Here is a 576,716-nt window from a genome sequence, read left to right as displayed (position 1 = left end):
CAACTAATGGCGTCTGCCACCAAGGAGACCCACAGGCCAGTCCACTGTGTTGGTTTTCTATGCGGAAAGCCAGGGCTTCAGGAAAAGTGAGCTTATGAAGAGTCCAGCCAAGAGTTGGGTCACTAGAAACAGACCTGCCCTGGAGTTGAAGGGCTCCAGGTCAGAGCCACAGGTCTTGTTTGAACCCAAGCCCTTCACTCGCCCCAGCTTCCAGAGTAACACTGCTGTCAGGGGATGGCCAAGCAGGGCCCACAACACTGCAGGCAGAACTGTGCATTACTAATACATGTTTTCCTTTCAGAAGTGCCACCGAGCTTCTCTTCAAGCCAGCTCTCCTCCCAGCCCAGCTAGGTAATGGAAGTCAACAGGGTGCCTGCCTTATGCTGTACCACATGTAAAGAGGTCTAGCTAGGTCTGAGCCTCATAACGGACAAGGCCTTAAGCCCACCTGATTCTTTTCAAGCCCTTTCTGCCAGTTTGTATTTGCCTTTCAAGGAAAAAGACTTGGTTTGAGATCCTGTGAGTTTAAGCTGATTGTTAGATTCGTTTTCTCTGGACTTAAAATAGTAAAACTCTAGGTGGCCATGACAGGAAGCCTCTGATGGAGGCAGTTTCTGCAAGCTGGCCTGCATGCCCTGCGAAGCCACCTCCTGCTGAGAAGCCAGGTCCTGCTGCACCCCTGTCTTGACCCCCTTCCCAAAGACGCCCCTTTCAGCAGGAAGCAGACAGAGCGATCATAGCCCAGGTCCCACTAACAGATGTTAGGGCTTCCATCTCCTGGAGGAGGGAAAGTGAGGAGTCAGATGAGTTAACAGATAGTCAGGGGATCCCAGTGGAATCTGGGGTGTAAAATCTTGCTTCCTTCCCCAAAACGTTATCTTTAGCAAGAATACAGGCCGCCCTCCTTCCTTGAGAATCTCCAGATTTACCATGAGAACAGCAAGGGAGCTGCTCCTGAGCTCACAGTTTATTGTGGAAACAACTTACCCATCCCACCCTTAGCAGGCCAGACCAGAGGGAGAATTGTAATACAAATGAGGTCCTTTGATGCTTTGACGGTTTTTTTGTCCCCGCCTGGTAACTGTCAATCTATTTGTCAAGTTTATTTTTTCCTTTGGAACTGTACTTAAAGCTGACTGCCACCAGTCCCCTGTGGGTTTTTTCCTCTCTTGGATGGAGGTCCTTGATTTTAATAAATACTTTTAAATCTAAAAAAAAAAAAAAATGTCAAAGAAAGACATAGTTACTGCATAAACCATTGTTGATGTCTGATTTGTGAATTAAAGAATAGAACAAAGCACTAAGAGTGGCTAATAAATCATTGTAGAGATGATTGATGTGTTCTGGAGTTTTTCCATTCTTTTTGATAAGGGTGAACATAGTGATCAATTTTAGATCTCTTAGTTTACATTTTCATGTTTCAATTTCTAGGGAAACCACCATCTCCTAGAAAAAAAGAAAGGAAAAAAAAAATGGATAAATTTCCAAGTTCCTAGAAGGAAATATATTTTTTTAAAAATGTAGAAATGGGAACTCTCCTAAACTCTTTTAAAGTGGCTACCAAAACGTTGATGTCAAATCAGAAAAGGAAATTAAATGAGAGAAAAATTACAGACCAATCTTACTCTTGATTATCCAACAGAAATCCTTTGCAAAATATGAGCAAATCAAATTCAGCATAATCAGAAACACAGGATCTCATTACCTAGTCAGGTCTAGGATAGTCATTGAAGTTTTGTTTAACATTAGAAAATTGCTTAAGGTAATTCACTCCATTAATAGAAGAAAGGACAATATCACATGATCAACTCCACAGAAAAAACTACTTGGTAAAATTGAACATCCATTAATGATTAAAAAGAAAAAAAAAAAAAACCTGCTAGCAAGCTAGAAATAGACTGAAATTTTCTCAACCTAATGAAAGATAACTAAAAAAAAGAAGCTTGTGGCAAATATTACACTGAATGAGAAAGGGTGGACATAGTCACTACTTTTTTCTGTTCAGTGCTGACTGAACTGATGATGACTTACCACTGTGTAAGCCACTGCGGTGTAAAGAATGACATACAGGCATCAGGTTCAGCAGTAAGACATCGCTTGGGGAACCTGCATCTTGTCCGTAGTGGAGGGCCTGAGTTTGGGTTCTAGCTTTACTCCTGATTCTAGTTTCCTGCTAACGTGCCCCCTGGGAGGCAGCAGAAGACAGCTCAAGTACTTGGGTCCCTGCCAATCCCACAGGATACCCATTGAAGTTTTGGGCTCCTGGCTTTGGCATGGTCCAACCCCCTTGGCTGTTGTGGTCATTTGGGGAGTGAACTTGTAGATGCGAGATTTCTCTCTCTCTCTCTCTTCTTCTTCTTCTTCTTCTTCTTCTTCTTCTTCTTCTTCTTCTTCTTCTTCTTCTTCTTCTTCTTCTTCTTCCTAGATTTACTTTATTTATTTAAAAGGCAGAGTTACACACAGAGAGAGGGAGAGACAGAGAGACATCTTCCATCCAATGGTTTACTGCCGAAATGGCCGCAACAGCCAAAAACAGGAGCCAGCAGCTTCTTCCGGGTTTCTCACACAGATGCAGGGGCCCTAGCACTTGGGCCATCCTCTGCTGCTTTCTTAGGCACATTAGCAGGGAGCTGGATCAGAAGTGGAGCAGCCAGGACTTAAACTGGTGCCTATATGGGATGCTGGCTTTGTAGGAGGCAGCTTAGCCCATTACGCCACAACACCAGCCTGTCTGTCTTTCAAAGAAGTAAAAGAAATAAATAAATTTTAAAAACAGAAAGGATGTACAAAATTGTTAAGACTGTCTTCATAGAAAACTCACAACAGATAAATTATTAGAATAATAAGATACTGTCAAAGTTAATGAATAGAAAACAAACATGAAATTAATTTCTTTTCTGTATACTAGCAACAGAAAAACAGTGAAAACTCCTTTAAAATACAGCTTCAACAAATCCCAACTAAGATAAACCTATCATAGTGTATGTATGCAAAACCTATCCAGAAAAAAGTCTGTAAATCTTTATTGAAAATAACCCATAAGCCAGTGAAGAGATGTATTTTCATTGTTTGGAAGTCTTGATATCGTAAAATGTCTTTTCAGCCCAAATTGATCCATAGACTCAAACTAATGCCTGTGAAATCCCAAATTCTCTTCTGTTGCTTTTGTTTCTGGCTGAACTTGACATGCACATGGCTGAACCTGAAATGCACAGGGCGTGCACAGGGCCAGGTCTAGCTGGGGAATTCTTTTCAGAAGGTGAGAGGGCACCCTCATCAATAGCAGCTTTGTTACAGATCTACACAAGGGAGACAGTGCGATATTGGTGCCGGGAGAAACACATGGACTGCTGGAGCAGAAAGAGGATCCGGGGAGAGAGCCACGCATGTGTGAACAGTAGACGTACGACAGTTCCATGGGTAAAGGACGGATTGTTCGTTCAAAGCAAATCCTGGGCCATTTGCTCATCCATATGGAGTTGGAGTACTGTCTCTCAACAAATAAAAAGCTAATTACAGGTAGTCTCAGTGTCAAAATACAAGACAACACTGTAAACATCTGGAAGGTGTTCCCAGAGAGCCAGAGCAATTCCCTGAACAAGACAGAGTCAGAACATACGACTGGCAAATTCTAGCACATTAAAATTTAGAATTTCTGGGGCTGGCACTGTGGGGTAGCAGATAAAGCCGTGGATAAAGCCATATGGGCACCGGTTTGAGTCCCAGCTGCTCCACTTCCGATCCAGCTCTCTGCTACGGCCTGGGAAAGCAACAGAAGACGGCCCAAGTCCTTGGGCCCCTGCACCAGTGTGAGAGACCTGGAGGAAGCTCCTGGCTCCTGGCTTTAGACTGATGCAGCTCCAGCCTTTGTGGCCATCTGGAAAGTGAACCAGCGGATGGAAGACCTCTCTCTCTCTCTCTCTCTCTCTCTCTCTCTGTGTGTGTGTGTGTGTGTGTAACTCTGACTTTCAAATAAATAAATAAACCTTTTTAAAAATTTTAGAATTTTCATCTCTTGGTGTGGGCAAGAGAAAATAAAGACAGGCTACAGAGTAAGATAGCTTCTCCTCCTAAAATCAAAAGGCATACTTATCCAGGGTACATCAAGAAATCCCACTGAATCGGTAAGAAAAATGGGCCAGACAATGTCACAGAGAAGGAAGTGCAAATGGCCTGCATACATGTGAAGTACTCAGATGTTCCAAAAAGGCCTCTGTTACAGCAGCCTAGCCAAGGAGCAGTGGACAAGGCCACGCACGGCTGCTTCAAGTGTCAATGTATAAACTGGCTCCATCACTTTGAAAAACAATTATGTGCTCTATAGAAGATTCTAAGAAGTACACAACCGAATATTTTGCAATTTCAGTCCTAAGACATATACCCTGGAAAAACTTTACAAATGTGCTCCAGTGGATTTTAATGAAACCTGTAGCAGAGCCAGCGTGGAGGTGCAGGGGGTTAGGTCAACACTTGTGACACCAACATCCCATATCCAAGTGCCGGTTTGAGCCCCTGTCACCCACCTGGGGGATCCAAATGGAATTACTGGCTCCTGGCCGTGGCCTGGCTCAGCCCTGACTCTTGTAGCTGTTTGGGCCACTGAACCTGTGAATAGATAATCTCTCTCTCTCTCTCTCCCTCTCTCTCTCTCGATCTGTCACTCTTACTTGAGAATACACATTTAAATAAATACATCTTTAAAATAAAGGTGCAGCCTAAGGTTAAAAAAAAAAAAAACCTTTGTAGTCATGATCTTTTTTTTTAAGGATTTTACTTATTTATTTGAGAGCTGGTATTACAGACAGAGAGAGGGAGAGACAGAGAGCTAGATCTTCCTTCCATTGGTCACTCCCCAAATGGCTGCCACAGCCAGAGTGGGGCTGATCTGAGCCCAGGAGCCAGGGACTTTCTTCTGGGTTTCCCATGCAGGGAAACCTGCATGGACTTGGGCCATCCTCTACTGCTTTCCCAGGGCACAGCAGAGAGCTGGATCGGAAGTGGGGCAGCCAGGACTCGAACCGGCGCCCATATGGGATGCCAGTGGCCCAGGCAGAGGCTGAGCCTACTACGCCACAGCACTGGCCCCCATTATCTTTATAATAGTGAGACACTAGGAATTACAGCCCGTTAGTGAAACTGGAATGTTATACAGAATAGAAATAAGTGAGATATAGCTGCGTGCAACATGAACAGAATATTTAGCTCAAAATGCATGTAGCAGGGAAATACACACAGTAAAAATTTCATTTAGGTCAGTTGCAAAAATTCAAGAAAAAAGAGAAAGGAAGGTAGGAGGGGGAATTGAAGGAGGGAGTGAGGGAAGTGTGGTTATCTTCTCAGAATTGTATCTATGAAATATATACAATCTGTTTTGTTTATATTAATAAAAATTGAAAAGAAAAAGAGGGGCTGGCCTGTGGTGTGGTGAGTAAAGCTGCTGCTGCAGTGCCAGCATCCCCACGTGGGCGCTGGTTCGTGTCCCAGCTGCTCCACTTTGAATCTTGCTCCCTGCTAATGGCCTGGGAAAAACAGCAGAGGCTGCCCAAGTGCATGGGTCTCTGCTACCCACATGGGAGACCTGCAAGAAGCTCCTGACTCCTGGCTTCGGATCAGCCCAGCCCTGGCCATTGTGGCCACCGGGGGAGTGAACCAGCCAATGGAAGATCTCTCTCTGCAACTCTGACTTTCAAATAAATAAACAAATCTTAAAAAAGAAATTTAATAAAGTTGGAGTATGTTGACTCAAGAGGCTTCCACAGCCTTGGCAGCTCATGACAAGAGCCTTGGGTGATCACTGACATCATAAAAAAGAGTGTGAATTGTTAAATCAACAACAGGAGTTACTGCGCACTTGCTCCCCATGTAGGACCTCTGTCCTTAATGTGTTGTACTATGAGAATTAAGGGTAAAACCTGTCTTCAAACAGTACTTTATACTTTGTGTGTCTGTGTGGGTACAAACTGTTGACATCTTTACTTAGTATAGAGTTGATCTTCTGTATATAAAGATAATTAAAAATAAATCTTAATGAAGAACGGGATGGGAGAGGGAGTAGGAGGTGGGATGGTTTGGGGGTGGGAGGGCGGGTATGGGGGAAGAACCGCTACCATCCAAAAGTTGCACTTATGAAATTTGTATTCATTAAATAAAAGCTTTCTGTAAAAAAAAGAAATTTATAAAAGACACCAAACTGCCTGTTTAAACAATGAATTGAGTGAAATCACTAACATCAAAGTATGTTAAATAGTAACAAATACAAAAATGCATTTCACTTAATATTGAGAGTAATCCCCTACTTTATACAAAGCACTGATTCGGCTCATTATTAAATGGCTCATTATTAAATAAAGTAGTATTTATGCTTTTAATACTACATAGATTTATTTATCTCTTAGCACACAATGTTTAATGCAAGAATAATTTGCTAAAAGAAATAAAAAGGAATAACTTGCTAAAAATGTTCTGAAATCCGCAATGCTAAACAGTGTATTTTTGGAAGATGTGTCAAATTAGGGAAAAAAATTTGAAAGCACAAGAAGGTGATAGTTTCTGTAGAAGGGAATCAAAGGAGATGGAGTATGAAGGAGTCTAAAGAGTACTTATCCTCGGCCGGCGCCATGGCTCAATAGGCTAATCCTCCGCCTGCAGTGCTGGCACACTGGGTTCTAGTCCTGGTCAGAGCGCCAGATTCTGTCCCAGTTGCTCCTCTTCCAGTCCAGCTCTCTGCTGTGGCCAAGGAGTGCAGTGGAGGATGGCCCAGGTCCTTGGGCCCTGCACCTACATGGAAGACCAGGAGAAGCACCTGGCTCCTGGCTTCGGATCAGTGCGGTGTGCCGGCCGTAGCGTGGCGGCCATTGGGGGATGAACTAACGGCAAAGGAAGACCTTTCTCTCTGTCTCTCTCTCTCTCTCACTGTCCACTCTGCCTGTTTTTTTTTTTTTTTTTTTTTTTTTTTTTAAAAAAAGAGTACTTATCTGCTGGGTGAAGAATTCTTAAGTGTTTGCTATTTTATTCTCCATACCTACAGACTTAAGTATTCTATCAGAGGTGTCTCAGAAACAAACAAACAAACAAATAAAAAACTATTTAAAAATAAAATAAAAAAAAGAAATGCCCACCTTGCCCAACTGGAATGGACACCCAGGATTCAATGGCTTATTTGGTTCCCTTTAGGCGGCCAGAGTTGCAACCAGGGTGGAGCAAGGGGCTTCCGAATTCCCCTACACTGTGTCCACTGCATCAGCTGTTTTCCATGACCTCCTGCTAAAACGTGAATTAAAGTGTTTGCATGCCGGGGATTAAGTGGATAGGCAATTCCAGCACACTGCAACAGCACATTCTTTTCCCAACGGTTTTCTTTCTGTTTCTCCCTTATCAGAATGTCAGGTAGAACTAGCACTCCCTAGTGTTAATTTCTAATTTTCATTTTATGAAGCCCTTTGAATTGCTGAGGCCAAAAGCAAATGTAGGTCATGACTGCACAAGAGAAAAATGCTATTTCATGTCACTTACATTCTGAGAAGAGGGATGGGCGTTTGGCAAAGCAGTTAGGATACCCACATCCCGTATTACATGCTTGGCTTTGAGTCCTAACTGCACCCTGCGAAGTAGTGCTGATATATTATATACAGTAGTGCTCAAAGAATTGGGTTCATGGAACCCACATAGTGTAACCTGAATTGTGTTCCTGGCTCCCAGCTTCAGCCTGGTCTAGCTTGAGCTATAGTGGGCAACTGGGGGAGTGAACCAGCATTAGAAGATCTTTCTCTGTGTGTGTGTGTCTAAATCTCTCTCTCTCTCTTTCCCCTTGCTTGCTTAAACAAATAAAGAAATTAAAGAAAAACTTTTGGGTTGCTTCAATCAATCATTCGACAAGTTTGTAATAAGCACCTATAAATAATTGGCAGATACACATCAAAGAGAGAAAGATTCTGGACATGCTAAATTTGGTGCTATGCACATCATCTTCAGTAATGTATCAGAAAAGGGAGAAGTCACTGGGGTCAGATTTCCAAAGGCTGGATAGAGGATAAGATGGGTGAATGGGGTGACATTTGTTCAAGGAGTCATTGGTAAGACATTAAAGTTTGCCCAATGAACAATTCAGTTTTTACAATGTCTGTTTCTCACATGTCACAAGCTGATCCCTGTTGATTGGCCTACTAGACATGAAGATGGACTGTGGGTCCTTTTGTGCACCATGATGGCTTCCATTTGTACCCTGATGGTCTCTGTCCATTCTTGGTCCTAGAATTGCCAATTGTTCCTTCCTGGTGCTTTGCGGCATGGCTCATAAGAGAGTAGGAGAAGCCATTTCTCATTCATCAGAGGCAAATAACATGGCAATGTCTCCACATGTTTGCACTGCCCACCTCAGCTTTCTAGAAGATGAAATGTCAAGATGGCGGCAAGATAATAGAGAGAGAAAACCATGCCAGACATCAGCAAGGCTCAGCTGTATCTGACGGTGATTCACAGCTGTGTTTTCAGGTTGTTGAGTGGCAGAGCCACAGTTGACATTATCTGAGAATCACTCCTGGCTATGCGGCAATCATGGAAGATAAACTACAGTGTTTTAGAAAAATAATGTAAGATAACAAATTTATTGCCAAACTAAAAAAATGACAATATGAACCTTTTGATAAATTTCACTGTTGACAATTCAATTTGGCGGTCTACATTTGTTTTATTTAAAATGATGCAAAAGCAAAAGTCCTCAGCTTTTTTGGAAAATGTTAAGCTGCTTTCTTTCCTTGTTTGTTTAGTTAAGGTCCAACCCTAAAGCAGGATTTTCCAGCCTTGACACCATGGGCATTTTGAGTCTGATAATTCTGGGTTATGGGAGCTGTCTTAGGCATTGCATTAACTAGCACTCCTGGCTTTTACCCACCAGTCAATAACACACTCATGTCCTGTTGTGAGAATCAAAAAATTCCCCAGATATCAAATGTCCCCTATGGGGGCAAAATCACCCCTATTTGGAACCAGTGCCCAAGAGAGACATTCCGGTATGACAACCAGGTGGACTCTACCCCAGGCACCTTACTCATGTGACAGCAACAGGTCGACCACCTGTCACCACCTCTCATACTCCATAAAACAGCCTTCATTTCAGCCATCCATCAGCATGAAGAATGTGTCCTGTTTGTTGTGTGAGTTTATGTCTGTACCTATGTCCACAGGTGCTGAGCAGAATGAATTTCCTCTATGGGAGATTTTCATCAACAAATTCCTCTCACCTCTCAGCATGCCTGCCTTGCGGGAAAGACTCCACGAGAAGACTCCCAGTCTTCATCATCCAGGTGGGCTCTGATTGTAGGAGGGCTCCCTGGTATCCAGGAGTCACAGTCAACCATCAAACCTGGTGACACTGAACAAGGTGAATTGGAGGAGTCCCCTCCTCCTGCTGGCACGGGTGTTGTGACGCAGTGTGATGGAGCCACAGGAAGACAGAACCCTCACCCCAAGGTGGAGAGAGATGGTCTGGATGCTGCCTTCTTTTGGGTACAGCGTTAGTGTGGGTCATGAATATTGGGAATCAGATATAAGATGTCATATTCTGAGAGCTCAGAGGACCCCATTCTAGCTCCTGGGAAATTTGGTAGGAATTTCTCATTAGCTATAGAAGAAAATAATATCAATCAGTTATGTATTCACATCCACCATGTACTAAAGCTTTGAAGAACCACCTGGTTCCCCACATATATAGTTAAGACTCTTGCTGCAAGCAACAGAAATCAGAAGAGTTTCAACCATAAGGGAGTTTTTTGGCTCATGCAATTGTCAGGTGCAGAGGTAGGGTGGCAGGGCTGTGGCTTGGCATCTGTGATTTTCTTAGTTCTGCCTTCTTCTAGCAACGGGGTCTTCTCGAGCTAGTAGCCAAACCTTTGCTATTGGTTCCTGGGGTCACATGTTTCCTCACCCATGGCTTCAGTGGGATGAGGTCAAGTGATGGTGTCCAGTCCTGCCTGGGTGCCTGAGCCTCCATCAGTCACCGTGGTTGGAGGGGAGAGCTTAGGCAGAACCATTTCAGTCCAAACTTTGGAGCGAGGGTGGGGCAGTCCTTCCCAGATCATCCACCTGGGAGGTGGACAAAGTGCTGGGGAATCAGCCATGATATGCCAAGGATTCCAGGGGTTGAAAGAACAGTAGCCCATTGGAGTGTGTCAATTTAACGTGAATTAAATGACCCACTATTCTGGGGGTCAAAACCCTGCAACAGCTTCTGGAACTATTGGCCAAGGGGCTGTCCTGGAGCTTGAAGCAAAGGCTACAGCAGCCCAAGCCAGATAGGCATGTCATTGTTTGTCCTACACCCCTTCTTCACCCTTTTCCCACTCTGCTCTATTCTAGGGGACCAGTATTCACAGGCTGCATTTCCCAGGCTCTTACGTCAATTGGCCATTTGGGGGCACTGTTGGAAGTCTGGTACCCCAAGCTGTATCTCCAGCGGTGCAGTTCATGGCTCCAAAATCTCCCTATGTCCCTGGTCTGTGGTCCCGGGACCACTTCCTCTTCCCATTGTCTGTCCAGTGGGGACAGCTCCCTGTGCTTGTGTGTCATTCTCTGGGCTGCTCAGTCATCTCCCATTCGGCTTCTCACTCTTCCATTCATATGTACCCCTCTGCCTCACCCCCTCCATGTGTATTACCAACTCCCAGCATGAACTACCTCTGGTTTAAACACTGAGAGGGACACCTCTTTGCCCTGTTGTTTCTAACCTAAGTCTTCACTTTTCCCCCAGCTTTGTGTGGCCTGGAGTAGCAAACGTTCTATGTTGAACCCAAACTCAGCTGAGATCTCCAGGGTGTTCCTGACCCAATCCAGCAGTTCTCTGTCTGAAATTAAGATAGGTCTGCTTTAGTCATTGCTCCCATCTCTGGAGCCAGGGGTTGGGAGGGCGGCATCCCCAGGGAGGAGGCATTGTGATTGTCAATAGCAGTAATGACAACTGATGGAACGTTTAGGTCTGATTTACAAGGAATGCTGGATTCGCATTAGTGTGGTGGGTTTAAAATAACATCCATGCATTAGGAGATATTCAGATTTAATGGGAAAATAATGACTGCCTTAAATCAGATTTTATTGTTATGGAGGGTTTTAATTTGGCAGGACCACTTTCCTTGTGTGATCTACAAAGGGTTCGATGGAGGAAGGCGGGGCCTTCATGCTGGTTCTTGACCCATATGCATTCTGCACTCACCCAGAAATGATTGCACCTTTGAAACAGGTTAACCTTCTTATGTCTTTTTCTTCCCCCTTGCAACATGGTTTTCACTCGAAAAACCTCGCAGATTAATTTAAAAGTAATAAAAATTAAACAGAAGTCATTGTTCTTCCTAGCCTTATGAAATGGAGTTTCCATCGTGGGTTTTTTAAAAAGAGGAAATGCATCATTGAAGTCGTTGCATTATTTATCAGGGAAGCTAATCATAACTACAGTCACTGATGCACACGGCCCAGTGCTTGTTTGAAACACTGCCTATAAAACCCGGTTAATCACCACGGGACCAGCGCTTTTTATACCTCCTCTCATGAAACCAAAACCATTGCAGGGTTTGTATAGAGGCTTTGAAACTCTTGACTCTCATCAACGTTCTTCTACTCCCGGTTACTGGCTGTTGATGAAATTTGGTCAAGCATTTGCTAACACAGGCAGGACTGATGATAGATTTTCATAGGATTTCAGAGGAGTTTTAGAAGATTGCCTCCTGTCTTAACTACCTTAACACTGTTTTGGTTGCAGTGGTACCTGTTAGTTGATTAATCTTTGCACCTGCCTGCATCGGCTGTTTTCACGGGGATAAAGACTGTGATAGTCCAGATGGAAGAATCCGTGACAAATACGTAGAGCAGCATGCAATCTTCCACAGGAGGAAGTTGGAGCCAAGGAGGTAAGGGACTTGCTGAGAGGAGGGTGAAGTCCCAGATCCTGCCTGGCCACTTCATAGCTCCCTCGTGGAAGCTTGGCGTACTGTGGGGCCTGGGTTTGCAGGTTCTGAAGAGGTTGGGAGTTCCAGGGCTAAAAGACATTAGATTCTTGAGTTGTTCCAGGGTCTGCGTGCTCCTGGGGCAGCTGCAAATCCATCCTTTGTGCATCCTGTGGCCACACCCCATTGTATCCACGGTCCCTGCTGATCCATGTGCCAGCATCTCTGGTTTCCTCCCTCTCTGACTCACCCTCTTTCCCCCAACACCTCCTCGCACTGAGGAGCATGTGACCTGAGGGGTGGACTTCGATGGACACAACCAGAGACCCTGGGAAGGGTTCTGAGGCAAGTGCTGGGGGCTCTCTAGCACCCCCTGGAGGCCATCTGGTGGTCATGGCTGTGGTACAAGCTCGGGCCTTGATGTTCTCCAGCCAACGAGACTGGTGGCCTTACAGAGACAAGGTCAGGACATTGACATTCACTGTTCCAGCTGATAGGACCCGAATAATGGGCTAAAATGCACCCAATCCTCTATAGCCTCTTTGTCTAGTTCATTTAAAAAGTTATTTATTTTCATTTTATTTGAAAGGCAGAGAGAGATCTTCTATCTGCTGGTTCACTCCCCAAATTCTGCAACATTCTGGAATGGGCCAGGTTGAAGTCAGGACCTTGGATTTCCATCTCAGTCTCCCATGTGGCTGTTAGAAACCTGAGTACTTAAACCATCACCCACTGCCTCCCAGGGTGCATTAGTGGGAAGCTGAATTGGAAGTGGTGCAGCTGGGAACTCAAGCCAGAGATATGCGATGCAGGTGTCCAAAGCAGGGACTTAACCACCGGGCCAAATGCCCCGCCTTTTAAGTCTATTTTAGCTTCTGGCTTACTCCAGCTAATTCTAGGCTTTTGGGATTGCTCATGCAGCCACTCCTCCCACCCTGTCTCCCTCTTTTCCATCCTTTGGAAATTGCTTCATGCAGTGGCTCATGGAGTTGTCCCCATATCACACCATCTACCCCATGGACCAGATGTCTGGTCCTGGGGTGGATGTTTGACACATGCTGAGCCAAGGAAGACCTTCCTGGGGCATTTGGATTTGGGATTATTTTAGCATCCGTCTCCACAATGATGGATGAACTGCAGGTGTAATATTTGAGAGCTATGTTAGTTTGCACTGGAAGCTGCTGCATACACGTTGCCTTTAGAGAAGCTTGGCTTGTGATGCTGCCTGATTTTACACTCCAGGACATTTCCTTTGATGCCTTAGATGTTAACTGGGGCTCTGTCACACATTCACAAAGATCCCATGAATTGGTCTCTCTCTCTTCCTCTCTTTCCAAAGTACAGGTTTAAAAAGCTTCTAATTTATTTTCATTTTATTTGAAAGGCAGAGAGAGAGAGAGAGAGAGAGAGAGAGAAAATTTTTTTCAGCTGGTTTATTCTCCAATGCCTGCAACTCCACAGCTGGGCCAGGTTGAAGCCAGGAGCCAGGAGCTCAATCCAGGTCTCCCATGTGGGTAATAAGATCCCAATTACCTGAGTCAGCCTCTCAGTGCAAGCATTAGCAGGAAACTGGAATTCAAAGTGCAGCCAGGACTTGAACCCAGGCACTACAAAATGGGACGTAAGTGTCCCAAGTGCTGTTTTACCCTTGCATCAAATGCCCACCCCGGTTGATGTCTTTATTATTCGCAGGTGCATGCCTCTATGAGGGGAGCTCAAAAAAGTTTGTGGAAAAATGGAATTAAAGTATAAGTTCATTTTGGACAAAAGGAATGAGCACTTTGCATGAACTTTTTGAAGACCCCTCATATGAATGGATTTCAAAATTTGTTGCACCAAAATAAACTTATCTTTAATTCTATTTTCCAAGAACCTTTTGAGGGGCCCTAGAATTAAAAAATGATTGTTGGGGTTGGCACTGTGGCACAGTGGGTAAAGCCACCACCTGCAGTGCCGGCATCCCATATGGGTGCTGGTTCAAGTCCCGGATGCTCCTCTTCTGATCCAGCTCTCTGCTGTGGCCTAGGAAAGCAGTAGAAGATGGCCCAAGTGCTTGGGCCCCTGCACCCACGTGGGAGACCCGGAAGAAGCTCCTGGCTCCTGGCTTTGGGTCGGCTCAATGCCAGCCATTGCAGTCATCTGGGGAGTGAACCAGCGGATGGAAGAACTCTTTCTCTGTCTCTACCTCTCTGTACCTCTACCTTTCAAATAAAAAATAAATCTATAAAAAATGGTTGTAAATTACCTGCTAAGTGTCAGTGTCTGGATAAGCTTTTCCTTTCCCATAATTTTTGTTTTTTAGATTTATTTTATTTATTTGAAAGGCAGAGTAGGGTGGGGCGAGACAGAGAGAAAGAATCTTCCATCGGTTGGTTCACTCTACAAATGGCTGCAATGACCAGGGCTGGGCCAGACTGAAGCCAGAAGCCTGGAGCTTCTTCCAGGTCTCTCATGTGAGTATAGAGCCCAAGGACCTGGGCCATCCTCCACTGCTATCCCAGGCCACAGCAGAGACTGGATCAGAAAAGGAGCAGCCAGGACTAGAACTGGCGCCCATATAGGATGCTGGCGCTTCAGGCCAGGCCTTTAACTTGCTGTGCCACAGCGCCGGCCCAGAACCCTCACCCTCACCCCCACCCCAGTTTTTAACAGCTATTTAAGTTTAGCTGGATTAAAAGCAACAGGTGAGGAGGAAAGTGGGCTGAGCCGTAGGAGGTAAGATCCTGCTAGGGATCTGTGAACCAGGAATGAAGTAATATATCAGTTGCTTCATGGTGTATTTATGGCTGGTTGCTATTTCCCAAAGAGAGGGAAGATGAACTGTGTTCTTGAGACACGTACATGAGGGGAGAGGGGAAGGATTGAGGTAAGTATGGAGTTCTTAGAAATAAGGAGGGGAGACAAGTAAGAGGGGGAACGATTTGCACTGCCTCACTCTAAGGGAAGCTGGCTTACTTTTCCTAAGACGATCAGTTTGCATGTGCACAGCACTGCTCAAGGTATATGTATTTATCAAGGTGCATGTATTTATCAAGGTGTATGATACATACCAGCGTATGGCCGGCTCCGCGGCTCAATAGGCTAATCCTCTGCCTGCGGCGCCGGCACAGCGGGTTCTAATCCCGGTCGGGGCGCCGGATTCTGTCTCAGTTGCTCCTCTTCCAGGCCAGCTCTCTGCTGTGGCCCGGGAAGGCAGTGGAGGATGGCCCAAGTCCTTGGGCCCTGCACCCACATGGGAGACCAGGAGAAGCACCTGGCTCCTGGCTTCGGATCAGCGCGGTGCGCCGGCTGCAGTGGCCATTGCGGGGTGAACCAACAAAAAAGGAAGACCTTTCTCTCTGTCTCTCTCTCACTGTCCACTCTGCCTGTCAAAAATAAGTAGATAAATACCAGCGTACACCACTCACCATCCCTTTGGGTATGAGAGGTTTAGAACAGGGAATAACATGGGCCAGAAGGGATGGGAGACAGACTTCACTGAAGCTCTAGGGGCGTTAGGTGAGAAGCTAATCACCTGTATTGGAACTGGGCCAGCAGACCAGGAATGAATGAACTCTCAGCTCTTTGGTCCAAGGTGATGATGACATCACTCTGCCAGCTCCGATGATACAAGGGAGAACTGAGCATTGTTTCAATACCCATTCTCTCCACATATGCTGCTTCCACTATGGTGCATGCTTGCTCTTGAAACCCTCAAACTCGCTATGTCCGGGCTAAGATGTTTCCTGCGAAACCTGCATCCAGCCCATCCCTCCCACATATTCCGCAGTCACCTTGCCACTTGCCCGTCGCTCCTGACCCACAGCCCTGCCTAAGTGATGAGCGAGGGGTTCTGTCCCCACTGAGACTTCACGGAAGACAGACGATGGCGCCTCTGTCTGATGCTATGCCCATCTCCCTCCACTCCTCATTTCTGACTTGGACCCGTAGCTTTTCTTGGTGCTGCCTTGGTCTGCCACGTCCTCTCCCATCTCTCCTCACTGGTTCACATCTCCGAGGACTTGAGAAAGTCAAGTTGCTCAGAAAGACCAGTTTCAACTGGGCTTGTGTCAGACCTAGGGACTTTAAGTAAATCTTGAATATAGTAGATGCAAACTTCACAATTCAAGTTCCAATATATAAAGTAGAGTGTTCTTCAAGTAACAGAAAGGATCCTGCTCAATTTAACCTTCTATTTTTTCCTGACATGAGAGACAAGATCTCATTACTTCCCAGTAAACTCAGTGAACTTTCAGAATTCCTCAATCACTTCTGGTGAAAAATTTGGCTACATTTCATATTTGTTTTTCCTCACTACACTTCAGATTGCTGTTAAATTTTATGGGGGGTGGGTGACACAAATGCCACGTGACTGCTTCTTGGACCCTATCTAATAAGGTTCTTTGCCTCTGTCCCCTGAGATACCCCTTGTATTTTCTGGTCCCCTGACTTGGCTGTCTCTGCTGAGCGATGTAGGCTTATGTTGGTCAGGTCATTGGTGGATGGTGAAAAGGGAAGAGACTCCAGTTCTGAGTCATACATCTACTTCCCAATGCTCTTATCTTTATTATTGAAACTCTAGTTTTTGAACTTGACACTTGAAAACTCAATGTCTTTTTCTTTTTTAGATCTTATTTATTTATTTGAGGGGTAGAGTTACAGAGAGAGGGAGAGACAGAGAGAAAAGGACTTCTATCTGCTGGTTCACTCCCCAATGGTCACAATGGCTGGAGCTGGGCGGGTCCAAAGCCAGGATCCATGATTCTTCCGGGTCTCCCACATGGGTGCAGGGGCTAAAGCACTTGGGCCATCCTCCACTGCCTTCCCGGGCCACAGCAGAGAGCTGGCCTGGAAGAGGGGCAACTGGGATAGAATCCGGTGCCCCAACTGGGACTAGAACCCGGTGTGCCGGCGCCGCAAGGTGGAGGATTAGCCTGTTAAGCCACAGCACCAGCTATCATTTCCTCCTAGTTTTTGTAGTCCACAAAATCAGAACAGAAATCTTATTGCTTTACCACGGAGATAGGAGGAGTGGATCATACTTAGGGATAAAAAGAATGGTTAATTCTAAATGAGTGGGAGGGGAAGGGAGAAAGGGTCCTGGTCAAATCAGAGGAGGTGAGGTGAGTGTCTACAGGAGACCAGTTAAATGATCTGGGGTGAGATTTGGGATGAAATCCTTTCTGGGCCTTTCCCTCTCCAGCCCTTCCACCCCAATAATATCTGTCTCATAGTAAATTACTTATTTATTTACTTTTATTTATTTATTTGAGAAGTAGAGTTACAGACAGTGAGAGAGAGAGAGAGAGAGAGGTCTTCCATCCACTGGTTTACTCTCCAATTGTCCATGATGGCCAGAGCTGAGCTGATCCGAAGCCAGGAGTCAGGAGCTTCCTCCGGGTCTCCCATGCTAGTGTAGAGGCCCAAGAGAGTGGGCCATCTTCTACAGCTATCCCAGGCCATAGCAGAGAGCTGGATAGGAAGTGGAGCAGCCAGGACTTGAACCAGCACCCATATGGGATGCCAGCACCACAGGCGAGGATTAACCTACTGCGCGTGCCACAGCACCAGCCCTTCATAGTAAATTGTGTTTGGAAGCTGTGTTAACACATCTGATCTCACCCTGGAAGTAAAGCTATATTTATTTACTGTGCTTTCATGATTGTATCTAATCTATTGGGCTGGTCTTATTGCACAAGAATGTAGCACATCCCCAAACTGTACTGCTAAACACCAGCTCTGCCAGCTGTTGAAGGGGCAGGTGCAGTAGTAGCAAAACACTCGTCTACTGGCCACAGAACCAGACTTTGGGTGATGTAAAGAGGAAAAGAAGGGCAGACAAACTCAACGTCTTGATGGAGAACAGGTTAGAAAAATGGGGTGAGCCACAAATGGGGACAGTCTGCTGGGAACACCATTACCACTAGCTGTAGACACCTAACACTTCCTTGTGACACCGGTCGTTCTGAACTCTCAGACCTGTGCCTCTGTTGGACAAGGCTGCTGGACCGAATCTGTCCCTTCTCTGCTGCTCTCCCCAGGGTCGGAGCTGCAGGTTGCAGGAGGGAGCATCGGACCAGTCCTGGTTAGAGTGTGTGAGGCTCCGGTGCCACAAAGTGAGGCGGGACGCCTCTCTGCCTTTCGATCTGTAATGAGAGCTGGGTCTGGCCTCCCAGTAAAAGTCAAGCAGTTGGGATTTTTCCACACCTAGGGAAGTCCTTCCAATGCCCGGCAGCCCGAAACCAAGGAATGGGAATGGAACGTTACATAGGAAAACGTCCCAGGGTCAGTCAATTTTGGGAAATGCCAGCTGTCACACGGTTGCTTCTGACAGGGCTGCTAATCTGACCACAGGCGTGGAGTTCTAGGAAGGAAGGAGGGAGCCCCTCCCCTCATTATCATCCTGTATGAGTGATCCAGGGAGCATGTTGTAGGAGTCGCCACTTCAAAGCCAGAAGACTTTTCCCCACATTTAGTCTCAGCAAACCAGTCTGGTTACAGACACACGCCCTATTTCCAGGCATGCAGACTAGAGCCACAGTTCTGAAAACTGTGAGGCTCTCTGTGGCTTCATGTTTGCTGTCTCTTTCACTGCGCATGTTAAGAGCACTGTTTTCTGTTAGCAGCCCTCACCCCGGGGGCTTCCCTTCTTGGGTTTGCAGGCCTGGGTTAGCTCTTCCAGATGCATCAGCACCACTCGCTTTTCCTAACTGCAGCATCTCCATTTGTTTCTGGCACGTTGTCCAACATGCCTGAACAAGTTAGTGCAGCTTTGGAGAATGTCTACGAGAATAACTTACGGCCGGGAGACCCTACATAGAATGGAGATGGAAGCTGCCAAGATTCAAAGTCTCTGATAACTCAAAACAAATGTCCTGCTTACTTTCATAGCACTGTAACGTAGGAACACATAATTCAACAGCCAAACAATAGTTGGCCTTGAAGCCACGTTCAACATAGAAACTTGTTCCTATCTGCACTCTGATGTCTACACTTCAGGTCAGAGTCGCATTTTATTTGAAAGTTGCCAAGCTCCAGAGTGTATCTTCACATGCAAACCCAAGGCCCAGGTCTCTAAGTGGTAGAGGTAAACACAAATTTTGTGCTTGATTTCAATCGACAATAACTGTTGAGTTGTAAAAGAAAAAAAATCATGCTATAATCCTTCTTTCTTCAGACCACCTTTTAAAACTCTTTTTTTTTCTTACTATTAAACTCTCATAAAATACACAACTAGAGTAATTCTTCCAAAAAATATTTATCTTGGATCTACTATATGCTAGACCTTGCCCTAAATATGAGACATAAAATAAATGAATAATACGTCTTCCATGACTTTGAGGAGCTTACATTTAACTTGTGGATTTGCGTACTTATTTATTTATTATTAATAATCATTTATTTGAGGCACACTGTATTCCACACATTGTGCTAGGAGCTCAAGCTAAGGCAGTGAACAAGAATATAAAGGTTTCTATTTTTTGGAACATAGATCATAGATCTAGATCTGACATTGAACCACGCATGGTAGAATTATTTATGGAACCATGCTTGTGATTAGAGCCACAAAGGAAAGGTCCAGAAGGCTCTCAGTATGTTTTAGAACACTTTCTTTTTTTTTTTTCCTGAAAGTGACCTATGAGCTATAGTTTGAAGGATGAGCAGAAATAAATATTATGAAAAGAGAGAGAGTGTAAAAATAGAATTTGGGAGTGGAAGAATTTTATTCTGGGACCAGAAGAGTGACCCGAAGGGAGTGGAGAAGTGACTGGGCAGGGCATTGGGCGCTATGGGAAGATTTTGGTTTTCACGCTCAGATAGGAAAGTGTGGAGGAGACTTCACCATAATCAGACATCCACTTTAGAAAGACCACTCTGCCCTGAGTGTGAATGGTTTGGAGGGGGCAATGATAGATGTAGAAATGGCACCTGAGAAGTAATTTCATTTATCAAGGTGGAAGCCACAGTAGGTGGAAGAGACAGTGGTATGAGGTGTACATAGGTAGAAGTGTGGAGGAGTCTTAATTAACAAGACTTGATTGGATAAGAGAGGTATTTGGGAGAAAAAAAGGTAAATTGTCCAATGCACTAGGATGGGCCAAATGCCAGGAGGGATTACAGAGATGTGTGACCAGTCTTTGGGTGTCAGCAAAGGACATAGTGAGAAGCACAGAATCTCTAATGATATGGAGTTCGTCTGAAGAGACTACAGGTAATACTGAAAAAAAAAAAAATCTTGTAATCAAGGTAGTAAATACCAAGCATCATGTAGGTGTTGATGGCTCAGGTAAGGATAAGGGTAGCCAGAAAGGCTTCATGAAGCAGGCAGCATCAGGTAACTTGGGCCATCTAACACTGCTTTTCCAGGTGCATTAGCAGGGAGCTGGATCAGAAGAGGAGCAGCCAGGACTCGGGCAAGCGCCCATATGGGATGCTGGCCCTGCAAGCAAAGGCTTAATCTTCTACACCACAGCACCACCCCCAAGAATGATCGTGTTTTAAGATAATAATTCCATACCTCTCCACTTCCCTCAAATTTCTCCCAAGTCTCCCCCAGCCTTAGCAGCAGCAAATTATCTAGCTTCAGGCTTTGTCCCACAGATTTTATATGAGAGAAGGCATCTGGGCCTTCCCAATACTGGCATTGTTACTGCTCTAGCTTCTCCAATGTCCCTCCAGATGGAGGGGAATGTGTCCCTGCTCCAAGCAATGGCCACTTTGAACTCTACTGCTGTGAGTCTGCCTGCCTTTTGTGGGACTTTGTGCTGCTAGCTGTTCCCTCCACCTTCTCTTGTGTCTTCAAGCCCTCCCTCATTCCTGTAACCTACAAAACACTCTAGTAGCTCTCTCTTTGAAAGAAGCAAATAAATATAGAAAACTGAAAAGAGGGTGCTGCTATGGTCGGGCTGTTTGTGTGCGTCTCAAAATGTCTGTGTTGAAACCAAATTGCCATTGTGATGGCATTGAGTGCTGGGGGGTGATTAGGTCCTTAGAACTCATGAATAGAATTAGTACCCCTAGAAAAGAGACCCTAGGGTGTTACCTTGCCCGTTCCCCCACATGAGGTGCCATCTGTGAGGCAGCAGGTGTTCACCAGGCACCAGATCAGTGATCCATGCCTTGATGCTGGATGTCCAAGCCTCCAGAGCTCTGAAGAATAAGCTTCTGTTATTTACAAGCCATTCGGTGTGTGGTGATTCATTATGGAAGCTTGAACACACCAAGATGGCATTCTCCACTTTCCATTTCAAGTCTTTCACTTCCTGTTCACTCTGCCTTTCAACTCCATCACTTCCTGTTCACCCTGCCTTTTAGACAACCAGGCTCTGCTTCCCATCAAACAGGAGCAGTTCTTGCTAGGGTCCTCATAGGCTTTCATGTTGTGAAATTCAGTAGCCATTTCTGGGTCATCATTGAACCTCTCAGAAGGCTTCGACAAAGTCCACTCTCTCTTTGTTATAGGAGCACTTCCTCCTCTTGGCTTTTTGAACATCTCAACTCCTGATTTGTCTCCTGCCTCTTGGGTTACTCCTTTCAGTTCCCTTTTGGCTACTTCCTTTCCTTTTTGACTTATTTATGTCATAGTAGCTCAAAGTTTCTCCTCTGTGTGAAATCACCTCTTGGGGACCTCATTCAGTTCTGGAGTTTTGATTACTTATCATTGATACATTCACAATGTCCATGCCTCCTTCTTCAACCCTGGAGTTGCTCCTCAAACCCAGTCTTGTATATCCACCTAGGTCTTCCAAAGCTCTAAGTCTGCATCAGAGGAAATCCACACTTTATTCAAAATATCACACTTACTGTCATCCCAAACCTGGGTCCACCCTACCAGGATTCCCCATTTCAACAAATGGCTCCATGATGGGCTCATGTGCCGTACCTGAGTCATTCCCGGTCCTGGCTCTTCCTTTCCCAGTCTTCCCCAACAATTCATATGTTAGGGGATTCTGTCAGTTCTGCTTGCAAAGTACAACTTGCACAGTTTTGCAGACTGTTTCTGCAGCTGATTCCTTCCCTAAGCCACCATCTCCTCCCAAGTGCATTGCTGAAGGGGCTTTCTGAGCCCTGGTCTGTTTTCTGTGTTTTCCCTACAGTCCAGTCTCCATCAAGCAACTAGGGTGGCACTTTAAAGATGCAAATTGATCCCGCAGCACACGTCACAGACTTATAACAGCACAAAGAGAATTAACACCGGAAATTTCCTTGCCATAAATGTTCCAGGCAATCTACGATATGTTTTTGTCCTAACACTCCATTGTATCTCATTCTGTTTGGCTTTTCACTAAATGAGTTTCTGTGCCTTGAATGGGCCACATTCATTTCTGCCTCAGAATCTTTGTCTCTGCTGTCCTCATTGGCCTGGTCTGCTCTTTCCCCCACTTTGTTCATGGATGGCTTCTCATCAAAGATCCCATCCTCAGAGAAGGCATCTTCAGCCATCTGCACAGAGCAGTGTTTCACCCTGTTATTTTTTTTAAAGATTTATTTTATTTATTTGAAAGACAGAATTACAGAGAGAGGTAGAGACAGAGAGAGAAGTCTTCCATCTGCTGGTTTACTCCCCAGATGGCTGCAATGGCTGGAGCTGTGCTGATCTGAAGCCAGGAGCCAAGAGCCTCCTCTGGATCTCCCACATGGGTGCAGGGGCCCAAGGACCTGGGCCATCCTCCACCACCACCCCCCACCCCCAGGCCATAGCAGAGAGCTGGACTGGAAGAGGAGCAGCCGGGACTAGAAATGGCACCCACATGGGATGCTGGTGCCCTAGGCCAGGGCCTTAACCTGTTGCGCCACAGCGTCAGCCCCTCATCCTGTTATTACCCACAATACGCACCTGTGTATGTACCCCATGTTGTTTACCGCAATGCACATTTGTCCCCTTGATTTATGTCTGCCTTGCCTTTTAGGATCAAATTCCATGACAGGAAGCACTGGTGCATTGCCCCTTTGCACCCAGTGGGGTCTCAGTAAGTACCTGTTGGATGAACAGAGGTGCTGAGGGTGCTAACCCAGGCAAAATAGGGGAGTGTAAACCAGAGATAAGAGCAGAGCCCAGAACAGGATCTAAACTGGGGTTCCATTTGGGCTTGTCAGACAATTCCCAGTTCCCACCCAGTCAGCACATGGGAAAAGCAGCAGAATCTTTTTACAGAGTCTATACCTTCGAAGCCCCCATGTTAAGATTCCTCTTGGAATACAGTTTGGCAAAATTTTTGAGTATTCAAAGTGTGAACATTTACCATGCTTAAAATATTTCTCGAAGGAACCATTCTATGAGATATCTTCACTTTCATGCTCAATTTTCCTATCTTTGAGTTAAGGCCTAACACTGGGTTTCCCCAAACACTGTGAGGAGGAGGACACACATCCTGGGCTGTGGGGTAAGGAGAGAACCTGAGCGCACCTTCTGCCCTTGGTTGCAGCTGCCTCTGCTAGGAAGCACAGGCCCTGTGTCCCTGCTCTGGGGTTCATCCTTGGCCTCCAGGTCTCCCATGCTGGTGACAGACAGAGAACAAATTCTGCACTCAAGACTGGAGGCTACCGCATCTCTAAAGAAACCCTGCCGTAGTCTGGACTTGTTTCTGAGAATACACTGGGAACGATTCACAGATAGAGACTTGCTGGGCGGTAAACCCTCAAGAGCCTGCCAGCTTGTTGACTAAGCCCACAGACTCCGGAACCAAACTGCTTAGATTTGCATCTCAGCACCTCCACTTGACAGCAAGGTGACTCTGTGCAAATTACTCCACCTCTGCATACCTTAATCTCTTCACCTGAGAGAGAGAAATGATGATAACTGTACCTGCTTTAGGAAGCTATGCTACAAGGCTTCGGTGAGATAATACAGTGAGTGCTGCATGAGTATCACTCACTGTTGTTGCTGCTCGTGTTGTAGGCTGAGTGTACCCAGGAATGTCCATCCATAGCCCTTTCCACTGAGCACGTTTCCATGAAAACCCATGCTTTGAAACTCAGCATGCATACTTTCTGAGTCCCTATCTTCTCTCTCTTCTGAACTGGTTCCTCAACTATCTTCACTTGAGTTCCACACTCTGCTCATCACCAATGACTTTGTTGGACTGACTTTCTTGCCCATGATCTTGAATGTTCTCAGATATGCCATTTTATTTTTTAATCTATCTTTTATTTTTATTTTTTTTGACAGGCAGAGTTAGACGGTGAGAGAGAGAGACAGAGAGAAAAGTCTTCCTTCCGTTGGTTCATCCCCCAAATGGCCACGACAGCCAGTGTACTGTGCCAATCCGAAGCCAGGAACCAGGTGCTTCCTCCTGGTCTCCCATGTGGGCGCAGGGCCCAAGGACTTGAGCCATCCTCCACTGCTTTCCCGGGCCACAGCAGAGAGCTGGCCTGGAAGAGGGGCAACAGGGACAGAACCGGCGCCCCAGCCGGGACTAGAATCTGGAGTACCGGTGCCGCAGGCAGAGGATTAGCCTAGTGAGCTGTGGCGCCGGCCATTTTTTAATCTATCTTGAGAGAGAGAGAGAGATTGAGGGACATTGGTTCACTCTTCAAATGCTTGCAATACCCAGGGCTGGCCCAGGCTGCAGACAGGAGCTGGGAACTCAACCCAGGTCCCCTGTGTGGTGGACAGGACCCAGGCACTTGAGCCATCACTGCTGCCTCCCAGAGTCCACGCTGACAGGAAGCTGCAATTGGGGGCGGAGCCAGGACTTGAACCCAGGTACTCAGATATGCGATATGGGTGTCTTAGCAGCATCTTGATCTCTATGTCAAATGTCCACTCCCAGGAACATGACTTTTGCACATGGCAGGGAAGAGACATGACACCTCTGCCTCCTGCCTGTCCCTCTGGGGCCATGGGGGCATGCGATTTCCTGATGCGAGGGGACCCGAGTCCTCTACCCCATGTAGGGGCTTTCATCCCTGCCTTCTGTCTTTAGTACTGAGTGGTGCCATGTGCTGGGGTGGGAAATGGCCTGGACAGAGGGCCCGAAGCCACCCAGTTGGTACCGGAAGGAGACAGAGGGAATGTTTAAATTTCTCAACACAGCCTCTTGTGGTCTTCGCTTCTTTCTGTCTTGTGCCTCACTGTTGACAGTTTGGGTGTGGCCTTGTCTGGGGTTAGACTCATTAGATTCTTACACATAATTGGAACCAGAGTGTGGATTCGCTGCCTTTGGTTGAGTTATGAGTCCATATTCACGCCCTAACGCAGGAAACTGCAGGGCGTTTCCTGGTGTACCTTCCTAGTTATCTGAGTCTCTCCTGGGAATCCATTCGCTCCCTTGCTGTAGAGATGTTCACAGTTTTCCAGTGGTCTCCACGCATCCTCAGTCTGTTCTGTGTTTCCATGTAAAACTTCGTATTTTTCTAGAAGAGTCGGCCCTCCGCCGACCATCTCGGCTGTCAGTGGCCGGGAGGAAGCATTGCTGGTGATAATTAAAGGCAGTGGCGGTTTACGGAACAGTGAGTGAGCCGTGCTCTCCAGGAGATGGGCTGCACCTTGCGGCGGCCACACGGCAAAGCAGGCATGGCAGGGGCTTCACGAGTGCTCTCAGCAATGTCGCGTAACCGACACACAAGGGGAGGACACACGAGGCGCGCCTTCCAGCGCCCACCGGCTGCAGGCGGCCGGCCGATGCGGGGATACCGAGTCCCGGGTTTGGGTTCCCTAGCTGGCTCTGTGAACGTTCTTAGTTCTACGCCACTGCTGTCCTTCTAAAAATTTCCTGGCACTCCTAGAAGCCAGGAAAGATTGATTGCCTTCCGCACAAGAATGTTGGTTTGTGTCGTTGAGTCCTTTATTTAATTACAACAACACATTGTTTCAATTAAAAGTTTGCTTTTGACAAAAATAACCATTTAAAGGAAGAGGAAAATGTGGGAAACTAGACAGAGCTCTGACAAACTGAAAACCCTCCACTTCCTCCTCTTCCTAAAACAACAACAACGACAACAACTATAGCCCTTGTGAGTCTCTCCCCTTCCCCCGTTCAATTTGTTGATGCTGCCCTCAATCCAAGGGCAGCTTCTCCACTCCCTCTCTTGAATGAAATCTAAAAGAAAACTCTTGCTACAAAGTCAAGGCAGGTGATCCATCAGGGCCCTCTAGGGCTCCAAGATGTGCGTTCAGAGTTGGGACCTGGAATCTGACTTTATACCCAGAGCGTGTTGGTTTCTTTAAGGGTGGGTATTTGGGCACAGAGATTGAGATGCCTCTTGGGATGTCTGTATCTCATACCAGAGTGCTGGGTTCAAGCCCAGCTCTTCCACTGCTGACTCAGCTTCCTGTTAATACAACATCCTGGGAGATAGCAAAGGATGGCCCAAGTGCTGGGCTCCTGCCACCCACGTGGGAGATAGCAAAGGATGGCCCAAGTGCTGGGCTCCTGCCACCCACGTGGGAGACTTGGGTGGAGTTCTTGGCTCCCAGCTTCTTCTGAATCAGTTCTAGTTCCTGTAGCATTTGGGAGTGATGCAGTGGATGGAAGATCTCACTCAGTCTCTCTCCAGCTCTCTCTTTCTCCCTCTCTCCCTCTCTCTCCCTCCTTCCTTCCCTCCCTCCCTCCCCCATACCCCATATCCCCGTCACCTTGCCTTCCAAAGAAATGAAAATAAATGAATAAAATCTTTTGTTGGCTGTCCTTTCACTGGACAATTTCCTTTGCATAGGACCAGCCCTTCACATCTTGTTCTGTGACTGTCAGGTTTCCTGCTATATTGAAGGTGTAGATTGTGGTATGCCAGCACTTTTGGTGTTCAATCTGTCCCAACCCAACCCAGTCTCAAAGTGTTGGAAAAAGGATTCGCCCTCATACAGCCCTGTTCGCTCTGGGATCCAAGCTCATGGAGTTGGTGACATGGACTAGTGAGGATGGCTGACAGTGTGTGTTCAACACATTGAATGCACTGACTCACAACAATAACACAAGGTCCTCTGACTGCTTCGATGTTACAAAGGAGAAAATTTTTCAGAATGATGCAATTTTCCCAAGGTCACAAAAGCTACCAGATGCCAAAAGCCCGGATGGGAGCCCTGGCTCAAAGCACATGATATTGATCACTCTACTAAACGCCAATGTTAGCCCTGTGAGTGTAGGGACTGGGCCTTACACAGTGCCAGGCAGGTAGTAGGCACACATAGGCTATTAAAAACATTTATTTTTCATTTTATTTGAGAAGCAGAGATAGAGGGCTCCAGTCCACTGGTCTACTCAGATGTCCACAATAGCTAATCATGGACCAGATTGCTTCCAAGAGCTGGGAACTCAATACAGATCTCCCACGTGGGTAGCAGGGACCCAAGTACTGGAGCCATCACTGCTGCCTCCCAGGGCGCACATTGGCAAGAAGCTGGAATCAACAGCTAAGCCAGGACTTGACCCCTAGGCATCCGAAATGGTGACTCAACCACAGCACCAATGTGCCCACCCTACTCCCATGATTGTGCAATGTTTTGTCAATGAAATTAAGCAGATGAATGAGTGCATCGAATAAAGAAAGGATGAATGAATTATGCGTGTGGTACCAAGCCTGTGGTCTTGGTTTTCTCCTGGAAGACTGTGTCAGGGATTCGGGCAGATGAATGGCACAGCCTGGCAAAGACTACAGGCAGTTGGGCTCTCCATGGATGCAGAAAAGGAGTCAGAACTCTTGAACACCAGTCAGTCAACTTGCTTGGCTGATAGGAATGAATGTTCAGTACCATCTCCTAGGACTAACATCTGTGCAATGCACGCATTCACAGTAGCAATTCAGTTAGGAGCACCAGCTAAGCAATCAACAGCACATTAGGACAGTTGAGTAGGTTTTTCTCATCCCAACTTTACCTATTATCCCTTCTACTACTGAATATTTAGTTACTTAGTTTTTATTTGACAGGCAGAGTGATAGAGAGAGAAAGGAAGACTCATACACAGACCTTCCCTCCGTTGGTTCACTCCCCAGATGACAACAGCCAGGGCTGGGCCAGGCTGAAGCCAGGAGTCAGAAATTCCATCACCATCTCCCACGTGGGTATCAGAGGCCCAAGTCCTTGGGCCGTCTTCCACTGCCTTTCCAGGTGCATTAGCAGAAAGCTTGGTCCAGAAGTGGAGCAGCCAGGACTTGAACAGATGCTCCGATATAAGATACTGGGCTCACAAGTGGCAGCTTAAACCATCATGCTACATTGGTGGCCTCCTACCACTAATTTTTTTTAAAGATTTGTGTATTTATTTGTAAAGCAGAATTACAGAGAGGCAGAGAAAGAGAGAGAGAGAGAGAGAGAGAGAGAGAGAGAGAGAGAGATCCCCTATCCGCCAGTTCATTTCCAAGTAGCCACAATGGCTGGAGCTGTGCTGATCTGAAACCAGGACCCTGGAGCTTCCTCCAGGTCTCCAACATGGGTGCAGGAGCCCAAGGATTTGGACCATCCTCTACTGCTTTCCCAGGCCACAGCAGAGAGCTGGATCAGAAGTGGAACAACCAGGACTGGAACCAGCACCATGTGGGATGCCGGCACTGCAGGCTACCTGCTGCACCACAGTGCCAGCTCCACTAATTTTTTTTGAATAAATATTTTTACCTTAGAATAGCTTTAGATGTATAGAAAATCTGAAAAATAATATAGAGGGTTCCCAGATACACCTCTCTGATTCCCCTGTTGCAAGCAATTTGCATTACTGCTTACTGCACATTTGCCACAGCTCAGGAATGACCATTGGCATCTATGAGTTAGACTCCTTGCTGGGTTCAGATGTTACTCATTTCCATCAGCATACGCCTCCTGACCCAGGGCACCATGTTATCCGTAATGGTCAGGTCTTCTCAGTCTCTGCCCGTGTTGGTTTCTCAGACTTGTTGTTGTCCATGATCTTGACGACACTGAGAATGCTGGCAGGCATTCCGTAGGATGTCTTCCCTTTAGGGCAGCTCCATTGTTTTTCTCCTGGTTAGCCTAGGGCTTTGGGTTTGAGGAGGAGGGCCAAGGGTGGGGGCATTTCTCATGACATAACATCAAGACTAACACTAAGTTGTACTATGCGAATTAACGGTAAAACTAGTATTCAAACAGTACTTTGTACTTTGTGTGTCTGCATGGGTGCAAGCTGTTGAAATCTTTACTTAGTATATACTAAATTGATCTTCTGTATATGAAGATAATTAAAAATGAATCTTAATGAAGAATGGGATGGAAAAGGGAGTGGGAGATGGGATGGTTTGTGGTTGAGAGGGTGGTTATGGGGGTCAAAACTGCTATAATCCAAAAGTTGTACTTTTGAAATTTATATTTATTAAATAAAAGTTTATAAAAAACAAACCCTAAGGTACTGGTGCTGTGGCATAGCAGGTAAAGCTGCTGCCGGCTGTGCCGGCATCACATATGGGCGCCGGTTCAAGTCCTGGCTGCTCTAATTCCTATGCAGCTCCCTGCGAATGCTCCTGGGAAAGCAATGGAAAATAGCCCAAGTCCTTAGGCCCCTGCACCTGTGTGGGAGACCCAGTGGAAGCTCTTGACTCCTGGCTTCAGTCAGCACAGCTCCGTCCATTGCTGTTACCTGGGGAGTGAACCAGCGGATGCAAGACCTCTCTCTCTCTCTCTCTCTCTCTGCTTCTGTGTAACTCTGCCTTTCAAATAAACAATAAAATAAAAATAAAGAAAAAAAAGAAAAAAGAGCTCAAGGTGCCAAGTCATTTTCTTTTAAAAATTAAAGACTAACACCAAGTATTTTGAGCTAAATCTTTATTTCTTGTTTAAATCTTTAATTCTTTCATTTGAATAGCCCCACACTCTTTTCAAGTTTGCTGATTGCTTCAGCTGAGTCTCATTGAAGAGAACAGACTTCCTTGTTGGCTTGCTCCATCCTAAGTAAGTCTTTAATAGCAATACATTTTTGCAAGGGAGCAGCTCTGCTTGCCCAGTTTGGCCTGTCCTGGAGAAGGAAACCTTGGCTGTGCTGACCAGGTGAGTGTGTTTTCCTGGTGATGGACAAGCAGTGGTATTTCCAGCTCTTTTCTTTCTTTCTTTTATTTAGAGGGAGAGAGAAAGTGGTGGGGAGGTGGGAGAGAGACATCAGTTCTATCCACTGGTTCACTCCCTAAATGCCCACAATGGTCAGAGATGGGCCAAGAAACTGGGAGGTGGGTACTCAATCCAGGTCTCTGTGTAGGTGGAAAGAAAGAAGGCAACTATTTGAACCAACACTGTTGTGTCTCAGGGTCTGCATTAGCAGGAAGCTAGAATTGGGAGCCAGAGCTGGGACTTGAACCCAGGTCCTCCAGTACAGTCTTGGACATCCAAACTGCTAAGCCTGTACTCATGTCTAGTTCTGAACGGTGCAGTTGTCCCCCAAGGACTTGATGGATGCCACGAGGCAATGTCAATCATATTGATGACCCAGATAGGTGACACTGAGCTTTTGGGGCCAAATCATAGGGAAAACAGAAATGCATGTCTGTTTTTTTCATAGTTGGCCCCCAAATTATACATTTGCTTATTTATTTATTTATTTTTAGAATACGAAATTGCCAATAAAGATGGCTTCTAAATCGCTTCTGTCTGGGGACACACGCTTTCCTGGGCACCACAGCCAGCCTCTCTCCTGGGTGTGCCTGGGCACAGAGCTCTCCGTTTCTTCTCCTGGGAGTGTCCGGCTCAGCTGTGCCTTGGCTCACAGACCAAGACCTATTATCTCCATTTGAAGCTACTTCGCTGTTGGGTTTCAATCATGTTTTATCCACATTCATTAAACATTTCTAAATGGTTATAGATCTCAGGAACACCGGCGAGCCTCAGACAAATTGCCACTTTCCAAATGGCAACCACTCTTGCGCTCTCAAGAAAGCTGGACGGAGCTTTCTGGAGTTTGTCTCGTTGCATGTTATTTTGTTTATTCTCTTTATTTGTTTTCTGTTCACATGTCTTTCTAGACAGAACAGCACTCGGGAAAGGCGAGACAGCACTGGAACTGTTGGTTGAAAATCTCAGTTTAAGGTGCAGTTGTTTTGCCCCTGTAACTGACAAACCATTCCTTAACCTCTTTTCTTTTTTTAAAGAATTATTTTATTTATTTGAAAGACAGAGTTACAGAGAGAGGTAGACAGAGAGAGAGGTCTTCCATCCACTGGTTCACTCCCCAAATGACCGCAACAGCCAGAGCTGAGCTAATCCGGAGCCAGGAGCTTCTTCTACGTCTCCCACGTGGGTAAAGGGGCCCAAGCACTTGGGTCATCTGCTGCTTACCCAGGCTGTAGCAGAGAGCTGTATCGGAAGAGGAGCAGCTGGGAGTAGAACCGGTACCCATATGGAATGCCAGTGCTGCAGGCTGGGGCTTTAACCCACTATGCCACAGCAGCAGCCCTCCTTAACCTCTTTTCAATGTCAGTTCATGAAGTAATAAGATAGCAGCTTTATGCTGCCGTTAGGAGGAGGAGGAGAAGAAAGGGGTTGAAGCAGAGGGAAGAGGGAGAGGGAGAGAGAGAGAGAATGATCCTGCTCCTTTGAAGACAAACTCTGATCAGAAAAGCATCAGTACTGGCTGGGTTGATGACATTGCCGGGAAAAAGTCTTTGCTCTCTCTTCCCATTGTCCCTTTGCACCTTGCGTCCCGCCCCTTCTTCTCTCTCATTCCTCGGTGCCTTTCCCTGGTATGGAGCCACTTCTTGGGACCGGGGTGTGCTTCTCTGGCTGGAGTCTGGAATTTCCTCCTGAATGCCGGAACTTGGGGTGGGAAGTCCTTCCGGCTTGGCTCCCCCTGCTTTAACTTCAGTGTTCTAGCTTTGCTCGCCTGTCTAGGTAGAGCTAGGCTGGCCTTCCAAAGTGAGAACTGGTTGCTCTGGCTCATGGAAATGCACATTTCAGTCTGCATCGTTACAGAGAGGGGGGCCTGTGCATGGGAGCGGTGCCTATGCTGATACTGTGCCCAGCCAGAGTGGCTGTTGAGATGTGGACAAACCACAAGCACAGTCTCACCTGTGGCTTCTGATCATGGTATGTGCTTGCCCAGGGCGGGAAAGGGGGTAGATGATGACGACAAGGACATACATTCAGTACCTACGTGATACAGACTGTGCCAAGCATTTGCAAACATCATCATATTGAATCCCTACAGTTGTATTGGGGTTTCTGTTATTTCCATCTTGTACTACAGAACCAAGGTTCAAAGGAGTAAAGGAACATGTGAAGATCATAGGTAGCCAGAAAGAGGTAGGGAGGGTATAAACCAGGTTACTCTGTGTTTTGAGCTCTTTCAACGACTAAATTAAGTTTAACAATATCTGATGTTCAGGTGCTGAGGGATGGGGTATAGGTATCTGCTTTGTGTATATCTTTGAGTTCATGCATGTATATGTGCTCGTGGGCATGCATTGTGTGTATGTTTGTGGTTTTCCCTATGTGTGTCTGTTTGTGCATGTGTGTTTTCCAAAATACAATGGTGTGTCACATACTGACATTTTCAAGCATTGATGAGCCAAACCTATGATGTGGTACCCTTAGAGTATATTGGTGAGCAATGCCCTAGCTCTCTTAGGCTATGTAAGTATTACCCAATGACATATCTCATAAGCCTATCGTTAAGTGGCATATGACTGTATATAAATTGATGCATCTGTCCATACACATGCTTATTTGTGAATTCATGAGTTTGTGTGTGTGTGTGTGTGAGTGAGTGCCCTGTGTAGGATTTTAATGCTGCTGAGGAAGAAGCCTAATTAAAAAGCAAAGCTTGACATTTAAATCATTCACGCACATTTTTCCATAGACAATGACTCTAGAACATGCTACATCGTTGTCCTGACAAATGGCTTGGGGTCTTGGAAGAGAACCAGCAGGAAGGAGCTACATGGTGCAGAAGCTTTGCCCACTTATGGTAGCCTGTGCACTACCATCGCTCGTTGTCCTGATTCTTGAGCGTTGGCTACATTTTCCTAAGTTGAGCTTCTTTTCTTATTTTGAGACATTGGGCATTTACTGAGAAAACTCAAAGGAGTTGTTTTCAATTTATTTTTATTCTTTTCAGCTAAAGCAAATGTGTCCCTTTTTTTTTTTTTTTTTTGACAGGCAGAGTGGATAGTGAGAGAGAGAGACAGAGAGAAAGGTCTTCCTTTTTGCCGTTGGTTCACCCTCCAATGGCCGCTGTGGCCGGCGCATCTCGCTGATCCAAAGCCAGGAGCCAGGTGCTTCTCCTGGTCTCCCATGCGGGTGCAGGGCCCAAGAACTTGGGCCATCCTCCACTGCCTTCCCGGGCCACAGCAGAGAGCTGGCCTGGAAGAGGGGCAACCAGGACAAAATCCGGCGCCCCAACCGGGACTAGAACCCGGTGTGCTGGTGCCGCAAGGTGGAGGATTAGCCTGTTAAGCCATGGCGCTGGCCGCAAATGTGTCCTTTTTAGGACCATCCTGAAAAATAGAGCCAAGCCTTGAGCAGTGATTGTGAAACTGTAGGAGATCTCCCCAAGGAAGCGGCTTCATGATTCCACCACAGGTTAAGGCACGTCAGGTGACAGCAACCTGAAAGTCATAACAGGATTCAGTGTAGCGTTGTTGCACATGTGTCTGTGTGTGTATTATGGATTGTTTAGTATTCCAACAAAAATGCTTATAAAGGTGACTGTGCTGGGTGATGGGACATGATGGAAATGGTTGGCCTGACAGGGTGGTTACCACTGGCATGAGTTAGCATAACTAATGCATAGTTGATTTTATTATTGCCTTTAAATTCTCTATAGGCCACGCCCTCCCTCACTACCTGCACCCAAGCAGACAGCTCCCAGTGCCCGCCCCTCCTGCTTAGTACACCACTGCCAAACTCTTAGCCTCATGGAGCACGAACAAGGAGGAAAATTCCCTGTCTTACAAAACTAAGTCTGGAGTCAGGTGGCCTTAGGGTTGCTTTGGCAACTTAGCAATATCAACAAGCTTTTCACTCCTCTATCAGCATGTTGGCCGAGGCTTCAGGCTTGCCTCTCGTGGCCCAAGATGGTTTTAGGTAGAGACACAACAATGGCCCAATAAGAGAATATTTCTTCCCACTGTTGCTTTTAAACAGAGACAGGGAGTTTTCCAGGAAGTGAGTCCAGAAAACTTTCCGACAGGTCCCCGTGGGCCAGGACAGGGTGCCATGGCCATGGGCTTGTTCAGAGTCGGTAAATTACAACCACCTGAGGGCCCCATCTGAGTCATTTGTTTTGGCTGAGCCCATGAACTAAGAATGGTTTTTATATTTTTAGAGTTGCAAAAAGAAAAATAGTATTTCATAACAGATGTGAAATTCAAACTCCAGGGTTGCATTGATGACGGCTGCTCTTGAGCTACTCTGGAAGTTGTAGTTGGAGCAGCAAGAGCACAGTTCAGAGCTGGGAAGGCACACGGGGAAGGAAAGGGCCCGATGCAGTTGGTAAAAGATACTGTAGGGGATCAGATCAGGAGGGCCTTGAGTGCTGAGCTGAAAGGCACTGTTGACATGAAAGGCTTTTGAGCAGGGTATGAGCTGTTCTACTTGAAAGGCAGGGAGAGAGAGAGAGAGAGAGAGAGAGAGAGAGAGAGAATCTTCCATATGCTGATTCACTCCTCAAATGCCCACAACAGGCAGGGCTGGACCAGGCCAAAGCCAGGAGGCTGGTACTCTATCCAGGTCTTCCACATGGTGGCAGGGACCCAGTCCATTGAGCAATCATCTGTTTCCTCTCCAGGCACATTAGCAGGAAGCTGGATGGGAAGTGGAGTATCGGTGACTCAAACTGGCACTCCAATATGGCAATGCTGGTGTCCCAAATGGCAGCTTAATCTGCTGTGCCACAATGCCCATTGTGAAAACATGTGAATTTCTAATATTGGTGAGCTCTGTGGCTCAGTCCAGGCTTCTGTAACAAATGCCTTAGACAGGGTAATTTATGAACAACAGGGATTCGTTCCTGACGGTTCTAGAGACTGAGAACTCCAATATGGAGGCACCAGCCAACTTGGTGTCTGGTGAGGGCTCTCTGCTTCCTAAATGGAGACATTCTGGCATGACCTCGCAAAGCAGAAGGGCCAAGGAGGCTTCTCATACTTCCTTTGAATGGCGTTAATCCCATTTATGAGGGTGGGCTCTCATGACCTAATTATTCCCTATAGGTTTTACCTCTTCATACTAAGCATTGGTGGTTGGGTTCCAACATATGAATTTGGCGAGAGGGGCACAAGCATTCAGGCCATAGCACTGTGTTGTCTAACACTAAAAATACAAAGGGAGTCCACCAAGCCTAGCAGAGAGCTCAGAGGGCACAATGTGGCATAACGGATTTGAAAGTATATTTTATTTCCACTGAGCTATTTCAAAATGGAATTGCCCATAAGAAATTATAAGACCTCATATAAAAAAAATCTCTATGTCTGGATTTTCCCACATGACAAATATCAGTGGGAGTTGAGTTGGGACTGTTATTTTTAGATTCTCCATGATGTTTGCCACTGATTGGTATTCTTGGGACACTGAGTCAAGTGTGAAGCAAGTCCTATGGCTATTTATTATTGCTGTGTCAGTTACAGAAGGTGCTAGCTGCTGTAACAAATAAAGGCCAACACTTCCGGTGACTTAATGCCCAATACATAGAAGTCAACAGCCTACGTGGTGCCAGGCTGATGTGTGGTCTGGGCTTCCGCAGGGCGTGGCAGCCTCAGGAGAATCAGACTTCTTATATGGTGGCTCCGGACTCTGAGAGAGAGTATTTTACTACAGAAGAAAGCTGTTCTGTCAACTTTTATGACCTAGTTCTGGAAGTCATAGTGTCACTTCTGTCGAATGCTATTGATCCAAGCACTTGCCAGCCTGTTTGGATTCAAGCTGAGGGATCCTAGCCCCCACTTCTTGATGGGAAGAATTCCCTGTTTTAAGAGAAATACAGATGGCTTGTTATATGGCATCCTTATGTATACAGCACAAAGAAGGCCATTCACTGGACAAGAGTACATTTTCATCAGGAGCTCCAAATTTCTCTAACTTGTTTTCTTTTATCACCTCTCACCAGTCTGGGGAATTAAAGTGATGAAGAGCAATTTTAATTGCTCAAAACTGAGAGATATGCTACCCACCCCCCAGGTAATACCTTTAGAAATCTGGATTCCTTGTCTTAAATTGTAATGCATTAGACTTAGTGGCAATGTGGAATTTTGCCTGGTCCGTAGCCTGGGTCTGACACATAGCTTCTGTAGGTGATAGCTCCCCAAATGTGTGTCAACTTTATGCCTGGCTTTGGACCAATCAGTCCCCCTCAATCAGAATTCACAATGATGAGATACAATTGAATCTACACCAGAGAAATCTTCAGCCGAGGTTCACAGAATTTGTCTGTGGTCTTGGTGGGAAGCAATGACTTATAGTATTGATTTTTCACTAGCTTCCGATTGAAGCACAGAATTCCTTTGATTATGATGTAAGCAATCAACCCCAATAATATTATTATGACCCTGGGACTTTGCCAACAAAAGGATTTAATGATATTACCTATGTTATTACAGTTGCAGTATTTTGAAATACTACTTATGTTCATAGCTGTTTTGAAATTCTGCTATTAGATATGCTTTTAGATGACGTGTAGCTGCACACTTCCTGTCTACAGACTCACACATCTGACATAGCTGGACAGTTTTTCAGGCAATTCTTCAACAAGTCATGGTTCAACCAGCACCCATGAGGTCCTGCATTGCCATCTTGTCATCAGCCACATACAAGGGTACTTCAAAAAGCTCATGGAAAAATAGGATTACAAGTTTATTGGTACAAAAAAAATTGAAATCCATGCATAGTTTATTTTCTAAGAACTTTTTGAAGACTCCTTCTATGCATGGATTTCAAAACTTTTTGCAGTAGAACTAACTCATGTTTTAATTCCATTTCCCATAAACTTTTGGAATGTCCTTGCATATTGTTTTGCATTATTTTCTAGCCATGGTTGTTTGTTGACCAAAACATGGAAGGAGGTAACTTATTGTCCCTGTTTGATAATGATTTTGCAGAAGTGGACCACGCTGATGAGAACTGGTAGCCCTTTGCTTTTCCTGGCCTGGAGGTTGCTCCAGCTTGGGATTCTGGTGAGGTTGAGAGAAGGTGCACAGAACTTGAGCAAGTGATGTAGGGCCTGATGGGTTTTTTTGGGTAAGTTTCGGAATTCTTCCACATGGACAGGGTCCTTTAGTGGAAAGACAGGTGCCTTACAAAGCTATTATATTGGGGAGGTATTATTATTATTAGATGGATAATGGCACAAAATCTAAAAGATGCAAAAGGGTCTCAAGGAAAGGTATTTATCTTATCCCTGCCTCAGCCACACAATTTCCTACCCTAGGGACAACAACTGTTAACCTGCTTTTTGGTTATAATTCTCAATCTATTAATATGTAAACAACCAATATACTTCAAGTATAAACCAAGCATTCACCATGGCAACAGCCTCCTAGTTTTTGAGTATCATGAAAATGAGTTACATTATAAAGTTCAAATTTTCTGAGAAGATACCAATTATAAAAATAGTGGGCTTTCTTGATCTTTGTTTTAGAAAACTCATTGGATCATTAGCCTTTGAGTGCTTCTGGTGCTTAACTCTCAAGTTTAAGTAAAATACTCATACCTCTATTTCTTGACTTATCAACTCAAGGTAGGATGTAGAGGCTTTAGCTAAAGCCTCCTAAATTAACTAATGTAAGTGAACTTCTTTCCTTCCACTGTTCAGCTAGTTATTTACGAACTGCTCTTGTGGTTATTTTCACAACTTTAGAAACCATTACTTCTGCAGTGTCTGTGTTGATAACATTGTGTTTTAGCTCTGCATTTATGGTTGCTTTTTTTCTATGTATTGTCCGGATGTTGACTATAGATACTAACAATAATTAATATTGGTAATACTTTTATTAAGTATTAATTATTGCTAAGATAACTCTTGTGATCGGACTTTGAAAAAGGAAGTTGTAGTCCAAACTATTGCCGGAGTAGTATTAACAACATATTGATGCAGGGCAGGACTCACCACACTCAAAGGTGAGGGTGCAGAGGTCCAGGGGTTAAGAACCATGCCCAGGGGCCAGTGTTGTGGCGTAGTACGTAAAGCCAATGCCTGCAATGCGAGCATCCCATATCGGCACCGGGTCATCTCTTGGCTGCTCCACTTCCAATTCAGCTCCCTGCTAATATGCAGGAGTGGAATATGGCCAAGTGCTTGGGCTCCTGTACCCACATGAATCTCTTGTTTTCTGGCTTTGGTCTGGCCCAGCCCCTGCTATTGCAGCCACTCAGAGAATGAACCAGTGGATGGAAGATTGATCTCTCTCTTTCTTCTCTCTGTCTCTCTCTTTCTCTCTCTCTGTGTCTCTGCCTTTCAAATAAATAAATACATCTTTAAAAAGTAAAACAACAACTACATAAAACCCATGCCCAGTGGTCTGTCCTTATCCACAGTGTCACTTTCCATGGTTTCAGCTACCAGCTGTCAATCAATTGCATTCGAAATGTTTTAAAGGGAAAGTTCCAGAAATAAACAAGTCAGGAGTTTTAAACTCTGTGCCATCCTGAGGGTTCCTGGGACACAAGTACTGCAGTACTGCAACTATTGATTTGATGACCACAGTGGCTCTAAGGGATCAACAGGTGTGTACAGGGTGGTTACGCTTGCTAAAGGGATGGTTCACTTCCTGGGTGTTCAGGAGTCCTATGGTGACTTTTTAACAACAAAATCAAATAAAATCTCTTGCCTTCCAATTCATCAATTAAATTCTTTATAGTGAAGAACATAGGGAAAATAAAGTAGTCCCTCTATCTTTCTAATAGCCATTGCCCATCCCTAAGACAATGAATGTTAAGAGAGATAGTTAGGGTATCATTCCATTCCTTTTTCTATGGAATTTAATTCAGTACGTTCTATACTTCAAGAATCTACCTACTCTGACTTGGCTATCTCCCATATCAGCATAAATTTGAAAGAAAGTTGTCTTTTTATTATAAAATGTCTTAAATAATACTATAAAGTACAAGACGAGCTTAATGGGCACATAAAAACTTAACAGTTTTAAACATTTTTCCATATTTGTTTCATATTTAAAGATTATATATACATTTATGTTATTTTAAGAAAATATTTATTATTTATTTGAAAGGCAGAGTAATAGAGGGAAAGTCATAGAGAGAGAGAGAGAGAGAGAGAGATCTTTCACCTGCTGGTTCACTCCCCAGATGGCCACAATGGCCAGTGCTGGGCCAGGCTTGAAGCCAAGAACCAGGGGCTTCATCTGGGTCTCACACATGGGTACAGGGGTCCAAGCACTTGGGCCATCTTCTACTGCTTTCCCAGGCCATAGCAGAGAGCTGGATCAGAAGTGGAGCAGCTAGGACTTGAATCGGCACCCATATGGGATACTGGCACTGCGGATGGAAACTTTACCTGCTAAGCCACAGGGCTGGACCCAAGGATCTCATTCTTTTAATGGATGTGTAATAGTCCATTGTGTATGTGTGTGTGTGTATCACATTTTTAAAAATCAGTGCACCTACCACTGGACACCTAGGTTGATTTTTGCCTATTGTGAATAGTGTTGCAGTAAACGTGGGAGTGCAGGTATCCCTTTTGCAGCCTGGCTTCATTTCCTTTGGGTATGTTCCCAGGAGTGGGAGAGCTGGGCCATATGGTAGCTCTATTATTAGTTTTTTAAGGAATCCCCATGTTGTTTTTCCATAATGGCTTTACTAATTTGCATTGCCACCGATGGTGTATTAGGGTTCCCTTTTCTCCAAAACTTTGCCAGCATTTGTTACTTTTGTTTTTTTTTTTTATAATAGCCATTTTGATTGGAGTGAGGTAATATCTCATTGTGTGTGTTTTTTTTTAATATTTATTTATTTGAAAGAGGGAGAGAGAGAGAGAGAGAGAGAGAGAGAGAGAGAGAGAGAGAGAGAGAATCTTCCATCTGCTATTCACTTCCCAAATAACTGTAGCACCCAGAACTGGGCCAGACCAAAGCCAGGTGCCCAAAACTCTATTGTGGTCTCTTATGTGGGTGGCGGGGGCCCAAGCACTTGGACCATCATCTACTGCTTCCTCAGGTGCATTAGCAAGGAGCTGGGTCAGCATCCAGGCTCTAACTAGAGTTCTGATGTGAGGTGTCAGTGTCCTACTCTGAGGCTTAACCTGCTGTGCCACAATGTCAGCCTCTCCTGTGGTTTCACTGGCATTTTCCCCATGGCCAGAGAAAATGACCATTTCTCTCCTGTGTTGGTTGGCCATTTGTGTTCTGTCTTTTGCAAAATGTCAATTCAGATCCTTTGAGCATTTAACTGGGTTGTTCGGTTGTTGTTGGATTTCCTGAGCTGCTACATATTTTGTATATGAATTCTTGCAGATGCACAGTTTGCAAATATTTTCTCTCATTCTGCCAGTTGTCTCTTTCTCTCTTGTTTCTTTTGCTGTGCAGAAACTTTTTGGTTTGATATAGTCTCATGTGTCTATTTGCTTTTATTACCTGTGCTTTTGGGGTCGTATCCAAGAACATTGTTGCTTAAACCAATGTCTTGAAATGTTTCTCCTGGGTGTTTCTCTAGTAGTTTCAGAGTTTCATGTCTTACACTGAGATCTTTGAACCATTTTAAGTTGATTTTTGCTTAGGGCAAAAGGTAGGGGTCTTGTTTCAAACTGCTGCATTTGAAAATCCAGTTTTCCCAAGACAAATTACTGAAGAGACTGTCCTTTCTCTAGGGAGTGTTTTTAGTATCTTTATCTAAGCTAAATTGGTTGTGGATGTGTGGGTTTATTTTGTGGATTTCTATTAGGTTCCATTGGTTTACTTGTCTATTTTTATGCTAGTCCCATGCTGTCCAGGTTACAATAGCCCTGTAGTATGTCTTGAAACTTTGTATATAATGCATCTAACATTTTGTTCCTGTTTGAGATTATTTGAGCTATTCTCTGTGTTTTGTGCTTCCATATGAACTTTGGGGTTGTTTCTCTAATTCTGTGAAGAATGCCCTTGATATTTTGATGAAGATTGCCTGGAATCTGTGAATTGCTTCCAGTAGCATGGGCATTTCAGTAGTATTAATTCTCTTCGACAGACTTTTTAAGTAACAGCATAGACATTTTATTGTGTGTATGTGCCATGGTGCACTTACTCACTCCCCTCTCTACTAGTGGAAGTTTGCACTAAGTTTCACTGTTACCAAGCCATGGAGAGCATCTTACTCTTTGGGCACATATGTGTTTTTCTCTGGATACATTGGAGACGATAGAATTGCTAAAAATGGAGGCACATTTAACATTGTGGTAACTCCTGGAGGGTGTTCAGGGCAGTGGTTAAGGTATTACTTGGGACCCACCTATACATCCCATGTCAGAGAGCCTGAGTTTAACCCTGCTTTTGATTCCAGGTCTTGCTAAGGCTCGCCCAGGGAGGCAGCAGTGGTGGCTCAATTAGTTGCATTCCTGTTACCCAGGTGGGAGATCTGGGTTTGAGTTTCAGGCTCCTGGCTTTGGGTTGGCCCAGCCCTGGCTGGTGTGGACATGTGGGGAATGAATTGTTTGACCATTTAACTGGATTATTTGTTTGGTGTCTGTTGAATTTCTTGAGCTGCTTATATATGGAGAGTCTCTCTCTGTCTCTTTGTCTTTTAAGTAAGTAAATAAAAAAATAAAATTGTGGTAACTTGCAAAATTGTTTTCTCTTACACACAAAAGAATTTCGAATGCAGACTTCTACATTGACTGAAAATGCCTGGTGTTTTTATCACCAGGAAAAACTGAGATCATCCATATTCTTAGGTTTTGCCAAGTTGATGGGAAAAACTGATATCTGGGTGTTCATATGCATTTATTTTACTGTTAATAAGGCTCAATATCTTTTTACTGATATTTCACTATCTGACACCTGTAAATCTTCTTCAAATTATCATAGCTTTTGCTTATTTAACTATTGAGATAGGGGCCATTTATAGGTTTGTAGGAGATTTGTACATGGATACCAATTCCTTATTTAGAACATGGTATGTTCTTTTCTCCGGGGTGTTGTCTTTCAACTTCATTCGCGCTGTCTTTTGTCAAACAAAATTAAAAATTTCTACACAACCAAAATCTGTCCGCCTAGAATAGGACATTTTAATTAGCAACGTACTTAAGACTGCGTTTTCCATAGCTCCTCCGTCTCCTCCATTGCCTTCCTCCTCACCATTCACCATTTGTTTATTCAGACAACATCTCAGTGCCTGGAGGACACTTGAGTTGTGGTTTTTTTGTTTGTTTGTTTTGTTTTGTTTTGGTCACCAAGTTGGTTGGCCAGCTTTATAGCTAACAATTTTGTAATTTTTTTTAATAAAGCAAGAGACAGGTTCAGATGCAACAGTCATGCTCTACACTTAGCAGCAGAAAACACTAGATTGTTAAGCTGGCATTTTTGCAAGTTCTTGCACTGAAACATCTTTTACCGATTACTCAGTGTGTTGCTTGGAAATAAGCTTGTCATCCCTGATGCTGTCCGACTTCATTTGGTTCCTTTAGCTCACTGATCTCTAAAGCAGATCTCCTGTTTTTGGCCCACGGAGGCCCCATTTTTTATCGCGAGCCCAGTAAGCATAGGATGCCTGTGGAAGCCACGTTACAATCTTCTGCATAGGCCCCAGAGCAGGTGCTGCCAGCTCTGGTGAATTCTACCCATGCTGAGCTCGGGGGAAGCTGTCAGTCTGAAAAATGCTGTTTGTTTTTCTTTCTTTCTTCTCAAGATTCCTCTCCATGAGCCTCCCTCCTCTGACCTTCCATGGGATTTGTCAAGGAAGAAAGCACAATGCGTCGTGTTCAGTCAGTGCCCCTCTTCCTCGGCTCCCATGGCTGGCTGTCCTTCGGGCACCTCACAGTGACGTGGCAACATGGAGCCTGGATTGACTTCCCTTCCGAAGCTTCAGGATGCCACAGCCCCCAGCTGACTCCAAACATTTGGTGTCACACTGGGAATCAAACAGCTGTGGAGCAGCCTGAACATCTTGGTTTTTTATTCTCTTTATACCAAAAGAAAACTAATTCTAATGGGGTCAGTTAAAGGTGCCCATTACCAATGACTGTTTGCATTATTCTTTCCAGCCATGTACCAAAAAATAGCAGGATCTTTGGCTTCCTAAAAAAACCTTTTTTAAAAAAAATATTTATTTATTTATTTGATAAGCAGATTTACAGAGGGAGAGGGAGAAAGAGAGGGAGAGAGAGAAAGAGAGAGAGAGGGAGAAAGGGGGGAAGAGAGAGAGAGAGGTCTTCCGTCCGCTGGTTCACTTCTCAAAGGCCACAACGGCCAGAGCTGTGCTGTGTGAATCTGAACCTGGGAGCCAGGAGCTTCTTCTGGGTCTCCCATGTGGCTGCAGGGACCCAAGGACCTGGGCCATCTTCTGCTTTCCCAGGCCATAGCAGAGAGCTGGATCAGAAGAGGAGCAACTGGGACTAGAACCAGCACCCATATGGGATGCTGGTGCCACAGGAGGAGGCTTAGCCTACTATCCACCTAGAAAACCTCAACATACACAAGCTTATCAGAGATTCGTGGACTTCCGCCTAAAGCGTGGGGCAATAGGAAAGGCCAGTGAGTAAACACCATCCTGAAACTCTCCATTCACCTTTGTCATTTGAAGATGCGAGGAGCAGTGACCAAAACATAGCTCAAAGGGGTGTAAGACAGGCACTTCATCAGTGCTCGCTAGGCTGGACACGGGAGACCATTTTCTTGAACAGGATTTGACCAATTTTCCTTTCCCACCCGTTCCTGCCTTGGGCTGTGCTGTGCTGTGGTAACAGATCTCCCTGCCCTGCTCTGGATCTTGGTTTGGATGCTGAATGTGTCCCAAAGGCCCCTGTGTTAAAGGCTTGGTGCTAGCGTGGCAGACTGGGTAGGTAATTAAATCGTTAGGAGGTGAGCTTGGTAGGTGGCCCTTAGGTCACTGGGGGGATGCCCTGGGAAGGTAGTGCTCCTGAGAGGTTATCACAACAGCCCGAGTTTGACCTAAGCTCTCTCTGGGCTTCTTGGCTGGCCACATGTATGTTCTTGTCTGGCCACGTTCCTTCATGTATGTTCCCTGTCTCCTGCCATACTGAGCTCTGTGCCAGTGTGGGACTTTGCAAGCAAGAACACTGCCCCCAGAGGCCACACCAGTGGGGCCTGATTGTGGACTAGAACCTTCCACACTTGAGCCCCGTAAGCCTTTTCTCTTTGAGAGTGATTTGCCACAGGTGTTTTGTAGTAATAACAAGCTGGCTAATACAACCCCTTCCCCACCTCTCACCCCTGGCCAAATTTCAAAGGGTTACTGCTGGCTCATGGGGGCCTGAGTGAGGGCAGGTGATCCCCTTGGGCATTAGACACCCAGGCTTTGGGAGAGCCCGAGGGCTGTACACAGCTCTTCTGAGTTAGTTCTAGGGCCGGCGCTGCGGCGTAGTGGGTTAAGCTGCTGCTTGCGATGCTGGCATTCCATTCTGGCATTTATTTGAGTCTTGGCTGCTTCACTTCCTGTTCAGCTCCCTGCTGATGGCCTGGGAAAGCAGTGGAAGATGGCCCAAGTGCTTGGGCCCTTGCTACCCTCCTGGAAGATCTGGAAGAAGCTCCTGGCTCCTGGGTTTGGCCTGGCTCCAGGGCTGGCTGTTGTGACCACCTAGGGAGTGTACCAACAGATGAAAGATCTCTCTCTCTCTCTCTGACTATGACTTTCAAATAAATAAGTAAATCTTGAAAACAACAACTGGGGCCAGCACCGTGGCACAGCGGATAAGGCTGCTGCCTGCAGTGCCAGCATCCCATGTGGGCGCCAGTTCAGGTTTCCGCTGCTTCACTTCTGATCCAGCTCTCTGCTATGGCCTGGGAAAGCAGTAGAAGATGGCCCAAGTCCTTGGGTCCCTGCGTCCACATGGGAGACCTGGAAGAAGCTCCTGGCTCCTGGCTTCGGATTGGCGCAGCTCTGGCTGTTGTGGCCAGTTGGGGAGTGAACCAGCGGATGGAAGACCTCTCTCTCTCTGCTTCTCCTTCTCTCTCTGTGTAACTTTGACTTTCAAATAAATAAATCTTTAAAACAATAACAACAAAAAGAGTTCCAAAATAGAACATTTGGTAAGGTGTAAAAAGTCTCTGACACTTCAAGTTATGTTATAGGCAGGCATGATAGATAATATTTCCTCCTTGTTACTTTATTATTTCTCTCTCTCTCTTTTTAAAAAGATTGTACTTATTTATTTGAAAGGCAGAGTGACAGAGAGGGAGAAACAGAGATCTTCCATCTGTTGGTTCATTACCTGAACAGCCAGAAATGACCAGGGCTGTTCAGAGGCTGGGAGCCTGGATCTCCATCTAGACCTCCTGTATGAGTAGCAGGGGCCCAAGCCCTTGGTCCATCTTCCACCACTTTCCAGGGAGCATTAGCAGGGACCTGGACGACAAGCAGAACAACTTGAACTGCCTCCGTGTGGGATGCAGGCATCACAGGCAGCGGCTTAACCCACTATTCCACAATGCCCAGCCCCTGGTCCCCTCTTCTTAAAGCAAACAGCCCTTTCTGGGGGCTGTCTCAAGGCCATAGACCTTATCCCTTCACAGCCGTCAGAATTCCTAAACCTGATCTGACTTCCCCAAACGCTTTCCTTGATAAGCACGGGCATTCAACTCGGGAGCTTTTAATTTCTCCTTTTATTTCCCGATGCCAGAGGATATTCAAGTCTTTAACTGCGAAGTCCACTTCCAGTGTGTTTTTTTAAACGGCTATATTTTATTCACTGTGCGTTTGGGACCAGGCCAGGAGAAGGGCTTATAGCTCATAGTTTTGTTTGGAACGTTTTTAGGAGGCGAGTTCCTTGGCACTCAGCACTGTTCCCTTGTTTTGTGCCGCCACTGCTGTCTTGCTTGGTGGATTCCCTTTGCTCCGGAACAATGTTGGCTGTTACAACGCTCCCAGTTCAAGCAGAAAACGCACCACCCATCACGCCGCCCCGTGGAACTGAGTTCATTGTCGTCACAGTTCTCATCGCACTGCCTCGTGGGCTGTCCTAGAACGTCTTTGCCTTCTGTACTTCTTGGGCCAGACGTCCATCTCCATCAATCTTGTTATCTCCAGTGCTGGCACAGGGCCTTGCACAAAGCACGGTGCATGAAACGTCTGTGTTACTGGCCTTGTTGCTTCTGCCTCTGTGGATGACAGGCCCCGCGTGATCACGTGTGCTGCCCTGCCAAGAAGGCCTCACGGAGCTCTGGATGGCTTAGAAGGCCTGCTTGGTTTATTGGATTTTTAAGTGCTATTAATGGCTATTAACTAGCTTAACACCTGCGTCCTGCCTGGAGGCACACAGAGCCATCAGCTGTCTGGAGTGACCTCCCTGGGGGACTAGAAATACAGAAACATTGGGAGGGGCTTGTCTCCTGTTTCCCAGGAGTGGCCTTGGGTGCCCCTGCACACTCAGAGGCGTCTGCTGGAGACTCGGCCCCTGCACTTCCTTCTCTCCCTGCATCCCTCTCTCTTCCTCCCTTTGAGTGCTGTGAGTGAAAGGGCTTAACCGAGAGAAACCACAGTACTCCACCAGCAAGCATTTGTTGAGTGCCTTCTTTTAGTTATCCTTAAAAACGGAAAAATACGACCTAGCTCACTTCTTCCCATAGCGGCAGCCTCTAACGTGACACCCAGCGATACTGGTTGACTTTTGCTAATCCCACCATGATCTGTCAGGTACTTGTTGCTAAGTAGTTTGCACCCAGGGGATCATTTCTCTTAGAAGCCGCTCGTGAGATGGTTGCTAGTCCGTGGGTAGAATGGTACTCACCTGAGGGAGAGGAATTCACTCCAAGATCACATGTTTGTGGGTGGTGGGGGTGAGCTCAGAAGCCAGGATGTCCCCCTGCTCTACCACACCTCGCACAGCGCCCACCAGCTGAGCACACAGTTACTCTTCTTGTTTTTTAATCCAAGAGGGACACAGGGGGTTAGAAAGCTCTGGAACCTTCTTCCCCTCCCAGCCTGAAGGATCCGGAGAAAGCTGGGATACCAAAGCCATGAAATGTTCAGTGGCAAGCCTGAGTCTGAAAACTTGGTGTGAACCGTGGATCTGGGGTCTAAATACCCGATAGTCCTCTCCTGGTCTCTAGACCCTAGGGGTACTGTTTTAAGAGCATCATGATAGCATTAACAGTATTAGGATTAGAGAGATAAGCTGATAATCGTAAGATAATATGATAGTTACTTTAATCATTCCAAATGAGTTTTTTTAAAGGATTTTATTTATTTATTTGACAGCTAGAGTCACAGACAGTGAGAGGGAGAGACAGAGAGAAAGGTCTTCTGAAATTGGTTCACTCCCCAAATGGCCGCAACACCCAGAACTGTGCCGATCAGAAGACAGTAGCCAGGAGCTTCTCCTGGTCTCCCACGCGGGTGCAGGGCCCAAGCACTTGGGCCATCCTCCACTGCCCTCCCAGGCCACAGCAGAGAGCTGGACTGGAAGAGGAGCAGCCAGGACTAGAACTGGCGCCCATATGGGATGCCAGCGCTGTAGGCGGAGGATTAACCTACTGTGCCACGGTTCTGGCCCCTCTAAATCAGTTTTTAGGTGCAAGAAAACCTTCCTTGTAGAATACAGTTGAGAGAGAGGGGCGGGGGATAGAAGGTGCTAATCTTCCTACAGGCTCGAAGTCGCTGGAAGCCTCTATGTGGCACTGTGAGAGGAAGTTGGCTAAGGTAGCTCTCTCTCAGGCAGGGAGCACATTTATGCTTGCTGCCTGCTTTGGCAGGATAACTAGAGGTTGTAATGATCTGTGTGAGTTTGTGTGCAGGACCCGCTGGAGCACACATCTATTCATCGCAGTATCTGGCAACTCTATATTAAGAAGATGAAGTCATGGGCCAGCGCCGTGGCACAGTAGGTTAATCCTCTGCCTGCAGTGCCAGCATCCCATATAGGCACTGGTTCTAGTCCTGGCTGCTCCTCTTCCAATCTAGCTCTCTGCTATGGCCTGGGAAAGCAATAGAAGATGGCCCAAGTGCTTGGGCCCCTGCAACCTGCATGGGAGACCAGGAAGAAACACCTGGCTTTGGATTGGCACAGCTCTAGCTGTTGCAGCCATTTGGGGAGTGAACCAACAGAAAGAAGACCTTTTTACCTGTCTCTCTCTCTCACTGTCTGTAGCTCTACCTCTCAAATAAATAAATAAAATCTTAAAAAAAAAAAAAAGATGAAGTCAAGGACACACCACAGCCCCCAAACATTTTCTTTGTAAAAAAGGCTGACATGAATTCCTTGTCCCTTCTGGCTTATCGCCTTCCTGTTGACTGAGATTTCTTTAAAGTTTTCTTTATTATTGTGAAAATTTTATTTGAAAGTCAGTGAGAGAGAGAGAGAGACAGACAGACAGACAGACAGACTGAGACCCCATGAGGTTCACTCCCTAAATGCCCCAATTGCCGGTGCTGGCCCAGGCTGAAGCCAAGAGTCCAAAGCTTAATCCAGGTTTTTCATGTGGATGGCAGGGACCAAGTACTAGAGCCATCACTCGATGGCTCCCAGGGCACACGTTAACAGGAAGCTGGAAATGGAGTCAAAATGCGGACTTGAACCCAGGCACTTTAGACATAAGATGTGGCATTGTGGTGCCTTAATCTCTGCTTTTTAATCCTATCCCTGGCTCAAATTTAAGTCATATCTGGAAATTCAACAATCTTCTTGAGTCATGATGCTCCATGATGGAGCAAAATGATAGAAAAATCTCAGATTGAGGGGCTGATGCTGTGGTGTAGTGGATAAAGCCGCCACCTGCAGTGCCAGCACCCCATGTGGGTGCCGGTTCAAGTCCCAGCTGCTCCACTTCTGATCCAGCTCTCTGCTATGCCCTGGGAAAGCAGTGGAGGATGGCCCAAGTCCTTGGGCCCCTGCACCCATGTAGGAGTCCCAGAAAAAGCTCTTGGCTTTGGATCAGCACAGCTCCAGCTGTTGGCAGCCAATTGGGGAGTGAACCAGCAGATGGAAGACTCTCTCTCTCTGCCTCTCCTTCTCTCTCTGTGTAACTCTGACTTTCAAATAAATAAATACATCTTTTTTTTTTTAAAGAAAAGTCTAGGATCCTTGTCCTAATGGAAGAAATACAGGTTCTAGAAATAATTCTGTTTAGACCAGGAGAAAAAAAAAAGTGCTTTTAGCTAATTTAAGCAACTGTTCATTTGGGTTTTGTTCCACTTGCAGCTAAACATAATCGTAGCTCATCCATCTTAACACCAAGTGACTCTCAGTGGATGCTGTAGTGTAAGTCAGAGGGAGCCAAAGCCAAGTGACTTGACATTAAATCGTTTGTGGCTAGCAGGCAAGACCAACCGGAGAAATCCTGCCTCAGCAGTGGTACCGGTGTTTGGAACATTCTCCGCCAAGTTCTTTGTCTTCTTGATTCTTCATGGTGATAGATGAAGAGGAAGAGAGCTTGCTGTTTTCTCTACGGTGCTTCCACATCTCATCACCTCCTCTTGCCGAAAGCCTTGGCTTCATGAGTCTCTTCTGTCCATGTGGTGTAAGATAAGAATTTGGTGGCGCCCACCCTTCCTGGGGTGCTGGAAGGGTTTTGGTGATTCTTCCAAGCCAGACTTCATTGTTTTTCATCCAGGGGAGAAGCCATTGTGGATGGTGATAATGAGAATCGTAGGGGAAGAACGAATTTCCCAGGATGCACACTTTAGCTTTTTGAAAACAAACAGGGCTCTTCTCTAAGACAAACCGGTTCTGCTATGTGTATGTGGGATAGAAGCTAAAGGAGCTTCCAAGAATGAGAGGGATTAAAGTCCGTGGGTATGTTAGAAACAGGAAAATCCCACAGTGCAAGGAGAGAGCCGTCACACCGAAGGATTTGCAATTGCTTGCCCGGAGAGTAAGGGATCTTATCACCACCGCTCTGGGTCAGAATGTGGTCACTTCCTCCTCACGACTATGATGGTATCTTCTGTGACTTGGCTCCGAAACAACTCCTGCTTGGGTGGAAACTGATCCTGCACTTGGAAAAATATTTCCAATCTTTGACTAATTACAATATATGGTGGGAGTCTTGCAATTTCTATCTTGTGCAACTTTTTCCTGCTCTGCCTTCCTTTTGGTATATGCGGACTTTATTGAAGGATTGTGCTTGCGAAGAAATGATTGGTGAGGATGCACTTCACTGTGTCTCTTAAGGCACAGTAATGTCTGTTTTTATAATTTGGGCTATATGGGGAACATATATTAATAGCAATAGCAGGGGCTGGCACTGTGGCGTAGCAGGTAAAATTGCAGCCTGCAGTGTTGACATCCCATTTGGGCACTAGTTCGAGTCTCAGCTGTTCCACTTCTGATCCAGCTCTCTGCTGTGGCCTGGGAAAGCAGTAGAAGATGGCCCAAGTCCTTGGGCCCCTGTACCCATGTGGGAGACTCAGAAGAAGCTCCTGGCTCCCAGCTTTGGATGAGTGCAGCTCTGGCCATTGTAGTCATTTAGGGAGTGATCCAGCGGATAGAAGACTTTCGCTTGCGCTCTCTCTCTCTCGCTTTCTCTCTCTCTGCCTTTCTGTAACTCTGAATTTCAAATAAATAAATAAATCTTTTTAAAAAATAGCAATAGCAGCACAAAGTGCATGCTAGAGCTTGCTAAGCACTTCATGTGTGCTAGCTCTACTACATCAGCAATACAAGGCAAATGCCGTCGTTATCCTCATACCAAATTTCAGATGAGGAAACAAAGGCACAGAGATAAATTTTTCCACGTATAAAGGGGATAGAGTACACACAGCTGATATCATGTAGATCTGGGGTGTGAACATGGAGTATGGGTTCAGAATCCAAGTTCTCTCAACCGTATGTTGACAATGAACACAGGTGCACGCGCACACGCACACACACACTCAGTTGATGTTGAAACCTCCAAGACATCCATCCTCAGACCCAGGACACAGCATTCTTCTTAATAGTTATGGATAGCAACCTGTGCAGGGACTTTGAATAGCTAAGGATATAAAAAGCCATGGCCATTCTAACATTAAGGCTGACACCATCTGTGTGACTTTGGACTTGTACATTAGCATTTCTAAGCCTTGGTTTCCTGATTTGTAAATTAGAAACATAGTTCTTTCCCCCACAGGATATTGTTAAGGATGTCAAATAATAGGGAGTACGTAAAATGCCTGTGATAGTTGGCACTCTTTCAGCGACTGCTGAAAGTGAGCACTCAGCTCAAATTGGCTCAAGCAAGAAGGGGGAGTTATTTGCTCCTGTACCTGAAAAGTCTCAGGGAGTCTTCCGACAGGATGCACAACCAGGTGGACTAACCTGTTAGCTTATTTACAGTATTGTTTCCCTTCTTTTCAGTTCTGCTTTGTTTTCATGTGAGCTCCAACCCCCTAACTTCAAATCCAACCAAAAAACAAAAGATGGGGATTAATGGGATTGGACTGATTGGCTAGACTGAGCAGTATGACCTTTGTTGAGTCAATCATTGAGGTTTGGGGCAATTAGTTGCTGTCATTGGCCAAGCATACATCATGTCATGGAATCAGAGGTGGAGTCATTATTTCCCGAAAGGGGTGGCAGGAAAGAATTGGGGAGTGGTGTTTGCTTTGATGAGAAATCTGGCTGCATACCCTTATCAGGGTCAATGGATATGAGAAACAACTCTCTGTGTTAATATCTTTTTTTTATCCTTATTTGACAGGTAGAGTTATAGACAGTGAGAGAGAGAAAGGTCTTCCTTCTGTTTGTTCACTCCCCCAGTGGCTGCCATGGCTGGCACCACGCTGATCCGAAGCCAGGAGCCAGGTGCTTCCTCCTGGTCTCCCATGCGGGTGCAGGGCCCAAGCACTTGGGCCATCCTCCACTGCCTTCTGGGACCACAGCAGAGAGCTGGATTGGAAGAGGGGCAACCGAGACAAAATCCGGCGCCCCGACCAGGACTAGAACCCGGGGTGCCGGTGCTGCAGGTGGAGGATTAGCCAAGTGAGCCATGGCGCCGACCTGTGCTAATATCTAAAGGCATGGAATGCCATCTAGACATCTTTCTCAGAATGGTGCCAGTTAGAACGACACACAAGAACTTTGCTGCAATGGGGTAACAGGTGGGACTGGGTTTGCAAGAAAGTGCATCCTTACTTTGCATTTTATTTGGCATTTCCTTCCCCTCCCACACATCGTCTTCCCCCAGGGCTCTTAGAAGCCTTCCCCATCCCGTCTTCTGCTACAAAGACCAGAGTTCAAGCGTGGGTAGCGTGTCCACCGTATCTTATCAGGCAGTCTTCCAGGAAACCGGCACCACAGCTCCAGTATCAAGGAACACGAGCCAGTGCAGAATTTGGAGGACAATTTTAGAACAAGGAGAAATAACAGGAGGAAGTCAAACCTTTCCCTTTCATTTGCACCATAATTAGCCAAGTCAAGCACTGGGTGTTATTCATTATTCATTCAACAAATACTTATTGAGCATCAACAACATGTCTGTGTAGAGGCTGGGAACTCATTTGTTTTTAGTTTCTTTATTCCATCTTCTTTACCTTCTCCTGTCAAAGAAACAGCTGATGTTTGAGCTGAATCCCAGAAGTCCTGAAGCTTTCCCGCCATTCCCGTCTCTGCTTTTCAAACCTTTTCCAGCTGTGTTCCTGAAGTCCCACATTTCCAAGGAAAGACTCAAGGGTTTTCCATGAGATTTAATTTATTTATTTGAGAGGTAGAGTTACAGATAGAGGGAGAGATAAAGAGAGAGAGAGAGAGAGAGAGAGAGAGAGAGAGAGAGAGAAAGGTCTTCCATCCACTGGTTTACTCCCCAAATGGCCACAATGGCCAGAGATGAACCAATCCGAAGCCAGGAGCCAGGAGCTTCTTCCGGGTCTCCCATGCGGGTGCAGGGGCCCAAGCACTTGGACCATCTTCTACTGCTTCCCCAGGCCATAGCAGAGAGCTGGATCGGAAGAGGAGCAGCCCGGACATGAACTGGTGCCCATATGGGATGCCGGGTGCGACAGGCAGAGGCTTAGCCCACTACACCACAGCACCAGCCCTCCTTTATCTCTTTTGTATCTTGAGCTTCCTCATAAGAATATTTTCAAAGAAAGGGACACACACACATATGTTGGAATTAGACAATCAGGTCTAAATTTGAGCTCTGCCACTGGCACTGTAAGTTGCTACCTTGAGCAAGTTATTTACTCTCTATGGGCCTATGTTCTCACCAATTAAAATGAACATGTTGGGGTTGGTGCTGTGGCATAGTGGGTAAAGCTGCTGCCTGCAGTGTGGCATCCCATATGGATGCCAGTTCCAGTCCTGGTTGCTCCACTTCCGATCCAGCTCTCTGCTATGGACTGGGAAAGCAGTAGAAAATGGCCCAGGTCCTTGGGCCCCTGCACCCACATGAGAGACCCAGAAGAAGTTCCTGGCACCTGGCATTGGATTGGCCCAGCTCTGGCCATTGTGGCCAATTTGGTAGTGAACCAGTGGATGAAATACCTCTCTCTCTCTCTCTCTCTCTGCCTCTCCTTCTCTCTCTGTGTAACTCTGACTCTCTGACTTTCAAATAAATAAATAAATAAATAAATAAAATGAACGTGTTAGAGGGTGGCTGTTGTGGTGTGGTGAGTTAAGCCTCTTGGAGCACCCTCGTCTAATATCTGAGTGACTGAGTTGAAGTCCTGCCTCCACTTCTGATGTGGTTTCCTGCTAATGCACAGCCTGGGAAGCTTCAGGGCATGGCTCAAGTAGATGGATCCCTGTCACCCACGTAGGGAGCCCAGATGGAGCTCCTGGCTCCTGGCTTCAGCCCTGCCCAGCCTTAGCTGCTGTGGGCACTTGAGGAGTGAACCAGCAGATGGAGGATCTTTCTGTTTGTCTGTGTATCTGTGTTTTCAAATAAACAAAAAACAAAGACTTCAAAGATGAATATGGTCCTAGAAAGGCATTTTCAAAAGTTTGCAGGTATATAGAATTAAAAATGTTTATTTTGATGCAGAAAATTTTGACATCTGTACATAGTTTTGTCTTTGGGGGGGGGGGGTTCTCATGAATTTTTTGAAGATCCTAAGAACTTCACAGAAGTGCCTTATAAAACTTTGTTGTGGAACATGGTAAAGAGCCAATGAGGTAATGTATACAGAAAATACTTGTCACAGTGCTTGCAACAAGGGAGCAATTTCCTATAATTTTGTTCCCAACTTCCTCTCCTGGGCCCTCTCGCTCTCTGTTACATCACTTGGGGTAGCTGGTGCTGGCCTAGACATCAATAGATCCGTGTACACGGAGCAGTTGCTCTCCCTTGTTCCTCCTTGGAAGGGGCAGTCCACAAGGCATAGGGAAGAAGCAGTTCTGGTGGAAAATTCCAGTTCTCTCGCCGGAAGAAAGAGTAGTAAGGACACACACAAAAACAAGTCTTTACTCCAGGTTTAATAAGATTTTCATGCCTTATAAATAGCAAGAACTTTCCAAGAAAGGCCATGTTTCTAGATAGTCTTCTGTCTAGAACGTGGGTCCGTGGGTCTTTCCAGGGGGCTGGCACTGTGGTGTAGTAGGCTGAACCTCTGTCTGCAGCACTGACATCCCACATAGATGCTGGTTTGTGTCTTGGCTGCTCCACTCCCCATCCAGCTCTGTGCTGTGGCCTGGGAAAGCAGTAGAAGATGGTCCAAGTTCTTAGGCCCCTGAACCCCACATGGGGGACCCAGAGGAAGCTCCTGGGTCCTGGCTTTGGATTGGCTCAGCACTGGCTGTTTCAGCCATCTGGGGAGTGAACCAGCGGATGGAAGACTTCTCTCTTTGTCTTTCCCTCTGTCTATAAGTCTGCCTCTCAACTGAATAAATAAATCATTTGTTTAAAGAATCTTTTCAGGCCCATGAAAAATGTAATTATTAGCCCATTTGCTCTAGGAAGCTATAGAATAATGAATGAATTGAAAAACACATCTTTGCTTCACTTGTGCAATTGGGTAGATTGTCTTTGCTCCCAAAGCAATCAATGGCTAAATTGACAAGCACTGAGAAAACACTAGGAAGCTATGTGTGATGATTAGTTTTTATTTTAAGATTTATTTTATTTATTTGAAAGATAGTTACAGAGAGAGGTAGAAGCAGAGAGAGAGAGAGAGAGGAGACAGAGAGACAGAGACAGAGAGAAACGACTTCCATCTGCTGGTTCACTCCCCAAATGACTGCAACAGCCAGAGTTCAGCTGATCCAGATCCAGGAGCCAGGAGCTTCTTCCGGGTCTCCCACATGAGTGCAGGAGCCCAAGGACTTGGGTCATCTTCTACTGCCTTCCCAGGCCATAGCAGAGAACTGGATTGGAAGTGGAGCAGCCGGGACTCGAATCAGCACCCACATGGGATGCTGGCACTGCAGGAGGAAACTTAACATAGTATTCCACAGCTCCGGCCCCAGTAGTTAGTTTTTATATGCGAACTTGCCTGTATATATACAATACCTAGTTATTCACTCAAATGCTAGGTTGGGACGCCCCCTGTAAGACCCCTGAGGAATACAAATCTCCACCTTCCAGTGTGCTCCCGTAGAGGGGAGCTCTCGCAGGATGTGAAGGTGAGGTGATTGGAGGAGTATTTCTGGCACCTGGATGCTCGGCTCTGCCAAGGCTGGAGAGCACTCAAGGTTCTGGGTTTCTTGGGGCCACATTATCGTTCCCGGGAAGGAATTTTGTGGTGATTCACATCTACAATAAGTTGACTTTAAGTGAAAGAGTCTGGAATGTAGTTGGGCCAGTATAGTCAATTGAAAAGGGCTTAAGGGCAAAACCAAGGTTTGGGAATGTCATTGTGGCACAGAAGGATATGCCACTGCCTGCCGTGCTGGCATCCCGTATGGGCATCGGCTCAAAGCCTGACTGCTCCACTTCCAATCCAGTTCCCAGATAAATGCACCTGGGAAAGCAGAGCCGCCTGCAGCCAAGTGTGCTGACTTGCCCAGTGATCTCAGAGTTCCCAGCCCGACTCACAGTCTGAAATACCAACTTCCTCGCGGCGTAAATGATGGAATAAGAACATTGGCCTCAGCCATTTTAGCTCCTGGCCTGAAAGCAGATACAATTCCCTTTTATCCCTTCAACTCTGCCATCTTTCAAGACACAGCTCAGCCCCACGCCCTGTATTGTTCTCCACCCCACCTCCTGCATTCTTTTCCAGGTTTGAAAGCCCACAGAAAGACTGTAAGAAGTAGCTCACCTCTGTCCACTGTCCTCCCTGCTGTACCGTCACCCACCCTAGGCTATATAAGACCCAGCCCAGGGCCAGTGCTGTGGTACAGCAGGTTAAACCCCAGCCTGCAGTGCCAGCATCCCATATGGCGCTGGTTTGAGTCCTGGCTGCTCCACTTCCGATCCAGCTCTCTGCTATGGCCTGGAAAAGCAGTAGAAGATGACCCAAGTCCTTGGGCCCCTGCACCCACATAAGAGACCTGGAAGAAGCTCCTGGCTCCTGGCTATATTCCCTACTAGTTCTATTTCTCTAGTAAAACTCTGATATACTGTGGAATGTCCAAAAGTGGTCTGTTGATTGAAAATGACATTGCTCATGCCATCAGCGAGATTTCAAGTTCAAGCTGACATAGAAGCTCATTCTCTCTCGCAAGCAAGCTGCTGAATATGATCTCACCTTTAGCCCAGTACCTCTGCTAACTCTTTTCCCTGGCAACACTGCCACTTTTGTGGGTCCCTGTAAAATAAAGTGTCAGTGTAATACTGGAATTAAATGTTTGATAATCCTTGAAATAGAGCACCTTCTGCTGAGGAACCTAAGCTACTTCACAGGCATTAGCTCATGACTCCACACGTGATGGCACTGAGGTAGGTGGCAAATACGATTAGCCCATTTTATAGACTAAAATTGGGACACGGCAGAAGTGACTCGGTCCAAACCCAGGACACTCTTACAGAACAGGAATAGAAAAGGGAGTCTTGCTAGCATTAGGCAGTGTTCAATCAATTCCAAGGTGTAGTCTCTGTCCTTTGTGTGGGAATCTCTGAGTTATGAAAATGAAGACCCTGGGGCCCCACCCTGGATGTTCAGAATGAATTATGGCATTCAAACCAGAGGCTTCATGATGAGCTCCTTGGGTGGGCCTTAGCATGTTAATTCTGAGAAACACACATCCTAAGGTGTAGTTTTTCACCTCGTCTACTATACCTTAAGTGTTTGGCTTTATGGGATACAAATGGAAAAATTTAAGAACTCAAAATACTGTTCGTTTCTAGATCAATCAGGAAAGATAAAATCTAAAATAAAAACCACTATTCTATCTTTCTTTCTTAAAATATACTTTTTAAATTCTTCTCCTTATTTTTATTTTTAAAGTGATTTATTTTATTTATTTTGAAGAGTTACAGAGAGAGGTAGAGAGAGAGGCTTCCATCTGCTGGTTCACTCCCCAAATAGTCATAAAAGCAGGAGCTGAGCAGATTGGAATCCAGGAGCCAGGAGCTGCTTCCGGGTCTCCCACATGGGTGTAGGACCCCAAGGACTTGGGCCATCATCATCTGCTGTATTTCCAGACACATTAGCAGGGAGCTGGATAGGAAGTGGAGCAGCCGGAACTCAAACGGGCACCCAAATGGGATGCCAGCCCTGTAGACTGGGGCTTGAACCTGCTGTACCACTGCACCTGCCCCTCTATTTTTAAAGAACTGTTTAAGAAAAATGAAGCTATCCATGAGTTATTGGTATATTCTACAACTTCCTGGTTGCCCATGGTTTTGCCTTTTTAAGCCCTCCACCCACACCTGAGAGACCTTTTTTGTTGTCTCCTAGAATTTATCTTGCAAACAAAGGATTCTTTTGCTAGAGTAGCATTGGCATAAATTGCACAGCAGCTCTTAAGCTGTCTTGAAGACCAGGGAGATGTCTGACAGGGTGAATTCACCTTGGCAAAATCATCTGAGTTGCAGGCCAAGCAAACTCAATTGGTGGTGATGTAAACATTGATTAAGCTTAGACCTTTAACGTCCTTACTCTTTGGCATTATTTTCTTTTGTAAAAGTTTGATGAAAGATTTCTGTACAATAGAAATTCTTTAAAACAACAAAAGCTTACTTTTCTACAAGAAGAGGTTATGCTGAATTTGAACATAGCACATCCTCCATAGAATCTAGGTTATTACTGCTTTACACTGTCCAAGTTCCTAGGAGGTCTTTGTAAAGTCAGAGCCTTCAAGACTTTTAAAGGGAGGAACGCTTAATGTGGTTGGTGACGGGGTCAATGCTACAAGTTGGCAGCCATCTTGCCCACCACTCTGCCCCTCGCCACTGCCCCCAGCCATCAGCTGACGGGTAGTTAGGATGACAAGGTCCATGAGGGAAACAGGGGGAATGGAACACAGAAACTCTTTATCACTATGGGCAAAACCCAACTTAGCAGAGAATGAGCCACAAACTCTGACTATCCAAAGGTGCAAAATTGTATCAGTGGACTCAATCCTTAGGAGATCCCAAAATGTCAAAACAGATGATGCAAATAAATTAAAATGACACTCAAATATAACTTTCACAATAGTTGAGCATGTAAACTCGGGCCAAACTATGTGAAAACTGCTATAATCACAGAGAACTGGGACTGCAAATGCCACTTTCTGGCTGGCGCCGCAGCTCACTAGGCTAATCCTCTGCCTGCAGCGCCGGCACCCCAGCTTCTAGTCCCCGTTGGGGCGCTGGTTCTGTCCCGGTTGCTCCTCTTCCAGTCCAGCTCTCTGCTGTGGCCTGGGAAGGCAGTGGAGGATGGCCCAAGTGCTTGGGCCCTGCACCTGCATGGGAGACCAGGAGGAAGCACCCGGCTTCTGGCTTCGGATCCGCACAGCACCAGCCATAGCGACCATTTGGGGGGTGAACCAATGGAAGGAAGACCTTTCTCTCTGTCTCTCTCTCACACTGTCTAACTCTGCCTGTCAAAAAATAAATTAATTAATTAAAAAAATGCCACTTTCTGTGGAAATTTTGAACAGATTATGGAATATTCATACACTAGAACTTTATGTAGCTGGTGATCAACTGAGGTATAGCTACATAATATGGTTTGAATATTTATTTTGGTGTCCCCAAAAGACCCAAGTGTTAAGAGTCTTATGTCAGTGGTCAATGGATTGAGGGTAGAAATTTAATCCAATTATGTCTGAAGGTGGGACATTTGGAAAGTGATTGAATTGGATTAGATTAAGCACTGGATGTATTTCTCAGATCCAACCATGGTGGCTTTCAAAGGAGAGGCTACATAGAATCAAAGACAAGCATGTTCCCTGTCCCTGCTTCTTAGCGGACACGTGTTTCACCATCTACTGCCCTCGTCAGAGGCCATGCTTGCCTGATCTTAGACTGCGAACCTCCAAAGCCATGAGCTGAAACAAGCCTCCCACCTTAATAAGTAGTCTGTTTCATGTGTTTAATTATAGTGATGAAAACTGACTAATATGCTCTATGTATGGTCATAGATAATAATTTTTAGCATGTGTTTAAAGTTGCTTTTTCATTTTGTATGAAAGGCAAAAGATGTACACACATGCACATACACAGAGGGAAAGGGAGAGAGAGAAAGAGAGAGAGAGAGAGAGAGAGGAATCTTCCATCTGCTGGCTCACTCTCCAAATACCCACAACAGCCAGGTCTGAGCCAGGCCAAAGCTAGTAGCTGGGAACTCTATCTGGGTCTCCCAAGTGGGCGACAGGGCTCTAAGCAATTGAGCCTTCCTGGGTTTGCATTAATAGGAAGCTTTGTCTGAAGTGGAGCTGGGACTTAAGCCAGGCATTCCAATGTGGAATGTGGTGTCCCGAGGGAGGCTATTACTGCTCTCCCAAACACCTGCCCTGTGTAGCTAGCACATATTATTTTAAGCAAATTACAAAAAGACTATCATTGGATTTTTAAATGAATACAACCATACACTAGTGTATGTATATATAAAGCAAACCTGGAGAAATGCGCTCCTAATATTTAAGAGGTTCAGGACCTCAGGAAGCAATCACTTCCTGTGTGATGAATTCCTGTTATGTTTTGATTTCCTATGAAGAACACAATTACTGTCTTAATCCAAGTAAACCTTAAATGTTAAAAAAAATGTAAAGTTGAAAACTTCCTTTCGCATTTTTGCTGTAGGTGAGGAAGCTAAGGTGTGGAGTTATGAAGTCATCTTCCGCAAGTCACTTGATGAAGTGGTGGAGTCGGGATTTGAACCCAGGGAGTCTGACCTCAGAGAGTAGATACGTAAATAACACAGTAAACCAGCTCTTCAGTGAGCTGAGAATGTTCACCAGGAGCTAGGGGCGATAACACGTACAGAGGGGAAGAAGGAGCTGCAGGATTAGGTAAGAGCTATACATAATAAGGGGCCTAAAGGATATCCCAGGCGTGGATTGGGAGGCCTCCGGTGCAGGTGGGGATGGGGTGTAGATGCGGACACAGAGCGTCACTGAGACCAGCATGCGTCACCCCCAATAACTCTTCTTACGTTGGATATTTTTAACTGAGTAGAGGGAACCTTGGATAACTGCTCCCAATTGAGAAGTTTTCCCTTGGAATAGAAAAGAATGACTTTGGCTTTAGATTTGGTGATGAACATCTTTGTGTCTGCCCATGCGTCCTGAAAATCCCTTGTGCTTACCGCAAAATGTGAGGTCCTCTCCTCCTCTTGTTTCTATACACTGCCCATCTCTCTTTGCTATTGTTCTCTGGGTAAAAGGAGATATGGCCTGATAAACTCTCCTTTTCAAAGACTTGCCTTTTGTCTCTAAGTAGTGTTTGGGCAAAAGCTCCATTTCAAAGAAAATTATTGAAAGTCTTAATTACAGTTAATGACATCCAAACTACACAGTGCTCATTGTTACTCCAATTATGAACAGTCTCCATAAATAGGGTCACTTATGTAGAAGATTATTAAAAATTCAATGTAGATGAGAGCCTGAAAAGAGCTTGCAAGGTGACTGTTATAAAGGGCTGTTTCCATGGCAATGTTTCCTCATCCTCCTTGATCCCATTTTCTGATGGGTAAACACTTGCTTTGCGCAGAAACTCTCTCTGTCGGTAATTTTTACAGACTCTTGAAAATGTGTGGGTCATTCTCCACTGGTGGTTGGGGTGGTCCTGGACCCTGATGTTATGCGAGCCATTCCTTTCTTTGGGCCATCCAGACATGCTTTGCTGAAGTCAAAACAGTCCCCTACTGTATGTTTTCTCAAAGGTCTAAAGAGTGAGGGTTCTTTTGCTATGATGTTCATGCAGTTCAGAGGCAAGAGCGTCTGCAGTGTCTAATCATGCCTCACATGATAAGCATGTTTTTCCTTCTCATGGTTTAGCCTTTGAATATGTAACCTAGAATGTCATTTTAAAAAAAAAGCACAAATTGTCGTGGACCTCATTGATTTCAGGCCAGTCTGTTGGTTCATTGCCCACATCATTAGGGAGTTACAGACGCCTGTTTGAAGTTCTAATAGGCTAGCGAGAGCAATGAAGGAGGAGTGGTACAGTCAAAAGGCTCAGGTTGACTGAACTTGAAAATACTTAGTAAGTCTGTTCTGCCGTCTCTATAATTGAATAGCAGCATGGGTTAAAAACTCAATATGAAGAGGAGGAGGAGGAAGAGGAGGACAAGGAATAGGAACGGCCAAGTGGGGCTGGCATTGTGATGAAGTGGACTAAGTTGCTGCTTCTATGTTGGCATCCCATATCCAGAGCACCAGTCTGAGCTTCAGCTGCTCTGCTTACAATCCAGCTCCCTGCTGATGTGCTCAGTAGAGAAGCAGAAGATGGTCCAAGTACTTGGGCACCTGATACCCACGTGGGCGATCCAGAGGGAGACTAAGGGCTTTGGTCTGGACCAGCCCTGCTACTGTGGCCCTATGAGGAGTGATCTAGCAGAAGGAAGATTCTCTCTCTCTCTCTCCCTCTCTCCATCATTCTGCTTCTCAAACAAATAATTTTTTAAAAAAAAAGAATTAGAAATGACCATGGATAGAAGCAAAGTTATTCATTGCTCTAGCAAAAATAATTTCATTGTCACAGAGTCCACTTACTGTGATGTGGCTCTTAGTGAAGAACATGCCTATTGAGCTGCTTTGAGGGTTCTTCAAGTATCTCACATAGGAAAACGTACCCAAAAGAAAAATGGCGGGTTGCAGCGAAGACTTTGAGATCGCTCTGGGAAAATCAGAGTTGCCACATTGTCACTGTGCCTAAAATCTCTGAGCTGCTCATGGTTTATTTTTGCCTAAGCTCACAGCACTGTAGTTCAGGCAACACTGACACTAAACTGAGGGTTGAGATAGAGGGAATAATCTAGCCAAAGCTTCAACATTTAACCGGGATCAAATTCTGAAGTGTAAACAATTTAAATTAAAAAGTGAGTGGATTAGGATAGTTTATATGCACAGTAAGATATATTTGCTTTTAGATGATATATACAGTGGCAGGGGTTGGAGTGGTGATTAAGAAGCTGTTTGGGGTGGAGCCCTGGCTCCACATCCAATTCCAACTTCCTGCTAATCGTGTACCCAGGGAGGCAGAAGTGGTAGCGAACATAGCTGGATCCCCACCACCCATGTCAGAGACCTGGATGGACTTCTAGGCTCCCGTATTTGGCTTGAGCCAGCCAGGGCTGTTGTCAGTATTTGAGGGAGTGAATCAGCAGATGGGAGATCTCTGTCTCTCTGTATCTCTGCCTTTTAAATACATAAAATAAATAAATATATATTTATTACAGAAGATATGAAAAAAAGGAAGAGTAGAAGGAGAGTACAGATACTTTTTAACTTCCTAATCACTATTATGGATATTTGGGGAAAAAAAATTTATTTTTTCCCTTGGGAATAATTTTTATGTTTTTTGTTCTATATAATATTGGTTATTAAATATGCTTTTGTAGGCTACATTATAATCTCTGTTACTAGCAAAGATTTGTTCACTGAGAAACAAGACATTAGAATTTTCTGTTATTTTAGACTTTAATAAACACAATTTTAGAAGACTGCATACAAACATTTCATGTGGCTGTGGCATAGTCTATTTACCATCCTCAAATCTGGATATTCAGGTTGTTGCCAGATTTTCATTATGATTAACAATTCCAGGTGGAGTTCACCTGGAATTAGTCTATTGCGGGAAAAAACTGGGTTTATGAGGTCATCTTGCAGAAATGTATCTCAATACAAGCACAGTTATGTAGCTTCGGGGTAGATATTACCTAGGCCCTGAAGTAGACTTGACACATACCAAAGAAATTTGGAATCTGGGCAAATGAAGAGTCTTCAGAGTTTCTGGAAATGCATGATTTGAAAGCAACTATGCTTGGAGTTCAAAGTTTCCTGCACCAGAATAAACTTATCTTTTAATTCAATTTTCCGTGAATTGTTTGAAGTCCCCATGTATCTAATTAAGAGAATATTGAGGCCAGTGCCGTGGCTCAATAGGCTAATCCTCCGCCTAGCAGCGCTGGCACACCGGGTTCTTGTCCCGGTCGGGGCACTGGATTCTGTCCCGGTTGCCCCTCTTCCAGGCCAGCTCTCTGCTGTGGCCCAGGAGTGCAGTGGAGGATGGCCCAAGTGCTTGGGCCCTGCACCCGCATGGGAGACCAGGAGAAGCACCTGGCTCCTGACTTTGGATCAGCGGGATGCACCGGTCGCAGCGGCCATTGGAGGGTGAACCAACAGCAAAGGAAGACCTTTCTCTCTGTCTCTTTCTCTCACTGTCCACTCTGCCTGTCAAAAAAAAAAAAAAAAAGAAAGAAAGAAAAAGAAAAAAAGAAAAAAAGAGAGAGAATATTGAGTAAGAAGAATAAGGAGTCAAACAATTAAAAAGACTTTCATGATGGAGTCTTTCTTTTTAAGGATTTATTTATTTGAGTGACAGAGTGACAGAGATGGGGACAGAAAGAGAGAGGTCTTCCATCTGCAGTTTCACTTCCCAAATGGTCACAGCAGCCAGGGCTGGGCAAGGCTGAAGCCAGGAGCCATGTGCTGCATCAGGTTCATGTGGGTGTTAGGAGCCTAAGTCCTTGGGCCATCTTGTGCTGCTTTTTCCAGGCACATTAGCAGGGCGCTGGATCTGAAGTGGAGCCGCCAGGACTCACACCAGCACTGTGATAACCCTCTGTGCCACGACACCTGCATGGATGGAGTCTTTCCTTACTGAGCTTTGGATTTGCTATTTTAAAACATCTGTAGGTGTAAACTAGGAATTGGAAATTGCCGAATGGTCACCAATCAAGCCCTAGAGAGAGTTGTTTTAAAAAAATCACCCTGGGCACACAGAGGTCCTCTCAGACGATACTGATGACGCAGACGGCTGGGGGTGGTGCATGTTCAGATTACTGCCAGAGCGCTCAGCCCCTAGTGCTTCCAGCTGAGCAAACACTCCCTCTGGACGATTCTCTAAAATATTCAATAATTTACATTCTGGCCTACTTTGATTCTGAATTTAATCGGGGGGTGAAAAGAGGACAATTCTGCAGTCCTCAGAGATGAGAAAAATCGAACCTTAGTGTCTATACCCAAACAGCAGGGAGACACGGGTCTTTCCCCTCCTTCTGCTCCTCAGTCACATCAAATATTGTAAATTTACCCCAGGATTTCCTGATAAGAGGGAGAAATTAGCAGTCCATCTGAAAGCTGAGTCGTGCTTCCCAAAACAATGCTTTCAAATGCAATTGCAACTTTTAAAAAATGGCTCTTTATTGACCTCTTTTCATGTGCTTGAGAGGCAGAGAGAGAGAGAGAGAGAGCGAGCGAGCTTTACATCTGCTGGTTCATTCATGGATGGCCTCCACATCGTACACTGGGCAGTGACCCAAGTACTTGACCCATCTTCTGCAGCCCCCAGGGGGCATCGGCAGGAAGCTGGATCAGAAGCAGAGGAACTGGGACTTGAACTGGCACTCTGATGAGATGTGAGTGTCCCAAGGGGCAGTGTAACCCACTGTATCACAATGCCCTCCCTCACCATTGAGACGTGAGTGACTTGAATTTTTGGTTGTTTGTTTTGTGTTGCTTTCAGGTTACAGATATTTTGTTGTTTCCTTTTCACCTTTTGATTTGTGAATCACTTTGATTTCGTGTGGTGACTATTTAGTTTAAGATAGTTTACAAAAGAACATTGACTTAATTCTTCCAAGAAAATACAAATTCTTTGAATTCTATAAATTAAGTATATAGATTCTAAAATATGCTTTTTAAGATTAAATTTCACACTGGGTGTGTTTTAGAGGAGATGTATGTATCTCCTTATTAATGGCAAAATTTATTAAAACTTAAACCACTATTTAATACTGAATATTACTTTTTATGTAAGTTCTGAAATACAGGGGAATATGTTGTACAGAATGTGTGATGAGAAAAACACAGATTGGTAGAAATTAGCAACAGGCTGTCTTTTTAAAAAAAATTTATTTGAAAGGCAGAGTGACAGACAGAGGGAGACAGAAGAGAGAGAAAGTTCTTTTCCATCTGCTGATTCACTCCCCAAATGGCTACAACAGCCAGGTCTGGGCCAGGCCAAAGCCAGGCATTCTATTCTAATCTCCCACCTGTGAGCAAGGGGCCCCACTACAGCCTTCCCGGGTGCATCACCTGTGACCTGGAATCAGAACAGGACTCCAACAGGTGCTCCCATATGGGACACTGGCATTGCAGGCAGTGGCCTAAGGTACTAGGTCACAATGTTGGCCCCAGACTGGCCTTTCAATAATATCGCTACAAAAAATAATTTGTGAGTAAATAGTAAGCTGTTTTTGGGTTAATTTCCCCTGTATTTGCTCTCTAGTCTGCTGTAGTCTAGCTCTTTCAGACTGGGATACAGTTTGGATGTGGTGTCAGTGCATCCCCCAAAGGTTCCTTTGTCGGAGACTTGGTCCCCAGGGCGGTGATGTGAGAGTTGATGGAAATTTTAAGGAGTGAGACTCAATGAGGAGTGATTAGATCATTGGGGCACTGCTCTCAGGAGTGATGGCTGGTCTCCTGGAGTAAGATCTCTTGGGAGCACGTTGTTATAAAAGTTTGATGCCGACTCATGTGTCCCTTGTTTCAAGATGTGATTGCTTTCTCCTGTGCAAGCTCTTGCCATCTGCATGAGGGCCTCACCAGAGCTCAGCTGATACCAATGCCATGCCCTTGGGCCTCTAGATCCGTGAACTGAATCAACCTCTATTCTTTGTAAAAGTAGCTTGCTTCAGATATTTCTTTAGAATACCATAAAATAGACTAATACAAGCAGAGAGTTTTGAAGTTATGTAGCAGAAAAATTAAAACAAAAACAGTATTTTAGGATTTCTTTTTTTTTTAAAGATTTATATATTTATTTGAAAGGCAGAGTAACAGAGAGGCTCAGGCAGAGAGAGGGAGGGAGAGAGAGAGAGAGAGAGAGAGAGGTCCTCCATCTGCTGGTTCACTCCCCAAATGGCCACAATGGCGGGAGCTGGGCCGATCCGAAGCCAGGAGCCAGGAGCTTCTTCCAAGTCTCTCACGTGGGTGGAGGGGCCCAAGCACTTGGGTCATCTTCTGCTGCTTTCCCAGGCCACAGCAGAGAGCTGGATTGGAAGTGAAGCAGCCTGGTCTTGAACCGGCACCCATATGAGATGCCGGCACTGCAGGCGGCAACCTCACCCACTATGCCACAGCACTGACCCCTAGAATTTCTATCTAGAGTGTCCAGCACTTGGTTTGGCTGAGCAAGGACACTGGCGCAAAGCTTGTACTGTCTGCAGTCCTCATGGCTTGTGTGGTCAGTGATGTCAGTTATGCTTTTTAGGTGCACAGGGAAGCTGTATTTCTCCATCTCTTCTGCCCTTGGTTGAAGCCATGCAGTTGAGTTTTTCCCAGTGGGATGTAAACAGACCTGGCTTGGTCCACTTCCAAGTCAGAGCGGTTAAGAGCCAGGGTGACTTCCTCACTCTGTGTCCAATTCCTCACACTCATGATGCAAGTGCAGAACTCCAAAATGCTGGCTCCACACTGTAGATGCTACCTGGATCCCCAAGTCCCTGCTTGGCAGAGATCTGATCAGGAGAGGTACCTGAACTACAATGGAACATGATGTAGGAGAGAACACTAATATTAATTATGTGATATACTATCATTTCATTTAACGAGATGTTTTAGAACCAAAGGAAGTAGGAAGCATAAAACTCTTTCATTTGAAGAAATGTGATTCATTTTTTTTTCCTGGAACTGCCAAAATCATCGTCATCAACCAGCCTCAGCCTGTGTGCTGATGTTTATACTCTGATATGGTAATGGGGGCCATGACTGGAGTCCCACAGTCCCGGGATGAAATCCCCACGGCTTCCCAATCCTCTGTTCTTTTAGGGAGTTACTTAGCATCCCCAGCAGGGGAAGGAGCCATGTTTTGAGTTGGTGTCAGGATTAAGTGAGACAACAAAAGGGCTTTTTGTGCTCAGTAATCACTGGTGATGACCCACATCTGAGTTCATGGCATTGTTCTCATGTTGCCTTGGATTTAATGTTCTTATTTTTTAATAGTTTATTAAAGGGGAAGTTAAAGCAATCACTTTAATCGCTACTGGGATTATTTACCTTTGTGTTTGGAATTTCTGAAAACAAAAACTGGTTGTTGGGAAGTTAAAGGCAGGATGAGGCTGGCACCCTGGAATGGATATTTGAGCTATGAAGATTTGGGCAAATGAAAGAAATAAAAGCAAAGACTGTTAAAGGCCACTTGGGTTGCCTACATTCTATACCGAAGTTCAAGTCCAAACGCTTGCTTCCAATTCCAGCTTCCTGCTAACATACACCTAGGAGGCAGCAGCTGAGGGTTCAAGTTCTCCCTTGTGGGAGACCCTCATTGAGATCCAGGCTCCCACCTCTGACTTGGCCCAAGAGAGGCGGGATAGAGAGTAGGGGGACTTTCCACCTGCTGATTCACTCCTCAAATGCCTGCAACAGCCACGGTAAGTCCAGGAAGAAGCTGGGAGCTGGGAATTCAGTCTGGGTCTCCTACGTAGATGACAGGGACTAAACTATTTATGCCATCACCTGTTGCCTACCAGGGTGTGCATTGTTTGGAAACTGCATTGGAGAGCAGAGCCAGCACTTGAAGCCTGGAGGACCGAAATGGGATGCATGTGTCCCAAACTCGTCCTAACCACTGTGCCAAATGCCCTCCCCATGAAAAGACATCTTTATCTAAGGGGAAATCTGAGATGCAACCAATAGCTATAACTTTTTTTTTTTTTAAGGAGACGTGCATATGGGGTCAGCAAAGCACAACCTGGGTGCCAAACCCTTGTAAACAATTCTTTTGGGGGAACACAGACGCATTCATTCATTGTGTGCTGTTATGACTTTTTCATGCTACAATGACAGAGCAGAGAGAGATACAGAAATCGTTTGGCCTGCAGAGCCCCGGGAATTTACTATTTGATGCTTTTTGGGAAATTTTGCTGGTCCTTGATCTGTAACTCCATTCTCTGTTGGTAAAACCCATTGAAATGAATAGTCTGATGAGTCTCTCTCTCAACAAAACAATGTTGGTGAATTTTATATCTTAATATATGTGTCCTTGTGAGGCCATTGTGCCCAGGATATACACACATAGAATTCAACTCTCACAACTAGGAAAATACAAATTGCGCAATTTGATAATTTCGTTATTATTATAAAGGAAGAGACATGGAGAGGGACAGACAGAAAGAGCTCTTCTGGTTCACTCCCAAAGGCCCAAAACAATGGAGACTAAGGCCAGGCTAGAGCCAGGAGCTGTGTTCTACATCTGAGCCTCCCCAGTGGGTGGCAGGGACCCAAACACTTACGCCAACACCTGCTGCCTCCCGGAGTGTGCCTTAGCAGGAAAAGCTGGCATCAGAACTGGAGCCAGGCTGGCACCGCGGCTCACTAGGCTAATCCTCCGCCTTGCGGCGCCGGCACACCGGGTTCTAGTCCCGGTCGGGGCGCCGGATTCTGTCCCGGTTGCCCCTCTTCCAGGCCAGCTCTCTGCTGTGGCCAGGGAGTGCAGTAGAGGATGGCCCAAGTGCTTGGGCCCTGCACCTGCATGGGAAGCCAGGAGGAAGCACCTGGCTCCTGCCATCGGATCAGGGCAGTGCGCCGGCCGCAGTGCGCCTACCGCGGCGGCCATTGGAGGGTGAACCAACGGCAAAAGGAAGACCTTTCTCTCTGTCTCTCTCTCTCTCACTGCCCACTCTGCCTGTCCAAAAAAAAAAAAAAAAAATTAAAAAAAAAAAAAAAGAAGTAGAGCCAGCACTTGAACCCAGCATTCTGGTTTGGGCCATGGGGGACCCAAGAGGTGTTTTAACCGTTGCACCCAATGCCTGGCCCTTTCTGTATGGTTTTATACAGGAATTCCCTAGATTTTCTTTTTATGCCTACATACTTGGAACTATCTTTTTATAGATTTCTGTATACTTTTCCAAGCTAAAATCTCTAATTTGCTCTCTGGGTTGCAAAAACCGTGATTCTGAGAGCCTCTATCACAATGAAGATGGTGGAAGTTAATAGCGTCCTTTGGGTGGATATTGTCAAAGCAGCAATGGAGGAAGAGAGACTGTGACCTGTTGACTTAAAGGGGTGCGCTTGATCCTGTCATTTCTCATGGCTTCCTTGAGCAGTGGGGTGTTTTTGTTTTGTTTTGTTTTTAAAGATTTATTTTATTTGATAGAGTTACAAAGAGACACAGAGCCAGAAAGAGAGAGAGGTCTTCCATCCATTGCTTCACTCCCCAGCTGGCCGCAATGGCCGGAGCTGTGCCAATCCAAAGCCAGGAGTCAGGAGCTTCTTCCAGGTCTTCCATACGCATGCAGGGGCCCAAGGACTTGAGCCATCTTCTACTGCTTTCCCAGGCCATAGCAGAGAGCTGGATTGGAAGTGGAGCAGCTGGGACTCGAACTGGCGCCCATGTGGGATGCCGGCACAGCAGGCGGCAGTTTTACCCTCTATACCACTTCTGATAAGTTATTACAAACCACATCCCTTGCTGTCAGTGTTGGACTGACATGACTATGATTGATCACATTAGGTGTGCATAGACGTGGCACATCCTTAGTGTCCGTCTTCACAAATTCCTGCAATTCCATGAGCTGGCATCTTGCTTCTATGGAGAGTGCTCCTACCCAGAAAAGACTGCAAACACAGAAAAATAAGCAAAACACCTGGGCATCCACAGCTCACCCAGAAAGCAAGCTGCCTTTGCCTCTTAGGCGGACGTTGGAGAGGTGAAGAGTGTGACACACCTGCTGCCTGTAGGTGGACACAATTATAATCACCTGTCTGGCAACACCTGCGCCTCATACTTTAAGCCATTTCCTAGTCCCTCAAGGAAGGAAGCTTATCTCCTTTGCTGTTGGTGCTGTTTGGTTGGTCTTCTCTCCATTGCTCTTCCTTGCTGAAGTCATTTCCAAGGGCTTCTCCGCCTACTGAGTCATCCTCTCTCCCCCAAAATGCACGTTTACAGTGTGGTTATTCTGCACTATCAGGTGACTGTGTGACTCCCAGCCTACACCACACTACAGGGGCTCCTGGATTCCTGCTTTGTGGTTTCAGTTGCTGTTTGCAAGCCTGCTGGGTGCTCTTTTTTTTTTTTTTTTTTAATTTTTGACTTCTGAGGGTTACACTGGAGGCTGAATGGCCCCTTTCCAAAATGCTTGGGGCCAGCAGGACTTCAGGTTGTTTTTTGGATTATAATTCTATAATTTTTTGCATATTTTGCAAATTTGCGTATGCATAATGAGCTATCTTGGGGATGATTCATTGAAACATGAAATTCAAGGGACCAAAGCTGCAGCACAGCAGGCCTGCAGTGCCGGCATCCCATATGGGCTCCAGTTTGAGACCCAGCTGCTCCACTTCCCATCCAGCTCTCTGCTGTGGCCTGGGAAAGCAGTAGAAGATGGCCCAAGCCCTGCACCCACGTGGGAGACCCGGAAGAAGCTCCTGGCTCCTGGCTTCAGATCAGCACAGCTACAGCCGTTGCAGCCAACTGGGGAGTGAACCAGCGGATGGAAGATCTCTCTGTCTCTACCTCTCTCTGTAACTCTGACTTTCAAATAAATAAAATAAATATTAAAAAAAAAAGAAAAATGAAATTCACTCGTGTTTCATACACACCTTAAGGTAATAGTATATACTATATATTTTAATATGATTGGGCATTTTATCTTATTTAAAATTTTATTTGGGGAGAGAGAGAGAGAGAGAGAGAGATCTTCTATCCACTGATACACTCCCCAAAGGCCTACACCAGCCAACCAGGGCTGGGCGAGGTCAAAGCCAGATGCCAGCAACTCCATCGAGGTCTCCCATGTGGGTGGCAGGGACCCAGGTGCTTGAGCCCTCACCTGCTGCCTCCCAGGGTCTGCATTAACAGGAAGGTGTATGGGAAGTGGAGCAGCCAGGCCTTGAATTGGGCACTTAATGTGAGATGCTTGACCGAACTGGCGATTTCACTGCTGTACCAATTACCTTCCTCTACCCAACAGTTTCAATGTGCTTGCATCACAAGAGATCAGTGTGGAAGTTTCCACTTGTCACACCCTATTGGCACTCAGAACGTTTTAGAATTTAGAACATTTCAGGTTTTGAATTCTCAGGGAAGGGATGGATGCTCAGCCTATGCAGTGCCCTGACACAAGGCCCTCCTGTTTATGTTTACTCCATGTCAGTGTGGGACTTGTGCCATCTGCTGTTCCTGTTTCCTAGGACTATGTCTATGTCAGCAACTTTGGATATCCTTCATAGAAGCTTTTTTTTTTTTTTTTTTTTTTGAGTGTTTCAGGAGAGTAGCAAAGGCACTCCATGCTCAGATAAGCTGGATCACTTTCAGTGAATGCGACGTCAGAAGCTGTTCCCACAGTGGTGGGATATTATGTGGTTGTGAGATTAATAGGAGAGAGAGCTCCAGGGAGGCAGTCTGGTTGGACAGAAAATTCACTGATCAAAGGCAAATCGAATGAGGTTTGTTTGAGCCGGCTGGAGGACCCTGAAGAGGGAAAAGAAATCATTTTCTCCAAAAAGTGTGGGTGAATGTATTATTCATGTAGGATGGTCAGAGAATGAGCTATGAGGCTGCCAGCCAGGGTCTCTGGGATGTGCAGTACAGTGAGGAGAGCGGAGTCTTCGAGATCTAAGGGTTGCATTTTGTCCCCACTTCTGATTGCCCGCATGAGCAAATTGGACAAGCACCTTCTAAGTTTCAATTTCCCTATCTGTCCAAAAACCAGAGAAGGGCCAGCGCTGTGGTGTAGTGGGTTACAGCCTTGGCCTGAAGTGCCAGCATCCCATATGGGCACTGGTTCGAGTCTCGGCTGCTCCTCTTCCGATCTAGCTCTCTGCTATGGCCTGGGAAGGTAGTAGAAGATGGCCCAAGTCCTTGGGCCCCAGCACCTGCGTGGGAGACCTGAAGCAGGTTCCTGGATTTGGATCAGCACAGCTCAGGCCGTTGAGGCCAACTGGGGAGTGAACAATTAGATGGAAGACCTCTCTCTCTCTCTGCCTCTATCTGTAACTGTGTCTTTCAAATAAATAAAATAAATCTTTAAAAAAAGCAAGCAAGCAAAAAAACCAGAGAAACATCTGTGTGAGAGGCTTCACCTGATAACTAAATGTTGACAAGAAGTAGGAGCTGTATTCGGGAGGTTTGCTCCTCTCCACTGTTTTACCAGTTGCAGCCAGAACTGCATTGAGTGTGCACTGTGCACACATCATTGAGCTCCCAATCTCCCTCTGTGCTTGTATTTCCAGCACGAATACCTTCCAGTGTGCCCCTGAATTTCAGAGCAATCAATTGCTCCAAGAGATAAGGGTCCTTAAAATGTCATGAAAATACATAGTATGAAAAAATCTGAGCATCTATTTCAAAATTTTTTTGCACCAAAACAAACGCACCTTGTAATTCCATTTTTCCACAAATCATTTGAAGTCTCCTTGTACAAACACTCCATTAAATGGTAAAAATTAGGGTGTTATTCCAGTTAACTGAAACCCTGGTTGACTTATTCACTTTGGCTAAGGCCTTCCCAGTGGGCCTTGGATCACCTTCCAGACTAGAGTTTGTGTCCAATGGAACATTCATGAGTATTCCTTGCAAATGAACATCAGCTTTCCACTGTTGAGTCCTGTACATTGTGACCCAACAACACGAGTTGGCAGCTGCTTTTGTGACTAAGTCCGAGGGGAGCTTAGCTTTTGTTATTTTTCTCTTTCACCTAGAAGAGGAAACTCAGAAATGATAGGAATTTAGGTTTTGATAAAAAAAAACTTCAGAGGGAATTTTGGGCCCTGGTTTTGAAGAAGGAGTGTATACCATTTTCAATGAGCTTGTTGAGCTTCTTAATTTGTGCTACAGAAAAAGGGATAGAGAAGAGCCTGGGGATGACACAGATTTCTATCAGAGAACCAGACTCTGGTGAAGGGACCGCTCTAGGAAGCCTGTGCCAGGGACAGGTGGGTACAGCGAGTTGTATGATGGGCACCATGGAAGGACTTTGGTGGGAGGTCCATGGGTATGATGGAAGGACTTTGGTGGGAGGTCCATTTGGATGAAGCCATCTGAGGCAATGTTCAGTGGAAATAAACCACTTTCCTGGTCTTGACTCAGAAAAGGATCTAATACGTAGAGTATTTCCTTATATTCAGGGCATGTTCATAATGATCAAGTCTTTATGGAATCCACTATGCCATTGAAAAATAAAATTTAGCACAGTCGAGGGTGTGGCCGTGAACGAGGTGTGTCACTAAGCCGATTCTTCCCATGATTTGAATGAATTTCTTGTTTGCAAGTTCTGGCAATTTCCTGCACTGCTAGGAATGATAACTGGAAAACGTGATAACTGGAAGGTGTGGACATTCTCTTCTCTGTCTCAGCTCAGCTTTTCATAACGGGGGATTTAGTGGGAGAGTTTTCGGCTGTGTTCGGGAGTTGCTTCACATTTAAGAAATGGAAAGGCAGAATTGAGGTGTGAATAATTTACAGTAAAGAACTATTCCATGCAGGGCATAATTATCAGGATAGTATCTGTGTAAGTAACAAGAAAAATAGCTGACAAAACATATGTGATCACACCACAACTGCTGTGAGAGCCACTTTTGATCTTCTAGAAACTTCAGGATCCTTCTGAATGGTGAAAGAATTGTGGTTTCTGGTGGGCCTTGGTTATAAAACTTCCGTATGGAACCTCAGTTACATTCCAGTTATTGTATCCAATCTCCACGTTGGAGATTAACAGCTGACTCCCACTGTTAGGAAACTTACCTTTAGAAGGTTAGTGTGGAAGAGATTTGCTGTATCATCACTAAACCCATTTATTCTTCCTGGATACTTAAACTGTCATTCCAAGCCCACCTGCTTCCAGTAGGAGCTCTGTGCCCAGTGCAATAAGAAATGGTGCATGCCACTCCAGGACTGACCCAGCCCCTGTTCTGCTCACTTTATTGCATCTCTTCCTCATTCTTTGAAGTTGGCTAATACTAGAATAAACCTGGATTGGGTATGGAATGGACATGGTGTGGAAGCTCCTAGAACCCTGAACCATGGTGGAGGGCCCAGGGATGCACTCAGCTGGAAATATGAGCTTCTGCCTATGCATAGTGAGAAATAAAGTTTTTGGGGTTAGGCTACTTTGAATTTGGAGTAATTTCTTAGAGAATTTATTGTATCCTGGCTAGTCCATTGAGCTACACACACCATTGTCTTAATAAGCATTCATTATCCATCAGTTCCTAAAGGCAGGTGACTCACAGCTCGCTTAATGTAAGGGACAGTTCTGAAATAGGAGACTGTTAGGAATGACAAAGGTGCTTTTCTTCCTGGGATGCTTGATTTAGCTGCTTCTGGGGGCATTGGATTAGTCAGTGGTTGTTTAAATGCAACCCATTTTGGAGGGAAGGAGATGGGCTAGCTTGGTTTTCAATGATGTGCAACATGTTGCAAGGTGTGGCATCAATGGTACTACTAGTAGTGGTTAATGTGCTACAGTTTCTTAATTTTTTCAAGTTTTTAATTTTGGAATAATTACAGACTCAGAGGAAATTGCAAAGAAATGTGCCAGGAAGTTTCAAGGACCCTGCTATTCTGCCTTCCCAAGATCAATATGGAAACCAAGATGTTGACGTTGGTACAATCTACAGAGCTGATTTAGATTCATGCACTGTGTCTGAGTGTGTGTGTGTGTGCCATTTGTATGCAGTTCTGTTACATGTGTAGCTTCATGTAACTGCCACTTACAATCAAAAAAAGAACTGTGCCCACCTAGAAAACTTCCTCGTGTAAACCCTTCAGTCTAACATCCTTTCTCCAGCGGTCTCTCTTACCAACCGTTAATCTATTCTCTACCTCTCTATATAATTTTACTCTCAGAATATTATATAAATGTCATCATATAGCATTTGACCTTTTGTGATTGGCTTTTCTCATCTAGCATAATTCCCCTGAGATCTGTAATTAGCCAGGGTCTTCAGAATAACAGAATCAACAGGGGAGAGCTTGACTATGACAGTGGCAGGCAAGAAGTCCATGATCTGTTTTCCAACAGGAGGCCCAGGAAAACTGGTAGTGGAGTTTTCCGTCCAAACATGAACGCCTGAGAAACTAGGGGCAAATGGTGTCAGTCCCAGGCTGAGTGAAGGCCCATAAACCAGAGTGCTGATGACCAGGGCAGGAGAGGATGGAAGCTGCAGGTAAAGGGGAGAGGGAGAGGGATGGGGCAGAGGAGGGAGTGCAGGGCGGAGGGGGAGAGAGAGGAGGAAGCAGAAGAGGGGAGGAAGTAGGAGAGGGAGGGAGGGGGAGAGGGAAAGGAAGGGGAGGGGGAGGGGAGAGAGAGAGGAGGAAGGAGTGGGAAAGGGAGAGGGAGGAGGAGAGGAGAGGGAGTTGAAGTGGGAGAGAAAGAGGAAGGGGTGGGGGGGGTGGGAGAGGGAGAAGAGGAAGAGCCCCAGCTGCTCCACTTCCCACCCCACTCCTTGTTAATGCACCTGGCAAAGCAATGGAAGATGGCCTCTGCACCCACGTGGGAGACCCAGAGGAAGCTCCAGGCTCCTGGCTTTGGACCAGCCCAGCTCTGGCAGTTGCAGCCATTTGGGGAGTGAACCAACAGATGGAAGATCTCTCTCTCTCTCTCTCACTCGCTCGCTCCCCCCCCCCCATAACTCTGCCTTTCAGATGATTGAGTGCAAATGTGTACAATTTCTTCTGGAATTGATATTTTGTCATATTGGTCTATGTGTCTGTTTTTAAGCCAGTAACGTGATATTTTGATTTGTAGTAGATTGTATAATTAGGTGATGTGATGCCTGCAGCTCCACTCTTTCTTCATCAAGATTGCTTTGGCTGTGCAGGGTCTTTCATGGTTCTGTGCAAATTTTAGGATAATTTTTTTTTCTATTTCTGCAAACAATATCATTGAAATTTTGATGGGGATTGCAATGAATATGCAGAATGCTTTGGAAAGCATGGATAGTTTAACAATGTGAGTTTTTCAAATCCATAAGCATAGAATGTGTTTCCATTCACTTTTGCTTTCTTCAATGCCTTTCATCAGTGTATGGCTCTTTTTTATCTCACTGGTTATATTTATTGCTAAGTATTTTTTAAGTTGTTGTAAGTGGCATTTTTTAAAATTTATATTTTGGATAGTTCCTTGCTAGTGTGTAAAGATGCTACGGATTTTGTATGCTGATTTTGTATCCTGCAACTTTACTGAATTTATTAGTTTCTGGGTGGTTTTTTTTTTTTTTTTTGGTGGAATCTTTAGAGTTTTCTGTATATCAGATAATATCATCTTCAAACAAATATAATTTTACTTCTGTTTTGATTTGGTTGTTTTTTTTTTTAAATTTCTTTTTCTTGACTAATTGCTCTGGCTAGGACTTCCAGTGCCATGTTAAATAGAAGTGGCAACAGTGGACATCCATTGGGTAGGTGTTTGGCTGATTGGTTAAGTTGTTGCTTGGACACCCAGACACCATATACCCATATACCATATACCAAGTCCTGGCTCCTCCACTTCCAATCCAGCTATCAGCTAATGTGCATAGTAGGAGGCAGCAGATGAAGGCTGAAAGTACTTGCACCCAAGCGGAAGACTCAGACTGGGTTCCAGGCTCCTGGCTTGGCTCTAGCCATCCCTAGCTGTTGTAGGCATCTGGTGGATGGAAGATCAATCTCTCTCTCTCTCTCTTTTCTCTCTGCTTTTCAAAAAAAAAAAAAAAAAGCAAATAAATAAGTAAAAATGTTTAAAAAAAGGAGTGGAAATCCTTGTCTTGTTTCTCATTTGAGGAAAAGCCTTTAACATTCTACCCTTGAGTGTGATGTTAGCTACGGATTTAAGCTATAGTCTTTATTGTGTTCAGATACATTCCTTCTATGTTTGATTTGTTGATATTTTTATTATGAAGTGATGCTAAACTTTGTCAATTATTTTTCTGCATCTGCTGAGATGATTGTATGATTTTTGTCCCTTACACTGCTAATGTGGTGTATCACATTTACCAATTTCTATACATTAATCCATTCCTGCATCCCAAAGCTAAATCCCACTTGATTACTGTGAATGGTCCTGTAACATATTGTTGAGTTGATTTGAAAGTATTTTGATGAGGATTTTTGCAATTGTCTTCAATAGAGATGTTGGTCCCCAAGCTTTCATCGATTTATTTGTGATATTTAATGACTTGTCAATAAATCTAGGATAGTTACTAGTTTTGGGTTACTAGGTCCCATTACTGTCATGGACCCACGTGCTAGCTTGTGGAAAGGAAAGACAATGAAAATCTCTGCGAATTACATTATGTAATAGGGCTGGAGATTTTATATATCCCTGGGGTAGAACTGGAAAGGTATATTGCTGTCCTTACCAGAGAAAACTGAACTGCTTCTAGCATAGCTTATGGACAAGGGTGGAGAAAAAGGAATTTATCACATCAATAGCTACATATCAGGTATTTGAGTACGTATTAATTTTTGTAAGCCATGAAACCACATCTGATATAGAGGCTTCGATTGGAGTCACCACCTGTGAAGCTCACAACAATTCATTGTCATTTTCTAAACCCCAGCTGTCTTCTGTTGGGGTCAAGCAGGAGAGCGGAACGGGAATGTTGTGGGGATCACACCCCTGCATCTTTCCAGTCTTTGATGGCAGCGCTAATCTTTGCAATGCCTCTTGGAGTGCAGTATTGCTTCTGATGTATTGTTTACCCAGGTAGAGACAGTCGAATCACTTCTATTTGGCCTCTCCTACCTCAATAGCTCTGATTCCACAGGTCAGGGAACCCATTTTGGGATTCTGCCACCTGCTAAGTATGTCTGTTCTAATTATGTGTACTGGAACTGGGGGAATTACCACGGGACAGAGACTGTGAAATGGACCTGAGCTTAAACTCTGCTGACCACCTGACCTCGATGAGCCCTTTCTCTGACTGATCGGTCTCATTAATATTTTGAGCCCTCTGGAATTGGTGTCACTTTTAGAGTTGAGAGTCAGTGCCCCTGAAATATTTGAGACTATTACCTTGTGGAATCATATGGTTCCTGAATTTTTGAGACTGACTTTTGTCACTCAGCATAATTTCCTTGAGGTCCATATAAGTCGTGTCTATCAATGGTTTATTCTTTTATATTGCTGAAGAATATTCCATGACATAGATAGAGCACAGTTTGTTTAATCAATCATCCACTGAAGAAATTAGGACTGTTATCAATTTTTGGCTGTTATGAATAGAGCTGCCTTGAACATCCATGTACATGTTATTTTGTATATGAACATAAAATATAAATACAGGTCTAATCTTCCCAAAGATTATATGTCCCAAAGTGTAATTTCTAGGCTATACAATAAATGCATTTTTGGATTTGTATATGACCAAGGTGGATTCCAAAGTGACTGTGCCACTTTACATTCCTATATGTTCCACAAATGTACGGGTAACCTAATTTCTTTGCCTCCTTGCTAACATTTGAAGTTATTGCTATTTCTTCCTTGTGCCATTCTAAAATGTGTGTGGTGATATCCCTATTGTGGTTTTAATTTTCTCTGAATTATGTTGAATATCTTTTTTATTGCTTATTTTCTACCTACATTTCCAATTCAGTGAAATAGCTGTTCATGTTTGGGTACATTTTCAAATTAGACTTTTTTTTTATGTTGAATATTGGGAGTTCTTTGCATAATCCAGATAAAAGTTCCTTTGTTGATTATGTGATTTGAAAATACGTAATTTAATTTCACAATTTGTAGCTCATGCTTGGAATAAGATCTTCCTCAGAACAAGTATTTTACATTTTTATGAGGTCCAATTTATCATTTTTTGTGATGGATTATCTTTTTTATGTGAAATATAGTAACTCTTTATTTAGCTCTACATCTCAAAGATATATGCTTTTTTCTCCTCAATATTTTATAATTTGAAAATTGACATTTAAGACTATGATTCATTTTGAATACATTTTTGTGTAAGATGTGAGGTTTATGCTGAGCTGCTTCTTCTTCAGACTGTCCAATTGTGTGAATGCTTTTTGAAAAAGAAAAGTGAACTTTACCATCCATGCCACTCCCTTTACCTGCGTTTTTATACACCTTCTTGAATGAGAGACAAGGAGGTGGGGTGGAGTCCAGCTATGATATCTATGCACCTGCAATAAAATGGTGTATCAAGGTGGGGGAGGGCCTTACGTAACTAATCACAGGCCAGATGTGGTCAGCAGACATATCTGTCCCACAGGGGAATTTTTAAATAATATTTTGAGCTAGCTAAAAGTGAAAAGTTCCTGTACAACTGTAGATAATGAATTCTCTGTAACAACCAGAAGAATCAGTGATAGAAGGCCCACATCCCCATCTGATGTCATTGAGCAAGTTGAGCTGTCCCTCCATGGGAAACATGCTGTCTGCAGCCTACTATGGTCTCCACCAATCCCTGCTGACACCTCAACACAAAGGCCCTTTCCAGTGCCATCTTTCTTCTTATTGCTTGTCTAGCATTCTGGTTTTCTAAAATTTATTTTATTTATTTGAAAGAATTACAGAGAGATGTAGAAAGAGAGAGAGAGAGAGAGAGAGAGAGAGAGGTGTTCCATTTCCATTTGCTGGAACTCCCCAAATGGCTGCAATGGCCAGAGCTGAGCCAATCCAAACCCAGGAACCAGGAGCTTCTTCCATGTCTCCCACATGGGTGCAGGGGTCCATGGACTTGGGCCATCTTCCACTGCTTTCCCAGGCACATTAGCAGGGAGCTGGACTGGAAGTGGAACAACTGGGACTCCAACCGGCATCCATATGGGCACTGCAGGCTGCGGCTTTAACCCATTGTGCCACAGCGCTGGCCCTCAGCATTTTTGTTTTAGTTGCCCAAGCCTTATTCCTAAATTCTTGTTCCTGTTTAAAACTCTTCATTTCCTTTAGACTTTTGTAGTTTCGACTATCCCAAGTTTCTCTTCTTGGCCTGTGGCTCTTTCTTTCCTTTTTCTTCTATTTCCCATACTTCTCTCCTTTGTTTGCTCTTTCTAAGCTTATTGACTTAAGCCCAACTTAACTCTGGCAGATGTTAGGTGTCACCAGGGAGTGGCCTATCCCTGGGTGTTCTCGGGTCATGTGGAATCTTGTCCCCATAAGGCTTCCAGGCAAGGGGAAGTTTTGGCCTGCAGCATGTCATTTGTGAGTGGTTGGTTTCCAACACAGAGGTGGTGAGCAAGGTGCAGAGAATACCCACAAGTCTGGTTTTAAACCACCTGTCATGCCTTAGTTTTGAGTGCGCACCCTTCTGAGTTGGGTCACTGAGCCTCGTCATAAAACTGTGAATAGCTGCATTTGAACTGTAGTTATACCAAGTCACACTTGGAGTCATTGAAAAAAATTGGCTTTCAACTCAAGGATGATTCATTGTATCCTGGACAGGGGATGCCAAGAAAGAGTAGCACCACAGGATGGGGAATTTTAGAAGCTTCTGGGAAAACCTAGGTCAGAGGACATCAGAGCTGGACGCCAAGGCCTTCTTCTCCAACATGCACAAACCAAATCTGATTTCAGAAGCAATGATCGTGACAAGGACACTGTCTTGAGCACAAGATGGCAGTCTCCCTGGGCTTCACTCCCTCACCCCCACCCCCTACCCCACTCCCACCGTGGTTGGCTGCAGAGAAGTGATAGGAAACAGAGTGGAAACAAAACTGCTTGTGTTGCTGAGAAATATGGCAAAAGTAAACAGCAATCAAGAGGAGTGATGAGGGAAAGAAGGAGATTAAAAATAAATGCAAGTGTTTCTGTGTTAGGTTTTGCTTTGTTTTCACATTTGGCTCTACTCATAGACTGAAGTCTCCTCTCATCTAAAACCGTGTGGGCTTGAGTCTCTTGCGTTTGTTTAGGCTTTGATGTAGAACAACGACCTAGAAAATGCAGGGGAGGTGGGAAGAAGTGGACACAGCATCTGTGCTAGGGGGAGCAGGCCAGGGGCCCAGTTCTCAGATGCAGGGAATCCTGGGCTTGGTCGCAATGACCTGATGACAGTGTTCTTGTGAGAGGAAGAATAGTGGAGAATTTCATTCTTCTTGCAAAGGCCTATGCTGAACTCTAGCTAATATGTAGACGGGATTGCATAGGTAGTTATAAGAAAGAAGCATTTTCTATCTCTGTCATCTATTGTCAATCAATCATCATTATCCATCATCAATCAATCATTATCTATCATCAACCAATCACTATCGTCAATCAATCCATCAATCACTATCATCAATCATTATCTGTCATCTGTCTATATCATCTCTATCTATATCTCTGTCCCTATCTATCTATCTACCTACCTACCTACCTATCTATCTATCTATCATCTATCTCAACTCTCTCATAGCCACAGGAAACTACATTGGCACACCCTAATGTCTGCAAAGACAATTATATCCCGGAAGGGAAAGAAGGGCAAAGAAGAAAATCCAACTGAGCAGGAAGCACCCTGACATCCTCTAATGAGACACTGAAGGCAGCCCCTCCAATTGTGTCAAAAATACCAAAGCAAAGGAAGCTGGCCGGTGCTGCCTGGACGGGAGAGAAGGGGCATTCTGCGCTCTCCGCCTCCTGTGCCAGGCAGACACAGGCAGGCAGGGCACAGAGGGAGTTCCGCCTCTGGGTGCTCCTTCCTGCTGGCTGCACAGTGCGGGCTCCCCGGACACTCTCAGCTCCTGCTGACGTGGTGTGACGCCTACGCTGCACCGCCTGCTCCACGTAAGAAGGGGACTCTCTGAGGCGCCTTCCCGCACTGGGAGGCAATCGCCTCTGTGTAAAGACGGTTTCAGACTTCAGGCTCTGCCCCTTCACAGACAGCATCCAGTCATTCTAGAACCTTCTGAGACGGGAGAAGCTTGTCAACACCGTCCCCGTGTGTTTTCTGCATGTCCAGCAAAGCAAGATGATGACCTAAAATCACCTGGTGCTTTTGATCCAATCTTGTGATTTGGACTGTTTATTCCATTATTTGGAAAATCCAGAGGTCAAAACATCAGAACATGTATTCACAAACTTCAAAGACTATTTAGCCAATCCTCAAAGGACAACCTCCCCAAAACTAATTTTCATTAACGTAAACTTGAAAAAATGTGCCACTTAGTACTTTTTTTAAAAAAAGATTATTTATTTGAAAGTCAGAGTTACACAGAGAGAGAAGGAGAGGCAGAGAGAGAGAGAGAGAGAGAGAGAGAGGGAGAGAGAGAGACAACTTTGGGGAATGTGGTGAAGCTACCATAGTGGCTTAGCAATGTCATAACAGCTCTCAGGATGTCCCCTCTCAATTCAAAAAAAAGTATTAAATGGTTGGAGCCGGCACTGGGGCATAGTGGGTAAATACCGCTGCCTGCAGTGTCAGCGTCCTACAAGGGCTGTCTCCAGATGGCCCTGTAGTCATCAGATTTAGGAGAGAACGGTTCTAAGTTCATCTAATTGCCAACGCTCGGGTGACCCAGGAGAGGGAAGGCGGGAGAGGAGATGTTCACAGGTGAAAATATTTGGCAAAGCTTCGGGGCCAGTCTGATGAAGGTCTTGGCAGGAGTCACTGGGCATGCTTCGTACAGGCTGCTCTGGTAGGGAGGGTGGACAGGCTCCAGGGCAGACTGATCAGAGGAGAAGGACGCGGTGAGAAAGCAGCCGCCACATCTCAGAACCTTGTCTGAGGCGAGAGGCCAGCATACAGAGTTGGTGCTAATTTTCGCAGGAGGCAAGGTAAAAGGTGTAGGCGTGGCCACGGCTGGAGCTGGCCTCCTGGCTCTAATGAGCTCCAGTGCTTTCCTTAACCCAGCTCAAGGACTGCCGCCTCTGTACATGCTTACCTGCAGCTCTCGTGCAGAGCTTTGTTTTTCTTGGTCTGCGTTAGCGCCCAGTGCATGGCTCCAGTCTTCTGCTCTATCAATCACAGCGTCTTCCCTAGAAGATAGGAACGGGGCCTTACTTTCCTGTTCATATTGCCAGTGCTTGGCAATGTGTGCAAATTGACTTGAAGAGAACTGGAGGTTTGATGGCTAAGATGGCACCTCCATTGCCACACACACTCACCTACAAATACTTCCCTGGAAGTGAACGTGTGGAGACGGAAGTTGATAGCTCTCCATCGGGCTACTAGATAGACTCGGCCCAAGTTTAGAAGGTTCTTAGATACATAAACCATTTCCTTTGCCAGCAAGAACCATGCATTTTTTTTTTTTTTTTTTGGACAGGCAGAGTAGACAGTGAGAGAGAGAGACAGAGAGAAAGGTCTTCCTTTGCTGTTGGTTCACCCTCCAGCGCTATGACCGGCGCACTGCGCTGATCCGAACCCAGGAGCCAAGTGTTTCTCTTGGTCTCCCTTGCGGGTGCAGGGCCCAAGCACTTGGGCCATCCTCCACTGTACTCCCGGGCCATAGCATAGAGCTGGACTGGAAGAGGAGCAACCGGGACAGAATCCGGCGCCCTGACCAGGACTAGAACCCGGGGTGCCGGCGCAGCAGGTTGAGGATTAGCCTATTGAGCAACGGCGCCGGCCATATTTTGTTTTTATGGAACGCAAGTGAGGGTTAATTCATTATGTAAATACAGGAAAGGATGTGCATAGAGAAATCTGACAGACAAGGAAAAGGTTTTATGGCTGGTGCAAACGAGGTAGCTATACTTCCCATTGCCTTGTTAAAAACTACCCAAATATTAATGAGCTGTAGGTGGGAAGCTCCTTTCTGCTGGGGACCATTTGGATATTTATAACATCACTTGCAGACCATACAAAATTATCAACTTATAAGTTAGCCTGCTACAGATTTATTAAATTTCAAGTTCCACCTTCAGTTGCCTTGGCAGGATCAGACCGAATGACTTCGTGGGCCTTATGTGACCCCTGGACTGGATGTTAACCACCCCTGCAATAGCAATTTTACTCCACTTTGCAATTGTGAGGGGCAGGAGGTCAGGCAGGGCCAGCTGACTCCTGCTTTCCAGGTAGCAAGAACGTAGGTCACTCAATGGCATTCCAACTGTGGATGGGCTGGTCTGGTGGAGGCAATACGCTTGGTTCACATGCAGGGTGTCTAGAGAGCTGTTTGGAAGGCTGGGCTCCGCTGGGGCTGCCCAGCAGCACGTGACTTCCAAGCTTCCAAGAGAAACACTTCTGGTGCCCAAGGCAGAAGCTGCAACTCGCTCTCAGACCTGAACTCCGAAGTCGCTCAGTGACACCTTTGCTACATTACAATGAGCGTACTTCAAAAACTCCACAGCAGCATTAAAGGAAACCATATTCATTTCAGTGCAGGAAAAAAAAAAAATTGAAAGGCACACATACACAGGGTCTTCAAAAAGTTTATAGAAAAGATATATTAGGAAAAAACTATGCATGGATTTCAGAAAGGTTTTGCACCAGTATAAATTTATCTTTAAATTTCACTTTTTAAAAAAGATTTATTTGAAAGTGGTGTAGCGGGTAAATCTGCCTCCTGCAGTGCCGGCATCCCATATGGGTGCCAGTTCGAGTCTAGGCTCTTCACTTCCAATCTAGCTCTCTGCTATGGCCTGGGAAAGCAGTGGAAGATGGCCCAAGGCCTTGGGCCCCTGCACCTGCGTGGGAGACCTGAAGAAGCTCCTGGCTCCTGGCTTCAGATTGGCGCAGCTCCGGCCGTTGTGACCAATTGGGGAGTGAACCGGCAGATGGAAGACCTCTCTCTCTCTGCCTCTCCTTCTCTCTCTGTGTAACTCTGACTTTCAAGTAAATAAAGAAATCTTAAAAAAAAAAAAAAAAGGCAGAAAAGGGAAGATTATTTCTAAGATTATGTCCAGGCATGGGCATGAGTGCTCAGTGGTTTCTATTTGATTTGATTTGCTTTTTTTTTCCAAGAGAAAAGAGGTTTTAGGCAAAGCCACTAGGGAAAAAAAAAGTTACATTTTTTAAGTTTTAAAGCTTTTTTATTGGTTTTTGAGTAGCAGACAAAATTTGCCATTCATGAAATGATCTATATGTTCATTAATAAAGCCCAGGTGAAGAGGATGGCTTTGAACTTGACTGCAGTGATCAGTGTGGAAGGACGACCTTTGTGTATTCCCCAAGGACAGAGAGGAAGGGCTTTGGGTGTCACCTTTGAATTGCCCATTGCTTTGTCTGGCTCCATTTGAAGTTCTAGTTAGGAAGCAGGGGTCAGCAATGCTAACGCTCCCCTGGTGTCAGTTCTCTCTTTCTTCTCTTGAATAATAGAATTTCTCACATCACACTTCTCAGAACTCTTGGTCGCACCTGATTAATAACTATTATTTCCCAACCCCCCTTTGAAGTGGCTGTGTGATCTTTAAGTTCTTGCCAGAAAAATAGGAGTGGATGTTGTGATGTAGACAACTTACATATCGTTTCCTTAAAAGGAAGTTCCTGGACCTTCATTTCAGTTCCTCTTATCTTCCTGTAGGCTGGGAAGTCAGCCTGGACCGTGCTGACAGCCCTTAGAAAAGAGCAGGGGAGCAAGCTGGAAGGAGCCTGGCATTCCAGACAATGCCAGGGAGCGATAGTCCCTGGATCTGTCCCGGAACACAACACTGAATGGTGACACAAGAAAGAAAGAAATCTCCTACTTGTTTGAGCTACTGTATTTGGGGCGCATCTTTATGGAAACAGTGTAAACTTTATTATAGAAACGGAAGAGTTTAGGAATACAGGCGTCCAACAATGGTGTTCCCCTTTTTCTTCTAGTGCAAATCACAACTTCAGAAGAGAAGACATGGGGACAGCAGCAAACCTCTGGCTTATGAAAACCACAAAGAGCAAGAACAAGGTTCAGGCGTCAGGAAGATCATCTCTAATTGGAAACGAGCTGCAGGCGAGACTGACGAAGCCTGATTCGGCCCCCTGGGAGCCTCTTTCCTGTTGGGATGGTTCCACTTTGGTCATCGGTGATACCATTGCTCAGAGTCCCTAGGATTTGACAGGCAGGGAGGTCAGGCACACCTACCAGAAGAAGACTGTAGAACTCCCAAGATCGATGTGGCAGTAGAGACTGAGAAGTCTAAATGTGGGATGTTGAGTAGACTCCTGTGGGTCTTAGGCATGGAGGAATGGATTATGCTTTTTTTTTCCTTGAGGAAGAGTAGAGAAAATGCTTTGTCCATATGTCTCCAGAAAAGAATATTGATTAGAGAGAGAAGGAAAATTCTAAAATATAAAATTCTGGCCATATAGATATGAATGATCCCCATGAGGAAGAAATGTCTTTATTTAACTTGATGGTGGATTGTGGTGTGGAAGAAGGTAGAAAGTAGAGTTTATAGCCAAGTTGTGAACACAGTAGAGTAGCATCTCTCTCTCTCTCTCTCTCTCTGTCTGTCAAATAAAGAATAACTAACTCTATCTGTCAAATAAAAAATAGTTTATGAAAACAGGGGCAGGAGGACTGAAGTCCAGAATGCATTAAAAATTAAAACTGTAACACACAGAGAATAACCACTAAGGACTATCTGAGGGAGGCTTGGAGGAAGAAGAAGGATGAAGAGCTTGGGGCAGATGAAGACGTTAACAAGATCATAGAGAAAAGGCAGTATTATTCAACACTCATTCTGTGTCCTTCTCTGTTAAGGGAAAAGGATATTTCCGTTGGAAATTCTAGAGCTAATGTGGTTAATCTTAGTTAAGTGAGACCATGGAAAACCTCATAGCTTATTTAAAAAATTGAAAAGATACATTACTGACTTGCTTATGTGACCAAGCGATAACTGTTGCTACTACTTAGGGAAAGACAGCACATGGAAGAAGAGAAATTGTCTCAATTTTCCAAAAAGGAGCAAAGTTGGGTTTCAGAATGTACCTCAATTACTATTAATTCTATTTCTTTCCACTGTCTTCTGCTTGCCTACTCTGCTCTTCCTCTTTCTGAGATATCTGGCCCAATCCTCTGCCATCAGTAGATAGTGGAGTGGGTGCAAAATTGGCCAGGTGCATTGTGACTGATTTTCACTAGGCTAAAGCATAAAGGAAGAATTCCATCCAAGACAAGTTGGTGCACCAAGTTCCAAAAGGGAGCTTGAGAGAGATCATTGATGAAGCTGATACTTAAAGGTTAGAGAACTAGGGTTTGAGAAGTTAATGGGACCACAGGAAGAAGAAATAAAATCACAGGCAAAATAACTTGAATGTGAGTGCTGCGTTGACACAAAGGTGGGGTAAGAATAGGTCTTTGCATAAGGGTTGAGTTATAAGGCAATCGCAAATACAAAACAAACAGAAAAACCCTAGTAAGACAGAACTAGCTTGGTCTTTATGTAATTGGCGGTATGGGGCACAGTTAACTCAGGCCGAGGGTCCAGGAATACCTCATTGTGGAGCCCAGTTTAATGGCTTCCTAGCTTGTTCAATAGCCACACTCAATGTAAAGATGAATTTCTTTTCTTTCTTTCTTTTTTTTTTTTCTTTTTTGACAGGGAGAGTTAGACAGTGAGAGAGAGAGACAGAGAGAAAGGTCTTTCTTCCGTTGGTTCACCCCCACAAATGGCTGCTATGGCCAGCGCTGGGCCAATCCGAAGCCAGGAGCCGGGTGCTTCCTTGTGGTCTCCCATGCGGGTGCAGGGCCCAAGGACTTGGGCCATCCTCCACTGCACTCCCGGGCCATAACAGAGAGCTGGACTGGAAGAGGAGCAACCGGGACAGAACCGGCACCCAAACCTGGGGTGCTGGCGCTGCAGGCAGAGGATTAGCCTAGTGAGCCGCGGCGCCGGTCTGGGACTGGCCTCATTTTAAGCACTGATCAGTCCCATGGGCTTTTGGCGACCATATTGGACAGTGTAGATCTAGAAGGGGTGTGGACCTTAAAGATGGCTACCATGATGATGTAATTTCTGGAAACAGGTAGTGAAGAATGGGTAAAGTCTCTGGCTATGTTTAGGAAGGACATGAGTACACATTTGAATCCTGAAAGTTCTGTAACATAGAAACAGGATCCCATTCCCTCGCACTTTGCAGTGAAGAGGTTAGGACTAGGATCAATGGGTAAACATTATTAGGGAAGCAGATTCAAGCTTACTGTAAAAAGGTAAATTTCTCAGGTGCATAAAGATGGTATTAACTTTTAAATAACCAACATTGAGCTCTATGCAAGGCATTCTGTTAGATGCCAAGGATCTAAAGGCAAATAAGAAAACTACAGTCCTCAGAAAGCTGATGGTGGTTTTATGACTAACTTTAATATAGTCTGTAAGGTGCTTATTTCTGCTGAGATAGGTAAGGAGAATTCACTGCGAACCACAATAAGAAATGCATTTACAACACAGCCCAGTGCATCCCATAATAAAAGAAAGGTTTCATAAAACAGTATTATTGTTATGTGTTTGGTGTTCTTTTATGCTTTTTAGTCTAGTCTGTTTCATTAGAAATATCCTAACAACAACCTACAAAATTGGTCTACTAATGGGTTGCTACCCTAGTTGGAAGAACATTTGATATGACTTAAACCCTAAGAGTACCCTAGCTGTAAACACTGTTCTTTGCACTGATTGTGACTGAAAATTGGGGTAGAACTGGAAACACTTGACTGACCCCAGGAAATCTAGGCTACACAGTCACAAATGCTTGTTACGTCTTCCAGGGAGGGATAAGTAAACTGTTTTGTGAAAAAAAAATAAATAAATAAAGAAGTTCTTTTGTGATGTCATGGTGTCTTAGGATAGCTCCCAATAAATACAAAGTGAGGCAGGTCTGGATATTGATATGGACTACTTCCATAAGCCACAAAAATTATCCAGAGTCAGCCAAGAAACTTAGTCGGATGGATGGTTCAGAGTTAGGGTCACCCAGTATATGATCTTCTAAGAATCTGTCGAATTTTCTCCCATATGGTCTTTCTTTTAGATGTTAATGAAAGCTCTGTGAGTCTGTGTTGGCTCAGTGTGTGCTGAGCATCCAAGAGTTACAAGTAGAAGGTTTGGATATAGGGAAAAAAGGAGGTAAGCTGTGACCTTGGATGTGGTCACGGTTCTGCGTGACAGAGTGCACAAACGACCCGGATCGAGTTGAGTTAAATGAAGACTCTGATGCCAAGCTAGAGGGTGTAGGGTAGGGAAGAGCTGAAAGGTTTCTGAGCAACAGAAGCAGGTATTGGGGTGAAAGGCAGCAGGTGTGGGGCCCATCATGAATACTAGTTCCTGGTCCCTTTGTAGCCTGTGTTGAGGGTTCCACATTCGCCCAGTATGTCTCCATTTTACGGCTGCCAAGCTCTCTAAAGTTTCTTTGCTCTCTGTCTCTCTCTCACTGTCTATAACTCTACCGGTCAAATAAAGAAATATATAAATATATAAAGTTCCTTTGCAATATGTCTTCTCCTCAGCGTCCTCTGTGAAAACACAGATACTCCTGGGATGGTGAAACATGAGGTGGTGAACATTATGTAGAGGGCGAGCATGCTTTTAGATCCAGGTCTTCGTGCTGAAGGGAAGGGCTCTGGGAACAGGACAGCACTGGATCTGAAGGGAAGAAGAGGAGGGGAAAAAAGGAGAAGTAGACATGTAGCAGGCAAGGGGATGGCTAGTCCCAAAGAAACATTTCAAAAATGTTCCAAACCCTCTCTGAGCTTTATAGCTTACTGATGTAGCAACTTTTGTAAATACTTCTTTCCCATACATACACCCACAAACAAGATACATTCTTAAATACTGGTTTCTCTTTGAAGGATCAGACTGTAATATCATCATACAAGTTGTGTTATTATAGTGGGCATGCCTCCAGGTCAGTACTTGTACATACAGCAATAACTCATTTTAATTGGGTGTGTAATACTCTAAAGAATAAAAATAACATAGTTTATTGAGTCATTCCACTGTAATGGCTATTCAGGCTATTTCTAGGTGTGGGCCACTCTCTGTTTTATCTTTTAAACCATGGTTTTCCCAAACATATATTTTTTAAAGATTTATTCATTTATTTGAGAAGCAGAATTACAGACAGAAAGAGAGAGAGAGACAGAGAGAGGTCTCCATCTGTTGGTTCACTCCCCACATGGCTGCAATGGCCAAAGCTGTGCCAATCCGAAGCCAAGAGCCAGGAGCTTCCTCCAGGTCTCCCACATGGGTGCAGGGGCCCAAGGACTTGGGCCATCTTCCACTGCTTTCCCAGGCCATCAGCAGGGAACTGGATCAGAAATGGAGCAGCCAGGACTCAAAACTGCGCCCATATGGGATGCTGGAGCCACAGGTGGATGCTTAACCTACTACACCAAATGCTTCCCCAAACGCTGCTGAGTAACGTTCCAATGGAGGGATTTGTCACAAGTGCTTTGCCCCTCCACCTGTCAATGGGTATTTGAATCACTCCCTGTGTTTGTCTATACCACTCATACAGAAGTCTTTGTCCAGTCATGTGCTTGCATTTTTCTTAGGCAATTGATTTTCATTATTGTTGAATTTTGATAGTTCTTCATACACTGTGGACACAAGACCTATATCAAATAAATAAGTTGCAAATATGCCTCCCATTATGTGGGTTTTCTCTTCATCCTGCTAACGGCATCTTTAGAGGAGCAAAAATTGTTAAGTTTTATAATATTAAATGCCTATTTTTCCTTTGTGTCTTATGCTTTATTTCTAAATATTCATATTTTGATGCTTTTATAATTGGTATTTTAAAGCAGTTTCTAGTTTACAGAACTATAACTGATAAGTAAATTCTCACTTGATAGTTCACTTAGCAGTATGAGTAGTCTTTTTGTAGGTTCTATTGGGTTTTTTATATAGGAGATCATCTCTCTGGCTTATGGAGACTCTTTATTCTTTTCTAGTCTAGATGTCTTTGAGGTTCTTTGACTTGTCATGGCGACTAACGTCTCCATGCAATGCTGGAGAAAAATGGTGAAAGTGGCTTTCCCATCTTCCTCCTGATGTGCGAGGGAAACATTGTCTTCTTCTTTAAGTATTTTTGTTGGCTGTAGGATTTTTTTGTAGACACCTTTTGTTGGTTGAAGATTTTTATTCCTCATTTGCTGAAAGTTTTCAGGAATAGACGTTGGATTTGGTTAAATACTTTTTCTATGTCCTTTGAGATGGTCATAGTTTTAGGTTTGTAGTTCATAAATATGGTAAACTACATTGATTGTTTTTAAGTGTCAAACTAAAATAGAACTCCTGAGATTGACTCTACTTGGCCATGATGTTTTTGGGTATGTGATAAACTGTTAGATTCAATTTGCTGAAATTTTGATTAGAATTTTAATACTTAGATTCATAAAAGATATCTTTTTTTTTTTTTTGCAGTGTCTTTATCTGATTTTGGTATCAAAGCAATGCTGGCTCTCTGTAATGGATTGGAAAGTGTTCCTTCTTATTTTCATTTCTGAAAGATTAGATAAACTTAGTATTCCCCCCCCCCCTTAATTGCTTTGTGGAAATTGCCAATGAAGCCATTTGGGCCTGAAGGTTTCTTTGTAGGAAGCTTTTTAAGTAACGATTTCTGTGATAGATATAGGATTGTTCAGGCGATCCATTTCTTCTACAGTGAGCTTTTGTATCTCTCATTAAATACATTCACTTGGGGCTGGTGTTGGGGCGTATGAGGCAAAGCCACCACCTGCAAGTACCAGCATCCCATGTGGGTGCTGGTTTAGGTTCAGCTGCTCCACTTCTCATCCAGCTCTCTGCTGTGGCCTGGGAAAGCAGTAGAAGATGGCCCAAGCCCTGCACCCACGTGGGAGACCCAGAAGAAGCTCCTGGCTCTTGGCTTCGGATCATCCCAGCTCTGGTCATTGTGGCCATTTAGGGAGTGAACCAGCAATGGAAGACCTCTCTCTCTCTCTCTCTCTCTCTGCCTCTCTGTAACTTTGCCTTTCAAAATAAATAAATAAATCTTTAAAAAATACATTCACTTAATTTGTCAATTTTATTTGTGTAACATTGTCACAACATGCACTCATTGCTTCTTTAATATCTATAGAATGTCTTGTGTAGTAATAAATTCTAGTTTATTTATTGTTAATTTTGTGTCTTCTCTGTTTTATTCCTGATCAGTCTGACTGATCATTTACCAGTTTTACTGATATCCTCAAAGGATAAGCCCTGACTGTCATTGACTTTGTCTATTATTTCACTGTTTTCTATTTCACTATTTTCCTTTCTGGTCTGTATTATTTCCTGTCTTCAGTTTGTCTTGTGTTTAACTTCCTCTTCTTTTATTGGTTCCTTTTTTAGAAGATTTATGTATTTGAAAGGCAGAGTAACAGAGAGAGAGAGAGAGAGAGGGAGAGGAAAGGGAGAGGGAGAGGGAGAAGGAGAGGGAAAGGGGGAGGGAGAGGGGGAGGGAGAAATCTTCCATCCACAGGTTCACTCTCCAAAGGGCCACAACAGCCAAGGCCATTTGGGACGCAGTGTCCCAGGAGGTGACTTAACCTCCTGTGCACAATGATGGCTGTGGTTTCTCAAGGTGAAAGCCAAGGTCATTGGTGGGAGACCTTTCTTCTTTTCTAACAAAGATATTCAGTGCTATGAGATCCTCCCTCCACAACTGCTTTAGTGGCATCCCACGAATTCTGAAAGGGAGTATTTGCAATTTTCCTCTTGGCTCTGTTCCCTTTCATCTTTCCAGCGCAATTTCCCTGGCCTCAGGTAAGCTCTCCACCTGCTTGTGCTCATCCCTGCTCTGCTGTATGCCTGAGAAGGACCCTCTGAAGCTCTCCACATTTCTCTCTGTGTAATGCCCGCCGCCCTGCTTCTCTGCCCTGTGAACTCTGCTCCCTGTACATGCTCTTGACTCACTTATATCTGCACAATTCAGGGAGCTGCGTGCCGACTGGGTTCTCTCGATCTGAGCCATATCATCGATCTATGATAAATCTTAAAAATGATTGCTACTTATATATATATACACATATATACATATATATTTAAGATTTATTTATTTGAAAGTCAGAGTTACACATTGAAGGAGAGGCAGAGAGAGAGAGGGAGAGAGAGAGAGAGAGAAGTCTTCTACCTGCTGGTTCACTCCCCAGATGGCCGAAAGGGCCAGAGCTGTGCTGACCTGAAGGCAGGAGCCAGGAGGTTCTTCCAGGTCTCCCACGTGGGTGCAGGGGCCCAAGGACTTGGGCCATCTTCTACTGCTTTCCCAGGCCATAGCAGAGAGCTGAATGGGAAATGGAGCAGCTGGGACTTGAACTGGCACCCATATGGGATGCGGGCACTGCAGTGGCCTAATCCACTATGCCACAGTGCCGGCCCCTTGTGTATGGGTTGTGATGTAAAAGGCATCTTGTACTATGTACTATGTACTTGTTACAGAAACACTGGACTAGGTGCATCATGGTTCACTCCGGGGTGCAGCCTGCAGTCCATGCCTGCACTGAAGGGATCTGGGGGAAATGATTTCTATTTTATATTCATATGCATGTGCAAATTATATCCATATGCAAAGTGCTCATCTTCCACAAAGCTATGATCTGAGAATCCCCAAAATGATCTTTGGGGAATACACAGTAGGCTTTGCAGCTGAGATAGATCTATGAGGGGCCAGAGCCGTGGTGCATGAGGTTTAAAGCCGTGGCCTGCAGTGCCGGCATCCCATATGGACGCTGGTTCAAGTCCCGGCTGCTCCACTTCTGATCCAGCTCTCTGCTATGGCCTGGGAAAGCAGTAGAGGATGGCCCAAGTCCTTGGGCCCCTGCACCAGTGTAGGAGGCCAGGAAAAGGCTCCTGGCTCCTGGCTTCAGATCAGCGCAGCTCTGGCGTTGCAGCCACCTGGGGGATGAACCAGCAGATGGAAGACCTCTCTCTCTCTCTCTCTCTCTCTCTCCGTGTGTGTCTCCTTCTCTCTCTGTATTTATTTCACATAAATAAATAAAATCTTAAAAAAAAAATAAAGACACTGGCCAGCCACATCAGGCTGCCCATTTGAGTCCATCGGCTTCTGATCCAGCTTCCTGCTAATGGGCCTGGGAAGGCAGCCAAAAATGACCCGAATGCTTGAGTCCCTGGCATCCACCTGGGAGACCCAGACTCTTGGCTTCTGTTTGGGCCAATGGTGCATTTTCTGGCCATCTAGGGGAGTGAACCTGTGGATGGAAAATCTCTCCGTCTCTCCTCTGTCATTTGCCTTTTAAACAATCAAATAAATATTTTAAAAAATACTCACAGGCCTTAAAAAAAAAAAAAGACCAAGTACCTACTACGGACAAAGGAGTGGAGCAGGTAAGGGTGATTGGAAGCAGGACCACCAAACTTTTAGTGCGAGATATTCATCGGGATCCTTTAGGATATAAACATTAACAGGTGTTCTATGCCCATCCTAATACAAATCCATCCGGCTAACAGCCCAGCATCATTAACAATCTCTGGTCCACAGCTCACGCTGACGGGGTCCATCCTCGTAGATGCTGCATCTACATCCCCCGGCCACTAGGGCGCAAAGGGGGCCCTTTCCGAGAAACACGGGGCTGGGGGAGCGACGTAGGGACCGCAACCACCCACACTCCTCTCCCCCGAGCGCTCCGCCTGGAAGACACCAGCAGCACAGGCGCAATGCTTCCTGCGTGACCCGGCCAAGACAGACACCTTTGCCCTGTGGCCTCCCATCCGTGGCGATGGAGGCCGAGCGAGCTGCGGGGCTGAGGTTCAGCGCAGCCTTTCGGCGGCACCCAGGCGTGTCCAAGCCCAGAGACGACGCTGGGGCAGCCCCGCTCGCCTCGTCTTGCGGGGGCGGGGCGGGGGAGGGGGCTGCGGCGAGATTTCGGGGTGCTGCGAGCGCGAGAATCCTCGCGGGTACTCTCAGCGGCCCGGGATCCGCACCGAAACCCCCCCACCCCCTTGGGAAGCTTCAGGTTGACTTGTCCTGTGTTAAGGCGGTGCCAAAAAATCCGAGCATCCCCTGTCACGGTCAGCGTCTCGGGCCTTTCCAGCCCCGGCCTGTGCCGGCAGATCCGTGAGCGTTCTAAACGTCTGGGAAGAGACCACCTGCGGTCGCCCTCGCGCGCGCTCTCTCTCTCTCTCTCTCTCGCGCGCGCGCGGGGGGACCCTGCTCGCCTTTCTCCCCGGCTGCAGCAGCAGCAGCTCGGCGAGGTCGGGCGAGCAGCGCACGGGCAGAGGGTCCGAGCCGCGCACGCGTCGGGCGCCGCCGGCTGCGCATCGGGCGCCCGAGCGCGCCCCCAGCGCTGCGCCCGCCGCGACCGCGGCCGTGGGCTGGCGCTCTCTCCCCGCGCGGGGGCACCAGAGCCCTCGCTAGTGTCAGGCACTGCGGTGCATTTTTTCCCCAGTTCCCTTTTTTTAAATGACTGCGGAAAAAACGGAATCTCCGAGCCGCAAATGGGAAGACGGATTCTCAGACCAGGTTTGCGAATGGCCCGCAGCCATCCTTGAACTGCGCCCGCGGAGCAGTTACGGGTGGGCGCCGACCCCGCCGGATCGCCTCACTTGTCCCTAGTGAGCCCCCGAGGCTCTGCCCGCACCGGGCTTCTCTGTAGCTGGATGCATACCGTGCTCCGAGCGGCGCGGGCGCAGGGCACGCGTTCGTGCACCCCCGCGCACACCCGCACACGCGCAAGGTACGGCAGGGGCGCGCGGGCTCGGGGTGCCCCGCGTGGGGGTGGGTCTCGCGGGGGAGTGAAGCGACGGTCTGGGAATGGCTGCGGCCAGCCAGGTGGAAGCATGAGAGAACATGACGCGGTGCCAACGCATCGGACAGGCCGGCGTGGCTGCCGCGCAGTTACGGAGCCCAGCGCGCCACGCGCGTTCCCTACCTCTCACATGTCTCTCCCGGGCGTGTGATGGCAGAAAACCCCAGGAGAAAGACCCCCCACTTAGGGAGCTCCGGTTGTGTTTGGAGACCACCCCCCACCTCCCCCTTCAAAAGCACCAAGGAGAAGACCTCCTTCCCCCACCCCCTCCTCAAACAACCCATCCCCAAATAGGTGACCCGGAACGGGGGGCGCTGATCCTTGGCTCCCCGAGCAGAGCAGGTCCTGGCGTTGACAGCTATCCATTCCGTATTAGCGGAGCTCGCCGACCCTTTTTGGGCAGGATGGGCAAAGGAGAACGCAGCAGGGTTGGGGGGGGGGGGGATTCCAACAATAAGCATCAGCGCATTTTTTTTTAAATTTAATTTTATTTTTTCAGAGCGGAACCCAGCCCTGTCCCCCGTCTGCAAATGGGAGACGGACGGCCTCTGTAGGAGGGTCGGGGACCCGGAGGCGTCGAACCGCGGCGCGGCGCGACCCGCGCACGCGCGCGTCCCCACGGCAGGCTGTGCGCGCGTGTGTGCGCGCCTGTGCGGGCTCCCACGGCTGCTTGCGCTCGGCTCCTGGCCGGCGGCGCCGGTGCCTCCCTCCCCGCGCCCGCCCCCAGATTCCCCTCCCTTCCCCGTGGCTTTTGTCTGGAGGGTGTGATGGGCTTGTGTGTGTATGAGCGTGTGTGTTTTTGGATTTCAGACTAATTTTCTGGAGTTTCTGCCCCTGCTCTGCGTCAGCCCTCACGTCACTTCGCCAGCAGTAGCAGAGGCGGCGACGGCGGCGGCGGCGGCTCCCGGAATTGGGTTGGAGCAGGAGCCTCGCTCGCTCCCTGGCTCGCGGCGCTCGCGGCGCTCAGTCCCCCGGCGGCAGCGGGGAGCCTGGACCCTGGACCCAGGCGCCGCCGGCGGGCGTGAGGCGCCGGAGCCCGGGTGAGCAGCGCCCACACTCACTGCCCTCCCGTCGCCTCGGCCCTCGCCGCCCTCCCCGGGGCGGCCGCAGCTGCTGCCCAGGTGGGACGTGCCGCGCCACCTGCCCGCGCCCCCGCCCCGGCGCCCGGCAGCAGCCGCGGCAGATTCTGCAGCATCATTCGGGGGGCCCCGTCGCGGAGCCATCGCTGCCGGCAGTGGCCGCGTCCCCCCCACCCCCGCGAAAGGGTCCCCACCATCCCCCTCCCCCCAACCCGGCCTGTGCCATGGCATCTTGTTTCAGGGACCCTTTCCCCGCCTCTCGTCCCTTGGCCTCAGCCTTGAGGGAAGAGAGGGTGGGCATGTTGGTGGCCCCAGCGGCGTCCGTGCCATCCCCCCGGGGCAAGCCGATTCCCAGGCCAGAGCTGGGCGCTTCCCACCCCGTCCACAGTCTCGGGGCCGGGGTCGGGGTTGGGGAGCGGCGAGCGCGGAGGGAGAGTGCCCCAGCCCCCAGGGCGTGCGTGCGTGGGGCCCAGCGCCCAGGCTTACGCGCGTGTCTGTTTGTCCTCAGCCCCGGAGCGGCCCCGCGCGCGCCTAGCAAGGAGCCTGCGCCCGGAGACAGTCCCCGGGAGCGCCGCCGGCCGGTGCCCCGCACGCCCCGGGCCATGCAGCGGCGGCCGCAGCGGAGCTCGGAGCGGCGGTAGCGCCCCCTGGGAAGCGGCCTGTGATGCCCCGGCCGCTGTGAGCGGTGCTGCCCGCGCCAACACTTCCCGGAGCCCCGGCCACGCGGAGCCTCGGACACGCTCGACTCTGCGCGCCCGCAGCTGGCACCGAGGAACCCCGGAGAGCGGCGAGCGCGGGCAAGGCCTGCCCGCACGGGCGGCGGAGCGGGGAAGCCTGCCGCCGGTGCAGTTCGGGGACCCACACTTGGGCTTAACCCCCTAGGCGGCTGGGGATGTCGCTGTGGACGAGGTGGCATGGACCCACCATGGCGCGCCTCTGGAGCTTCTGCTGGCTGGCCCTGGGCTTGTGGAGGCCCGCTGTCGCCTGTCCCGCGTCTTGCACGTGCAGTGCCTCCCGGATCTGGTGCAGTGACCCTGTGCCCGGCCTCATGGCGTTCCCCAGGCTGGAGCCCAACAGTGCAGACCCGGAGAACATCACCGAAATGTGAGTCCTTTCTCTCCTCGACCCCCCCCCCCCCCACGGGCTGGGGTTCACTGGCCCGGTGGGTCCGGGCCAGGTCGTGGGCTTGGGCCATTGCCCCGTTAGCTGTCTTATTTTCCCCGGCGGGAGCCCACCTAGCACGGGGCGAAGTGGGACATTTTCAGATAAGTTTTTAGGTATATATGGCAAGCTTATTTTTAAACACTCTATCCATATGCACTTATATTCCTGGTGGGAAGGCATCCCATCAGGCATTTTATATTCCAAAGCTCTGCTGGGCTGTGCGTTTGGCTTTCCCCTTTGCTGTAAGTTTGCTGTGGACGCCTTTAATTCATGGAGCGCCACTGGGACAATGTGTTAGGCAGGGTCCCAGAAATATGCACGAGAAAGGAGGCGAAAATTACGAAGTTTCTGACATCTCCGGGAGTCTCTTGCCTTCACCTCTTTCTCTGAGGGTTGGAGTTCATCAGTTTCCCTTTGGAATCTCCTGGAGCAGAGACGGCCTTGCAAATGATCTGTAAGAGGAGAAGTCCTGAGTGTGGACAGTGCGGTCCTTGGGAGCCTGAGAGCCTGCTCTGATTTAATTTGGAGCTGATTTTTTTTTCTTTCCCAGAGACCATTTGGGTCGGGAATCTTAATTGCCCATGGAATAAGTCCCTAGGTTGGACGAGAACGCAGGGTGTAGTCTTTGATGAGTGCTGTCTCCCACCTGGGGCCCTGGAAGCGTCTGAAGGGCATGGGGCAGCAGAGATGTGTGTTTCTGTCCCCTCCTGCTACCTGGCTCCCCAGCAGGAGCTCACCGGTCCTGTCGCTGGCTGTCCTGTGCTACCTCTCCTAGTGATGGCGCTTTGCCATGGCCTGTATCTGGTGGCCCTGAGATTTCATCCGTCCCCTGGAAGGGGAGAGGGAGGCAAAGTTTGCGCCGGTTTTCCTGACCGAGGCTGGTGTTCAGCCTTTGAGGAGGGCTTGGGCTGTGGCCTTCCGGTTGGCAAGTGCGCATGCATGTTCCCCCACCCCCACCCACCCCACACACAGAACAGGCACAACCATGTTCCTGCAGCCTAGGTGATGGAGATAACCTGTTTTGTACTGTAAGTAAGAGACCGGTCTGGTCCCTGTTGCCTGTTCTGCTGGTAACGCAAGGCCCAGGGCTGAAATCACAAGACAGCTTAGTCTTTTTGGCATGGTGCTCAGCGGCCAGGCAGGAGAGGAAGGGTAGGGCCCCCCACTGTGCTGGCCCTGTGCCGGGGCCCAGTCGGGGTTCAGCAGGCTGAGCCAAAGTGTCTGTGGCCTTTGTCAGAATCAGTGTGTCTTTCTCAGGAGATGGGGTGTCAGTAGTCAGATGGAGGGGGCCGTACAGAGTTCAGAGATTCGCAGCGAGCATGGACACAGTACTATTCTGTTTTGCTTTTGGTGTGGTTGGTTTTGAAATCCTGTATGAGATGATAGATGTATAATGAAATAAATGAGATAAGGTTAATCAATCATTTTCTTTTTTTCACTATAAGGCCACCAGCTTGGGGAAAAAAAAAAAAGAGAGAGAGAGAAAACTGTCTTTAAATTGAAAAACATTGTTTCAAACCTGCCTGGTATTTTCTGCCTGATCTATGAGAACTCAGTAGATTAGAACAGAGCTTTCTTTTACCTGTTCTCAAAACAAACATTTTGTTGCTTCTCTCGTATCTGATGGTCAGTGATTTTCAGATGGAGTTTAAAAAAAATTGACTTAAGTGTTGTCACACCACTCCTGATTTCTACTCTGATTTTTTTTTTTTTTCCTTTTTGATTTGAAAGCCCAGTAGGATTGGGGGAGTTGAGAGGTGTGTAGGGCTGGGTGTGCAGGATTGAGGAATCAGTTTGGGGAGATGAGACAGGCTGGGAAATGGAACCTCTGTGGGAAGTGCGGTTCTCTACCCTGTCCCCTGCAGCCGCTGGGTGTCCTGCCACCTTCCTCTGTAAACCCCATGGCCGTGTTTGTTGGCAGAGCCCTTCATCGAAGTCTTTTGAATTCTGCTTGTTTTTAATCTCCAAGTGACATCAGTAGAGGAGCTGGTTTCGCTCTCATACTTGTATGACACCATCTGTACTCCCTTTCTTACATATTAATATTTGCTGGAACAGCTTTTAAATTCTCGGCCAGTGGGTACCAGCTACAGTGGGAACCAAAGTACACATTTTTTTTTTTTTAAACTTTGTTATTAGTCCCAGTGGTGTTCCTAAAATAACCTGTTTTAAAGTTCTGGTTTAATGGTGTGGAGCTGAAGTTGCAGCTTTCGGATTTTTTGAACAGGGATAATGTAAATAAATCGACTGATGGGCAAAGTGGGGATTTGCTGAAGCCATGGTTGACTGTATCACCGAAAACGAGTTCTTGCTTTTTTATAGATATCTAATCTCTATTTGGAACCACTGCACCCAGTGGAAAGACATTCAAAAAATATGTGCCCAGATTAATCAGGAGGTAGTTAGGTATGTTGTTATGTGCAGATTTTTTTTAAAAAGATGTATTTATTTATTTGAAAGTCAGATTTACACAGAGAGAGAAGGAGAGGCAGAGAGAGAGAGAAAAACAGCGAGAGAGGTCTTCCATCTACTGGTTCACTCCCCAATTGGCCGCAACTGCCAGAGCTGTGCCAATCCGAAGCCAGGAGCCAGGAGCTTCTTCTGGGTCTCCCACGCAGGTGCAGGGGCCCAAGGACTTGGACCATCTTTTACTACTTTACCAGGCCATAGCAGAGAGCTGGATGGGAAGTGGAGCAGCTAGGACTCGAACTGGCACCCATATGGGATGCCGGCACTGTAGGCAGCGGCTTTACCCACTACGCCACAGCACTGGCCCCTATAGGCAGATTTTTAGCTAATCTGACCATTTACTGTCAGCCTCATTGCTGGAATTTATTTTATTAAAAATCTCCCCATCACAGTCTCTTGTCTTGTACCCTTTGCCCACTAACGTGCTAGATCTCCGTCTGTGTCTCCCTTATCTGTAGAGATATCTCACATCTGCCCAGCAACCACACTGCTAAAGTGACAGCTTTGGAAATGATTGGAACAGGGCAGTGCTAAATGGAAGTTAAAAACAGTCCCAGTGTCACATGTACGTGGCATTCAAGAGTGGCCCAGAGTTATGTAACAGGCCATGGAGGTCCCAGTTCCCTCCAGTGCCAGAGTGCATTGCAAAGGACAAGTTCTGTGCATCCACATTATAAAAGGCATGGCTAAAATAAATCGTGCATGTATTTCTGTATGTGCTGACAAACACGTAACGTAAAATGCCCCATCTTAACCATGAAGTGCACAGTTCAGGGGTGCTGAGTCTATCGACATGGCCAGGGGAAAGGCTGCAAGTTTATATGTACACGTTTTAGACGAATCTTTTCATGAATTTCTGGGGTGACATTCTCCAATTTGGGGGAGTGATATTGGGGAAAAATTGGACACTTTTCCGCTTAGCACACCTAAGTAGAATTTGCAACTTCTGCTGTCAGAGCGCCTCTACGTGCAATTTATTGTTGGCCTGGTTAAGCAGCTGTAATGTTAGGCCATTAATACATTGATTTTGGCCCTCTCACCTTAATAAGCTTTGCCATCGTGATTAATCGTACTTTAAAAAAAAAAAAAAAAGCAACCCTGGCGTTGAGGAGGATTCAGCGAGAGGCATCCGTTTTTATTACTCTGCTGTTTACTTCTGAACGCCTCCGCTGGGGGTTCTAGAACTTTGGTTGTGCTTTATATGCATTTAAGAACCACGCATTTAAATGGCGAGTGTGGTTACATAAGCCACACTGGACTTGTTAATAAATAAGGCAGTCTAATTTACATCATTCATTATTTAATACAGTTTGCAAGTCAGAGCTGAAAACATGCTGGCTTCAGAGTGTGGGCTCCTCCAGAGCTCAGCTCAGCCCAGCCACGCGGTGTCTTTTCCATCTCTGCAGTGTGGAGATTTTTTTTTTTTACATGGAGTACATCATTGTCCCCGTGACCTTTCTGACCCCACTTTCTCCCTCCTTCCCCCTCCATCACCCATCATTGACAATACAGGAAAATGTGTTTGCTTTTTTTTTTTTTCCCCTTCTCTGAAAAGTGGTATTTCCTTGTGGGAATTCAGAACACTAGAGTTAAGAGAATTGCCTGGCTTATATGTTGCTACAAGCAAGTAATGGGAGGTTGACACCACGTGGCTGAAGCTCCTTAACGCCGAGTGTAGTCTGTCTAAGGTCTGTCACTGTTCTTCTGCTTGTGTTTACTTCACTGCTCCCTTGTAAAGACTTTGTCTGAGCTGAAGAATTGGCTGAACAGCTGAGAGTGGAGGGCCCTTTTTCCCTAGGAACATTCTGTATGATCTCTTTGACTATATCTAGGTCATAGGACTGGAAAACCTAAGAGTGTTTGTTTAGCTGGGGAAGGGGATTTGAATTTATTTTCTTTTTTTTTTTTTTCCTTCAGTCCAAAGCAAGTGTCTCCAGTTTTAACTCATCGCTCATCTTGCCTGTTTGCTGGGGAGTGAAATATTATCACACCATTATGGGATGCTGTATGCTTTGATTGTCCTCCAGGGTAACCATGGCCCTCTCTCCAGAGAGCTCCTTGTAGGTTCAAAATGCCAGTTTTTGGGTGCCTCTTGATGCCTGTAAATCAGTGGGAGGATTTGTAGGAGAGATTGTTGAGCCACAGCAAACTTTTTACATGCTTGATATGTGTGTGAGAGAGAAGAAAAAAAAAAAAAGCCCTGGACCTTGGATATTAATAGCTGATTGATCATTTTTATAATCTACTTGGTCAAGCTATTTTAAAACACAAATCCCACCCCACCCCCACCCCCAACCTCTCCTCAAATGGCAGTAGTCTGAGCCCTGCAGTGGCCTGATAATTTTAGCTGCACATCTGATTGCTGATCGATCGCCATTAAAAAAGGCAAGATTCCACATAATCCGGGTGCCTTCTCACCACTTACTTTGCTCTCTGGGGTGTCCAAGGGACTGGGAAGTCATAAATATTGATCTGGGAGATGAATGAGTGAATATTCCTGAAGTTATAAAGACCCTGTGGAGAACAGTAGTGCATCGATACTAAGTCCTTTCTTTACATATATATATATTTTTTTTTTATGCATCATGGAAAGCTGGAGTCGGGAGAGCTCAGAGCCATTCCCGCTGTCACCACGAACCAGTTTCCTGATGCTAAAGTCCCAGCTTCAAGCTTTGGGGCCTCAATTTGTCGGCTGTACACTGAGGGCTTTGGATCTGATGCTCAGACATGGTTCCCGGCTCTGGAGTCGCAGAGTTTCAGCTGTTTAGATAGTGCCGTGTGGACATCAGCCACGGTGCTCAGTGGGCAGCAGTGGCCGATCTGAGGACCTGTGGTGTCAGGGTGTCATGTGGGCTTGTGTCGAGGTCCGCTCTCAACTCCCTCAAACCATCTCTTTATTGAGAGCTGCTGACATGGCTGGTGGCATTTTAGTACTGGGCTGCTATGTCGGAGATCACGGGCTGTGTTTAGGAGGGTCCTTTCCAATCAGGACCTTAGAAGAAGGGGCCTTCGAAGTGCTCCAGCTTCCTGTTTGCAAAACAAAACCGAAAGGCAATGAAGAGAGGGCCAAAGGCCACGACTCAGTCAAGGCCTAGGGGAGACTCAAGTTCTTTCCCCTCACATCCAGATGAAAGCCATGGCCTCTGCTCTGGGGAGCCCCTCCCTGTCTGCAGCCTCGCGGGGGATGCCTCCCTCCAGCCTGCCATTCTCAGAGTGTTGGCAATGGGAGGATAAGTTTTGAATGGTTCGGTCTTGCCAACCTGTGCCTTGGAAAGATAAAATAACTCAATATGCATGGACTACTGATCTGGAAAGCAATGGCCTTATCTTTCTATAAGAAGACAGGTGTTTTGTTGTTGTTGTTTGTTTGTGTTTGATTTAGTTTCCTAGGAGTGCTTTCTGTTGCTTTTTTTTTTTTTTTTAATTTTCAAGTGTTCCTCTTCTTCAGCCAATTCCCATGCAAGATTTGGGCTGGGAAGCAAAGCTTTCATGAGTTGGCATCTGTAAGGGGTGCTGAGCCTGTGTCTGCTGGAGCCCCCTGGGGAGCTAGGGTTGCAGGGAAAGCAAAGAGGAGACAGCATAGAATGCCCGTGGAGTCTTTGCCACCTTCAGGGTGGTGGTTGTGTAAGCAGAACAACTCACAGCCCTTTATCCATGTCTCCTTGAGCGTCCGCAAAAGACCTGTGGCCAGAGAATGCGAAGTCTTTCCTGACTTTTTTTTTTTTTGGCCCTGCCTTTTCAAGGCCCTAAAGAGTGATGACTGAGCCCAGCAGCTGAGCCAGTGAACAAACCGCAGGACTGTTGACCCACACCTAGCGTCTGTCCAGTTCCTGGGTCGTTTGCTGTCAGTGGCCTCCTCCTGGACATTTTTTAGAATCGGCACACTTTGAGACACACCTGTGGCCTGGTCCTGGGCCTTTCCCCTGGACATCTGCTTTTTCAGATTTACAGCTTCACTCTGAAGTAGGCGGGAGGGTCTGATCAGCCTCTCTGGGCTATCAGGTTCATTGGCTTGTCTGGGTCTCTGTGGTCAAGCGGACCATAATTAGGGCTAGAACCCCCACTGATGTCTCATTTAGGGCCGTGGGTGGCCCCGTTGCTCCAGTTCAGCCTCTAGAGCCTAGATATAAATAGATGTCCACATGAACCTTCATGGCCGCCGGAAGGGGATACCCAGGGGCTCTATCTCGTTTTTCATCTCCCTCATGAACATTCAGCCCCTTTGTGATCTGGTCCACAGGGAAGACATAAATGGTTTGGGTGCCTTTGATAATACTGCATCTTCTCATATAGAATAAACATGTCAATCACTCATCACTTACAGTCCCCTTTTCTCTCAAATAAGAACCAATTACTTTCAGTGTTAAATTTATAGTCTAAGAATTGCCCAGGCACGCCCACGTGCACACACACTAGAATATTTGTATGTGTACCACGTGTCTATGAATAGATAAGTCCACATATAAAACTTGACTTGTGCATGCTCCTTTTGATTTGATTTTCTTGAATTGTAAAATTTTCCTAATAATTGAGAACTCAGGTTCTTCACCCGGTCTTTTAACTTTGTTTGAATTATCCTGGATTTTTTTTCTAAATCAAGTTCATGTGTGGCAGTGCTTTGGCCTTGTCCCCTAGATTGGCCACCCAGAGACCCATGGAGCTTATCTTCTTATTCTTTGATCTGCTCTCAACATAAATGAAAGATATAATTTAAACAGAAAGATATTGGAATTCAACCTCAGAAACAGTGTAATTTAAAAAGAGAGGATGTTCTAACCTCTGATCTTTGTGACTAGCGTTGTTTCTAATCTTTTCGTTTTTTCTTTTTTTTTTAATCTGAGAGGTAGAGTTACAGACAGTGAGAGGGAGAAACAGAGAGTGAGGTCTTCCATCTGCTGGTTCACTCCCTAAATGGCCGCAATGGCCAGAGCTGGCCAGGAGCCAGGAGCTTCTTCTGGGTCTCCCATGTGGGTGCAGGGGCCCAAGGAATCGGTGCCCATATGGGATGCAGGCACTGCAGGCGGCAGCTCTACCTGCTATGCCACAGCGCTGGCCCTAACTAGCAATGTTTCTGTGTCATAGACCGCAGAGTCCCTTGCTGTCAGGTGGCAGAGGGGCCTCTGGCTGAAGTGTCTGACTCTTGCTCATTGTGGGACAAGTCGCTTGTCTTCTGTGGTCATGGCTTACTCATCCGTGCCATGAGTGAGCAGGGGTGGGAGTGCTGGCTGAGAGAGCTTGACCTGACAACCTCTAAGCCCCCTGGCAAGGTATGATTGATTATCAAAATGAAGAAATAAAACCCCCCTTAAGACAAACATAACAAAGCTGAAACCAAGCATTCTTTTTTGTTTTAAAGATTTATTTATTTATTTGAAAGTCAGAGTTACACACACACAGAGAGAGAGAGAGGGAGAGAGAGAGAGAGAGAGAGAGAGAGAGGTCTTCCATCCACTGCTTCATACTCCAGCAGAGGCTGGAGCTGTGCCAATCCTAAGCCAGGAACCTGGAGCTTCTTCCAGGTCTTCCATGTGGGTGCAGGGGCCCAAGGACTTGGGCCATCCTCCATTGCTTTCCCAGGCCATAGCAGAGAGCTGGATGGGAAGTGGAACAGTTGGGACTTGAACCGGCGCCCATATAGAATGCCAGTACTGCAGGCTGCAGCTTTACCTGCTACACCACAGCGCCAACACCAGCCCCCCAAGCACTCTTTACAGTTTGCCGTCAATTGCTCTGCAAAGCTACCCTGCCCAAACTCTAAGAATATTCTGGACTATTATGCTCCTTGGATATTTCTTCTTGCACCCCGGGAGCTAGGGTCTGTGTGTGTGTGTCCCGCCAAAAGTCCTGTGTTGAAATGCCACTTCTAGTGCAGTGGCGTTGGCAGGCGGGGCCTTTGGGAGGAGGGATTGGGTCGCAGGGTGGAACCAGTCAGCGCCCATATGAAAAAGGCTGGAGGAGGGCCAGCGCTGTGGTGTAGCAGGTTAAAGGGCGCTGTGGTGTAGCAGGTTAAAGCCCTGGCCTGAAGCGCTGGCATCCTATATGGGCATTGGTTCTCATCCCGGCTGCTCCTCTTTCGATCCAGCTCTGAAAAAGTCTTGGGTAGTGTATTCCAGTGCTGCAGGTGAGCTTGAGCTTGGTAAGTTAACCACTTCAGAGAGATGGAAAAGTATGCGAAACTGCTATTCAAATACCGCAGGAAACTGGGCAGGGAGAAAGGGCGAGGGGTTTGCTAGGATTGGGATATGAGTTGTCTCCAAAGACTCATGTAATAGCAGTGAGAGAGATTGTGGGACCATTATGAGCTGAGGCCTTTAAGCAAGTGAGTCGATCACTGGGGTACTACCATCATCAACCAATTAATGTCTTTCTAGAGAGTGCCGGTTAGTTCTCTCGAGACTGGATTAGGTCACAGAATTGAGTTAGGCCTTATGGGATTGGATGATTTATTGTAAGAGGGAGCTGTACAGTCAAGTGGGTCAGCCTCCCCTCCCCACCTCTCTCACACTCGTGCCTCTCACTTCTGCACTGACGCCGCGATACCCTCACCAGAAGCCAGGAAGCAGGTGCCAATGCTTTGGATTTCCAGAACTGAGAGCCACACAAACCTCTTCTTTATACTTTATCCAGCCCCAAGCATCTTGGGGCAATAACAGAAAATGGGTTAAGATGGGATTCAGACCCACGGGTGCTACTCCCTGGAAGGTTCCCTGGCTCTGAATCAGCCAGCTGCAGACACAGGCCTTGCCTTTTTGGTTCTGGCCTGCCGCTTGCCTCCAGAGCCTGCCCCAGCACTGGTGGTGACAAAGCAGCACAAGTCTCCTCTGTGGGTTTGCCCTAAGTCCAACCCTGCAGTTCAGGCCCGACAGTTTAGTACTTCGTTAGCTGGCTGGCCAGTTCCTTCCATGGCTTTCCACTAACAGAAACAGGCCTTTTTTTTTTTTCTTTTCCCCTTGCTGGGGGGATGGTTTTTTAAATGAGCACTGTCTACCTTCTCTCTATGCCATTGCACAAGCTAATTTAGATGTTTGTATCTGATCAGAATACCTGCCACTATATGTGTTGTTTGTGTGTGTGTGTGTGCGTGCATGTGTAAATTTTTCAGCACGGTCCTGGTGCAGTTTTGTGGATGGGGCTTCTAAGGGCCAGTCTCTACCTTCTGTGACCACCAGAGCAGAAGCCTTATTTGAGATCAAACCTCACCCTTGAGCCCATCAACTTTCCTTTTCACCCTGCCTGAAATAACTTGTCCCTCATTTTCCGATTGTTCTGTGGCTTGGCTGCCATCTAACTCAAAGTTCATGCAAGCGTCCATTCAATTCCACAGTGTACTGAGGATACTGGGATGCTACCAAGCAATGGGGCACTCTACTTAGACAAGCAGCTCCTAGGTAACTTGTATTTGGTGAGAGAGACAGAGGCTGTACATCTAAACATCTCCAGCAGTGGAGGCCTTGATACGTAGACTGCAACGGAGCAATCCCTGAGCCTCATATCCCAGCAAGGCAGTAACTCAACAGAGTTTTGGTCTCTTCTCTCCGTCAAATGATTTTTGATGTTCTTGTGGCTACATCATGCACTTGGGCTGTGTTAGAGCAAGCTGCCTGTACCTATAAATAAGCAGTCCTTTGCCTTGTTATGGACAGAAGGGCTGAGTGCCTTCTAGCTGAAACTGGTCACCTCAGCTCTTCCTCCTGTGTCCCCAGGATGCTCACTTTTTTTTTTTTTTTTGAAAGTCAGAGTTATACAGAGAGAGAAGGAAAGCCAGAGAGAGAGAGAGAGAGAGAGAGATCTTCCATCCGCTGGTTCACTACCCAGATGGCTGCAACAGCCAGAGCTGCAATGATCTGAAGCCAGGAGCCATGATTCTTCCAGGTCTCCCACATGGGTGCAGGGGCCCAAGGACTTAGCCATCTTCTACTGCTTTCCCAGGCCACAGCAGAGAGCTGGATCGGAAGTGAAGCAGCCAAGTCTTGAACTGGCATCCTTATGGGATGCCGGGCACTGCAGGCCAGGACGTTAATTCACTATGCCACAGCACTGGCCCCTCTCTCCCTCCCTCCCTCCCTCCCTCCCTTCCTTTCTTCCTTCCTTCCTTCCTTCCTTCCTTCCTTCCTTCCTTCCCTTCTTTCTTATTTATCTATTTGAAAGGCAGAGTTACAGAGAGGCAGAGATAGGGAGACATAGATCTCTGTCCACTGGTTCACTCTCTGAATAGCCACAATGGCTTTGAGCTCAGCTGATTTGAAGCCAGGAGCTTCTTCCTGGTCTCCCACGCAGGTGTAGGGGCCCAAATACTGGGGCCATCCTCTACTGCTTTTCCAGTTGCATGAGCAGGGAGCTGGATCTGAAGTGGAGCAATTGGGACTTGAACCAGTGCCCATATGGGATACCGGCACCACAGATGGGGGCTTAACCTGCTACACCACAGCACTGGCCCGCTGGCCAATATTGATTGAGGTCTTTTCTGTGTCTGACACTAAGTATCTGGGGTATGATGAGAACGACTCAAATGGTCTCTCTCTTTCTCTCTTTGATTTATTTGAAAGAGCTACAGAGACAGGGAAAGAGAGAGAGACAGAGAGACAAGAGAGATATCTTCCATCTGCTGGTTCACTCCCAAGATGGCTGCAATGACTAAGGCTGGGCTGAGCCAGGCTGAAGCTGGGAGCCAGGAGCTTTATCTGGACCTCCCACGCAGGTGCAGGGGTCCTAACACTTGGACCATCCTCTGCTGCTTTTCCCAGGCCTTTAGCAGGGAGCTGCATTGGAAGTGGGGCAGCCAGAACATAAACCAGTGCCCATATGGCCTTGCAGGCGGTGGTTTTACCCACTAGGGCACAACACTGGCCCCTCAACTCACCTAACTCACTTTTTTTTTTTTTTAAACCAGGCTTGCATTCTGCTGTGTGAGAGGAAGCAGACAGCAAATACATCCTTACATTACAATAGTATTGTTTACATCACCATCATCTCTAGACTTACACTCTGCAATAGCTTCCTCCTTAGGATCACCCCTGGGATCTTGCCTCCTCTCTCCGCAGACCCAGGCAGTAATCTTTTTAAAATGCTGATGTTGGGGCAGGCATTGTGACATAGCTGGTTAAGCTGCAGCTTGCATTGCCAGCATTCCATATAGGGCGCTGGTTGAGTCCTGGCTGCCCCAGTTCTGATCCAGCCCCCTGATAATGTGCCTGGGAAAGCAGCCGAGGGTGACCCAAGGGCTTGGGCCCCTGCACCCATGTGGGAGACCTGGAGGAAGCTCCTGGCTGCCATATGGCACAACCCTAGCTGTTGCAGCCATTTGGGGGCTGAATCAATGGATGGAAGATCTCTCTCTCTCTCTCTGTCTCTCTCCCTCTCTCTCTCTCCTTTGTGAGTAAATATATAAATCTTAAAAATAGAAAAAAATGCTGATCTTATCATGTCATTGTATAATTGTCCTGGGGCTGCCTATATCTCTTAAAATAAAGCCTTTTTTTTTCAAGTTTTAAAAATAAAAAGCCAGATAGTCTTTATATGGTTATCTAAAGAGGCATGTATGTGACATGGGCCGCATACCAGATCAGCCTAACAGTCTGTTTCTCCACCAGCAGGTCTTTAACTGCAAGCTTGCTTGGTGATCTTGGAATTAGAGCAAGGGCATTTAATTCTGCATTTAGAATGTTAAATGGCATTGAGCTAAGCTTGCCTGAGGCATCCATCTCCATAATGGGAGAGCCTTCACAAAGGGAATGGGGAACTTGAAGTGCTTTGGCCCAGACCTGTGTCCCTGGGCTGGTCAATCCTTTTTCTTGCCTTCATTTGCAACTCAGTACCAATTTTGATTGACGCATTCTTCCCCTGCAAAGGTTAGTATCTTTAGCCAAGACTTCTCCAGCCAGCTGGGGAGCCGGGAGAGTTCTTTAAAGTGATTTTGCACATCTTTTCTCTGAAATGCGTTAATTTTATTTTATGGAATTTTATTAGCAATTAGCTGGGTTTTTCTTTTAAAGTAATATCTGAACATGATGAGAAATGCCAACAGCACCGAGCGTGTAATGAAAGCTGTCTCCCTTTCAATGTATGCCCCCCAGTCTCTCAGGCCCGCTTTCTCTGATGTTAGTTTGTGCCTCCTTCCAGAAATAATCTACTTACACGCACAGTGCATATGTAGTCTGTCTTGTACTACACGCTATACCGACTGTTCTACATCTTGGTGGTGTTTTCGGTTAACAGTGTAACTTGAAAATATTTCTATATCAGCACATGTGCACCACACTTAACTCTTTCTAAGGTTTACTTATTTTTATTAACTTGAAGTTGGGGTGAGGGGAGAGAGAAGAGAGAGAAAGAGAGAGGATCTTCCATCTTCTGGTTTCCTCCCCTGGGGGGGCCAGCCCAAGTCCAGAGCTGGAACTACAGCTGAGTCTCCCTGATGGGTGGCAGGAACCCAAGCACCTGAGCCATCTCTGGATGTGTGTCAGCAGGAAGCGGGGTGTAAGTGGAGCAGGACCTCCAACCCAGGCACTCTGATGTGGGAGCAGGTGTCCCACATGACCTGTGACCCTCTGTGCCCAACACCCGCCCCCCACCACTCTCATTGTCTTCACACTCCCATCTTCATATATTGGATGCATAAACTCTGCTTTATATATTAACTTCTTATTGAACACACTGGTCAATTTCTTACACATGCACGTAATTGCATCCGTAGGAAAAGTTTGAATTGAGGGGATATTTACAAGACATTGGTAATCTTGATAGACATTGCCAAGTTGTCTTGCAAAACCGTGACATCATTTTATTCTCCCACCAAAACTTGTAGTACCTGCCTTTCTACAGCTAAGACAACACTATTCATTGTCAATCATATTCCTGGGAAATACTATCTCAACTGTTTTGTTTTGAAATTCTGTAATCATGACTCAGGTTTCAGTATGTTTTTACTATATATATATATATATATATATATATATATATATGTCATTGCTACTTTTTTTTAAAGGTCTATTTATTTATTTGAAAGTCAGAGTAATACAGAGAGAGAAGGAGAGGCAGAGAGAGAGAGAGAGACGTCTTCCATACGCTGGTTCACTCCCCAGATGACTGCAACGGCTGGAGCTGTGCCGATCAGAAGCCAAGGGCCAGGAGTTTCTTCCGGGTCTCCCACGCAGGTGCAGGGGCCCAAGGACTTGGGCCATCTTCCACAGCCTTCCTGGGCCATAAGCAGGGAGCTGGATTGGAAGAGGAGCAGCTGGGACCTGAACCAGCGTCTGTTTGGGATGCCGGTGCCGCAGGTGGAGACTTAGCCCACTACTCACAGCACGGTCCCCTCCTGCTTATCAGTTAGTCCTCAGCTCCCATGTTGCTTCTTCTTCCTCCCTCCATCTAGGCTAAGTCTCCTCCACTGTGTGCCTTCCCAGTCGTAGCCTAGTCACTTAGTATCCTAAGCATATGCCTCTCTGTAGCTGCTGTACACACCATTAGCATATATAAACTATGTGAAGGTTAGGGACCACGTGGATCTTGTTGGCTGCTCTTTCCCAGTACCTAACAAACAACACTATCTTAGTGTCTCCATGTTAATCATATCCACATGAATATGCACATATGAGCAGCCATCGACTCCATCCAAAAATCTATTAATGGAGGATTCCAAATGAGAGTATTTATTAGCTGATCTCGGGGCCAAAATATGTAACTCTGTAGACATGAGTTTTTCTGAAGTGCTATGGATTGGCTGTGGTTTAATTGTGTTCCCCAAAGGTTTAAGTGCTGGAATCTTGGTCCCTGGTGTGGTGGTGTTGCTGGTGGTAGGACCTTTAAGAGGTGGGACCAAAAAGAAGCTGGTTAGGTCACTGAGGGTAAGGAATTAATTCAGTGCTCATAGGATCCTGGTTAATTCCTGCAAGTTCTTATTAAAAGAGCAATCCTGGCCCCAGAATCTCTTCGGCTTACTAGGTTGCTACGTGTCCTCTCCCTGTGGTGTGCACTGCCCCCATGATGCCATCACCATGTTGTGATAGAGCCAGAGGTCCTCACCACAGCTCGGCAGATGCTGGTGCTATGCTCTTGAATCTCCAGACTATGAGCCAAGTAAATCTCTTTTCTTTATAAAGTTCCAAGTCTGTTAATTTGTCATAGAAATGGAAAATGGACCAGTAGACAAAGCCAGCAGGTTCGGATGTATGCTTACAAAAATAACCCTTATGGATTAAAATGTGCAACGTTAGCTTACACACAGTAAGAAATCAGTTAATTGTGGAATGGCAAAAAGGCAAAGCATTGATGATGTATCCACCAGGAAGGAGGGAGAAGGGAGAGATGGGAGGATCGGGGCAAAGAGATGAAGATAGAGGCAAAACAGGCGAGTGCAACAGAAGACATCAATCCCGCGAAAAGGAATCATTCCAGGGACTTCTGATTTCCACCAAACAAATAGATGTAATGAGAAGGATTTGTGCCTGTGCTGTCGTGTAATAGCTAATAATGGATATCTCTGTGGATGGATGGCAGTTTTCCTGTGGCTGCATTTACGGTGCTTCACTTAGAAAGCGATTCTTGTGCACGATTTCAGATGTGATTTATCCTTCTTGGAGTACGGATGGTAGTGGCCGTTCATTTTTCTCAAAGATCTGCCAACATCAGGAGTAGAGGAAGGCTGTGAGTCGCGGCTAGTGTAGTGCACCATCTGATGTGTGTACTTCTGTGTCTGTGAATCAAAGTGCATTGGGCTGATCTTATAAATGTTTCATGGCGCCTCCTTTATATTTATAATAATTAACATGATCAGGCATCTGAGAAATTTTGATAGTTGTTTGCAAAGCTGATTGTAAAACAACTGATAGACATATGAGATTGCAAAAATAGAGTGGGGAAGTCTATAGGTGAACAGATTGTGTTGAATAATCCAAAAAGATAATTCTCCCTGGAGATAAATAACATCCATCTATTTATGTTTACACAATGCAGTATGCTCGTAATATACATATAAACGAAAATGGGTTAGACTCCATGTGCATTTTGAAAGTCAAATTTTTAAAAAAGAATGGCATGGTGGAATGTTTTATTTTTGATTAAGTCATCGGGGCCCATGGCAAGCTTCGGTGACCCTCTGTGGTGTTACTTCTTAACCGTCTTACTTATTTGGGGAAATTTCACTCTCATCAATCCAAAGTGTCTATTGCAGCTGAACTTCCAATGCCACGTTGGGGGGGGGGGATCTTATTGAGGCTTTTACTTAATAGTTTGTCCTAGATGCCACTCAGTCCTCACTCTCTGCTCATTGCCTTTTGTATCTATACAAGGCCAGCTGGGGGTAGGCTAGAGGTTCTGGTGACAAAGCGATGGGTAGCTTGAATTGGGAGACAGGAATGAATGATTTGTATGTTCTTGGGTGGATGGATTGATTCATTTCTTCATTTAGTTATCAATCAACAAGTATGTTTTAAACATGCCTTCCTACCTAGCACTTTTCTGGGTCTTGAGCAACAAAACACAGGTTAGCTCCTCCTGTTTATATCTCTTTTATGCAGCCTATTTTGGGGGCACAAATATGGGCCCCCGTTTAGGTCACCCACCCTCTTCCCTCCTAATTGAAACACAGAGGAATTCATAGGGCAGGGGCATGGACCATCCAGATGGCCCATCCCAAATCTGCCAACACCACCACACTCAGCAACCTGGGGCCTCCCCTCTCTGCCCGCCGTCATGCCCCAGGGGCGTGTATATCCACAGTGTGGCACACACCCAAAGGAGGACAGACTCTGGGGAGAGGCCAGCCCAGGCCCTCGGAGTGATTCAGAATCTTTGGGTAGGGAATTCTGGGATCCTGGGTACTTGATTAAGAAGGGAGGTATGAGCTCCATGCCGGCACTTCCTCTTGGTCCTGTGGACTCCTTCCTTGCCCCCTATGGAGGACCTTGCTGGAGGAGCACGGAATGAGTGCTGCCCAAGTGCCTGGGCCCAGTGCTTGGAGGGAGCAGCACTAGGACCAGGTTGGAGACTGAGCTGTGTGGCTCTGGCCTCTGCATGATGGTGATTGGCAGCCATACTGCTGCTCTGGAGCAGGGACATGCAAAGTGTGTGTCCTGGAAGGGTGCAGTGGGGACACCAAGGTCTCAGAGGAGTCAGGCCATCACCCACTGCTTTTCCAGTGCATTTGCAGGGAGCTGGATCAGAAGGGGAGCAGCTGGGATTCCAGCGGGTGCTTTAGTGTGGATGGCGGCCTCGCAGGAGGCCGCTTAACACACCGCATCACAACAGCCACCTGTTTTTGTTTTTCACTTGCACCCGGGTGAGATACTAGGGCTGCGAAAACTGTGCCTAAAAAGTTAACTTTCTGCAGTTTTTTTTTTTTCCATATTAAAATGTGCTTAATATGTCAGCTGACATGCTAAGTAGAATGCCAAATTCGTTTTGCATTTTCTTGGGCCTTTGTATAGGGAGGGATGCTGGGTGCAAGGCAGATTAACAGCTCCACCAGGTGAGGGTCTGGCTTGCTTCTTTGGGCCGGCTTCTAGAACTGTCTGTGTCTCAGTTTCCCCATCTGGAACAGGGGACACTAGTAGAGCCTTTGTCATCGACTTCCGTGAGGTTAAGATGGCACTGGTGCGTGCAACGTGCGTACCGTGGTCTGTGACACACAGCGGGTCGAATTGTGTTAGTTTTCATTTTCTGTGGCTGTCGGCAGACTTGGGCTTCTGTTAGGCTGGAGGCTGGCGCTGAGCAGTGGCGATGGGAATGCTTGTGGATACGGACTGGAAGGTCTTTGGCTTCCTTCTGGCGAGCCTCGTGGGTGCTCTGTCCTGTGTGCAGGGCCCCGTGTGCTCCGTGGACTGGGGCCCTGGCCATTTGTGTGCTGAGCCATCACGAGTGAGGTTTAACTATGATTCAGGTCCTGTCTTTGTTCCATTACTCTGGTTTGTGCCCAAGTTGCTGGTTCATTTTGTTTACCTGGTTATTAACTAGTAGTTCTCCCTGACCTGGGGGCTACTTGTTTGCACTCCGTTCTCTCTTTTAACTCCATTTCTCACGCTTTAACAGCGAGGCCTTAAAAAAAGGTCTTTTTTTTTTTTTTTTAAATTGTGGTCAAGGAATCAATGCTGTGGTACCCTGGGTGAAACCACTGTTGGTGATGCCAGAATCCCATATTGGAGCTTAAGTGTCAATCCTGGATCTTCTTTTTTTTTTTTTTTTTTTAAGATTTATTTTTTATTTATTTGAAAGTCAGAGTTATACAGAAAGAGAAGGAGAGGCAGAGAGAGAGAGAGAAAGGGAGAGAGAGAGAGGGGTCTTCCATCCGATAGTTCACTCCCCAGTTGGCCACAATGGCCAGAGCTGCGCCAATCTGAAGCCAGGAGCCAGGAGCTTCTTCTGGGTCTCCCATGTGGGTACAGGGGCCCAAGCACCTGGGCCATCTTCTACTGCTTTCCCAGGCCATAGCAGAGAGCCGGATCTCTGGCCATAGCAGAGAGCTGAAAGTGGAGCAGCCGGGTCTAGAGCTGGAGCCCACATGGGATGCTGGCACTACAGGTGGCATCTTTACCTGCTACGCCACAGTGCCGGCCCCAGTCCTGGATCTTCCGCTTCCTATCCAGCTCTCTGCCAAGGTGCCTGGGAAGGCAGCTGAAGATGATCCAAGTGCTTGGACCCCTGCCATCCACCAGGAAGGAAAACATGGATGGAGCTCCAGGTTCCTGGCATCAGCCTGGCCAAGTCCTGGATGTTGGTACCATTTAGGGAGTGAACCAGTGGACGGAAGATCTCTCCCCCCCCCCCCCCACTCTGTCTCTCTTTCTTTCTCCCCTTCTCTCTCACTTTCTGCTTGTCCAAAATAAATAAATAAATAAATCTTTAAAAAAATTGTGGTCAGATACAGATCCCATAGAAGTTACCATGTAACCATGATTCAATGCACCATTCAGTGGCATTAAGTACATTTAGCTGTTGGGCACCCATCACCGTCGTCTTCTGCCAGATCTCTTGCTCATCTACCACACCGAGACTCTGTACCCACTAAGCACGAACTCCGCCTGCCTCCAGCGCCTGGAGTCTCATTCTCCTTTCTGCCTCTGTGAACCTCACCACTCCAGGTCTCTGACAGGTGTGTGTCTTTGGGAGCAAACACGGGTCTTTGAACTAAAGGACTTTCTGTGAGAGATTTGTTTAGAATTACTAGCACATGCAGCCTTCTTTCTTTGCAAAATAACTTCCTCTTTATCGTGGCCTTACACAACCTGTTATGTTCCGACTCCCTTTGCACAGGGATTTTTGTGGTTTCGCTCCAAAGAAAGCAATCTCTGGCTCTCTATAAAAAAGGGCTAAAGGCTGGCGCCGTGGCTTAACAGGCTAATCCTCCACCTTGCAGCGCCGGCACACCGGGTTCTAGTCCTGGTCGTGGCGCCGGATTCTATCCCGGTTGCCCCTCTTCCAGGCCAGCTCTCTGCTGTGGCCCGGGAAGGCAGTGGAAGATGGCCCAAGTCCTTGGGCCCTGCACCCGCATGGGAGACCAGGAGAAGCACCTGGCTCCTGCCTTCGGATCAGCGAGATGCGCCGGCCGCAGCGGCCATTGGAGGGTGAACCAATGGCAAAAGGAAGACCTTTCTCTCTCTGTCTCTCTCTCTCACTATCCATTCTGCCTGTCAAAAAAAAAACAAAAAAAAAAACAAAACAAAAAAAAAAAATGGGGGGGGGGAGCTAAAGGTTAACATGAGAAGCCAAACGCGACAGTAAAATTGGAAGTGGCCGTCACATTCTCTCCCTGTCCTGGCTTCCATGGACTGTACATGCTGGCGGTAAAACTGTGCCCAAATCTAAACAGACCCTCACAGAGAGCCTAACATTTTACTGCTCAAATCATTCTCCTTTCCCGATGCTATGCCTGGTGTTCGCTTGTACCCTGTGCCACGCTTGATCTATGCTGAAGCTGGAGCAGAGATATTAGTTCTAACATTTCTCCTTGCGTGAAATGATTTGGACTGACTGGAGGCCAAGAGCTTCCCAAACTGCACTGTGCTGTGCTTCGTGCTAACTTGAATGTATATGGCCCAGGCTAATTATTGGGGTGGGGTGGGGGGGTTCATCCTCACGACTCATCAGTGGAACATTGGTTAGCTTGAAATAACAGGGAAGAGAAAGAGGCATTTTTTAAAAGATGATTTATGTGTTGGATTTGAGTTTCAAGAAAATGTCATTTTTAGATGAGCGTTCACTCTGAAATGTAAAAAAAAAAAATCATAGACAAAATTACTTACCAACCCATTTCTCAAAAACAACTCTAAGAATATTCTATAATGTCAGCATATTGTGCACAATGATCACTTACTTCTCATTCAGTGGATATTGAAATATTTCAATGACTTTGTCATCAGGATTTGAACAATGGATGATAATTGTTTTTCCCTAATAACCTTAATAAGGTAAAAGTGGGAGGGAATGAAGAATAGAATAAAAGAGAGACAAGAGCTCCACTCACCTAGCAGTTGGCAGACTTGCCATAACTGAGCCCAGTGTTTCCTTCACTTCGGGCAGTGGAAGGAGAAGCTGGTTATTGGGAAGAACGCCTACCAGTTCTGCAGGAGCACAGCTTTGGCACTGGGTTCTGAAAGGAGTTTCCTTTGCAGGGGCAATGAATGAAGTAAGGCCCAGATTTTATGAAAGATGCAGAAGTAGATTTCATTTTCTTCTTCCTGAGAATGCCAGTGAGAGTTGGAGGTGAAGGGGGGAGAAGTGACAAGGACATCAGTTCTGCAAGGAGGCTAATGGGACCAAAAATTCCATATCCCGGTGCTGTAGTGATATCACGCAGCAACGGGTCCTCTCGTCCACTCATGCCGTCTGCTGAGCGAGGCTTTGAAAGAAGCTGGGCCATACATGACTGTGGTTATCTCCTCCAACGAGAGCCTGGGAAATACTGGCCTCTCTTGCAGGTGAAAGCCAGATCCGTTCTCTTTGCAGCTCAGACAAGCAGATGGTGGGGGCTGACATCCTTTTTACAAAGACGGAGCAGCTTGGCTTACATACTTGTCCAGGTGGAAAGCTCCGTGTCCACAGATCGAGACGAACTGCAGAGGTACCAGCAGGCAGACCGGGCGTGCTGGGGGCTGGGGGGAAGCAGCCCTGTGACTGCCCCTGAATGGGGACAGATGCTTGAATGCGACCCCGGAGCTCCACCCCACAGAGCCGCAGAGATGGGTTTGCTAGAAGCTGTCGAGAGCAGGTGTGACCAGGTGGCCTCCGCGGTTGTAGCGAAAGCTCCCCCAGACCCCCGTGGTGCCTCCAGTCTTGAGAGGGATGGTCCTCTTGTGAGCCTGCCAGAATTCACTGCCCTGAAGCAGCTGACCTGTGTGTCTAGTGCTTTCCTGTTGACCCATGTCAGCGTATACCTTCTTCCCAGAAAGACTTCGGTTTAAACTTACACATTAGGTACCTTCTTGACAGTGGGTTGGTATAACAGCCATTTCTGTCCCGCTGCGGTAGGTTCCTGTGACCTGTCAAAAGATCTGAGACCTAATATGAGCTGTTTGATGACACAAGGTTGCTTCAAAAGTTCATGGAAAATGGAACTAAAAGACAAGTTCATTTTTGTGCCAAAAAAAAAAGGAAATCTATACAAATGAAATGTCTTTAAGAAGTTCACGAAAAAAATAATGGGCATTAGGGAAAAACTGCGTGGATTTCAATTTTTTTACACCAAAATAAGCATCTTTTAACTCATTTTTTCACGGGCTTTTTGAAGTGTGCTTGTAGTAAAAAAATTAGTTGGAAGCAAAAACAAAAAACAAAAAACAAACAAACAAAAAAAAACTATCAGAAAAAAAAAAAAAAAACTCCACTCATTGTCTTTCCTGGGATCTATATTTATTACTGTGTTGAGTTTCAAATGATACCCAGCCGTGTCTGAATCAGCTTTTGTTCTTTGTGAAAACAGAAGAGGCTGGCGCCGTGGCTCAACAGGCTAATCCTCCGCCTTGCGGTGCCGGCACACCGGGTTCTAGTCCCGGTTGGGGCGCCGGATTCTATCCCGGTTGCCCCTCTTCCAGGCCAGCTCTCTGCTGTGGCCTGGAAGGCAGTGGAGGATGGCCCAAGTGCTTGGGCCCTGCACCCGCATGGGAGACCAGGAGAAGCACCTGGCTCCTGGCTTCGGATCAGTGTGATGCGCTGGCCACAGCGGCCATTGGAGGGTGAACCAACGGCAAAAGGAAGACCTTTCTCTCTGAGAGCTCTCTCTCACTATCCATTCTGCCTGTCAAAAATAAATAAATAAATAAATTAATTAAAAAAAAAAACAGAAGAAATTTCTAAGGGATACAGAACAAGTAAATGGAACTTTTCTATTATTATTATTTTAAAGGGAGGCTTTTTAAAATGATGTTTTCGGTGCCGTTTTCTTTGAAGTAACTGATGTTAGGGGTCTCTGTGCACCTCCCATCCGTGCAGGAAGATTTTGGACATCGAAGTCTCGTAAGAGGTTTGCAGAAAGAATTAAATGGGATGTCATCAAAATCTCCCATGGTCCCTACAACAGTGCAGGTCGGGGGGCTGTGAGGAGCTGGGATGTGCTCCTAACCGGACACCCCCTTCCCCTGCCCCTCCCCTCCCCCGAGAGGCTGCACTCAGAGCTTGTGATTGGTGGTTGCCAGGAGAAAATGCTGGTTCAGTTTGGTGGACCTTCTGTTTTTCAAAGAGAATATGGAAATTCAGATTTTTCAAATGTGAAGGCTTCCAATTTTAAAATGTTAGGGACGAGCACAAAAATCTTTGAAAAATAAAACTCCCTGGGCTGAGCAGATTCCATCCCCAGGCTGCTTGCTGTGACTTCTGGTCAACCTGTTTAGAAGGTTTGACTACCGCATCATGTGTAGGCAGCTGTCCAACCTTCAACCTGCGTGGTTGAAGTCTATATTAATGTGGCAAATTAAACTTCCTTTTTTTTTTTTTTTTTTTTTTTACCTAGGGAGACTGATGTGTTTTATGTAGAAAGCAAACCTCAAGATTTTGTGGAGTGTTTTTTCCCCCATAGTTAATTTTTCTGATCGTAAAGTGGGGTGTTCTTTGTTGGAATTCACCGTCGTGGTAAAGACAGAGGAGCAAATTGCTATGAAAACACTCAAACAGAAATCCAGAGTGTGCTGTTTTTTCCCCCTAATATTTTGAGAGATTTTTCTTATGATTTGTGTACACATGTGACCGCTGGAGGCCCTGTGAGATTAAGTTCACCAGTGGGTTAGTAACCATGCCGGAAGTTGAACCTGTTCTGTTCCTTGGATACATCTATTAACGGGCAGGCGTTAAGCTGCTGCTTGGAATGCCTGCACGGCGTGTCTGGATGCTCCACTACTCTGCTTCTGCTCTAGCTTCCTGCTGATGTGTCTGGGAAGGCAGCAGGTGATGGCCCGAGTACTTGAATCCCTGCCGCCCACGTGGGAGACCAAGTTGGAGCTCCTGGCTTCTAGTTTCAGCCTGGCCCAGCCTGGCTGTTGCAGGCATTTGGGGGTGACCCAACAGAAGGAAGACCTCTCTCCCTCTCTTCTGTGTCATGCTGCCTTTCAAATAAATAAGGAAGTGTTTTAAAAAGGAGAAGTAGCATTAATTGGTGTCTTTATCTGTGGGCTAGGTTTCTAGTTGGCTCCATAGGTCCGTGTGCTAGAGAATGTTGTCACCTCCGAGGTGGCAAGGCAGCCCAGGCACGGGGACTTGGCCGAGGTCACCCAGCCAGTAAGAGGCGAAGATAGTTCAGTAGGATGAGCGCGACACCACTTCCTATTTTCCAGGCGGTTGCCTACTTAAATTCCCAGGGCGTTTGCGCTGTTCCAGGAAACCGTGTTCTCAGAGCTTGACGTGGTGTAGGAACCTGAAGATCTGTTTGTTTCATAGTGCAGCTGCGTGTAAGGATGACACAGAAGGTCGTCCTGTAAATTAGCCTCCCTCCTTTTCATTAACCGCTCTTTTGAGCCTGAGTTTATTCGTGAAGGTTCGTTCTGCCGAGAATCTACGGATTATTGCTCCTGAAGGCGCGGGATTTACAAGTCCGCAGTCCTGGTGAACCCAGCAGGGCATATGAGGTCAGATTTCAGAGGCCGGAAGACCTGGGTTCGAATACCATTTTGGCAGCCACGTCTCCTTGGAGACCAGGTGTGGCTGGGCCTCGCTTCTGTCTTCTAGAAAAGAGAAGCAATCCTGCTGCTCCCTCAGTGACGTTGCTGTGTTTCAGATGATCCCCGGCAGCCCCGGGCCTGCCACCGGGTGATCTCCCCTTTGAATAGGGAAGTACCAGTGCCACTACTAAGCTCGTGGCCAAAACACAACTGCAGTACTGATGCTGAACTGTGTGCACTTCAAGGCTATTTGAATTCAGATGTTGAGCAAGCTGATTGGGTATCCCTGACACCTGCACCCTCACCATGGGCTGATGTACCCTCCCAGGAATACACCTTTGCCTATTTGAGAGGGTCTGACAGTGCATCGTGTGTTGGCCCATCCCGGTGTCATCTGCACCTGCTTACGAGTTAGCTCAACAGTGGACCTAAGGAGGGCCATGTTTTTTGTTCAAAGTTGATTATACTCTCTAAGCAAGAAATCTTAACTGCAGAGAGAATCCTATCCTTTGAAATGCCTAAGCCCTTGGCTAAGAAATAGCATAATCACAGATCATGACTTATGAGTTCAATTTCTACCTGTCTGTCTGTCTATCTCTATCTATCTATCTATCTATCTATCTATCTATCTATCTATCTTACCTATCCACCTATCATCTGTCTGATGGTAGGGTAGGAATTTGCGGGGGTAATGGGAGATAATTCTACTTTGAGGAGTCATCGTTTGAAATATTCGCTGCTGTTTCCATTTCATTTTGATGTATTGCCAAGGTAGAGTTTAGGTAATAAAGTCTGGTCTAAAGGGAAAATCGTACTTTTGAGTAATGTTGCTGTTAAGCTAATATTCACCGAAAGATGATGCGTTAGTGACTCTTTTTGTTACTTGGAAGATTACCTAGCAGAACTGTTTGGTAGGTGGTCAAAGCGAATGTGACATCTTTTCAGATGTGATGAGGCCCCTTCCAGGAACCTGTAATTCAAGCATTTTTCTGCGAATGTTTTTCTAGAATTACCTCATTTCTTTTCCAAAATGCCACTTCTGGGCTCTTTGTTCGGTCTACAGAGAGGAAATTCTTTGCCCTCAGGAAAACGTCTTAGTAAAGGTCTCGAATGTCAAGTTGAGATGCTTTGGTAGTGACGCAAAACTAGACAGCAACCGGCATGGGCTCTGGCTGAAGCTCCCGGCTCCATCTCAGTGCCTTTCTCCGTGGAAGCCTTCACCAGCCTGCCCAATCATGTGAACAGCCGTGGAGGTGGAATTAAAGTGCAAGTTTATGTTGGCACAAAAACATTTTTGAAATCCATGCCTACATGGAATCTTCAAGATGTTCATGGAAGATGCATGTTATGCGGAAACTTCATGGATTTCAAAGTTTTTCTGCCAATGTAAAGTTGTCTCCTAATTCAGTGCCTTTTGAAGTATCCTCATGTATATATTTTTTTCCAGGCAAATTTTGTGGTTCTTCCCAGTGTGCTGTCACAGGACAGGTGCTTGTCCCACTACTTAGTACCTTGCCTTTTTGGCTCACCAGACACTGTGTCATTGTCTCCCATGACAGCACTGTGGCACAGCAGGTAAAGCCACCGTCTGTGATGCCGGCATCCCACATGGGTGCCAGTTCGTGTCCTGGCTGCTCCACTTCTGATCTAGCTCTCTGCTAATGGCTTGGGAAAAGTAGCAGAAAATGGCCCAAGTACTTAGGTCCTTGCACCCATGTGGGAGACCCAGATGGAACTCCAGGCTTCATCGCAGCCATCTGGGGAGTGAACCAGCAGATGGAAAATCCCTCCCTCCCTTTGTCTCTCCTTCTGTCTCTCTCTATCTCTGAACTCTGACTTTCAAAAAATAAATAAATAAAAATCTTAGAAAAAAAAAATCCAGAAACTGAAGGATCTAAAGGGTTTTGAAAGGCCATTGCTGTTGTTCTGTTCCTGAGACTGACAGGTTTAATGACAAACAGATATTCATTTGCTGAGTGCAGTTAATTTTTGTCCTCATAAAAAAGACAAGGAATTAGTTTTAATGTTTTGTGTGCTTGTACTCTCAATTCACTTTCTGATTGGACAAATGTTGACTTCAATATTGGCTGCCCCTCCTCATCTTTCATTTTACATTGTTTCCTTGTTTTCGATATGATAAATGAAGTTATCGGAGGGGACTTCAAAAATTGTGAGAAAATGGAATGAAGATAATAAGTTTATTTGATCTGTGAGGCTTTTTATAATATGCATTTTCATGAAACTTCGGAAGACTTATCCATGTGCTTGGATTTCAAATTTTTTATCTGAAAATAAACTTTTTTTTAAAGAAAGTATATTTATTTTCATTTTATTTGAATGACAGGAGAGAGAGAGAAAGAAAACTCCACTGGTTCACTCCCCAAATGCACACAAACAGCTGGAACTGGACCAGGCTGAAGCCAGGAGCCCGGAAGTCAACCTGGGTCTCCCATATGGGTGTCTATGACCCAAACAATTGAGCCACAACCTGCTGCCTCCGCAGGTGTATTAGCTACATTGGAAGCAGAGGAGCTTGGACTGGAGCCTAGACACTCTGCTATGGATATGGGGGTCCCAGCTGGCATCCTAACCTTGCATTTCCCCAGCTCTTGCCTTTCAATTCCATGCCCATTGATCCTTTTGAAGTAGCCTCATGTAATTGCTGTCTGTGTTTAATAATACTGGCCATCTTTCATGTGCCCGTGTACATGTCTGGCTTTTCCAGTGGGGCTAAAAAACAGGATGAGTGTATCTCTGAGTCCTTGTGGATAGCACACGTTCCTGGAGCTCTCTGCTGCCAAGTGCAGATGCAGTGGGATCAGTAAGACCCCTACATTTGAGGAGTTACCAGTTCTGTTAGGGAGTGAGATGGGTGAAATAGAAGAATAACTTCGGGGGGCTACAAAGAGTACTTCCTCTCTAGTTCCCAATTACAAACTTCAGCAGTGCAGCAAATGCTTGCTCACTGGAGGAAATGCAAATGTTTGGATTGGAAAAAATTTTTGGTATTGTCTACAAATCACATAGGCAGGTCTTATAGGGACCCCGGATAGGTTTCAGTGAACAAAGCAAGAAGCTGCTAACACATTGGACCCAGTTTCTAGGGCAAGTTCATGATGGTCTAGGGGAATAGTAAATGTGTGGAAAAGCAGTACCATTTTATTTATGAAAGATGTATTTATTTATTTGAAAGGCAAAGGGAGAGAGAGGGAAGGGGGATGGTGGGAGAGAGATCTTCCGTCTGCTGGTTTACTCCTCAAATGGCTACAACAGCCCAGGCTGGGCCAGGCTGAAGGCAGGAGCCTGGCGCTCTATGCAGGTCTCCTGTGTGGGTGGCAGGGGTCCAAGGACTTGGGCCATCTTCCACTGCTTTTCCAGGCCACAGCAGAGAGCTGGATGGGAAGCAGATCAGCGAGGACTCCAACCAGCACTCCAATATGGAATGCTAGTGCTGCTAGGGGTGGCTTAGTCTGCTGTGCCATACACCGACCCCCGACACAGCCCCCTTGATATGAAGTCCCAGCAAGAGTCCGCAACCTTTGCCGGTGATGGGGTGGGACTTAGGAAGAAAACTGAAATTGTGTGGGATTCCATGAGGCACAAAAGGGCCTAGGGGCTCTAGCAGGGGCTGTGCCTGAAAACCCCAGGGCCTGCACTTTCCAGAACCATGGGCATGAGTCAGGGGAGCCCGAAGTCGCCATGGAGTGTGAACTGGGCACAAAGGCCTGTGCCCAGATGCTGGGCCGCCCCACTGTTGTCTGGGTGAAGGAAACCCTTCCTGGAGATGTAGTGTGATAAGCAGATCTTACCCAGGACACAGTCCACTGTTGCATAGCAGTCTGATGGCAACAGGGGGAGTGGTTTTTCTCCGGGAAGCCTGCTGAGGGCTGGAGGTGGGAGGGTGGAAAGGCCTGGTGTTGCCAGGCCACCCCCCCCCCCCCACCAGGCAGGTGGAAATCACCAGCAGGGGGCAGCACAGCGTGTGCCTTCATCTTCCACTTGTGCCTAGAGGCTCAGGCAAGGCAGCAGGAAGCTCTGAATGCGGCTTGCCACGTGGGTGGTCTGGGGACCAGATACTTGGTCCCCTGAGTCCTGGGGTTTGTCTTTCTGCTCTGTCTCTTTCTAGCTCTCTTTTTCTTTTTAAGATTTATTTATTTATTTGAAAGTCGAGTTACAACAGAGAGAGGAGAGGCAGAGAGAGGGAGAGAGAGGTCTTCCATCCACTGGTTCACTCCCCAGTTGGCTGCAATGGACAGAGCTGAGCTCATCTGAAGCCAGGAGCCAGGAGCTTCTTCTAGGTCTCCCACATGGGTGCAGGGGCCCAGGGACTTGGGCCATCTTCCACCGCTTTCCCAGGCCACAGCAGAGAGCTGAATCAAAAGTGGAACAGCTGGGACTAGAACTGGCACCCATATGAGATGCAGGCGCTTCAGGCCAGGGCATTAACCCACTGAGCCACAGTGCTAGCCCCGCTAGCTCTCTTTCTTTTCTTGTCTTCCTCTCACCCTTCCTTCTTTCTTTATAGATTCAGAACGTTCCTGAAAGCATAATGACATAATAACCTCATGTATTTATGTTCAGAATGGATGCTTTACCATTTTTATCTTTATGTTGTCTTTTTTGTTCTCGACAAAATAAATAGTTCATAGCAGCTTAATAAAATACATCATTTACCAGCTTAAGTTTCTTTATCCCAGACCTGTTCTGCTTTCCAAATGTAACTTTTTTGTAATCATCTTTTTATTTTTTTCAAAAAGATTTATTTATTTATTTGAAAGTCAGAGTTACACAGAGAGAAGGAGAGGCAGAGAGAGGGGGAGAGAGAGGTCTTCCATCTGCTGGTTCACTCCTCAGTTGGCCGCAATGGTTGGAGCTGTGCTTATCCAAAGCCAGGAGCCAGGAGCTTCTTCAGGGTCTCCCACGTGAGTGCAGGGGCCCAAGGACTTGGGCCATCGTCTACTGCTTTCCCAGGCTATAGCAGAGAGCTGGATCAGAAATGGAGCAGCCGGGACTCGAATTGGTGCTCATATGGGATGCTGGCATTGCTGGCGGTGGTTTTACCTGCTACGCCACAGTGCTGGCCCCCATCTTTTTATTTATTTATATGAAGGAAAGCAAGAGTGAGAGAGTGAGAGCAAATGAGAGAGCTCCCTCTTCTACTGAGCCACTGCCTACAGTGGCCTGGGCTGGGTGGGCCTGGGCTGAGATCGGAAGCCAAGAACTCCATCCAGGTCTCCCGTGTGGATGGCAAGAACCCAATGACTTGAGCCATCACTGCTGCCTCCTATGGTCTGCATGAGCAGGAAGCTGGAGCCAGGAGCCAGCACCAGGCATGAAACCCTGGCACTCTGATAAGGGTGCAGGCGTCTCAACACCTCATCTCTTCCTAGATTACGAATGAACTTGACGGTGAACACTGTGTGACGTTGTTTTCTGTGTATTTTTAAAAGTTCACATTAATGATGTTATCAACACATCATCTTGTTTGCCTTTTCTCAGTATAGAGATCTCTTTCTGCTCAGATATATAGATTTGATTTGATTTAGTTCGTGTATTTAACATACTTCAGTTTTAAGAATTTCTGTTTCTAGGGGCCGGTGCCATGGCTCACTTGGTTAATCCTCCACTTTGCGGAGCCGGCATCCCATATGGGCCCCAGGTTCTAGTCCTGGTTGCTCCTCTTCCAGTCCAGCTCTCTGCTGTGGCCCGGGAAGGTTTGGCTTGGGAAGGCAGTGGAGGATGGCCCAAGTGCTTGGGCTCTGCACCTGCATGGGAGACCAGGAGGAAGCACCTGGCTCCTGGCTTTGGATCGGCGCAGCGCCAGCCGTAGTGGCCATTTGGGGGCTGAACCAATGGAAGGAAGACCTTTTTTTCTCTCTCTCTCTCTCTCACTGTCTGTAACTCTACCTGTCAAATAAAAAAAAAAAAAAGAATTTCTGTTTCTCTGTGGATGGATACTGGGATTCTTTCCAGCTGTTGACTTTGTCACAGTGAGCGCCATAAGATTCTGTTGACCGTCTTCCAGTGGAGATTTCTGTATCTCTGCCCTTGTGCCCGTGGGTGAGAGTTTCTCTTAGGTGAATTCTGGGAAGTCGAGTGGCTGGGCTGCAAAGGGTGTGGATTTTGTGATTTTCCAGAGATACTGAAGAAGCATCTTCAAGGTGGGTACTTCAGTTTACACTCCCTTCGACAGTGTGTGAGATTGTCCACATCCTTAGGAATGCTGTGTATTGTCACACTTTAAGCATTTTGTTAGCATGGGGGCAGGGGATCTGCAAGTCATTGTAGCTTTAATTTGCATTTTGGCTTCCTTGTGAGATGAACAGCATCTTACATGTTTCTGGTCACTAAGGTGTCTCTTTTGTGAATTGTCTCTTATTAGCTTTACTGGATGCCTTTTTTTTTTTTAATTAAAAATTGTATGTATTTTATTTGAAAAGCAAAGGGAGAGGTGGACAGGAGATAAAAGGAGGCAGAGAGAGTGCACTTCCATCTGCTGATTCACTCCTTAATGCTTACAATGGCCAGGGCTGGGTTAGGCTGAAACCAGGAACTGGGACCTCCATCCTAGTCTCCCAGGGGGATGGCAAGGATCCAAATTCTTTTTTTTTTAAAGATTTATTTATTTATTTGAAAGTCAGAGTTACGCAGAGAGAGAAGGAGAGGCAGAGAGAGAGAGAGAGAGAGAGAGAGGTCTTCCATCAGGTGATTCATTCCCCAATGGCCAGAGCTGCGCCGATCCGAAGCCAGGAGCCAGGAGCTTCCTCTGGGTCTTCCCATGCAGATGCAGAGGCCCAAGGACTTGAGCCATCTTCTACTGCCTTCCCAGGCTGTAGCAGAGAGCTGGATCAGAAGTGGAGCAGCTGGGACTCGAACTTGAGCCATCACCACTGCCTTCCCAGGGTGTGCATTAGCAGGAAGCTGGAATAGGAAGTGGAGCTGGGACTCTAACCCAGACAGGCACTTCAATGTGAGATGTGGTGTCCCAAGTGGAAGCTTAACTCCAGTGCTGCAAGCCTGCCCCTGTTGGCTGCTGCTTTTTTTTTTTTTTCCTTTTTGACAGGCAGAGTGGACAGTGAGAGAGAGACAGAGAGAAAGATCTTCCTTTTGCTGTTGGTTCACCCTCCAATGGCTGCCGTGGCCGGCGCGCTGCTGCTGGCGCACCGTGCTGATCCGAATCCGGGAGCCAGGTGCTTCTCCTGGTCTCCCATGGGGTGCAGGGCCCAAGCACTTGGGGCATCCTCCACTGTACTCCAGGGCCACAGCAGAGAGCTGGCCTGGAAGAGGGGCAACTGGGACAGAATCCGGCGCCCCGACCAGGACTAGAACCCGGGTGCCGGCGCCACAAGGTGGAGGATTAGCCTGTTGAGCCACGGTGCCGGCCCGGCTTCTTTTCTTAGTGGTAGCTGCAGAGCATTTCCTCGGGGGTTGATTTTATGAGCCATTTGTAGTTAGTGGGCTTCTCTGCAGATGGTGCTTGTGAGGGGAACCCCTGGGCCTCACCGCCAGGGGGAGTGACTGCGACTCTGCACTCCACTCTTCCCTTGGTGCTTCCATTTCGGCCAGGACCAGAATTTACGCTCCCAGGACATCCTGGAGTTTTCTCTGGGGACCGTTTCTCCCCGTTCACATGGTTCTTTTGATGGCTGTCGGTAGCATGTCCTTGCCGGCTTTTAGGGCACAGAACAGTTAGGCTTTGGCTCGTGGCTGGCACGTTTTCATCTCACGGACTCTGAACTTGTCACTGACCTGTCTCCCCATCTGCTTCTCTTCTTGGGTGTCAGTAACTGGGAAGCTTAGAATTGAACATGTGGCCTTTCCCTAACAAGTCAAGCCCTGCCTTGGTGCCCCGGGGAGCTTGGTTCCAGACCTTCTGTGGGTACCAAATTCCACAGATGCTCAGGTACTTTCTATAAGATGCTGTAGTATTTGCATATAACCTTCACACCTCCTCTTATGTTTTTTTTTTTTTTAAAGATTTTATTCTATTTATTTGACAATTAGAGTTACAGACAGTGAGAGGGAGAGACAGAAAGGTTTTGCAACCACTGGTTCACTCCCCATATGGCAGCGACGGCCAGAGCTATGCAGCTCTGAAGCCAGGAGCCACAAGTTTCTTCTGGGTCTCCCATGTGGGTGCAGGGGCCTAAGGACTTGAGCGGTCTTCTGTTGCTTTCTCAGGCCATAACAGAGAGCTGGATCGGAAGTGGAGCAGCTACGACTCGAACTGGCACCCATACAGGATGCTGGTGCTGCAGATGGAGGATTAACCTACTGTGCCACAGTGCTGGCCCCTCTTAAGTTCTTTAAGTCATCCCTAGATCATTCTAATACCTAACATAATGTAGATGCTACATAAATAGTTGTTATGGTGCATTGTTTAAGGAGCAAGAAGAAAACATGTCCTTCATGTTGACCGGAGACCTTTTATTTTTCAAATATTTTCCAGCCTCCATTGGTTGATCTGTGGATGTAGAATCCATGGATCCAGGGGCTAATGGATATGCATTTTTTAGGCTTAACTCCTCATCCCATTGATGTCTTTCTCCTTGCTTTCCTTGCCTTTGTACCTTCCTTTTTTTTTTTTTTTTTAATTTGTTAGCTTGCTGTATTTTATGGAATATATCTGGGGAGCTTCTAAATTAAATATTAGGTAAAACTAAAATAAACATAAAGGGATTACTAGAAGAAGACTAAAGGTAAATGCTTTGGGTCACAGATGTGGACTAGGTACCCGTTGAGCACCCTGTTGTAAGGTACTTGTTGTAATCGTAGGATTCAACAGTGGTCCAGGTTGACAGGGACAGAGCTGTCAGGTGAGTTCAGGACAGTGACAACCATCATGCTAGCTCAACTGGACGGAGTGGGCCAGGCAGGCTTGTCTGGAAGTCCTGGTGGGGAACTCTAAAGGAAAACTTGTCCATGTTAGCAACCCTTTTTGCTGCCAGGGGGCATGAGAGAAAGCATTAACTTTATTTCTTTAGAGAAATAAAGATCTTTTGTCTCCCTGTTCACTCCACAATGCCCACAATGGGAAGGACTGGGCTGAGACCAAAACCAGGAGCTGGGAACTCAGTTTGGGTGGCGAGGAACCCAAGTCCTTGAGCCATCATCAGCTGCCTCCCAGGGTGCGCACTAGCAGGAGCAGAGCTAGGGCTTGATTCTAAGCATTTGCAGATGGGATGCAGGCATCCCAAGCAGTGCCGCAATCAGGCCAAAGGCTCACTCCAGCATTTAACATTTAGGGAATTTCTGGAACGCAGTTTTCATTGTGAGGGGATTGTGAAGAGTGACGTCGTCACGTGCTCTCTAGTGAAAATGTGAGCGGAATGAAAATCTTGGGAAAATATCTCTCAAGTGTGGTCATTTTGAAATGTTTCATAAAAACGTGATGTAGAAAACCAAGTCTTCAGTGTAAGTCTTGAAATGTTTCCAGAGGGGAGTGAACTCTTCCTGTGCATCTGTTAGGTGCCAGCCCTTTCAAATCAGGGAGAAAACCAAGATCTTGGAGAGGAAGCTGCTTTTCGATTTATGCAATTGGGGAAAGTGTTTGTGGGGTTCTTTTTTTTTAAATTTTATTTTTTATTTTATTTTTTGACAGGCAGAGTGGACAGTGAGAGAGAGACAGAGACAGAGAGAAAGGTCTTCCTTTTGCCGTTGGTTCACCCTCCAATGGCCGCCGTGGCTCGTGCGCTGCGGCCGGCGCACTGCACTGATCCGAAGCCAGAAGCCAGGTGCTTCTCCTGGTCTCCCATGGGGTGCAGGGCCCAAGCACTTGGGCCATCCTCCACTGCACTCCCGGGCCACAGCAGAGAGCTGGACAGGTAGAGGGGCAACCGGGACAGAATCCAGTGCCCTGACTGGGACTAGAACCCGGGGTGCCGGCGCCGCAAGGCGGAGGATTAGCCTAGTGAGCCGCGGCGCCGGCCTTGTGGGGTTCTTTTTAAAATGATTTCTCTTTGGTATAATTTGGTTCTTTCAGAGAATTTACCTACTTTTAGTTTTGATTTTTGTTTTATAAGAAGAAATGCCCAATTCTTTTTTTTAAAAAAGATTTATTTATTTATTTGAGAGTCAGAGTTACACAGAGAGAGGAGAGGCAGAGAGAGAGAGAGAGAGGTCTTCTATCTGATGGTTCACTCCCCAGTTGGCCGCAATGGCCGGAGCTGCACCAATCCTAAGCCAGGAGCCAGGAGCTCCTTCCGGGTCTGCCACATAGGTGCAGGGGCCTAAGCACTTGGGCCATCTTCTACTGCTTTCCTAGGCCATAACACAGAGCTGGATTGGAAGAGGAGCTGCCGGGACTCGAACGGTGCCCCTATGGGATGCCGGCCCTACAGGCCACTGCTTTACCCTCTATGCCACAGCACTAGCCCCAGAAATGCTCAATTCTTTAGCATGTATCTTGTTCTCACTTTCTTTGCTGGGTAGAAGGTACCCAGTAGTGTGTGCTGAATGTTCTCCACTATGGCTTTCCACTTTTTTTTTTTTTTCATTTTAATGTTGTTGATGGCAGAGGTATATTGAAGGTGACATCAAAAAATTCGTAAAAAATGAAATTAAGATGTTATTTTGGTGGAAAATTTTCAAATTTGTGCAGCTTTTTCATAAGATGCATTTTACATGAACTTTCTGAAGCTCTGTCACATATATATGTGGTGTCTTAATTGGAACATGTTATGTATCATGCGTCTTAATTTTTTTCAAAAAGAAAGAGGAAAATGGCATAACTTTCTTTACCGCCTTTGTAACGCCAGCTGTTTTCTGTCCATTTGCTCAGCCGTCCATCCATCCCTCAGTCTCTGTCTCCAATTGTCCATCCATCCATTCCTTTCAGTGCCTACCCTGTGTGAAGTATTGAGGAAAAAGACTACCGTGATGCATTTTAAGAATTATAAAACAGAATTATCTTCAAAAAGATTGTGATCTAAGAAAAGTGACTAGACACAGGCACTTTAATACCTGTAGGACAAGGTAGAATGCAGGAAGCTCCATTATGGTAGTTGTAATAGCTGTGTGCTTGTATTCCCAGGGCCTTTGCTGATGATTTCAAATCCCAGAAATCTCTGTCCAACTGAGGTTAGTGACATCTAGCCTCAGAGATAGCTGGATCCAAACTCCCAAGTGGTGTTTTCAGCATCCCATTTAGATCTCTTTAGCTCTCTTTTCTTTTATGTGCTGTTTTCATTTGTGCGTAGTTTCTTTCCTTTGTAGAAGCTCTAGGCCTGTGTCATCCCTCAGCCATAATCCCAGAGAAAGAAAGAGACACACTCTCGCTCTTGCTCTCTCTCTCTCGGCCAGCATTCATTAGTTTAATCTTAGGGAAGGTTTTCATTGGTCTAATTGTGTGACATGCATATCTCTAAGCCAATCATCATGACCAAGATGGAGTTCTCTCTGTGACCAGTTATTCATCCACTTCCATGTTCGAGGGTTGGGGAGGGGATGGCAGAGAAGTTTTTTGTTTTTTTGAAGGTTTTTATTTCATGAATACAAATTTTCATATGTACAGCTTTTAGGGATATAGTGTTTCTTTCCCCATTCCCACCCACCCACCCGCACTCCCATCCCACCTCCTACTCCCTCTCCCATTCCATTTTCCATTAAGATTAATTTTTAATTGACTTTATATACAGAAGACCAACTCTATACTAAGTAGAGATTTCAACTATTTGCACCCACACAGACACACAAAGTATAAAGTATTGTTTGAAGACAAGTTTTACCATTGATTCTCATAGTACACCTCATTAAGGACAGAGGTCCAACATGGGGAGCAAGTGTACAGTGGCTCCTGTTGTTGATTTAACAATTGACACTCTTATTTATGACGTCAGTGAACACCAGAGGCTCTTGTCATGAGCTGCCAAGGCTATGGAAGCCTCTTGAGTCCACAAACTCCGCAGGTTTTTTAGAGAGGGCCACATGTGAAGTGGAAGTTCTCTCCTCCCTTCAGAGAAAGGTACCTCCTTCTTTGATGGCCCCTTCTTTCCACTGGGGTCTCACCCTTAGAGATCTTTCATGCAGAACCGTTTTTGCCACTATGTCTTGGCTTTCCATGCCTGAAATGCAGAGAAGTTTATACAGACAGTGAACCAAGGCCATGTGAAAAGAAAAACTTTGGATTCTTGCTGGCAGGGGCATGCTGGGCCAAGGAAAGAGAGAGAGGGGAGGAGGAAGGAAGGGAGAGGTGAGGGGGGGGCATGCACTGCAGGGGTTTGGGAAGCAAGAGAAGGGAGCGCCTGCTTCTCAGGGGATGTCAGGGAAGATGGGGCTCATCTAACCCAGTGACGAGATGATGACACCGGCGAATCTGTGAGGACGAGCAGCCTTTGAGACGTAGCAGGTGCATTTCAAAGATGTTTTCACCTCCGTGCATTGGCAATGCCCTGCAAATGGAAAACTGAAATTCATAACTGATACAAGATGAGGAAAAAAAATGGGACTTGGCGAACTGATCATTGACCATGAAACCCGGTCAGTCATGGTTGTTTCTCCATCAGACTCAGTGTTGCTCCTCTTGTGGTCTTTGGGAAGACAAAATGACAGGGCTAGGGTGGGTGTGGAGGGCTTGCCTTGGATACCTTGGTGAGGCTGAAGGGACGTTATCCATTATGCTCTTATCTGCATCCCAAATCAACAGTATTCGCTCTCTGCTTTGTTGCAGCTTCATTGCAAACCAGAAAAAGTTAGAAATCATCAATGAAGATGATATTGAGGCTTACGTGGGACTGAGAAATCTGTGAGTACTCCGGCCTTGTATAAATTGTCTCAGGCTTCTCCTCTGCTCTGCCGTGGAAAGGTGGGCACCTCAGGGAGAGTCCTAACAAACATGTGATTCTGTGTTTTCTTAGGACAATTGTGGATTCCGGCTTAAAATTTGTGGCTTACAAGGCGTTTCTGAAAAACAGCAACCTGCAGCATATGTAAGTAGAAGTTGATTCTTTCGCTTCCCAGGACCCAATTTTATTCAGTATTTTCCTCCTTTGTTTATTTTCCTGCTTTTCCAACTCTAAACCTTCTTTTTAGAAGTTAGTATAGCTGTGATAATAGCTTAGGAACATTAGCTTTGATTTTGTTTGATTTCTGAATAGCTTCAGAGGAGTACTTAGAACAACTTGTTTATTCCCTTTCATGAAGTTCTGGGCCATTTCCATCTTGGACCGAGCAATAGGCCAACAGCAAGGAGCCTGATGTGAAAACTATGGCCTTGTACTCAACCCTTGATTCTTTCCCTTGGAATCATAACACGCTCCCTGGAAGACATCAAACTGGTGCAACTGAAAGAGCTGAATTGGCCTTGGCCTTGGCCTTTTCAGGGAACTCAAAGTTACTAATGCTCTCCCTCCCCATAATAGGCCCTCGTTTGAGTTATCATATTCCCACAGCTGTCTGTCATGGATTGATAAAAGTGGAGAAAAATCAATCATGGGGAATGCTGAGGGTCAGACAAGTATTAACACTAGGAAATGTTTTCCCCAAAGTCGTGGTGATGTTCTGTTAACTGAAATCAAATGGAAATTTGGAAAATGGCAGCTGTCTGGTTGTTTGCTGATAAATGACCTATATCATGGCTTTCACCTTGGTAAGGTGTCACCTTCCTGATAGTTTCTTATTAAACAGAAGAGCACCCAGGTGAGCAATGTTTGTTTGGACTTCTCAGCTGAGACTGGTGTCCTCCATCTCCCATGTTTTCAGAGGAGCTTCTGCTACAAGATCATTGCTTCATTCAATGGCTCATTTTTGACACATCAAATCCTCTCTGAGGCAAAACCTTACCTGTCTCATAGTCCAGAGTTTGCCTTTAGGAGTCACACCTGCATTGTTTCATTTGGTTGTTTTTCTGCTAATTGGTAGAGAAAATCTTTTTTTTTTTTTTTTTTTTTTTTTTGGTCCCTACTTTATAAGTAAAAGCAGACAGAGGGTGTTCTAGGAGTCGCCCAGGTCCAAGGATTGTAGGTGACAGAAGTATGCCACCAGGTCTAACTCGTCTCCATGTTCTTAAAATAAGACTTCAGGAATAAAATTTGTGTCATCTGTGTAGCCAGAGAATCAGCCCTTCTTGTAACATCGGTCCTCTGTATTTTATGGGGGAGAACTGGTCCTCAACTGGTTTCCACGCCAGTTAGAGGAAGACTCCTCCTCTTAGAGCAGAGAGCCTGGACACCGTGTGGAGATCTTTGATGACACGGACAATGTTACAGTGTTAATTCCATAAAGCCAGTGTCATGACATGATGTTTTATAGGTGGCATGGATGATGCAGTCACTTTCAAAATAAAGTTGGAGGAATTAAGACATAAGACATTCTGTGAACGTGTGATGAAGCCCCAAGGAACTTTCTGAACGCTTTTCACTTAAACACTTTTTGGCATCCCGTCTGCAGTCATGCTGTAGTTTGCCCATACAGAGCTCGTGTCTGCGTAGGCCTTGATAGCGTCAACAAGATAAACGCTGGGTAGAAGGAAAAAGCCAAGTACTCTAATGCAATCTCTTGGATGTGTTAATGACCTCAGCAGTTAAGTTCTGGCATTTTCATTACAGCTAACCTTAGACCCAAATTACTCACAACCACATTTCACTGGCTGTTTCATCACATCGCTGCTCCTTGTGTTATAATTTGTACAGTGGACTGTGGTTAGTTAGAATTGATTGATATGCTTACATCTTGCATTTTCCTTGTATGCAATTTATGTGACTACCAAAGCTACCTTGTATATTTTTATGGTGATATATGGTGGAATAATTTTAATGGCATTCCTATGTGTCATATACAACATATAGGAAGCTAAATATCTGTTCATGTTTCTTTTTTTTTTTTTAGATTCATTTTATTTATTTGAAAGCAAGAGTGACAGAGAGAGAAGGAGAGCCAGAGAGAGAAAGAGATCTTCCATCTGCTGGTTCACCCCTTGAATCGTTGCAATAGCCGGGTCTGGGCCAGGTCAAAGCCAGGAGCTATTCAAGAATTCCATTCAGGTTTCCCATATGGGTATTAGGGGTCAAGCACTTGGGCCATCTTCTGCTGCTGTCAGAGCATCCAGCAACCAGCTGGTTTGGCATGGTGGCACCACAGGTGGCAGCTCAACTGGCTCAGGCACGACGCTGTCCCCATGTCCCTTTTTCTCAAAGAGGTGTCACTTGGAAATAGTAGACTGAATAGTCATATGTACTCTAGTTAATTTCCTTAAGAGACAAGCGTTGGGAAGCCAATCATTGGTCCAGCTTCAAAAACGATTGCTATTTGTAGCCATTGTCAGATGGCGAGAGAGGAATTAGGTATGTGTGACAGGTGGCTATGAAGAAGTTGCAAAATGGTGGTAGGCCCTTAGCCACCCCAGTACACAACTGCACAGAGCAGTTTGCTTTTGAGAGTGGCAGGGAGGGAGGAGGGGGCTCCAGGGTCTCCCATGCCGGCTTTGAGTCCCAGCCTCTGCTTATGACTGGGGGGAATGGATGGGCTTGTTCTTCCCCGTATTTTCCACATGTAAATTGCACTCCTTCCTCAAATCTCAACTCGGGAAGGGGAACGGAGCTGAGAAAGAAATGTGCATTAAAAGCTGCTTCTGTGTACCCCTGGGAATGCACCCATCCTCTCTCCCTCCGAGTTTCCCCATCAGTATAAGAATGTGCGCAGCATCAGTCCGCTCGGCTTCCGGTGTCAGGGGAATTCCAGTTGGCCCTCCTGTCTCACTGTCACCACTCCTGTCTGGCGCCTGCGCTTACTCCCATCCTGTGGCGACTGTCCGGGGCCCGTGACTGGTGGCTGAGCGTCCTTGTTGGTGCCTTTTGTCTCTGCTCAGCCCCTAGGCACCAAGGGGCTGCAAGAAAAGCCAGTGTTTGTGTTTTCCAGAGGCTTCGCAGAGGTGCTAATTAGCTCCTTTGCAAAGTTCTGTAACGAAACAGTAAGAGGATTGTGGGTTTTGTTCCCCCCTCCTCTCTTCCTCCTCTTTTGGCTTTTGGCCCCAATAATAAGTATGATTCATAAAACGCGTCTTGTTCCTTGGCCGGTAACCCGGCTCTGTGCTGTGCTGTTGGCAGCTGAACACGGGCAGCAGCTGCCGGGCTGGTCCTTTGCAGTGGGCAGGGAGAGCCTGGGTACTCAGAGGCCTCCTGCTTGGGGTCCCCCCCTCTTTGTTCCTAGGGATGAAGAATAGGGTTCTTTCTCACTCGTTAGTTCGTTCTTTTTCTTTCTCTCTCTCTTTCTTCCTCTCTCTCTCTCTCTCTTTCTTTCTCCCTTCCTTCCTTCCTTCCTTCCTTCCTTCCTTCCTTCCTTCCTTCCTTCCTTCCTTCCTTCCTTCCTCTCTCTCTCTCTCTCTCTCTCTCTTTCAGGGTGAGGACTCCTGATAAAGGTGGAAAACTGTGTCTTAAAGACGGGACCATATAAGACAAGGTTGACTTTTTTGATGCATTACACTTTAGTGCCACCCATTCTTCATTCACACTCCAGAACATTCCAGAAGACAAGGTTTCTGTAGGCACATTTTACAACCTCTCTGTGGGTTGTTTTGTTATGCGGGTGAGCACTTCCCACCCGGTAGGAAGAGAGAAGAAGAAGCAAGGGTGGAAGGAAGGATGGTCCCTAGTGAAGGTGGGAGTTGGGATGAGTGGAAATCTCAACATAGAATTGAACTGGGGAGTGGACACACACATCCTGCTGTTGTGGCTCATCCAGTAGCTTCTGGGTTTTCACCTCACTTTGCAGACAGTTACTCAGACACCAGAATGCTTTAACCCATCGCTGCATTGGGTCCACACAGCCGAGCAGCCCCGGGGAAGGGGCCCAGGGTTGCTGTCACCCTCAGTCTCAAGGTGCTTGCTGAACCTCAGCCCAACCCTTGCTTTCCTGAGCAGGAAACCGGCATGGAAAGACTGTTGGCTTCCTCTGGTCTGTTGAGGTCTTGGCTCTTGTTGTGAAAGTTGGTGTTTGTTTTACATTCCTGTTGCTTATGAAACACGTTTCTAGAGGCCCAAGTGTTGGACTCACTGTTAATATATCCAAGCAGTAAACAAACTCACAGAATGAACCCACCACCAAGGTTACAGCTTTCAATTTCCCACCACAAGACTCATGGCATTGGTCATTGGAGATGCTCATCCTTTGAACACAACTAAATGTTTGGAACATGCCCAGACAGTCATGATTGCTTTCTTAATCACAGATATGTTATCTTTGTTGTTGTCTGATTGGTCCAGATCTCAAGATGATATGTTGTTACACTAGTTCAAGATAAAATCTGACATATTCCTTAAGACCTGATGATGTTGTTATCATGATGGAATTATCTACTTCTCTAGGTCATATATAAACAATCTCAGCAGAATTGATCAATGCGTAGTTTTTTTTTCTCCTATAAAGTCATATTAAATTCAGTTAATACAGTTTTGTATGCCACACAACTTCCAAACATTCATGATGCTGCTTAAATTAGATTCTTTTTCCCCTGGTGAGCTTATATTTTTAAATTGTGTTTGATTTTACATATCCGCCTATGAGTTGTTCATACAGCTAGGATCTCTAGGAAGTATATACTTGACTCTTAATCGGCATATGAAAAATAAACTTTTGGGTAGGAGAGAAATGAAAAATAGACAAAATGAGGGGCCCATGTTGTGGCACATTGTTCTCAACCACGCTTGCAATGCTGGCATCCCATGTTGGAACAGCACTTCAACTCTCAGCTGTTCCACCTCTGATCCAACTTCTACTAAAGCACCTGGGGAAGAAGAGGATGACCCAAGTACCTGGGCCCCTGCCTCCCATGTGGGAGACTGGGATGGAGTTCCTGGCTCCTAGCTTTGACCTGGCCCAGCCCTGGCTGTTGTGGCCATTTGAAGAGGGAACCAATGAATGCAAGATCTCTTTCTCGGCTACTCCGTCTTTCAAATGAATAAAGTCAATCTTAAAAAACATAGACAATATTGGATGCCCCCATTAGCAAGAATAGTCTGAAAGTTTGGGTAAAAATTGAGCTATCAGTCCAGATGGAATAAAGTGTTGATTGGGTCTAGGTGAGGCAAATTCAATGAACAAATAAAATTATATCTTGAAAAGAAAATCTCCATGACTTTGCTCCTAAAATGCAGCATTCTAAATTCACGTTGGTGTTTTTTATTTCTTTCAGAAATTTTACCAGAAACAAACTGACGAGTTTGTCTAGGAAACATTTCCGTCACCTTGACTTATCCGAGCTGTAAGTAATGACTTTCTGTTGTACTTGGGGAAACATTTTCAAAGATCATGATAATTTTCTTTTTTTTTTTAAGTGAGTGAAGTTGCAGGTCTACGTTTACATCAAAATTCTGGAAAAATGATTCCTAGAGCTTCAGCCTCTTGTTCTTTTATTCCCTCATGAAAAGGTGGTTTGATACATTGAAAAAAAAAATAGAAATCTCAATAGTGTGCTATCATTTATGAAGGGCTTTCATGTTTTTACACACAGCCTTTATTTTCTGCTAGAGGGAAAAAGAAGAAAAGAAGGTGGTTTTGTGTCCAAATAGCTGTATCCGTCTTAGCATCTGTGTGGCTCCTGTTATGGGCAGGCCCTGAAGTCAAGCAAATCCATTCAAGGAGATAATAGCAGTGGGTAGAACTCCTCCACCCTGTCTGTCAGCGACAGTGCCACGGGGGAGTGGCAAACACTGGAGGAGAGCTGGCCCTCCCCGCCCACCCATCTCTGGGAGATGTTCTTCTGCGTCTGCCACTCCATTCAATATTTATCCGCGTGTCCTGATTTCCTCTGCTGTGACATGATAAGAACAACACTGCAATGTGTTGATGACTAACAGCCTGCATTGCCAGTGTGCTCAGTTCTTGGTGTTATCACCAAGAAGCCTGTGTGAACTGACGTCCCTCCTCTGGGTGAGAGGCCCAAAGGATCCCGAAGACAGACACTGTGTGTGGCACACGTGGGCCCGGATGGTTGGGCAGCAGAGTCCTCTGGTGAACGTCCACCCCCGTAGATAAGCATCCGTGCAGAATCGAAGCTGCCTCCAAGGAGGAGACGACAGGAATTAGTAGGGAGTAACGGGGGTGACAGAGTCTCGGCGATTGGTGGTTATGTGGAATAAATCGAATATGGAAGTTGAAACTCTAGCATTTCCTCCTACAAAAATTGTTTTAAATGGACCCATCATTGTACACACTTAGGGAGTCTAGTGTGATATTTTCATAGATGACTGCAATGTCTAATGATTAAATCAGAGTACCTAAGTCATAAGCATCATCCAAATATTTGGAGTGTCCAACATCCTTTCTTGCAGCTGTTTTGAAATACACAATACAATGTTGTTGACGCCGGTCACCCTGCGGTGCCAAGAACACAGGACTGATTCTTTTTGTCTAACTGTATGTTTGCTCTCCATCACCAAACTCTCTATCCTCCTCCTTCTCTTCCGTGCCCTCCCCAGGGCCTGGGTAACCTCCGCTCTGTTCTCTACTGCCACAAGGTCAACTTATTTAGCTGCCACATATGACGGAGAACATGTGGTGCATGTGTGTTCACTGGTGTTTCTATCACAGGCATAGCTTTCACTCGGTGTGAAATAGAATAAGGTGCTCAAGATCGGATTCTGGGTATCACTGCATAAAACTGTCTGGACAGATTTAAGATGAAATTGTTGCTTCCAGCTTTCTGTCTTGGTATCCAACCAACTTAGTGTACAGATCAAACTAATGTAACAGTAGCCCATGAGGACAGAAGGAGAGACGTTTCTGTATCTGAGATTCTGCTCTCTGGAGGGAGAGAGAGAAATCTAAACAAGCAAGTGTAATGTGCTGTGGTGGTCCTTGTAGGAGGGCTTTGCACAGAGATTGCTGGGGGAGAGGCCAGCTGCCCGCCAGCATCGTGTGCTCATACAAACACGGCAATGGGAGCATCCCTTTGCTTCTTAATCCCTTCTGCTGATTGAATCACACCCTCATTTTAGAAAGACCCCATAGGTTTTCATGCATGCAGAACTCCAGGAAGCATCTTGGATTAGTGGAGTTTAAGCTGATTGGGGGCGGGGTGGTCTGTTCCACGTTGTATTTCATATCTCATAGCGTCAAATCCTATTTTGGTGTGGGCGGGATACTTGGAGACAATCAAGCAGACACAAATTAAACCAGTCTACCGTGACCACATTTCCCCCAAAGAAACTCTCGGGAAAGTCTCCAGGGATCTCCCTGAGATTCTTAGAACCCGACCAGAAAACCACAGGAGTAAATGATGGTGCAAAGCCCCACAGGTCCTGCACTCAACAGAAATCTTAAGTATTGTGGTTCGTGCCAGGCAGAGTCTATGGAACGATTTTAAATGGGCTCATTTAAAGGCTCATTACCATAAATGGAATTCATCCTAAATAGGCCACTGAGTATTATAAATAAGCATTTAAAGATTTTTTTTCCTTGTGGTTTTTATTTTCCTCTTGACTACTTCCTCCTTCACCCATTGCAGGCAGCGTGACTGGTGTCTGGACAGTGGTGGTTTCTTCTGTGCAGGTCCTCTAACCACTCACTCGTGCATGTGTGTGTGTGTGTGTGTGCGCATGCGACCGTGTGCCTGAGAGTGAAGGTGGTTCCAGGGTCTCTCACGATCCTTCCACGTTTCTTTCTTTCTTTCTTTCTTTTTTTTTTTTTTGACAGGCAGAATGGACAGTGAGAGAGAGAGACAGAGAGAAAGGTCTTCCTTTTCCACTGCGCTGATCTGAAGCCAGGAGCCAGGTGCTTATCCTGGTCTCCCATGGGGTGCAGGGCCCAAGCACTTGGGCCATCCTCCACTGTACTCCCAGGCCACAGCAGAGAGCTGGCCTGGAATCCGGCACCCCGACCGGGACTAGAACCCGGGGTACCAGCGCCACAGGTGGAGGATTAGCCTAGTGAGCCGCGGTGCCGGCCCAATCCTTCCACATTTCTTGCATCAATGAAACTCATTCTGGTTGCATAATGCAGAGAGCTGGGCGGGTCAGCCTCTGGACACTCAGCTTCATACTTCTAGTCTCGTTTTATTTATTTGTTCATTTATATGTCTGAATTGACACATAGCAGTTGTACATTTATTTGTGGGGTACAACGCGATGTTTCAGTATATAGGCATACTTTGTGGCCAATGGAATTAAAACACAAGAGTACTTAGGGGACAACAGGATTTTGAAATCCATCCATGTAAGAGGTCTTTAAAAAGGTTTTGGGAAATGTGAAGTATGTCATGGAAGAGCTGCATGGATTTCAAAATTCTTCTGTCCCCAGATAAACTCACCTGTTAATTCCGGTTTTTATGAACGTTTGGAAGTACTCTCATATGTATGTGCTATGATCGAATCAGGGTAATTAGCATATGCAGCATATATTAGCATATACATTTATCATTTCTCTGTGCCGAGAGCATTCCGTCATCTCTTTTCTAGCTGTTTTGAGAGTCTCGTGATGACATAAGCTGAAATTGTTCTAAACTGAAGTTAGAGTTTATTATCGAGTCTCCATGTCAGACATATGAGCAGACTAGTTTTCCTGACAGCTTATTGTTGATGTTCCCATGTGAGAGCTTCTTAACAGCAGTATGACAACCGTGATAAATTTGGTATGGCGCTTTATTTTTCTGTATGCTTTAGAACATAAGTATTACCTGAATATCATGGCTGTTTGTCTTCTGATGCTGTTTTCCTTGTGGTTCTTGAAGGTCTTACATCACTTTGCATTGTTTAATGTCCACAAAGGTGTCTGCACATAATAGGAGCTCAGTAAGTATTAGATAAACAAATGAGTCACGCACACCGCCATCCTGTGACATTGAGTATGACTTGCAAAAGTTATGGGCTAGGAGGACTTCATAGTGTTGTAGTGCTTCATAAACTCTAGTGCAGCCCACACAGTAGAAGGAGCCTGATGAGTTTTCACTTTTGTTCCATGTAGGATCCTGGTGGGCAATCCGTTTACATGTTCCTGTGACATTATGTGGATCAAGACTCTCCAAGAGACCAAGTCCAGCCCGGAAACTCAGGATTTGTACTGCCTAAATGAAAGCAGCAAGAATATTCCCCTCGCAAACCTGCAGATACCCAATTGTGGTAATTCGTTTTGAAATCAGAGTTCTAGTTAATTGATTTAATTGCATGGGTGAGGTAGAGAGTGTGGGGGAGATTGCCGCTGCCCAGATTTGGTGTAGTGTGTGGATGTCTCCTGAGAAGCACACAACATCTGTGTGCAGTGTGCAGAACTCACCTGAGAGCAACTTTGCTGAGTGCTCTTTGCCAGTAGAATAATGAGTCTGAATGATGACTTGAAAGTCCATACAGAAAAAAATCATATTTCTTATACTTTGTTTGTTTTTCCTTCCTTTCTTCCATCCATCCACCCATCTATCTGTCCATCCACCCATCCATCTGTCCATCCATCCATCCATCCATCCACTCATCCATCAACCAGCAAGCCATCCACCAACCCATCCACCTACCCGTCCAGCTATCCATCCATCCATCCATCCATACATACATACATCTCCCATCCACCCATCCATCCATCTACCCATCCAACCACCCATCTGTCCATCCACCCATCCACCCATCCATCAAGCGGCAAGCCATCCACCAACCCATCCACCTACCCATCCAGCTATCCATCCATCCATCCATACATACATACATACATCTCCCATCCACCCATCCATCCATCTACCCATCCAACCACCCATCTGTGCATCCACCCATCCACCCATCCATCAAGCGGCAAGCCATCCACCAACCCATCCACCTACCCGTCCAGCTATCCATCCATCCATCCATACATACATACATACATCTCCCATCCACCCATCCATCCATCTACCCATCCAACCACCCATCTGTGCATCCACCCATCCACCCATCCATCAACCGGCAAGCCATCCACCAACCCATCCACCTACCCGTCCAGCTATCCATCCATCCATCCATCCATACATACATACATACATCTCCCATCCACCCATCCATCCATCTACCCATCCAACCACCCATCTGTGCATCCACCCATCCACCCATCCATCAACCGGCAAGCCATCCACCAACCCATCCACCTACCCGTCCAGCTACCCATCCATCCATCCATACATACATACATACATACATCTCCCATCCACCCATCCATCCATCTACCCATCCAACCACCCATCTGTCCATCCACCCATCCACCCATCCATCAAGCGGCAAGCCATCCACCAACCCATCCACCTACCCGTCCAGCTATCCATCCATCCATCCATCCATCCATCCATCTACCTGTATACCCATCTACCCACCCATCCATCCAAAAAACCTCTGCTATGATCATGGCACTTCATGGGTCTCATATATGAGATGTTTTTAAAAAGGCCACAGGAAATGTTTTTATGGCAAAAGTATGCACAAATCTCAAACATTTTTGCTCAAAAAATTTACTTTTCAAATCCATTTTTCCACGAATGTTTTGGCGTGCCCTTGTACACTTGGTTGGTGCCTAGGCCATACAGCGGAAGGGGTCTCAGACTGGAAAAGGTGTTCTGGCAGCTCAAGTAAACGCAGGTCAATCCAGCACATTCCTAGACTGGTCTTAGCACCTGACATCTTTATCTCCCCCCCCCGTCTGCCCTGTGACGTGTTTTCCCTTGTGTCTGTGTTTAAGATCCCCAGCCTTACTCTGTCCCCACTCCTATGGTCTGCGTTTTCCTCTGTGGGTTTTAAACATGCACAATCCTGCAAAATTGCAGCTCTGCGTGGGTGCCAGTGAGTTTACAAGGAAGGCAAAGCAAAGCGGTGTGGCTAGGGTCTTCCTCTCTGCCCTATGCTACGATTCCCACAGGCGTGTTATTGCTCTGTGGACACTGTAAATCAAGTAGACCATCAGTTAGTAAGTCCACACAGCTACTGCGGCTGAGCTTCGGACTTCATGGCTGGTGGCACAGCAGGGAGCCACGGAACCCCTCATTGTTTACCATGAGTAATGTGTTTATTAACCGTAAGCCTTGGCCTCTTTGAGAAGATCCTGTTGTTTGAGGCTTGGTTTATTTTATTTTATTTTTTTAATTTGACAGATAGACAGTGAGAGAGAGTGAGAAAGATAGAGAAAGGTCTTCCTTCCATTGGTTCACCCCCGCAAATGGTCGCTACGGCTGGAACTATGCCAATCCAAAGCCAGGAGCCAGGTGCTTCCTCCTGGTCTCCCATGCGGGTGCAGGGCCCAAGCACTTGGGTCATCTTCTACTGCTTTCCCAGGCCACAGCAGAGAGCTGGACTGGAAGAGGAGCAGCCGGGACTAGAACCCGGGGCCCATATGGGATGCCGGCGCGGCAGGCGGAGGATTAACCAAGTGAGGCAAGGCGCCGGCCCCTAGGCTTGGTTTTATTTAAGACAAATACAGCCGCTACTTAACGCGACTGCAATGAAACTAAATCAGTGTTTGTTCCTCACCCTAAAGGACGGTGCTTACCCTGCTTGCAGGGGTTTTGTCTCATCAGAGCCCTGTGGTTTCATGAGCAGGGCACTGGGCTGGGTATCTTGGGACTGTGTGCCTTCTCCCATCTGCCCTCCGTTTTCCTTGGTAGTCAACACTTTAAAATCTCCCCACTCCTAACACGTGTCTTCTCCTGATTGCTATGAGGGTAACTGTTCTTTCTCTGTCCCGGTACACATTTGCACCGCTGAGAGACATTGCCTGGAGGGCCAAGAAAGTCCGCTGTGGCGTCAGCTGCCCTTTTGGATGACTCCCAGATCCCCATGGCTGTTGTGGCCACGTTGGTTCGGCAGCCGCTGGGAGGACCAGAGAGGAGACATCTGACGCCCGCTGTGATTTCACATGGATTTCTGCATGGATGTCTGCGTTGCCCTTGCCCGAAACCAGTGCTGCTTTCTTCGATTTTAATTTTTGGCATGGTTCTCTGGGCAGCGTGCCGCTAGTGCACCCCATCTTCTGTGTCTTTCGTGGACATCGTGATTGGGGGAGGGGAAGTGAGGGAGTGAACTGGTCCTCATGTTTCCTAATCGCTTTTTCAATTTTTGATCATTTTTCGTTTCTGTTGCCTAAAAATCAGTCACCAAATTGTGGATATGGGAGTGACATTTTCAGTCCACGCTCGGGAGGGCTGAGGTTTGATTGATCTGTTAGGACTGAATGGTTACAGTCATGGTCACATGCAGGCTTCATTTCAGTGTCAAAAAGGCTTCTTGAAAAACCATCTTGTGAAAGAATGTGCCAGGTGAATTGGCATGGGCGTTTTCTATCACTGTTTTCTTAACTGATTTGTTCTTTCCCTGTCGATTTTCTTCACGCACAGTATTTTTGCATATTTGTAATTGTCCAGATCATATTATGCATTTTGATGTGAAAATGACTTCCTATCTTGTGCATAAATCTTGTCTTTCTCTTGCACTTCACCTTTCCAGGTCATGGATCTATGGTTTTTAAATCATTGCATGGTACTGGTGGTAGAATACATTTGATGACTTTATTTTTCCAAAAGATCTTTTATTTACTTATTTGAGAGGTAAAGTTAGAGACAGACAGAGGGAGAGAAAGATCTTCCATCTGCTGGCTCACTCCCCAAATGGCCGAAACGGCTGGAGCTAGGCTGATCCAAAGCCAGGAGCTTCTTCCAGGTCTCCCATGCAGGTCCAGGGACCCAAGCACTTGGGCCATCTTCCATTGCTGTCCAAGGCTATAGCAGAAAGCTGGATCAGAAGTGGAGCAGTTGGGACTAGAACCAGCACCCATATGGGACACCAGCATCTCAGGTGGTGGCTTTACCCACTACGCCACCGCCCGGCCCCTTACTGCGCATATTTTAAACACATATTCCTACAGGTGTGCAGGGAGAACACTTAGCAAGACAGAAAGAGATGCTTTTCTGTTCCTTTCTTCTCTCCTCCCATCTCCAAGATCATTGCTGTCTGGAACTTTATTGGAAGCTTTCATTTCGTATGACCTCCTCTTGGGTTGAGTTTTCTTTCTGCAAGAGTGTATTTTCTACTTTTTTTTTTTTTTTCAGAGAAAATTAAAAAAAAAAAAAATCTCCAAGTTTTTGCCTGGTTGGCTGCATTTTTTTTTTTTTTTTTCTTCTTGCTGGAACCGGCTGAGTTAAAAATCCTAGGCTGGAAATACTTTAGGCTTTGTATCCATTGTGCTGTTCTGTGCTGAGCGCCCTGAGCCGGGGTCAGAGGCCAGCCCGTGGCTTGTGTCTTGCTGAGCAACCTTGGCTTTCCTTTTTCCTCTAGAAACTTTGAGGATTTTCTCCTTATCCGTGTTATTGCTCAGGGTCACCACCTGGAAACATGCTGTGGGCTGAGTTGGTTGAAATTCTGTTTGGCAAGAGAGGAAACCGTTCAGCAGGAGGGCTTGGGTCTTCATTCTGAACAGACGTCCTAAATTTTCGCTCTGTGCTGTTTTCCCGCTTAGCTTCCCATTCAGCAATTCTCATGGCATGGGCATTTCTATTTCTGGTTCCACCATCCATCCCACACCTTCTTCTTCTTCTTCTTCTTTTTTTTTTTTTTAAGATATTATTTATTTATTTGAGAAGCAGAGCTGTAGACAATGAGAGCGAGAGACAGAGTCAGAGCTCTCCTATCCGCTGGCTCACTCCCTAAATGGGCACAATGGCCGGAGCTGTGCTGATCTGAAGCCAGGAGCCAGGAGCTTCTTCCGGGTCTCCCATGCGGGTGCAGGAGCCCAAGGACTTGGGTCATCTTCTACTGCTTTCCCAGGCCATAGCAAGGAGCTGGATGAGAAGTGGGGCAGCTGGGATGCCGGCGCTGCAGGCAGAGGATTAACCCACTGTGCCATAGCTCCGGGCCCCTCCCCTGCCTTCTTTTAGTATGTTCATTCATGTGTCCTTTCGTGCTGCTTCATGGACAGTGGCTTTCCTCATCGTTTTGTCTGTCAACACTTTCTCCAGTTACTGCGTGTTTTCTTTTCAACCAGTGGTTTTTAATTTTACACTCTCTAGTGATCCATTTTTTAAAAACATTTATTTTTTAAGTTATTTGAAAGGCAGAGTGACACAGAAAGAGAGAGAGAGAGAGAGAGAGAGAGAGAGAGAACGCTTCCATCCACTGGTTCTCTCCCCAAAAGGCCACAAAGGCCGGTGCAGGGCCAGGGCCAGGAGCCAGAAACTCCATCTGAGTCTCCCGTGTGAACGGCAGGGGCCCAAGCACGTGGGCCGTCTTCAGCTGCTTTACCAGGCACATTAGCAGTGAGCTGGATCGGATGCAGAGCAGCCAGTGTTCAAATTGGTGTCGCAGGCAGCAGTTTCACCTACTGTGGGGCACCCTTGGCCCCTAGCGTTCCTCTTTATTGACTGAGCTCAGCTCTTTCCTATATAGGGGTTCACTGTGTTGTTTTTGGGGTCACCAGCACCTAACGCAGCTGCTACAGCTATTGTTTGGATGCTCCAGGTGCTAGCCTAGGGAGGGGCTGTGGAAAGTTTATTCCTCTCGCTGCTTGTACCATTTTCTTACCCTGTCACCCCTGTGGCTTAGCCTTCACAGGGCCCCACTCTGTCCAGTAATCCTCTCTCGTTCAGGTCAGCCTGGACTCTGGGGCGTTTGGATTTTGTGCATTGTATGCTGATGGTGCCCGTCCAGGGCTTTTCTTTCCTCGGTTCTTCTGCCTTCTCTTGTGCAGGGTTCCTCATAGTTTCTTACTCGCCCACAGTCTGCTTGCTCATTTCCCAATGTGGTTCTGGATTTGTAAGACTATTTTATATCACTGAGCGGCATTGTTCAGTTTGGGGCTTAGTAATGAAATGTCTGAGCGATCATTTTTCCAGTTTTGGTTCTTTAAAGAGAGGTTAGATGAATTGAGCAGAAAGTTACCCTGCCGTGTTATAAAATTGAAAAATATTTCCCTGAAATTTAACGATGGACAATACATGGGTACCTTCCAGCTAGTTATCTTGTTTAGAAAAATGAACTCGTGGTCACCTGGATTTTTCTCTTAGATCCACTTTTAGAGCATATGTTGTGTTTAAGTCACAGTTGCTTGGAGTACATCTTTTTCCCATTTTTTTTTTAAACCTCTTTTCCTAACCCTGAATTGACTGAGAGAATGTTCTTGTGTTTCGTTACTGCGGCTCAGCAGCTCGTCAGTAGCCATGGTCATTGCATTGAGTTTGCAACTGGTAATGTCTTCATTTGCCCTGGAGAAACAGCCCCTGGGGTTTCTCTCCTTATGAGAAGGGTTTCCTGGAAAGTTCTCTCCTTTAGCATTGGATCCTGTGGGTTTCAGATGGAGGATAAATTTCTGCATTTGATATGCACATATGCATTTACCATGGTATCTAAAGTACCCTTGAGCGTAATGGGCATTTGATGAATGTGTGCCTAACTGATCAATGAATAAATCTGTGAACTCTTTTATATTAATGATCAGACTGGCCCAGGTTTCTAATATAATGGTGCTAATATTTCAGTTAACTAAAAATAGCTTAAAACTCTTGTTCTAGTGGATGGTCCATATTTTAACATTTTGCTGAATTCCTGTCCTCTTTGCCTGTTTTTTCCTTTATCCCCTTAGAGATAAATTAGGCATGGTAGGAGGCGGGGCTGGAAAGTAACCACACTGCTCCCATTGGCACCACAGTCCAAGTGCCTCGCTGTATTTTTCTAACAGTCCCCTCCTGCCGGGAATTACTGTAAGTTTCGTGCTGTGAAACACGCTGTGGCCTGTCTCTCCACAAGGCCCTTTTTAATCTTTGGGAAAAACTATTAATTGCAAATTAATACAAAATATGCACAATTTCCACATTAGTTAATTTTTTTGCACTGTCAAGTGATCCATGTTCTAAAGAAAAAATTTTTTAAGTTATTTGAGAGGCAGAGTGACACAGAAAGAGAGAGGGACACACATACACACACACAGAGAGAGAGAGAGAGAGAGAGAGAGCTTCCATTTGCTGGTTCTGTCCCCAGATGGCCATAAAGGCTGGTGCAGGGCCTGATGGGGGCTCACACAAAAGCCAGTGAAGAAAGGTGAATTTACTGTGCTGTGTGATGCACCATTCCATATAAAAATGCCCGTGCCACTTCTGTTAGAGCTCTTAATGAGATTATTTATCACATGGTATGTTTCAAAAATGTCTCCTCGATTCCTGTACACTTGGTGGGTCTTCAGCCACTAGTCTTGCCATAGGAGCCTTTCAAACACTTCCCCTGGCCAAGCGATGTTATTAAGGAGTAGTGTATTTTATGCTTTCATTTTTAATGCTCTAATTATATATTAAATCTTTTCTGGAAGAGACTTCTTTGGGATGTGGTAATAGTGGATAAAATGCTCTGTTTCTAAGTAGGAGGCAAATATATTTAGGAAAAGCAGAATTCTTCTGGGTCTATCAAAAGAATCCTTCAGTCCATTTAACCAGGAGCTATTTGCCGTGGAGAATGATGGCCCCACAGTGGCCGTAGGTAGCAGTTCACTTGTTGTTTGAGGAACTGTGCAACTGCTCTACTAAATACTCTCGAGGATTCCATGGATTGAATCAGACCTGCCTTCGGTTTTGTTGTTACTTATAAAGAATTTCCACTGTCCACTGTTCCAAACTTCAAACTTTTGACATGTTCTTAAGATACATCAAGAAAATAGTGTTTATGGGAGTTAAAGTTAGAAGGTTTTAGTTAAAACAGTGGAAGTTAGACTGGCCTAAGACTTTTTTTTTTTTTGAAAAAAAATTTTTTTTTTGACAGAGTGGACAGTGAGAGAGAGAGAGAGACAGAGAGAAAGGTCTTCCTTTTCCGTTGGTTCACCCCACAATGGCCACTGAGGCCGGCGCACTGCAGCCAGTGTACCACGCTGATCCGAAGCCAGGAGCCAGGTGCTTCTCCTGGTCTCCCATGCGGGTGCAGGGCCCAAGCACTTGGGCCATCCTCCACTGCACTCCTGAGCCACAGCAGAGAGCTGGACAGGAAGAGGGGCAACCGGGACAGAATCCGGCGCCCCAACCGGGACTAGAACCCGGGGTGTGGGTGCCGCAGGCGGAGGATTAGCCTGTTGAGCCGCAGCACCGGCCAAGACATTATTTTCTTAGCATCATAGCTGGATTTTTTTTTGTCATGAAAAGCATATGCAAAGTCTAGTTTAGTATACTGCTTTGCCTTAACTTTATTAGAAATCAGAATCATTGCCTTCTTTATCGTTTTAGGATGCTGAACAAGGCTGATTTTCCCCTTAAGGTGTCAGCTGATGTTTAAGTTGTTGTGTTTAGAAAGTACGTGCTGGCTGCCTTTGTCATGACACAGCTCACATAAGCGCAGAAGCACAGCTTCCAGTTTGAGTTTGGAAAGTTCTTTTGCTAATTTTCTGTCTTTTTTTTTTTTGCAACTGTCTTCTAAATAGGTCAGGCCCACCCTGGTTTCATTCCTGATTCTGGGATATATCTGTTTAGCAGAAACAGACGTTGGGCGATATACTGCAAAGGTAGAAAGTTGAGGAGAGGCCGGCACCATGGCTCACTTAGATAATCCTCCGCCTGCAGCACTGGCATCCCATATGGGCCCCAGGTTCTAGTCCCGGCTGCTCCTCTTCCAGTCCAGCTCTCTGCTGTGGCCCGAGAAGGCAGTGGAGGATGGCCCAAGTGCTTGGGCTCCTGTACCCGCATGGGAGACCAGGAAGAAGCACCTGGCTCCTGGCTTCGGGCCGATGCAGTGCTGGCCGTAGCAGCCATTTGGGGGAGTGAACCAATGGAAGGAAGACCTTTCTCTCTGTCTCTCTCTCTCACTGTCTACAACTCTACCTGTCAAAAATTTAAAAAAATAAAAATAGGCCAGTGCTGCGGCTCACTAGGCTAATCCTCTGCCTGTGGCGCTGGCACCCCGGGTTCTAGTCCCCGTTGCTCCTCTTCCAGTGCCCGAGAGTGCAGAGGAGGATGGCCCAAGTGCTCAGGCCCCTGCACCCGCATGGGAGACCAGGAGAAGCACCTGGCTCCTGGCTTCAGATCGGCACAGTGCACATGCCGCAGCTCGCCAGCCACAGCGGCCACTGGGGGGTGAACCAACGGTAAAGGAAGACCTTTCTCTCTGTCTCTCTCTCATTGTCCACTCTGCCTGTCAAAAAATAAATAAATAAAAATAAAAAATAAAGTTGAGAAGGTTCTAGACTTTTAATGATCTGTTGGGAATTAACAGATAAGTATTTCAGTTCTTTATGCTTGAACAAATAAACATGAGAGAAGACAGAGCAGACAGAATCACACTTCAGTGTGTTCATGCACATGGAATGATGGCCCCACGTGAAGTGAAGAAAGTTCAAGATCATGGAAGCAAGTTGAGAAAGAGCACAGTCCAGGGCAGGTGTACCGCAGAGGGTAGAGCCACCCCGAGGCACATCCACATCCTGCATTGCAGTGCCAGTTCCAGTCCCAGCTACTCTGCTTGTGATCCAGCTTCCTGCCAATGTGCCTAGGAATACAGTGGCTGCGGGTTCAAGTCCCTGCCACTCACATGGGCGAGGAAGATGGAGTTTTTGGCTCCTGGCTTAAGTCTGGCTGTTGTGGGTCCTTGGGGAGTGAAGCAGCAGATAGAAGATCTTCCTCTGTTTCTCTCTCTCTCTCTATCACTCTTTCAACTTTCAAACCAATCAATCCTCTTTCTTAAGAGAAAAAAAAAAAAAAGGAACACAATCTAGATTTCCTGGTGAAGACTAAAATGTGAAACCCAAATTTGACCCACCTCTCTTGTTGCAAAGCAGAGTTAATAACCCTAAAAGATTACAGGTTAATTCTCCTCAACTTTTAGTCCTAAAAAGACAAGCATCGTGTTTTCTCTAATATGTAGTAGTTAATCTAGAATACAAAAAACTGTATAGGAATGAAGTGGACATTTTGAGATTTAATTGTTGCGTGTTGCCTTTGCTTGTACTCCTGTGGAACTCCGGTCTTTCTCTTTATGCTTTTTACTTGTGGAATGTTCTGGTTAGGGTGTGTCAAGTGTGTGATTATAGAGCAGACTGAAATTATGCTTTTGCAAAAACTAAAGAAAAGGAAGGAAGGAGGAGGGTGGAGGGAAAGAGAGAAGTATGGTTATCTTATTAGAATTGTACCTATGAAATACATAGAATTTGTTTTCTTTATATTTATAAAAATTCAAATAACTAAATAAACAAACAAGTAAAATACAGCAAGAGACTACCAAAACGCTGTGGGAGAAATGCAGTGGCCTCTCGGGGGGCATATGGAGATGAGAAAAGTATACACACCCCAGTAATACTTTGGAGGTTAAATCAAAGGACTTGATAGTGACTTGAACACAAGGGAATAGAACATCAACAGGGGCTCCCAGTTTTCTGCCCATGCAGACAGACGGATGGCAGAGGAACCGCAGATACAGAGGAATGAGAATAGTCTAGACATAGGTGGGGCAGGCCATGGGCTGGATTTTGGAAATGTTGGGTTTGAAATCCCTACAAAAGAGCTACGTAGGGATGTTAAGTTGGTTGTAGCCATCTAATGACTATCGGATGTCCCAGAGTATCCTGACATGTGGTTTAATCAAGGCAATCGAAAGCTGTGATACATTTTTGTAAGTATTTAGGTTTAAATAAATTTTAAAATTTTGTATTTAGAGAGAATAGGAAATGTTAAAATTTTATAAAATTTACAAATTAAATGTACTCTAAATGTCCCAAAAGGAGAAAAAAAAAAAAAGAAATTGAAAACCTGTACACTGTGAATTAGTGGTTGGAGGACCTGGTAAATGTGGCCGGTTCCCAAGAAGTATGCATTTGTGGGAGAAAGCAGAGGCAGCAAAGACACCAGTGGAGGAGCAGAAGTGGGGTCAAGTTACTTGTGGTGATAACTTTGAACTTCTCCATCTGAAACAGGGATACGAATAGTACCCTCTTTCTGGATTTTCAGGATCATATGGAAAATATTGAAGACGGAGTCCAACGCATATTTAGTACCCAGTATCTACTAGCTTTTAGTCTCATTACTATCATCAGTGAGAGTCGTTGTTTTCAAATTTCCCATCTGAATTTAAATATATGTATATTTTAGATGAGGGGTTTTCAAAAAGTTCATGGAAATGTGCTTTACTTAAAACACTATGCATGGCTTTTAAAAGTTTTTTTGCACCAAAATTTATGTTTTGATTCCCTTTTTCATGAACTTTTTGTATTTTGTCAAATTGCTTCAAATGAAAGTAAACAAGATGTCGTAATTCAAAGAAATGGTTGTGGTTGTTTCCGTTTTGTGGCTATTGTGAACAGTGCCGCAGTAAACATGATACAAGTTTCTCTCTTTACAATGACTTCATGTCTTTTGGGTGTATATCTAGTAGTGGGATTGCTGGATCATAGAGTAGTCCTTTTTTTTTTTTGACAGGCAGAGTGGACAGTGAGAGAGAGAGAGAGACAGAGAGAAAGGTCTTCCTTTGCCGTTGGTTCACCCTCCAATGGCCGCCGCGGTAGGCGCGCTGTGGCCGGCGCACCGCTCTGATCCGATGGCAGGAGCCAGGTGCTTCTCCTGGTCTCCCATGCGGGTGCAGGGCCCAAGCACTTGGGCCATCCTCCACTGCACTCCCTGGCCACAGCAGAGCGCTGGCCTGGAAGAGGGGCATCCGGGACAGGACCAGTGCCCTGACCGGGACTAGAACCCGGTGTGCTGGCGCTGCAAGGCGGAGGATTAGCCTAGTGAGCCGCGGCGCCGGCCAAGAGTAGTCCTTTTTTATATTTTTAAAACTCACCTCACTGTTTTCCATAGTGGTTATTCTAATTTACATTCAACCAGCAGTGTGTAAGAGTTCTCCTTCTCCACACCTGCACCAGCACGGATAATAGCCATTTTGACAGGGTTGAGGTGATACATTCTTGTGGTTTTGATTTGCATTTTCCTGATAGCTAGTGAGACTGAGCATTTTTTTCATATATTTATTTGTTGGCCATTTGCATTTTTCCTTTTGAGGACTGTCTGTGCAGGTCCTTTGCCCATTTCTTACCTGGATTGCTTGTTTTGTTGTTTTTTTGAATTCCTGATGCATTCTGGATATATTTCCTCTGTCTCCATGTGAGCTTGGGGATGGTAAGGCCAATGGAAGTTAAATGGACAGAGAGCCTTTAAGGTGGTTTTGTGCACTATGTACATCCACTTTCCAGTGTTCTTTTTCTTTCTATATTATTCTTGGATTTTTTGTCCCCCGCTCCCTCGGGCCCCAAGAATTCAAGGAAGTTAGCTCCAGAGAACACACCGTGGCCAAATCCTTGTGGGTTGGATGACTGCGGAGGCTCTCTCAGGTTTTAGGATAATGAAAAATTGCAGAAATAGCAGTGAACAGTTGACCAATGCCCGTTGCTGAAAGCCTTGCAATTCCAACTGTGGCCCGTGGAACAGGGAATTTGTAGGAAAACTCCGACTCTCAGGCTCTAAACCAAACCTATTGGAAAGGAAGCTACATTTTAACGAGATCCTCGGGTGACTCATGAACACACTGAAGCTTGGAAAGCCCTGCCTTGAAGCAACTCAGCTTTCTCCCTGCATGCTTGACCGTTTTCTGCTGCGAATTCCAGGTCAAGAGGCATCCACGGGTGTCGGTCCGCCGGTGGGGCTGATCACCTCTCTTCTCTAGCCAGGTTTTCCAAATGCCGAGGGCCACACCTGTAAAGCTGAGTCCTGATCCCATTGCACTTGTGCAGGCAGCTCTGGAAGGCTCTGCTTACGCTCTGCTCTGTTCAAGTGCCGATTTCAAATCTTATTAAGCCAGGAAGCAGTGCCTGGCAAGTGCTTTATCCCGCCTTGGCTTTTCAGGCTTCCCAATTCATTTTTATTGTGCTAATTAAACCTCAAGTGATATTTCAAGTACAGATTGTTTTTTCCATTATTGAGTCTTTGGCCAGCATATTAATGCTGTAGAATTAACGTGAGTCAGATGCTTACTCATTTTGTGGAAGACTTTACATTTAAAAGATGTAGACTTGGCCAATTGTACACAGATTCCTTTGGAAACTTGTGCTGACAGGGTGATATAATTTCTCTATAAATAAAGAAGGCTCGCTCTTCCCTCATAAAAGAGACACAAAATTATTTTTTAAATGAAAGGAAATGTCTAGAGCGTGGATGTACAGTGGTACTCGTCTTTAGGGCCTGTGCTAAAATGATCATGTACACCTGGGGAAGAAGGGTGCTGAAGTGGTGAATATTGAGCTTTGAGTTCAAATACTAGGTTCACAGAGACTTCAGCTACTTGGAAAAGTACATTTGACTTCTCCAAAACTCAAATATTTAATTAATTAAATGAGGACAAAATATTTACCCTCAAGAGTGTTTGTAGAGATTAAATAAAACAATCCAGTACTAGACAAGAGTGTCTGATGCACTGAACATCCAATAAATGCTAATATTACTATTATCATCGTTAAACATTTTAGAGCTGTTAATCTTGCAAGCTTAAGATTGAAAAATAAACTAGTTTATTTTAGAGGGAAAATTGAGATAGCGTTTCCTACTGAGATCTCTTTACTGGAGTTTTCTCTGCTCAGAATTTCTAAACTATTATAGATTCATTTATGAAGCATAAAAAGTTCACCCAACAGGTTGCAGTTGAGGTAGCCAGGAGAGTGTCTGTTGGCTCCCTTGGTGGTGTCTGGCTGGGAAGGGGAGGGGAGAGCCCTTGAGAACAAGCACTATGGCAAGCCCCATGAGTCCTCTGAAGTCCACAGATGAATCCACGAGGGCAAGGAAAGCGGGAGAGAGTCGATAAGACACAATAAATTATTGCAAGCTGGAATAGCAGGTGGATGAAGAATGACTGATTAAGGGTTGAGAATGGTGATTACTGCCCTGACAACGTGGAAAGCCAAGGGGAAATTACAGGGTTCCTACACGGCTCCTTAACTGAGAGTTCAGGTGACCCCACACGCAGAATATTGGCTGAATGTCTGTTAAGAAGCAGTTAAGGCCATTATAATCCATTCAGCCCAGGTGATTCCATCTTTCCCCTCTCAACAGAATACTGGAGTTTTTTTTTTTTTTTTTTTTTTTTCCTCTAATGAAGATAAAACAAAGGTTCTGGATATTCCAGCTAGAATTGAGACAGTGGGAGCCATACAGAAAATGATGGATTTACATAGTAATACAATATTTTCAGCTTTCTTCTTCATCCAAGTAGGATATTGGAAGAATATTATCTAAGTGATTTGGCCAGTTTCTCCTTCAGATGTCTTAATGCTGCTGACCTGAGGCTGTATCCAGCAGATAGGTCACCAAATCAGCCTACAGTGAAGCTGAGAGTTAATAAGTGTGCAGTGTTTCTATTGGTATTTCATTCAAAGATGTGTGAGCAGCCAAGGAGTACCGTATGTTTGAGGAGAGCCTATAACATGACAGACAAATATGCAGCAACCAAAAAGAGAGGAAGAAAGAAAAGCAGTTGAGAGAAACAGAAGTTGAGATAGAAAGGATAAAAGTTCAAAAGTATTTATCAAATATTTCATAGAAATTATAAAACATATTGTAGCCATGAAATAAAAATGAAGTGCTACCAGAAAGGTTGTTCAGGGAGAAACACGAACCTTGGGAACCAAAAATACGACAGAGGAAAGAAGGTTTGAAAGGTAAATATGAAGAAACCCTCCTAAAAATAGAATAGATGCAGTGATGGAAATTAGGAAAAGGATAACAAAATTATGTGGCCTATCTGGAAAAGCCAGCAACCAATTAATACAAGTTCTAAGTGATAAGAAATCCTTGCATGAATCGTCCTATTGTTTTCTTTCTTAGTAGTTCACAGGGAAGAGCCGCATTCTATCGTTGCTGGGATCCATACTCCTCAAGTAGACGAAATGTTACTTTTACATAGTAGATGGTGCACTATCAGCACTGCTTAGACACACATAGCAAACTTTGTGCCTTCTTCTAGACACTGACGCTTCATAGCCTCTAGATGCTGTTACCCTCATAGCATATGGGAAGATGTGGAGCCAGAGTGTGTTGACTGTGTTGTGAGCATGTTGGGGGCAGGGGGCCAGTATTGTGTGAAAGTGAACCTGGTCCTCATCTTCCGGGATGGGTGGTCCAGAGATAAAGCTGAAAAAGGAAAACCAAGAAGGAAAAATGTAAGCATGATATTGACTGATATGGAGGTTGGCATCAGAAGAAATTCAAAGAGATGAATTGGGTGCCTCTGGGAACAGCAAGTTGTGTCACATGGTGAGGTGGGACTATGGTTTTATCACAGCAGTTTGAATACTTTTCATATTTTTTAAATTTAGGTTTTACAAGTTTCATGTATTTCAGATATACGTATTTAGGAACATAGTGATACTTGCCACCCTACCCTCCCTCCTACCCACACTCCCACCCTTCCTCCTCTTCCTTCTTCTATTCCTACTCTTAATTTTTACAGAGATCTATTTTCAGTTTACTTTATACTCATCAGATAAACTCTTCACTAATAAAAGAGTTCAACATTGCCAGCATTTGTTGTTTGTTGATTTCTGTATGAGAGCCATTCTAACTGGGGTGAGGTAGAACTTCATTGTGGTTTTAATTTGTATTTACCTGATGGCTAATGATCATGAGCATCTTTTCATGTGTCTGTGGCCATTTGAATTTCTTCTCTTGAAAAATGCCTGTTCAAGTCCTTTGTCCATTTCTTAACTGGATTGTTTGTTTTGTTGTTGTTGAATTTCTTAAGCTCTGTATATATTCTGCATATTAACCCTTTATCTGTTGTGTAGTTTGTAAATATGTTCTCCCATTCCGTCGGTTGCCTCTTCACTTTGCTGAGTGTTTCTTTTGTTGTCCGGAAATTTCTCAGCTTGAAGTTATCCCATTTGTCAATTTTGGTTTTGATTGCCTGTGCTTCTGGAGTCTTTTCCTAGAAGTCTTTGCCTAGGCCAATGTCTTGCAGAGTTTCCCCGATGTTCTCTAATAATTTGATGGTATTGGGTCATAGGATTTTTGTGTAAGGTGTAATGTAGGTGTCTTGCTTCATACTTCAGCACTTGGGGATCCAGTTTTCCTAGCACTTTTTGTTGAAGAGACTGTCCTCGCTCCATGGATTGATTTTAGCTCCTTTGTCAAAGATAAGTTGGTTGCAGATGTGTGGATTGAATTCTGGTGTTTCCATTCTGTTCCATTGGTCTACACATCTGTTTTTGTGCCGCTACCAGGCTGTTTTGATTATAACTGCCTTGTAGTATGTCTTGAAATCTCATATTGTGATGCTTCCAGCTTTGTTTTATTGTATAAGATTGCTTTAGCTATTTGTGGTCTCTTGTGTTTCCACATGAATTTTAACATCATTTTTCTAGATCTGAGAAGAATGTCATTATGTCATTGCTATTTTCATTGGAATTGTATTAAATCTGTAAATTGCTTTCAGTAGTGTGGACATTTGATGAAATTGATTCTCCTAATCCTTGAACATGGAATATTTTTCCATTTTTTGTCTTCTTTAACTTTTTTCTTTAATGTTTTATAATTCTTGTGGTAGAGATCTTTGATGTCCATCATTAAATTTATTCCAAGGTATTTAATTTTTTGTAGCTACAGTGAATAGGATTGATCTTAAAAGTTCTTTCTCAACCATGGCATTGTCTATCTATACAAAGGTTATTGATTTTTTTATACATTTATTTATTTATTTATTTGAAAGAGTTACACAGAGAGAGTAGGAGAGGCAGAGAGAGAGAGAGAGAGAGAGAGAGAGAGAGAGAGGTCTTCCATCCGCTAGTTAACTTCTCAATTGGCTGCAATGTCCAGAGCTGTGCCAATCTGAAGCCAGGAGCCAGGAGCTTCCTCCAGGTCTCCTATGCAGGTACAGGGGCCCAAGGACTTGGGCCATCTTCTACTGCTTTCCCAGGTCATAGCATAGAGCTGGATCAGAAGTGGAGCAGCCGGGACTCGAACCGGTGCCCATATGGGATGCCAGCACTGCAGGTGGCAGCCTTACCTGCTACTCCACAGCACCAGCCCCGAGGAATGTTCCTTCTATACTCAAATTGCTTAAGGTTTTCATCATGAAAAGATGTTGTGCTTTATCAAATGCATTCTCTGCATCTATTGAGATAACCATATGTTTTTTGTTCTTCAGTTTGTTAATGTGATGTATCACACTGATTGATTTGAAAATGTTGAATCATACCTGCATATCAGGGATAAATCCCATTTAGTCCAGGTGAATGATCTTTCTGATGTGTTGTTGAAATCAATTAGCTAATATTTTGTTGAGGATTTTTACATCTATGTTCAACAGGGATATTGGCCTATAGTTAGTTCTCTTTCTCTGTTGTACATTTTTCTGGTTTAACAATTAAGGTGATGCTGGCTACATGTAAGGAATTTGGGAGGATTCATTCTCTCTCAATTGTTTTGAATAGCTTGAGAAGAATTGGAATTAGTTATTCTTTAAATGTCTGATAGAGCTCAGCAGTGAAGCTGTCTGGTCCTGGGCTTTTCTTTGTTGGGAGGGTCTTATTATTACTGATTCAATTTCCATCTTGGTTAGGGCCTGTTTAGGTTTTCTATGTCTTTGTGACTCAATTTAGGTAGGTTGTATGTGCCCAGGAATCTATCCATTTCTTGTAAGTTTCCCAACTTGTTGGCATATAACTCTTCGCAGTAATTCTTGATGATTCTTTTTATATATGTGATATTCATTGTTAAATATCCTTTATCACCTCTAATTTTATTGTTTTGGGTCTTCTTTCCCCCTTTTTTTCTTGTTTTGTTGGGCCAATGGTTTATCAATTTTGCTTATTCTCTAATTTTAGTAATTTCTTTCCTCCTACTGATTTGGGGTTTGTTTTTTTGCTGTTTTTCTAGGTCCTTGAGATGCATTGATCACTCACTCATTTGGTACCTTTCCAATTTATTCATGTAGGCACCAACTGCTATAAACTTCCATCTTAGCACTGCTTTTGATGTTTCTCATAAGTTTTCTAAGAATTACTTTATTTAGGCCGGCTCTGTGGCTCACTTGGTTGATCCTCTCCCTGTGGTGCCAATATCCCATGTGGGCACCAGGTTCTAGTCCTGGTTGCTCCTCTTCCAGTCCAGCTCTCTGCTGTGGCCTGGAAAGGCAGTGGAGGATGGTCAAGTGCTTGGGCCCCTGCACCTGCATGGGAGACCAGGAGGAAGCACCTGGCTCCTGGCTTTGGATCAGCATAGCTCCAGCCGTAGCGGCCATCTAGGGGGTGAACCAATGGAGGGAAGACCTTTCTCTCTGTCTCTCTCTCTTACTGTCTAACTCTACCTGTCAAATAAATTTTAAAAAAAAGAATTACTTTATTTATTTGAAAGATGTAGAGAGAGGTAGAGACAGAAAGAGGGAGAGAATTCTTCCATCCTCTGGTTTACTCCTCAAATGGCCTCAGTGGCCGGAGCTGGGCCAATTTGAAGCCAGGAGCTGGGAGCTTCTTCCAATTCTCCCATGTGGGTACAGGGACCTAAGGACTTGGGCCATCCTTAGCTGATTTCCCAGGCACATTAGCAGGGAGCTGGATCAGAAGTAGAACAGCTGGGATTCCAACCGATGCTGGTGCTGCAGGTTGGGGCTCTAACCCACTGCGCCACAGTGCTGGCTCCCCTTCCTGTAAGTTTTGTTATGGTGTATTGTGATCTACACTCGTTTACAGAAATTTTTTTGATTGATCTTTTGATTTCTTCTATGACCCACTGTTCATTCAGGGGCATGTTTTTAGTCTCCATGTGTTTGCATATGATTTAGTGATTCTTAAGTTGTTGATTGCCAGCTTCATTCCATTGTGGTCAGAGAAGATGCATGAATATCATTTTGATTTTTTTGAATTTGCTGAGACTTGCTTTATGGCCTAGCATGTGGTCAATCCTAGACAAGGTTCCATGCACAGGTGAGAAGAATGTGTATTCTGCAACGTGGAGTGAAGAGTTCTGTAGATATCAGTTAGGTCCATTTCATCCCTAGTGTCGATTAGGTCTGTTGTTTCTTTGTTGATTTTCTGTCTGGTTGATCTGTCCATTGATGGAAGTGGGGTGTAGAAGTCTCCTGTTTCTCTTGTATTGGAGTCTATGTCTCCCTTTAGATCCATTGACATTTCTCTTAAACAGCCAGGTGCCCTGCAATTGGCTGCATACACATTTATTATAGTACATCTTCCTGTTGAACTGATACCTTAATCACTATATAATGCCCTTCTTCACCTCTTTTCAACAGTTTTTGTGTTAAAATCTATTTTGTCTGATATTAGAATGGCTACACCTGCCTTTTTAGCTTTCTGTTAGCATGGAACATATTTTTCCATCCTTTCACTTTCAGTCTGCTTGTATCTTTGTTGAGGAAATATGTTTCTTATAGGCAGCAAATTGATGAGTTTTATTTTTTAATCCTTTTGGCCAGCCTGTCTTTTAATTGGAGAGTTGAAGCCATTTATATTTACAGTGACTATTGATAAGTTACAATTTGGCCCTGCCATTTTTCCATAAATATTCCTATTGTTTACATTGGATTTCTTCTGTACTTTTACTGGGAAATTTTCTGCTTTCACATTCTTTCATAATGATGTCTATATGTCTGTGTTTCTGTGTGTATCACATCCTTAAACATCTTTTGTAAGGCTGGATGAGTGGTGACAAATTCTGTCAATTTCTGTTTGTTGTGGAAGGTTTTTATTTCCCCTTCATCATAAATGAGTACTTTTAAGGGTTCACTATTCTGGATTGATTTTTTTTCTCTTAGGACTTGGGCTATTTTGCTGTTCTCTTCTAGCCTGTAGGGTTTCTGATGAGAAGTCAGCTGTGAGTCTATTGGAGATCCTCTGAAAGTAATCTAGCATTTCTCTCATGCACATTTTAGAATCTTTTCTTTATGTTTTGCTGTGGACAGTTAGATTGCAATGTGTCATGGTGAAGATCTTTTCTGGTCATATCTATTAGGAGTTCTGTGTGCTTCCTGCACTTGGATGTACCTTTCTTTCTCCAAATTGGGGGATTTTTCTGTAATTATTTCACTAAATAGGCCTTCTAGCCCATTCTCTCTTTCCAGACCTTCAAGTCCTAAGATCCATATATTGGGTTATTTGATAGTATTCCATAATTCTCCAGCAAACTGTTTTTAAATTTTCTAATTAATTCTTCTTTCTTTCTTTCTTTCTTTCTTTCTTTCTTTCTTTCTTTCTTTCTTTCTTTCTTTCTTTCTTTCTTCCTTCCTTCCTTCCTTCCTTCCTTCCTTCCTTCCTTCCTTCCTTCCTTCCTTTTCTTTCTTTCTCTTCTTTCTTTCTTTCTTTCTTTCTTTCTTTCTTTCTTTCTTTCTTTCTTTCTTTGATATTCTTTCTTCTGCCTCACCATGTCTGTTGTTAAGGCTTTCCACAACATTTTTATTTGATCTGTTAAATTCTTCTTTCTGGTATTTTATTTTGATTCATCTTTAAAGTCTCAGTTTCATGGGAAAATTTTTCATTTATGTCCCGTATGGCTTTCTTTAGTTTGTAGATTTGCTTCTGATTGCTTTTGAGGAATCGTGTGGTTAATCCTTTCAATTGCATTTCCAGCATTTCATCAATTTCTTCATCTTCTTATTTCTAATATTGAGATGCTGCTGTGTTCCTCTGGGGGGGTGGGTCATGATGTCTTTCTTATTCTTGTTCCTGGAATTTCTGCATTTATTTTTAGGCGTTTGTGGAGTTATTTTATGGTTTTTTCCTCTGTTAACTTTTATCCTTGAACTATGCCTCTGTGGCTTGGTAGAATGCACTTTCAGTGAATGCCAAGAGGTGTGTGCTGGATGTGGCTAGGGAACTCTGCTAGTGCTCTATGGTAGGGTGAGTATTCATTCAGGATTACTGCCAGTTGGGCATGGTAGATCTCTTGTTAACAGAAGGGGGCAATGTCACCTCTGTTGGTGTGGTCACACCCTCACCTCCTGCCCTGCAAGCTGAGCAGTGCCCAGGTGTTAGCCCCCAGGGGAGCAACACTCATCCTCACCGCTGTATGAACTGCACACATGCTATGTGCAGTCTTCACTCTGAGCAAGAATCTGCTGCAGTGACCTGCCCCAGGCAACCAAGGAGCTCTGAGCATGTGGAGCCACAACTAGAGATTGCCCAGAGACCAGCTGTACCCTGCACCCTCTCGTGTAGCCACCTGATCCCCAGTCTAGCACACGAACTTGCACAGTCGCTGAGTGCCGAGGTTCTTCTCTTCTCTGCCAGCCTGTCTGGTCCACAGAGAGGCAGATGTTCCCTGAGCCAGCTCTGCCTAGGCGGCTTGAGCTCTAGGAGCTCTGGAGCCTGTGGTCTGTGGGAGGCAGGGGGTGCCCTAGAGTCCCACCTGGGTGCACAGCCACCTGTCAAGTCTCCCCATCAGGCTCAGAGTCACTGAGACTGTGGATTCTTCTCTGGATCACATGCGTGCACAAACATTGCCCTTTCCCTGCCACTGCAGCCAGTCCTGCCTAGAACGTGATGTCCTGTCTCAACCAGTTCCTGTGCATGCGTGCCAAGCAGCTGCCCCCAAGCCCAAAATGGCGCCCACCCTCTCTCAGCGGGGCAGCAGGTGCCATTGTGGTGAAGATGGAATGAGACAAACCTGCCTCTTTTACTTCCACTGGGGCTGCGGGTAACTGCTCAGGGCTCTCCCTTTGGTTTCGTCACCACGGGTTGCTGTAGTCTGGTCTCACCTCCGTCTCCAAGCTGCCACCAGCTCCAGCTCTCAGCTGCTGCCACACAGGTCTACGGGTTCCTCTTTCTCTTATAGGGCTTCCAGTACTATTTTCTCTCCAATCCTCCCCTGAGAGTGCACTTCCTTACTTTTTTTTTTTTTTAAACTATTTAGCCCTAGCCTAGCGCACTATGCCATTCCCTTCTGCCATCTTGAAATTCCATTATATGTTTTCTAGAATTTTAGACTCTCCAACGGATTTTAGACTAGACAAAGAAATCTAGGCTCTCCGGTGAATTTTATAGTCTTCAAACTGTGTGACAATACATTTGATTTTTTTAAAAAAGATTCTATTTATTTATTTGAGAGGGAGAGTTACAGACAGTGAGAGGGAGAGATGGAGAAAAGGTCTTCCATCCACTAGTTCACTCCCCAAAGGGCCACAGTGAGTTTATCTGAAGCCAGAAGCCAGGAGCTTCCTCTCGGTCTCCCACCTGGGTACAGGGGTCCAAGGACTTGGGCTTTCCCAGGCCATAGCAGAGAGCTGGATTGGAAGAGGAGAAGCTGGGACTCGAACCAGCGCCCATATGGGATGCCAGCGCTGCAGGTGGAGGATTAACCTACTGCACCACAGCACCAGTTCTAATATATTTGATTTTTACAAAACAAAATATATTTTTGAGGATTATACTTCTGATTTCAAGAAGGTTTCTCACTCAGTCCATTTCTTATATGTTGCCTTAATATGTGCCTTAGTAAATTATAAACCTGATGGTCACTGACATTGTGAAGAAAACACAGTTTGAGGGTCTCGAGCTCATTCCTGTACAGTCTGCTCTCCTGTAGTCATTCTCACACACTTCCTTGCCCTTGTAGCTCAGCGTCTTAGGGGTTTCTTTGACACTTGGAGAAAGGTGTACATTACTCCATATTGATGCTTCGTGCACAGAAACATGAAGCTGGTAGGTCAGATGCTATTAGCAAGGCAGGCTGCTTGCTGTTGAAGATGAATTGCCCGTTCTGCCCTCCAGGTGCCTTCTGAGCTAATGCTGTATGGGAGTGTTGTAGGACATAGATGCTAGGGTGAACACAGTCCCACGCAAAGTTTCTCAAACCAAGGGAGGGGCTGATGTGACTGACAGGACCTGGTCTATCGTTACTCCCTCTGGCACCTGCTTTCATGTGCAACACACTAGGGTCCCCTGGAATACAGAACCGTGTACACACCCAGAGGTGTAGCAGGTGAATGGAGGAATAGCAGCATCAGCCTAAAACAACTGTTAGCCTTTGAAATGTAAGAGTATAAAAATGATGTACTGTTGGGGCCAGCATTGTGGTGTAGCGGGTAAAGCCTGCAGTGCCGGCATCCCATATGGGCACAGGTTCGAGTCCCAGTTGCTCCACTTCCAATTCAGCTCTCTGCTGTGGCCTGGGAAAACAGTAGAAGATGGCCCAAGTCCTTGGGTCCCTGCACCTGCGTGGGAGACTCAGAGGAAGCTCCAGGCTCCTGGCTTCGGATCAGCACAGCTCCAGCCGTTGCAGCCAATTGGGGAGTGAACCATCGGATGGAAGACCTCTCTCTCTGCCTCTCCTCTCTCTATGTAACTCTGACTTTCAAATAAATAAATAAACCTTTAAAGAAATGATGTACTGTTAAAATATAAAGGACATGTTTATAAGATTCAAAATATCATCTGATAAACACATTTGCAGTTTTTTCAAAAGGAAGTTTTTATTAGAATAAAGATTCATGCAGTGTTTGTCATCATACTGCAAATAAGATGACCAATTTTACTCACAATATTTAACTCTGATTTATATAGTTTTGTGACATTTCAATATTGTGATAGTTTAAAATTTATGTCTTTGAAAAACACTTCAGCACTTCTTTTTCTTTATATTCAGACTCTTTCAAATTCTAGGTTAGATTTTCTGAGTTATGCTTATGGTTCAATTTATGAGTTACTTAAGATAAAAAGTGGGTTTACCCCTTAAGAATGAAGGTGTACCTTAGGGCCAGCGTTGTGGCCTAGCGGGTAAAGTCGTCTCCTGAGATGCCAACACCCCATATGGGCCCCAGTTCACATCCTGGCTGCTCCACTTCTGAACCAGCTCCCTGCTAATGCCCTGGGAAAAGCAGCAGAGGATGGCCCAAGTGCTTGGGCCCCTGCTACCCATGTGGGAGACCTGGACGAAGCTCCTGACTCCTGGCTTTGGACAGCCCTGGCTGTTGCGGCCCTCTGGGGAGTGAACCAGCAGATGGAAGACCTCCCTTTCTCAGTCTCTCCCTCTCTGTAACTCTGACTTTCATATAAAGAAATAAATCTTTTTAAAAATGTAGATGTGTCTATCCTTTTAGTGTGCTGGACCAAAGAACATTGGAGAGGAGGAAGCAGGGTTAACAAGCAAGATAATATGCTAGCCCAAGGGACAGTGGCTGTGTGCAAAAAGCTGGAGGGGTAACTCGGACAGAAAGAGAAGGAAGACACAGTTCAAAACACTAGTTTATTTTGATATAAAAAGCTATTGCCACTCTGCGATGACACTTTCAAGAAAGCCACATAATTTCTTTTCTTTTTTTAATATTTATTTATTTATTTTGACAGGCAGAGTTAGACAGTGAGAGAGAGAGACAGAGAAAGGTCTTCCTTCCATTGGTTCACCCCCCAAAATGGCCGCCATGGTCTGCGTGCTGCACCGATCCGAAGCCAGGAGCCAGGTGCTTCCTTCTGGTCTCCCATGTGGGTGCAGGGCCCAAGCACTTGGGCCATCCTCCACTGCCTTCCCGGGCCACAGCAGAGAGCTGGACTGGAAGAGGAGCAACCGGGACAGAATCCGGTGCCCCAATGGGGACTAGAACCTGGAGTACCGGCGCCGCAGGCGGAGGATTAGCCTAGTGAGCCGTGGTGCCCACCCACATAATTTCTTTTCAATTCTTATTACCATATATCTTTTTGTCCACATTGCACTGATAAGCTGATCAACTTGAAATGTTTCCAGATCAACATGGATCTGTTGCAGAAAGTAAATGGTGATGGATTTTAAGGCATAAAGAGTTTTCAGTTTATTGCTATTATTTTGTTTTGTTTTAAGATTTTATTTATTTGAGAGGTAGAGTTATAGACAGTGAGTGTGAGAAACAGAAAGGTCTTCCATCACTCCCCAGATGGCTACAATGGCCAGAGCTGTGCTGATCTGAAGCCGGGAGACAGGAGCTTCTTCCAAGTCTCCCACATGGGTGCAGGGGCCCGAGGACTTGAGCCATCTTCTACTGCTTTTCCAGGACATAGCAGATAGCTGGATAGGAAGTGGAGCAGCTGGGACATGAACCGGTGCCCATAGGGGATGCTGGCACCGCAGGCAGAGGATTAATCCACTGTGCCACAGCATTGACCCCTATTGCTATTATTTTGATACCACGTTTAACCATTTGTATATGACTGTTGACTTTTCTCGTTCCACAGGATTGCCATCGGCCAGTTTGGCTGCCCCTAACCTCACTGTGGAGGAAGGAAAATCCATCACGTTGTCCTGTAACGTGGCAGGTGACCCGGTTCCTAATCTGTACTGGGATGTCGGTAATCTGGTTTCCAAGCACATGGTAAGACTTGGGCTTGGCTCTGTGTGAATAAAGAAGACAATAGGTGTTTCAGAACTCAAGATTGAATTAAGCCTCATGATGCTCATTTAATAGTTTACATGGAAATTTATAAGTTTATTTATTCTTAACCAGCAAAGAGTCATGCTGGCTTAAATTGTAGTTATCAACTGGGGAGTCTTTATATCCCAGATGACCTCTTTGTGTGAGTGAGCAAGGTGAATGACCCTGCTTGTGGCTTTTTCCCTTTGAGAGAGGTAGATGGGAATTCAAGGATTAAGTGAGCTTCACACAGTATGCACTTTGTACCTAGATCAATACAATATCAATAACAATGACAATGACTTCCTCTGGCCTGAGTTTGTTTCAAGCAAGAAGCTTTTCTGATTATATCTATCTTTATCTCTACCTATGGATAGATAGATGGGGGAAAAAGACCCTCCATATTTTGTTGTTGGGTGTGAATCCTAATGAATATTTTTGTCTGTTCATTCCATTGTAGAATGAAACGAGCCACACCCAGGGCTTTTTAAGGATCACTAATATCTCATCGGATGACAGCGGGAAGCAGATCTCCTGTGTGGCAGAGAATCTTGTGGGAGAAGATCAAGATTCTGTCAACCTCACTGTGCACTGTACGTAAGCAGAGGGGCGTGTGTTTTTAATCGCGAGTGACTGTGGACATCCACATTTGTCATGGGGCGCTAGGGCGCTGCTTCAATTTATCTACAAAGCCTCTGCAGTGTTCTGCACACACTGAATTAGGAAAGGTTGTCAGTGGTTTCAGCCTCTTCCTCTTGTTCTCCTTTGGTTTTATCTCTTGCTCATACCCAATCACGTTTGAACTTCTCTATGCACCTTTGTCTTTGTGTGTCTTCCCTGGTCATTGTCTAATAGAACGTGTATTAGCAGATCATTATTTCCTCTTGCTAATGTTGCAACTTAGATTCTGATAAACTAGTTTCTTAAATCCTTTTCCTCTATAAAAGCCAATGAAACTTTAAAGTTGTGATACCTAAAGCATTGGTGGTTCTTTGCAAGTGTATTAATTGTACTACTAATTCAATCAAACCTCATCCGTTTGGTTTCTGAGACAAGGAGAAGAGACGGGATACCTACTTCAATTATTCAAAACTCAAGCTATTCAAAACTCAGACCAGGAACTCAATCCTGGTCTCCCTTGTGGGTGGCAAGGACACAGCCACTTGAGCCACACATGCTGCTTCCTAGGGTGCACGTTAGCAGATGGATGGAGCTGGGTGCAGAGCTGAGCACTGGGCCCAGACACTCTGATATGGGATGTACATCTTAACTGGCGTCTCCACTGCCAGGCCAGATGCCCGCCCCGTGGCATATATCTTAAAGTTCCAGATCGCGATGTCCAGTGTGAACACACACTCAGTGAACATCACGGAGATTACAGAGGTCTTTCATGTCATTGCCAGTTCTGAGCTGTTGTAAGTTAATGAGGTTCTAAGCTGTTGGGTTAGCATGCGGATGAGAAAACATTGCACGTGTGTAGAGACAGGCCTAGTATGTCATCTTCACATACATGCAACTTTTACTTACATGCTGTTTTACGCCTCAGAGATTATTGTAAGAAGCCTTTGAGAAATCCATGACAAGAGAACAATTAAACTTAGCAAATTTAAATTTTTTTTATTTTATTTTTTGGACAGGCAGAGTTAGACAGTGAGAAAGAGAGAGAGAGACAGAAAGAAAGATCTTCCTTTTTCCGTTGGTTCACCTCCTAAGTGGCCACTACGTCCGGTGCATTGCGGCCAGCACACTGCGCTGATCCGAAGCCAGGAGCCAGGTGCTTCTCCTGGTCTCCCATGTGGGTGCAGGGCCCAAGCACTTGGGCCATCCTCCACTGCCTTTCCGGGCCACAGCAGAGAGCTGGCCTGGAAGAGGAGCAACTAGGACAGAATCGGGTGCCCCAAGTGGGACTAGAACCCGGTGTGCCGGCGCCGCAGGTGGAGGATTAGCCTAGTGAGCCGCGGCGCTGGCCAGCACATTTGAATTTTACAGTACTATATTACTTAAGATTGGGGACAGTTTGCATGGGCCGAGTTGAGTAACTCTGCAAGCTCCAGTGTGAGGAATTTCCTAGGCAGCTGGGACCCTCTGGAATGGGGATGTGAAGTAGGTTGATGTTACTTTGCCTTGAGTCAGATCTGCGCACAAGCAGGGCTCTGTTGGGTTGTCTGCTTGCTCCTGTTACACTGTGTAATCAGACCCGAATGTTTCCTCGGTTTGGGTTAGCATCCATGGGAGCACCATGCTCTGGAGAATTGACTTTATCTGTCAAAGTGGAGATACATAGAAATAGTGAGTGACTAAGAAGGTTAACAGCTGGGACACCCATTGCAAGGGCCAACTCAGAGTGTGTTCCGCCCTTAGCATAAAGTGAACAAGCGCCCTCAGGAAGCGGTGAATGGAAGGGCTACTTTTATCAGGCACAGGGAGGCCTGGCTTCCTGTTCCAGAGCTGCCTCTCTTGTGACCTTGGCCAGTTCTCTTCCCCTTGCTGGACTTTGCTTTCTTCATCTGGAAAACGGTGCTGGTTGGATCTCAAAGGTCTTTTCCAGTCCTCGGGGTTTATGATGATCAAAGTCAGATCACATTAAAATAAAAAAAAAAAATTATGAGCTGTTTTCAACACATCCATTCAGGATAAATATTCTGCTAAAAAGATACTCTTTGTTTTGCTTGTTTTCTCAAGTCATAAAGCACTTTATACAAAGTTGAAGGACTCTCTAGTCTGTGAGGCTTAAGTTGACTCTCAGACATGTAAGGATCTAAACAGTGACACGTAGAACGCTAGCAGAAATGGATCATACTAGAATAGGATGCTTTTAAGGAATATTTGATATTAACAAATGTAAGAAGTATCAGTTTATCATACTTTCTAATAATCATTCCGCATCAGCAGATACATTCATAGCCCTGATCAGTTTGATCTATTTTAGATATGTGGGATCAGGACTTTAGCTAAAACTTCTAAAGTCAATTTTTTGTTATTTGTATTATTTGGGAAAGAAGCCCTATAAAAATAGTGGCTCTCCTTATTTATGGATATATATGATGCATATCAAATATAAACAATAGTAACAAGGTGTATGTATGGAAACCAAAGTAAACCTCACACGAACCCTTTCCACTGTCAGGAATCTCTTGGCTGTTTGGGTTGGTTCTCACTTAGACTGACGAGATTTGAAACATGGCTGTGTCTCATGGGTCTTGAGTAGAACAGAGAAGGAGCTCTTAAACTCTGTAGGAAACTAAATCAACCAGTCAACCCTGATGATACAAAATACCGGCGGATTTCGAAGCTGCTGGTCATGCGTTTTCTTTCACTGAACCGTGGTTGAATGAAATCCTCTGTCAATGACGCAGAAGTCTGGAGACAGAATGCCGAGCTTCTGATGCTATCAACTCTCTCTTTTGTCGATTTAGTTGCACCGACGATCACATTTCTCGAATCGCCCACGTCAGACCACCACTGGTGCATTCCGTTCACTGTGAAAGGCAACCCCAAACCAACACTGCAGTGGTTCTATAACGGGGCCATCTTGAATGAGTCCAAATACATCTGCACTAAGATACATGTAACCAATCACACGGAGTACCACGGCTGCCTCCAGCTGGATAACCCCACCCACATGAACAATGGAGACTACACTCTGATAGCCAAGAACGAGTATGGGAAGGATGAGAGACAGATTTCTGCCCACTTCATGGGCTGGCCCGGCATTGATGATGGTGAGTACCGCATGCTTTGGTATGTGGGGAGAGGACAAGCCATATCACACATATCAGACTGGTCATTCACAGTGCTATTAATTAGTCTTGCTCATGAGTCTATAGGGCAACTGGGGGGTTTTTGTCCTGTGTGTGTTTCTTCTGGGGTGCAGGGTGAGAAGTAGCAAGTGCTTTTTATAGAAAGTTCAGGATGCAGGTTGACAATGGCAATAGACAAGGCTTCCTAAGGCCTAGGGTTAGGACTGGGCATTCTCTCTTCAGTCTGAATGCTGTCGGCCTAAGGAAGTTCTGGGGCCAAACCCCTGTCAGGGGCTGGGGTTTGTATTGCTCCCAAGAAGAGCGGGGGGAATGAACAACTGAACAATAATACGATATACACAGTATTACTAGTGTGCCCGGTTAGTGCATGGGAAAGGGGCTATGAATAGTCGTCTTAGTTTTCATCTCAAGTGTTTAATGCGACTTTGAACCTACAATGGCAAAACCCATTCAAAGCCGGAAGCAGATGGCAGGTGGTCAGCAGGCTCCTGCAGTGTTTCAGATCTGTCTTCCAGCCCCTCGCCTATTTGGGATGCGGGAGTCTGCATTCTCATGCGTGAGTGATAAGCTCGTATCCCAGACTCCTTTGCTTCTCTGGGCTACTCAGATGAGGCATCCTTTTATTAGCTTCTGATTTGTTTTCCTAGGCGTGGCAATAATCCCTATCTGACCAATAGCATGTTAGCATCAGGGGTCCACTCCGGGGCCACAGGTGAGCTTCAGTGTGAGTTCCAGCGTCAGTGGGACGTTGTCCTGCATCATTTGGTTTGGATACTGCCACTGGGGGTGGGCCCTGCACATAAATAAGCGCGTGACGATAGTAGCTCTTAGTCCAGGTCACACAAAGATGAGTCGGCAGAGGGAAGGGAGACTAGAACCTGGGGCTGTGTGATGCAGAGGATGCCTGGGCGGCCAGTACCTGCGTGGCTCAGTGTGGGACCATGGACGTGATGCTGTGTGCAGAACCGTCTTTGCCAAATGGCAAAGGCAGACAAAACCGCTCCTGTGACGTATGTTCCTATGACACTGCCATCTACCCCAAACATCTTTGACAATGAGTACGCCTCCTTAGTGTGTTCAAAATGGGATTTGAATTATGTAAGTTTGATTTACAAACAGCCCTTCTGGAGTGCATAAAAAGGAGCAATGTTTGGACACAGTGCCCAGACATCCCTGGTGCTTGTTGTCATTCCCATTAAATCTTCCTCTTAATTGAGAGGTTCGCTTGTGTGGCTCTGTTGGCTGCAGTAAATCTCTGGATTAGTGCGTTTCTTCCTGTGTGCTGGAGGGTATGACAGTGTCACAGCGGAATCCAGAGACTCTGACTGGAGACAACTGCTCTTTGTTTGAACCTATGTGCACGTTTTATCTGTGAATCATTTTATTTATTTGTTTTATTGATTTATTTGAAAGTCAGAGTTACACAGAGAGAGTAGGAGAGGCAGAGAGAGAGGGAGAAGTCTTCCATCCGCTGGTTCACTCCCCATTTGGCCACAACAGCCAAAGCTTTGCCAATCCGAGGCCAGGACCCTGGAGCTTTTTCCCGGTTTCCCACACGGGTGCAGGGGCCCAAGCACTTGGGCCATCTTCCACTGCTTTCCCAGGCCACAGCAGAGAGCTGGATCAGAAGAGGAGCAGCCAGGACTCGAACCAGTGCCCATATGGGATGCCTGCACTGGAGACAGCAGCTTTACCTGCCAGGCCACAACATGGCCCGTGAATGATTTTAGGTTCACAGGAAAGTTGCAGGCTAATCGAGTTCCTGGATACTTGCCTACATGGCGTTGCCCATCGTTGACAGCTTATGTTCCTGGGGTGCATTTGTGACAATTAAGAAACTGACTTTAGTACATTACCACAAGGAGACTTCAGAGAGTTCACGAGAAAATAGAACTAAAAGAAAAATTTTGGCTGGGTCTCTTGGCCTAGTGGTTCAGATGGGGTTGAGATATTGTGTCCTGTGTTGATACGTGGCCCCAGCTTCTGACTCCAGTTTCCTGATAATGCACGCTCTGAGAAGAAGCAGTGACGGCTCCAGTAGTTGGGTCCCTGCCACTTACTTGCAAGACCTAGATGTTTTCAGCCTTGTCCTAGCCCTGGCCATCGGGACATCTTGGGAATAAACCAGCAGATAGGAGCCGTCTCTTTGTCTCTCTGTCTGCCTCTCAAAGAAATACATTAAAAAGATTACTGGAGAGCAAAACAGTTTTTCAGAATGCATGTTTTTCATGAACTTTTGGAAGTACCCTTGTATTAATTAAACTTCAGACTTTATTTGAACTTCACCAACAATGGCCTTTTTTAAAATCGCTGGGGGTGAAACGTGATGCAAGGTGAAGATGTAGAGACTGAAATCTTTCAGGGCTGTGTATCCTTTGATATGTGCATTGCATGGCCAAGGTAAAGCCAGGAGCTTCTATTTAGGATAGGGTTTTTGATGTGTTTTCTTTTGAACATTTCTATACGGTGCTAACACTTAGTAGAAGAACTCCTATCCATTCAACCACATTTTTTACCTAGCATTTGTCTCTTAGCTTTTGTGTAGCTGGTGATGGCAAAGAATTGTTTTCTGGCATAGAATATCCTGGAGTCTTTGAACTCTTTTTAAAAGAAACATTTATTTATGAAAATTTAAAATAAAGCTAACTTCCGTAAAGATGTTCTTTTCACTCCCGTCTTTTCCTCTTCTTGTTCATTTATTCATTATCATTAGATCTTTGAAATGGAAAAATCTGTTTTTTTTTTCTCGAAGTCTTTAGTCAAGGAGCAGCTCTCAAGGAGTCATAAATAAAAGTGGGAGTGAAGGAGATTTGGCCCAGGGTGAAAGTGGATATAAATGGCCCTGGAGGGCCATAAACCAATGTGACCAATTAGAGAGTGACCTCACTCAGCTTGTGGGATGGAATCTTTGTGGGATTTATGAGATTCATGGTCGGTGCTACTGACAGTGGTCTTTCTTAGAACTGCTTCTTTTCCATCGTACTCCCATTAAAATGGAAGAAAAACAAACAAATCACGCACACAAATATATTTCCTGCTGACCCGAAGGTGCACTGCAGGTTCAGGGCATCGGTCAAGTCTGGCTTTGTACTCCTCCGGTATTTCTGCTGCTGTCCTCATCCAGTCCATGGTGAAGCCTGGGGAAGCCTCTCACCCATCTTTCTGGGAAGACATTCCAGCTACATTTTCCCCTAAGGATTTTCCTTGAGATATTCCCTCCTCTCTGTCTTCCTCTTTTTTGGACACTGCAAGTTTCCTGGGAAGCAGGCAGCCTGGGCTCGCTGTGGAGCCACGTTCATTTCCACACAGAGCTGGAAGAATTGATATGGAATCTCTAGGGTCTTAGAGTAGGGGTTCCTCTTTTAGTTTAGAACCATGATTTCTGTGATCTCACTTTGCTTAGGAACTTTTTTTTCTTTAAGATTTCTTTGAAAGGCAAAGTTACAGAGAGGAAGAGAGAGAGAGAGGGAGAGAGAATATCTTCCATCTACTGGGTCACTCCCCAAATGGCCACAGTAATTGGTGTTGGTCCAGGCCAAAGCCAGGAGCCCAGAACTCCATCCAGGTCTCCCACATGGGTGTCAGGAGACCAAGGCCTTGGGCCATCGTATGCTACTTTCCCAGGCACATTAGCAGGGAGCAGCATCAGACGTAGAGCACCCAGGATTTGAACCAGTGCTCGTGTGGGATGCTAGTATTGCAGACGGCAACTTCCCCACTGTGCCACAACACTGGACCTAGGAACACATCTTTGAGGACAGAGAAGCAGAGTTCAGAGGCTCTAAACACAAAGAAATTGATGAGGAGGTGGAAATGCCCACTGGCCTGACCTGATAATTCCATGTTGTCTACATGTGTTGAATGTCACACTGTACCCCATAAATATGAACAATCACTGTGTGTCAATTAGAAAGAAAACAGTTTTAAATTTTAGAAAGAAAAGGAAACATAAATAAAAATGAATAAACAAAAAAAATTGGTGGGCATGGACTGGTTGAAGTAATGACTGCTTCAGCTACCCTACCATGTGGTATGGAGGGACTGCAGGGGGTGGCAAGTACTCTGTTCCCTAAAAGGATGAAGTGTGGGGCAGATAAACCTAGAGCCTGCCTTGGCCCCGGCCAAGAGGGTGTGAGGGTTGTGAGGTTATGATAGGCGTTCAAGAGAGCCAGCCAACCAGTATGCCTGGATATTCTTTCTCGGGGTGTGGGGCCGTACACACCCCATCCTGGGCCCATCCAGAGGGGCTGAGGGGGAGGGCAGACCTTTGGGTGTCAACAGGACCCAGCGCGCTCCCATCTCCTAATCACTGGGAACCCTCCTGGTCACCGAGAAAGGTAGAATGGACTTTTCTAGACTCTGGATGCCAAATTGGTCATTTTGGCTCCCTCATTGAAGAGCTGAACTCAGCTCCCGTGAGTTGGGAGTTGTGTTTAAAGCACAAAGTGTGACTTTGAGCTTCACATTGAAATCTGGGGATCTGTAGTGCTTATCTTTGTAGCACACCAAAGAGCAGCCCTGTGACAATCACACCAGTTATTTTAGTGTTGCTTCCATTGTCCCTGTACAATGGGTTCATTAAGGTGAGTGCCCCCTGGCTCCCTGAACAGTAGCTTCCTGCCCCTTTTTTCACATCAGAACCCCTGAAGGTTTTTCATTACATTTCATTTTTTCATACACATTCCCAAAGCCTGCTCACTTAGCAATTCTGATTCAGTGACTCTCAGCTTAGGCTCAGGCATTTTTGAAAAATGATTTCTAAGATCCCGAGTGATTCATTGAGAAACAGAGAGTGAGCATCTCCACTCTGAAGAATTCTGAGCTTTGTAAGGTTTTCCTGTTTCTGATTGAATAACAGAGTCCTTTGGTCATTTCAGGCTCATTTTATTTTTTTAAGAATTATTTATTTATTTGAAAGGCAGAACACTCACAAGGAGAGACAGAGAGACAGAAAAAGAGGGAGGAAGAGAGATCTTCCATCCATTGGTTCACTCCCCAAATGGCCACCACAACCAGGAACCAGGAACTCCATCCAGGTCTCCTACATGGGTGGTAGCAGGCCAAGCGCTTGAGCCATCTTCAGCTTCCTTCCCAGGTGCACTAACAGGGAGCTGGGTCAGAAGTGGAGCGATCAGGCCTCGAACTGGCACTCATACGGGGTTCTAGCACCACAGCAGATGGAATCTCCATGGAGAAATACCATGCCCCATCAGGGTAGAAGTCAAAACTCTGGGCTTGATCTCCCAGGCAAGCTCTTCTCTTGCCTTCTCCAAGTTCAGAGTCACAGGATGGGCGGAGGGCTTGGAGTTTGCTGCGGTTTCAGGCCCCCTGCTGCCAGGTGGAAGGGGTTAGGTGTGCAGCATGACAGGGAAATTTTCTTGCCAATGGCTTTGTCCTCTGGGACTATCTGGAGCCCATACTCGGACTTCCTTTTCTGTGAACGTTTGAGGGTTCTTGGAGATGTTCTCCACATCCCCTATGATGAAGGAAATGCATCTCCACTCCGTCCAGCTGGTGGAAGCGCCTCCTCCAGGTGCCCCTGTTGACTGGACCTAAGATTCCCCCCATAGACTTTCTCCGGTGCTGTCTCCATCTGGTCCACGGGAAGCTCCACAATTGCCCTGTCCTTTGAGTGTCCAGGTCACACCAAATGTTACCTGCACCCGTGGCCAGTCTTTGCCTTCCCCTTCCGTGGCAGGAGTCAAGTCTTGTCCTCTGAGCCCTCCACCTGCAGGGACATGGGGGTCCTGACAGCACTTCCTTGAAGAAACTGCTTCATAAATCTCTCCTTAGTCTTTCCTCCAGGGGACCTGTTAAAGTCTCAAGGCGAATCAGCCATTTCAAAGGATGTGGGTCCAGTTCTTATCCAGTTCCTTCGTGGATTCTGCATTTCAATGGCTTGCATTCGCTTTGGTGTCAATTACTGGGCAGGAAGAGTCTCCTTTAGCATCCTGTTATGTTAGAATCTTGAGCAACAGGTCAGCTCCCTGGAGGTATGGTGGGGGAGGGTGCTGAGCTGCTTCTGTAGCAAGTTAGCAAAGCTCAAGACAAGGTGAGCCCTACTTGGAAGAAAGGTAGTGGAGTGAAGGGCAAGACTGGGTGATGAGACACAGCTCCTCCTCCCAGCAAAAAACAAAAACAAAAAACCCACTCATCAAGTGGCAAAAGGTGAAGCACGGCCACTTTTCCTTGTGACGGCGCCCTCCACCTTGTCTCCAAGAGACCACTCTGTTTTGTTTTGTTTTTTTTTTTTTTTATTTGAAAGAGTTATGCAGAGAGAAGGAGAGACAAAGAGTGAGAGAGGTCTTCCATCCACTGGTTCACTCCCCAATTGATGGCAATAGCTGGAATTGTGCAGATCTTAAGCCAGGAGCCAGGAGCATCTACCAGGTCTCCCACGTGGGTGCAGGGGCCCAAGGACTTGGGCCATCTTCCACTGCTTTCCCCAGGCCATAGCAGAGAGCTGGATGGGAAGAGGAGCAGCTGGGACTCCAACCGGTGCCCATATGGGATGCCAGCACTGCAGGTGGCGGCTTTACCCGCTATGCCACAGCTCGGACCCCAAGACCAGCTTCTAATTCTTGTGGATTTCCCTACTCTTTTCCCTAAGCAGACCACAGGTAAAGATAGGTGGAAATTGTGGGCAATTGGGTAGAAGTCAGTGGACACAGACTCTTAAGTAGATTAGGTAAAACCTCTAATACTTTGCTTCCTACTTACTAATTTATCTGGAAGGCAGACAGATTGATGGTCAGCCAGCCAGGAAAACAAGACCAAGATTGCCTATCTGCTGGTTCACTATCTAAATGCCCACAACAACCAGTGCTGGACCAGCTAAGGCCATAAGTCAAGAACTCAATCCAGGTTTCCCACTAGGGAAGCAAGGGCCCAAGTCCTTGAGTCACCCCCACTGCCTCCCAGGGTATGCATTAGCAGGAAGCTGGACTCAGGAGTGGAGCTTGGACTTGAACCCAGGCAGTGAGGGGTGTGGGCGTCCCAAGTGGTGTCTTACCCTGTAGGTCAGACGCTTGCTCCTAAGATTTTATTGTCAGTGAGATAAACTTGAGTTGCTGTTGACTTATTCAGATCTAATATTTGAACTTGGGATCTTAAGCGTACTTCCCCCATGCTGTCCACAAAGGAGAGCATTGGCATTGTGGATACGATGTGGGTTTTGAACTCAGATCTGATTCGGTCTCAGATCTGAGTTCCATCTTCCATGACCTGTGTGGCTTTGAGCAAATTTCTCATGAGGGTTCTAGCACCTTCTTGGAAGGTTGTTGTGAAGTGGAGCATGCCTGGCGCACCTGGCACCACGTGCTATGTTAGAGGTGAGCCCAGTCCTGGTCTGGCGTACCTGGCACCACGTGCTGTGTTGGAGGTGAGCCCAGTCTGGTCTCGGGCTGGCACTGACCTTGTAGCAAAGAAGTGCTGCTCACCTCCCCTGGTCTCTGTGCTCTGTCATCATTCGGGACAAGTCTGCTGCCTAGAAATGCCCTTTATCTCAGGACTGGTTTTGCCCTCCCTTCCCAGGGACTTCAGCTTGCTCGGAAGTAGGACCTCAGGATTCTGCCATTTGACTACTCGAGCTTTGTAGACTTGGAGTAAACCAAGGCCAAGTTTGGTTCCTAGGAATGGAGGGTTCATGGAAACTCTTTCCCTTTCCCTCTCCACATTTGGAATGGGATCCAGAGGTGTGTGGTTGGGAATGAAACCAGTCTCCTGCCCCTACCTCCCAGGGGTCTTTGCAAGTGTAGCCAGAGGCACCCCATCCTGCATGTTTGGGGATCCAGCTACTGCTTCATTCCACTCCACCAAGACTCCTCTGTAAGTTCTGAGTTGGCCTTCTCAAACTGTTACTTGTATACAAATCTCCTGGGGAACCTATTAAAATGCAGACTCCGATTGAGTGGATCTGGACCAGGCCTAAGATTCTGGCTTGCTAACAGGTTCAGAGGATGCTGCTGCTGGGTGGTGGAACAGACTTTGAGCAGTGAGTGAGGATGGTTCACTGCTGGCCTGCAGAACCTGGGGCCACCACTAGAGCAGCTGGTTGGGCATCCACCAAGATTACCTCACTGGGAGGGTGTTTGGCCTAACACTTCAGCCGCCACTTAGGGTACCTACATCCCTACATCAGAGTGCCTGGGTCCCAGTCCCAGCTGTGTTCCTAATTCTAGCTTCCTGCTAATATGCACCCTGGGTGGAAGTGGTGATGGTGCTAGCACTTGGGTTTCTGCTACCTGCCAGGGGGGCGCCTAATTAAATTCCTGGCTCCCAGCTTTGGCCTAGCCCAGTCCTAGTCATTGTAGGCATTTGGGTTGTGAATCTGTAGATGGGAGGTCTCTCTGTCAGTCTATCATTCACCTCTCAAATAAATAAATAGATAAGAAAATAAATAAATAGATCACCACATTGGCTCTCCCTGAGAATATCAAGCTATGGCTGGCGCCGCAGCTCACTAGGCTAATCCTCCACCTGCGGCGCCGGCACACCGGGTTCTAGTCCCGGTCGGGGCACCGGATTCTGTCCTGGTCGCTCCTCTTCCAGTCCAGCTCTCTGCTGTGGCCAGGGAGTGCAGTGGAGGATGGCCCAAGTCCTTGAGCCCTGCACCTGCATGGGAGACCAGGAGAAGCACCTGGCTTCTGGCTTCGCATCAGTGCGGTGCGCCGGCCGCAGCAGCCATTGAGGGGTGAATCAACGGAAAAAGGAAGACCTTTCTCTCTGTCTCTCTCTCTCTCATTGTCCACTCTGCCTGTCAAAAATAAATAAATAAATAAATAAAATAAAAAAAAAAGAGAATATCAGGTTGTAATAGTGATAAAAATACGGAATATGTTGTGCACCGAGATGCCCTGCAAGTGGGCTTGGCCAAAAAGTCGGATGAACTCCATATGCAGCTTAGGGAGGCGTGGCGGGATGAAGAAGCAGAAACGGTGGTGGCAGAGTGTGGGGTTAACTGAGGATCCTGATGTATCCTATTTAGCTCCCAGCCCAGAAAGGAAGACTTGTCTCGGATGAAATTGATCTGCCTGTGGCTTTCATTGGCATTCAATCTTGCTCTACAGAACAGGAGTCTGTGTGGAGAGGGAGGGGAGACTAGAAGGAGGCAGGGCGGCTTTTTAGGTGACATTTAAAGCAGAAATTAGTGGCAGGGAGATGGCTTAGGATTTGGCACGAGGAGGGAGGGTGGAGCCTTTGTCAGTGTGGTCCCATCAGATAGCACAGTTGCCAAGGACTCTGAAGGTCATGTGCTTGTGTGTGTGTGTGAACGCCCTAATTTAGGAGATTTGCTTATCAAAACCGTGGCCACCGAGTGGATTAATGCTTGAGGCCCGGAACAAACCTCACCCGGGCGCCAGATGACACAATCCCCTTGTTTCCAAGCCTACCGTTCTTTACGCAGTGCCTGTCTGGCCCACTCATTCAGGAAGAATGTCACAGCTCAAAAATGCTCATTCACACAGGCAGTGGGAGTGAGGGACTTACGCTTCCTAATTCAGGAGCGGCTGCCTCCAGTGCGAAACGCGCGTCAGGAACCAACTATAAATATTGGAGGAGTTTTTCCCACAGCTGCTTCTTCCGTGCCTTTTATCAAAAGATCTATGACGTCATGCGTAGACTTGCCCCCTTCCCCACCTCCCCACCTCCCACCATGGGCAGATTTTAGCTTGGGTGCGCTTGGGCCAAGGAACGCAGGGAGAAGAGATTTCTCCAAATGGAGGAGAATGTAGGGGCCTCCCCTTGTCCCCTATTTCTGTAGGCCATTCATCAGGGGAGGGAAAGGAAAGAAAATTCTATCTGCCTTAAATAACTGAGAAGTGTCATTTGTCCGCAGACACATGATAATCACGATAATTAAGCTTTATACTTAAATAACTCTTGCTATCTCAGGAGGACGAATGCTAACTAATTATGCTTCCCGGAGCTCCCCTGGAGGTGCAGGAGCCAATGCTGTTATCCACTGCAGTCCCGTGGAAGACGTCTTCTGTTCCAGAAAAAAGTGAAACGACTCGCAGGGCTGCCTTGCAAATCAGTAGTTCAGCCAGAAACGTTCAGCAGACACTCTGAACCCCCAGGCTATGTCTGGGGCCCTGAGTTCAGCCCCGATTGGAAGGGGAAGGGGAGAAAGTCTTGCAGACCAGAAAGTTGACTCCCGTGAGCTGGAAGCCAGCACACACTTTAACGGAAGAGTACGGATGTCTCGCTCTTGACTTTATCGCATGGAATTCTTGGCGGTGTTTGTCAAGATCACACTAAATAGCGTCTACAAATGGGATTGTGAGAAATGTCTTCTTTCTATTTATTTTTAAGGTGATGGAGGGAGACGAAAAGCTTAAAGGGAGGAGACAGGGGTGTCTTCCTGGCAGCCACCATTATATTTATCTTGGTGGCAGAATAGAAGATGCACCCTACTGGCCGGCTACCTCCCTTCCCTAAATTTATTTTCCTAGGTTATAAATGTGGTTTTCCTTTGACTAGAGAGTTGTTCAGTTAAAAAAAATCAAGGCTCTACTCAAGATAATTTAGATAGGATCACAAGATTTACCCATGAGCTCTAACTCAGGTTAGAAGTTGGAAATAAAAAGACCCACTCTTTAGGTTATTTAACATAAATGGAGTTAAGAGGATGAGAATTTTTATCTTTCTTGTTTTTAAAGACTTATCTATTTGATAGGCAGAGTTACATAGAGACAGAGATCTTCCATCCACTGGTTCACTCCCCAAATGGCTGCAACAGCTGGAGCTCAGCTCATTCAAAGCCAGGAGCCAGGAGCTTCTGGGTCTCCCCACATGGGTTCAGGGGCTCAAGGATGTGGGCCATCTTCCACTGCTTTCCCAGGCCATAGCAGAGAGCTGGATTGGAAGTGGAGCAGCCGGGCCTCGAACCAGCACCCATATGGGATGCTGGTGCTTCGTTAACCCTCTGTGCCACAGTGTTGGCCCCTAGACTCAATTTTTTTTGACAGGCAGAGTTCGACAGTGAGAGAGAGAGACAGAGAGAAAGGTCTTCCTTCCGTTGGTTCACCCCCCAAATGGCTGCACAGCGCTGATCCGAAGCCAGGAGCCAGGTGTTTCCTCCTGGTCTCCTATGCAGGTGCAGGGCCCAAGGACCTGGGCCATCCTCCACTGCCTTCCCGGGCCACTGCAGAGAGCTGAACTGGAAGAGGAGCAACTGGGACAGAATCCAGCGCCCCAACCAGGACTAGAACTCGGGGTACCGGCACTGCAGGTGGAGGATTAGCCAAGTGAACCACGGCGCCGGCCCCCTAGACTGAAATTTTAATCAGTTCTATTTTCGGTATAGATAGATAGCTTTTAAAATATTATTTTAGGGGCTGTCTCTCTCTCTCTCTCTCTGCTTCTCCTCTCTCTTTGTAACTCTGACTTTGAAGAAAAAAAAAGTACTTGGCCTCTGTCTGCCCACGGTTGGGGTGGGGTTGTAGCTTCTGTTTGCATGTGGGTGGGTGGAGCGGGGGTCTCAGATTTCCATGCGTTATCCCGCAGAGATTCCCAATCTGAAGCCTTAGAGGTTTGATGTCAGCTTTTGCTGCTGACAGCTGACATGCATTTCTTGATGAGCGCTAGCAGGGTAGAGTAATATCCCTTTTCAAGTCCCCACTGCATGGGTGTGACTCAAGGTGGATGGCACTCAGTTCTCTTGCGTTCATTCTCTTTTGTTTGGACTTTGTCCCTCACAGCCTGGTAGCAGGTGCTTGTCTTCATTTCCTATTTAGCATTGAATATCTCAAACAGAGGTGCCGAAGTTTAGCATATAATAGTATATAATGGTATGTAATGAATGCCTTTAAACTAGGTAAAAGGAACCAGTGCAAAATTAGACTTTAACATGGCAGGATATTTTCAAAATTTGATCTAAACAGGAGGTGGTCATTTTTTTTTCTATGTCTGCATTTAAAATGATGCTAATAATTGCTGCATCATTGGAGTGCACCCATCACGAGAGATTTTGCTTAGCTAGGAAGTTTGCTAGAAGCAAACCACTGTTCTCCATGGGCTGGCTCAGCTGCAGGAAGGGACTCCTGTTCGGTGTAGACAAATCAGCACCTCTTCCATTTGCAGGCTTCTGAACCTTTGCACACGGAGAGGCAGGGACACTGCTGCCAGACGTGGTGCAGTCTGCTTGGGAGGAAAAAAAAATCCCATTATTGTTCCTCCCACATTGTCTTTCTGTGGGTTTCATAATCTTACCCTAAATTTAGTTCTCACTGACAATGGAAGTAAAGTTACAGTGCTTCTCGTGCAGCTGGGGAAATGAAGTTAGGACAAAGTCATGCTTTTCAGAAACTTTTGAGCGTGCCGGTGAACTTGGGCCGAAAGGCACGCGCTGGTAGGGATTGTCAGCCTGCCAGCTTCCTGTTTTCTGGATGTTTGTCGGACCTGTGTGGTTTTGAGCCCTTCCCGACCCCATTTTTCTACACCCAGCAATTTGCTCTACTGGGTTGATTTGGCATTCTTGGATCTTGCTGGGGCCTCTGTGTGGGAAGTGTGTTTGGGTGTTCCCTGTCTGCGATGAGGCGGATTAAACCTGCACGTCATTCATGTTCACTGAGGCCGTTTAAATACGTGGCTGAGAGAAATCGGGCTCTGACTCCTGTCTTTGCGTCCTGTGAAACAGTGCATGTAGTCACACGTGGTGATGGCAGGTCTATCTCGCACATGAGGTTTTTTTTTTTTTTTTAAATATTTTATTTATTTATTTGAAAGACAGAATTATATATAGAGAGAGAGTGGGGGAGGGATTGGGAGAGAGAGGGAGAATCTTCCATTCACTAATTCACTCTCCAGATGGCCACAATAGCCAGGCCAAAGCCAGGAGCCAGGAGCCAGGAGCCAGGAGCTTCTTCCGTGTCTCCCAGAAGGGTGGTAGGGATTCAAGGACTTGGGCCATCTTCCACTGCTTTCCCAGGGGCATTAGCAGAGAGCTGGAATGGAGGTGGATCAGTCGGGACTCCAACCAGCGCCCATATGGAATACTGGCTCTGCAGATGGTGGCTTAACCTGCTATACCATAGCACCAGCCCTGCTGTCCCCAGTTTTAAAACTCAAAATCCAGGGTCTCCAGATTCCCCTCTATTCCAGACCATCTGGGATGTTGAGTGCCTTTGACAAAGTTTGGTTCTGCCTACTTTTAGCCAAATACTTAAAATTTTAAGACAAGTTAATAAATTGTGAAATAAAATAGTTTCTCTTCCTGCTTGACACGTGTGTCTGTAGTGACCTGAAAGGCTGGGTTTGGAGTTACAGTTCTCAGACTCATGGAGTTCCGTGCAAGAACATTGTGATCTTGGTGGAGCTGCCCCAGACCAGGGCCTCTGACGGGCAACTCCAACTGTCCAGTGAGAGGGTTCATGGGGTTGTGTGTGGACACCCCAGCCTACCTGTCTTAGCTCCATCCTCATCCCTCCCTGTGGGTCTTGGGGTCAGAGAGTTGGCCAGCAGGGGATGTGGCTACTCATGAGTGACTAGGAGTAAGGCTAAGCAGGCTGAGCTTGGGTTTGGGGAGTGTGGGAAGGGAATTCTGGGCCCCAGGGACCTGCAGTGAGGTCTGGAATTGGGATCTGCTTTCCGGAGGGCATGTCCCCTTCCAGACACAGGTGAGAGGGCAGGGTGAAGTCTGCTGACATAATGGATTCATGAGTGATTCAAGGAATGGCCTGCTTCCTTGAGCAGGGGTAGGAAGTCCTCATGCCAGAAGGGACATCCTTTGGTCAGAACCTTTGCAAAGGGAAAGGACTCCCAGGAACAGGTGAGTGCCCTGAAAATGACATTAGGGCCCTTTTCCCTGGGACTTCCTGCTACGTTATTCACAGACTCATCCCTCAGTCCACAGGGCAGCCTTCAAGTCCCTTCTCAGGGGTCATCCCCGCTACAGATAATTCTGGCAGTAGACATCGTCACAGTTGTAACTCAGAGCTAATTTGAAATGGATTTTTGGGATAACAAAGCTAAGAACTCAAGTGAGATTTATTGGAATCAGTGGCTTTGCATGATTTGACTTGGAATTATCATACATGGCTGCATAGGTTTGCACTGCACGGTGCTAGTCCCATAGATGCAACATGAAAAGTGCCCCCTAGAGTTGTGCAAAGTGTTATGCACACCCCACAGTGGACATACCATTATTTAATTTTTTTTCTTCTGCTAAAATAGATATTCTTGTATTGAAATGTGTTAAAATTCTAATTTGAACATTGGGGTTACTTTTATTTGGTTCTTCATTTAGACTAACCTTGATTGTTCACTGGAGAACACATGAGCAGAACATTGGCTCATTTTGTGTTATTTTAATGGCATTTCTTCTGCTAGGAGTTCAGAAGTGAAATGGAAACTGAGTAAGCTTTATGGTTTACAGGTTTCGCTCTTTCACACGGCAAGTGAGGATTAAGAGCATAGGAAATAGCTTTGGAAATTCATTTTGCAATCACTTAAATGTAATAACAAAATTTAATTTTATTTCCAAGTCTGCTTTCAGGGAGAGACCCACTTAGCTCTGATTGGAGAATCAGTAGCAAATGTTTTTGTCACCAGTTCTTGTTGAAGCCGAGTTTTGTTGTTTATTTTATTTTTTTTAATTTAAATGTTTTTGGCAGATCTTGTGGAAATACCTTTGAGCGGAATATTCTGATCATCTTGGTGACTTCGGAGTCATCCAAAAAATTAAGTCAGTGTCCTTGTATTTACACTGTATTTATTTGTAACCTCTTGTGTGTAAATGACTTCAATGGAGAAAGTACATTTTCTTTTTCTGTGCCATTTTTAAGACCATAGAGAATTCCTTTAGCTGTAGAGCCCCTCCTCGCCCAAGGGCAAGCCGGACAATAAAATTCTGCAGGGAGATTGTTCCTGGATGCAAGTGACCTGGCTACACACAGCTTGGCAGGAATTGCCAGCCACACCATCAGTGGCTAACACAAAATGCCAGAATTGTAAGAAAAATACCAGAATTGCCATGGAAACAACCAACCATAGGATAGAAACAGTCCAATAAAGTGACTGGCAGTGGTTTGTTAATCTCAGAGTGACTTGTGGTTCCTCATCATTTGTTCCATTTTTGGAGGGATGAAAGGTGGAGGACTGGGGAGAACACCAAGAAGTTCAGGTCTTAGTGACCTGTTGTCCTGTAAAGCAATCTATTCCATGATAAACCTTCAATGCGTATTTAGCGTGTTTTTGTTTGCATTGGTTAGTAATTTTTAAGCTTCAAAATGCATACTTAACAAGCCTTTTCTGTGTTTTGCTTTTTTTAGATCCAAACCTGAATTATCCTGATGTAATTTATGCAGGTAGCTATCATGTTTTTCTTTGCTTTGTGTTTTTTCAAAATGTGTGTGTATAATGAAATAAATCAACTAAAAGAAGATCTCTAAGCTCGGTTAACTATGCACTCTAAGTACGATATGGGTCTAATAATATTTCAAAAATCGTTCAGTACTGATGGCTGTATTCCCTTGATATTTCCAGTGCCTGTAAATAGCCTTTTGTCTCTCCTGCTCTGTTCTTGGAACTAGTGAATCCATTGTGCTGGAACAGACACTTTGCTTCCATAATTGGGAACTAATTACCTGTTTAAAAGCCCTGACTGCCCAGAAAAGAGAAGTGTATCAGTTTCTGGCTATGTCAGGAAACCCAATTCAAAATGACGGTTCTTGTATGGGGTGGAAGTCCGGCTCACAGGACCCTCAGGGGTAGGCTTGCCTTAGGGGTAAGACCAATGGCCCCGCTGTGTTGTCGGGGACCCAAGTTCACTGCCTTCCTACAGTCCCCCTGCCCAATGCACTGTCCTCCTTGAAGGTTTGGCTCCCTGGGGCTGTGAGATGGTGTCAGCGGATGGCGGGTGGACATAAGCCATTCACTGAGTGCAGACAGAGAAGGGCAGCTGAGGAGGTCCCAGACCGGGAGAGGTTTCCCAGACACCTCCACCACGCCCTCTTTGTATCTGATTGAAGACCCAGCTGGGTCCTGGTCCATACCTGCGCTCATGGAGGGTGGATTAACTCCTGCTTATCTGACCCACCTTGCAGTTGAGGTCAGTTTCCCTGGAGGTGGATTGGTGAAACCCTCGAACAAAATGAGGTTCCCCTAGGAGTGTGTGAAGATGAAATCAAAAGGCCCACTACATTAGCTTTTGCCCCGTTTCTGGAGTCTTCTTTGCTGTCTTGATCAAACCTGAGTTTGCTTCCAAAAATGACAAAAACAAAACAAAACAAAAAAAAAAAAACACACAACCATCTTTAACAGTCCCAGACTGTGTTCCTGCTGGGAAGCCACAGTTATGGGAACTGGCAGGCCATATTTCTTGTTTTGTTTTTTTTTTAAAGATTTATTTATTTATTTAAAAGTCAGAGTTACAAAGAGAGAGAAGGAGAGGCAGAGAGAGAGAGAGAGAAAGAGAGACAGAGAGAGAGGTCTTCCATCTGCTGGTTCACTTCCTAATTGGCTGCAAAGGCTGGAGCTGGGTTGATCCAAAGCCAGGAGACAGGAGTTTCTTCCAGGTCTCCCACGCAGGTGCAAGGGCCCAAGGACTTGGGCCATCTTCTACCGCTTTCCCAGGCCATAGCAGAGAGCTGGATCAGAAATGGAGGAGCCAGGATTCGAACCGGCACCCATAAGGGATGCCAGCGCTGCAGGCAGCGGCTTTACCTGCCACGCCACAGGGCCGGCCCCCTGGCAGGCTATATTTCAAGACTTTACTTGAGATTTAAGAATGATTGAAAGTTACACTGATGACAATTGTTCTATGCACATAGTTATACAATAAAATATTCTGCTCTTTAATTTTGTATTTAAATGTAGTCTTTTTATAAAGTAGTTCTATGTATATTTATTTACAATATGTGGTTATGTTTAACTGGAGCTAATTTTAACTGAAGAATTATATTGTCTGTATCTGGTGATTCATGTTAAGCCCTGTTCCTTTCAAGTTGTGGTTTGGCTGGCTTTGTGCTTGTGCTTTGTGTATTTTTGTTTTACTTTGCTCTGATGTGGTTTAAGCAAAGAATGGGACTCCTTTCTGATCATTTCAGGATTTTAAGAACGTTACCTTTGCATTGGCCTCAGATCTCATTTTGAAAGTTTAGGCCAAAGCATCATAACAGTAAACTGCTGCTGCTTTAAATGATGTAAACTTTGAGTGAGCCGTTGGCTATGCTATGAGGAGGGAAATATAAGTGATTATCTGTTGTTGCTTTAAATCAGTATGTCTTAAGATACTCAAAATGAAAATGAGTATTTTCTTCTGTTACTTTTCATTCACATTCAAAGGAGCACTTGTGTTGATAAAATTGTCATTTAAGATGGTTGCTCCGAAGCCAGTGCAGTGATTTTACTGTTGAAGTGTAGCTGGGTCTGGGATCATGAGGTGCCTTGTTCAGGATGGAAATTGATGACATTGTATCTATTTAGAATCAAAATACAGACATTTATAAGCAACTTTGCAATCAATCTACTGAGGTTCCTTTTTGTATGTGATCCTGCGAATAAAAGCTTTGAGTAAACACACAAAAAATACATTGATTTTCATCCTGACTTACGTAGATGGAAATTAATTTACAAGATAGCAGCTGCATTTGAGATGGGGTGAATGGAGGACACACCCTTACACTCTTAAATGTCGTGTTGGTCTGCCTGCTGATACTTCTGAACTAGATGTGCCAGCAAGCTGGAACTCTTCAAACGAGTTCCTGTGCTGCATCTCGGGGCTGACTATGCAGCCTATTGAGCGTGTGTGCTCACTGCCCGAATGGGAGGCATCTGCCCCGGAAAAGTGTTGTTCAGTTGATTCCTGGGTTTGTGTCTGGCTCTGCCGCCTCCTTACCTGGTGGCCTGGGACTCATCATGTAGCTTTCCGCGGCTAATATTCTTCAGCTGTAAGCGAAAGGTCCTCTCACTACCAGATGATCAGTTCCCATTCGTATTCCTTTTAAATACGCCATCAGTAATGGGATGTATTCAGATGTGCAATGAGCAAAGTCTAAACCAAGTTTAGAATTTGACAACAGCACAGTAATCCGGGTTGGATAAAATGTGGGCATCCAACCGCCCCAGCACTACAACAAATTCAACCCAGGTCACATTTCTCCATGGCGTGCTGTCAGTGGTTTGCAATCTTTGTGATTGGTCTCATTTCATTCTGGGTCTTAGTGTGGCCTCATGGTTGTTGGCAGCCTGATGACAACTTCATGTTCCTTTTCTCTTTCCTTTCTCCTATTCAAGATTATGGGACTGCAGCGAATGATATTGGGGACACCACAAACAGAAGTAATGAAATCCCTCCCACAGGCGCTGCCGACAATGCAGGTCGAGAACATCTCTCGGTGAGTGGGATAAACAGGCATTTCCTAGATTGGCTGTGAGCATTTTGGATGTTGGTGTGTTGGAGGAATGCAGATGCTTCAACCAGACATTTTGAATTTGTTTTTGTACTTATTTGAGAGGCAATGAGATACACAGATAGTGAGATGATAGAGATAGAGTTAGATAGAGATATAGATGGAGATGGAGATAAAGATAGGGATAGAGATAGGGATAGAGGCAGAGTAGGGGTAGGCATAGAGATAAATGGAGATGGAGATAGGGATAGAGGTAGAGGTAGGGATACGCATAGGGATACAGATAAAGATAGAGACAGAGATAGAGATAAAGATAGATGGAGATGGAGATGGACATGGAGTTGGACATGGAGATGGACATGGAGATGGACATGGAGTTGGACATGGTCATGGACATGGACATGGAATTGGAGATGGAGATGGAGATGAACATGGACATGGACATGGAGTTGGACATGGAGATGATAGAGAGACAGCTTTCCCACCTGCTGATTCACTTCTCAAATGCCTGTTATGGACAGCGCTGGGCTGGAGCAGAAGTTGGGAGCCAGGAACTCAATCCAGATATCCCACATGGATGTCAGAAACCCAATTACTTGAGCCATCCCCACTTCTTCCTGGAGTCAACATGTTAGCAGGAAGCTGGATTCAGGAGCTGGAGCTGGGAGTCAAACCCAAGTGCTCTGATGGGGGATGCAGGCATTTTAGTCACTAGGCTAAATATCCAATCCATCAATAAGACATTTTTATTGTTCCTATGTAAATAGGGCACTATAGGTTGGAGGGATTAATTGAAAGGCTTAAGGAAAGTGATAAAGGTGCTGAGTAGTCTGATGATTTACTTCTCCCTTTGTTCACACTTTAATTGTTAGTGATTTCCATTTCAGATGTTTGTCCTTTAAAAGGTGATGGCTAGAACAGTCACAAGCCAGTTTCCTCCTTCAGGGACTACACCTTCATATCTATCTCCATACATTTTTAATAAAAGTGTGAGTGCCCCTCCAACTCCAGTATCATCTGGAGGGGACTGGAGGGAGATTGTAAACATCTGAATGAAACTCAGGTCTGTTACTTAGACCCTAGAGGTGAATACTAGCACTAAATACATACGTAGAGCAATGCAATCCTAGAGATAGGAATGGAGGGACTGGTGTTCCATTTTTTTCCCAGCTGGAAGTCTTTGTGGGACAGCTGGCATTTTGCAGGGCCCGTGCAGGTCTGTTTGCATACGCAGGGGTGGAAGGGAAGGACACGTGAGACGTATGTGAGCCAGAGCTTGCAGCTGGGAAACCTGGCTCGGGGAAGGCACATGCAGGCTGCTGTCAGAGGCACCGCCAGGGCTCTCTTTCATTTTCTTCTGAGCAGTATCATCGCCTAGGGTGACCTTGTTTGCCACTTCCTGTCATCTTTCCCTTCCCTGGATTCCTTAGTCGGATTCTTAGCTCTGCAGTCCCCTCTTGTCATGTGCGGTTTTGCTTTTCTCACAGTTTCAGTTACCACAGTCAACCGTGGTCTGAAAATATTAAATGAAAGACTCTGGAAAGAAGTGATTCATGACTTTTAGTTGTACATTCTTCTGAGATGTGTGAGGAAAGCCTGAGTTGCCTGTTCTGTCCCCCTTGCGACACAAACCATCCTTTTGTCTAGCGTGTCCACACTGTATAAGCTACTCACCCGTTAGGCACTTAGAAGGCATTGCGGTCATCAGGTCTACTGTCAAGGTATTGCAGTACTTGTAACTTGTAACGGTAACCCTTTAATTTCCCCAAAGCCCAAACTATTATGATCATATATTGCTATAATTGTTCTATTCTTTTTTTTTTTTTGACAGGCAGAGTTAGTGAGAGAGAAAGAGCGAAAGAGAGAGAGAGAGAGAGAGAGAGAGAGAGAGAGAGAGAGAGAGAAAGGTCTTCCCTCCGCTGGTTAACTCCCCAAATGGCTACTATGGCCTGCGCGCTGCGCCGATCTGAAGCCAGAAGCCAGGTGCTTCTCCTGGTCTCCTATGCAGGTGCAGGGCCCAAGCACTTGGGCCATCCTCCACTGCCTTCCCGGGCCACAGCAGAGAGCTGGAGTGGAAGAGGAGCAACCGGGACAGAATCTGGTGCCCAAACCGGGACTAGAACCTGGTGTGCCAGCGCCACAGGCGGAGGATTAGCCTAGAAAGCCACGGTGCCGGCCATAATTGTTCTGTTCTATCATCAGTCACTGTTTTTCATTTCTTCCTGTGCCTAATTTATAAGTTAAACTTGATCATAGGTAAATACGTATGTATAGGGGAAAAAGCACTATATATACTTATGGGGTTATGAGACCATCTACAGTTTCAGCAATCCACTGAGAGTCTTGGAATATGTCCCCTTTGTATAAAGGGTGGCTCTATACTAGCAGTTGTTTCTCACACCTGTGTATCCCCAACTCCTAAGAACATTGCCTGACACCCCAAAATGTGTGCAAATTGATTAATGATGAGCAAATCTATTGGTTATGGAACTCAGCCTGGAAGTGAAACGACTACTTAGGCTTTGATGGAGTAATGGAGGTGATGAATGCTTGATCCAAGGCCAGGAGAGTGGGAATGGGAGGCCCACAGTACACAGATGCAGGACAGCTGCCACTCAGAAGATGCATCCATGCACGTGCGCTGACACACACACTTCCATAGGAAGTGTATACACATGCATTGCACTGAGGAGCAAGAACAGATGCCTTGGCCGATCAACAGGAGGATGGTTGCTTCTTCCAGCCTCACATTGTCACTCCAGGGTTTATTCACTTGTCCTGCCACTTAATATTTTTTAGTAAGAGAAAAATCTTCAGATGTGTATAGAACTCGGTTATTAAAATGTTTGTTTTCTCTTCCTAAGAGAAATCTCCTTTTCTCTTTCTAAATCCAAATGCAAGCTCCTGGTTGACACATCTCAGTGAAGTTTTTTTTTTTTTAAGATTTATTTATTTATTTGAAAGTTAGGGTTACACAGACAGAGAAGAGGCAGAGAGAGAGAGAGATGGCCACAATGGCCGGAGCTGGGCTGATCTGAAGCCAGGAGCCAGGAGCTTTTTCCAGGTCTCCCACGTGGGTGCAGGGGCCCAAGGACTTGGGCCATCTTCTACTGCTTTCCCAGGCCATAGCAGAGAGCTGGATCAGAAGTGGAGCCTCCGGGACTCGAACTGGCACTCATATGGGATGCCAGTGCTTCAGGCCAGGGTGTTAACCTGCTGTGCCACAGCTCTGGCCCCTCAGTGAAGTTTGAAACATGTTGTAGCACAGTGATTGGGAGGCACAAATGGCAAAAATTGTCTTTGTTGAATATCTGTGTATTGCACTGTGAGGTCTCTAGAAATCTTCAAGGGCAAGTTTTATAGAATCTGAGCATATCAGTTATGTGCGTCATATGTATGTATGTCATATGTCACGTGTTTCATTTATAAACAGTCCCTGCTCACAGGGAGGACTATTTGGTTAGAAGAGTGTAGGAGTCAGAGAGCTGGCTCAGAAGTTAAGGGTGTTACCAAGGCATCTGGAAAACATTCTGGCCAAACAGGTGCTCCTCACACACCTTGCTGGCTTCATGGGGGATGGAAATATCCCCTTTGTTCTAGCCTAAGGTCATGTCCTCAACTGAAAATCTGCCACACAACCAAACAACCAGGTTGGCTGTGCTTGTCTCTCGTGTAATGACATCTCCGTCCCAGCTCTCGTGCAGCGGAGGAAACCACTTAGTGAACACTCCGTTTTGAGGATGTGCTGCACCTGATTGTCACAGCTATCTTTTCTTGTTGAAGGATTTCAATTTAAATATTTATTTGCTTTGATGGAGTTTTATTTATTTTCATCTACTTGGAAGGGAGAGGGGGAGGGAGAGGGAGAGGGAGAGATTGATTTACCATTTGCTGGTTTATTCCCCAGGACTCATCCAGGTCTCCCACATAGGTGGCAGGGACTCAAATCCTTGAGCCATCATCCTTCCCTCCCAGGATGCATTTAGCAGGAAGCTGAATTGGAAATGGAGTAGCTGGGACGGCACTCTGATACGGGATGTGAGTGTCCCAAGCAGGGGCTTAGCCCTCTGTGCCACTACATCACCTCCCAAGGCTGTGAAGTTAGAGTGACTTGTTTGCAGGCCATCAGCTGGTGCCCAAGCAGGAAGCCCCCTTCCCATTCCCAGGTTAACTTGCACCTTCTCTAACCACAAGGGGAAGGCAGGGCTTGCATTATTATCCAGGGAGGAAATGGACATGTGGAGAAGTGGAGGGGCTGTGTCCACTCTCCTGGCCAGTACAGAGGACCCAAGAGCTCCTGGGTCAGGTTCCCAGCCCAGGGCTTTCCAGAGTGGGCAAGGGTGGTACTGTGGCCTCAGAGAAGGGCCTCTAACCCTTCTCCTTCTCACTTTTCTTATCTAGAAAATGGAATTTGAACTTGTTCGTTTAGGTATTTCTCTTATGTCTGTTGAAGTCTGGATTTTAATAATAACATATAGAAACTTACAGCTAAAATACTATGATCTCTTTCCTCCTGAAAAAAATTTAGAGATAAAGGTTTTTTTTTTAAAAAAAAAAAAAACAACCAAATTGATAAATTTGAGGGGCGCGGTTTTGATTAGACCAAGTTCATCCAGTTTGCCTTGCAGTACTCGCTATCATTCTGTGTGTACAAGGCTAAGGAGACAGGGTAAAGCCTCAACGCACATCATGCAGAGCATTTTCTGGGAAAGTTGCTCAGAGCTAAACACTTGGAGAAGTGAACCTTGACACCATGGTTCTGCTCTGGCTTTTTTGGTGCTTTGCTATCGACTCTGTGCTGTCCTCATCTGACATCGGAGACGATGGGAGGGTTAGCCATGTGTTTGTATTTTCCTACATCCATTCTCAATCATGAGAGGCCGTGTAATGGGCTCAACTCCTGAACTTGAAGGGCAGGCGTCTGGCACAAGCAGTTCAGCTGTTGCTCGGGACGCTGGCATCCCAAATGCCTCAGTTTGAGTCCTGTCTTCACTTCCGATTCCAGTTTCCTGCTAATGCACACCATGGGAGGCAGTAAGTGACAGCTCCAGTGCTTGGATACCTTTCACTCTCATGGGGGACCTGTATTGAGTTCCTGGCTCCTGGCTTCAGCCTGGCCCAGTCTCATATGTTGCACGTATTTGAGGTGTGAACCAGCAGATGGAAGATATCTCTCTACGCCCCCTGCCTTTCAGAAAAAAAGAAAACAAAAAACAAGAAAACAAGCTTGAGACGTGATTCTGTCCTGTTTTTTTTTTTTTTTTCCTAAATTTGAGCTTTCTCCTCCTCCTCCTCATCAGTTTATTAACTGTTGTTGTGTACACGGTTCTCAGCTCATTACCTGCGTGACTCATTGAGAACGTAGCAGGTGGAATTAATTATGTTTTCCATGTTACACACACAAGGCTTACGAGACGCAGAGAGGTTAAGTGGTTCTGACGTTATACAGCTAATAAGTGGTAAATTGAAATGTTGTATTCAGAAGGAACCCGTGTTCTTAGTTTCCGCTGGGTAGTGCCTCTCGGTATGAGATGGGGGTAGCAAGAGGTTAATCTATGCTGTAGCAGCACAAACCCCCAGATCGCCATGGCTCCAAACAACAAAGGTTTCTTTCCAGCTTCACTGCATGCAATGGCCTGTAGCCCTGCTCAGCTCTCCTTGTTCTGGGAGCAGGCTGCAAAGCTGACAGATTTTGGAAAGTTAGCATGTATTGTGGCAGAGTGGCCAAGAGCTCTAGAGTGGGCCGGGGCACAGTTTCTCAGTGTTGGCCTCACTGGCATTTGGAGATGAGTAATACTTTGGTCACAGAAAGAAGTTTATCAGTATTCCTGGCCTCCATCCACTCAGTGCTGGTAGTATCATACCCTTGGGTGGGACAACTCAGAACTGCCAAATGTCCCTTGAGTGGTATTGTCATCCTTGGTTGAGAACCATTGCCTTAGACGAAGATGTCAGACTAGCGATGAAATTTTCTACCCTGGTGGTAACCCAGGTCTCAACTAGTAACATCAACCCAGCTAGTCACATGAACTCAGCTAGTCGCAAGCAAGCTGGGACATTCTTCCCCCAAAGAGAAACACAGGAAAAAATAGAAATACTTAGAGAACAGTGCTAATAGTGAACATAGATGGCGATACTAATATTCACCTTAAAGATTATTGTTCTGATAAAGTGAAACAATGAATATGAAACATAAATTACTTTGGACATCTAAGACAATTTATGACCAAATCCGTCTACCTGTCTGTTTTGGTAATAAAGTTTTATTGGAATTCATCTGTGCACACCTGTTTCCATGTAGTCCGTGGCTGACTTCGCACTGCAGTGGCAAAGTAGCAGAGACTTTATGTCTGGCAAAATCTAAATAGTTGCTCTCTGATCACTTCTAGCAAGTGTTTGCCAGGTCCTGTTGTCTTAGTCCAACTTGGATAGCTATGGCAGAATACCAGAAGCTGGGTACTTTATAAAGAAAAGATTTTTTTTTTAGCTGACAGTTCTGGAGATTCAAGAACATGATGTCAACGTCAGTATCCATGGAGAAGGCTTCATGATGGTGGAGGGAGAGAAAGTGAACACGTGAGCAGAAGGGAAGAAGCAGAGGAGTGGGAAGGGGCCAGGCTTGCTCTTTTACAACAACCTGCTCTTACAGGAGCTCGTCCATTCCTTTGAGAGGCAACTCATTCCTCAAGACCAGCTTAAATTCCTTCAGGAGGGCGGTTCTGATCCCATGACCTCTCACTAGCCTTGCCTCTTAAAGCCTCACGGCCTTTCAATGCTGTCACGCTGGGAACCAAGCCACCAGGAGACGCACCTTGTCCCCACAGCACCCAGCTTAGAGAATGGATTTTCTTTTGGAAGCAGGACCTTGGGTTGAGCAAGACTCGAGGGAGATACACAGTGCTGTCTACATCTTTGTTTCTAGTATGTTGAGATGTGCTCAGGGTGGTGTTATGCCTTGCTCAGTAGGGGATGGTAGCGGTGTGAGCTACGTCTATTTGTACCTCTGTCCCCTCCATCTCAAGGTTGTGACAAGATTCACCTTATACCTGTTGTCTGCCATGTCTCCATTTGCATCCTGCACACCTCACAATGACATTTTTAAACTTGAAGAAACCTTTTTTTGGTAGCCTATAGCATACCTAGAGAACAGGTTTTAAGTTACAACCCAAGGAGTTCTCACATGCTGAATTCTTCCAGTCCAACTACCAGTTCCAGGGTACCCTGACTTCTAAGAGCGGTGGTACTAACTTAAAATAAAACTTTTTATTATGGACAGTTTCCAGACATGCACACAAGTAGAAGAGTCAAATGAGCACACATGTCCTCCAACAGCTCAAAAGTAGCAGCATTATGGAAAATGGTCTTAAAAGCTAAGCTTTTGAGTTTGAAGATAAGTTTTTCACAGTATGCATTCCGCAAGCTTTGTGAAGATCCTTTGCAAGCATGGATTGCAGAAGTTTTGGGCATCAAAGTGAACTTACCTTTTCATCTCATTTCCCGTGAACTCCTTGAAGTATCTCATACTTGTATATGTGTAGTATCTCCATCTATATGAAATCCATCAGATACCCATTTTTAGGGCTGGAACTTCTGTTTTCTCATTTGTAAAGTAGGCATAGTCCTGGGAATCCTTCATCAGAGGGCTGTGGAAGACTGAGTGAATTGATGTAGAGAATGATCTTAGAGAAGCAAGGAGTAAGCATTTGGCAAATGTTAACTGCCACTGTCATCAACATCGTTTGCTCCTAGGGCACTGTCGGCAGGTTCCTAACTGCCCTCTCTCTCCCTGCCCCAGGTTTACGCTGTGGTGGTAATTGCGTCTGTGGTGGGATTTTGCCTGCTGGTGATGCTGTTTCTGCTAAAGTTGGCAAGACACTCCAAGTTTGGCATGAAAGGTAAGAAGGCTTGTGTTTGACTTTACTCCTTAGTTGAGATCATTTTTGGCTTATGTCTAATGGTAATTACTACTACAGAAGGAAGTGGCTAAATGAACAAGGATTGGGCTTCAAGGCTGAAAAAAAAAATAGCAACAAGGATAAGATACATCCTATCAAGAGGGAGAAAATGACGTGGGTTACTCAGCACTGCCCACTTGTCAATGAGGACAGTTGTCCCCAAAGACGCAGAACCGGTTCCTTGAGTATCCAGTGACTAAGGGCGACGCAGGCAAGCTTTGCTGCTGTGTTTTCCCTTTGGTTTCAGAAAGGTCGGCAAAGGACAGTAGCTGTAGGGTGGGATGGGCAGGTGTATTGTATGCTGTGCATTTGATTTTTCTGTCTTTAGCCGTATGCTTTTGGTGTTGCCGCTGCTTTTCCAGGGTCCCCACTTTTGGAACTTAAAACAGTAGAGCTGCAAAGCAAAATAATAGCTATCGGTGGGTCGTTGTTGTGTGTGTGAAAGACTTTTTGCTGAAGTGGAAACATTCATTCTCAATGCTGGGTGAAAAAATGAGGGACCAAGAACAGATCGCTGTGTCATTCTTAGAGGACTGAAAATTAATTTGGAGAGAAGAAACTTGGATAAATGTTCTTGTCTGGAAAGTAAAGAGCCTTACTGAGTAGCACTTGCTTCCGAGTGAGACCCCATGTTTAGGCTAATAGGTTATTGCTTTATTTCATGGGACCATTTCTATGTGACATAGTGGGAAAATCAGGAGAAGATTAGTGGTGACAGAGGTGTGTCAGAGCAATTCTGGTGTTTTTCTTTTCTTTTTTGTTTTTTAATCTGTATGGCTTATTAGCGTTACTGTTATGTTGCTTGCTTATTTGAAGAGAATGTATAAGCGGCAGTAAGTTGTTCAGCATACCTTGGACTATCGGGTAGATGAGATCTGGTGATGACCTTGTTTCTCTCCCTTTGTTGGTGCCTGGGACCAAGTTTCCTAAACTAGAAATGAACATGGAAAAGTAGTGATAAACCAAGGCTTAGGAAAAAGAAATTCTGAAATCAGCCCCCTGCCTCCCCTTTAGACAGCTGATTCTCGACCATCTTTGGAGGAGAGGCGGTCTTCCCTTTACCAATAGCCAGGAAGGCTTAGAAGAGGAACGAGGGTGTGCTGATTTTAAGTCCTCTGGAGTGATGGCTGTCTGACCGGGCTCCTGTGACACTGGTTGGGAGTGGGGCTTGCTGCACCAGCTCTCAAGTTTGTGACTTAGTAGATCTGAATGAACCTGAGAACTGGCACTTCTTGCAGTTTCCAGGGGATGCTGGTGTTGCGATGTCCCACGCGTTCTTGGAGAGTCACTGTCCCACGTGGTATACCTGGGCCACCAGGGCTCCCTCTGAGTGTGACCACAGCTAGGCAGGGCATACAAACCAGACTCACCCATTGCTTCATGGAGATCTTTCAAGGTGTCTCAGCTGGTGTTCAGGCCAGAGCTAGGCTGCTGTGCTGCACGTATTGGCTCCCTTCCTTGGCATCCTGCTTCTCTTGACCAGCTCGGGTGGTTTCTTTTCCTGGAGGCACCTGGAGTGGAATGTCTGTCAGCAAAGTTTATCAGAGAGTACCAGGTTCCAGCGGGTGAATAATCCTGTCTTCAAAGGTTGAGTTGAACTCCTTTATTCCATGGGCCCCTTAAAGAAAGGACAATGTTGAGGTCTTTCGGGGGCTCAGTAAAAGTTTTGGGGAATCTTTGGAGCAAAATTGAGGAACCCCTTCCAGTTCTTGGTTTAAGAAGACAATACAGGTGTATCTATTTTCTGAAGTATAGAAATGGAGGAAGAAAAGGGTAGGCATTGTGTTCCAGAGGAGAGACTATATGGCAGTCCTTCAAAACACTGTGGAAAAGTGGAATCAAAAGATTAGTTTGTTTTGGTGCAAAACATTTTTGAAGCTCATGCCTAGTTTTTTCCTAAAATGTATTTATGCAAAGTTTTTGAGAACCTCTTATACTGGATGTTGAAAGCTCAATGCTAAGGCTGCAATGGTATTTTATTTGAGTAATTTGGGTTGATTACCACTAAGGCACCTACACTGTGTACACCCTGAGCATATCCTTAGTGGAGTCTAAGGAGCTTGTTTAGCCTTGTCACAATGACTTTCTGCAGCAGTAACTACTATAGTGTATGTTTTGCTCCCTCACTCAAAAAAATAAATAAAGGAGCTTTTAGGAATTTTGTCTCAGAGGCTCGCGTCCTTTAGAATCGCTCATTTTTCCTACTTTTAGCAACCATCCATCTGGGGTGTGATTTGATCAAAATGGGCCTGATCTGAGGTTATTGTTTTACAAGTCAGATGCTGAATTAATTCTCTCTGGGGAGCCTAGAAATTAAGAGGTGCCACATACATCGAGTGCAAATGAAACGGCATCAAAAGTGGTGTTTAAAAATTAATGTAGGTTAATGTATTTTAAATGCTATTAGAGCTGAGATTCCTACTGAAAACACGTGTCTATAAAAAGGAAGAATGTGTAAAAAAAAAAAACACTATTATACTCTCGTTCCTGAAATAATCAGGCAATATGAAAATCTTGCTTTCTCAGCCAGGCCTTCGCTTGGCTGAAGCTGTAGTCTCCATGGAAGAGGCCCGTGGCCGAGGCTCAGAGGAGCTGTTACAGATTCTTGTCCACATAAGCATCTCAAGGGATGGAGGTTCTCACTCCGTGCTTACTCCCTGATCCTGGAGACAGAGTGGAAGAGCAGGGAGGCTGCTAGCTCACCCACAGGCGCTCCTAGCTTTCCAACCTCTTCTGGTGTTGCACAGTTTATCTCAACTGTCCACTATTTAAGTCTGTGGTGGAAACATCCAGAATACAAGCCAATGTTTATTATGGTAGGGCCCATGAACCTCTTAAGATGACCGTGCAGTTACAGGCAGGGCAAGTCCATTTTGAAGGACTTACCTGGGACCAGCATTGCCTCTCTGCACAGGTGATCTCTGTTAATTAAACCTGGGTACACCTGCTTAGTGAGCTTGGTCTGTAGGACCCTACACTTCATTCCCTCTCCCAGTTCTGTTCTGCTATGTGTGAACGGAATGCTGATGGCACAGTTCTGAACAGGTAGCTCCCTGGCATGAGCATTCATATTGTTCACTTTGCTTACCCAGTACCTGGCTCGTAGTTGGCACACAATGCATCCAAGAGTATTTTCAGCCTCATTCACCTGAGTTTGATAATTGGGAAAGAGTTCATATTTGGGGGAATGGCTGACACTGCCTCGGTCTGTTTTTGCATTGCTGTAGTAAAATATCTGAGACCGGGTACTTGATAAAGAGATTTAATTTGACTCATATTTGGGTGAGCAAGAGTCCAGCGTGGTGCCAATGTCCCAGACAGTCAGAGCATGTCCCGATTGCGTCACAACGTGACAGAGAAACAGGAAGGGAATTGGCTGCATGCAGAAGGGCCAAGGTGGGGTGGCCTTGCATTACAACAGCCTGCCCTGTTGAGAAGGCTCATAGTCCAGTGAGGCCTGATTCACTACCAGGAGAAGCATCAATCCACCCATGAAGGTGGAACCCCGTGAGCTAATCGTGGCTTTACTGGACTTCAGCTCTTAAAGGCTCTGTCCCCTCCACACCGCTGAACTGGGGACTAAACTTTCAGCGCGTGCATCTTTGTGGCACAAACCACATCCAAATAGCAGCAGAACCCTGGGACTTAGTCCTAAGTTTCTAAAGGGGAGATGCTTCCATTCCCCCCACCCCCCACCCAGTTATCCCAGATAAGGAATGGCCATAAACAGGAGATAATTTTGTACAGGTTTTTAAGGCTATTTTTTAAATGATTTCTCTGTTTTTTTTTTTAAGATTTATTTATTTATTTGAAAGAGTGACAGAGAGAGAGGGAGACACACACACACATACACACACATGGATATTCCATCAGCCAGTTCACTCCCCTCCCCAAATGCCCCCAATAGCTGGGGCTGGGCCAAGCTGATGCAATGATCCAGGAATCCATCCAAGCGTCCCATGCGGATGACAGGGGCCCAAAGTGTTGTGCCTTCATTTGCCGCTTTCTCAGGTGCATTAGCAGGGAGCTGGATTAGAATCAGAGCAGCCAGGACTCACACCTGCACTCTGACCCCAGGATGCTGGTGGCTTATCACTCTGCACCCACAACACTGGTACTCTCACTCGCTGTTCTAAACCCATGGGCTTGAATGTGAAGGGCTTGCTTTGTCTTTCCACTTGGCACAGGAGCATCTTCAGTTTCTACCCTTCTGCCTTTGAATGCACAGCTTTGGAAGACGCGCCTTTGTCCATCTCTGAAGCCAGCAAAGGTGCCAGATGGCAGCTCAGATCTTGCTGTTATCCTAGAGTTTTCCTTTCACCATCCCTTGCTATAGTTTAAGCTTCTTATTACTGCTGTCTGGTAGGCTACTGGCTACGTTTCGGTGAATATGTCCAGTGATAGACTCTATCCTGCTTCTTTTCCTGTGTTCATTTCTGGGCCTTCACCCTGCCCTATGGCTTTTTGGTTGAATATGTAGTTACCATAATTGCAGAAGCCCCAAATAAGGCTCTCTTGCTGTTTGGCCATCTGTGTAGGGATTATTCATATGTGGTTTAATATGGATGCATAGAATTATAATAAATCTATCTAAATCTGTATCTGTATTGATATCCCTGTACTTAAGTGTATAATTTTATCCTTTTTTTCCTAAGGCTGCCTCTGCTTTATTTTAATTTTAGTTTTCACTGAAATAGGGCTCAAAGAACTTTCCAGAGCAGCTTTATTGCCAAAGAAATAGGCAAGGAGTCCTTTGAATGCTCTCACTTGTGTTGTAACCAAGTTCTCACGTTGCTTCCTGGCTGCCTCTCATCTCTGAAGACTGCTCCTGGTTGGGAGCCTGGGGTGTGGCCCTGGTGGTGTATAGCACTGGAAAAAAATGCCAAGAGGGCCAACTATGAGGGAGGGAGCTTGGCTTGCATCACACTGGAGAACAGTGTTCGCCATCAGCTTCCTGTTACTTGCATTTCCTGTTGCAAGTCCACGTACGCTATGTGTTCTCCTTGATGATGCATGCTTTGTCCATGTAGCCTAAAGTCTCTGAGTGACAACCAGAAGTTCCCGCAGCATGAACCGGAAGAGGAAGTACTTTCTCTTACTCTGTGCGGGTTTTCTCAACATGCCTCCTCCATCCTAGCAGATAAACTGCGGTGCACACATGCATCCCTGCTATTTTCAGCCAGAGAGGCTTCTGGTTAGTAAAGACGGAGCAGCTACACTGCCAGAGGGCGCAGGTTCAAGTTTTCTTAACTCTGGATTCAAGGTCCCAACGTCAAGTTTCTGCTCTTATAATTGACCTTCTGAATGTCTTTCAGTAGCAACCAAGAATCTGGTTATTTAAAAAAGTCATAAACATAGAGGGGCCAAAGCTGACGAGGTTGGAGGTTAAAGCCTTTCGTATGAACTGAAGACAATTCTTGAAAGTTTAGGAGGTTGAGTCTAACAGATATTTGGATCAGCTTTTCAGTGAGGGAGGAATGCGACCGAAAGCGCAGTTGTAAAAACATCTGTTAAGGACAAACTCTTTTCCTTATTCCCTTCCCCAACTTTTGTTGTTAAAGAAAAAGAGCATGGAAAAATCGTAACAGTCATAGGCCCATCCATTGTTGGTTTTCAAACATTGCAATGGCTTAGTAATATAAGAAGTTGAAAGTGGAAGTTCTGTGTCACCTTGTTCTTTCACTACCAGGTTCACTCTCAGGTTCATTTTCTGTCGCCACTCAGGCTGCGTATGTTATGTGAATGATCAAATGTCAAGCTTCACCATTGGTCCTATAAAGCACCTGTGATGCCAGGTTTGTTCTGAGTCTTTCTCTAAGGTAACCATTTGCCCAGCAGATCTTTCTGTATTGGTGTCTCCCGCCTTCTGTTTAATAGTATTCCCAAGCAGTCTGAAGCCAGGCTGTGTCCCTTGAAAGCTATGTGCACAAGCATCTCATCTGTCTCACCCTCTCTTGCCTCCTTCTAAGGGGACCTCAAATATTGAGAGAAAAGATACGTTTAGTTTGGTGCAAAAAATTGTTGAAATCCAAGCATAGCTTTTCTGCAAACCTATTGAGGACGCCTCGTGTTTCTGTCTGAAATTGGGCAATGATAGTACCTACCTTACAGAGTTTTGTAAAATGAGTTAGTATTTGGTATGTAAATCATTATGGGTGAGTGGTGAAGGGTTGATTTTTTTTCCTTTAATGGGTGTCTAAGTTTTTAGAAAATTATTTCATATAATACCTTCTATATAGAGAGTTACTTGGATGCAGAATTCTGAGAAAAAGGTGTGTGTATTGCAAGTGGGAGTGGTTGACCTTGAATAAATGCTTTGCCAATTTAATTTCCCAACTAGCAGCATTTGGGGGTATCCTTTTGTTTATTACCCTCACCCACATCTTCTATATTTTTGTCAATTTGGGTTAAAATCGACATTTTGACGAATAGTAAAGCTAGGTGCATTTATCATGAGAAGAATAAAAGATGTTCGTTTTTGATCACTAGCTGTACTTTGCTAATTATACATCTTAATTTTTTTGTTGGTTATATGGCGATACTTCAAGGAGTTTCTGGAAAATGTAATGAAAAAGTTTGTTTGTTTCAAAGCAAACATGTTTGAAATCCATGCAAAATTTTTTTTTCATAATACACATTTGCCACTAATTCTTTGAGGTATCCTCATATTAGCCACATAAAGTAGTGGCAGAGAAAATACGTTTCCTTGGGCACTTTTGAAAAACTGTCCACTTGACTCCGCTTCAAATTGGTCTGTGTCTATCATCACACTCTCTTGGTGGAGGAAAGAACTGGTCATCACCCCTCAAATCCTTGGAAATCCCCTCAAAGGCCAGTTGGAATGGTTATGGAGTTATTTAACGCGTTGAAAGTGTCTCTAAAGAAAAAATTAGCCCAAGTGTTCCCTTCCTGTTGTTTGAAAGTATTCAAGCTTCCTCCACCCCAGCCCATGCCCAGGGTGTTTGTGCGGTGAGCAATTCCTATGTAAAGTCTCTTCACAAACTGCTTATTCTTCGCAGCGCATTGAAAATGTGCATACAACTCTAGAGTAGGCCACACAGGGGTGTGTGTTGCTTGCTAGGTCTTGTAAAGGAGCTTAACTCTTTCTTTTTTCATTTTAACTTTGTAAATTGACACCTAGCAACTGTCTGTCTTTGTAGAGTACAGTGTGAATGCGGGAGACACCAATACAGAAAGATCTACTGGGCACATGGTCACCTTAAAGAAAGATTCAGGACAAAACTGGCATCTCAGTTGCTTTGTAGAACCAACAATGGAGCTTTGCATTGATCATTTATGTAGCATAGGCAGCTTGGTTGGTTACAAAAAATGGGCATGAACGTGGTAGTGAAAGAAGAGAGTAGCATGGAACCGCCGCTTTTAACTTGATATATTTCTAAATGAAATATATTGAAATGGTTGAAAAACAATATTTCATTGTGTGAATACCATAAACAATGATCAGAACAAAGTAACTGGCATATCCATCCCCTTCAGTATTTACCGTGCCTTTGCATTGGGAGCATTGAAAATGCTGTCTACTAGCTAGTTTTAAATGCATAAGTAATTGTTGTCAACCGTAGTTGTCCTCCTGGGCTACACAACAGAGAAACCCTCCATACCTGTGCATCCTCCCCCTCTTCCTGCAGGCTTCCAGGTCCTGGTAACCACCCCTTACTCTCTGCTTCTGTGAGTTCAGTTTATTGAACCTCCCCATAGACCTACAACAGTGCGGGATGTGGCTGACTTGTCACTGAACACATTCATCAGGTCCATCCCATGGCTGCAGCTGACTTGAACTCTACCTTCTAGTCCCCTGTCTCTCCCCAGTGCTCCCATGAGCCCTGCAGGAGTCAGGGCGAGCTTATGTTTGCACGTGCTAGAGAGGGTATGTGATGTATTGTTTAGGGGCTTTCCACATCACTGCTTCCACTGCAAAGCCAAAGATCCTTTTAAGAGACTAGACTTTGAGGGCTGGCACTGTGGCGCAGTGGGTTAAAGCCCCATTCTGCAGCGCCCCCACCCCATATGGGCGCTGGTTTGAGTCCCGGCTGTTCCTCTTCCGATCCAGCTCTCTGCTATGCCCTGGGAAGGCAGTAGCAGATGGCCCAGGTCCTTGGGCCCCTGCACCTGTGTGAGAGACCAGGGGAAGCTCTTGGGTCCTGGTTCCGGATCAGTTCAGCAACATCTGAAAATCTACAGGTTCCCCCCCCCCCACCCCGTCATTTGTCTTTTTGCTTCCACTTTATTCTTGACATTTTGTCCTGCCTCTCCACGCTTCCTACTTTTACATTCTTTCTTTTCTCTTTCAGTTTTCTTCCTCCTCGTTTCTAGCGTCTGATTTTAGTGGACAGGCTTTTCAGAATTTAGGCAGAACACAGATAATGACTTGGCTGAAATTCTAACATATGCTTTGATTTTATCTTACTTTATTTTGGGCAAGAATACTGAATGGCTTGAGAAATAAATTTAGCTCTAAATCAGCAGAATTGTCACATGGCACTTGGGAAGACAGCCTGTTTGAATAATGCACATCTTTCTTGTTTGTAAGTCTTCAACCCAGGAATGCATAGGAATATAATATTGGCAACTGAGACCAGATTGGGTTCAAATCCCTGTGCTCCCACCTGCTAAGCATAATTTTGGGCAAAATTTTAAACTCTAGATCTTAATCTCTCCTTGGCAAAATGAAGGACTAATTCCTATTTCTCAGGTGATTATAAAAATTATATCAGTGCTTGGTATACTGCCTGGCTCTTTAAACTAATTTTGTTAGAGGTAGTTATTTTTCAGATGTGCTAGTAATACATTATTAAGGAAGTGTATGGGAAATTCCTGTCTGAATTTTTAAAAATTTGTACTGAGCTCAATTGCAGAAAATACCACAAATGTGTGTATTATATTCTAGTGTTTCAAGATTTTTAATTGCATTTATAGGAACAATTGTAACCATAGTGTGTCTTTACTTTAAGAACATGTATTATGAATATAAATTTTCTGAAACATATGCTTAAGCTCTTCAAAGCACTATATATGAAGCATTGTAAATTCTCAATTTTATTGTCCTTGGAACAATTTATCTTTAAAAACTTGTTTTAGACTTTATGAGAACCTTATTTGATTGATTTGGTATGCATGTTTTAGAAGTTTATCTTCTCAAATTTTATTTATTTGAGAAGCAGAGAGAGTGAGAGTGAGAGCGCACGCGTGAGCTCCCATTAGATGGCTTACTCTCCAGATGTCTGCAAAGGCTGGAATTGGGCCAGGGCTAAAGCCGGAAGCTGGAAATACAAATTCAGGCTGCGCACAGCGCTGCTGCCTCCCAGGGTCTACATCAGCAGGAAGCTGGAGGCAGGAGCTGGAGCCAGGGTGTTCCATTGCGGAACACGGGTGTCCTACTGCGAGGCTGAAACCTACTCCAGTCGTTTCTTTTGAGAGGGTTATTTAATAAAGGAAATGAACAGAAGGGCAGAGGTGAGGCTGAGATAGGAGCCCCCCAGTTCCCTTTAGCTTGGGTCTAGAAACATGAGCTCATGGAAACTGCTAATGCGCTTCTCTCTTGCAGAGAGGGAATTGCAACTGGTAGAATGATTTCTTTTATACAAAAATAGGCTTCAATTGAGATATTTACAGCCTTTGAGGCAGGAAAAGGGGAATTCTGGAGAAATGAAATTCCTCCTTATGCAATAGACTGCCATCCATATAATTATAACCGTGGGACAAGATGCGATATCCCATGGCAGAAGCAAAGGCCTAGACAAGGCCAATGGCAGTGAAGACTTCTGTTTTTATCAAGGTTGCAGCAAAATAGAAACACATGGGCTTTTTCTGTGGCCATCTGGGAGATGTAATGGTCTGAGGACAGAGAGAATGAGACAGAGAGAGAGAAAGCGAGAGCGAGCGAGCCAGGGAACTAATCTTGTATGAACTCTAAGTCCTTAGTAAGATATTAATATCCTGAGTTGAAGACAGACTAGCTATCTGAGCCCCAAAGTAACAGTGCAAAGAAGGAAGGGGACTTGGGTCCAGGGTGGGAGTGGAAGAGAAGGGACAGTCTTGGGAAGGAAGTGATGTTTGTATTTATGGTTGTGCTTGTCAATTTTAGCAGTGCTCGCAAGATTCGAGCACAGTCAACCAGCCAGCTGAGCTTTTCCCACTCTTAATCCCTGCATTCTGTAAAAGAAAAGTACCTGAATACCAGAAATGTAGCACAAACTTGACAAACTATCTGAGTGTCCCTTCTGTCATCCTGTTACAAAACTGATACCTACAACCACTAAACAAGCCTGCCTCCTACTTCTGGTGTCCTTTATATTCCCCTTCCACGGTGGGACTGTAGTCTCCCTACTGTTAACATTGGAAATACTGTGTTTGTGTGGCTAGCACTAAATACTCCTGGATATATTTTCAGACTATCCATCGTCTCCAGAAGAGAGTGCCTTTAGGTTGTCAGTGGAAGCTCTCTCTTGTTTGGTTGGCATCCTTGGTGACTCTGCATGCTTCCTGGTGGGGGTACCTGACATCCAAGCTTTCGAGCCCAGAAGGGCAGCCCTGCCTTAGCTGTCTCTTCCGGAAATGGTGTGGGTTCCAGGGAGCAGGGCAGCAGCTGCTCTCTTTCCTGAGTCTTTTGAGATGGACGTCATAGCATGGCTTTGTCATTTGACTTGAAGTAAATCCTTGGAACATTAGATGCAGCCATATTGAAATGTCATGCATTACCTAGCCCAGAATAAATACTTTGTGCATTATTAATACATAGCTTTTTCTCCCGTGAGTGTAGACAATTACGAGGTAATTTTAGATGTGGATTCATATGCATGGCCTATAATGTTCTGTCCTTCACATTATATCTGGATTCTCCCATCATGCTTAAGCAATGGATGGAGGAATTGGTCAGATGTCTAGGGTTGGATTGAGAGTGGAGCACACACATGTCTCAGACACAGACCATAAGATATTGTGACTTTTTCAACAAAATATCTATCTTTGGCCCTTTTTTGCATTGGGTAGTAATCATCAAAAATTCAATATTTTCTCCATCAGTTCAGGGCCTCTCACTCCACTCTGCATTTCTCTGGGTGCATTTCTGTCCTGGGTGGTGGTGAAGTGTGTGCCTTGGAACTGATGAAGTATTATAGCGGGAGGAGGGAACACATCATATCCATGGCCTTGCTGGTTATTTCTGTACTGGTGGCTGTCCATGTCCCCGTGCGTCCTTGGCCACCAGTATGTGCAAGCCACAGATGTGCCATCTTGTGTTCCCAATCAAGTTCTGCTACCTTCCCATGGCTCTCTGCAGTGAGGGCACAGAAGCTGCTATGAGTCTGGCCCCAGTGTTGTCTGGCGACACACTGGGGAGCTGCCTCTGCTTGCCTACGCTCATGTCATTCTAGGTTTGAGGTTGCTCTGACTTCCTGGTCAGCTTTTCAGGTCTTCCCAGGAAGGTGGATGCAGGATTCTTCCTTTTCTGTATCTTGAAACCCACCGTGAGGCTCTGCATCTCCCTGACCCCATACTGCACCAGAGGCTCTCCCTGCCTGTGTCTAACTTCTTTGTCTCCCCTCACCCTCTTTCTGCTTCTTCTGGGGACAGCAGGACTACGAAAAGTGGGGTTCATAGCACATGCTGATCCTAATGTCTTCTTTAACTTTTTATTATGAAATTTTCAATATGAGTGAAAATTGAAAGAATATGAACGCTGAACATTTGAATACTCAGAGTGTAACTTCAACCTCTGGTGAGCAGTTGGCTTCTTGGAAAATAGGTTTCCCACCTCATTTCCCTTGAGTCTCGGGTCCCCAGCATGTTTGTCGTAAAACTTAGGACACATGCCTCCTAAAAGCATGACCACAAGGCCACCATCACTGCACTTTAGACCATTAGGGAAACTCTGTACTAACGGATAACATCTATTCTGTCTCCCAGGTTCCCTTTTGATGCTCACTTACATTTCAGACAACTCAAAGTTCGCGCATCGCATTTGGCCGCTGTGTTTCTCTGGTCCCTCGCAGTCCTCGAATGCTTCGTCTGTGTTGTCTCTCCCAACTCTGACGTGTTCAAAAGGCTGGGCAGTTGGCCTCCTGAGGGCCCCTCGTTCTGACTCTGAGTGGTGTCCTTGAGTGTTTCCTTGGTCTTCGGTGTTTCCTGTGAGCTGGAACTTCTTTCTAAAGGCTCGATGAGACTCAGGAGAAAGGTTTGGGGAAGAACGGGATGCTGGATGCTGAGGGCTTCTTTCTGGAGCCCACATGGCACCACGTCCATCACACTGTTGCATTATCAGTGCAGTCTGGCTCACTAAAGATCTTTTTGCAAAAGCGCGTTTTCCCCTTTGGCATTGGTGAAGGAATCTGTGGGGGTAATCGTTTGACTTCAAGTAAAAATCGTCTTCTTCCCAAACTTGAACCTAATGGCCTTAGCATGCTTTCCGAAAAGTTATTTAATTTCAGAGGACTGCAGGATGATATTTGCCCAGTCAAATCGTTCTTTCTACATATTGGCCTTCCTCCAATATAAAGTTAAAGACAGAAGAGAAAAACACAACAGTCCAGCCTTAGCCAAGGATTTCAACTCTTTCATTCTAGTTCTGCCTTGATAACTCTTCCTTGAGGCACTGTCTGCTTGGGGAGGGTCACGGATTACAGAAAAAAAATTATAGCATTACTATATCAAAGACACTACCTTGATACTGGTTACTTCGATATTACCTCGAACCTGATTAGGAACACATTATGAGTAGAATGAATTGAAAGGTTTACAGGTCTCTCTTGCATTCTCTGGTCTTTGGTGGAATTGAGGAGGAGAGAGCTGGCAGCAAGGTGAAGAATTTCCCAAAGACTGCTTTGTAGCTAACGACACAGGGACCACCTTGAGCCACTTGCCTATGGTTGTCTGGTGTGTGGCAGACCTGGTGTAGAAGCCAGGCCACATGATTCCAGGTTTAATGTTTGCTGCTGTGAGACTAAAGAAACCTCATAAGAAGACCCAAGACACCTTTTAAGAAAACCCCACAACTGAATTCATTTTGTCACCACGTTTAGTCTTTCAGCTGATCACACGACACCAGCAGGTGCAGCCCTGGGTGATGCTGGGTCCTGAAAGCTGGGGCTGTGTTAAATATGCAGTGAGAAGATAGATTTCGGGGATGTCGGCAGCTGACAATCTTGATTTTGATAATTGTATATGTCTCTTAATGACCGTTGTCAAAAATAGACTTTGCCGCATCATAGCCTTGGTTTCAAGACCAAGTGCAACAATGGAGAAAAATGAAGTTTTAAGTAAACAGTCTCATTTCAGTTTAAATTAAGAAGTGATGATCTGAATAGCTGTATACGCAGACACTGACAGTTCAGTATGGAACAGGACAGACTCTTCTGCCTCGTGGAGCTTGTACACGAGAGGAGAGAGAGAAGTCGGGAGGTAAGCCAGGAGAGGAAATGGAGTCAAAAGATGCTTGTTTGGTGCTGAAGCAGTTGCAACCCATGCATAAGATTTTCATAATGTGCATTTTCTGTGAACTTTTGAAAGCCCCCTCATGTAGTTGATGGTAGATACTGTGAATAAGAGTGAAGCCTGATAGCAGGCATTAGGTGCAGCCCTTAAGATGCTACTTTGGGGGCCAGCACTGTGGCTCAGTGGGTTAAGTTCCCCATGCTGCATATCAGAACACCAGCTCAAATCCTGGCTGCTCCACTTTTTAATCCAGCTTCCTGATAATGTGCCTGGGAAGGCAGCAGAGGATGACTCAAATGGTTGGGCTCCTGCTCCTGTCTCCGACTTGACCAGTCCTGACCATTGTGGGCAATTGGGGGAATGAACCACTAGATGGACGATCTCACTGTATCTCTCTTTTTCTCTTTATCTTTCTTTCTCTTTCTCATCTAATATGATAGACCTTAGCAAATTCATAAAAAACTAACTCAGATATTAGCAGTAAAATAAATAAATAAATAAATAAATAAAGCACATTTGAAAAGACAGACCTGCAGAATGAAAAAATCTAAACATGGAAAACAATGGCCACCCTTTTGGATAATCCCATGCATTAGCATAGATTCTTGAAAATCAACAGTATTAATTTTGATTTGACTTCTCTGTTCTCTCTCTATCCAGTGTCTTATAAACCCCAAAGGTTTTCAATTACAGTAGAAGACATGGCAAGGCAGAAAAGAATTATAATCAGACTCCAAGTTTTCAGAATTAAAATATGCCAATCACAGGTGATGCCTTGTCTAAGTAGCTTCATCTTGTCCTATCACTTGAACACTGATTTTTTTTTTTTTGCAACCGTTTCACCTTGAAATGGTAATTAATGGTAGATAACTCTAGTAATAGCTGAAAAATTTGCTTGAGAAAAGAGTTCAGTTAGTCTTAGGTTAAATCCTCTGCCCTCTGTAGCTCCTGTTCATTGGCGTTTTCTGTTCCTCTCCTGAGCTCCTGTGGTGTTGGGTGTTCTCAGAGACCCAGAGTGAAAAATGTCTCCTGATTCTTGGTGGTAGCCACTGTGGCTATTCATTAATGTACAATTGGAATTCATATTTAGGTGCAAAAAACTTGAGGTACTAGAGAATTCTTCATGATCTTCCTCTTCATGTCTCTGGTTAGATAGTGTTTTTGAGCGTCAAATAACACTCAGAGTAGAATCATAGTTAAAACAACATGGAGCCAGTGCTGTGGCATAGTGGGCTAAGCCTCTGCCTACAGTGCTGGCATCCCATATGGTCACCAGTTCATCTCCTGGCTGCTTCTCTTCTGATCCACCTCTATGCTTATGGTCTGGGAAAGCAGTGAAAGATGACCCAAGTGCTTGTGCCCCTGTACCCATAGGAGAGACCTGGAAGAAGCTCCTGGCTCCTGGCTTCTGATTGGCTCAGCTTCTGCTGTTGTGGCCATTTGAGGAGTGAACCAGCAGATAGAAGACCTCTCTCTCTATCTCTTCCTCTCCCTGTCTGCAACTTTACCTCTCAAATAAATTAATAAAATCTTAAAAAAAAAAAAACCACAATTTATTCAAGACTGTTGCAATAGGAGGAACTGAAGGGGACCAGTTCTACTCTGAGTTTCAAACACAGAGTGGACAAATGGGAATTTATAGTCAGGAAACAGCATGAAGGACATTGGATAGAAATTACCTAGACTGGAGCCAGCTGTGGTGTAGTTGACTAAGCCTCTGCCCCTTTTGCCGGCATCCCATATGGGCACCTGTTCATGTCTCAGCTACTCCACTTCTGATCCAGCTCTCTGCTGATGGCCTGGGAAAGCAGTAGTAGATGGCTCAAGACCTTCGGCCCCTGCACCCACATGGGAGACCTGGAAGAAGCTCCTGGCTCCTGGCTCCCTGAAGGCAGGATGCAAGACCTCTCTCTGTCTCTTCCTCTCTATGTCTAACTCTGCCTTTCAAATAAATAAATAAATAAATAAAATCTTTTTAAAAAACTACTAAGTTGAAACATCTGTGGTAATGAAGATTTGGGCTGCACAGACCTAGTAGTCTTTTTTCTGAGAACAGGTCAGAATGATTAGACATACAACATTATTTCCAATGTTATTGGGAAATTTTCAAGAAAAGATGTATGGAACAAGTCACAATCCTAACAACTTAGTTGCAGTTTTATCTATAAATTATTCTGATATTTCATATTTCTATAGTCACTTTTAACAGTAAATAAGTTGATAATCACATGACCTCATGACCTGCCCAATTGGCCATCTCTATAGAACTCCTAGATGAGAAAGTCAGTGTTCCCCTTCTACAAATGAGGACTATAAAGTCAAAGCAGTTATAGTTTTAAGTACAGGAAGTTATTTGAATAAAGTCTGAGTGTTAACCTGATGCATAGAAAGTGACCCGGCATCTGAATGGTGTGGTTGCTGAGATAAATAGGCATGTGCGAGCAAGCCGAGCAGCTGCTGCTGCCCGCTTCTCTTAGCCATTGCCTGTTCTTAATTTTCTCTTAGTGACTAGCACAACTTTCCTTGAGCAGGAAACCCCAGCCACAGCAGGTTCATTTCTTGATGCCTGAGGGCAACCTTCAAAATTGAATTTTACACTCCTAGGAAATACTGACTTCAGACTTCCATCTTGATAAATTACCAGTGCAAAAGTAATAAAAGGTAGTTGATTTGCAGTTAAGTTACACCATTTGGTGGTTGGCAACCTCTGATGATTGGAAGAATCAGTGCAGACATTTTTTTCTGCAACATTTTTTTTTTCTTTTTAAGTCTTTAAATCCTCAGTACCTTAAATATTTAAAAATTTACGTATTTGAATGGCAGAGTAACAAAGTGTGGGGGCGGAGAAAGAGAGAGAGAAAGGATAGAGAGAGATCTTCCAACCGCTGGTTCATTCTTCAAGTGGTTGCTACATCCAGGGTTGGCCCAGGCAGAGCCAGGAGCCTGGAGCTCCCTCTGGGTCTCCCACATGGGTACAGGAGCCCAAGGACTTGGGCCATCTTCTACTGCTTTCCCAGGTGCATTAGCAAGGAGCTGGATCAGAAGCAGAGCAGGTGGGATTTGAACCAGCACTCCCATATGAGAGATGCTGGCATCTCAAGTGATGGCTTATCCCATTATACCAAAATACTGTCTCCTCCATGACATTTTTTTGGTTCATGTTGTAAATGTTGTCAGTATGTTATCCATGCTGTACCCAGCTCCCTTCACATCCCCTTTACTAATCTTGGGTGCTCACCCTGACTTGTGCATTTATTTGCTCCTAAAGACTAGTACTGGGACCTTCTAACCTTCAGAGGGCTACCCTTGAACTGGTAGGCCTCTTCTGTCAACACACACACACACACACACACACAGCTTGAAGTGGCTGGGAGCTAGACACACTCCATAAACCCCTTGCCCATAGCTGATGACAAAGCATGGGGGCTTCCTCCTTTTTTGAAGGCTGGGCAGATTTGGTGGTGGAGTTTCCTAGTTCTCTGTGGATCTGTGCAGTAGCCACACCGTAGAGCTCCTGTAGCACCAGCCCGAGGCTAAGATTTCACCTGAAATTGCAAGCTTGCTTGGCTTGTCCTCCCGGCCCTGTCTCCTGCTGTCTCAGGATCCCTTCTTTAATCAGTCACCTGTCACGGATTCCCCTCTTTGAGTCTGCATCTGGGGAGCTGACCTGAGTCTATGTTGGAGCTGTAAGAAATTGAATCTGTGATGTGACACCTCTTATCAGTGCCCTCAAAACTATCCCATTTGCTGACTTGGGCTCCATATATGCAAGTGGAGGGTCTTAAATGCTAACTAAAGGTATAGCTGATAGCCACCGATTACTGACCTGGGTGCCAGATCCGTGACTCATTTTCTCGAATTTTCTTCCTAAGCTTGCATTTAAGGATGAGTTCGCTGAATTCCAGTGAAGTTGTGGAGCTAGCAGGTGGTAGAACCTCAGTTCAAGCCCACACAGCTTCCTGGTTTTAACTCTTTAAGTGCTTCACTGCTGATTCTGTTTCTTTCCAAGGGTGTTAAGACATCTGTTTCTAGAGCTATCAAGGTGATGTTCCAACATCAAAGCTCATGACTTACTAAAATTGAAGGACAGTCTGTTTATTAAAATATAAAATACCAAGCTGAACTTCTCAGGTTGAGAGTGGCTCCCGTAAGATTTTTTGAGTTTTGTTTTTAATTTTTGCATTTGAGGCAGGAAGGGGTAGCAGAAGGAGCGTTGGGCTCATGTTTGACTTCAAACTCTGCTGTGATTTTTTTGTGACTCAGGCTCTCTGAGCTTCGTGTGCTTCTTCTGCTGTAAATGAAGCACCAACGGCAGATAGGACCTCTGAGAAAAACCTCAGATCCATAAGATAGCGCCCAGCCCGTAGTTGCTGTTCTGCAAAGTTCCATAGCGTGTGTCTCAGAGGGAGAGGATGGGGGAGCAGGTAATTCTTTGTCCAGTAAACATCAGACTGAGAGTGTACAGTGTGGCAGGCATAGGGACCAGCCACGGGCACCATGCCGCCTCGTCCACATTCCTCTGGATGTCTGTGGTTGCAGGAGGGCTGACACCTCGGCAGGTGCTGTGGCGCTGGGTGATGGGTAACGTCCCGTGGAGGAGTGGAATGGCTCGTTCAGTCCGGAGAAATCAGGGATTCCTCACAGGAGGGCTGATGGGGGGGGGGGGGTCTCGCCACGGTTGAGGCAGGGAGGGGCGTGTTCCCCGCAAAGCACGGAGGCTCGTGTGGAGGTGGTTTGGATATTGATGGAGTGTAAGATACAGGAGATGATGGTGGAGACACAGACAAGGACCGGGGTGGGGATGGGGGTTGCAAAAGATCTTCCCATCATTGTTGCGGCATTTGGAAATGATCCCAGGGGCACAGCAGAGCCACTGGGTTTAGGGGTTGATGAGGAAATAGTCCAGTTGAACGATCATGTGTATGTGCGTTTCACGTGGCTCCTGCCAAGTCCTTTGTACTGTCTCCATTGATTTGCTATTCATGTTGGAAGTGACTAAAGCAGCTGTGGTTTGAGTAATAATGACATTACCAGTGTTTTAAACAGTTTAGGCTTTGAGGCCTTTGTATTGTTTTATTGGCCTGCAAATCCTGGCTTGGTCCTGCTTATCAGACAGTTAATGTGGGAAACATATACTCCTTCAACAAATACTCGTGGAGAGACGGGTCTGTTTTTATTACTGATGTTTTATTTATTTGGAAGGTAGAGTGACACATAACAAGGGTTTTGGGCAGAGAGACAGAGAGAGAGAGAGAGAGAGAGAGCGAGAGATGTCATGCATCTACTGTTTTGCTCCCCAAATGCCCATAACAGCCAGGGTTGGCTCAGGCCCAAGCCAGGAGCCAAGAACGACATCTGGTTCTCCCACATGGGTGGCAGGAACCCAGGTAGCTGGCTTCTGTCTTTCAAATAAATAAAATTGACAAAAGAACTTTGAAATTGAAGAAGTCCACTCCCACAGACTTATCTTTTCACTTTATTTTCCATGAACTTTGTGAAGTGCCTTCCTACTGAGCTATGGAGCCTGGGCGAAGTTGGAAGAGGGGGCCAGTGGCCTCATCTGCAGGAGATGGTGCTGTCCCAGGCAGCCCTCCGGGGACATGGGTTAACCTAACCTCTGAATTGAAAGCACAGGTTGGAGCAGGCTCTTTGTGCCTGCCACTTTGTGTACTTTGCCTTCCTTTGTCCTATCGATGGGATCCCTCGGTAGATGTCACTGACTCTGTGCACACAAAGAAACTATAGGATCAGAAAAAGGTTATGTGACTTTTTTCTAGGACAAGGCTGTTCCAGGTGGAACTGATTACAACACAGTAACTTGGTCCCAAGATCCAAAAATCTGTAATGAAAAAAAAATTGAAAGCCCACCCCCCTACAAATGCATGCCAATATCCCATCAGCTAGTTCCCCAAATGCCTACAACATCAGGGGCTAGGCCAAGCTGAAGCCAGAAGCCCAGGTCTCTCACATCCATCCGTGTCTCTCATGTGGATGGCAGGGACCCAAATACATAAGCCGTCTCCACTGCCTTCCAGGGTGTGCATTAGCAGGGAGCTGGAACTGGGACTGAAAGCAGGCACTGCGCTGTGGAATGCCGGCGTCTCAAGCAGTTCCTCAACTACTGTGCCAAATGCCTGCCCCGGTATCCACAATGTGAATGCCAGGGCTCCTTTTTTCAGAGCAAATTTCTCCAAACACCAGCAGTGGGGAAGGAAGAACTGGTTTCTACAGTCCTTTCTAGGTTATGTAGCATACCATAGCCCCCCCATCTAAACGTTATTCTCTGCATTGGCCTTTTAAAGTCTGGAGAAACCATTGCAACTCCAGTTAATCTAGGATTTCCTACGCATATTTGACCCCAGAAGTCTTTTTTTTTTTTTTTTAATACACATGTTGTCTTTTTGGTAGAGAGAGAAACATGAGAGACAGGGCCAAGAACAAAAAATAAGACAATAAGCAAAGGAAAGGAGATCATGGAGGAAGGAACAGAATACCGCTGCTCAATATGTCCCAATTAAATTCTAGAATAACTTTCCGCCTTGCTGTGATTTCTGGATCTTCTCTCTCCTTTGCTTTCCCAGTTGGCACACAAATGTTTCCCCCGTGCGTAAGATGAGATGAGATGGCAAGATCAATTTCTCTGGACTGATGACAGTCCTCAATGACGGATCCAAGAGGCTGAGAGAGGCCCGCCGTGTAGCCTGGGGTGTGAGTGGGGAGAAGGGGCCTAGGGCATGGTTCCTGGGGGCACTGCTTCCGCAGTGAGGGAGCTCAATCTGTTTCCCCAGGCTCCTATAGCAAGGAAGGGGCCTGTGCGGACAGTGCTGGCTGCTGACACCGAGCCCACTGTTTTCCCACCAGCACAGTGTTTTCAGAGTCAGTCTGATGTCCGGGTGTTACTTGCCATTCTCTGCTGTGCTCCGCCCATCAGCATCAGCTCAGCTGACCACGAAGGGCAACAGAGGGTGTACACTTAACCCTGCTGTGGTGTTTGGAGGTGGCCTTTGGGGGGAATCTTAGGATTAGATAAGACCATTGGGATAGGGGCCTCATGCCTGGATCCTGGTTGCTTAATGAGGAGACAGAGACCGGAGGATGTAGACTTGGGTGTGTGCTCTCTGTCTGTTGCCGTGTGATGTCCTGAAGACTTTGCCAACAAGAAGGCCAACCCCACTTGCAAGCCTTTCAACCTCCAGAAGTGTGAGCTGACTAAACCTCCTGTCTTCACAGAGGTAACCAGCCTCAAGCATTTGGTTGCTGTAATTCAGTAAATGTTTAGCAACCAGTGCCGGGAGGGGAGAGTGAGGATGGGGCTCTGATTTGTGATGTTGGCTGTTTGCTGCGGCGTGAGTATCCCCACCTTGTCGGACTTCAAGATACTTCAGCCGGTTTGAAAGAGTTCTTGAATCTTGGCCGGCGCCGCGGCTCAATAGGCTAATCCTCCGCCTGCAGCGCCGGCACACCCGGTTCTAGTCCCACTTGGGGCGCCGGATTCTGTCCCAGTCACTCCTCTTCCAGGCCAGCTCTCTGCTATGGCCCACGAAGGCAGTGGAGGATGGCCCAAGTGCTTGGGCCCTGCACCCGCATGGGAGACCAGGAGAAGCACCTGGCTCCTGCCTTCGGATCAGCACGATGTGCCAGCCGCGGCGGCCATTGGAGGGTGAACCAACGGCAAAAGGAAGACCTTTCTCTCTGTCTCTCTCTCTCACTGTTCACTCTGCCTGTCAAAAAAAAAAAAAAAAAAAAAAAAAAAAAAAAAAGAGTCCTTGAATCTTAACAAAGCAGTACGAGCCAGCTAGGAAGCCATTGCAAAACAGTTATAATTAGCGATTTTTGACAGTGAAGGTAGTCTGATCATGCCAAGGATTTTCTTATAGAAGCTTCTTTTTTTCCCCCAGATTTTAACATAATGTATTTCTGTTTGTCCCTGGCAATTCACGGCTAGATTTACCTTAAGGAAGGGTGACAACCTAAATGATTTTTCTGAAGTTAGTTTCAACAGTGATTTTTATTTTTGTTTTGTTTTAAGTCTTCCTTTATATTGTGGGAATAACCATCCTGACTGCTTGCTTCCTTGAAATGGACCAACTCCCAGATCAGCCTATTTGTCCTCTTTGGAAAGACCTACAGGGGCAGTCTGATCGCCACTGATATTTTCGGAAGAGCAGGAGGTTTTGTAGGCTCGGAAGCTGGGATGATTCCTTACCGTTGGGTAATCTGTAGAATCATAGAGTCACTGTTTTAGGAGCAAGACACCTGCATCGCTGGTGAACACAGGGGCGGGTCAGTCCTTTTCATACCAACGTGACTTCATGTCTCTTCAAGAGACTTCTGGAGTTCTCTGGGGCTCAGTTTGGCTGCAGTTCTGTAAACTCCCTCTCGGGGGCGCTCTGTTGCTGTGTTGATGGAAGCGTTTTCCTAGAGCATTTAGGAGTGAGCCCAGGCACTGCAGTTTCAGTGGCGTTCATGGTGCACAAGTTGCTCTCCTGCCTGAGCTGCCCGTCTCAGGCCGCTGGACTTGGCCTTCACAGGCACCCGTGGGCTATTGGAGTTGAGCACTGATCTACCCTCCACCGCCTCTTCTCTTCTCTTTTCAGACATGGAGGGAATGAGCTGGCTGCACCAGCTCAGCCCAGTGAGATGCACTTTTCCTGGCCTCTGGCTGTTAACGCCAGGCCTGTCTCTCCCCGCTCTGCATTTCCCAGAAAGGGAGACCTTGACTTTAATGCAGAAATGAGTGCCTCCTTCCTTCTCCCCTGGGTAATATTGATTGGGAGGTTTCAATTACTTATTTATCACATTTAAAAAAAAACATTCATTTTCCCAGGGTCTCTGGGCACATGGGCTAGCGTACAAATATTAACAAGTTATAATATTAATAAAAAAAATCCATCCAACAGATACACATTCTGAAGGTTCTATGTCCAACCCATTGAAAGTCTGGTGACATTGATTTACTACTTCCATTACAACTTGATGGTTTTTTTTTGTTGTTGTTGTTCTTTTTATGAAGCACCCATTTCTAAGGGATCTTGCTCTCCTGCATAAAGCAAATGCATTAAGAAGCAAAGAGACAGAACACATAGATTTTCTGTTTAGGCTAAGGCCAAATTGAAAAGACAACTCATTTGCTGCGCTACAGAGGTCAATTTCCACCCATTTCTCTCCGTCCCATCTTCCCTTTTTGGGTTAGGGCAAAAATAGAAATAAATCTTAAAAGGAGGCTTTGCAACGTCGGTCCCCAGATTTTGTCTAGACTCAGCAAGACAAATGAACTTGGAAAGCGTTTTCTTGGGCTGTGAGAGGGGCAGGATTCTCCAAGGGTGACGTGTTTGGCCCTGCCATGTGCCTGCTGCCGCGCCTTTGTTTTGCCCTGGTGTGAACAAGTGCAGTAGTAGTGGGCTCTTCAAAAGCTTCCGGAAGGGGCCGGCACAGCAGGTTAAAGCCCTGAAGCGCTAGCATCCCATATGGGCGCCAGTTCGAGACCCGGCTGCTCCACTTCCAATCCAGCTTTCTGTTGTGGCCAGGGAAAGCAGTAGAGGATGGCCCAAGTCCTTGGCCCCTGCACCTGTGTGGGAGACCTGGAAGAAGCTCCTGGCTCCTGGCTTCAGATCAACACAGCTCCAGCCATTGCGGCCATTTGGGGAGTGAACTATCAGATGGAGGACTTCTCTCTCTCTCTCTCTCTGTCTCTCTCTGCCTCTCCTGTCTGTGTAACTCTGAGTTTCAAATAATAAAAATAAATCTTAAAAAAAAAAAAAGGCTTCAGGAAGGTGCCCACACCATCACTTCTCTCCCAGTGTTCAAGAACAGGAAAGTGAGGTGTTTCAGTACCTAGGAAAGATGGTGCACGTTTGAAGAACTTTTCTCAAGGGTGCTGGATGTGGAGTCCTAAGGCCACGCTTACACTTGGTCTCTGCAGCAGCCTCCCTATGTCTCTGCACTGCTGAGAAAGCCAAGGCTGGCTGTGACCAGAGGGAGCCACAGCATTCCACACGTGGACAGCCAGAATCAGCCATTGACACCAGTAGTGGGGCCGGGGTCATCCCTGGCCACCAGCTTCTGTGTTTAGAAAGTACAGCATTATAAATGGGACTCTGTGTTATTTTTTTCCTTAAAAATCTAGTTATGATTAACATGCCTGGTGTGAGAGAATGTTTGGGCTATGCTGTGGCACCAGGATGGGCGAGGCAAAGAACTTGAAGTATTCCCTTGAAGCCGTGCAGCTGTGGCCCACACACTACATCTAGCCCCTTGTTTACTTTTTTTTTTTTTTTTGACAGGCAGAGTGGATAGTGAGAGAGAGAGAGAGAGACAGAGAGAAAGGTCTTCCTTTGCCGTTGGTTCACCCTCCAATGGCCGCCACGGCCGGCGCACTGCGCTGATCCGAAGGCAGGAGCCAGGTGCTTCTCCTGGTCTCCCATGCAGGTGCAGGGCCCAAGCACTTGGGCCATCCTCCACTGCCTTCCTGGGCCATAGCAGAGAGCTGGCCTGGAAGAGGAGCAACTGGGACAGAATCCGGTGCCCCAAGTGGGACTAGAACCGAGTGTGCCGGCGCTGCAGGCAGAGGATTAGCCTAGTGAGCCGAGGCGCTGGCCCCCCTTGTTTACTTTCATGGAGAATTTTTTTTTTTATTGGCTCACAGTCTCAACCGTTCATTTATGTATTCTGTATGGCCACTTTCATTAGCACAATGACAACAGAGACCTAAGCCTAAGATTTGTATTCTCTGGTTCTTCCTGGAAAACATTTGCTGATCCCTGCCTTAAACAGACCAAACAAAGGAGGGCATCTCAAGAAATAACCATCCGAGGGCAGATTAGGCCTGCAGGTCGGAGCCTGGTCATGACAGCCGCGTTCCCCATCCGAGTTCCTGTGCTCAAACCTCAGCTCCTGCAGCTTCCTGCTACTGCACACCCTGGGAGGCAACAGGGACTGGGTCCTTGCCACCTGCCTGGGAGGTCTGGATTGAGCTCTGGGATCTTGGCTTCAGCAGCATCCCGACGCTGGGCATTGTGGACATTTGGGGAGTGAACCTCCCGTGGGAGTGCTCTCTTTTGTCTCTCAAATAAAAACAGAAATGACAGTCCCCCGTGCAGACTCCACACATATCCTAATAGTTAGCAGTGATGGAGACCTTGCCGGGTTGGGCTGCAATCTTGTGAGTCAGAGTAATCCCAGAACCCACTTTGTTGGATGCACAGGCTCCGTGGCCCAGCTCTCTGTTGCAGCCGTACCGTAGGAGTCTGTGGGCCCATCTGTGGACACTTGTGTCTTATATACTAAAGCGAGGAGGCTGTAGAATCAGAAAGAGGCACCTTCAAAGCTGTCGTCAGGTTGGGCTAATTGTACCGGATCCCATTGGTCGATAGTCCTCCCTGATTTTATTGATTCTTAGTGTACAGAAAGCATTCCAGATGGCTATGTGTAGAAATAGAACTCATCATGCAAAATCCGTGCATTTTCATAATATGCAATTCCACTAACTTTCTGAACACTCTTCGTATGCATGAATTTCATTGTTTTGTGCCAGACTTCACGTATCTTTTATTTTTTTAAAGATGTATTTATTTATTTGAAAGTCAGAGTTACATAGAGAGAGAAGGAGAGGCAGAGAGGGAGAGAGAGGTCTTCCATCCGCTGGTTTACTACCAGTTGGCCTCAATGGCCAGAGCTGTGCCGATCCAAAGCCAGGAGTCAGGAGCTCCCTCCAGGTCTCCCACGCAGGTGCAGGGGCCCAAGGACTTGGGCCATCTTCTGCTGCTTTCCCAGGCCATAGCAGAGAGCTGGATTGGAAGTGGAGCAGCCGGGACTTGCCCATATGGGATGCTGGCACTGCAGGTGGAGGCTTTACCCGCTATGCCATAGCACCGGCCCCTTACATATCTTTTAATTCCATTTTCCATGAACTCTTTGAGGTTCCCTTGTACTTGGACATCTTTTTGCCTTCTATCATCTCATAAAGAAACAAAAATGAGAAGTTTCCTGGCTCGAGTGCAGCTGTAGTAATTTCAGGAATATAACAGACTTTGTGCGACATGTTCTTGGAACATAAACTCAAAAAGGTGTGGCTTCGAAACCGAGGCACTCAGGAATTTGGTATTTGAGTCTTTTTTTCAGTGCCTGTTATAGCTTCCCACTGATTTGATTTCTTGTATAAATGACTAGCAGAATTCACAGTGTACATAAGGAAATGTGTGGTCTTTATTCTGTTGTTTTTCCTTCCTCTCCTCTTTTCCGAAGAAGGCCCGGCTGTGTCTGTCCTCTGGTGCCCAGTCCTTACGTGTGCACTGTTCTGGTCAGAGGAAGAGTGATAGAATCTTGGAGAAGCGGACGTTTGGAAAAAGGATGAGCCCTGCTTTTCTTGGAGTCGTCGTGCCTCTCAGATGCGGAAGTGGCTTAGGGGAGCACCAGTGACGGGTGGTGCCCCCAGCACGCCTAAAATTAACTTCTAACTGCAGCTCCGTGTTCTCTATGTGTGCATTGTGGTGGCCTTCTGCAAAATTCCTAGCATTCTCTACTCTAATGCCTTTTAGAGCACACAATGAGAATCACTTTTTCAAACTCATGTAGTATGTTTTTAAATGTGCAAAGGATCTCATTCAAGAACTACTCAAGACCCAGGTGCTTTGGTTTTGTTCTTGTTTTGCTTCCCGTTGAAAATGCCAGTTTCTGGGCCAGCATTGTGGCTCAGTGAGTTATGTTGTGGGCTGTGAGGTTGGCAGCTTATATTAGAGCTGGTTAGAGTTGTCACCACTCTGCATCTGATCCAGAGCCCTGCTAATGAGCCTGGGAAAGCAGCTGAAGATGGACCAAGTACTTGGGGACTCTGCACCCATTTGGGAGACCCGGATGGCATTCCAGGCGTCTGGCTTTGGCCTGCCGGAGCCCGGGCCTTTGCAGCCATTTGGGGAGTGAACCAGTAGATGGAAACTCTCTCTGCTTCTCTCTCTCTGCTTCTCTCTCTCTCTCTGTAGCTCTGCTTTTCAAATAAGCAAATACATCTTTAAAAAGGAAGAAAATAACATTTTTCAGATTAGTACATCAAATAGGTATTTTAGTCATATCAGTATAACATCATCCCCTGAATTTAGCCTAACCATTAAAGATAGATAGATAGATAGGTAGATAGGTAGGTAGATAGGTAGGTAGATGATAGCTACATAGATAGGTAGGTACATAGATAGCTGATAGATACATAGATAGATAGATAGTAGATAGATAGATAAATTTCTTCATGAAATGAATACCCCTGGTAGAAAGAGCAGCAAATATGGACCTTCGAGGTTGGAAGCATGACAACTAGAAGAAATATATCAAGAATAATTATGTGATAGGGTATGGGTAGAATTAACAAAGCTTAGGGAGGGTCTTGATTGTTTTGTTTAATCAAGTGCTTCATTTAAATGCAGTGAGTAGGAGATAACATCAGATTGTTAGAGTCAAAAGACTTTAACAACAAGGAGCTAACTAAACCCTTTTGGCAGTTCCCCTAAGCACTTTCACATTAACTTGGGGATCTCTTAGCAGATAGTATAGTCATTTATAGCAGGGCTATTTGTAATGATTTTTTAATGGAGGACTTTGAGATAATACCTCTGAGGGTGTTTTCAAACTAAATAGCTGCATAAGAGAATCGCTTAAAGGATTATAAGATGGTCTCCTAGAAAAACAAGTCCGTGAGAGGGAGGAGCGGGGTTCAGGATTTAAGCGTCAGCAAATGACAGCTTTATGTGTTGTCTCGTTACCTGCCAGCCAGTTCATCTCTGGTTGTGTGGGGGAGCGCTTACCCAGCCAGAGACAAGGACCTGCCAGCACTCACGTCTTTATATAGAAAGCTTTATTTTGGAAGATTCTCATCTGAACATGGTCAGAATCTAAGTCTCAGAAGATTTGTAAAGCCATAGGTAAGGGAGCAGAGCAGGGGAAAAGCAGAGAGTTATGTGTGAGGTTGTGGCTCCTCCCTGGAGAACAGAATCCCGAGAGAGGTAGAAGGATGTGGGTGCACAGTCATGCCTACTTTGGCTGGGAAAAGCTATAGCTTTTTCTGCTTTTGCATTTTCCTGCTTGGATGGAGCCTTGGGGTATGACAAAAAAAAAAAAAAAATCATCCAGGACCATCTTCTATTACAACATGATGTTCTGCATACTTAATGGGCTGAATCACCCTTTCCCTTTTCAGAAATGGCTCATGTCCATTAAGCCGTGGATATGGATGACAGATACCATTGTACTTGTCATATCACCAAATGCCACGTTTTTCCAGGCAGTGACGTTTTGTAAGGATGGCACTCTGGAGTGCACCAGTTCAAGCTAAGTCATCTATGAACTTGAAAGTCACCTGTTAGTTTTCCAGTGCTGAGGGAGGATTGGGCTCTTTAGGAATTATTCTTTTTAAGTCCATGCCTTGGCTCAAGCTTGAAGTTCAGTCCTATGTTATCCATCAGCGTGTGTCTTGAAGTGAGTGGGGTGTGGGACTTGGCCTCCCAAGTGTTGCAAGGTGGTTCCTAGAGGAGAGCTCAAAGGAAATGGCTGAAGCTTCTGGAAGTGTCCACTAGATCTCCAAGAACGTGTTTCTCAGATATGGAAATAGAAAGCTGGTCTCTTCCATGGACATCCTCTTGTCATCCCAACCCCCCAGTAGGAGAGACCCCTAAAGGTGGATGTACTATGCATATGTTCTTGATGACATCTCTCTCACAGATGTTGATTGAGGAGCACTGGGCAGCCAGTGAAAGACATTTAGCATGCCCGGGATCGCTTTTGACTGCTTGACAGTGGTGTTCCTCCTGGTGTATCTGTCAAAATGGCTTTGGACCCTAAAATTCTTATCCCACTTCATCACTCGTTATTGACCTGAGTGGGCTCTGAGTGGTTCTCAGCTGCTTCCATAAGTCAGAGTCAGCTCCAGAGACTTGAGTATTTGCTGTCACCTCTTTCCACTTACATTTATTTTCTCATGTATCCTTGTTAGGGATTGGCTTCGATGGTCCCGTCTACCGGGGACGTCCCCTTTAGTAGGAAAATATGGAGCCAATGGATCTTTTACATAGAGTTTGAAAGGTGCTTAGAAAACAGTCCTAAGATCTGAGCATTGCAGGAGGCAGATTTGGAGCTTGTAGAGTGTGAGAGTTGGGGTAGGGGTGGGGGGCTGGGAGAGGAAAGAAGGAAGGATTCCAGGTGGGAATTTCATGTCCCAAGACATGAAAATATGAGAAAATGTGTGGCATTGAGGTATTTTTAAGGAGTTTGATTTGACAGAGAACTGGGAGGAGAGACTTGAGAGAAGTTAGGATGCTGATGGTGGGGTCCTTGGGTACAGCGTGGATAGAATTATCCCAAAGGGTTTTTGTATGGAGGAATGTGCAGTGGCAGTGAGATTGGGTTGGAGGGCTGGGTAGCACGACTGAAGGTGGGACCACCACCAGGATCTTCCGAGATCAAATCATTCAAGCTCCTACTAGTAGCTTCTAAAGTTGAGATTAAAAAATGAGTTGCAAATGGGAACAAAGGTAGCATGTTTGAAGGAAGCAGTGAGGTGTGATGGGATTACACCAGCAGAGGCAGGCAGAGCTGGGTTCAAACTCCTACTGGCTTGAGGACCTGGGCAGTTTGCTCACCTCTCTTGGCTGATTGTTCCTCTTCTGGGTAATGGGAGTGCTGCTACTTCCTCCTCGTGTGGGGGTCAGGGAGACATGAGGGTTTGCACTGCATTGAGGATGATAGTACTCTTTGAAGATGCGAATGCATGCGGCTGTGTACTATGGTTATAAAGAGAGGAGATGGAGAAAGGGGCACTATTGGGACTTGTGTCTTCTGGGTGCTTATTTAGAACTGTTCCCTTGCATGGTATCCAGTGGTGCTCACATGCAGGGGCCAGGTAACAACTCTTCCTTTTAGTGATATCTCTTAAGGGGATGAGTGCAGAGGGTGCTTAATAATTGATGTCGACCAGTTGATGTCTGTGTATGATGACAAAAGTGTCTAATATCCAATATAAATCGAAATACTAGAAAACCATCCATCTACGTTATTACCATTTTAATTTAGATTGAAAGGGAAAAATAAGCCCTTTGGGAATTTATTTCTATCTGCAGTAAGTCTATTTTTCTTTTTCACAATTTAGTTTCCTAGAGAACTGAACACTGACATACAAGGTATTTGATGAGCTCACGTATATAGTAGAATCCATTTTCTTTAGGAGGTTGGAGAAATACGGAGAAGAACCAGAGAGTCGTAAATCCGATTTAATTCCAGTTCATGCATTGCATAAGAGGAAACCCCTTCTTTATCCTCTCATTGTATTTCCCCTGTGACCCATAAACAGACAATGTGAGCAGAGCTTTGAAAATGCAGAGAATACCGCAGAAGGTCCGTAAGGAAGTGCCCCTGACCCCCCCATCTCCCCGGCAACCCCTGTTGTTAGAAGCACCTAAACAACAGAAATGACAAATCTCGACCCAACATCGTGCTGCATGGGGCGAGAGCAGTGGGGTCCTGAAATATGAGTAGGAGGGCTGCACGCACCAGTCCTGCCACATAGGCACCTTTATATCACCCATGGAAGTGTCAAACCCGAAGATCTGAACTCAGAACCAGTGAGTGGGTTTGCCAGTTTCTTAGATGTTCGTATACATGGGGAATTGTGCGATTGTGCAGCTAAGTAAGTAGCAGCTCTCGCAGTCAAGTGCTTGCTTCTGCATGGCTCAAGGGCCAACAGAACTCATTTTGCAGGAGAGAGGCAGATGGACTGTTGTGCTGGTTCAAAGAGAAGGATGCTTTCTTCCCGGGGAAGTGATTTCCAGTTGGGCTTTCAAAATGCTGGCCAGTACACCCTCCTGATGTGAGAAGGCCCTAATTCTACCATGGTTGCAGAGTATGATAATTTTGTGCCTTATTTTTCCTCTGGGAGAACTTTATTCATTCTGTAATAAACTGCGTTAGAAAAATGTTCTTGGAGGCATTCGGTGTTGGACGACCTGTTCTTAAACCATCAATTTCAAAAGTCAAGAGTCAAGGAGAGCCAGTCATCGCAGACAGAGAGGGAACTGAGGATTCTTTCATTGCCAGCCAAGCTGGTGATTTGCACACAAGCACCCGGGCAATCAGATCCTCTCCCCAGGCAGCGTGCACCATGATTTATTGCAACCTTGCTGTGAATGGAACTGAGAAATCTTTGAGAAACCCGACCTGGGCATTCCAGAAGTCACACATGCCTACCTACAAAACCAAGGAAACCAAAGCTTGTTTGGCATGGTGTAACCTCGTGTCCTTGACACTGCACCCTACCAACCCCTTCTCTTCTCAGAGTCTCACATTTCCAGGGCCCCTGGGGGCTATCGGGTTGGTAAAATCCCACCACAACAATCATAGCAACCACGGTCTTCAGCAAGTTCATGAACAATACATACTTGCATTATGAAAAAAAACTATGCATTGTTTTCAAAAAAGTTTTGCATTGCAATCCGTTTGTCTTTTAATTCACTTTTTTCCACAGACATTTTGAAGTACCTTTGTGTTATTTATGAAGCATTTGCTTGGCTGCAACCATGTTTCCTTTTACTTTCTATATTATTATCTCACTTCAATCCCTCAAAGCCCTCTTAGTTTGGAAGTTGTCTTAAGTCTGTTTTCTGCTGCTGTCACAGACACAACAGACTAGGTGAGTTATAAACAATAGAAGTCTCTTCAGCTCCTGGTTCTGGGGGTCTGGAAGCACAGGAGTAGGGGGCTGCATTGGTGAGGGTCTTCTTGCTATGTCCTAACCTGGCAGAGGGCATCACATAACAAGATGGAGGGAGTGTCAGCCCAAGTCTCCCTTCTCCTCTTCTGAAGCCATTAATGCCAACATGGGAGCCCACGGTCATGAGCTCTTATCTAACCCTCATTACTTCCTGAAGTCTGACCCCCTAAATACTATCAAGCATGTGAACTTGGAGATGGAGTTGCCAACACTTGCACTTTTTCGGGCTCACACCTCAAGCTGTAGCAGACAGTGGAACTCAGCTATGGAGAGGGGACATGACTGGCCTGGGGTCTCATCCACATAGGTGGTGACTCTTAACAATACCAGGACCCACGTCTAGACAAGACAGTTGTCATTTAGCAACCTTCCAGAGATGTTCATCATTGTGGTTTTTCTTTTTCTCTTTTGTTCCTTTTTTTTTTTTTTTTGGTTTTGATCCATCTGTCTCTACTTCTGCTTCCTTTTTTAAATTTCTCTCCAAAATAGGATATGTTATTTGTTTAATCTTTTTTTTTTTTAAATTTGAATGACAGAGAGACAGAGGCAGAGACAGGCAGAGAGCTTCTATCCACTGATTCACTCCTGAAATGCCTGCCACAGTTGAGGCTGGACCAGGCTGAAGTCCGTGTGGCATGGGGGAGTTTCTTAACTTCTCCAAACCTTGCTTTTTCTTAATTGCAAGAAAGGGTGGTGGTGAAAGCCCCTCCTTTCTTGGGTTGTTGTGAGGACTGGATTTGTGAGAACATCTATCGATCCCTTAGGAGGTGGGGGGTGCAGAGAGCTTAGCGGACCAGAGCAGGGTAGGACTGCTGAGCCAGGCTTTGCACTTCAACGCTGGGCTTTGTGCTGGCCAGCTCTGTGCCTTGGTGTCGCTCACCCTTCTGTGTCTCCGTTTTCTAACCTCTCACAGGGGATAAGAGGATAAAGCTCTTGGAGGAGAGCTTGGTGCACAGTTAGCACTGTGTGTTAGCGCCTACTACTGTGCATATGCGTACATACAATGTTCAGTAAGTGTACTATTGTTGTTATCATATAGTAATCAATATTCATCACGGAGATCTAAAGTAAGTAACTGATACAAACCAATAATGATCTAGAAGGAACATGAAAATGCGATTTAAAAAATTTGGAAAAATTAGAGTGGATTTTAGCCTAGTGGTCAAGACATCTGAGTCCCGCATCAGAGTACCTGGGGCTGATCTCAGCTCTGGCTCCTAGCTCCTGCTTCCTGCTAAAGCAGGCCCTGGGAGGCACGGGTGACGGTTCAAGCAGTTTCTGGACACCCACATGGAAGACCTGGATTGAGCTTCAGGCTCTCAGTTTCAGCCCTGGCCCAGCCCTAACTGGTTCAGGCATCTGTGGCTTGAATCAGCAGATGGGACCTCTGTCCCTTTGTCTATCTGTCTCTCAAGAGAATCAGTACTTTTTTTATAATTGGGAAAATGAGAAAGGAACAAAAAAAAATGTAAGTTTGGCAGTGCAGGTTGGGCTTGTCGAGTCACTCTGTTATTCTTCAGATGTTTGGCTGAGTGTTTGCTCTGTGGGCCAGGGCCATGCAGAGAGGAAGCTGGACCCCTTGAGATGTACCCAGTGTATTTGTTGACAAGCAAGCTTTAGAGATCAAGGTGCCAGCCTCAGTGGTCTGTGTCTTTTTAGGGGGTCGGCTCAGGGCTCTTTTCCCCGGCCTCAGAAACCCAGGGCTGGATTTCTCTCCTCTTGGTGAATCCAAGTGATCAATCAACCGCAGTGCCCTAGCGGAGAACAACTGACTAGGAGCAAAAAGCCTGCCAAACTTTGAGCTAAGACAGTTGAAGGGCCTCAAGTCTTGTCTTTGTCATTATCCTGTGGGTAAGTCTAAAGCACAGCACATCAGCCCCACAAAAGATGGAAGATTGTCTCTTATTCAACTGGCCTTGGAAGCACTTTTTGCTGGCAGTAGGTGAGAGAGAGAGAGAAATTTCAACCTTTTTCTTAGACATTTTGATGGAGGAAATTTTGCTGTGTCCCACCACGGTGTAGGGTGCAGGTTCCTGGCTTGGGTGAGGCATGAAGTTGTTGAGTAGAAGAGAATAAAAGGAATCCGTGAATGATTCAGGAGACTGCTTGATTTCCCTCCCTCTGTAACGGAGAAACAGGACGTGATCAATATTGCCAAGGTCACTGTTGGTATTTGCTAAGTCAGCTAGGCTTTCTTCGGGTTTTGAAAACCATCCTCTGCATCCACCCTGCTGGGTTTGATCAGATTGAGCGCGGGGAGGGAGAGAGAGAGGGTTTAGAGTGGGAGGCTGGGGAGGTGTTGGAGGACGTGTAGGTGTACTCGATGCTCTGAAGGGGAAGTGACAGCCAAGTTTCAGTCAATGGAGAGACAGATTTAGCTCAGGCTGGAATCTAGGGAATTGAGAGAGGAACCCCCTTCTGATGGCCAATCTGTGCTGAGAAAGCAGTAGTTGTACCACAGTGTAGATGCTAAAGAGCGCTATTCAGTGTGGTTCCTCCTCGACGACTTCCGTGTCCTGTTTCAGTGAGCGTTTGCCTTTCAAATGTGGCATCGGCCTCTTGGGACTTGCCTCGGAGAACTGTCTCTTATTTGACTTGCTTGCTGTTTCTATTTGTTGGCTAAATTGAGCTTTTAAAATAAAGACTCTCTGGCCTACGAGTGTCAGAAACTTGAGCTTCCTAGCTCTTACACTGAGCACAACGGGTGGGATGGGTTTTCTTAAGACCTATTTTTTTATTTGAAAGGTGGAGTTACAGCTAGAGAGAGAGAGAGGGAGAGTCAGAGAGAGGTCTTCTGTCTGCTGGTTTACTCCTCAAATGGCCGCGATGGCTGAAGCTGGGCCCATCCGAAGCCAGGACCCTGGAGCTTCCTCCTCCAATGTGGGTGCAGGGGCCCAAGGGCTTGGGCCATCTTCTATTGCTTTCCCAGGCCATAGCGGAGAGCTGGATCGGAAGTGGAGCAGCTGGAACTCAACTGGCGCCCATGCGGGATGCCGGCCCTGCTTAGCCCACTATGCCACAGCACTGGCCCCAGTCTTCTCACTTGGATTCATCAATATTCAGAATAGTGTTAGAGATGAAGGGGGGGGGGGGAGAGTTGACCCTGTGACCCCCTTGTCTCCTTTGTTCATCTCAGTATGAGGATTTTGACCAGAATATCCAGATTAACTGCCTTTGCCTTAATATTTACGTATATTTGCTTATGTATTGATCAGCAAAAACGAGAGAGAGAGAGAGAGAGAGAGAGAGAGAGAGAGAATAACAAAAAAGAATCAGCTAACTGGCAGTTCTCTCTGCAACTTTCTAAAGCAAAGCTTGGTTCCCTGCAGCCTCAAAGGCTAACAGAGGCCCACAGTAAGAGCAGTCATTTGGAAAAGTCCATCTCCATAGAGTTCTCCTGGATGTAGGCACCAGGGCCAGCTACTATGACATATCCCAGGGAACACATGTGGTTCTCAGTCAAAATACCATGCGATTATTTTCAAATACTTTCTCTGCCATGGTATCTCCCCAGTATACATTGCCCATAGAATGATGTGGTGTTATTTATTTGGAGAAAAAGCAAATGGAGAAATTCCTGTTTCTGCTTGGATTTTATGATCCTCTGAGGTAACAGCCTGGAGGTTCAAATGCCATATTTTAGAGAGAAAGGCTGCTTTAGAATGATCTCCGGATTGAAAGACATTGTCTCAAATGCAGCTCGAGATTGAAAAATGTGTAGACTCTTTCAACAGATGTAGCCACTGGGAACATGATAAAACAACAAGAGATGGTTGGGTTTCAGATGGGAATTTATTTCTTTTAAGCTTCTCAGTGAACAGACAGGCATCTAAGGGAAATTTCTTTAGCCTCTGATTCTGCAGCCTGGGAGAGAAAGTTATTTTTACTCCCAGTTCCCACCCTGGAATGGGAAAAAGAGAATCTGACTGTTCTTCCATCGAGTGTTGCTGAATTATCCTTGGCTTTAAGTATGAACCCTGGCAGTTAATTCTGCGGTGGAATATTATGATCAGAGTTAATTATAACTGTTTAATGAGGCAGATCCCAATTTTCAGTAGATCGTGACCCTTAATACATTAAGGAAGAGAGGCAGGTCACATGTTTATTCAACTGACATTTGGCTAATATGCTTTAAACAAGTTTTGGATATACTGAGCTTATAATGAAATGGACTTTGTCCTGATCATAAAATGCTGATAGTAAAATAAAAAGTGTCAGTATTATTTTTGTCATTTTCTGGCTCCTTGATGACAGTGTCTGTTCACTAAGGGACCCTTCAATTAAAACAACATTGGATTTCTCTGAACATCACCAAATTGGTAGGAAAAAGCACTGGGCATCATCATCAGTCAGATTCGGATTAAAATGTATTCTCTGCCTGCTAGTGTCCTTGACAATAATAATAACAACAACCTAATAATACTCACCACTTACTGAGCAATTAGGAGTTGAGCCATATAAAATGTCACTTTTCTAAGCTGATAAGAGGTCAAATACAGGGGTTTCCATATTTCTCAGCCTAATGCCGATGCATTGTGCTAACAGCTTTAGGGATATTATCTTCCTTGATCTTTTCAACACAGTTTCAAGAAAGATGTAATTATTCCTATTTACAGATGAGACCATCCAGCCTTATACAAGGTTGAGAAAATTGGCCCAGGTCGTAACTTAGTAAAACAGAGGTTTAAACTCTGAGGTCTCTCATGACCTCATTGCCAGTAGTTTTGCTATAAAACAGACATTAAGTAACTCTCTGAACCTTGCTGTCCTCTTCTGCAAATGGGGAGAATGAAATGTCCTAAGAACTTGAGATGACAAATGTAAAGTGCATCCCATGGTGTCCAACACGCAGTGAATGCTCAATATGTCCATCTGCTCTCACCATCACCATAACCATCACCATAACCATCACCATTAGCACCATCACCATCTCCATCACCTACCCCATCACCATCACCAACACCACCAGTCACTACCACCAACATTATCACCATCAGCACCATCAACCTACACTATCACCATCAACATCACCTACACAATCACCGACACCAATACCATCTCCATCACCTACACTATCACCAACACCAACACCACCAGTCACTACCACCAACACTATCGCCATCAGCACCATCAACCTACACTATCACCATCACCTACACCATCACCATCACCAATACCAATACCATCTCCATCACCTACCCATCACATCACCAACATCACCAGTCACTACTGTCAACACTATCACCATCAGCACCATCACCTACACCATCACCATTACCATCTCCATCACCTACATTATCATAACCAACACCACCAGTCACTACCACCAACACTATCACCATCAGCACCATCAACCTACACTATCACCATCACCATCACCAACACCACCACTGTCACTACCACCAACACCATCACCAATGCCATCACTCCCAACACCATCACAAACACCATCATCACTGTCTCCATCACCATCATTTCCATCACCAGCACCATCACCAACACCAGCACATGACCATCTGTTACCATTACCATCACCAACACCATCACTCCAATCTAAGCTGGTGTTTCACTTGCTCAAGACTGTGTATAGAAGGTGTGCAATGAGACAGGAAGGGGAAGCAGCTGCAGGGTGTGTGAGTGTATGGTGCTTGTTGGCGAGATTTGTGAGGTTGTTGCCCTGTCCACAGGCACTTGTTACACGGAGGGTAGTGGTTTGAGCCTTACATTTACACATGCATTTTACCCACTTTGCTATATTCAAAACAAAAGAGAAATTGGGAGAAAATACCACATTGAGAACAGAGGTGTCCATCACAAATTGGCTTAATTGAAAACAACCAAAAAAATTGCTCAGGTGGGTGTAGGGGGGAGGGCTTGGGGCTATCAAACTACCCGCAGAGAATCTAAGTAGAGGATTTTATTGATTGCTGTAGGCATGACCTGAATAGCAGAGCATGAGTCATAATGAAAGCACTACTGTGCCTGCAGTACTAATGGAGAGGCTGCGTATTTCTTATGGCAGAACTGGAGATGGTGGGTATGGTCACCATGAATCCTTCCCTGGTGTGTCCCACAAACACCCAGCTGCTGCAGGCCCCTTTACCTGCCCTAGATGTTGCTTCCCCAGTTACAAACACAGATGATAATTCCACAAGATAAAAATGTTGAGTGTTTTTTTTTTTTTCATGAAGAGACTTGATATTACAGCATGCATGTAAGCTTATACTACATGGAGATTTTTGAAAAGATATTTTTATTAGAGAGAGAGGAGATAGGGAAAGAGAGCTGCCATCTGCCACAAATTCCTGCAGTGACCGGGACTTGGCTGGGACAGAAACCAGCATCTCCCCCTGTGGCTGGAAGAAATCAAATCCCTAGAGCCATCACTACTGCTTCCCAGGTGTGCGTTAGCAGGAAGCTGGAAGCAAGAGCCAGAGCTGGGTGTTGAACAGAGACACCCTGATATAGGACCTGCGTGTCTTTACTACTAAGCTCAATGCTTGCCTCAGATGAAGATAGGTAAATGGGCAGAGATGTCAGGAGAGAGGAGACCAATGAACAGCCACGTGGGAGCTCCCAGAAGTGACTGTTGGGCTGGAGCTCAGCACTCTACAGCCTCCAGTCTGCTTTTGTAAGTAAAGGTTTGTGCAGCACTCTTGTCCATTTGTTAAGGTGCTGTCTGTGGCCGCTTTGGTGTTCAAACAGCAGAGTTGAGTGGTTGTGCCAGACGCCCTATGGGAAGCAAAACTGAAAGCCCTTATTGTCTGGCCCTTAAAAGAAAAACTGTGCTGAGCTCTTCTGTGGAGCATGGGGGTTGAGTTCGTGCAACTCAGTGGACTCCATAAAGCTCCAGCTGCCTTCTTTGTGTCTGGTGATGCGAGTTTGGCAGGGAGTTTTGGAAACTGCAGGTGGTGGTGGTGTATGTATCCATCAGGAATGTTGGAGCCTTCACCCGTAGCATGTGGCCAGGGGGTGGACATGGGCCATTGCTTCAGCATGTGCACGCCCTTGTCCATTGCCATTGCTGAGGTGGATGGGGTGAACAGCCTGATTGTTCTTTGTTTCGCTCTTCTAGAGAGAGGGGGAGAGAGAGAGAGAGAGAGAGAGAGAGAGAGAGAGAGAGAGAGAACGCCAAAAAGGCAGTTCAGATGAGTTAACAACCATGCCATAGCAAAGTCAATCACACTTCTGTGTCATCCTCTGGAGTTAGAAGTGCCTGAGCTGTTATCGGCTGTTTGAAACTGCACACATTTCCTAGCTTCTCAGCAGTTTTGCTGTGTCTGCTATGGGGATTGGATGCTCTTTTGCAAGATATGGTCAGACACATAGAAAAAGTTGTCTCCACCTTGCTGAGTGCCTTTGTCTGGTAGGGTGAGGACAGAAGTAGAAGAAGGAGGTGAAATTTTGAGTATAAAGGATCTTAGAAGGTCAAGCACAACGATTGAATCTAACATTAAGTAGGGTGGATTCTTTCTCTCCATGACTTGATTTAAAACCCAGGGAACTCTGTTGTTTAGACTTGTTTCCTTCTCACTGTATTTGGGAAGGAGATAAAATCTGTCAAGAATAGCCGGTGCCGTGGCTCAATAGGCTAATCCTCTGCCTTGCGGCACCGGCACACCGGGTTCTAGTCCCGGTCGGGGCGCCGGATTCTGTCCCGGTTGCCCCTCTTCCAGGCCAGCTCTCTGCTGTGGCCAGGGAGTGCAGTGGAGGATGGCCCAAGTGCCTGGGCCCTGCACCCGCATGGGAGACCAGGAGAAGCACCTGGCTCTTGGCTTCGGATCAACGCGGTGCACCGGCCACAGCACGCTGACCGCAGCGGCCATTGGAGGGTGAACCAATGGCAAAAGGAAGACCTTTCTCTCTGTTTCTCTCTCTCTCACTGTCCACTCTGCCTGTCAAAAATAAAAAAAAAATCTGTCAAGAATATGGGCAGATAGAAGCACCGTCTACAGTTGGGGAAATATTAAAACTCCTCTGTAGGCCAGGATTTGGGAACATCTGTGGTCTTTATTTTCCTCTGCCTGAACCTTCCCGCCTGGACTTCTAGCTGAACCTCAGTGGTCATGTGCTCATTCTTAGCTGCAGGGAGGGCTGGGGACACAAGTGTGTTGGCTGTTGGATTTTGGATAGCCAATGCATGATGTGTGCCAAGGGCCAGAGCAGTAAGCCCTTTCAAAACGTGTGATGTCATAAGGTTACAATTTCTTTAGTGTGCCTAAAAGTTCAAAAACTGTGGGTGACTGAGATCAGTAATTTAGAGGAGAATTGGTTTGGTAGACTATTTGGGCATCTTCTATGAACAAAGGAATTTCCAAATTCATAGCGGAAACTAGGTGGGGTGGCAGGTGTCACATTTCACCGTGTTAGGGAACAAAGTTTTTAAGCACTTGCGAAGAACTTTCTTGAAAACAACTGATGAAGTATGTAATTTTAAGTTCGTCTTGCCTTTTGGGTAAGGCTGAATGACTCCCTCCTTGCCAAAATGTGTGAGAAATGTTTTATTGGCTTAATTTGGCTTCCTTTATGTCTATAGAAGTAATAAACTGCACTTCTTCAAATGTATTTCATAGCTTAGAGCTTTCATGCATCCATGCTGGCTTTCCTTCCTAGAGTACAGTAAATTTGATTCTGCTGCATATTGATCATATCCTGATAAGCATATTGAAATAGAATGAACATTCACTTACAGAGGAAACATACAGCGAGGAGAGGCAAGGACAACAAAAGAAAGATGCCAGCCTTGCGGTTGCATCACTCAGAGATTGGCAAACTAGGCCATGGGCTAAATCCAAGCTGCCATCTATTTTCTGATAAATTTAAGTTTTATTAGAACAAGCCAACTTATTTCCTAACTACAAAGGGTCTTCAGAAAATCCCTGCAAAATGCATATTAGGAAAAGACTCTGCATGGATTTCAAAATTTTTGGCACCCAAGCAAAGTCATCTTTTAATTACATTTTTTCCATTGACTCTTTAATGTCTTCTCTTATTGTCTGGTTGCTTTCACATCATGATGGCGGGGTGAGTGTTTGTGACAGAGAAAGTGTGGCCCCCAGAGTTTTAAATTATTTGCCAGTTGACCTTTTATAGGAAAAACTTGCTGACCCTCGCAGAACCAGTCATGGGTTGGTTCTGGGAGGGCTGAGCACTGTAATATTTAAGTAAAAAACATTTTGAAAGTTTATTTATTTGTGTTTATTTGAAAGGCAGATCAAAGAAGCAAGAGAGAGAGAAAGAGAGAGAGAGAGAGAGAGAGAGAGAGAGATATCATCCACCTGCTGGTTCACTCCACAAATGGCCACAGTGGCCAGAGTGGGGCCAGGATGAAGCCAGGAACCATGAGCTCCACTCAGGTCTCCCATGTGAGTGGCAGGGACCCAAGCGCTTGAGCCCTCACCTGCTGCCTCCCGGGGGGCACATTAGCAGGAGGCTGGCTCAGAAGCAGAGCCGGGACTTGAACTCCCAGGCATTCCAGTATAGGATGCAGGTGTCTCAAGGGACAGCTGAACATGCCACGCCACCAAGACGGCCCCAGTACTTTTTTTTTTTTAAAAAGTGATTTAGTAGTAGTAGTAGTATCTTCAGGACCGACCGACAAGAGTTCTCAAAGTCTGCTCAGGCTGGGTGGCGTATCAGCAACAGAGATGTGTTTCTCAGGGTTCTGAAGGCGAGGAAGTCCAATGTGGTTGGATTCAGTGTCCGGTGAAGACCTCCTTCCTGGGTCATAGATGACAGCTGCTCACTGAGTGCTCACTGGTGGAGGGAACCATGAGTTCCCAGGGCTTTCTTATAGGAAAAAAACTCTGCATAGATTTCATGATCCCATGGGTGAGGGCTCCCCTTCGTGACCTGCATCAGCTATCTCCTCCCTGGCATCATATCTCTTCACACATCCCATACAGATTGGATTTCTTCCTGTTGTTTTTCAAAGATTTATTAATTTATTTGAAAGGCAGAGTTACAGAGAAACGTATGCGTGCACACACACACACAAAGAGAGAGACCTTCCATCTGCTGGTTCACTCCCCAGATGCTCACAACTGCTGGGTCTGGCCCAGGCTGAAGCCAGGAGCTGCATCTGGGTTTCCCACATGGGTGGCAGGGGCCCAAGTTCTTGGGCTGTCAACAGCTTACATTTCCACATATGAGTATGATGTGTGTTGGGGGTGGTGGCAGGACACAAGCATTCAGATCAGAGCAGAGATGTTTATTTTCTTGTCAAAATAGTGAATTCCATCTCTGTCTTCAGCTCTGCCCGTCGTGGAATGGTCCTCATTATCTTGGAGTTTCTCTCCTGCACTGAGCAGCCAGGCTAGCGACAGGGGCCCTGATTCTGCCCTCTGCCGGTCCTGTGCCCTGGCACAAGCTCCTTCCACCTTCCAACACTCCCCTGCCCACTCTGGCTATGAGAGATCGGGCTATGGGATTCTAAGTTGCCATTCTTCACCAAGGTTTTCTGATTCATTAACAAAACAGCTCGCTCTTTATCTTAAACAAGAGGATCCTTGTGGTCTCAGTCCTGACTGGTCTATTTCATTTGGTGCAGGCATTGGTCAGGGTATCCAAACAAACAGGACCTGGGCTGCTAGTTATTTGCAACTCTTTGCAACCATAAAACATTAGCTATTTCAGGGACAAAGGCTGAGGCCTAGAGTCTGCAGATAAGAGAAAAAGCTCACATGTTTTTGAACACCTGTCATGTGCCAGGAAGTCTTCCAAGCACTGTATGCATCATATCTTTGAAAGGCACCATGTCTGCACCATAGCCCCAAATTAAGTACTATCATAGTTCCATCTTACAGATGAGGAAACTGAGGCAGCCTGCCCAGTGCCACGCAGTCATCCCATGTTCTAACTTCACAGCCAGTCTTACCTGTTTTCTGTTGCAGTAACAAAATGCCTGAGCCTGGATGCTGTGTAAAGAATAAGGGGCTATTTAGCTGCTAGTTCTGGGGACTGAGAAGGCCAAGGAAAAGGTGTTGGAGTCTAGTGAGGGCTTCTTGGTGCACCATAACCTGGCAGAGGGCATCCCATAGTGAGACAGCAAGTGGGCTAGCCTGGGTCTCTCTCCTCTTCTTATATCACCACTAAGAGCCAGTGTGAGGGCCCCACCCACATGCCTCATCCAGTCTTTACCTCCCACAGCCCCACCTCCAAATACCAGCAGTCTGTGTACTGGGGGGACAAGAGCTCACCTCTGCTCGACTGTGTCCCAGTGGGTTCCCCATTGTCACACCATGAAGGCGGGGTCCTGACGTTCTGAGAGAAGTGGGCTGGGGTTTCTGAGAAACTGCAGACGCCGGAAGTCAGAACATGGCTTCTTTCAATGATCAAATACTTATTCTCTGCCATCCTCCCTGGAGGCTCCTCTCCCAGCCTCCTCCTCCTGCTTCCTAGATTAAAAAAAAAAAAAAAATCAAAAAACAAAGCATTCTTGTAGGATGGTTATTGTGGCATTGTAGATAGGAAACCAGGTCATTTTGTGAAACCATTCTCCTTTGCCAAGCCCATTTCAGAATTCTTTCTGAGAATCTGAAAACAAACAAGCAAACAAATAATGTGGAGCAATCTGTAGCAGATGGTTCTTTCAGCTCCAGGTGAGTGGCTGTCGTTATATTCTGGGAAATGGAAACCGTTGCTTGAGATAATCATCTGTTCTTGTAGCCTACTGCCAGCTAGGAACTGTTGGCGCTCTGATGGTTTAGGATGGTAATTTCTGTATTTCTTAGAGATTCCTACCTGCGCTGTTTTCATCCCAGTGCTGGGGAATTTGTAGATGTCCAGGAAGAGGGGACGTTTTGGTCCATGTTCCCTGTTGTGAGAATAATCCCTGTACAGAGGAAACCACCCCCCAGGTTTTTGCCATGGAGCATGAACAAGACAGCCAGCAGTTCAGTGAGGGTGGGAGAGGTGAGATGGACTTAGGGTCCTTCTTCTGAGGGTTTAACTTCCCTTGGAAAAGGCAGCATGCACAGCTAAACCATGGTGTTCATTACCAGCGCAAGTCCCTAATTAATTTATTTTATGTTAATTAAGTTTATAATTATATAGTAAAAGCGTTTACTTTCTCCCTCAAGAAATTGACTGAATCTTCTGAAGGGGCTTTGCGACTGTAATTTGGGTGCAATTAGCCAGCTACATTTAGTTAGAGTTTGGTTCATTGAGTTGCTGCTGGAAGATGCTAGACAAATGGAAGTGGCACCATCTTGGAAGTGAGGCTGGAGAGACGAGGCGTGTGCCTGGAGACTCTCTTTGGCTTTGGCTAGTACTGTAGGTGTCCGGGACCATTGAAAGCAGAAGACCCATCAAGATGTGGCTTTGTAATTAATTATGTGTGTCCGTTCCTTGGTTGTGGAACTGGAGAGGCCTATCTTTGAAGATAAAGGCAAATCCTTTAAAAAAAAAAAAAATACCCGTGGTCTTTGAATTGGAACTGAGGTCATGGAATGGATCTCAGACATTTTCCATCACGGATTTGAAAGCGCTGGCCCTTGTTGACATGCCCGTGTAGAGGGATCCCACCAGCTAGCAGCTGCCCTTTGGGCATCAGCAGCCAGCTTACCCACGGAGCCTCGTGCAGGAGGACACACGGCCATCCTGGACAGCCTTCCTCCTATGTCCCCAGGATGCTCACTTTTTTAATTCTATTTTGAAAGTCAGAGTTACACAGAGAAGGAGAGGCAGAGAGAGAGAGAGGTCTTCCATCTGCTGGTTCACTACCCAGATGGCTGCAACAGCCAGAGCTGCAATGATCCAAAGCCAGGAGCCATGATTCTTCCGGGTCTCCCACGTGGGTGCAGGGGCCCAAGCACTTGGCCATCTTCTACTGCTTTCCCAGGCCACAGCAGAGAGCTGGATCGGAAGTGGAGCAGCCAAGACTCGAACCAGCATCCACCTTGGGTGCCAGCACTGCAGTGGTGGCTTTACCCGCTATGCACCAGCCCCTGGTTTCAAGTCTTCTTGCACATTTACAGCAGAGCCCTCAATGGCTTCACAAAGGCAGATCAAGGTCATGTTTAGCATTAGGGACAGAACAAGTTAAAACCCTGATCCTGAGCATGTTTTTGTAATTCATGCCTGCATCGTTTTCTCTTTGATGAGGGGGAGCGATCCAGTCGCTTCTTTGAAAATCAGGATAGCTTGCGATTTCGGGGGGCTGATGTTTTGTCTAACTCATGATGCTAGCGGCCAGCCAGCACTGAGGAAGTCGTCCGGGGTAGTGGGCAGTGGCAGGTCCCACACTAGTCCCAGTTGTCATCTGTTTTCATCCCCACTGTCAAACTGCATAGCGGGGTACAGGGAGGCTCCCTGATTGGCCAGCCTTGTAGAGCTTAGGAGGGAAGGAGGCAGGATTCAAACTGAGGTCTTGCTGGCCTTATTTGGTTTGCTTCTTGCAGTCTCACCAGCCAGCCAAGGGGTTTTCTTTCAGGCATCACTGTGGAATGAATTCATGATATTCAGTTGATGTAGAAGAGAGACCCCTGTGGAGTTAACGTCCTCACTGTAATTTGGCTTCCAATGGTGGCTCTAAGTAAAACTTTAGGAACTGGCAGTTAAGTGGTGGATGGTAAATGTCCATAATTTTGAAGAATGAAAGAAAACCTAATTTATCATGCAGCCATCCCTGTTCTGCATCTGTAATTATACTCTGTCCTTTCAACTAGGGGGCATTTTGAAATTTGTTACAGTGTTCATACAAAGCCATGCATTTTTCCATCACATGTCTTTCAATGCTTCTTGTGTTTTGTGTAGATGGTGATGTCTGTTGTAAACTAAGAAGGCGTGTGAAGTTACAAAGTAAATAGCCTTTCTTTTCAATGATTTTGACTTAACAAACAACTCCCTGCAAGTTTTGGACAATGACCCCTAAAATAATGTCAGATGTTTTCGATACATTAAATTTTAATTGTTTAAAAAAATAAAATCTAGAGTGTATTGGTTCAGTGTCTCGGATCTGGTTGAATTTTGTTACAATTCTTAACCAAGCTGTTATGTGTACTGTGCCATAACTGCCATCCGTGCTTTATTTAAAAAGGAAAATAAACTGAGAGCTCTGGGATGTGTGTGTGTGCGTGCATGTGTGTGTGTAGTGTATGTATGGGTGTGTGTGTATAAAATTGCATACTGTTTAAAATCCAGCTTTCCCTACGCGTACAAATGATACCTGAACAAAAGAGTGATGAGGGAACTTTCTGTGTCCCACTGTGACAGAATCATCTGGCTCCAGAATCAAGGAGCAGGGAGAATCCATCTGTTCTTTGCAAAGCAGATATTGCCTTATAAAGCCGCCGAGCCTGGCCCAAGTCTTCAGCTGCAGGACGTGGCTCATGAAGACAGCGAGGTGGGATGGCATAGCAGCGCTAGCTCTTTCCAAATTCAGCTCTTTGAGGAAATAGGCCACTGACAGCAGAGGCCTCTAAAACTCTGGGTAGGGGCTCTTGCTGTGGTGTAGCCAATAAAGCCACCACCTGCAGTGCAGGCATTCCCTGTGGGCGCCAGTTCAAGTCCTGGCTGCTTCACTTCTGATCGCATTCCATGCTAATGCACTTGGGAAAGCAGTGGAAGATGGCCCAAGTACTTGGACCCCTGCACCCACGTGGGAGACCTGGAAGAAGCTCCTGGCTTCAGATCAGCCCAGCTGTAGCCATTACAGCCATCTGTGGAGTGAACCAGAGGCTGGAAGATCTCTCTCTCTCTCTCTCCCTCTCTCTGCCTCTGCCTCTGCCTCTATGTAACTCTACCTTTCAAATACATACATAATTAAAAAAAAAAAAACACTCTGGGTAACTTTGAGCCGAGCTGGGTGTTCTGTGGACTGCCCCAGTCTGAGTGCTTGTCGAAGGCTGGGACCCTGTGGCTGGCTTTGCACTTTTCAAGTTCCCCATTGAGGGTCTGCTGCAGATGGAGTAAGTTGTCTGTTTGAAGGAGGCTTTCCCACGTGGGTCAGCTGCACGGGGATTGGCTGCTATACCAGGATCCTCAGGGCTCCATATGATGCTGAAACCCTCTCGGAGCCACGATCCTGCTCGTGGTGGATTGAGTGAGCGGGCAGTCTTCACACTGATCAGCTATTCAGGGTCTGCCTTATAGACCCAGGTAGCATGAAGCCCGATCATTGGGATTAAAGTTGGGTGTGCCTCCCCAGGTCCTGCTCTGGGACTTTCAACTTCTTTTGACCCAGAAGTGTCAAGTAATACCCCAGGTAATACCCTCACCTGCCCCAGATATCAACAGAGGGCCCCACAGATCCATAGCAGCCTCGCAACACACCCCATCTTCATCTTGGGTGGTGAAGAGAGGTCCATTTTAATAGTATTTTTTTAAAGATTTATTTTATTTATTTGAAACACAGTTACAGAGAGAGGTAAAGAGAGAGAGGTCTTCCATCTGCTGGTTCACTCCCCAAATGGCCGCAACAGCTGGAGCTGAGCTGATCTGAAGCTAGGAGCCAGGAGCTTCCTCTGGGTCTCCCACATGGGTGCAGGGGCTCAAGGACTTGGGCCATCTTCTACTGCTTTCCCAGGCCATAGCCAAGAGCTGGATTGGAAGAGGAGCAGCCGGGACTAGAACCCGTGCCCAAATGGGATGCCAGCACTTCAGGCCAGGGCGTTAACCCACTGTGCCACAGCGCCAGCCCCAAGAGGTCCATTTTAGTTCTTGCTCTGGGCAGCTCAGATCTGAAGTGATAGGAGTCCTGCTAATGGCTGCCCTGTGGAAAAGGCACTAAATAGAGAGGATATTTGGTTAGAGGGTTCCCCTCTTTCCCCATGATCTGCTGCCTCTGAGTTTGGGCACACCCATTTCTGGGCATCAAAGGCTGTGACAAGAGCCATCCCTCCATGGCCACGGCACCTCCTTCTGGTTCTCGCCGTGATCTGCACCCCCACTTTGGTCGGAGACCCAAGCCCTGGGCAGTGGGCTGTGAAGATCCTTGCTTGTCAGGCTGGGCAGTGAGGAGGAAGCCAAGTGGCCTGGGAGTGGCCATACAAACTAAGCTGATTGCAAAGCCCTATTTCAGTCCTCAGTTTGTTGGCTCCAGATGACAGCATGACAACCCAACTTCCAAGATATTCCTGGAAGACGGCACAGAGATCTTGCTTGTCATTCTCCACTCTTCTGACAGATCTGGGGAATGCAGGTTAATTGTAGTCCCTTGCAAGGCTTTTCAGCAGCACCGGTCCTCCTGTTTGCATTGTGGAATACCTGGTGTTTACTTGAAATTTCATTGCCTTTTGCATCCAGGTAACTTAGATGGTGATGAGATCGATAGCATACTTCCATTCAAGGGAGGGTCATTTCTTTGTTCCTTTGCTCAATTAATTGGAACCATAGGTGGCTCAGATTTCTGGACTTCACAGCCATGGACAGGGACACTGTCCACGCCCCCATCCCTGCCGATTGTAGCCTTGGACTTCTGTTCCTGCCCTGGCTCCTTACTGCTTTCATTTTTACTCTTCAGCTACTGTGGTCTCTTTTCTTTACATACTTGAGGTCTGCATACACCAGTGGCAACTCTGTTTTCTCTTACCCCTCCTCTTCCTCTTCCTTGGCCTGTCTCCCAGTTGTCTTCCTCACCATCGTGGTTGTGATCTTCAGACCCTCATGGGCTGATCCACGTGCAGCTCTTTCCTCTTGTACATTTTGCACATTCTTCCCTCTTGTAGAAATATCTTCCAGCCAGCACCGCGGCTCACTAGGCTAATCCTCTACCTGCGGCGCCGGCACCCCGGGTTCTAGTCCCAGTTGGAGTGCCAGATTCTGTCCCGGTTGCTCCTCTTCCAGTCCAGCTCTCTGCTGTGGCCCGGGAAGGCAGCGGAGGATGGCCCAGGTGCTTGGGCCCTATACCTGCATGGGAGACCTGGAGGAAGCACTTGGCTCCTGGCTTCGGATCGGTGCAGCACACCGGCCGTAGCGGTCATTTTGGGGGGTGAACCAATGGAAGGAAGACCTCTCTGTCTCTCTCTGACTGTCTAACTCTGCTTGTCAAAAAAAGAAAAAAAGAAATATCTTCCTGGATCGTTTTGGTCAATGGCCTACAGTTTCTGGGGAATGCAGGTTAATTGTGGTCCCTTGCAAGGCTTTTCAATGGCACCGGTCGGTCCTCCTGTTTGCGTTGTGGAATACCTGGCGTTTACTTGAAATTTCAGTCACCATTGGGCAGAACCAAGCAACTCAACCTTGTGTGTGTGTTTGAGGTCCTTGGGGATTTCCTGTAGTTTTAGGTTGACCGAATCATAGAATTTACATCGTTCATCTCCTGCTTGAACTCTGTAGATTCCATCACTCTGGCTTCATTTTTTATGGAGAACCATTGGCTCTAATATTTTGATGATAAAAATAGATCCAAGTGCAAGATCTGTGATAGCAGCAGCAAGTGTACAGTCAGCCCTCCGTCTCTGTGAGTTCTTACCCTGCAGATTCAACCAGCTTCTGACTGGAAACATCGGGAAGAAAAATGCATTTGTCCTGAACATGTGCGGACTTTTTGCCTTATTCCCTAAATAATTCAGTATAACAACTCTTTACATATCATTTACATTATATCAGGTAACACAGGATTCTGGAGGTGATTTAAAGTAGGCAAGAGGATTGCCTGGATTACAGGCAAATGCTACCCCATTTTGTGTACGAGGCTTGAGCATCCCTAGAATCTGGTATCTGTGTAGGTCCTGGAGCCAATCCCCAGTGGATACCAAAGGACCACTGTCCGTACTGATGAGGGCCACACCCCCCACAGGAGGGCAGTAGATTGATTTAGTGTCCCAGTGTGGACATAGTGAACATCTGAATGCCCCTCCTTCCACAAACCCCATCATTTTCTTTGTCCTCCATGTATAGGGTTTCTAAGGGATTCCCCGGGCCTGGGCCTTGGCATGCTGTTGGGATGTTCTGCTCAAATGATGTGAAGTCTCTGGAGTGGTACTTCTTCAGTCCTTGGGTGTTTGTCATCAGACCTGCTGATCCAAGCTCATCTTCCTTAAAATCGTCGAATTTTAGTTGTGCAATAACTTTGGCTTCCCTCACCCATTCGAGCTTTGCCAAGAACTTCGTGTTTCCAAGTTTGGTTTTCAGTGCATAACTCAACTTCGTTTTGTGCAGTTAAACCAGAGCCTTTGCTTTAAAAGCCCCGAGGACTGTCCTCAGCCACGGATTTTTATTTTTCATCTGCAGCTAATAAATGGGCTGCGGATTTTTTCCTTTGTCCTATCCCCACACCCATTGTAATTTTGATCAGCGTGAGAATTAGAATAAACCAAGTCAGCTAGCACTTTTCTCCCAGAAGCTTAAAGCGTTCCAGGAGGCACTCACTGGGTGTCCACTTGTCTAACGCTGTGTCCCTCAACGTGCTTCTCTAGCAAATGTGTGATTTTGTATCAGAAGCTTTGCAGTGACTGGATTAACCCTGCCACCAACAATAAGCAGTAGGTCCTGCCTCCATGTCAGTTTTGTTGTTGAATTCAGTGGAGTTCACTGGCGCCACAGCTCACTTGGCTAATCCTCCGCCTGCGGCGCTGGCACCCCGGGTTCTAGTCCCATTTGGGGCGCCGGTTCTTTCCCAGTTGCTCCTCTTCCAGGCCAGCTCTCTGCTGTGGCCCTGGAGGGCAGTGCAGGATGGCCCAAGTGTTTGGGCCCTGCACCCGCATGGGAGACCAGGAGAAGCACCTGGCTCCTGGCTTCGGATCGGCGCAGCGCGCCGCACTGGCTGTAGCGGCCATTTGGAGGGTGAACGGAAGGAAGACCTTTCTCTCTCTCTCACTAACTCTGCCTGTCAAAAAAAAAAAAAAAAGAATTCAATGGAGTTCTCCAGAAACAGCCTCCCAAGTTGGGATGTTCTGGTGTTTGTGTGAGGCGGTGTCAGGCAGAGAAGGTGCAGATACGTGCGCCTCTGCCTTCTTCCAGGATACAGTCTGAGATGGCAAAAAAATAAATAATAAATTCAAGCCTCAAAACTGCACACAGAGGGTGGGCCTTTGGCTTAGCAGTTGAGATGCCAAAGGAGTGCCTGCAGCCCATTTCAGAGTGCCTGGGCTTGAGTCCTGGCTCGGCTCCCGGTTCCAGCCTCCTTCTAATGCAGACCTGAGAGGTAGCAGTTGGTGGCTTCAGTACCTGGGTCCCTGCCACCCACAAGGCAGACATGGATGGAGTCCCTAGCTTCTGACTTCAGCATGGCCCAGCCTTGGCTGTTGCAGGCTTTTGAGGAGTGAATCACCAGTTGGAAGTATTCATTTGAGTTCTCTCTCTCTCTCTCTCTCTCTCTCTCTCTCTCCCTCTCTCTCACTGAGGGAGGTCGTAGGAGAGCAGATGGTATGAGCAAGTGTACAAACCAGATCCTTGAGAAGCAAAAATTGTTTTTGGGGAATGTTTGAACAACTTATGGACCCAGCACAGAGAAGAAAACACTAGACCTGAGCATGCATGCTAGATGATCTCCAATTTACGTATGATGATTTGACTTACAACTTTTTTATGATGATACAAAAACAATACACATTCCATGGAAAGTGGACTTCAGGTATAGAATTTGGGTATTTTCGTGGACTGCCCAGTCCAAATTGCACGGTCCAATACTCTCTCGCCTTGCTGGGAAGTGAGAGACAGGAGCCACAGCTCTGGGTCCGTCCTGTGGCCAGCAGAAGCAGCTGAGGACTGTGTGGTGTGCCGTGTTCCTGAGCTGGGCTGTGTGCTAGGGAAGGTGTATTAATGTGGTTTGCATAACAATATTTTCAATTTCCTATGGACTTCTCTAGCGGTAACCCCAACGTGAGAGAGAGCTGTATTGGGATGTTTCTACTACGAGCATAGATGATGCCTCTGTCTGTCACAAGATGGGCTGTCTGTGTTGAGGTTCTGAATTTCGATTTTGCCTTTCTCACTTGGGTCTTCTCGGTCATTTCGCCTCCAGCAGGTGGGTCAGGCGAGTGCCTTATTCAATGGAAAAGTCAACAACAGCAAGGAATAGTTGTTCTAACAGCTGATAGTTGTCCTAGCAGCCCACAGTGACTAAATGTGCCACAGGTGCCATATGCGGACAACTGGTATTTGTTTCTGCGGAAATAAAGCAGTATTGCTCAGATCTAACTTTGTGAGGACAAACCTTGTGAGCCCCCTGTTTCCTGTGCACCTGTATGGTAGGAGCACACGGCAGCTGATTTTTGCATCTTACTGCGATGTTTCCCGGAAGATCCAGGGAGCACTCAGTGGCCCTGAGCTGCTGCAGTGCCAGCCCCACCCCAGCCACCACATCCTCTCCGGAGTGGCACCAGGCCACGTGCAGACGCCCCGGCTGGCAGTGTCCTGCCCAGACTCTCCAAATGCCACATAGGATGCTACGATTCTCTTTTTCAGATAGCAGCTGCGTCTGTCTTCCGTTCCCTTCGCTTCGTTTGCACTCAGCAGTTTTCCTTTTTGCTCCAGATGAATTGCTGCTAATTTCAATGTGCTGCCTCTCTGGCCATTTTACGGCTGATCGCTTCGGAGGGCTCGGAGGAAAACGTGTGCGCGTTTGAATGTAAATAAATATAAATGGATTGGGAGCCGGTGGTCAAAAGGCAGAATGCTCCCCTGTCCTTCAGCTCTCGGCCCCGAGTCCCTGCCTTTCAAGAGGCCCATGACCAGATCCCTAGTCAGCAAACAGCGGAGATGGAGTTTGCAGGCACATCCGGGGTTTTTTCCCCTTGTTTTCAACTTTGCATCGCATTTATCAGCCAACACCTGCTCTATCCCCATTGCTGCTTAGTTAGTGCACGCATGGGTGGCAAAGTTTCTCTCAAGTTGTGTTTGATAAAGGAGGTGGTCTCAGGGTACCCATTGTGCACCATCGGAATGCGCCAAATGCTTCAGAATGTCACATTGTCAAAATTTCTATATTTTGGGCTCCTAAGCTAGACAGCTCTCTTGGCTGCTAAACCCTCAAGATGTTCAGCCATTTGTTGTGGTCTAAAAACTTTCCCCTCACTGGGAGAAAATAATGATCTATTGTTTTACATCACGTTGGGGTCCCTTTCTTGGGCTTGTAAGAGCAACAGTGGGTAGAAGGCTCGAGATTCTGATAGGCAGATTGGTGCCCCAGTGGAATTTTGCCATCAGCCACTCTCCTATGAGGTGCTGGATGCATTTTTAAATAAAAGCATCAACTCTATAAACCAAATGAGTTTTTCAGCAGGATGGGAGATTCTAGTCTATCACCAGTACCAAGGTCCTTCAAAAATTCATGGGAAACAGAATAAAAATATGCTTATTTTTGCTCAAAAAACTTTGAAACCTAGGCACAGTTTTCCAAGCTGTGCATTTCCCATGGACTTTTTGAAGGCTTCTCCTAGGTGAAGATCAAGGGCATCAAAGAGGAGGCTAACTCACCCGCCTTGAGTGAGAGATGGTGGACGTGCTGGTTTGGTACAGAGGCTGTCTATGGGTTACAGTTGTAAGGGGCTGGCTTTTCCTCACAAGGAAGACATCCCCTGTGTTTTCACGGTAGCTCTGTGTGTCCTGTTGCATGGAGCTGAGATCTACTTCCTTGGCATGGATGCCTTCCAAAAGACAAGCAGAAGGTGCTGCCGAGGGACCCCTGACATCAGTAGAAAGGGGGAAAATGCAGTTGCAGCCGGAACGGATGGCAGTCCCCCAGAGCTGGCATCGATCACAGTAAACTGTATTTCCCAGTTGTAATAATTAACGAGCCTGGAGGGGCTTGGGGCAGGAAAATGGCAAAGAGAAGCAAGGGAGTGGCAAGGTTCCCACTGCAAACACTCTGGCATCAGTGAACTCTTTGACTTCCTGTGCCATAAACCCATTGGCAAGAAGGCTTTGCACTAACAGCGTAATCCATTCTTTTACTTCTTTATTTCTGAAGCAAATGCCCTCTACAATGTGCACAGGAATGGCTGTCGTGCGTCAATGGATCTTTTTATTGTGGGGTGATGTGTTCTGTTTGTCTTCGCCAAGTTTCTCCTGTTTTTATTGGCAAACTTGACATCCTTACATTAATCCTGTTGTTTCAGTGAGAAGGAATTTGAGATCCATCCTTCCAGAACCTGGAGCAGTAAGTTGTTAATCTGTTGAGCCTATCTTATGGGCCATGGTGTGCCCTTGAACTTGCTTGGCTTGTATTTGCCTGGAGGCAAAACTTCTGGAAAAAACACTAAAGACAGGGCCTTGTGGGTGACGAAGTCCTGAGATGGTGTTTGGTTTCCGCACCAAGTTCTTTTCTTGAGACTGGAAGAGAGAAATGCAGTAGAAATTAAGCTCCTAAGACTCTTCAGCACGGTTGTAACTGATGGTGCAGATAGATGATGGTGATTACAGCTCTAAAGGCAGAGGCACCAGCACTTGACAAATAGACACAGGTGGAAGAAGCTGGAGAGTGGGGAAGCAACTTCCAGAACTGATCTTGAAAATGTCCCGGAGGTTTCTAGCACAAATCTGTCAATGTTGTCACTCAGGAATCTGATGAAAATCATGCACCCAGAATTACGTATACTGAAACTGTCTCTGTTGCTGATTTTTTTTTTTTTTCAAGATTTATTTATTGGCCGGCGCCGTGGCTCAACAGGCTAATCCTCTGCCTTGCGGCGCCGGCACACCGGGTTCTAGTCCTGGTCAGGGCGCCGGATTCTGTTCCGGTTGCCCCTCTTCCAGGCCAGCTCTCTGCTATGGTCCGGGGAAGGCAGTGGAGGATGGCCCAAGTGCTTGGGCCCTGCACCCGCATGGAGACCAGGAGAAGCACCTGGCTCCTGCCTTCGGATCAGCGCGGTGTGCCGGCCACGGCGGCCATTGGAGGGTGAACCAACGGCAAAGGAAGACCTTTCTCTCTGTCTCTCTCTCTCTCACTGTCCACTCTGCCTGTCAAAAATAAAATTTAAAAAAAAATTTTAAAAAAAAGGATTTATTTATTTAGAAAGGCAGAGAGGGAAGAACACACAGAGAGAAACCTTCCATCTGCTGGTTCACCCTCAAAATTTGGCTGCAATGGCTGGAGCTGGGCCAGGCCAAAGCCAGGAACCTATAATTCTGTCTGGGTCTCCTACAGGAGTGCAGGGGCTCAAGTATTTGGGCCTGTCTTCTGCTACTTTCCCAGGCACATTAACAGGGCGCTGGATCCAAGGTGGAGCAACCGGGACTCGAACCGGCACCCATATGGGATGCCTGCAACCGTGCCAGCATTGTAGGTGACGGCTTAACTCCTGCATCACAAGGCTGGCCCCTCTGCTGGGTTTTCATAAACAAGATCTTAGCGAGCCTTCGTCCATGGTGGATATTGTATGTTGTATGATACATCCTGTAGGTTGTAGGCTACATCTGTAAATGTGTTATATATATGATATGTACTTAAGTTTAGACAACTCAGTATTTCATGTTAACATTCCTGAAAGAGAAGCTAAATCCTTGTCGAGTGTTTAACCAGGAAAGACAGCTGATTCTCCAGCAGTTGTTATTTTAGAAAAGTTGATGAAATTAAGAAGGGACAGGCAATCAGAGTTTGGGTAGATGCTGCTTGTAGAATCCAACTCCCCCCACAATAGATAAATATTGGAAACTTCCTCAGGGGTCACTGGCATTGCACTCAGATCCTCCCACCTCGGTGGAGCCGCCAGCATGGGATGTGACTGTGGACGGCGCCAGATGCACAAAGCCTGTGTGTTTCGTTACCGTATTTCACATACCAGTGTTCAGTCGGTTTTCTGGTTAAAGCTAAGGTGCTCCATGACAAAATTCACATTATTCCCCTGTTTCCACCCTGTGATTATATTTTGCTTTTTATTTTAAAACCTATTCCATGTTGTGTCTTATTTTTGATGTGTATTTATCATGTTCTTTTAAAAGTGTTTGTACCAATGTGTTAATTTCCATTGTTTTTTCTTTTCTTTTTATCTTTTGAGTGTGACTTATGTTTTATTTTGTGTTTCTTTTAGGTTTTGTTTTGTTTCATAAGATCCCACTGGATGGGTAGCTGAAATAAAGAAAAGACAGAGAAAGGGGCGGTGGTGCTTGTTGGTTGATGCTGCCCCGTAAGCTGGACTCTCGGGACTGCTGTTGGCTTATCCTGGGACGTGCTGCTTCCCTGGGGGTTTCTGTAGATGCAGGCGGTGTTTGGAGACAAGGACCACATGAAGCCTGCGTGTATTGTGAGCTGTGATGGGGGACACCAAGGCAGAGGCGCCTCCCAGGCAGCTAAGCAGCAACTCCAGAAAACATCTCAAATTAACCCTTCTTTCCTGTTCGTAGCATAGTTCAAATGCAGCATTAAAATGAAATGCCATCGGCTTGTGCTTCTCTCCTGAAAAGTGTGCTGTTTGACCATACTGGAAATGTGGTGATTTTTTTCATTACTTCTCTGTGTGTTGAAGGTGAACTGCAAAATTAAAAAAGAAAAGAAAATCTAAATGTAGGAACAGGTGGAAATCTACACTAAACAGTCTAACCCACATGTAGCTGTTCTGCCTGCATTCCTGGCTGTTGCTCTATCATTAGCACTGGATTCAGAGGGTGTGTCTTCTCCATCTCTAACTAAAAGAGTTAGGGCACACACGCACACGCACACGCACACGCACATGCACACACCAGTGCTTTGGTGATGTTGCCACTTAAAGGTCTTTTCCCTCACTGCCCATGAGAATCCAAATTTTCAACCTAGGTTTCATCCTTACTCAGGGCTAACGATTGCCTTAAAGTTCACGAGACAGCAGGAAAAAAAAAAAAAAAAAAAAAAGGAGTAGAAGCAGCTGTTTGGGGCGGTTTTTGCTGTTCCACATAGTTTCAGAGTACCTGAAAGAGTGGAATATATGCATATGGCGAAATTATAACCTGTCCCTTTTTGTGTGCCCTCGGCGATCCACCTGCTTTTTAGAAGTCTGCCCAGTGAGGTGGCCGAAGCGCCCCATGCTGTTTGCCTGATAGAATGGCAGCTTTTCTACTCCGCAGAGGCCTGCGAGCAGAATGGTCGGCCTGCTGTGAGCAGGAGAGGATCCTCTGAGGAGGGGAGGCCCCCACTGCTGAGTCTGCAGGGGCAGGAGGGCGCATCCTGCCCCCGGCACACACACACGTACACACACACACAGGTGGTGGGTCACACTGCTGAGCCCTTCTGCACGGCTGACAGGGCAGCCTCAGAACCCCAGACTGCTGTGTCCCCTCAGAGCCTGACCCCTGCACACCTGTTCCATTCACTTGGCCCTCTCGGTGGCCTTCATACTCTCTGTGCAGTCTGTACCAGCCAACATCCTGTCCTGAGCGAGACCTGGCTGCCCCCACCCCGCCTCAACTCCCCTTCTCCTCTCTCTTTCCCATGAGCCTCCTTCCATTTTCCTTCCTTCCAAACCAGACCTGCAACATAAATCCCCATCAGCCCTGACTGCTAGAATGCCCATAGTTGCCATGGCTGAATTGGAAATGTATTGGCTTTTTTCTTTTTTTTTTGACAGGCAGAGTGGACAGTGAGAGAGAGAGACAGAGAGAAAGGTCTTCCTTTTTGCCATTGGTTCACCCTCCAATGACCGCTGCGGCTGGCGCACCACGCTGATCCGAAGGCAGGAGCCAGGTGCTTCTCCTGGTCTCCCATGGGGTGCAGGGCCCAAGCACTTGGGCCATCCTCCACTGCCCTCCCGGGCCACAGCAGAGAGCTAGACTGGAAGAGGGTCTAGAATCCGGCGCCCCAAGTGGGACTGGAACCCGGTGTGCCGGTGCCACGAGGCAGAGGATTAGCCTGTTAAGCCACAGCGCCGGCCCGTATTGGCATTTTTTTTAAAAAAATATTTTTTCCTTTGTAATAATTGCCCATGTTCTGCAGTGCATCCTTAAGGACTTACAGATTTTTAAGTCGCCCAGCATTTGGGGAAACATTGTTTTGAATCCTATGTGACTGAACCATTCATCTTAACATACCTGGGCCTATTTCAGCACCGTCTGATAGAAGAACATCAATGATGAATATTTCCTACTGCTATCTCTGACGTTAGCCGCTAACTATGTTATTGCTCATGTGGACGTTTCGCAGAGCCCTATGGATTATAGCTTCTGATGTGTCTCCTCCGTAGCCGTGCCACACAGAAGGGCAGTTCCTCCAAAGCACAAACACGCTGCTCCTTTGCAGTTTTCTTTCAGACTCCGTTTTCATGGCAGGGCGGTGGCTCTCTGTCCATCCTGTGGCGAGGTCCCAGATAGTCTCTGCATGTCCATGTACCTACTCACTGCTAATGACCTACGTGTCTATCTTTCCCAAAGGTGTCGAGGCCAGCTAATATCAGAAATCTTGACCCCCCCAAGAGAAAAATGTGAGCCAAGCAGGTGCTCAGGATGGCAAATATTTTCCCATGTGGGCCATTGGATTAAAAAAAAAAACAGTTTTAAGCTTTCATATTATTCCATAGAATCATTTACAAAAAAGCAACAGATTGTGTAAGGGCCATTTTATAGATTTTTCTTATACCCAGAAGGAAGGAGGAAAAAAAACCCAGTAGCATTGAGCACCTCCGAGGATTGCAAGCTACTAATGCAATTTAATATATCAAAGATCAGTTGACGTCTCCTGGGGATTGATGAGAACAGCAGGCTCCGAGAAAATTGTTGCGGATGGCTCTTGTGTTCGCTGCCTTTTTGTTTTGTCAACGCCCAGAGACTGCAGTCAGAGACGTGGCTTCTCTTTCCTGAGCTAACAGCCATCCTCTTTCATCCTGCGTCTCTTTGTGTGTGTCTCTTTAAGAAATGGGCCGCTTTGGAGCTGCCTTCATGGCGTGAGTTGTAGCGTTCAACATTCGAAGAGGAAGCGGTGGCACTTGTGCTGAGAACAGATCTGTTGCTCTCCAACAGGGATCTGGCACGCGGGTGCCCCTCAAGTCCCTGTCTGAGCAGAGGGGTCTGGGTGGAGCCATGGACAGCTTCTTAAAGGGGCTTCTGTGGCCCCGCCTCAGCCACCTGCACCCCATGGGATGAGTGGAGTAGGGGGAGGCGGAAGGGGCAGGTTTCCCAATCTGTGATTCTTTCAGAGATATGTGAAACCTGGATTTTTATGTGCAGTGTCCCTGTTTTTGCAAAGTTGGCTCAGTTATTTTTAAAACATTATGTAGGCCAACAAAACATGTCTGCGGGCTGCCAGTTTTGTTACTTTTGTCTTGAAACACCATCATTGTTCTCTCTGCTGTCTCCTTCTGTCTCTCCTTTGCAAACTCACACTTCTTTCCCCCTGACATCTCCGTGGAGAGCTTTGTTGTTAACAAGCTACAGAACTGAATTGAGCAGCCCAGTGAACTGCAGCGTGGCCATCACCTTTGCTGTTGGCCTGTGGATGCCCAGCCCGCAGTGACCCTCAGCTCTCTCAGCGGGCCTGGGGATTCTGCAGCCACTGTCTGTCCCCTGTTCCCTGGGTGCTTCCACTTCCTTGTGGCCAGAGGCACCCCAGTGTTTTGTCTGACACGGACGGACTGCGTTCCATCAGCATCTGTGTCTCCCGGCCCCCACGGATGCCATGAGGTTGAGAGCAGAAAAGTAGACAGGTGTCCTTAGCGTATAGCAGTAACCATTGGTTAACTGGAAGACACTTGTGTCATCTTCAAGACAAGCGGCCGAGGCAGGCTCTGTATCTTGTTCACTATCCCATTGAAGGGAGTCCCTTGAAACCACAGAGTCTACAGCTAGAGTAAGAACCAGCCCCTGCCCCCCTCACCGCCATCATCACAAGAGATGTCCACCCCATGACAACAGCAAAAGCACCACCAGCAGGAGTAAGGATGGTTTGCCTCTCAACAGGGAAAATGGATCCCAATTGGAATCAGAGAGAATCCGTCCAGAGTGTTCATCCCCACTCTCCCAACAGGGACTGTTCGCATTTCCAGCCCGCTGAGTTTGCTCAGTGGGGAAGCAGGCGGGGCCAGCCCCATCCTGGAACACGGACCCCCGCGAGTTCGCTCTGACTCCAGGCTTTTCCAGCAACCTTGCATGGGCGCCCCGAGTGGCTGGGGCTGGAGGCAGGTCCTCCGGGCAGAGACCGCGCTGACTCGGCAGTCTGGGGGCACCCAGTCCTTGTCAGACGTGAAGGCAGGCGCCTGCCTCGTCCCTCTCCTTTGCTCTGCTCTGTCATTCTCTCAGCACCCTTTGCTGTTTTTTCTCTTTCGACATCCTGGGTGGATCCCACGACAAGCCGAGAGTGGATTCCAGTTTGTTTCATTGGCTGCTCTGCCCAGTTATAACAAACACTTTGTTTCTTTTTCCTGTTGCAAACTGGCAGGAGCTGTGCTTGCTCTGCTCTGGCTTGTCTGGTTTGCATGGCCACCTGCTTTGGTGCCTGCTGCCGGGAATTCCTCCCTTGGTTTGGAAGTTGCTACACTACGATAGACACTCCCTGCACCTTGTTTAATCTAAACTTTGGATGCACAGGGCAAGCAGCTCAGAGCAGCGATTCCACATGATACAGGGTTCCACCATCTCAGCCATAACTCCTCTCTGTCCACTCTGTGACTGTGGAGCCCGCTGGGGTTGTAAGCTCAACACATCTGACGCCATGAAAACCTGTGCGGGAGCAGCTGTTGTATTATGAAGCGTGTTCTGCTAGGTTCAGCGCTAGGTTCAGTTCTGCTAGGCTCACAGCACTCGGGGAGCCCTACCGACTTGACCCAGGAGTGCCTGGGGAGGTGAAAGGCTCTCCTGGACACAGCATGGATGTAATTTGCTGTAGGTGCTGACGGATTGAATTAGGCTGACAGAACTCCCCACTCGCAGAGTTACATGGCAATGATTGTCACAGAAGGCACAGTGGCCCAGTTCTCCTGGTTTGGTCTTCAGAGGCAAAGGAATTTTCCCACCTTCTCCATTGGTCAGCGAGATCGCTCTAAGTTTAATTCTTACGTTGATGCGGCCCTGTGGCCACGGTATGGTCTGTAGTGAGCACCCAGAATGCGTTGGACCTGCCCTCAACTCCCCACCACACAAACCCATTGACTGCTTCCAGAGTCTTGGTGTTCATACAAATTAAGTAAAATAAATTTGTGAGCAGCGGAGCAAAGAACAGAGTTCTTTTTTGCACCACTTTTGTTATAGGTGTGCCCTTTATGAGAGATTCCCAGGAAAGACAAATCCTTGCGCCTCACCTGTTTTGTGTCCCAATCCTTGTGCCGTAATCCAGAGACAGCCTGTCACTCATTCTCTGGCCTGTTTTTTTCCCCTCTGTGGTGGCCCAGGTCTTTGAGCCATGTTTTCACATTTCCTGTAAATAATGGATAATCATTTTTTAAATTTTATTTTCAAGTGCTGTTATAACACTGTGGATAGACCATAAATGTACTTGCTGAATTCCTTCGTTTTTTTAACAAGCCAATAAAGTTTTACAGTTCATCTCCATGTGTCTTGCATTCTCTGTGGATCCTGTTTATTGGCCCTCCCTTCCTCCAACACGACATCAACTGTGTGTCATTGGCGGCTAAAGGTGCTGGAAGAGTGTGAGAAGCAGCATTGAGAGTTTGTGCGAGTCCCATACCCACTACAGAGTCTCTCATAAATCATCCCCCAAAAGACGGTCTTCAGCAATTTCCATCATCTGTGTGAGTTATTTGTTTATTGTTTATAGATTTTTGCATTTGACATATTTGCATTGGTTAAAAGGCAATCCTTTAAAAAGAAGTTTAGCAGGATTAAAAACACACACACACACACAAAAAGAACCTACTGATTCTGTGAAGAAAACCTTTTGGTATTTCAAAAACTACAAATGACCCAGATCCTGGCAAGAATGTGCGTTTGGTGTTGTGTTCCTTGACTCTTCAGTGACTTTGTGGTCAAATAAACACAGTGACCAGGGAGAGGGAGGCAGACGAGGGCTATGGAGGTAAGACCTCATGACACTGTTGATTGTGCCTGGTTCGCATCCCCTTGTCCCATTCCCATGCCTGTCACACTGTCCCTTCCTAATTTCCCCTGTAGGAACAGGACTTAAGGGCAGCGTTTGTGGGATGCCAGCTCCGCGTCAGAGGAGCCTGCTGTCACCTCCTGATAACAGAAGGTGTTGTACTCCAAATTGAAGACTCAGAGGTTGGGAAAGCGAACCCAGTCTGATCCAATGTTTTATCAGCTGAGGATGTCGCCCCTCTCATAAGAGGCTGGTGTTTAGTGGTGGTGACTTGTGCTCTTTCCTCTCCTCTCCTCTCCTCTCCTCTCCTCTCCTCTCCTCTCCTCTCCTCCCCTCCCCCCTCCCCTCCCCTCTCTTCCCCTCCTCTCCTCTCCTTTCCTTTCCTTTCCATTTTTTAATTTGACAGATAGAGTTAGTGAGAGAGAGAGACAGAGAGAAAGGTCTTCCTTCCGTTGGTTCCCCCCCAAAATGGCCACTGTAGCCGGAGCTGCGCCAATCTGAAGCCAGGAGCCAGAGGTGCAGGGGCCCAAGCACTTGGGCCATCCTCCACTGCCTTCCCGGGCCACAGCAGAGAGCTGGACTGGAAGAGGAGCAACCAGGACTAGAACCGGCGTCCATATGCGATGCTGGCACCGCAGGCGGAGGATCAACCAAGTGAGCCACTGCGCTGGCCCCCTGCACTTTTTTTCTTAAATGTCCTTCCAGATTTGCTGAGCTGACAGCAGATTTCCTCTGACATGTGGAGGTCTCAGACTGTGCAGGAATGACTCCCAACAGCTGATAGGGTGCTGGGAAAGTTACTTCACCAAGCATTCCTCATGTGCAAAACAAGGTGATAGGAGCAGTGCTCAGCTCCCTGGGCCCTTAACAGATTTCAAGGAGACAACTCAGGTAAAGCTGTAACATGCTGTGTGGCAGGAGCAGGGCAGGGTGGCGGGGAGGGCACACTTGGCATTGCTAATAATAATCCTTTCGAGGAGCTGTGGTTGGCATCGCCCACGGGTACGGCTCAGCCAGTGCTCACGGGTCGCTTCACTTGCTGATTGCACAGGTGCAGACGAACAGAAGGCAACTCCGCTCCCGGAGTGCTCTGGCTGTGGCACGAGTGAAAGCCACTTAGAACTTTCCCGAGTGATGGCAATGCTTGTCCCGCATCCCTCTGTGCTTCTTCCACATAGATTCCACTACAGACTTCATTTTGTACACTTAGATGCACCCTGATCTGCTGGGGTCTGTTGGAAGGGTTCCGTTAATTTGAACCGTGATCTGCAATATGCTGATTCTCAAAGAAATGGCAGTGAACGTCTTATACCAAATACGCCTGACCTCTTACATCACCACTTTATAAACTTGGGAATTTTTAATCATGTGAACAAGGGCTGCATTAACTTTAATTTTTGAGTTGCTTGTTGCAAAATGTTTGGCCAAGAATACAACTAACAGACAGGGTGACTGAAAGATTGTTGAAGGAGACTTGTTTCCAGCTCCTCCCAGCCTTGGAAGCAGGTGTGTTCAGGCAATGAGATACAAACAACCAAACTATTTTTTCCTGATCCCTTAGGTCAATCTGGTGCTGGAGTGACTTAGTCCACTCCTGATTGGTTGAGGTAATAAAATTTCTTCTTTAAAAACAAAAATATTTTGTAATGTGCTTTTTTGTTGTTGTTCCATTAGCCATTTTAAATAAGTGGCATTGGTATTTTATCAGCACTTCCTTTAGGGTACTTTTACCATGGCTATCAGATTTTCTAACACATGATAAAGGGATCTCTACTGCAGGATCCAGGAGATGGTGACAGATACTGGGCTTGGATTTCTCACTGTGTTCTGAGCTCCCAATCCTCTCGCCAGCCCTTTGGAAATTTTTTTTCTAAAAAATATTTAAAAGCTTCATTTAAAGTCCACATGATTCATTTAATTTCCAACTAAATTTTAATATTAAAATTCATCTAAATTTAAAAGTTATTATGGTTATTTTAAAAAAATTTTATAAATAAATCTTTTTAAAAGGAGGGGCGGTGCTGTGGTATAGCGGGTAAAGCCTCCTCCTCCAGTGCTGGCATCTCATATAGGTGCTCCACTTCTGATCCAGCTCTCTGCTATGGCCTGGGAAAGCAGTAGAAGATGGTGCAAGTGCTTGAGCCCCTGAACCCCTGTGGGAGACTCAGAAGAAGCTTCTGACTCCTGGTTTCAGATCGGCACAGCTCCGGCTGTTGCAGCTTTTTGAGAAGTGAACAAGTGGATGGAAGACCTCTCCCTCTCTCTCTCTCTCTCTCTCTCTCAGCCTCTGCCTCTCTGTAAATCTGCCTTTCAAATAAATAAATCTTTAAAAAATGATTTTTTATTTTTTTTTTACTATTTATTTTATTTATTTGAAAAAGTTACAGAGAGAGATATCATTCATCCACTGATTTACTCCTCAAATGGCTGCAACAGCCAGGGCTAGGCCAGACCAAAACCAGGAACTTCATCCGGGCCTCCCACAAGGGTGCAGGGGCCCAAGCACTTGGGCCATCCTCCTTTGCCTTCCCTGGCACATAAACAGGAATAGGAAGTCGAACAGCTGGGACTTGAACCCGGACCCATATGGGATGCCAGCACCGCATACAGCAGCTTTATCTGCTATTCCACAATGCCAGCCCCGAATTTTAATATTTAAATTAAAAATATATATATATTTTGGGGCTGGCGCTGTGGCAAAGTGGGTAAAGCCGCCGACTGAAGCACCAGCATCCCATTTGAGCGCTGGTTCGAGCCCCGGCTGCTCCACTTCCAATCCAGCTCCGTGCTAATGTCTCTGGCAAAGGAGTAGAAGATGGCCCAAGTCCTTGGGCCCCTGCACCAGCATGGGAGACCCAGAGGAAGCTCCTGGCTCCTGGCTTCAGATAGGCACAGCTCTGGCCGTTGCAGCCATTTGCGGAGTGAACCTCTGCTATTTTCTGGTTCACTCCTTGTTGCCAGCAACAGTTTGGCTGTCCAGGCAGAAGCTGGCAGCCAAGAACTCCGGCCTCCCACGTGGGTGGCAGAGATCCATGCCCTTCAATCATCAGCTGCTGCCTCCCCTGGTGCACGTTACCAGGAAGCTGGAACTGGGAGTGGAGCTAAAACCCAGGGTCTTTGCTGAGGGATGTGAGTGTCCCTAGTGGCCAAGTGCCCTCTCCCGAGACACAGAGTGTTTGAAGGACTTGCTCCAGGGTACTTTTTTAACAAGTGGCGACACTAGGACATAAGTATAGGTGGACTGACTGTGCTCTTAACAACTCCTGTGTGTGGACTAGCCTCCCAGCCTGGCTGCACCATGAGGGTGAGGTCAGCAAGGGCTCTGGGCACTGTGTAACAGGAATCCGTGACTCACCTGCTTGTGTAGGAGGAGCCGCCACCGTAGCACAGCAGGTGGAATTAGCTTCCTGCATAGGAGGGCCACTTTGAGTCCCAGCTGCTCCACTTCAATGCTAATGCACTTTGGAAGGCCTCAAAGAGATGGCCCAAGTGCTTGGCCCCTTTTACCCACATGCTAGACCAGGATGGAGTTCCTGGCTTCTGGCTTTGGTGTGGCCCAGTCCCGGCCGTTGCGGCCATTTGAGGAGTGAACCAGCGGATCTCTCTGTCTCTTTCCTTTTGTGTCTCCCTCTCTCTATCATTCTGCCTTCCAAATAAATAAATTTTTTAAAAGATTTATTTATTTATTTGAAAGAGTTACACAGAGAGAGAGAGAGAGGTCCTCCATCTGCTGGTTTACTCCCCAGTTGGCCACAACGACTGGAGCTTGCACTGATCCGAAGCCAGGAGCCAGGAGCTTCTTCCAGGTCTCCCACGTAGGTGCAGGGCCCAAGGACTTGGGCCATCTTCTACTGCTTTCCCAGGCCACAGCAGAGAGCTGGATCGGAAGTGGAACAGCCAGGACTCGAACCAGCACCCAAATGGAATGCCGGCACTGCAGGCGGCGGCTTTACCCACTATGCCACGGCACCGGCCCCCTAGATTCCACTCTTGGATGAGCCATCCAGCGGGAACCCACCTTGGGGCAGGTGTCAGAGTGGTGGGAAGCCATGTTGGAAGACACTTCCCGCCGCCTCCATGGACAGGCTGCAGATGCTGCAGCAGGCAGGTGCAAGGCACCAGAGGTTTCCTTTGTCTTCCCAGCATCAAGAGGCAGAGCAGCTCAGTCGCGTCCACCTTCCTGCCCCCCAAATGTCCTGTCTGGCAGCTGGTGGCCGAAAGAGATTGCCAAGGGCACGTGCCAATTTTCCAGTCGTTTGGTCGAGTCCATCTCACAATGCACAAGACCCCAGGGTCCGTGTTTACTGAATTAAAATCTCTGGCTGCCCATAAGCGAAGGAACAGTGAGTTCTTTCGCTCCCTCTCCCTTCTTTTAACGTTTTTACTCTGTCTACAAGCAGGAAAGGAGAACAGTCTTTGTGTTTATTTATCGCCCTTCCGTCTGTTTTTAACAGTTCTAATCAGACTCGCTGAATTGTTAAATAAACACGTAGACTACGGTGGTTAGGTCAAAGGCTTACCATGTAGCTTCAAGTAAGCACGAGCAATTTCACTGAACCACTTGAGTCTGGATGGCAGGTGCCGGGTCACCAGCACCATTTTACATTTGGGGGGAATTCTAGTCTTTTCTGAGAATTAGGACACAACCTCTGGGTGGGGGTTACACCTGACATTTCAGAGACTACTCCCTGGGCAGGTTTTTCTCTTTGCACGTATTTCAGGCTCCTGGGTTTCGGGGAGGTGGACTACCTTGACTACCTTTCTGTTTCTCTTGTCTTTACCCTGTTGAATGTCGTGTCTGATTCCACGCTGGTGAGGGCTGTCACCTCTGACCAGTGGAACGCGCCTGGATCCCTGGGAGGAGGGCGGCAGTCAGGACTCCCCTGCTGAGTTGTGTCCATGGAGGCACCGGCTGCCCCCACGGTTCTCCCTGGTTCCTGGAGGTCTGCTGGTTCTGAGCAGCTCCAGTGACACCGTTCTCTCCACTTGTCCCTCCATCCCCAGAGGTGGCAAAGTCATCTCCCTGTTGTCACTCTCTCAGGGCCTCACCATTGCCTGTGTGCCCATTTAACCTACCTGCCATTCTCCACGTACTGTCTACAGTGTGTCCTTCATTTAAACCATCGGGGCTGACTTCTTCTCCTCGATGGGCTCCCAACTAAGCCACATACCAAATTGCTTTAATCCACTGTCTCAGATTATTTACAACAAGTCTATTCAAAACCTACTAAACATTTTTAAAAATAAATTAATTCTGGGGCCGGTACTGTGCATAGTGGGTAAACCTGCCACCCCCAGTACCAGCATCCCATATGGGCACAAATTCGAGTCCCAGCTGCTTCACTTCCGATCCAGCTCTCTGCTATGGCCTGGGAAAGCAGTGAAAGACGGCCCAGGTGCTTGGGTCCCTGCATCCACATGGGAGACCCAGAAGAAGCTCCTGGCTCCTGGCTTCAGATCAGCACAGCTCCAGCTGTTGCAGTCCAACTGGGGAGTAAACCAGTGGATGAAAGACCTCTCTCTCTCTCTGCCTCTCCTTCTCTCTCTGTGTAATTCTGACTTTCAAATAAATAAGTAAATCTTTAAAAAAAGTTACATTTTAAAAATTAATTAATTCTTTGAGAAACAAAGAGATAAAGACACAGGAAGAGAGAACGCATAGAGATTGCCTCACTCACTGGTTCACTCCTCAAATGCCTGCAATTATAGCCAGGGCTGGGCCTGGGCTAAAGCCAGGAGCTGGGAAACTCAATCCAGGTCTTCCACGTGGGTGGTAGGGACCCAATTTCTTGGGCCATCATGGCTGCCTCCCAGGGTATGCATTAGCAGGAAGCTGGGAAGAGAACCTGGATACTCTAATATAGGACATGACTGTCTTAACTGGCCTTGACTCCTGGGCTAAACACCTCCCCCCAGTAAGGGCTTCCTAGATACTAATTATATGTCATACATGAGCTAGACTCTCGGGATATCACAATAAGCCAAAACTCACGAGCTGTGGTCTAATGGCAATGTCTATAGCCTCGGTATGTGGTTGCTCATAATTTACTTGGGAGACAGCAACTGATTGCAAAGTGAAGGGGCTTGTCTAAGGACACACAGATCTGGCTGCCCATAAAATCCCTGCTTCTGAGCTTGCCAACTGTTGAGTCCAGAGGTTTTCCTTGACCCTGGTTCCGAGAGAGCCATGGGACCCCTGTTCTTCGTTTTGGTGAGCTGTCAGTCTTCTTGACCTGAATCAAACTGATATAAAATGTGCTACCTGTTTTCTCTTTTTTCTTTCCCATATATCTTTTTTTAAAATCATTTCCTCCCCTCTAGTTCTCCTTCCACCCAACAGAAACACCACAAATATGACTTGTCCTTTCTTTAATGTTCATACATCAAGGCTTTAAATTAGGATGGATGTTATATGCTTAAGAGAGAGATTAAGTGAATATGTGTGTGGAGGGAATGGGGAGAGGGAGGGAGAAAGGCACTAGCAAGGAGAGGAAGCAGTCATCTCTCCCTTTCTGTCTCACACAAGTACCACACACACACACACACACACGGCATGGGAATAGTATACCCTCTAAGCCTAGTCTGATTAAATGGGACTTTAATCCCAGTGGTTACCATTATCATCTTCCCACTGCTCACTGTGCTATATTGCTCAAGGTCCTTTCAAAAAATATTCCACGTTGGTTTTTTTTTTTTTTTTCACTTTGTGTTTTTACTTCCTTATAAATAGCAAGAAGTTTTGCTGAGAAAAAAAATGATTACAAATCCCAAAAGGTTGGTGTTCCGTTCTGAGTTCCAAGATGTAAGGATTGAGTGGATTTGAGACTTGGCGAAGTTTCTGACTTGGCAAAGACTTCCGTCCTTACTGACGGCAGCTTTGCAACCTTCCATTTTCCAGGATTTAGAAGTGATGCTGCTGACTTTGTCTTCTCTTTCTCTTTTGCTGTGAATTTCGAAATAACCAGCCTGCAGGTTTCCTTCTACTGTTAACTCAGGAAGGAGGGAGGATGGGAGGGCCAAGGGAAGGTCCGGGATCTTCCTGGTGAGAATAGTTTGTGTTTCAGGCACTCCTGATGTCCATATGCTCGGCAGAAACCTGTCCAAGTGGAGAAGCAGCCAAGAAGTTGCCATTGTTGTCTTCTTTCTCTTCTTCCTCTTTCCCCTCTCCTTCTTCTCTATTAACTCAACACTCAGTTCCTTACAGCTCATCTTGTATTTTCTTTGTAAGTGCCTTTTTCCTTGGCTTCATGCAACATGGAAATTGGGAGCCTCCCTTTTTTCAGTAGAATTGATATATGTTGCCAAGTACAGGCAGTAGGAATTCCCAAATAAAATGTGTCCTCTATGAGGTAGACGTTAATGGGGCCAGCGTTGTGGTGCATGGGTTAAGCCACTGCCTGGGATGCCAGCATCCCACATCGGAGCTCTGGCTGAAGTCCTGGCTGCTCCATTTTGGATAGTTCCCTATTAATGTGCCTGAGAAGACAGTGGAAGACGGCTCACGTATTTGAGCACCTGCCAGCCACATCCAAAACCCTCATGGCATTCCGGGCTCCTGGCTTCAGCCTGGCCCAGCCCTGTGTGTTGTGGCCATTCAGGGAGTGAACCAGCAGATGGGAGACTGCTGTCTCTTTCTCTGTTTCTCCTCTTCTGTCTCCCTGACTTTTAAATAAATGAGTAAATATTTTTTTAAAAAATTAAGAAGACACTAAGATGAGAGAATTTGGGGTGCAATGCAAGTGGAATCTTGAGTGACTGTGAGAGGAGGAAGCTTAGGGCAAGTACCCTGGACTGTTATTCACTCTAAGGAAGGACTGGCAAGGTGTAAGCCAGAACTGGCCACGAGAGGGGTCCCCTTTCACCTGGGCTAGGTCTCCCTTAGCGTTCCTACAGCCCTCCCTCTTCAGTGTTGGAGTAGCAGTTGAGAGGGTGGTTTTCCGAACTCAGCAGTTGAGGTTCTTGGTCCATGATGTTCCCTGTCATTGAAGAACTTGCAAGGTGCACCCTCGTGGGTCTCACATGACAGATGCTGTGTAATCTGAGCTCCACTTAATGGCTGCGCTGGTTAACTGCCGTCCTCTCCCCTCCCCCCTTTCTGGATATGAATATGATAGCCCATGTGCACAGTGCCCTCAGCACTCCCGGCTGGGCAGCTGGCTTCCAGTGTTCATGGGAATCTTTGCTTCCTTAAGTGCCCTACAACCAAGTGCATTGGTTAAAAGGGCTTCCATTATAATCATTCTTAAAAGGAAAAAAAAAAAGTCCACAGATTGAGCAAGTCAACATTTTGAACTGTTTAAAATGTCGTTTTTGAACTGTGGCCATATTTTTATTTATGGCAACATAAAACAACATCTGAAACCAAGACCTGTTTTTGTTTTTCTCGCCTAAGCCATGAGATTTGATTTCACTTCATTTCGTGTTCCCCGCCGTCAAGCAGATTTGCTATCATGGCAGCTCTTGTTATAGATTTGTGTTCTTTCGGGAGAGTGTTTATGGAAGTGCATATCAGTACCTTGCCAGGCATGAGGAAAGAGTTGGAGGGGAACAGAGCCACGCATGCTCTTACACAATTATTCACCCCTGCTCTCTCCAGCAGCCCTCAAGAAAAATGATGCCTTATTAAGAAGCTACAAATGCTGAGTCCCTCCTGTGTGCTGGGTCACAGCTTGCTGACTGAGGTGACAACAGCGACAGGCTGGCTCACGTGCCTGAGTAGGGGGACTCCTGGGACCAGCCCCCTGCAGGGGGACTGAGCTCCCCTTAACTCCAGTCCCTGATGCCGGTCCACAGTGCAGGTTTAGGGTAGCCAAAACCTTCTTATTTTTCAAGACAAGGGGATATCTGTGTTCTCTTGTGAAATTTCCCAGTTTTTAAATGTTGGCAACACCCTGAACATTTTTTAAAAGTCCTCTGTAAGCCAAACACAATATGTCTTGATGCCAGAGTTTGCCTGCCGTGACCTTCTGGCTGGACACGCTGCTGATTGCTTTCAGACGTGGTCGTTGTAGACCCCGCCTACTTGCTAAGCCTGCCTCAGATGGCTAGCTCTTGTTTCCCTACAGCATGATGTGAGGGAAGAGAATGGCCTGGTTCTTTCAGAAGTGGGGTCAACCAGATAGGAGCTACAAAGGTACTCTGGAGCCAGCACCCTCCACGCTGCCCCAGTGGGCTCCTGGGTGTTATTTTCTCTTCATTCTCTAGTTTGGTGATTTCATGTCTGAGCTACAAGAGGTAGGAGTCCCAGGCTCATGACACCTGCCTGTCCTGGCTCTGTGAGGTGAGATCTTGCAGGGAAATGGGCCAGCAGGGTTACATGTTATAGTGTAGTACTCCAGCATACTGTTTTCTTCAAAGAGGTGAAAGCTATCCACGCACTGGGTTTAGAAACACATTTTCTAACCCCCAACTAAGGTCATTTGAAGGCCGTCCACCCGAAGTGGGGGGAGAAGGCAAAAGCTGTGACACCATCTGCTAACCCACCCCTCTGGACACTGAGGGTCCCAAAGGCAAAATAGCCTCAGGTTCTTTGTTCAACTGAATTCATCACATCTGCCCCGGTGGCCCTGTGCCCTCTGCTGTGGTTCACAGCCTGCTCATCCCCCCAGCTCTCTGGGTTAGCCAGGATGGCGTCCTGCCCACCATCCGGTGCATGCTGTCCTGAAATCAAGCCAGTCTCTCCAACATCTTTCAATCATGTCCCATTTTTTTCCACCCCTACCTACTGCCTTTTCCTTCCTGTAGCTCAAGAGGGGAAAGCTGGCCTTTCTCACCCCTCTTCTCACCAGGTTTGCACCTGCTGCATCCCACAGTGTCCAGTCAGTCCTGTTCTCACAGCCCTTCAGCAACTCTCACAACCATTTAGGTCAAAGCCAAGGGTCTCTCAAAGAGCATCCCAATTCTGGGACATTTACCCTCCGGCCATGGCTTCCCCGACCACCACATCTGTCCCACATTGGTTCCTTGCTTGGTTTGACCTCTTGCCTCCCTTCACCCAGAACCTTCCTCTATCAGAGACTTGTCACTTACTGATTGTGTGACCTTGGACTTGGCACTGAACTCTCCAAGTCTCAGATTCCTCCTCAGTGTATGACGTGGTGGATAACTACCTTGTGGGGTGACTGGGAGAATCAAATGGGAAAAAAGTCTGGCCAGACACTTGGGTGGTATGTGAGATGTTGTAGGTTCTCAGTAAGTGGAAGCAATGGCAATGATCATCAACAGTGGAAAATGATTATTATTATTTTATTTCATTATTATCTTTCAAGGGACCCCTCCCTTCCTCCTTGCCTGCTAGAAGACATTGCAGAATTCGCCCCACACAATGGACCTTTCTTTCCCATACTTCTGCATTTGTGTTGTGCCAAGTTTACTCCTCTGGCAAGGAGAGCCCAGGGTTCTTTATTTCTGCATTAAATGGAATTGCTCAAAGCATTGGACCACACGCTGTTCCTGTCCCAGACGCCCGCTGTGCTTTCAAAGAAGCAAAGCAAATGTGGATCTGAGTTGAGTCCACTTTGTTGAGATGTGATGGCTGCTCGGGACTTCGGGTGGAAAGTCTTGCTCAGAAACAGAGAACTTCAAGAGCAGTAAAGTCTTAGGATCCTGGATAAAGTTCCCCAGGACGAGCGTAAGAGCATTTTCTGCAGTTACTTCTGCAGCACGCAGAGCTGGATAGCTCCACGTATCAGCGTCCAGGGCTGCTGTAACAAATTAGCACAGCAGCAGGTGCCTTAGAACTGCAGGGACTGATTCTCTCAAGAGTTGGAGACCGCACCTCGGAAATGGAGCACAGGCCACATGGGTTCCTTCTGCAGGGGCTGGGCATCACTCCCAACTTCTGGTAGCTGCCGGTGATTGTTAGCACTCTTTGGCTTGGACACACACCACTCTGATCTGTGCCCGTGTCTTAACCTCTGTACTCCTCTTTGTCTTAGAATAATTGTTACTAGATTTGGGGCCCACCTCATCTCAAGTCCTTCATCACATTTGCAAAGACCCATTGTTGCAGATAAGATCACCTTTACGGGGCCCAGGGGATAGGGGGCTGGTCGTCCCTTGGGCAGGGGGTCGCTATGCAGCCTGCCACACTTGAGAACAGAGCCTGGGCTGAGAGGTTAGTAGCACAGCAGAATTTGTACATGGTGTCGACACCAAGCAGATCTGAGCTCCAGTCGGTGTTTGACCCATGCTGAGGATTTATTCTTTAACCTCTCTACGTCTCAACTTCCTTCTCTGCAACACATGATACTAATGTCTTCTATAGAGGTTGTGAAGATAAGAGTGCATCTGGCCGGCGCCACGGCTCACTAGGCTAACCCTCTGCCTGCAGCGCCGGCATCCCGGGTTCTAGTCCCGGTCGGGGCGCTGGATTCTGTCCCGGTTGCCCTCTTCCAGGCCAGCTCTCTGCTGTGGCCCGGGAAGGCAGTGGACGATGGCCCAAGTGCTTGGGCCCCTGCACCCCATGGGAGACCAGGAGAAGCACCTGTCTCCTGCCTTCGGATCAGCGCAGTGTGCCGGCCACAGCACGCCTACCGCGGTGGCCATTGGAGGGTGACCTTTCTCTCTCTCTCTCACTGTCCACTCTGCCTGTCAAAAAAAAAAAAAAAAAAAAGAATGCGTCTGACACGTGGTAGAGTCCCAGGATGGTTGTCGTCTAGAGTAACAGCCACCCCTCGTTCATTCATTTAGCACAAAATTAGATCTCAGGACACAGGTGAAAGCCACACCACAGGGCCCTTAGTCCTAATGCACTTAGGATTTCCGTGTTTGTTGAATGAATAAGCAAGTGGTCCGACCTGAAGTCTACTAAAAGTGTCTACTTTGTCCTAAGTACCTGCAGTGACCTGGGCTTACCCTTTGAAACAGCTTCCTTCCTGCTGTGGGAAGAATTATGATGTCATACATTAAACAACAACAACAAAAAAGAACAAAAACAAAAAGTCCATTTTTGGACCATTCTTAAAAGTGCTCAAAGATTTTTGTTGTTGCATTGTCATTCTTGTCTGTGGCCACAGGAATGGGTTCATAGGAAATTCGTAACAAGAGGTTTCCTGTTAACCTAAAGAAAAAACAAACCTTAGAGCACAGAGTGGCCAACCCCAGTGCCTCCAGGGGCTGGGAAGGCGACACTCTGGGGACGGGGAGCTCCCTGGAGAGGATGTGTCTTACTGCAGGTGGGCATCTGCTGCTCATTCACTCATGCACGTATGTATCATGTACCACGTCCTTGTCCTGCACTTTCCTAGGTGCCGGAACCACAGGGGACATCCCCGGCTCCCATTGCCAGATCAGACTCCTGGTCCCTTCCTGCCAAACGATCTCCTTTTGAAAGAGGAGAAAGCAAAAACGTGGTTTTTCTAACCGTGGCCCAGCAAGGCACTTTGTTGAAAGAACACAGTGCGGGCCAGGCAGAAGTTGCCTCTTGGATCAATGTGGCCTGCAGGCTGGGGTGACACCCCGTGACCTTGACCTTCAGAAGCAATCTTCTCACACCCGGTTTTAAAGCGAATTTTCCTTGTCCTGGCTCTCGAGGGAGGCCGCTGATGTTGGGTGCACGTGGTGTGTGTCCTCCTGGGTTTAACAACTCTTGGGGGCTCCGGCCCTGTGTTTCCAGATGACCTTACATAGCTAAGCATCTTTTCCTTTCCAAACCCACCCTCTCATCTGTGGTCACTTTCTGCTGTCCTCTCGGGCTTCCAGAAGGGCTCCTAGGGCCGTCCTCTGCCCCTCGGCGTGCCTTCCTTGAGAGTCGGGACCGGCCCAAGTGCCTGAACTCAGCGTTTCTTTCTGATTTTACCAGCCCCATTTTCATAGCCACTGAGCTGCACTGACTCCCAGCCATAGGTGTGATATTAATCTCTCCCCTAGGGACGCAGATTTAATAGATTTTTTTTAATTAACGTTTTGTAAAATTGGAGCTGTCATGATTTGTGGCAGACGGATACAAATGTCTGTAATTACATTTTTGGCACTACATCTGGGGAATAGTCTAGAAATGTTTGTTTTAACCCTTCCTGGAACGTTCTGATTTATGGGCAGGCCTCTGTATGCGCACCTCCAGGAGGCCCCGTTGTCATGACAACGCGGAGCATCATTTGTCAAGGAGCTATAACTTTATTCTGAGTTGAAGCTAAAAATTTATCTTTTTGGATTTATTCTCATGACAGGGAAATTTCACATTTCCATAGATGTGCTGCTTCTCCCTAATTCTATTTGTCTTTCCGGAGACTTGGGCTTCAGGTAAAGATCTTCCCAAGAAAAAGACAAATGTCCCGTCTCCTCCCCTCCCCCACCTCACACCATAGAAGAATTCTCTTATCCATCCAAAGAGAACTTAAATGACTCATTAATACAGAGAGAGAGAGAGAGAGAGAGAGAGAGAGAGAGAGAGAGAGAGAGAGAGAGAAAGGGAGAGAAAGAGAGAGAGAGAGAAAGAAAGAAAGAAAGAAAGAAAGAGAAAGAGAGAGGGAGGGAGGGAGGGAGGGAGGGAGGAAGGAAGGAAGGAAGGAAGGAAGGAAGGAAGAAAGAAAGAAAGAAAGAAAGAAAGAAAGAAAGAAAGAAAGAAAGAAAGAAACTTTAGCATCAGTTGGTTCAGGAAGATCTAAGGTTCAAAGCAAGGGAAGAGAGAAAATGTGCCTGAATCCCTCCTTCCAGCTAGAGACCAGCGGTAACTATTCAGTTACCACATTTGTCCGTACGATCTGTGATTCCTGGACAGCAAACTCAGCGCCTGTTACCCGAGCCAGGCAAATCTATAAAGGAGAGTCGTGCGCTGCTGTGGAGGTGAGAGGTGGCGTGCCCTGTCTGAAGGGGGAGTCACCTCCTACTTGTGACCCATTCTGCACCATTATCTTTTACTTTTTAATTTTTATTATATTTGTTTGTTGATTTATTAAAGAGAAGTCCTGGCCAGGGAAGACACAAGTTGAGATGTCCATGTTCCACAGCGGAGTGCCTGGGTGTGGTACCCTGGTTCCAGACTCCGCCTTCCTGTTAATGCAGTACCTGGGAGGCAGGAGTGATAGCTCAAAAATCGGCTCCCTGCCACCCGCGTGGGAGACCTGGATTGAATTTCCGACTCTGGGAGCTTTGGCCCCAGCGGGAGTGCGTCTTGGGCATTTGGAGATTGAACCAGTGGATGGAGCTCGCTCTCTCTCTCTCTTTCTCTCTTTATGATTCCCAAATAAATAGAGATGTGACCAAAAAAAAAAAAAAAAAAAAATCTGACCAAAAAAGTAGAGAGAGAAGCCAAAAATTCTGCATTGGTGCAGAATTCCCTGATGTGAAGGCATTGGCGGGTTAGGTGAGGAGGATTTTCTAAAGAGGTGATAGTCCAAGCAAGCACCTCTGGGAGCAGGCGTGCTCTGTGGGCTGCCAGCCACGGCTTTGACCCAAAGGCAGGCTCCTCCGCCATGCAGCATGGCTTGGTTTCTCTACACGAAATGAGTGAATCAATCATTTCGCTCTCCGGCTCTTCTCGGGATCCGATCTGCTAAAGGTTTTGCTGTTGGCCTCTCCGGAGGTGATTCCGACCCTCTGCATGCTGGGAAGCTGTTGGCTCCAGACCGCATGTGAGATGGGTTCACCTCGGACCCATGCCCTCCTGCCTGACACTGGGGGGATCCACGAGGCGCCTCCTGGGGCTGCTCCTGGATTTATGATGCTCCTGTTGCCTTTGGAGGGACGGGGTTGTGAAATCCTCTGCATGAAGCCCCATGTTTTCCTTCTGTGTGGGGATCTCCCGTATGGCAGCTGCCTTTCCACAAGAGACAGCAACGATTTTTCCCCTTCTGTCCTGGATTTGAGAGCGTCTTGCTTCTCATCTATCAATCGAGTAGCTCTCATGTGTATCATCTAGCAATTTGGGGACCATGCCATCAAAAACATCTGGAGCAAAGCTGCTCCGGGGCTGCCAGTGAGTGATTTAGGGAACACCCACCAGATCTTATGGGGGACACTGTCGCCTACATGACCTACCTCCCTCACGGTGGACACCTGTCACCTCACTCAGCGTTTGAGTTCAGACATCCTGTCAGTCATACACATTCAGGCTAAATGTGGAGACTTTATAGTGGCTCTGGCCCTAGAGCAGGTTAAGACATGGTGCTTCTGTCCTGGTTTTTTTGTTTTTATTAAAGATTTATTTATGTGTTTGAGAGGTAGAATTACAGACAGTGAGAGGGAGAGACAGAGAGAGAGGTCTTCCATCCACTGGTTCACTCCCCAGATGGCCTCATTGGCTGGAGCTGTGCCAATCCAAAGCCAAAAGCTTCTTCTGGGTCTCCCATGAGGGTGCAGGGGCCCAAGCACTTGGGCCATCCTCTACTGCTTTCCCAAGCCATAGCAGAGAGCTGGATCAGAAGTGGAGCAGCCAGGATTTGAACTGGCACCCATATGGGATGCACTGCAGGTGGTGGCTTTATCTGCTACACCACATCGCCGGCTTGGTATTCATTTCATAGTGTTAGACATTTGAATACTTTTTAAAAAAAATTTTTGACAGGCAGAGTGGACAGTGAGAGAGAGAGAAAGAGATAGGTCTTCCTTTACCGTTGGTTCACCCTCCAATGGCCGCTGCGGCTGGTGCGCTGCGGCCGGCGCACTGCGCTGATCCGAAGGCAGGAGCCAGATGCTTCTCCTGGTCTCCCATGCGGGTGCAGGGCCCAAGCACTTGGGCCATCCTCCACTGCACTCCCGGGCCACAGCAGAGAGCTGGCCTGGAAGAGGGGCAACCGGGACAGAACCGGCGCCCCGACCAGGACTAGAACCCGGTGTGCCGGCGCCGCAGGCAGAGGATTAGCCTATTGAGCCTCGGCGCCAGCCTGAGTACTTTTCAATGTCATTATTAAAAGTAACATCATAATGGGCATCTCTGTGCGTAAATCTTTGTCCATGTGACTGGTGTTTTCCCCACATTATTGATTTCCAGACAAAGTGTTTCTAAGTCACGATGTTTTAATATTTTTAAGAATAACATATCACCAGTTGCTTTTCCAGAAATACTGGCCAATTTACGGTCACACCAGAAATGTAAAAGACTGTACATCTCCTGTAATCCCTGTTAGCATCAGGTCTTGCTAGCTTTTTCCCCTATCCGTTGTCTCGGTGTTTATATCCTGTTTTATGCACTGTCTGCCTGGTGGAGTGTATTTGGGTGTGGTATTTAGATTCACTGCTGGAGAAGAAACGAAGAATGTGTGGCACAGCTGTTGAGGTCAACAGGTTAAACCCACCTGGGACGCCGACATCCCATATCCAAGTGCCTGGTACCATTTCTGGCTACTCTGCACTTCCCACCCAGCTTCTTGCCAATGCACAGAGGAAGGCAGCAGCTGATGGCCCGAGTACTTGGGTCTCTCCATCCATGTGAGAGACTTGGGTGAAGTTCCAATACCCCTGTCTTTGGCCTGGCCCAACCCCAGCTGTTGTGGGCACTTGGGGAGTGAGCCAGCAGATGGAAGATCTCGCTCTCGCTCTTGCTCTCTCTTCCTCCCTTCTTCCCTCCCTCCCTTGCCTTATCATTCTGTCTTTGAAATAGATAAATAAAAAGAAAGAAAGAACCCTGTATCAATCTTCTGGATTTTTTTTTTTTTTTTGACAGGCAGAGTGGACAGTGAGAGAGAGAGAGACAGAGAGAAAGGTCTTCCTTTTTGCCGTTGGTTCACCCTCCAATGGCCACCGCGGTAGGCGCACCGTGCTGATCCGATGGCAGGAGCCAGGTGCTTCTCCTGGTATCCCATGAGGTGCAGGGCCCAAGCACTTGGGCCATCCTCCACTGCACTCCCTGGCCACAGCAGAGAGCTGGCCTGGAAGAGGGGCAACCGGGACAGAATCCGGTGCCCCGACCGGGACTAGAACCCTGTGTGCTGGCGCCGCAAGGCGGAGGATTAGCCTAGTGAGCCGCGGTGCCGGCCAATCTTCTGGATCTTGTTAGTGGACAGGCACTTCCCAAATCCCAGACAGTGTTTCAAGTGCTTTGCGTGTGCTAATTCCCGGCGTCCTCAGCACCTCCAAGAGGCAGACACCACTGCCACCCTCATTGTCCAGGAAAGGAGGCAGAGGACAAAGCGACTCACCTGCGGTCATAGAGCTGGTAAGTCCTGGTCAGAAGTGAAATAGGGCCCTGGGGTTCCAGGACTACACTCATAACGGTTCTGGAGTTGCCTGCCACTGACAGGGATAAAGAGACTTCAGGGTCTAGACCACTGCTGCTTAGACACACCCCAGAGACTGTGTGGTGTGCCCGGAGGATGCCGGGATATGGGTAAAGCACAGACACTCTGCTTACTTAGTAGCTCAGAGCAAGATGCCGCACTAAAAAGGAAAAAGAGTTGAGCTTATATTAAAAAAACAAACAAAAAAACCTTCTTTAACTGTCTCCCAGAAAATAAACGCTGTAAGTTAGTTCTTCATGGTACGACACAATCGGCTCTGAAAGAGTTCAAAAACTGCCTTTGGAAATAAATAAATAAAATGGTAATAATAAATAATAAATATAATAAATAATAATAATAAATAATATATGATAAACAAACAAACATTCGGATTTCCCTTCCATGGTGACTTTCAGAGCGTGGAGTTTCAAGAACCTTGATAGTCTCAGATTCCCTTGGCTTGTGTCTCTAACTAACCAGAAGCACAGTGGTTGTCATTGATTCTTAGATTTAATGGATTATTTCTTTATTTTTTGAAAAACAGAGTTACAGAGGGAGAGAGAGCGAGAGAGAGAGAGATCGTTTTCCATTTGCTGGTTCACTTCTCGGATGATTGCAATGGCCAGTGCTGGGCCAGGCCAAAGCTGGGAACCAGTATATTCTTCTGAGTCTCCCATTTGGGTAGCAGGGGCCCAAACACTTGGATCATCCTCTGTTGCTTTCCCCAGGCCATTAGCAGGGAGCTGGATCAGAAGTGGAGTAGTTAGGACAGGAGCTGGCGGCCAGGCCGCGGCTTTACCTGCTAGGCCACAGTGCTGGCCCCTCGCTGATTCTGCAAGTTACAGGCTTGACACGCTGCATTAGCGATCACAACTGACTTCTGTGTGAAGCATTTGGCATTCACACAATAATGGTTGGCATTTTATATTCTTATTTTTTTAAAGATTTATTTATTTATTTGAAAGTCAGAGTTACAGGGAGGCAGAGAGAGAGAGAGAGAGAGTGAGAGAGAGAGATCTTCCATCTGCTGGTTCACTCCTCAATTGGCCACAACGGCCGGAGCTATGCCGATCTGAAGCCAGGAGCCAGGAGCTTCTTCCGGGTCTCCCACGCAGGTGCAGGGGCCCAAGGACTTGGGTCATCTTCTACTGCTTTCCCAGACCACAGCAGAGAGCTGGATCAGAAGTGGAGCAGCTGGGACTCGAACCAGCCCCCATATGGGATGCCGGCGCTTCAGGCCAGGACATTAACCCACTGTACCACAGCGGTGGCCCCAGATGGTCTGCATTTTAAAGCATTTCAGAGAGAGTTGAAACCTACCTTCAAGAGGTTTACATTCCCACAAGGAACTTAAAAGTTTAGAAGAAAAACATACAATCTAGAGTAAGCTAAATTTATTGAAGATACTTAGCAAACACAGGAATAGATGGAGAGAAGGGTTGCGGGTTAGGGGGCTGGCATTTCCCCTGGCCCTGGGAGGACAGCTGAGGTCTGTCAGTGTTAGGATGCTGGTGAGGGCCATCTGGGTGGACGTGTCAGGTTGGAGGGACAGAAGCAGGCCAGACCAGGCTCTGGTTGTAGGGTGCAGCATTGTCCTTGCCTGTGATCAGTGAACAGGAGTGCCCATGGTTCCGGCTGTGTCCTACCCAATCTTGAACAGATAGAAAACCCCAGATCATTGCCAGTGTGAACTGGCTCCGCTTCAAGGCATCCAGCCGACTCCTTCATTCCACTGTTTTCCCCTCCCTCTCTATGAGTTGCTATAGTCCTCCTCTCTCTGCCTCTCCTATCAAAAAATAAATAAGTAAACCTCTTATGAGCAAAGAAATCAGCGACCCTTCCCAAATCCCATTGGAGTGCACAAGGGCCCTCATGGTGCTCTAGTCAAAAATACAAATGGAGTGGAGATTGGGTGGAGTTCAATGAGGGTGAAGTCCTCTGGGAGAGTTTTCATGGCGTCCCCAACATGGAGCTCAAGTGCTCATATGGTCACTGTGTCCCCTTTTTCATTGTGGAGAAGATTCGGGGCATCATGGGAAAGTGGTTGTGCTACCTGGCATACAAGGGGGTAAAGTGAGGGTGCAGGACTGGAGACAGAAGCTGTGGGCAGTCTCTCAGCTCTTCTGTTCCCTAAGTGACTCTCTGCCTATCCCACATCATGTGGAGGGATGTGTCACAGGAGCCCCAGGTCTAGCTGCCTTCTCCCAGAGTGGTCTGTGTTAGAATCATCTAGTTGAAAGTGCATAATCTTGGCTCTCCTATGATGTGGTGATGGGTTGAGGGAGCAGGAGTCTGCATGATTAGAAAGCACACCCTCCCCTGCCATGGTTCAGGTGCACCCTCAAGTTCAAGCGCCATTGTTCTGTGATGAGGTCCTCAGCTCAGGCTGCACTTAAGAATCACCTGGAACGAAATAAAGCTGAGCCACGTTGGGGGCTGGTGTCTTGGCACCAGTGTCTTTTTTTTTTTTTAAAGATTTATTTATTTATTTGAAAGTCAGAGTTACACAGAGAGAAAAGGAGAATCAGAGACAGAGAGAGAGAGATCTTCCATCCGCTGGTTCACTCCCTAATTGGCTGCAATGGCCAGAGCTGGGCCGATCTGAAGCCAGGAGGCAGGAGCTTCCTCTGGGTCTCCCACTTGGGTGCAGGAGCCCAAGGACTTGGGCCATCTTCAGGTGCTTTCCCAGGCCACAGCAGAGAGCTAGAGCGGAAGTGGAGCAGCCAGGACTTGAACCGGTGCCCATGGGATGCTGGCAGTGCAGGCGGCAGCCACACCAATGTCTGTTAATATCTTGTGATGGCTGTAATGTGCAGCCAGGTTTTTAGAACAACTGGTGTGGGATAAAACTACCCTAGGGTCTTTCATTTACATAAGGAAGAAAGAAAGAAGAAAGAGAAGGAAGGAATGAAGTGAGGGAGGCAGGAAGAGAGCAAGCAAAGGAAGAAAGAGGAAGGGCCACTCCCATAGGTATTGAAATGAATGCGCAACCTATTCTTACTCTTGTGTTGTGAGGCTACATTTATATGTATATATGGAGCATTATGGTGGCTTCTATTGACAAACCCAACTAGGTAATCCATTGATGTGTTAGTTTCACTTATGTGGTTTTAAAATATTCACCTGCCCAGGCTATATCCCAGATCCACTAGGTAAGCATTTCTGGAAGGCAGGACGTTGGCCTCAGTGTCTTTAAAGCTCTACATATGATCCAGGGTATATAGCGAGGGTTGGGAATCACAGGAGACTCCTAGGTAAGTACTGTCTCGGAGGTGTTCCCAGGACAGGTTCATTCCGTGCAACCCTCTCACCTGGTTCCTTCTACCAGTGGAGTCCCACTGTTGCCTCCCTACAGTTCTGGCTCAGCTCGGAGATGCCAACATTTTCACCCAGAACTTTATTAACTAAAGGGAGAACCTATTAAGAACCCATTAATCAGGTTGTCAATATAGCAGAGAAATACAGGATTCTAGGGTAGGCAGTATGGCAGGATGGGTGAAGTTGCTGTTTGGGACACCCACCTCTTAGGTACCTGGGTCCAGATCCACGTACCTAAGCTTCCATACAGCTTCCACCTAGTGAATGCTGGCAGGCAGTGGACGACAGTTCAGGTGTCTGGGACACTGACACGTAAGTGGGAAATCAGCATGGAGTTCCAGGCTCCTGGCTTTGGCCTGGCCCAGCCCTGTTGGTCTGTTGCAGGCATTTGGGGAGTGAACCAGCAGATGGGAGACCTATGTCTCTGTCTCTCTCTGGTGCTCTGCCTTTCAAGTAGATGAAAGCAAATAAAAACAAAACATTTTGAGAAATACAGGATTCCCAGTGCACTTTGAATTTTTAGTAAACAATGAGTGATTTCTCAATATGTCTACTGCAATATTCAGAGCAGATTTACACACCAAAAAAATTCTTATTTGTCTAAAATGCATATAGCTAGGAGGCTTATATTTGTCCTACCTATAAAGGAAGTTAAACCAAGGTAAACTAAATTTAAAATGCCGGGTTTCTCATTCTGCAGTTGCTAAGAGTTCTCCCAGCTTCCTGTGCCCGGGTGAGTCCCAAAGACCCAAATCCCAAAGGGTTAGCACTTCTTCCTGGAGCCTGTGTTCACAGGGAGGAAACAACCTTGCATCCAACAAAATGAAAGTTGACTGCTACTCGCATGTTTACTCTTGATGGTGAAGGCCAGCACTTAACCTCCAGCATCTGGGAACCCCTTGGCTTGTTCTCCTCACTTTCCATTTCTAATCTGAGCGCTGTGTTTCATGCTGAGCCAGTATAACAACTGACTTCATCTTTCCTGGCTCCAGTTAATTCACTCTGCTCACATATTGAGCCTTCCGGGGCTCCAGACGTCCAATTATAGGCAACAAGAAAGACAACTGTGCCTTTCTGGATAAACCATTATTCACACCCAGGGTCCCTTCATGGAACTGGGACCTGTGCTGTCACTGAAGACCCCTTAGAAGGGCTGCAGGTTTGGTTGAGGCTCTACTGCCAAGGTTTTGAAATTCTTGATTTTTGATGATCAAGATGTATGCATTAAATTTAGCACTGGACACTGAAAATTATGTAGCTGGATGAGCTCATGCTACAAAACCTAGGCAAAAGAGATTGCAATCACTGGTCTTCTTGCACAGGTATTAATTACTTCCCATTCCTTCTAGTGGGTGCGGCCTCTCTTGGGGGAGTGGGGTTCCTTTGCCAGGGAAAATCCAGGCCTGTTTTTCCATGCTTTCCCAGTTTTTCAGGGATGCCTACCTTAACAAAGGCTTTTATGGTTCAAACTCAGGCATTATATCTGGGAGCTTGCAGTAACCTATGCATCTTTTTAAGTGTGGCCATCTTTTAGAGTTGCATTTAGTAGCTGTCACCATTCATCCATTAGCAATCACGGAATACCTAGCCTTGTGCAAGGCATCTTTTCTTGCTTGGTCCATCACCATTATCTATCATCATCAAAGGTTATCAAAGTAGATATACTGAGTGCCTACCTGGGCAAGCTATATTCTGTCAGTGAGCGTGGCCCTGCCTGTGACAGGCTGCCACTGTTGCCTTCAGAACAAAGGTGTGTTTATCAAGTGCTCAAACCAAGGGATCGTTTTTCTGGCATCCATCACTGCAAGATTCAGACAGAGATAACCAGAAAACCCACAAAAATCCAAAGATGGCCCATCGGGTTGGCAGAGAGTCAAACAAAGTTGCCTCTCCCACCTTCTTTGTTACAGTCACGTTGTAGGGTCAGACAGTCAGCTGTCTACATCGTTGCTGAAGATGGCCATGTGGTTAATGACAGGCAGGGCATACCCAGGGCAACTAGCTGACAGAAAATTACTCTGAAAATCTTGTGTGTGCAAGGTGTGGATGCCTGTAGCAGTTTCAACATCTACCCTGCAACGTCAGCGTATCCTAATCTAAGTCTCCAAACGGGATGAAACAGTTCTGGAATCCCACAGAGCCTGTGTGGTTAAAAGCCTAAGACAGGACTCAATGATGAGGCCAGAACGCTGGCTCTCTTTGCAGGCTGGGGTGATCTTGCAAGAAAAATCTCCAGGAAACAGAGCACTTTACTGTTTGAGTCAACGCCACAAGTCTGCTCTTTGACAATGCGTTTTGAGTTAGCCTTTCGGTGCAAATAACATCATTAAAATGTGCTGATGTACTTTGAGCATTTGATTAATAACACAGTTGTTTTTTAGATATGTAGGGCCAAGCATATTGATAGGAGAATGACAGTCATCTCCAGATGTGCAGAAATGTGAGCAAACATCAGGCCTGCCTCTGGTGAGCCCTGCCCTGATGGCTGTGCTGATGTCCTTATCACAAAGAAGTAGCCTTACAGGGAACTGGAAGACATATCTTGGATCAAGGAGGACGCTTAAATTACCTTCAATTGAGTTGAACGATTGTCAAGAACCCACCACTGGCCGGCGCCATGGCTCAATAGGCTAATCCTCCGCCTGCGGTGCCGGCACACCGGGTTCTAGTCCCGGTCGGGGCACCGATCTTGTCCCGGTCGCTCCTCTTCCTGTCCAGCTCTCTGCTGTGGCCCGGGAGTGCAGTGGAGGATGGCCCAAGTGCTTGGGCCCTGCACCCCATGGGAGACCAGAAGAAGCACCTGGCTCCTGCCTTCGGATCAGCGTGGTGCGCCGGCCGCAGGTGAACCAACAGCAAATAGGAAGACCTTTCTCTCTCTCTCTCACTGTCCACTCTGCCTGTCAAAAAAAAAAAAAAAAAGAACCCACCACCACTTACTCGGAGCATACAACTTGCAAAACTTGCAATGGGGACGGTGAGGTTCACTGTAAGATCCAGTGCCCTCAAGGGACTGGCTTGCCTTTTAATTGAGAGTACAAATTGCTGGTGTTATTAGATTCCACTAGGACATAACGTTATCCTTTGGCAGCATAAGCTAATATTAGCATATATTGAATAGCGCTACACTCTCTGATCCCATCTGGAAGCAGATGCCTCAGATTTGGGGGATTTGGGGATTTTCAAAATGCTGTGTGTGATTCCTGTCATTTTACCATTCCCTCCGGGTCTCTGGGCAAGTTCCTTGTGGTTACTGTTCCCATTTTTGCAGGGAAGCTGAAGGCTAGTAATGCCTGCTGGGTTGGGTAAAGGCTACAGATGACCCCCCAGCAGTTCGGGTCAGCTTTTACTGTCCAGTGAGTCTCGTTTTGGGTTTTCAGAACGTTTCGGATTTCAAAAGGACAGACAATGGGATGGAAGCCTGTAGCAGAGTATGAGAGCACTTCAAAAAGTTCATGGCCAAGTACACACCTTTTTTTTAAAGAAAATATTGATTCATTCATTTGAAATTGAGAGAGAGAGAGAGAGAAAGAGAGAGAGAGACATCTTCCATGCACTGGTTCACTCCTTAAATGGCTGCAAAGGCTGGGACTGGAAAAGGCAGAAGCCAAGAGCCTGGAGTTTCTTCCAGGTCTCCCATGTGAGTGTAGGGGCCCAAGTGCTTGGATCATCTCCTGTTGTTTTTCCAGGCACATTAACAGGAAGCTGGATCAGAAGTGGAACAGCCGGGACTTGAGCGGGCGCCCATATGGGATGTCATATAGCGGGTGGTGGCTTAATCCACTGTTCCACAATGCTGGCCTCAAAGTGAACATCGTTTAACTCCACGTTTCATGAATTTTAAAAAATTGTAATTTGATTATTTATTTATTTATTTAGGAGATGGGAGAAGGGGGAGAGAGACAGAGAGAGAGAGAGAGAGTCTCCCATCTCGTAGCTCATTCTCCAAATCCCTGCATCAGCCAGAACTGGTCAGGCCAAGCCAAGAACCTGGGACCCTATCTGGCTCTCCCACATGGGTGGCAGGGACCCAAGTGCTTGAGGGATTGCCTGCTGGGAGCCGGAATAGAGGACAGAAGCAGGACGCAAACACAGGCACTCTGCTATGGAACACAGACATCCCAAGTGACAGCTTAACATGGTTGTACCAATGTCTGCCCCTCCATCAGCTCTCTGAAGCACCCGCGTGCTCTGATGGGAGTTCCATGGGACGTCACACCAACCCTGCTGGGTAGATACTGCTGTGCCTACATCAGAGACATGAAACTGTGTCTGAGAAAAGGGAGCGGACCTGCCCGAGGCGGGCTGGGCAGCAGATAACAAGCCTGTGGTTTGGGGGTGGGGTGGGGGGAAAGGGTGGGGGGCAAGAGCCTGCTCTGAGTCAGGCTGCCTGGGCTGGGTGTCCTGATGCTGCCACTCACCAGCTATGAGCACTCACACACACGGTTTGACTTCCCTGTGCCTCTGCCTCCTCCTGGGTCAAATGGGACTAATACAATTTGCCTTAGAGGATTGTTTCCAGATGCCTGTTTGGTACTTGGAGGCTGGGCTTGGGACCTAACAGATCCTCAGCGACTATGCGCTGAAAGCAATGCTTTGGAGGGAGGCAGTCTTGTCCTATGGAAAGGAGAGGACATCTAGATGGAAAAAGATACAACACTAAATAACCTTGTATAGGAGAGGTCTTCACAGAGTTTGTAGAAGAGGTGTATCATAAAAAACCATGCATAGATTTCAATTTTTTTTGCAATAAAGTAAACTTATCTCTTAATTCTATTTTTCATTGAACTTTTGGACCTACCTTCATGCAACCTAATAATAAAAGAATGGGCCCAGGCTACCAGGATCAACTAGGAAGCCAGTGACTAAGTCTGAGTCACCAAAGCAAATCTATTTGGCGTTCTCCATTTAATTTAGGTGTTGGTAAAATTAAATACTTTTTATAAAAATTGGAAGAATAGGAATGGAAGAATCCCTTGCCTTCTTGGTGTAATAAAAATGACACAGCTAAGACCAGCAGCCCCCTCACTGCACTTTATGGTGAAATATAAGCAAGTTTTCTCTTTAAAATCTAAGCAACACAGAGACACCTGCATTGCTACTGTTATCTTTTCGTGCTCTAGAACTTGGAGCTAATGGAATAAGAAGCGAAATGGATATCAGAAAGTCATCTAGGGAAAAGGCAAATACACTAGTATTTGTAGATACTATTGTTTTGTAGAAAATGGTGGCTAGTCAAATTAAAAGCCAAATAATGAAACTAAAGATTCTATAATCTGGCTGAATACCTAATGAATACATATTTACGAACTTCGGTCTTACATTAACAGTAGTGTTCAACAATGATAAAAAATGTCTCTTGAAATAGGAAAACTGCCACAACAAATATAGGACGTCTAGAAGAAAATGAGGGCCAGACACGGGGATAAGGCTATGTGTACACGGTTGTTACACTCACCAAATTTATACTAGCAAAGAAAAAGACCTAAATGCTCAATAATGTCACATGACAACAATTCTTTAAATGGTGGTAAAATCACAAAGATTATCTATGCATTTTATGAGTTTCAACTTTAAACAAAATATTTACTCATTTATTTGAAAGAGTTACAGAGAGACAGGGAGAGACAAAGAGAGAGAGTTTCCATCTACTGAGTCACTCCCCATATGGCTGCAACAGCCAATGCTGGGCCAGACTGAAGCCAGGAGCCAGGAGCTTCTTCTGAGTCTCCCACATGGGAGGCAGAGGCTCAAACACTTGGGTCATCTTCCGCTGCTTTCCTAGGCCATTAGCAGGGAGCAGTCAGTACATGACCCTGGGCCCATATGGGATGATGGCACTGCAGGCGGTGGTTTTACCCTCTACGCCACAATGCCAGACAATCAATTTGCTTTTTACATGATAAAATGATGAGATCACAAAATGTCAATCATTATGATATGTGGAATTAAAGTTGATTTTTATTTTTATATTTTATATTTTTTTTCCAAATTTTCTGGAAAAGATAAGCCCATGGTTTATAATTCAAAGAGTTTTTCAAAAGTATTTGAGAAAAAAAATAATACCACTGGGGTGAACGCACCTGCTTAGTGTTGTTTATTTTTAACCACACAGTATGTTACTTGTAAACTTCTATTGCTGATATATAAAGTAAGCCAATAACGACTTCTTTACTCAAATTCAACAATTCTAGTTTTTAACATATGACTGGTTTTGTTGTATTTCTTAAAAATGATTCAAATTCTATTGAGAGTCATTTTTTCATAACATCTTGCTGTTAAGACTGGGATTCAGTTTCACCAACAGGGGGCGTGCCAAGATGCACACGAAGGCCCCTGGAAGTGAAAACATCTGTCTCGGGAATTCTTTGAAAAATAAATGACCTCACTTCCGTTGTGACTCTGGAAACTGGCACACACATTTGCTCTGATTCAGAATGATACCATCTATTTGTTCCTATCCATTTGTGGTTTACTGGGCAACCTAATGGGTGTCTTCGTCATGATTTTTGTGTGTGAAACATTGATGATCCCATCTACTCCTCTAATACTTTCTCACCACAAGAGTCAAAATGTGCTCTTTGAGAACCTGAGACGCTATAATCTCAGGTGCACATGCATTTTAATTCTGACTTGTGATTGGCCTCTGTCGTAGGCTGCTCACTTTGGAAAGTATGCAATATTGACCAAGTTCCATGATCTCCCCCACAGTGCCTTGCACAAAGCACAGCACACAATAGCTATTTGTAGACTTGGGAGGAAGGAGAGTGAAAACCCTAAGCTTCCAACTCTTGGTCCCATAGTCTCCTGCCGCTGTGAAATGTTCTCAAACCATCTTGAGCCTCACCTCACTCACACATCCTGGGGGTCATCCAAACTCCATGCAAATCCAGAGGACTGGCCAGTAGCTTCCTTCTGTGCACACCAGGTCTTTACAGAGTGTTTGCTTGGGGGCCAGGTCCTGTGCTGGATGGGGCTGAGGGTTCCTTTTAACCATACAGAGCCAAAGTCAGAGCCTCCAGCGGGTACAGGGCAGGCTGCACCTTCTTCATGCCAGGCTCTTTGAGTGCTTGTGGGTTCTACGCTTTGCTGCCTGTGAGTTATGCAGCCGCCTTCCCCTAGTCCTTGCAGACAGGCCATGTGCCAGGAGGCTGCCAGCACCTCCAGTGTGTCTGTGAGATGCAGACAAGTTACTGCATTCTATGAGAGCCGCAGATGAAGGACTTTGGGACTCTGAAATTTGGAGGTTTGGGGTTTCTTGGTTCCTTTTCCTCAAACTCTGCTTCCGAAACTATGCGGTTAGCAAGTGCTGCGCTTGCTGCCAACATCCGTCCAATCCAATCTCCATCTCCTGCTCTACCCTCCCCTCTCTCCTTCTCTTCCTCCTCCTCCTTATTTATTTATTTATTTATTTATTTATTTATTTATTTATATATTTATTTATTTGAGAGGCAGAGTTACAGAGAGAGAGAGAAAGAGAGAGGGAGAAAGAGAGAGATCTTCCATCCACTGGTTCACTCCCCAAATGGCTGCAATGGCCAGAGATGGGCTGATCCAAAGCCAGGAACCAGGAGCTTCTTCAAGGTCTCCCACTTGGGTGCAGGAGCCCAAGGACTTGGGCCATCTTCAGCTGCTTTCCCAGGTCACAGCAGAGAGCTGGATAGGAAGTGGAGCAGCCAAGGGCTCAAACCGATGCCCATACAGCAGAGGTTAGGCCTCCTATGCCACAGTACCAGCCCCCCTCTCTTCCTTCTTAAAGCCCCTAGAGAGAAAGTCAGATCTCTCTATTGATTATATGTGCTGATTAGGAAACATACCCAGCTCATTCTAAGCTTCCTTTGTGAGGAATGCGTCATCAGGCTGACCTTGGCCATGTTTTTATGTGGACATTCCCTTGATGATGTCCTCGGAAGCCTGGCCACAGTCTCAGGGACCCCTCCCTCCAATCCTGTGTCCAGCTTGCCCTCTGCTACCTGAGGCCGATGGTCCTTTATATTTCCAGATCACAAACATTGACTGTGCCTATTTTTTTTTTTTAATTTTCCAACTTGTTCTCATGCCACTCTTGTCCTTGCTTGTCTGGCTTTGGTTCTGTGGTCACCGACTAGAACCATTCCCTTGGAGAAAATCAAAGCGTTCAGAAGCAGAGAACACCCACAAGCGCCTCTACCCAGAACCCAGGGCGAGAACGCATTGTCGCAGCTCTGCCCTCCCCTCCCACGCCCTGGACCCTGCACCCCTTTCCCTATTGCAGAACGTCGTCCCCGCCCTTTTCCCCTCTGCCCATGGGACATCACATTTCCTTCTGTACTAGATCATGCAGATCCGCTTACCAAACTCTCACAAACTCCTCTGCACCGTACGCCCTTCCTTCTCCCACCTGGCACCCCCTTCTCCTTTGCTTCCTGAGCCCACACTTTAGGGATGGCTGCCCTTCCTCTCTCTCCAGTGCCACTTTTACTCTTAGCTCTTCAGTTCAGTCCATCAGGCTTCACTCCAAACGCAGCCCCCAAACCACTGCGTTTTGAGTTCTCTGCAGTGTGCCAGCCTGTGGTCCCTCTCCGTGTTTAATCCGGTTTAGCTTGTCCTGCCGTAGCTCCTCAATTCTTCAGTTGACTTCTGGGTTGCTCCATGCACTCTCTTCCCTCTCACTGTCTGAACCCCTCTCCTCTCTGCCTCTACTCCCTCCTCCGTATCCTAATCCCTCTCCTAGAGGATCTGGCCACTCAGACCTGCTCAGAGCTCATCCTGGGCACACTCTCTCCCTTTAGCCTTTTTACTCACGGTTCTCTCTTTCTGGAATGCTCTTCCCATCTCCACTAGGTCTTTTTGCAAAAGTCATCTCTTCCAGGAAGACTCCCCTGACCGTATCTTTCAAATCATAGTCCTTAGTCCTAATGGACCATCCTTGTCTTCTTCCTAACTCATCTTCAAAACAATTGTTGCTCCAAGATATTGCATGTATCCCTTGCTGCCATTGCTGTTAACCACCTATCTCTCTCTGGGAACTGCAAGCTCCATGGGTGGCAGGAATTTTGGTCCATTTTCTTGTTGTTAGATATTTGTTTATTGAATAAACGAGTGAGGTAGTGAGCATCCCAGGTTGAAGCTGGGACATAGCAAATCCAAGGCTGTGAGATAGGAAGTGCTCACTGAAAGTGAGGATATCAGAAGCCCAGATGGTTTCATATGTGCGGATAACATTGCAGTTCATAGACAGAACCTTGACATAACAGGTAGAATTATTTAAACTTTTTCCAGAAATTTGATGATACAACCAACGTGGGTGACGCTGGAACCACTCATATTCCCCTTGTTTGCCCTTCCAGGAAATGACCGACCAACCATAGTGCAGGCACTGGGGACTCAACTCTGTTCCATGTGAAGATGCCTTTGACCCATTCAAGAGCCGTGACCTTGAACCCATTACCCTCCTCATCCAAATCTTGCCCTTTGGCAATCACCCCTTCCATGACTGCCAGATTCTATGCCACTCTATGAGAACCCCCTAAAACCAGCTTAAGCTCAACAGAAGACCCTCGGCCAAAGTCGTTGATCTTTGTAGGGATTTTACTTCCTCTCAGAGCCCACTGGTACACTTGACGGAGCTCCTGAGAGCTGGCCTTTGGCTTTTGCTCTGGCTCCTCCTCTCCCTGGTTGTGCCTTGAAGTGCTTTGCTGCTTCGCTGACCACACTGGGGATGACCCCTCTCTCTGGCCTTGATTTCAGTGAAGACGGGGGCTCTCTCCTGTATGTGGGTTGTAACTCACTTCTCCCCAGGTTGTGAACGCCACCTGGCTAGACTGACTATTAGATCACTGTTCCAGAGAACAAGACTTTGGTGAACATCTAGGAGAACTGGGGGTGGCTGAGTTCTTGAGCCACTGCTAGGGCCAATGCAAACTCCTAGGAGACCTTAGATTAAGAACATCCAGTTTCCCAGAAGTCTATGAGGGGCCACAAGCATGTGTGTAGGGAGGAGAAGGGGTGAGGGTGTGTACCCAGGTGACCTCTTGATGTACCCACATAATCCAGCCTTTCTGACCAATGACGGATGCCCAAGAGTAAGGACTACATCTTGGCTTTCCTTTGTTCCATGTCTGTGTGACTGGAGGAGACTGAATTCTGCACCTGGCTTCCTTCTCATAGGGCTTGGTCCTGGATGGTACTAGAATGACAGTCTAATAATGTATGCCTGCTATGAAGGGAGAACTCAATAAATGCCAGTCCTGCCTTTACTATTGCACTAAGCAGGTTTTCAATCTTAGCTCTTTTTAATGGATTTATTTTCCCGGGGTCTACAATAGATGATTAAATATTCTAATTCCAGGTGCTCAGGAAGGCTCGTAGCAGGTAAGCCATGATACCTGTATCCTTGACCCTTTTGCAATAGCTTCTCTTCCAACTGCAGGAATCCATATGAAGTTCACTGGGCTGTTGACGTTTCCTATCCCTCATTTAAGGCGGCCTCTGTTGTCTGTTTTCCCTAAGATCTGGCTGACAGGTTGATCAGCTGCTCAAATTAGCCAGTATTATTATTATTATTATTTTTTTATTTGACAGGTAGAGTTATAGACAGTGAGAGAGAGAGAGAGACAGAGAGAAAGGTCTTCCTTCTGTTGGTTCACTTCCCAAATGGCCACTATGGCTGGCGCTGTGCCCATCCGAAGCCAGGAGCCAGGTGCTTCTTCCTGGAATCCCACACAGGTTCAGGGGCCCAAGGACTTGGGCCATCCTCCACTGCCCTCCTGGGCCACAGCAGAGAGCTGGGCTGGAAGAGGAGCAGCCGGGACTAGAACTGGTGCCCATATGGGATGCCGGCGCCACAGGTGGAGGATTAATCAAGTGAGCCACAGCGCCGGCCCTCAGTATTATTCTTAATGACTGGAGTGGTCCCACGTGTCCTGTTTGTCAGAGACAGTTGCATTTTCCCTGGAAGGTTTTTACGGCCGGGAGCTACAGGACAAAGGAATGAGTCTCTAACAGCGGACCACGTGGGCTCTGGTTCTGCTGTAGGTTGAAGAACTCCAGGGGCTACTGGTCAGGGTAGGATGCAATGCATCTGCCCATGTGGACCTCTTTAAGAGGACATAGCCTGTGAGCCATGCACTATTGTGAGAACAAGAAGCTGAAGGGGCTTCTGTGAACAGGAGTTTTTAACCTAGTCAAGGCTGTGGAAAAGTGAATAGATCAGAATGGGTTAGAGAAACATTTAGCCTGGTCCGAAGTGGTCGAGGGAGTCATGGTGATGGAGGTGACGCTTGAGGAATAACAATGAGCCAAGAGGAACATGTGGGAAAAGGATTCGCATTGGCAGTACCTCAAGGCAGCGCCCAGCACCATATCAGCACAGAACTACCACTCGCTCTTGCAGTCACTGAACTGTCAGATGGGAGCCTGGATGCGAAAGTGGAAGCAAGACCCAGATTAGGAGTGTGGCCCCTGTGGCCTATTGTTGATCCATTTTAAATGAGAATGGAGGGAAGAGGAGGAGCCCAGTGGCATCTTAGAAAGTTCTTTCCGGCTGCAGCATGGAGAATGGACTAGGAGAAGGAAGCAGAGCACCAGGAGACTGGAGCAGGTGACAGTGGCCACTTGCATGACAGCTGGAGAGGCCAAGGCAGTGGCTGCTGCCTTTTCAGTCAGCATTAGCATAACCATCGATGGTTTGAAGTTTGCAACCAAGTGATGACTCTATCTATGTAAACGTAGTACGGACTCCTCCCACTTTTTATCTGGAAGGCTTTGTAAAGGGGGTGGGGTCTAGAGAGATAAAGGAGAGGACAAATGATTTCTTAATTCTTCTTGCATTATCGTTCCTGATGCTTCCGGGATTTGAGCTAGTTTGTTTAACTCCTGGATCTTTTCCCCAACCTGGCATTTCTGAAGGAGAATCCCTAATCAGGGTCCCTGTAAGAAGCTGTCAAGTTTTACCGAACAGGCAGGGCTGTGCCCGTGCCGTTTCTTGGTTTTTGCCCATTCCAGATAGGAAAGTCTGCCTGAAAGTGGTCCCTCAAATTTCTTGGGTTGAGGAAACCCAAGGGGGAGTAGGGATGTCTCGTTTCACACCATTCCCAGCTCAAATTGCCAGACTTTATTCTTGCTAACTTCCAAATCCGAGGCTGCTTAATTGCGTAGAACCAGGCTCCCGAGCCGAGGAGTCTTGGTGAACAGTAATTGAATTGGTTGAGTGAACAGTTAAGCCTGACCTGAACACTTACTTCTGGAAAGCATCGTTTCGTTTTGCATTATTTAATTTCAAAAACGATCTGAGATGCGCTCTCTCTTCCTCATCATCCGATCAGCCGAGAGCGCAGCTTTTCCCAGCAAAAAGCCGTGTTTCAAAATCATTGAAAAAGAAACCAGCAGAAATTTAATTTTAAACCCGAGACTTATTTTTTTTTTCATTTGCAGTCTGCTCATTCTTCGTGATTCTTTATTTTCCCCACCAGCACCCTTCAGTGGAGTGTTTTAAGGAAGGCGTGAGTGTTTTACTGCCAAAGTCTTGACAACACAGGGGGCCAGCAGGCAGTTACTGAGCTTAGGTGATCTGTATTAAAAATGATCCATCACTTTCCAGCCTTCTATAACATTTTATTTTCTCCAGATCCTTACCTCCTCCTGACTCCTGATGAATGTCCCATCTCCCCTCTTACACTTTAATCCAGGGCCTGTGTGTTTATTTGCCTGCTGATAGTGACAGCCAATAAATTAGTCATGGAGCCACACAAGCTAAGGCTTGTGCGCCCACAGACGGCTGCCAGCATCAAGCCGCCCATCCAAAGGTGGGCAACTCTGCACCCCATTGATCCAGCACCCGCAAGACTTACGTCATTCCCAGCAAATGGAGCTGCAAATGCTGATTTCTTCATAGGCATGGGCTGGGAAAAGAGAGAGAGAGAGAGAGAGAGAGGCTAATTAATGCATTCAAGGGATCCTACTGAATCAGCAAGCTCCTTAAAGGCACAACAGACACAAACAGGCAGCTGCAGCTCCTTGGGATTCAAAACAACAACAAAAGAGCTAGTTAAATATTTGAATAGCCAAAGTATATGTCTATTCATTCCCATGGAAATTGCTAAAATAGGCTGTCCTCCCGTCTCCAGAAGAGTCAAAGTCATTGCAATCCCGAAGCTTTTCATCCTGTCAAGCATGCCTTTGAAGAACAGGACATTCCCATCTCCATAACAGCCTAATTCAGCATTAGTGGTAATAAAACTTGGGTGCATGAAAGGGCTCTAGGATATGGTACCCACTCACTCAGAAGTAACTCTTTGAAAACAAGACCACCATTGCCCTAGCCTTGTACTAGTTTGGCAACTTACAGTTGCAAATGGTTGGAACAACAGTGAGGATTTATTGTCTCATGGAAATTTTCTACCAAGGAATAAATACAAAGTTTCAGGATGTGGCTGGATTGAGGGCCCAAACACTGTGACCCGAATGGTTCTTTGGCGCTGCAGCCATTGGCTCAACTTGGAGACACACTTTTCTCTTATGGTTGTAGGAAAGATGAACTTCATCCACTCCCGAAGCTATCTCCGCCAAATGTCTGTCCAAGCAGCAAAGAGACCATCACTTAACGCCAAGCTTTGTGCAGCCGTCTAAGGCTTCGCTTCCATCAGGCCAACATCCCACCCTTGAGCCACTGTGGGCAGAGGAATGGAATTTTGCTGGTTGATTTATACCTGAGTCATTGGCTCCTCCTTGGATCACACTGGCTGTCTGGGAGTGGGGTGGCTAATTGGATAAAGCTCATTACCAGTGAAGGAGGAGGAAGAAGAGGAAGTGGATACAGGGTGGCAATCAAAACAAAAACACAAATAAAGCAAATAAACAATATTAGTCTGTTCAGACTGCCATAATAAAATACCATAGCTGGGATGGTTGCAGCAATGGTCATTGATTTTCTCGTAGTTTGAGAGGCTACAAGTCTGTGATGAATGCACAAACCGATTTGGGTACTGGTGAGGGCCCTCTTTCTGGTTTGCAGGTGGCTATCTTCTATCTGTGTCCTCACATAGTTTTTTTTTTTTTTTTTTTTTTTGTGGCTATGACTAGAGAGAGAGAGAGTGTGTGTGTGTGTGTGCACACGCGTGCAAGAGAGCGAATGCCTTTGTGTTTCTTCTTATAAGGACATGGGCCCTTTTGGATCAGGGCATCACTCTTACGAACTCATTTGCCTTAATTACCCCCCTCCCCAATAAAAACCCTGATTTCCAAATGGGGCTTGGGGCCTCACCATATAAATTTTCAGGCATGAACATTCATTCAGCGCAATGTTGAACACAACCATGGACCTATGTTATACCTAATGTGACTCTTAATTCAAGAACCCAAAGGTGGGCCGGCGCCATGGCTCACTAAGCTAATCCTCCGCCTGTGGCGCCGGCACCCTGGATTCTAGTCCTGGTTGGGGCGCCAGGTACTAGTTCTGGTTGCTTCTCTTGCAGTCCAGCTCTCTGCTGTGGCCCGAGAGGGCAGTGGAGGATGGCCCAAGTGCTTGGGCCCTGCACCTGCATGGGAGACCAGGAGGAATACCCGGCTCCTGGCTTCGGATCAGCGCAGCGCCGGCCATTAGGGGAGTGAACCAACAGAAGGAAGACCTTTCTCTCTGTCTCTCTCTCACTGTAACTCTCTGTCTCTCTCTCTCACTGTCTAACTCTGCCTGTCAAAAAAAAAAAAAATCTAATATGAAAAAACTATGAATGCACTTATTGTAGCAAAATAAGCTTATCTTTTAATCCCAAGTTCTTTGAGCTTGTGGAAGCCCCCTTGTGCAGTTTGGAGAGAGATTACAGCAAGTAAGCAGATCACTGAAATTCAGAGTGAGACAGACTAGGACGTGGAAAGAATGGGGAGTCTGGAAGATGCAGAGATCAGCATACAACAGGGCCTGAGTGTTCCAACTGTCATCCATCTCTGTATCTCACACTCAGTCTCTATTGCTTGGGGACGTCTGATGCACCTGTAAAGAATCCTCCCATCAGAAATGCAGGCACTCATTAAGTGCCTGCCACGTGTAAAGTGTGCTTCTCTTCCCAGTGCTGTTGTGGCTGTGGAAGAGGGCGCAGAACTGAATTAGATTTCTTCCATACAGAAGAAACCCAAACCCATAAAGTGCAACTGGGCACTTAAAGTCCAGTAGGAGAAAACAGATTATAAACATCATTAATGCAGCAAGGAATGTGGCTATCCCAAGGCACAAACAGCCCGCATGCCAAGGGAGGCGTTTTGATCTGGAGAGTGAAGAGATGGTTTATGACAGAGTGACTGTTCAGGTGAATTTGGCTGAAAGGTTGGGGTTTAATGATCATGGATGGAGCTTGAGGGCTACATTAAGATAGAAAAACCAGTATGTGCAAAGACATCAAATGTTGAAGACAGAGACCGTGACTTTTTCTACTCTCATTACATCTCCAGTGTTTATCTCTCTGTCTTGCATGTAGCAGGTGGTCAATTTTTTGGAATGAATAGATAAGAATATCTAAGGCATCTTTATTTAAGGAATGCAAAGTTAGAGTTTAAATGGAATCTGGGATGTTTTAAGAGGAGTTTATAAGTGACAAAATTTGGGCAAGGTCAAGATTTTGCAGGTCACTTCAATTTTTTTTTAATTTTTTTTAACTTTTATTTAATGAATATAAATTTCCAGTGTACAGCTTATGGATTACAGTGGCTTACCCCTCCCATAACTTCCCTCCCACCCGCAACCCTCCCCTCTCCCACTCCCTCTCCCCTTCCATTTGCATCAAGATTCATTTTCAATTCTCTTTATATACAGAAGATCAATTTAGTATAAAGGTTTCAACAGTTTGCACTCACATAGACACACAAAGTGAAACATACTGTTTGAGTACTAGTTATAGCATCAAATCAAAATGTACAGCACATTAAGGACAGAGATCCCACATGAGGAGCAAGTGCACAGTGGCTCCTGTTGTTGACCCAACAAATTGACACTCTAGTTTATGGCGCCAGTAACCACCCTAGGCTGTCGTCATGAGTTGCCAAGGCTATGGAAGCCTTCCAAGTTTGCCGACTCTGATCATATTTAGACAAGGTCATAAAAGACAGGGTGAGGATAGTAACCAATGATCCTAAGAGTGGCATTAACCAGGTCTGAACAATTATACAGCATTAAGTGGGGAAGAGGACCATCAGTACACACAGGTTGGGAGTAGAGCCATTGGAGGTAGAGTAGAGGTTATGATTATGAAGGAATGAGGCCCAAGTGCGCTAGACAGGGTCTAGAACAAAGGACAGAGTCATTATTAGAGGAGCTAAGAAAGGTGCTGTCTAAGCTACAATTAAGTTTTCTGACTGAGAGGCAAATAGAACCTGATAGAAGGGGCTTGATAATAATCTGGTGGGCTTTAGGCCTTGTAAGTTAAGAGGCCCAGACCTATCTATCTCTTCACATGGGGTATATCCTAAGGGAGGTGTGAACCTCCTAGGGGAAGGCACTCTGTTGACTTTCATTACTTAGCTGGCCTGGGAGGAGAGCTGGCCAGGTAAAGGCAGGGGGCATCTCTAACAAGAAATTTACAGTTCTGCCTGCAATGTTGCTGACCCTACTTGGCCGCCCCCTCAGCTGCAGTGGTCACTTTGGAAGTTGGGCTGAGTGAAGGGCTTTTCAGCTTAGAGCCAATGAGATCTGTGGCTCTGACCTGGGCATCCTTCGACTCCAGGGCAGGTCCATTTCCAGTGATCCAACTCTTGGCAGAGCTGCCAGGGCTCTTCACAAGCTGATTTCTGCTGAAGCCCAGGCTTACCACATTGAAAGCCACTGCAGTGGACTGGCCTGTTGGGTCTCCTTGAGGGCAGATCACTGTACAGATCAGCCATTAATAGGCCTGCCACCCATTGCTTCTGATGCCTAGCTTTCTTTTCCTCCTGGTTTGTGTTAAAGCAGACCAGAGGATGCAAGTCAAGGGAGTGCCCGTGTCCCATCTCTAATCTTCGGTGGCCTGAACTACAAGTCTATAGTCACAGGCATGTTCTGTAGTAGTTTTTCTAAGGTAGACAATGCCCATGAGGAAAATTATATTCTCACTTTAACACTTTCTTTCCCTTTGGTCTGAAAGGGAGGTTTTTTCTACTTACTGTATACTTTGCTGATGGCGAAGTGAATCTAGCTATGAGATTATTATTTAAGTTCTTATTTTGGCTATGCTATTACAGAAAAATGTTAGCCATCTCTTTTATAAGGTCTAAAGATTAAATTGTGCGTCCTACAGATTCCTTCATAATAGAATTAGTTTCCTACCTTGAAGAGATAGAGAAATGAAAGAACAAGTTGGGCTTAGAATAGAGAAATGAGGGAGCAAGTCCTAGATCGCTTGCTGACAATAGCAATATTACATGAATGCTTAGCAAACAGTTTCAACCATTAGATAACAACTTAAGAAAACATTTACCAGAAGGTCCAATGCCTTCTATAAATTTTAAGAATCATGTATTTGAAAACACCTCTTAAATATCTAACATGGTGTAGTTTGTTTAACCAGTAAACTTAAGCACAACCATATAAAATGTTTTTAGTTTCTTTCTACCAACAAGTATAAAACATATGATGCAGAGATTCAGGTCACACGAATTAAAATGTATCTTTGATTAATTTTAGCAGCTTAAATTTATGGACAATCTTATCTATAAGCCATTTAAAATAAAACTCTTAATAAAATTTCCCCATGTGGACATACAATATGTACACACATATAACCTAACATAATAGACCAATATAGCATTTTTAATAATAGCTTTTAAAATCTTTAACTCTTTTTGTAGATTGCCAATTGATTTGAATTGCTTTTTCTTTTTAGTAACCTCAGTTAACCATACTTTCTCTCAGTTGGTACTGTTAATACATTATTGGCTTCATCTGTTTACAGAGCCATCCCAAAGTACTGAATACAATGGAAGTGGCTGGAACAAGTCCATAGGAACCTATAGGAGGACAGCTACACACAGAACCAACAACGCTTTAGTTTTATGAGCAGCAAATCATATATAACTGTGGATGACAAAAGACTTTAAGTCGCCATGTTTAAAATTATAAACTCATAGACAAAATTTGATCTTGTTACAAGGTGATTATTCAAATCTTTGAAAATAAGGTCACTTCAATTTTTGAACTTCATTTATTCCTTTGTTTCTTACATCCACTTAATACTAGAGTGCTTGCAGAAGTCTCCCAAGTGTGTCAGCTCGCACGACGCTAACAGAGGAGCACAGGACAGTAATTCCATCTCCCATTCGCCTGCAGAGGAACGCTGAGACACACTAATTGTGGAGTATCTTAGGAAATGATAAATCCGAGGCTCAAACCCAGGTCATGGAGTCCAAGTCCAGTTCTCCTGCCTTTGTACTGCATTGCCTGTCTGTTCTGGGGCAGACAAGCACTTTTTGGTGTTGGTAGCAGCGGAAATAACAGGATCAGAGCTGTGTCTCGGGACGTTTGAAGTCCACTGAGAGAGAAAGGACCTGACAGCCAGGTTGCTAGTGGTGAGACCATGGCTGCAACACCAGAGACTACGAGCATTCTGCCTTGCTTGTCTGTGGCCCAGGCCAGGGTGTCTCAATTTCAGTGCTGTTGACCTTCAGTTCTTTCTCATGAGGCCCTGACTTGTGCATTGCTCACTATTTAGCAGCTCATTTGATGATATAGGTAACACACACCCTCCACTCCTCCCCTCCCATTGTCACAACTGAAAATGTCCGTAGACGTTGTCAGTTTTCCCCAGGAGGTAGAATCATCCCTGCTTGAGAACCATCAGCTCAGACAATTTGTTTGGATTAGTTTCCAGAAAAGCAGTGGACCTTAAAGAGCACTTGGGGCCTTCTCTGGGAAAATACTAAGGAAATAATCGCAGTTGCATTTTATGGGTTTGGGTTTCTTCCACCAACGGGGTGTAATCACTGCAAGTGCATGGTGGGGAGACCTTCCAAAAGTTCATGGAAGATGTATAGTGATGAAAAGCTAGTCATGGATTTCCAAAGTTTTGCACCAAGATAAATTTTATTCTTAAAAATATTTTTATTTAGTTGAAAGGAGAAATTACAGAGTAGTGGAAGAGGAGGAAAAGGGGAGAGGGGAGTGGGGGGAGAGAGAGAGAGAGAGAGGGAGAGAGAGAGAGAGAATGAATCTTCTTTCCTTTGATTCACTCCCCAAATGGCTGCAATGGCCAGGGCTGGGCCAGGCCCAAGTCAGGAGCCAGAAACTCCATCCAGGTCTCCCATGTGGGTGTCAAGGGCCCAAGTACTTGGGCCTTATCTGCTGCTTTGCCAGGCATATGAGCAGAGAGCTAGATCAGAAGTGGAGCTACCAGAACTTGAACCCAGCACCCTTATGGGATACAGGCTTTGCAGAGAGCAACTTAACCCACTGCACTACAACACTGGCTGCACAAAAATACTTTTAATTCAAGTTTTCCATGAACTTTTTGAAATACCCTTGCACCACGTAGGATTGCCCATAACAAATACATTTGGCTGGCATTGCATTGAAAACAATAGGTTTTCATCTTGTTCTATTTACAGCCGTTCTATCTGATTATTTTTATTCTGCACCCAGCTTTGTAAGTGTGTATAATCCTATTATGTTCTATTCCATTCTGGGAGCTTCCTAATAGAAGAGCACAGTAATAAAATTAAATAAACATCTTGGCTATTGTGTGGGCCTCACACATTTCCTGACCTTGTCTGGACTGAAGCACGTGGAGGATGGGTGATGAGAAAGGACAGGAAATGATGGGTCACTGAGAAGAAAGACAAGGGTGCTGGTGGGTGACGTGAGGCAGGTCACCACGTTCCCAGACTGGCAGAACAAATTCAAATACAATTGAAAGGGAAACTGGCCCTTAGTAAGAATCAAGGGTGGGAAGCCTATTATCCCTCTCCCTAGTCTGAAATTCCACACTCCAACCGTAGAGTTTCCTGCACGATGTTTTGCATTAGCGATGGCAAATGTTGGTTTAGAGGAGTGAAAAAAAAAAAGAGAGAGAGGATTTGCATGTTGATATGTATGAATGTAAATAATGTATGCATACATATGAATATAACTATAAATATAGAGCAGAAATTGCAAGGGTGTCTCCGAATATGAGAGTAGTTCTAAATGCTCCTGGAAAATGGAATTAAAAGATAACATTAATTTTTGGGCAAAAGCATTTTTGAAATCCATGCATATGGGGGGGTGTCTTCAAAACATTCATGAAAAATGCATATTATATTAAAAACTATGCAAGGATTTCAAAAAAGTTTTTGCACCAAAATAAGCTCTTGATTCCATTTTCCATGAACTTTTTGAAATGCCTTCTTAGATTTCCTGTGGCAATAAGGCATATGCAAGAAGAACAGAGAGTGTGGCCATCTTTTGTTGGGGACTCACTTGGTTACTGGCCACAATGGACAGGTCTGAGCAGGTCAACTGAGGTCTGAGTCATTGTTAAGTTCCTCGTGGAAACCAAAGCTCATGGGAATTTGAAGTTAATTTGCCAGTCGCTTTGGGATTGTCCTGTTGGAAGCCACTAGCCTCACTTTTAAGATGATTCTCGGAGAGTCAGACAATTTATTTCTCAAAGATTTTGTCTCCTAAGGCTAAGGAGCACTGCTTTGCAGGAAGAGGGGAATTTGGGACTTGTCTCAGGCCATCACCCGTCCAACGTGATGACAGTGTTAATAGGGAAATTTTGTGTGAGTGCATCCAGACATCACTCGCTTTCCCGACAGGGAGCTTGTGACAGCTGAGAAAATGTTTACAGAGTGTTTGGAATTCTCTCTGGGGGTGGCACTGTGGAAAGGGGGAGCTTTGATATGACTCTCTCTTGTCTGTCAACTCTTATTATTCAGCAGAGCTTGACCTTGCTTTTCTCAAAGTTCCAGGGCTGGAAACTCATTATTAGGAGTTGCATGCAGACTCCTTTTTTTTTTTTTTTTTGCCAACCCAGGGTAAATTGCCACCTCCTTTGTTCAAGAAAATAAAAAAACCTTCCAGAATGTACAATAGATTTTTAACTAACCACCACTTTGAACAGCTTGTGAACAACTAAGAGGTAGAGCAACTGAATTGTCTTTGAAATAGTCCACTTGTTCAGAATGAAAGAGAAGTCGATGGCATTTTCTTTTCCCCTCAAAATTAAATGCGAGAAAGAAGGGATGGGGCATCTTGCTGTGTTCCAAGGAAGTCCAGCTTCATCTCTTCCCGTCTGAGGCTTCTGCATTCGAAGTCTGAGGCTGAATGTTTTTCACTCTGCTTTTTGTTTTTTGCAATCCTACAGTAGAAGCTGATCAATTTTCCCTAATTAAAGTAATACATAATCTCTAGTAGGTTTCCTGGCATAGAGTTAGTATTCAATAAACACCATTTTTTTTTAATAAAAAATTGTTTTTGTAGAATACTGGCCTTTTCTTTAAAGATGAGCATGCAGTGACCCTAAAACTTCTGAATATTACTTAGCAGGAGAAAATCTAGGCCGCTTGGCTGAGTGCTTTGCCGTAAATTGCACATGATCTCACACTCTCAAAATACCCGTGCCCAGGACAGCTATATAAACCCATGTGTCAATCTATTCTCAGACATATGTGCCTTATGTTTAGTGCTGTATGCTGTCAGGGCTTGAATGGAAATAGACACCATTGCTCAGCTTCTGTCCTCAGAGTAGGAAACAGGGCCTAGGAGCGGGGAGTGACCCACCCAAGGTGGTGCTGTTGCTTTCTCAGAGTGCCTAAAGAGAGCCTACCCATTCTGCTATCTAGTCCAGCACCTTTATCCCATACTGTTGCCGAGAGGGATGGATTCTAGGTATTGCTCACCCAGAAATACTGTCTTCAGTGATGTTCCATTGCAGGGCCACAAATGAATCTGGAGAGGAGCCAACATATTTGCAAGACACAATTGTCTTTTATGTTGGGTGTATAACTTGCATAAAGCCATTTTTTATCCTTCCTATACTTTTATATTATTATGCTTCAAAATAATTGTTCTTCTTATTCATTCTATAGTTTTTCTTTTTTTAAAGATTTTACTTATTTATTTGAAAGTCAGAGTTACACAGAGAGAGAAGGAGAGGCAGAGAGAGAGAGAGAGAGAGAGAGAGAGAGAGAGGTCTTCCATCTGCTGATTCACTCCACAATTGGCCACAACAGCTGGAACTGTGCTGATCCAAAGCCAGGAGCCAGGAGCTTCTTTTGAGTTCCCCACATGGGTGCAGGGGTGCAAGCACTTGGGCCATCTTCTACTGCTTTTCCAGACCATAGCAGAGAGCTGGATCGGAAATGGAGCAGCCGGGTCTCGAACTAGTGCCCATATGGGATGCTGGCACTGCAGGCGGCAGCTTCACCCACTACAGCACAGTTTCAGACCCCATTCTATAGGTTTTTATTGGGTGCCTGTCCTAGGCCCTGGGGATAGTGGCAGCAAATGTGGTGATGTCCCACCCCCATCCTCTGAACTCTCACCGTCCCAGTACTTACCCACCATGCCCTGCTGTAAGCATCCACACCTCTGAGCAAAAACACTTTGTCTTAGCTGGAAGCCCTCAGCCAATGCTGCTTGGCAGTGGGAGGGTAAACTACCCAACTCGCTCACCTATTGGATGAGATAACGCTGGGGTGTGATGATTGTCCTGAGATGTGAAGGATGAGAAGTAGTTAAGGCATCAAGAGAACCAGGGAAGAGGATTCTGCAGAGGCAAGAAAAACAATGCGAAGTGAGCAGGAATGGGAAAGAGACCACTGCACCTGTTTCACAGGAGATGAGGCAGAGGATGGAGGAAGGGCTGGGCAGCTTGGCCATGTTACGCAAGTCTCCGTAGTGATGATTGGAAGTTTATAGGAAATGCAGTGAGAAGCCTTTAAGAGAGTTTAAGCACGGGAATGCAATAAGATTACCCTGGCAGGTCTGTGGGAAAGAGATTAGGGAGAAGCAAGGGTGAAACAGAGGGAGGAGTTAGGAGATGTCTGCAGAGACCCAGTGAGAGACACGGGGTGGTTCTCAGTACCCAGATCCAACCACGGGTCCAGGACAGAATTGCACTGTGCAGCAGCACAGAATGTAGGGGATTGACAGCTCCGTCTCTGCACCTCGTTCTGTGTATTCCAGTGATTCTTAGCATTCAGGAACAAAGACCCTTTGAAAAAAATCTGACAAAATCTGTGCACTTTCCCTCCAGAAAAAAAATGCAAATATGCATAAACATACAATTTTGAATTTGTGATGAGAGCACTGAGAAATTGTGGAGTCAGTTAATAAAACTCCGAGTATATGTGTTCTCTTCATTTGCATAATAAAAAAATCAAATAAGCAAGTTCATGCATTGGTAATACTGAGAAGAATGAGGTGAGAGTGAGAAGGGGCTCCCCACTATAGTAAATAAGCCCCCAAATTGATGAGGATTCAAACATAATAGTTTATGTCTTCTTTTCATAATTTTACTTATTTGTTTTGTAATTTTACTTACTTCTTTAATTCATCTGATTGAAATGCAGAGTGATAGAGAGAGAAAGAGAGAGAGAGACAGAGATAGAGAGATCTTCCATCTGCTGGTTCATGTCCCACATGCTCAGAAGAGCCAGGCTTGGGCTAGGCTGAAGCCAGGAGCCAGGAACTCCATCTAGATCTTCCACGTGGGTGGCAGGGGTCCAAGTACTTGGGCCGCCATCTACTGCCTCCAGAGCACATTAGCAAGAAGCTGGATCTGAAGTAGAGGCAAGGCTGGCACCGTGGCTCAACAGGCTAATCCTTTGTCTTGCGGCGCCGGCACACTGGGTTCTAGTCCTGGTCCGGGTGCCGGATTCTATCCCTGTTGCCCCTCTTCCAGGCCAGCTCTCTGCTATGGCTCGGGAAGGCAGTGGAGGATGGCCCAAGTGCTTGGGCCCTGCACCTGCATGGAAGACCAGGAGAAGCACCTGGCTCCTGACTTCGGATCAGTGCGATGCGCCGGTCGCAGGGGCCATTGGAGGGTGAACCAATGGCAAAAAGGAAGACCTTTCTCTCTGTCTCTCTCTCACTATCCACTCTGCCTGTCAAAATAAAAAATAAATAAATTAATTAAAAAAAAAAAAAGAAGTAGAGGCAAGACTGGATCACTAGGCACTCCAGGCTGGGACTGGGTCTCCCAAGAAGCGGCTCCACCTGCTTTGTCAACCACCTCCATCCCCTTACCCCCACCCCCACCCTCACAGTAGTTTATTTGTTGCATGTGGATGACATTTGGAGGAAAACTAGCTTAGCATCATTCCTCCTGGGGTAGATCTGTGTTCTACTGTCTACATTCACTTGAAGTTTCTGGCAGAATTTCATTGCTCCCTGGAACAGCACTATGCTATTGGCCCTAGCAGTTGTCTTTAGCCTATCCAGTTGTAAGAGAGAGGGTCTCAATGGGCCAGTCCCTGAAGCGGCATTCACAACTCTGTTTACCTTCCATTAGCTAGGATTCAGCTGTAGGGCAGCAACTAACTGCAAGGGATGCTGGGAGATGTAGTTTAGCTGCATGCCCAGGAAATGAAGAGATTTCAGAGAGCAGCTAGCCGTCCGTGTTCGCCGTGACACACGTATTTTTTCCTGTGTCTTCGTCACACGGGAGCTGCTTCGTGTAAGTGGAAAGAAATCATCTTAGGGTGTGAGCACCTGTAGGCTGATTGGGAAGATGCTTGGTGTCCTTTACTTCATGGTTTCGAGAACGAGGTTAATGCAAAGCAAACGTTCTTTCTAGCTGCGGAGATGCGACGTTCTTTTAGAAGTTGAAATCAAAGTGGCAACTTGGTCCCAAACCGTGCTGTGCTATGCTCTGTGGAGCTGAGATGAATTCGAAGCCAGCCAGCACTCACCCCGATTGCGTGTTGGTAGGAAAGGGAGAGGTGTACAGTGTAAACATGGAGGTCCTTTGCATTCATTTCTCCTGCCCTCCATTGAGTGGTGCCTCTGGGTCATTGAAGGAGCAGTCAGTGGGCTACCCAGACAGGCACACGGCTCAAACCCAGCCTACACTGGCCCTGCTGAAAAGCAGCCCGAGACTCAGTCCTCCTCTTTCAGAGAGGGTGTGGTCGGAGGTGAAGTGCCTGTGGGTGTGGTCAGTGTGACCACCTCAGAGGTGAAGTGCCTGTCTGTCTGTCATCACCTTTGTCCTCTGCTTCCATCACAGTCCTACAGACATTCTGGCAGGTAGAGCTTGGGGAGTCTTGCCTTTAACATGGAAAGAAATTACAGTGGAGAACGCGACCAATTTTAATTTCCCCGCAGTTAAAAGGGAAGAAAGCTGACTTTTTTTTTTTTTTTTGACTTCACATACTAAGATGATTTTGCTGAAACTTAGCACAAATCTGGAAACTGCATTTTCTTGGGATCAAGGCCCTTGTAAGCCTTGAGTTTAGTGTCTGTGGGACTCGGTACCTACGGGGAAGGTCGGGTTTCTTCCATGTTGCCTGTTTCTGGTTTCTTCCTCTGACTCTCTCACTAGCATCATAAATAATCCTTTTCAACCTCCTATACTTTAGCGATTTCCTTTGAGAGACATTTGGAAAGTGATTCCTTTGGCCATTTGTTTTATTCAGCTGCAGCTCCATCTTGGGCTTGTTAATGTGCTGCTTCTTCCTACTCTCCTGTTCTCTCGTAGGAAAAAAAGTTGCATTTTCTTCTAAATCCTATGGACTTAGCAAATTTGTTTTATCATGTAGGTCTTTTTTAAAAATCTGGATTCCAAAAGAGGGGCTTCCGTACACCATTACAACTGCGTGTGCTTTTGAAGAGCCCTTTATCTTCCAGGGAGTAATTGTCTCTTATTCAGCAGAAAATAAAAAAAGGCTTGCTAAGTCTCTGCTCCCAGTGGGTGAGACATCATAGGAAATTGAGAAATTGTTTCTTTTGGGTCTGGTGGGAAAATTTTGCTGGTGGAATTTAGTATGAAGGCTTTAAGACTACTGCTTCAATCCATCAAGAAAGAGCTGTTTAAAGACTGGCAGCCTCTCGGGGAGAGGTAACAATTTGATCTTTCCATAGCTGGTTTGTTAAATTTTCCGAGGAGTTCAAGGGATCATCAAGAAGCTTGCATTCTGTCCAACATCATGATTGTGTTACTTTTTAATACCCAAGAGGAAGACAAACAAAGGTTTATTTATGTATTTATTTGAAAGTTAGAGCTAGAGCGAGAGTGAGAGCAAGAGAGAGAGGGAGATTGATTTTGATTTCCATCTGCTGGCTCACTCCCCATATGGCCACAGCAACCAGGGCTGAGGCAGGCTGAAGCCAGGAGCCCAGGACTCCATCTGGCTCTCCCAAAACTGGAGCAGCCAGGACTCAAACAGGCTGAAATGTCATGAATGGCAGCTTAACTCCGCTGCACGGCAATGCGGGCCCTGGTTGTATCATTTTGAAAGAGAGCTTAGACGTAGTTTGGCAACTTAGGAATTGTTTTGTCAAGAGCTGGCCTCAGCTGGATGCCCTGCCTACCTGTCTGTAAAACAGGGGATTGTATGGGGGGGTCTTGAAAAAGTTCATGGAAAATTCATATTACGAAATGAATTTCAATTTTTTTGTGTGTGTCAAAACAAGCTTATCTTTTAATTCCATTCCCCATGAACTTTTGAAATGCCCTCCTATGTACCCAGACGCAAAATGATTCCTGGGTATAGCATCCAGTTCCCATTCTCCATATTGTCCTTGGGGTCCAGGACCCAGGCAAATCCACTTTGGGCATTAAACCTGCATCTTGAGCTCCACACCATCTTGCCAACTGGATGGGACCCTCCACACGGACACTTTACCTGGGATTCGTGCGCCAACGCAGGCCTTTCAGCTTCACTCCTCAATCTGTCTCCCTTCTAAGCTCCTTGGGGGTGCTATGGGCAGTGGCAGCCTACACCACAGCTGAACCTGCCTCCACTTCCACCTGCAGTCAGTCCCTTTGTTCTCTAACTACACCCACCTGTCACTCCCTTCTGGGTGCACTGTCCCTGGTGCCTGTTACCCGGCTCGGGCCAGACTTCTCCCATGCTTGGTTTTTTTTTAATCTCCCTTTCCTCTTGCCCTTGGTGTTTCTCTGTGGTAATCCTGATGGCACCCTGCAACCAAAACCAGTTTTCTAAAATTGCTCTTGATCACATTAATTCTTAGCCTAAGACTGGCTTCCTCAGGGTCTAACCACAGTCATCCGAGTGGCAGCCAGACTGTTGACCTGGCCCTTGGCTGTGTGTCTTAGTTTTGTCCCCTCTCCAGCTGCATCAGCCCCTGGACATATGCGACATGTCCCATAGCCATAATTAACAGATGATTTTCCAATCACTATGGAGTTCCATCCGGATAAACCCGTAGCACATTGAAAATGCCGTCTAATACATCCAGCCTACTACACATCACAGCCTAGCCCTCCTGGGCATGCTCAGAACACTTCTGTCGTGTTCCGCTGTGGAGCATCATCTAAACAGATGGCCTATTTTAGGGTAAGCTGTGGAATGTCTCTTGTAGCTTATGGAAGCCATGATGGAATCTGAAGACACAAAATACACCCCCCCCACACATCCTCAGAACCCTGCAGAGTGTGTGTTGTTCCCCACCATGGCCTCAGGGCTCACTGGGAGCTGCACTTGCTGCCACCCAGCATTGCCAGAGAGCGTGGGATCACACAGCAGGAGCCCAGGAAAAACTCCAAATGCAAAGTTCAAAGTGTGATTTCTGTCACACTTTCATGTTGTGCTAAAGCAGAGAATATTTTTTAAACCATGTATTTATTTATTTGAAAGGCAGAGAGTTACAGAAAGGCAGAGGCAGAGAGAAAGAGAGAGAGAGAGAGAGAGAGAGGTCTTCCATCTGCTGGTTCACTCCCCAGATGGCCACAATGGCCGGAGCTGTGCCGATCTGAAGCCAGGAACCAGGAGCTTATTCCAGGTCTCCCACATGGGTGCAGGAGCCCAAGGACTTGGGCCATCTTTCACTGCTTTCCCAGGCCATAGCAGAGAGCTGGATCAGAAGTGGAGCAGCTAGTATTTGAACCGGTGCCCACATGGGATGCCAGCACTAGAGGCGGCAGCTTTACCCACTACACCACAATGCCAGCCCCATAGTAGAGAATCCTAAGTTGATCCTCTTGAAGTCGGGGACCATCTGCACTCTTCCTCTGCTCTGTCCTGTTCTGGAGCCAGCAGGAATCTGTTCTCCAGAAGTCGGAGAACTCTCAGATGAGCCCCATGATTGGGATGGACCCTCCTTGTTTGAGCTCCCAGGCACTCTGCCCACAGTTCGATGGGGGCTCACCCTCCACTGTAAGCTCCTGGTGGGCAAGACCCTACTGCTCGTTTCCACCGAATCCTCTGATCTGTCCGTTGAGTAAAAACATTATAAGGACTACCTACTTATCATGTTTCCCTACATGGAAAGTTGAATCTTGATTACAGTACTGCAGAATTTGCTTAACAGGCTATTTCTTGAGCATTGGGAAGGCAAATAAGAAAGAATGAAAAGAAATCCAAAGAGCCTAGGAGACTAAATCTCAGCTCAGACACTGCAAGCGGGGGCGTTGGCTGAGCCGGTGGGCCTCTCTGAGTCCCAGTTCCTTGTCAATAAGCACAGGATAATTTATGATCCCAACCAAGGTATGGCTGAGGACCAAGAGAGCAGTGTCTGGGGTGGGCGAAAGTGCTTGGTGAATTGTAATGACTGCATGAGTGAGAGGAACTCTTACACCTTTCGTATCTGCAGTGTCCGCATTGCACCTGAGCCACACACCAGTCTGAGGGAGGAGGGGACAAATGGTTTCAAGGGATGCAAATGAGAGGAGGGTATTTGCCAGGCTCTGCTAGGTAGGTGGAGCCTTCCCACTGGCAGGATGGGCATAGGGCATGGTGCACCATAGCCTTTCCTGTTGGGTGGAGCTCAAAAATATTCTCCTGACCTCTCAGAAAGTGAGACCCGAGACAATGCAAAGGAAGTCCAGTAACAAGTCATCCCTTTTGAGTAAGTAACTCCATGAAAAATAAAGTTGATCTTTAGGGAATGGTTTTTGAAAAGGGAAGGAAACTCTGATGATGCAGAGAGCTGTTCATTGCAGTTGTGTTTATTATTATTAATGAGCACAATGCGTCTGAAATGCACCATCAATGGGTTTTCTGTAAAATGGGTACATAACTTTGAAAAAAATGCTCACACGGGAAAAACAGCCTTAAAATAATTCTATCTACAGGGCAGGCATCGACCTAGGGCCCAAGAAGACTGACCCCTCCTGGGGTACTTGAGTTCAAAGCCGTTCTCTGGCTCCTGACTCCAGCTATCTGCGGATGCTGACTGTGGGAGGCAATGGTGATGACTCAAGTGGTTGAGTCCCTGCCGCCCACCTGGGAGACCTGGATTGGGTTCTCAGTTCCCAGCTTTATCCTCTGCTTGTTGTAGGCATTTGAGGAGTGAATGGGCAGAGAGCTCTTCTGTCTCTCTGACTCTCAAATAGATAATAATAAGTTATATGCCTTAGTGTACCTGAAACTATGCAAATCTCTCTCTCTCTCTCTCTCTCTCTCACACACACACACACACACAGAGAGAGAGAGAGAGAGAGAGAGAAAGAGAGAGAGAGAGAGAGAGAGAGAGAGAGAGAGAGAGAGAGAGAGATGGCCACTGGGGAAACACATTCTTTTTGAAGTGGGTTCAATAGTAACTAAGAAATCCTTAGGCACAATCCTGCCCGTCTGGGCTGAATGAAGCTCATCATCTTCTGTGGCTTTGGGTGGAGACCAAGCCTTCTTCAGACCTCCTAAACCCTGCAGGGGACCGTTCAGGGAAACATCCACCCTACGTGAAAATCACCTGTGAGGTTAGAGGGCTGAAGTTTTACAGTACCGGAGAAGGAAATCCTAAACTTGGAAAACCAACAGTGATGACAGCGACTTTGTAAGGCATCCGTGTGTGAAGCGTTCTCCTGTGTACTCTTTCACTTGAAGTGGTCCTGCCACCTAGCTTGTTATGCTAACCGCCTATAGAGGAACTCAACAACAGAGAATGGCACAGTTACCTTATTTAGGTTCCATTTTGTTCTCCGCCTCATGGCCAGGTTTCCCTGCTGCGCAGAATTCACTTTGAACCCAGTGGAAGTTACCTGGAAGGGAACAGTTGGGCCCAAGAAACAAACAAGCATTTCACCATTGCTCTGATCAGTGGGGCCTTCCGAAACTTTCCGCAGGTCTTTTCTCACAGGTGCCTAGTGCAGGCTTGTATTGTAAGAGGCAGAGCTGGCAGTCACACAACAAGTCAGTAGCGGGAGTTCGTGCAGAATTAGGATCCCTTTATTTTCCCCTCCCAAGTCCCCATCTAGCCCGCATGGCAGCTCTCCCACAGGGTTCTGTGTTCCTTTTTTTACTGCCTGTCTCAGCTTCTGCAAAGATCTGTTTTCTCTCATTATTTTCCCACATTGCCGCGGTTCTGCGCTGTAGTACATTTGTCAAATGCATTGTGTGTCTTTGCTCCTACAGCTTTCCTGTTAGATGATTCAATAGTAGGCAATGATCTCTCCACCCGGGGAAGATAGAAAGTGAGAAAGAAAGAAAACAGCTCCGAGCTATTAACCCTGGGTTGTGGCCATTTTTCTTGAAGCCGGGATGCTGTCTCTTAACTGGAGTTCATTCTGTGTTCTCAGGATAGGAATAAATCTTAACACAAAAATCCAAGGCTTAGTTTCCAGGTGTTTAAGAGGAAGCTTCGGTCCCAAGTGTTTTTTTGTGTGTTCTCTTTTCTTTCTTTCTTTTTTAAGAGGGGGAGGGGCTCATGTTGAGTTCCTTGAGTTAAGGACAGTGCTGACTGCCTGTGGTTTACCTTGTCTTTCGAAGTTTATTTTATGTTTTGTTGTGGTTTTCAGATTTCTCATGGTTTGGATTTGGGAAAGTAAAATCAAGACAAGGTGTGGGTAAGTAGTCACTTACTCCTTCTCTGGACCAGTGATGAGTTTATGTTTTCTGATTGGGATGCATCCGCCTAGATCCTCTTACATCCTTGGTCCTTGATTCATTTTCTGGTTCCTGGTTTTTGATCAGTTGAAGAAGGAGGTCTAGAGTGTTGCTTGGAAAAAGGGCTACTTTGGCTAATTGAGTTCAGTCAACGGTTTTGCATTTGCAGAGTCTACTGGGTTTTAATCCCGAGCTGTTGCCAATGGTCGACCCAGGGCTCAGTTTTACAGCAGTTTTCAAGAGGGTCATGAAAGCAAATGCAACTACATTTCAACAGCACAGACAGCTAATAGTTGGCTGAGGTGTCAGCCCAGCCCGGTGTGGGTTTTGCTTCTATGGGCCACCACGTGATGGTTCTGAATTGGTCAATCAGCTCTTCCTTTATGACCATTTCTCTTTTCAAAACCCGCTCTGATGTCCAGACACTGTGATTTGAGCTTGATTGCGTTCCACTCCTAGTATTCAGACGATGTGCTGACAATTGAAAAGCAGAGTTTGTCGTTTAACGAGTGAATGCAGATGGTGTCTCTCATCATTAGGATTGAAGTCAGGTGTGCTCCCTGGGGACCCCTCCAATTTGTTCATTGTTTGCTTTGGGTACAGAGACAAGGAACGGGACTTACATAGATGGCACGACAAGTTAGGCTGTCTCTTGTCTTTCATGTGGGTTGGCAAGATCCGACCATCATGGGCACTTGGTTAGTGTGCCTTTCAGTAGCAAGGTTGGATACAGGTAAGATTGCAAAGTAGGGGAGGTACACACGTGTCACTGAGCTGCCCTGTTCTGAGCCACCTGCCCATGCTTGTTCATCCTGTTTGTATAAAGAAGCCTGTTGCTTTTCCCCTTTTGAATTTAACATCAGATCTTGTCCGGGCAACACAGCCTCTATCTGTGTGTGTCCAGTGATCCAAAATGCCCAGTGGGCTGAACTCAGGGTAGAGGGGGCCTGGAGTGAGGTGGGGGGAAGTCACCCTCTCCTGATCCTTACTAGTCCAGTGTATTTCAAGATAAGAGCTCGAAATCAGCAAAGGGACAGAGGAAATGAGGGAAAACCAGAACCTCGTGCTCTGCCAACTCTGAACTTCTGGGCAGGTCCCTTAGGGCAAATTCCAGACACAGTTGATTACAGTGGTTTTGCCAGGATGTATCAGAGGGATTATCCAACCTGGAAAGTCTTACAGGTGCCTTGTTTTCGGGCTTTGTGGTGAGTGTGTGTGTGTGTGTGTTGCTTGGGGTGTAGGGGAGGGAGTTAAACAGTGCTAAAAGATGGGTTTTCCTTCTGCTAAATAGCAAATCACTGTAACCACTTAGACATTTCCTCGAGCCAATTTACATTCCAGAGGGCACTTGCACCACCAGGACTTCAACAACATGGCTTCCCCTTGTAGACATTCTTAGTAGAGGGAAGTTTTAGAATTATTCTTCCAACCACGGTCCATCAGAGATTTTTGTTATTTTTCAAGTCAGGAGATGACTGTCACTGAACAGATACTTTGTGCTCCCAGTTCCCAAGAAAAGGGGGCATATCATGCTGTGGGAGATCCCGTGGGGAAGCCCTGGGGCTGGCCCGGAAGCCCAGAGAGCCAGGAGAAGCATGACAATAGCATTTCTGTTGGCTTCTATGGGGAGGAATGGGCAAGGCAGAGTAAGCCAGCTCAGGATTAGTAGTTTGGGTAATTTCCACAGGCTCTGGGGCAGAGGGAGCTCTCTTGAATTTTCTGGGCCCTGGCCCTAGAATGGCCCGGGGAGGTAGACCTAGAGTGTGAGAGCCACATAAGAAAGGTGATGGGGTGTAGACCTTGCATTGCCAGTATATGAAAGGTGCGCCTGCAGGACATGGTGCTTTCTGTCTCTGGGAACTGGCTGACCTGGGGAGAGGCAGTCCCACCAGTGCCAGCAGGGCCCGGAAGTCAGAGCATTCAAGGAGTCCTCTTTTTCTTCACCTTGCTGGCATGTGGGAGTGGAGAGAAGGAAACTCCTTTCCTAGATGCCTGTCATCAGTTCTTGCTGCGGGAGAGTAAGTTCAGCTCAGAAATGTCTGTGAAGTCCTATGCACAGGACATGTTACCAAGAAGCTGTGGCAAATGAAAACAAACACCTCTTTGCACCCGAAACATATAAAAATAAAAATGGTATAAAATATTTCTGGGCAGAACTCCTGCTTGTCGCTCAATCATTAGAACTACTGACCTCACACTCAGCAAGCGTGCACGGACCCAGCCATGTGAGACTTTATAGTAACATCACAGTATGTTTTGTCAAGTCCTTGTGTGAATTTCTTAGACCCCACCGTGGTGTGCACCTGACTCTTCTGTCTGTCTTGATATGGTGTCTGTTCAAACACAGGCAGACTCACCAAACCACACGCTGCGGCAGGCACAGGCAGGCTGCTGTCAAATGGTATAGATATTCACTGTCTCTGTTGAGAGCAAGTCCCCTTCCCGGTGCTGCTGTGCTCTATCAAAGTGTTCGTAGACAAATGGGCTTGATCCTTGCAACCTTGCCAGCCGTATCAATCTTCCAGGTCTTGGAGCATCGCTAATGAAGCAAACCGCATGTGGAGGAATATCTCACTGGATGGCTGGCTGAGGTTTTTTGGGTTCCAATTTGTTAACAGCAACTTTCTGGCCGTGTGAAATGGATTTTGAAAAAAAAATGATCTCTGATGTTTTCTTTAGACCACTTTCATGCCTAATTCCCTCTCCCCACCCCCAAACAAGAAGCCATCACCTTGTAATTCTTGGTGCCTTAGTTGGAGAGATCAGAGGAAGGGAGGAGTATCCTTTGGTGGCAAAGGAGAATTGACAGCAAGTTGTCATGATTGGGTAGTTTAAGTAGGGCTCCAAGGTGTACTTTGCAGATGATTTAGGATCTGAATTCCTGGAAGCATCTCAAGATTGTCTCCTAAGTATCCACCTTCTCAAAAATGATCAGATATGGGGTCGGCGCTGTGGCGTAGCAGGTAAAGCCACCACCGGCAGTGCCGGCATCTCATATGGCGCCGGTTCGAGTCCCGGCTGTTCCACTTCTGATCCAGTTCTCTGCTGTGGCCTGGGAAAGCAGTGGAAGATGACCCAAGTCCTTGGGCCCCTCCACCCATGTGGGAGACCCGGAAGAAGCTCCTGGTTCCTGGCTTTGGATCAGCTCAGCTTTGGCCATTGCAGCCAGTTGGGGAGTAAACTAGCGGGTGGAAGGCCTCTCTCTCTCTGTCTCTGCCTCTCCTTCTCTCTCTGTGTAACTCTGACTTTCAAATAAATAAATAAATCTTAAAAACAAATGGTCAGATACTACTGTGATGTTCATTCCCTGCCCTGGGCCCACCCGAGGAGAATCAGAGAAGTCAACAAAGAGTCAGTGTAGTTCTCATCCTTGCCGGTGCTCCAGAAGGGAAGATTACAGGCCTTCAGACAGTACATGGAGCTTTTGAAAACGACAACCACATTTCTGGGGGGACAACGATGGGGCCTGGCACCTGCTGAGAATTGTGCAGCCCTGGGTTGGGGGGGTAGGGGGAGCCAGGCAGTGGTCTGCTTTGTAGCTGCTTCAGGAACCAGGCAAGTCAGTGAATGGTGGCATGGTTTTATTGTCAAGATGCAGAAACCTTAGCATAGAAATGTCTCTATTTTCCATCACTGGAGAGAATTCGGGTGATCTGGACTTGTCAGAAAGCTAATGAAAGCACAGGGATGGTTGGGGACATGAGAAAGCACTTGCCTTTGTATGTATTCTTGGCAGGAGTTCTGGTCTTTAGTAATACAGGTGAACTAGGCACAAGAGGAGTGCACCAGTAGGCTTCCTTTGGCTTTGAGTGTTGCCTGGCATCGCTGCTGGCTGTGTGAGGACTTGTTTGCAGATTTAAACCAGGGTGTATCCTTCAAGGTAACTTAAATGCACGTACCCTTAAGATAATGCTTTAAAATCACCTCTAATAGCCGTTGGCTGCCTCCTGCGTAGTTGATTGAAATCACAGGTAGCTGGGGAGTGTCCAGTTGTTATCACTATGATAAATCCCCACAAGAAGAGGTGGGGAAGGGATCTTGCAGGTTGGGGGATGGAGGATCCTAATTCTTAGGGGATTCAAAAACCGTCTGAGAAACAGCTTTTGCTTTGAAAATGGCTCAAGTCACCGAGGTAGTTGAGTGTGAGGAAGAAGGTGGAGCATGGGTGGAGGTGCTGCCGCAGGCATCCTGGGGGGGGGGGGGGGCTGGAGGAAAACATGGCTCCTTGCATAGGGCACAGCCTTTCCTATTTCCCCTCCTCTAGAGAGCATGTGCCTTGGCTGGGGACACCAAGCCTTCTGCCTTCTCACTCCCCTATGTCTTTCCTCCGCACCCACTCTCTTCCTTCATGCTCTTGACTTGCACCAGTGGCCAGCGGTCTGTTTCCATGGAATCCTTGCTCATTTGGTTCCCTTTGGACGTGTGTGCAGCATTTGTCTAGGAGGCCGTGTTTCTCACGAAGGAGTTCCTATCATAAGTGATCTTAATGACTGTAAAGGCCTCACCTACATCTTCATCTTTATGATCTATTTTTGTTTGCAAACAGTGTGGATTTAGTGGCCGGGAGATAATTAGTTTAGAGAATATGTAATAGCCTGTACATAGTGGCATATAAGTAATGGGATTATAGATTAGAAAACATGTCTCATATGAAAAATTCTATGATCGTTGCTGTGGTGTAAGGATAGCCAAGTCATGACTCTGGAAATAATACTGTAATTAAAGGTAAACTAGATGCCTTTGTTGAGGGATCGATCCATTATTGAAATGAATGTTTTTGGTGGACAGAAGTGGTGCCGATGTTCAGAGAATGTCGAGGAGAGAACACAGTCATTGAGGGGCCCAGTGTGATTCTAGTCACATTGCAGTTACATTTCGTTTGGTAACACCTCAGAGAAATCTGAACGCATGAAGCCCATTTAAACTTACACTTCCATATCACTAGACTCAGTCCAGTCTCATAAATCCAGCAGATACTGTTTTGTGCATTTTCCTGTGCAAGTGCATGGAAATACAGAAGGTAAATGAGTTGTCTGAAGAGTGGAGAGAGGAAATACAGGTCTCCCAACTCCTAGTGCAGCATTCAGTGCTCCGTGAAACATGAATCCTAGATCCATACAGGAAGTTTCAATGACAGGGTGTTCTGTAGATGCTTTTAGAACAAAGAGGAAAGTGGGGCCTGGTGCCATGGCTCACTTGGTTAATCCTCCACCTGTGGCGCCAGCATCCCATATGGGCACCGGGTTCTAGTCCCGGCTGCTCCTCTTCCAGTCCAGCTCTCTGCTGTGGCCCGGGAGTGCAGTGGAGGATGGCCCAAGTCATTGGGCCCTTCACTCACATGGGAGACCAGGAGGAAGCACTTGGCTCCTGGCTGTGGCGGCCATTTGGGGGGTGAACCAACGGAAGGAAGACCTTTCTCTCTATCTCTCTCTGTCTGTAACTCTACCTGTCAAATAAATAAATAAATAAATAAATAATCTAAAAAAAGAACAAAGAGGAGAGCTGCATATACAACTACAGGAGAAGAAAGTGTAGAAATTAGAACTCATTGTTTTGGCCGATCCTGAAAATGTTAACCCTAGTACTGCCTATGACCCAGAGATGCCACTCATGAAAACATGTGTCTACACGGAAGTCTCCCTCCAAGTGTTCATAGCAGTATTTCGCATCATAGCCCATGCGACCTTGATGCCCAACAGCTAACGAACCTATCCATATCCTATGTGGCCTATCCATATGATGGAGTTGTATTGGGTAAAAAAATAAATAAAAATGGAGAACTGATGCATGCTCCGTGTGAATGAACCTCAACAACATTATGCTACCTGAAAGCAGTCACAAGAGAGTGCATACTACATGATTCCGTTGATATGAGTTTCAAGATGACGCAAAGCCATAAAGATAGGAAGTAAATTCAAAGGAGCCTGTGGCTGGAAGTTTGCAGGGGTGGGGGTGGGGGTGGGGGAATGGGAAGTGAGTACTGATTGGACGGAGATGAAAGTGTCCTAAAAATAGATTGTAGTAATGACATAAATCCTGTGAATATATCGAAACTCATGGAATTGTACACTAAAAATGAGAGTGTTTTAAGTTTATGAACTATAGCTTGATAACACCATTATAATTACAATTATACAATTATAATTAATTTTTTTTTCTACTTCAGGCCCAGCCTCAGTTATCAGCAATGATGATGACTCCGCCAGCCCGCTCCACCATATCTCCAATGGGAGTAACACCCCCTCCTCTTCAGAGGGCGGCCCCGATGCCGTCATTATTGGAATGACCAAGATTCCCGTCATTGAAAACCCCCAGTACTTTGGCATCACCAACAGCCAGCTCAAGCCAGACACATGTAAGTACAGCTGCTTACACTTATTGGTCCATTTGCTACATGACTGTATCAACCAGCCTTGTTTATCAGAGCCCCTGGGGACTCCAGGGGAGCAGTGCAGGATCTGAGGATTCTTGTGGCTTTTGGCCTATGGGACAGTTCCTTGAGTTGGTTGCTGATGGAATTCTTGGAGCCTGTCTCCTGCTGGGGTGGGGACATTTGGGCAGATACCGACTTCTCTTGGGATCTGCCTCCCAAAACCATTTGTCAACATGAAGCTGGAATCAAGGCGTGCTTATCTTGGAAAAGATAGAGACAGAAACCAGAAGTACCATGAGTATGCACACACGTCAGTTATAGAAGAAAGGCGATTGGTGAATTTAACTTCGGTTTATTGAAAGTAATTAAAATACGTACTGTAGGCAGTTGGGAAGGCTTGTGTTGTACACAGGTGGTATCAATTTGGATAGTTCTGTATTCCCTGTTCAGTCCTGGTTCCCAGCATGAGGTCCTGTTGTGATACCATGACAGCAAGGAGACATTGCAACAGATGAAGTGCTGGGGGAAGCACATTGACTTTGACTTCTTGGAACCAAATTAACCCATTAGCCTCTGTTGGCAAGTGTGAGAATTTTCTCGGAGCCCCCATTCTATCTTTGGCACTGCTGCTCAAATATTTTAAAAAAAAGGATCCATGGCTATCAAACAGACCCCAAGCCTCTGCTCACTGGTGAATTAGGGGCCAAGAGGGCTAGGGTGGCAGGTGGTCCAGATCCAAGAGGTCCCCTGCCACTGATGCGTGAATGTGCCCTCATTGTGTGTTCTTGTCTTGTCTGAACTACCAAGCTCCTGCCCTGTCTCAGACTATTGCCTGGGTAGGCTTTAGGGAGTGACAGCATACCAAAAACTCTCATCAGATGAGGGAGCCTAACTCTGTTCACATGTAAAGATACATCTGTAACATCTTCCTACTCATTCCCATTTCTCCCAAAATATGCTTGAGAATGGAGTTGACAATAAGCGTTAGGAAGAATTGTGTCATAAGTTTGTAACATGTAAGACTGGACCTACCATAGACTTCAGATAAATTTAGAACATGACAAGATAAGTAGAAACACATGTGTAAAGAATATTGAACTCATTTTCCTCATAGAGAAAAGTTAACTGTTTGAGGAGATAGGTGTGTTTACTCTGATTGGACATTATGCAATGTACAAGTGAATTGACACATCACATGGTATCCCATAAACACATGCAATTTTTCTATGTCAGTTAAATTAAAAAAAAAAAAAAACTGGTACAGAATAGTGAGCACCTGGAACAAAAAGGTATAATTTGAAATCAAGGCATCATTAATCCTAATATTTTGGTTGTGACGTGGATAAGAAGAGAGAGAAACTACTTTCTAATGTGCCTCCTTTGATGAGTTAAGCGTCCAACCAAGGTTCTTACAATGCCCTGCTTAGGGTGCCGTGGTGGGCGCATCTGTCATCATTTTGATTGCTCTCCCTAGGAAAAGAGTCCTTTGACTCCAGAACCAGGCTGGGTGATTTACTTCAGTTAGCCTGAGGCTCTGTTATAATTGAGGTTGACTAAACTCAGTATGCCGTCAAAAAATTTGTTTTCCCTTGTCATTGGAGGAAAGAGAGCTGAATAACCCAGGAGAGGCCATGAGCCCCACAAGTCCAGTAGGAGACAATGAACAAAAGAGCACGAGATGAGACGATCCCTGAGACTTCCTGCAGATGGAAGTGGACTAGGTGGCCACTCATTCTGTTGGTTCTGCCGGAAGTGCGTTCTTTCCCACAAAATTCTGCAAGAACGCGGTCAGCGGTCATCTCCTTCACTGGGCGTTCATGCAGAGGTTCTGCGTTAGGCATTTTGGTGATGTGCGGAGGACTCCTGGTTTTGTGGCTCAGTCATTCTGTGCCACTTCCATTTAGAAGGCTTTCAAAGAGCCAGTGCAGCCGGTCCACATCTCTAGCTTCTACCCAGAAAGGACCATTTGCCCATCCTTCCCTAGAACCTTTGAACTGGGCCCTTCCAAGGACTGTCCTCTTCTGGCCTCACTGCTGTCAGTTGCTTGTCACCTTATACCAGAAGAAAATGTCTTTTTTCCAGGCACTGAGCCATGTACACTCTTTTCTGACTTTAAGAACACTTAAAATCACATGTCTTCCATGAATCCTTCTCCAAACAAATATGAATGAAGAAGTAATTCAGTTCTCTCCTTCCCTTCACACTTTTATAAACATCATGTCATATATATGTCATATTTTACATATAATGTCTCATATATATACATGCATGTATATATCTCCAAAATATTATCTTCATATATATATTTATTTTCAAAGTATCCATTGCCTTTTATTAACTAATGGGTATGACTGCTTGCTTGTATGTGTTTCTGTAGCCTTGGGTATGTTAGATTGTGAGCTCCTGGAGAGCAGGAACTTGATCTGTTGAACCATTCCGTCATAGCACAGGACGTGATGTATCTTGGACTTGGCCAGATGTTGGCCAGATGTGGCTTCTTGTTATTGAAATACCACCAACTAGCTGACTTGTAGCAAGAAGACCCACAGCCTTTCTCAATGGCTTTATTTCTATCCCACTCACCTACATAGTAGTTTATGTAGGAGATATGCTGTTCACAATCTATTGGTCCATGGAATCGACTAGATGACAGTTTTAGGAGAAATAGATTTTTAATAAAAATCGCTTCTTCAATCATAGTCACCCAGAGATTAAAATTGTTCAAATGCAGATCTCTGACATAGAAAGGCCAGTGGAATCCTGGGAGCTCAGCTTTATAATAGGTGGTTCTCATTGCGTATGTTTTATAAATGACCTTCTAAAAATGGCTCTTCTGGGGCTGGTGTTGTGGACAAAACCAGCATCCCATATTAGAATGGCACTTCAGGTCCTGGCTGCTCTGCTTCTGATCTAACTTCCTGCTAAGGCGCCTGGGAAAGCAGGAGAGGATGGCAGAAATGCTTGGGTCTCTGCACCCACGTGGGAGAGACCTGGCTTCAGCATGGCCCAGCCCTGGCTGTTACAGGCTTTTGGGGGAGTGAACTAGTGGATAAAAGATCTCTCTCTCTCTCTCTCTCTCTCTCTCTCTCTCTGTCATTTTGCCTTTCAAATAAATAAATAATGAATTTTTTAAAAGACTCTTCCAAGAATTTGCACGGGTTACATTGCCAAAAAAAAAAAAAAAAAAAAAAAGAGAGAGTTCAGAACTTTTCCTGGATACTTAAAACAACATGTCATAAGGACAGTACACCACACCTGGGGCCCAAACCACCATACTGATTTCTTTCCTGAATCCATATGCTCCTCCAAAGTGCTGGCTTTGGAATGTTTATGTGATCTCACAGACAGTTGTCCCGTCGCATTCCACTGGATTGTTAAGGATCTGATCTAGAGAGTGGAGTTCAATTCATGGAATCTTTATGGATTCCTTATAATTCTCCTGTAATGCGAGGAACTAGAGATTTTGTGGTAGCAGTGGCTTGCATCCTGCCTTCAGGGAGTCTTCTGGGGAGATGGTCACCTAATCACAATGCGCTATGTTAGGCACCACGTGAGGATGTGGTAGAACAAGGGTCTTAAATCCCAATTACCTCTTGGAGATCAGACAGATCAATATCAGACATAGGCCAGAAAAATGATAGAGGGTCATGAAAGCCACGGGTGGGGGACAGCATGGGCCTGGTATTACCTAGTATTCTAATTATTCTAGAGAGGATGGAAGTATATCACTTTATGTGAATTCCCCAAGATTGGAAACACTGTGTGGGATTTATAAGAACACATCTGTGTGAGTCAGGTTCAACCCACAGTGCACCCCCTGCGTGCTCTTCTGAGTTAGACTTGAAAGGTTAATGAAGGCAAACACCTTATTTTACCAATGATGTGAGAGTGCTTCACAAAGTTCATGGAAAATGGAATTAAAAGATATTGTGAAGACCTCTCATCTAGCCTCAATTCTTACGTATTTTCTTTAAAAATGAAACCACAAGCAATAGCAAAAGATGTGATCCAATGAGATTTATTTTAAATGATGCGTATGGTCACTTAGGTAAAAGATGACGATGACTTGTGTCCCCCGAAAGTAGCTTTTGCCTCTCAGCACTATGTGAGATTTGTCCGGAGATGGTTGGCAGGATTTTAGCACAAGCTGAACAGAACTGAATTGCTCCCGAGCACTTTCCAATAGCAAGTCTGTCTACTTTATTGCAGGGCCCAGAGGTTCCCCCAAGACCGTCTGATAATAATTTGGTATTTGGAGGCTCCTGTGTCACTGCAGGAACTAAAGGAGGCTTAACCCATGCCTGATGGAGAAGAGTTCAATGGTTATCTGCAAATTCTGGCCAGACAACACCTTGACGTCACTCCTTAGCTTCCAAAACCTACCCAAGCAAGAAGTTGCCTTCCCAAGACTAACCCCTCAAAGTGCTATGGCACTTTAACTGTAGACCCACCTCCTCGATCAATCAGTATGGCAAGATGGAGCTGAGGAACTCAGCAACATCAAGGCTGGCGTTGGTCTTTAATGCAACTAGTCTCAGACATGTCTGAAAACCACGCATCGTCTGTCCGCCCGCGGGGTTTCCTAGTAGAATTTACAACCTTGGGTCAAGGGCAGCAGTTCTGCCATCCTCTCCTTGGCTGCCGAGGAAGTTTCTGACAGGGTACAATGGAAATATACCTTCCAAGCTGAAAAACAAACCAAACCGAAACCAAAACCTACTAACCAGCACCCCCCCACACCTCCAAAATCATCAGTCTTGAGTTATCTTGAAGGGTGGGGACATCTTCTCCTGTCAGGACAAATGCCACAGACTTCTGTTTATCCCTACAATTGTGTCTTTTCTAGAGAAGTCTTGCAAATGAGCTAGGGCCAGAGGTCTTTGGCCTACATTAAATTAGACTTGTCTCTAACTGCGAACCTGGATGTGTTTGTCCCTGTGGCGCATGCCTTCTGTGTAAATGTAGAGCTAATATCTTCCTGTGCCAGATGCATAGAAAGAATCCTGACTTCTTTTTTTCCACTTCCACTTCGTGTCCAATGAAGGGAGGAGTTGTTGATTTCCTCTAGAGTGTGCCATACTTCTTCACATATTACATTTGCTGAGTGTGTAGAGTGTGTGTGTGTGTTTTCCCACTGAGATATGATCATTAGGACATTATATAGATAAGCACAGATTCACAGACCATCTAGGAAAGAAAGAAGATGGTCTAAAGGGAAGGGGTGTTTGCAACACATGGGCAAAAAACCTGAATCTGGATTGCATCTAGCACCCCAGAGCTTACCAGATCACAGGGTGAGGGCCCTGAGAGTCCACTCAAGATGTTTCTACAGTCTTGCGTGACTGTAGTCTAGTGACTGTGGTCTAGTTTTGATGCTCAGGGGTAGAACGGAGAAACACGCAGAGACAATCGCTTTAGCACTTTTCTCCTGTCTTTTCTTATCAGTTTTGTTTCTGAAAGCATTTGACTGGTCACACACAACAGCTGCTTTGGGGACTGGGTGGAGCCTTTGAAGGCCACGGGCTGCACTTTACAAACAAGCCAAGTCTATTCTGCCCAGGGTGAGCATTAGGACGGAGAGATCAGTTATTTTCAGGATCCTTAGAAGTTGCTTTGTTTATGGCACCCTGGGTTGACAACTCATCCCTGTGGGGGCCTCTCTGGCACTTTGCTGGCATTATGTAGGCCACAGTACAATTGACTCTCTCCCTCTTGGTGCCATCGCTCCCTACCACTAGCTACAACAATTTGATATTATATCCCCTTTTCAACTCCAAAGGAGATGATAAGAAGCTATCAAATAATGCTTAACAAAGCAACTTGAGTTTCCTGGAAGGAAGGGAAGGAGTACATGCTGTATAATTACAGTTAAAATGTAAAGGCACTTTACAAACTCTCCCGAGATGAAGATGTGTTAGCAAGTCGGTGTCAAGCACAGCCAAACTATGTAAAGTCATATTATTAGTATGTGAACCCTGTTCCCAGTCAAGAAATACCACCCCATTATAGGATACCTACACCTCCTGTGGAAGACAGTCCTTCATGAGATGGCCAAAGAGGAAAACAACATGGTCATGGATTTAGGTTGAGGAGGTGCTAATGGTAATATTCTGAGGACTGTTTACCTCCACATCATCGGTCAAGCACAATGGGAGTACGCATGGTGCACACAGCACACATTCAGCCCAAGTTCAGCAAATCTTCGGTGATGAGCTGGACATATCCCAGCTGGTGGAGGAGCATCTGAACACATTTGCTCTGTGTATTCCCCAAGGCCCAACTGAACGGGTTTGTGTGCACCTGCAGGATGCCTCTCATGAAACTGCACCTTGGTTTGGGTTTCAGGTTACAGACCGGGAGCAGCTCAGCAGACACAGACAAGGAGGAGCTGCTTAGGTTGCTAAGAACCTCGTGCTGCTCAGCTGCTTTGGAACAGTTGACTGTGCTCTATGGTTAACCCAAGATGACCCTGTTGGAGGTTTTTCTGCAGAGGTGATGCTCAATCCATGTTTTCTCCGCAGCTTCAGGTGCTGGGGTTCTCTGTCTTTACCCAGTCTGGTAGCCTGAGAGAGTGATCTACCACTTCTGGCCTTCTTCTTGGCCTTGTAGTCACACCAGCTCCCCTTGCTCAGGTGTAGCAATGCCCCTCCACACAATTATGCTCACTGAGGCCGTAGGACTTTCTGATGGTTTGTTTGGCCTCACTTTTTCTTCGCCATTGTTCTTTCTCTTGAAAGGTGGGTAAGAAGAATTTTCCCTATACTGTGGATAGGATAGAACTGGGGAGAGAACTGCTCTGTAGTTCCACCTGATCACTGTAATCTGTCTTTGGTCTTGGACCCTAAATGTAAGTGAGTGAGTCATCTCCTGAGGCTGAAGCAACAGCACAGGGAAGAGCAGAGTCAGTTCTTCCCTGTCTGCTTCCTTGGGCTGAGAAGGTACTGTGAGCTGCTGTTGGCCTCTCTCGTGGAGGGGGACATTGGAAGACACACGAGTGCGTATCAGGGTGACCTCCCATTGTGGTTTGTCCCTGCTAAAGCAATTCCTGGCATCTGGGATGTGAAACTTCCAATTCTAAAGCCAGGAGGGTTCCAGGAGAACCATAATGGCCATTCCTGTTGGTATAGGCCTGAGAAGTTTTGCTAGTAAGACAATCTGAACCACCCAAAATGCCTTCAGGTATTCTAAGAATAGATAAGAGAGGCTATAGAAAACTTGGAGAACATAAGATACAAAAGTGATATATAAAAATCACCTGTAAAATCCCGACAGCTAGAGGTAACCACTGAAATCATTTGGATAGACAGCTTTGTAGACCTGTGAACACCCCTGAAATCTTCTTGTCACATGAAATTTGATCAATCACTTGTGCCCTTGCTTTTCTGTGTAGTGAGCTTAGCTCCTGTTTCTATTGTTATGGTTTACCTTTGGTGGGTTTTACTGGAAAGGCTGTAGGAAGCACATGAGGTATATGACTTTTGATCTCTTGTTGTATATTTACTGAGTGGTGCACAGGGATTAGGACAGAGCCAGGGCCACATGTGGCTGGACATGTCAGGTCCGATCCAGAGGTATCCTGGACTCCAGATTAGATAAGCTATTCCATGGTGAGCACCACAGAGAACAGGGCTGTGCTGTGGGCTGGAAAGACTCCCAAAGTGAGGACTGTTCTGGAAGACAGGCTGAGGGTTCTAGGTAATGGGCAATGTTCCAGAAGATTCCATGGCAGTTGGTTCCTCAATGGAAGCAGATGATGGCTTTTGTCCTTCCCACTGGCTCACTAGCTCCATTCAGGGAGCTGAGGACTTCTTATCAGCTAGAGTCTCCCTTTAGTCATTCCCTGCACCTGGTAGGGTGAGCTGCCCAGAGAGCTACAAATTATTCGTTGTAAAAGGCTTCTGGCAAGGAATCCCCATCCATGGGATGACACAAAGTAGGGTGTCAGCATCAGACTGTTATGCAATGAGGATAAGGTTGACAGATTCTAAAAATGAGTCAAGAACTAATAAATTCCTGTGATTTGTAGATGATTGTATCTGTGTGACTTTGAACCCTAGGCAGTGGGAGTCCTAGAAAGAAATCAGTAAGCCAGGCCTTTTGCTATGTTACTCTTATCAGTTACTCTATGTGGGTAGACATCAACACTCTTTTCATCCTGTTGCTGTTATTTAACACATTCAGTGCACCATGCCATTGACCTTCTGGGTGCATTAAAGTGTAACTCAGGCTCCTTATTAGATAATGATGGCATTTAGACTGAGTGCCATAACCCTAATGTTCCAACAAAGTGGTTGATATAGACAGGAAAAAGCTCCACATTGTGTAATGCATCACCACAGCTGGTCTCCACTTGGGGAAATGTCTTTTGTTTTATTTTACTTTACTTTGTTTATGAGAGAGAGAGAGGAGAGAAGGAAGGAAGGAAGGAAGGTAGGAAGGAGGGAGGGAGGGAGAGAGGGAGGGAGGGAGGAAGGAAGGAAGGAAGGAAGGTAGGAAGGAGGGAGGGAGGGAGAGAGGGAGGGAGGGAGGAAGGAAGGAAGGAAGGAAGGAAGGAAGGAAGGTAGCAAGGAGGGAGGGAGGGAGAGAGGGAGGGAGGGAGGGAGGGAGGGAGGAAGGAAGGAAGGAAGGAAGAAAGAAAGAAAGAAAGAAAGAAAGAAAGAGGGAGGGAGGGGAGGGAGGGAGGGAGGGAGGGAGGAAGGAAGGAAGGAAGGATGGAAGGAAGGAAGAAAGGAAGGATGGAAGGAAGGAAGAAAGGAAGAAAGGAAGAAAAAAAGAAAGAAAGAGGGAGGGAGGGGAGGGAGGGAGGAAGGAAGGAAGGAAGGAAGGAAGGAAGGAAGGAAGGAAGGGGGCCAGAGAGCTCTCACCTGCTGGTTCACTCCCCCAAATGCCCACAATGGCTAGGACTGGGGCCAGGTCCAAAGCCAGGAGCTAGAAACTCAATCCACATCTCCCACTACTTGAGCCATCATCTGAGGCCTCTCAGGGTCTGCACAGGCAGAAAACTCGATTCAGGAGAAGCCAAAGCTGGATATCAAACCCAGGCACTCACACATGTGGTGGGATACAAGTGTCTTAACCATCAGGCCAACTGCACGCCCCAGAGAAGGTCTTTGCTAGAGGAGAGTATGTGATATGTCTTATGCAGTATGAGCAGACACAGCACTGAGCAGTCAGCTCCATTGTTTCCCTGTAGAAATGGTGGATTTTCAGATCTGTACCCAGGACTTATCTTTCTCTACCCTATTGGTCCCAAAAGAGTTTACTTTGGCAAATAAGTTGGCCTTCAGTCTGTTGCAAAGAAAGAGAGATACTAATTCTTTTACCCAGGGGCACAGCCCATAGTCTCACCTCCTATTAGTAGAGTGTGATAGCTGACTGAAATAACTGGTCTCCCTATAATCAGGCTTTGCTTTTTGGTAAAATCTTATACATCAATTTCTTTGTCCATCTTATTCTTCCACACTCACTCCTTTTTTTCAGAAGCTGTGATGCTCATGATCATGGTTCTTCCAAGTTTTTAATTCCATTGATACCATTTCCAACTGTCTACAGAAACCACTGGGAATGCTGATGTATGAGGCTTATGTGAAAAGCTTTTTTGAAAAACTCTCCTACGAGTGCTGTCAGAGGGTTCTTTTAAGGTGTTTATCCCCCCTCTTAAGATCATTTGTTTTGAGTAGGTTGGAAAACTCCTTACTTACCAGCTAAGAATTCCAATATCTTGGTATTCAGCCAACGTGTTCATGGACAGTGGTTCTGAGAGAGGAAAACTCATGTTATTAGTAAGATAATGGTGATGAACAGCTATGCTTTAGCTTTCTGAGCTCTTGGGCTTTGACGGAGGAAGACAAGGAGCAAAGGGAGTAAGATTTTCACTCACTTCCTGAACCTCACTTCTCTTCCGGGCTTGCATGTACTCTCGGCTGTTTCCTTTGTATCACAGCCAGTTTTTCATTAAAGTGGTTCCCAGGTGGATTTGGTCAGAAGAGCTGACACATCAGCAGAGTCCTTGATGCTAACACCCAGTGCTTTGTTTTGCCTTCTTTGAGAACATCTGTGTCATGGAGGTCTTCGCACCTCCTTCTGTCCTTGTGTGAGCAAGGGCTTTGATGTGGGAGGCAGGGTGACAAGAGGGAGTTGTTGGGCGGGGGATTAATTTCTGTGATAACCATGCCATCCACCCAATATTGGAGACAGGGGACTTCATGTGGGTTGGTAAGTAGATGACTGTGGATTGTTGTTCCCCAAGGAGACTCTCCTGCCAATGAGCCCCAAATCTGGGTGTCTACTGTGACTCCTATAAGGTCTCTCCACCTTACCACTAGGGCCCAAAGTCCTCTTGCCTGGACACAGCCTGCCACCTTGTAGAGCCAGTCTCAACAATTCGGACTTCTGGTGCTGCACCTGCTCTGCTGGGGTGGGAAAGAGTGGGGCTCTGTTGATTCCCACAAGTTGGTTAATTTTATTTCCCTCTCTCTTGTTTGATACAAGAGAGTGATCCTGAAACAACTTGCATTCTGTTACTACATTTGGAACCTCCAGGGCTGGTCACATATGCATATGAGTGATCCATGGAACTTGGAATTCCTTTATCATATTGACGTGTTTGTTAAAATGAGAACCGTTGTGCTAGAATTTGTGATGTCATTGATCACCCAGAGCCAAACGAATATGCCAATAAAGACAAGAGTGTCAGCTTCATGGTCTTTGTTGCCTTCTTTTGTCGCCCACTGAGAATGATTCTTGCACGGACTTGAGAACATAATTCAGTGTTGGGATTCCTGGAAGCACTACAAGCAGACCTGTCAAAGATGTCCCCATCAGCTCCTGAGTTGCTCCCAAGCAACCCTTTCTTTTAAGGGAAGTCAGTGTCAAAATAAGCAAAGGTTGCTGGGTACTCACAGAAGACATGGACGTTAAAGCCCCGCCCCCCATCTCAATCCTCAAATAACATTTTCCTAAGATATTCAAAAATATATAAATTGGATGCCAAGATGATCTGTGGAGAAAATATCAAGTTTTGTTTGTTTGTTTGTTTCTTATACAGCCTCATTCTGGTAGGGTTGTTACTAAGGTGAGGTGAGCAAGCTGAATGCTTCAAGATCAAAGTCAGGTCCTGTCTTTCCTTGAAGTTCTGACATTTGCTATCATGGATATTTCTGCTCATTTTAGGTTTTGAAAAATATTGCATAAAGTTGTTATTTCTCTCAGTGACTGAATTGCTGGTGTTCCCTTAACCTCTGTGTATGGGTGAGGGTCTCACTCCCCCCTACTCTAGCCTGCTCCTGGACTCAGGGCTTCCTCTGGCCAGGACCTTGGATAAGCCTCTGGCCTCTGCAAAGCTCAGCTGTGTGTACACTAAGGGCTCCACTGACTATCTGTCCACCTGCTGTCCCTCCCTGTCTTCCTGCCCACCCCGCTCCCTTCCATCTGCACCTAGAGAGACGTCCCTGCCTCCCTTTTACTCAGCCAGGCTCAGCATCTTAGCGTTAACCATCCTGTAGTATTTACGATGCACCTGAGGTGTGCACACTTGTCTGCCTGCCTAGTGTGTGTGTGTACACGCCTCTCCAGTCAGGAAATGGATGAGCTGTCGGTGGGGCAGAGGGTGGAGAGAGAGAGAGAGAGAGAGGGAGAGAGAGAGAGAGAGAGACTTCTGAAAAGGACAGGAGGGTTTTTCAGTAAGTTTGAGAAATCATTAAGAGGGGTCGCATAAAATTATTTTAAATGAGTGAAATTCCTGTAAAAAATGCATTAGACATGGATTTCTCCCACATTCAGAGATTTAGTGTTACATTTCCTAAATTAAAGATATAACATTTGCAATCTATACATCCTCCCTTTTTCACTCACCCACTCCTTAAAGGCCTGAGGCCCCTTGTTGTAACACTTGCACTCTCCATTCTCCAAAAACTCGTCTCTGGTGCCTTTGATGTGTCAGTCCCCGTGGATCATTACTTTCCCAGTTTTTTTGTCTTTTGAGATCTTATTAATGCTGCAGGGAGTATATCGTCACTTGGTTTTGCAGATGAGAAAGTCGAGGTTAGGAGGTAAGAGACAGAGCTTGATTACATCCCCAATGTGTGAGAGGGTTTGATTGAGGCCAGGTTGTTCTCCTGGCCTAGTGCTCTGTTCATCGTTTCCAAACTTACTATCTAACAGTTTTCTAATGCAGCAACATCTTTGTGGTGTTGCACTCATGCGGGTTATCAAGGCACCTTCCAACACAAAGCCTTGGGAATGCACACAGGATGGGTGGTGAGCTGCCCGCTGTACAAGGAGAGCCTCAGTCAGTGGACGGACCCCATGCTCACCTGCAGTGTGGCGACTGAAACGGGCACACCGATTTGCTAGTGGATGTTTTCTCTCTCAGTAGAAAGACTACCAGAAATGCTAAGTCAGCATAAATAATGAACCCCCCCCTTTTTCTACTATTTGCTAGTTACAATTATGGAAAATGCCACTTTAAAAAAAAATTTGGCCAAACCCCTTTCTGAAAGTTTTCTTTACTCCTTTATGTCAGGAGACTCTAGCAAAAGCATCTACCCTATACATCTCAGATCCCGTCTTAAGAGACGTCACTCCCAGAGGTTAATACATCACATTTCGTAGTTGAACTTGCCGGCCGGCCATCTTTCCAAATACAGAACTCTGAGCTAGCAGAGAGGGGTGCATGTTTACAAACTTTCCTTAGGGGGCGCTGTGAGGGCTGGGCACCTGCCTCCTCCCCAGGTCATCCTGCTGCAGGGAGATCCAGGGGACAAGGCACCTGATGACCCTTACGAACATTCTACAGCCAAGCAATCTTGACATCCAACTCAGGACAGACTGGTGCTTGTCTGCCTCACCCTCAGCTACTCATTCTTTGGACCCCATGCCAAGGTCGGTGTTTCCAAACTGACCGACTGAAAGGGGTCGAAATGCCTATAGCTCCTTAGCCTGTAGGGGGGGTCTTTATAAAAGCATCAGTTGGCATTGATCAACTGCCTGCTTTTACACGTGAAGAGAGGGACACCAAGCTGGTATTTTTGAGCACGCACTGAGTGACAGAGGTGTACAGGTTTGTGTGCATGACCACGTGAGTCCTTAGATAGGAAGAGCAGCGTGCATTCCCCCAAAATGCCATCAGACATGTCTTCCCTGGGCTTAGGAGGGGCAGATGAGTTAGAATAGTGAGGTTAGCCAGACGAATAACTATTCTGACCCAATTGTGCACTTTTAGTTATCTTGATCACATTGAAAAGACCAGAGTCCAGAGCAGGAATTATTCAGCTGCAGGTGAAAGTCCACGGTGACAAATAACAATGTGATCAACAATATTGTTTCCCGGAGATCTCCAAGCCCTTCAACCACCACCCCTCCCCCCCTCCGCCGCCCCGGCATCCATCAGTATAAAGCACCGGAGTTTGGGCAGCCAGAGAGTGACTTGGAGAGGTTAATTAGAAGGAAACCTCAGAGGAAAAGGGGTAGAAATAATTCCAAAGGGAGAATTTCACGAGTCCTTTGCTTCCCCTTGGAGTGGAAGTTGTGTGTGTGTGTTTGTGTGGATCTAGGTGCATTTGCCAGTATGGAAATTTTTTCCCAATGAAATGAAATAAAGCAACTCTGACTCATAAGCCTATCGGGGACCTTTAACGAGGGAACTGCAGGCTGGGGAGGGGCTGAAGTTCAGATTGGGCTCAGCGCACAGAGTCATCTGTCTCTGTCGGACGACGGATGTGTAATCAGGAAGTCACGTCTTACCGGGAATTCAGCGCAGTAGTCATTGAAGGGTATTGAAAACCGCAGAGGGAAATAAATACTTATTGACAGTTTCGCTGGTTCCTAATCACCGGCCGTTCAGTGAACGAGCGTGGGCTTTGGCATCTCCCGCTTCTAGAACAGAGATCAGGACACTGCACATTCTGAATAAATAGATGGTGAACCAGGGAGTGAAACACGGATGGAGACGTCGTGCTTCATTTGTCGTTTCCCTGGAGCTTTAGGGATGGGATGGAGGAGGAATCCATCTCTGCTTTATTGACCTTCAGACATGGCTCATAAGTTACATCTTCCTAGAATTCTGGTGGCAGCAGCAGGTCAGCTACCTTCCCATTTGCACTGCATATTATCGCTCCTTGTGCCTGTATGTGATCAGGGTGGGGTTTAAAGCTGTTTCCTGTTCTTTCTAACTCATCTCTCAAGCCATTTAGGATTTGGGAAGTCTCCTTTCTTATTCTGTGAATTTGGTTTTCAGGTATGCTAATGCTTTATATTTTGTATTATGAGACAATAATTTTTTGAAGATTATTTATTTGAAAGTCAAAATTAGAGGAGAGAGAGGGAGGCGGAGAGGGAGAGGGAGAGGGGGAAGGAGAGGGGGAGGAGGAGGGGGAAGGGAGGGGAAGGGGGGAGGGGAGGGGAGGGGAGGGGAGGGGAGGGGAGGGGAGGGGGAGGGAGATCTTCCATCTGGTTATTTACTCCTGAGATAGTTGCAGTGGCTGAATCTGGGCGCTAGGAGCCAGGAGCTTCATCCGAAGTTTCCCAGGTACAAAGCAGGGGCCCAAGTACTTGGGTCATATTGCGCTGCTTTTCCCAGGCCATTAACAGGGAACTGCATCAAAAGTGGAGCAGCCGGGACTCAAACTCATGCCCATATTGGATGCTGGCATTGCAGGCGGTGGCTTTACCCACTACACTATAATGCCAGCCCTCTGAGAAAATGATTTCTCAGGAGGTCTAAGGCTGATGCTCCAAGAGTGACTTTTATTTGGGGAAAAATTGGCAGCAAGAGGGGCCATGGAAGCTTCTAGAAGGAAACCATGAAGAGCAGGGATGTGAAAACTAAAATTAAGGTGGTTTTGGAGAAGCTAGAATGGAGCAAACCTTTAGTGACCGAAAGCAGAGGCCGCGGGAAGGTCATGGTGGGCATGGACCACGCAGCATGTGTTCAGGAAGACGAGAGGTGAGCTTGTTGTCAAAAGAGACTCTTGAGGCTGTGGGTGAGGGGAAGGGAGCTGTAGGGACCTCCCGCCTGAGATGCATTCAATGGCTTCTTCTGAAGACTGATCATGTTTTGAAAGAATCATGGCCTGAGCCCCTCAAAATGTGTGCTCACTTATCTGGCATTTAAAATAAATGAATTTAAGAAACCCTCATTTGCTCATGAAGTGAAGAGCTTGATTAGTGAGTGTCAAGCAGTGAGATTTAATTTTATCCCTAACACAGTAAGAATACCTAATATTTACAATGCAGCTAATATATATGTCAGCCACTGTGCAGTGCGGTTTATTTTGTATTTCCTTCATTCGGTTTACACAGGAGCCCTAGGTAATAAGTATTGTTACTTTAGTCGTTCAGAGAAATGAAGCAATTTACCCAAGGACTCTGGGCCTGATGCATCAGAAAATCTAGGACTTGAACCTGGATGGCTTTCCTCCCAGGTCTGTTTTCTCCTGCACACGCTCTGCAGGCACCCAGCTCTCTGCCTCTGTCCAGCCATCTGGCCTGTCTTCTTTCACACCGCCCGAACCCTCAGCAAATGTGCACTGACCCACCATAGACTTGAGGCAGTCTGCACTGGAAGTTTTGCTGATTTAACTGATGCAAGGATATACCTGCAGGTTTCTTGTCTTTTTCCCACGGTTTAAATCCTGAAATTTCTGTCCGTACTATGAAAGTACTCTGTACTCCCCAACAGTGGATGAAAACATCATTCCATGTTGAATCCCTGCCTTGGTTCCTCACCCTTGGTGGGGAGCCATCCCAAGGTACCTGCATGGTTTTGGAGGGTTGGTGATACAATATCACCTGCCAGCCTTTTGTCTGGGGACTTGGTTCAGTTGATACCCAACAAAGCTCAGAGACAGAGGGGGCCCACATCTGTTTCCCCTTCAGCAAAACTTTCTGTACCTGTATGCTTCCAGTATGGCAGTTTGTGTGTGTTTCGAAGAATGAAATCCCAGCATGCCAATTGTCAGTCAAATTGAGTGGTAAGAGGTGAAGCCAGTCAAGCAGCATGGTTAGGAAACTGCCACATGATTCATTTGCATGTCAGGGTGCCTTGCTAGATCTGGTCCACCGTGATTCTCTCCTGGAACAATCAAGTATCTGGGTGAAGACTCAGAGGGCCAGCTCCGTGGTGACAGCCGCTGAGTTTTCCTGGGCCTCTTTCCTTTGCTGGTATTTGGGTGTCCTGTTTTGGTCAGTGTCAGCGCTTCCAGATTTTTTTAAAAAAATTTTATATAAGTGTCCTTTTTATTTTTAAAAAAGATTTACTTACTTATTTGAAATGCATAGATACAGAAAGAGAGGGAGAGACAAGACAGAGAGAGATATGACTGTGGCTGGGCCAGGCTGAAGCCAGGAGCCTGGGGCTTTGTCCAGGGTGGGTACAGGGGCCCCAGGACTTGGCCCATCCTCCGCTGTTTTCCCAGGCATGTTAGCAGGGAGCTATTATGGAAGTGGAGTAGCTGACCTTGAAATGGAGCCCATATAGGATGCTGGTGATGCAGGCAGTGGCATTACCCACTACACCACACTGCCGGCCCCATACAGATTTCTTTTATTTATTTGAAAGGCAGAATTCCAGAGAGACAGAGAGAGGGGTTTTCCATCTGCTGGTTCACTCCCCAAATGGCCGCAACAGCCGGAGCTGGGCTGATCAGAAGCCAGGAACCCAGAGCTTCTTCTAGGTTTCCCATGCAGGGCTCCAAGCACTTGGGCCATCTTCCACTGCTTTCCCAGGTGCATTAGCAGGGAGCTGGATACGAAGTGAAGGAGCCAGGACATGAACCAGAGCCCATATAGGATGCAGGTGCTGTGGTGCAGTGAGTTAAAGCTCCCACCTGTAACACCAGCCCTCATACAGATTTCTCAACAGGGAAATATTTCACTGATAATGGTTAAGGCATAAGAATTGTGAAGCGGACGATATAGGAGCACACTGGTAGAAAAGACATTTAAGGCACTCTTGTCGTTCTAAGTGTAAATGCAATGTCTTCATGAGAAAATGGTTCTGATTCCTAAGCAGTCAACATGGACATGCACGTGACCCATTTCTGAGCCAAGATTTCCCTCTGTAATAGCATTGTACCTGACACAATGGATCGGGTCGGCAGGTGACAGGTGAGGGGAATCCTTACTTCCTTATTTAGTCACAAACACTCCATAGAGTTGCTGACGTGCAAAATCTCCTAGACCCTACTTTTTGAAGAAGAAAGAATCCTGTAGGAATTCAGCAAATTTTACAATCCACATAATCAGAGTAATGTAGATATGCCCAAACTGGGTTGGATCAGGCTCAATATTTCATCTATTCTATATTGAAATGGTTTGAGGTTGCAGTTGGATCGAAAGCTTATTCAAAAAAGTCAAGTTCACTGACTCAATTGACTTTCCTCTGAGAAAAATATGCTATCAGAATGTAAAATTATTAGAATGTTAATTATTGTGTAGATTAGATTTCATAGTATAAGGAATTTTGGGGATATGATTTCATTTCTCCCCACAAATCCTTAAATTCTTCAGAAATTTCATCTTCTGTGCTTTGATCTGCACAAAATAATGTAAGAAGAGATAATGGGACTTACAGGGAGAAATGATTGAATCATCATGTTCCAATAAAACGTGTTCAAATTGCATTTCACTACATAATGAATTCTGCTCCAACTTACTTGGACATAAATAAGATTGGGTAAGAGAAGCCAGAAGTAAATCAAATAAATTAATAAAACTATTAGAGCTCCTTCACTTTGGTCCCCAGACACTGTCTGCTTGTTTGTAAAATAAAACTTGCTCTTCACAATGAAAACTCAGGCATGCCGCTGGGTTGGAAGCAAACATCTAGAGAAGAGTTAGAACATTCTTGGGCCTGACTTGGGTGCCGTCTGATTTCACGAATACCGCTAGTCCTTTTGGAAAGGAAAACCTGAAACCAGAAACGTGGATGAGTGAGCTTCAGCTTTCAACCAGACTTAAAAACACCAAGACAGCAGAGCAGAACTGCATGCAGCCCTGCTGATGAGCTGCTTCTCACATTTTCCCAATTATCCACAGGCACTGCATACAAGGAACTGTTTGCATTTTGTCTAGACGAAGGCTGTGCGTCTCCACTGGCATAATATATCTCCGCCCTGCTAAGCTGTGTGCAAAATTAAATTTGCATCTCTGCTGCCACTTGTAAGAGTTCATTATCTTGCAGTCCAACCACTGGGAAACATGTAATCATTCTCACTGTCTAATAAAACTGTGGTCTTCTCAAAATGCTCATGATGCTTGCACAGTTTGTTAGGCACAGTTTATCACAGATGCTGAACGCGTGTTCTACTCTGCATAGTGCCAGTAAGGGTGACTTTAAATATTTCCTTTATTTCGTATCAATCAGTGCAACCATGGCATTTTATAACCGCATGATTGTTGGTAGTTCTCAGAACCAGTGTGTCTTCTTATATATGTTAAACACAAAAGATAAGGCCATTAAGCTAAAAGTGGTACATGTAAAATATGTGCCGGATGTGGCCACGAGACAAGGAATCTGATGAAGAAGTCCATGTCCTTGCTCCCTGCTTAGCCCAGAGCTCTGGGAAGAAGCAAGTGCACTGAGAAGTCTGTGTCTCCCAGACCAACTAGTACAAGATAACTCCTGGGGCCTCTTTAAGCTACTTAGTTCTGTAATCTAAGAGCTAAGTCTATCAGAAATTATTTAGCGTGGTCTCACTAACTGCAAACCAGAAAGACCAGAAGCTCTTGAAAACGAGGTTCAAATGACAAGCCAGCGTAGCATTGAGTGCTAAATCACCAGGTCAAGACCTTGAACGTGGTCTCTGGCTAGTAACCAGCTTTCTGAAGAATGACTATGGCCTGCACGCTTGGTGTCAGCAGTCCTGGATCTTTATATTAAAGACACGATTTAGTGAACCGCATCAGCTGTTCTTTATGCTGTAATGAGTTGAATACGTGTGCAATGAGCTTGTAACAGAATAATTTTTTTTTTCTCTTAATGACCTTGAGAAATATGTTGAGCATGCGAGAAAGCCCTAAACTAGAATCATGAACAGACTTGGGACAATTTCGTAAGAAAAGGGTATCAGGAGGAGCTGTTTCCTTTGAGATTTGTGGAAATCCAGTCCTCTGAACTGTCGGCCTGCTGTGATCTTGGGGAATTCTGTGCAGGATTATTATCAGGCTTCTGCCATCAGATGAATTCACAGGAAGAAAAGAACCAAGAGCATCTATGGATGGGCAATAGGCTCTCAGATCTTAGACCAAGACTTAATGCTTTTGTAGATATGAGGATATTTCCAAAAATCATGGAAAATGGTACTAAATTATAAGCTCATTTTGGTACCCAATATTTGAAATCCATGCATATGGGGGATCTTCAAAAGTTCATGGAAAATGAATATTATAAAAAATTATGCGTGATTTCAACTTTTTTTTTTCACACCAAAGTGAGTTTATCGTTTTCTTCCATTTTTTTTCCATGAACTTTTTGAAGTAAGAATTTGCTGTGGGCTCACTCCGCTAAGGCAACTGCACACAATGACGTTACCTCAGGGAGAATGCTGTAGTGAGGTTGAAGTTGTATTCCTCCATTCTCCTTGGAAGGTGGAATTCCAATTTGGACCTTGAACCTGGGGGAAGGTGCGTGCAAAGTTTGCAGTGTTGTGGTCACTTCTCCTCCTTAATGCTCCACTTTTGGCAGTCTTCAGAAATGCAGTTGCACCCCAGGCTGGACGGTTCAAGTTCAGCCTTATTGGGCACCCAGACCTCAGATCATTGTGCCTGCCATTCGCTGGCTGCCTGAGGATGATCGGCCCCTTACTGCCAGGCTCAGATTGCCTCAAATCAGCCTTCGCCTTAGTGAGATGGACACAGCCCATGTTTTTGTCCTGTGACCACACAGCAGTACCTGAGGCCTGTCTGTGCACCGAGCGCCTTTCCTTGAATGCAATGAATGAGAAGACCCTGTTCTGGCTTTTAATCCCGCCATCTGCCATTACCTTTACCACTTTTCTCCTGGACTTGACCCGTCGCAGGTCCTGCCTTCTAGATCGTGCTTAGCTTGCATTTTCTTGCCCCTGGTATCTTTCTCACTGGGTAACACACACACACACAGCAGACAGAGCGAGCCAGGAAGCAGATGTCTCTTGGGTGGTGTGTGTCTTTGAGAGTCGGCATTTGAATGTATGAGGGGAACAGTGAATGGGTATAATTAGTCAGGCTGATGAAGGAGTGAAACCTGGTAAGCATTTTTCTTGCCTAGCTTCATGAAAAGCATTAGCTCTTGGTTTCTGCTGAAACAGGCTGAGGGTAAAGCAAGAGTATGGTTTGAACAAAAGATAAGTTTCAGCATGGGCTTGGACTCCATTCCCAAGAAGAAGTTTTGGCTGGGAGGAAGATATAGGGTTCATCCAAAAAAAAAAAAAAAAAAAAAAACAAAAAAAAAACAAACCCAGCAACAAAAAACAATAACTTGTGGCATTTTTTCATGCGTTTTATTTCAGGAGAATTTATAAGATTTTAAGAAATATATATATAAAAAAAGCTTCTTGCAGATTCCTAACTGGAATTTTGTGAGCAGGTTTGAGTGTGCTGCTCTGTTTCTTGTCACCCCCTCAAGCCAGACACTCTTCCCAGGGTCAGTTTACAGGGTCAAGGCATTTTTTAGGGGTCAACCTAAGGTTATCTCCCATCAGTCTGCCTCCTCCCTCAATAGTGTGAATCTGGCCTAGGGTCTTGAGACTCCACTCACCTCCAAGTGACTAGCCAGAAATCAAGCAGTCCCCAAGGGGAAAGCTTTCCTGTTGTCAAAAGGATTCAAAAACAGAACTCAAGCATTATGTCTGACAACTGCTGAAGCCTTGGAGGCAGTGATGGGAGTTTCAAGAAGAAATGGATATCCAAACACGCAGAATGGCAGCCTGGCGGGAGCTTGGCTGGAGTGGACTACGCATCTTCGCACAGCAAAACCAGCAACACCAATGACAGCGGTACATCCAGCAGACGGTCCGGGATGCTGTTTGCTTCTCCGACTATCCCCAACTAGTCATTCAGCTTTGCTTTGTGATATGGATTCCAACTTTCTGGCTTGGATTGCAGTGGAAAAATCTCTTAAATTGGGAAACTGTAGAAGGGCTGGGTCTACATTTTTTCCCCTTAAGGCAAAGAGTATTTGTTAGTGTTAGTTGAGGTTGCAAATTATTTTTGGTTTTTTATGTTACAGGGACAAAAGGGACACATGATCTTGTTTTCTGTCTTATTTGATTAAATTTTTTAAAAATGTTATAAAGAATGACCAAAACCATTCTTTTTAAGGTACACAGCTTCTTGACAAACCACAGAGTAGAACAGAAAACCAAACAAATCCAGCCTCATTACTTTAATCATGCAAATGGAAGTCAGCCTGGACAAAGAAAGCAGAACAGAATGTGATTCTTGGGCTCAGAATTTAAAGATGAGCGTTGGGGCAAGCATGTAGCCCAATGGTTAAGACACCTACATCTCATATCAGAATTCTTGCCTTCCAGTCCTGGCTCTGGCTCCTGATTCCAGCAGACCCTGCGAGGCAGTGGGGATGCCTCAAGTAATTGGGCTCCAGCCCCACAGCTGAGCAAGCTGAATTAAGCCTGCAGCTCTTAGCTTCAGTCTTGGACCAGCCTGAGCTGGGGAGCGAGCCAGCAGATGGGAGCGCTCTCTCTTTATCTCTCTCTCTCTCTCTCTGCCTCTCAAATAAAGAAATGAAAATAAAATAAAAGGATAATCATTGGTGAAACATAACAAGAAAGGAAACTCATTTTGAGACGTACCACGTGCAAAGTGTTTCTAAATCCGTTATTTCCGTCAACTTTTACTGTTAGGGAATTTCTTATGAACAAAGTGGCACTTGGGGATGTTACTTAAGTAACATCTCACTGTCTACGTAGTGAGTGGTAGAGACAAGACGCAAATCCAGCTTCTCCAACTGTGAAGTTGCCTGAAGAGTTCTGTCTGGTCACCAGGCTCCTGGCCAGCAGCCCTACAAGAACCCTTGATCTTCATAGTATTTGCATGTTGTGGAATTCATCTGAGCTCAGACACCCACTTCATCCTGGCAGAAGGATTAAGCCCATTATCAGAATAAATTGCAAATTACAAAATCTGTTGCTTTAAAGCTCTGAGGAGTTGAGAGCATAATCTGTTGGTTAATTGCTTTATCGATGAATTTTCCTAAGACATTATCATTGAAAGCAATAACTTTTAAGTTTTAAATTTTTTATGCATGCATTTTCATTCTGTTTGAAAGGCAGAGAGAGAAAGGGTGGGGGGGGGAGAGATCATCCATCGGCTGATTCATTCCCCAAATACCTGCAACAGCCAGTTCTGGGACACACCAAGGCCAGGCGCTTGGGAATCCACAAGAGTCTCCCACATGGGTATCAGGGATCAAAGTACTTGAACCATCACCTGTTTCCTCCCTGGATGTGCGCTAACAGAAAACTCCATCGGAAGAGGAGTAGTCAGGATTTGAACCAGCCACTCTGATTTGGGATGTGGGTGGCATCCCAAAGAAGTGATTTCAGCCACTGTGCTGAATGTTCACCCCAATGATGGCCTTTAAAGTGATATTTTAAATACATTGGTGCTTTCGACAGGAATCAAAAATTTTATTGCTTTCACAAATCATTAATGGCATATTCTAATGGTATATTTTGTTTCAGTCATCACGAGGATTCAGTTTTAGGGAAAAATTTGTTATTTACAACACCATCCTTATTACTAAGGTGGAGACAGTAGCATCGCACAGACCTGAGTTTTAATCCTGGCCGCACAGCTTCTACTCCTGTGTGACCTGGGGCGAAGTCACAGAGCGTCAACTGGTCTCAGTTTCCACTGGGAAAAAACATGTTGACCCTAGCAAAGCGCTTATTACTGCTTTCTGGGGATGCCCATTGAGAGCTGGTCTCTTGTGGTTAGCATTTGGCTGATGTCATTGAGGTAAGAATGAAATCAGGATCACAATCATGGAAGCTAACAGTGCACAGCTGGTCTCACTCTGTGTCTTCCGTGGTTGCCGAAGTGCTTGATGGATCTTGCACAAATCCTGGCTGGCTGTGTTCTTGCCTTTCCCTCCCCTTCTCCTTCTCACCTTAGGTCACACAAGGTGGCCAGGCCCTCTGTACCGCTGGGGCAGCATGCAGTGAAAATTGGGCAATCAAGGGCCCCACGGTAGGACTGCTCAGTGTTAATGACCGTGACCCTTCCCATCCCCAGGTGTCGGTGCCGAGCCAGCCTGGGGCTAATTCATTATGCTGCATTCAGAGTGATTTCACCTGGCAGCCGGCACTGTGGGTCTTGCTATGAAAGGGCCGTGTGCTGACCGTCCAGAGTGAGAGCCCATTTCTGAGCCTTCACTTTAAGTGGTCTGTCCTGGGTAGAGCAGTCACCTGCCACAGATCCCTGATCTGTCCTCAGCCTTTAGGTTCAGCAGCAGCTGACCATCTGAATAGAATCTCTTCATTACAGCCGCAGGAATTTGAGAGAAAAATAATTAATGGATCTAGAAGAGAGTGACACGTATGAATGACATTCCTACTCAAGGTAGCCAAACGATTCAAAAAGCACAAAAGTGAACATTGCCCAGCCTTGCTAAATCTTAGATTCTAGAACAGGCACAGTCTCAGATTCACTGTGTTTTGTTGGTTAAAGCAGGTCATGGGTCTGCCTGGTTCCAAAGTGAGATTACACACAGACATGAAAATGGAGGCGTGTGGCTTATTGGAGGCCACCAAAGTAGTAGTCCATGAAAACATGAGTATTTTGCACTCCATTCCAGAATAGAGCTGTTATATTCTACTTTCCAATGTGTACATAAGTTGCATTTGAAAATTAGCTATTTTCATTTTATTTAAAAGGGAGGAGGACAGACAACTTCCATCCACTGATTGACTCTTAAATGCCTGCAACAGCCAAGGACAGACCAAGCCAAGCTACAGGGTCTCCCTCATGGGTGTCAAGGGCACGGGAACTTGAGGCTTCACCTTCCGCCTCCCAGGGTTCGCTCTAGCAGGAAGCTGAAATTGGAAGTGGAGTTTGCACTTGACCCTAGGCACTCAGCCTATATGAGATGCAGGCAATCCAAGTGGTATCTTAATTGCTACACCAAATACCTGCCCCATTGTTATAATTTAGAATAACAATGCAAAGATACTTCAAAAAGTTCATGGAAAATAGAATAGTCTTAATGTTTTAAAACAGTTTTGGGGGCTGACGTGACAAAGTGGGTTACTGCAATGCCAACATCCCATATAACTCTGCTTAGAGTCCTGGTTGCTCCATTTCCAATCCAGATCTCTGCTAATGTGCTTGGGAAAGCAGTGGAAGATGGCCCAAGGGCTTTGCTTGGGTCTCTGCCACCCACGTGAGAGATCCCAATGGGGTTTCAGGCTCCTAGTTTCAACCTGGCCCAGCCCTTGCCATTGCAGCCATTTGGGGAGTGAGCTAACAGATGGAGAAGGAGAAGGTGGAAAATCAGTCTATCTCTCTCTCCCCCCTTCTGTCTCTCTGTGTAACTCTGCCTGTCAAATAAAAAAATAAATAGTTTTTAAAAGATACAATTATTTTGGAGTAAAAACATTTTAAATACTTGCATGAGTTTTCATAGAAAGTGTTTGTGTGTGTGTGTGAACTGTTTTATTTTATTTTATTTTATTTTTTTGACAGGCAGAGTTAGACAATGAGAGAGAGAGAGACAGAGAGAAAGGTCTTCCTTCTGTTGGTTCACCTCCCAAATGGCCGCTACAGCTGGCCTGCCACGCTGATCCTAAGCCAGGAGCCAGGTGGTTCCTCCTGGTCTCCCATGCGGGTGCAGGGCCCAAGCACTTGGGCCATCCTCCACTGCCTTCCCGGGCCACAGCAGAGAGCTGGACTGGAAGAGGAGCAACCAGGACAGAACCGGCGCCCCAACCGGGACTAGAACCCGGGGTGCCGGTGCCGCAGGCAGAGGATTAGCCTAGTGAGCTGTGGCACCGGCCTTGTGTGTGGACTTTTTAAAGAACCCCTCATAAAGTCCCTCAAATACCAAAATGAAATGAACTCTTATGGAAGTTACAGCACTATTCATTCCACGGTTCTACCTAACTGTGCAACTCTGGCACAAGCATGCTTTGGGGGGGAGGGGATTACAGGCTTCCCCTTTCCCAGCTGTCAGGTTGAGTCTTGGGAACCAGTAGGGCTGACCTGGGAGGGGATTCCGATATGGCTTCCGTGGTTAGTCCCCATATTTATCTCACTTAGTATATTTCCATGACTGAATCCCAAAGCCCAATACAAGGGCTTCTGATGGATGTGCATGTCTGTCTTCACATCCTTTAGACCACAGAATCCAGGATTATAAATTAGAACCTACAGAAATATAGAAAGGATCTGTTTTTATTAAGACCTCCAGAGATGTAACTTAATTTGTTTGGGCCAGCCAATATATTCTGCTTAAAGCGAACTCTTTACTCACCAGTGTCACCGTAAGCGAGGTGAACTTAGGCCGGTCTGATAGCAAGATGGATATGGGCTGGGCATTGTTTGAGTAACTCAGTCTGATTCATCTCCCTGATGGTGGAGGCGTTTTTCACTATAAGCGGTAACAAGGATTCTTTGAAATGGAACAGCAGTGGGAAAACAAATCATACATCTAAATGCATCTGCCCTTCCTGCAGGTCAGAGCCTGCAAACGATCCAAAGGGCATTTTTCTTGCTTTAAGTTATCTGAGCTCTCTGCTGCGGCTTACACTTCTGCAGCTCCCAGGGAAACAGGCCCCGGAGGAGGCTGTGCACAGAAGGGAGGTGCGTGCCTTGAGTTAGCTCTGTCTCTAGCAGCCTAAACTTTCAGTGTGACAGATTCCACCTGGCATCCCCACAGCTAACATCAGCAGTTCTGAATCCCGACTTCTAAAAAGTAGAACTGAATCCCTTTCCCCTGCTCTCTGCATTTTATTAACAAGAAATTTCGAACATACAGAAATGTCGAAAGAATTGTTCCATGGACTCCTGTAAGACCCACCTGGATTCTACCGTCAAGATCCCCTTGTTGGGGTCAGCGCCATGGGGTAGTAAGCTAAGCCTCTGTCTGCAGTGCCTGCATCCCGTATGGGCAGTAGTTCAAGTCCCGGTTGCTCCACTTCCAATGGAGCTCTCTGCTGTGGCCTGAGAAAGCAGTGGAAGATGGCCCAAGTCCTTGGGCCCCTGTACCCATGTGGGAGACCGGGAAGAAGCTCCTGGCTCCTGGCTTCGGATTGACCCAGCTCCAGCCGTTGCAGCCATTTAGGGAGTGAACCAGCGGATGGAAGATCTCTCTCTCTCTGTAACTCTACCTCTCAAACAAATAAACACAAAAAATCTTGGAAAAAAAAAAAAAAGATCCTCTTGTCTGCTCGGCCGCCCATCCGGCTGTAGAAACATTTCAAGACCAGCTGAAAACAATGGATGTCACTCTGATGTTTTTATACCGTGGATTCATTTTTGTGTGCCCTAGAGTTTCCTATAAATGCAGTCACGCAGACTGAGCTCTCTAGGAGAACCCGGTTTCTTGAATCCCATTTTAAAACCCTTTTAAAATATGCAGTAGCACATTTCTTCATGCTTGCTTCCCTTGCGGCCTCGCAAGAGCAAGCGTTGTTGCTCCAAGAGTCAGCCCTGCCTGCTCAGCACCCACTGTGGACACTGCCGGCCCTGTGTCTCTGGTCCCCACAGGCCTGTGGCAGGCAGCTTCTCATTGACAGCCGGCTGTGGACGTGCAGGTCAGCGCGCAGCAGGGCTGGCAAGGCCCCGGCACACAGACAGCACGCGTCCCAGACGCTGGGTGTTTATTAGCAGTCTGTCTTCGTGTCCGTGAATCGGACTATTGTTCTGTACTATTGATTTTATTCTGATTGTTCTGTGAGACAAAGGAGGAAATGGTTTGCTTCAACGCAGGCAGACACGTAGGGGACACAGAGCTTAAAGGAGCTGGAGATGTCTTTAGGAGGCGTCTGCCAAGCTCGCAGAGGTCTGGCCAACGGGAAACAGGACGTCGTACTTTCCAAGATAGATGTAACAAAAGTAGAGGGAACCAAGAAAGGACCACACCGTGGAATGCACCCCCAAAGCTTCTCAATGTGCTGCCAGGAGATAGTCTTATGTGGCTAAACCCAGAGGCCTGGGTTGTGCACTGAGTCTGATTCTGGGCCACTCGGTGGCATTCAGAGAAATGAAAATCCAGCAGGTGCCCGGCCATTGCATGTGCTGTCAGACCCCACGCTCCCATGTTCCACACGCGGATGTTAATGTACGAGAGCTGCTGCTTCTGCACCTTGAATGCATGGCAGCTGTGAGCCGGTTCTCATTGCAGCTCACATGCTTCGTTTAATGGGGCCAAGGAGGTACAACCAGATGGGCAGCAATCACACTTATCTCCACGAACAGCTTATTGTATGGGGTTCGTATGTTAGTGGGACACTGGCTGCTGAGCTAAGGCAATACTGAGCAATTTTTTTTTTTTTTTTTTTTTGCTTAGTGCAGTCTAACTATCCCAACAACTTTCTGTTCTGTCTCATTTCGTGGACCTGTCGGATTCTACTGAGCCTATCTGGACAAGATACCCCTACATCCCCCCCCTCCAAGTTTCTGATATCAACTTCATGATGTTCAAGCCTGCTCAAGAGCGAGAGGCTTGTTTGAGCTTTACAGCCTGGAAATGCCGGGGTCATGTAAAGTCATCATCCAACCAGTCGTTCAACTATAAAAACCCTTACTGTGAAGCCTCCCTAAACAAATACAACTGAACATGAGTGATGACAGCCATCAAGCTAATACATGGCCACATGCATCTCAAAACAACAGATCACTATCAATCATCCCTAATATCATCTACGATGACTTCAAAAACCATACAGGACCCGGGTCACAATTCATAAGCCTTTTGCCTGTACTTAGCTCCAGACAAAGCTTAATAGACAGGGAGAGATTGGACAGGCTTCAGAGAAGATAAGACATGTGATGTGGCTGGGCTGGAATACACTCACAGGGAAATAAACACGTCTGTGGTTCAAGTTTATCCAAGCAATAACGGAGGAAAAAAAATCTAGCCCTTAGATAATAGAGGAAGCTGAGACAAGATCCTACACAATCGACCATATTCAAGGCAAAGAGAAGGAAGTCATAAGTCTGGGAGTATTTTTTTTTTAAGATTTATTTATTTGAAAGGCAGAGTTACAGAGATGCCCAGGCAGAGAGAGGGAGAGAAGTCTTCCACAAAATTGTTCACTCCCCAGTTGGCCACAATGACTGGAGCTGCAGTCAGGAGCCAGGAGCTTCTTCTGGGTCTCCCAAGTGGGTGCAGGGATCCAAGCACTTGGGCCATCTTCTACTGCTTTCCCAGGCCATAGCACAGAGCTAGATCGGAAGTGGAGCAGCCAGATCTTGAACTGGCGCCCATATAAGATGCCAGCACTGCAGGTGATAGCTTTACCCACAATGCCACAGCGCCAGCCCCAAGAGCAGAATATTGACAATAAGGAAAATACGAGGCAAAAGCCTCCTTGGATTTTGTCTTCTTCTATTTTGCAGTCTTTTTTAAAATATCTGTTTAATTAAAGACATACTTCGCAACTTCCCAGCCCTAATTTCTAAGCAGTTACTTGGACATGGGGAGTTCCGTTTTCTTGGATCTGGGTCTGCTGCCTGGATGAGATTCCAGAAATGGGTGGTTGGGGAAGGTTGCCGGCACTTTTAATCCACTACCTGTCATGTGCACAGCAATGGTCTTGGAGCACAGGATTTTTAAATTGCTTTTCCTTGGAATGGCTCTCCCCAAGCAACAACCCTCTTCCCTGGCAGCCTGGCAGTCAGATCCTAGGTGAGACTCAGGGGAATTTTCTCTATGTGTCTCTAGAGCTGGTGGCCAGGCACCTCAGCTGCCGTAGGAGAAGAAAAGCCAGCAAGGCAGGGCTGGGCTGCGGGCTCCCTTGGCTTTGGGGTAAGGATTGATGGCTTTTAAACTGCTGCTTCTTGTCTCTTTAAACGTTAAAGAGGGAGGTCCTCCTGAACCCCTGATGGCATTCAATTATGGTCACGATGATGAAATGTCTCGAATCTTTGGGGAGTGTGGGCAAATCGATAAGAGTGTTGCAGGGGAGGGAACTCGGAGCTCTTCCGGCTTGGGCAGGGCCTGCACCCTTTCCCAGGCTTCCTCCCGGCTCTGCCGTAAGTCTGTCAAGCCAGGAGATGGTTGGCTGGGTGCCAGGAATTAGGGGCGGTGAGTACCTAACAACGAAGAACGAGCAAAAGGAGCCCCAACGTGGGATTTGGAAAGGGGGTGATGGGGTGTTCCATTGCAAAAGCCTATGCTCATTTATTTTTTTATTATGTTATATATTTATTTATTTGAAAGGTGAGAGAGAGAGAGAGAGAAAAATCCATCTTCATTCCCCAAGTGGTTGCAATGACTGGGGCTGAGCCAGGCCAAAGCCAGCAGCCAGGAACTTCTTCCGGGTCTCTCATGTGGGTGCAGGGGCCCAAGCACTTGGACCATCCTCTGCTGCTTTCCCAGGCCATAGCAGAGAGCTGGATGGAAAGTGGAGCAGCAGGGACTTGAACGAGCATCTTGTTGCTGGCCTAACCCACTACGCCAGGAGGCCGGCCCCTGGGCTCATTTCTATGTAACACTTTCCTAGGAGGTTAGGCACCCCATTCGAATAAGCCCTCCTCCCCTTCTGGTGAGTTGTTGCCTGTTTGGTTTTCTGTTCAGATGGGTTCTTTGGGATGTGAACCAAAGTTGGTTGTTGGTGGTGGTGTTGGTTTTCTCTAAACAGGGCTATACACATACCACACTGTTTGAAGAAACACGAGCTACTTTCAACACAGGCCAGTGACTTTAGCATAAGGGTGGAAAGGCATCCGTTCCTTTAGTGAGCAAGTATTGGCTGCACACTCTGTGTGCAAGAATGGAAGCTCCATGAGGTTGGGACCTGGGCCTCTTTTGTCCATGGCTGGTCCCCAGGGCCTTACAACGCTGTGTAGCCTAGAGCAGGTGCTCCAAGGAGCATGTGGGTGAAGGGGCATTGAAAGCTCCGTTCTTCCTCCCCAAGGATGTGCCTCTGTTCTAATGACTTAGGGAGCCCATGGAATTGGAAGGAAAAAATCAGTTCCATGATGGTAGGAATTCGTGAGGTACCTCTAAAGTCTGGCAGTATTCTGGCGCCTCTCACTATTTTATATCTTTCTGGAATTAGACTAGTAGAGTAAGAATGCATCGGAAGGGTCTGGTTACTCAACACGTATAGAAATGCTAACAGAATGCTGTGTTTCCCTCTGTGACTTGTGATCGTACTTATTCATGCATGATTTCCTACCAGACGTTTTAAGAAGAGGGATTAAAGCTGGCAGTAGCCGAGGGTTAGGAGCAGCAGCGGGCAGCATTCTGGGAGAGGGACCACTTACCCGTCTAGAACTTCCCATCTGACCCTTCCCTGAATCAAAGTCACAACTTGAAGAAAGATGTTCCTGTGTGAATGGCTTTATCTCAGTTCAACACAAAGCAACCATGGCCCAGTGCAGTGCTACGACTTCTGTGTCTAGTCAGCTGGTGAACGGAAAGTCTGGCTTGCAACCCTGTAGGCCTCCTTCTGAGCTCAAGTTCTTCTTTAAGATTTATTTTTGGGGCCAGCACCGTGGTGTAGTGGGCAAAGCTGCCACCTGCGGCACTGGCATCCCATATGGGTGCTGGTTCGAGTCCCAGCTGCTCCACTTCTGATCCAGCTCTCTGCTATGGCCTGAGAAAATAGTAGAAGATGGTCTAAGTCCTTGGGCCCCTGCATCCATGTGGGAGACCTGGAAGAAGCTCCTGGCTCCTGGCTTCAGATTGGCTCAGCTCCAGCCATTACAGACATTTTGGTAGTGAACTAGCAGATGGAAGACCTTTCTCTCTCTCTCTGTCTCTCCTCTCTCTGTATAAACTCTGACTTTCAAATAAATAAATAAATCTTTTTAAAAAGAGTGACAGAGAAATAGTGAGAGACAGAGCAAGAGAAAGAGAGAGAGATCTTCCATCTGCTTGCTCACTCCCTAAATGGCCTAAATGGCTGGGGCTGCACTGGTCTGAAGCCAGGAGCCTGGAACTCCTTCCAGATCTCCCGTGTGGGTGGCAGGGGCCCCGTGTACTCGGACCATCCTCTGCTGCTTTCCCAGGTACAATAACAGGGAACTAGATCAGAAGTGAAACAGCCTGGGCTCAAAGTAGCATTCGTATGGGATGTCACTGTGACACAATGCTTCCCTACCGACCCCTGACAGCCCAAGTTCTTAACTGTCATGGTCTACTCTCCCCAGGAGCCCCACTACAGGTTTAGCTGTGAATTGTTTATTCCATGACTCTACCCTGGTTCCAGGGCCTGCTACACCAATCTCTATAGTCATTTGCCTGTTGTGGCACAAAATTCCCTTGAGTGCTGGCCATGGACAAAAGTGGCACGAGACTGAGAATGAGGCCTGTAATGGATGTCTTAGGACTCAGATGTGTGGGGCATGGAAGCAAGCCCTCCCTACGTGTCCTCATAAACCACTTCTTCAGGGATGCCCTGGTCATGTGTCGGTTGTCACTCACTGTTGCCTGGGAAGTGCTGAATTACATCCTGCACCTGCTACACACGATTCTGAAGACGATGAAAAAAATGCCCACTGAAAAGGCCTGCGAGCGAGAGGCCAAGGGCTCTGTAAGACCATGTGTGCCTTGGTAGCCATGGCAACTCGGCTCAGCTCTGGGATGGGCAGAAGGCCATATCCACTGTCTTGTGCATCGTGCTCCCTTGGCTTGCAGGAGACCTGCATGCAGAATAGCCTATAGGGTAAGACAAAGTGGCGGGTCCTGTCTGCTGCTGTTCATTTCTTCTAGGATATCAGCAGTAGACTCTGAAAACCTTTATTCTAAGACAGAAAATGCTACAAGTTCTGTTGCCCGGAGAGGAATAACTGCGGCTGAGAAGATTCCGCTACCACCACGTGACAGTGGCTCGGGAGACCCCTTCTGCCATTTCTCTGGCAGAGCTGGCATTCCTAGGGACCAGAAAGACAGTCCTTGTTCGGAAGAACACCTCTGTTTAGCTGGAGGTCGTGGGATTCCCGGGTGATGCTGTGATACTGTGTCTGCCTCCCATGGGCTCAGTTCAGGATTTTTCGTTGGGGCAAACGACCTTGTTCTGTGAATGGACTCAGACTTGGAGGATGGTGTAGTGGCTTATAAGTTGTGGAGGGGAGAGTGTTTTCAGTTTATTTCCGAACAAAGCCTTGCTCTACCGAGACGCCTGTCTTCAGTGATGCCACAGCCTGGTGTAACACCATTGTTCCTTGGTCTGGAGTGATTTGATCAGCGAGATCTGGGTGGTGATTTTCAGACCTGATGCATTAATAGCTCCTTCTGGAGAATCCAGCATGAATGCTCTACTTCCTTGTATTGAAAAATGCTAAAGATGCTTTTATTTGAAGATAAGCAGGAGTATGGCTTTGCATCCAATGCGCCAGAGGATTTTGGTTTCCTTTCTCTTCTCTAATTCTGAAGCAAACCTCATGGCCATCATTGAGCAGTTAAGATGCCCATGTCCCATAGCGGAGTGCCTGGGTTTGAAACCCAGTGCCTGGGGCCGGCTCTGTGGCGCTGTAGGTTAATCCTCCACCGCTTCCAATCCAGCTCTGTGCTGTGGCCTGGGAAAGCAGTACAAGATGGCCCAAGTGCTTGGGCCCCTGAACGCATATGGGAGACCCAGAAGAAGCTCCTAGCTCCTGGCTTCAGATCAGCAAGCTCCGGCCATTGCGGCCATCTGGGGAGTAAACCAGCGGAAGAAAGACCTTTCTCTCTGTCTCTCCCTTGCACTGTCTGTAACTCTACCTCTCAAATAAATAAAAATCTTACCAAAAAAAAAAAAAAAAAAAAAAGAAACCCAGCCCCAGCCCAGCTCCTGATTCCAGCTTCTGCCATGAGCACCCTGGGAAGCTCCTTGTACCGATGATGACTCACGTCCTTAGGTCCTTGCCACTCTCAGCGCCGTCCCTAGTCCAGCCCTCGCCATCACAGACATTTAGGGATTGAACCAGTAGATGAGTTCTCTCTGCCTCTTGTCTCTTCCCCTCAAATAATTAAAATAATAAAATGATGACAAAGCTCCCTATCAAGAGTTGAATGTGCATTTCAAGGTTAAATGTGGATAAACTATGCCTAAAACATCACGGAGCATGCCTAGACAACCCCAGGCATGTGAACGAGGAGTTGAAATGTGCACCTTGAGTTTCAACAGCACTTTGAACCATTCTGTTATGTCACCAGTTATTAGTTTCTTACATTTTTCTCTCTCTCTGGAAAGTCAGGCATGCTCCCACCAGACTTGCCCCTCCCTCAATCTGGTATTCTCATCTCTACTAGTGTATCTTTGAAAGCAAAAAAAAAAAGCATCCACCGTTCATTCAAGTCACAGATTTAACGTCAAGCTTTGAAAATAAGATGTCAGTCCACTCTCCAATGAGCCTTCCAAACACTCCTGGAAAATACATATTATGAAAAAATGATTACCAAATGATTTCAAGCAATTGTTGTACCCAAATACACTTATATTTTAATTCTGTTTTCCACACACTCTATTGCAGCTGAGACTCAAGGCAACACTTCCATAGGAGAGGTTGGTGTTACAGCAGTAGCCTAATTCTCTGAGCCACCATGCTGGCCTTCCACAAACTCTTTGGAAGTACTTGTATGTCTTTTACATTGGGATGGCATTTTTAACTCCTAGAGCTCATTTTTGGGGTAACAGTGGGAAGAAAAGAGAAAGGAAGGGAGGGAAAGAGAGAGGGAGAAAAATGAAGAAAAAGGAAAAGAGAGGAGAGATAGAAGTGAAGAGTAAGGGTGTCTAGAAACAAACTGAGCAGCATGGTAGAGTGGCCCCCTTAGAAATTAAAAAAAAAAAAAAAACAACAAACTGGTGATCTCCTTCCCTAGGGGGTGAAATTCTGGAAATTCTTAATCCCTTTGAAAAGGAGACTCCTGACCTGCCTGTACGTTAGATCATTTTTAAAAAATCCGAGGAGAGACTTGAATCAGCAAGGCGTCCTTGTGGTTCAGAAGGAGGCCATGTGGTCTGAACTGCTCGCTTTGTGGGCATCTCACGCACTCAGAGCATCTCATAGCTCTACCTTTCTCCTGTAGCACAGCAAACACGGGCATGGTTGCTCTGCTTGGAAATGAGACGAGCCTTGATAGGGCCAGGAATGGAAGTGCTCGCTTCCCTGGAGCTACGAGCACCTTTATTATATCAGTTTTGCTTGGGACCTTACGGGTCACCACATTCTACCTCTTCATTTAGACCGTGAAAAAACTATTCCTTCTCTGTGTCTAATCCAGCTTCCCCTTAATGCACATCTGGGAGGCGGCAGATGCTGGTTCAAGTGCATGGGTCCCTGCCACCCATGTGGGAGACCCAGATGGAGCTATGGGCTCCTGGCTTCAGCCTGACAAAGTCCCGGATGTTGTGGGCATTAGGAGATTGAACCAGTAGACGAGAGATATTGTTTTCTCTCTCTCTGTCTCACAGTAGTGAGTACCAGAGATGGGATTAGAAAACTAGCCACCAGTTTCTGCCAAGTGACCCTGGCTTTGCACCTCCCCTCTCTCCTGCCTTCCTGGGTTTCAGGGTGTGTGAAGGGTTTCGTGTTCCCATGAGGGTTCATGGGGTGAGGATAGTGAGGAAAGGAAACTCTTGAAGGGTTCCTGCTTAAATCCCAAAAGCCCTGAGAAGCTCTACAGCTGTGATGGTTGCGTGGAAGGGCTGCCCTGTGTGGCTTCCCTTCACCTTTGTGCAGGGTCTGTATCCGACACGGGTCACGGCAGCCAAGACAATTGCAACGCAAACCAAACGCTTTGTTGCTCAAGTGTGCTTTGAAAAGGCTCAATGGTGTTATTTTAAAATATTTGTACTTCTCAGTGCACATAAAATTCACTAGCTTCTCTAATGGTTGGATCATTAATACCAATTACCACTACCTTCTCCAATCACTGAATAGAAAAAAATGATATATTTTCATTTTATAGAACTTAGAGCATTGTTTCCATTTTTAAAATTATTATAGAGTTATAGTAACTCTATAAAGTTATAGTATCTTATTTATCTCTTGGTGGGGGGGTCCCATCTTTGAAATTTCTGGAGAAAAGTCTTCATTGGATATACAATCTTCATTGAATATACATTTTTTTCACTCTTCTGAGATGACAGGGACAGCCTGGATAAAATTAAAATACAAAGGTCTCATTGTATTGATTCACTTAAAATGCTGTTCTCCAGGTTTTTAGTGAAAAAGTTTTCAACGGCTAAAACCAACGGCCAATTTTGAGTATAGAAACTTTTTTGTTGTTGTTGTATGCCTCAGGCAGCAGGGTACTGATGGAAAACTGTGTGAGCTGGTGGCAGGTGGCAGGAGGGGAGCAGCCAGGCAAGCTGATGAACTGCATATGGTCAGCTCACCTTCTGACCTATAAATAAAATTGCCAAGGGAGACATTTAAGTAAAATGGCATTTTCTAGAAGAAAACGTGTCTGACAGATTGTATATCCAGTGAGGACTTTTCTCCAGAAATTTCAAAGATGAGACCCCCCCCCCCCCCCCCAATTATCAGGGAGCTGGATCAGAAGCAGAGCAAAAGGGGCTCAGGACTCGAGTGCTGGTGGACTTGCACGTGGCAAGTTACCCCGCTGAGCCCCAGTGTGGCCCTGTGAGTGACTCCGGGGTCCCTGTGCCAACTTTAGGGACATGGGAACTATGGTGATATGTGGATCTGTAATGATGTCACAGTGGTTCAGGAGGAAGAGAGGGGAGGTGAAAGGCTTTCATGTGAGGGGTGGATTCGTGATGCCTCTTTGTTCTCTGCTTTTGGTGCTTTGGGGACAAATACAAGTTGTTGTAGATGATGAGTGTGCAGGTTTTACACATAAATACATCGTTGATTCTTCTTTCCATAAAGGAAAGGCAAGCAGACAAATTAATCCTGAGGAATAGTAGTGGGCAGGCGCGATGACAGAAGGTCACTGGCTAAGAATCTGCCCTGCCTTTGGGGACCTTGTTGGGGCTCCTGGCCCCTCCTGGCTGGTCTCTCAGGCTTTCTGCATGAGAGCAGCCGCAGCCCGTGGTCTTTCTGTCTAGTCCCTGGTTCACAGCTCAACCCTGCTTCAGTGACCTGTGATTTTAGCCAAGGTCCTCAAACTGAGCCTTGGTGATTGCTTCTGTCAGTCGAGCACCACAAAGCCTGCCAGAGCGTCCGTGAGGCTACACGCCACGATAATTTTCAAGCCACCCAAATGGTTTCAAAGACCGACGGCGACGGCTGTTTGCTACTCTCTCCACTCCTGTCTTCCTCATTACAGTCACCACGCATGTAATTTTTGGATTTTTTGATTTTTCCCATGTTGCCCAGCTGAAAAATCTATCCATATGACACCTTGAAGTTGAGACGGAGTGGGGTGAAGGGAGGGAGGTCTCCCATCCACTGGTTCACTCTGCAGTTGGCTGCAATGGTCAGAATGGGGCCGATCCAAAGCCAGGAGCCAGGAGCTTCTTCTAGGTTTCCCACGTGGGTGCAGAGGCCCAAGGACTTGGACCATCCCTGCTGCTTCCCATAGCAGAGAGCTGGGCGAGCAGCCGGCATTGCAGGCCACATCCAGACCCCACAGTGAATCACTTCTCAATTTCTTCAGGTTCCATCTCTCCCAACCTTATGTTCTCAGCATCTCAGAACAAAAATGCTTATTAGATCTCTCTTAAATTCGACAAAATATTTCATCTCAAGGCATCAGATTTTTGGATGAGAAAGGACACCAGAGAGAGGGAGCATGTTCTTCCTCTCTCTCTTCTTTTCTTTCCACTCCCTTTTCCTCTCTTTCCTTCCTCCTGTCCCCCCACGTCCTCCTCCTCCCCATCCCCTTCCTCCTCCTCCTCCTTCTCTGTCTCTCTCTGTCTCTCCTTCCTCCCTCGGATTCTACTATGGACATTCACCTAGACTGGGAGCAGTGAGTGGGCTTCGATTGGCTCTGGGGAAAGCCATGCCATTTTTTTTTTTTTTCAGCCTGCGCTCCCACGGCACAGACAAGGGTGCCAGCTCCACCATGGTGCCTGTCTTCCCAGCGCCCCCGCTGTGTGGCCAGGCCCCCACCGGGCTTTATGTCTGTTCGAAGCTGCCTGGGAGGGGGCCAAACTCTGCCCAGCCTGGTGCCAAGGCCTCCCTGCCCCCACCCAGGCAGGGCCCTACTTCCCAGAAGGAACCTTTGAGTTGGTGCTGGGGCTGGCCGAAGGAAGGAGGAGAAAGAGCCCGACGGCATTTATCAGCTTTCCCGGCAGCTCCTTATCGGCCAGGCTGCCTCTCTCCCATTTTTTTTCTTTATTCACCCATTAGAAGTTCTGCCCGGACTATTTCACTAAGCAGATGCCTCGACTGTGACTGAGCAGCTGTTTCAAGTTTCCAAAATCAGCGAAGCTAAATGAATAGGACCCACAATGCCCAAGGGAAGAAATGGGAGATAGAGAGAGAAAAAAAAAAAATCGACACTGCAAAACAGTTTAAATATGGAAATGCCCAAACTTCTAAATAGCTTCTTCTTTCACTTCTCTTGTTAATCAGAAGTTCTTATAGATTATTTTGGTCCTACCCTGTATGCTAGGGACATGGTGTTCTGAATCGAGAATTATTGAATTCTAATCCTCATCAGTGATTTGGCTTCTTGCCTAACCTTGGGCAGAGGACATACCGTGTCTTTAATGCATTCCTCTAGGAATCACTACAGAGCTGTGGCAGGTTTAATTATTAATGAATTTGCAGAGAACTTTGCCTAGCTGTGTAACTCCAGCCAACTTTAATTTTTAATCTTTATAAATACCTTTGAGTTTTAATAAGGTAAGTTTTCAGCATGATGGCCATTTTTTTTTTTTTTCGCAAGCCTGGCTTCTCTCTGCTGTGGATAAATAATAATTTGTCTACCCGCCATCAAATTCTAGATTTTAAAATGTAGTTGACAGAGTGGAAGCTGATTGCTAACAAGGGCATATAAATTCCTTTTTTAAAAAGATTTATTTATTTGAAAGTCAGAGTTACACAGACAGAGAAGGAGAGGCAGAGAGAGAGAGAGTGGTCTTCCATCTGCTGGTTCACTCCCCAGTTGGCTGCAACTGCTGGAGCTGCAGCGATCTGAAGCCAGGAGCCAGGAGCTTCTTCCGGGTCTCTCACATGGGTACAGGGGCCCAAAGACTTGGGCCATCTTCCACTGCTTTCCCAGGCCACAGCAGAGAGCTGGATGGGAAGTGGAACAGCCGGGACTTGAACTGACACCCTTATGGGATGCCGGCACTGCAGGAGGCGGCTTTACCCATTACGCCACAGCACCAGCACCAAGGGCATCTGAATTCTTTACAAATGTTTTCTTTCAAGCTATTCTCCTCTGATGCCAGAGATAAAAAATTTACTTCTGATAATAAGGTATTATCTGGACATACAGTTGCTTCCTAAGACATGAGTTTGCGGACTAAAACTTTTTTTTCAAGATCTACTTTATTTATTTATCTAAAAGGCAGAGTGACAGGGAGGCAGGGTAGGGCATGGGTGGCGGAGACAGAGAGCGGCTTTTATTCCATCTTCTTATTCACTGCCCAGATGGCCACAACAGCCAGGGCTGGGCCAGGACCTCCATCTGGGTCTCCCCTGTGGGTGGCAGGAGCCCAAGCACTTGGGCCATCGTCAGCTGCTCTCCCAGGCAAAGTCACAGGCAGCTAGATGGGAAGCAGAACGGGAACCTCAAATGGGTGCTCCTATTGGATTCCAGCATCGCAGGTGACAGCCTCTGCACCACACTGCTGACCCCTAGAGTCAGGTTTTCTGAAGCTTATGTTAACTCTGCAGGCACTACCTGACACAAAGGGTGGTTGGCTCTAACACAGGCCATAGAAGTAAGATTCACATTATGTCAGTTTTGCTCAGAACCCAGGCTGGGGCATTGTAGTGAAAAAAGCAGGAAGTAATGCTGTTAAGAATCCGCATATTTAAAGAAAATAGGAACTCTTCCCATTTTGTGTATAAATCTCATGCTTTTCTTCCTTTTACATTGATGCTTTCCTAGACTTACTTAGGTTTGTCAATCTCAAAGAGAACTGAAGATTTATTTATTTTTTTCCTTCAGGAAACAGAGGGTAGGGCAGCAGCATTTGCTGAGAGAGGAAAACACAGGGAGATGGGGATGGTGCATCCACAGGGAAGGATTTTTTTTTTAAAGATTCATTTATTTCTTTGAAAGGCAGAGTTATACACAGAGAGAGAAGGAGAGGCAGAGAGAGAGAGAAAGAGAAAGAGAAAGAGAGAGAGAGAGAGAGAGAGAGAGAGAGGTCTTCCATCCGCTGGTTCACTCCCCAAATGGCCACAACGACCAGAGCTGTGCTGACCTGAACCCAGGAGCCAGGAGCTTCTTCCTGGTCTCCCATGTGGATGCAGCGGCCCAAGGACTTGGATTGTCTTCCACTGCTTTCCCAGGCCATAGCAGAGAGCTGGATTGGAAGTGGAGCAGCTGGGACTTGAACCGGCGCCCACATGGGATGCTGGCACCGCAGGCTTTACCCACTACGCCACAGCACTGGTCCCACAAGGGTAGAGTTATCTTTAAGCCAGAAGGTGGAATACTGATGAGGAACTGAGAAGGATGTAGTGTCAGAAGGCCCCTCTGAAGGCGGGTGGAAGGGCCAGAATTGCGGCACAGTGGGTTAAGCAATGGCTTATTATGCTAACATCCCACAGGGCTGCAGGTTGGAGACCCCAGCTGCTCTGCTTCTGATCCAGCTCCCGGCTAATGTGCCCGAGAAGGCAGCAGAAGATAACCCTCGTGCTCGGGCCCCTGCTGCTCACATGGGAGATCTGGACGGAATTCCTGGCTCCTGACTTTGGTTGGTCCAGACCTGGCTGTTGTGGCAGGTTGGGAAATGAACAGTGGATAAAAGATTCCTCTCTCTCTCCTCCCATCTCCCCACCTCCATCACCCTGCCTTTCAAATAAATAATTTTTTTTCAAAAAAGATCATGCAGATATTAACAGGTGACACTGTTATCCTCTAAGCCTGCCCCAGCATGGAATTTTGGAGAAGTGTGTTTGCAAGCACATGTGTATGCATATGCTTAGGTGTGCATGTGTCCTTGTGTGCACATGTGTGTATGAGAGTTTGAGAGTGACAGAAACTGGGGATGTGCAAGGAAAGGATGTGAGCACAGAGGCAGGGCTTTAAAAGTGCCAGGGGCCAGCGCCATGGTGCAGTGGGTAAAGCCGCCGCCTGTGGTGCCGGCATCCCATATGGGTGCCGGATTGAGTCCCAGCTGCTCCACTTTCCATCCATCTCTCTTCTATGGCCTGGGAAAGCAGTAGAAGATGGCTCAAGTGCTTGGGCCCCTGAACTCATGTGGGAGACCTGGAAGAAGCTCCTGGCTCCTGGCTTTGGATCAGCGCATCTCCAGGTGTTGCAGCCATCTGGGGAGTGAACCATTGGATGGAAGACCTCTCTCTCTCACTCTCTACCTCTGCCTCTCTGTAACTCTGCCTTTAAAATAAATAAATAAGTTTTTTATTTGACAGATAGAATTAAAGACAGTGAGAGAGAGAGAGAGAGAGAGAGAGAGAGAGACAGACAGAAAGGTCTTCCTTCCGTTGGTTCACCCCCGAAATGGCCGTGATGAACGGAGCTGCGCTGATCCAAAGCCAGGAGCCAGTTGCCTCCTCCTGGTCTCCCATGCGGGTGCAGGGGCCCAAGCACCTGAACCATCCTCCACTGCCTTCCCGGGCCACAGCAGAGAGCTGGACTGGAAGAGGAGCAACCGGGACTAGAACCGGTGCCCATATGGGATAGCAGCACCAAAGGCAGAGGATTAACTTAGTGAGCCATGGCGCCGGCCCCAATAAATAATTTGTTTTTAATGTGAAATAAAAGTGCCAGGCCTCAGTAAAGAGTAAAGAAAGTCTGTTCTGTCTGGAGGACAGAAGGTAGGCTAGTCACAGAGGATGAGAGGGGAAAATACGTTTCTACCAAATTGTCTCCTGAACCAGGGCTTTTTAAAGCCCATTAGTGAGTCACAAGCTGTCATTTTTTTTTTTTTTTGAGAAATTAAAATAAAGATGAGTTAAGGTTAATTAAAAAGTATCACCTGATTTATTTTAAAAAGTTATTTTTATTTATTTGAAAGGCAGAGAGCAACAGAGAAAGAAAGACAGAAACAGAGAGAGGGAGAGAGAGGGAGAAAGGGAGGGGGGAGAGAGAGAGAGAGAGAGAGATCTATGTGCTGGTTCACTTCCGCAAATGCCTGCAAGCCAGGTCTCCCACCTGCATGGCAGGGACACAGCGATCTGAGCCATCAGCCAGCTGCCTCCCAAGAGTCACGTGACTCTTGGACTGGGAGCTGAGCCAGGGCTTGAAACCAGGCACTCCCACACGGGGTGCGTGTCCTAACCACCGCACGCACGCTTGCCCTGCACCTCCCCTGGAAGGACACATGCTTTATGAACATTTAGATTCACACTGGTTGATTTCTACGAGATCAGAGTGTGGAAAGTACTTCTGAATGCGATTGCAATCGCAAGCAGGGAACGACAGTGCTTGTGTTGCCCTAGGATAACTAATCTGGGAAGGCCAGGTAGTGGAGTGTTGTATAATACAGATTAAGGACGGGGATTTGCTAGGATGAAGGCAGTGAAAGCACAGACATGGAGAAGCAATAGAGGGAGAATCACCCAGGGTCGCCGCTGACTGGATGTGGATGGGAGGTGGCGGAGAAGCCAACTTGCTTTTGTTTCAACCTGGGTGTGTGTGTGTGTGTGTGTGTGTGAGAGAGAGAGAGCGAGAGAGAGAGAGACTCAGAGAGAAGAGGCATGGGGAACCAGGCTGGGGCAGCCAAACAGGGACTCAGTTTCCAAGGCTTTGTTCTTTTTTTTAAAAAAAGATTTATTGTTACTTATTTGCAAGACAGAGTTACAGAGAGAGGTAGAGGCAGAGAGAGAGGTCTTCCATCTGCTGGTTCACTCCCCAGATGCTGCAGCGGCCTGAGCTGGGCTGATCTGAAGCCAGGAACCAGGAGCTTCTTCCAGGTCTCCCATGTGGGTGCAGGGGCCCAAGGACTTGGGCCATCTTCTACTGCTTTCCCAGGCCATAGCAGAGAGCTGGATCGGAAGTGGAGTAGCCGGGTCTCGAACTGGTGCCCATATGGGATGCCGGTGCTTCAGGCCAGGGCTTTAACCCACTGCAGCACAGCACTGGCCCCCAATGCTTTGTTCTTGAGGATGGAAGAGACACCCAAGGAGAAATGTCCGAAAGGCAGCTGAAAATGGGAAGTGGGGAGAGATGGTGCCTGACGGAGAACCGTGAGAGAGGGAGGTGGCAGCTAAGGAAATGTGTAGCTCTAGTGTGAAGAGGGAAAAAAGAGACCACCTATCTTAGAAAGTCAGGCTTGGGCATGCCTGGAATTCAAGGTCAGCAGGATGGGAGGAAAAAGATGTTGGAACTCCAGAAGCGGTGTGAGTCAAGTGCAAAGCCAAGGGCAACTCTGGGGAGCAGCTGGCAGTGTCTGACGCCGCAGAGAAGTAGAAGAAGGTGGCGGCTCCGAGGGACGGTGGGTTTGGGAAGTGGAGCCTGCGAGGGCCTTGGGGGGGGGGGGTGGTTTCAATGGAGCTGGCGGGTGGAGAGACACAGAAAAGACTCGATTTGGTTCTTCCAGGGGAAGGTCCTTCTCACGTCTGCCCACCTGTTCCTTGAGACTCCTGCTAGATGTAGTGCATTTTCCAGCCTGTTGGTGGGTAGTAGCAGGTAGTAGCAAGTCCCAGACAAGCCAGACGGAGCCTGGAGGGTGTAGAAGGCTCACTGGTGAGAAGCTTGCAGAGGAAGGGCTGCCTAAGCAGCTGCCTGCTGTGCCCACAGGTGAGCCGCGTGGCTTTCAATATTTCTCTTGGCTCCTTTGTTTGAGTTGTGTTGATTGATGGACAAGTGTACTTCAAAAAGTTTGTGCAAAATGGAAGTAGAGTTTATTTGGGCACAACTTAAAAAAAAAAAAGATTTATTTATTCATTTATTTGAAAGGCAGAGAGAGAAAGAGAGAGAGGTCTTCCGTCTGCTGGTTCACTCCCCAGTTGGCCATATCAGTCAGATCTGGGCCAGACTGAAGCCAGGAGCCAGGAGCTTCTTCCAGGTCTCCCACGTAGGTGCAGGGGCCCAAGGACTTGGGCCATCTTCTACTGCTTTCCCAGGCCATAGTAGAGAGCTGAATGGGAAGTGGAGCAGCAGGGACTCGAACCAGTGCCCATATGGGATGCCGGCACAGCACCGGCCCCAACTTTTTTTCTTTTTTTTCAAATCTGTGTCTAAGAGGGTACTTCAAAAAGCTCATGGAAAAATACATATTATGGGAAAACTATTCATGAATTGTAGGATTTGGGGGATGCATCAAAATAAACTTCTGCTTCTAATTCCCACACACTTTTAGAAGAGCCCTCGTGTAACCTCCCCCCGACACAATCCCTACCCTGAGTGATTCTTTGCCTTTTTCTTTTTGTAAAAGTAGATTAAAAATTTTTAAGAGAACTTGAACCAATTATGTGACTCAAAAAAAAATCCAGTATATTTTTATGGAAATTCAAAGCATTTGTATAAAGTGCAGTGGGCTTGAGGATATTTTTGGCATTTATGGAGCAAATTTGGAATCAATATTTGTTGGGTTGAAACATGAGAATGTTCCTTCAATCTCTTGGCTCTCTCCTCAGAGGTATTGGGTGTCATCACCATTAATATTAAGTAGTGATAAAGGTGGGCTCGACACCATGACTCCGATCAGAGCTGGCGGGATAGCTTCCAACACGCTTTGCAATGAGATCAGTCTACAAGAAAGGCAAGGAAGTACGGGGAAGCCAACTATAGTGTCTTCACCGGATAAGTTCATAGACATTTCCATAGCAACAGGACATTTTTCAGAAAATAAATTAAAAAAAAAAACAGGTTACATTTGAAATCCCACTTGGAGTGTTGGTGGAAGTCTGCATTCTTTGGGTCCTCATTATTATCAAAAGCAACAACACACACAGAAACACACTCTTTGACTTGTCTTTCAAAATTTGAAATAAAAATATAGCACATAGAGTATACCCATCTGGAAAACAAAAAGCCCCAAAGCTTTGCTTGATTCCACTCAGGTTGGTGGATAAAAATAAATCACAACAAATTCCAGGCAATGAAAACAGAGCATTTCTGTTGATAACATAATGGATTTTGCCTGGTTGTCCCTTGAGATGTTATCTGTCGATCGATTTAGATAAAAATCCCTATTTTGCTTTTTGTATTTTTTTCTGAGAACATGGAATATATTTATTTATGGATGTAATATATTTTCTGTAACTATAAGGTGGTTATCAACCCTACACCCTTGCCCTATGTTGCTTTTGGCTTTGTTCTATTACAAAAATGCACTTGAGTGTATTCAAATGCCTTATCCAAGCTTATAGTTTCTGAATTCCCATCTTAATAGAGGAAGGTCAGTGGATACCTCATGGCTGGTTCTTGAATTTTTATTGCTTCTTCTGCCAAACCAGGAGACGTCCCCTCGAGATGCCCCTAGAAACCTTGACTCCTAGGGAAATTTTCAGCTGTGTTTATCATGGAAAAGAGACCAAATGTCCTTTTAAGATGTTAGAGCAGGGAAAATCAAAATTTTTCTAATTATCCGCTACCAGCCAAGGCACGCAGGCTCTCTCTGGACCCTGAAGACAAAGGAGTCCATTTCATTTGCCGGAGAGTATTGGAAGCCATGTTTACGCCTTTGGTAGATTTTCAACACGTGTCTGAGCAACGTAAAGCTCATAAACAAGAAAACTGGGGTCAAACACGTTGCATGCACACCTACCTCATCAGAGTAGAAGTGACCCATCTAGTCACTAAAATAGGTAGAGCCAACGTTCCACGCCTTTGTAGGCTGCCAGTTTTACAGCAATGAGTGTCTATTACTTATGTCATCAGACAAAAACAAAGGAAGAAAACACTGAATAAACAGAACACTGGTTTCAAAAAAAAAAAAAAGATCTAATTGCTTTTTTTAAGAATAGCATTAAGTCACTCGATGACACATCTCTTTAATGTCTTCTCCATCTGCAGCAAGCAATGTTGTAGCAGTGTACAATACGCATACTCAATGCATTGCTGATAAAAACATTAAGTCAACAAACATTTATTGAGTACTTATTACATAGCAGGGTGCTTGGTAGGCACTGTGGGAGATTTATGGGTAAATAATGCATGAGCCAGGCCCTGGGGGGAGGCCACTTATGATGCAGGTGGGACCAAACCCATAATTGTAAATAATGAATGGTGGTGTTTAGTGGCAAACTGTCCCTTACAAGCAAGTAAAGTCCTTTGTCCATATTAAAACGTATCCAGTGGAACGAGGCACATCTCTTATGTTGTTTTAATTAAACTCACGCTTTGAAATAAGTGTAGATGCCCATGCAGTGGTGAGAAATAATACAGAGAGATCCCATGTACTCCTACCCCGTTTCCCCAAGGGACAGTATCTTGTAAAACTACAGGACCACAATCACAACTAAGACATTGGCATTGCTCCTGACAACATACAGAGACTTGCAACTCCTTGAAGATCTTCTTTTGTCTCTGACTAGTCACATCCACTGTCTCTCTCCCCTGGGTCCCTGACCCCTGGAAGCAACAAATCTGTTCTCCACTCCTCTGAATTTGTCATTTCAAGAATGTTATTGAATGCATGTCAGTTTTTAATTTTAACAGAATTTCTGTTTTAAAATTAAAAAGAAAACAATTCTCTCGGCACAATTCTCTGGAAATCTTTTCAGGTGGCTGTGTGCACCTCCATGGATCTCTATGGACTGCTGAGCAGTGTTAAGCACATATAGTTATCATGCTCTGTTTAACCACTCATCTATTGAAGGACATCTGTATTACTTCCAGTTTGGGGCTCTTATGGATAAAGGTGCTGCAAATATTTGTGTCCCTTATGGAACCATACAGTTGCATTCTTCTGGGACCGGTGCCCAGGAGTGCAGGGACTGGTTGCATGTTTGGTTTAGTTCAGTTAGTTCATTTCTAAAGAAACTATCAATGTTCCAGAATGACTGTGCCCTACTCTGTTGCCACTAGCAATGTATTGAGTGATTCAGTTTCTCCACATGCTCACTAGCATTTAATCTTCACTTTTCTCTCTTTTAGCCATTCTGATAGGTGTGTAGTGGTATCTCTTGTGCTTTTACTTTGCATTCCCTAATCTAATTCATTCCTGAAATAACCCGTCCTTCCATGGTCACAGTGAACCTCTCCCTCTACAAAGTTTATGGGAAAAATGCTTTTTGTGAAAAAAACTATGCATGAATTTCAAAAATGTTGCACCAAAATACACTTATTTTTAATTCCATTTTTTCTATGAATGATTTGAAATGCCCTCTTTTATTACTAACTTGCATTTGCTAAGGATTTTTGCATCTGAATTCGTAAGGGGTGTCCTTTTGTAGTTTTCTTTTTTGTGCTGTCTTTTGACATCTATGTAATACTAGCTTTGTAAGTGAATTTATAAGTACTTCTCCCATTTCTGGAAGACACTGTGAAGAGTTGGTATTAAATATTTAAATGTTTGATAGAATTCTCCAGTGAAACCATCTGGGAGTGTAGATTTCCTTTTGGAGAGTTATTAATTGCAAATTCAATTTCCTCAAAAGCTATAGAGCAGTACAAATGGTCTATTTCATGTGATGTATTTCATATGTGGAGGTTTGTGCTTTTCCAAGAATTTACTCCTCTTGTCCAAGTTGTCAAATTCAAGTGTAGAGTTCTTTGTTAACTTGTTCTTTGTTATTGTCCTTATGATACTGGTAATGTGTGTCTTCTCAATTTCTTTGTCAAGCTTGCTAGAAGATGGCCAATTTTATTGATTTTCTTTTTTTAAAAACACAGATTTTTGCCCAGTACTTTTCCTGTGCTGTTTTTTATTATTTTCAGTTTCATTGATTTATGCTCTTATCTTTAAAAGACTTATTTTCCTCTGCTATTTTTGGGTTTATATTTTTTTCTTCTGATTTCTTGTGCTAGGAACTTTGATTATTAGTCTGAGGCTTCCCCTTGTCCTAATGTGAGCAGTTAGTGCTATAGATTTTCTTCTTAGCATTGGGTCTCTGTTTCTCACATGCTTTAATCTGTTGTGTTCCTATTTTCACTCATTTCAATGTAATTTTTATTTCCCTTGAAACTTCCACTTTGATATATGGATTATTTAGAAATGCTTTCATTTTATGATTTATGTATTTATTTGGAAATTATAATGAAAGGAAGTAGGAGAGGGAGGAGATGGAAGAGAATCTTCAATCTACTGATTTAATCCCCAGTGACCACAAGAGCCAGGGCTGGACCTAGCCCCAACCAGGAGCCTGGAACTCCATCTGGTTCTCCCACGTGGGAAGTAGGGCCATTGTCCTGTCCTCTGCTTTCCCTGGGACACTAGCAGGGAGCTGAGTCAGAAGCAGAGTAGCCACGACTCCCATCAGTTCCCTGATATGGGATGCTGCAGTCCTATGCCACAGTTTAACCTGGGGCATCATGGTCCTGGCCCTTGAGATGAATTGTTTATTCTTTAGAGTGTTTAAATACTTTCCTGTTGTCATTCTGTTATAATTTCTATTTTTCCTCTTGTGGCTATAGAATACACTACATGATTTCAGTTCATTTAAATGAGCTGTCATTTGTTTTATGGTCTGGGATATGGTCTGTCTTAGTATATATTACACAAACACTTGGAAAAATATAAATTCTGCTATGGTTGAGTGAAGTTTCCAAAAGCCATCAACTAGATCCTGTTGGATAATGGTGTTTTTCACTTCCTCTGTATTCTTGCTGATGTTTCTGTCTATAGTATCAATTACTGAAAGTTAAGTGTGGAAGTCTCCAACTATAATTTTGCATTTGTCTATTCCTCCTTTAATTTTATCAGCTTTTCTTACATATTCTTTAGCTTTATGTTGGGGTCAGCTAAATCTTTTTTTTTTTTTTTTTTTGGTAGATTGACCTTTTTTATCATTACTTGATATCCTTCTCTGTTTCTGGTAATTGTCAGTGCTTTGAAGTTTCCTTTATCTGATATTAGTGTAATTGCTTTTGCAGTCTTTTGAAAAATGTTTATTTATGTATTTGATGAGAGAGAGAGAGAGAGAAGAAAGAGAGAGAGAGAGAGATCATCCAGCTACTGGTTCCCTTCCCAAATGGGCCAAACCAAAGCCAGGAACTGCGAACACTGTCCAGGTCACCAGATGGGTTGCAGGGGCTCAAGCACTTGGGCCATCTTCTGCTGCATCTCCAGACACATTAGCAGGGAGCTGGATTGAAAGCTGAGCAGTCAGGACCAACAGGCACTCTGATATGAGATGCTGCTGTTGCAAACAGTAAGTGAACACCACAACGCTGGCCTACATTTATCTTATTTTCTTGTTTCTGAAGGGTATTTTCTAGATTAATAGTTCTTTATTATCATTTAAATAAAGTCATACTATTTTCTTTCTGCTTTATAAATCTGCTGTTTTTAAATAGATTTTCCCCTAAATGTAAGATACCCTTTCTTTGTCTTTAGTTTTCAGAAGTTTGAGTATACTTTCAGAGGGAGCATTTGCGTTTACCTTGCTCAGGTTGCATTCCTTGGGTCTTTGGGTCTAGGTTTTTTCTTTGCCAGGTTTGGGAAGTCTCAGCCATTATTTCTTCAACAGTGCTGTGACTTCCTTCTCTTCGCTTCTAGGACTCTTGTACAGTGGGTGATAGAGCTTTGGGTACAGTGCCACTGTTCCTTAAGGCTCAATTTCTTTCTCTTTTTTTCCATTATTTTCTCCTTGTGTTAGTAAGATTGGATGTTTTTTGTAGTCCCTTTATGTTTACTGACTTTCCTCTGGCCCCTCCATTCTTGAGCTGAGCCCATTTATTTAGTGTTTATTGTATTTCCCATTTCTAAAATTTCCATTTGGTTTTCCTTTATATCCTCTATCTATTTGCTGAGACTGATTTTTTTTGCATTTATTTCAAGCATATTTGTAAGTATTGAAGAATGCTGACTTCATCAGCTCAAATTTTTGTATATAACCAACAAAACCAAAATTCAGGGAATTCACCATCATTGCGCCCTAAGGTCTCTAGCCAGTCTGCCACCTTCTCTCTATTTTTCAGAAACTTCTTGTGTTTTAACTTTTGTTGTCCAGAGTCTTTAGTCATACTTAATGGGAAAATTGAGAAAAGTGCATCTAGTCTAGTTACTTAGGAGCAGAAGTCACATCTCTTACGTTTTAATCCACCACTGTGCCTCCCAATACATTGAATTTTCTGGAAACTCAATAAAACTACTCAAATGTAGAATACTTGGTATTTTTGTATCTTCTTAATTGAAGTTACGTTTTCCCCAAATCACTAGAGATGTGCCCTGCTCAATATGAATGACATGCCTATGAAGGAGGCTCTTGAGGTTGGAGGAGATTGGAGTGATGAAAGGATATAAAGGCTGAGACTTAAGGGAAGGAGGCTTACAGGTGGTAGGTTCAGAAGCAGAGTTCAGCTGGCCAGTGTGGCATCTGAAATGTATCAGTTCATAGTTACAGTGGGAAGTGCTCCCCAGGGTGGGTTGGGTCAACCTCTGTCCCAAGGAGCTCCAGTCTGGCTGGTGGATCATAGCTACAGGAGTTGTTTAGCAAGCAAAAGGGTCCTAAGCACAGTCACTCTGCCCTTACAAAAGCAGCATTCTGCCAAGGACTGGGGAGGAATAGGAACAAAAGTGATAGCATCTGCAGAAGGGACCTTGAGGGACATGACTAGGTTTCACAGTGCATTCTTGGCTCAGGGAGGACCAAGATCCTGTTTGGGAAACTGGTGGAGAATATTGGTCAATGGAAATGGCTACTCAGGGTGATCAGAAATACCAGTGCTCCTCTACCTAGTGCTCAGCTGACATTACTCATTGATTTGTGGCACGATTTCCCAGTAATCCTATCAACACGATGGTCTGTGCAGCTACTACTAATTGATAGGAAGAGGCACACATGAAGAAATCTGTTTCCCAGCTCAGGCAAGGAGCTCATTCTAGGCACACAGGACATCAAATCCAGAGCAACCCAGCTGACCACAAATCGTATCCAGGAGCATGCCTGAAACCGCTCATTGCCTGCTCTCCGCGATCAGATCAGAACTGACCCGGGGCTGGCTGTCACTGAATTTGCTGCTGGTGACCCGCATTACAACAGCTGAGACCAGTCAAAGACCTAGTGACAGAGGAAAAAAAAGAACTTCCTTTGATATTAAGATCCAAGGCTTAGCTGTTCTATTTTGTTAATTCCTGCAGATTTTGAGTCAGCTTGCTTGCAAGCTGAATTTCAGGAGAAAGATGGGAGTGATTTATGGTGACATCTATTAAGCGTTTATAGAACATAATACATGTGTTCTTGCTCCTACCATAACATTAATTGTTGCTAATTAGTTAAGGCTGCCAGCTCACTTTTATGTGAGAGCCTGTCACACTCCCTTCTCCTGGTCCTGTTAATTAGCCTTCTAGAGTCTTCTAGTATCCCAGCGTCCTGCAGTTTTCTTCCCACTGTACATCTCTCATTTAAACAATCAAGCCTGCTGGTTGGCTGTGGCTGGTTTTCAGTAGAAGTTTAATGCAGGGAGTATGGAAGTCTTCCCGGGAAGTCCAAGGATGTCTGGGGACAGAAATCATTGTGTACACACCATCAGGCATTATGTAAGTGCATTCACCCCCAAATAAACATCCCTCTTGCCAGGCTCTCCCTTTTTATTGAATACTGGATTGCCATGGACTAATACAGTGAGGCGCTCAGATACATTTTTTGTGTGTCACTTCTGGGTTGCAGTGGCCTGGGTGGAGATCATTCTGGTGGGGTAATAGCCCATCAATATGTGCACAATGGAAGGAACTCGAGGGCTAGGCTGCTCCCTGGCTGCCGTGACACATGCCCGGCCAGGCACGTTGTGATGATCAACTCTAAGGAATTCACATTGAAGTGCTTCTGACAGCCGTGATGGGAACTGAGCCTGGGCTCGGTCTTCATAGCCCATTGGGGGCTTCCACTCTATAGTGTCTTTTTCTAGGAAATATTGATTGTCTAAGTGCTGGTGGCGTTTTCCTGGGAAAAGGAAGGTATTCTGTTGGAATTTTCCAAGGTTGAGTAGCCTTCCTTGTCCAGTGAGCATAAATACAAGGGTGACAGCCTCAAGCAGTTATTATCATCTATAATGGCAATAAAAAGAAAGGGCTTTTCCTAAACCCAGTTCTGTACCCAAGGAAGCTTCTTCAATCCTCTGCTCATTGAACCAACAAAATGGCCAGGTGCAGTGGAGAGAAAACTCTTGTTTGCATGGATTGCATCATGCTTGCCTCTGCCCTTATGTCCTGTGAGGTGGCGTATTTCACACATCCCCATGGAAGGGTAATGTAACTTCATGGACTGGCAAGCAGCTGTCAGTGTAACAGTGAGGGGTCTGGGTGTGTGCAATGCCCACCTGCTGAAATAAAGAATGAGTAGAAAGTATGACATTGGTGTTGAAATTTGAAGGGGAAGTGAGTTTTTATTGAACTTGACTTACAACATTGGAGGCTGTGGCTGTCTGTGCTCCAACGTGTTCGTGTCCATGAACCCACCGGCTAAGAAGAAGAAGGGAGCCGACTGGAGTCAATACATTGTGCGTTGGAGCCAGACTTCGGATAATTGGTGCTGGATAGGCAGCATCAAGCACCAAGACTCCAGGTGAGCCAAGCAATCAAGGTATTAAGACACAGTCTCTCCAGCTGTCTTAGTCTACCTTCTGTTACTATAACAAAATGCTTAAGACAAGACATTCATAAAGAAATGAAATTTATTTCTTTTAATTCTGGAGAATTCTGAGACATCCAAGAGCGTGGTTCTGGCATCTGCTCAGCATCTGGTGAGAGCCTTGTTTACAGAATGCATCCCTTGGTGAAGCTGGGAAAGTGCACTGGCTTGGGTCCCTCTTCTTCTTATGCCAGGTGGGGTGGGGGGCTCACCAGCAAAACCTCATATAATCTTTTCCTTTTTTAAAGATTTATTTATTTATCTGAGAGGCAGAGCAACAGAGAGGGAGAGAGAGAAGAAGGGAGAAACAGAGAGAGAAAGAAATCTTCCACCTGCTGATTTATTCCCCAAACGGCCCTAGCGGAGGGGCTGGGCCAGACTGAAGCCAGGAGCCTGGAACTCCATCCAGGTATCCCAAGTAGGTGCCAGGGGTCTAAGCCCTCAGACCATCCTCAGCTGCTTTCCCAGGTGCGTTAGCAGGTAGCTGGATCATGAAACAGTACTCTGATACAGGATGTCAGCATCACAAAGTTTGGCTTAACCCACTGCACAAGGCTGAGCCATCATCTAATTGTAACTACTTCCCAAATGCCACCTGCAGTTACCATTGACTTAGATATTTGGGGATTAAATTTCCAACATATGAATTCCAGGGATCACACCCAAACCAGGTTACCATCCATCACTGTTATACCCATGGGGTATTATCCCCTGTCCCTTCTCTGTCTTCTCCCCTTCCACTCCACCCTCGGGCCATCTTTGCATCCGCTCTGCTTCCCATCTTCACATCCGAGAGCTGCTATGGGTCCCCTAAGAGATGCCAATGGTCAGCAGCTCCAGCCACACAGGGTCACATGATGTGAGTCCATAGTTGCCTGCCCTGGACAGGGCCGAGTGTGCATTCATGGATAGCTGTCATCCTTTTACCTCTAAGAAATCTTGGATGAAGACCAGGGGATGAAAGAAGGGACACTTTATGACAAATCTCTGTGATTTTTGAGGAACTCTTGGCTTTGGTGACTCTGGATCACTAAATTCGGCAGTGTGGTTCCGTAGAAACAGGCTTGAGACAGATAATTTGTGTTTCTGAGTGTGGTGGCTGAGTGAATAATATTGTGCTCTGATTATCAAATAACCTGGCCGTTAGAACCCACAGCTTTCTTTTCATTTTCACTGTTATGCTACAATCCAGAACTTCATAACTATGCTTTTTATCAAGGCAGCAACCCCCTAGCTACTCTCTCCCTCTCTCTCTCTCTCTCTCTCTCTCTCTCTCTCTCTCTCTCTCTCTGCTTCTGGGTCCTTCCCTTTAATGTGCTGTGCAAATTGATACCAGGTAATGTGCTTTTCATATGAGTCTAATGCCACTGTCTTGCTCAAGAACTCACCATGGCTGCCATCTATGCCCGGAATCCAATCCAGATCCCCCACGCAACCTCCAGGCTCTCTATGACCTGGTCCCACTATCTGAACACACATCGAAGCTCACACCCCACCGTCTCTCATGATACTGCTGATTAAACAGAGCAATCCTAGTCCCACCACCTGCCCTTGTGCCTCTGCTGCTTCCCCTTCAGGAAGACCCCTCCTTCGCCTCCCCCTGTTTAAATAAATACATTCTTCACGTTTTAGTCTGGACTCTTCTTATATCTGTGCAGCCTTTCTGAGTTCACCTCGCTCTTAGAAGCCAATGCTAGGCAATATTTTTGCACTAGCATCTTGCATTGATCTTGGCTACACATCTCCAGAAGGGATCATCTCACTTTCTTGACTCTTAGTCTCCGGAACGCCCACCCAGGAGGCCATTCTAGGAAAGCACCTTGAACTTGGAATGAAGAAGCCCAGGCTGGAGCTTAGGCTGTGCAACTGGCTAACTGTGTAGCCTTGAGCGAGCCCCTTGACCTCCTTAAGCCTTTGTCTCCTGAGCTGTAAAATGGGCTCAGGGTAATTTCACAGCCTGTTTCGCAGAGTTGTTTTAATGCTCAAATAAAATAGCACGTGAGAGTGCTTTATGAGCTTTAAAGTGCTCCAGGAGCCGGACGGACCCATTATTATTGTCGCTTGTCTGTAATATTTAAAGTTAAATTGAACCAATAAAGTGTATCGAGAGGCACTCTGTAATCACGAGCGCCAAATTGCTAAATAACAGCGGTCACGCCATCTGACATTAATGGCACATCGCGTGCTTCCGAGTGCTTTTTCTTTAGAATACCATTGTGTTCTTCCCAGTGCCCCGTGAGGTCGTGGGGGTCAGAGATTTTTATTCTTGTTTTTGCAGCTAGAGGGAAGAAATTCATCATGTGGATTGCTGTAAGTCGTGTATTTACTTAATGGCCGAGATGAGGCTTCCATTCTGCCTGCAAATTGGGGTCGTCTTCAGCCTCTGCTTCCTGCATCACCACCCGCGCTGTCCCACGCCTTCCGCTGTGGTTTGCACCTTTCCTGGCTCCATTCCTCTGCAGCTGGGGTGGTGTCACCTCGGCTTGCAAGAATCCCGTTCCCGGTCATTTCCTTATAATCCCATGCATGCAAACAAGGTGGAGAGACAAAACATAGGGGAGATTTTATTGTTTCATACAAAAATAGTCACTTGTCACTTAACGGCGGGGACGCATTCCGAGAACTGTGTGGTTAGGCAGTCTCATTGTGCTGGGTGCACCGTAAATGTACTCCCACAGATCTAGTAGGGATAGGTCAATCCCTCAAAGCAATTAATTGCCTCTTGACGCGCCCAGTAGACGCAGTGAGCACGAAGTGGATGAGGCTGCTTCCGGTGTAACATACCAGAGTGTTTTACAGTTTGCTTGTTTCTAATGAGTAGAAAGTATATTCTAAAATAAGCACAGTACAGGGGCCGTTCTTGTACCACAGTGAACTAGGCAGCCACCCGCAATGCCAGCATCCTGTATTAGAGCCCCAGGTAACGTCCTAGCTGCTCCACTTCCCATCCACCTCCCTGCTACTGCACCTGGGAAGACAGTGGAGGGTGGCTCAAGTGCTTGGGCCCCTGCCACCCATGTGGGAGACCTAGACGGAGCTTCTGGCTTCTGGCTCTGGCCTGAACCAACCCCAACCTTGTAGCCATTTGGGGAGTGAACCACTGGATGGGAGTGTGCTCTCCCCGCCCCTCCCACCTCCACCATCACTCTTAAACATACAAATAAAATGAGCACAGTGCCGGAAATACAGAAGTCGGTGACACAGTCATCTGCCATCATTACCATGGATTAAGTCCCGTAGGTGTCTGAGTGTGGCAGTGCTGTGGGTGTGTTGGCAGCAGCATCACAGACATGGGAGGAATGTCTCGTACTATAGTGTCTATAAGAGATACAGGTTTTGCAGCTCCGTTGTGGTGTGTGGCTGCACTATCAGTTGACTGACATGTTCCTAGGCAGGAAAAGTCTGGATCTGAACACGGACAGTCCAGCATTAGACCCTGGTTATCTCTGTTCATGATTACATTTTCCTGAGAAGTCAGATTCTCCCTAGAGGCCTGTCTACCCATGCAGGATTTCGATCTCTCCCTGTGTGTGTGTGTGTGTGTGTGTTTGGCCTGGGGATAAATAACGAGCTCTCTGATCCTCTGCCAGACTAAAGATAGGATGCACCCCACGGATACAGATCTCTCTCCAGGGTCAAGCCCTTTCCCACTCTTTGTACTTCTTGTCTGAAGTCACTGCAGGGTCCACCAAATGGAGCAATCCCAATAGACTGCGTCCCACCACCAGCCCAGCATATTGGAAGCTGACGACTCCTCCACTGTGGCACCTATGAGCCATCTCCCTTCCCAGGTGAAACGTGGGGATTTTGTAGTCATAACTGTGAGGCTAATATGTCCTCAGCTGCTTGCTTCTTCACTTTGACATGCTGCATACTTTAACTTTGGCTTATTCTTGAAGAAAATGTTCTCTAATGCAATGGACTCAGAATACTGATGCTGATTCCATTCTTTGGGGGAACCTTCAATCTGCCCAGGGCTATTTGCATATTTGTAACCTCATTTGTGGGCCATATGAAATTATCAGCTTACAAGTTAGCCTGGTGTAGAGTTATTGAATTTTTAGTCCAGCCTGTGGTCGTCCTTGGCATGGTTTTATGGACCTTATACAGCCCGTGGGCCAGGCGTTCCCCACCCCAATCCCTGTAGTAATGTTTCATAATAGCATATATGAGCAGCAGTTTTAATTGTGCTGCAAAGGTCGTTTCCTTGTCAAAGCAGTCCTCCCAGGAGAAGGCAATTTCTGTAAGGGATTCCATCACAAAACCTGGGGAACTGTTAATAGCAGGTGAATTTGTCTGCCCCCTACAGTAACCCCAACAGGACCCCAAGTCTGGTGGTTAGAGTGATGTTTCTCCTTGCTGAAGCAGTGGGATTAAGTTAATGTTTACTGAGTTGTACACTTTTTTTAAAAAATCATTTTACTCCAGTGATACAAAGGAGTTGACGCATTGACTAGAAATCTCCCAGCTGACCGCAGCACACAAAGCAAGTCCTTATCGCAAGACAGAGAGGAGAGAGACCCAAGCACCAGGACTCTCATGTTGTAAATCTGCCCTTAGCTCTTAAGCTACCTTCAACACCAGTGCTTCTTGACATGAGTTCACGGCCAGGGTTTGCAGCTCCATCAGGGAAGGCAAGAGCGAGAAGAGATTAATCTGGGAGCTGCGGAGAAAAAGGGTAGTTTGGCTTCTGCAGACAGACTATAGAAATATTCCGCTGACTTCATATGGTTTTTATCTTCCCTGCCTTGCCCTGCCGATACACTTCTGAGCCGTATATAACTGTGTTTGGTTGATAGATGTTTCTAATAAGCAAGGTCAGAGTATAATGAAAATGCCAGCGGACTTGAGTGCAAGAGAATGGGGTTTGGGTTTTAGCTCAGCTCTGAGAATTTCCCAGTTTGTCGGTGCCCAGTTGACCTTTTTTGTAAAATGAATAGGTTGTTCAAGGTCTTTAGGAACCCTGCATGAACTCTTGGAGAGCATTCCACCTGCCATGAAAGCTTCAAAGAACACAACTTGAAAAGGTACTGGAGACCATGTTAAGTTAAGATAGGTGAGGTGAGCATGGTGTTTGCCTCTTACTCGTAACACTGAAGTACACATAGGGCAGATGGAAGTCCCAGTGAATGAGATTTCTCAGTGGATTTTGGGAACAGAGCTGATGGCGACGTCTTCAGCTTGGAGTGTGTTACAGAGGACTCTGTGATGGAGGCGGGACTTTTCTGTTCGGTGGAAACTTGGGTGGCTCCAAGTTGGGGCCAACAGGTGCAGCAGGTGTAGCAGAGAGAGAAGGAATTGGAATGGCCTTAACAGGCCCATCAGGATGCTTGAATAAGACAGTGCTTCACACAATGCCTGACACACAGTTGAGGTGCAGTGAATACCCGGTTACTCTCCCTTCCTCTTACTCATCCTTGAATCTTCCACAGCACCCAAGTTCTTTTCGCATAGATGTTTCCATGGTGAGTGTGAGGGGGTAGAGGAAAGCATGTTGGCTTGGGCAATTCTCTAAGTGTTGTCAAACCATTGAGAAAAATAAATTCTATAGCTAAACCTTCACTGGCCTCCCTGCCTCTGATTTCACTGCAGCCAGAACAATCCTTCTAATGTTACCACTTTTAAAACTGCGAGTCTTTGACCTGAGCCTTTGAAAGAGGCACTATTAGAGGAGGTAGCTGCTCTGTGTGTTAACTGAACAGGTAGCCATCCAGAAGTAGAAAATATCTGGGATGCCTCCAAAATTCTGTGTGTGAACCTCCGTCTTTAAGTTACTGGACCCACGCCACTGGCTGTAAGCCCTGCCAAGCATCTGCCTTTCTATGGAATTTGGGTAGTCTACAGACAAGGAAGGCACCTGAATGGAATGCTGGCATGGAGTCTTTGGCTTCCTGAAATGCCCACCGCTTCCCCATGCTCTTTAGTTTAAGCACAGCCCCCTTCTTCTATGTCCAGTACTTTCCTTGTAGAGACTCCAACCTGGGGTAGGCATTGGATGTAGCAGTGAAGGTGCAACTGGAGACTCCTGCATGGGTTCACATCCTGGCTCTACTTCCAACTTCCTGCTGATGTGCATCCTGGGAGGTATCGGGTACCTGAACTGAGTTTCTAGCTCCTGACTTTGACCTGGTCCAGACCTGGCTGTTGTGGACATATGGGTCATGAGACAGCAGATGGGAGATTTCCATCTGTCTATCCTCTCTCTCTCTCTCTCTCTCTCTCTCTCTCTCTCTCTCTCCCTTTCAAATAAATACAATAATTAGATTTTAAAAAAAGAAGACTCTAACCTGCTCTTCTAAAGTTCATTCCAATCATCCACAAAACCTTTCCTGAGCTTCCCAGGAGAGAGTACTTCAAAAAGTTCACTGAAAACTAAACTGAAAAAGAGATTTATTTTATCACAAAAAAGTCTTGCATCCATGCATAGTTTTTTTTTTTCATCATGCACATTTTTCATGAACTTTTTGAAGCACAGAGATTTCAGATGTTTTTGCACCAAAATACACTTACTTTTTAATTCTATTTTACACAAATGTTTGCATTCACCTCATTGGAATTTTCCTTCTTGTCACCATCTAGCACGTTCTTACTGCATTATTGCTGCATCAATAGGTATTACCTCTTCCTGCCCTTTCACTGGAGTAGGTCCACTTTAATCTACTTAGGTGTACCCTAACATACCCCTCATTATTGAAGACGCAGATCAGGACAGCCCCTACATAGCCGCTGGTGAGTGTGAATGTGTGTATGTGTGTTTTAAGATTTATTTCATTTATTTGAAAGGCAGAGAGAGAGTTGGGAGAAGATAGAGAGATCTTCCATCCACTGGTTTACTCCCCAAATGGCCACAATGACCAGACCTGAGCCAGGCCAAAGCCAGAAGCCAGGAACTCCATCCAAGTCTCCCATGCGGGTGGCAGAAGCCCAAGGACTTGGGCCATCATCTACTGCTCTCGCAGGCACATTAGCAGGAAGCCAGAGCAGACGCACAGCAGCCAGGACTCAAAGTGGCACTCTGATTTGGGATGCCAGCATAGCAGGCAGTGGTTTCCCCTGCTGTGCCATAACTCCAGCCCCGATCCGTGTGTTTTGGAAGACTTCTTCTATGGTCGGGCTATGGCTGGATTGTGTTGAAATTTAATCCGTGTTCTGGGTACTCAGAGGGTGGAAACTGAATCTGATCATGGTGTTTGGAGTTGGAGCTTTTGAGCAGTGATTAGGACAAGATAAGGTGGAGCCCCATGGTTGAATCCTAGTGGTTTTGCAAGAACAGATCAGAAGAGACATAGACACACAGGTGCTCCCTGTCTGTGGCCATGGGACACCCTCAGGATTCTGCCACCAAGAAGGCCCCTTGACCTGACTCCTCCAGAACCATGAGTCAAACTAAACCTCTTTTCAAAAAGTAACTCACACAGCCTATGACATTTTGTTATTGACCACAGGAAATGGACCGGTATAGATCTCCAAGAAGGGCAAGAGCACGAGATCCCTTCCACAGCAGGTGCATTCTTGTTGGCGAAGGCCAACTATTCCGAAGGAGTCAATTAGAGCAGCTTAGTAGGTTGTTGAAGGAAGGGACCTTTCCGTGAGGCGGGCACAGAAGCGGAGAACTCCAGTGAGAAAGCAGACACTGGTGTGGAGCCCACAAATGAAGGTCTGTGCACCCCGCTTGGGAGGGGTCATACTTGGGACATTCCAGGGATGCTTAGCAGCCTCGAGGCGGGAAAGAAGGCGAGAGACCTGGGACACAGAGTCAGAGGGGTAGGCAGGGAAGACTGTCTAGCCCACCTGCCAGGATTTTGTACAATCACTCTGCATAATGATTCTTGAAAATACAAACATTGTTGGGGCTGACTGACAAGTATTGTTCCAGCAGGGAGAGCTGTCAGGGCAAATCAATCCAATTCTACCACATGCCAGTGTGTAGAACAGATATAATTTTGGCTGTTAGGCGATGTCAAAGCGAAGGATGTACCGTCTGTGTATTTTGAAGTGTGGTGTTCCTTTTAGTCTCACAGCTTGAAAGATTTCTGGGGCTCTTCCCCTGTGGCTGTTTTCTCCAAGAAGTTGTGGGAATTTAACTTCAAATAACTCCTTTGCTTTTATCTGCTGTAACATTCAGGTTAAATTAAGCTCCGCTTTCCCCACTCCTAGAGCCACTTGGCTCACATTCAGGTGTTAAAATCCAGGTCAAGGGATCAAAGGGTCCTTGGCTACCACCGGCCCTTGTACAAGGCAGCTGGGTAGGTACCTGGTGTCTTCCCAGGAATGTAAGGTCACCTTACCAGCATCTGTCTTGTCCATCATTGCACCTGATGCAAGGCCCATCTTGAAGGCTTAGGATGGCTTGAGCTTAATAGGCCCCTTGGGAATCTGTGAAGTCCCACCTGCTCCTGTAGTGTCTCTATGCTATGGCGAGCATCAGGGCCCAGGTCCTCAGAAGGTAGTTCCCTCCAACTGCCTCCCTTCTGTTTCACAATTTTTTCTGCCTCTTCCGTCCCATCCCACTCTATTCTTGCGCCTTCCCTAGGAATCTCTCCCACGAGTCATCTCTTCTCCCTTCCCTCTCTCCCTTCCTTCCTTCTTTATTCATTGTGTCTGTTCAACTCCCGACCCTCTACTAATCCTCCTAACTTACACAAATACTTAGAAATTTCCAGCTCGGTCTGAGCTCCCATCCTTTGGAGTTATGGTGGTGACTCTGGACTTCCTATCTGTCCCGCCATGCCATGATCCCACTCACAGACTCCCAGCCTCCTCTGGGGCAATCTCCACTCACCACCCCACTCCCCTCTCTCACTACTCCACTGCCCTTGACGCTCAGCCTTCTGGTCATCCCTGACTCCCTCATGTCTGCTATGTCCTTGTTGGTCTTAGCCTTGTGTTTCCCCTTAGTCATTGTGAGGATCAGTTCTGCCACTACACCTCATGGAAGCTTCCATCTTAATGGTGGCCAGAATAATCTTTCCAATGCTTTTTGTCCCTGTCACTTCCCGTTCTCTAAGATCCTCAAAAGAGCCACAGGATTCATGTCCAGGACACTGTAAGATCGTGGACTCCAGATTGTAGAATGTGTTCACTGGACTCATATCTCAGATGCCATTTAACCCAATCCCCACCCCAACCCTTCATTGAAAGAAGAGAAAATCAAGGCACAGAGCAATGAAATCACTGGTCAGAGAGTCCATATGTAACAGTGCCACAACCTATCTAAACTGGTCAATGAGGTATTCAATATCCTCCATGATCCAGCCCATTCTCTTTTGACAGTATGTTGTCTGTTACTCTACTTTAGGAGGAAAAAAGATTTTAAAATCCACTGTGAACTTTTTTCCTTGCCATTTTTGCTCTTTGCCTACTCCTTAAACAGACTCTTTCTCACCATTCTTTTCTTTTGTTCAATAACTCATCTATTTTTACATGTTCATGTTATTACTTATTTATAAAATAATGTTGATTGCCTAATGTGCTGTAGGCCCAGCAGTGGGCTCAGGCAAATTATACCGATTTGTCAACTCCGTGCCCAGGGCCTTGGCTACTCCCAGGGGCCTTTATTTTCACTTCATTTTGATGTTAGGAGCTGTGGTCTCCCTGTGCAGTGCTTTGGCTGGGGGTGGCTTTTATGTTCTGTGTTCATTTCTCATTGAACTCCACCACGAGAAGTATCCTTAGGAAACTCACTACCTACTCGAGAGACACTGTTGAGTATGTTGATCATTATGCCAGTTAGTAACCCCTGCATAAAAGCTGTGCAATATAATCCATTGACAACTAGCAATGATGAAGAATAGTACTTTCTAGAAGGAATCTCTACTTTTACTTATGGATGGCTAAAAATGTCTGCATTACTATGTTTGGTTTTTGACTTATGCTGCAAAGCTTAGAATCAAGTTATGATTGAAGTTTTTTTTTTTAAGATTTATTTATTTGAAAGAGTTACGCAGAGAAAGAAGGAGAGGCAGAGAGAGAGAGAGAGAGAGAGAGAGAGAGAGAGAGAGGTCTTCCATCTGCTGGTTCACTCCTCAATTGGCCGCAATGGCCGGAGCTGCGCCAATCCGAAGCCAGGAGCTCCTTTCAGGTCCCCCATATGGGCCATCTTCTACTGCTTTCTCAAGCCATAGCACAGAGCTGGATTGGAAGTGGAGCAACCAGGACTCAAACCAGCTCCCATATGGGATGACAGCATTGTAAGCGATGGCTTTACCCGCTACGCCACAGCACCAGCCCCCTATGATTGAAGTTTAATAACCTTTTGGGACCCTAGAATCTGCATGTTTGTGTTTCTGCTTAATGCCTTGACTTAGCCTTCTGCTCTGTTTCTCCTGGCTTGAGCTGTTGTTTAAGGGTTTGGTTTTGTTTGTGTCATATAAAGAACCTAACATCTTTTGTGAACAATGCAAAGATGGCAATGAATGGTGCATGTGTCCATGTGGTTCCTTCAGTAGTGAGACCTTGAACACAGGGATTATTTCATTCCTCCTTTTTTCTGGACTGTAGAAAAATAGCCCAGGCATTTTTAGTAAGTGTTTCATATGGTTGAATGAACTAAATTCATACAAACTGAACCATCTATGAGTTGAACTCAATTTCCCTTCCCTTTGTTTCTCATTAGAAGGCTTAGGAAATGAAGAATGTTGTAGTAGAGAGAACTCAGATTTCTTCGTACTTATTGCATCACTTTGGATGAGCTATTTAAATAGCTCATCCAGTCCTCTTCATTTTTCCTTAATCTGCAAATGGACATAAGACTACTCTACCCAAATACTGTGAAGATTGATAACTCATGTAAATCTCTCAGCATGTTCACTGGCTCACCACGGCCATCAGCACAGGTGAGGGGCCCCTTCCCTTTTCCTCCTTCCATTGGAAATTGTATTCAGAAAACGATAAGTAAGTGGATTGCTCTATGACCCCATGCAAGTCAATTAATTGTGGTGTCATCTGTAAAATAAATGTGACTATTGACCTCATCCAGAGGGATTCAAAAATTAATTGACCATAATGCACATTGGGATTTTTTTTTGCTGAAAAGTGTGTAAGAATGGCTTAGTATCATTACATATCCTATTTCATTATCACTATTATTTATGAATATTTGATTTTTTTTGGTCCTGGTGTGTTTTATGTCTGTGATCTTAATTGCATTCAGTTTCAATTTAATACTGATGTATATCTTAATAAAAGTGTAGATACAATTCAAAAATATAGTTTCTTTTACATGAATTTCTCTTTTTATAAGTGGGTGATTTTATCTAATGTGATATACTGCCCATAAATCAAGTAATGATTGTAAGTAATGTTTGTAAATTGTATTTTATATTGAATTCAAGCACTTTTCAAAGTATTTAACTTTGACATTCTATTTTACACCATTTTATTATTGTGTTTTATTGGCAGTTTTCAAATGACATTCTTCAATATGAGATCTTTGGTCTTTTTTGATGATCAATGTGAATGTTTCCAGGATCTGAAGCAGAAAGATGTTAACTAAATGAAATACTGGTTTTCACTTTGAAACCCTCCTTGCCTTCAGTCCCCATGAGAAGCTTGTGTCCCAAAGTCCAAGGGGACTCCTTGGAGAGGCAGGGGACCTGAGCACTAGCTCTGTCACCTGTCACCTGAGTCACCTCACGGCCCTTCACTGTATCCCACTGATGTGCCAAACATGAGCGAGTCAACCTCAATGAGTTTTAAGTTCTCCTCCTATCATAACAGTCAGTCCCACAAAACAGAACCATTGAGGCAGGCCTAGCACTTAGGACTGTGTGGCAAAACAGAAGAGTTTGGGAGCCCCAATGATAGAACACTACCTTCTAGGCTATACGAGGGGGGTTCAGAAAGTGCAAAACATTTTTGAAATCCATGTCTATGAAGGATCTTTAAACAGCTTGCCAAAAGGGGCCAGGATTGTGGAACAATGGGTTCAGCTGCTGCCTGCAGTGCCGACATCCATACGAGCACTGGATTGAGCCCAGGCTGTTCCACATCAGATCCAGCTCCTTGCAAATGTACTTAGAAAAGCAGCGGAAGATTATCCAAGTACCTGGGCCCCTGCCACTCATGTGGGATTCCTGAATGGAGATCCAGGCTTCTGGCTTAAGCCTGGTGCAGCTTGGGCCATTTCAGCCATTTGGGGAGTGAACCAGTAGATGGAGTATCTTTACCTTTGGGTCTCTGCCTCTCTCTCTTGCTTTCTTTCTCTGCCTCTCTGCTTTAAAAAAAAAGTTCTGCTTTGGAAATATATCAAATAAATCTTTAAAAAAATAAAAAGTGCACAAAAACGTGTAATATGAAAAAAATATGTATGAGTTTCAAATTTTTTGCACCAAAAAAACCTAGTTTTTAATTCCATTGTTCCATGAACTTTTTGAAATATCTTTGTATTACATTTCATCTCCCTACTTAAAAATTTAAAAGATCTTTCTTTTGGGTTACAGGTCACTTAGTACTTGGCAAATGTTAGATAGATACTCAATAAATGTTCAATTAAAGGCTTGTGTGCTAGCCAGGATATGTCCACTGGGCTAAGGGTTTCTATGAAACTCCATTACTGAGGAAATGGGAAACACACATTTCCTATTTGAGACCTTAAGTGGATAGAGTTACATTTATTTACATTTTACTGGTTTTAGATTTAGCAGGAATGGGTATAGACATGGATTAATACTTTATCTACTGCCTTGTTGTAAATGTAAAATATTTACTGCTGGGAAGAAACTACCAAGGATTTGATTGAAGCAATCTAGGGTTGTAAGCATCTCTACGAACTGATGGAACTAGTTGGTGACACGATGCATTTCCTCACTGACTGCAGTGTGATACTGACACAAATCCGGAAACCTGCTCCCTTCCGGGACTCGGGAAGCCAATGACCAAGGGTACCAAATTTGCACTCTGAGCAATTCCACCAGTGGGAGATATACCCAGTGTGCACACCAGCGGCGTCTGCATGTGTACTCTCTCCAATTCCAGCTGATAGCTTCACTTCTTTTGGCATGCTGAATTTCAAAAAGAAACATTTTTACCTTGTTTTATCAGCTTTTGTTTAGAGTTTCCTCCCAAATTTACGAAGCCATCTATGGTGGGATTTTGTCTCTCTCTTTTATTAAAAAAAGGTATTTACTTATTTAATAGGCAGAATTATATATATATATATATATATATACATGTATATATATATATATATATATATATATAGAGAGAGAGAGAGAGAGAGAGAGAGAGAGAGAGATCTTCCATTTGCTGATTCATTCCCCAAATGGCAGCAATGGTAAGGCTGGGCCAGGCCAAAGCTAGAAGCCAGGAACTCCATTTGGGTTCCCATGTAGGTGGCAGGGAACTTCCTGTGGTGTTTGAGAGAAACAGGAAATGAGGTAGGTTGGGCCAAGTCCTGATGCTCTCCTGAGGAGAATGGGAAGAAATTCTTAGCTCGATGATGTGGAAGCTTCAGGTGTTCTCGAAGAACTGGGCTGTTTTATCACCTGCATCAATAGGGTTGTTGTCAGTTAACTGAGAAAAGATAATGAAAAAGTGTCTGTGGTCGTTATTGTTAAAAATATTTTGCAGAAATACTTATGTAGTGCTGACTGTAGGCAAATGATGGTAAAACCCTGCCAGAAATATAAATGCAAAATGATTACCTGTGTCCCTAAGTCTTAAAAAATATTAGTTTTATTTAGAGGGAATATCTTGGCAACAGCACACCATTCAGACAATGGATGCTGCAGACTGCAACAAAGCAAATAAATGTTCCCTAAAGAAGAGTTTATCGTTTCTGGGTCCACATGGGAAAACCAGCCTAATCAATTTGGTAAAATTACAGCTTTAGTAGTTCACTCTGCACCAACTTTTCCTCCTGATTTGGATATTAAAAGAAAAAAAAATATGTAAATGAAATGCAAAAAACATTAAATACTTGCCTTGGTCTGGTTAGAGGGTGAAGTAAATCAAGTGGCAATTTAATTCCCAATAAGCACGTCACAGCCAGAGAGTTAAATATTAGATTTAAGTAGGGCTGCTAATTCTTTGTAAGAATTACATCTGTGACTTTATATGGGCACTCTACCTAATGAACACATTTCTCTCTTAAGTTCAGGCACTGCTGGTGGAGCATGAGAGATTAATATACATTTTTATATTCATTAATATTGTTGCTCATAAAAAGACCTTTTGATTTTTATCACCCCGAGTTCCCAGAGGCTCATAGAGCCATTCATAGATCCAATGCCATGAATTATCAGGGGGAAAAAAATCCATTAAAGCAAAACCTTAATCACCATTCTCAGTTTAGATAAAGTTGGATCTCTAAAGAAATGGCATAGATATCTGCCATGCTGGAATGGATAAATCAATGGTGGTACAGTCCGTTCACAGAATATTATAAAGTAGTAAAAGAAAGAATTACTGCTGCACACACACCATAGCTCCATCTCACAGGTGATGTTGAGTGAAGGATGCCAGGTATGGGAGAATACATACAGAATGGTTTCACCCACACGGGTTCAAAAACAGGCAAAGCTTGAGTAGTGCTAAGGCTACAGCATTGGTGGCAAACTGATAAGGGAAATGATTGACACAAAATTCACGATAATGACTATCCCTGGGAGGTGAGTAGGGAAATGGATATAGTCAAGAAAGAACTCAGAGGTGCTTCTAAGGGACTAGTGGTCTATTTCCTAATGGGACTGTGAGCTCACAGTATTAATTTTGTTATTTTTGTTTAAATTGTAAAGATGTCCTATACTTTTTTGTTATAATGCAAAAATCAAGGAAAAGATTTTTTTCTCCATCAAGGACAAAAATTTGAATAAAGATGGTGATCACCACAACACTAAATTTCTACTTTGTGCTTAGCCCCTGAAGCTTTACACGTGGTGTCAGGAGACACACAGGGCTTACTCTCAGCCTCAGGAGTTTTCAGATGTGAAACCAGTGGGAGAGAAATCAGAATACAACCAAGCACAAGCCATGCTACATTAGGAGTCCAGAAAAGGTCTTTGGTCATCAAGGTGGTTCTGAAAAGCTCTCTGAGGGTATCAGAAGGTGAACTTGGCTTTGAAAGGTGAACAAAGTCGAGGAAGCCAGATTATTTTTGTTCTTGACCCCTTTTCTCACATATATCATGTCCTGCGATACTTAGCACAACTTAAAATTGGAAAGAGACTTTGTTGGGCAGAAGGAAAAAAAAAAAAAAACAGCCTCTGAATGCAGACACCAGGATTCAGAACCCAATTCTTGCATTCCAGGACTGTGAATCCTTGAAATTCCTGCAGGGAATTCCCACATGGATCAGAAAGGGATGCTTCACAGAGTTGTAAGAATGAGAAGAAAGGACACCCTTGGCCTCTCATTCCCAGCTCTTGAGGGCATGACAATCTCTTTATAATGCAGTATTCCCTGCATGTCCATCCTCCCCCAAGGATGCGGAAGTCCATGGAGGCTCCAATCCCAGTAGGCAAGCATTAACATAGAACCTACACACATTCTCCTGGGTACTTCAGATAGTCTCTAGATTACTTCCAACACCTCATACACTGCAAATGCTCTGTATGTGTTTGTTAGACTGTAGTGTTTAAGGAATCCTAACAAGAATAAAAGTCTACATGCTCAGTGCAGACGCAATTGTTTTGTAAATATTTCTATGTGCAGTTAGTTGAATCTATGGATGCAGAACCCACAGATAGAAAGGACCAGCTGGTTCTACCACACAGGGAGAAGGAGTTCAGAAAAGAAGAATGACTGAGACCTAGGGGGATTCCCAGGCTAAGAGGGTCCACATTTGATGTGTTGGGTGAGCATGAGCAAACTGGCACTGTAGCTTTGTCCTCAGCACTCTCCTTTGGGCATCCCTGTTAGCTATGTCCCTTTGTGTATTGTTTTTCTCTGGTTTCCACCTTGCAACCAATGGATTCTGAGGACCTTTTCTGCTACTTCCCTAGTTCGCTAAGCAAACACAAGGATCAGTGGCCTGAAACAGCTCTACTTTCTATAGAGAGCAATACTCTTTTCTCCTCAAATTCATCTATACTACTCTCTTCTTGAATTTGGAGAGCCAAGGTTGGGACTTGATATTTAGCCCTTAGCAGAGACCATACCTAGCTGCAACAAACAGAGTCACTGAGGTTCAGTCACAGTCTAGCCTTCTTCGCTAAAAGGCTAAAACCGTGGTAAGACCAAAGTCTTAATCAGTAATGCACAGGTCTTGCATTTTCTCTTGATGTTCTCTGAACCTGTCTCCCTGAGGAATCTGAGATGGCTTAACAAAGAACGAGGGATTCCTGGCTTGCTGTCTGTCTTTCGCACTGGACAACTGACTTATAAATGTATGCAAAGTATCTGCTTTATAAGAGATCTGCCATTCATGCTACCTCCTTTCTCATTACTCCCCCTTTGGCAGTTTGTAAATTTCATGAATGAGGTTTTGCAGCCAATAGCTAGCTCACTCCATTAGGTTTATCAAAAACAACCATTGAGTTCTAGAGAGTAAGCAGAAAGAAGCCTATACCAACCATTGTGGAGATGGACCATGAGCTTCTGCTTTGGCTCATGGCAAACCGAGGAGAGGATCACGGACCTGCAAGCTCAAGGTGCAGGCCATTGGCTCCCCATCCTCTGCCTCCACCTCCACGCACTTCAATTGCAATTTCTCTTCTGTCTTTGTTTTGCAGTTGTTCAGCACATCAAGCGACATAACATTGTTCTGAAAAGGGAGCTAGGAGAAGGAGCCTTTGGAAAAGTTTTCCTAGCTGAATGCTATAACCTCTGTCCTGAACAGGACAAGATCTTGGTGGCAGTGAAGGTAAGAGAACATTCCAGAATATCTCCTTACCCATGGTCACCCTAATGCGTAGAAATTTTAACTTCATTTTATTATATGTTTGAGGCCACTTCAGGATATGTCTACTCTGGTTTGTGTTAAAATTCCTGTCCCTATGTGGGTGTCAAGAGGTTATTTGGGGCATCTCCAATCATCAGGGGGTTCTTTCTGGGGACAGTTGACCAGTCTTTTGCAAGCCATCGATAGCTCTGAGCTACTCTTCCAAGTCTATGCTAACTAAATTCTGGATGGAGGTCAGCGGGTCAAGCAGCATTCAACCAGATAAGTGTTGGGATCTTAAACTTGTCTCCCCCAATGGCTCAGTGCTTATGCCAAATGCCATAGAGGCTTGTCTCATGTTCAACGTTCTGGAAGAGAGGATTGTGGACTTTGCTTCCCCCTCTTAACTTCCATTCCACTGAGTTCTATTACAACTTACCTGGTCCCTCCCCGACATCCCAATGTCCGAGGCTTTGCACAGTGCAGGCATGATATCATCTTGGGGCGTGGATGATGTCCCCTGTGGATTTGGCCACCTTTGGAAATGTGAGGTTCTTACTAAAATAAAGAGATTTGAGGATCCATCATAGTTGTATCCCCATCAACTCAAAAAAGAGAGCTGGTCTTCAATAAGATAAACATTATTGTTGAAGGGGATAAAACTTCTATTGAACTCTGTAAAACACAAGAATTAACAAAAACAGCACATAGGATTCAGCAGGTCCTTGACATTTGCACTTTCAAAAAAAATTTTTTAAAGACCACTAAACCAGTGGGACATGTATGTCAGAAACTTAAAAGATGCATGTATTTCATGCAGTTTTTAAGACAGTGTTTGGGATGCCGCATCCTCTATCAGAATGTCTGGGGTTACAGTCCCAGCTTTGCTCTGGCTAATGCTTCCTGCCAATACATCCTTGCAGGAACAAACTGATCCAGATGATGTCTCAGGTAGTTGGATTCCGGACACCCACATGGGAGACCCAGATTGAATTCTAGCTCCCTGCATTGTTCCAGCCAAGCCCTGGCTGCTACAGGCATTTGGGGAGTGAGCCAACAAATGGAAACTCTCTCCCTCTCTGTCTCCCTCTCTCTCTCTCTTTCAAATAAATAACATTTAAAAACCACATAACATGCATATATTTATAAAATTAAATCAGCACCAAATAAATATGGCCAAAGCTAATGTGACAAAATTTAACTTCTTGGCTTAATGTAAGACGATTGAGGAGTTTTTGGTTGTATTTTATTTCTTCCCAACAGGGAACATTTGTACAGATAGCATTTGTCTACAAGTAAGAACCAGGGTGACTTTTTAGAAATCGGTGTGTATCTGTTGGATACTTAGACTTGAAATGCTTCAGAATGCACAAAATAGTTAACTAAGGAGAGAGAGAGAATTACCGTTGAACTTATGCATCCAGTAAATAAACTGATTTCTGTTAAATGTCTTCCAAATAGAAAATCTGTGTTTGCCCTCCTTGTCATTGAAGGAAATTGGTGGGGTAGCGGGGGAGTGGACATGATCTTCCTAAACTCTTAAACAAGCTATGATGGGGTGGGGTGTGAGTTTAGGGATAACAAACCTCATCTTCCTGAGACAGGCATGTGGATGGGGAGAGTGAGACAGGAGACAGACAGGATTAAGGAGGATGCTATGGAAATGTGAGGGCCAATGGGTAGAAGCTGTCAAAGGAAGACTCCTTCAGTGGCTCTGGAGAGCTCCATTACTGCTGTTGCTATTACTCTCCCCCACCCCCATTTACTCAAGAGTTTTTTGTTGTAATTTTTTTTTTTTAGCACAAAATGTTCAGAACATTTGGCAGTGTTATATCTGCAGTTTTTGCTTTCTGCTATCTTAATGTTTCATCTTGGATCAATGAGACCAATAGGTGTTTCTAGTTTGGCAAATTTGTAGATTGAGCACATGTTAGAGCTGGAGCATCTAACCCTAGCCCAGCCACATGTGATAGAAAAGGAGACATGAAGACCCTGGATTCGTGTTCTGAGCTGACATTTTGCACCTGCTACTCACAGGCCAGCTGGGAAGCTCATTTCAAACTTCCTGTCTCTGAATTCACTTCTGGGTGTTCCAAGAGGGGAATCTCTTAATGTGAGAGAATCCTAAATGACACTGTAGGAATGGCTGAGAGACCTCAGCCAGATATGGGGACACATCCAAAAAATTTCTCAGGGTCACCCCTGGGATTTACACTTAGCGATGTCCATTTTTCCTCTATTCCTGTTTCTGTGCACTCTTAGAATGCCCTTAAAGGAAAGGGTGTTACATAGCTAAATCCAAGGCTCCCTTAACCCATATGCTATACCTCATCCTGAATGCAAGCCAAATAGGACTTGAGGGATTGGATTCCTCACAATGGAGGATTATCTGGGATGGCAATGTTCAACCACTTGTAGCTAAGCCAGCTTGCAAAGAGAACACTGGCCATTTTGTTCTGCTGTCCAAGAGGTGCTTCTGCTTGGGCATAGGTCCCATGCCCCTCATCAGTGGGACCCTCTCTCATTTAGATCCCAATCATAGTCTTCATTCCACCTCTGAGCTACACCCAAAACCCGGTTCCCGCACACCTTATGGCTTTGCCAAAACACACTTGCAGACTCAGGACCAGTGATGTGTATTTCCTTGTTCATCAGCACTGCTAAACAAACAAAAACAAAAAGAGGCGGGAGAGGAAGATTGGACCCGCTATCACCCGTGACTTCCCTCTGCTGGTCCTCTTCTTGATGAATTTCAAATGAAGCCGTCATCTCAAGTAGCGAGAACAAAGTGCTTGTACACACTGAAAAATCCACTCGAACGCTGCCGTCACAAAGCCAGAAGAGGCAGCTCCATGACCTTGAACAGGAGTGTTTGTTGAAACCAGAGCTTTCGCTTATGTTTGCTAGCGTGATTTTCAGAGAGGATGCTCACTCCACCTCCGGAATTCAGAAGCTGCAGCCACAGAAGGGGAGAGTTGGACTCACTACGATGAGCTCCAGGGCAAACTAGACCAGGATAACCCATGAGCCTTTCACAAAGCCACCTCTTGCTGACTCGATGTGCTCGTTTTGAGGGCTTTGGGCCATTGGAAAGGATATTAAGAGACTGTCTCAATAAGCCTGGGAGGAGAATGCCTATGGTTCAGTCCTGACCACAGCAAAGGCACTTTTTTTTAAAAAAGAGATGAATCGAAGTGAACACGGCTTCAGGGACTGAGCAGCCTCTCACCTCTGTGGAGTGGCTGCGGCACTTGCTCCTCTCCCATTGGCTGCATCCAGGGATGTTTGACAGTCTTTTTTGCCGTTGCCTAGCAACCCCTGCAGCATTGATTATGCATGCTAAGAAATAGCAGCTATTGTACCTTTTCCCCTCTCTGGAAGGAGCTGCTTTGGCTTGGAAACGCAAGGCTTTACATTCAGATTGACAGATGTCAGAGGCCTGTAAATGCCGGTGCCAATGGTCCCAAGTGATGTAAGAGCCCGAGGCATCCACAGGACGGGCTGGGGATGGAAGTGATCCGCTGACATGTGCAGGCATTTGAGGGCGCACGGGGGCTGAACACGACTCTCCTTTTAGCATATCTGCTTGTTTGGATCCAACCGGATTGCCCTTTTCTTGATATTTTTGGATGACCTTTGTTTTTTTAGCGAAATGGATTTGTCATCCATTTCTTCCCTTTCTGCTGAGTTACAATTGAAGGACTGATCCCAAGGATGCAAAGCAAAGACACCAGTCTTTGATCACACTGGGTTATTTTACCTTTAAGGAACTCAACTGCTGAGATGCTTCATTGCAGCTTCTCTGCTTCAACTGTGGATGCATTAGCTATTTTTGGCTCCATCCAACCTGATTTCAATAGCTACAATTCCTACAACATTTCCTTGTACTATGAGTGCACGCTGCCTTTTTTTTTTTTTAATTATAGCCACAAGTGTGCTTTGTGGGATTAATGGCTTCCCTTCCCCCCACTCCTCCTATTATCTCAGGTATATTTCTAGAAACATAAATGCTGAATATGAGAAAGACTTGAGAAATCATACGTATAACACAAGCCTCATGTCTTAGAGGTGAGAACAATGAGACCCAGGAAAATCAAGGTGCCTTTTCAGGGTGTTAAGTTAAAGCAAGTTGGTGAAATCTAATCCCTGGGACTTGAAGGTTTTTATAGGGTTAATATATTAATTTTTATGACCCCAATAAATTTTTAGTAAATTTATATATATTTTTTAAAAAGCTAGTTGGAAGTGCTGCACTGCAAGAGAACTTGGCAAAATAAGACAGGGTTGACATTTGAGTGCAGCAAGCACTTTCTTTGGGATCCTACTTTTGAGCATTTTTAGGAGTTTTACTTTTCATGGTTCTAAATTTCTTCTTGTCCATAAAGGAATTAATGATGTTTTTCTCTACCAAGATCCAAAGAAGCATCCAGTCTGTAGTTACTATTCCTGGGTCTGGAGGATTCCCACCCAGCCCCTTGGTCCAGCTAACTCCTACTTGTCCATTAGCTCTTAGTTCAGTTAGCCCCTCTTTTGAAGACTTCCCCCTTGTTTGATCTTCCATCTAGGTCAGATCTCCAAGCTCCATCCAATTAAAGCATGTGTATTTGATCTGTAGAGCTGTTGTCAAGGTTTTTAACTGTATGTGTATTTGTGGGCTTACTTAATACATTGCATGGGATGTCTCCTCAATGACAGTGGTCTACTCCTCAGGGCGAGGAACATGACTGTCAGCATGTTGACTAATGTGTAGTGGCACTCAATTGATGCTTGTTGAGTGAGTGATGGATGGATAAATGGATGGATGCACAGACCAAGAAATAACAGCTGTTCCATAGAGTTGGTATTTTTAGGTAAAGAAATGATGAGCAATTGATAATCATAGAATTTGATAGCGGAAAAAACTATAAATATATAGATATCTAGGGCTACTATAGATACTCTTTATCTTAATCCCTTCAATCTTCCAATGAGCAAACAGAAACCCAGAGAAGAGAAATGATTCTTCCAAGGTCAAATAGCTTGAACGAGGTCATTTAATGTCAGACCTAAAACCAAAACTCAGTCAAGTACTTATTTACTTATTGTACACCACATTTTTATTGATGGAATTTTACGTATGCCCTGACTGATTAAATAGTACACGGAAAATGTTAGTTATGCTCATTTGTAAGCAACCACTTCCATATTTTTCCAAGTAGAAATTGAATTCAAGAGAACAAGTGGAGATAAGGAAAACTGGATTCCTGAAGGAATATTTTGGTTTCAGGAGAATACAAAGAAAGCCTCACAATCAGCTTTGGTGCAAAGAGCAATGTAATGCTCCCTGGAAACCCAACTCAAGCTGGTTTAAGCAGAGAAGGAAATTGATTGGCTCCTAGAAATCCATTCTACTGGAAAACCTAGCTACTGGTATCCTAGCTTCGGGTACTACTGGATCCAGGGAATCAACAATTCTATTTTCTCTTTTTATCCACTTCTTGGCTCTGCTTTCCTCTATGTTGGTTTCATTCCTACAAAGGTTCTTTCCATGGTGTAGTACAGACTGACTTGGCTCTGGGATTAGATTCTGCCATCCTAGCAGTACAAAAGAAAGCAAGCTTCTCCTTCCTAATAGTCATGAAAATGTCCAAGCGATGACTCCTGGTGGGTTGTCTTAGGTTGTGTCCCAGACTCTCTGACCAGGCAAATGGAATATTGTGATTATCCAGGCCTGGGTCCCTGTTCATCTTAGTAAATGAAAGGCAGAGTCTACTATGAGAATGCTTCAAAACACTCATAGGAAAATGGAATTAATAGATATGCTTATAGTGGTGCAAAAAATTTTCGCAATCAGTGAATTTTTTGAATATCTATTTTTCATGAGCTTTTTGATGATCCCTAATAGGAATGGATTTGAATTTTTGACGCCCAAATAAATTTTTCTTTTAATTCTATTTTCCATGAACCATTTGAAGAACCCTCATATACCCAACACACATGGAGTTGTCATAGGAAAGTGTTGGTTCCCTGGAAAAAGAACGTTGGAGATGCTATCGTTAAAGAAAGGAGAAAGATCTGACGGGGAAAAAAGAGAGATAACCAACTCAGATGGGAACTGCAGCACAGCCAGGCCTCACTGCGACTTCAACAGTTGGGATCTAAAAGCTCACTCCGGATCTGAAGTAGCCCTTGTGACAGTCCCTTCTTTATCTTCTCAGTGGCAGACATCAGGGATTCTCCGCTGGCTTCCCTGTCAGTGTAGTGTAGCTGGCTGTTGCCTCTGCTGGTTCCTAATATCTGCCTGCTCACTTCCTCTCTGACTCACATTCTGATTCTGTAACAGGAAAACTGCTATGGGCACAATTGCTCCAATTAGTAATCTGCCATGTCACCTCGTCTTCAGTGCAGGCCACCCACCTGCATTTCAGTCTTCCAAGATGGTCTTGTGGTACACAAGAAGGAACTTTGGGGAAAGAGGGGCAGCTGGGCTATCTGTCCCAGCATGAGGGTAAGAACAGCATAAGGACTCAAAAAGAAAAGTTCCTTCTCTCCAGTTCTGGAAGAGTGAAAAAATTCATAGATGAGAGGGAGCACCAAGAGTTCATCAGCTCTAGTGCTCGTCCCAGGCAAGTTTATTTCTTCTAAGAAAGATGGCAATTTTCCTTTTTTCTTTATTCTTTATGGTCATCCTCAAGTCAGTCCTTACATCTTGATTAATCATGACGTTGCTTTTCCACTTCTCCCTCATCCTGTCTATTCTTCCATCTCCACTGACATGTGAAGTTCTTGTCCCCACCGAATGGAAATCCATAATGAAAAGATGAGTGTGTTTCAAAGAACACTTGCCAGTGTTGCCCTGGAAAAAACCAGCTTGCATATTTAAGCAGGACACCATGTGCAGAAAGCGCTATCAATTCTATCTTTACAAGGAAGGCACTAGGAACAGAAACTGCAGAACTTTTAATAGTGTTTGGTTAGTAGGCTCCGTCGTCTTGTCTAGACGTTGCTTAATGGATTTCTGTAGTTCTTTAATGTCAATGTATTCTTTCCTGGTGTGTGTGCATTTGTGTGTGTGTGTACACGAATGTTGGGGGAGAGAGAGCACTGTTTTTCTTGTAAGAATTCCGGATACACTTGCAGGTAGGCCCTAGTTATTCAGTTGCTCCATCAATGTCCTTTTCCCAGTAACTTCAACTTTTAACCTTTGATCAGGGATCTGTTTTTTGTCTCATAAACCACTTTGGTGACCCTGTTTTCTGGCTTATCTCCAATTTATCTATAACTTTTCAGAAAAACTAAAACCAAAACAGTGCATTTAACTCCACTGAGGTCTCGCATGGCATCACAACTTGGTATCTCCGGAATGGATGCCATGAAATGGCTGTGCTACTTTGTTTTCAGTGCAATGGACCCACTCTCAATCAAGGCATGATCTACCATCACCAACAGTTCCTTTATTTCCAGGGAGATTGTCTCAGACAGCTTTATCCTGTGGTATTTAAAGCCTGTAGATATATTTCAGTTCACCAAATGAGAAGTCTACTTCTGAGAGGTCCCCCCCCCCCTTTTTTTTTTCACTTGGTATTTCTCTAATGTGAGTATGGCAGTTGCAATTGATTTTCTGCCTATCTTTCAAAGACTTAACATATCTAACATGTAGCTTAATGAAATACACAAGCACAAACACCAATTTTATCCCCTAAGTTTTGCCAGTATTTTAAAGTGTGTGAATTAGAACTTAACCTCATGTTTCCCTGTGGATCGTGGAGTTGTTAGATCTGCCGTAAAAGTCAGTGTGGTGGAGAAAATCATCAGAACCTTGGCTGTGAATCTCATATTTGAGGCTGTCATTTAATACACAATTAAAGTCCTTTCAAGGGGCTGGTATTGTGGCTTAGTGGGTTAAGCCATAGCTTGTAATGCCGGTATCCCATAGAGGTGCTGGTTGGAGTCCTGGCTGCTCCATTTCCAATCCAGCTCCTTGCTAATGCTCCTGGAAAAGCAGCGGAAGATGACCCAAAATACCTGGGCCCCTGCCATCCACATGGGAGACCTGGATGAAGCTCCTGGCTCCTACCTTTAGTTTGTCTTAACTACAGCCATTGTGGCCATTTGGAGAATGAACCAGCTAATAGAAGATCTCTCTCCTTCTCTCTCTGTAATTCTGCCTTTCAAATAAACAAATAGATCTTTTGCTAAAAAAAAAAACAACCTGCTTTCACAGGCCTTTAACATAGTTAACTGAATTTATACACACAGAGTGTTAGTTTCTAGTATATACCTGAGTGTTTGTGATCATTGTTACTAGGTAGTCATTTAATTAGTTTTGATATTTGTGGCAATGTGGGGAGTTACTTATTGCCCTTTCCCTAGATTCTAAAATTTTATTTCTATCAAATTCTTTCTATCTCCCAGGTGTAAAATGCACTCCTCCAGAGTTTACTTGTACAAGGCTTTGATAGATGCTTCTCCTCCCTTATCTTAGGAAAGACCCTGCTAGTTGAATGAACCATGTGGCATGATGACCAAGTCTTATGCTTGCCTAACTATTGCCTGTAATAACCTTATAAGAAAGTGGTCTGCCTCAATTCTATTTCAATTTTATATTTTAGAAGTATTTTCTGGCATCCCCAAAACATTGATCCACTAACAGCCTATGAGAGATAGCTTTTGTAGAGCAGAACTGTCAATGCAAGCCATGTTTATAATTCTTTGTAATTCTGAATTTCCTAGTTAGCACATCAAAAAAACCTAAAATGAAGCAGGTGAAAATTATCTTACTAGCACATTTTATTTAACTCAACATAGCCATATATGTATGATTTCAACAAATTATTAATACAAAAACATCAATGAGATATTTAACATTATTTTGATCTTACCAAGTTGCCAAAACGTGGTGTTCATTTTGCACTTAAAGCACATCTCAGTTCCTGCTAGAGCTAGCCAGATTTTGTAACTAGCCCCCTGTGGCTGCTGGCTGTTGTATGGGGCAGTATACATCTAGAAGGTATCAGGAGAGTAAAGATTCCCCGTTAGCAATGATTCTGACCTGGAGGAACTTAGGCATATTAACCCAACATCCTTACCCACTATGGTTGTCTAGGTTGGAGTTTACTCATACACCTGTATTTCAGCACCGTGGTGGGTATTGGCCCCAGTAAGGTCTTACCATAACAATCTCCTCTATGCTTTTATCCTTCATTTTAATGAAGAAACTCTATTTCCTTGTTATAAGAGAATATGAGACCATTAATTAAAAGTAATACAAATCGTTGTTCTATTCCGTCTCTCCCAAACCATCTATATATGTCGGAATGCACATTCCTCTGCCATGTCCTGCAATGCCCTGTCACACCAAAGATGTCAAATACGCCCTCTTGCCTCTCTTACCATCCTAGCACTATTTAACTGAAGCTTTTCAGATGGATCTGGGTTTTCCTGTTTTTATTTTCTAACCTCTATTTCACTTTGGTTTGTTTCTCTGTTCTGCACAGAAATTTCTTTCTTGCTGATCCATTATTATCCATATGCACTCCAGGTAGCATCTTACAGCACTGGATGAGACCTCTCTCTTGACAACGTCTTCAGAAAGAATAGCAGCTTCACAGTGTCAGGGAATTCACTAGGAAGGAGAAGAAATGGAGCAACAAAGTGGACGGAAGCAGGAAAAATAGCAGTGCTCAATGATCAGACAAATATGCCTGTCCAAATGAAACTTAAGTGGACAGAATTATCGGTGAGAGGAGCTGCCACCCTGGATTCATGGCTTCAAGTGCCTTGCCAAGGGACTCAGAAAACCATCCAAGGCTCACATAATTGAGTAAAATGACAATCAACCATGGTACTAAAGCAGAGATGGTTTTTATAAATAGGGTTGATAGCAGGATTTTCCAGCTTCTGATTGCTGTCTGGCTGCGGTTCCACCCGAAGAAAAATTCTGTCCTCGGAGTGCCAAATTCTGAGGATGATTTTGCCCAAGTTGTCACCGCCATATTTTCTGAAGCTCTCAAAATAGAATTGAATCATACTTTAGATAAAGGACCCACCATGCAAAAATGAATGGGCATAGAAGATGAGGCCTGGTTTGTGGACTGCCTTTGCTTCATGAATAACAAAATCTCTCTTACATCCAGAAACATTACTAAAATGCAGCTTTTGACATTGTACTGAGAGTGGACTCTTCTATAGCATTTCTCTTTGGGGACATGGAAATTTTTCGATAGTTGCCAAATCTTGTAGGTTACCACTCCCCAAAAGGAAACATCTCTCTCTCTCTCTCTTTCTCTCTCTCTCTCTCCCCACCCCCATGCCATCTTTCATAGCTAGCATCCTTGAAACAACATTGCATAGCTAAATGTGAGTAGGAAGATTGCACACAGGATTTGTTTGTGCCTTTCAGTGATCAGCGCCATTCCTAACTCACTGATAAAGGCAGGCACAGGCCTTAGAGATAAACTCTCTCATTGACAGGAAGCAGCCTGTGACTAGAGGGACTGCATCCCTGAGAAAGCATTGTGGCTTAAGGGCTGGATCTCTGTGTGCAGTTCAATACCATCGGGAGCTTGGACTGTTGGACCTGAGCGAGTGCAAACAGAGGAGCACCACACATTGATAAAATTTGATGGTCCTTTATGTTGCTGGCGGTGGAGAGTGGGCTCATGCCCTAAAGAGCTCTTGACCCCGAAGCCCAAAGTAACAGGGTTTATAAAGGCAAAAACCACAAAATAGGGAGGGGAATACATGGTTGCTAGGATCGGGGGAATACATGGTTACTGGGGTCAAGCTGGCCTAAAACCTATGTGAAACTAGTATCAATTATAATCTTGACAATACCAGTTACAATCTTAACAATTTTAATTATAATCTTGACATTAATCCAGGTATTGGTTTTAATCATATGTAGGACATAGACAAATCACATTTTTCTTATTAACCCAGGTGCAGCCTATCCACTTCCAAGCTTGAGCGATCATGCTAGGCGGGTTCTGTGCTCTGCCAAGTGTGATGTAGTGGACTGCTATTGTCCGAGTGTTTTAGCTCATAGTTTCAGACCAGAGTCTCACAGTGCGGGGGGAGGGTACCTTCCCAGAATGGAGTCTCAGGTGCTCCAAAGTGGAGTCCCTACTCTCAAGGTGTTGCTTCAGGATTTCTGTTCAGGAAGAGGGGATGCCCTAGCTGTGCCATTGCCCCTTGAGTTGGTCCCTCTGCTATCTCCATGCATCCTTCAGAAGCCTTCTTGGGTTGTTCTGTGAACACGTGGACCGCAAACATGCTTCTAGGTTCAAATTCACCTTATCCTACCGTCCATCTCTACCAGGGGCTTGGAGGCATCCAGCCTATACTAACTCGGTCCATTTCTCCAGAGTTCCTGGGAAATGGGTGATACTGTGACTCTCCCTGTGCAGAGCAGAAAACTAGAAGAGTTCAGAGAGATCCAGGCAGAGCTAGGATTTGAACCTGGACCTTTTAAAGTACCATTTATTTGTAAATGAGAAAGAGAGAGAATGAGCTCTTGCATCTGCTGGTTTATACCCCAAATGCTTACAACAGCTAGGACTGGTCAGTCTGAAATCAGGATCCAGGAACTCAATCTGGATCTCCCATGTGGGGTGGCAGGGACTCCTTGAGCCATTATCATTACCTCCAATACCATTAGCAGGAAGCTGGAATCAGGAGTAGAGCTGGGACTGGGACCCAGGCACTGTGATACTGGCATGTGGGAGCTCAAGCATGTCTTAGCCACCTCACTCTTCTGGTTATTAGCGCAAACTCTTTCTCTTTGAGCAACGCTGCTGTGAGGACTTGAGTTCTGTTTGGAAGGAGGAGAGACATTGGGGGCCAGGGTTCTACGTGAGTACATTAGGCAGCCCCCATCAAACTGGAGGTTCTTCCAGCTGCTTCGCTTGCCTAGTTTGCCTTTATTTCCACTTCCTCCTTGAGCGCATGCTCCACTTGTAACGACAACATTTTTATTCAATTTTCAGTCCTTTCCCGCATTAAAAAAAAAAAATCTCTTCTTTGCTTAAGTGTCCTGTAGTAGGCGTTCTGCCTACATGACATAACCTGCCATTGGATCAGGTAGCCAGTGACAGAAAGGTAAACAGGACACACCTCCACTGTCAAAGGCAAGTTCAAGTGTAATAAAGGCTCTGGGGTGTGTGCTTTCTTCCAGTAACCTAGGAAAAAACACCCAGCAAATGATGATTTCCAGGCCCTCTAAGTCCATTTCCTTGCCCTTTTTTTGTCATTCAGTCACCAAGGATTTTAGCAAAACAAAACTGAAAATAGATTTAAAAAACAACAAGGAACCAAAGACATTGGTGCAGTGAGTTAAACCACCCCTTGGGTTGCCCACATCCCCTACCGGGGCACCTGACTCAAATTCCGGACACTATGCTTCTGATCTAGCTACCTGTTCAGATGTGCCCTGGGAGGTAGCAGCAGGTGATGGCTCAGGTACTTAGGTACCTGCCACCTATGTGGTGAGATGTGTTTCCACACATCTTGGGCCTGGTCCAGCCCTGGCTATTGCGGGCATCTGGGAAGTGAAATAGTAGTTGAAAGGTCGCTCTCTCTCTGTCTCTCTCTCTCTCTCTAATAATAAGAAAAAAAGATCCCATATGGGAGTCCCTGGTTTCTGCTTCCTATTCAAGTTTCCCATTAATGTACACCCCAGGAGGTAGTAAACGGTGGCTCAGGTATTTGGATCCCTGCCACCTACGTGGGAGGCCTGCATGGAGTTCCTGACTACTAGTCCAGCCCCTGGCTGTTGTGGGTATTTGGGAGTAACCCAGCAGACAGGAGCTCTCTCTCTGTTTCTCTATCTTCCTCCCACTCCTAAATAAAATAAATTCTAAAAAATTAAAAGATTGTATGAGCAGTGGTGAACTTCATGTAGCACATGAAGAAAATACAGCAGGCACCCAAACAGGAGAGAAACCATGGCAATCATTGGGTCCAGACTGGGTTAAAAAGCATAGAGAGTACAAAAATAGAGAACCTCTATGACAGTGCTTTGTAAACTGCAAAGCTGTTCATTTCTGTGAGGGATTAGTCCTCATTTATTAACACAAATATGATCCCCTCTGGAATGAGGCCATTTCCCAACCTCTAGCAGAATCACCATTAGTGGGCAACTGTGGGTCCTTGAGGACCTCAGGATGCCCTGATGGATTGTGGCCATTGCCTTCCTGATGCGCACTGCCTTTGATGTCCTGGGTGTCACCTGTGTTGGTTTCCAGACGCTGAAGGATGCCAGCGACAATGCACGCAAGGACTTCCACCGCGAGGCGGAGCTGCTGACCAACCTGCAGCACGAGCACATCGTCAAGTTCTATGGCGTCTGTGTGGAAGGCGACCCGCTCATCATGGTCTTCGAGTACATGAAGCATGGCGACCTCAACAAGTTCCTCAGGTACGGCAAGCGGTGGGCAGTGGCAGAGCTGGGCTCTGAGAGCCAACAGGATCTCAAAGCTCAGACCACCCAGAGGCAGGGATGGGGAGTCCCCGGGAAGGCTGGGCTAGGAAAAAAAAAATTTTTTCCTGGTAACTGCAAGAATGCATGGAAGAGAAACAGACAGAGAAGAAATCTGGTCTCAGCATTTCCCCTTTTGCTTAATAAGCTCCCCCTACATACTGGGACGCCAAGGATTCAACTCAATTCCACCTGTACTGACTGAGCACGTGTTGTACTAAGTGTAGGCGGCATGTGCATTGACTATGGGCTTTAGAGGGACTATAGGAGTTTGCCAGGTGAACAAGAGAAGAACACCGTTTAAGGCAAAGGAAATTGTGAGAGCTAAGGTGTGCCAAGGTGTTCCAGTGAAAGGTTAGAGCAAGTGAATGAGGAGGCTGGGCTGACCAGACTACAGGACAAACAAGAGGCATGGGAGTTGGAACATTTGCTGGTAGCTGGGAGGGTAGACATTTAGACTTCATTATGAGAAAGAAAGAATAACCAGAAAGTTGGTAGCTGAGGGGAATCTATGCTGGGAAGAACAGAATCCAAGGGGCCAAATTTAGAAGGAAGGAGATAAAACACTTGGTAGAACCATTGAAGGGTTGGGATTGTGGCCATTGCTGAGACCTGGGCTCCTGGAAAGATGGACAGGGATTTCATGGTAAACAAGGTTTTTAGGAGAAGAAAATGTTGAATACTGAACAGAGTGGTTTGCTGTTCAGTAATATTGGAGTCACAGATTTCTGGCACTGGCCTAATTGGGTTTTAGTTCAGTGGCATGCTCTCAGGAAGTGTCCGTCCCTGACCCTTATGAGTACAGGGAACTGGGGAGAGACACAAAGCAGAATAAGAGCCAAGAGACAACTTAGATTGAGCATAACCCACAAGGAAACTTAACAGGTGCTTTGTAAAAGTGAGGCTAGATCACACTGAGGAGACGGTGAAAAATACAAGCAGGGTGTGTGGCTTCCAGACAGAACTGAAGTTGAGTCTCATCTCTGGCATTTATCATCTGAGTGATGTTGATCGAGTCTCCTAGCTGCTCTACTGAGATATCCTGGTAGCAGTATAGGCGTGAGGACCACACTAGCACTATATAGGAAGCTCCTAGCCTAGGAGTACGTAGGACCTGTTCTAAAAGCATATGCTTGCGTTTTGCCAGGAATGCTTTCTACTGGTAGACCAGATGCCTTGGCATGAGACCTCACAAGGATCACTAAGTTTTAAGAGATGGAGAGATGGAGGGAGTTGGTGGTCACCCTGGTGGGGCCTATAGGGAAAGTTCTTACTCTGTACCTACCCAGGAAGAGAAGAAAGGTGCCAAGGCAGGTACTCTCTGTGAAGCACATCAAGGGATATTTATGAATGTATTGTGCATGGCTACCACCAGAAGTTGCCATGTAGGATCTTGAACCTAAAATGTAGGAGGTCCCAGTAGTGAGGGTTGGGAGACATCAGTTCCCCCACCCCCACCCCAGGAAGCACTGGGGTTCTCCTCCCTCTTCAGCACCCGCTGCTGCAGAATCACATACCCATATGTGGGTATCAGCCCCTTGTCTCCATCACCTTGACTGTGAGCTGGGTCTGAGTTCAGTCTAAGTCTCACCTGCCTCTTATATGCCATTTTCTTTACAGTTGAATACGCCCTTGTCTTTGACAGAATAGCAACCATGCTACCTGTAGCATCTGGTAGACATTCTAACTTAGGAGAAATGGGAAAGATGTTAGAGGTGAATTCTTCACCTCTCCTTGATGGTCTTTCCCCTAACCTGTAAAATGGGTTAATATATTAATCTCAAAGATAAGCGTGAGGATTACTGTGATGAGAGGTCACCAGTAATTGTGGTCTCCCCAATACTTCATCTCCACTACATTTTTTTAAAGATTTATTATTTATGTGAAACTCAAAGTTACACAGAGGGTGGAGAGGCAGAGAGAGAGAGGTCTTCCATCCGATGGTTCACTCCCTAATTGGCCGCAACGGCTGGAGGAGCTGCACCGATTTGAAGCCAGGAGCCAGGAGCTTCTTCTGGGTCTCCCACACAGGTGCAGGGGCCCAAGAACTTGGGCCATCTTCTACTGCCCTCCCAGGCCATAGCAGAGAGCTGGTTGGGAAGTGGAGCAGCTGGAACTAGAACTGGCGCCCATATGGGATGCCGGCACTTCAGGCCAGGGCATTAACCCTCTGCCCCACAGCGCTGGCGCCCATCTCTGCTACATTTTCCTTCTTATTTTGATTGAGGGCGGTCCCAGATCCTGGGCACCTTCTATATGATGGCAACCCTGGACCCCTCTGCCTCCATCCTGTTTCTCAGGGCATGCAGAGGCATTGGCACAGAAGCAGCCTCCACTTAGCTCCAAATACCCGCTGGAAGATCCCGATGGTGGAGTTTCAGTAACCAATCAGTCACTGCAAAACAGTGAAAGGGAGAGAGTGCACTGCTGTGTCTAGAGATGTCATCTATGGTTGGTGCTTTCTGGAACATTTTGACTGTCTCCAGCCTCATGGATACACGTGCCTGGGATGAGTTGCCCTGCCCTGCTTTTCTTGTGATGGCATGGGTGAGGGAATGCCAAGTGCAATGGGGAACATGCAGCCAATGCAAGGTGTTTGGAGGCAACCCTAATGCATGATCCGGGGTGAACAGAGTTCTCAGTGTAGGCTAAGCCAGGGCACGGCTGTGGCTTTTTTTTTTTTTTCTCAATGTTTATTATTCTTGTTACCGTTACTTTTTTTTTTTAAAAGATTTGTTTATTTATTTGAAAGTCAGAGTTACATAGAGAAAGAGAAAGAGAGGCAGAGAGAGAGAGAGAGAGAGAGAGAGAGAGAGAGAGAGGGAGGTCTTCCATCTGCTGGTTCAATCCCCAAGTGGCTGCAATGGCCAGAGCTGCACCGATCCAGAGCCAGGAGCCAGGAGTTTCTTCCAGGCCTCCCACGTGGTACAGGGGCCCAAAGACTTGAGTCATCTTCTACTGCTTTCCCAGGCCACAGCAGAGAGCTGGATCGGAAGAAGAGCAGCCGGGGACTCGAACCGGCGCCCATATGGGATACCGGCACTGCAGGCAGCAGCTTTATCTGCTACGCCACAGTTCCGGCCCCAGTTGTAGCTTTTGTACATGGTCTTGTCAGATTTAACATGAAAGGAGAATCAGCTGAATTTGGTTGAGGTGTAACTGCTCTTAGAAGAAATATTTTCTCCATGCCTTAGGCTGCTTCCCTAGTTCAAAATAAACCTATAGCATAATAAATCCAAATGCATTACCTGGATGCAATGAAATGCTTCTGTGAGTTGTGTGTGTGTGTGTGTATGTGTGAATTACAACATAATTACTTCACTCTTGCTTGGTCAGCCGTTACCCAGTCTCCTTCCTGCTTCCCGGGAGGAGCAGTCATGAGGTATTCCCTTGGCACAGTGCACAAGGCGCATGGACAATTGGGGACACACCCTGATGTATGTCATTACTATAAAGGATTAGTAGAGAAGATTTCCAATGTCCCCAACACCAAAAGCTGGTAAATAGTCAATGACAGGTATATCAATGCCCATGGTGTAGTTATTACACCTTATATACATGCATTGGACTATGACAGCAAACACTGCAAATATGGACTATGATTATCCAGTAAAAATTACCAGTGAGTAAATTCACTTTAATTAAAACTAATCAGAAGGAGAGCAGTGTGCTGTGGAGTCCAGCACTTCCAAGAAGTGCATTGGGGAGCCAGCAGTGAACACAAAGGCTGCTGTGCCCTCTGTATGCTCCTCTTAGGAGTGTGTCCAGGAGACCAACCACCCTCCATTTATGGCAGGACTCTCTGCTCAGGGAGAGCACCCAGCAGTACCTCCTAGAAAAAAAAAATAAAGAGCCCTTGTTCAAACACCCAGAAGCAAGCAGGAAAAGGCCTGTTAACTGGGAGAGCCTGCCCCCCCCCCCCCCCCCCCCGCATGCTGCTCTACAGTGCGTGAGGCATCGAAGGGCCTCCAGACCCCTGAAGCCTGAAGAGCTAAGGGCTGGACAAGGGATTTTGCACAGAGGTGGCCTTTGGCACCGGCTCATGGCTGACCTCCACCTTGGAGCTTTTGCTTCTAGTGTAGTCCAGTTCTCTGGGGTTGAGATAGAGCTCGGACAATCAACACCGTGTTGTATTCTTTGAACCAAATCTAAGATGATTGGTTCCTGGCCCCTATCTTTGGGTCTTTATTTCACACCCTCCCTTCAGCTGTGGGCATTGTTCCAACCTTGCTGAGGTTAACACAGCTAAAGCAGACCGTGACGATATCCTGACTTTCCCTGGATAATGTTGGGAAGGGTAGGCCTGCTCTACCTTCAGTGGAATGAAAAAGGCCAACTCTTTGGGGTCTTCATTTTTCTTTATTTTCTTTATTTTTTAAAAAGATTTATTTTTTATTTATTTGAAAGACAGAGTTACAGAGAGAGGGAGAGACAGAGAAAGAGAGAGAGGCCTTCTATCTGCTGGTTCACTCCCCAAATGGCCTCAAAGGCTGGAGCTGAGCCAATGGATCGGAAACCAGGAGCTAGAAGCTTCCTCCAGGTCTCCCACTTGGGTGCAGGGGCCCAAGGACCTTGACCATCCTCCGCTGCTTTACTGAGTGAATTAGCAGGGAGCTGGATTGGAAGGGGAGCAGCTGGGCTCAGATCAGCACTCTGATATGGGATGCTGGCGTCACAAGTGGTGGCTTAACCCCCTGTACCACAATACCCGGTCTTTGACTATTTTTTTTAACTCCTACATATGTGAGAGAACATATGGTATTTACCTTTCTGTATCTGGCTGATTTTATGTAATACAATGACCTCAGTTCCATCCATTTTTCTTCCACTCACAGGGTTTTATTCTTTTTATGGCTGAATAGTAGCCCATTGTGTATCTATACCATGTTTTCTTTGTCCAGTCATCCGTGGATGGATGCCTAGGTTGACTCCCTACCTTGGGTATTGTGAGCAGTGCTGCAGTGAATGGGTTGTGTGTGTGTGTGCGCGCGCACACACATGCACAGGTATGTCTTTTTTATGCTGGTTTAGTTTCTTTCAGCTGCATAGCTAGGAAAGAGGTAGCTGGCTCATCAGCCCCAACAACCACCAACACAATGCAGTTGAGAAATGGTCACAGGATCTGAGTAGCCATTTCTCAAAAGCAGAAACACAAATGGGCAAGCACAAGATGAAACCATGCTCCATGTCACTAGGCATCAGTGGGGTGGCACCTCACTCCAGTAAGGATGGCTGTTGCTGAAACGGTGAAAAAATACCAAATGCTGGGGAGGGTGTCGGGGAGAGAACCCTTATACACTCTTGGTGGGATGCAAGTTAGCAAGTTAGTATGGCTCTCATGGAAAGCGGGATGGAGGTTCTTTCAGTGTCTAGGAGAGTAACTTGTGTTTTCACGTCTTCTCTCCATTTCTTTGTGAAGAGAATCCTTGTTTGCAAAATCTTCCCTCTGAGAGATCAAACACAGTGCAAGCAGGATTCAAGCCTTCTCATATCAGTGCCCACAGAAAGCTGCCATGGGTATCTCCTTTTTAAGAATGAGGAAAAATAAAATAAAATAAAAGGGGTCCGGCGCTGTGGCACAGCAGGTAAAGCCGCTACCTGCAGTGCCAGCATCCCATATGGGTGCCGGCTCAAGTCCTGGCTGCTCCACTTCCAATCCAGCTCTCTGCTGTGGCCTGGGAAAGCAGTAGAACATGGCCCATGTTCTTGGGCCCCTGCACCTGTGTGGGAGACCCAAAGGAAGCTCCTGTCTCCTGGCTTTGGATTGGCACAGCTCCAGTTCTTGCGGCCATCTGGGGAGTGAACCAGCAAATGGAAGACCTCTCTAGACCTCTCTAGACCTCTCTCTCTCTCTCTCTAACTTTGACTTTCAAATAAATAAATAAATCTTTAAGGAAGCAAAAAATGAGGACACGGGCCCATGGAGGTTGGGTCACTCACCCAAGGTCACACAGCTAACATGTTCAGGGCAGGTTCAAATTCAGTTGTGACACTCAGAGCTTTGGCCTCTGTAGGACAAGACTTGTTTCCTAGAGTGAGAGATTTTGAGATGAAGAAAGCCCCAAAGCATTTCCCAGTATTATTCCTCCCTGCAGCAGGAGGCCAGCCCCCAGGTGGCGGGGGGAGATAGGGGGCTAGTTGTTTGAGTAGAAAAGTGTTGAGACCAGCCCTGTACAAAACCAGGGACCTCCTCCCCAGGAAATGGTGACACCCAGGTATTGAAAGACAGAAGGGACTGACAGATCACCTGACATAAGACTCCTTTGCATTTTTAACTAATGGGGGATGTGCAGATTGGAGGTAGAGAAGTTCAAAGGTTTTCCAAGATCCTGGTGTAGATACTGTGTACCTGGGAAACTCCCTCTCTCCTTTTCCAGTGCTTATTGGGGGTGGGGGTGGTGTGCTACACAGATGAAAGCAGTGGTGGCAGCCAGCCTTGGAACTCCAAGGGGGCCAAGGCACTGCTGGCTGGAAGTGTGATGGAAAGGGTGGGAGGATCTGGCTGTGGCCTGAATAGTTTGGGGGTGGAGGGGTGGGGTGGGGTGCAGGTGCAGAGGTTCAGGGTAAAGCACGCATACATGTTCTTGGATGATTCTCGCTCTCTCACTTCCAAATGCTCATATGCTAGGACTTCAAAGTGTTTATGGAAAAATGGAATTAAGACAGCAGCTTATTTTGGTGCAAAATATTTTTGAAAAGCATGCTTAGCTTTTTCATAATGCATGCTTCACATGAATTTTTATAAGCCCCTCCTATGCATGGATTTCAAAAATTCACTAAAATAAGCTCTTTGAATTTCATTTTGCTTCAGCTTTTAAAAACCTCGTGCAGGGGAGGTCACCCACTTAGGATGTATTTCCAATCTTACATGTTTATTTCAAATGTATCAAAATGTCTTCAAGGCCATTTGACTGTGCCCAGAGCGCAGCCTGCCTTTATTCCTTGCCCTGCAGCGCCCCCTCAGGCCATCAAGGGCCATGACATGGCTCCTGGCTCACCGTGCTGGATTTCAGACACGTGATTGCCATGTTAACCTGTGTCCCATTTTAATACTGAGACCTTTGCTTCCCTAAAGTACCTGCCATTGTTCAGGCCTCACAAGGCTGAGAAAAGGCCAGGTTTATAGCATAGAAGATAAAAAAAGACTTGATTTCTTTATTTGAAAGGCAGAATTACAGACAGGGAGAGGCAGAGAGAGCTGGTTCACTCCCTAAATGGCTGCAACTGTATTCAGGAGCCAGGAACTTCATCTGGGTCTCCCACGTGAGTGCAGGGGCCCAAGCACTTGGGCCATCTTCCGCTGCTTCCCCAGGCGCATTAGTTGGGAGTTGGATCGGAAGTGGAGCAGCTGGGACTCGAACCGGCACTCACATGGAATGCTGGCTTTGCAGAGGGTGGCTTAACCCACTGCACCACAGCGCTGGCCTGAAAAAAATTTTTTTTAAATTCCATACCATCAAAATCATAAATGTCCTGGAATTCAGAAGCAAGTCCTGCATTGAGCTGGAGGTCAAGAGAACAGGTAGACAGAAAGAAATGATATTTTGCCCTGGGAATGGGTGTCTAAGCTGAGAATGACCTCAGACTCCACGGGGAGGCCTGAAATCCATGCCTGGTCACAGAGCAGGTGCACTGGAGCTGGTGGGGGTCTCCAGGGAGGGGTCTGCGTGGGGGTACCATTCCCTGAAGCTGCCCTGGCTGGGAGGGGAGGGGCCTGGATCCTGCAGGGGTTATACCCACCCTTCCAAGACCATCAGCCTCTCTCCCGGCATTTTTGTTGTTTTTGTTTGGCTTCAACTATCTGCTACTCCCCTAGAATGTGATCTTGACTGGATCTGGGCGAGGGAGTGGGGGGCACCACTCAGGTCCACGAGGCCATGGGAGTGTCTTCGGGGCACTCATGGGCACAGCCTGGACCACACATCTTTGTGTCTTCTATATGCCGAGCCAGGCGGCGTCTCTAAGCTCCAGCCGCCCCGTGGAGCGCAGAGGGGCCCCTGGAGGCCCAGAGCTGCGGCTCCAGCCTCACCTGCGGCGTCTCCTCTCCCCCAATGCAGGGCGCACGGGCCGGACGCTGTGCTGATGGCCGAGGGCACGCCGCCCACGGAGCTGACGCAGTCCCAGATGCTGCACATTGCGCAGCAGATCGCCGCCGGCATGGTTTACCTGGCTTCCCAGCACTTTGTGCACCGCGACCTGGCCACCCGCAACTGCCTGGTCGGGGAGAACCTGCTGGTGAAAATCGGCGACTTCGGGATGTCCCGGGACGTCTACAGCACCGACTACTACAGGGTGAGTAGCACCCGGCGCCTCTCCCCTGGTCGGCCCCATCCTGTCTTCAGTGGCGCACAGGGGGAGGCTTGGCCAGCAGAGAGATTTCCCTGGCAGCCCTGGGGGCTGCATGTCCAAGATCACTTGTTGGGATATTCAGGGGTCTCTCTTACTAGCATGTGGGTGGCTGCGTCTTCCTGTGTCCTCGTGGGTGCGGGTCCTTGGTATCTCTCTATGTCCAAATTTCCACTCTCTTGGATTACATTAAGGCCTAGAACAGTGGGCTCATATGAGCTAACCACCTATTAAGGTACAGCAGTGGGCTCATATAAGCTAATCCCGTCTTTAGATACACTTACGTTCTCAAGTACTGGGGGTGAGGGCTTCTATGTACACATTCTGGGGGTAGGCAGTTCAGCCCCTAACACCATCTGCCCTTTCTGTGGCTCTCCAGGGTGGTGTGTGTGTGTGTGTGTGTAGCATGAGGTTCAAGGACTTGCACCCGATTCTGTGAAATACTGAAGCCTTTGTTTGGAATTTGAACTAAGAGGAACTTGTTCATCTAAGTCATCACGCACCAGACTTTGGATGGTCCCTCGCTGAAGCATCTCGGTTGAACGTCTGTCTGCTCCTGGGCAGTCCCACCCAGCCTGCCTGGTGGTTCCAGATCCAGATCACTGAGTGGCAGAGTTATGGACAATAATTAAGTGTACTGATTACTTGGGGTTGTCTAAGTATATGTGTGAGTCTGTTTTGTGTTGCTCTAATGAAATACCCGAGGCAGACTAACTTATGAAGAAAAGAGATCGTCATGGGCTCAGAGTTCTAGAGGTTCATCTGGAGATGGTATTCTGGCTGGCAAAACCCTGAGACAGCAAAAGAAAGGCAGCACTTGGCAAGACATAGGGAGTGCACGTGTGTGTGTGTGTGCATGTGTGGTCTCTCTCCTTCTTCATGTAAAGGCAACAGCATTCAATCATTCAGTCATGGGTGCTGTACTCTTGTGACCACCTAATTCCAATTACTTTCCAAAGAAAAGACCCGGCCTCTCAGCCCCAGTCAATTAAGTGTTTCCCTCTTGATGCTTCACAAATGGGATTGCATTTCAACACGGTTGGAGAGGGCAGGTGGCAAACCACATCCAAACCAGAGCAGTTTGTCAGATTTGTTAACTGAGATCCTGGGCCTCGGCTTTGAGAGAAAGCGGACATTTCTACAAACGCTGAAGTCATATTTAGGGGGAAGGTTCGGGGTGGTGTTCCAGTGCCTCAAAACTGCAACGTGATTTTCTTGTCATTTTGGTTGATTTTCAAGGGACAGAAGATAGGAAGTAATGGAATAATTGTGCTAAATGGAGTCGGCCTAAGAGTACATGGAACTGGATTGCCCTTCCTGTAGGCTAGGCTGGTGGAGATAAGGCGTCTCCTCCTCTATATTTTTTGAGAAGCACATAACAGTTTTTCACCTGTTCCCCTTACTCTCTGCAGTGCCTCTGCGTTTTAGCAGAGCCAAGTAGGCTACCGGTAGTCTGAGAAAATGAATCTAGGGCCTTGTTGCACACTCTCTGTAGAACCTTTTGTGGTGTTTCTTCCATTGTCACCTTGATAAGCATTTCTTATATTTTGTATGGCAAGATTCTGTAAGGACTAAATGGAAAAGAAATACCTTAGTTGGCATGGGCAGGAAAACATGGTTACAATTTTAGCTTCAAATTTTCAAATTTGAGCTTAAAAGCACCTGTTTTGAGTCCAGAAATGGATAGTGTGTTCCAGATGTCTGAAACATAGGTTTCACTTATAGTAGGTGCAGCTCCTCTGTTAGCTCCGCCTACTTGGTAGGAGGTGGAGGTGGGCTATTTCCCTATCTCAGGAGACAAATACCTGGATGCCTCCCTGAAAGAGATGTGGGCTGAATTTTGATGAGCATCATGGGGAGAAACACATGGCCCGAGTATCAGTTTTCTCTTCAGTACTAAATTAATCAGGGTGTCTAAGTGCCTGGCACAAAGTAAATATTCAGTAAATATTTCCACTGAATTACTATCCAGATAAATAAAGATACGTCTCATCCTCAAAGCCAGGACTGAATTCAGTGTAGCCCAACATCCTCCTTTCCAGGAGCCTCTAGAAACATAATTCAGACAACAAACACTGGTCATGTCAACAGTAAAAAGATGAATCAACCAATTAAAAAACAGGTGAAGGATTTGAATAGAAGTGTCTCCAAAGAAGATGTCCAAGTGACCAATAAACACATGAAAAGATGCTCAACATCATCAGCTACTAGAGAAATACAAAGAAGAATTACAATGAGGTACACTTCACAGCTACTGGGACAGCTGTAATAAAGACAATAACAAGTGTAGATGAGGAAATGGAGACATTGAAATGCTCCCATCCTACCAGTGGGGATGCAAAATGGTACAGCTACTTTAGAAAACAGTGTGGTAGATCTTCAAAATGTTCGACCTCGAATCACCATATCACTCAGTAATTCTACTACAAGAGAATTGAGATTTTATATTCACATAAACACATGTACACTGGTGCTTGTATAAATTGTAATCATAAAAATGCTACACAGCATCCACTAACTGATTATGGGCTAAATGAGATAATCCACACAAGAGAATATTATTCAGCAAAATGAAGGGATGAAGCACTGATACATGCTACCGGTGAAGGAAAGCGTAAACATTATTATGCTGTGTGACACACACAAGACACAGAAGGCCATGCCTTTATTTATATGCAATGTCCAGAACAGATAAATCTTTAGATAAAGAAAATGGGTTAGTGGTTGCCAGAGGTTGGGGAGAAAGGGCAGTGGGAAGTAAGTCTTCCTGGGTCAGGGTTTCTTTCGGCGATGATGAACATGTCTTGGAATTATATAATGCTAACAGTTGTGAACCACTGTGAATACCTTAATAATACACAGAATTATGGAATACCGCATTGTTTAAAAGGGATATTAAGATATGAAGATTGAATTCCAGGCACTCTGGAAAAATAAAACGCCAGCCATCAGTATGAACATAGGACATTAATCTTGCTCATTTATGCTGTGTAAAAACACTGACGTTATCCATCTACCATATTTCGTTCTCTTTTATTAAAAAAGAAAATCTTTTGCTTGGGTGTCATACTTACTTCTGAATTGATTGGAAGAGATAATCCTAGCTTTATGTGTTTTTTAGATGTTTGGAACTACTCAGGTTACTAAGAAAACCGCTCCAGATACCACATTAATTTAATCTTTCTCCCTCTATCTTTCTCCTTCTTTAATGCTCACTACGTTGTGGTATTGACGGATTTGCACATTTGTTTATTTGTTTGTTTATGCCTCTCAAGATGAGAATAAAGAACCTGCCTTACATTGGTCTCTGTCCCGGGAGGGAATGAGCCAGAATGGTAGGGAAGCAGAGGATGCCTGGAAGACCGGATGGTTTGATAGCAGCCTAGGGAGACAAAGAAATTATGAATTTTATTTTGCTTGTCAAAAATTTCTAGATGTTACGCTGCCTTTTGGCTTCATCAGAGAACTGGCTCTTGGGATATTCGTGCTTATTGACATCTCGTATCAATGGTGCTCGTGCCCTTGAGTATGTCCTGTGGACAAGCGGTAGCTGTCTCTGTGTTTTGCAGAGGAACTCTAGTGCATTGGGTGGCGGCTGCATCCTGGGGCACTCTCACGTCAGTTTTCCACCCATGGCATGGATCATTGATGAGTTAAGCCTGAAACCCATCCTGGTTAATGGTGTCTCTTCTTCCCTTGGGTCACCATGGCGAGGGGAATGTGTGGACCTTACAGTTCAGGTTTCTCATTTGCTAGCACCTGACTTGAGTGTTTCTTCTGAGAAAGCGTGCGTCAAACTGCAGGATGAGGAGCTGCTGGAGTTGATGTGAGCTGCCGGCACCAATGTTAAGAATCCTTTCCCCTGTCGTAACGGGAAAAGGTGTTTGCCTTAGCCTAGCTTGTCTTCCATAGAAGGCACGCGTGATTGGACATGGAGTCAACTAGATTGGGGAGTAACATGCTCCTTATCTTTAAAGAGCAGCTAATCCTCCTAGAAGCCTGTGCCTTCTTCTGCTCCTGGTAGCTGAAAAACAGACTGGTGGGGTGGCCATGGCTCTGCACAGTCTTTGGCAGGAGGGGCGGGTGGCAGCTGCTCCTGGGGGAGCTGGCAGCACCAAGAGACGGCTGCCTGAAGGCGTCTATCCTGTTGCAGCTGAGCTAATTATACCTTCCCAGTGAAGGGAGAAATCGGAACACTACATTTGCATTGAAACCAGCCCGACATGGCGGGTCCAAAATTACTCTAGCATTTATGTTCTCTGAATTGTTTTAATTAGCAGCTCTGCAGTACCAGTTTTCTATTCTGTTTTTTTTTTTTTAATTTCTTTGCCTCTGCTGGCAAAACCTGACATTTAAGAAACATCTGAACCAGATTTCTGTCACTTTTCTGCTGTTGGAGACCAAGGGTCTCACTCAACTTGGTCATTACTGTGCCACAGTGAATCCATTGGTGTTTTCTTAATATGCACTTTCATGGCACTCACTGCTGGATGTCACATATGCTTACAACGAATGTGGTCTTTGAGCCAGTGGACACCAAACATCACTGAAATCCTAGCTTCTACATTTTGCTCTCCCTTGGGCTTTAGCTTTCTGTTGGGGTGGTAAGAAATCCTACCCTTTAATTCATCTTACACATAAGAAAAGAAGAAAGAGTAGAGAAAATGATTGGTGGTATAAACTTAAAGAAGCAAATGAGGGTGTTGGGTAAGCAAAACCATGGTCAGGATCCTCAAGTGTTAAAATGACATTGGCAGCACCGTCCAAGGAATCATTTTGAGGTTCTCGGTGTGTTAACTGCAGAAAAAAGGGGTGTGTTGTACCCAAAGTCAGCTGATAAGACAAGAGGGGAAATGAATTGTTTTGAACTTCAAAACACACTTTATGTTACCTTAGAGTAACAAGATGAGTGAGGGCATCAAGTCCCGTGCCACTTAAGGGTTAAGGAAGTTAAGAAATGGACAAGCAGATACGAAATAATGGAGAGTTAACTATCTTACTTGGGTCTATTTAAAGAACAGGGTTTATGTTTAAGACATATTCTATGTCATGGGAATATAGACAGATTGATTGATAGGTGATGGATAGATGATGGCCTCATGCCACAGATATGCTTAGTGTCTTGTGTGATGTACCATCGCCAATGCCTCTGTGCAGGGCAGCATAGGAGGCAGTTCCCTGTCTGCCTCTCCCCTGGCTCCCTCAATAGGCATCGCAGCATAGAGCATCTTGTAGCATGAAAATAGGTTGATAGCAATCTTTGCAGTAAGTTGCCCAGGGCTAAAATTCACCTCTACTAAGTCCTGTAGCAGGAGTACTTCTCTGGTGTACCTTATCTAGAGCCCTTCAAACTAGACACAATGTTCATTTTAAGGGGTAACTCAACCTCTTCTCCAAAGAGAGACATCCTTTGTATCATTCACTCTCATTTGCATGCACCATTTTTTTTTCACTTTCCCCGTCACTCTATGATATGTACACAATGGCTCTTAACTTTCACAGGAACATTTCCAGACTTTTCTTATGGGGCTTTTTTGAGTCGTGCGGCCTCAGAAACGAAAGAGGTTGTTTGTTTGATGAAGTCATCTTCAATCCATGCCTCTTCCAACACTTCCAGCTTAGTTCGGAGAGACCTGTCAGCCAGGGAGAAATCAGAACATTGAGTTCAGACTAATTCTATATTAAACTCGATTTGCATAAATTGTTTCAAGATTCTAAATTGGCTTAATTTGTCGTCAAGCCTCCCTAAGAACCTTCTTCATGTCCTCTGGAGTTGCAGCAGAATTAAGTGAGTGCCAGGGGCTGCTCATTCATTCACCCCTTCATTCCATCATTCAGCCCACATTTAGGAGACAGTTATGCTGGATACTAGCATAGACACAGAAGGCATCCAGGTAGAAAATACAGATGGCCTGCACTTGGAGGAGCTCTTAGACATTTCAATGCAATGGGTTAAGTGCTGTAATATGAGATACATGCTCGGGACCCCCAAAGTGAAAACCCCTAGCCTACTCTGGGAAATCAGAACACGGTTCACGGAGACATGTCGTTTGAGCTGATATTCAAGACGTGACCCACAAGTCATTCTGTTGGAGGAAAGGTTTGGGTCAGCTTGGTGACAGAGGCATGTAAAATAGTATGGAAAGAGAGATGACAGCATCAGCGTCATAGTGTGTGGCCAGAGAATGGGGACTTGTTTGCCGTGTGTCTGAGGCTGACAACGTCTGGACTATTTAGGATATTATAATGTTTCCCAGGGGCCTGTTGGCCATGCCAAATGGCAAGGACTCGATTCTTTCAGCACTACGGAACTGCTGCAGGTTCATAGAGCAGACACTGGCATGTCAGATTGCATTCAGCTACATCACATTATCCATGAGAATAGATCAGCCCAAGAGATCCCAGCCAGCCTTGTACACATTCAAGTTGCTATCAGCAGTGTCTCTTAAACTGGGCCCCTGAGCTGTTAATGGTTATGCCTCAATAAAATAGATTCCTTTAGCCTGATGTGTGACAGTCATTTCCTTTGCTACAGAACTACCCAGGGCCTTTAATCTATGACTGTGCCTTGTGCACTTTGGACAGGAGCTACAGAGAACTGCAGAGGCCGGCATGGAAGAGCTGGCCCGGAGATGCCTTGTTCAGCTGTTAAATTCTGCCATTCCCTAACTAGTGAAGAACATTAGCAGGAATGGACAAATGCTTCTAAATGCACTGGGAATGAGGGTAGAGAAGATTGGGATTATTCATTAGTTTGGTGGCTAAAAGGACGCTGAAGTCGCAAAGTCTTGAGAGGTGCCTAGGGCAGGTGCCCCGTTGTTGCAGTCAGGATTCAGCTTCTCCCGGCCTGTGATGTCCCATGCCTTTGTATCACTTACAGCAGAGTCACTTTAAAAAGGAAACTGGCAACAGAGTTAGCTGGGACCCATAGAGGACAAAAGCATCCTGTTTGGAGCCTAACAAACAAAGGTTCTCATCTCTGGTTTCCCTTCCTTCGCCTTGTGATCATGTCAATTTGGAATGCATTTGGCCATAGACAGCCATTTGCTACTCAGGGTGCAGATACTGAGTTGTTTTGCTCCTGTGACAGGAAATTCACAGGTGGGCAATCTCTGATTGGTTCAGAGGCTCTTCGATCTCAGAGCTGTGGATTGGCTCTGGAGTGTCTTTCCCTCATGGCTGCCAGCTACAAACATCAGAACCACAGCTGGAGGAGGAAAGACTCAAGGTGCCCGCAGGAAGCAGGTAGCTTCTCCCTGTGTACCTTTTCCCATCAGGGTGGAAATCTCCCCCAGACCAAACCCTTGTAAATGCTCACCTTTAAATTTGAATGGCCAGAGGTGGACCTGTGACTGAGCACACGTGGACAGGGATCAATGGGTTGTTACCAAAGACCTGGACAAAAGTAGGGACTACACTTCACGGGAACAGGAAGTAAGTAAAGGATCTTTCTGGCTGCTTTAAAGATTGCCTTTGTTACTAGACTTGGGAAATTTGACTATCATGTGCACTGGTATAGTTTTATTCATATTTCTTGTGCTGAGGTTCATTGCATTTCGTGGGTTGGTAGGCTTATAGTTTTTATCAGTTCAGAGTGTTTCAGATCATTGTTTGCTCAAATATTCCTTCGGATGCCCCACTAACCCTCTAGGGAGTCCAGCTTCACTTATTTAAGCTGCTTGATGCTGTCTTGTGGCTCTCTTGGTCCTTTCCATGTTTTTGTGTATTTCATTTTGCACAGTTTTTGTTTTCAATCTTAGCAACCTTTTCTCTTGCCATATCGAATTTTCCATTATTCCTTTCCAGCATGTTTTTCATTTCACACTTTGTGGTTTTAATTTCCAGAAGTTCAGTACGAATCTTTTTTTGTGTCTTCCAAGTTGACATTTTAAGCCTATGGAATATAGGCTTCAATATTTCGATGTTGTTGTCTATAATTCTAACATCTGTGTTAGTCTGGATCAGTTTCAATTGGTTGAGTTTCTTCTCCATTATGGCCTGTATTTCTGCTATTGGATGCCAGATAATGTGAGTTTTACCTCGTTGGGCTTTGGATGTTTTTGTATGCCTATATTTGTGAGTTTTGTTCTGGAATGCAGCTATATTGCATGGGAACAGCTTAGTCCCTTTCAGTATTGCTGTTGAGATTTATTCTGCAGGACCAGAGCAATGCTGATTTTAGTGCTAATAATCCCCACTGTTGAAGCAGGAGCCTACTGTGTACACTCTCCGATGCCCCCAGTGAATCGGGATGTCTCCAGTCTGCTGCGCAGGAGGCAGCATGATTTCCTGGCTCTGTCGGAGCCTTGGGGACTGTTGCCTTTGATCCTTTGGGTGGTTTCTTCCCTAGCCATGGATGGGACCTCTCTACGCAGGCACTCACCAGGACCCTACATGGTACCCCTAGGGTACGGTCTAGTTCACTGTGGGTAGCTCTCTCTTTGACTTTCTGTCCTTCCAGTTCTAGTCACCTTGGCCACCCTAGACTTATCTCAGTTCCATCTCCTCTAGTTGGGAAGACTGCTGGGCTCCGCCTGGCTCTCTCCTCTTCACCTCTTTCAGTGAACTCAGCTTGGACAAGCAGAGGGCTCATCACGTTTGTCTCCCATCTCTAGAGAGTCACCATCCTTCACTGCCTATTATCCAGTGTTGTGAAAATGGTTGTTTCGTAAGTTAAGCTACTCTGTGGTTGTTTCGGGTGAGAGGGTAAAGCTTCTGGTCACTCGGTCCTTTCTAGAAGCAGAAGACAACTGCCACTTCATTGGTGATGAAGATGTGATTTATCACTGATCCACTTACAAGCTGCAGTAAAGAAAAACAAGTTCTCTCATCTCTTTAAAACAGCTACTTCCTGTGAAGACTATTTTTTGTTTTTAATTAAATAACTTACATTTACATAACACTTCTTCTACAATTAAAGTTTTCCTGCCTACACAAGATTATTGCTTAAGTAGGAGAGTAGATTTTCTTTATCTCTGGCGAGTATTGAGTAAGAGGAAATTATCCTAGCCAACTGGTTACCTCTGAGAGACTCCTCAGGCTCAAAATGTGAGTTGATTCGAGAAGGCTTTGGGAAGACATGTGTGGGCAAATATTCATAATACAATCTACACTCGCATTCTCCCATGGTCTTTGCCTTCAGACAGGGTTGGAATTTCTTGGCTGGTTGAAATGGCTGGATTAACCTAAGATGATATTGCACATACAGTTCTTAACCACGCCTCTTCAATATAACAGGACTTCAAAAAGTTTGCAGAAAATGGAATTAAAAGAAATTTACTTTGCAAAAAGTTTTTTGAAATCCACGAATGGTTTTTTGCATAGTACACATTTCCCCTGTACTTTTTGAAGGTCCCCCTGAGTACATGGCTTTCAAAACTTTTTGCACCAAAACAAACTGAACTTTTCATTCCAGTTCCCATGAATTTTTTGAAATAACCTGATGTGTAAATGGTAAATAAGATATGTTCTGTTTCCAAAAGAAAATCACACATATTCTAGGGAGAAGACATAAAAATGAATTGCCCAGACATTTGGGAGTAGGATGCATGTTGTGGAGAGCAGAAAGACATTTATTTCAGAGGAGATAGAGGCTAAATCTGAAAAATTCTATGGGAGAAATCAGATTTGATTCCTTGGCTCAGACAATAACAGGAAGAGGTGTTGATGAGTATTAAGACTCTTTGGTATGATTGACCCTTTAAATGAGACCGGTGACCTGATTAGAAGTTTCTTGAACCAAATGTATATGTTTTAAGTTTAAACTCCAGATGTCACATACAAAGTGCTAAGCAACTCCTAGACTTTTACTGATCATGCCCATGGAAAGGAACACCCACGGAAGGTTGCAGAATATTCTTGAAATATTTCAAAGTAAAGATGCTACCCAGCATAGCCCTTCCTGAGAATGAAAATCACTCCCAACTCCAAGCATAACTTGATTTCATAGCTCAACTGTCCCAAAAGCTCTCTTAAACTTCTGTCTTCAGATGCGCATTTCAAATTCCTGCTTGGTCTATTTGTCCGTGTCAGAAGCCATGCACTCTGGGAGATTGTTATGACATCCTAACCTAATAGTGATGACTCAGGAAGACATGGAAAGCACCAGAGCACACCCCTCTGCAGAGTTGTCAAGCTTCTGTTGTTGACGGTCCTGTTTGTGATCATCAGGACTTGCTACAACCACATAGCCTGAGAAATTCTACTTAATAGATAAAATAAATCCTGCATTGTGCTCCATTAGAGAATTATCAAACACTGACCATGAGAAAGATTCTGAAATTACTTTCACGCTAATGGCGGGGTACCAGTATTATCCTACCTGCCCCCACAATATAGGCTCTGTGAACCTCATGTTAGATATATTCATTCAGTGTCTCTAGGGAGATGAGAATTGGGAATTTGTATTTTGAACAAGGTGGGTCTGATGTGCAACCAATTGTAAGAACTCTTGTATTGGTCCTACTTGGGGGCATTTATGGAACATAGCCAAGGGTGTAATGTGAGTAGATGCTGTTAAATTTTCTCTCACACGCGGCCCTGATGGTATTTTAGCCAATGGATGTTTAGGACTTCCGAGGGGGAAATTTTTTTTTCGTTAAAGATTTATTTATTTATTTGAAAGAGTTACACAGAGAAAGGAGAGGCAGAGAGAGAGAGAGAGAGAGAGAGAGAGGTCTTTATCCGATGGTTCACTCCCCAACTGGCTGCAATGGCCGGAGCTGTACCGGTCCAAAGCCAGGAGCCAGGAACTTCCTTTAGGTCTCCCACATGGGTGCAGGGGCCCAAGGACTTGGGCCATCCTCCTCTGCTTTCCCAGGCCACAGCAGAGAGCTGGATCAGAAGTGGAACAGCGGGTCTCGAACCAGCGCCCATATGGGAAGCCAGCGCTTCAGGCCAGGGCATTAACTCGCTGTGCCACAGTGCCTGTCCTGGGGAAAGATCTTTGGAGTTTGGATCTCTAGCATGCAATTGTGTCCCAAGCTGTTCACCATCAGAGCCCAGATTTTGTGGCATTTAGGAGTCCAGGATTCAGATCTTATGATCAGCTGTCGGCAAAATGAAATATTATTTGAGACCCTCCTCTTTCACCCCAGGATGTAAGTGTGATTCATTTTCTAGGAAATATAGTTAAAGATATCACAAAGCACAAGAGAAGGAGGCAGAATAAGAGATGGTTGGCAGCGATGTGACCTGCTCTGAGCTAAGCCAGCGTCACAGCCACAGGGCTTCTCCCCAGGCAGGCCCGGAGGTCTAGGCAGACCCCTGCTGGCCTCCTCTGTCACTGCATGGTTGTGTGTCTGTGTGTGGGTGACTAGTGGGCGCCGTGGGCAGGAAAAAGCAAGAAAAGGCTTGTGAGGAGTCAAACAACTTGTCAAGGTATCCTTGTGGGTGTCTGTATTGAAGTGTCACAGTTTGAAGGCTTTTTATTAACAGCTATTTTAGAACCCTAACACTGAAATGGAACGGTTTCTTCCCTACATGGCATTTCCAGGCTGGCTTCCTCCCTCACAGCCCTACGACAGCATCAGCCTTCTCCCAAGGGGGTGGAGAACATGACGCTGGGATCCGTTGACGGTGGAGCCTGCTGATCTGGCCCACGCCCTCAGCCTTGAGATAATTTGGTTCATTCACATGTTGCTGATGACGAAGATACGGCGGCGGGGGCTGAGGAGCGCTGCGGCTTGGGGTCTAGCCTTTGCACGCAGCAGGGAAACCCTGCCTTCTGAGAGGGTGTGAGGAGGGGGCGCCTGAGACTGAATGTGCAGAAGGAAATTTTGTTCTCCAAAGTGCAATCACGGGGGCGGAGAAGACCAGTGAGCAGGCTTTCTTGCAGCTCCGACAGGTGCTTAAATTCTTCCCAGCTGTCTCAGGGTCAGTCCTGAGCTTCTTTCTGGAAATCTCATTAGACTTCCTTGTAGGAAATGATTGTGACTCCAGAAGACTCCTGTGCTTGTCTTAGAAGGTTGATGTTGGGTCTTTTTTTTTTTTTAAGATTTATTTATTTGAAAGTCGGAGTTACACAGAGAGAAGGAGAGGCAGAAAGAGAGAGGTCTTCCACCCGCTGGTTCACTTCCCAATTGGCCACAATGGCTGGAGCTGTGCTGATCCAAAGCTAGGAGCCAGGAGCTTCTTCCAGGTCTCCCACGTGGGTGCAAGGACCCAAGAACTTGGGCCATCTTCCATTGCTTTCCCAGGCCACAGCAGAGAGCTGAATCAGAAGTGGAGCAGCCAGGACTGGAATCAATGCCCATATGGGATGCTGGCACTGTAGGAGGCAGCTTAACCTGCTATGCCACAGTGCTGGCCTCGACATTGGGTCTTGTAGGGGTGACAAACATGTGTAGCTTCATTTTACACTTCCATGTGACATGGACATCCTCAGCCATCTTTTAATAAGCCAGAAGAGGGATGGAGGATGCACGCAGGGGAGCCCCCTTTGCAGAGCACCACTGCTGATAACGCAGCAGAGCATCCGAATGCCCGGGCTCAGAGGAAAAGACCAGGTTCATCCCAATGCCCTTGGCACAACCCCGGCTCCTCTGGTCCTCTCCTTGGAAGGTAGAAAAGGGTTGTCTCGTGTGTTCTCAGAGCTGTCCTTTGTGGTCCTGACGTGTCTGTCTCAGACAGTATCTAGCTATGCAGAACAAAGTTCTAAGACTTCGTTGGCTAGAGGCGGTAAAGAGATATCTTAAATTTCACAACTATCTCCTTCTGGGTTGGGAAGGGACTTGAAAAATAATCTGTCCCTTTAAGAAGACAATCTCAGCCTCTCATCCAGCCTACTAGCTGTGGGTCATTTCCAAATCTGACTCTTATGCCAAGGAGCATAGATCAGTAGACAGCAGACCTGGGTCTGTTCTCGCCTGCAGTGTGGATGCAGTGTGTGGTAAACATTCCTGGATCCAAGGAGGGGTTCCCAGGAGTGTGAGCACTGGCTCAGATCTTGGTGGAGTAGCCCCAAGTGGAAGGTGTTACGATTGAGGCATACACATTGGCAGTCACACTTCTCCTTGTGTGCCCTGAATTCATGACACATCTCCCACCATCGTCTCATAACTGTTGATCAACCTTCGCAGGCTAGCGTGAAGCTTATGAAGTCTTCACCAGAATTCCCCAAATCCCTAACTGCCTGCTAATCTGTAGTCTATGTTTCTCCACCTATGTGTCATCAACAGCAACCTCACCCACCACCATGCAGAGCATATTTCACATATTTCACCATTTTCCCTTTGTCTCCTTGCAGTTGGTCTAGAACTGTCACTTGCTTGCCTTCAGTCAGCCGTGCTGGGTCGTAACTCTTTCACCGTGAAACAGTTATAAAGGGAAGCCACCACAGCATCAACAGCACACGCTGGCAGAGCAAATTCAAGTTGCATTGAGGACACTGCCCACTTGCAGTCTGGGGAAGCTTAAATTCCCCCAAATAATGCTTTAGATATGTAAAGAAGAATACATAGGCATGCAGAGGAAAATAGTTACACTGCAGTACAGTAGCAAAAAGTGTAACATCACCGAGATCTGGTGTTGGGTCTGATAACTACTAGAATTTCAAAGGGATGAACATCAACAATGTGTTGAGAGATCCGCAAAAGCAATGGTATGGCATGAAAATAAGCTCTATAGGTGAGAACTTCACAGATTCTTTGGACTTTATGGTGATCTGTTGGCTACAATAATAGTGGGAGGAAACACTGCATTTTCATTGGAGGTTAGTGAAGATTACATGAAATCTGGGTTTAGGGAGATCCTGTGAATTCTTTTAGAGTCTCTGCATTGCAGGTAAAGAATCCTGGTTTAGGCTAGTAGAATCTCTATTTTTGTAAGCCTATGTGTTTTGTTGAAGGATTTGCAGGCTAGTGTATGAATGTTCATTGGGCAGCTACAATAAAGCTGTGATAACTGAGAGTATGGGATGTTTACAGGGAGTGTAAGGTAGCAATATAAAAGGTGTAGATTCTGGAGCCAGACATCCTAGATTCAATTTCTTATACTACCTCTTACTCCTTATTTGACCTTGAACATGTTCCTTAACCTTTTAACTCTTTTCCTCCAACTTTTAAATGGCAATAGCAAAAATCTTCTCTAAGAGATGTTGCAAGGATTAAGAGCACCTTAAGCAGTGCCCACCTCATCGTGGGCATTCCATGTGCAAGCTCTCATTATTATAATCATGTATGAACATAGAAAAGGAGTATCTCAGAAATATACAGCGCTAGAGTGAACAGCACCAGGGAGGCCATTGCTAACAGGTGCACTAACTGGTGCTTCACTGGCTGTGAGTTCACTCCATGTTTTTCTACTTCTCAAGGAGATCGCAAGGGATTTTTCTAAGAGCCTTGCTGAAGTCCACATTCTTCATGTCCAGGGACATCCTCCATCCTGTCAAGTTCACCTACAAGGAGCTGAGTGGGCTTTTGACAGGACTTCATCTTGAGGAGCCCATGCTGGTTCCTGACCATCACTGCTTCCTTCCCTGGATGCTACCAAACATCGTTAAATAATTAGAGTGAAAACTTGGTTTGGAGCAGAGGTCACACTTTGATATCAGCTGTTCCTGCAATCCTACATATTCACTCTTGAAAATAATGCCAGCCTTTGTCCATCTCTTTTATTGTCTTCATACTTTCTTTTTCCTTTGTTCTTGCTGTCTGCCTTAGTACCAACTTACCTTGTCACGGGGAGAGGGCTAGGGCACTACTTAGCTATGCCTGGAGATATTTGCTTGTTCATTTAAAACAAATGTTGGGCTTCCCATTTAGAGAGGAATTGAACCGTTTTCTCACCTTTTCTAGATTTCACATCCTTCCTCTTGATGATAGAGAAGCAAAACGGGAATTATGTAGCTAATATATTCAGCAGTTTACCTTACATGCTGGGTACTGGTGCAGGGTAGGTAGAGAGGGAGTGAGCAAAAACAGATTCATCCTAGTCTCCTAGAGTCAGCCATCCATCAGGAGAGCCAGGATTCTATCAAATAATCTTACATATATATGTACTGAATAATAACCATGGGAATGGTGTTACCTAGGACCCTGTCAGCTAAGCTAAGGAGTTTTTGTTGTTGTAAAAGCAGTAGCATGCTACTGAGAGATTTAAGAAAAACTTGGGGTCATCCAACTCCGGAGTCCCAGAAGGGCTGTAGGCACGTGGGCCAATGGGGGCCCTTGCAGAAGCAAAGCAGGAGAGAGATGATGGTATGGCAGAGAAAGATGATTCTAGGAGAGGAGGAGCAAAGTAGAAAGATTTATAAACTAAGCAGCAGGCAAACGTTCAGGAACTGGAGATGGATTTGACATAAGAACGGCAAAGCAGAGGAAGAGGCTAAGGATATGAAATTGATTTCTGATCAACATTAACTGGACACTCAGTGCTGTCACTCAATGACCCGGTTTGAGGAAAATCTGAAGGAGACCAGAAATTTAGTTGTCTGTTTGTCGAGTTTAGGGTGACTTTTAACCATGCCCATTTCAAGGGCATCTCTAACAAGCAGGAGAGTGACCAAGAATTCTGGAACCTTGCCAGAGGTTGGAGTGTTGAGGGAGCTGGGGACGCTGGGAGAGCGAAGGAAGACCCAGATATGAACTCAATGACTCCTCTGCCACGCAGATTAAGACTGTAGTTGCAGAGGCCGGAAGTGGGACTGTTGCACAGCAGATTTGGTGCGGTGTGAAGAGCAACTGCCTTGAGTGTGAGAGCTGCGACCTGAGCTGCCTGGCCAAGAGATGAATTCTTTGTCCCTGGATGCAAGTGTCCACCGTAGACGTCCCATCATCCACAATGCTGTATTAAAGGCTCTGCGTCTTACAGATGTGCTCCGTGAACCCTAGTGGTGTTGTGGAGAGGCTTCCCTGATCGGCCCTATACACAGCTGATTTCCATTTCATCTGCTTATGTGTGTTATCACCGTCAATACTCCCTGCACCATAAGCAGTAAAAATTGATGGAAACCAACATGCTCAGATGTGTTTTATACGTACAATTTTAACACATCAGGCAACAGCAAAACTTTAATGTGTTTTTGTGGTTTCGCTTTATGGTACATGCATGTTACCAATTTGAAGTTTTAGGGAAAAAAAGCGTATTGGTGCGATGCATTTTATTTTCTTTAGTTTGGGGCATTCCGTTTGAAGGTTGCTTGTGATTTTGAGAACTTCTAAAGACTCTTTTAACTCCAAGATTCCACGGTTTTTACCCTGACAATCGAAGTAGGCTACCATATTCTGATTGCTATAAATTGATGTTATCCCAAACAAAACAAACATGGTCAGATCCAGATCCTCTGTGCACAAGGACACTTTCATGAAACTCTCTGCTGCCATTATCGACTATGGCTCCAAGTCCCCCTGTGCTCCGCACCAGTCCTCCTTCCATGGTCTCCTTACTTCTTTCAAACTCGCCAAACTTCATCAGCGCTTTCAAAGGCGTTGGTTACATGTGCATGGGCCACTCTGAGGCTTAGTATCTTGATCTATTTATGATGTAAGTTTTTAAATAGCTCCAGGAGCATGCCCAACAGTTTCTGTATGTGCCAGAGGAGAGAATGGCCAAGTGTTCATGGCTTTGATCCACAACTGATTGTGAACAATTGAGTGGCAGTAGTTAAGAGGAAAGGGGCATGGTTAGCAGATCAGAAAATCTAAAGAACATTTGATGCAATGTTTTACCAGATGACTGCCTCACTGTTCTCCAGCTCTGAGCAGAATTCCCTAGCTTAGCCACAGAGAGAACGTTGACCACATCCCCCACCGCCACCATTTGTCCATGTCTTCCCTGGTTGGTTATTCAGTGCCAGAACACCCAGTGCACCCTCAAATACTCCTGCTGAGATACAAGAGAAATGACCAGGAATGTGGCCTGTTTCACATGCTTGCTTTATGTTTCTGGTTCCTTGATCCCCAAAAGGGTATACAGACTGAGTGTCTCTTATCTGAAATGCTGGGGGCCAGAAGTGCTTCAGATTTCAGAATTTTTCAGGTTTGGGAATATTCCCATAGAGTTTACTCGTTCAGTATCTTTAGCCTGAAAAACTAAAATCCAAAAAATTTTTGAGTATCCACCTGATGCTCAAAAAGCTTTGGGTTTTGGAACCTTCCAACGTGCTCTTCCAAACCTTATCAACTGAGAACTGCAGTTGACTGACTAGGAAACAAATGCTCCTGTTTCGAGTGCCATCGACTCCCTGTGGCTACACGAACCCCAGCAGGGGTGGTGAGTGATGATTCATGTGCCTTCGGTGCCACCCAGGCATCCACATGCCAGCTAAGCAAACAGGAGTTTCCCTGGACCTCAGTGGCTGGGCCGCAGAGAGATGATGGCCTTTTTTGTGGGGTCAGATGACTTCTAAAGTTCCTTCAGCTGCACGAATCAAAGCTCACTTCTCAGTTCCACTGAATTGAGTCAAGATCTGGTCTTATCTGAGAAGACTTAAGAGCAATTCTTAAGAGAATTTACAAAGCTATCCCCCAAACAGAACAAAGCAACAACAAACATGTGTTCTTTCACAGGAAGCAAAGTTTTGTGTAGAGGTATTTTGCAAAATTTACTCCTTGGTTCCCCGCTCATGACCAGCCCCCCTGAGTCTTTCAGAATTTTCTTCTGGATGCACTTTGTCTTCTGGTCTATGGGTAAGAGGATTAGGTGGAATTATCTTCTTCCATCTTCTCTCTCTCAGAACAATATCCCTACAATCATCAAAGAAATGCATTCCTTTATCAGCCACATATAGACTTACCTAGCTGGCTTTTGTTTTGTGTTGTTTTTCTTTGTTTGCTATGGGTGTGTGTGTGTGAATACATAAAATGGAAAACGGATGAAAAAGTCTCTGAAATGATAATTAGTGACACACGTGTCTGCTGTCATGTTATAGATCAATATTAACCTGTGACTAACCAGGGTCTCTGCTTATGACAAACATTCCTTCATGATCAGATGGTGAGTGGACCAAAGTGAACACAATCAGAGAGTCTTCATTGAAGAACACACATAAGGTGCCTGCCTGTGTTAGTGACAGTGTTCAGAGTCAGCTAGACGTTGTCATGCACTGCCAATGGAATGTTCAAAGGTCTCATCTTTGAAGATGGTAACTTACAGCTGGACAAGATTCAAGGTCTTTCCCACTTGGAACTGCATAGATCAGGAGTTGTCTTTGCTACTGTAGGGCATAAAGGGGGAAGGACTCCGGTCTTACCACTCTCCACACATCACGTTTGAGAGAACCCTTCCTTAGTCTTCCAATTTGGAGGCTGAGCTGGATGAAGGCTGAGGTGTTTTGGGTAGAGTACTGTAGTTTGGAATAGTGATTTTTCCCAAACACCAAACCAGTTCTGTTTCCCAAAAAATGTAGAGAGCAGTCTCTTTTCCCTTGGTTCCCACCTTCGTACATCAGCAGAGTTTCTAAGTGGGAAAGCGGTCCCTGGCTGGCTGCAGCTTTTCTTAAGCTTAAGGAACTTGCAGGCAGTTCGGGGGTTAAGGGGACTGGGCCCTGAACATCCCCTGGGTGTGGCACATGTCCAGGAAAGAAAGCTGCAAAAGGAAAGAACAGTGTGGGAAAGAAATGCCCACTTGAATGAGATCAGGATGTTCTGAACCCTGTCCTGGTGCTGCCCCGGGCTGCAGCGTGGCTGTGCCAGGAGGCACTCATTGCCCTAGGCAGCTCTCGGAGCACCTTGGAAGGCAGCACCCTCCCCCAGTGGAGCACACACAGGCGGCTGTGGGCAAAGAATGGCCACCCAGTGGGAGTCCTCAGAGGAAGGAAGGTTCCTTTGAGGAGTGGTCAGTGAGAGATTCCCACCCCAGGACTCAACAGAAGTGGAACTTTGCTTGTTTCATTCTTCCTTCCCAAAATGCAAATAGCCTGTGCCCTTGGAATAAGGAAGATGGGTTGCTAGGCAATCTCTTCTAAACAAGCACTCCCCTTGCCCCTTTTTCCTGACCCCTAGAACAATGGAGACTTTTCAGCAAGTGGAACCAAGATGGAGAAAAAGACATGGCAAAAAATAAAAGTGGGGTCTGACACTGCAGCAGCTCTGGTGCATAGACATTGGGAGGAAAACTGTAATATTAATAGCTTGTGCTTCTAGGAGGACTAAAAGGGGGTTTCACTTTTGCCAATGTCCTGGTAGTGTTTGTCCTCACAGTCCAGTTGTACCAGCAATGAGGCTGCCACTATCCCCAGGCTGGTCCCCTTGCAGTGACCTGTGTGACCCTGAGGATGTGACGTTACACCCGTTCATTCAGAATTCTTGGGTCTCCGCCTCTCTGTCAGCATCAGTGTTTGCAATTATCATCATCTTTTAAAGTCATCTTTTGAGCAATCCCATGTTTTGTTGGACTCGGTGAGGGTCTCGGAAGGAAATCCACAGCACGCTGACATTACGTAATAAAAACAGAGCTGGACAAAGGACTATTGAGAAATATGTGGCTAGGTTTTAGGGGAAACAGAAGAGATAATGTAGACTCTTATGTCCCCTTGGTGTGAAGGGACAAGGGAAGGAAACGGGTCGTCGGAACCCAGGGAAGATAACTGCCTAGGCAGGGCTGCCCAGCAGGAACCAGCCTTTCAGTAGGATGTAACCAGCCTCACCCAAATCCTGCCCTCAGAACCAGCAACAAGTCAGAGAACAGGGGGATTAAACCAAGCGTGTTAGTCAACTGCAGCTGCCGTAACAAAATACCTTAGTCAGTGTCTTAGACAACAGAAACTTATTTTCTTGCAGTTCTGGGATCAGGGTATCAGGATGGTGGTGTTTCTGGTGAGGGTTCTCGACCTGGCTTGCAGGTGGCCACCTGCTTGCTGCATCCTCATGGGATAGAGAAAGATCCCTGGTGTGTCTTCTTTCTGTAAAAAGTATACCCATTCTCTTGAACCAGGGCTCCACTCACTAACCTCAAGCATCGCCTCCAAGGCCCTTTCTGCCACAGAATCACATGAGGAGTTAGGGCTTCCACATAACAATTTGGTGGGAGCAGAATTCAGTCTGTGTCACCAATAAGAGTAGAAACTAAGAAAATCAACAGTGCTAGAGGTAGAAGAGAATCAGAATGTCTCCCTGGGAAAGGAACTCAAGATTTGTAATTTACATATTGACACAGAGCCTGGTGTTATGCTTTTAGGAGAGCCAGCTGAAACATTGAGAGATCAGGGCATGGGGCCAGAGACTGAGCGTGGACTCATGCTGACCAACCTGTATTTTTTGACAGAGGCCGTAGATTCCAGAAGACCCAGACACATGACTAGAATACTCTGCTCTTGGTCAGCAGAGTTTCTTTGGCTTTTGTCCTTTTTAAATGTTTTCATGATAGAAGCAATGTTAGAAAAAAAATTTTAGAAATTCTAAGAGGCAAATGATATCATTTCTAACCCACATGACTATTTGTGTATTTGTACACACTGTTCTGTTGTAGTTTTTTGAGATAGGTAGATCTAGATAGATATCTATATATAGATTATAGCTATAGATACCTATATAGATATAGATACAGACATATAGATATATAATTATAGGTATAGATGCCTATAGACATATAGATACAGATGCACTTATAGACATATAGATGAGGGTACTTCAAAAGTTCATAGAAAATGAAATAAAAATAAGTTTATTTTGGTGAGAAACTTTGAATGTTTTGCATAGTTTTTTCAGAATATGCATTTGAATCACCTTTGTACATATAAATGTATGTATCTATGTTTATGCTTGTACATGTAGTCTACTCTGATTTGCATTAGTTATGATCTATAACAGCATTGCAAAGCCTGAATTAAAAATACTGAACCTCTGCTCCTACAAGAAATACAGCAACAGGTTCTTGTAAACTCTGGTAACAGAAATTTTCATCCACCAATCAATACATAATCTCGTTTTCTGTGTTTTGGTTTAAAGGCCCTTATCGAATGCACAGACAGCTCCCAACTTATGATGGTTGAACTTAAGAGTTTTTGACTTTATGACAGCGCAAAAGGGATGTGCCTTCAGTAGAAATCATACGTCCAATTATGAATCTGGATCTTTTCCCAGGTGACTGACAGGTTGTCCAATCCTTGTGTGCACTGTTGGACGGTGACAGCAGGTGCAGCTCCCAGCCAGCGGTGAACTACAGAAACTCTGCAGTGTCCGGGTGGCCAGCATAGTTTGGATCCAGGTGTTCAATAAGTTACACAAGATACTCAGCTATTTATTTCAAAATCAGCCTTGTGTTAGAGGAGCTTGCCCAACTGTAGGCTAACATAAGCATTCTGAGCAAATTTAAGGTAGGCTAGGCTATACTGTTTGGTAGCTTAGCATTATTAAGTATATTGTCAGTTTACAGGACTTTCAAGTTAGGATGGATTTGTATCTCTGTTGTCAGTAAAGGATTATCTGTAAATTGTTGATTTATTATTATTTTTTAAAGATTTGATTTATTTATTTGGGAGGTAGAGTCACAGATCGACAGAGGAAGAAACAGAGAGAGAGGTCTTCCATCCTTTGGTTCAGTGCCCAAATGACCACAATGGCTGCAGCTGGGCTGTTCCGAAGCCAGGAGCCTGAAGCTTCTTCTGGGTCTCCCACGCAGGTGCAGGGGTCCAAGGACTTGGACCATCTTCTACTGCTTTGTCAGACCATAGCAGAGAGCTGGATTCAAAGTGGAACAGCTGGGACTTGAACCGGTGCCCATATGGGATGCCAGCGCTGCAGGCTGAGGCTTAGCCTACTACACCACAGCACCGGTCCTGACCGGTCCTGATTTGTTGTTATTAAACTCAGGAACAGCAGCTTGACTATCATGTCCACCTAAACAGTATTTTCGCCATAATAGCACATCGCAGCATTCTGAAACTTAGGAACACTGAGCAGACCTCAGTGTAATGTTTGGAGATGATTTTAAATGTTGAACTCACCAAGAAAAAGCACTAACATGCAAAACCCCTACGGTATTAAGTAGCCCACGTAAAGCATGCTTACTTGGGAATGTATCCATCAGACAACTTGAATTTCTTTTGCTGTGTGCATGGTTGTAAATGACTGTGAAAGTGTTGTGGTCATGGATTTGGGAGTTACAAGTACTTTTAGGGAGTAGGCAGGTTTGCAATGATAGGCTCATGAATAATTCACATCTCCTACATTATCTGTGTACACCTTCACTCACATATTATACCCACCTTGAACTTAAAATTCTTATTTGATTTTTGTGCCTGTTCTTTAAGGATAAACATTTTGTTCTCGTTACAAAGAGTGTCGTTTCATTTTTGATGGCTAAGTAATATTCCATTTAGTAGCTACCATAATTAGCACAATTGTTTCCTATTGTTGGACTTTCAGATTTTTCTGTTTCTCAGTATCTTAAATAACTGTGCAGAAAATACGATTGTGCCTAGGGCTTTTTAAAATTTTTTTTTTAAGATTTATTTCATTTATTTGAAAGATACAGTTACAGAGAGAGTCAGAGACAGAGAGGTCATCCATTTGCTTGTTCATTCCCCAAGTGGCCTTAATGGCCAGAGCTGAGGTGACACAAAGCCAGGAACTAGGAGCTTCTTCTGGGTCTCCCATATGGGTGGGAGGGGGGTGGGAGGGGCCTGGGTGGGAGGGGCCCAAGGACTTGGACCATCCTCTGCTGCTTTCCCATGGAAAATTACCAAGGAGCTGGAGCAGTAGTGGAGCAGCCGGTTCTTGAACCAATCCCCATATGGGATGCTGGCGCTGCAGGCTGGGGCTTTAACTGCCCACAGTGCCCGCCCCATCTAGGGCTTTTTAATCATTTACTTAGGATAAAATCCCAGTTGTGGACTTCCAGTCTTCAAGAATATGAAGATTTTTGGCCTGTACTGAGGCTCAATAGGCTAATCCTCCGCCTGCGGCGCCGGCACACCGGGTTCTAGTCCCGGTCGGGGCACCGATCCTGTCCCGGTTGCCCCTCTTCCAGTCCAGCTCTCTGCTGTGGCCCGGGAGTGCAGTGGAGGATGGCCCAAGTGCTTGGGCCCTGCACCCGCATGGGAGACCAGGAGAGGCACCTGGCTCCTGCCTTCGGATCAGCGCGGTGCGCCGGCCACAGTGGCCACTGTGGGGTGAACCAATGGAAAAAAAGGAAGACCTTTCTCTCTGTCTCTCGCTCTCACTGTCCACTCTGCCTGTCAAAAAAAAATTTTTTTAAAAAAAGAATATGAAGATTTTTATGATTGTCACTGTTTAGAAAGAACCTGGATTACAAACAGAAGCTACAAAAGGTGGTGGGCAGAAGCCGGTGCTCTGGTGTAGCAGGGAAAGCTGCTAACTGCAATGCAGTGAGTCCTAGCTGCTCCACTTCCAACCCAGCTCCATAGTAATGCACCTGGGAGAGCAGCAGAGGATGGCCCAGATGCTTGGGCCCCTGCACCCATGTAAGAGATCCAAATGAAGCTCCTGGCTCCTGGCTTCTGCCTGGCCCAGCCCTGCCACTGAGGTCATTTGGAGTCTTCTTCTGGGTCTCCCACGTGGCTGCAGGGCCCAAGCACTTGGGCCATCTTCCACTGCTTTCCCAGGCCATAGTAGAGAGCTGGATTGGAAGAGGAGCAGATGGGACTAGAACTGGCAACCACATGGAATGCTGGCGCTTCAGGCCAGGGCTTTAACCTGCTGCGCCACAATGCCGGATCCTGAGTCCCTGAATTTGATCCGTATTGTCATCCTGCTGTTAAAACCCACACAAGAGACACCGGCATGTGAATATCACCAACTACCTATCCCTAGATGTCTCAGTTGCATTCAACAATAAGATTTGTGAGTGAAGGGAAAGTGTTGCAAATTCCTAAGTAAAATTCCTCCATGGATGTGAATGTGGGGTGCTTTGGTTATTGGTGCAGGATCTCATCTCTTGATGAGACAAAGGTTCAAAGAAAATATGCATTATGTATATGTAATTCAGAAAATAATTTTCATCATCATTTGTTTTCCATTTAATTGTGGAAGTGAAACATAGCTATTTCACCGAAAGTTCAAATTTTAGAGTAATTGGAACCTGCTGATCTGTCGTTGTTTTCTTTCTTCTTTCTTTCTTTTTTTTTTAAAGATTTATTTACTTATTTGAAAGGAAGAACTACAGAGGCAGAGGCAGAGAGAGAAAGGACTTCCATCCACTGGTTCACTCCCCAGATGGCCACAACCGCCAAAGCTGGGTGGATCCGAAGCCAGGAGCCTGGAGCACGGCTCCAGGGGTACACGGTGCAGGGGCCCAAGGACTTGGGTCATCTTTTCCTGCTTTCCCAGGCCATAGCAGAGAGCTGGATTGGAAGAGGGGCAGCCAGGACTAGAACCAGAGTGCATATGGGATGCCAGCACTGCAGGCGGAGGATTAACCTACTGCGCCACGGCGCTGGTCCCCATTGTTTTCTTAAGTCAGTTGAAAACCTTGCTGCTCTCATGTTCTGTTTCCCCAAAAGTCAAAAATTGTGCTGTTAAAAAAGGCAACATTTTTAGTCTCACATCCATAGAATAAAAAAGAAAGCACTTTAGAGAGGAGGGAACTATTTGAAATGCCCATGTTTTGAATCACTTAGCAGTTTAACCTTTCGGATGACAGTTTCTGGGTTTTTATTGATTATTCTGAAGATAAGTGTATGCAGGCAAAATAATGAAATTGACATCACCAAGGAATTAGCTAATTCAGAGGATAAGTGAGGTCTCCATTCAGTTGATACATTGGCATCGTGTGGAATTCCTAATCAAGGGATTTAATATCTGAGTTTTCACCCAGCATCTTTGCTATTGTGTGACATTCTGATTAATGCGACATAAACTATTTAAGGATATTCTGCAATTTCCTAGTGCTTACAGGCGATATTAATTTCCCACTTTACTGGGTTGAATTACGGATTGCACACCCCCATGGGAGTGCAATGTTTCGGTATGCAGTGATACTATTTTAGAGTTTAGGAAAAGGAGCAGTTTGATTGCTTTTGGGAAATCCATCAGTCATCACAGTTGTAAGGACATGTGTCAGGTTACCTGGGTGGATCTTAATGACTAAAAAGTAGCAAAGTAGGAGTGAACAGGATTTTATTCTTCTTCCCTCCCTTTCCTCCAAGATTTATCTATTTGAAGAGCATTGTTACAGAGAAAGGGGTAGAGGGATGACAGATTTTAAATCTACTGGCTCACTCTCCAAATGGCCTCAACCCAATGGCCTCTGTGCCAAGTCACAACCAGGAACCTGGAACTCAAACAGGGTCTCCCACATGGGTGGCAGAGGCCCAAGCACTTGGGCCATCTTCCTCTGCATTCCCAGGAAGCTGGATCAGAAGTGGAGCAACTGGGACTTATTCCCGTGCCCATATGGGATGCTGGTGTTGTAGGCAGTGGCTTAACCCACGGTGCCACCACCACACCAGCCCTAAGCAGGATTCTTTCTCAACAATACCCTGACTCCAAATTATCAGAGGTTCTGCGGAAGAAGCAGATCCATCCGCCTGCCTGTGTCACTCAGGATTTTGTGACAGCATCAGGATCTGCTCTAAATTCTTAGGAATCTCTTGGTTCAAAGACATACCACATGCCATGCAGTAGCTAACTGCCTCTCTGTTTGCTGACTCCTTTCTCACAAAGTCCTTATGCTATTCAACATCCACCTTACCCTCTGTGTCTCCACATCTTCACTTGGGTTTATTTTGGCACCCTCTCACCTATTGGCCACAAACCAAATGTTCAATGACAGAATTACACTTTCGTGCACATTCCCTAGAATTGTAAGGAAACCAACACTTCTCTAATGCATGGGAGAGTCACTGTTTGATATTCCCATGACCATGTGTGTTAAAGAAAACAATTTATATGCTTCGTCTTAAAAATCGTTTCAAAGACATGACATCGTTTAACTTAATCTTTTCTCACAAAGAGATGTGAACACAATCCAAATGTGTAACCATTTATCAAATGGATAACCATTTATCAAAGGAAATGGGCAACCCGGGGTTGAGTAGATGATCCAAACTTTCTTTCTTGGTTCCTCTCCTTCACTGCTTTTGTTGGATGAAGCAGGGTAGTGAAGTGAGACCCCTAACATTCTTAGCATCCTGAATCTTCTGAATTGGGTTTTGATAGTGAGGTCATTTAATAGGTGAATGAGTGAGGTACAAAGCCCCTACATTTCCCCAGTTCTAGTCTTTAAAATCATGAGCTGCTTGCCCTTACATAGCATCTTAAACTAAATTGCTGTCCCTTAAGTTTACAATCAGTCCCCTGAAAACTTAGTGACCACCTCACGGTCAGATGCATGCGAAATATGCAACCACTTCAGCACAGCCCTGTCCTGGGGTCAGCACCAGCGCATCCCAGCACACAGCCATTGAACACCTGTTGTTCTTCAAATTATCTTCAAGGACAGCTGTCAAGGCATCCCTCAAGACCCAGGCCTTCACCACTATTTTAAGTCTTTGCCTGACTATGGACAACTCTCTCTTAACACTGGTGCTTCTTCTAGCTGTGGGCATTGAAGTCAATTACAATTCCATGTTCTTAGCACCATTTAGAAGATTTATGCTAGCCGTTGGAAGACTTCAGTAACCAACAGCATGCTTCAATTCCAAATATGCGATGTAAAAAATTGACCTAAGCTCTAGAAGCCTAGATCTCATTGAAACTGACTATTTGGAAGATCATTCCCTATACAAATGCAGATTTACTCTCAGAAACAAAGACTGTGTATTTTACTGGCTACTCTTTGTGCTCAATGTTGGCATAAATATGGAAAGTGTTCCTGTGAGTCCTCTGAAGAATGGAATCTCCCTTCTTCCTTGACTTGATTACGTGTAATTTGAGATAAGGTTCAAGATTGTAAGACGCAGGAATAATCTGCATAGAATTAATGTTCCCGCCAGCATCAGTATGGGCAAGGGAGCATCCATTAATTCAGTAGACAAATGCTAGTCTTGTGTGACGACAGCTAAGACACACGTTATGGAGCACACAATTTCATTAGTGAGTGGGGGCTCGGTACTCCGTGATTTCAGCTGCAGTGTCGGAGATGAATTTCAGAGCCAGAGAGGGCAGGGAAGATGAGGGAGCAGGGAGAGGATGTGGGATAGAGTGAGGAGGGCTAACAGGGGACTGGTGTCCAGGACTCTGAACATCCGATGAGCATTCGTTGTAGAGCAGTCTCCCAGAGCTCAAAGATGGGGCTGCCTACAAGGCATGGACAGGTTAAATTCTAGTTGTTATCTGGCTACCACTTAGAGGTCAGAGGTGACTGCTTTGGCATACAGCTCCAACCCCATCCGAACTGAAAAGTTCCCAACGCTCCCCTGGGTTAAGACTGCCTGAGAGTCGATGACTCTAGGCACGATCGGAAGTGTTTTTACCACCTTACCATATCAAAAAGGACACTTATGCACTTTGTTTATTGGCAAAATTAATTTATGCACTTCGTTTATTGGCAAAATTAATTTATTTAGATCTGAAGGAAGTATTTGATAAGTTAGAAGCTAAGAGAGGTCTAGAGAGAGTCAGGACCACAGACAAGAAGGCAGAAACGTGGCCTTGTGACCTTAGTGGGACTCCACAAATGCATTCATTGTGTTGAAGCCCAGAAAGTTGATTTTATATTTTAATTTATCTGAGAAGGAAAGAGAGAGAAAAGAAAATTTCTATGTGCTAGTTCACTCTCCAGGTTGAATCTGGGGGGAAGAAGCTCCATCCAAGTATCTGACATGAGTGACAGGAAATCAATAATGGGGCCATCATCATAGACTCCCAAGGTATGCATTAGTAGGAAGCTGGAGTTGAGAACTGGAGCTGGGAATCAAACCAGGTACTCTGGATGTAGGAAGCAGCCTTCTTAACCTCTCAGCTAAATGTCTACCCCCCAGTTTAACTGTCCTACACAGGGCATTCTGACATACATCTGCAAACATTCAAAAACTATCCATTAGATGAGAACAGATTGTCTTCTAAATGGGCTTTGAAACACAGGTGATTTCGTGAAGGAAATGAGAAGTCCGTTAGCTGGGCCTGTTTCTGAGTAGGGTAACAGAAGAAAATCATACTTGCTCCTGTGCCTGGAACCATGTGTTTGATAGCTTTGGGTTTGAAAGAGTGAACACTTCAGACCCAATGGACGCAACTGTGTATGTCAAGTAGAAAAGGCATTGTCAGAAGTCTGCCTGTTAGTCCCCCACACACCAGTGAAAAGGCATTATTCCAGTTTTATGTTAATTGAGCACCAGTATTTAAATCGGTGGGGCTCTCATTAAAGAGCTGATCAAGAGGTGGTCTGGAGGAATGAAGAAGAAATGATTCAGGTGCAAGGTTGTGGCAGAGTTTTATAAAGATAGAAGAGGGATCCCAGCCCCATTTTCTTTCTTAAACTGGAAAACGCTAGTAGTATTCTTTACTGGGTATGGAAAAGAGATCACCAGTTCTTGAGCAAGGAGAGTATTTTCTTTCTTCCTTCTATCTCATAAAACTCCTTCCCTGCCTTTTCTTTGTCCTTATTTCTCCCTTATAACCTCACAAAAGATTCAAAGTTCAATAATTCATTTTTAAGGCATCAGAGGTAGTGAAGCATTAAAAATGAAAAATCAGTCATGCCAAGTTGAGCAGTTGAACAGTTATTTTTCCAAGCAGAAACATTTTGCAAGCAGTGGTACATGTGAAGAGAATCAATTGCTTCTGATTTGCCCTTTAATTAGTTTCTTCTTGATTAACTTACCACTGCTAACTTATACTTGGAATGCAGAAAGTACACAGTTCTAGTTTATATTTACAAAAACAATTTTAGTGATAGAAATCTTGAACTTTAAAGGCACCTCCTTTTCCATATGCTCTACAATACAATTAATGATATTGGTTAATTAGTATCATTAGTTAATAGAATTAATTAATGATATGTGTATTTGTGCTTCATAATGGTGAATTTCTGATTTGACTCTTCAGATGCTTCCTTTGCTTCTTTAAAATCATTACCATGGTGTTTAATATTAGTTGTTCAACAATGCTTATTTAGCCCCTATGGGGCACTGTGGCATAGTGGGTAAAGGTGCCACCCGCAGTGCTGTCATCCCATATGAGTACCAGTGTACCAGTCCAAGTCCCGGCTGCTCCACTTCCGACCCAGCTCTCTGCTATGGCCTGGGAGAGCAGTAGATGATAGTCCAAGTCCTTGGGTCCCTGAGACCCAGAGGAAGCTCCTAGCTCCCGGCTTTGGATTGCCACAGCTCCAGCCATTGCAACCAATTGAGGAAGTGAATCAGCAGATGGAAGACCTCTCTCTGCCTCTTTCTCTCTCTGTATCACTTTGACTTTCAAATAAGTAAATAAATCTTAAAAAAAAAAAAAAAGAAGAAGAAGAAGAGGAAGAAGCATGAGCTACATCTTGAAGAATATTTGGGAGTTGACCAGGTCTAGAAAGGACAGAAGCACATACCACCAGGAAATAGCCACAGCAGGCAGGCCCAAGGAGAGCCACAGGCAGACCTCCACGGCTGGATGGGCAGAGCTAAGAGCTTCTCCAGGAGGTGTGAGGCTCTTGAATGTTCCTCCAAAGAATTAAAGTGATGTCTTGCAAAACCAGAGCTCTTAAGGGATGAGAGATGAGCAAGTATGAGTCACGATCACCCTGGGGACTTAACCAAATAAATGTAATCTTATTCACACACTCACTCACTCACTCACATATTCATCCATAGGACGATTCAGTTCACTCAAGGACTCAGACAATTCTCTCATTGTGATTGAGAGAGCCGCCGCTCTAGAAAATCACGGGCAACTTTGTCATGGAGTCTGGATGTGCTGAGGGTGGATTTGGGGTTCACAGTGCAGCTGTGTATACAGTTAAAGGATCAACGTGAAGTCCTCAAAGAGCCCAAGCTCCTTGGATTGGGGAAGGCTTGGTTACCATCAGGGTGGAAACATTTTAGAGCAGGCCGAAGCTGGTGATGCCAGGCCACTTAACCGTGCTGCATTAAGGACTGGAAAGGCAGGCAGTCCTCACAGCTAGCAGGTGCTCTGCCTGCCCACGGGACCAAAGTACCACAGAGTTACCAAGAGTGGCTTATCTGACTGCATCAACTATTCCAAAGAGACAACATATTTAATACAAGCTGGGACTCCGGATTTCAATCCAATCCTTCAATCTGCACGTGTTCTTCTTGGAGCCGGAATCAGAGCAACATCGTCTTCCAAATGCACGTGTCTAGGGTCAGAGAGCAGAGGTGACATGGCCAATCAGCTGCCTGTCAGCAAATCACCAGACTGATCTTAAGAAAACAAGAGTAGGGCGAAAGCAGAAAAATCAAACCGTCGGTAGCTATGCCCTCCCACCCCATCCCCACCGGCCACCGTGTTGCTTCTGGGTAATTGGACTTTTGTCAGTGGCATTGGATTCTTCATTACACTTCTTAGAAAAATATCACTTTGCATTCTCCAGTTTGTTACCACTTAAAAATTCTGGTTTCTTGTTCCCTAAGGTCATCTGTTCCTCATTCATTCATTCTCCCATATCTTTGTAAATGTGTTGAGCAAATGTTTATGGATTGTATATTTTCTTCCAAGTGTTATGCTTGCCACCCTTATCAATTCTTCTAATATATATGAAGGGATACTTCACAGGAATAAAATTCTGAAAATGCTCTTACCTCTTGACATTTGACAAGCCTTAGCAATTAAGTGGGTACATATATCAGTGATAATGAATTAGGTATTTTTAATTTGATTTTTTAATTTATTAGAAAGGTGGACACATACACGTATGTGCACACACAGAGACAGGAAGGCAGAGAGAGGGATTACATCCAGTGGGCAGCTCTCCAAATGCCTGTAACAGCTGGGACTGGGTCAGACCCACAGCCAGGAGCTAGGAGCTCCATCCAGGTCTCAAACACCAGTAGTGGGGACCCAAGCACTTGAGCCATCATTTGCTCCCTCCCATGATGCTCATTAGCAGGAAGTTTGGATCAAGAACAGAGCCAGGACCTGAATCCAGGAGCTCCAAATAGAATGGATCATCCAAAGTGGCCGCTTACCTGCTGAACCGAACAGTCACACATCAATTTTTTTCAGGAACTATTTAACAACAGAGCTTAACATTTTTTGTTAACAACCTACTCAGTAAATCACGCAGAATTTTTGACCCGTAACTTAGAAACTGTCATTGTCCATTTTGTGTTGCTTTAAGAGCATACCACAGACGTAGTAATTTATAAAGAAAATAAATTTATTTCTCAAAATTCTGGAAGTTTTGAAGTCTGATAGCAAGATACTGATGTCTGGTGAGGACTTCTTGCTACATCATTCCATCGTGGAAGGCAGGAGTGAGAGTGAGAGAGGGAGCCAGAGTTGAATTTCCTTTTCTTACAAACCCACTCTTGCCATGAGGAACCTACTCCCGAGATAGTAAATCATTTGTGAGAGCAAAGCCCTCCTGACCCAACCCCTGCTCAACACTGTTGAGTTGGGGTTAAGTTCATATCACATGAACTTGGTTAACACATTCAAGCCAGAGCAGAAGTGATCTGGCTCAGTGTTGGCCTGGTTTTCCAAAAGCTCTGAAGCAGAGCCAGGCCACTGACCTCCCAACTCCTTGTCCAGTGTTGTCCCTACCTCATCAAGCCATTGCTTTGATAGTGGCTTCTTTGTGTTTTCCTTTGAAAGAGAAGCCAATGTTATTTCTGAATAAAATGTCCCCACTTTCAAAAATGTCTTTGAAGACTGACTCCTTTCATCTCCTGAGAAGTTCTTCAAACCCAGGCAGCCTTGTGCCCCCTGTCTACAGAGAGCACGCAACATTAGCACCTCCCAGCTTTGTGAAGGGAGTTGGTGAGGACAACATCCCCACATCGGTGACATCTTTTGTTGAGGATTTCCTGCCTTTCGCTGTTTGTTCCGGCAAGGTGGGCTTTGTCTACACACTGCCATTGCTAGATTAAAACAGACAAAGTATTGGCAGGTGCTTTGGAAACCGGAAGTGGTCTGTAGGTGCAAAGAACCTCGAAAAGTCACACATTGGAACATTCCTCTTTGTATCTCTGGCACCCAGCAGCGTTTTTACTTTTTGTTTTTTGGAAGATTTTATATATTTGAGAGGTAGAGTTACCTACAGACAGTGAGAGAGAGGGAGATGGGGAGAGAGGCAGCGTTTTTCCAATACAGACTTATGGAGAAGAAATAGAATGAAAGATTCATCACATGGCATTTTGAGAAGTAGGGCTTGGGGAGTCAAGCACGTTACCCAATCTTTGTGTGAAAAACGACATCAGAGGGAGAAAGGTGAGTGTGACATTGTTGTGTGCCTTATGGAATCAGGACAAACAAGGCTTTCCCTTGCGCTAATTGCTCCATCTGCAAACCAATTGTGCCTGTTTTGTGTGGTTTTGCATTCATTCTGCAAGCCCAGCCACTCTCTTGCTCTCAGGATTTCCTGACTTGGATCTCAAGTGAGCTCCCAGCCCCGGGCTTGTTTCTGTGAGTTGTCAAGCTCAGATAAAGGCCGGTGGTGTTTGCCCATTTCCTTTGAGTGAAGGGGACTCTCAGAAACATTGTGGTCAGCTTTTAGAAACTCTCCCACGTTGGTCCCAAAGAGAACATTTGTGTGTGTGTGCGTGTGTGTGTGTGTTTGCTTTGGTTTGGGGAACTAAACACCCCTTTTGACATTACGTGCGCCAACTACTTGACACCTTGGGGTGTTTCAGAAATGATGCCATGAGCTCATGACACAAAGAAAGCACTGCCTTGCTTTAGAAACCGAGAAGAAAGAGATCTTTTGGAGGGGAGTCTTAAAGAACAGAGGGGACGGCATTCATACCCTTACAGAAAGGGCACTATGAGCAGGCATCCTGGAATTGGAGGGGACCACCCAACCCCACTGTCCGCTGCTGTTTTTCCTCTTGAAGGGGACACGTTGGAGGTGCCCCACACTGTTGGGTTGGCGTCTTTCCCTGCAGCCACAACACAAAAGCTTGGATCACAGTGGGCTGGGGCAGGCTGCCTCTAAGCAAACTGGCCTGCACACACAGCGGGGACAGACTGCTGCAGCAGTGTAGTATAGACACACACATGCTATACTGAATCTAGTTCTCCGCTTGTTAGAGGAGGGCTAATTATACTTCCAATGTGATTTCCTACCAAAACACTCCCGATGACAAAGTACACTTTTCGAGCACAGAGCACAGTCGTTCGCTAATAAATGCCATGCAGGACTCAGGTGGCATCTGATTAACTGACAAGCACGTAGCAGACGTGTTGCTGCCCCGAGTGTTTCTGTGCTGGGCACCCTGTGGACGAGGCGATGACGTGACCGCACAGCGCCAAGCGCTGACTGTTCTAACCCGGGTCTTCGCAATGAGAGCTTCCATGTCTGGAGGCACAGTCTCATTGTGCACCGCACCCCCGCACCCCCTACCCTCCACCGGCTGTCAGTCCTCAGCCTGAGAACTGCATCGTTCCCCAAGCCATCTTGAGCCCCCTCCCCCTCCTGTCCGAGCCTTTGTGCCCCTCTCCTTTGGAAATTCAGCGGTGGCATTTTTCTCCCCACATCACCATGGTGAGTTTTCCCAGCTTTGGAAAGCTCTGTTGCCATGGTAGCCAGCCTCCTCCGCCTGGCGCTGGGCGATTTCGGAAGAGGGCGGTGTTGCGGTGGGAGACCGGGAATGAGAAGCCATTAGAGTGGGCCATTTAGTATGCAGGACCTTTCCAGCTTCTCTCACATGAGGAGCAACCTGTGCTCTTAAATCCCTGGCTGAGACTGGAGGGAGCAAGGAGAGAGACCTCCCAGCAGAGGGAGACCTCCCAGCTGAGCTCACCTGTCTGGACAAGTCCTACCCCAGCCCCAGCCCCACCAGGGTCTGAGTCCTGCTACATAACCACCAGAGCCTCTTCCTCATTTAACATCCTCTCCCATGCCTCCTGCCATCTTGAAAACAGAGCTTCATGGAAGAAGGAGTCAGAAGGTGGAGGGTCCTGAAATGTATCTTTCATGCCGGCGCCGTGGCTCCATTGGCTAATCCTCCGCCTGCGGCGGCGGCACCCTAGGTTCTAGTCCCGATTGGGGCACCAGGTACTAGTCCTGGTTGCTCCTCTTCCAGTCCAGCTCTCTGCTGTGGCCCGGGAGTGCAGTGGAGGATGGCCAAGTGCTTGGGCCCTGCACACGCATGGGAGACCAGGAGGAAGCACCTGGCTCCTGGCTTCGGATCAGCACAGTGCTGGCCATGGCGGCCATTAGGGGAGTGAATCAATGGAAGGAAGACCTTTCTCTTTGTCTCTCTCTCTCACTGTCTAACTCTATCTGTCAAATAAATAAAAATAAGATATAAAATTCAAATCTGGCCCTGATGTTCTCAGATTAAAATCTTTAATGGCTCCCATTGTTCTTAAGGGAAGAAATTGGAAATTTCAGTGGCCTGAAAAATCCTGCATATTTTGGTCTTTATCTGGCTCGTCTACCTCATTCCTGTAATGCATCCATTGCTTAATGCACTTGACTTCCTTAAGATCCTGGAACATCTTTCTTCCTCCTGTCACAGGATCTTTGCACATGCCTTGCTCGTCTCTTCCCTAGAATAATTTTCCTCCTACATTCATCTGGTTAATTCTTATTGTCCTTTAGGTCTTTGCTAGGGTGTCACCCCTACATGATGCCCTTCAACCAGCATTCTAAGCCGTAGCAATTTCTTCTATTATAAGCCCATCTGCAAAGCCAATATTTAATCAGAACACTGTTTTTGCAAAACATGAAATATTTTTGCTTACGTTGGGAAATAACTCCCGCACTGAGTCTACTTCCTTTAACCCTTGAAGTGTTAGCTCCAGGCACTACGGGAGACCTCAGTCGCTGAGACCCAGGCAGAGTCTGGTTAGCCGGCACCTGACTATCTCCCCTGATCTTATGCATGATGTACCTTTCATTGGTGGCATTTTTCGCGCTTGTAACTTCAGAATTCTTTTGCAGTTCGTTCATCACATCTCCCCCATCTCCCTTGCTGTCAGTCCTAAGAAGCTGAGCACTCTAGTCACCATCTTTTTCCCCAAACCGAGCACGAAGCAGACGCCCAGAAAAAAATGTGCCTCCAATTAGTGCATTAAGTAGATGGACAGACCTTTCTCAGTTGCCATATAATTTGACTCTTGCATCCCACCAAGGTCCACAGAGCTGGGTAGACAGTCGCAGCTGCACCCTGGTCATGATGCCAGCATCAGGTTCCTCTCCACCGATTTTTCCGCTCCCCTACCCATTTGCCCTGGGGAAGCCGAGCAGCAGACACGTTCTCTTAGTGCCATGCCCAGGTCACTGCGTGGCTTCTGGGCTCTTTGGCATCGCTTTTCCCTCCATCCTATCACCATGACCTACTTTTTCAGACTTTGAAATTCAAGCCTTGCTGACAGAACTGTGCTGTGTGGGGCTCCCCACCCCGCCCTTCTCTAAATAAAAGATGAAATCCGAATGGCCCTGGATCTGCCGTCTCAAAATAGTGCTGGATTTAGAGAGAGAAGGTGTTAGTTATTACTGGCATTCACCATTTGGCGAGTGAACAGAATCTGCGGAACTTCGAAAAGAACATGGAATGAAAGAATCGCTGCCCCGTGTGTGGCGTGGCCTAAATTAGACCCAGCAAGTTCCTAACGTGCAGAAAGGGTGGGTCTGTGCAGGTGCCTACTGCCGTGCACAACAGAGCCCCCCAGCCAAGGGCGTGTGGCGGTCAGGGCTCACGGGTAACCCTTCGACCACTTTAAAAATAGCACAAATGAGCTAAAAGCTCCGTGTGAGTCCTCAGAAGCAGAAAAGCCTTGGGAAAAATAGTTTTTTTGTGGTTTTTTTTTCCCCCTAAGAGAAATGCAGCCTCTCGGTTCCTACTGAGACATTGCCTGGCTTGGGTGTGCCGTCAGCACGTGCTGCAGGGAGCCCGCTGGGCTTCAAAAGCAACCCCCGGTAAAGGATCTCATTTCTAGGAAGAAAGACGACAGACTCTTTGCCCCCTGACAGCAGCAGTAACCTTGGTGGAATTTAAGGAAAGAATGCTCTCTATGCCTTCCCAAACCAGCCCCTACCCCCCTTTTCTTTTTCTGTGCATGGCATGGACTGTGAGTCTTGCTGTGTCCACCAGATCATGTGAACACCCACTTGCTCTTGGGAAGACCATGTATGCACTTTGGTAGGTTTGGAACCGAATCCAGAGCACCACAATAAACTCCTGTACATTGCAGCCCGCTCTGGCCTGCAAGTGGACAAATCATTTATCCCCTCTCAGCACTGGCTTCTTGCCTGAGAATGGACAATGCCTAGCTTACTTGGTTGATTTATTTTATTTTTTTTAAAGGTTGATTTTTATCAGAGGCAGAGAGAGAGAAAGAGAGAGGGAGAGAGAGAAAAAAAGAGAGAGAGAATATCTTCCATCAGTTGGTTCACTCTCCCCAAATCACCAGAATGTCTGGGGATTCTGAATGCAGGAGCCTGGAGCTTCATCCAGGTCTCTCTCATGGGAAGCAGGGGACTAAGCACTTGAGCCATCGTCTGCTGCTTTCCCAGGCTCACTAGCAAGGAGCTGGATAAGAAGCAGAGCTTGGATATGGGAGGCCGGCATTGCAAGTGGTGGCTTAACCCACTGTACTATGGCGCTGGCACCTGCTTGGTTGTTTTATGAACTGAGTACGTGAAGGTGCCTCAAGAACCAGCATATAGCATGCAGCACATGTTAACTATGTCTCCAGCACTGGGGGACACCACCTTAATCTCAGCAGATGAACAGAAGCTAGAAGTCAGGTCCAGATCTAGATGGTAATTCCAGACTCTTCGGGTGTTCGATTCCATTGATCACATTCATTTGCCTAAAGGTAATTGATCCCTATTAAGGATAAGAAACACACAGATCCTTGCGATTCTCAGATACATCAACAGTCTCTTTCTGTGCTTTCCGAACAGTGCAAGGCTGGGAAAATAGGGAAGAGAGATCTTATAAAGGAAAACATCTGATTGGCCACAAGTCCCAAATGTGACCAGTTACTTCACGAAAGACACTGTTCACGCTGTGACATTGTCATCATGCTGTTTCAGCTGGAACGTTATTGTGAACACACAAGAGATGGTGGTACAGAGGTCCTAAAAATGTCAAAAGAGTGCATAGATTTAGCATGAAATATTAACCTCGGGGAGAAGCATTTCTAGGGAGGTAAACCCCCTTGCCATTAAGATGAGTGATGAAGCAGTCTGGAGGTTATTAATGCAGCATGAAAGGCGTCTCTCTGAAAGGCTTGGCAATGACCTCCACCCTGGTGTCTCACCCCCAGCCACGCTTACAAAGGAAGGCTTGAAAGCTTCTCAGAAGAGGGAGGCAGTAGGATGACATAGCAGCTCTGCCACAGGGAGCCGTGGGCTGTGGGCAGAGCACAGAGGCCCAGGCGCAAGAGCTGGAAACCTCAGCTGTGCAGACACAAAGTGGAGCTGTTTGCCGACATCACCTGAGTGGAGAAGAGCCTGTGTTGGGGCCTAGGAGTTGGCCCTGACTATGCGATCCCCAGGCAGGGACACGGGCTGGTGCCAGGAGACCATGCAGTGGAGGAGAGTAGCCACAGACTGAGATCTGCAGAGAGTCTATGGCCTGGGAGATGCTGGTATTGGGCAGGCGTTTCAGTACCAGCCTGCTGCCTGCGTCATGGTATTATAGAATGGACGAGAGGAGAGAGAGAGAGAGAGAGAGAGAGAGAGAGAGAGAGAGAGAGAAATGGGCTACAGCCTGCCACTTGCTCCTGGGCCAAGCATCAGGAGGTGCTCACGGTCACTCTTAGCTCAACTCGCTAGCGCTTCCCACTGGTCAACCCCTTTCCTTTTCGTGCCCATTTCAAGGTTGGTGAGCGCCCTCTTGACCATGTCCAAAGTCGCCTGTGGCTTCACTCATGTTCAGCCCAGTGGTAAGCAGCGTACGTCTGTCTCTCTAGCAGGCCAGGGAGGTGAGCTGCTGGTGTCCTTTCATCCAGAGAGAGACCTGCAGAACTGGGCAGGGAGCTGACAGAGGGCCATGTGTCCGTCAGCTCCTGAGATGGTGGTGTTTCCATAGTGCAGGACTCATAGAGGGTGTGGCAGCCACACGGGGTAGGTGTGGGTCTGGCCTGCACCTGCAGATTCCACAGCTATGGATTCAACCAACCACGGCTCCAAAATGTCTTTAAGACTTGCATCCGTACTGAGCATGTACAGACTGTTCTTATTGCTATTACCTAAGCAATACACTGTAAAGCTGCTTACTTCACATTCATATTGTACGAGGTATGATAATTAATCTTAGAGGTGATTCAAAGTGTGTGGGAGCATTGTAAAGGCTATACACAAATACTATGATATGTTATTTGTTTTAAAGGTTTATTTTTTTATTTGAAAGTCAGAATTACACAGAGAAAGAAGAGGCAGAGAGACAGAGAGGTCTTCCATCCACTGGTTCACTCCCTAAATGGCCACAACAGCTGGAGCTGGACTGATCCAAAGCCAGGAGCCAGGAGCTTCCCCTGGGCCTCCCACGTGGCTGCAGGGGCCCAAGGACTTGGACCATCTTCTACTGCTTTCCCAGGTCATAGCAGAGAGCTGTATTGGAAATGGAGCAGCCAAGACTTGAACCAATGCCCATATGGGATGCTAGCACTGCAGGTGGCAGCTTTACCTGCTACACCGCAGCACCGGCCCCATATGCTATGCTATTTTATGTAAGGGGCTTGAGCATCCATGGAGTTTGGTATCCACGCAGGGGTCCTGGAACCAATCCCCTGGGAACACAGAGGGACAACTATACCAGCTATACCAGGAGAGGGGCTGCCTTGAGAAATTCCCGAGCTGTGAGTGTTGAACCATGAGCTGTTGCACCATGTAGGTCAGGGAAGATGTTTGCCCCCTGCCCCCCACTCAGGGGCAAGTGAAACAGAAACGTGACTCCAGGCATCTGGTCAGCAGCCTGCCCTACGGCTTCTCCTGCATTGAGCAGAGCAAATTTGGGAAGGCGGGGGCAGTAGCATTAAGCTGAGGCTGCTTCAGAAATGATGGCTCTGAAAACCAGGTGAGTGCAGCCATGGCAAAGGGCTGGATATGGCAGGGTCTTGTGTCACCTGCCCCTTCTCTAGCCAATGTCTCCAGTCTGTTGTCATGACTTGCTCTGCACGGTTTCCTAGCTAACGCCCAGTACCTGCATCTTGTATCTGGCCCGGTGTCTCCCTGTTGGTGCTGCGATACAAAGCTCCCCTGGACTCATCTGAAGTCTGCGCATGTTCTACTTGGCCGTGTATGGAAGCCAGCACCCCATGTTGGCAATCTGTATGCCATAGAAGGTGGGGACCTGGAGGTAAACTATTCCCCAGTCTTCCCATCAAACCGGAAATGCTAAGAGCCCGTATTTCCTGTTGCCTGTCTGCGAGCAGTGAGTCACAGGCACAGCAAAGGGAGGCTGGCGCAGTCACACCTCCCCTTAGGTTTCTTCCCCCGCCTCACTCTCTCTGCCCCTCATTGTTGCTTCCCTGGAGTTATACTTCCCAGACACTCGTAGCAGTTGAGCCTTGGCCTTGAGCTGTGCTCCATGGAGAAAGCCTCCTGTCATGGAGTTTGGTATAAGATGATTTCATTAAGGAAAGAACAGGAATTCACTAGTGAAAGGGCCACACAGACCCTGGAAACAGTGTCACTATGATGTGGTTCTGCAAATCCAGACTCCGATGATAGCATTTTAGTGAAAAGGCTTCCACATGGATCCTCGTCTGAAGTTGAGCTTGTCAGAGTCTCTTCTTGGAGTCCGCCATGCAGGCTTCTCTACACTAGTCTGTTGTCTTGCGACCGTCTGTGCCAGTCCGTCTTTTGCCCACTTTCCTGCCTCCTTGACTCACACGAGAACCCAGCCACTAACTCGTAGGTATAGGAGACTAAGACTGCAGACCCAGCTCTTGGTAACATCCATTTTAGCCAGTTATTTTTCTCTCTCTCTCCCACAGAGCACCTTTTTGGTAGCCCAGGATGGAGTGAGTGAAAGATTGAACTTTTCTCTTTTACAAATGCCCAAGCCCTCTGGGCTTATGACAGTGTGACATTGTGGGTAAAACCCAGTGTTCCCAGTCACGCATCCTTCTCACCCATGAGTTGTAGGGCCTTTCCCTTTGTTCTGTCTTTGATGAGTCTAATGTCTTCATGAGAGACTCGTTAGGGTGAAAATCAGAGTCTACTGGAGTTAGCTACGAGAAGGCCAACATATTGAGATGTTAAGGCACAAATCATTATTATCAAAAGCCCTTCTCACGAATACACAATTCTCCCTCCTTTTAATTTATTCTAGATCAACATTATTTCTTTTTTTTTTTTAATTTGACAGAGTTATAGACAGTGAGAGACAGAGACAGAGAGAAAGGTCATCCTTCCTTTGGTTCACTCCCCAAATGGCTGATACGGCCCGCGCTGCGCCGATCCGAAGCCAGGAGCTAGTGCTTCTTCCTGGTCTCCCACGCGGGTGCAGGGCCAAGCACTTGGGCCATCCTCCACTGCACTCCCGGGCCACAGCAGAGAGCTGGCCTGGAAGAGGGGCAACCGGGACTAGAACCCAGCACCCAAATGGGGTGCCAGCGCCACAGGCAGAGGATTAACCAAGTGAGCCATGGCGCCGGCCCTGCTCAACATTATTTCTATAGTATCACCCTTTCTATGGTGATACTCCCGATATTCCTGTAATACAACTCTTTGACAGGTACAGCTCTTGCATTTTCAAAATTGAAGCTAGAAAAAAATATGTTTTTTTAAAAATAAAGGAAAAAAAGTTGGGGGCCAGCACTGTGGCCTAGAAGGCTAGGCCTCTGCCTGCGGCACCATCATCCTGTACGGGCACTGGTTCGAGTCCTGGCTGCTCCACTTCTGATCCAGCTCTCTGCTATGGCCTGGGAAAGCAGCAGAAGATGGCCCAAGTCCTTGGGCCCTTGCACCTATGTGGGAGACCCAGAAGAAGCTCCTGGCTCCTGCTTCAGAATGGCTCCACTCCAGACATTGCAGCCATTTGGGAGTGAACCAGAGGATGGAAGAACTCTCACTCTGCCTGTCCCTCTCTCCTTGTAACTCTGCCTGTCAAATAAATAAATAAATAGAATATTTTTTTAAAAAAGGAAAAAAGGCATATGCAGGAGGAAATGGTGTATACCTTTTATGGGAAAATAATTTCATCTAGGTGAGAATGGTCCTGCCCCAAATTCCTTTTTTTTTTTTTTAAGATTTATTTTATTTATTTGAAAAACAGTTACAGTGAGAGAGGATCGGGGAGAGAGATCTTCCATCCACTGGCTCACTTCTCAAATGGCTGAAATGGCCAGAGCTGAACTGTTCTGAAGCCAGGAGTCAGGAGCTTCTTCTGGGTCTCCCACATGGGTGCAGGGGCCCAAGCACCTGGGCCATCTTCTACTGCTTTCCCAGGCCATAACAGAGAGCTGGATCTGCCGGAACCTGACGGAGAATTCTCTAGAATATGGAGTGCACAGCTCCTTTTTCTCTCCACGGATGTCTGGAATTTCTCATTCAGAGAGGACAACTGGGAAAGTCCCTGAGTGTCCTATGATAGAGCCCCAGGGGTGTATGGGAGTGGGGTTGGGGAGTCCAAAGCTGACCTCACAGAGTCATTGAGCATTAATGACCTAATGGCCAGGAGCATCCAACAGCAGATGGCATTAGAGGCGAAATCCTATTGCGACAATCCACCTGCCCCTGGAGATGAGGAGCCGGAAGTCTCCTCTTGTTCATGACAACAGGACCACCTCCTCCCTTGAAGGTGGTTTGTAGGCCAGCCCATGACTGTGTACCTCCAGCTAAATAAAGGCTTGTGCCTGCATAGCACAGCTGCTAAATCCACTGCACGTGGGTGAACTAAATGCAAAGTGAACTTGGTTGTACCCAGGAGGATAACTCCGAGAATGCGGCCAGTTCTGATTGACTGAGTTTTCATTAGTGGAGGCCATGAAACACCTGGCCCAGGAAGGCTCGAGTCCATGCGGCTGTGAGCGCAGGTGTGTGGCCGCGTGGCTTGTCCCAGGTTCTGTCAGCCTCTCTCTCTCTGTGATGTTACGATCTGCTGAGTCTCATTTTTTCCCTCTGGGAGTAACCGCTTTCCGCACTTTAAAATAAGGGACTGGCTTTGGGGATTTAATTTAGAGAGGTGATGAAGTGTTTGGCAAGAGGATAAAAGCTCTTCACAGTTATTCAAAATAATAATAATAATTGGGGCCGACACTGTGGTGTAGTGGGTAAAGCCGCTGCCTGCAGTGCCAGCATCCCATGTGGGCGCCGGTTCGAGTCCCGGCTGCTCCACTTCTGATCCAGCTCTCTGCTATGGCCTGGGAAGGCAGTGGAAGATGGCCCAAGTCCTTGGGCCCCTGCACCTGTGTGGGAGACGCAGAAGCTCCTGGCTTCGGATCAGTGCAGCTCTGGCTGTTGCGGCCAGTTGGGGAGTGAACCAGCAAATGGAAGACTTCTCCCTCTCTCTCTCTTTCTCTCTCTCTCTCTCTCTCTCTGCTTCTCCTTCTCTCTGTGTGTAACTCTTTCAAATAAATAAATAAATAAATCTTTTTTAAAAAATTAAACAGGGATTGCAGATTGTAGAGAGCTGGCCATGTGACCACGCACCTCTTGTCGTGGCACTGCCTTCCCACTAGATCTTGTCATATCTGACCTTAACTGTGAGCAAAGCCAAGTCTGGCTCCTGGGGTACAGTTGGTTGTTCAGCAGGTCCGTCCTCTGTGGGAACAGAGGGAAGATCTGACCCCCACATCCTGACCCTGCCCGTCGCACAGTGTTCAGAGAGAGATGCTGGGGCTGGGTGGGGCTGCCGTCCTGTGGCACCTGTGTGAGGTCAGGCTGTGCTCAGCGGACCTCCGCCATGGGGCCTGCTACTCTGGGGCAGCCCGTGGGGGTCAGCTCCATGACTCAGTGGTCTGAGGAGCCCTCTGTCTGGTCTGCCACGGCCTGCCTTTGGAGTTCAGCAGAGCCTTCCAGCTTACCTTCAGCTGTGCCGAGGTGAGACCAGGAAAGCTGGTTTTCTGCATCTGTGAAAGTATTGTAAGGAACACAGTACATTGGGGGCAGCATGGAGGCAGCAGCTCTAAGGAAACAGAGAAAACAAACGGGAGAGGAGGTTGGGGGCCTAGGATAAGACAAGCGTCTTACCCCCCACTCGGGGTGCTAACTAGTGCTGAACTGTGGCTCTCAGTTGATATTCATACAGTTATATTATATATGATATTAAATTTCTATAGTATAAAACATATTATACTATTATAATTACATATTATGTAGTATACTATAGATTATATACTATAATGCTAAATTGTGCTAAACTGTGGTTCTCAGTTTATAATTACACATTTATATCAATTATATATTATATTTCTACATTATAACATAATATATGCATATTATATATTTGCATATAATTATATATTTTAACATAATATATGCTATATATAATAAAATATATTATTATGTATATGCTTTGTAAGTATAAATATATAAATAATATGTATTTATGTATAAATAATATATAAATATATAATATGTATAATGCATATTATAATGTATAAATAATATAGCATAATATATTACAGCATATAAATACAATACATTATATTATTATATAATATATTTTATATCATATAATATATAATTATATATACAATATTATATATTATATATAATTATATGTATAATTATATATGATATATATTATTTTATATATATACATTATTATTACATACATATTATTACATGTATTGCACACATATTATTATATACATATATATGATTATATATCATTATATAATTATACTATATAATATAATTATATAATATAATATAATGATATAATTATAATATAAATATTATATATTATAATCTTTATATATATTATATGATTATATGTTATTATATTATAAATTATAATATTATTTTGTATGGTATGTTATATAATAAATATAATGTATTATATTTACTATATATAATATGTTGTATATTATATAACATATTGCATATTTTATAATATGTTGTATATTAGATAATGATATGTATGATATATTTATATATTGTAATATATTTACATATCATATGTATGTATATATTGTAGTATATTACATTGTAATACATCGATGTATTATGTAATATACAAATATAAGACATTACATTTATATAAAAGATAGCTTACTTTTCTCTTTCCCCCCTCCTTCCCCTCCCTATTCTCTCTTTCTCTTATCTCCCCTTCCTTCTCTCTCTTCTTCCCTTCCTCCCTCCCTCCCCCTTCCTTCCTTCCTCCTACCCTGTCAATCATCTATCTTCTTTTTTAAAAGATTTATTTATTTGAGAGGCAGAGTTACAGTCCGAGAGAGAGAGAGAGAGAGAGAGAGAGAGAGAGAGAGACTGAGAGAGAGGTCTTCCATCTGCTGGTTCACTCCCCAAATGGCTGTAACAACTGTGGCTGGGCCAGGCCAAACACAGGAGCCAGGAGCTTCTTCCGTGTCTCCAACATGGCTGCAGGGGCCCAAGCACTTGGGCCATCTTCCACTGGTTTCCCAAGGCATCAACCGGGAGCTGGATCAGAAGTGGAGCAGCCGGAACTAGAACTGGCTCCCATATAGGATGCTGATGCTGTAGGTGGAGGCTTAACCCATCACACCACAGCACTGGCTCCCAGTCATCTCTCTTCTATTTATTTCTATAATCTATCGTGTGTGTGTGTGTGTGTGTGTCCCTTCTGCAAGACTGTTTTGTGGTCCAAATGCCTCAAGATACGAATCCCAGAAGCATATATCTCCTGACATGAGGCAAGTACAACATCTCCTTCTTCTCTTTACTGCACACCTGCCAATAAGAGAGGTAGATGAGGGCAGAGCAGGTGACTTGAGCCAAGTCACTAGAAACTTCCAGCATCACTCGAAAGCAGGAAAAGGTGGAGATAATAGTGGTGGGGGCATCTTCCAGAGATTGCTTGTCCTGGACAACCGTGGCTCCTTGGAAGGTGAGGAATTCATTCAGTCATCCATTGCGACTATTTAGCCACCACACTCCGTGTGGCCAGCACTTGATGAACCAAGGGAGAGAAGGACCGAAGGGGAACTGCACCCGGCTCAGGTAGGAAGTTAAGGGTCTTGTTCCACTGTTTTGAGTTTTATTCTAAATACAGTGGAAGCCAGGGAGAAACTGTAAGCAAGGGAAGTGACTAGAGGGTAAATTTACATTTTTAAGAGGACACTCCAGTTGCTGTGTGGGGAGCAGATGGCAGGGAGCAAGTGTGGAAGCGGGCACACTGGTTAGGGGGCCACTGCAGCTGGCTGGGGAAAGGGATGCAGGGACTTGGACCACCTGGTGGGGACAGAGCAAACGGGGGAAGTCCTTGCACTTAGGTCGGGCTGAAAGAATCTGATGACAGCACAGGTAGAGGCATAAGGGAAGTTTCCAACGGCATCAATGATGATCCTGAGGGCTTTAGACTGAGCAAAACTGTAGTGGTTGGCAGTGTTGGGGGGGGGGTTATTTAAAGGGTTAGGACAGAGGAAGGGAGGGACAGGGACTCAAAAGGAGGATGACATTTGAGGACATTTACTCCTTGGGTAAGCAGAGGCCAAGCCACCATTGGAGAAAGGGAGAAACTGCTGAAAAGCCAAAGATTCTTGAGATGGGAATCATCTCTGCCTTTCCCTATGGTTTTCCATTAATTCGCCTGTTCGTTTCGTTTAAGCCCGGCCATTTTCCTGGAGTGTTCTTGTCTGTATCTCCAAAGACAAATTCAGAGCTAAAGAGAATTATTAGCCCCGAGACTGTGTTCAGAGGATGGATTCTGGTGCTTAAAGAGCTTTTTGTGTTTCAGGAAAGCTATTTCCATAAATGGATTCAAGTAGATATTAACCAGTAAATAGAGTATCCTAAATGCCAATTATCTGTACCTAAGTAGATGCTTTGGTATAAACAAAATGTGATTATAAGGAATAGAAACCTCGGAATGGAATTTGTAGAAAAATGATGATAGTGGTTGACAGAGGGATTGGAACTCAGGAAGGAAGATGCACAGAGAATGTTAACTGCTCATCATTGAGGACTTGGGGGTTAGGAAATGCTTTCTCCCCTGGGATAGCACAAGCATTGCTTCCTTCCTCAAAGACAGCTCAAACTGCCTGGTAGTCAAAGTGCGACCTCAATAGAGATGCAGTCTGATAACTGACGGGATATTGTCAGGAAAAACAAGGGAATGTACTGGGAGTTTCCTACCCAGGAACTAACTGAGGGAAGTTAGGTGTGGACACCATCAGAACAAAGCCTAAAGCCGAAGTCTCAGAGGGATGTAACTAAACATCCTGGACATCCAAGCTCCAAGAAACCCAGATGTATCTGAGTTATGGAAGGCACTAGGCATAGTAGGAACCCTCTAATGCCCCTTCCTCTTTTTCCAGTTGCTATAGCGCTCCTGTGCTGTCAGATTCCGTTTATTTCCTAGGGCTCATCACTTCCTGCAAAGAAAGCATTGGGTAATGATGTGGTGCAATGCTGCCATCATCAGATAGATGTTCTGGGTCAGAGAAGGGGGCACTTTCTCCCAAACAGGGTTTGGAAGGAGTGGCTGGTAATCGATTGAGGTGGCTTATGCCAGGCCACCAGGTAGGTTTGGGGAAGAATCAAAACTCAGACAGGAAAAAGTGAGGTTGGAGGATTAGAAACATCAGCCTCCCATTGCTGTGTTGGATTTTGGTTCTGAGTTTGGCTGTGTCTTGGTTTCTGTGCTCAGTAACATGGCGCTAGGTCCCAGACTATGTGTTTGTTGGAAAACCCCATAATAGTGAGTAGCTTGCTTTAAAATGCTATCTAGTTGTAGCAAATTATTTCGCTATATGAGTAAAGATGTAAATAAAACATAGAGGGGCCAGCACTGTGGTGCAGCGGGTTAAAGCCCAGCCTGAAGCACTGGCATCCCATATGGGTGCTGGTTCGAGTCCTGGCTGATCCACTTCTGATCCAGCTCCCTGTAATGCCCCTGGGAAAGCAGCAGGAGATGGACCAAGTGCTTGGGACCTTGCACCCATGTAGGAGACCTGGAAGAAGCTTCTGGCTCTTGACTTCAGATCTGCTCAGCTTTGGCTGGTGTGGTCATTTGGGGAGTGAACCAGCGGATGGATGATTCTCTCTCTCTCTCTCCCTCTCCCTATCTCTGTAACTCTTTCAAATAAATAAAATAAATGAAAAAATGGCTATGGATTAGATACAGATATATAGCTATATGTGCCCTTAATGTAGCTATGCCCATTACATAACACCCTACCAATGAGGGCTCCAGGTAAACCTCACCTCATTGCTACTCAAACCGACTGATCCTGTTCCTACCTTCAGAGCCTTTGCACTGTTGATCCCAGTGGTTAAAACACACTTCTCCCCGAAGTTTGTATGAATTGTTCTTTTACCTTTTCAGATATCTGCTTGGCTATCAGAAAAGACTTCGCCAGTCTTCCTATCTGAACTTGCACCATCCCTTCATCCTTTCCGTTGCCTGGATGTTTTCATGTACTGATTCCCAGCCACAGAGCAGTGCTGCTTAGAGTTTAGCCTGTTGGGGGAAGCGTTTAGGCTTGCTGTAGGCTTATGGGTTGTATTCCTGCTTAGATGCAAGCCATTAAGTAATTTATTTGCACCAACTTGGTAAATGGCTGAACTAGGACAGGACACTGGTTCTGCTGGCTCCAATGTCCATTCTCCTATGCCCCCAGTGATCCTTAAACTGGAGTCTGGTGGCCTTTGGTCACAAGACTCCATTCCCATAACAGGCAATCCTGAAACTGCAAAATAAGCCTGGTCCATGGATCCAGAGCAACAATTTTAATAACTTACTGGGGAACACAGCATTGCTTTTTTATAATGCCTTTGATATGTAATGCAATACTCATTTGTTGAAGATGATATATAAGACTTTGAAATAATTTCACACTTGCTGTAAACACCCGGAGTTAGTCTCCAGATGTGGCTCAGTTACTCGCAACTCCTTCAACCTTTTCTTGGTTCTGCAGTATGAGGGCATTTTGTCGGAGAAGTCTGAGAAGCACAGGATGACACTGCATGATTTTCCATAGCACTGAGCTTCAGTGTTCACCAGAGGCCGAGTTGCTGGTCAGAAACTGAATTCCAGTCTCAGAACTGCAGAACAGTTGCTTCTTCTGAATGTGTGCACTTTCTAAGGGTAAATGTTGCCTGCAGGTCTATCTGAAGAGCTCCAAGAATGATATTGACATGTAGATCATGTGTTTAGCACACAGCATGTCGTGGCCACATGGGTGCTCAGTAACTGAGGGTTGCTCTTATTTCTTAACTCTTGAGATAATCCTAAGACCTTGTGAGGTCTTTTACAGCCAAGGGGACCATTTCCACAACTGCATACATCATAAGAAACAGTAGAAAAGGGCCACGATGGGGTGAGATTGGGGCTTCCCAGAGAAAGTGGTAGTCCTTCTGTTATTAAGCTCATGGGGACAAAGTCATCAGTTTCTGAACTCCCGAGTGGGGAGGAAAGAGGCCTTCATCTATTTCTAACTGGCCTAAGTCCTCCTCTCTGGCTAATGGTGGAGTGAAGGCTCCAGCAGGGTCTGGACTTGTCCACTTGTTTATAGGGCACACCCAGGGTAGTAGCAGCTGCGGCTGATCCTGGAATCTGTTTCAACTACAGAGATGCTTTTTTTCTTGTTTATTTTCCCATGCAGTTGACAAACCACTGTTTTCTTCCTTTCCTAAAAGCTACCTGGAAAACTGACCCACCTGTGTTATTTCCATAGGCACAATTGCACTTGGAATTTGGTACTAAGTCAATATAATGCAATCACTGTAGCATGGACAATGGCCTGACTTTGCTCCTGCTTTCTGGGTTACTTTTCTCAGTAGCCTTTCAATCCCTGTGACTTCTCGGACCTGAAAGGGTACAATACTTTGAGCTCCAATGCGGAAAGTCAGATAGTCTCTTAGGTTAAAAAGCACAATGCCCAAGTGGCCATGGAAAACACAGTACCACTGAACACTTAGGAATAGCAACTAGATGATGGGTGCATCACTGGACCAGGCCATTCCCCACTGCTGAGTGGGACATAAGCCACAAACCCACTTGTCAGGTCCTTTCAAAGGCTGTGTCCTCCCCTTAATCCATTCAAGAAGCTCCCTGTTGCCTTTGGGAAGAGTTACAGGGGCACGGATTGGAAGGGGGCAAAGAAGAAGGGTATATTGCTGTTGTCTAGTTTCACTTTATCACTTTATTATGATGATGACCGACTCTGACATCTAGACCTTACCGTGACTTTCAAACATTATGGGGAGCAGGCTCAAATGTTTCTGATTAGAGGCAAATGTAAATTAAGAAGAAACCACAAAAGACCAAGGGGTCTCTAGCTCCTTTAACTGTATATAGCGCATAAGCAGGGGGACCTTCCCACTGTCACTGAACAATAGGAGCCACAAAAGAGGTACCTTGAGGGGACCTGTGGAGTTGGAAGCAATCCTACCTTTGTCTGCACCTCACTGAGGGAGTTCCAGGGGCTCCTCACTCTCCCTGAGCTGCTCAATGGGTTGGGGGGTAGAGAGATTCCTCACCCTCAGGCTTCTGTTGGGGAGGAAGTGCTTCTGTGGGTTACCATGGAACAATAGCAGGTGTGAGTTATTTGCTAAGATCAATAGGGAAACCATTGAGAGTAATGGGAAGGAAGAGGGGGCAGGGCTCAGGAGTTCACTTGAGGCTATGAAGGTCTAAGGAAGGTCTGTGTATTAGGAATATGGACTAGAATGGGCCCCTCCTCGGTTCAGAGCTACTCTTGCTCCCTGCATCCCATCAGAATCGAAAAGGGAGCATTGACAGAGTATGTTAGAGAAAATGTTTGTGCTCCGTCAAAATCCGCAGCCCTCACTCCCCAGTGTGACTGTATTTGCAGATGAGGCCTCCCAGGAGAATGCAGGTTAGGGGAGGTCATAAGAGTGGGTTCCTGTTACAATCGGATTACAGGAAAATCACTCCCTTACCTTGCATGCACTTGAGGGAAGATGTGAGGACAGAGCAAGCCAGCAAGAGAGCCCTCACCCAAACCTGAACAGAACTGTGGTCTTGGCCTTCTAACCTCTAGAACCATGATAAAGTAAATGGCTGTTGTTTAAGACAGTCTATCGTACTGTGTTCACAGCAGCCCGTGAACACATCTGCTTCTGTCCCCATGTCAGACTCGGAACAGGATGGAAAGAGGGCCAAGTATTCTAGAGCTGGGATCTGATGTGGACTCTACCACTTCCTAGCTGTGTGGTCTTGAGTCCACCACTGTGCTGACTGGGCCTACAGCTTCCTCATCTCTTTAGCTGTGGTAATAGAATATGCCTGACCTACCCTACGGGGTAAGTGGAGAATCAAATAGGGCGAGGAACAGCATCTAATATTCATCGCGTATTTGCTGTATGCCAGGCATTCTTCTAAGAGCTTTATTTATTTGTGTCATGTTCATTGCGATAGGTAGTATAGCTGTAGTAGGATTTGCCTTTTTTCCTGTACAGACACTTATCTGTCTCCACAATCAAGATGTACAACCTTCTACCACCCCTGAATTCCCTGATGCTCTGTTGAAACAAGCCCTTCCCCTCCCCCCAGCTGGGGATGATCTTGATTTTCTAGACCTGGAGATGTCTCTTTTCTTTCTTTCTTTTTTTTTTTTTTTTTTTTTTTTTGGACAGGCGGAGTGGATAGTGAGAGAGAGAGAGAGACAGAGAGAAAGGTCTTCCTTTGCCGTTGGTTCACCCTCCAATGGCCGCTGCGGCCAGCGCATTGTGCTGATCCAAAGCCAGGAGCCAGGTGCTTCTCCTGGTCTCCCAAGTGGGTGCAGGGCCCAAGGATTTGGGCCATCCTCCACTGCCTTCCCGGGCCATAGCAGAGAGCTGGCCTGGAAGAGGGGCAACTGGGATAGAATCCGGCGCCCCAACCGGGACTAGAACCCGGTGTGCCGGCGCCGCAAGGCAGAGGATTAGCCTGTTAAGCCACGGCGCCGGCCGAGATGTCTCTTTTCAAGAGCATCACCTAAACGGCATCGTGTGAGGCTACTGGGCCTGGCTTCTCTCTAAGAGATTTTGTTAATATCAACTCATTGCATCTTTACAACCGTATTTTGAGGTAGGCATGATAATTGTAGAGTGAGTATACATGGACATACCGTGAAAGAGCAAATAGTGCTACAAAAACATGAGGCTTTGTTATGATGAGTTTTATTACTTGTATTAGCGTTTGTTATTATTCTCCCTCAGTGGAATAAAGACAAACTCCATCCTCAGTGGAAGCCTGAAGTTGAATTTGCCTGAGCTGCTCACCTGGAAGCCCAGTGTCAGGAGAGAGCGAGGCCGGCTCTTTGATCTTTCCCTTCAAAACAGACGATCACTTTTCTTCTTTATGTGTAGATGGAGATGGAGTGATGAAAAAAGTAGCTGCAAAAATACCGTTAGCAATAAAGCCTCGTCTTTGACTATTCTCCCAGTACTTGGCCTTGAAGTAAAAAGCCATTATTCTTACATCTATGACTGTAAATGGCCAAGGGGCAGGTGTCTGGCCTAGCAATTTTTTTTTTTTATTTTATTTTTTTGACAGGCAGAGTGGATAGTGAGAGAGACAGAGAGAAAGGTCTTCCTTTGCCATTGGTTCACCCTCCAATGGCTGCTGCGGCCGGCGCATCGTGCTGATCCGAAGGCAGGAGCCAGGTGCTTCTCCTGGTCTCCCATGGGGTGCTGGGCCCAAGCACTTGGGCCATCCTCCACTGCCTTCCCAGGCCATAGCAGAGAGCTGGCCTGGAAGAGGGGCAACCGGGATAGAATCCGGCACCCCAACCGGGACTAGAACCCGGTGTGCCGGCGCCACGAGGCGGATGATTAGCCTGTTAAGCCACGGCGCCAGCCAGGCCTAGCAATTAAGATGCTGATTAAGGACTGCCTGGGTCTGATATCCAGCTCTGCTTCTGCACCCAATTTCCTGGTAATGTGCACCCTGAGAGGCAGCCATGATGGCGTCGGTCATTGAATTCCTGCCACCCGTGTCAGAGACCTGGATTGAGTTCCTTGTTTCTGGCTTCAATTAGACACCCAATCAGGGGCTACCAAGCCTCGGGGGAGTGAATCAGCACATGGGAGCTCTCCCCCTCCCCAAATAAATAAATTTGGAAAAATGTCTTCATTAAAAAAATGATGAAAAAACGTTCTAGGCTACAAACAGCAACGAGTTCAGGGGAGCAGTAATTAATCGCGAGTGGACGAGAAAGGATGCTGAGGCTGGCGCCAGCAGTCCCCCTGCTCCCACTGAGATGCATTTCATTCAGGGGTGAGAGGCGAGGCCGAAGCAGCTGGACTCTGCCATGGAGTCCCCCCCCTGGTTCGGCAGCCACACATCCCAGAGGAGAATTCCCATCTTCCTCCTTGGAGTCGTTGAGCGCCCACAGTCTAACCACAGTGGTTCCAGAATCTTCTCCACGGAGAAGAGCTTGCAGGCATTGTTTCTTTTCTTTCTTTCTTTCTTTTTTTTTTTTTTTAACCTCCTGCTACAGATGCAACACACAATAAATACCGACCTATGGTCTAGCTAGTCCTTCAAGTCTCTCCTTTCATCAGTTGTTAAGGATCAGATGAGGAGAAACTGCAGAAACAAAGCGAGCAGTGTGCGGTGTGGAGAAGAGGCCTGGGAGCCCCTTCAATATTTAATGCTGCCAAAAGCCTCTGACAAGTAACCACCTCGTAATGGGCCTTGCCCTTTGGCCTGTGTGTTTCCAAGGGAGTGAAATGTTTGGCTTCTGAACAAGCTATCACTCATTCCCCCAGTAAATACCACAAGCTGAAGTGGCCTCCCAGGCACCATCGGTCTTTGTGAGTTGCATTTAGAAGGCCCAAGATTTGCATTACTTGACTTTAAATCACCCGTGGTCTCGGGACCCGCTGGGCATTGGTGTGGGTTCAGGAGAAAGGCTCCTGCCTGCCCCTGTGCCTCTTGGAAATGCAGAAGAGGGGACTGGACAGTGCGCTGTGGTCGTTTGGAGACCCAAGTGATGACTCCAGCCATGCTGAAGGCAGCACTGGTGTTTGAACTGGAGCAGGGGTGAGGTGAGAGGAGCATTACTGAGAAGAATGGATGCCATGTTAAGAGGCAGAGAGGATGCGATGAGGTCTCAGAGGGACCATAGATCCTCCATGGAAGGGAGTGGGGGAAGCTCCTTCGTCTCCCGGTCCACTTGGAATATGAGCTGGGCATTCCTCATTCTCTTGTCCCACAGACAAAGATGCTTTGAAGTCTTAAACAGACAAATGTCAACAACAACACATAAGAACCTGCAGTCTAAGCGTGAACAGCTGTGGGATCGAGGGCTGCCCTCCACACTGTTGGTCACAAATGGGTATTCATACTTGCTCCCCAAGTTGTTTACCCCCCTAAATCCTAGTTTCCCATTGCAGGAAAAGAACTTGTTTGTTAAGCCACAGGGAAATTTGCACAGTTTACAACCTGACGAGCAGAGAGTGTTGCACTCTGAATTTCTTACTAAAGAAATACATTTTGTAGTTATGCTGATTCGATGGGTCCACGTGGACTTTAAAATAATAAAATCAGGGGCCAGCACTGTGGCATAGTGGGTAAAGCTGCTGCCTGCAGTGCCAGCATCCCATATGGGCACCAGTTCTGGTCCCAAGTGCTCAGCGGTTCTGATCCAGCTCTCTGCTAAAGCCTGAGAATGCAGAAGAAGATGGCCCAACTCCTTGGGGGCCCCTGCACCCACAGGGAGACCTGGAGGAGTCTCGTGGCTCCTGGCTTCAGATGGGCACAGCTCCGGCCATTGTGGCCAATTAGGGAGTGAACCAATGGATCTCTCTCTCTCTCTCTCTCTCTCTCTCTCTCTCTGCCTCTCCTTCTCGCTATGTGTAACTCTGACTTTCAAATAAATAAATAAATCTTTAAAAAAAATCATTGTTTTTTTTAATGCCAGATAATTTCATCAAGGGCCTGTTAGTATTTTGCCCAGGATTCATTGTCTTGAATACCTTTCAAACACACAGATTTAAAGGATAGTCAGTCCTGGGTAACACATGTTTTTGTTTTGTTTTGTTTTGTTTTTGTTTTTGTTTTTAACCAGATTATCCCATACAGGTCATTACTGAAATTATGAGATGTCATGGAAGTTAGCATGACAAGCTAAAGAGACAGTTCTTTCCCTGATGTATTTTCAAAACAGAATGCGCTCAACTTGACTTATTTTAGGTCCTGCAGAATTTCTTTCTGGCCTTGGGCTTCAGTGGTTTAGCCAAGTTGTGCTGACTAGCAGCCCTGATGGCCGTGCAGTACTGATTGTTGTTCTCTTTTTATCCCGGTTTCATTTCCCTCTTTAGTCTCTTCCTTTCCACCACCTTCAGGAGAGATGGGGGGCTAGTCGCCACCTTCAGAACAATGCCCCTGCAATGCATTCACAAGAAGTCTCCCCTGGCTCCATTCTGGATTGAGTAATTCCATGTCTGCGCCATGAGCGCTTCCCTTGTCTACTGCAGATGACAAACCAGGGAGTGGGCTTCTGACCTAAGTAGAGAGCCCTCGTGCTACATGTGGATCCTAGCAGTCTGTGTTTTTTAAAGATTTATTTATTTGAAAGGTGGGGGTGGAAGGGGAGAAGAGAGAGAGAGAGAGAGAGAGAGAGAGAGAGAGAGAATCTTGGATCCATTCATTCTCAAAATGCTCCTAACAGCTGGGCCTGGGCCAGATCAAATCCAAGAGCCAAGAACTCCATCTAGGTCTCCCACGTGAGTGGCAAGAATAACTTTTATTAAGTGGTTCTTTTCTGTAGTGTCAACTAGGTAATGTTGTTGCCATCTACCTAATCTAATGCTTGATTCTATCAGGAGTTTGAGAGAGGTGATTAGAGGATGGATAGGAAGAAAGACTGATCTCTTTGAAAGAAATACATTAAGAATTTACCCAAATAGCAGCAGCGCTCATAAGAAGTCCACTGAAGACATGGGGTACTTCCTAGCCAAACCCCTATTCCCTACTGGACATAGCTGATTAGTATGCTCCCTGGGGAACATGTAGTCCATTAGTAGGGGAAAGCCGTGTCTGCTGTTTTCCCACAGGTACAGTAGGGGGCGCTAGAACAGCCACTGAGCTGCCCAGGGAGAGGGAGTTCTTTGAAATGGGCCATGAGCTTGCCTTACCAAGACCTTTTGGGAAGTAGGGGAGAAACTTTCTTTTTTTATTTTTTATTTATTTTTTATTATTTTGACAGATAGAGTGAGACAGTGTGAGAGAGAGAGAGAGAGAAAGATCTTCCTTCTGTTGGTTCACCCCCCAAATGGCCACCAAGGCCAGAACTACACAGATCCAAAGCCAGGAGCCAGGTGCTTCTTCCTGGTCTCCCATGTGAGTGCAGGAGCCCAAGCACTTGGGCCATCCTCCACTGCCTTCCCGGGCCACAGCAGAGAGCTGGACTGGAAGAGGAGCAACAGGGACTAGAACCCAGCACCCATATGGGATGCCGGTGCTGCAGGCAGAGGATTAACCAAGTGAGCCACGGCGCCAGCCCCTTGAAACTTTCCAAGAAGCAGGAGTCCACTCATCCTGGGTAGGGAGCCACGAGTAGGCTTGCTGGTTGAACACAGAGCCTGTGTTGAAGACTAGAGCAATGGGAAATGTGGGAGGACCCACAAAATGAACACATGACGTCCAATGGGGAAGGCTGTGTTGGCCTCTAGAGGCATTATTGATAATATCTCAGCGAGCCAACATCTCCTTTGGGTGCTAGTGAGATAACTGGAAATTCTTTGCAAATGGTGCTGAAGTGCAATGTTAATGGCTGATTTTGAGTGCTATGGTGGTGATGGCTAACTACAGAACCATAGCCTTGCATGCTAGAAGTCACCGAGAACTGGCCTACCTCCTCACCCTTGACCAGATAAAGAGATAACCCCGGCCGGCGCCATGGCTCAACAGGCTAATCCTCCACCTGCTGCGCCGGCACACTGGGTTCTAGTCCCGGTCGGGGAGCCAGATTCTGTCCCGGTTGCCCCTCTTCCAGGCCAGCTCTCTGCTATGGCCTGGGAGTGCAGTGGAGGATGGCCCAAGTCCTTGGGCCCTGCACCCCATGGGAGACCAGGAGAAGCACCTGGCTCCTGCCATCGGATCAGCGCGGTGCGCCTGCAGCAGCGCGCCTACCGCGGCGGCCATTGGAGGGTGAACCAATGGCAAAAGGAAGACCTTTCTCTCTGTCTCTCTCTCTCTCACTGTCCTCTCTGCCTGTCAAAAAAAAAAAAAAAAAAAAAAAGATAACCCAGGGCGAGGGGACTTGCCCAAGATGGTTCATAGCACAGCAGGGACTAGAGCTGTAGTCTCTTGGGAAGAGGAAAATAAAACATTTTACTGAATCAACTCCCCAGCTAATGGAATTTCCGGTCTTGCATCAGTTCAGTTTGGGGGGTTCTGTGGACAGCCTGGGGCCTGACCCAGTTTGACCAGTGGAGATTTCCTGTGGCACCACGGCCTCCTGGGTGGGCAGGAGCAGAGATCTTGACTCCCAATGTCCTACTTAGGATCACATTCCAGCCCACAAATATTTAAGCAAGGGTGTAAGGGCAAGTTGCCAAGTAGCATAATAACACAACAAATGTCGCATTGTTTGTTGTTTCACAGTGTGTAGTTTTGTGTTGCCCCCAAACCACTGAGTGACACAAGAATGCGACAGTAATTTGCAACAATGGCAGCGTCTTGTCTGCTTTTGTGACATGCTCCAAGATCCTGAGAAAGGGCTGTGAAAGAAATGTTCTAAACGGGTTTAGAAAAACTTGTGAACCCTGTCTGAACTTTTATTAGGTTGTCCCACTCCTTACCCGCTTGCCATCAGAACAAGGAAAGCATTATTTATAACAGCACGCATGAAATCCCAGAAGGAATTCTTGAAAGAATTACAGTGAAAAATCTTTCCTGAAAAAAAAAAACTACAAGCAGGAAATAAATGATCAGATGGGGTAACATGTAAACCAAAATGCGAATCTTTGTTTTCTCTCCTGTAAAGGAAAGGGGAGTTTTGCTCTGCCCATTAGCAATGCACAGTAGGGGGCTTGGTGCAGAGGGTAGGGCTGTCAAAGACACCACTTGGTCTCTGCCAGCTGAGGGATGGGAGAGTCACGTGTCTCGAGTCTTCTCCTTTGGGTCTGCAGAATAGCTGCTTCCCATGGAGGAGCCAAGCTAGCCGAGGTTCCAGGGAAGAAAGCAGCACCTGGAAAGGACCTAAGAATTTCTAGAACACTTTCCCAAACGTCTGCTGGAGTGTTCACCTGTTGACAACCTTGGGAGGCATGAGGCTACTTCAGAAAGTTTGTAGAGGGGTCTGGTGTTGTGGTACAGCAGGTTAAGCTGCGGCTGTTGCAATGCTTGTATCCCTTATCAGAGTGCCAGTTTGTGTCCCAGTTGCTCCACTTCTGATCCAGCTTCCTGCTAATGTGCCTGGGAAAGCAGCAGGAGATGGGCCACGTACTTGGGGCCTTGACATCCATGTGGGAGACCAGGCTGGAGTTTCTGGTGCCTGGCTTTGGCCTAGCCCACACCTGGCTGCTTCAGCCATTTGGGGAGTGAACCAGCAGTTGGAAACTCTCTGTGTGTCATCTCTATCTCTTCCTTTCTCTCTGATGCTCTTTCAAGTAAATAAAGAAATAGGTAAATAATTTTTTTAAAAAAAGTTTGCAGACAATTGAATTAAAAGCTACATTTGCTTTGGTCCAAAAAAGAAAAAAATTGAAAACCTGGTGTAGTTTTTCCATGAGCACGAGCTCTTTGGAGACCCTTATCTCTATTATTACCTGTACTTTCTAGTTGGAAGAAATAGGACAGAGAGAGTTTTGGCAACTCATCAAACTTGCTTGACTAGGGAATAGCCAAGGGCACAATTGAAACACAGAACTTCTAACATCATGCCTTGGGTGTCATCCACTGCATTGCAACTTCACATGTCCAAGGGGATACAGAAAGTCCAATGTCCTGTTAGGTCAACACATCAACAAAGAATGTTTTTTAGCTAACTGATACTAAGAGACATATGTAAGTGGTTCTCTCTCTCTTTCCCGTAGATAAATTCAGATTAGTTGAATTCACCAAATTAAGGCTAAAACCTACTCTTTCCTGCTAAACTCCTCAGAAACGTCACTGAAACTCAGTATATTATGAATCTGTAAGGAGTGAAGAGAATTACAGATTATCTTATAGTAGACACATTGGACATGGGAACTCTTGGGGGAATCTAGCTCTTAACTAGATTTTGAGGGACTGGTATCCAAAAGGCTATCACGTTGGGTCGTTATATTCTGCTCTTTTGCTACACGCTCACCCCTACACACACACACACACACACACAAACACACACAGACCAATGGTCCTCTCTTACCTTACTCCCACACATCAACTATACGAAAAGTCTTTCAAAAGTTCATGGAAATGTGAAAAAAAACTATGCATGGATTTCAAAAACTTTTACATCAAAATATGCTTATATATTTTTAAAATATTTATTTTTATTTATTTGAAAAGCAGAGAAAAGAGGGAGACAGAGAGATAGATCTTCCATCCACTGGTTTACTCCCCAAATAGCCACCACAGCAAGGGCTGGGCCAGGCCAAAGACGAGCAAGCACCAGAAAACCCAAACTCGTCTCTCACATTCTTGGCAGCGGCCCAGGTACTTGAGCTGTTCGTCTGTTGCCTTCCCAGATGCGTTAGCAGGAAGCTGGGTTGGAAGCAGAATAGCCAGGACTCAAACATGGTGCTCCAATCCAAGCTGTTGGCATTGCAAGCCGTGGCTTCATCCACTGTGCCATATCACCAGCCCCTGAATGTGTCCCTTAATTCCATTTTCCCACCAATGTTGAAGCAGTCTTATATATGGACCATAACTCTGGATTCTGATTTCAGTAGTCAACAACAAAAAGTGTATATTTTTATTAAAAACCTGGCCTTCTTGATCCATATAACTGCGTTGAAAACTCTCTGGGCCATGTAGTTGCCTATCCTTGTATGCCTTTTGTCTCTGAGAATTTCTGTACAGTTCAAGGCCTTCCACTTGTAAACAGCTACTACAGAAGGCTTTTTGCAAGAACTAATCCATCCCTTCCCTTAGAACACTGCTATTAACTCCTCAATTCTTTCCAGAAAGATCAGCAGAGCTTGCACCTGTTGTCCAAGGTACTCTCTTTTCATGGGTGACTAAATAACCCAATTGAGACAGCACAACACGAGGACAAAGACTCCATCTTCACTATATATCCCACTTTTCTAAATGGCCATGGGTTTATTTTATCTAATGATAGCTGAAATGCACAGTTGAGAAGACGGCACCACTGCCATAGGCTGTGTTCAATATTGACGACTTGAGCTCTTCTTTCTAAGGTAGGAAAAAGGGTTAAAATGGGCAAGAGAAGAATAAAACTCATAGGGACAAGGGTTACTTTTCTCTTTGATTCTGCTCCATCCCTATTTTTCATGGTAGTTTAGTAGAGCAATGCCATGTCTTATATTCAAGGAAGTCCTTAGTCAATGCTTGCTTTGTGGATGAAAACATTCCGTTGGGTCATCTAGACCCCCAGTCCTATTGATGCCATGTGCTGGGAGCATTGCCTTGGGCAAGATCCTGTAACTACCTGGACCAAAGTCAGCTGTAGAGTAGAGATGTGCTGCGAGTTCTGGGTTCTTGTGGCGTGCCCATTAAGTTGCACGGGGCCAAAGCACATGTTTTGCAAAGCACAGAGAGCTTTTCAAGTACAGTTGCTGAGAGTAGCAAGGAGGCGGGAAATGGGTTAATGATCTTTGGAAGTGTGTGTGCCCACGTTCCCAGCCTCTCCTGCTACGTGAACAGGGGAGGGTGTGGCCAGTTCTGCAGGGTCACAGAACCAGTCTGTGCCTGGCTACAGAGCATTCCCCTCTGCTTGGTACTGTTGTGTGGGCTGCCAGGGCTTGGTGGGATGGTCCCACCCATGCGCCATGAGTTTCCTTGAGTATCCAGAAGTATCAGGTCCTGTATGTATGCTAACAGATTAGCTTTCCTGAAGTCCTAGGGAGAAAGGGGCCACAGGGCCATGCTGGGGTGACAGTTTACCTGCCCAGAAAGGTGCCGATGTTACTGTATCCTGGTTACTACCATGTCCCTTAGGGTTGATCAGTGCAAGGAGCCTGCTGGTCATGGTTTGAGTGTCAACCTGAGAGTCACTGTGGCCATAACCTTCAGACCTGCCAAGTGGGTCCAAGAGAGCAGTGTGTGCTTGTGGCCACTGATGGTCTGTCCCTGCCAAGGGACAGGGAGTGAGGACATTTCATGCTGATTGGCGTAAAAGCTAAATAGTGACAACTCGGGGGCCTCTGAACCCTAACCCAGAAGGTGGAGTCTATACTTGTCAGATCTAAATTCACTGTACAGAGAACAATGGGAAGAGAGAAAACAAAACAAAAATCCCCAACCCTCCTACTTGGACACCCTTGGAACTTACTGGCCTCAGGCCTACCGGGCAGAAATGTGTTCATGCTTCCTTTTGGTTGTGTGTTGCTTTGCGTCTTGGTTGGTTGGTTGGGTTTTGAGAAGCAGAAAGACAGAAGAAGACACACACACACACACACACATTCTCATCTGCTGGTTTACCCAAGGGATGGACCAAGGCCAGAGTCAGGAGCCAGGAATTCAATTCAGGTCTCCCACACGGATGGCAGGAACTTAATCCCTGGAGACATTGCTACTGCCTCCAAGGGTCTGCATTAGAAGGAAGCTGGAATCAGGAGCCAGAGCTACGTATCAAACCCAAGCACTCCTATGCCAGACATGGGCATCTCAAGCAGCATCTTAACTGCTGAAGCCGAGCACCCATCCCTGTTCATGGTTGTAAGCCAGACATCCCTGATGTCCTATAAACCTGAAAATGAAATTATTAATTTTTCTCCATGAAGCAGAGAATCACAAACAAGTCTCGTATGTCAGACAAAGTTCTCTTTACTTAAATAGGCAGTGCCAATGCTATTATAGTGTGATATGTCAGCCACAGAACTTTTGTTAAAATGGGCATTTAAAATATATACATTATACATTTATGAGAGTTGGCATTGTGGCACAGCAACTTAAGCTACTGCCTGTGACACCTGCATCCATATGAGCACCAGTTCGAGTTCCAGCTGCTCCACTTCCATTTCAACCCTCTGCTAATGGTCCCGGTAACGCAGCAGAAGGTGGCCCGAGTACTTGGGCCCAAGAGTTCCTGGCTCCTGGCTTCAGCTTTGCTATTGTGGCCTTTTTGAGAGTGAACCAGCAGATGGAGGATCTCTCTCTCCTCTCTCTTCCCCCATCCCTGTAATTACCTTTTGGGTACATAAATGAATCTTTAAATACAAGGAGAAATCCTGACCCAGGAGTACAAAGATGAACATTCTCTGCACCTGTAAGCAACTTGAGCCTCAGTTGCCCTGTGTGTGTCATGGGAATAGTGACTGCTCTGCCCACTACTGCCCTGTGATAATGCTGCTGGAATTGGCACTGTGTAGCTTCAGGTCCTAAAGCAAAAGGAACCTCAGACCTTGTCAAGAAAGTAGTCACTGGTACGTTGTTTGTTATGAATACAGCACTCCCTATGGTCAGTTATCTTGTTAATTAGAGTGCAGAGTCTTCTTCCAACCAAGAAGTATGGGTAAGGGTTTCTATCTATTTGGTTATATATAGGTATATATAGATATATAATATAGATATAGATAGATGATATATGGTAATATATAAGGAAAGAATCTACCTAATCAACTATCATCTTTGTTCCTCTCTCATTCTGAAAGAGAATTTCAAATAATATTTTTTAAAGTATTTTGACGATGGGATCAGCATTGGGAAGGGGGGAGGTTAAACCACTTCTTGTGACACCGACGTCCCAGGCGCTCCACTTATGATCCAGCTGCCTGCTCATGTACCTGGGAAAGCAGTGGAAGATGGCCCAAGTGCTTGGGTCCTTGCATCTGTGTGGGAGACTTGGATGGAGTTCTTCAATCCTGGCTTCACTCTGGCCCAGACTTTGCTGTTGCACTAGGGAGTGAACCAGTGGATGGAAGATGTCTTGTTCTCTTTCCTTCTCCTCCTTTCTCTGCCACTCTGCATTTCAAATATATAAGCAAATAAATAAACCTTTAATGAAAATAGTTTCACCTTCCTCTGCACTCTGTATCAGTTGATTGTGAATGGGAAGAAATCATAAATTCTTTAATGTATTTATAATCAATTAAAATTTATCAATACAAATAAGGAAAGACCCTCCCCCCCTGGGGTGACTGATGTCTCCTTGTTGACCCCTTTGCCCCCAGGTCGGTGGCCACACAATGCTGCCCATTCGCTGGATGCCTCCGGAGAGCATCATGTACAGGAAGTTCACCACCGAGAGTGACGTCTGGAGCCTGGGGGTCGTGTTGTGGGAGATCTTCACCTACGGCAAACAGCCCTGGTACCAGCTGTCAAACAACGAGGTGCGTGATGGGTCTGCCGGGAGGAGTCCCAGAGGGCTGGGACCCCAGAGGAAGCCCTGAGCTGGGGGCTTCTCCAGGGTGAGAAGTCAGAACCTGATCTCATGTGTGCATGAGATCAATTCTCTTCCCAAATAGCATGCTGTGCCCCTCAGTATCATAGCCAGGGTACAGTCCTCCTAGAGTTAAGATGTGGGGAGGAAAATGAGCATCATGGTTGCTGATGCGTCCTTGTGCCTAATGAATTACCAGCAGGTGTAGCTTCTAGCACCATTGAAGCCCAGCCTATCTTGGGTGGACTCTTCCAATGACATTTCAAGGTTATTTCATTCTTGCACAACTCACTGGAACATTTACTTCTGGTGGAAAAACTCAAGCATTTTGCTTTTATATCCTAAACCTTTTGCAAATACAGTTATCCTGTGTTATCTGTGGGCAGTTGGTTCCAGTCCCCCCAGGGTATACCCAAATCCACAGATGCCCAAGTCCCTCCTTTAAAGTGGCACAAGACCTGCAAATAACCTACCTATGTAACCTTCCTACGTACTTCAAGTCACCTCCAGCTTCCTTATCATACCGACCAGAATGTAAACATGTTACATAAATGTGCATGTTTTTGTCCTGAATATTTTTGATCTGCAGTTAGTTGAAACGACAGATATGAGCCCCGTGGAGCAGAGAGCTAAGCGTTTATCTATTTGAGGCATGGCTTCTCAGTCAGGCATCTCACACCTTTTATAAGCCCATGTCTGTCTTTCATCCAATTCTACCTTATCTAGAATGAGTGCTCATTTCTTTGAGCCAGAAGTGATTCAGATCTGTCTCAGTCCTGTAAAACACTTGAGGTTTCCAGGGGGAGGTTTAGGAACCTTTCATATAAATATTCCTCTACCACTGTCGTGAAACCAAAGTAGCTTGGAAAACCAATCAAGTTAACCTCGATGCCAACAACCTATACTAATTGTTCTCTTCCTTCTGAGAAAGTCAGACAGTAAGTGGGCTTCTTAAGAATAAAAAGCCCTCTCTCAGGCAGGAGTGGGGACTTTCCTGCCAGTATAAACCATTTGATCTGGCCCTGCCAAGGTACCCAAAGGCGGGACTTGAAATTCAGTAAATCGACCACAGGCTAATATTTAGGTTGATGATTTTGTGTTTTTCACAAGTGATGAAACACCCAAAATGAAATGAAATGAAATATCCAAACGGTCTTTGGCAGAAAGAAGTTTCCCCACCCCTGCAGATGAAGGGTAGGGGAGAGAGGTTGAGGACAGAGGGGTTGGATAACAGGGAGTACTATTCGGTTATACCCAAGGACTAGGTTCTCATGCTCCTTAGCATAGCTGAGTAGCTCTTGGCCCAACAATTTAATGTGTGTTTTAAGAAGGCCTAGAAGAGCAATGATCAACACAGAGCAATGGTCACTCAACACAGAGCAATGGTCACTCAACACAGAGCAATGATAACTCTTCACTCTGATTGGATCACGGCATGTCATCTATTAGTACCTGCTGATCACAATGTCCTCCAAAGATCTGTGTGTGTTATGCATCAGTTGTTAGAAGCCCCCTCTCCGGCTCCCCCTTTGCACTGTGTTTGCATTGTTTCTGTGGCTGACCTGTCTCTGCTCTCCATCCAGGTAATAGAATGCATCACTCAGGGCCGGGTCCTGCAGCGGCCTCGCACCTGTCCCCAGGAGGTGTATGAGCTGATGCTGGGGTGCTGGCAACGAGAGCCCCACATGAGGAAGAGCATTAAGGACATCCACACCCTCCTTCAGAACTTGGCCAAGGCATCTCCAGTCTACCTGGACATTCTAGGCTAGGGCCCTCTCCCCAAGACCGACCGTTCCCGACACACTCCTCAGACGGGCCAAGAGGATGAACATCTTTCAACTGCCGCTGGATGCCATCCAACTGCTCCCCTTCATGCTGCCAGTGCTCACAGCAAAGACCCCAAGAAGCTTTCAGAGGGAAGCAATGTGGACTTCTCCATCCATAAACACAATATCGACTTCTTTTTAGCTCGTGCGCTCTCTCTCTCTCTCTGTCTCTCTCTCTGTCTCTCTCTGTCTCTCTCTCTCTCCCCCTTGGTTTATTCCTTTCTTTTTTCTTTTCCACTTCCCAGTTTTTGGGTCTTCCCTGCTTCACAGTCCATACCCTTTCTTTTTAATCAATCTGGCTTCTGCATTCCTATTAACTCTGCCTTAACAAACCTGATTTGTGATATCAAAAGATACTCCAGTTTGCCCACCACAACTAACAATGCCTTGTTGTATTCCTGCCTTTGATGTGGATGAAAAAAAGGGAAAACAAATAATTGACTTACACTTTGTCACTTCTGCTGTACAGACATCGAGAGTTTCTATGGATTCACTTCTATTTATTTATTATTATTACTGTTCTTCTTGGTTTTGGATGGCTTACGCCTGTGTGTGAAAAGGAAGACTTGTGTTCAATCTGGGATGCCTTTTCCTACGTGAGATTTAAAAGCAGAGAGAAAGGAGATTCGGGCCAAACTGCAGTATGGGAGCAACAAACACAACCATTGGCATCAGCTGGCATCAGTTCCGACTTAGGAAAAAGCCCAGCAGCCGTTCCCTGGGAGGGATGTGCCTGGCATGGTCCTCTGAGGACCTCTCTGAGGAGTAATAGACGGCTGAACTCTGTGCCATGGACTACTCTTTTCCCGTCACCAGAAATCCTAGCGTGCGGTCCACAGACCGGGCGGCTTCCACGAGACACAAGACAGCGCGTCATATGCTCAGACATTGTCCTGTCCTTACTGGTCTCGGTGATCGCACTGGTTTGTTCCTCAAGTGCTATCCACTGAGCCTTTGTCAAGTTCAGTGGAAAACAGGTGGATTCTTGTCCAGAGATCATTTCAGGGTCAGGTGGGAAAGCCAAGGACTTGGAAAAAAAAATAAGACAATCTCTCAATTCGGAGGCAAGTTTCTCTAACATTGAACTTCTCAGATAGTACTTCTCCCTGACCCCAACCCCTCACTCTCACCCACCCTTTTAACTGTGCAAGCAACATTGTGCATGGTCTTCGTCAATTAATATCTTGTGTGCAGGAACTACAGCTCCAGATGTGGTGCCCCAGCTAGGGAGAGCACAGGTGTGTAAAAGGCATGACTGGTATCATTCGGGGGCGCTGCTGGCCTCCATGCGCTGAGGATCCATGTCTCTGCATTGTGTAGTGGTGATGGGCTTCAATGACTATGGTCCCCGAAAGGGATCTCCTCCTCCAATCGAACCCGTGGGACTGTGGGAAGGGCAGAATCCATCCCCGAGGGGAAGGAACCCTCACGCGGGGACATCACGTGCGTTCACGTTCTGTGTCCCTTGTTCTGGGCTCTGGTTGGCAGAGGGCTCTCATTGCACGTGTACCATTGTCAGTTGTGCGGTTATGTTTCCCTCACTCCATCACGAAAGCAAAAACAACAAAATTTGGCGCAGCAGCCCGACCGCTGCAGGTGTGCGTCCGGGCGCAGTTGATGGGTTTGCAGAAAGAGGTATACATTTAAATCGAAATGTACAGTGATTGGGATGGTGAGTCCTACCATGGAAGACAGACATTTCTGTTCCTCAAGAAAACTTGATACCCTCTGTGAGGGGAATTTTGCTAAACTTGATATCTTTCTAACTCGAGCCAGATTGAAAGGGAGTGATTTTCATTCATCCGAGGTCATTTTATTTGGCGTTCATTTCGGAAGGTTCAGGGGCTCTGTTTCGGTTTTGCTTGTGCCAGTTCATGGCTGGAGCACCTTGTTTTCCATTGCAGGCTTTGTAGCCAGTTCTCCGTAACCCCGAAGTGTAAATTCACAGAGAACAAAAAGAAACCCGGTAGCATCAACTGAGAGGGCTAGACAAGACGACCGGGCTGGTCCCTGAAGGGTCTGTGCTGGCCTTTGTGGGAACTGAGTCACTTGCTCTCTGCCAGTGACAACAACCCCTCCGGAAATCACATCATAATATAATGAAAGCCATACTCCATGATATATGCGTGTATGTATATATCATACCAAGGGCCCACGGCACTGCTAACACACTGTGGAACTCTGGGAAGGGGAAGGCAGGGGCAGATTTGTATAAAACCTTTTCTAGATTTCAACAGCAATGACCTGGAAATCCACACAGGTTAGTCACTCTGTGTGTCGGGCTGGCTGGCTGACTGCTCTGGGGCAAGACGCTGCAAGTGATGGGTTTTAGTTTATCGAAGAGCAAAGGGATGGAGTTCAAGCTGGGCTGTGCATTTTGAGAGCAAAGGCTTGCTGAACGGCAGACAGGAAGATGAGAGTGTTCCATTCCAGTTTTGTGTTTTCCTCTGAAGGCAAAAAAAAGCAAAAAGAAAAACAAAACAAAAGAAAAAAAAAAACAAAAAACAAAAACTCTCCTTAAACCTTCTGACAAGTCCCTCTAGGTCTTGAAAGGTAAGGTTCTATGCAAGGGCAAAGTTTTATAGTTGTTTGTATTGCTGATTATACTTACCATTCCCTCTGTTGTCTGGAGAGTGTGTGCTGAGTTCAGAGACGTCGCACATTGGAAGACTTTGCGATTGCTTTGAAAGTAGCTGAATGGGCCACAGAATAGCCTGGGATATGCATCACGGTTCTCCACCACCCCTTTTCCCACAGGAGCCTCCTATTCTAAAATGTTAAGGATCTCCCAACATGGCCTGCCATCAATATGTTAGAAACGATGAGAGTAGCAGTGACAAATCCAATTCTCCAGCTCCAACCCAGTCTGATGGTCATTGCCATTTACAGATTGTAAATGGAAGTGGTTTTCCAAACATTTTTGGCGTGGGTTAGCAACTTATTCCTATAGCGGGGAAACGAAGACTTGGAGAGGCTCAGAGGAATGCGTTAAATCTCTGGTCTGGTTTCCAGCACCACTGAGACTTAACCCAAGTCCTCTGGCTCTGAAATTCATGGTTCTGTCCACTGGAGACCCTAACATACAAGCAAGCAGTTCAGGAAAGAAAGCATGCTAACAAATGCATGACAGGATGCGAAGCTGAAAGAGCGAGAGGAAACACGTGTGAAGCCAAGCAGCTGAGATACGCTCTTAGCTTCAGCTCAGTCCTTGTACACTGAACCAATGTCATAATCAGGCTTATTTAGAGTACTCCTTGAGCTACACTATAAAGGATTGTATCCGAATTCATGTTATCCGTGTGTTCACATCAGCACTACCTGTAGTATTTCCATGTATTTATATATGTGTTATAAATACTTGATTTATACATATGCAAATGCACATATATAGTGTGTGTGTTTATGTATAAATTTATAGGCACACATTAGTAGAGATAATTATAAGTAGGGTGCACTAATGAGTAAGTTGCTTAAAATCTGCTGACTAACCAAAACTTTTCAATGTCATGTTGTGGTAAGTGCTCCCATCCTCCACGTGGGTAGGTCCCCATCCTGCTTTCCAACTCTGTGCAGTCCTGCATTGGAAGACATATGGAAGACAATGTGCTTCCCAAAACAACTGAATGAAAGCCATCCCACCACACCAAGTCCTTTCTCTGGGTCCTTGCACAGGCAAATGTGGACTGAAGAGAGCTCCTTATGTGAAGACCTGGGAAAGGAAATGCATTTCTTTTGTTGTCTCTTGGACACTTTTGTGTTACGCTCACCTTGTGCCACTGTGAGCACCCTTTACACTTGTGTTCAGAGTCCAAGCATTCCAAATTGAATGTTGGGAGACCAGTGAAGGTCACTGGAAGGTCAATGGGAGAATCCAGGGTGCCACAGCAAAAATGCGAAGCTCTTAGGAATCCCCATGTCAGAGTGTGGCTAACAGGACCTGACAGTGGAAAATGCTGACCTTTTGCAATGTGTTATGACAACAGGGCTCCCTGAGTAAGAATGGACTTCTTTTTCCCACCTCGCCTTTTGCTGATTGGACAAGCTAGAATACCAATAGCATAAATGAATCTCATTTCAAAGTGACTGCATGGATACACCTGCCCTCTTCCTGCTCCTCTGTGGTATTTTCCTCTCCCCTGGTTTGAGGACTTATATTTTCAATGTTCGCATTTATTTTACCCATATCTCATTGTTAGGGGAAGTCTCATGGGAGGAATGGATAGTGACCTAACTCCACAGGTGTCTAGGGTAGCAGTTAAAGCCAATTCTTCACAACACATACCTGGAACGTGGAGACTTGGAGGTGGTGATGGCCTGTACATGACTTTCAAACGTCGTTCTCAAGGATTGGGGTGGGAGGCATTTCTAGTTAAAATGATGGTTCAGGAAGGGGTACTCTCTGGCTGTCAGGGCTGAGATGAATCAAGTACTGCTGAAGTCAGAGGTTCTTGAATATTCTTAGTGTTTGCATCTCTTCCTTTTCTTTTCTTTTGACCTTTATTTATTTAATTATGTATTTATTTATTTATTGTTGCTCCATTCATTACAAACAAAGCAAAAAATTATATATATATATATAAATGTATATGTGTTGCAGGCAAAACACTGTGAATCTCACAGCCACCGCCCAGCAACTGTGTTGCCATCCTAACACACGTCTCAGGAGACCAAACAGGAAAGGATGGGATGTCATTTGTCAGTCTGTGTGTTCTAGGCCAGGTCCATGTTTATTTTATTTCTTTGGTCTGTGCATTCACAAAAATGATTCCGAGTGAAGGTTGGCTGAACACTCAACGTACTAGAGCACGTGGAATAAAAGCTGCCAGTGGTCGTGGGTCCGAACAGGAGAAAAACGAAAATAATTGGGGAGAATTGCAATGCAATGTAAAAGCCTACATCTTGCAGCTTGTGTATCTTACCCTTGCTTTAAAAACGTATAAACCAGCTGGAAATGTTTTCAATCTAAGGTCTCTGAATTAAATATGGACTTTAAATATGTAATCCCGTATCCAATGACCAAATTATGGTGAAATATTAACTCCCTGTGCTCCTTGATCATTCCCTAGGACTTACAAATCTGCCTAGAGATGAGGAACAGCATTTACTTCTGTGTCTGGAGAGATGTCTGTATATATCCAGGCTGTAGACACACACATTTCAATATCTCTCCGCAGATACACTTCCCCTCCAATCGTGACCTGGTATTTCGAGCTATCTTTTCACTTGGTTCACTTTCCTTTGAATGTGACGTCTCTGTGCCAATACTTACCAGTTCTTGTTTTGCAATCTGTTTTGAGGTCCATTGCTTTACTAAGATCCACTGCATCTTGGCTGATTTCAAAGTGACACCTGAAAACAGTGTTAAAAAAATAAGTTCTGTTTGTTTATCATGTGACCAGCTTCTCTCAACCTGACATGGAAAGTCTCTTGTACTACAGTGTATTTAATAAAAATGATGTCTTACAATAAATAACATCCTCCAAAAAAAAAAAAAAAGAGTTGAAAAGTGACATGATTACTTTTTGGAAAACAGGTAGAATCTCCATGATGTGTGTATATTTCCATGGGTATTGGTGTCTGCATTTTCAGATTTGGTCATTGCTAATGCCTATAGTGTTTGTAGCTCAAAAGTAATGAGGATAAGTGGACTTACATATCATAGCAGCTTCCCACATGAGGCTAATGCAAACAAGGTGATGGAAACTTTACCGATTTGAATTTTTATTAATTTTCAGTTACTTTGCATGTATATACCCACACGTAGGGACAGACATTTGGCATAGAGATTAAAATGCCCACATCCCATGCTGGAACACCTGTTTTGTTTTTTTGTTTGTTTGTTTGTTTGTTTGTTTGTTTTTGACAGGCAGAGTGGACAGTGAGAGAGAGAGACAAAGAGAAAGGTCTTCCTTTTGCCGTTGGTTCACCCTCCAATGGCCGCCGCGGCCGGTGCGCTGCGGCCTGCGCATCACAGTGATCCGAAGCCAGGAGCCAGGTGCTTCTCCTGGTCTCCCAAGCAGGTGCAGGTCCCAAGCACTTGGGCCATCCTCCACTGCACTCCTGGGCCATAGCAGAGAGCTGGCCTGGAAGAGGGGCAACAGTGACAGAATCCGATGCCCCGACTGGGACTAGAACCCCGTGTGCCGGCGGAGAATTAGCCTAGTGAGCCACGGCGCCAGCCGCACGTGGGTTTGATCCTCTGACTCCTCACTGCAGCTTCCTGTTACTGCAGACCAGGGAAGTAGCAGTGATGGTTCAACTGATTGGATTCCTGCTACCCAAGTGGATGGAATACCTGGATGGCATTCCCAGTGCCTCCAGGCTGTTGCACACATTTGAAGAGTAAGCCAGAGCATGGGAATTCTTGCTCTTCCTCACTTTCTGCCTCTCAAATAAGTACACACACACACAGACACACACACACATGGCTAATGGCTATCATATTCAATAACATGGAACAAGAAAACAAAATCAGCATGATTTCTAAAAGATCAGATCCCACTGATCAAGAGAAGTATGATGTATTGTGGCATCTCAGGGTAGGGGAAGCTTTGAGGATCTGGATGACTCAGAGCCAAAATGTGTCAAACTCTTGGCCTCTCTGTGCAATGGTGTTAAAATCATGAATGTGGTTGCTGGTGGTTTGTCAGGGGTGTGGGAGCCCCAGAGAGATCTACCTATACTTTGGTTTCCCGGGATCTCACAGCCCTGTTTCCCAATGCCTGGCCTCTACTCCTCAACCCTCTGAGAGGCCCAGTAGCATCTGGCCAACATCCCTGGCCTTGGCTTCAGGACCACAGGTTTGATTGTGGATGATCAGAAGCTCAGAATCCCCAGGGACTTTGTGTGTTGAATGTTTCTCGATGGTGTGAACATGTTTTTCCTTGAGTTAAAAACAAATGGGACCAGGTTCAAACACAGCAGGCACTTGGGGAATTCAAAGCTATGTGCATATAAGGAGAGAAACCATTGTCCAGAAAATCTAAATAGGATTATGTGTCCCTATGGGATTAAAGTGTATATCCCACTCAAAAAAAAAAAAAAAATCAAAGAAGAAAAGTTGAACCAGTCATGCCTTGACCGGCCAAAACCCCATTTGGATGATTAAATATTCTAAGTCTTGACCCCATTTGGACAATTAAAGATTCTAAGTCTTATCAGACTATGTAGGCTAGACTATGCTTTAATAAGCCTAGTAGTGGTTCTATTACAGTGCTGTCAATTTAAATTCCAAACCTGGAGTCCAGTGTTCCGGAGCCCTCACCTGCTTCCTTCCACGGGCCTTTCCTCTACAAAACACCCCCTTTGTGCACTCCTAACGATGCCTAATTTCCTAGATGGGAGAAATATGTCCAATACTTACTAATAATCTCATCAAAACAGAGCTACTCACTTCCAGACAAACTGAATAATACAATGAAGGTTTGTTGTGTGCCAAGGTGCCAGATATATGCGTTAGTGTCCAGTGGCTGCTGTTGGAAGCAGTCACAAGTTAGGGGCTTCAGAGCACAGAAATATGTCCTCTTTCAGTTTGGGGTTGGAGTCAGAGATGAAGGAGCTGCCAGAGATGCTTTCCCTCTGAAGGCTCTTGGTAGCTCTAGATATTCCTTGGTTTCTGGCCCCATCACCCCAATTGCTGCCCCCCTGCCTTCCACTTCCCTTCACGGGTCTTCTGTTATGATTAATCTCATGAGAGTACCTGTGACTGCATTTCAAGCTGCCCAGATAACCCAGAATAAAATCCTCCTCTCCTGATCTTAATCTTATCACACTTCTTGTCATGTAAGGTCATAATCACTATAGATAGGATCTGAACCTACCTTTTGAGGAACTACTACACCCATTAGGATACACTAACTTACTCAACCCTTCCATCTATCTCAGGAGGTAGGTGGTACAATTGTTATGCCCTGTGTACAGATGAGAAAACTGGGGCACTAAGACTTAAGAAACTTGCCAAAATACCAAGTCAAAAGAAATCAACCGAAATTTGGTGTGTACGATGTGCCAGGTATTATGTGTGATGTATTAACTCATCTAACCCTCTAACAGCCCTAGAACTTGGGTTCAGGAATGCTAGATAGAGTGCTAGATAGATTTGAAAAGCTGGTCTTTAGTATCCAAGGAGTTCTGAACCAAATACGTGTCCTACAGAGCTCCATGGAAACCAGTTACAGCCCTGTGCTTAAGGAAATTAATCCACCAATCATGATCACCTAAGAAACTGGAACTCCAGCCCCCTGTTATGCCAGAGCAGCTGGTGGGTTTCCAACCATACATTCTCACGAGGCTTATTTTGCTGCCACTTGCTATAACAGGCGAGGCTGAGATCCAGCCAGTGACAGAGAAAAGGGAGCTGTCAGGATGCAGCAGAGAGTGGTGCTTCAGCCACTTCATTATGAAATCTTAGCTCCCTCTCATTGTCACTGCAGGGATGTGGTTAGTACTTTCCTCATCACGCAACTTAAAAGACCCACAGCCCCACGGTCAAGGTCCCCAGGAGAAGTCTAAATTCAGTCCTGCCAGACTGCTGTGTGCAATCCCAGAGAGTCATGGGAGTCACACGCGCCAGCAACTGATCCTTGTCCCTGGTGAGACTTCCTCAAAATCAAGCCATTCTAGAATCAACCCTGCAGGTGTGCTGTGTGTATGCCTAGGCGTTTGTTGTTGCTTGAGTGATAATGCTGCCTTTTTTAAATTTGTTACATTTTTATTGGAAATTTCTTACAAGTGAAATGTGAACTTGATACAGGCTGGTATTCTAGTGCCTTTGGCTCACTGTCTAAGATGGTTCCTCAGAGGAAGATGGTGCTGGAGGAATAGATGGGTGAATGGATGGGTTTGAGATATGAGGCTGTGAAACTAGGCAGCTCGTTATGATAGAATGGTGTCTCTACTATATTTAGAAACAGGGAGTGGATAGCTTTAGGACAAGTCATTCTAATCCTCCCTCATAAGCCTTAGATTCCTCACTTATCCACTGTTCAACAGAAGGATTTTCTCTGGATTCAAATGAGCTCATCCATACTTTGCAACCATAAAGCAAAATATTAGTATTAATTATTAGTAGTATTAAGGACTTCAAATGCTCCTACAGGTAAACAGAGCCACTGTTCTTTCTGACTCAGTTTGGGGATCTCAGAAAACCCCCAGAAGAAGCAGGGTATCATGTGTGAGATGATAAGAGCTGGGCCTTAGTTCTCAGGTGGACAGTGGAGCAACCACAGTGGCTTCCTATTGGAGAAGAACCCATTGTTTTCAGAATTAGGAGGTTAAGCATTACTTGGAGAGCACCACCTCTCTCTCCATACTTGCTGGAAATGATATGATTGTGGCCTAATAAGAAATCACTAAAATAACTCCGTGGCATCTTGGCCATGATGGTTATTTTTTTTTTTTCAATTCAGCTTGAACAGGGGACTTTTCTATAGTGAACTTTTTAAAAGCACTTTTCAGAGTTCTTGAATGTTTCCTTATTTGAGAGGACAGGACTTGTTTGGAGACAAATAGTGACCTTGGCTTTGGGGGTTCAATGAAGCTTGAGAGATGAGAACATGGACTGCGGTAGAGGTGCGGGAGGATCCAAATGGTCCCCCCTTGGATCTCCTGGAGTGTCTCCGACTGCTGAGACTGGGTCGGGATGTGTGTGGGGGGGTGGGGGGCAGAAATCTCGTGGATTTCCTTGCTGGGGATGCAGCCCCACTGAGAGCAAATTTATTTGAACCCCTCCCCCCAAACACCCAGACCTACCAGTCCATTTGCATTTCACAGTACTTCCTTAGCAAGGACTTCCTGGTGCTGAACCAACATCTGCCTCCTCAGAACTGCTGCCCATGGGCTCGGGTCTCCTGGGAGTGCACAGAATGACTCTTATTCATGATGAGTTGGCATCCTTTTATGACTCTCTTGTGCCCTTCCTTCCTCATCCCCCCTTCTCCCCACCAAACAGTCTGGACAGCTTGCCAAGTGCCCAGAAGAAAGGGCAAAGACCCAAGCTCCGCCTGGTAAAGCTGCCACCCAGCCCACAGTTCCCTGTGCCTCACCTATTCCTCAGCCTTCATCTCATGCTTGGCACAAGGGGAAAAGAACTTTCTAAGGAGTCAGAGAGATTAATGGTGAGGTGCCTCTCCTCTTCTGCAGAAAACATACGTCATCAATGGGCTCAACTCCCTCACTGCTGTGATCTGTAGAATCTCTCTGGGTGCTGTGAAAAAAAAGGGGGGAAATTAGGGCGGCTGAGTGGTCCAAGGGACAGAGAACATTGCCAACAGCCAATGATGGGGATGGGGCTGGTGTTCACTAACCTAGAGATAGCCTTATTTTTTTTTCCTAAGGCAATCTGCTTGTACAATGATCAGGCACTGGCACTCATTGACACAGTATGATAAGTGTCTGAGGCTGGTGTCACTGGGGATGTTCAAGAACAAAACAAGACAGACACTCGTGGGAGTGCTTACAGAGCATTTTTCTCACCGTGCAAAGGTTCGACCTGGGAGACCACGTAGCGTTCAGAGGACACAGCCATTGGGAAAGCATTTTTCCAGATGATAGGGGGCCATTTTCCCCAGGGCTGCAGACATGGGGTGGAGGACAGAGGACAAGGACCCCATGCACCTGCAGGTGTGGATCGATGCCTACCAAGGGCTGTTGGCACAACATCTCAAAATCACTTGTGGAATAAAGGAATACATTTCTCAGGCACACAGTGAAAAGAACACAGTATGTTCTTTGCATCCTTTTCACATTCCAAAGCACATTAACATACATTACAGCATCCTCTTTCCTAGTGTCCTTAGGAGGGTAGAGGACGGGCCTCCCTCCCTTCTCCTTAGCAAGTAAGAGTGAGGTCCCCCAGAGTTAGTGACAGAGCTGCACCTGGAAGGTGAGTTTCCCAACTCTTGATAGAATTGCAGGGCCCTCAACCATCTGGCCAGTGCTTTTTTTTTCTTTTCTATTTTTTGACAGGCAGAGTGGACAGTGAGAGAGAGAGACAGAGAGAAAGGTCTTCCTTTGCCGTTGGTTCACCCTCCAATTGGCCAGTGCTTTTAAAGATGGCTTCCCTGATTCTATTATTTTTAGTATCAGCATACAGTGTCACATATCCTAAATGTCCTGCCTCCTTCCTTAGTTAAAAGAAAGCCACATTATTAAAATATGGATTTTTGAATAGGCTAAGTATTGCATGACAAGTGTGACTAAAAGGAAAGTGTAAAGAAGATTTATTTATTTGAAAGGCAGAGTGAGAATAAGAGAGAGAGACAGAGACAGAGACAGAGAGAGAGAGAGAGAGGAATTTCTTCCATCTGCTGGTTCACTCCCCCAAAGGGCTGCACTGGTGGGGACTGGGCCAAGCAGAAGCCAGGAGGAATAAGGGACTCTCTCTGGGTCTTCCACATGGCTGGGCAGAGCCCACGTTCTTGGGCCATCCTCTGCTGCTTTCTCAGGCCATTAGCAGGGAGCTGAATTAGAAGTGGAGTGGTGGGGACTTGAACCAGAATTCTGGTATACAATACAAGTGTTGCAAGCACTGGATTCACCCGCTGGGTCACAACATCATCCCTGAAAATAACAAATTTAAAAGAAAGTTGCTCCATTTCCCAATCTGCTCTTCAAGACTTGCAGCAATAAGTATCTGAGTAGGTACTTTTAAAAGTGTAGAACGTAGGAGCCAATGCTGTGGCACAGTGGATAAAGCCACCATCTGCGACACTGGCATCCTGTGTGGGCACAGACCAGTCCATGTCCTGGCTGCTCCACTTCCAATCCAGCTCCCTGCTAATGGCTTTGGAAAAGCAGCAGAAGATGGCCCAAGTGCTTGGGCCTTTGCCACACACATGGGAGACCTGGATGAAGCTCCTGGTTGTTGGCTTTATCCTGGCACAGCCCTGGCTATTGCAACCATCTGGGGAGTGAACCAACAGATAGAAGACATAGCTCTCTCTCTCTCTCTCTCTCTCTCTCTCTCTCTCTTTCCCTCCCCCTTCCTCCCTCTCTCTCTCCCTTCCTCTCTGTAACACTGAATCCCAAAGAAATAAATATTTTTTTAATAAAAGTGTAAAATGAGCATCTTGCTTGTTAATAAAAAGAGGGAATTGAATACCTCCACAAAGAAAAGATCCGGCATTGTCCCTTCACTACAAGAAGATAGACTGCAAGAAAATTGGGGACTGGAGAGCGTAGCTTAGGGATATACAAGCTCAACCCTGTCAGGTTACTGAGACACAAAAGGGCCGTGAAGAGTTGCGCAGCTGTTGGAGGCAGGGCTGTGTCTCATCCCCAGCTCCCTAACTTTCAAAAGCCTGCAGCGTGTTTCACTGGCTCCCTGCAGCGGAAGCAGGCATTTTCATCACCGTGGCGTGTGTGGACACGTGTGTATCTCTTCAAGTGCGTGGGTGTGTGCGTGGGTGTGTGTGTGTGCAGGCACGCTCTATTTTCTCATCTATACCTATCCCAAAACAAGATTTGACCCCATCACCAAGTACTATGGAGGACATGCACTGGCATTTTTAAAAAAAAGGTACAAAGAAGAATTTCCAAGTCTTTCCCTAGCCTTGCTGTATCTCCACAGTAAGAACGGAAAACCATGTTAAGCTGCTTCCTAAACGTTATTGTCCCACTCCTTTAGAGACCCCACTCGGTAAACAGGTCTCAACTAGCAAGGTGGAGAACGAGAAAAAACTCGGGAAAACTGTAAACAGGTCCCCAGCCCTATGCCTCCCTTGGGGCCCCCACCCCCTCCTCAGCTGCATTCCTGGCTCTCAAACCCGCCGCCCTCATGGGACACAGCTCAGCCCTTCATCATCCTACCTACCCTCTCACGTCTTTGGAAAGAGATATTTTGGGAACCAGCACACGCACATCCAGACACCAATTACTCAACCTCACAGCAAGGATGGAGATGATGGAAGTGTGGCTCTCCTGTCTCCTAGCAACGGCGTAGGGGGAGGCTGGGCCGCCTGGTTGCCGGGCACCGCCCTGCGTAGCAGGCTTTTGCGTATTTCACTTGTGCTGTCTTTGTCGGCCATTTCTAAAACGGGCTCTGTGTTGGAGGCTCTTAAGCTATTCTCTTAAAAGAGCTCTGCTGACATCCACAGGTCCTATAATTAACATCTCAAGCCTTCACAGGCCGGAAGTATTCCGTCACCCCTAAAAATACAGAGCCCCCTTTTTTGGTCTTCCTCTGGGGTGTTAGTAGGAAACCGTGCACCCTGTCCCTTGCTTCCTACACATGTTCACCAAGGATGTGGACATTCAAGCACTTCTTTTTGTTTTTTAATCCCTAATCATGAATTCTGTCCTTTAAATAATAATGATAAAAATAATAAAAAGAGAGCACAGTGATTGAAAATCTTAGCTTACTGTTTAACCTAAGAAAAAGCTGTGGCCAAACTCCACACCTGTGCCCCAGTGCCTCCAGAATCCCCAGCTCTGCCCCCTAGCCCACCCCTGCACACATACATGACAAGTGTGTCGCCGACAAAGGGAACGTTAGACAAACTGGAGTAAGAATTGATTAAATGAGGCGAGGGACGTGAGAGCTAGCACAGTAGCCGACCTCCCCAACTGGAAATGCCCAGGACCCCAGGAGAGAAGGCAGAGTGGAAAGGCGGCTGTTGCTGTAATGTATGGCAGAGGGGCATTTGGGAAAAGAGAAATAGCGGTGGGGCCAGAAAGAGAGGGGAGACTCCCACCGCCCAGAACAGAAAACTCTCCAAGTACCAGGAGTAAGAAACGATGGCTGAGACAAGAGGCTCTGGCCTCAATCTTCCAATTTTATTCGAGCCCGACAGAGGTGATTCCTCCAACAGATAGGAAACCCTTCATTCTTCCCCTGCCTGTCTGTGCCCTGCTTTGCCCTGCCTTGGGCCAGGAGGTTTGCAGGGCAGAACCCTTTCTGTTGGCCGCCTCTCGGCCCCCCACCCCGGCATATCTCACTGAGTCTTCTAGGCTGCTCCTTTCTAATCCTTCCAAGGAGGCTCCTGAGAGGTGGTGGCCATCTTGCTTCCACAAGGAGTCGAAGCCTGGACTCTTTAGCTCATGAATCTTTATAAGCAGGGCCAAATTCTCCTTGGAAAGGAAGGATGGAGCGATTTTTCACCCTGGCTCTGAATCACAGGACAAGTTATACGGTGAGGCCCACAGCCACTTCTGGTCACTTCTGGGCCTGCCTCAGGGACCAGACCAAGCACAGGCCATCAAGATAAGCCCAGAGATGGCAAGAAGAAAGGTGAGCAGAAAGCCGAAGAAAACAGAGGAGATTCTGGTCTGCTTGTGCTTACTGGTTACTTTCCAGAGGAATTGAGTAGAAAGGATGTGACTTTTTTTTTTTTTTTTTTTTTTTTTTTTTTTTTTTTTTTTTTACAAAAATCCAAAAGAAATTCCTACAGGAAAAAGAAGTTTAGCTTCTGCAGGCCTCTTTCTAGTACTTTCCATCTCTACAGACAGGGACTCCAAAAAGCCTCCTGGTTTAGCTGTCCACTCCCTGTGAGGACACTGGACTCTGCTGCTTTGATAGGGAAGGGTGGACCACACCTCCTGTCATGTGTCCCCTGTAGCACTTGTTCACACGTGCTCTCTGAGAGCACCCACGTGGGTAGTCAGGGACCAAAGATCCCAATGTGAGGAAGCCCCTCAGGCCAGAGGCAGAGCCAGGCAGGACTTCGCCCAGGGCTCTGGACTCAAGGACAATTCTAAAGTCACTCTGGCTCTCTGAAGGCTGAAATCAGCTTGTCTTTCTGTGAGCTTGACCCACAGGTTCAAATCCAACAAGGGCCAAGGCCACAGGTGCCGACCAAGGGAGCAAAGTGACCTTGAAAATGATCTTTCTTCTACCATTTTGCTGAGGACTGGTACTGTGTTAAGTCCTGAGAACAGCCCCCTTAGGACTTCCAGTTTCATGGAGAAATAGAGCGAGGAGCAAAGCATGGTCCTCCACACTGTTATTTCTGATCCTTGATGTCGTCATTTGTCTGAAGTTCTGCATGTTCAAGTTCTGCTCTGACACAGGCCTTTATCAGGAGCCCAGTTACCATGGCAGTGCCCCCAAAATAGAACAAGCCCAACACACATCAATAGACGGTACAAGAAATAGAATAAATACTACCTACGATGCATTATTTGGTTTACACTGGGTAGTAATTTGTGCAGAGAGTTGAAAATAACTACACCTCCTCCCCCCTTCATTTAATTAAAGGGAAACAATTCCACAAACGGAAATGCTCCGTGTTTATCTCAGGACGGAACTTGAGTTGCTGTGCAATTAAGAGGCCAGGATCGTGGCTGTATTTGCCAGGGAAGAATCAGCACGTTAAAGCAAGGACCACACAGAGAACTGCTGCAAAGCACCCTCTCCTCCCCTTCATCTTGCAGTATAGTTTGGTTAGAAGCACCAGCTTGGCACGCACCAAACCATAACCCCTACGAAACGATCATTTTTTTTTCCCGTGGGTAAGTTGAGCATTCCTCTCTGTTTGTCCATGACCATCCTGGTTTACCCCTAGTGAGCCATGATGCTCTCAACTATCATGCATTGGATCAAAAGTCACACAGGCACTCTCATTACAGGTAGCCATGGGGTGGGAAGGACACCTCTGAAAAAAAAATGTCCAAAACCCACTCTGAGAAAGAAGACACCCACCTTTGCCATAGATAGTTCCATGACTGCTGCATAGTGTGAGCTATTTGTAAATGTTCAACGTGGGGTCTCCAGTCTCTTTGCTTCCAGAAGGCCCCCAATCTCAGACCCAGGAAGCAACTGACCCACTGATCCACTCACTGCCTGCCTTCCAGAAGCAACTTTGCTTCTGACCCTCTGAAAGTCCCTTAGCCTCAGCCTCACGCTTACATGCATAAAAGTAGGACTAATGTTCTCTACTGTAACTTTCTTGCTGTGAAAATTGAATAATGTTATGTAGGCACAAGTGCCCCAACACATCATGTAACTCTCTGATGGGACTGATTGTTAGTGTCTGTTTCTTTTTTTCCTACAGTAGTTGAAACTACCATGGCAGACTGAAGAGAGACAGTCATGGAATCAGTCAGACCTGTAAGAGATGACTCTGGTCCAGCTACTTAACCTCTGAGTCTCCCCAACCCAAGTTTTAAAAGTAAGCATCAGTCCAAACATCTCACAAGGAATAACAGATGGCATATATAAGTTCCCTGGCATAGACACTGGTGCTTAGTAGACACTTGTCTCAGGGTAGAGTCTCTGGGAAGCATACCCTGGGAGGAAGACCGGAACACAGACTGTTTACTATTGGGAGCAAGACTTGCCGAAGAGAAGAGAACGAAGCAGGATGGAGCAGAGGAAGAATCAAACTGCAATGGAGCTGAATGACAGTGTCAGGCGACCCCGAAGGTGATCTCTGACGTTGCGGTGCCCTTTCAACAGCTTCCTGAATTTGGCCAAGATACCTAGTGGTTGGATGGGGGTTATCCCTGGACGGTACATGAACTGATTGAGTGCAATGCTGTTTGGGATTAACCAGGCAGGTGGGTCAGACTTGGTAGGTTTTTTTTGGAAAGTGGTGATGTTGATGCCCTTCAGGCATGAAAAGTACACTCCTATCAGGAATGTGTGAGTAATCCTATCAGAATGAGTCAGTAAGCCTTTGAGGCTGTAGGGGACCCAATGAAGCCAACTTGGCACCAAGTGGTGCTTTGTCTTCTGAAGAATGGTATCGCATCAAGGATTCAGGATTGGCCTCTGGAACTGGCAGTTTGGAGGTCCACTAGGTGATGGAGGTGACACGTCAGCCTTGGCGAGTTGGAGGGCATGTAGATGGTGCGGGCAGAGTCTCCATGCCTGTCACAAAGGCCATTTCACTCATGTGTCCTTTGTGCCAAAACTGAGAAGGCTGGGGAGAGGGGACCAGAGCTTTTTGTCAGCTTGTGAGTTCTGTGCCTCTTTGGGGATGGATGGTCTCCAAAGGGCACTGAGGTTTACTCATTATCCAGGGACTGCCTCTCAAATCCATCCTTTCTTCAAATCTACTTTTACTTAAGAGAAGTTTTTAATTTACAGAATAATTGTGAAGGTATTACAGAGAACTCCTATTTACTCCTCGCCCAAACTCCTCTGTAATAAACCTCTTACATTAGTATAGTGTGTTTGTCACAACTAATGAACCAACTTTGATACATTATGATTAACATTATGGGGTTTTGTGAAGTGCACACTGTATTCAGTTTTCCTTGTTTGCTACTGATGTCCTGTTCTGTTCACTGATCCCACCCAGAACATTTTGTGACATTCAGTCCTTGTGTCTCCTTAAGAAACCCTGGTTGTGACAGTTACTCAGACTTTCCAGTTTTTGCTGATTTTGCCAGTCTTGGGAGTTGCTGTCAGCTAGTGTGTAGAATCTTCCTCAGTTGGATTTGTTGTTATCATGATTAAACTGGGATGCCACACTTTTGGGAGGAATACCACAGAAGTAAAGGGCCATCCCCATCATGTTTGTAAGGGTAACCTCCTTGCACACAACTTACTTTTGTTGCCTTCAGTTTGGGTTTGTCAGTTTTCTCCACAGGAAAGTTACCGTTTTTTGCTTCTCTTCCCATTCTCAATCTCCTGGAGGGTGGAGATCTAAAATTATGCAGTTATTCTGTGTAGATCTGTATCTCTCCTCCTATTTATTTATATACTCATTTATTTATATCATGAATCTGTCAATGTTTACGTTATACTTTGGCTAATAGTCCAAGAGAAATTTGCTTATTTTGCTCCTCATATTGTACTAACACTGTCCATTTGAAACCCATTAAGTTATTATCCATAGCTCTCCTTTTTTTTTTAAAAGATTTTTATTTATTTATTTGAGAGGTAGAGTTAGACAGTGAGAGGGAGAGGGAGAGACAGAGAGAAAGGCCCTCTGTCCGTTGGTTCACTCCCCAAATGGCCACAATGGCCAGAGTTGTGCCAACTCGAAGCCAGGAGCCAGATGCTTCCTCCCGGTCTCCCATGTGGGACCAGAGGCCTAAGGACCTGGGCCATTTTCTACTGCCTTCCCAGGCCGCAGCAGAGAGCTCCATGGGAAGAGGAGCAGCCGGGACTGGAACCAGCACCCATATGGGATGTCAGTGTTGCAGGCGGAGGATTAACCTACTGCACCACGATGCTGGCCCCTATCCATATCTCTTTGCCATATCCACTTCATAGTGCACTTTCTGGGTATTAGACACTGCTGATGCTCCAGGATATCCTGTGCTTGGGTATTTCCTGCTCTGGCCATAGAATCATTCATCTGTCCACAGCTATTGGAGAATGATTAATAATAAGACTATGATTAATAATAAGACTATGTAAGGAGTTCTACTTGATAGCAAAAAAAGGTGGATAATCCAATTTAAACTTGGTGGTAGATTCAAATAAATATTTCTCAAAAGAAGACATATGATGCTCACCATCACTGATAATCAGGGAGTTGCAAAGCAAAACCCCAAAGGGATATCGACTAATTTCAGTAAGATTAGCTATTATCCATAAGACCAAAGATGACAAGTGCTGACCAAGATGTGGAGAAGAGGGAACTTTGTACTCTGTCTGTGGGAATGTAAATTAGTACAGTCACCAGGTGGAGTTTACTCCAAAAACTAAAAATAGAATTGCTATATGATCCAACAAAATGCCACTAGGAATATATACCCACGGGAAGTGAGATCACTCTGTCAAACATGTATGCTCTCATGTTCATTGCAGCACTGTTCACAATAGCCAAAACCTGGAAGCAATCTAAGCATCCATCAACCAATGAATGAATGAAGGAAATGTGGAATATTACTCAACTGTTCAAAGGGATGGAATCCTGTCATTTGCAACTACATAGATGATGCTGAAAGTCATTATGCTGGCCGGCGCCGCGGCTCAATAGGCTAATTCTCTGCCTAGCGGCGCCGGCACACCGGGTTCTAGTCCCGGTCGGGGCACCGATCCTGTCCCGGTTGCCCCTCTTCCAGGCCAGCTCTCTGCTGTGGCCAGGGTGTGCAGTGGAGGATGGCCCAAGTACTTGGGCCCTGCACCCGCATGGGAGACCAGTAGAGGCACCTGGCTCCTGCCATTGGATCAGCGCGGTGCGCCAGCCACAGCGGCCATTGGAGGGTGAACCAACGGCAAAGGAAGACCCTTCTCTCTCTCTCACTGTCCACTCTGCCTGTCAAAAATAAAAAATAAATAAATAAATAAATAAAAGAAAGTCATTATGCTAAATGTACTAAGCCAAGCACAAGAGTCCAGTACACATTATCTCACTCATATGTGGAATCTGAAAATGCTGATCTTATGGATGTCAAAAGTACAATGGTGCTTATCAGAGGCAGGAGAGAGTGGAGGGGCAGGAGGGATGGAGAAAGGTTAATTAATGGGTACAAAGGGCCAGCGCCTGGGCTCACTAGGCTAATTCTTCTCCTGCGGTGCCTGCAACCCTGGTTCTAGTCCCGGTTGGGGCGCTGGTTCTGTCCCGGTTGCTCCTCTTCCAGTCCAGCTCTCTGCTGTGGTCTGGGAAGGCAGTGGAGGATGGCTCAAGCCCTTGGGCTCTGCACCACATGGGAGACCAGGAGGAAGCACCTGGCTCCTGGCTTTGGATTGGTGCAGCACACCGGCCTTCATTTGAGGGGTGAACCAACGGAAGGAGGACCTTTCTTTCTGTCTCTCTCTCTCTTTGTCTAATTCTGCTTGTCAAAAATAAATAAATAAATAAATAAATAAATAAAAACAATGGGTACATCATTGTAGTTAGGTAAGAGTAAGAAGTTCGGGTTTTCTTTTGCACAGTAGGAGGACTATAGATAATAAAAATGCCCTGCACATTTCTCTTAAAGATCAAAAGAGAGGATTCTGTTTATTTTTTTTTACCATGAGTATGAATAATCTTAGCTGTCTATTTTAAAATTAAAGATTTATTTATTTATTGAAAAGGAGGAAAGAAGGAGAGAGAGATCTTCCATCCCCTGGTCCAGTCCCCAAAGGGTTTCCACATTCAGGTACTGGTTCAGGCTGAAGTCAGGAGCCAGGGAGAACCCCACCTTGATCTCTTGAGTGGGCGGCAGAAACTCAAGTACTTGGATCATCATCTATGGCTTCCCAGGCACATTAACAGGTGGCTGGATCAGAAGTGGCGTAGCTGGGACTCAAATCACACTCCAGTGATGCTGATGTCCCAAGTGGAGGCTTAACCCAGTGCACCACAACACCTACTCCTAAAATTTTTTTTAATTGGGGCTGGCGTCATGGCTCAGTAGGTTAATCTTCCGCCTGCGGCACCGGCATCCCATATGGGCGCCAGTTCTAGTCCCGGCTGCTCTTCTTCCGATCCAGCTCTCTGCTGTGGCCTGGGGAAGCAGTGGAAGATGATCCAAGTCCTTGGGCCCCTGCACTCAGTTGGGAGACCTGGAGGAAGCACCTGGCTCCTGGCTTCAGATCGGCGCAGTTCCGGCCGTACCAGCCATTTGGAGAGTGAACCAACAGAAGGAAGACCTTTCTCTCTGTCTCTCCCTCTCACTGTCTGTAACTCTACCTCTCAAATAGATAAATAAAAATCTTCTAGAAAACATTTTTAATTGAAAATTTAAGAAAACAGCAACAACAAAATGTGAGTGCTAGGTGTGCTTGTAGCAATCAAAAGGCCATTGTGTCTAGCTCTTCTAGCTAACAGATCAAGAAAATCCATGCATGCATATATATGCATATTTATATCTACATCCGCCTAAATAAACCATCTGTTTCTATCATAAGCCAAACATGAGTTCATAACGATGCCCTGACTCTAATCTATTAACACATGGAACATTCTAGTCTCCTCCCCTTATTCACCCATAACTTCTTACTGTAACATTGAGTGCTCTGGCTCCCACCATCCTTCGACTTATTATTCAGCTCTAGCATGTATGTAATCGTGTATCAGGGTTGTTAACCCAGTTCCTTGTGGAAAACAACTTTGTCAGCTAGCGTGTCGTGCTCATGAGCAGTTGTTTTCCCTTAGTTTTGCAGACTTTGCTCATTTTCAAAGTGGCTGAAGGCTGCACCTTAACCCTCCAAACCCATTCTTCTTTATCCTGCCTCTGATACTAGACCTGGGCTCTCCAGATGTTTTCTCTTCACCACGTGGGGCACCTTGTCAGCGGAAGGTTCTAGAACATTGGAGTGCTGCTGAAAGAAAAAGGGGTTTCTCTTCCTACTTCTGGGACGCTCTTCTCTGCCTGCTCTTCTGACAGCCTGGCAACCGGGAGCACCCGGGGTATCCAGAGATGCCCACCTTCCCAGGGAAGAGTCTGCCTCATGGGCATTCGGAAGCAGTCACACAGAACTTTGCTGTTGGAAGGAGACCCTTGCTTGGTTTAATGCTTGGAAATTCTTCATAATTTTATAATTTTGCCTGTGTCCTCTAAGTGGAGCCCAGCAGGACAGTGGGGTGTGTATGTGGGCAAAAGGGACGAGTAGACGAGAATGCACAGGCACACACGGGCGGCAGACACAGCAGGCAGTGCCAAGCGTAACCACTAAGCCATTGGCCTGGTTGCCCAGAACACACAGGCCTCCCTGGGGCAGGTGGGTACGGACTCTGCGAATCCTGAGAGGGCGGCCTGGGCTGGGGCAGCAGGGGCAGCCCTGGTGGCCTCGCAGCCTTCAGAGAAAGGAGATGCAATCCTGGCAGCTGTGGTGAGTGCAGCCTGCCTCCAGCCCCTGAGCCTGGCCTCTGCCATCAGTGCAGGTGGCAGCTCTTTGATTGGAGCAGCAGGATACGACTTACCAATGCTGAGCCAGCACGTTTCGTCAGGAAATAAAAGCATCCACATGGACACGGCAATAAAAATATATGGGACCCTTAGTAAAAGTATTTAAAGAGTTGAGAATCAAAAAAAAAAAAATAAAGAATTGAGAATCTCTAGTTTTGAAGTCTTTGCAATATTGTAAAGCAAATATACACGGGTTTAAAAATATATATTAGGGGCCAGCACTGTAGCATAGTGGGTAAAGCAGTCGCCTGCAGTGCTGGCATACCATATGGGTGCCAGTTCAAGTCCCAGCTGCTCCACTTCTGATCCAGCTCTCTGCTACGGCCTGGGAAAGCAGCAGAGGATGGCCCAAGTCCTTGGGCCCCCGCACCCGCACCCACATGGGAAGCTTGGAAGAAGCTCCTGGTTCTTGGTTTCAGATCGGCCCAGCTCTGGCCATTGCAGCCACCTGCAGAGTGAACCAGCGGATGGAAGACCTCTCTCTCTCTCATTCTCTTTCTCTCTCTCTCTCTGCCTCTATCGCTCTGTAACTCCACCTTTCAAATAAATAAATAAAACTTTAAAATATATATTATATATTAAATATGACTATCATTGCAGCCAGTGGAGGGAAAAGGAGTATTTTCATATGAACTTTCCAAACAAAACAATTATTAACAAGAAAGAAAGCTTTTAAATTAATACTTTGTTGTTGAAGATACAGTAATAGAATGCATAACAAGCATTTTGAATTATATATAAATCATGCAGTCATTTTCGGTTACTTATACAAACTACAAATTACAGGAAATGTCAGAGGAAGCATTAAAATGCCATTGTATAAATTTACATTTAAAATTAAATAAAGACAAACAAAATGATTTATATAAAGAGTTAAATCTTTTAGAAAAACAGATCCATACTCTAGATGTGCTAAAGTTTATATCTCAAAATAATTTGTCAGAAATTCAACTCAATGTCACAATCATATATGTTTTTTTAAAAGTTTTATTTATTTGAAAGAGAGAGGGAGAGACAGAAACAGATATTCCACCTGCTGGTTCACTCCCAAAATGACCACAACATCCAGGGCTGGGCCAGCTGAAGCCAGGAACCTAGAACTCCATCCAGCTATCCCACATCGGGGGCAGGGGCCCAGGCACTTAAGCTGTTATCCAGGTTCATGAGCAGGAGGTGGATTGGACGTGGAGCAGCCAGGGCTCGAACCTGTGCTCCTATGGGATGCCAGACTTCCAAGTGGCAGATTAACATATTGTGCCACAACGCCAGCCCCCATCACATACTCATAGCACGTCCATGAATACTTGCATCAGTGAACAGGTACTCCCAAAACTGAGAAGTAGGTGCTGGTGTTTAGAACAGTGGTTAAGACTCCACTTGGGAGGCCTGTAACCTATACAGCAGAGCCTGGGTCGAGTGCTGGCTCTGCTGTAGGTTCCTGCTTCCTGCTAGTAGGTACCCTGGGAAACAACACATGATGGTTTAAGCCCCTGGGTCTCTGCCACCCATGTGGGAGACCTGGATGGATTTCCTGGCTCTTGGCGTTAGTCTGGCCCAGCCCTGGCTGTTGAGGGCATTTGGGGAGTTAATCGGCAAATGGAAAATCTCTCTCTCTCTCTGCCCCCGCCCCCCATACTTCCCCTTGCCTCTCCAACAAAAACATATACATACAAAATTTTAAAACATTACTTGTGATTTTATATTGCTAGGACAATTGATATGGTTTTTAATTATAGCATTGAAAATAAATTGGCTTTACGTTTTATGGATTTACATAAAAGGGAGTCAGAAAAATCTCATAATCACTATGCCACAATGCCAGCCCCCATAAAATCCACATTTTTAAGCATTCTCAAGACAACCTGAAGGAATCAGGCACTTAAAGAAGGCGCTGACTACTGTTTGAAGTTCAGTGGTCGGTGGGCAGTGGGGATTTACTTATTATTTATTTAATTATTTTATTTAAGTAATTTATTTATTATTTATTTATTCTGTGAACCAAGCAAGATGTGGACACCGACATGGACTCTGAGGTCCCCCTCCTACATACATTTCCACACCCAGAGATATAGCAGTACCAGCCAAGCCCGCATCATCTCTCCCCCAACAGCCTACGTCTAGATTCCCCTGGTGCAAGACAGGGACACTGTCCACCTTTCGGGGACCTGAGGAGGTGTTGGGAAGAAGTGAGTTTGCACTAGCTCACGTTTACAGCAAACATTTGCCCAGTTGCCATGAGTTTGAGCTTTGGTTTGTGTGTCCTGCTCCCATCTGATGAGGTTTTGTTGTTGTTGTTTTAATAAATCAGACAAGTTCTCCTTGATGGGTAGGTGGGCAGCAATAAGATTTAGAAGGCAGGAACCTTTTAGTTTAAATTCCAGCTGTGTGCCCAAAATTCTAAGACTCAAGGCAGCTCCTAAGCCTCTGAGAGGTGGATCCTGCTTCAAGACAGGCGCAGTTCTCAAGGCTTCCATTCCCCTTTTGGCCTTTCCTCCAGGGTGGGTAGGTGCGAAAAATGCCCGTCACCACAAGGAGTCAGCCGCGCAAACTCTGACAGATTGGCCGGAGCTCAGACCAAGTGAGGAGATGTAAGGGGTGAGGCATCTATGTTCCCTCCCCCTCTTCACTACTTTTATAAATCTTCACCTTGTGGCACTTTCCTTTTCCCAGGATTCTCAGTTCTGGGGCTCTTTTCTTGCTATTGCAGCTTACTCATGGATATGGTAAATGGATGCTGAAGGTTGACCAAATGTCTGATGCTTTCACTTATTGGCTCTTGGAGGAAATGATTGTGAGGTTTACCAGTTGTCCGCTAACCTGCGGGCAGGAGTGGTGTTGTGTTTGCTTCTGGAAATGAAAAGGTAAACATGTTCATTGTGTGCCTGGAAGCTCTGGGGATGATAGAAATGCTGCACCACTTTATTTAAGAACATAAGGAATGAATTGCATGCCTTGCTGAGGCAAAAAGGAGCATTGTGCATTCTGAGTATCACGATCTTTCTTTTAGGGTTGGAATATGGAGTGGACATGGAGGAAATACTTTCAAGATGTTGTTTAAAAAATTCATAAGACCAGCTCCTCAGCACCTGCTTGATTTCCTATCTCCGTGGGATAAGAGCATCTATTGTTTCCCAGAGACCATAACCCAGACATCCCCCAATCCATAATCCAACAGGATTTCTGAACATACAGACAGAAAGCAGGGGAAGAAGATAGAGGAGCTCTTCCAAGAGTTTCAAAATATTTCCAGGTGTGAGAGACTTAAAGAACAATTTTCTGGGGCAGCTGTTGTAGCTCAGTCACTGGCATTCCCAATGAGTGCTGGTTCGAGTCCTGGCTGCTCCATTTCAGATCCAGATCCCTGCTAATGTGCCTGGGACAGCAGCAGAAAATGGCCCAAGTGCTTGAGTCCCTGCCATCTAGATGGGAGGCCCAGCAGGAGTTCTGGACTCTGGGCATCAGGCTGGCATCAACCTGCCCAACCCTAGCAGTCATGGCCATTCAGGGAGTGAACCAGCAGATTGTGGAAGTTTCTCTCTCTCTCTCTCTCTCTCTCTCTTTCACACTTTACTTTTAAAGTAAATAATGTTTTTTAAAAAAAGAGCAATTTTCTTCCTTGAGGATTTCCAGCCATCTCAGTGTGAAAGGCAGGGGCCTTGTTCTGCATTCCTCATTCCCACTGGACTCCAGTCTACATCAGATACAGAGACAGGGCCTTCTCAGCCCATGCAACAACCAGCAGGGGTGGATGGGCAGGACATTTGCAGTCACAGCTGGGTTTCTAGCTGTGCCTGACTCTTACTTAGCAGCATACTCCCCCCGGGCTTCAGTGTCCTCGTTTGTATAAGGGGGCTGGCAATATCTATTCCAAATAGCCAGCCTGATAAACTGTGCAAAGGAACTGCAGCAAATCCACGGGTGGTTCGCTCTAGGAGGCCAGCTCTCTTGTCAGCCTTGGCACTCTGTGCAGTGCCAGGCATGTAGCAGGTGCACAATAATAATCATGGGATGAATGAATCGTATGAATTCTTCCCCATTGGCCATCACAGTCCCTGCCTGTGAAATGCCCCTTTCCCTGTCAAAGAAGCACTATGTGGCATTAGGATTAGGAAAGAGCTAGAACAGGGTCTCGGTTTCTAGGTTCATGGGTTCCATATTGCACCAGTGGAAATGGAAATGGACACAACCACTTTGAAGAACAATGTGAAAAATGGTTCTAGCCAAGTTGAAAATGCATGCATACCTTGAGATGCAGCGATTTCTTTTAAAATTTTTTAAAGATTTATTTATTTATTTGAAAGCCAGAGTTACAGAGAGACAGAGGCAGAGAAAGAGAGGTCTTCCATCTGCTAGTTCATTCCCCAGATGGCCACAATGGCTGGATCTGTGCTTATCTGAAGCCAGGAACTAGGAGCTTCTTCCAAGTTTCCCACACAGGGGTGCAGGGGCCCAAGGACTTGGGCCATGTTCTACTGCTTTCCTAGGCCATAGCAGAGAGCTGGATCAGAAGTGGAGCAGCCAGGACTTGAACCATCACCCATATGGGACGCTGGCACTGCAGGTGGCAGCTTTACCTGCTATACCACAGTGCCGGCCACAAGATGAAGCAATTTCATTCCCAGTCCATACCCCCAAGAATATTATGGAGAATTAACATATGAGGGAGCACCACAAAGTTCATAGAAAATACTATGTCATGGAAGAACTATGCATGGATTCCCATTGGTGCTTTTTGCACCAAAGTAAGCTTGTCTTTCCATTCTGTTTCCCAAAACTTCTTGATGTAACCTCATATTCTATATATTCTTTTTAAAAATATTTATTTAATTGAAAGAGAGAGATAGAGAGAGACACACAGAATGAAAAACAGACCACTCACCTATTGGTTCACTTCCCAAAATGCCCACAACCATCAAAGCTGGATCAGGTTGAAGCCAGGAGCTCAGAATGCAATCACCATCGCCTAGGTGGGGTGCTAGGACCCAAGTACCTGAGCAATCGTCTGATGCCTCCTAGAGTGTAAATTAGCAGGAAGCTGGAATGGGATCTGGGACATGAATCCAGGGACTGTGATATGGGATGTGGACTTCCCAAGCAGGGTCTTCATTGCTATGCCAAACAACTGTCCCCTGGAATATTCCTATATGATATTTAGATGTCAGCGTATGTGATTCTCAAGTACATCATTTTGAGCAAAAGAAGTTTCTTTTGTGAAAGAAGGCACATTGATTAGACTATGGTTGTATACGTATAGCTTAACACACACAAGACAGTAACACACAGAGGGTGCAAACATACATGATGGAAGTAAAGGAAAATGCAAGGCAGGATGGATATGACAGGCAGAAAATGTCACCTCTGAGGCAAGGAAGTAGGTAGAAATCAGACAAGACAATGCAGGCGAATTTCCTAGGGCGAAGTATAAGGGTGTTTAATGTCTTTTTTAATTGCATTTTATTTATTTGTTTTTGTTTACCTTTTAAGTGCATATATTTAGTAATAAAATATTAAATATACTTAATGTAAATATATTTATGCATGATTTGAATCTTTTAAATATTTATATAAGTGAATGATTATTATTTCATAACGATCAGGCATCCTATAATAAATAATAAAAATATTTTCATTTTAATTAAAAAAATTTTTTTACTTTTTCTTTCATAAGTACAACTTTAGGAACATAGGGTGAAGGCAGAGTTACAGAGAGAGGTCTTCTACTGATTCGCTTCCTAAATAACCAGTACAGCTGGGGCTGGGCCAGGTGGAAGCCGGGAACTCCGTTCAAGTCTCTCTTGTGCACAGCAGGGACCAAGCATTTTGGCCATTTTCTGCTGCCTTTCCCAGATGCGCTAGCAGGAACCTGGATCAGAAGCAGAGAAGCTGGGACTCGACTGGTGCTCTGATGTGGGATGCCAGCATCGTCCAGCTCAACCTGCTGGACCCAAACACTGGTCCCTGTGGGATGTCTCCAAAGGTGGTAGGTATGATGTTTGATGAGTATAAATTTCATATATATATGAAGAATTTTATTATGGAAGAACTAGAGGAATCCTACAGAACTCAACCTTTTGCTCCATTTTAAAGAAAAACAGCCCAAGGCCAAGAAAAGTGAAATACTTTTGCCTTAGGAGAGCATGATGAGTTGGTGACTCCTGATTTCCAGGTTGTAAGCTGAAGGTTCTCCCACTTCTCTTTCTAATTGCTCTGGGCCCAGTTCCTTTAACCTTCTTATAGGAAGGAAACAACACAGGTGTGAGCAGGAGTATCGGAAGTGTTGAGACGTATGGCAGGTGAACCACTTACCCAGGGGATGTGGAGAAAGGGAGAGAGGTCTCAGTGAAGTCAGGTGGACAGAATGTTTTCAATTTGTAGGCACAGTTTCTTCAACATTCTGCTCTCCTCCTTGGAAAGTCCATGGGGCACTTCCTGGAAGGGCGATGTTGATTTGCTCACATTTTTATGCTACTGCTTACAAGCTGGAACCACACCGGGCACATCTGAGGTTCACCATCAAGGCGTTCAGATGGGCAGGGCGTTTTAAAGGTTTATGCTCCCCAAGTAGGAGAATTCACAAAGATTTCAGGATTCCCTGGGACTAGCAGCCTCATGGCAACAGGCTTATTAACAAGCCCAAGAAGCCCCTGGAGGTATTATTTCACATATAGAAAATCAGGCAAAAATGGCATCCTGAATAAATGTTGTATCAGTGCCACCTAACATATCTTGCATCAATATTCAATGAATTTCCACGTGACACTCCACATTCTGCCTCCCACTAAGTCCCAGTGCAGATCTGATTCGATTTCAATGTCAATGCACTGACTGTCACTGCAGGTCTAGTGACAAGTTCATGGGATTCATTGTTTGTAAAATCCCAAGGAAATTCTCATGGGTTTTTAGTTGGTAATTAACACTCTCCGCTTTTCCTTATCTTTTCCCTAAGTAATAGCAACCAAAACACATTGCCTTGAAGTTAATACTTTCTCCAACTTCTCATAGATCTTACCAGGTAATGTCATCCAAATTTATCATCAGTGAAATTTTGTTAACAGCTTCCTAGTAGCCTAGTTCCTGGAGTTAACATGAATTAACATAACGAATCCTGGGTTTTCAAAGCACACTTCACTGTACCAGGTTTACCCTAGAAGCACAGAAAAACTTAGCCATTTGACACAGAAGTTGGGTTGCCCTTGGAGCGAATCCTCTGCCCTCTCTTCCCAATCCATGAGTTATGTGTCCAGTACTTCATCTGGGCAACACCATGCCACAGCTCTTCAGTACAAGGCACCGTCTCTGATTGGCTCCATACCTCTGCACCCTCCCTTCACCACACTGAGAGTTCAGCCAGGAGGCCAGGAACACCTGACTCTCTCTTCCTTATCTCTCCTTCCAATCATGTTAAATATCACCATGTCATTTAGACTGGTATCTCTCTTATTCCGTTTCGTCCTCTAACAAATATTCCCAGGTGGTCAATGCCCATGATGGCCTTGGCCATGGAAAAGAAGAGATGGATTTCTGTTAGAATGTTGCTCAAGAAAGCTGCACAGGTGGGCTTTGTTACCAAGTCTACCTCTCAGCCTGTAGCATTTTTTACCAAGCTGTTAAAATGTTACCATGTCTTCCAGTGCAGGTGCTGGTGCCACAGGAAATGGGGGAGTTCTGAGGACTGTTTTTCAGCCTCAGGAGAAGTTCATGCCATTCCACGCCCTTGTCTCTCCTTGGCTGGGGCTTGTGTGCCTGTGTTAGTTTCCGTGCCACATTGGTGTGTCTGCACAGACTCGTGAGGAGCAGAACACATCATGGTGTGATCCACACCAGCTGGAGGAAGGCCTGCTGGGATCTTCAGGTCAGTGGACAAAATGGGTACCAGGATCCAGAGGCGCCTTTCCAAGAAGGGGAAGTGGCTGAGGGAAAAACATGCACTTCTATTCTCTTGGCCATTTTGCACATGCACAGATCTGCCCCGAAGGCAGGGCAGGGAGAGACTAGCCAATCAGGAGCGGTGCCCACATGATGGGCCAAGTCACTTGTGTGGAGTTCCATGCCTGTAAAAGATCTCAGCTTGCATTCTGATGTTGTCCCCAGATGAGGTGAGACAATCCCCAAAAGAGAACAAAAAGAATTGAAAGGAGAAGCTCCTCTTATAGATCTGGTCTTGGGTCTTGTTGCAGACTTCATTTCTCTTAATAAATTACTATGTTTGGTAATTTTTATCATTTTTTGAGTAATATAAATGCATCATCACAGTAACCTTTGTTTGTGGGAACGGTGCAGTGGCTAAGTCACTACTTGGGATGCTCTCATTTCATATCAGGGTACATGCGTTCAAATCCTGCCTCTGCTTCCAGTCCCAGCTCCCTGCTAACACACGCCCTGGGGGGCAGCACATGAGAGCCCAGGTAGTGGGGTTTCTGTCAATCATATGGGAAAGCCAGATCACACTGTGGCCCAGTTTCACCTGTTGTGGGCATTTAGACGGTGAAGCAGTGAGTATAGGAGATCTCTGTTCCTATCTCTCCGTATCTAAATATTTCTCTCTCTCTCTCTCCCTCGCCCCCCCATCAAGTAAATAAAATAAGCTTTTTTTAAAAAAAAAAAAGTTTGATGGGGGGGGGGGAGCATTTGGCACAGCAGTTAGGATTCTGCTTGGGTTGCCCACATCCCATATTGGCGTGTATGGGTTCAAGGCCTGTCTGCACTCCTGACTCCTGCTTCTTGCTAATGCACACCCTGAGAGACAGCAGGTGCTGGCTCAAGTGCTCTGGTCTCTGCCACCCACCTGGGAGAGTGAAAGAATTCCCGGTTCCTGGCTTTGGCCTATGGCCCAGCCCTGCCTGATGCAGGTGTTTAGGGAGTGAACCAGCAGATGGGAGATATTTGTTTCTCTATCTACATTTGTCTATCTCTCTGCATTCCAAAATGAATAAATGAAGATTTCTATTTCTGGACTGTAACAGATAAAATATGCCTTGCTTGCCCCTTGTCCCCTGGAGGGACCAGAGGCTACTGCACAAACATTGACTCAATACCTCCTGGGCAAGACTGGGGTCCCCCATGCTGTGGGCTACTATCTTGATCTCTGTGGGGTCCATGGCAGAGCGCAGGCATTTATGAAATTTTATTCCTTTTATGCCTGAAGCTGCTAGTGCTGGAGTCACTCAGCCTGGTGAGCTTAGGATCCCATACAGACTTTGAGCCAGTTGGGCTTTAGTTTTGGAGTGACTTTTTTTTTTAATTTATTTGACAGGTGGAGTTATAGACATAGAGAGAAAGAGAGACAGAGAGAAAGGTCTTCCTTCCATTGGTTCACTCCCCAAATGGCTGGTATGGCCGGCGCTGTGCCAATCCGAAGCCAGGGGCCAGGTGCTTCCTCCTGGTCTCCCATGCGGGTGCAGGGCCCAAGCACTTGGGCCAGCCTCCACGGCCCTCCTGGGCCACAGCAGAGAGCTGGACTGGAAGAGGAACAACCAGAACTAGTACCCAGCACCCATATGGGATGCCGGTGCCGCAGGCGGAGGATTAACCAACTGAGCCACGGTGCCGGCCCTTGGAGTCACTTCTAATAGCATACTTTTCTCATAGGCCATGACAGAATTGTACTGCGATCAATCAGACCCTCCAGCCGATGCTCCAAATGTGTGTGCTTTCAAATTTACCAGGAAACGCCTTGGGATCCCTTGCAAATCGATCCCAGCCCCTCACAGACCTCAGCACAGTCCCTCGCCCTCCCGTAACCGCCTGAGCTCTGCCATGGACCCGTGAGATTCAGACGGAAGCCTGCCTCACCAAGGAGACATTTCATAAATATTTGTATTTGTTCAACAAATATTTGTATTTGTATTTGTAAAATAAATCTCTGAGTTACATGGAACTTGGGCTCTCTGGTTAACGTTTCACTTACTGTCAGCCCAAAGGGTGTGCCTCTTGCATCCAGGTTGGGAATAGCAGCGACTGGCCAGACAGGTGGCAGGAGTCAATCCTGGTCTTTGTGTCTGCAAGGGGAGATTCCTTGGTCCAGTGTTGCTGTGCTGGGCCATGGCTGTTAGTGCACTCAGGGTTCGAGGATCCCCTGGGGAACTCACAAAACCACAGACTCCCAAGTCCCACTCCCAAAAATCCATTTCCATGAGTCTGGGGTCCACAGCCCAGGTTGTTCTTGGAGCTCCCAAGATGACCTCATGCACCTGGGGTCTCTCAGAACCACTTCAGAGCAAACACAAAAACACAGGGATCATTGGTATACAGTAATACATTAGTGATTATATATTAATCATTACTAGTGGTAATAGTAATAGTACTAATATTATGTTTACTTATATTACTATTATTACTATAATTTTTACCAATAATAATTTTCAACTCATCAATATTTCAATGTTGAGCTTTTCAGTGTTCTTTGTAGTTTTCCAAATAATAAAGATGTACATAGCAGTGAGATGTAAATAATGCCCCTCCTGTAAACCCCCCCCTCAATCAGGAATGAATATTTTAGATGTAGTGCTTATTCATTCAAACTTTTCTCATAGATACAAATGCTGCTGACTACAACACTTTGAAATGCAGTGTTGGGGCCAGCGCTGTGGCATAGTGGGTAAAGCTGCCACCTGCAGTGTTGGCATCCCATAAGGGCGTAGGTTCAAGTCCAGGCTGCTCCACTTCCAATCCAGCTCTCTGCTATGGCCTGGGAAAGAAGTATGCCCCTGCACCACACAGGAGACCCAGGAGAAGCTCCTGGCTCCTGGCTTCAGACTGGTGCATCTCTGGCCATTGTAGCCAATTGGGGATTAAACCAACAGATGGAAGACCTCTCTCTCTCTCTCTCTCTGCCTCTGCCTCTGCCTCTCTGTAACACTGCCTTTCAAATAAATAAATAAATCTTTAAAAAGAAGAAAGAAGGAAATGCAGTGTCTTTCTCTCCTGCATTGCCTTGAACACAGCCCATTCTCCTGTTGTCTGGACACTGCCGTTGTTCTGGGTTAGTCTGTTGGGAAGAAGAAAATTCCAACCAGGGATGAACGATACACTCAGAGGCTTATGGCCTGGCACAGGCGTGGGGCTGAACAGGTAGTGTTAGGAAAAGAGGCACAGAACAGAGAGGAGGCAGGGTACGAATCGACAGCCAGACTGAATTTATTCAGAGGAAATAAATCCACAGAGGTGGGCGACCAGCTGCCGGTGTGCACAAACTGGACCCCAGGGGCTGGGCCTTTTTATGTCTTAGGTGGGCTAGGGGTGAGGGTGGAGGTAAGGGGCAGCAGGTGGAGGTGAATTCCTACATACTGGTCTTTCAAGTGGCCACAGGGCCTCTGAACCTGGGGAAGGATGTAGCGGTGGGGTGTGAAGACAATAGACTGTGAGACCCAGCTGAGATTCAGGGACAAGGGGTACGTTCTGATATCTATCTTCTGGGCAATGAGCGAGGAGTGGCTGAGGCTTAGGTCTGTGTTGCATCAGGCAGGCCATCAAGTTTGCAGTCATTCATTAAGAACTCATTCTTATGCACCTTTTGTGGGCCTGGCACCATTCCAAGTGCTGGAGAAGCAGCAGTGGACCGGAATCCCTGCCTCTAACAGCTTTCCTTTGAGCAGGGTCTGCATTCAGGGAAAAGTGTTTTTCAGAAATACGTTAGACTGGAGCAGGCAGTAGGCACAGGGGTTAAGAATTTGCCTAGGGCCTGGCGCCGTGGGGAGTAGGTTAATCCTCCGCCTGTGGCACCAGCATCCCATATGGGCACAAGTTCAAGTCCCCATATGGGCACCAGTTCGAGTCCTGGCTGCTCCACTTCCAATCCAGTCCTCTCTGTGGCTTGGGAAAGCAGTAGAAGATGGCCCAAGTCCTTGGGCCCCTGCACCTGCATGGGAGACCCGGAAGAAGCTCCTGGCTCCTGGCTCCTGGCTTCGGATCGGCTCATCTCTGGCCGTAGTGGCCATTTGGGGAGTGAACCAATGGACGGAAGACTTTTCTCTCTGTCTCTCCCTTTCACTGTCTGTAACTCTACCTCTCAAATAAATAAATAAAATGTTAAAAAAAAAAGAATTTGCTTACATGCAATATTGGAGTGCTTAACCTTGAGTCCTCGTTCTGCTTCTGATTCCAGCTTCCTGCTCATGTGCACTTTGGGAAGTAGCAGCTGATATTCAAATAGTTGGGTCCCTGCCACACATGTGGATGACATGGATAGAGTTCCAGACTCCCGGCTTTGGCCTCTTCCAGCCCTGAATGTTGACGGTATTTGGGGAGTGAACCAATAGAGAGTGAACCAATCTCTTTCCATCTGTGTCTTTGTCTCTTTCTGGGTGTTTTCTTTCTTTTACATAAATAATTGAATATTTTAAAGGTGAAGAAAGGAATTGGACAAAGCTCCTCACTCAGAGACCAGTGGAGAAGGCCAGCCCCTTGGTCAGGCCACCCTGGCCATCGTTGCTTTTCGTCAGAGCCCCCAGTCATAACCTCACTAGACACTATCTTGGGAGGAGGAGGAGGAAGAGGAAGAAATGAAACTGAGTTCACAGCCTCCTTACCCCCAAAGAAATGATTCTAAACTTGGGAGGGTGGATGTGTTATAGGCAAGAAGTCACTGGTAGATCAAAAATACACTAACTGGCAAGTTTTAAGTTTCCCACTCAAAGATGCAGGAATTCAGGAGGAGAGGTTTGATCCCTTATAGGAAATAAGTACATCCTATTAATAAAACCTAAAATTCACCCCTTCTGGGAGAAGTGTTTGGTGCAGTGGTTAAAAGATGCTCATTAATATACTTTCATTCTATATCAAGATGCCTCAGTTCTGGGGCTGGGACTGTGGTGTAGCGGGTAAAACTGCTGCCTACAGTACCAGCATCCCATATGGGCGCCAGTTCAAGTTCCAGCTGCTCCTCTTTCGATCCAGTTCTCTGCTGTGGCCTGGGAAAGCAGTGGAAGATGGCCCAGGTCCTTGGGCCCCTGCACCCAGTTGGGAGACCTGGAAAAACTCCTGGCTCCTGGCTTTGGGTTGGCAGAGCTCCAGCCATTGCAGCCATCTGGGGGTAAATCAGCAAATAGAAGACCTCTCTCTCTCTCTCTCTCATTGCCTCTCCTTCTCTTTCTGTGTAACTCTCTCAAATAAAGAAATGAATCTCTGAAAGAAAAAAAAAAAAAGATGCCTCAGTTCAAGTCCCAGCTCTGTTTCCAATACCAACTTCCTGTTAATGTGCACCCTGGAGACAAGCAAGTGATGGCTCAAGTCCTTTAGTCCCTGCCACCTGGAGTGAATTCCTGGCTCCTGGCTTTGGCGTGGACTTATCCTAGGAGTTATAGGCATTTGGGGCATGACAGCAGATAGAAGATCGCTCTCTTTCAAATAAATATAATTAATTTTTAAAAATTCTCCCATTTGGCTGGCATCACGGCTCACTAGGCTAATCCTCCACCTGTGGCACCAGTACCCCAGGTTCTAGTCCCATCTGGGGTGCCAGATTCTGTCCCGGTTGCTCCTCTTCCAGTCCAGCTCTCTGCTGTGGCCCAGGAAGGCAGTGGAGGGTGGCCCAAGTGCTTGGGCCCTGCACCTGCATGGGAGACCAGGAGGAAAGCACCTGGCTCCCGGCTTCGGATCATAGTGGCCATTTGGGGAGTGAACCAACGGAAGGAAGACCTTTCTCTCTGTCTCTTTCACACTGTCTAACTCTGCCTGTGAAAATAAAATAAAATAAAATAAAATAAAATAAAATAACTGGGACAGACTTCCAGAGGGAAGGACATATGGTAATTTTGGTCACTATTGTAGTGATCCTGAATGAATGGGGACTTGTTCATTGATGACCGCTCAGGAGCCTTGTATGTCAAGTTCACCGATTTTAATTCTAAAGGGGCCAACACAGTTCAGCACTGTGTCAGGAAAGCCACCACTCTACCTCGGCTTCAAGCTGTGACACTGAAAAGTAGAACCAATATGGGCTGATTAAAGGGAGGAGAAGTCCCCAAGGGTCACTGCAAAGCAGTAAGAATCTGAAGAATGGATTTTTTTTTACAATGAAGTTTTATTACAGTCAAGTTCAAACATTCACTAGAAATAAAACATTTCCTTGGAGGAGATCTAATGAGCGTATAGGGAGAATGCAAAGAACAAATGAGTTACGTGAATGAGTGCAATTTGCTGAGTTTCTTTAAAGTGAGGAAAGCTTACACTGGTGGTATGAAAGATTACTCAGGGCTTTAAAGTTATAATGTATTAAATAATATAATTGTACAACAAAAAATTATTCTATTTGTGAACCCCTTTATATACCACGATCCCTGAAAGAGGAAGGCTCAATGTAGGGCTATTATTTGGTGAACGTTTTACTAACCCTTGCCCACTGCTATGGTTTGGAGATGGTATGAGTGTGTTCCCCATGGGCTCATGTGCTGAAAGCTGGGTCCCCAGTGGGTGGTGTGGATCTGGGAGAACTTCTAAGAGGAGGGGCTCAGTGGAAGGGATGTGGGTCACTGGGGGTGCCGCCTTAGGGGGCATCAATGCCATTCTCTCAGCTCAGGTTGTTATAAAAAGAGCAAACCTGGCCTCTGAACCTCTCCAGCTTCTTGTCTCACTCTGAGACCCCTTCTGGCAGGTGGCCAGCTCCCTGTCTGTTTCTCTGCCTCGTGGTGATGCAGCCAGGGACACAAGGCACCACACTTATCAAACCCTCCTGCCACCAGCATCAGGGACCAAATAAACCTCTTCACATCACAAAGTACCAAGCCACCTGTATTTGGTTACAACAACACAATATTTACTAAGCCACCAGTCTCCCTTAACAAAATAAGAAAGGAAGAAGAAGGAAGGGAGGGAGGGAAGGAAGAGAGATAAAGATGATAGAGATAGAGATAGAGATAGAGATAGAGATAGAGATAGAGAGAGAGATAGAGATAGAGATAGAGATAGAGATAGAGATGATAGAGATAGATAGAGGGAGAGGGAGAGGGAAAGAGGGGAGGGAGGGAGGGAGGGAGGGAGGGAGGGAGGGAGGAAGGGAGGGAGGAAAAAAGGAGGGAGGAGTGAGAGACAGAAAGAGAGAGAAAAGAAAAAAGAAAGAACCCCACTATGCCTGAAAGTCATCTGTGTTGAACACTGAGCCTGAAGTTGATAACTTGTATTATTTCTTTGAAGTTAATCTTTACTACTGGCTTTTATTATGGACTGAGTCTTTTTTTTTTCCTAGTGATAGTTTCCTTTAGAAATATATTTATTTCTGGAAAATGGAGAAGACAGATTGACAAAAGTACTCATGGAGCAGTACATGTTATTTATGACATGGCAAAACCCGAGCATGCTCCCTGAGTGGCAGATGTTTCTTGTACACTGTGTTAACATATAAACTATTCATCTACCACAGCTCTTTAAATATTTGTTCCTTCAAGTAGGTCAGACGTGTCCCTGGTTTACATTTTCTTAGCATGTTAGTTCTTGAGAGATGCTTTAAAACATAATTTCTCCCAATGCAAGGGCCTTTTTGCAGCTTTCCAATTACTTGAGTCAAACTTAATGAGACTTCATGGTAGTAGAAGCCTTACATGGCGTACTTGTTTTTGAAAGAGTAATGCCCCCTCAGGAAGTCAGGAAATTGTTTTATGACTCGCAAATTCAGACAAGGGTACTTGTTTGGAGAACGCCTGGGATCCTGTACTATTGAGTGCAGGTGATGGAGAAGAAAGATTATGCTGTTTACATGTCAGCTCTCTCTTTGATCACTTCTTCTTCTTTGGTTGTTTCTGTCTTTGCAAAATAGGGATGCAAGAACAAACACAAACGTGGAGGTTGCATAGCACACGGCTGGCTGAAATCAAAGCAGAAGAAAACACAAGGAGGATTGACTCTGGGTAGAGAAACGATGTTATAGAGAGCCCACTCCAGGAGATTGCAAAACACGTAGTCTTCAGAACTGGACTAACAGAGTTTAATCATTGGCTTCCCAATTTGCTGGCCTCAAGCCTCAGTTTCTCCATCAGTGTAATGGGGGTGATTAGCCCTCACTGGTCATCTGGAAGAAGGCACATGGCGAAGACACTGCAGGCGGAAGTCACGAATGGCTCTGCTTCAAACAGTGTTCTCCTGACTGAGAGCATTTGGAAGTCAGTTTTCAGCCAGAGCATTTAGCATCTATATAACTGCTCAGGGAGCTCAACCCAGCACGGCAGTCACCAGACAGAAACGTCCCTGAGTGGAGCTACAGAGCAAAATAATTGTCTCCAGATAACATAGGATGGGGGATATTTTTCAAGGCTCCGTCAAGTACTAGATTGAGATGTAGAAGGATAACCACTGTGGGGTGGGTATTTGGCCTGGCTGTCGAGTTGTCAATTAAGATGCTACTGGCTCCAGTTCCTGACTCTCACTTCCTGCCACGTGTATACTGTGAGACTCAAGTGATCGGGTTCCTGTCACTCATGTGGGAGACCTGAACTGAACTGGCTCCCACTTTTTATTTGACTCAGCCTTGGCTGTTGTGGGTATCTGGGGAGTGAACCAGCAGATGGAAATGATCTCTCTCTCTCTCTCCTTCTCTCTCTGTCTCTGTCTCTCTCCCTCCCTCTCCCCCCCCGTCTCCCTCTCTCTCTCTCTCTCTGTCTCTGTCTCTCTCTCCCTCCCTCTCCCCCCGTCTCCCTCTCTCTCTCTCTCTCTCTGTCTCTATCTCTCTCTCCTCCCCCTCCTCCTCCGCCTCCCCCATCTCCCTCTCTCTCTCTCTCTCTGTCTCTATCTCTCTCTCCTCCCCCTCCTCCTCCGCCTCCCCCTCTCCCTCTCTCACTCTCCCCCTCCCCCCACACCCTTCTCTCCCTTTCAAATAAGATCAAGAACCAGTCTTAAAAGCATCCCCGTTGTGATCACTGCCTCTGAAGTCTGGGCACAGGTTTCTATCACAGCCTGCAGAATTGGGCCTCCTGCTGAGCATCTTAGGGATGCTTTAGGGCTACAGGACCCAGACCCTGCCCCCCATCCACTACATCAGGACAAGATGATGCTGGCCAAATTGCCCACATTAGAGTCGCAAGTCATATTTACAACATAAAATACGTTCTCCTGCAACAAATGATCAGCTCTAATCTCCCTTAATTTCTTACAGATTCTGGACTAAGCTAATTTGCATGTCTGTCATAAGGGGCTGACGTTATGCTAACAATCTGGCCCCAGCATGTGAAGAAGTGCACTATAAACAATGTCATCTCAACTCCACTGGGACACTTCCCGAGATCTGAAAGCCAGCGATGACGTGTAAGGGAAAGAGGAAGAATGCAGAGTGGTGACCCCCATTGTGGGGCACATGGGGGTTTCTGCCCGGGGTCCTGCACACATGGCAGACAGTGGATTTGATGAATGCAGTGGGGAAGCACGCAGGTGGAGCCCAGACCCAGCAGGATGGGGAACCCAGTCTCATTCCACAGATGTCATCCGGGGAATGCTGGGAAAGTACCATGAGAACATGGCATCTAATGCAGCAGCCGATCAAAGAAACCTCTCTGACCAGAGTAGAACTGGGCTAGGTTGGCATTCTCTGACCACCTGAAGGGTGTAAGGCAGGCCCACAGGAAAACCCTTCTCCGGCTCATTGAAATGCCAGCCTCAGCTCCTCACAGGTGAAGTTTAGGAAGCTGTTGCTGGAGCCGGAAATTCCAGCCTCGGACATCACAGATGGCCTCATCCTTGAGCCTTACGTAGCTTACACATAAGTGTCTTAGCCAACTTCCATGCCATCCTAATGTCAGAGAGTCTTGCAACAAGATGTAATTGGGGGGTCACTAACTCAACGAGAATTACGAATGGAATGCCAGTTGTAACCAGAACGGTCCACACCACAAGAGTAGTATTATTAACAGAAGGTGACCTGGTCTCGGGTTTGCTGGGTGACGTGTGGAGGAAGGAAAAGGGAACTTAGGGTTTATGAGACGCCTACTCTTGACTCAGCCAGAGCAACCTCATAGTTAACGCATGCTCATATGGGGATCCCAAGTCAGGAGCTCTTCAAATTAGACACTGCTGAAGCAAAAAAAAAAAAAAATCACCCTAAGAACCCCTAACACGGCCCATCACCCCATTTTCCAGGTGATGAGCTGAGGCTCATGTGCACATTCAGCAAGTGTTGTGTGCCAGCTTTTGCATCAGGAATGCTAGAGTCGTGATCAGCAGGGATGGGGTCCCCCCCCAGCTCTTCCGGAAGTTACATTCCGCTGGGCCGGAAGTGGCAGACATAGAGGTAGCAACCACATCCTTGCTAAATTACGCAATGGGACCAGCTCCAGATGAGCCTTTGGTGCTTCCTGAGTGCTTAGCTAGACTCTGAAAAAGTCCCCATCAGGGCTCCAAATGTCCCCCTTAGGCTTGCAAATACCCTGGAACTCTCCCCAGATGGGCCATGGAGTTGAAGTTGCATGCAGCCTGCCTAGGCTTGCTGCTCTCCCAGGGGCACCTGTCAGTGACTTCCCAGACACCTCCTGACAGCACGTCTACTCCAAGTCAACCAACCTACATTTGGCCCAGCCTGTGCCAGGAGCCTCTACCCATCCTCACCCCAGCCCTCCTGCACGTGTTCTGAGAGCCCACCTTCAACCTCTCAATATTTCATTTCATCCAATAGTATCTCGCCTTCCCATCAGGGAAACCTGGAGACCCTGTTAGAACTGCTCCCAAACCATTTCCAACAAAACATCTGTTTTCTTCTCTCAAGGGTAGGTTGCTCTGGGTCATACAACTGCCTGGGCTAAAAAGGGTGGAAAGAGTAGGGGGGAGAAGGAAGCTTTCATAGTCACCTGGAGAGAGTGCATCACTCAAGGGTAAAATGACCTTGCAACAAACACGCAGGAAAAAAAAAAAGATGGGAGAAACACAGTATATCTCTACTAATGATATATTAAATATCAAAATACTAAGACACTGCTACCATTCCACATGTGCCAAGAGGTTTAACAGAGAAATGTGGAGTGAGTTGAGACCCCATAGCAAAGGGGTTCTAACCTAACTGAGGGAAGCCACCCTTAAAAACTTATTTTTTTAATATTTATTTTATTTATTTCAAAGGCAGAACCAGAGAGAGAGAGAGAGAGAGAGAGAGAGAGAGAGAGAGAAAGGGGGTGGGTCTCATCTCCTAGTTTAGTTCCCAATTGAGCACAACAGCCTGGGATGGGCCAGGCCAAAACCAGGAACCAGAAACTCTATCTGGGTAACCCTTGGATCAAGGACTTGGGCCATCTTCCACTAATTTCCCAGGTGCATTAGCAGGGAGCTGGATCAGAAATGGAGCAACTGAGACTTACACCGGCACTCATATGGATGCCAGCATTGCAGGCATTGGCTTAACCCATTGCACCACAACACTGGCCCCAGAGTGGGCACCCTTAAGGGGATGCCATGGCTTGGATACAGTGTCCCCCAAAGGTCTGTGTCCTGGAAGCCTGGTCTCTAATGTAGTAGTGGTGAGAGTGGCAGGTTCCTTAAGAGGCAGAGCCTCTTAAGATAGTTAGGCCATGGGGCACCACTTTAGGAATGGACTAATGCCTCTGTATGTCTCATGGGGTGGTTTGGGTCTCCAGGGCCTGGACTGATTCTCTAGAGAGGGGCTTGTTATAAAGCACATTTGCCTACCTCGGCTCACCCTCTTGTGTCTTCTCTCATCGTGGGAAACCTCCCCCACCGATGTGCTCTCTTTCTGCACACAGCCATCTTCCCTTCTACTTCTCTGCGATGCTGTGGTGTAACTGTGAGCCAAGTAAGGCCTCTTTTCTCTATAAAGTACATAGCCTCAGGTCATTTGTTGTAGTAATACACAATGGGTGAAGCAGAGGTCAAGGACAAGGAGAGAGTGTTCTTGCCAAAGAGAACAGGAGAGGAAAAGGCCCTGGCTTAGCACAGGTCCTGGGATAGTCAAGGGAAGGAAGAGCATTGCAATTGACAATGGGTGCACAAAGGAGAATTATTATGGGGAATGCGGTTGGAGAAACAGGAGGGTACAAATTACCCAGGCCTGGTGGGCCATGTTGTAGACGGACTTCATTGTAGATTGACTTCACTCTGAGGGGGCAGTGAGCAGATGGAAGTTTATAAATTTAGGTTTATCAAAACTGGAAGAAAGTAAAAATTGATGTGAGTAGATTAGGAACAACAACGTTGTTCAGAACATAAAATGGTTTTTTTTTGTTTGTTTGTTTGTTAGCTAAGAGCAAGGGACTGGGGAAGAATGGATGGATTCACAAGACAGTTCAGTGGTGAGATTGTTGGGGCTGGGCTGAGTTGCCCCATAAGAGAGAGAAGGGTACTCTAAAACTGACCCCCAGTCTCATCATGGAAAGCAGGTGCTGTGGGTGAGATGAAGACAAGAAGGAAAACATCATTCTCAGCGTTGGGTGTGCGGCTGCTGTGATTGTTGTGAGTCCAGGACCCAGGCTGCTGTGTCATTCCTAACAGGTGCACAGCACAAATCCAGGTGATTTTTACCACGAGCAGCCCTGAAAGGCGGAGCTTCAGGTTTCGGGTCTCTACTTTCAAGCTTCCAAAATCCCATGACTATACCTGGTCATTTTTGAAAGGTAACTTTCTCTCGAATTCCTTTAAGGAAGGTCCCACTGTAGGCCTATGACTTTGATCTCAGGTGTTAATGGTACCCAGACTCCAAGGGAAACATAAAATCAATATCAAAGGAAAAGCAAAATGCCCCTTGGGATACCCTTAAATTATTATTTCAGGAAAGAAAGGAGGTGGGGGAGATGTTAATGTTTCTCAATGCTCAATAAGGCTTTAAGATTCCATTGACAATTTAGCAACCTGGAGAGATTTTTCTCACAACTATTGGCACATTACAAGAAGTGATGATCCACCACGGCTTCTCACAAGACAACAGAGGCCAGAGGCTCTTTTATGCTTCAGACTTTTCATGTAGAAAAAATAAATGCGGGTGGCTGTTTGGGCTAGTGGTTAGGAGGTTCACACCCCACATCAGAGCGCCTGGGCTTGATCCTGGCTCTGGCTCCCGATTCCAGCTTTCTACTAATGCATACCCAAGAGGCAGCAGTGAAGGCGCTAGTGTTGGGTCTCTGCCACCCATGTGGGTGACCTGGATTCAGATCCTGACTCCCAGCTTCAGCCTGCCCCAGTCCCAGTCATTATAGGCGCTCAGAGAGCTGCTATTTCTTTCTCTCCATCTCTCTGCCCCCCAAATAAACAACTATTTTAAGTGAAGGGATGCCAAAACAGCTGCAAGAATCGTGTCATATTTTAAAGGTTTACGTTGAAGAATTTGATGCGCTTAACAAATGCACATAGCCATATCATTGGGCCAGTCCTGACTATTAAGAGATTTAGAGATATTAATAGATCTTAGCATGGACAGTGTGATTTGGTAACAAGATTGAAAACATAATATTCAAAAATCTTAAAAAATGATTTCACATAATATCTGGTGAACACGGGCCAAAGCTTTGTTTGGCTCATTAATGAGAAAACACAAAGCTGAAAAACACTAATTCCAAAAGAGAATATGAAAAAAATGGGATTTTTTTTTCCTCAGCAGACTATGCAGGAATACAGAAATACAATTGTTAAAGTATATGCTAACTGGTGAATTGCTACAGCACTGGAACCTTTGGCTTATCTGGTGTCAGAGTTGGGAGAGAAGTCCACCACTCTTCAGCAGTTTCATAGCATCGGAAATATCTGAGCCCCAATCACTTGGGCAAATTAAGATACATCTCCTAGAGGGTCAGGGGACCACACAGCAGGCCTGTGAGGACACTGTTTTGTCGGGATACTGAAGGATACAAAGCTGTCCTTTTCCACCTTGCTAATTTGTGGCTAGCTTGTCTTAACAGGTGCAAGCTTAAAGTACGTGATAGATGTCTTCTACTTCCGGTCCCCTAAGTGCACATGTAGTGACTCCTTGTTCTGCCACTTGTCCATGACACCAGGGAACATGGTCCTTCCTGTCCCTGCTCCATTCCAGCAACATTCTGCACTTTGACCTTCAACTTCATGGGCACCTGTCAGCGGATCGACAGCAGCTTCCTAGTGATCTGAACATTCATGGGGTGCATCATTCCTGTTGAAAAGCAATGCCTGGGGCTAGCACTGTGGTGCAGCAGGTTAAGTCACTGCCTGTGAGACCAGCATCCCATACGGGCACTCTAGAGTCCCAGCTGCTCCACTTCCAGCTCTCTGCTATGACCTGGGAAAGCAGCAGAAGATGGCTCAAGGGCTTGGGCCCCTGCACCACGTGGGAAACCCAGAAGAAGCTCCTGGATCCTGGCTTCAGATCAGTCCAACTCCACTGTTGTGGCCATTTAGAGAGTGGACCTGTGAAAAGAAGATAGCTTTCTCTTCCTCCCTCCCTCCCTCCCTCTCTCTCCCTCTTTCTTTCTCTCTCTCTCTCCCTCTCTCTCTCTTTCTCCCCCCTTTTCTTTGTGTGTGTGTGTGTCCTCTTTCTGTAACTCATCCTTTCACATAAATAAATAAATCTTTAGGAAACAAAAAAGCATTGCCACTTCCCCCTTCTTGGGTATGGAGGTGTGAAGGACTCATTGGGAAAAGCTGTTGACAAGGTGAGAAGAGGCAGCGCAGGAGGAAGGAAGGAAGCTGGAGGCAGTGGTACGGGAAGAGTGACACTCAGGGAGAGAAATGAGGATTTCATAGGACAAAGGAGACGCTCTCATAATAAGTTATTTCTAGAAGCTAAAATGCTTTGAGTATGACCAAAACACCTCCATCCCAATGCTAAAATCTCTTCCCTGGTGGATAGCCTTTGGGGTTTATTTGGGTGTATGCTTTCATGTTTAAAGCCTCCATGTAAAATTTATTATTTTATGGAGTTCTGTTAAGTCTGTGAACCCTTTGCTATCATGTATTCATTGACTTCAAGAAATTCCGAAACTAATGTAAAATTCACTTTTCGAGCTAACAAGAAAATTACAAAAAAAAAAGACAGTGGAAAGAAATAAATACCCCCCTAAGTCAATGACTGTATTTTCTCTTAATGCAGTATCAGTCCAAAAATACCCAGGGAATCCAGAAATTGAGGAGTGTCCACAGTCCCAGACACTATTTTGAGATCTAGTTTAGGGGAAAAAAAAGTGCCGAGAAGAATTAAGATTTGTCACCTGTGTTCTCTGCAGAGGATTGCTGAGAGCCACATTAACTATCTTCCTGTCAATATGGTGCAGGAGCCCTACCTAGGAGCAACGGGTATTTCAGCAGTCTTTGTAACAGGACCAGGTTACACTTTTCAATTCAGTTCCTACTGGGTTGGATTTTAGGGGGATCCTGGGATTTTAATCAAGCACTTGTTATGCAGTAACTGTGTGCTAAGAAGGTCAGTAGACCCTGAAGTCAGAAGTCCTGGCCTCAGAGGTCCTCTGTTCATGTAACAGGCCAATTCTCTCAGCCAGAGGCTCGAGGCCCCTGCATCAGGCTTACCTGAGGACACGTCAGCCAGAACCATCATCTTGGCCTTCAAGGAGCTCCCGGGTGCTGGCTGAAAAGCCCATGAGAGCATTTCAGGCATGGAAAGCCAAGACATTGTGGCAAAAAATGTCCTACATGAAGGATCTCTGCAAGACCCCAGTGGAAAGAAGGGGCCATCAAAGAAGGAGGTACTTTTCTCTGAATGGAAGAGAAAACTTCAACTTTGCTTATGGCCTTGTCTAAATAATGACGGAGTCTGGGAACTCAGACGGCTTCCATAGCCTTGACAGCTCATGACAAGAGCCTCAGGTGATTACTGACGTCAGAAATAAGAGAGGCAATTGTTAAATCAACACCAGGAGTCACTGTGCACCTGCTCCCCATGTAGGACCTCTGTCCTTAATGAGTTGTACTATGAGGATTAACTGTAACACTTGTCTTCAAACAGTGCTTTATATGTTGTGTGTGGGGGGGACAAATTATTGAAATCTTTACTTAGTATAGAGTTGGTCTTCTGTATATAAAGTTAATTAAAATCTTTTTAAAAATGAATCTTTATGAAGAATGGGATGGGAGAGCGAGTAGGAGGTAGAACAGGAGTAGGAGTAGAAGGGCAGGTATGGGGGGAAGAACTACTATATTCCAAAGTTGTGCCTATGAAATTTGCAATCATTAAATAAAAGCTTTAAAAAAAAATTTCCCAGGTGAGTGGGTGGGGCAGGGAAGCAAGCAATCATTTCTCGGGGCAATGGGTGTTGAGAGGAGACAGAGGCGGCTCCAGGGAACCTCATGGGTGCTCTCAAGCCCAGGAAAGAGGTCAGCAGGTGTGGCAGGAAGGTCTTCCCAGCTGAGTGATAGCAGAGCAGCAGGTGGCAGTGTTAGGACTGTCTGCCAGCCCCTGTGTGCAGACTGCAGGTGTCAGGGGGTCAGGGTGTCAGGGTGTCAGGGGTCAGGAGCAGGTCACTCCCTCCTTCCTCCACGCCTCCCTCAGGAGGATGCTGCAGCCACCTTGGGAACAGTGCCACGCAACTGACACACTGAGTTCATGGAATCCTCATGGTAGCAACCAAGATGCTGTTTTTACCCTGATTTCCCCAAACAAATAAACTGGAGCCTGGAATGGTGAGTGACTTACCTGGGCTCTTGTGGCTAGTAAGGGACCGGGTTGCTGAGAAAATGAAATCCAGTCTTCATCCACTGTTGACCATCCTTGGAGTAGGTAGTTGTTTTTTTTTTTTTGTTTGTTTGTTTTGTTTTTTGTTGTTTTTTTAATCAGCTGTGGAGTGCTTAACCCAGTGAGGCAAAATGTAATGGTGTTGGGGCTGGTGCTGTGGTATAGTGGGTGAAGCCACCACCTGCAGCGCCGGCATCCCATATGGGCGCTGGTTTGAGTCCTGGCTGTTCCACTTCCAATCCAGCTCTCTGCTATGGCCTGGGAAAGCAGTAGAAGATGGCCCAAGTCCTTGGGCCCCTGCACCCATGTGGGAGACCCGGAAGAAGCTCCAGGCTCTTGGCTTCAGATCAGTGCAGCTCCGGCCGTTGTGGTCAATTGGGGAGTGAACCAGCAGATGGAAGACCTCTCTCTCTCTCTCTCTCTGCCTCTCCTCTCTCTCTGTAACTCTGACTTTCAAATAAATAAATAAACCATTAAAAATGTAATGGTGTTGTTTATTTCTCCATCGCAAAATGTAACGTTGCTCCTTGCCTCTATGTCTGTGAATGTGATACAAAAACTCTCCCTTGATATTCGCCCACGTCTGGATTCAATCTAGCAGCTTTTAGATTCCATGGATTGCTTTTTGTTGGTCCAGGCACCTCAGATCGCCTGTGTCCTCTGTCTCCTGGAAGACATCTGAATACAGAGATCCCTTATTTAACACCATGGCTTTGACGTGTGGCATCCAGACAGGGGACCTCCTCTGGTTCTCAGAGCCAGCTCTGCTCTCGGTGTCTTCAGAGGTGACCAAGATCCAGTCCGTGAGTTTGCCGTCTTCCTTAGCCACCTGCTAAGGTGCTTCACCCTTTGGATTGTCCTCACTTCCATTCCCAAGTCAACGAAGGCCCTCCCTCTGGACCAATGTTTCTCCTCCAGGGTTCAAACCTAACTAAATTATATCATCTGGGGCATGGTACTTAACCTGTTGTGCCTCAACATTCTCATCCACTGTGTGATGGCTTTGTGATGTGTTAGCCTAGCTACACAGAACCATGTACCCAGAACACCTATCCTGTGTGTTGCCAGTTATGGTGGGAGACAAGAGATGCTGTGGGAGACTTGGAGGGCAGCAGGGATGGAGGGAAGCCAGAGATGTTGGACCATGGGAGGAACATGCCATCGCTCATGGATGTCACCACTTACCTGCTGGGTCACCTCAATGGCAAAAGGCCACGGTTAGGCCTACTACTGCTCCATCTGCCTCTGCACCCTTCCTCAACGCCTTGGAGTCTGGGTCCCTGATGAAGTCCCTTGTCTTCTTCCAGACACTCACACCATCAAGGTCAAAGGCAGCAAGAACCGATACTGAGTCCGGCCCCTCTGGACTCCACAGGCTCCAGCTCATCCTATGGATCCCAGCTTGTCTATCCACTCCCTCAGTTTACACCATCTTCCCTTCTGCACAGCAGGCTTTAAGCTCAGGCACAGATGCAAAGACAGCAGGTGCAAAATGCAGTACAGAAGCTGCTGAACCAGTTTGCACAGTTGTATCAGGTCAAATCTGTAGCATTAATTATTCCTCCCGTAGTCCCACGTTTCTGGCTTCCCTCGGTCCCAATGCAGTTGTAAGATTCACAAAGGCAATGTATGTAAGGTCATTAAGGCACACAGTAAGCTCTCAAAAATGGTGGTCATTGTCATACAGGAAAGTAGCATGGTCTTTGGTGGGGGCAGAAACATTGATGCACGTGTTAGCTTTGCCAGTGTGTATGTTGGGCCAAGTTATTTCAAACCTGCAGAGTTGCTATTAGGACCAGGGATGATGTGTGTGCATGTTCAAGGAGTGAGAGGTGCTTATTGAACAAAGCCCTGCCAGTTATCCAAGTCATATACTGCACAGAGCAAGTTGGGAACACGGCTGTCCCAGGAGCTGCGTACTGTCTGAGTGACTCTGTGGCACTTGCTCATAAAATGATCCCTGTTACAATAGGATGTTGAGAAAGAACATAGCCAGGTTGTCGGCACGTAATCCCGCAGTTAAAGCATTCATATCCAGTATCATGGTGCCCAGGTTGGAGTCCCAGTTCCAGCTCCAAACTAGAGCTTCCCATCAGTGTAGATACTAGGAGGCAGCAGGTGATGGCTCAAAGATTTGGGTTCCTGCCTCCCACATGGGAGACATGGATTGAGCTCTCAGCTCCTGGGTCCAGGCCCAATCCAGCCCTAGGCTGTTGTGAGCATATGAAGAGTAAATCCTCAGATAGCAGATCTCTCTCCCTCTCTCAGTCACTCACTCTTTCTCTCTCTTTCTCGCTCTCACTTGCTCTCTTGCTCTCTCATTCTCTCCATCTCAAATAAATATATAAATGTGTAAACTATTTATTTATTTGAAAAAGAGGCAGAGAGAAATTGTTCATCCATTGGTTCACAACCCAAATGCCCACAACAGCCAGGGATTGGCCAAGCAGAAACCAAGGTATGGAAACCAAGTACTTGGGCCAACACCTGCTGCCTTCCAGAGTGCGTATTAGCTGGAAGCTGGGTTGGAAGCAGAGGCAGGACTCAAAACCAGGCGCTCCAACATGGGATACAGGTATCCCAAGCTGTGGCTTAACCTGCTCCAAGAGACAAAAACCTTTAGAAAAATGCACAAGCCAAGTTCCACCAGTTACTTTCTGCCACTGAAGAGCAAATACCATTCATCAAATCAGGTTTTCAACCGATTGCTAATAAACCGGATTTTCTGTCTGTTAGCCTGAGATCTTTCCCCCTTCCCCATTCTCATTTCTGAATTGAGAAAGATTATCGGCACTTAAAAATTTTTTTGGCCAACCTTGGAAAGAAGTCATACAATATTTTATAATTCTCCAGTGATCGACATGGGCCTCACCACTGTGATTTTGATAGACACAAAGTCTGAAGAGATAAGGAAAGTAATAGATCCCCTGAAAGAATTCCCCAAGGAAATGTGAACGGTGCAAATCCAAATATCTCCAGCAAAAGGGCACTCGACAACAGTGGATGGCACGGACAAGGGTGTGGAAGCTTGAAGGCAAATGGCAAAATGGTTAGCCTTAAATTTTTAATAAGTGGTGCCAGTGTTGTGGTGCAGCAGGTTAAGCTACTGCTTGCTGTGCCAGCATCCCCTATGGATGCTGGTTCAAGTCCCGGCTGCTCCACTTCCAATCAAGCTCCATGCTAAAGTGCCTGGGAAAGTAGCAGAAGAGCCCCAAGTGTTTAGGAACAAGGCAGGGATTTGTTTTCTTTTTTAATTTATATTACAAATGACAGACGCCACTTTATGAGGGTGTATTGAATAAATTAATCACTGAATGAATAAAATAATGATTGGTAAAGAATCATCTGGAATAGCAGCCACTGGAGCAACCGAGCCAACAGCTTTGCATGCGGTGGCATGAAGCATCTATGGGGGAGTGTGAAGTTCCTGAAGGATTTACTGTGGACATCGATGATCACATTGCTCTTTGAAGACAAAAGATCCTCACATACACACACACACATATGCACACATGCATACACACATGCACACATGTCAAAAAATAGAATCAAAGACACACTTATTTTGGTGCAAAAATTTTGAAAAACCATGCATATTTTTCATATGCATTTTCACAAACACATTTAAGATATGTTAAATATATTATATATTAAGTATATATAATATGCTAATATATAATACATATATTATATATATTAAAGACTATACATATGTCTATGTATATGTGTGCATGTATATATACATATACATATATTTATATATGCTACAGAGTAGCATGGGGGGTACAGCTTTAAAAACTCCTCCAAGATGTTCTCAGGTGTCATTTTAATTAAACTGCTAACACCCCTCCACTAACTCTTTAAGAAGAAAATGTGCACGGACACTTTGGAGCACATTCCAACCTAGGATTCAGGGAAATCCACCCACTGGAGTCGCTCCAATTTTAAGTTGACACCAGCTCTGAATGTGCTGAAATCGATTTGTCGACTAAATGCATAGGCTGCAGATCTCTTACCCACGCCTGTGATTTTCACTTCTTTCCCCTCAAAGTACACTTGTTTCCTATGACCCCCACTGCCTGATTTTTCCACTTCAGCAGACACTGCAAACAGTGCCCACTGCCTGCAGAGCAGGTGAGGGGGGCTATATCATGTCTGCCACACACATCCAGTACCTTCCCCTCAAGAAGGGGTACGTAGGGGCAGGCGTTCAGCCCAGCCGTTGAGATGTTTATTTGGACCTTGAAATCCCACACTGGAGTGCTTGGGCTCCTGCTTTCCATGAACGAACACACTGGAAGGCAACAGATGATGGCTACCCAGTGCCAGACTGAGTTTCTAGCTCCTGGGTTCAACCTGGCCCAGCCCTAGCTGCCTGTGGCCATTTGGGCAGTGAACCAAAGGGCACAAGATCTCTTTCCCCTTCCCTCTTTTCAATTAAATGAAACTCTTAAAAAAATAAAAAGAAGATGTAAACCAGTACTAATGCTTCCAAGGAGCAAGGGGAGCATGAGTCTTGTTTACTAATGTCAGAGCTGCCTTGGGAAGGTGTTTTGCACTGAAAGCTTGTGCCTTCCCAAATGTATTCACGGAGGCGCTTATCTCCAGTGTGATAGCTTAAGAGGTGAGCCCTGTAGGAGGTTATGGGGTCAATGATATTAATGTCCTTACAAACTGGCCCTAGGAGATCCGATGAGACCCCAGATCTCTAAAACAACTGGAAGGGGGCCCTCCACAGACCCAAACTGACAGCTTTCATGACCCTGGACTACCACCCTGTGAAAAGTAGATTACTGTTGTTCAAGCTCTATCACAGCCCTGGTTGATCATGGCCTAAGGGGACCATGTTTATGGGGTTTAAAGACTTGTCAATCAAAGAATAATCTCCTGTCTTCCTTAAAGAAGAAAAACATAAGGGACATGGCCACTGGGGGGACACAGGCTCAATCCAGGCAGCTTCAGAGGCTGGGGTGCTTCTCACGGAGCCATTTTGGTGCTGTGGGCAGACTTTGCATATCCTTGCCAAGTTCTTCTTGGAAGCTGCATGTACTTCAGATCCTATGAATAAGGACTTATTTTTTTTTTCTTTAGAAACAGGAATGATGACAATGACGGGAGGGAGGGTGCAGAGGGGAGTCCCTTAACACCAACCTTCTCCCAAACTCAAGGTCTGAAAAGTCAGCAATAGGCATTTGGAAGTGGAAACTTGACCATGTCCACGGTCAACGGGCTTCTATCCGTTTCCTATCAGCTCTAAGTTATCGGTGAAATCAAGGACAATCAATAAGGAAAAGAAAAAGGAAGCTGCAGCAAATGCAAAACCTTTCTTTTTGGAGAAACACAATCAGTAGGGATCATTTCGTGCCCTCTGAGCAGAACCAGCGTGGAAGGCCCTGATGGGGAGAAAACCATTAAGAGACTAAGCATAATTAACCATTAGAATTCATTAGTGAAAACGATCGGGGTGCTTTGCTAATTCTGCAAAAGCATTTAAGGATTTAAAATTAGGCTTCGTTTCTAGAAATAGACCCGCCGGCGAGGATTCGCCGCGGAAGCCATCAGAGACAGCTGAAAACTCTCCCTGCGCTTGCTGGATGATCTTCAGTTCTGTTCTCTGGGAACCTTGCCCTCTCCGCAGCTCACTCCTCCTTGTCCCTGGGCCTGACCCTGCTCTTGGCAGAGAGAATTTGGAAGGGGAGAGATTCCAAGCGTTCATTTGCCCACTCATTCATTCATTCCATAAACATTTTGCAAGCTTACTATGTGTCAGGGACTATTGAACGTGCTGGGAATAGACTCAAAACAGTCCAACCTGTGCTCCCAGCAACTCACATTCTAAAACAAAAAACTGTCTCCATAAGTGGGCAAGATTATAAACGTGACTTCACAAAACTCATGGAAAATGGACTTTTAAAGCTTGATGTATCTCTTGATAAGGTTACTGTGGTGCTAAAATGTTTGAGGCTCACTCATAGTTATTTTCATGGTATGCATTTTCTAAGAAGTTTCTGAAGACCCCTTGCATTTCTGGTTCCGTGGACCATCTGCTGTCTGTTACAACTTCTTCTCTCTGCTCTTGTAGCACAAAAGCAGCCAGGGAAAATTGGCAGATGAATGTCTGCACTGGATTCAGTGTCCAATTCCTGCTTTCATCCTGGCCAAGCCTCTGCTTGTTTCAAGCATTTGAGGAATGAATCAACAGAGATCTCTCTCTCTCTCCCTCCCTTCCTCCCTCCCCCCCTCCCTCTCTCCCTCTCCTCTGTTTCTCTCTCAAATACATAAAGAAATAAATATGACAATCCATAGCTACTGACCACTTTCTGGTCTTGAATTTTGAAGTCATCCTTCAATAACCCTGTATGATGAATACTGCTATCATCTTCATTTTCTTTTTCCAAGACATGGAGATGGAGATGGAGAGAAGATAAACAAGTTGCCATAAATAACAGAGGCAGTCAGCATGGATCCAAGATTGGAACCCAAAACAGTCCACTTTTTAACCCTTGTATGAACCTTGCTCTCAAAAGCTGGGAATCTATAAAAAAAGAGGCTTGGCTTCATCCATCAATGAATTGCAAACTAAATAATGATATGTTATTTGCACCTGCCAAATTTCTAATGCTGAGGCACAATGTTGAGGAGGATGCTGGGGGGAGGGAGGAAAGGACCTCCCTTTACTGTGGGGCGGGTCCAGGTTGGGTGCAGGTTGTCACTGTCCCAGTCCAGTACTCATGGGCTGTTTAACTTGGCAGGGCTACACCTAGGAGCCTGCCCTGCACTCACACTCACTGCACAGAGCTCTAAGCCTGCAAGATCAGAAAGCATTATTTGTAATAGACAAAAACACTGGGCTTTTATAGCAAGGGAAGTTTACTTCAAGTATGTTTCATGTCATCCGGAGGAGCCCTCATTGTATTTTCTCATGTGCAAAGATCATCTCATGATGTTACTAATTTTAATAAAGCAAGAAGACAAGAGATAGTAGCAAGTGTCACTTGTTTTCATTTGCATAAACTATAAGGAGGTACACACTGACACACATACACACAAGTAAGGTTGCAATAAGTTAATTTTTAATTTATTCAAGAAGCATGGGGTAAAAAAGAGACACAGAGAGAGATCAGGACAGGAGATCTTTCATCCACAGGTTCACTCCCCAAGCGCCTGCCAACAACCAGGATTGGGTCAGGGTGAAGTCAGGAATTGGAGACTCCAATCCAGGTTTCCCACAAGTGTGTCAGGCAGGAGCCCAAGCTCTTAGGTCATCACCGTTGCCTCCCTGCGTTGGTACCAGAGGCCAGGACTCACACTTTAAGCACTCTGTGCTATGACACAAGAGCATTTTAACCCTTAGGCTAATCCCTGCCCCCATAGTCTGATCGCAATCATTGTCCTCTTGAATTGGGCTCCTGGGGTGGAAGGAAGGTTCTTTGTCATTGTATAACTTCTCCTTTTAAAAAAAGAGCCCATGTGCACACTCGTCTTTCAGTTAAGAAATACGGTTTAATTTTAAAAATACCTCCTGAGTATGTGGAATATTTATAAGGCTTATCTTAAAATAACCCTGAAGTTCCCATGAGGTGATGCCAAGGAAGTAGATTCCCATGGAACCGGGGCTGCTGCTTGCTCAGCTGTGGGGAAGCCATGCTGAGGCCACCAACGCAGCCCCATAAACAGAAATAGCTTCCACGTCCTCACCAACGCAGTGCTCCTCCGAGTGGTCCCAAGAGGCCAGGATCTTGCACCGGGGGATGGTGGGGATGGGGGAGGTGGGGGTGGAAGACAAACATTTTAGCTTGGGGCAGGGATTGGGGTCGGGGTTGGGGAAAAGGGGAGTCACATACAATCTTGGTCACATTTTTTTTTTTCAAACTTCCTTTTAAATAAGTAAAAAGCCATTCTTAGCTCTCCAGCCATACAAAAACAGGTGACAGGTCAGGTGTAGCCATCTGATGATCGTTTGGCTGGGCTCTGCTCCATAGCAACCACTACAGACCAAGTAATGGCTTTGCTACTTCCCTCAGAGACCCTCACCCTGGGATGGGCTCCTGAATTTTGTCCTGCGTTCCTGTAGCCTCTGTGTCTGTTGTGGTAAATGGGAACTTCATTCTGGATCAGAGTTCTCAACTCTCTCCTAAAACTTCTCTTCCTTCTGCATACCCCAAACTGCTCTAAAAAATAAAGGCTATGGAAAGACTTGAAAAGCTTCATGGAAAATAGAATTAAAAGATGTTTATTTCTGTGCCAAGATATTTGAAACCCATACGTAGTCTTCTGATGATGCAGGTTTTTCATGAACTTTCTAATTAGAGATCTATGCATGGGTTGAAAAATTGTTTTGCTTCATAATGAACACCTTTTGACTCTAGCTTCCCATGAACTCTTTGAAGTCCTCTTGAATTAAACAAAAAGTGCCCACGGAGGTATCTGGCACAGCAGTTAAGATACCTTTGGGGTCTCCTGCTTCTCATACTGGAGTGCCTGGGTCTGAGTGTCCTGGCTCCACCCCCTGATTCCAGCTTCCTGCTGATCCTGGGGGGCAGCAGGTGTGTTGGGTCCTTGCCCCCCCCCCCCAACGTGGGAGCTCCAGGTTGAGTTCTTGGCTCCTGGTTTCCCACTGGCCATGCCCAGGCTGCTATAGGCATTTGGGAAGTGAACCAGTGGTTGGGCTAGTTCTCTCTGTGTCTCTGTGTTTCTTCTTCTTATACATAAATGAAATACATATTGTAAAAGTTGTAGTTTACGCACAAAAGACATGATACCATTTTTTCTTAAGAAAGTGCTCACTCAGTTTTTCTCTCCGCCTCCAATCCTCTACCCCTTTACTCGATCCAAACCCCGCCCTGTAACACAGGCTGTACCCATTCCCTGGGGAGTCTCCCCCACTTGTCATTCACATAAGGTGGAATGATAGAGTTGGCATCATCCATCCCTTTTAGGAGTACAGATAGGCTTTCTCTTCCTTTCCAAATCTCTTCCCCAGAATTTAGTGCCTGCTCATAAGGCTGACAAAAACAGTCCTGTGCCAGCCTATCTCTGAGTAGCTTTTTCTTCTATGCCTCCAACAGTGTGTGTGTGTCCGTGTGTGTGTGTTCTAGAATTTCTGTCCCTAGAGCAGTGGTAGCACTTTTGGTTCTATTTGGTTTGGAGACTGCTTGGAAGGGCAACGTGTGCACATGAACATTTTATGGAAGAACCATCTGATAATCGTAAACAGGCATCTTTACAGAACATCAGTTTACAAAACAAACAAACAAAAACTAGCCACAGACTCAGATCAGGGAAAGGAGATTTTTTGCGTTAGATTTTGGCACAAAAAGATGGGAGACTTTCAGATCTGATAGCTGGCCATATTGTCTTTATGGGGAAAAATGACAGAATATTCGAGGCAGACTAATTGATTTCATCTGGGCTGTGAGTTGTTCCATCCTGGGTAGTCTGAGTTCCATGCAGGTCCCAGATGGGATATGAGATGTAAGCAGTGGTGGTGGCTGTGGGTTCCACAGGGCGGACATGTCTGCTGTGTGTCCAGGCTAACTCCCTGCTCAGATCCGGAGCCTGGTGTCCTTTGTGGCTGTAGGAAGAACCAGGAGACCTTGCAAAACCTCATTGTGTTCAACCATCACTTGGCCCCCGAAGACCTTACTGCTAACTTAGTTCCAGTGAAGATTTAGACAACATACAGGTCATTTCTCCAATGAGGGTGCTGGGCAGTGGTGATATCTGATGGCCTTTTCTACTCAAACGTGCCACGTGTCACTAACACCAGGTTGGAAATTTCCAATTCTCAGCCAGAACTCCAAGGCCAGGGATTTTTCTCACACGAGAGTTTTCTTCTCTCCATGGAATCTTCTTGCTCTGTATGATAGTTTCAGGGGTTGGAGTCTCAATTCCTCAAGCAACAGGGTTAGCAGGTGTTAGCTCATGCATGGATTAGGGTCTTTCCCATGGAAATCAGTGCTCATTCTCGGAGCAGTGACCTTGCGTGTGGGCTGGCATAAGGCAAACCTGCTCATCCTATTTTGCTTGTGTCTCACATAGCCGCTTGCCCAGTGATTTTTCCCAACACACTAGGAAGCAGCATGAGGTGAGAGCCCCAGCAGCAGCTGCCTGATCCCGGAACTCCCCAGCCTACAGTCTTGGCTATCCTGTTACTGCATCAGGAAAGTGGCCTAGGATACTCTCTTGACTCACCATTTCTGGATCTCTTTCTCCATCGACTTACCTAGAAACAAAAGGAGTCCGTCAGACTCATCTCACTATTCTATTTACTTATTAATTTAACAAAAAGTCGACTGACCATTGTAGGCCAAGGACAATGTGAGACCCAAGGCACTCGGCAGTTGAAGAGCTAAGCATGGTTCCCGTAGATTACAGTCTCAGAGAGCCAAACAACAATGACACATGGTGTGAGAGGGAAGCAGTGGGGGCTGGTAGTGGAGAAGACAGGAAGGGCTCCTCCCCTAGAGGAGAGGAGAGGCAGAGTTGGGAGTGTCGCAGGCAAGGAGAAGCAGCAGCTCCAGTCACTCGAAGGCAGAAGAGAGAGAGTTCTGGAAAAGTAGGGCCAAGACTGTGAGCGGAAGGAAGTCACAGATAACAGGGGAGGAGCAAGTCAGGCCACCCAGGTGACAGTGAGAGCCAAAAGGCCATCAGAGGGTTCCCATCAAGGGGGAGACTTCATCCTACATGCAACTGTGTTGGGTGGTGGAACCTTCACGAGATAATAAGGCCGTGAATGCTCCCATGTCATAAACATAGACTGATGCTGCTATTGTGGGAGTAGGTGTGCTATACGAGTAGGGGGCCCCCTCTCTCTTGCTGAGGTGGTACCTTCAGTTATAGGATGATGCAACAAGGAAGCTTTCACTGGGTACTGTCCCTTGGTGTTGGACTTCTTGTCCTCCGAACCATGAGGAAAATACATTTCTGCTCCTTGTCAATTATCCAGTCTGTGGTGTCCTGTTGTACAAGTGTGAAGCAGAGTCAGACATGTGTTCTCTAACTACTTCCCAGTCCCTGGGTTAATTCAGGCCAGGGAAAATATGGGCTCCATGATCAGACAAGGAGAGATTTGTGGGAGTAGACTGCTTTCATTTGCATGCTGAGTCTTTTACTAACTCTAAGAATCCATCAGTACAAAGGACAGTCTCTCCCTGGGCCTGGAAGGCATTCAAATACCAAGAAATCAAAAATAAGAAAAGTTTAAAAACATGTTGAAATGAATTGGCCTGTGATGAGAAGGTGCCAAATAGACAAATACAAACTCTAGTTCATAGAGTTGAAATAAGCATTCACTGGGTGATGTGTGACAATGGATAAGACATGATTGTGTGGTACTTTGTACTGTGTGCCACGAGATGCAGAACAGTATGGGATATGATTGATAGGTAGCAGGTGTTGATAGCATGTGAAATGCTTATGTTATAGTGTGTACTATGGTGACTGTAGTAAGTGTCAGGTGTTTGTGTGTGATGTGCACCATGGGATATGTGATTGTGTGATATGATTGTGTAGCAGTGTATACTTGGTAACATACACTACATGGTAGCCTGTGACATGCTTGGGTACTGATAGGTACTGTGTGGTTGTAACAGACGTGATATCATGGTATGCACTGTATGAGGGATGTATTGGTTCATGTGATGGGATTGGTAGTGGTGTGCACATTGTGTCAGTCCTGTATCACAGTGTGTGAGATGCTTGCATGGCGGTGTGCACCCTGTGAGTGTGAGAAGTGTGATGTGACTGCATGTGGTGTGTGGTTTGTGATGCATGATATACACATGATATGATGCGTAGTAGCATACGGTATTGTGGTGGCTGCAGTATGGGAAGATTTAGATAGCACGTGCACATCCTACAGGCGGCTCAAACTCAGAAGCCTGAGCCGAAGCAATGGTCTCTCTCCACAACCTCCCTTGCCTCCTGCTCCCTTTCACAAGTGGTGTCACAATCCAAGTACCCGGGCAGGAGCCTCTGTGTGCCCTGTACCCATTTTCCCCCACCCTTCTGTCCATACTGTCTAATTGGCCACCAAGAGCTGTGTCCATGTTGGGCGGTTTCTGATTCCCAGCTCTGCTCCACTCCCTCAGCACAGGTCCTGGGAGCTGCTGTTGCTGCCAAGGACAGAGAAAGTCAAGGGCATATCCTTGGTGACTCATCAGAAACAGAAGCAGGGAGACCAGAAACAGAAACCAGGGAACTGGGATTTGGCCTAGGGGTTAAGATGCTGGTTAGCATGCCTGCATTGGAGAGGATGGCTTCAATTTCTGTCTCTGCCTCCCAATTCCTGCTTCCTGCTAAAGCAAAATCCTGGGAGGCAGCAGGTGATGGTTCAGAGAGTTGGGTTCCTACATGGGAGACCTGGATTGAGCTCCTGGCCTTGGTCCAAGGTCAGCCCCAGGCATTGTGGGCATTCGAGGAATGAATCTGTGGATGGGAGTCTCTCTCTTTCTCTCTTTCTCTTTCTCTCTCTCTCTCTCTCTCTCTATCTCTTTCTCTCTCTTCCTGTCTGTGTGTATGTGTGTGTGTGCATCTGTCTGTTTGTCTCTCTCTGTCATTCAAACAAATTTAGAAAAAGAAGCCAAGGAGTGCCAAAGTGTAATAGAGGCTTGTCACGAATACTCAGCCCTGTAACAAGGGCAAGGGTGAGGGTAAAAGGGTGAAACTTGTCCATAGTTAAACCTGAAGCTTCCTTCCCTGCCACAGGACAAGGAAGGCGAAGGCCATGTTTCTGTAATGCAGAGATCCAGGAAGCAAAGCCATGAATTCACACAAATCATCTGCCCAGGCATTTGGCAGATCAGAAACAAGGGGTACGTCGCTGAAATCCAACTTCGGGAGGGAGAGAGAGCAGATCCCAGGATTCAGACCGCTACAGCAGGTCCACATGTCTTCCGTTGACAAACACAGGTGTGGAAAACAAATGTAATTTCCTTTGTTTTCCTACAACTGAACATAGCGTCTGCCTTGAGTTTCCTTCTACCTGAAAAGCTGAATCTAAAATGATCCGTGCAAAACGATGCAGCCACTCTGGAAAACAATATGGCATCTCCTCAAAACATTTAAATACAATTGTCATATGAACCAACAAGAGATACCTAATGCACAGAGTCAAATGCATAGAGATAGAAAGCAGAACGATGGTTGCCAGGGGCTGCATTGGGGGTGCAACATGAGTTGTTTGATATGGACAGAGTTTGAGTCACTCAATCACACCCCAAGCACGGATTAAGACAATAGAATTTGTTCTGTGTTACTATACTTCAACTTCAAAATGAAGATAAATCAGCAGCAAGAAAATAAGTTTGTAAAAGCTTACTCTAGAATGTTCCAGAACACTTCACTTACCCGTGTTTTTCTCAGCCTTTTTTTTTTTCATTGTTGTTAATTAACACCAAGCAAGAGGACTTCCTTGCCCTTGTACTTGGGTGGGTGCTTCAGACATCATGGAATGGGGAGAGGAAGTGCTGGTGTGCACTAAGCCCCGCCTCTGCAGGCTTCTTCATGGAGGGTCACTCATGCCTTCCAGATGAGGGTCCCCCTGCCAAGGAGTCCCTGCCAGTGTCCTCTGTAGGGTTATTTGTGGGGTCCAAGACTGTTCTCCAGGTCAGCCAGCTTTTGATGGACACTCAAGCTGCTTCCTATCCTAGGCTGCTACAAAGACTACTTCCATGAGCACCCTTCTACCTGCTCCTGGTGAGTGCATACTTGCATGCCTATGGAGCAAGTTCCTTAAAAGGGAATTACAGCCATGACCGCAGAGCAATCGTTCAGGCAACACAGAACACCTACGTGACAGTAGTCCCATAAGATTACAAAGAGGCCAAACACTCCCTAATGGTGCAAGAAAATATCCCACCCTAAGCAACACATGACTGTATTTTATGGAATCACCTGCATGTATTTAGATGTAGTAGATAGTTTTCCAATGCATTTACCAATTCAAAGGACCTATCAGCAGTGAGACGGGAAATATAATTGATCCAACCAGCACTTGATATTTTTTCTTGTCTTTTTCTTTTTGATAATTCTGTGAATGTCTTCAACTGACACGTTGTATTTTGTTTTGTTTCTTCTTTGTTTTTTGTTTTTGTGGGGCATTCAGATAGGCAGAAAGATCTTCCATCCATTGGCTCACTCCCCACATGCCCCAAACAACTGGGGCTGGCCAAGGTCAAATCCAAGAGCCCAGAACTCGATCTGGGTCTCCCAAGTGGGTGCCAGGGACTCAACTATTTGAGCCATCACCTGCTGCTTCCCGTGGTTCACATGAGCAGGAAGTTGGAATCACAATTGGAACTGGGACTGGAACCCAGGCATTCTGATGTGAGAGACAGGTATCCCAAGCCTCTTCTTAACTTCTGTGCCAAACACTGGCCCCTCCATTGTGATTCTATGTTTGCATTTCCCTGATGACTACTCAGGGTGAGAACCTTTTCATGTTTTTGCTCACCGTTTGCAAATCTGCTGTATCTATTTAAGCCTTTTTTCCTTCTTTCTTTTATTTTTTTCTTACCTTTCTATTGATTAGTAGGGTTCATACATCTGTATGTATAGCAAACAAATCTGTTATGTTGCATAATCCCTAAGTTGGATATATGTATTGCAAATATATAACTCTGTGGCTTGCCTTTTCACTCCCTTAATAGTATCTTTCCGTGAACAAAAGCTTGTTTTATTAATGTTGTCCAATATATCCACTTTTTCCAACCATGGCATTCTTTTTGGTTAAGAAATCTCAGTCTATACTTATGAAGACATTCTTCTACAAGTTTTAATGCTTAATGGTTCATATTTTCATCTGCAACCCATCTGGAATTCATTTGTGTGTACTGGTTGAAACAGAAGTCAGGATATATTTTTTTTCCCATGTGGGCATTCAGTTGCCCAAATACCATTTATTTAAAAGACCATCCTTTCCTCAAAGCAGTGCAATGCCAGTGTCATAAACAAGCAGGTCATTTATGTGCAGGTCTGTCTAGAGGTCTCTCTCCAGATGCACTGGCTAGTATGTCTATCTTTGTGTTAATGTCACACATCTTAATCACCAGAGTTTTACCACGGTTCTTGGTGCATGGTAGTATATATTCGTGTTGGGTTATCCTTCTGTATACACATACACACACACACACACAAACTCTGAGATTTTGATTAGGTTTGTATTGAATCTGTAGATGAGTTTGGGGGAAATACACAAGTAGGCATGAGTGCAGTACTGAGGGATCCAACCCAGGAACACAGCATACCTTCCATGTATTGACATCTTTAGGCATGAGTGCAGTACTGAGGGATCCAACCCAGGAACACAGCATACCTTCCATGTATTGACATCTTTAATTTCCTTCAACAATGTTGTGTAGTTAACAGTGTGGAGGTCTTCATACATTTTGTTACGTGCACTCCTGAGTATTTTAATGTTATGAGAATTTTTATTTCATGGTTTTCCATTGGTTTTTATCTTGCTAAGTACAAGAATTAATTCTAATTAATTTTGTGTTTGTTTCTGCTATGGAAGTAAAGTAGATTTTTTAAATATTGAACTCTCCTTGCTAAGTTCAATTGTGAATTATAATTGTTCGTACTATGTTTTGAATTTCTTTTAGATGCAATCATAGTATCTTCAAATATTGAGTATTTTCTCCTTTGCCAATTTCTAAGTCTTTATCTAGTTTTCTTGCCTTATTGTACTTCTAGAATCCCCAGTACAAGTTCAATAACAGAAAAGCTTTGAAGTGGGCATTGTTGTCTCATTCCCAATCACGGGGACAAAGGTTTTTCATATTTCATTCTATAGTATGACTTCATTATACGATCTAGGAGGAAGTCTTTATTTTTTAAATTAAAAGAGCACTTCCCAATTTCTAGTTTGATAAGAGGATTTTTTTCATAACAGATATTGGAATTTTTCCATTATTTTCTTTTTCTCAATAAGAAATATGAAATAATTTTCTCCTGTATTCTGTTAATGCAGTGAGTTATACCTATTGATCTTTTGATGTTAAATCACATTTAATTTGACTTTCAAGTATTTTGTTGAAGACTTTTCATATCTATGTACAGGAGAAGCTTTGTTCTATAACATTTCTTCTTCTATTCCTTCTCCTGCTACCCTTGTCAGGGCTTGGTATCCAGACTAAACCATCCTCTGAAAACAAATTTGTATGGTTTCTATCTTTTCCTTGACTCTGGAAGAGCTGTATGAGATTAGCATTATATCTTACTTATATATTTGGAAAAATTTACATATGAAACCATCTGGCCCTGGAGTTTTCCTTCTGGTAGGGATATCACTCAATTTAATTTATAAATGGAATAGATATCTATAAATAAATTGATCATTTTATTCTTCTTTGTTCAGGTTTGATACCTTCTATAGGTTGAAGAATTTATCAGTGGCATTCGAATTTTTAAATTTCTTGGTGTAAGCTTCTTTGTACTATACTCTTACATTGTTTTATATCTTTGTGGGTATACACTATGTCCTCGTTATAGTCTTGTTAGTAGTAGTTTCTGCCTTCTTTCCTTCTTCAGTATTGCTAGGAGTTTAACAATTTCATTCATCTTTTCAAAGAATCAACTTTGGTTCTATAGATTTTTTTTTGTTGAACAATTTCATTGACGTCTTTTTTAAATTATTTCTTTCACTTTTCTTTAGCTATTCTTTTCTTTGTTGATTTCTGTATTGTAAACCCATATGCATCTATTATTTTCTTAGATATTTGGGTAAACATTCCATGTGACTTGAAAATAAAATATATTTATATTCAGTTGTTTTGAAACCAGAACAATGTGTGCCTAATGCGTTTGCACTTGTTAGTAGTGCTGTTAAGGTCTTTATTATTATGTATTTTGTGTCTATTTCATTAGCTATTGAGAGAAGTTTGTTAAGGTTTCCTATCATGACTGTTATTTATCTCTCTTTTTTGATTGTGTCAAATTTTTCTCCATATATGTTGAAGCCATGGTATTGGGTGCTTACATATTTAAATTTATTCTATTTTCCTGGAGGGTTGACATGACTTGCCTCTAAAAATTCTTCTTTCCTTAAATTCTAATTTTTTTAATGTCAGCATATCTATCTCAGCTTTCTTTTGGTTAGTGTTTAAATGGTGTATTTCTTAAATACAAACTTACTTACACTTAAAGTGCATTTTTGTAAGCAGCATTCAAATGGCTATTATATTTTCATTCTAATTGAAAGTCTGAGATTTTTAATTTTGAAATTTAGTCCATTTATCTGTGATTTACTTACTATGATATTTGAGCTTATTATCATCACCTTGCTCTTGATTTTCCATTTCTTGGCTTTTTATTTCTCAACTACTTTTGGATTAATAAAATATTTTCCTTCTATTTATCATTTTCTATAGACTTTATGTTTTTTTAAAAGTGACTATTCTATAATATACACGTATCAGATAGGTCATTGCTACTTATTACTAGCATAGTACTTGTTGCTAACTGAATGATGCAGATTATTCCCTACTACATCTCTGACAATGCTCTGAGTATGTCTACCACCTACTATTGCTTGTGCCTCTGGTCATCGTGCATTTGATTGTAAGTAAGCACAGGCATCCACTGCCACTACTGTGTTATCTAGTTAATATTCATGTTCAGTTGCTTCCTCTGCTCCTCGTTTCTTCCTGGAACTTTTCTGTTTCCCTCTGAGCATGTTTTGTCTTTTTCTAAGGAGTTCTCTTTAGGGCACCTTGTTACCTAAGTCCGTGGCCAGCAAATTCCCATGGCTTTCACTTCCCTGCAAACACACTTACTTTGTCCTTGTTTTTGAAGGTTATGTTCACTGTGAAGAGCATTCTTCCGAGTTAGCTGTCTCATCCTTTCATTACGCTAAAGATGGCATCCTGCTGGCCTTCCTTCCAGGACCTCTGTGAAAGGTTCGAGTCCCGGCTGCTCCTCCTTCAATCCAGCTCTCTGCTATGGCCTGGGATAGCAGTAGAAGATGGCCCAAGTCCTTGGGCCCCTGCACCTTCATGGGAGACCCAGAAGCAGCTCTTGCCTCCTGGTTTCAGATCGGCACAGCTCTGGCCGTTGAGGCCATCTGGGGAGTGAACCAGCAGATAGAAGACCTCTTTCTCTGTCTCCACCTCTCTCTGTAACTCTGTCTTTCAAAGAAATAAAATAAATTAAAAAAAAAAAGAGAAGAAAGGTTAGCTGTTGACCTAATGGATTGTTCACTGAAGACAAAGTTGGCCTCCCCTTGGGGTTATTTCTGGGACATGATTTTCACATATGTTAGACTATTTCTACCGTTTTCCAAATAGCTCTCACACTTTCTTCACCATTTCTCCTTACTTTTTCTCTTCTCTCTGAACTTCAGTTTGGATTATAATTGATTCAGTTCATCAATATTTTCTGACCTTATTGATTCTGCTTTTGAAAATGCCATTGAATTCTGACTACCAAATATTTACTTCTCAGTGTTAGAGCTGCTATTTATTCTTTTTTTTTTTTACTGCTGTCCCAGGCCATAGCAGAGAGCTGGGTCAGAAGTGGAGCAGCCAGGACTCAAACTAGCGCCCATATGGGATGCTGGCAGAGCAGGTGGCAGCTTTACCTGCTACACCACAGAACCAGCCTCTATTTATTCTTTTTTTGGTAAAGATCTGTTTATTTATTTTGAAAGTCAGAGTTACAGAGAGAGAGGAGAAAGGGAGAGACACAGAAAGAGGTCTTCCATCCACTGGTTCACTCCCCAGATGACTGAAATGGCTAGTGCTGGGCCAGGCTGAAGCCAGAAGCCGGGAGCAGGAGCTTCTTCCAGGTATCCCACACAGGTGCAGGGGCCAAGTATTTGGTCCATCTTCCTCAGCTTTTCCCAGGGAGCTGGATCGGAAGCAGGGCAGCCGGGACTCGAACCAGCACCCATGTGGGATGCCAGTGAGCGTTGCTGGTGGCAGCTTCACCCGCTCCACCACACCCAGCCCCTTGATCTATTACGCAGATGCAGTCATCCCAAGACGGCTGTGGGCCTCAAGTTCCACAGACTCGAGTCCCTTACATAACATGGCAAAGTGCTGTACGTAACGTATGCATATGCTCCCACTTATTCTAAATCAACTGTGGGTTACTTATAATACATGACACAGGGTAAATGCTACTTAAAAAGTCCTTATACTATATAACTTAGGGAATGACTAGGGGAAGAGTCTGCATATGTTCAGTACAGATGCAAGTTTTTCCAAATGGTTTCAATCTGCAATTGATTGTATTTACAGATGCACAACTTGTGTATAGAGAGGCCTGACCTGATTGTACTCAATTTCTGTTGAAGTGTCATCCGTCCCTTTAATTTCTTGAACATATTAATCATAATATTCCAAAGTCTTTTTTTTTAGTTCCAAAGTCCAAATGATCCAGAAGTCTGTTTGTAAGTCATTTTATTTTTTTAATGATTTGTTTATTTAATTGAAAGACTGAGTTCAACTGAGTTGAAAAAGAGGGAGAGAGAGAGAGAGAAAGAGAGAGAGAGTTCTTCCATCCACTGGTTCACTCCCCAAATGACTGCAGCAGCCAGGGCTGGGACAGGCTGAAACCAGGAGCCAGAAGCTTCATGCAGGTCTCCCACGTGAGTGCAGGAGCCCAAGCATGTGGGCCGTCTTCCTCTGCTTTCCCAGGTGCATTAGCAGAGAGCTGGATCAGACGTGGAGCAGCTGGGACTCAAACCAGCGCCCTTATGGGAAGCCTGCACTGCAGGCAACAGTTTAATCCACTGTGCCCCAGCGCCCACCCAAGTTGCCCTTTTATAACCATATCCACTCCCCACCACGGATGACCCTAAACAATTACTGATAGGTCCTGTATTTTAATAATTTTGATATTTTGTGATTAGCCTACAAATGGAATCAGACAGTATATGACATCTTGGAATTCATTTTCCCTCAGCATAATTTTAGCTCAGCATAATTCTCTGGAGATGAGCTTAGGTGACTATATACATTGACAATTTTTTCTTTTTTATTTCTTAATATGGATGAACCACTTTATGTTTACTCATTGAAAGATATCTCAGTTGTTTTCTTTTTATTTATTTATTTTTATTTTTGACAGGCAGAGTGGACAGTGAGAGAGAGACAGAGAGAAAGGTCTTCCTTTTGCCGTTGGTTCACCCTCCAATGGCCGCCACAGTAGGCGTGCTGCGGCCGGCGCACCGTGCTGATCCGATGGCAGGAGCCAGGTGCTTCTCCTGGTCTCCCATGGGGTGCAGGGCCCAAGCACTTGGGCCATCCTCCACTGTACTCCCGGGCCACAGCAGAGAGCTGGCCTGGAAGAGGGGCAACTGGGACAGGATTGGTGCCCCAAATGGGACTAGAACCCGGTGTGCCGGCGCCGCAAGGTGGAGGATTAGCCTAGTGAGCCGTGGCGCCGGCCTCAGTTGTTTTCTATTTTGGGTTATTACAAGTAAAATTTCTATGCATATTCATATAGTCCCATCAGAATATGTGGGTGACCTAATTTCTCCATATTCTTGTGAGCACTTATATTATCACCTTTTAATTTTAGCCATTCTAACAGTTGCCTAGTGATAGCTCATTGGATTTTAACTTGCATTTCCCTAATAACAAATGATACTGAAAATCTTAGCATATGCATGTGCCGTTAGGTTAAAGATCTGTTTCTAACATTTGCTCATATTCTAGTTGGATATTTTAGAGATTTTTACAATTGAGTTTTAGAGCTATGTATACATTCTAGAGCCCACTCCTTGTTTTGGACATACACTTTGCAAATTGTATCCATGAGTGTAGCTTTTTCTCATTTCAATGTATAGCCTTTTGTAGAATACTTTTCATTTTCATGAGGTCCAGTTTATCAATTTTTTCTCTTAAGAATCCAGTCTTTAATGTCAAAGCTGAGAAGCCTTTGTCTGGTCTAGGATCCAGAAGATATTTTCCTATATTTTATTTCTTTTTTAAAAAAGATTTATTTATTTATTTGAAAGTCAGAGTTACACAGAGTTAGGAGGAAAGGCAGAGAGAGAGAGGTCTTCCATCCGCTGGTTCACTCCCCAGATGGCCGCAATGGCCGGAGCTGAGCTGATCCGAAACCAGGAGCCAGGAGCTTCTTCCGGATCTCCCATCTACGGGTGCAGAGGCTCAAGGACCTGGGCCATCTTCTACTGCTTTTCCAGGCCATAGCAGAGAGCTGAATAGGAAGTGGAGCAGCCGGGACTCGAACTGGTGACCATATGGGATGCCGGCACTACAGGCAGTGGCTTTACCTGCAATGCCACAGAGCTGGCCCCATAGTAAGTCTTAATTTGGAAAGAGTTCTCTCTCCTATGCTATTATTGTTTTTCAAGATTGATTTATGTCTTTTATGGTGTGTACCTAGCCATATAAATTTTATAAGCTAGCCTATGTCTCCAAAATACCCCAATAAAAACTGTGTTACATAGGTAGAGTATAATCTATTAGAAACAACATCGTCAGCATTTCAAGACTTCAAATATATAAACATGGGGTTGTTACCGGAGAAATTGCAGGGTTCTTGTCTTCACGCAAGAAAGAATTCAGGCGTGAGACAGAGAGTAGTGGGAGGTAAAAGTAGCAAAGTTTATTAGGGTAGGGACATCCGTAAAAACGGATGGGCACCTCTCCAGACAGGACCTGAGAGAGAGTGCCCAGTCGCTCAGACTGGGGGAGAGCGGGGCTGCATGGGTGAGTGGAGAGTACACCTGGCCAGGCCAGGCCAGGCCAGGCGGGCGGCTCAGCAAAGATGCAGAGAGCTGAGCGTGCAGTCCAGTTGAGGCTGGAGGTTTTTAAGGAGTTGGGTCTTGCTTCCCCACCTCTGCTCTTCTTGGAACAAAGAGCTTTTTGGATGTAAATAGAAAAACCTCTCTTGAAGGTCTGAAACAAAGGACTTTATGGATGCAAATGTTATCAGACAGGAGGAAGGGAGCAGGGTGTTTGAGATGCAGATACTAGGCTGCACCTGGGAGATTGTGGAAGGCAGAAGGGGGCAGGGCAGGATGCAGAGGGCCAGGCTGCCCCCCTGAAACATTATCGGGATGACTTTGAGATGCAGATGCATATGCTGGACATAGATGTCTTCTCTTTAGGCCTGTTACACACACATAAGCTCATAACTGACTACCTACCTAACAGGGTGACACATAATTATTTAGATTTTTAAAAAATTTGTTAAGATGGTATTTTGTAATATTCCCCATACATATTTGTATGAGGAGACTTCAAAAAGTTCATAGAAAATTGATCTAAAAATCAATTTATCTTGGTGCAAAAAAAAATTGAAATATATGGGGCCGACATTTTTGGCTGAGTATGTTAAGCTGCTGCCTGCAATGCTGGCATCACATATGAGCACTGGTTCGAGTACCAGCTGCTCCACTTCTGCTCTAGCTCTCCTCTAATGCATCTAGGAAAGCAGCAGGGTCAGTCCAGCAGAAGTACTTGGACCCTGCCACCCATGGAGGAAACCCCAATGGAGTTCAAGGTTCTAGGCTTCAACCTGGACCCAGCCTGGCCCACCACTGGCAGTTGCAGCCATTTGGAGAGTGAACAAGTGGATGGAAGGTGTCTCTCTCTCTCTCTCTCTCCCAATACATATTTTCCATGAGCTTTTGAAGACCTCCCACAGGTATTTTATTAGATGTGCACTCATGTATTTTGTTTTCTTTGGAGCAGTTGTAAATTATATTATGCCTTTTATGTTAAACTCTACTTGCTAATTGGTAGTACATAGAAATGCGTTTGAGTTTTTTTTGGTGTTGTTGTTGTTCATTGTTAGTTGTGTGTGTGTGTGAGAGAGAGATCTTTCATTCACTAGTTCATTCCTCAAATGTCTGAAGAGTCAGGCCAGGTCAAAGCCAAGAGCTGGAAACTCAAACCAGTTCTCCTCTGTGGGTGGTATGGATCCCAGCACTGGAACCATCATCCGCTGCCTCCCAGGGTGCACATTAGCAGTCGTGGCCCAAACAAAGACACTCTGACACAGCATGTGGGTGTCTTCAGCTTAGCTGCACCAAATGCTTGCTGGGTTTTTCCCATGTTGATCCCTGCCATCTTGTCGCACACACTTCATTAATTCTAGGAATTTTGCGGATTGGAGGCTTTTGTTTCTGTAGGTTTCTCGGGATTTTTCTTTGTAAGCAATCATGCTTCGTCAAAAAGAGTGGTGGGGACAGGCATCCTTAGCTTCCTGCTGACCTAAGAGGTAAAGCATTGAGTCTGTTGTTATTTAAGTGTGATGCTAGTTGTAAGTTTTTGTAGATGTGCTTAACTGTCTTGAGGAAGTCCCTCTCCACCGGACCTGATTCCCTGGATGTTGGTTTTTGTCAAATGTTTTTCCTGTACCACTTAATAGGATCATATATTTTTCTTTCCTAGCCTGTTGGATTGCACAGACTGATTTTTGACAGCTGAACCAGACTTACATGCCTAAAAGAAAGTCTCCTCGCTCTTACGTATTCCTGGATTCAATTGTTTAAAATTTTGCAGAGGATTTTTATGTCTAAGACCATGAGGGATATTATTTGGCTGTAGTTTCCTTTTATTTTTTCTATACTGTCTTTATCTGGTTTTGGTTTTAGGGTCATTCTAGCCTAATAAAATGAGTGGGAAGTATTCCCTCCTCTTGTAGTTTCTGAAAGAGATTATGGAAAACTCATGTCAGTTCTTCCAAAAGCTAGGTAAAATTTTCCAGCAATGCAATCTTATTCGAAAGATTTTGGGGAGAGACAGCTTTTTAATTACAGATTCAGTTTGTTTAGTGGTAACAGGAATGTTCAGGTTTATCTGTTCCACCTCAAACATCTACGGAGCTGTGTGATTTTTTAAACAATCAGTACAATTTGTGCTCAGTGGCTAATTTCATGGACACAAAGTGGATTGTTGCATGCCTTTAGGATGGCTGCAGGAGCTGTTGTATTCCTGATAATGGTGATTTCTGTCAAATTTCCTTTTATGTTCAGCAGACTCACTAGAAGTCTGTCAACTTAATTGATTTCTTTTTTCAAAGAGCCAGTTTTCTGGTTCATTGATTTTCTCCATTGTTTTCTTAGTCTCAGTTTGATTGACCTCACATTTGCTTTTACTAGTTCTTTCCTTCCTCTTACATTCTGTTTACTTCTCTCTTCTCTTCCTGTTTTCCTGAGGGAGGAGTTTTGAGAAGTTTTCTCTTTTCTGGTGCTATTTGCTGCTCTAAATTTCCCTCCCAAGGACCGGCGCTGTGGCGCAGCGGATTAAAACTCTGGCCTGAAGTGCCAGCATACCATATGGGCATCGGTTTGAGTCCTAGCTGCTCCACTTCCAATCCAGCTCTCTGCTGTGGCCTGGGAAAGCAGTGGAAGATGACTCAAGTCCTTGAGCCCCTGCACCCGCATGGGAGACCCGGAAGAAGCTCCTTGCTCCTGGCTTCGAATCAGCCCAGCTCCAGCCGTTGCAGCCATCTGGGAGTGAACCAGCAGATGGAAGACCTCTCTGTCTCTACCTCTCTCTGTAGCTCTGTCTTTCAAATAAATAAAATAAATCTTTAAAAAAATTTCCCTCCCAGTATTGCTTATTGCATTCTGCATACTTTCATGTGGTATATGTCCATTTGCATTCTGTTCTGTCTTTAAAGGTTCTTTCTTTTGAGACTCTTGTTGACTCACAGCTTGGTGAGAAGGGTTATCACTGAATTTCCCAGTATTCGAAGATGTTTCTGTTGATTTTCTGGTATGGATTTCATTATCTGCAGAGAACACACTGTTTATGATTGCAGTTCTTAGGTTCAGGTCCTTCATAGCTTAGGGCTGATGTACCTTGGTGAGTAGTCCATGGGTGCTGGAAAAAAATGTATATTCTGCTGTTATTGAGGCCTATATATCGCCAATGAGGTCTGTTGATTGACAGTGTCATTGTTTTGCTAATTCTTTGTCTAATAGTACTATAAGTAGTTGAGAGGGAAGCCCCAACTACCTTTGTGGCTTTGTCTATTTTCCCTTTAGCTCCATGACTTTTTGTTCCTTTATTTTTTGGTGCATGTACAGTTAGGATCTTAATTTCTTCCTCACAGGCAAGTTCTTTTATCATTATGTACTATACCTCTTTTTCTCTAGCAATTTTCTTGGTTCTGAACACTCTCCAATATTAATGTAATCACTCCTGTTTTTAAATAATGTTGCCATGAGTATATTTGCCACACTTGTGTTTCCAACTTGACCATGGGACTACTTCCAACAGTTTGTAACAAATGTACATTTCTTTTCCTTCCATTTTTTCCACAAACCTTTGGAAGGGCTCTTGTATTTCATTACATTCAGAGTGAGAGTCCTATAGATAGAGTATTGTTTGTATCCATTCTGTTGCCATCTGTTTTTAATCAGTGCATTGAAACCATTTACATTTAAGGTAATTACTGAAAGTCAGATCTCCATTCCTCATTTTATGATTTGCTTCTGTGTGTTCCCTCTGATTCTCAATCCTGTGTTCCCTGTTCTTACCCTATGGTGGATTACTTAAGTGTATTTTTAGGATTGCATCTCGATTTACGGGTTCTGTTTTTGAGTAGACCCTTTTCCATGGTTTTCTTAGTGATCATTCTAGACATTGCAACGAGTCTCTGGTACTGTGCTTCCCCACTTGAAGTGAAGTGCTGAAACCTTGTTTTCATTTAGTTCTTTTAAAAATCTAATTACCTTGCATTTTTCCTCTACATACATTAAACACTGCATCAGAAGGTGTTAGAAGTTCTGCTTCAGTAGTTCCATGCAAGTTAAGAACCTCATGAGAAGTGGGCTCTTTTATTACATCTTATCATATATCTCTATTTTTCACCTGTTCTAATGTTCTTTCCTTTCTGAAATTCTGAATCTCCCATTACCATCTGCTTTTGGAGTTTCCTTTAGTCATCCTTAAAGGGTCAATTCATTAACAATAAATTATCAAAGTCTTCCCTTGTCTGAAAATATCCTTATTTCTGCTTTGTTCCTGAAAAGTATTTTCACCAGACATAGAATTCAAGGTGGGCAGATTTTTTCTTTCCAAATTTGAAAACTGCGTATCTTCCTCTGGTATTCCTGGTTTCAAGTGAGAAATTTATTATTCAAATCGGCATCCCCTGTAAATCAGGTGTCATTCACTGACTGCTCTAAAAGCTTTTCCCCCATGTTTGATGTGTCTTGTGCATTTCTTTAGGTTTATTTTATTTCCGGTTCTTACAGCGTCTTCAATCTGTAGGTTTATGTCTTTCACCAAATTAGGGATACTTTCAGCCATATTTCTTTGAAACCCTTTTTCGGTCGCATTTTCTCTGTGTCTGAGACTCCAGTGATATGAATACTTAGATCTTTTTTTGTCCCACAGATCTCTGATGTTATGTTCCCTTTAACCAATTTTTTCCTAATTGCCCAGATTGAATAAAATCTATCAATCTGTCCTAAAAAATCACTGATCCTATCCTATGTCATCTCAACACTATAATGAGCTCATTCAAAAGTAGGTTTTTTTGTTTTTCATTTTTTGGTTATTCTAGATTTCAATTCTATAACTTCCACTAGGCTTTGTTTTTATAAAGCCTACTTATTTGCTTAAAACTTCTATATTTTTCACTAACTCAGGACAGTTTATAAATTGCTTTTCAAAACATTGTTATGATAGCTTTTTTCTACTCTTATAGATGTCACTGGATTCATCTTTTGTTGGCACATGTTGATTGCTTTGCTTATTCATATTGTGCTCTCCCTGATTCTTTTTTTTAAGATTTATTTTATTTATTATTTGAAAGTCAGAGTTATACAGATAGAGGCAAGGCAGAGAGAGAGAGAGAGAGAAAGAGAGCATTTCCATCTGCTGGTCCACTCTCCAGATGGCCGCAATGGCCAGAGCTGTGTCAGTCCGAAGCTAGGGGCTTCCTCCAGGTGTTCCATATAAGTGCAGGGGCCCAAGCACTTGGACCATCTTCTACTGCTTTCCCAGGCCATAGCAGAGAGCTGGATCAGAAGTGGAGCAGCCAGGACTCAAACCGGCGCCCATATGGGATGCTGGCCCTGCAGGCAGTGTGGTTTTACCCGCTCTGCCACAGCGCTGCCCCCACTCTCCAACACAGTAGCTTTCAAGTACAACATGACCTGGAGTGTGAACTTAGGAAGACTTGTGCAGGAAGTGCTCTGGTGGACCCGTGTGATCTGGCTCTGGGACACCTCTGTTAAGGACTCCCCCACCTCTCTGTTTCCAGAAGAAATTTTCCAATAGTTTTGATGGGATTACATAAATCTGCAAACTTCTTTTTGTTACAACATATGGAAATTGTATTTTTTTTTTTTTAGCGGTAGCATCCCCAATCCAAGAAAAGATCTGTGTTTGCAGGGTTAATGCTTTAATAAACTGCTTGGAATAGAGGATTAGAACTTGCCTTCATGCTTGAATAACAATAGCTTGATTGCCGCTGCCTCTGAAGAGCAGCAGGATAGCCACCTAGCTTTTTAACCTTTGAATCTCCAAGGGTTTTAAGTAGAGAGCCAGAGCTTAACTTCCAAACAGTCTAGGGACCCAGCATTAGGGTAGGGCCAGGACACAGAGTGAGGATGAAGAAGATTGTGTCTGGAGACTGATCAATGGAAAAAAAAATTAAGAACTGTTTAGGATTTGTGCGTGAGATATAACCACTGTTCCTTTGCATACCCTGGCAGGCAGCCATGATGGCTCCAGCCGTGGGTCCCTGCTGCCCGCTGCCCACGTGGAACAGGTGGATTAAGTTTCCAGTTCCCAGCTTCAGCCTGGCCCAGTTTAAATTGTCTATCACTGTTCTTGGTTCTAATTAGTGTGCGAGCCCTGTGAGGACATATCTTTTACCTCCACCTTCAGAAGCACACCTATCTCCACACCCAGCACACGAGCAGTCCTGATCTGCTCTTGTGTGGCTCTTTGTGGTGGCCTCCTACCTGCTCTCTGCTACCCTAGGGGTCCAACTGTCATCTAATCCTTGGAGAGCCTCTGAGCGGGCCTCATCAACAGCAGGATCTTAGTCCCTGCTCAAAACCTTCCCATGTTATCCCATCTCTTTAGAGTAAATATCAAACTCCCCTCTCCTTCACCTTTTTTTTTTTTTTTTTTTTTTTTTTTTTTGGTCACTCATCGAAGTTCCCCAGCTGACAAGGGCTCCATTGAGATCTTTAGATTTACAATGGTGCACAAGTGACCCATGCTCAGTAGAAACCATCCTCAGGATGTTGAACTTGGGTCTTTCCCTGGCTCCTGCTGTTTGGCACCATTCCCTTATTCAATAGGGGGTAACGGCCATTGTTTGCTCTTCCTACTAGGATGCAAGAACTCTTCAAAAACATTTCGTGGAAAATGTGTATTATGAAAAAAATGACCCTTGGTTGGAAAATTTTTGTACCCACATAACCAAATCTAGTTCCCAGGAACTTTTAGAAGTCCCCTTGTATTATATCCAAGTTTCAGAGATACTTTTAAATTTTTTTCCCTTTTTTTATTGAGGTAGGACACACTTAAAAGTGAGCATTTTCTAGTGTACAAAGTAGAGGTATTGAATGCCTTCTACACTACTGCACAATCATCACCATCCATTTCCTGAGCATTTTCCATCTTGTAAAACCGAAACTCTATTCCCACTAAATAATGTCTTCCCATTACGTGGCCCTTCTACTACTTCCCATTACGTGGCCCACTCTTCTACTCTTTCCACTGAAATATCCCCACTGCCTTGTCCAGTGCCAGGCATGCATAGACGGTCCTTCATTACTTGTGGAATTAATGAAAGAACACTAACAGATAGCAACTAAAGCTGTAATAGAGGAAAAGGAAGGAGCACAACCACATGTGTTTATGCTCGAGACTTTCATGAACTCTATCGCTGAACTCTTCCCTTGTTTGTTTGCCAGAGAAGAAACCGTAACCTTGACTCTTAACACCCACGTTATCATTCTCAAGAGTAAAACTGTTAAATCGTGGCCAAGATCTTTTATTTGCTAGATTTTCTCCCCAGGATTCTGATTTGCTTACCTTGGCTCATCACAGCGTTGACTATTCAAACCAAAATAATTGCAGTTTAATTGAAAACATCAAGCCTTTATTTTTTTATTCTCTCCCTCTGCCTGCTCCCCCAAATCATAGAATGGACTTGTTTCTGGCATGAGAAACAGGAAGGAGAGAGAAAGAAGAAAGAAGAACGGAATCACACACAATTCCCCTTGTCTCAAAGACATGAACTCACCTGGGATTACAAACCACACGTCTTTGTTCCCACTTTCTCCCTTTGATTCCATGCAAAGCTCCAAGAGTGTCAGCCTGACCTTAGATAAACTCGTTTTTGCTTTTTTTTTTTTAGGATTGCTTCAATATAACTTCTTCATAATAAAATACATTTAGTCTGCCATAGTTTTGCAATAAAGCATAATAAAAAATTTTGAAAACTCAGAGACTTTTGCATCATTATCATATGAGTGTCAGGGAGAAAAAAAAATGTAACACTTCCCCAAAACACATTCTAGGAGCCGAGATAAAAGCCAGTGAAATACCTTGCTTGGGTTTTTCATCATCAGTGCATTGCCGCCTGTGTCTGTAAGATGCTGTGGTGGACTGTGCCTTGCAGGACCGCAGATCATGGGTCAGCTGACCCATCCAGTTGACTCCGATGCAAGGTTCATGAGGTGACAACCACCAGGACGAGTTCTGAGGCTTTCTCTCAGTTACACTGACTTCCAGGTGTGTGTACAGCCCCAGTCTTGTCTACAGGGCAGAATCATGGTGATGACTCAACACCTTCCAGCTGCCAAGATCTGCTCACCTCCTTGGAAGGCCTTCACCTTCACCCTGCTCCAGTCTCTGCCTTCCTTGTTAGAGCCAGCCAGATACACTTTTCCCACAAGGTTGTCCCTGGTGCTTTGCACTAAACGTGTGAGTGAATGTTGCAGCTCCATCAATAATAATAACCACTACTAATAAATCCCGTCTCTGCTATTTCCTGTATTCCTTGCACTGCCTCGGACACCTGAGACAGACTAACCGTCTTCCACTCAGGGCACTCCTCACGAGCGGCCATCTTGGATTGCGGTCACTCTGAAGAGAGAGACCCCAAGACTAGGATAGAGGGAACATCACAGTATGTAGGTCCACGCACTATTGCTGCTGCCTGTGGGTCTGGCATTGGCCTCCGGCTCTAGCTTCTAGGAGGCTCAGACCTGCCATCACTCCTTCTCTTGGGTTTCTGTGGGGCTCCTTGTTGAGTCAGATCAAGTGCATTGCTGCTGCTGGCAACACAAACTAATTCAGTGGCCTGTTTGGGAGTCAGCTAGGTAGCTTTCCTCCCGCCTGTGGCCTCCAGCAGTGCTACCCAAACTGTCAGCTCACCAGAATGGGAAGGAATACATAGCTCCCGGCCTGGAGAGTCTTGGGAATTTCAGCAGACTTGGCGTGGTCTATATTCCCTTGGGAGTTCTTTGTTGTAAATATCAACAGTTCATTCCATTTTGTTCCATTTGTGGGTGTTTCACACTTGATTACCTATTAGAGCACTGATGAAAGTGAGCACAAAAGCCACTCCATTTTCTATGTTAACTCCTTTTTAGTACTGAGAGGGACCCCTCCCCCACTTTGCTCTTTCCTAACTCAGAAACACGCCTAGACCGGGTTCAATCCATTACCAAAAAGAAAAATCACCTCATGAATAAAGCTAATATGAACATTGACCAAGAAAGCAAGCATACTACTACTACTAATGCTACTAATACTAATACTACTAATACTACCAAATACTAATACTACTAATACTAATACTACCAAGAAAGCATACTACTACTACTACTACTAATAATACTAATAATAAAACAACACTGGCAGGCCGGCGCAGCGGCTCAATAGCCTAATCCTCTGCCTTGCAGCGCTGGCACACCGGGTTCTAGTCCCAGTCAGGGTGCCGGATTCTGTCCCGGTTGCCCCTCTTCCAGGCCAGCTCTCTGCTGTGGTCAGGGAGTGCAGTGGAGGATGGCCCAAGTGCTTGGGCCCTGCACCCGCATGGGAGACCAGTAGAGGCACCTGGCTCCTGGCTTCAGATCAGCCTGGTGCGCCGGCTGCAGCACACCGGCTGCGGCGGCCATTGGAGGGTGAACCAAAGGTAAAAGGAAGACCTTTCTCTCTGTTTTCTCTCTCTCACTGTCCACTCTGCCTGTCAAAAATTTAAAAAAAAAAAAAAAAAAAAGACAGCACTGGCAAGGCTTCCCCAGGGAATGCGGACTCAGTGGGTTGTTGATCTCACTGCTCTCCTGTTATTTCACAGAAGGCAGAAACAGGAGAGAGAGGAAAGTTTTTTGGACCATAACGACGCTGCTGGTCTGGATAAAATATACCATCTTCTTTTTAATCATAAGGGAATAATTTCCCCCACTTAACCATCACTCTTTCCCTTTGAAGTCAAATCTGTGCTAAGTCCAATTTGGACAGAGCGGTCCTCTAGGACAAATTCTAACCACTCATGAGGTCCGCCTGTTTCCCATGCAGAGCAGCCTTGGTCTCTGAAGTGAACCACACACATTTATTTGTCCACTGACCGGAGGAAGACTTGAAAAGCTAATTGCGAATCGGATGAATAAGACTTTAAGCAGAAACATGGCAGAGCTCTGCTGCGTTCCCTCTTCCTGGGGGTGGGGAGTGCTGTGTCTGGGAGCACTTCTGAGACAGGGGCAGACGTGTTAGGTAGATGGAAGGAACCTTCAGTTGACTTGGAGACTACGGCGGCCTTACACGGTGGTGTCTCTCAAAGCATCTGCTAAAGACAGGAGGGTGTTTTTGTGTAACCAGGGATGGAATGACAGCGAGTTAACTAGAAAATATTGTGTTCCATCCTGGGCACATACGCATCAGAGGTTAAATTCACTACAGGAGGAAGAAAGAGGGAGAAGTTCCAGAAAAAAATGAGACCAAAACTATGTAAAGGCCAACAATATATTTTCTGCCAAATCTGGAAATAAACGTGTGGACGTCTCTAGGAAACATTGCTTTTAAACCATTGGAAAATATAAAAGCAAACCTTAAAGCAATAAGGGGGCATGTGTTAGAAATGAATAACAAAGCTCTTTCCCCAGTGATTATAAAATAGCTCTTTGCTTCCAAGTGTTCCATTAGTCGCCACTATTAATTAAAACCAAACATGTACCCTGAAGTAGGCCAAAGGGGAACCCACAGATTCTCCAAATATACCTCAAGAAGCTTTGGGTTTTGGGTCTCTCTGCTCTGGACAGCCTTGGATTTTCCTGACTTCCCGTGTCCCTAACTAGATCTTGTTTACCCAGTGACAACAAGCAATGAACTTCAAAGATGAAGACATCCACTCATGTATCTACTTATGAAAGTTTGTGATAGGGCACTTAACACTACATAATGTATATCATGTACCCTTTTTGTAAGATTTACATATTTACTTATTTATTTGAAAGACAGCATGAGAGAGAGAGAGAGAATCTTCCACCTGCTGGCTCACCCCCCAAATGGTTGCAACAAACAAGTCTGGGTTAGATGGAAGCCAGGAGCCAGAAATTCAATCCTGGTCTCCCACACAGGTGGCAGGGGCCCAAGCATGTGGGCCACCATGTGCTGCCTTCCCAGAGACATTAGGAGGAGCCTGGGTCAGAAACAGAATAACCGGGACTGGGATACGAGATGCTGAAAGCAGCGGATGAACCAACGGCATCATAGCACCGACACCCATAAACACCTGAGCACACAGGTAGGCCCGGTTGCAGCTCCTGGGAGCCGCTGGTATTTTCTAAGGTGCGACCTTTGCTGCATGGGGACAAAACAAGACAATCAAAAAGAAAGCAGTCTGATCTCACACCATTCTGACCATGGCTGCCTACCTTCTACCTGGCCTGGGTGTCCCACTCAGATTGCCTCCTGTAATCTTACCTACTGATTTATTTATTTATTTATTTATTTGGCCATCATGAACTCATTCCCAGTGTGACACAGCAGGCAGCCAGCACCAGCCAAGCACCTTGCGTGGACAAACCAGCTAGGCCTGGGCTGTTCCTAAAGTGTCTTTCCAAGAACCGTTTCCATATTCAACCTCTTTGTTGTTCAGGTTGCCTTCTTCCCCTTCCCCATACACTCTCATTCTTGATGCTCTAGAAGTTCACCGTGATATTACTGAGTTTGACCCTTTTATCATTTATTAAGTTGGGGCATTTGTTAGGCTGTTCCAACCGTCAGACATGTGTCTGAGGTCTTAAAAGTGTCCTGGTATGGTTTGTTCAATAAATGCCTTCCCTTGGTTGGGTATTGGTCTTTATATTTTTTCTTCTGGAATTCGTAATAGCCTGATGTTAGACTTTTTTGGTCTGATTCTCAATTTTGGAAAAAATACTGTAATGGCCAGCACTGTGGTGTAGTAGGTTAAGCATCTGCCTGCGGTGCCGGCATCCCATATGGATGACAGTTTGAGTCCCTGCTGCTCTTCTGATCCAGCTCTCTGCTGGTGGCCTGGGAAAATAGTAGAAGATAGGCCAAGTGCTTGGGCCCCTGCACCCGTGTAGGAGACCTGGAAGAAGCTCCTGGGTCCTGGCTTCAGATCAGCGCAACTCTGGCCATTGCAGCCATTTGGGGAGTGAACCAGTGGATGGAAGACCTCTCTCTCTGTGTCCCTCTGTCTGTCTATAACTCTGCCTCTCAAGTAAATAAAAAAATTTTTTAAATACTTTAATATTTTTATATCATTGTTTTTTTGTTTTATCTGTTTTGGAGATTGTCTAGATTTTACCTCTCAGGTCTTTCACTAAACTTGGTTCAACTTAATTTTTTTTTTTTAAGATTTATTCATTTATTCCAAAGGTAGAGTTATGGAGAGAGACAGACAGACAGATGGACAGAAGGACAGAGTTTTTTTTTTAAGATTAATTGATTGATTTGAAAAGCAGAAACACATAGAGAGAAATAGAGAGACAGAGAATGAAATCTTCCATCTGCTGGTTCACTCCCCAAATGACTTCAACAGCCAAGGCTGAACCAGGTTGAAGCCAGGAGCCAGGACCTTTCCACATGGGTGCAGGGGCCCAAGTAATTGGGCCATCCTCTGCTGCTTTCTCAGGCACATTAACAGGAAGCTGAATGGATGTGGAGCAGCTGAAACTCAAATTGGTACCCATATTCCATGCTGGCACTGCAGGTGGAGACTTAACCTATACCACAGAGCCATCCCCGGGAGAGAGAGATCTTGTATGTGTTGGTTCACTCCCCAAATAGCTGCACTGCCCAGAGTTGAGTCAGGCCAAAGTCAGAAGCCAGGAGCTTCATCTGGACCTCCCACAAGGGTGGCAGGAGCTCAAATACTTGAGTCAATATCTGCTGACTTCCCAGGCCCATTAGCAGAGAGTTGGATCAGAAATGGAGCAGCCAGGACTCGAACTGGTGCTCATATGGGGTGTCAGTATGACAGGTGGTGGCTTAACCCACTGCACAACAATGCTGGCCCCAGTTCAATTTAATTTCATTTCAGGGATCATATTATCAGGTTTCTTGTTTCTTTCTTTTGGTATCCTATCTTATTTTATTAACATATAAGAGGACAAGCTAGTTTGCAGCAACAAGTGGACAAGAGATCCAAATTTGGCAATGTCTAATTTAAGGTGGCACCAAAAAAATTCAGCAGTTTTAAATATTTTCATATTTTAATCAAAATTTTAAATAAAAATGGCATTGGTAGGCTGATGTTTCCTTGTGACTTTGACTCTACTATGGCTTAGTATGTCACCATCACTAGCATGATCTTTATTAAATGTTCGTATTTTGTTCAGCATGTATCTTTGCATTAATTTTGATTTTTAAAAATATTGCATTCAATAATTCAACATCCTTTTAAACTTAACTCATTGCCTTTTCCTGTTCCCAGTCCTAAATGATGCAAAAACACAAGGACTGAGCCACAGAAGCTTGTCTTTCACACAGCAGCTGAGCCAGAATATGACACAACCATTTAAAAAATTAAGTATTGATGTAGCCTCCTCATGAATGAACCTGGAAATAGATACACTGAGTGAAAGGAGCCAGGCATAAAATTGTATGATTCCAACGATAGAAATATCAAGAACAGTCAAGCTCACACAGTCAGAAAGAAGATTAGTGGCTTCCAGGGACTAAAGAAAGGAGGAATGAAATGTGAATGCCTAGCAGGTGCAGGGTTTCCTTTGGGGATGATGAAAATGTGCTAGAACTGGGTCATGGGACAGCTGCACACTATTGTGCATGCATGGAGTGTAAAAATGATAACTTTAAATATTGCACAGGGTAGATGGAGGGAAGATTTCTACATTTCACTTGAGGTGTTGAAACACAGATATTGGCAGACTAGAAGGCAAATAGGAAACTACACAAAATATTGTATTCAAGAAGAGGTTCATGTTCAGTATAAAAATGACTTAAAAGAAAATATTCTACCATATGTAAATATTCTACCATATGTAAATGTTCTACCATATGTAAATGTTCTACCATATGTAAATGTTCAAGTAGTCTACAGAAAGATAAGAAAAGAGAGGGACAACAAGTAAACAAATGGGAGAAACAAAGGGAAAATAAATAATAAGATGACAAAATGAAATCCTAACTATCAATGATTATCTTAAATATAAATGGCCTAAATACATCAGTGAAAAAAGCAAAGGTTAACAGAATTGATAAGACAACAAAATCTAACATAATTTGTAGAAGAAACTCCAAATCAGTAAGAAATAAATCTCCATTCTTTATGAATTACCCAGTCTGGGGTATTCTGTTACAGCAATACAATATAGACTAAGACAACTACATAATGATTAGAGAATCAATCAATCCATCATGTAAATGAAAACAAACCAAAAAAACAGAGCTTTAAAATACAAGAAAAATTGGGGCTGGTGCCATGACTCACTTGGTTAATCCTCTGCCTGTGGCACCGGTATCCCATATGGGTGCCGGTTCTAGTCTTGGTTGCTCCTCTTCCAGTCCAGCTCTCTGCTATGGCCCTGGAGGGCAGTGGAAGGTGGCCCAAGTCCTTGGGCCCCTGTACCCGCATGGGAGACAAGGAGAAGGTGCCTGGCTCCTGGCTTTGGATCTGCGCAGTGCCGGCCGTAGCAACCATTTGGGGAGTGAACCAACCTCTCTCTCTATCTCTGTCTCTCACTGTCTATAACTCTACCTGTCAAATAAAAAAAAATAAGAAAAACTGATCTGATAAAGATGAAAGAAGAAATAGAAAAATCTTTAATTATATTTGGGAACTTCATCCCACACTGGGTGATTGCTAGAACAGTAAGAAATCCAACATCGATGTAAAAGAATTGAACATCATTACCAAACATGGTCTAATTGATCTAAGCAGGACACATTGCTCAATAACAGCAAATTACACATCTTCTTAAAGACCCCACAGGAAACTCACCAAGGTAGATCTTACTCTGGGCTTTTTACAGGAGAAAACAAAAAGGCTAAAAATTGAGATTTTTAGTATCTAAAAATTAAAAGTATCTAAAAATTGAGATAGAGACAGCATATTCTCTGAATGCAGTAATGTCAAAATAGAAATCAGCGGCAGAAAATAACAGTAACATCTCCAATCAGGGGTGACAGTGTGACACGGCAAGTAAGAAGCTGCTGAACATGCCTCATCTCACATCAGAGTGTCTGGCTTGAGTCCAAGATACTCCATTTCCAATCCTTAATGCACTCTCTGGAAGGGAGCAGGATGGCTCAAGTGGTTGGGCACCTGCAGCCCACATGGGAGATGTGGATTGAGTTCTGGGTTCCTGGCTTCCGCCTGGCCTAACCCTGGGTGTTACAAGCATTTAGGGAGTGAATGAGCAAAGGGAGATCTTCTCCCATCGCTTGGTGTCTCTCTTTCTACCTTTCAAAAAAGTCAAGAAGTAGAAGAGGGACCACTTTCCAAATCATTTTGTTAAGCTAGTATTATCCTGGCACAAAAGTCAAATAAATGCAGGTAACAAAAGGAAAGAGAAAGAGGTAGGAGGGAACAGGGGGAAAGAGACTGAAACTATAACCCAATAGTTCTCAGAACTTAAACACAAAAGCCCTCAATAAAATACTATCAAATCAAATGTAGCTGTGTGTAAGAAGAATGCCCTAACCTGACCACGTGTGATTTATTGCACATGAGCAAGCCTGACTCAACATTCAAGAGTAATCAATGCAGCCATCATAGCAACAAGTTAAAGAAATCATATCATAAATTAATGTGCAAAAAGCATGCAATAGAATCCAAGATTCACTACTATAAAATAACTAAACAAATTAGAAATAGAAATAAGTCCTCAGTTTAATTAAGAAAAACTCCAAAAAATTTTTAAAAGCAACCTATAGGGAATATCATTCTGAGTGTTTTCTCGCTGTTGTTGGAAATACAGCAAAAATGATAACCCTCAGCATTCTTGTTCAACATAGTTCTAGCTACGACACTAAGACAAGGAGAAAAAAAAAGTGTGTCCAGATAAGAAAGGGCCAATGAGACTGTTTTTTCTTGTCAATGACATGATTGCTTACATGGAAAATAACAAGAAACTTACCAAAAAACAAAAAGGAACATACAAACTTGTAGATTTAATATGCAAGTGCAATATGTCTTAGAATACAAGATCAAAACACAAAAATTAATGATACTTTTATAGACTAAAAATGAACAAAAAGAAACTAGAACAAGAATTGGAACATAAGACTATTATATTAGAAGGGGCAAGGATTTTCTAGATCAGACCCAGGAAATAAAATAAAAAATAAATTGGATTTTCACTGCAAAGGGTCCCACCAACAGAATAAAACCCCAACCTACAGAGAGGGAGAAAGCTACACATATGACAAGAGATTAATATCCACAATACACGGGGAACTCAAACAACTCAAACCAAAAGAATAAATAATCTAAAAAATAGATCTTAACAGGCATTTCTCAAAGAAATACATACAAATGGACAACAGATACATTAAACAATGTGTAACATCAATAATCATCAGGAAAATGCAAATGAAAACCACAGTGAGAGATCATCTCCCTAAAATAGACTGGCTATTTTCAAAATAAGACACAAGATGGCAAGTGTTGGCAAGGGGGTGGAGAAAAGGGAACCATTGTCCAATGTTGATGGAAAGTAAATTAGCACAGCCATTGTGGAAAACAGTATGGAGGTTCTTAAAAAAAACTTGAGATAGACTTACCATCAGTTGATCTAGAAATCTTTTTTTTTTTTTTTTGACAGGCAGAGTGAACAGTAGAGGGAGACAGAGAGAAAGGTCTTCCTTTTTGCCGTTGGTTCACCCTCCAATGGCCGCCGCGGTAGGCGTGCTGTGGCCGGCGCACCATGCTGTTCCGATGGCAGGAGCCAGGTGCTTCTCCTGGTCTCCCATGGGGTGCAGGGCCCAAGAACTTGGGCCATCCTCCACTGCACTCCCTGGCCACAGCAGAGAGCTGGCCTGGAAGAGGGGCAACCGGGACAGGATCGGTGCCCCGACCGGGACTAGAACCCAGTGTGCCAGCTCCACAAGGCAGAGGATTAGCCTAGTGAGCCACGGCGCCGGCTCAATCTAGCAATCTTAGCCCTGGGTAGATAGCCAAGGGAAATGAACTCCATCTGTTGAAGAGACATCCCCATGTTTTATTGCAGCACTATTCACAAGAGCCAAGAAATGGAAACAATGTAAGTGTTCATCCACCAGTGAGTGAATAAAGAAAATGTGTGTGTGTGTATATATATATATATATATATATACACATACATATACATACACATACACAGAAATCTATTCAGCGATAAAAAGAAAAATATCTTATCATTTGCAGTACCATGGGTGAAACTAAAGGTTGTTATATCAAGTGAAACAAGCCAGGCACAGAAATACAAATCCCACATGCTCTCACTCCTATGTGGAGCTTGAAAAATAGCTGATCTTATAGAAGTAAAAAACACAGTGATTACCGACAGCTTGGGAGGGAAGTGAGGATGGATGATTGCAGAAAGGCTTATTGATGAGTGCTGGGTTATAGCTGCATAGGAGTAAGAAGTTTGGGGTGTCTACTGAACAGTAGGATGAGTTTAGGTATTGTTCGTTTAGTGTAGATTTCTTTTTTAAAAAATAGAAGATAGGATTTTGGATGCTTTCAACTATACATAAGTATTAAATGCCTTGAAGAATAAATGGATTTACCCTGATTGGATATTACACAATACATACATGTAATGAAATATCACACAATGCTTTTTTATGTATCTGCAATTTTATGTGTCTGTTAACACTTCTTTAAAAATGCAATACTATTTATTGTGAATTCCCTGATATGAAATACCTATGTATTATATGCATCTGACCAAACCTATACAAGATCTATTTGCAGACAGTTTCAAAATACTAACAAAAGAAATAGAAGACCTAAATAACTGGACAGACATACAACATTCTTGGATTAGAAGACTTGGTGTACTGATAATGTCAGTTCTCCCCCAAGCAGGTCTAAGGTTTCACACAATTCCCATCAGAATTCCAGCAAGACACTTGTGGAAAAACACTGACTTATTCTAAAATTAATTTCCATAGGCACAGACAGTAAAACAGCTGAAATATTTTTTGAAAAAGAATAAAGTGGAAAGAGTTCATCTTCCTGATTTTAAATCTTACAGTGGGGTGAGCATTTGCCATGGTGGCTGCACTGCTCACTTTCCGTGTCTGGTTCAAGTCCCAGCTCTGATCTCCATTCTAGCTTCTTCTTAACGCAGACCCTGGAAGCAGCAGGTGATGGCTTAAGTACTTGTGTCCCTATCACTTACATTGATGCAGATTGCGCTCCTGGCTCCTGGCTTTGTTTGGGCCCAGCCCTGGATGTTGCAAGCATTTGGGTAGTGAATCAGCTGATGGCAAATCTCTCTGTGTTTCTCTGTCTCTCTGCTATTCAAATAAATAAAAATTCAAAGATATTGAGATTTGCTAGACAGCTGTAGTACTAGAGACTGGTTCTGGCAGAGATACAGATCCTGTATTCAACGGTAGAGAACAGGAACCCAGAAATAGACCCACAAAGATATGCTCAATTGACTGTTGAGAAAAATAGAAAAGTGATTCAAAGGAAGAACAACTCATTCAATAAACTATCCTGGAGAGATTGGACATCAATGGGAAAAAAATTATTCTAATCAATCCAAACTTTTACACGTTATTTTAAAATCTCAAAACATAATGAGCTTAAATGTGCAATGTAACTCTATGAAAATTTTAGAAAAAAAGGAGCAAATGTTCAAGATCTTAGGATTAGGCAAAGGCTTCTCAGATTTGACATCAAAAGTGTGGTCCATTAAAGGAAAAATTAAACCACACCAAAACTTAAAAAAAAAAATAGTTGCTCTAGCAAAGCATATTACGGGGATTAAAAGGCAAATTACACCATGGGAGAAAATATTTGAAAAGCATATATCCAACATATCTCTTTAAAGCAGGATTTGTAAATGTGTGAATGAGAACATAGGAAAAAATGCATCTAGAATGCTTACAACTCAACAAAAAAATCCAAATGGAAATAAGGAGAGGATATCAACAGATATTTTTGTTCCTTTTTTTAAAATTTTTTATCCTTAAAAATTCTCTCATAGACATATAAAAATCATACACATGTACGGGGTACTCTGTGATATTTCAATAATTGTGTACAATTGAGGTAAATATATCTACTCAAGCATTTAATATTTCTTTATGTTGAAAGTATTCAAATCCTATCTTTAGTTTTTTTAATGTTTTTATATTTTATTTAGCGTTCTTGATTAATATTTTAAGTTACGTTTTTTATAAGTTTTTTTTTTTTTTTGACAGGCAGAGTTAGACAGTGAGAGAGAGACAGAAAGGCCTTCCTTCTATTGGTTCACCCCCCAAATAGCCGCTGTGACGATCCGAAGCCAGGAGCCAGGCGCCTCCTCCTGGTCTCCCATGCAGGTGCAGGGCCCAAGCACCTGGGCCATCCTCCACTGCCTTCCCGGGCCACAGCAGAGAGCTGGACTGGAAGAGGAGCAACAGGGACTAGAACCCAGAGTACCGGTGCAGGATTAGCCTAGTGAGCCATGGCGCCGGCCTACCTTTAGTTTTTTTTAATAAAAGTATGTAATATATCAACATCATCTGTAGGCACCCTACTGTGCAGTAGAAACCCAGAGCCCCTTGTTCCTGTCTAGCTGTAACCTAGTACCCATTAATTAAGCTTTGCTCATCCCTCCTTCCTCGCTCCTACCTAGTCACTCAGAACCACCACTCCACTTTTAAACGCCTGTATCATCGCCATTGTTTCAAACTCCACACATGAAAGAACTCATGGGATACTTAGTCTTCTGTGTTTGGCTTACCTCACTTAACATGACTACCTCCCGTCTCATCCATGTGGTTTCAGATTAACAACATTTCATCCTTGTAGCCAGTTTCATGGTGCAGTGGGTTAAGCCACTGCTTGCAACAATGGCATGCCAAGTCTGAATGCTGGTTCAAATCCCAGCTGTTCCACTTCCAGTCCAGCTTCCTGCTAATGTGCCTGAAAAGGTGGCGGAAGGTGGCCCAAGTGCTTGAGCCTCTGTCGCTCACATGGGAGATCCAGTTGGAGTTCTAGGCTCCTAGCTTTTGCCTGGCCCAACACAGGTCTTTGTGGCTATTTGAGGAGTGATCCAGTGGATGGAAGATATTTCTCTCTCTCTCTCTTTCTTCATCTCTCTCTCTCTTCCTCTCTCTCTCCCCCCTCTAAGTCAACTTTAATTAAAATTAAAAACTAATAAATGAATGTTTTATTCTTTTAATGAATGTGTATACATTCTCTTTATTCATTTATCAGTGGGTAGACTCTTATGTTATTTCTGCTTGGCATGAGTAATCACCAAGAAAATGCAAACCAAAACCACAATGAGGTGTCACCTTACTCCAGTCAGATTGGCTATAATTAGAAATGCCAAAGATAACAAATTCGGGTGAAGATATGGTGAAAAAGAATTCTTTGCACACTTTTGGTGGGAACGCAAATTAGTACAGCCATTGTGGAAACACAGTATGGAGTTTCCTTAAAAAGCTGAAAGTAGAGCTACCATATGATCCAGCAACCCCATTCCTGGGTATAGATCCAAGGGAAATGGAATCCATCTGTCGAAGAGATACCTACATTCCCATGTTTATTGCAGCACCATTCACAATAGCCAAGCAATGAACAGACATTCACCCACAAAGGACACCCAGGTGGTAAGTGAGCACATGGACAAAAGGTTCACCATCATTAGCCATTAGGGGACTGCAAATTTCAACCACAAAGAGAGATCACAACATACATCTCAGAATGGCTAAAATGCAAAAAATAAAATAGTTATAACATCAAATCCTGGCAAGGATTCAGAGAAACTGGATCTCTTATACATTGCTGGTAGGAATAGAAACGGTACAGACATTCTGAGACATAGTTTGGCAGCCTTTTAAAACTAAAAATTGACTTCCCCCATGGTCCGTAGTTAGACACTTGGTCATTTTTTCCCAGATAAATGAAAGTTCATATTCGCATTTCAAAACTCATACATGAATGTCATAGACCCAAACCTGGAGAGGACACAAATATTCTTCAGCTTGTGAATGTGAGTGGCCAGACGAAGGGGTCACTGTCACATCACGAAACACTGGGAACCAAATGTCCTACACTCAGTTTGTAGAATCCTCAGGGTGAGTGGACATCGCTACTCTTCCACAGGCTGTACGATTTTACATATGGCATTCCCAAAGCAAGCCCGCAGAGAGGAAGAACAGATTTGTTAACTTCCAGAGGTTAAGGGTAGGGGGGCATGGGGGAATAAGAGTGTGTGGGGTGTGGAAGGGTTAGTAAAACTCCATGCATGCTCACGGTAATGAGAGCATGTGGAATTGGCGAAGCCAGCCTACCCTCTGTGGGTGGTACTGGTTTTATGATACACCATACTTAGCAAAAGCTGTGACCACTGGGGAAGGCAGGGGAAGGGTTCCCTGCCTCTTCCTGTACATTTCTGTGTAACTTCCTATGAATCTGAGACTCCCTCAAACTTTTAAAAAGTTTATATTAAATAAAAAGGAACAAACGTTCAGGCAAGGTAGCATATATCCCACAGTTACAACCTGCAACAATAACAACAAAACACATTGCGACAATATTATTGATAAAAAAAAAAAGTGGATTTCCAGGTACAAAATTCAGGTCACTTCATCAAGCAGAAGAGAGCGATCTAGAAGGATGCCATCATGATTATGAATGTCCACCCTCTAAATAGCATAGAATCTGCATTTACTAATGTAAAAAATGAAGAGAAAAAGAAACACATGTAGTCTGAACTTTGATTCACCTTTACTAGTCAGTGATGAGCAAAGACAAAAAAATAAGAAAACATAATAAGGGCCGGTGCTGTGGAGTAGTGGGTTAACGCCCTGGTCTGAAGCACTGGCATCCCATATGGGCACCCGTTCGAGACCCGACTGCTCCACTTCTGATCCAGCTCTCTGCTGTGGCCTGGGAAAGCAGTAGAAGATGGCCCAAGTCCTTGGGCCCCTGCTCCCACGTGGGAGACCCAGAAGAAGCTCCTGGCTTCTGGCTTTGGATCGGCACAGCTCTGGCCACTGCGGCCATCTGAGGAGTGAACCAGCAGCTGGAAGACCTCTCTCTCTCTATCTCTCTCTCTTTCTGTAACTCCGACTTTCAAATAAATAAATAAATCTTTAAAAAATGACAAAAAAATTAATGATACAGTTAATTTTCTGTATGTAAAATCTCAACTGTGAAAATAAAGATAAAAGTTGTCTGTGAGTAGCCACAGTCATCTTAAAAACTGACTAAAAGGGCTGGCGCCGCAGCTCACTAGGCTAATCCTCCACCTGCGGCGCCGGTACCCTGGGTTCTAGTCCAGGTCGGGGCGCCGGATTCTGTCCCGGTTGCTCCTCTTCTAGTCCAGCTCTCTGCTGTGGCCTGGGAGTGCAGTGGAGGATGACCCAAGTCCTTGGGCCCTGTGCCCGCATGGGAGACCAGGAGAAGCACCTGGGTCCTGGCTTCAGATCAGCACGGTGCACCAGCCGCAACGTGCCAACCGCAGTGGCCATTGGAGGGTGAACCAACAGAAAAGGAAGACCTTTATCTCTGTCTCTCTCTCTCACTGTCCACTCTGCCTGTCCAAATAATAATAATAATAATAAAGAAACACCAGTAGACAAGAATGAAACCATTTGATTCACAAATTTTGAAAAGAAAAGAAATATAACCAAAAGAATATAGAAAGAATTAATAGTATTGTTGAAAAAATAAAAATATTGCAATTAATGAAACTTTGCAAAAGCGAGTTCCTTACAAAAACTAATGAAACTGACAAGTCACAAAAGAATCTAAATAATAGAAAGTACCATTACCTAGAATAAGAAAGTAAATAAGTAGCCACATAAAGTGGAACATTAAAGAGACTCCTAGGATGCCACTTTGTTCAATGTTGTGCAATATATTAACACCTGAGCAAGTGGGCCAGTTTTAGGAAAATCTTTTTAACAAAGCTGACCTCATCAAAGACAGAAATTCTCAATGGACTAATTTCCATAGAATACTATAAACAATATTTAAAAGTGCTCTATCCAGATATTAGCACCTGAAATTAGCCAGATCTGTAAAGATTGGATCACTGAGTTAAAGTATTACAAAGCATAGAGAAAGAAGTGGAAGTTTACATTCTTTTTTATGACACAAGCATAATATTGATCTCAAAACTGACAAGACTGAGTGAAATCAGTGAATTTCACTGAAAAAATCTGAAACAAAATATTACCGAACAGAAGTTAGTAGCACCATCTTAGATTATAAGCTACCACTTCCATTGTAAGTGATTATAAATCACTTTTAGGGGCCGGCGCTGTGGCACAGTGGGTTGATGCCCTGGCCTGGAGCACTGGCATCCAATATGGGCGCCGGTTCAAGTTCCAGCTGCTCCACGTCCAATCCAGTTCTCTGCTATAGCCTGGGAAACCATAGCAAGAATATGAGTTAAGTCCTTGGGCCCCTGAACCCAAGTGGGAGACCCAGAAGAAGCTCCTGGCTCCTGGCTTCCGATTCGTGCAGCTCCAGCTGTTGCAGCCAATTGGGAAGTGAACCATCGGATGGAAGACCTCTCTCTCTCTTTCTGCCTCTCCTCTCTCTGTAACTCTTTCAAATAAATAAATAAAGCTTTTAAAAAATCACTTCTAAGTTATTTATCTCAAGATTTTAAGGGTGGTTTAATATTTTTTTAACTTTTATTTAGCAAATATAAATTTCCAAAGTACAGCTTATGGATTACAATGGCTTTTCCCCCCCATAACTTCCCTCCCACCTGCAACCCTCCCCTCTCCTGCTCCCTCTCCCCTTCCATTCACATCAAGATTCATTTTCAATTCTCTTTATATACAGAAGATCAATTTAGTATATATTAAGTAAAGATTTCAACAGTTTGCACCCACACAAAACATAAAGTGTAAAATACTGTTTGAGTACTAGTTATAGCATTAAATCACATTGAACAACACATTAAGGACAGAGGTCCTACATGAAGAGTAAGTGCACAGTGACTCCTGTTGTTGACTTAGCAAATTGACATTCTTGTTTATGGTGTCAGTAATCTCCCTAGGCTCTAGTCATGGGTTGCCAAGGCTATGGAAGCCTTTTGAGTTTGCCGACTTCGATCTTATTTAGACAAGGTCATAGTCAAAGTGGAGGTTCACTCCTCCCTTCAGAGAAAAGTACCTCCTTCTTTTTTTTTTTTCATTTATTAAACTTTTATTTAATAAATATAAATTTCCAAAGTACAGCTTATGGGTTACAATGGCTTCCGCCCTCCCATAACTTCCCTCCCATCCGCAACCCTCCCCTTTCCCGCTCCCTCTCCCCTTCCATTCACATCAAGATTCATTTTCAATTCTCTTTATATACAGAAGATCAGTTCAGTATATATTAGGTAAAGATTTCAACAATTTGCCCCATATAGCAACACAAAGTGAAAAAACTACCGTTGGAGTACTAGTTATAGCATTAAATAACAGTGTACAGCACATTAAAGACAGAGATCCTACATAATATTTTTTTAAAATTAATTCATTTTCTATGCCATTTCCAATTTAACACCAGGTTGTTTTTTTTTTCATTTCCAATTATCTTTATATACAGAAGATAGATTCAGTATATAATTAGTAAAGACCTCATCAGTTTAGTAGTACCTCCTTCTTTGATGGCCCATTCTTTCTACTGGGATCTCACTCGCAGAGATCTTTCATTTAGGTCTGTTTTTTTTTTTTTTTTTGCCACAGTGTCTTGGCTTTCCATGCCTAAAATACTCTCATGGCTCTTCAGACAGATCCAAATGCCTTAAGGGCTGAGTGTTGTTTAGGACATCTGCCGTTCTATGAGTCTGCTGTGTATCCTGCTTCCCATGTTGGATAGTTCTCTCCCCTCCCCCCCCCCCTTTTTTTTTTTAATAAGAAGTCACTCATTGAATTCCAGACATTAATTGCTCTAAGGGAAAACACACACAGAGGGATTTTTAAAGATTTATTTTATTTTTTGAAAGATAATTACAGAGAGAGAGAGAAAGAGAGAGAGAGAGAGAGAGGTCTTCCATCCACTGGTTCACTCCCCAGATGGCTGCAGCCGATCCGAAGCCAGGAGCCAGGAGCTTCCTCCGGGTCTCCCATGTGGGTCAGGGGCCCAAGGGCTTGGGCCATCATCTACTGCTTTCCCAGGCCATAACAGAGAGCTAGATTGGAAGTGGAGCAGCCGGGACTCGAACCGACACCTATATGGGATGCCAGCACTTCACGCCAGGACGTTAACCCACTGCACCACAGCACTGGCCCCAAGAGATTTGGGAGAAAAAAAAAACTGGAAGGCATTTAACAAAATTCAACATCTATTTATAACAAAGGAAACAATGAATACTTAAATTTTTTCTTATTTATGTGAGAGACAGAGTAAGAGAGAGAGAGAGAGAGAGAGATAAAGTGAGCTCCTATCCATTGGTTTACTCCCCCAAATGCCAGTGAATGGTGGGGCTGAGCTGGGCTGAGTCAAGGCCAGGAGCCAGGCATGCAGTCCCTATCTCCCAATGGGTGTCAGGAACCCAATTACTTGAACCATTAGTTTCCTTCTAGGGTCTACCTTAGCAGCAGGCAAGACCCAGGCATTCCACTGTGGGGCACGGGCATCCTAACTGAACTGGCAGCTTGAATGCCAGGCCAAATGCCAATCTCAATGAATACCCCACCGAAATGTTACAAGAAGTGCTCACTCACCCATCTCACCCCCAACATTGTTCTCAGTGGGACCATATTAACCTCATTCCTGTGGAATTCGTGGTTTATTGTTGAGGTTTTTAATTAGATATGCCAATTCTAAGGCTCATGTATGAAGCTATCTAAGAATAGCATGGGAAATTTTAAAAAAGGAAGGAAGACAGGGTTGCATTGTGGCATAACTGCACTGGCATCTTATGTGGACACAGGTTCGTTTCCCAGATAGCTACTCCCTATTAATGGCTGGGGAAAAGCAACGGAAGATGGCCCAAGTGCTTGGGCCCCTGCCACCATTGTGGAAGACCCAGAAGAAGCTCCTGGTTCCTGGCTTCAGCCTGGCTCAGCACTGGCTGTTGCAGCCATCTGGGGAGTGAACCAGTGGATGAAAGCACTCTCTTTCTCTTTCTCTTTCTCTTTCTCTTTCTCTTTCTCTTTCTCTTTCTCTTTCTCTTTCTCTTTCTCTTTCTCTTTCTCTTTCTCTTTCTCTCTCTCTCTCTTTCTCTTTCTCTTTCTCTCTCTCTCTCTCTCTCTCTTTCATTCTTTCAAATAGGTAAATAAAAATATTAAAATACAAAAATAAGGGATAAAAGTGAATTCAACCTATCAGATAGTAAAAACTGTTCTAAAGTTTCAGTAACTAAAACAGGATGAAACTGACCCCTGGATAGATCAATGAAACAGAATTTTTAAAACTAGAAATGTACTCTACTATATAGAATGCTTAATATATAAGAAATGTTTCATCTAAATTAGTGTGGGAAAATGGTCTATTTAGTAAGTGGAATGGAGACTATTTATGTGGGGGAAAATTATGTGGGGGAAATTCATTCACACAATGAATTCCAAATGCATCAGAAATGAAATTAATAAATTAATCCATAAGAAGTATTGAACACATACCATTTTATAACCTTGTGTTACAAATGGCCCTTCTAATTATGACTCTAAATCCAGAAAATATTAGGCAATCACGGATAACTTGATGATAAAAAAATTCAAAACTTTATTCTGGGGCAAAGAAAACTAACAGTGAAGCTAAAACACAAATGAAAATTAAAAAAAATAGTTACAAGACATGTCATGGACAAAAAGATAATGTCCATCTCTCTCTCTCCTCTCTCTCTGTCTCTCTCTGTCTCTCTCTCTCCCCTCCTCCTCCTCCCATCTCTTCCCCTCTTGAGTACATAAAAAAAATTTTTAAAATGGAAGCAAATGGAAATAAGGGAGCAAAACTTCAAATATTTTTAAAAATGAGAGCAAACCAATGGAAAAAAAGTAGACATAAGATACAACAGAAAAATTACCAAAAAAGAGCAAGAAAAAATAATACTCAAAGATATGATGTTTAACCTCACTGGTACTCTGAGATACGACCAAAGTAAAGGTGGTCTCCAAAATGGAGCTTGCCAGCAAGGAGAACCGGAGCAGTGTTTGGCAGTAGAATGTCCCATGGATTTATAGGAAGAACTGATGCTCCCCAGGAATCTGTAAAAATGTTGGTAAGAGACAAGCCACAAGGAATGGGATGGGAGCTCCAGCCACTTTGTTTGGATTTTAGGATAAGGAAGGTTGGAGGATGTGGAAACTTCTGAATGGAAGCCTCAGATTCATTTAAATGGAGAATCTTTTCTCTTATGCATATCTTACTGCCCTAGTCTTTCTTCTGTGGGTGCAACAGAACACCTGAGATTGAGCAATCATTTGGGTTCAGCTCCCAGTTCTGGAAGTCCAAGATGGTCCTGAAGAAGGTCTTCTTTGTTGTGTTTTAACAAGTGTTAGGGAATACTTTTTTCTGCAAAAGGAGGTGATTTCTTGTTTGCCATTTTACCAGTCTCATTTCACCTTTAGACAGTTTTGATGGGATTAATTCCCTCTGGGTTTCCTCAGAGTGGTCTGTGGATTTGCAGAATCACCATTGCCTGGGAGTTGGTTAGACACGCAAACTCTGGGGTGGGTGTTCAGCTCAGCTGTCAAGATCCACTTAGGACACACTTCTTCCACATCACAGCACCTGGGTTTGAGGGCTGGCTCTGCTTCTGACTCCAGTTTCCCACTAACATAGACTTCTTGAGACAGCAGCAATGGCCCAAGTAGTTGGGTTTTTGCCATCCATGTGGGAGATCTGAATTGAGATCCCAGCTCCTGGCTTCAGCCTGGCCTTTGTGGGGTCAATCAGTGAATGGGATCTCTCTGACTCTCTCTCTCTCTCTCTCTCTCTCTCTCTCTCTCTCAAATAAAAATTAAAAAATAAAAAACCTAGAAAATGAAAATCTTGGGCCCTACCCTAGCCCTTCTGCATTTTCACAATAGGCCCAGGTGACTTGCATGGAGAAACTATCTTTAAGAAAATAAGTCTTTTCTATATTTAAAATATCCCATTAGGGGGACAAAAGCCAGGGAGCAGAGAGGGAAGGCTGTTGCCATGTCTATTTCTGTGAAATCTTCTTCACTTTCAGAAACATGTGCTGCACATGGATGCTTCAACTTGCTGGTGATGAATGGCGAGCCGGCCGGGAGAAATCATTCACAAGCACTCCATATGGAGTGAGATGGAGAAAGGCTGATGGAGCCCGTCCAAGGGAGACTGGCAGGGATTCAGCCCATCAAAGCTCTGGACCACAAGGAGACAGGAATTGCCTAAGAGGGCAGAGCTGGAAGAAAGTGTGTTTCCTTTCAAAGAGAAATTTCTAAGGAGAGCCAGGTGCATCCACGGGAGCTGGAATCTCAGAGTTGTGCAATGATGTGACTAACAGAAAGGATGCATAAAAAATTGCTCAGCGTCTGCATCCAACAGCCTCCTGGAAGAAGAGAGAGCTGACTGGGCGACTCTAAGAAGAGGTTACTGGTAGGTTTTGGGATTCTATGGTTCGAAGAAGGTGAGGAAGCCAGTTAAAGTGGATAAGACTTTATTTTAGGTGGGGGACAGAACAGGAACAAGGGGCGAGGCTCCTTGGTGATGTTCACAGTGTATTGCCTTAGCAGTTGGGAAGATCCCAGATGAGGGGCTCTCCCAAGCAACAAACAGTCCCCTAAACTTTAGATGATCCACCTGCACCCAGCTTCATCAGACCTGGGGGTTAGACCTCAGTGGCCTTATAGGTTCTTAAGCGGAAACTTGTTTTGGGTGCTGGGCTAGTCATGGAGAGCCTGAGCCAGGAGCCATCTACCAGATGTAGACATAGATGAGAGAGATGCTCTGCACCCTTGTTAGTGGTAAAAGAGTGAGAATAGAAGCCATTGTGGTTAAAATACAGTACCATTTTCTCTTCCTGTGTCTTTAGAAAATAAGCAAAACCACTCTAAACTGAAAAGGTTTTGTCTGGTTACAAAATCATATCTTTCTATCATAATGTGTGGTAACTACAGATCAAAGAAAGTATGATCTCATTACCCAGATTACATGGGCATTTAAAGAAGTTCATGGAAAACAGAATCAAAAGGTAAATTTATTTGGGTGTAGAAAATTTTTGAAATCTATGCACATGAGAGGTCTTGAAATTTATGGAAAATGCACGTTATGATAAAACTATGCATGGATTTCAAAACTGCTTTATATCAAAATAAACTTACTATTTCATTCCATTTTCTGCAAACTTTTTGAAGTCCCTTGTTCTATTTTGGTATGAAGTAATTTCATCCTTTTATCTTCATTTTTCCCCATCATTTCAAAAGGTTTTTGTTTTGTGACTGCACAAGATAAGGCTGCAAATACAAAAAGGCACAAATGATCTAGGACTATATAAGACAAAAAAAAAGAAGTTTTTGTTCACTCTCTTTCTCCCTATCCCACTCACCCACCCAGGCAAAGCTAATATTGCAAAAGGTCCTTCTTGCTGCATGTATGTGCTTTCTTGTTCACACACACACAAACATATTGACTATCATAGTTTATTCACTATACATGAGGCTTTATACCATTTCTATACTGTCCCATGGCTTGCTCTCATCCCTTTAATCACGTGTCTTGAAGAGTTCCTCCATTCTAGCACATGCACTGTTGTCTATCACATGGACACAACACAACCTACTGATGGATGCTTTAATTAGCCCCTTCTTCACATTTCTGATTGACAGGGCACTGAGATCCATATACATGCACGTAGGCAAATGGTTGAGTAGGATTCATCCATAAGAGAATTCCTGGTATGGTCTCTGCATTTACGTTTTCCATAACTCCTCTCAATTTGCCCTCCAACCTCTGGTAATATATAATCCCATCAACAATGGTTAAGAATAGTCATTCTCTATGCTCTTCCCTACTTTTTCCTAAAATATTGCCAATATGGTGGACCAAAAATATTATTCTATCAGTTGTATAAGGGGTTTCCTTGGTCTTTGCCTGATGTACCTAAGTTGCAATAATGACAGAAAAGTTGGTAGAACTTTTTTTGTGTCAGTGAAAACCAAATTTACAAGCTGAACAATGAGGGGCTGGTGTTGTGACAAAGAGAGCCAAGCTGCCACCTACAGTGCCGCCATCCCATAACAGAGCACCAGTTGGAGCCCTGGTTGAGCCTCTTCTGATCCAGCTCCCTGCTAATGTGCCTGGGAAGGCAGCAGAAGATATCCCAAGTGCTTGGGTCCCTGCTACCTACATGGTAGACATGGATGGAATTCCTGCCTAGACTAGTTCCAGCCATTGGGACGACTTGGGAATGAACCAATGGATGGAAGATCTCTCTCTCTCTCACTCACTCTTCCTTAAAATTAGTTAATTGATTAATTAATTTTACATATAAAAACTTGAACAATGAAAGTATGTTTCAAATGTTCCATAATAAAATGTTAACAACAAGCAACAAATAGGTGCCAACATATGTGCCACACTTAAAGCACAATATATACCTGAGACTATGGCTATGGGAAATGAATGACTTTGTGGCATACCAGGTTGAGCTACTGCTTGCTATGCCGCCATCCTGTATAGGCACCAGTTTGTGTCCCAGCTGCTCCACTTCCAATCCAGCTTCCTGCTAACACACCTGAGAAAGCAGTGGAGTCAAGTGCTTTGGCCCCTGTTCCCTTGTGGGAGACCCTGAAGAAGCTCCAGGCTCCTGGCATTGGTTGGGCCCATCCCTTGTTGCAGCCATTTGGGGAATGAACCAGTGGATGGAAGATACTATTCTCTCTCTCTTTGTCTCTCTGTATCTCCCTCTCTCTCTGTAATTCTGCCTTTGAAATAAATAAATCTTAAAAAAAATTAAAAGAAAAGGGAGGTTTGAACAAAAACTTTGTAGTGACATTTTCTAAAACCTCATTTAAAATTTGAGTCTGTTTTTGGAGGTTATTGTGCAACTTTCCAGCATACCTCTGCTTCTACATGGATGTGCAGGTGCACAAAAGGCCACTGAGATACTGGAGTTCTCATGGGTTGTGGTTTATCAAAGGAAGCTTGCAAGTGGAGAGAAAATGGAAGTCAAGTTTCCTCTTCTACTAGGAGGGAGCCTGTGGCCCTTCTCTTCCCACTCATTCCACCCCAAGCCATTAAGTCTTGCCATGCAGAAGGGGACTGGGGTGATTCAGCTCCCATCACCTGGACCATGAACCACATTTAGAACAATGGAACTTCTGAGGAATGGTCAAGGGCATTAGTCGACAGAGCAGCACCTCTACCCTTTCTCTGCATGCAACAGACAGTCCTGTTTTATTTATTTATTTAGACAGGCAGAGTGGACAGTGAGAGAGAGAGAGAGACAGAGAGAAAGGTCTTTTTTCTGTTGGTTCACCCCCCAAATGGCCACTATGGCTGGTGTACTGTGTCGATCCGGAACCAGGAGCCAGGTGCTTCCTCCTGGTTTCCCATGCGGGTGCAGGGCCCAAGCACTTGGGCCATCCTCCACTGCCCTCCCAGGCCACAGCAGAGAGCTGGACTGGAAGAGGAGCAACTGGGAAAGAATCCGGCGCCCCAACCGGGACTAGAACCCCGGGTGCCGGCGCTGCAGGCAGAGGATTAGCCTAGTGAGCTGTGGTGCCGGCTGCAACAGTCCTGTAATCACTGAAATGCTGTAAGATGCCAGGGTGCTGGGCTGCAAATCGGTGCTAAGCCAGGCACAAAAACTTGGGTGCAGATTTTGAGGGGGTTTTGGTAAAAGTCAAGGTGCAGATTTTTGCCCTATGGTTACATCTGCTTCTCAGGCATATTCCACAGAAGGATCAATGCTTTAGCGCTGTGGTTTGGGGAATGTTGGCCCCTCGGCTGTCATATTATTGGAAAGGACCCTGATCTGGCCCAAGTGCTCAACCACGTTCACAAATCATCTGTCTCTAAAGTAGCCAAGAGGGAGTATTTATAGCCTCAGGCAGCAAACTGTAGCATAGTTCTTTAAGACAAAGGCTCATCCCGTTGCTAGAGAAAACAGAAAGAGAAACAAGGGGAGAATGTCTCAGGATGAAACATTCAATTTATTCAAGGCTGTAACTATAGAAATGCAGACGGCTTTTTACATGGCTGCTCCCATCTAACACACTGAAGAAAGTGTCCAGACCCACTGCTCACTGGTGTGGAAGAATCAAGACAGCACCTTCCAGCAGGTGCCTGGAATTGGTGCTTACACTGGGCGAATCCTGTGGCCAAATTCTTCCTGCACCATGGCTAGGCAAACACCTTTTGTCTTGGATGTCCAATGATTTCAATCATCGATAAATCTGCAACAGTAAAACCAACGTCCAGGTAATAGCTACAAAACCCTTCCATCTTGGAGCTCCCGGCTGGAGAAGAGTGATTGGTTGCTGAATTATTTTTACAACTAAACAAAAAGTGACTGGTGGATTGAGTCAAGAAGTCACTTAGAAGAAAATTCAGGCTCTGTACCATGGGCTCATGATTTATTTATTCCTATCATGTGGTTGCTAGTGCTATTAAAACAACGTCAAGGGCATAATGATGAATTTAATGATATTGATGGTGGGTCTGACAATGGGTTAGTGCCTAAAGTAATGAAACGTCAGGGCAAAGTGCATTATGTACTCACTCACATCGTTAAGGGTACTCTAGGCTAACGGAGAAGCAACAAGAAGACTTCCTACAGATGAGCTAAAAGCCCGTTCACTAAAAGTTCTCCGGCTCTGGTCCTGGGACAAGCCAGAACTAAGACTCCTGCAGGTTGTAGGGAAAGCAAGAGCCTCAGCAGACCCAGAAAAGACTCAGCACGTCACCATCCATGTGCACACGTTTCACAAAGCCACACCAGGTTTATTATTCTTTAATTTAATCCACTTTTCATTTTGCTTGAAAGGCAAGAGACACACAAACAGAGATAGATAGAAATTTTCCATCCTCTGGCTCACTCCCCAAATGCCTACAGTAGCCACAGCTGAGCTGATTCACATGGAAGCCAGGAGCCAGGAACTCCATGTGGGTCTCCCACAAGGGTGGCAGGGGCCCACGTTCATGAGCCCTCACCTGCTGTCTCCTAGGATGCTCATTGGCAGGAGTCTGGCTCAGAGGCTGAGTCGCCAGCACTTGAACCAGGCACTCAGATTTGAGGTGCAGGTGTCCAAAGTGGCAATGTAAGTGCTGTGCCAACAGCCCCTCCCCCTAGCTAATCATTAAAATGTGAACTATGGTTACAAATATAAACAATGCAGATATTCAGTAAATGACAAACAAAACCCCAACCTTACTCATTTCTTAAATAATTCCCTAGTGAAACGGGCCCTTCATCCCATTAGCAGGCTGTGTGCCATGCAGTCAATATCTACTCACGCTTTTAAAAGTCACTTTTGGAGGGGCTGGCAATGTGGCTCAGGGTGTTTAGCCATCGCCTGCAGTGCCAGCATCCCATGTGAGTACCAGTTCGAGTCCCAGATGCTCCAGTTCCAATATAGCCCCTTGCTAATGTGCCTGGGAAGAGCAGAATATGGCCCAAGTGCTTGGGTCCTTGCCACCCATGTGGAAGACCTGGATGGAATTCCTGGCTCCTGGCTTCTGCCTGGCCCAGCCTGGGCCATTGTGGCCATTTGGAGAGTGAGCCAGCAGGTGGAAGATTCTCTCTCTGTCTCTCTCTCTCTTACTCCCTCCCTCCCTCCCTCACTCTCCCCCCTCCCTCTCTCTCTCTTTCTCCCTCTCTCTCTGTAACTGTGTCTTTCAAATAGATAAATAAATCTTAAAAAGTCACTTTGCGGCCCTAAATTGCCCCATAACTACAGAACTTCTCTGAGGAATCTCTTAAAGATATATTCCATTCCTTTACTCTGAACTATGAGAAAAACAAATTGTTTACAAAGTTATCTCAAAACATGGCTTCCAAATTGTCTTTGATCTTTGCATTTGAGTGTTCTCACAGGGAGGGGATTTGATACCTTGGCTGTCTGTATTTTTTTTTAATTAAGTAATTGTCAGATCTCTACGTTGTTTTCAGTTGTGGTACAGGAGAAGGGAAATGACATCTGAACAGAGCAATGAGGGGGTACAGAGAAGCCAAGAAGAAGAGAAAGACAGTAAAAGAGGCGAAAGTGGTTGAAAAGACGAGTTGAAAATGGAGTTGAAAAGAGAAGAGAGAAAATCAAAGAAAGACAGGGAGATACACCAATTTTAAGAGGCCTTGAAATTCCATATCTCCATGAGGAGATATGGAATCTGAATATCCTATAATTAATTATCCCACCACCCAAACCCACCAGTTACTCACCTTTCACCTTATTTAGATTGTGACATCAAAATAAATGAAATATATTGAAATATATTCAGTTCTGAGCCTAGAATCCAAATCCCAAATTTAGAATAATGTACAGCTCATATAGAACCAAAAATGACCTGTAGCTAGAGCCTACACTTCCAAAGTGAGCTTCTAATTTCAATGCTGTGTCAAGGCTGTCCACAGAAATGAATTTTCATTGACGGCATCCCTGTGTTTAACGGGAACCTGACGTGAAAACAATGCTGTTAAGACTTTTGAACTGAGGACAGTGTTATGGCATAGCAGGCACACCCTCCTGCAACCCTAGCACCCCACGTGGGTGGCAGTGCAAGTCCTGGCTGCCTCCCTACTGATCCAGCCTCTGCTAAAGCCCGGGAGAAGCAGCAGAAGATGGCCAAGGACCTGGGCCCTGCACCGTGTGAGAGACCCAGAAGAGATCCCGGCTTCTGGTTTTGGCCTTGCCCAGTGCTGGGCACCGTGGTCATCTGGGTATGGAACATCAAATGGCAAATAGAACCGATGCCAGATTTTGCTTGGCCACTTCTCAGCTGGGCCTCTATGACCAAGACAATGTACCTCTGAGCTCCCTCTACTTAGCTTAAAAGTTGAGTAACACATCATTGGCTTTCTGTAAAAATTACCTGAGTCAACACCTTCCTGGCACCTAACAAATATTCAACAAACAACTACTGCTATCGCACGAGAGTCAGGTACGACACGAAAACAGTAAGACAGGAGGAGAGGGTTCAAATAGCTCCATCTACCTGCCTTTCCTTTGTAGTCTGTGTGACCTGGAATGTGAGGCAGCCCCAGACTGCCAGGGGACAGGAAGCAGCCAGTTGGTCATGGAAATTCCTAAACACTTCAGTCACTGCTCTCCTCTGCGTTCTTGTAGATCATGGACAGAGACCATTATTCCTTGGTGGACAGACACGTGTATTTGCTGTGCTCTATTGAACTTAGTCATGACCTTGCTCTCTTGCCTAAATGAAGTGGAGGCTCCTTCTCCTGCCTTGGGCTGCAGGTGTTGGTAAAGGGAGAAGCCCTCTTCTGAGGAAAGGCATGCCTTAATCCCGTCCAGGTCCAGGTCAACGCCAACAGGCCTAAACCCGTGCCGAAAGTCCACTGAGAGTTTCTGAAACCAGCTGCACACCCAGATGTGCACGCTGACCAGACGCCAACCCATTCTGAAACTTAAACGAAACAATGTGCAGCTCCAGGGCCAGGTGGGCTGATGCCAAGGCTTGGGCTGCCACCCCAGAAGGCAGGCAGCTGGGAATTGGGATGTGAATGTTCAATGTGGGGAAAAAAAAACCCACTCTCAATGGCTTCCCTTTTGACCCATGGCATCTCTGCCTCACTAATGTACCACCTGTCCACCCCAGTGGTCGACAGCACGGGGTTGTTACAGTCTGCTTGAGCAGACATGGAGACGATACGTCAGCAGCCACCTTGGTGATGAGAATGGGGTGATCGGAAATGATCCTTCCCCGGAAAGCCACACCACCCAAAACTAAACCGTAGAGATTTATACCTTATTTGAGCCTCTGGGCTATGGAAATACTTTCAGAGAACCATAGGAAGAAAGGCAAATGGGTGGAGGAAAAAATCACTTAAATCACCATCTGTTGAGGATAGCACAAGTCAGTCAGTTCATTGCATGTGTAGCATTCAACTAGGGCAAAAGAAAAACAAGAGAGGCAGCTTGGGCCAAATCAAACAGTCAACCTCTCAAAATTTAATAAATCTCCAGCAGCTTCATTTTTAAGTTGAAGATTTTGTATGGACTATGGGTGATGTTGTAAGTACCCAAATAGCCCTTGGCTGAAAAAGCATTTCCCATCCTCGACTAGACCATTGCATCCCACCTCCCCTCCAGCCCACATGCACCTCTCCCTCACTTCCTCATGTCTCACCTCTTTATGAGACCTCGGGCACATTCCTGCCCTTGCTAGGTGGAACCC

The 576,716-nt window shown here is 45.6% G+C and overlaps 1 protein-coding gene across 3 annotated transcripts; it reads left to right on the top strand.

Moving 5' to 3' along the window:
• The first annotated feature begins 97,832 nt into the window (after positions 1 to 97,832).
• On the top strand, positions 97,833 to 472,474 carry NTRK2 (neurotrophic receptor tyrosine kinase 2). 3 transcript variants are annotated; one of them, XM_062207125.1, is made up of 18 exons: positions 97,833 to 98,044; positions 134,318 to 134,392; positions 134,505 to 134,576; positions 139,775 to 139,843; positions 143,542 to 143,696; positions 168,661 to 168,797; positions 169,297 to 169,429; positions 172,253 to 172,558; positions 187,870 to 187,905; positions 190,835 to 190,935; positions 198,746 to 198,845; positions 311,238 to 311,285; positions 317,492 to 317,680; positions 386,254 to 386,384; positions 399,626 to 399,798; positions 407,916 to 408,150; positions 470,497 to 470,655; positions 472,289 to 472,474. In XM_062207125.1, the coding sequence occupies exons 1-18, from the start codon at positions 97,833 to 97,835 to the stop codon at positions 472,472 to 472,474; spliced, it is 2,517 nt and encodes an 838-aa protein (XP_062063109.1). The 3 variants fall into 3 exon arrangements, with proteins under 3 accessions (XP_062063109.1, XP_062063110.1, XP_062063111.1); XM_062207126.1 differs by lacking the exon at positions 311,238 to 311,285; XM_062207127.1 differs by lacking the exons at positions 187,870 to 187,905; positions 311,238 to 311,285.
• Positions 472,475 to 576,716: the final 104,242 nt, after the last annotated feature.

Source organism: Lepus europaeus, chromosome 12, assembly GCF_033115175.1.
Source record: "Lepus europaeus isolate LE1 chromosome 12, mLepTim1.pri, whole genome shotgun sequence".
In the NCBI taxonomy this organism is placed as follows: Eukaryota; Metazoa; Chordata; class Mammalia; order Lagomorpha; family Leporidae; genus Lepus; species Lepus europaeus.
This window is presented reverse-complemented; position numbering and strand designations above follow the sequence as displayed.

Bases quoted from the DNA above. Each gene is read 5' to 3' on its own strand.
- NTRK2 (XM_062207125.1), top strand. From the start codon at position 97,833: ATGTCGCTGTGGACGAGGTGGCATGGACCCACCATGGCGCGCCTCTGG. The intron at 190,936-198,745 runs GTGAGTGGGATA...TCCCTGCCCCAG, and splicing joins CAGGTCGAGAACATCTCTCG to GTTTACGCTGTGGTGGTAAT. The intron at 317,681-386,253 runs GTAAGTACAGCT...TTTGTTTTGCAG, and splicing joins CCAGCTCAAGCCAGACACAT to TTGTTCAGCACATCAAGCGA.